General features: G+C 40.1%; 14 protein-coding genes, 1 long non-coding RNA gene and 1 pseudogene across 18 annotated transcripts; 6 read left to right on the forward strand and 10 right to left on the reverse strand.

Moving 5' to 3' along the window:
• Positions 1–14591: 14591 nt before the first annotated feature.
• btr09 (bloodthirsty-related gene family, member 9) lies at positions 14592–21556 on the reverse strand. Its single transcript, XM_062993591.1, has 8 exons — positions 21544–21556; positions 18087–18616; positions 17878–17973; positions 17613–17777; positions 17316–17466; positions 15583–15609; positions 15383–15490; positions 14592–15121 (listed from the first exon to the last, which is right to left on the reverse strand). Exons 1-8 carry the CDS (start codon positions 21554–21556, stop codon positions 14592–14594), a joined length of 1620 nt encoding a protein of 539 aa, XP_062849661.1.
• A 9295-nt stretch (positions 21557–30851) lies between these two features.
• On the reverse strand, positions 30852–41279 carry LOC134311941 (butyrophilin subfamily 1 member A1-like). The gene is made up of 7 exons (XM_062993592.1): positions 41201–41279; positions 37744–38094; positions 36885–37163; positions 35414–35521; positions 34774–34800; positions 32182–32208; positions 30852–31384 (listed from the first exon to the last, which is right to left on the reverse strand). Exons 1-7 carry the CDS (start codon positions 41277–41279, stop codon positions 30852–30854), a joined length of 1404 nt encoding a protein of 467 aa, XP_062849662.1.
• Positions 41280–48890: 7611 nt separating this feature from the next.
• gmpr2 (guanosine monophosphate reductase 2) lies at positions 48891–59649 on the reverse strand. The gene is made up of 10 exons (XM_062993346.1): positions 59557–59649; positions 56912–57107; positions 56649–56768; positions 55732–55815; positions 55428–55601; positions 55234–55315; positions 53973–54079; positions 52986–53028; positions 52581–52740; positions 48891–49751 (listed from the first exon to the last, which is right to left on the reverse strand). Exons 2-10 carry the CDS (start codon positions 56996–56998, stop codon positions 49562–49564), a joined length of 1047 nt encoding a protein of 348 aa, XP_062849416.1. The 5' UTR covers positions 56999–57107; positions 59557–59649; the 3' UTR covers positions 48891–49561.
• Positions 59650–60206: 557 nt separating this feature from the next.
• On the forward strand, positions 60207–64854 carry nedd8 (NEDD8 ubiquitin like modifier). The gene is made up of 4 exons (XM_062993347.1): positions 60207–60375; positions 60829–60876; positions 63856–63938; positions 64447–64854. The coding sequence occupies exons 1-4, from the start codon at positions 60358–60360 to the stop codon at positions 64565–64567; spliced, it is 270 nt and encodes an 89-aa protein (XP_062849417.1). The 5' UTR covers positions 60207–60357; the 3' UTR covers positions 64568–64854.
• Positions 64855–72550: 7696 nt separating this feature from the next.
• slc7a8a (solute carrier family 7 member 8a) lies at positions 72551–110231 on the reverse strand. 2 transcript variants are annotated; one of them, XM_062994336.1, is made up of 11 exons: positions 109901–110231; positions 94836–95040; positions 92539–92690; positions 82612–82737; positions 81327–81480; positions 79529–79652; positions 78479–78582; positions 78097–78193; positions 75977–76126; positions 73824–74001; positions 72551–73059 (listed from the first exon to the last, which is right to left on the reverse strand). In XM_062994336.1, exons 1-11 carry the CDS (start codon positions 110037–110039, stop codon positions 72911–72913), a joined length of 1578 nt encoding a protein of 525 aa, XP_062850406.1. In that variant the 5' UTR covers positions 110040–110231; the 3' UTR covers positions 72551–72910. The 2 variants fall into 2 exon arrangements, with proteins under 2 accessions (XP_062850406.1, XP_062850407.1); XM_062994337.1 differs by lacking the exons at positions 81327–81480; positions 92539–92690; positions 94836–95040; positions 109901–110231 and having other exon boundaries at positions 82612–82727.
• Positions 110232–113875: 3644 nt separating this feature from the next.
• svep1 (sushi, von Willebrand factor type A, EGF and pentraxin domain containing 1) lies at positions 113876–316670 on the forward strand. Its single transcript, XM_062993593.1, has 50 exons — positions 113876–114046; positions 131723–131799; positions 132161–132638; positions 189903–190158; positions 192807–192983; positions 228722–228880; positions 229456–229635; positions 235361–235540; positions 238421–238615; positions 245639–245757; positions 247165–247294; positions 248811–248918; positions 254500–254631; positions 256457–256648; positions 258521–258642; positions 258773–258878; positions 259986–260168; positions 261426–261659; positions 263917–264078; positions 265280–265441; positions 265549–265710; positions 266864–266952; positions 268411–268507; positions 268715–268828; positions 269858–269971; positions 270081–270282; positions 274404–274561; positions 275758–275959; positions 276101–276276; positions 276770–276894; positions 278176–278299; positions 281068–281238; positions 283253–283426; positions 283549–283668; positions 285216–285300; positions 285434–285625; positions 286852–287019; positions 290699–291377; positions 293390–296118; positions 296206–296434; positions 296615–296770; positions 299702–299765; positions 300856–301029; positions 301290–301466; positions 302709–302897; positions 307087–307257; positions 310674–310769; positions 311104–311199; positions 314076–314169; positions 316359–316670. The coding sequence occupies exons 1-50, from the start codon at positions 113876–113878 to the stop codon at positions 316387–316389; spliced, it is 10881 nt and encodes a 3626-aa protein (XP_062849663.1). The 3' UTR covers positions 316390–316670.
• Positions 316671–316815: 145 nt separating this feature from the next.
• On the reverse strand, positions 316816–322586 carry txn (thioredoxin). The gene is made up of 5 exons (XM_062993348.1): positions 322514–322586; positions 320898–321002; positions 319984–320049; positions 318551–318616; positions 316816–317146 (listed from the first exon to the last, which is right to left on the reverse strand). The coding sequence occupies exons 1-5, from the start codon at positions 322535–322537 to the stop codon at positions 317060–317062; spliced, it is 348 nt and encodes a 115-aa protein (XP_062849418.1). The 5' UTR covers positions 322538–322586; the 3' UTR covers positions 316816–317059.
• Positions 322587–323875: 1289 nt separating this feature from the next.
• Positions 323876–332590, reverse strand: LOC134311699 (prostaglandin reductase 1-like; annotated as a pseudogene).
• A 2433-nt stretch (positions 332591–335023) lies between these two features.
• LOC134312412 (prostaglandin reductase 1-like) lies at positions 335024–352353 on the reverse strand. Its single transcript, XM_062994338.1, has 9 exons — positions 352259–352353; positions 342919–343042; positions 342772–342817; positions 340942–341001; positions 340510–340677; positions 338855–339128; positions 337736–337841; positions 337041–337159; positions 335024–336911 (listed from the first exon to the last, which is right to left on the reverse strand). The coding sequence occupies exons 2-9, from the start codon at positions 343022–343024 to the stop codon at positions 336801–336803; spliced, it is 990 nt and encodes a 329-aa protein (XP_062850408.1). The 5' UTR covers positions 343025–343042; positions 352259–352353; the 3' UTR covers positions 335024–336800.
• Positions 352354–353929: 1576 nt separating this feature from the next.
• Positions 353930–368072, forward strand: LOC134311702 (uncharacterized). Of its 2 annotated transcripts, none has more exons than XR_010011468.1 (5): positions 353930–354014; positions 362989–363151; positions 364023–364107; positions 364720–364806; positions 367857–368072. It is a non-coding gene; the product is annotated as an uncharacterized LOC134311702 (long non-coding RNA). The 2 variants fall into 2 exon arrangements; XR_010011469.1 differs by having other exon boundaries at positions 362989–363130.
• haus3 (HAUS augmin-like complex, subunit 3) lies at positions 357068–362036 on the forward strand. 2 transcript variants are annotated; one of them, XM_062993349.1, is made up of 4 exons: positions 357068–358045; positions 358310–358764; positions 359741–360011; positions 361538–362036. In XM_062993349.1, the coding sequence occupies exons 1-4, from the start codon at positions 357068–357070 to the stop codon at positions 361751–361753; spliced, it is 1920 nt and encodes a 639-aa protein (XP_062849419.1). In that variant the 3' UTR covers positions 361754–362036. The 2 variants fall into 2 exon arrangements, with proteins under 2 accessions (XP_062849419.1, XP_062849420.1); XM_062993350.1 differs by having other exon boundaries at positions 359741–359975.
• A 131-nt stretch (positions 368073–368203) lies between the features above and the next one.
• On the forward strand, positions 368204–439997 carry poln (polymerase (DNA directed) nu). Its single transcript, XM_062993352.1, has 24 exons — positions 368204–368806; positions 371101–371228; positions 373889–374473; positions 375671–375840; positions 377434–377546; positions 380398–380546; positions 380988–381056; positions 381135–381195; positions 383131–383195; positions 384123–384206; positions 384932–385024; positions 386322–386378; positions 386475–386528; positions 386768–386833; positions 404712–404769; positions 406121–406198; positions 419180–419291; positions 422246–422328; positions 429108–429239; positions 434043–434153; positions 435619–435697; positions 437375–437442; positions 437533–437594; positions 438625–439997. The coding sequence occupies exons 1-24, from the start codon at positions 368239–368241 to the stop codon at positions 438703–438705; spliced, it is 3126 nt and encodes a 1041-aa protein (XP_062849422.1). The 5' UTR covers positions 368204–368238; the 3' UTR covers positions 438706–439997.
• A 10416-nt stretch (positions 439998–450413) lies between these two features.
• On the reverse strand, positions 450414–463667 carry nat8l (N-acetyltransferase 8-like). Its single transcript, XM_062993353.1, has 3 exons — positions 463251–463667; positions 459881–460045; positions 450414–450985 (listed from the first exon to the last, which is right to left on the reverse strand). Exons 1-3 carry the CDS (start codon positions 463561–463563, stop codon positions 450618–450620), a joined length of 846 nt encoding a protein of 281 aa, XP_062849423.1. The 5' UTR covers positions 463564–463667; the 3' UTR covers positions 450414–450617.
• Positions 463668–504862: 41195 nt separating this feature from the next.
• On the reverse strand, positions 504863–508059 carry nicol1 (NELL2 interacting cell ontogeny regulator 1). The gene is made up of 4 exons (XM_062993354.1): positions 508005–508059; positions 507625–507751; positions 506548–506636; positions 504863–506319 (listed from the first exon to the last, which is right to left on the reverse strand). Exons 2-4 carry the CDS (start codon positions 507731–507733, stop codon positions 506248–506250), a joined length of 270 nt encoding a protein of 89 aa, XP_062849424.1. The 5' UTR covers positions 507734–507751; positions 508005–508059; the 3' UTR covers positions 504863–506247.
• A 2143-nt stretch (positions 508060–510202) lies between these two features.
• On the forward strand, positions 510203–521103 carry nelfa (negative elongation factor complex member A). Its single transcript, XM_062993355.1, has 11 exons — positions 510203–510412; positions 513214–513385; positions 514470–514631; positions 514759–514848; positions 515756–515880; positions 516019–516088; positions 516190–516278; positions 516665–516776; positions 517434–517741; positions 517839–517938; positions 520443–521103. The coding sequence occupies exons 1-11, from the start codon at positions 510203–510205 to the stop codon at positions 520625–520627; spliced, it is 1623 nt and encodes a 540-aa protein (XP_062849425.1). The 3' UTR covers positions 520628–521103.
• Positions 521104–523468: 2365 nt separating this feature from the next.
• faah2b (fatty acid amide hydrolase 2b) lies at positions 523469–542720 on the reverse strand. Its single transcript, XM_062993356.1, has 11 exons — positions 542484–542720; positions 540023–540105; positions 538058–538194; positions 535925–536134; positions 533736–533855; positions 533466–533601; positions 532297–532414; positions 532079–532198; positions 529523–529634; positions 528221–528400; positions 523469–523780 (listed from the first exon to the last, which is right to left on the reverse strand). The coding sequence occupies exons 1-11, from the start codon at positions 542661–542663 to the stop codon at positions 523605–523607; spliced, it is 1572 nt and encodes a 523-aa protein (XP_062849426.1). The 5' UTR covers positions 542664–542720; the 3' UTR covers positions 523469–523604.
• Positions 542721–557616: the final 14896 nt, after the last annotated feature.

Raw genomic sequence — 557616 nt, forward strand, 5'->3', positions numbered from 1 at the left:
AACTGTTCCACTGCACTATTTTACACTAAAAACTACACTATTCCATAATGCTCCAGATTGCATCATTCTAAATAGGTATCGGTATCGGTATCGGCGAGTACTAAAATACATGTACTTGTACTCGTACTCGGTTGGGAAAAAATGGTATTGATGCATCCCTACTTGAATGTAAATGTAAATATTTAAAATTCATATCTTAGTTATTTCTTCTAGTTTTTAAGTCTTAAGTTTTATTTTTACTAAACATAGTTTCTCTTGCTATTTATATTTTATATTTTATTATGTTTACACACACCGAGACCTGAGTAACTGCATTTCGTTCTAATCATGTACATGGTTTTGAATGACAATAAAGCTGAGTCTGAGTCTGAAATAATCTTGCCCAGACATGTTCACAATTCTGTCCCAGATGTTGTTGATTAGCCAAGACACTTGATGTTTACATTTTGTTTAGTTAGCGCTGCACTGGAGTCACTGGAGAATTTGACAGATGAGAGATTTCTTTGGATTTTCTGAACCTTTTAGTAATATTATGGATTGTAGATAGTGAAATTCGTAAATAAGACACCTTATTCCTAAACTGAAATATTCACACATCATATTAGGAATTTAAGTATATTTACAAAAATCAAGATCCGGCTCGTTTGCCTTTTACTTACTGTTTTGGAACTGGGTTTGTATAAAATTATTCAAACTTATAATATGCAATTCCCCTTTTAGTCTTTAGTTGGAGGTTTATTTAGAAAGATGCTACCACTGCTGTTAACAACATGACATGCCTTTGTCCATTTTTATAGAAATACTGTGTCATTTTATTTCAGGTTACTTACTAACCAGGCACAGTTTAAGGTGTGTGCTTTGTGGCTTGCCCCTTCTTGGACCACAGTCTTTGGTACTCATCACAGCTGTCTGTGAATACCAACTGCTGTTTTATAGATACTTTAACTCAGTTATTTGGCTATAATGAATTGGCCTTCAACCCAGTCTCTCAGGACTTAATGCTGCACATATCTGCTACATTCAACACATGTGCTATGAGTAACTCCCATCAGCCAAACATTTAATATATCCTTGACCCACACATGCAGATTAAGATGTTTTTAAGGTAAGTTTTAGGTCAAGTTTAAACTGTATATTTGCATTAAGCACTATTCAATGTTTAATAATTAATTAGTTTTATGATTTGTCTAAAGTATCTAGGGTCCAAAAGAGACTGCTGCTGAACAGAGACGTCAGTAAGTACTGCAAAGTCATCTGGAAGAACAGCACCACGGCAAACTTCAATAGGTTGGTCACTTTTTCCTCTTTTTGTCTCCAAATGGCTTTTTAGCATTTGTTTAGTTTAACCTTTACATGAACATGCCAGACCTACTGTGGCTGTAGCTTGAGAGACACATGTGGCTTCTCGATTTCAAAATGTGTCACTTCAAATGGCTTACTTATTTGTTTATTTCATAAAAGTAGCTTTTAGCCAACGCTTGGTAAAGCCAAAATCAATATTAAGATGATTTCTTTATCGCTAATGGGGCCCAACAATGTATACATTGTTATCTATGCTCCTTTTAAAATCCAAGATGTTCAACCTCAAATCAGAAAATGTTGGGACAGCATGGAAAATGCAAAAAAAAAAAAAAACACAGTTTCTTACATTTACTTTGACTTTTATTTCATTGCAGACAGGATGAACCTGAGATATTTCATGTTTTGTCCAGTCAACTTCATTTCATTTATTAATAAACATCCATTCCTGTATATCAGGCCAACACATTCCAAAAAAAGTTGGGACAGTAAAGCATTTACCACTTTGTAATGATGCCATTACTTTTCACTACACTTAAAAGACAGTTTGGCATCAAGGATACAAAGTGTCAAGTGTTTTAGGTTTTATTTTGTCCCATTCTTACTCAAAACGTGTCTTAAACAAATAAAAGTCAAAGTAAATGTAACTGCATTTTTATTTTATTTGCATTTTCCATACTGTCTCAAGTTTTTATGATTTTTGGTTGTAAAAGCTTTTATGCATGTTGAAATGTACATAATTTTTTTGGGCTCCTATGTATGTGTTCACTGTGTGACAATAGCACAGCTTAGTTTAAGTGAGCCAGCTAACCTACAACCAATCATGCTAACTATGCTGAAGATTTTTCAGTCATGCTTGGGGAACTAAAACATTAAAAGACTGTGGAGTTACTATTGCTTATCAAAACAAAAACGGCTGTCTGTTCTTAAAATATGTCTCCATTTGATAAACTAAAATAAGTGAAAAATAAAAGAACGTACACTTTATAATACAGCTATGGTCAGAATAGCATCAAACATTAAGTTAGAAACCACTGTGAGAGAAAATCTATCAAAAAACAATTTTATAGTCTTTCAGAAGATGAATGCACATACATTAATTGTGTTCTTAATGAATTGGTAGGACCACAATTAGTCAGCTGGACAGAGAATTGGAAAACCAAAAATATTTACTATTTAGGGTAGTTTAAGATTTCTGTCTCATAATATCAAGACGATGTCCTCTTATATATACATCACAATATAAGTACAATTAATATAGACTATTCTGTCTTTTTTAATGTGTGAATAAGTATTCCTTTTTTCTTTAACTCAAAAATCAGTTAAAAGAATAAGTGTTACAATAAAATCAGGACTGTTTCTGTCTGTCTTCAGGTGTGGTAGAGCACATGAGAACTACCAAACTGAAAGTTGTCTGGGTGTCACTGTAAGTCATCATATCACTCATATCATGATAATATTCTCCTCATACATATAGTACATTAAGCCTGGCTTGCTGTTGATTTCCAGATCCCAGACGACCACCTGAGTGGCTGTGTTTTCTACCCACATCCTGACAAGTCAGTGTCGACTGTGATAAAGACAGACGGTCCAGGAGTTCCAGACACTGACCTTTTGCTTTATGTGCATGCTCAGAACACTGATAAATGTAGAGCTGATGTAAGAAATGTACTTTTGCCTTTTTTGGGCACTAGAAATAGTTCCACTTTTTTAAAGAACAATAATCTAGTTGTATTTTAATAAGGTAGTACTTTGTGGTCACATTATGTATCATTTAAACTGTGTACTATTAGAAGTGTATTTTTTAACTTGCTGATTTCTTAAAGTAGTACAACAAATCCTAGCAAATTTGCTGAATTTAAGGTTTTCCAACACTAAATCAACAAAGTAAAATTGAATTAGATTTACACAAATGTTTGTTTATTAAGATTTGAACATCATGTTTTACACTTTTGGTTACATTCATTACAGAAACGGTAGTTACTCATTACACAAGATTCATCAGTTCACACAAGGTTATATCGAACACAGTCATGGACAATTTAGTATCTCCAATTGACCTCACTTTCATGCCTTTGGACTGTGGGAGGAGGAAACCCACACAGACATGGGGAGAACATGCAAACTCCACACAGAAAGGACCCGGACTGCCCTACCTGGGGATCGAACCCAGGACCTTCTTGCTGTGAGGCGACAGTGCTACCCACTTAGCCACCGTGCCACCCAGATTTACACAAATACACTGTTAATGCATGACCACAAAAGTGACCACAATTTGTGAAAACTTGATTATACTTGTTTAACTGATTAAGAAATCTGTTTGACTAAAGAATTCCTATAGGCATAAAAATATATAAATCACAAAAAAGCTTAAATTAAGTTTACAGAGTTTCAGCAGTGCCATCAGCCTGAATGGTCACTCAACAGACACAATTGGCCATGTTTGAGAGTATGAAAGTCAGATGGGTATTCACAGCAACAGCAACGCCTTTTTTTTAAGGTGCCAACTTAAAACACGCAAGAATACAGAGGAATTAGTGTGGTCCAGCTTATCTGCAGGGACTTTCAGTGGAAATGTATAAAAAATCAGCTGCAATAAAAATGAGTGATGCTTACCTTTTATCTGCTCTCCAGTCCAGTGTGCTGGCATATTCAACTTACTGTCAGCAGGACTCAGCGGGACGACCAGTGGCTGGGGTCATGGTCATCTGCAGGAAGCAACTCAGCAAGCAGGGATTCAGTCATGAACACATGATGCAGGTAATTGTGTGTGTGTGTCAGTGTGTGTGATTATAATCAAGAAGAATCAGATTGCTAACTGTTTTGTTTTATGTTTTTCAGACGGTGATTCATGAGTTGTTTCATGTGCTGGGTTTTAGTAAGGAGCTCTTCAGCAAATGGACATACTGTTCCCCCTCTTCCAAAAGTTAGTGTCATTGTGATAGAACCAGGACTATTACATCATATGATGGGCTGGCCCACAATATTTGACACCCTAGCAAAATTCACCGTTACCCCATCCCATGAGGCACGGTGGCTAAGTGGGTAGCACTGTCGCCTCACAGTAAGAAGGTCCTGGGTTCGATCCCCAGGCGGGGCGGTCCGGGTCCTTTCTGTGCGGAGTTTGCATGTTGCATGTTGCAAGTGAGATGAATTGGAGACTCTAAATTGTCCAGGACTGTGTTTGATATAACCTTAAAAACTGATGAATCTTGTGTAATGAGTAACTACCATTCCTGCAAACCATTTTGTGCAAATACCAAACCCTGCCTGGATAGAACTAATTTTGTCTAAAAGAGCACGGTTATGCTGAAACAGGAAAGGGTTTCCCAAATTCTGCCATGTTAAAAGCATGTAATAATTTTATATAATTGATTTAATACACTTATTAGCAACGGGTATGATTAGAATAGGTGTCCACATACTTTTAACCAATTAGTGTATTTTCAGTGCTGTAATTATGTAAATGTAATTATAGTTCTAGCTGTACTTAGTAACAGATTTACAGGAGAGAAAACCAGAAGGGCCCAAGAGTCTGAATGCCACTCTGGGTTCTGTACCTATATTTCTTCTATGCCAAGAACTGACCCTGATTAAAAGCACTAAAAAAATCCAGAGGATATTCTTCCCTTATGAAAACATATAGTGGTGGGTATTTGTTCTATAGCACTTAACACTGTGTGTGGTACTGATAATGTGTTGTTGTTGTTGTGGTGTAGTGAACAAGGTTGGCTGTTCTCGTGGCCAGATGACTTATACAGATGAGTACGGCCAGATGAGGCTTTTCTCTCCCAGTGTAATCAAAGCTTTACATAAACACCTAAATTCCAGTCACTCTGAACTGGGAGCCCCACTGGAAAACCAGGTATACACTTACATACACAAAAATAATGTTAACATTAAAAAGACAAAATTTAAGCTATGAGTTTTAATCTTATACTTTTCTTTGCCTTTTATCTACCATCCATCCCCAGGATGCAGATTTTCGTGGTGTCACATCACATTGGGAGGCTCGAGTTCTGCAGGGTTCTATCATGACAGCTGTGTTGGCAGAGCCCTCTCTAGTCAGGGTTGATCTGATCACTCTTTCAGCCCTCCAGGACACAGGCTGGTATGCAGTCAACTTTAGCCGAGCCCAGAGCTTAATCTGGGGAGAGGGTAAGGCATCCAAAACTAAGTTTTATAGCTTATGTTGAGTAGTGAAAGTCAAGAGCCTCCAATAATAATAAAAAAAATTGCAGTTTTCCAATGTGTACAGTATTACTTAACTTTTTCCTTAGCTTGGCCATGACATGCTGCACAAATGCATTAATAGATAAGAATAAAATACTTTAAGTCGAAAAGAGTGAACTGCAATGTACTTCTTTAGTTAACGGGTAATTATTTTGCTGGAATTGTAGGTGCAGGTGATTTGTTTGGGTCTCTCTCCACCTGTAAGAAGTCATCATTCTTCTTCTGCACCGGCAGGTAATTTTGACTTACATATCATCCATTTTCAATCAAAAAGCCTGAAAATGTTATTTTGATTGTGATTTTAGAGTGTAGTTTAGTTACCAGTAAGTAAAACGCAAATAAAAACAGAAAGTAATGGTTTGCAAATCCAGTTTTACCAGTAAAGGAATTTGCAGACACATACATTATGTGGTCAAAAGTATGTGGACACCAGACCATTATCATATTGGACATCCCATTTTAAAATAATAGACATTAATACAGATAATTAATAATTAATTAATAAATACCAGTGGTATGTTTCAAATGTCAATGCATCTCAATATTTCTGCTTTATGTATTTTAGGGAGTTTATTAATTACAAAAGTAATTATTAAATCTACAAACTAAATTATGAGTTAAATAATTATATAACTAATCTACACACACTCACTTTAATACACCTAAAGAAATGTGGCATATTAAAATACAGACTGAATTCACTGATTTTACTGTCATACAAATAATTACATGAAATATTAAGACTAATGCCAAAATTAAAACTAAACCTATTAAAAAACAACAAAAAATACTCAACAAAATTATCTAACAAACCCATGCAAACTTATTGTACCCATACTCTATAAAAATTACATAAATAAAGAGTATAAAACGTCTATAGGATACAATAAATTGCTTCTAAGTGTCAATCAGTGAGTATAAATAAGGTGTGGTGCTTTTATCCTTTCCAGTGCATTAAGAATAGGGTTCAGACCAACCATAATCCAAATTTAGATAAAGTGGTAATAAATCAATAAATATTTTTGTTTGTTTATTAGGATTTTAACGTCATGTTTTACACTTTGGTTACATTCATGACAGGAACAATAGTTACTCATTACACATCAGTTCACAAGGTTATATCAAACACAGTCATGGACAATTTAGTGTCTCCAATTCACTTCACTTGCATGTCTTTGGACTGTGGGAGGAAACCGGAGCACCTGGAAGTAAAACCCATGTGGACACGGGAGAACATGCAAACTCCACACAGAAAGGACCCGGGCCGCCCCACCTGGGGATCAAACCCAGGACCTTCTTGCTGTGAGGCGACAGTGCTACCAACTTAGCCACCGTGCCGAAATCAATAAATGAAATTAACTATTGTCTTGTTTTCAGTGGACTAGGTTGCCATTATCTTTATCTCCACAAGGGGGTGTGTCAGAGTGATGAGTATCTGGAGGGTTGTCGAATTTACAAACCTATATCCAATGGTGTAAGTCTTCCAGTTCTTTTAAGTTCACATTTTCATCTTTTTCTTCTACTTGTTTTCCTTTTTATTTCTTCAGCTTTTTTTCCCTCCCCTACCAGAGTGAGTGTTGGAAAGAAGAGAATAAGAGAGGAACTGGGATGAAGGTGTGGAGTGGAGAGATCTATCACTCAGAGAGTCGCTGTTTTTTCTCCAACCTCGTCAGAGAAGTACAGAAGCTTCTATTTTCCAATACATTTTGTGGACAAAAGTATGATTCCCTTCCTGTTCCAGCATGATAACCTTCCATGACATGAACTCAACCCCCCACCGCACTGCCCCCCAATTGCTGCACATTGCTTTAATATATTTGAAATTTGTTGAGGGGGCCCAAATTTTTTTTGCACTGGGGCCCATGAGCTCCTAGTTACGCCACTGAGTAAGAGTTACAAATATAGAACAACCTCAACAAAAAGTAGAAAAGTATCTCATTATTTGGGGAACAAAAAGCTTTGCTTCTTTAACCTAATTAATGGGTGTCTTAGTTACCAAAACAATTATTAAGTGTTGTTTAAGCGAAAAATAATAAAGTTTATGAGATAAAACATCCGGAAACATTGTCAGTTTAAAACAGCCCAAAAATTAATAACAAATCACTGTTTTCTATTCTAACTAGCATTTCACATCCCATCCCAACTTTTGTAATTATTGTAATTTTATATGATGTTTCTAATGATGTCCTGATTTTATAGAATCACTCGTCCCCCAGTGTCTCTGTATCAGGCTGCTGTTACAAACATAGGTGCACTGGTAGAAACAGCTATCAGATCCAGGTGATGGGTTCTAACTGGCTGGACTGCCCAGCAGGGACGAGCATCAGGGTATGTATAATGATGTATAATGTCTTATCAATAAAAAAAAAACTGTAATGATTAATTTACATCACTCATATTTAGGAACTAGGTCAGCTAAAATGGGAATATAAATGAAGACGTTGAACATCTGCTCAACAGATGTGTTTTCATGTCAGGAACCCAGATATTTTTATAAAGCTTACTATAATAAACATTACACAGTGTGTTTTTACATGCACATTAATACGCAAACTAATAATGCATTTTGGCAGTTATTGATTGTTAAAATTGATGTGTAAATGGCAAAGCTGGCAAAGTAAAGCTGTTATGTAGTTTCAAAAGCTAGCTAATTGTATTCTAAAATAGTACTTTATTGTTGAATTTGTATTGTATTTATCCAAATTTTCTTACATGACACTCTGGGCACTAAAAGTGTGTCCTAATGGTGTCATTACTATCCTTACATACTACAAAATACAAGTGAGCTCATTTGTTTAGAAGCTGATAATCTTATATAATTGTGCTTTCAACCAAATTGCAAACATATATAATAACAGTGATGTAATAATTATTGTGTGCTAAGGAAATGACAGAATATGACATTCAGCACAATTGTTTACCTATTTGCAAGCTTATTATTGCAAAACAGTGATATGCAAACACTCATTTCAGAAAGGTACCCCCGGATGCAAACCCCCCCCATAAAAAAGCTACAAAACCTCTTGCTCTTTTCATGTTGGCCATCAGCGCATACTTGGCAACTAGCCAACTAATTGAGAAGGCTAATATGTATATTTGTCACATGAACTCACCTCAACATGCCTTTTACAATCATTTAGCCTGCCGTGGGCAATGCTGAAATCACTATGGCAAACAGTACAGCGGGCAAGACTTACATTGTTTTTCACTTTTATCAAACATGGGTACACTTTCGAGTAGTCAGAGGTGAAATGAGTTTTGTATTTCTTTTTGGAAGGCCCTACCTCCGCTTTCCCTGCCCCTGCCATGGCTCCTTCTCTCACTCACTGAACGCATGCCGTCCAGGAGAAACACTGCCCTCGGCCCACACTAAAAACTGATTTGCTGACTGACAGACTCTTTGCAGAGAACAGGCCAACCAGAACCCTCCCTGTTTTGCATGCGCTTCATGAATATGCACATGAGGGGAGTGCGTTACCACAAGGTAGGCTACCACAGCAAGTACGGACTTTCTCTCACGCTCCCTCTCTTTCCCACACGCAATCAGGAAAAAAGTCTGTGTCGCCTGTGCGTGTTTGTGTGCGCTCTTGACCGCTCGTTCTAGATTCCTGGAGATTTTATCTGACTTGCGGGCGTCAGGGAGCCGCTATGTATATGCGGGAGACTCCCGGAACTTCCGGGAGACTTGGGATGTCTGTTATTAGGATTTTAACTAGGGCTGTCAAACGATTAAATTTTTTAATCGCGATTAATCTCAGAATTTCATATAGTTAATCGCATTATATATAAAAAAATCTGTGTAAATGTTATGCTACCGTTAATTTGTTGGAGGTTGGCTGCCGTCGAACATTGTCCAATGTTGTCTGTCGTACATTGCCAGAGCTCAACCTGCTGCCAAATGTGTGCTTGGCCTGCATGTGGTATTTCAGGCTGGATGTACTCCGGTGATAGCTAAATTCAGCCTGACAATAACTGCAAACAGCCTTTGTTTTGTCAAGTGAGCCATCTGGCAAACGTTTGAAATGAAACTTCCCGTTTAACAAACCTTTCTCTATCACTCACTTACTCCTCTACTCTTAATGAGAGATGCCGTGCAAGGTCAAGTCTCAACATGAACTACGGATGACTCGCAGGGCCAAATAGAATTTGCGTTAACTGCACTATTTTTTTTAATCGTGTTAAATTGAGATCGCGTTAATGCGTTATTATCGCGTTAACTTCGACAGCCCTAATTTTAACGTCATGTTTTACACACTTTGGTTACATTCATGACAGAAATGGTAGTTACACAAGTTCACAAGTTTAATGTCATTTCATTCATTCATTTCATTTTCAGCATTTAGCAGACGCTTTTATCCAAAGCGACTTACATTATACAGTCTAAGCAATTGAGGGTTAAGGGCCTTGCTCAAGGGCCCAACAGTGGCAACCTGGCAGTGGTGGGGTTTGAACCAGCTTACCAGTCCAGTACCTTAACCGCTAGGCTACAATCACCTCACTTACATGTCTGTGGACTGTGGAAAGAAACCACAGCTCCCGCAAACATGGGGAGAACATGCAAACTTCACACTGAAAGGACCCGGCCCGCCCCACCTGGTGATCGAACCCAGGACCTTCTTGCTGTGAGGTGACCGTGCTACCCACTGAGCCACCATGCCACCCCCCAAAATAGTGATAATACCACTTATTGGTTGTCTTGTTGGCAAACACAACATGTACTATAACTGCTGAGTGTGATGTATGTGATTATAGCAATCATGTTTATAATAATTATTACTGTGGGTTATTTCTCTAGGTGAATGGTTACCGGGGAGAAGTGTTCTGCCCAGACAAACAATTATGTTATTACCATGATGTAGCCCCTCCCACTTCAATGCACAAGCTCCTCCCCTCAGCTTTACCTCCCACTAAACCTCCACTCAGGTTAGTCATTTGTAAAATACTCTAATAAGAGCTATTGGTCTTTATAAGGTTGTAAACGAATACATTTATCATGAATACGTTTAACATCACAGGCATCTTATTTATCCTACAGGAATCAGTTTCTGACCCATCAACACATGACTTCTGAACCCAGCATGAACTTGAACACTTCCCGTCCTTCCTTAGCCACAGCAGGCAGGTTAGAGGTCACTGTGGTTGTGGTAGTAGGAGCCACTGCTGTGCTCTTTTGCCTGGGTTCTTTCATGGCTTTTTATAGAAAGTGCTGCTCATCCAGGTTTAGAGTTCACATTCTTGTAGACTTACCTTATGATCTGCATATGTAGCCCATTTCCTCCCCAAGCACCAGTGGATGAATGAACAAAACAGATTTTATTCTTAAAAATCAAGTCAAGGTTGGTCCAGAGCCTACCCATAAACACTGGGTGTAGATTACAGTCTAGAGATGTTAAGTTGCAGGCCATAACCATTCACACTTAAGTTTCATTTAAAGTAGTATGTCCACCTACAGGCATGTTTTTGAAAGGTGTGTAAAACAGGAGTCCCAGAGGACTACTGGGGGGGCAGGTGCACTGGGGCCCATGGCAGAGGGGGGCCCTCCACGACATGAACTCAGCCCCCTATTGACCGCACTCGCCAGGTAGTTATTATTATATTACACTACTGTAGTGGCGATATGTGAGTGACATTCAGCTTAGCCAATGAAAATGCAGCAGCCGGTTTATACGTGTGTGCTCGGATGTTCTGCAATTAGTTAGTTTTGTATATGAGACTCGCCGTATGGCCCCAGCATTGAAGTTTGTTGAGGGGGCCCAAAAATCTTTTTTGCACTGGGGCCCATGAGCTCCTAGTTACGCCACTGACTACATACCAGGCTTATTACAGACAATGACTGCAGGTAATGTTTGTTGAAGCTGTGCAGCACTCACACTACCTGCTGCACCACCAATGATGGTCAGCTTGTGTCAAGTCATCAGTTTATGTTCATGATTGGATAAAACATATGTGGTCTTTCTTGTAAGCTTTTAATGTGCAGTTGGTGGTAGCTCAGTGGTTAGGGTGCTGGACTAGTAATCAGAAGGTCCATGGCTAAAGCCCCACCATTGCCACGTTGCCACTGTTGGACCACCGAGTCACAATTGTAAGTTGCTTGTAAGAACCTTTACTTTTGTTTTGTTTTTCCAACCACTTGCCACTTTCATTTTTGAGAATGTTTGCATTTTAACAGAACATTATTACACTGCTACACTAAAAACAAACTGTAAAACATGGGGCAAGCCATAGCCTAGTGGTTAGGGTACTGGACTAGTAATCAAAAGGTTGCTGGTTCAAGCCTCACCACTGCCAGGTTGCTGCTGTTGGGCCACTGAGCAAGGCCCTTAACCCTTAATTGCTCAGATTGTATACTGTAACTGTACTGTAAGTCACTTTGGATAAAGGTGTATGCTGTAAATGTAAAACATTTTTTTAAAAACTGGGTGAAACTTTGGTCAATATGTTTTATTCTCAATAGCTTTATTGTTCTTGAATTACAGGATGGGTAAAATATGTAAAAGACATTAAACACAGATTAGATTAAGATCATTAGATTAGATCATTAAATTAAACACAGTTGTTGAAGTTGAGAAATGCAGATCCCAGTATAGCACAAAAAGACTTGTTTATATTTGTAATTCAGTAAAACAGTAATTCATAATATATAAAGACTCCCAAAAGCCATTCGCTTCGCAAATGAAAACATGGCAAACCAGCAAGATGTTAGATCTTCAGATACTATCATTTTATGTTTTGCAAAAAAAGTTTAATGTTCCCAAACAAAATGAAAAAGACTGAGTTTGGCAGCTGCTTATCCAGGATTGGAGAACTGTGTGAAGTGGCTTAGGATCATTACTATTACTGAATTGGTTACAACTTGGGCCAACAAGCTGGACAACCAGCTAGATTAGCTTTACACCTTCATTCAAATGATCAAATGTAAATTCATTGCAGATTCGATTTAATCTGTACACTGTGTTGCTGATGTAATCAATAATCATTAAAGTTAGAAAAACAAACATAGTATTCTGCTAACTTTGTGTTCCTTTACCACAGTCACAATAATATCATGGTTAAAAAACTAAACACTTATTATTGCTTGTTCATTAGTTAACAAAAATAATGGGAATGTGGTGGCCAGCTAGGGAAGCATGTCTCATTCCTTTGCTGAAATAAATAAAAAATAAATGTAAATAATCATTAAAATCTATTCATGTCTTATTCTGGAAATCAACGCAAGTACAAACTGATAGTAAGTTTAACAACCTGCTACCAAACTAACATGGATGAGCTATACTGGCCATAGATTTTGGTTTGAATACATGTTTATAGTAGTGGTTGTAAATTCGGTTCATTTTATAGACTCGGGTTAATCTGAGTCACTCAGTAATGTGATCCGGTTCATCCACACCCACTCGTCCAATACATAAAATTAATTACAACTGTAAGGATCCACAGACACATTTTTAGATTACAGATTACAATTTAAGATGAAAATGCATCCAAATATCATTTGTCTTCTGTGCACTCATCTTCTGTAAATAAGTCCTTCTCTCTTAATTCTCTTGGCACCTCACACTTTTTTCTAAGTGGAATCTTGATCGGGGGGTGGTGGTGGTGGTGGTGGTGGTGTGGACAAGGAGGGGGAGAGGGGGGTGGACTCACCTACCAATCAGATGGGTATATTAATGGGTCAAGGGTTCAAGGGGGATGGTCAACAACAAATTGCCATGGTAACTTGACCCAGTGAGGCAGCCACAGTGGCACCAAAACAGTCAATAAATGGCCATGGGGGAAGGGCTATTAATAATAATATAACTATATTTTGTTGTTGTTTTGCTTACAAGAAAATATCCTACATTACTAATCTATACCACTACTACTGATAATAATAATAGCATGTGCATAAAATCAGCCACATAACAAACACCAGTGTGTTTACCTGCTTGTTTATTAGAATATTTAACTTATTACTTAGATTCATGGACTGGAGTGAAGTCGGTTCAGCCAAATCATCTGAGTCCACGGTGTTTTTAGTGAGTCTGCTCACTCCCCTTGTGTATTTAACAGCAGCTAGTCAGAGAAACTCATAGGATCCAGGTTAATTGAGACCTGGGACTCGTGATTCCTGATTCAGTACGAAGATTCAAATCATTCAGGAACCGCCCAGCTCTAGTTTACAGATGAGTGCAGAGGGGCACCGTCATGGCCTTCTATACCCTCAGAGAAGGTCTAAGCTATTCCAAAAATAATATTTTAAAAGTGAGCAGTTCTATTTCTATTTTATCATAATTTGACAATTAAAATTTAAACAAAAACAAATCTAAGCAAATAAATCTTTCATACTTGCCAATTAAATTTTTGTTTAAATGTGAACTATTAAATTAGAGAAGACCTTTTGTCTGTTTATCAGAATTTTCCCGCCTCTGCTCTTGCTGAGAAGAATGTTATTGGTGGATTTACAGCGGGTCAAGAAATAGTAATTCAATAAGAGACCCTTTTCAAATGACAGTACAAGTGACCAATTATATCATCCCTAGTATCGCTAACTTTATCACAAGTTTTACCTGCTGTATTTTTGAAAAGATTTTGGAAGCACCTCTGGTGTGTCTGTTATGCGTTTTGAACCAGTTCCTGGCTAAACTTAATTGTTGCTTCCTAAATGTTGCACTACTTTAAGAGAGGACACAGTAAGCTAGGTTGGTTTTTTCAGATGAGGGAAGTGAGGGTCAGAGGGTCAAGGTTTAACAGTCATGGTTAAGAGTCTATTGAATGAGAGGTGGGCTTAAGAAGTAAACAAACTATTAAAACCAAGTGAGCTTTAAAACGTCAGTAAGCGTGATATCAGCATGATACAGTTTACAGACATTATACATTACAAGTAATATGTTATTCTTACCAGTTGTGTTTATATACATATTTATTACTGTACATGTTGTCAATTTTCAGTTTAATTTGTATGCATGTCTGCTCAGCTATAGTTTTTTTGCATGTCTGCTCAGCTATAAGACACAAGTTTTCAATATAGACTATAGATAAAATAAACTGGAGAAAAATCATCTCACTGCAGTAAGACTTTTATATTAATTCAGTATGATTAGAGGTGCAGTGTTTCCTTTCTCATTTAATTCGGGACTGAAAAATGGATAAAGTGTTTTAGTGAAAGACTGACCAGAAAATGAGTAGATAAGAGAACGAGTGTCTGCATTATAAAAGGCAACCAGACTCTCCTCATAATCCACAAACACCCCCACCTTCTCTGGTTTCTTTCTCAGGGTGAGGAGGACAGAGGGACCAGCAAAAGCCGTGTACCCACCCCGATCTCTGAGACCCAAAGTCCAATATCCATTCTTAGGAGTCAAAAAAATCGGGCCCTTTCTGTTAATGTTCTTACTGGCCACTCCTAAAACCCACTTAGTCTTCCCACTGACTTGCACTTCAAAATAAAATCTTCCAGAGTTAAAACCTTGTTTTCCGAGAACACAGGGACTTTTAGCAAACCTCTTTGGTGTGTAAGGAAGCTCCTGCCAGTTGTTGCCTTGTGCTACTTGTTTTCTGTCTTGAGACAGGATAAGTGCAGGGTGAGCCGTATCAGGATCCAGAGTAATATTCACTAAAAAGTGAAACGATTAATTTTAGAAAAAAGAAATTCACTCAAAAATTAAAAGTCTTATAAAGATTTATACACTGATTTAAATTAAGGATATTTTCTGTATGTGTAGTGATAAATAGTCAGGGTATGTGTCATGAGGGTGCAAGTATGTAACACTGCAAGATTAACATGCAAATTAATGAGTGAAGATAGTGAGATTGATGGATTCCCACCTTCCCTCCAAAATGTAATTAGTATAAATGAATATCAATAATGTTGTACCTGCATATGACTGGATCTTCATCTCATTTTCCACTAATGTAAGTATCAGAAACAGCAGCATCATTAGCAGCAGCAAAAATGGCCAGTGTTTGTTAAACCAACTACATTCTGAAATCAGACAAAAAGACAAAACTGTCAAAAGAAGCCCTGAAATATCCTGAAGTTACATTTTTAAAAAAAGGTTTCATTGACCACTGTACCTCCTGCCTTTTGCTGGCTTTTCTGTTCTATAAATACAAAATGAAATCAACAATGCATTGTTAAACAAGTATTTCTAAAAAATGTATGATTATAAATTATTATTATACTATTCTGTACACTTACTGAGCACTTTATTAGGAATACTTATCTTAATTGTGTATTAATTGGTCATTGTATGTGCTACATCTACAGTATAGATCAGTGGTGGGCAAACTATGGCCCGTTAGGCTGTTTAATCCAGCCCGCTGAGTATTTACAAAATTGTCCTAAAATTGTCCGTATGAACTGTTTCCACTAAATGGCACACGCCAAACACGTCCTTTGCTAAAGCCGAGTCTATCTGGTCTACACACAGATATTCATTCGTCACATTTGCCATCGCACTGAGCCCTACTACCCCTCTGAAGTAGTTATCACGCCAGCGTGATCTAGCCACTTGGCTGGTTTAAAACGTCACACATAAACCATTAACTTATGTTGACAGTTCTGCTTCAAACGCTGCATTGGTTTTGTTTAGATGGCGGTACATTAAGTAGACACAAAGATAAAAAAAAAAAAAAAATCACATTCATGCATGTGTAATCATGCACATAATGGGATGAGTCTGGCGTTTCATTTATATTCATTTATTTTTTATCACAAAAATTAATTAGTTTCAAACCCCCACCCGGCCCGTCAGTCTATTTTTAAAACCCAGTGTGGCCCTTGAGACGAAAAGTTTGCCCACCCCTGGTATAGATACACTTTATTGGTTCACAATAACTTACTGTAGTCCATCTGCCATAGCCTATTACCCCCTTTACCCTATAAATGAATTAAAATAGAACAAAGGACCTCCACCTACCATAAATTATTTGGGTGACAGATAATTCCTAGCACTGCAATGACTAACAGGGAAATGATATTGTAGAGGTGTGTACTGGTATGAATGCATCAGGTGCAGCAGTGTTGTGGATTTTCAAATACTGTTTACACTAACTGGCCTCTATATTAGAAACACAAACTCTGATAATACTCTGACTTGTAGTGTACAGTTTACAGACTAGAGCTGTTTAGGGCAGTGATAGCTCAGTGGTTAAGGTACTGGACTAGTAAACAGAAGGTTGCCGGTTCAAGCACCACCAAGTTGCCACTGTTGGGTCCCTGAGCAAGGCCCTTAACCCTCAACTGCTCATCGTGTTCAGATCATTGTGTAAGTCGCTTTGGATAAAAGCGTCTGCTAAATGCTGTAAATGTAATGTAAATGTTTTATGCATGATGTGTTAATAATCGTCTAGGCTTTTATCAGCTGACACTTTCTGATCATGTGATGCACAACTTTAATTTTTTTGACTAGAGCTTGGTTCTCTTCCCAGCATTACATTTACATTTACATTTCATTTACATTTTACATGTACATTTTACATTTACATTGCGGGGCTTGAACCGGCAACCTTCTGTTTACTAGTCCAGTACCTTAACCACTGAGCTATCACTGGCCCACACTCAGATGCTTTAAAATCTCAACAACACTGAAACACCTGATCATATGTTAGTGTCACTGTGGTGCTGAGAATGGTCCAACACTCAAATGACATTGATGGATGAGCGAGAGATTCACAAAGGGACACATCTATCTGTCAAACTAAATATCCATCTATAGACACATATATCTGTCTATCTTATCAAGAGATTTGGACCATGCCAAATCTAAAGTGCAGTATTTACAGCTTTTGTGTTGGTGTTGACTTACCTAACTTTTCAATTTCCTTATTCATGTTGTTGTTGATTGTTTTCTGGAGCTGGGACAGTGTTTTCCTTACAGTCTCCCCTGTAAAATCAATCTTAGTATTGATCTCAGTCCAGTTCTTGTTGTGTGGGAAGCTGCACATGGATGGATAAATCTACAGTAAAGCAGGAAAGAGGAGATTTTACTCAGCACATTGCTGCAGCGCACAATGACTGAAAGAGAGACATTAACCTGCATTTTTGGAAGCACATTTTCAGCATTTAAGAGGTGTTTCAGTTGAAAATTTTTCCTTTCTAGTACAGTCATTTCCTGCTCCAGCTCTTCAATAAGTCCTTTAGCCTGTCTCTCTGCTTCATTCTGCATCTCCTCTATCTTGTTGAGCATCTCATCCTGCTTTTCCTCAATTGAATTAATTAAGGCATTGAAGACTTCATTGCCGTGAGAAATCTGTTCCTCTTTGCTTTTCTAAAGAAATAAATCACAGATTAACAGTCTCTAACAGCACAAAACACAGTATGGCATATGCATCTTATGTAACATATGCAACAAAAAAGTTGAGACCCACTTTGCAGCGCTCTAGTGAGCACTTGATATCCTCCGTTTTCTCTATTCTGTCCTGGATCATTTGCTGTATTTCTTTTTGGGTTGTCTTCAACTGAACCTGTGAACAGAAATGATTTTAATATACATTTTTAGATTTTGTTACTGCTTGTGATTAATGAATATTCAAAATGCATTTATTAAATAATTTAAAGAAATAATTGAAATGATCACCTTTAGTTTATCACTCGCCTCCTCTATAGGAACAGTGTTGTGATTCTTATGGTCGGTTACAGGGCAGAACAGACAAACACATGTCTCGTCGTCTTTACAGAACAGCATTAGAGGTCTCTTATGTTTTTGGCAGATGTAATCCTGAAGGTTCTCCTCAGGATCTATTTGTTTGTGATTTTTAAGGTTTGGCTGATAATTATGAGACTCCAAATGAGATGCACATAAAGACAGACCACAATCCAGACAGGATTTCAAGGCCTTTAGCTTTGCTCCAGTACAGGCATCACAAATAATTTCTGGCTTGTCAAAACCACTTTTCTTGAAGTTTTCTGCAACATCTCTCAGTGTTGTGTTAATGTTGAGTTTTGGTTTCTTGGTAAATGTCTGGTTACACAGTGGACAATAACAACGTTGACTGGTCTCCCAGCACTGTGTAAGGCAGCTCTTGCAAGAGTTGTGTCCACATGGTGTGGTGACTGGATCGATAAACACTTCCAGACAGATGGAGCACAGCAGCTGCTCACGGGTAACTATTTTTAAGAAGTGTTGAAGGAAAGATGTCAAATAGAACCATTTACTTGGACTGTTTTGTATAATTAACAATCATTTACTGTGGAAAAGCATTAAAACTGACTGTAAACTACAGTAAGATACAACAGAAATAGACATTTTGGCAACAGAAACTTAAGGTGGGTTTGGTGTGAAAAAAGATCGTTGTACAAAAATCAATGTAATCTTATTGTTAATTGTGGTGAATGATGTGTGATGAGGGCTGCTTATTGATCCCGAATGTTCCAGGACATGTGCACATGGATAAAAATCATAAAGATAGTAAGCAAGCAGCATTTGCCGAAAAACTTCAAACAGTTCATGATTTGACCTTGGAGCAGGACAAGGGTTCATGACATATGTCCAAAATGGTTTGATGATTACAGGATCTTGTCTTTGTCAGTGACATCCAAGTCTCTTGACCTAAATCAACAAGAGAGCATTTAGAAGCCTATAGAACTTAAGAGGATTCTGTATTGAGGATTGCTCTCAAATTCCTTGCTCTGTAATGCAGTCTTTAGTGTCTTTATCAGACATTATAAAAGAAGACTCGGTGCCATGATTTTAGCAAATTAAAGTTGTGCTGTATGTATATTAAGTGCAACAGTATGAAGGTAGCTAGGGGCTGGTCAATTTTTGCTGCATGCATTCAGTTTAAAACACTGATGCTCGCCTACAAAAGCCAAAAATGGACCAGCCCCAAGCTACCTTCAAGGTCTAATCAAAGCCTGCTTGGTACCACACAACCTCTGAGCCACTAGTCTCGCTCAACTTGATCCTCTATCCAGGACTTTCATGTACCAGACTACTCTTACTGAACACTAAAGTTAAGTTGTTCACAGAGAAAGATTTAAGTACATTTTTTGAAAACATTAAAAAGGTTGTAGTTGGGGAAGTTGTAGTCTAGTGGTTAAGGTACTGGACTAGTAATCAGAAGGTTGCCAGTTCAAGCCTCACCTCTGCCTGGTTGCAGCTGTTGGGCCCTTGAGCAAGGCCCTTAACCCTCAATTGCTTAGATTGTATACTGTCACAACTGTAAGTCACTTTGGATGAAAGCATCTGCTAAATGCCGAAAATGTTATACAAGTATTTAATACAACAAATATGGACCAAATATGGACAGTGTGCTCCAGAATTTCTGTCACGTTTTGTAAAGATGAAAGTCTCATGTAATAAAATTATTTGAGGTTATTTTTTTTTTTTAATATTGCAATTATAAGATACTGCTGCACTTAATTCACTTACAGCACAACCACAATTTGCTAAAATCATGGCACTGAGTCTTCTTTTATAATGTCTGATAAAGACACTAAAGACTGCATTACAGAGCAAGGAATTTGAGAGCAATCCTCAATACAGAATCCTCTTAAGTTCTATAGGCTTCTAAATGCTCTCTTGTTGATTTAGGTCAAGAGACTTGGATGTCACTGACAAAGACAAGATCCTGTTATCATCAAACCATTTTGGACATATGTCATGAACCCTTGTCCTGCTGGAAGGTCAAATCATGAGCTGTTTGAAGTTTTTCGGCAAATGCTGCTCGCTTACTATCTTTATGATTTTTATCCATGTGCACATGTCCTGGAACATTCTGGATCAATAAGCAGCCCTTATCACACATCATTAACCACAATTAACAATAAGATTACATTAATTTTTGTACAACGATCTTTTTTCACACCAAACCCACCTTAAGTTTCTGTTGCCAACATGTCTATTTCTGTTTTATTGTACTATCAAAACCCTTTAAAACTTAAAATTATAGTTGTCTCATGAACTTAAACAGCTAATACACTATATGGCCAAAATTATGTGAACACCTGTATAGCTTGTTCCTACATCCTATTTCAAAACCATGGGCATGGAGTTTGCCCCTTTCTGCTATATTAGCAAACTCATTTCTGGAAAGGCTTTTCAAACATTTTTGACATGTATGTCTGTGTGAATTTATGCTCATTCAGTCTAGGAAAAAAGTGAGGTTAGGCAATCATGTTGCATGAGTAAGCATGATATGCAATCAACATTCCAACATCCAAACGATTATAAATGGTGTTAATGTTAGAGGTCTGTGCAGACCACTGGAGTTTTTTTTAACACCAAAGTCATCATATCACATCTTTATGAACCTTGCTTTGTGAACTAGGACACAAACATGCTGGAACAGATAATTACTTTTCCCAAACTGTTGCAGCAAAGTTGAAATCACATGATTTATTTTATACACCTATTAGTAATTGACATGTCTGAAACTTAATAACTGGAAGAGTGTTCTATATACTTTTGACCACTTAGTGTAGTATGTTGAAATAAAGGTGTTGTCTGATTGTTTTTTTTTTAAACCTGCTTACTTCAAATCTTTTGCACACCTTCAACTGAAATCATAGGGATTTCTCACTGTCTGATTTATGAATGTCAAAACACCTTGGTTTCATTTCATTTGGGAATTTTTAAAACTCTCCCATGTTTACAAATATTTACAGGTAATTTCTAATACAACTACAGTAAAACAGAAAGTAATAAATGATTACTTAAGAGTTCCAAATACTTTTGACACATTATTTTATTTGTGTGAGGTTATGTAAATTATAGATAATTATGATGTGTGCATATTTCAGGTCATCAGATCAAGACTAGTATTTACAGTATATACACACACAAACATATCTATGTATTAGACAAGTCTGTGCTACTCTTTAAAATTTTACACTTTTGATCCCATCTGTTAATAACTTGAATCAATTACGTCAGAGCACTAAAATATTCTCAACACTGAACTATGAAAAGCACTTCATTGTTTAATCCGTAATCTAGTTTAACAAAAATAAACAAACAGTAATATAAGTTAAGTTTAAGTTAATTAATTAACGGCTAACATTTTCTGCTAGTGTATAATCTCTGAAACACTTACATAGTTTAGCCATGTTGCTCCTTCTGCCTTTTATTGGTTGTGCTAATTAATGTTCTGTCTCCTTCCTCTGCTTCTAAAGAAAGTTTACATAAACAGTAGTGATGCCTTTAATCTAGAATAATCATCGTCTTTTAAATGTGTTTGATTCAATGTAAAATTGAAATTAAAACTAAACACTAGACGTTCTGCAACCAAAACTTACTAAAATACAGATAACATGTAAAAACATTTGTGTTTTCATTTGTCTTTCAACATTTGTTAGATCGAAGCACTAGTTTAGTGTGAGGAACTGTAGTCAGAGAGAGTATTCATTTTACCAGTGATGTTACACAGTAAGCATTTGAGAATTTTGAAATTAGTTTTAACTGATTAATAATAAACAAATTAATACAATTATAATTGAACCACAAAGTAATCTATAAACAGAAACTAATAAATCGGTTTTAAAACTGTAGGAAGTATACATATCTTTTTCCTCTTTGTCTTTTGTTTGGAAGGTTAGAATTGCTTGAGTTTATTCTCCAGACTAATTTACGAAATATTCATTACTTACAGTCAGCGTTCATTGTACCAAAAAATGAATCCTGGTTGATGTGAACTCTCTCAGTGATTCAGTTTTACTTTCACCTACCCGTTCTAATTTAGAATCACTGTTTTAATCACTTCCTATTGGTGGACTAAGTAAAGTTGGGTGTGGTTCTCTAATTTGTCACAATGCTGTTTTGAACACATTAAAGGTAAAAAACGCTGATTAAATTATTAATTCAGAATTTCATAAATCAAATATACAATCAGCTGATTATTTGAACCCTTGGCAAAAATCTACGTACCGCAGCATCTACCAGCTGTATTAACCATAAATATTTACATTTACGGCATTTAGCAGACGCTTTTTTTATCCAAAGCGGACTTACAGTTATGACTGAACACAATTTTGAGCAATTGAGGGTTAAGGGCCTTGCTCAGGGTCCCAACAGTGGCAACTTGGTGGTGGTGGTGGGGCTTGAACCGGCAACCTTTTGATTACTAGTCCAGTACCTTAACCACTGAGCTATCACCTCCCTATTATGTTGTTAACAATTGTCAGGTCTAAACTTTTGGACAGGGCTTTAATTAATCTAAATCGTTTGAGAAAAGGGAAAACAAACATCACAAACATTTCTATCACAAACATTTCAGCATATTTCATTCTCTTTTCAAGAGCTTGAGATAAAAATAAAATCATTTTAGTAAACTAAAATATACTGCAATGAAATCAAAACTATTTTTATTTTTTGTTTAAAAATTAATTTGTAAGACCGTGAAGAACTGCAGATGTCAGGAAGGGTTTATTCCAGTATGTTACACAACTAGCTATTTCTCCCTGTTTATTGTTTATAACCAGAAGTCGAACTAGTTTTGGCTCGGCCTTAACAAAACACCTTGCTGTTATTTTCGGTACTTTCCAAAACGGTAAAGTTAGTTTTATATTCGACATTCGTTTAACATTCGCTATTCCGATCTATATAAATGGTTGAAAAAACACCTGACACCTATTTAATTCTTGCACAGATTAAAGTACACAACATACTACAAAAACTATTTAATAATAATTTTTAGGTTAAATGTATTTATTTAAAGAAAGATTAAAATGAAACCGCTGATCAAGCGCCAAGTTCAGCTAACGCGTTAGGGAGCGTCATCAAACTAACAGAAAAACGTAGGAAACATTTACTCTGCACTTATTACAGAGAAATAAATCCATTAAAGTCTTGTAATGAATTAATGGATTCATGTCAATCTATTTTTTATAAACACGAATTAATGTATCTCACAACCTACAAACCTTGTTTTATAGATGATACCTTTATTTTTATTTAGTTTTAATTTAGAATTAAGATCAATAAATCCATGATATTTTGATATTAAACTCTGATATGATTTAATATAATAAACACAAACTATTTTTAATATATACATATTAATGTCCCTCACATAATACAAAAGTTGTTTTTAAAATAATACTTTTATTGTTATTTTATTTTAATTTATAGTTGAATCAGTAAACCCATAATACTTTTATATTGTAACTAAAGAAATCTATTAAACTCTTACATGATTTAATATAATAAACCCAAACTATTTTAATATACACATATTAATGTCCCTCACATCCTACAAACATTGTTTTTTAAATAATACTTTTATTTTTATTTTATTTTTATTTATACTTAAGATCAATGAATACATAATAAGTGAGTATAAGAGATAAATCTATTAAACTCTTACATGATTTAATATAATAATCCCAAACTATTTATTTTAATTTAAAGTTAAGTTCAGTAAATCCATAAGACTTTTATATTGGAACTAAAGAAATCTATTAAACTCTGATATTATTTAATATAATAAACCCAAACTAGTTAGTGTCCATCACATCATACAAACCTTGTTTTATAGATACTGCTTTTATTTTTTAAATTTTAATTTATAGTTAAGATCATTAAATCCAAAATAATGTGTACAAAAGATAAATTTATTAAGTATGGATTTTTTGATCATGACTATAATTTAAAATAAAATAACAATAAAAACAGTATCCTAAAGCGTTTGTAGGATGTGAGAGACATTAATATGTAATTAATAAAAATAGTTTGACTTTATTATATTAAATTATATCAGAGTTTAATATATTTAACTCTTATACACACTGATTATGGATTTAATATTATGGATTTTAACTATAAATTAAAAAAAAAAAATATATATAAGCAGTATCTGGCCAGTGATAGCTCAGTGGTTAAGGTACTGGGCTTGTAAACAGAAGGTTGCCGGTTCAAGCCCCGCCACCACCAAGTTGCCACTGTTGGGTCCCTGAGCAAGGCCCTTAACCCTCAATTGCTCATTGTGTAAGTCGCTTTGGATAAAAGCGTCTGCTAAATGCTGAAAATGTAAATGTATCTATAAAACAAGGTTTGTAGATTTTGAGGGACATTAATATGTGTATATAAAAAATAGTTTGGGTTTATTATATTACATCATATCAGAGTTAAATAGATTTATTTAGTTCCAATATAAAAGTATTATGTATATAACAATTTTAACTATACATTAAAATAAAAAAATAAATAAAAGCATTTTCTATAAAACAAGGTTTGTAGGTTGTGAGGGACATTAATATGCGTATATTAAAAATAGTTTGGGTTTATTATATTAAATGATATCAGAGTTTAATAGATTTATTTAGTTCCAGTATAAAAGTCTTATGGATTTACTGATCTTAACAATGAATTAAAATAAATTAAAAATAAAAGCAGTATTTATAAAACAAAGTTTGTAGGTTGTGAGGAACATTAATATGTGTATATTAAAAATAGTTTGGTTTTTTTTATTAAATCATATCTGAGTTTAATAGATTTATCTCTGATACACACTTATTATGGATTCATAGATCTTAAAAATAAATTAAAATAAATTAAAAATAAAAGCAGTATCTATAAAACAAGGTTTGCAGGTTGTGAGGGACATTAATATGTGTATATTAAAAATAGTTTGGGTTTATTATATTAAATGATATCAGAGTTTAATAGATTTATTTGTCTCCAATATCAAAATATCATGGATTTATTGATCTTAATTCTAAATAAAAATAAAATAAAAATAAAGGTATTATCTATAAAACAAGGTTTGTAGGTTGTGAGGGACATTCATTCGTGTTTATAAAAAATAGATTGACATGAATCCATTAATACATTACAAGACTTTAATGGATTTATTTCTTTGTAATAAGTGCAGAGTAAATGTTTCCTACGTTTTTCTGTTAGTTTGATGACGCTCCCTAACGCGTTAGCTGAACTTGGCGCTTGATCAGCGGTTTCATTTTAATCTTTCTTTAAATAAATACATTTAACCTAAAAATTATTATTAAATAGTTTTTGTAGTATGTTGTGTACTTTAATCTGTGCAAGAATTCATAAAATAAGTACAGTAGGTGTTAGGTGTTTTTTCAACCATTTATATAGATCGGAATTGCGAATGTTAAACGAATGTCCAAGTCTTTCACAACACATAATGCCTTTCAGTCTCAGTTATACCTATCCAATACAAAATGCAATAAAACTATCATTTGTTGAGTGCATTTAACGATTATTTAAATTGAAAAATTTACTTTTTTATGTTTTGGCTGAGCATGGGCTATAACAATAGTAAAACGTTTCTAGAATATTCAAGTTATAATGATTGGGTAACGAAATCCACCAAAGTTGTGCAAAAGTTTGTGAAAGAATTGTCATCAGTTGAAAAAGAACATTTCTCAATGCAAGATTGCAAATAATGTACATCTTTCACATAATGTACTGCACATAATAGTTTTAACAAACTTGTCATGCTACAGATTCTCCGGTTGGATTTTGACTTGGCCATTTCAAAAACACACACACAACTTCTTTCTTTTTTATACTGTTTTGATGCTGATTTGTTGAGTCTTGTGTTTTTGGGTCAGTGACTTAGTACATTTAGGTGACGCATAGTTACTCTGACGTGTTTCATTTCTTGATACAGTTTGTTTGTTTGGTTATTAGGATTTTAACGTCATGTTTTACACTTTGGTTACATTCATGACAGAAATGGTAGCTACACAAGGTTAATCAGTTCACAGGGTTATATCAAACACAAACATGGACAATTTAGTATCTCCAATTTACCTCACTTGCATGTCTTTGGACTATGGGAGTAAACTGAAGCACCCAGAGTAAACCCACACAGACACTGCCCCACCTGGGGACCGAACCCAGGACCTTTTTGGTGTGTGTGCTACCCACTGCTGCCCACCTTGATACAGTTTAATTTATTGCAATCCCAAACAATGACAGTCCCTTCACCATGATTTTTAGTTAAGTTAAAATGTTACTGTTCTAATGTATTTTATATGTAAATGGCATGAAGAAATCCTTTTCTTTATCCTGCTATTGAACTTTCTCTGTGTTTGCCAGTGGTGCTGTAAATAATCATTCAATAATTTTGAAGCAGGATCTCAGTTTTACCTAGTTACCCTGGTGGTCATAAGATAGGGTTTTAACTGCCTTTAACAATTTTTTTTTTTTTTGTATAATTATCACTGGCTTATAAGAAACATTTACAACATTTTAATTGGTTTAGAAGGCAGAAAAACCCACCCCCGAAAGCTCTGTGAGAAGATAAAGTGAATAAAGATGCATTTAATGTAATGTAATTTATTAAAAAATTATATAATCTATGTATAGATAAAAAAAGCATCCTTAGCAGTTTAGAAGTTGCTCAGCTCCAGGAGAACGCTATCGGCGAGCGATGGCGTTATGCTGCCAGCAGAGGTCGCCAGAGTGCAACGGTACATAAGGTAAATAAAATAAGTACAATGTTTCTTGGCTTTATCTGTGTATTTATTTACATTTGTAAACCGTACAGTGTGTACGGTGGAAAATTCAACATTATGAAGTAACTATATATAACTTTTTACATAATATATTGGATCGAATACAATCGGAAATTTTCCGCCACGCGCTTCGAGCCGTCCCACCAGCCCAACCGAGGTTCAGTATCCCTTACATTTTAAGACAGGTTTACAAGAAATCTAAAATAACCACCTGTGAACCACTTACAAACTGCAATTAGATGATCAGAATCTGATAGGCCTACCTTTGTTGACACTGAAATGCTGTGGACATTCCTACATATGTAATTCTTATAATACAGCCTAAATGAAAACACAGTTACAAACCTTACAGAATGCATAACTCTGCCCCATCCTGCTCCTCTTTAGAAAGGTAAATTCGATGTCCCATTTCTCTAGATATTTACATGCAGTCTTTACTTTTTTGGCAGGAATGCCCTCTCTCTCCTTGCATCCATCCATCTCTCCCTGTTCCAGGTTTGTTAGTTCTCGCGAGGTTAGTGACATTTCAGTTTGGAGAGGCACAGGAATGTTTTTTAAATTATAATTGTAGTATTGTGTAAAGGAAACATAAAAATACTTACCTGTAATGGGGAGCTGAACCGGCACTTATAAACCGACCTTATAAAATCAGTGAAAACAAAAGAACTGATTATAATGGGGGATATAAACTTAGACTGGAATGATATCAAAACCACTAAAAACTATTGCATTAAAATTTGGTTTATACCAATTAATTAAAGAGCCAACTAGAATCAGTAGTACTCGTAAATCAGTTCTTGACCTTATATTTTCAAATCAGCCTTCAAAATTTTCTTCTTCTGGAGTAATACATACAGCTATATCGGATCACTCACTTGTTTATGTTGTTCGGAAAAAAGTAAAAATTCCTCAAAGTCATGTTAATCGATTTATTACAAAAATACCAAAATCTAAACTATCACAATTTAATGCGGAAATTGGAAATAATGACTGGAGTAACGAAATACTTTCTGAAAATCCAGAGCAAATAGCAGTCCAGTTTCATAGTAGATTGGAGGAAATATATACGCAAAAAGTACACTACCACTCAGAAAGTCCAATTTGGGCAGAATAGGCTACCCTGGATAAATAATGAAATTTTACAATTATTGAAACAGAAGGCAAACTCTCTAAAAATATATAGACGATTAAAAACACTAGAGAGTAAAACACATTTTATGGTTATTCGAAATAAATGTACTGCTGAATTACGGAAGGCAAAGATAAACTACTTTAAAGAACAAATATTACAAAGTGCTTCTAAACCTAAAACATTATGGAACACACTTAAAATAATTACTGGTGAAAATAGTAAGAAAAGTCAGACTAACTTTCATATTTCGTTGGAGGGTGTTATTATTACAGACTATGAAAAAATTGCGGTTAAAGAGCTAGCATCTAATTTTGATTCCTTATCTAATTTGTCTCCTTCATTTTCTTCATTATTTCCTCAATTTACTTTTTCAGAGATCACACAGAATGAGTTATCTGAGATTGTAAATTCTCTGAAAAAATCTAATTCTTGTGATATATATGGTTTAAATATAGATTTTTTGAAGGTTTATGCAAATTGTTTTATTCCATTATTCCATCATTTGATTAATCTCTGTATCAGGCTTTCTATTTTTCCTTCAGTCTGGAAAACTGCTTTAATTAATCCTATTTTTAAATCCGAGGATCCAACTCTTGTTTCAAACTATAGACCTTTATCCATTCCTCCAGTAATGTCTAAAATATTATAAAACATTCTCTATAATCAGTTAAGCCATTATCTTGAAAATAATAATCTTCTTAGTGATTTTCAGTATGGATTTCGTTCTACTCGATCAACCATGTCTGCATTATTGTTTTTTACTGAACAAATACGTATTTCTCTTAATAAAGGACAGATTACTGGGGCTGTCTTTATAGATTTTCGTAAAGCCTTTGATACAGTGAATCATCAGATTTTGTTAAATAAATTTTAAGTCTTTTAATTTTTCTTCTGAGGTGATATTGATGCTCTCCTCTTACTTGTCAAATACCAGTCAGTTAAAATTGATCATGTAACATCTTCTCCCATAGCATGTAGTCTAGGAGTTCCCCAGGGCAGCATTTTGGGCCCATTACTTTTTCTTTTATACATCAATGATCTTCCTAAAATCTGCAGACATTCAAATTGTCTTTTGTATGCTGATGACACAGTGATCTTTTTTTCTGGTCCAAATGCAGATGAAATAAATTCAAAACTTTCCATTGACCTTCAATCTCTTCATAAATGGTTGAATTTGAATCATTTAACTATAAATGTAAAAAAAACAGAATGTATGTATTTTCACTCCGCTAGGAAATCTATAACTGTTTCAGAGCCCATCTGTTATGCACACCAGGTATTAAAGATTACAAAGTTATATAAATATTTAGGAGTTTATTTGGATTCATCTCTCACATTTCTAAATCATACTCAGAATTTAACAAAAAAACTCAATAAGAAATTGTATGTCTATAAGAAAATTAGATCATATCTTACACATAATGTTTCTTATATATATTTACATGCAGTGATTCTTTCAAGGATTTCACACTGTTTACCTGTTTGGTCCCTTACTACTAAGGAAATTATTGAACCAATTGTTAAACTCTATAATAGAGCTTATAAAATTCATACTAATCTGCCCTTTTGGACTCATCACTGTGCTGCTCTTACATATTCGAAAGCATTGACTTTTCAGAATTATGTAAACACTCATGCGATGAGATTTTATTTTCAGATTCAACATACCAATTCTTCTTCATCATTGATTGTTTTATTTCCAAGGTCTAATCAAAGGCAAGAACATATCACTAGGTCGGTCTCAAATGTAATTATCCCCGTTCTAGTTTATAAAAATAATTATGGTTATAGATCTTTCCATCACACCAAAGTCTGGAATGAGATTCCATATAATATAAGAATGAGTACATCTAGTGTACAGTTTAAACAAGGATATAAACAATACCTTATGGAAAGTTATATTTGTAATCATTGATTCTAAGTTTATAATGTAAATACCCCCAGTTCACATTGTTTCATGTATACAAATAAACTTGAAACTGTGCATTAATTATTTTTTATAAATAACAATGTAAGCTGTAATTAATTTGTAGGTTTGTGTGCAGACTAAACTTTAAAATGGTTTATTTAGATTGTTCCAATGTCATTCAATGTAATGACTGAATATAAATGTAGTAATAATAATAATATGGTGAGCAGCTAGCTTGGAAAAGCTAAACCAATGTAAAAAAGTGGCCATATAGGATTTCCCATAAGGCGCTGCTGGCTAGTATAATATAGGAGCTGAATGGATAATGAATAGTAGATAATTGGTGTTAATGTGAAATCACACAGCGTAAACTATACCACTTTTAATTATGTAATTACGTCAATATTTATGTAATTTTTATTTAAGTTTTGTCATGTGTGCATGCATGTTTATTCACTGTTTACATGTAATGTGTTGCTTTTGTTTTGCTTGAAGCCACAGGAACGAGCTGTCCTCCTGCCAACATCAACCAGTATCAACCAGTGGTAATGATGGCACTAGACCTGCGGCAGCAGAAGATGCTACCAGCAGCCCGACAAGAAAGAAGGTCCGTAAGTTCACAGTCAGACGCGTAAGTGGACAAGGAGGGCTGGGGCTGATGTGGGTGTTAGGAGGCCAGTAGTGGAGAGTGCTGGTGGATATAGGCTTAACAGATTTGCTGCTCCGGCATGAAGTCCTCACCGACTGCAACAGAGTAGAATGGGAATGGACTGTGGTGGCTAGGCTGAAGACTGTGACTGGTTAGAAGCTTTGGACAGGGGGGTGCGAGTTCGAGCAAGAGTTTTGGAGTTTTGGTTGGTACCCATTCATAACCAGTCCTAAACAGGCAAGATAATCAGAGGATCTGAGTTCCGACCATGTTCGTTGTTACAAGGACTAAAGAATGGATAGAGTTTTTCAGTGAAAGACTGTCCTGTAAAAGAGTAGATACGAGACCTGTTTCCTACATCATAAAAAGACACCCGACCCTCCTCATAATCCACAAACACTCCTACCTTCTCTGGTTTCTTTCTCAGGTTGAGGGGAACAGAGGGACCCAAACAAGCTCTATATTCATTGCCAAGTCTATGTACCACAGTCCAGAATCCATTCTCAGGGCTCAGAGAAATCTGTCCCTTCCTGTTAACAGATTCTGTGGCCACTCCGAGATCCCATTTAATTTTTTTGCCAACTTGTATCTCATAGTAAAATCTTTCTGAGAACCCCTGGTTTCCCAGGACACAGGGACTATGATCAAACCGTACTGGTGTATCAGGAAGATCCTGTTTTTTGTCTCCATGTTTTACTTGTTTTCCATCTTCAGACAAGATGAGTTTGGGACTTGCTGATTCTGGATCTAGAGTTACATCCACTGAAAGACAGATATTTTAGTAAGGAATATTTCAGGAGTTTAAATTTAATTTAAAATATGTAGTCTCACAAGGCTATCTGCAGCATCTATCTACATTAAGATATATAAGTTATATGAGAGGGTTATTTGGGTGGCACAGCAGTCTAATGCACTACCTCACCACTGCCAAGACTTATATTTAGCGTTAGCCGTGCCAGTGCCGTGGTCAGGCACACTACAGACACAGTTGTCCGTGTCTGAAAGTAGGCCTGCTTGAGGATTCACATCCTTGCTGCTGAAACACTGACTCCTAGTGGCTGGTTTTGGCACCAGCACAAAACGGATACGATAGTGTGATCCAACAAACATGATAATGCTTACTGTAGAAATCTGCTACTGCTATTGCTAAATACAAGCATTAGGACACCCGCAGCCAAATGTAATTTAAGTGAATAGTCAGGTTAGAATTTCCATATTGTTATTTGATTTGATGTAAACAGCATGAATTCACAGACCCCAATTTGTGTTGCTTCAATCTGTGAAGATTGATGGTGGTGGTATGATGGTTTGAGGATTCTTTTCTTTGCACAAATTGGGCTAATCTATACCAAATGATCTGAACGCCACAGAGTTTACTTGCTCATGGCCAGAATAAACTTAATGGTGGTGCAACGGTAAACTGCGGGGTTCGAATCCCCAGTGCTTCTATGTGATAAAACATGAAAATAAAACAAATTATTCGAATTATATAATAATTGTGAATTATTTGATTTATTTATATGTTTATTTATTTATTTTGCTATAACAGTCTTTCTTACCTTCATACTTTCTTTTCTTTTCAATATCTGCAAACAGATGTGTACAACATTATTATCATTTTTACGTTAAACATTATGCTGCCTCTCTACTGATGTTAAACTCCACGCCACAATTTTTTGTGACATATATTTTAGGTTTTTTTAAACTTAATGGTTGTTATATGGAACCATAAGAAGATGAAAAACCAGTGAAAGACAAACTGGACTGAAAAACTTTAAACTTTGCCAATCTAAGGATTTTAAGAGAGTAATCCTATTAAAGAGCTTTAAAGTCCAGATGAAAAGATCAGAGGCAAGCTGTAAAAATGGAGCGCCAATGTGGTTATTATCGAAAATAGAGAATTAGCAACTGACACTGAAATACAAATTAATTGTACACTAAATTACAAATCATTAAATTATCTTTAAAGTACTTTAAAAGGATATTACCATTTGCAACATGTAGCATCTGAATCTCTGAAACCAGAAAAGATAAGTGGATTTATTAATAAAATAATTTAAACACACACAAAACCTTTCTAAAATGAAGTATCATTGTTATTTTCCACCATACATAAATGAAGTGAAGAATGTAGACTCAGCTGGTTGAACCACACACTACAATTCCTTGGAACTTGGTTTCATTCTTGCCACTGTGCACCGTCTATGAAAAATTTCATCTGTTCTCCTTCATGTGCATAGTTTGGTTTTCCTTCACCTCTCAAATAAAGTTAGATTGGCAAAATGATCTCATTCCTAAATGTGGGTGATTGGATTAATAAGTGTAGCACCATCCTCAGGGTGTATTTCTGGTTTTATTTAAAATTCTAGAAAATGTATTTGCATAAGAACAAATATTATAGCAATTTAATAATAATAATAATAATAATAATAATAATAATAATTAATAATAATTATTTTAATTACTTTTTGTTTATAATAATTAAAATATTTACAGAGGTAAACTACTGACATTAGTCTAAGTCACATTTTTATATTAAATATTAAAAATTTTAATATTTTAATAAAATATAAAAAGATAATAATATGATCTTGTTTCACTGACTCTATTTTATCAGCTCCACTTACCATATAGAAGCACTTTGTAGTTCTACAATTACTGACTGTAGTCCATCTGTTTCTCTGCATGCTTTGTTAACCCCCTTTAATGCTGTTCTTCAATAGCCAGGACCCCCACAGAGTAGGTATTAATTGGGTGGTGGATCATTCAGAGCACTACAGTGAAACTGACATGGTGGTGGTGTGTCAGTGTGTGTTGTGCTGATATGAGTGGATCGGACACAGCAGCGCTGCTCGACTTTTTAAACACCTTACTGTCACTGCTGGACTGAGAATAGTCCACCAACCAAAAACATTCATCCAACAGCGCCCCGTGGGCAGCGTCCTGTGACCACTGATGAAGATCTCAAAGATGACCAACTCAAACAGCAGCAGTAGATAAATGATTGTTTCTGACTTTACATCTACAAGGTGGACCAACTAGGTAGGAGTGTCTAATAGAGTGGACAGTGAGTGGACACGGTATTCAAAAACTCCAGTGGCACTGCTTTGTCTTATCCACTCATACCACAACACACACTAACACACCACCACCATGTCAGTGTCACTGCAGTGCTGAGAATGATCCACCACCTAAATAATACCTGCTCTGTGGTGGTCCTGTGGGGGTCCTGACCATTGAAGAACAGGGTAAAAGGGGGCTAACAAAACATGCAGAGAAACAGATGGACTACAGTCAGTAATTGTAGAACTACAAAGTGCTTCTATATTGTAAGTGAAGCTGATAAAATGGGCAATGTGTGTAGAAACAAGGAGGTGGTTTTAATGTTATGGCTGATCAGTGTATATATTATTGATAAACAATAAAATACATATAAAATATAAAATAAATAAATATACTATTTGAGTTTGTGGTTTTCAGCATTTCACTGTTATTGAAAAATAGATATACAATATAAAATGCTTTAAAAGTTCTTTTAAAAGTTTAAACCATTTAGTAAGTAAGAGATTATATAAATACCATCCTCTAGACTTCTCTTCTCTGTCTCTGAAATCGACAAAACAACACAAGATAAAATAATGTTACAAAAATTATACACAGTGAATATAAAAAGTTTACACACTTCTGTTACATTTGTTACATTTTTTATTTCTTTCCACCAATTATTTGCATCCCTGGACCACCAATGAAATAAACATTCTTTATTAAATTAATAGGTAAAGTGTCTCCTAAATGTAATAACTTTTCCCAAAACTAACATAACATCACAACATTTACGTCTTGGAAAATGCAACTAAAAACACCCCTTTCTGTCCCAACTCTATTCTCCTAATCCCATTTCTTTTCTTTTGGAATTGTTTATCATATGCATGTACTAACTATTGTAAAGCATTTATGAGCTTAGGAAATATGCTAAATAAATAGACATTATTATTATTATTACACAGTGAAAAACTTTTCTTTCTTTCTTTTAATTGTGGTATCAGTGGCATAAATCACAGTTGTATATTATACACACACACACACACACACATATATATATATATATATATAATTAAATATATATTAGACATTTTGGTTATTTTGCTTACCTTGCTTCTTCAGTGTTCTTTGAAGTGCTATAAATAATAAAAACAAAAAGTTAACTATAGAAAATTTGAACTACATACAAAGAGAATATTTTTGACCACATATAGTTTATTGATACAAACCATGTAGTATAATACTTGTGTGTATTAAGTGATGATATTTTATAATGGTAAGGTTAATTTAATTCTGAATTACTCACAGTACTACTAAATCTGCAATTAATGCCATATAAGAGGTACATATTCATTGATTCATTGTCTGTTTTATGCTGGTCAGGGTTGCAGTGGGTCTGATTCACACTGGACATGTTGCCATTTCATCACAGGGCACATACATTCACACACACACTTACAGTTAGGGCAATTTCTGGTAGCTCCAATTAACCTGACATGTCTTTGGACTGTGGGAGCAAACCAAAGCTCCTAGACGAAACCTCCGGTGGACACAGAAAGGACCCTGACCGCCTGGCCAGGGAATCGAACCTAGACCCTTTATGCTGTGTGGAGACCCACTGCGCCCACCAAGCTGCTTATATGTACGTACATATGTAGCTTACAAAATATGCTAATAATCACTAAATGATCATTTTTGTAATGCAGGCATGTTAACTTTATTGCTATTAAAATTATGTAAACATATTACCTTTCTTCTGACAGAAACAAGTGATTACTGCAACGAATCCAGCAGCAGTCAACAATGCTAAAAGTGAAATACTGATGACAGCTTTTCTCCAAGCATCAAAAACTTGACCTGAAATACAAAGCGGATGAAATGAAACAACATAGCAGTATCCAAATTCTTTAATTTTTTGGTATAAACTAAAAGTTTATACATTTCTCCACATCAGTTTTCAATTTACATTAAAGTAACAGAAAAGACCTTTTCATTGCGGCATGGCATACTCTGTCAATTCTTTTACCACTAGTACACACTAGTACACTCTCTTAGGTCAGTTAGGATTTAGCTTTTATTTCTTTCATCACATTCCCTCTCTCAGATGTTCTCAGATGTTTACATTCACATGGTAAATATTTGGTCGCATTGTCTTTAAATTCTTTAAATTAGGTCATTTGTGTCAGGTAGCCTTCCACAAGCTTCTTACAATAAGTTACTGGAATATTGGCTGTTTCCAAAGATCAGTGCTTTGTGATTGCCACTTCATTACCATCACTTTGTTGCCATTTTGCCACAAATTTGGAAGTATGCTTGGGGTCAGAATCCATTTAGTAGACCCATTTGTGCCCAAGCTTTACATTTCTGGTCAACACAAAATGATCCTTGTTGGCATGGTGCTCTTTGGCCTGCAAGCCTTGCCCTTGTATCTCTATACATTATGGCCAAACCCTTGCATTTTTGTTTCATCAGACCAGAGAACATTTCTTTGACCCCATTTGCAGTCGCAAACTGTTAACAGGTTTTTTAATGGTAGTTTTGGAGTGATTGCTGAGCAGCCTGATGTAGATTTGTGTTATGTAGTGAATTATAAGTAAAATTATATATAGGTAAAATTATAAAAATTGCTTGTGTCATGTACAAAGTAGAATCTATATAACTTGCTAAAACTTTAGCTTGTTTTAATGACCAAAGTGTATGTAAACTTATTACTTCAAGTGATTGTGGTGAAGTTCCATGTTATAGGTGATATAAAGCACTCACTCACTCACTCACTTTCTTAACCGCTTATCCAATCAGGGTCACCAATAGGGTCACCTATCCCAGCTTTTCAATGGGCGCAAGGCACACAGTAACACCATGGATGGGGCGCCAGTCCATTGCAGGGCAGACACAAATACACACACATACACACACCTATTCACCTATAGGGCAATTTAGTGTCTCCAATTAACCTGACTGCATGTCTTTGGATTGTGGGAGGAAATCGGAGTTCACAGAAAAAACCCACGCAGACACGAGGAGAACATGCAAACTCCACACAGAAAGGAACCGGATCGGACCGCACCACCTGGGGATCGAACCCAGGACCTTCTTGCTGTGAGGTGATAGTGCTACCCACTGTGCTGCCCTGATATAAGTAGTAGAATATTTTTCTATGAACAGCCTTATTCTTTATAATTACTAAAATCTTAAAAGTTGAGTGAAAATGGACACTTACTATCAATGATAACGTCTGCCTCTACCATGTGATGTTTTTGTTGAAATCTGCAGTAGAATCTGTTGGATTCATCATGATCATAAACAGTGACATGGCGTTTTACACTGAATAGATTAGCTTCTTTGTGTGTCTGTGTAGCTTCAGCAGGTAGATCAGCTCCCTCTCTGTCCAGCCACTCAACCCTGGGTTCAGGGTTCCAGCCTTTAGATTCACACAGTAGGTTGATCCCTCCTGAGTAACCAAAATTCTCTATGGAAATTGCTGGGTGGCTTCCAACAGCTAAAATAATCAACAACATATAGGATATACATTGTCATATAAAACTTTTTTTATAAAGCAATCTCAATTAGCAGTTGCAGAAAATATGTTCCCCTTTGAAACTTTCTCTCATTTATTAAAGATAAATTAGCTGTTTTATTTAGTGAGCAATAACGACCCTTATTTTTAAAAATAAGACCCAGATTTTTAAAACAGTAAGGAGGGCTCTAAATTTTTTCTGGGATTTCTTAAACTAAGGTCCTCTTTAGGTCATGCCTTAGCATTTTATTCAATATGGATCAAGGTCTTATGGCATGATTAATGGTGATTGACCAAACTTGTTGGATGGGACAGTGGTAGCCTAGTGGGTAGAGCTTTGGGCTATCAACCAGAAGACTGGCGGTTCAAATCCAGGCTCTGCTATGCAGCCACTGTTGGGTCCTTGAGCAAGGCCTTAACCCTGTCTGCTCCAGGGGCACCGTACGGTGGCTGACCCTGCACTCTGACCCCAGCTTCCAAACAAGCTGGGATATTAAATAATTTAATATATAATTGTAATATATTTTTGTGTACAACCATTGATCAAAGCAATCTAACTTACCTTCAACTGTGACCTGAACAGTAATGTCATCATACCAGGATTTAAACTCAACAAAACATCTGTAAGTCCCTCCATCAGAGCCTCGGAGTGCTGAGAGCTTTAGTGAAGTGTTGCCATTCTGTAGCTCCTCTTTGAACAGTGATGTTCTTCCTTTGTAGGACTGAGCCTGCTTTTCATTTTTGTCTATTTTATTCTCATATGCATGCACTATTTCGTTTGATTTATCTGATCTGTACCACTCCACTCTCATTTTCACAGCACTGGTGGTGGGTTGGATCAAACATGGCAGAAGTAGATCTTCACCAGCTACAGCAACAAGGTGAGCAATTGGACCAACCACACTTAAGCGCTCTGTGTTGTGAGGGATGCAAAAAAAAACAACACATTTGTAGTTCATGATGTATTGTCTTGTATGTATGTACAGTGGGGCCAAAAAGTATTTAGTCAGCCACTGATTGTGCAAGTTCTCCTACTTAGAAAGATGAGAGAGGTCTGTAATTTTCATCATAGGTACACTTCAACTATGAGAGACAAAATGAGAAAAAAAAATCTAGGAAATCACATTGTAGGATTTTTAAAGAATTTAATTGTAAATTATGGTGGAAAATAAGTATTTGGTCAATAACAAAAGTTCAACTCAATACTTTGTAACATAACCTTTGTTGGCAATGACAGAGGTCAAACGTTTCCTGTAAGTCTTCACCAGGTTTGCACACACTGTAGCTGGTATTTTGGCCCATTCCTCCATGCAGATCTCCTCTAGAGCAGTGATGTTTTGGGGCTGTCGCTGGGCAACACGGACTCCACAAATTTTCTATGGGGTTGAGGTCTGGAGACTGGCTAGGCCACTCCAGGATCTTTGAAATGCTTTTTACGGAGTTACTCCTTCGTTGCCCGAGCGGTGTGTTTGGGATCATTGTCATGCTGGAAGACCCAGCCACGTTCCATCTTCAATGCTCTCACTGATGGAAGGAGGTTTTGGCTTAAAATCTCACGATACATGGCCCCGTTCATTCTTCCCTTAACACGGATCAGTCGTCCTGTCCCCTTTGCAGAAAAACAGCCCCAAAGCATGATGTTTCCACCCCCATGCTTCACAGTAGGTATGGTGTTCTTGGGTTTTTCTTCTTCCTCCAAACACGACGAGTTGAGTTTTTACCAAAAAGTTCCATTTTGGTTTCATCTGACCACATGATATTCTCCCAATCCTCTTCTGGATCATCCATATGCTCTCTGGCAAACTTCAGACGGGCCTGGACATGTACTGGCTTAAGCAGGGGGACACGCCTGGCACTGCAGGATTTGAGTCCCTCTCGGCATAGTGTGTTACTGATGGTAGCCTTGTTACTTTGGTCCCAGCTCTCTGCAGGTCATTCATCAGGTCCCTCCGTGTAGTTCTGGGATTTTTGCTCATCGTTCTCATGATCATTTTGACCCCACGGGATGAGATCTTGACCCCAAGGGAGATTATCAATGGTCTTGTATGTCTTCCATTTTCTTACAATTGCTCCCACAGTTGATTTATTCACACCAACCTTGCCTATTGTAGATTCACTCTTCCCAGCCTGGTGCAGGTCTACAATTTTCTTCCTGGTGTCCTTCGACAGCTCTTTGGTCTTGGCCATGGTTGAGTTTGGAGTCTGACTGTTTGAGGCTGTGGACAGGTGTTTTTTATACAGATAACGAGGTAAAACAGGTGCCATTAATACAGGTAACGAGTGGAGGACAGAAGAGCTTCTTAAAGAAGAAGTTACAGGTCTGTGAGAGCCAGAAATCTTGCTTGTTTGTTATTGACCAAATACTTTTTTTCCACCATAATTTACAATTAAATTCTTTAAAAATCCTACAATGTGATTTCCTGAATTTTTTTTTCTCATTTTGTCTCTCATAGTTGAAGTGTACCTATGATGAAAATTACAGACCTCTCTCATCTTTCTAAGTAGGAGAATCTGCACAATCAGTGGCTGACTAAATACTTTTTGACCCCACTGTATTAGGCATGATGTGACTATACTAATTATTATAATAAGTCACTACACAGGAAATAAGTGTAGGTGTATGTGAACTTGATTACACCTCAGATTTGATATTTTATATTACTATTACTATTATTACTTGTTGAACAAGTTTAGATCAGGTATAAACTTAGTTTGTATTTTGACCTGTTCAAAAATGTAAAATCAAATCGACATGGTTTATAATTTACATTCTGTTTACATTTATGAAGTGATTCTAATAATTCTACATTTCATTCTGTAAATAATGTAATGATATGTAATGATATGAATTTATTGATCATGTAACTAAAAGTTGGAAGTCGAATAAAGCAGCCCGATAAAGAACACACAAGGGCGGCACAGTGGCAAAGATGGTAGAATGGATAAGCCAGTGGCATCTATGGCACAGAAAGACTGATGTGGCACAATAAACTCTGTATGGACACTATTTCATTGGGCAGTATCCGACTCGCCAGTGAAACTACACACAAACCTACTTGTCCTATGAATCCAAACACAATAAAATAAATGCACTTATTAAAGCAAAGCAGAGGCTGGCAGAAGTGGAGTTGAATTAATAATGAATTTTCATTCATATTAATTTTCAATTGATTTCTCAATCAAAAAACTTGTATTAAGATTTTGACTTGATTCATTATTTTGCCTTGTAAATAGTAGTGACTAACAGAGCTTTGATGATTTTGGCTAACTGTGTAATGCCAATACCGTAAACAATGTTTACTAATCTTCTTAATGTAGACCTGTTTAAATCTATTTTTAGTCTCCTTCTTAGACTAAAATGTAAATCTGTTGGACCAGACTGAAGGCTAAGGGACAGACCCCATGTGATCACTTTTGAGACGGTAGCTAACTCACGACACAAACAGTGAACAATAAACGCCCACCGTCAGACTAACTACATCGGTTGTTCACTGAACGAAGACTGCTAGGAGAAATACTGGTCTTTACTTAACATATACATGAAGATTTTTGAAATATATTGGTCATATGTATTAAAGGCACAACAGTGTTAGTGGTCATGATAAAATGTACAGTATATTTAACGTTTAACACAGCAACACATAATCTATAGCGGCCCCTTAATGTCTGAATGTTGCACATCAACATGAGACTTAGGGACCTGAGTGTTATCCTCCCCTCCATCTCTTCCAGTCATTGTCTATAGGTAGTTTTGCATGCTCTTGATATAATTTTATCATGGTAATCTAGTTTCATCATATGTGTTATAGTGTAAATATGTAAGTCTGTTTCTTTCTGCAATAGATTAAATTCACCCTTTGCAGTGTGTCTGGGTGGCATCAGACCAACAGCAACACTAACCCCTGTAAAGGAGTTTGTGAAATTGCATAAATAATATGAATAAATAATAAATTAAAGAATTAATGAATAACACACACACACACACACACACACACACACGCACACATTGCTCTTTTTACCTGATTGAGATTCCACGAAGCTGTAAAAGATCGGTAGATTAATACAGAATATTCTCACTATTAATAGACAGATTTTCATTGCTACAAATATTAGTTTAGTGTTATTTTTAACCTAAAACGTTTGCTAGATCATGTCTGTACTTCCTTATTCCTAACTCGTTTAGTGTGTAATGTTTATCGACAGTCCTTTCATTTTCCCCAGCAGTAGATAAACCAGTAAAACTGGTCTCTCTCTTAATTCATTTCTTTTTTCATTTTTATTAAATGCTTTAGGTCTGAGGCAGGACGTCAGGGTCATGTCAGGTCCAGTTACACTGGGAAAAATGGGGTGCAAGGCAGAAATTTCAGCATTGTAGGGCTAGCGTAATAGACTGCTGCATCACCCAATTCAATTTGCCGGATTTTGGCCGGCAGAGTGGGCACAGAGGTGCAGACGATTGATTTGTCAGTTTCGCTTAATTGACTATTACCTACGCCTGGTGAGCATTCGCTCCAGGTGGATTTTTAAAATATATTTATATATCTCCCTCTCAGACTCGCCAGCTCCACTGTTGGCAAAGCTGTGACACCAGTCTGCTTGGTCCGGTCCGGTTTTACATTGGCATGTGATGCCAGCGCATTCTTTTCCTTCTGTGAAATTGGTCAACATCTTTTGGACCTCACAACAGAACCGCCCTGGAAGTGTATTGTCCCTGGGGTGGCATGACATCAAGTTTCTGGAGCGGACCCGCTTGTAAATCCATGTTATGCATGGGATGTGTCAGTTGGGGGGGTTGAGCTGCTGCTAGTGCATTGCTGGTCCTGTTTGATTCTGATAGTTCCCTATCCTATCCTTCTCAGTTCTGACCTATCAACTTTCTCTGTTTTACAAAATATCCCAACTTTTCAGAAAATGCTGTTTGTATATTTAACAAAGATTAAATGCATCATTATTCACTTTTTCTGTACAGAGATTTCTTCTAATGCTACAGCATACTCAAAACTAATATCTTATAAAGAATAATATTTTTTTTACTATATTGTTTTTCTCACTTGCAACAAACAAAAACTGGTGTTTCATACCTCATACAGCATACACCGATCAGCCATAACATTATGACCACCTCCTTGTTTCTACACTCACTTTCCATTTTATTAGCTCCACTTACCATATAGAAGCAATTTGTAGTTCTACCGTTACTGACTGTAGTCCATCTGTTTCTCTGCATGCTTTGTTAGCCCCCGTTCATGCTGTTCCTCATTGTCAGGACTCTCCCAGGACCACTACAGAGTAGGTATTATTTGGGTCGTGGGTCATTCTCAGCACTGCAGTGACAATGACATGGTGGTGGTGTGTTAGTGTGTGTTGTGCTGGTATGAGTGGATCAGACACAGCAGCACTGTTGGAGTTTTTACATACTGTGTCCACTCACTGTCCACCTTGTAGATGTAAAGTCAGAGACGATCGCTCATCTATTGCTGCTGTTTGAGTTGGTCATCTTCTAGACCTTTATCAGTGGTCAAAGGATGCTGCCCATGGGGTGCTGTTGGCTGGATATAATTTTAGTTGGTGGACTATTCTCAGTCCAGCAGTGACAGTGAGGTGTTTAAAAACATTGCTGTGTCTGATCCACTCATACCAGCACAACACACACTAACACACCACCACCATGAGTGTCAGTGTCACTGCAGTGCTGAGAATGATCCACCACCCAAATAATACCTACTCTGTAGATCCTGTGGGGGTCCTGACCATTGAAGAACAGCATTAAAGCAGGCTAACAACGCATGCAGAGAAACAGATGGATTACAGTCAGTAAAGTGTGCTAAATAGTTTGGAGCACTAAATAGATTTATAATATAACATGATAGTTTGCAGTGCTTGTTGTCTATTATGCTATTATCACCGCTGAGACCTGACTATGTCTGATGTGATTGTAGTCTTGTCAAAGTGAAATCTGGCTCTGTGAGGCGACGACACACCAAACTCGACATGTAAACATGTACTACAAAGGTTAATAACTCGAAAAAGTAAACGTGTACTAAAAGGTTAATAATTAGAAAAAGTAAAACAGCACTAAAAGTAAAAGTATACTGAAAAGGTTCACAACCGAAGTTTTTAATAACATTTTGTATGCTAGCGGCGCCTGTTGACCAAACCTGTTATGGCACTGTGAAATAAACGTTTGCAATAGTTGTGACAAAAAAAACCCCATAAACTTAATAATTATGGAATGTGTCCAGATAGTTGTGGCCATACCAAGGCCATAATCACAACATACACTGCCTGGCCAAAAAAAAGGTCACACACTCTAATATTTGGTTGGACCGCCTTTAGCTTTGATTACGAAACGCATTCGCTGTGGCATCGTTTCCACAAGCTTCTGCAATGTCACAACATTTATTTCTGTCCAGAGTTGCATTAATTTTCCCCCAAGATCTTGTATTGATGATGGGAGATTTGGACCACTGCGCAAAGTCTTCTCCAGCACATCCCAAAGATTCTCAATGGGGTTCAGGTCTGGACTCTGTGGTGGCCAATCCATGTGTGAAAATGATGTCTCATGCTCCCTGAACCACTCTTTCACAATTTAAGCCCGATGAATCCTGGCATTGTCATCTTGGAATATGCCCGTGCCATCAGGGAAGAAAAAATCCATTAATGGAACAACCTGGTCATTCAGTATATTCAGGTAGTCAGCTGACCTCATTCTTTGGGCACATAATGTTGCTGAACCTAGACCTGACCAACTGCAGCAACCCCAGATCATGGGGTTAGTAGTTTCAGCAATCTCCATAGATGTTTTCTCTGCTTGATGCATGCCAATAATTTGACCCTTCTGAAACAGATTAACATCTTTTCCACAACCACAGGATTTGTCTTTCAACATGGTTGTTTAACAAATGAGAAGCTACTCACTGCATCAGTTAGGGTTAAATAACTTGTTGCCAGCTGAAATATAATCACCCATGCAGTAATTATCCAATGGGAGGCTCTTACGTATTTGCTTAGTTAAATCCAGGTGGTGACCTTTTTTTTGGCCAGGCAGTGTATATTGGGGGGACATGTCCTCACCATTTCGTACATACAGTGTATCACAAAAGTGAGTACACCCCTCACATTTCTGCAGATATTTAAGTATATCTTTTCATGGGACAACACTGACAAAATGACACTTTGACACAATGAAAAGTAGTCTGTGTGCAGCTTATATAACAGCGTAAATTTATTCTTCCCTCAAAATAACTCAATATACAGCCATTAATGTCTAAACAACCGGCAACAAAAGTGAGTACACCCCTAAGAGACTACACCCCTAAATGTCCAAATTGAGCACTGCTTGTCATTTTCCCTCCAAAATGTCATGTGATTTGTTAGTGTTACTAGGTCTCAGGTGTGCATAGGGAGCAGGTGTGTTCAATTTAGTAGTACAGCTCTCACACTCTCTCATACTGGTCACTGAAAGTTCCAACATGGCACCTCATGGCAAAGAACTCTCTGAGGATCTTAAAAGACGAATTGTTGCGCTATATGAAGATGGCCAAGGCTACAAGAAGATTGCCAACACCCTGAAACTGAGCTGCAGCACAGTGGCCAAGATCATCCAGCGTTTTAAAAGAGCAGGGTCCACTCAGAACAGACCTCGCGTTGGTCGTCCAAAGAAGCTGAGTGCACGTGCTCAGCATCACATCCAACTGCTGTCTTTGAAAGATAGGCGCAGGAGTGCTGTTAGCATTGCTGCAGAGATTGAAAAGGTGGGGGGTCAGCCTGTCAGTGCTCAGACCATACGCCGCACACTACATCAAATTGGTCTGCATGGCTGTCACCCCAGAAGGAAGCCTCTTCTGAAGTCTCTACACAAGAAAGCCCGCAAACAGTTTGCTGAAGACATGTCAACAAAGGACATGGATTACTGGAACCATGTCCTATGGTCTGATGAGACCAAGTTTAATTTGTTTGGTTCAGATGGTCTCAAGCATGTGTGGCGGCAATCAGGTGAGGAGTACAAAGATAAGTGTGTCATGCCTACAGTCAAGCATGGTGGTGGGAATGCCATGGTCTGGGGCTGCATGAGTGCAGCAGGTGTTGGGGAGTTACATTTCATTGAGGGACACATGAACTCCAATATGTACTGTGAAATACTGAAGCAGAGCATGATCCCCTCCCTCCGGAAACTGGGTCGCAGGGCAGTGTTCCAGCATGATAATGACCCCAAACACACCTCTAAGACGACCACTGCTTTATTGAAGAGGCTGAGGGTAAAGGTGATGGACTGGCCAAGCATGTCTCCAGACCTAAACCCAATAGAACATCTTTGGGGCATCCTCAAGCGGAAGGTGGAGGAGCGCAAAGTCTCGAATATCCGCCAGCTCCGTGATGTCGTCATGGAAGAGTGGAAAAGCATTCCAGTGGCAACCTGTGAAGCTCTGGTAAACTCCATGCCAAGGAGAGTTAAGGCAGTTCTGGAAAATAATGGTGGCCACACAAAATATTGACACTTCAGGAACTTTCACTAAGGGGTGTACTCACTTTTGTTGCCGGTGGTTTAGACATTAATGGCTGTATATTGAGTTATTTTGAGGGAAGAATAAATTTACACTGTTATATAAGCTGCACACAGACTACTTTTCATTGTGTCAAAGTGTCATTTTGTCAGTGTTGTCCCATGAAAAGATATACTTAAATATCTGCAGAAATGTGAGGGGTGTACTCACTTTTGTGATACACTGTATACTTGGCCCAAAGAACTTGGCAGCATTTCTGCATATAAGTGCAAATTATCCTGCAAATTGGGTTCACATTCAGTTCTTGCAGGTTTGTGGCTACACCTGGCGCCTCCAAGGCCGTTACAAATTCTGCCTTGTCCCAACATTTTTTAAAGTGTATTGTAGACATCAATTTCAAAATGTATTTATATTTGTGAAATACAATCAAGAAAAAGGCCACTGCCGTGAAAGAATAATATTGTCATAATAAGGAGTACTTGTTCTACAACGTTTAGGTAGATGATATGTGTCAAAGTAGCATTCATATGTATGCCAGGACACAAGGTTTTTCAGCAGAATATTGCCCAGAGCATCAAACTGCTGGCACCGGCTTTTCTTCTTCCCATAATACATACACACCCAGACGTTCAAATGATAAAAAAAATCATTCATTACATCAGGCCATCTTCTGTCATTGCTCCATGGTTTAATTGGGACAGTGGTAGCCTAGTGGGTAGGGCTTTGGGCTATCAACCAGAAGATTCGCGGTTCAAATCCAGGCTCTGCTATGCAGCCACTGTTGGGTCCTTGAGCAAGGCCCTTAACCCTCTCTGCTCCAGGGGCGCCTTCCGATGGCTGACCCTGCGCTCTGACCCCAGCTTGCAAACAAGCTGGGATATGCAAAGAAAGAATGTAATTGTACTGTACAACTGTATATGTACAGTGGTGTTCAAAAAAATAGCAGTCCAACACCATTAACCTGATAAATCACTGTTTTTAGTAAAAATGCTATTTCTACATAGCAAAAAAGTTACTTGATAGTGTAGTAGAGTAATGAAAACAAAACAAACCCAACAATTAGGACATGCATGCCGCTCATTCTGAGTAATCGAAGCATTGAATGAAAGGGGCTTGTTCAAAATAATAGCAGTGAGGAGTTCATTTGGTGAAGTCGTTCATTCTGCAAAAGAACGGGTGTCAATTTTGGCCCTTATTTAAGTTAGGAGGGGGGCAAATGTTGCACAGGTTGGTCATAGCGCATTTCCTTCTGAAATACTGGGTAAAATGGGTTGTTCCAGACATTGTTCTGATGAACAGCATACCTTGATTAAAAAGTTGATTGTAGAGGGAAAAAACATACAGAGAAGTGCAGCAGATTATAGGCTGCTCAGCTAAATTGATCTCAAATATCTTGAAGTGACAACCAAAACCTGAAAGACACGGAGGGAAGTGTGGAACTACTGTTCGAATGGATTGAAGAATAGCCAAAATGGCAAATACTCAGCCAATGATCACCTCCAGAAAGCTCAAGGAACATCTGAAGTTACCAGTGAGTACAGAAGATGATTAAGTGAAGCCAATTTACAAGCAAGAACTCCTTGCAAAGTCCCGTTGTGAAGAAACAGACATATCCTGAATGGGTTAACATTTGCCAAGGAACACATTGACTGGTCCAAAGAGAAACGGCTCAACATTTTGTGAACTGATGAAAGCAAAATTGTTCTTTTTGGGTCTAGTGGCCGTAGACAGTATGTCAGACGACCCCCGAGCACTGAAGTGAAGCCAAAGTTTTTTTTTTTTTTTTTTTTAAACCCCTTTTTCTCCCCTTTTAGCGCATCCAATTGTTCAATTAGCATCGTGCTTCCTCTCTGTCTATGCCGAACCCTGCCCTGACGGAGGTGATTGAAGCTAACCCATATTCCCTCCAAAACACGAGCAGCAGCCAGATGCATCTTTGCCACCCACACATCGACGAGTTTTGGCGCCACCCAGCGTTGCATGCGGAGAGACACACCCTAAGGGCACCCTCTCTCATCTCCGTGCAAGCGCCTCCAATCAGCCGGAGACAGAGACCACATCCGGTTCTTTGTCCCACCCCCCATATGAGCAACCGGCCAATCGTTGCTCATATAGCCACTCAGCTTCGAACCGGTAAAGCAAGGCTGGATTCGAAACCACGTTTCTCAGAATCCAGCCCTGGTTGCAGCGCGTCTCTTTTTACCGCTGCGCCACCTGAGCGGCTCATCAAGCCAAAGTTTAATGTGAAGGTAGTAAAGCACGGTGGTACAAAATGATAATATGGGGATGTTTTTCATACCATGGTGTTACACCTATTTATCACATACAAGGGATCATGGATCAGTTTAAATATATCAGAATACTTGAGGAGATCATGTTGCCCTATGTCGAAGAAGAAATGTCCTTAAAATGGGTGTTTCAACATGACAATGACCCAAAAAATCTTGCTTACAGACAAACAAGATCGAGGTAATAGAGTGGCCAGCCCAATCCCCTGACTTCAATGCCATAGAGAACTGGTGAAACCTTAAACATTTTCAGTTTATAGATAATTTGTTTGAGTTTTTAAAGAAAAATGCTGGCACTGCTATTTTTTTGAACAGCCTAATATTCATTTTTCTTAATGTTCTGTAAAGGATGAACACAAATTGGCTAAATGTTGTTAATGTTTTGATTTAGAATTGAAAGTGTAGTATTTTCAGTGCATTTGCATTTATGGAAATAAAAGTTATTATAATGAATTTGTGCTTTATTCGCTTTTTTAAAATCACTGCTATTTTTTTGAACACTACTGTATATATGACAAATAAAGTATATCTATATATCTATCTTCTCAGTTCTGCTTATGTGCAACCTGTAGCTACTTTTGGCAGTGGACACAGGTCAGCATGGGCTACGCAGCCCCAAATGCAGCAATGCCACCTTTCTAGCATAGCCAGCCTACACAGGAACACATACCAATCAGAAAACACATGTATTTTAACTGCTTATTGGACAGTATTTCCTTAAAAGGCTTTCAGTTCAGATGTTTATGTGCAGCATCAGGTGTAAGAAACAGTTTGCACATGATCGCAGAGTCCCATAAACCACAGAACACAAATCTGAAGATTCATTAAACTAGTGAAATGAAATTTAAAACATAGAACTTTTTAAATAAATAAGGCATTTTTTAAAAATTAAAACAGACCAATAACAAAAACAGTAGTACCAGAAGTAGTCGTCTTTTATTCATCAGTGCACACATGACGTCAGACCTACTGAATGGAGAACAATGTGAAATAGCAAAAACGTGCTTTTAAAAGTTTGGTCCAACAATACCAACAGGAATGTGAGCCATAAATAAACTACAGAACAGTAAATGACAACTAACAAAAAGTGCTGATTAGATCAATTAAAAATTTAAGGCTCGTTAATAGTTTTTGGCAGATGTTACAGTGACAAATACACAGTGTCGATAAATTGAGGGCAGTGATGGCTGGGGCATAAAAATCAATTCTAATAATTAAAACAAAAAAGAAAAAGAAAGTAAAAGAGAAAATAAGAGAATAGAGCAAGCATACTTTTCATTATGTTTTGAACATTTTTAGTAGAATCAATAAAACAACATAAAATGACATTCTAAAAAACTCCCATAAAATGTTTATGGACAGACAAAGCGTACAGTCAGTAATTTTCAGTCGTGCTAAGTGTAACAGTGTTGTGAGAACACTTGTGAGGTTTATCTATGTGCTGGTGTGTGTGTGTGTGTGTGTTGCATTAACATGTGGTCTTTACTACAGATGCATGGCATATAAACCATTGCATGAATTTGGCAATGTTCCCCTCTTTACATGAACACCTCAGCGAACTCTGCCACTCATGAGCAGTAGCGCAAGCTCAGGCATCATTCCCAAATACAGTGTTGAGCTGCTGAGTCACTCTGATAAAGGTGGTACGGCGACTCAGCTCTTTCAGCTTAGCAGCTCCTACGTAGGTGCATGTGGAGCGAACTCCACCCAGCACATCCTTCATGGTGAACTCCACCGGCCCTTTATAGGGCACTTCCACTGTCTTACCCTCTGATGCCCTGCAAAACACACACACACAAAGGACTCAGATGTGGACATCTAATCTAACGCACACCAGGATCTGTTTAGCTTGTGAGAGACACGTATGTAGACACTCCTCCTAATTACTGTATTAGGTGTTTCATCCACATTCACTGCTAGCAATTGTATACAATCAAATATATCAAAAATAAATGATATGCTTTTAACTTTATATCAATGTTTGGGGAAGGCCCTATCCTGTTACAGTAGTTACACATGCACCTACAGGGGTTGGACAATGAAACTGAAACACCTGTCATTTTAATGTGGGAGGTTTCATGGCTAAATTGGACCAGTCTGGTGGCCAATCTTCATTAATTGCACATTGCACCAGTAAGAGCAGAGTGTGAAGGTTCAATTACCAGGGTAAGAGCACAGTTTTGCTCAAAATATTGCAATGCACACAACATTATGGGTGACATACCAGAGTTCAAAAGAGGACAAATTGTTGGTGCACGTCTTGCTGGCGCATCTGTGACCAAGACAGCAAGTCTTTGTGATGTATCAAGAGCCACGGTATCCAGGGTAATGTCAGCATACCACCAAGAAGGACAAACCACATCCAACAGGATTAACTGTGGACGCAAGAGGAAGCTGTCTGAAAGGGATGTTCGGGTGCTAACCCGGATTGTATCCAAAAAACATAAAACCACGGCTGCCCAAATCACGGCAGAATTAAATGTGCACCTCAACTCTCCTGTTTCCACCAGAACTGTCCGTCGGGAGCTCCGCAGGGTCAATATACACGGCCGGGCTGCTATAGCCAAACCTTTGGTCACTCGTGCCAATGCCAAACGTCGGTTTCAATGGTGCAAGGAGCGCAAATCTTGGGCTGTGGACAATGTGAAACATGTATTGTTCTCTGATGAGTCCACCTTTACTGTTTTCCCCACATCCGGGAGAGTTACGGTGTGGAGAAGCCCCAAAGAAGCGTACCACCCAGACTGTTGCATGCCCAGAGTGAAGCATGGGGGTGGATCAGTGATGGTTTGGGCTGCAATATCATGGCATTCCCTTGGCACCAATACTTGTGCTAGATGGGCGCGTCACTGCCAAGGACTACCGAACCATTCTGGAGGACCATGTGCATCCAATGGTTCAAACATTGTATCCTGAAGGCGGTGCCGTGTATCAGGATGACAATGCACCAATACACACAGCAAGACTGGTGAAAGATTGGTTTGATGAACATGAAAGTGAAATTGAACATCTCCCATGGCCTGCACAGTCACCAGATCTAAATATTATTGAGCCACTTTGGGGTGTTTTGGAGAAGCGAGTCAGGAAACGTTTTCCTCCACCAGCATCACGTAGTGACCTGGCCACTATCCTGCAAGAAGAATGGCTTAAAATCCCTCTGACCACTGTGCAGGACTTGTATATGTCATTTCCAAGACGAATTGACGCTGTATTGGCCGCAAAAGGAGGCCCTACACCATACTAATAAATTATTGTGGTCTAAAACCAGGTGTTTCAGTTATTTTGTCCAACCCCTGTACTTAGGAGCTGTTAAGCTAAAAGAGCTGTCCTGGATTTTGTAAAGTTGCTTTGAGAGAATATCTATTGTAAAAAGCGCTATATAAATAAAGTTAAGTTGACTTGACTAGTTTGATGTGAAGTTTGGTGCACTTACAAAAGAACAAATAAATGAGGAGGTTTTTGGGGCAAAGAAGTATGTGTTGCAAAATCATTCAAATTCCAAGACTGCTATGATATACAGTGTTGATCAAAAGTCTGAGACTACTAATAAAAATCCTTCTGTTTTGCATTTTCTTTAATATATTACAATAATTTCTATTACGAATTATAATTAGCATGATCACTAGTGGTCTTAGACTTCTAGGCATGTCAGGTACAAGTGTTTATAAACGTTTAACTTTAACTGTGATCTAAACAGCAGCCATAGTCTTTGTTCAATATATTGTTAATATGTTGTAAACATTAAAATACAATGTATGTATCTGTTATATTGAATTATTTATTAATATCCATATTATTTATTAAATGGCATTACCCACATTAAATAAATAAAACATATTGAACTAACTGATTAAACTGCTGATATTGGTAGAGTGTTCAATTCATTTACATGTTCTACCACCGCTTTATCCTGGTCAGGGTTGTGGTGAGTCTGGCTTCCCTGGAATGACTGGGCGGGATGCATTAATACACCCCAGACAGGCTGCCAATCCATCACTGGGCCTTGGCCACCCAACCTCAGATATAGCCAATCATGTTTGTATGTAGACTTTCTTACTGGCTGATAGCACCACTGGGGGATTTGAACCCTGGATTCTATTGGTGGTGGGTTGGCAGAACTTACCGCTCTGTTTGTTTATTAGGATTTTAACGTCATGTTTTAGACTTTGGTTACATTCATGACAGGAACGGTAGTTACTCATTACACAAGGTTCATCAGTTCACAAGGTTATATCAAACACAGTCATGGACAATTTTGTATCTCCAATTCACCTCACACATGTCTTTGGGCTGTGGGCTATGTATTTCTAACATATTTGTGGCATTGTTGCGTCACAGCCAGAAGGTTCTGGGTTCAATTCCCAGGTGGAGCAGTTCAAGTCCTTTCTGTGTGGAGTTTGCGTGTTCTTACGGTGTCAGGGTTGGTTTCCTCTGGGAGCTCTGGTTACCTCCCACTATCCAAAAGCATGCAGTCAGACTAATTGGAGGTAGTAAAATTTGCCCTGTAATGGACCGGCGACCTGTCCGAGGTGTTTCCTAACTTTAACTGATTAGGATCAAGTGGTGGTAAAACAGGCAATGAATGAATGAATGAATGTTTTTCTCACCTGTACTCTGCCACACCCCCTGCATGTTTCTTCATGGCAGTATCAGAGCTCATGCCATAGAACAGTTTGTACTTTTTGCCGTTTTTTTCAATAGTCTCGCCTCCACTCTCTGAGTGACCTGCCAACATCCCGCCCAGCATCACAAAGTCCGCCCCCGCACCTGTCCGTCATACAGCACAACCAATCCAAATTCAGTTTAATCAAAATACAAATCAAAATACAGAGTCAGGCACAACTGTTCAGAGAAAATTTCCTTCCTGTTTTATGTAACAATTTTTTTTACAATAGCATTGAAGTTAATAAAGGAATCATTTAAATTGTATTGGACAGTTTCTATTAGCCAGCATGGTAAGCAATGTGAGTGAAAGTGGAGCAGAGCAGGTTAAAACCCACAGTAAAACCCACCAAAAGCTTTAGAAACATCACCAGGACAGGTACATCCTCCATCCTAATTAAAAGAACATATAGGAAAATAATAATTTAAGTGTTTAATTCTATCGAAATTGCCAAACAATATTGCATAATTTTACATAAGGGCTGTATTCAGAGTGGAATAACATCAAGCTCATAGTGTCACAGGGTGGTGAGCGCCTTGCGCCAGATAAAGTCCCACATCTGCAGCGTTAAAGGACATCGCAGAATATTTAATTAGGAGTGTATTAAACAATCGGCCAGAAAATCAAAAAGAAAGCAACAAACTGGAGAGGAATATCGGGGAGCTGGATTGCCACTTCTGCCAGAAGAGATGCAGACAGAGATGCCGGTAAATGCACAAGGGCCAGTGGAAGAAGCAGGGCAGGTCATTAAGTCACTTACAGCGTGGTATATAAATGGCACCAAACAAACAAAGCAACAAGGACAGGTAAAAAGAGGACCCAGCAATGAGCTGGATAACAAAGCCGATAATAAAGAGCCACCCCTGACTGAAGCGAATCAGGCTTGACTAGGCACAAGTGGGCATGTTACACATAGTGTGAAGTTAATATCGAAATTATATATATATATATGATCTGCATTTAGATAGAGATATCTCTCTTACAGTCTTTTTTCCCCCCAAAACATAAGGGTGTCTTATTTTCTATAGAGACTTTTACCATCACATTTAAAAAATCTGGCAATGTGGGGTGTAAATTTCACGCAAATTATATACATCATCTATATGGGCTGCACTAATTTACACTAATTTAGGGACTTTTGCATCTGGTGGTTGTTTTTTTCCGAGAGTGGGGTTTAAGCCATTCACATACATAAGATTGTGTACCTTAATAGATGAGTTAACATTTTTTCTGTTAATCTGTTTTGTTTATCTGTTTTTTTGTCTTTTTAACCTGAGTTGTAGACTTTGAATACAGCCCCAATCACGTAAGTGTATCTACAGAGAGAATGTCTCACAGAGATAATGTGTCCACCCAGACCATGTGCAGCATCAGCACACTCGATAACAGCACTCAGCTGAGGGTAACCCACACCGGTCTTCTTACGGGTCGTACACACTGAGCCTACACAGAAAAATAACAGATTAACATCACAATAATGAAAAGAAATACACACACTAATCTGCATTTACACAAATGGACAACATGAGCACACCAGTGACTTTGTAGAGATATTCTTGTGTCATAAACTTAAAAATAAAAATCTGTGATTTGGAAACTATCCTTGGCCTTTATTAACCTTTTACTATCTAATGACCAGCGGAAATGCTGTTGCAATCTTTCGGCCCCTGGGGGGAACTCCCTACATATTTATCTATATGTCATTGCTACTAGCCCATACTGATCAATAACAATCCCTGTAGCTAATTATAGACTGCCTTCCGGTAATGCATTGGGACTTCTGTGCATATTTCTTTATTAAATGGACAATGGTTAAGTTAAAAACTGTAGAAACACATTATGTTATGCTTAATCTTACAAAGCCATGTCATGGGCACAAATACAACCCCATAGCAGGACAGATCCTGGCTTTTAAATTCTGGTAACTGTCTGGAATGTTCTTCTAATCATTGACTTTCATAACAAAGCATTGATTAGGTTGATTTGTCAGACCACTATAGGTTCCAACATGCCACAGTCCATTTAAAAAGTTCAAAAAAGTTGGGAACATTCTGTCTGGTTCCTCTCAAGGTTTCTTCCTGTAATTTTAAGTTTTTTTTTTCCTTGCCACCGTCGCTCTCGGCTTGCTCAACAGGGGTTTTGATCTGTCTGTCCTGGATTCTGTAAAGTTGCTTTGAGACAATGTGTGTTGTAAAAAGTGCTATACAAATAAATTTGACTTGACTTAATTTACTGATATTGGTGGAATGGCTTCGTCCGCCTTAAATTTGCTTTTCTGAAATCTGTACGAAGCCTTATAAATGCCTTATCATAATGTGTATTAAAGAACGTTTGGCAGCTGATGTAAAAAACTGTGCCAAGTCTGGTATGTGGACCAGATCCACTCTGGCGAACCCTAAATATACCCTAAATAGGGGCAGCCGAAAGAGAAAAAAAATTTACCAATGTATTTTAGACCCAATAGATTTTGTAATGTAGAACAGTTGCAAAAATTACTCAGAACCTAAGAATGTTTAATGCAAGTGTATGTAAACCTTCACTATACTGAAGTAACAGTTCCACTCATAATAACTTGTTACATAATATGGTGTTATCACCTGGACCGATGCCTACTTTGATGATATCCGCACCAGCAAGGATGAGCTCCTCCACCATCTCTCCAGTGACAACATTACCAGCCTTGATAAAAAAACATTCAAATGCACAGCTATATTTACAATGCTCACTGTCCTATACCAATGCCTTGTTATCTAAATGTCTGACTAAACAATGGTGTGGATAAGCCACTCACCATGATGGTGTGGGAGAGAAACTTCTGCCTCACATCCTTGACAAAATGCACAAAGTGTTCTGAGTAACCATTTGCTACATCAACACAGATGTACTGTATCTGAGGAATGGCAGTCAAAATGGCATTCAGCTTCTCAAAATCACCGTCGCTCGTTCCAGTGCTGACGGCCATGCTCTGAGGACAGACAGAGAGAGAAACCGTGAATACTTGTGTGAGCAGAACAGAACAGTGGTGTTTCAGTGGTATAAACTCAGAATTTTGTAAATGTGTTAAAGTCAAGTTAAAGTCAAATTGTTATTTGTACCTGGAGGCATTCAGGGTGCTTTACTGCAAACTCTTTCCAGTCATCTACAGAGTAATGCTTGTGTACGGCAGTAAATACTGAAAACTGAAGAACAAAAGGGTTTGTTAACCTTTGTATTAAACGTTAATCACATGCTGTACAATCAACAAATAAAATAAATACATATTAACACAAAAAACTGACGTTTTTCAACAAAATCTCAATCTTCTCAACTTAGGGTTGATTTAAAACACCCAGTTCATCAAACCATGGCTTTGTGGACCTCACTTTATGTACAGGGACACAGACATGCTGAACAGGAAAGGGCATGCCCCGAACTGTTACCACAAAGTTGAAGGCATATATTCGATTTTATTCAACTTTAAGCAATGGGTGTGGCTTAAAAACTGGAAATTCATATTTATGAGCGTTCACATATATTTAGTCCCACATTGCAACATGGGTCACCAGTCACTGTCTGGGAGGAGTTTTACATGTTCTCCCGGTGTCTCCCACTGCCTTCCAGGTTTATGCAGAAGGATTACTGGCTGTGATAAAGTTTCTGGGTGGTGCCAGACCTACTGTGAACCTGATCAGGAAGAAGATAATAACTGAAATAAATGGTTGTATGTTGAGTTTTTAAAGATGTTTGGGTGTATTAATAATTATTGTTATACTGCCCGGCCCTTTAGGAAAGGCAGTCTAATTACTTTACAGGTGCAATCAGAAATATCCCCCCACCCAATAAAAAAGGACGTGTATTCTTTCCCACAGGGCTAGATTTCACTTTAAATGAAGTCTTTATTAGATTATATTATGATTTTAGAGTAGCAGGAGGTTTTGTTAATACTGCCATGTCACAATTATCTAGCTCCAACATAAAATTGCTGACATAAAACCTACTGCTATGGAGGCAGGCATAGTGATCTCATTCATACCTGATGCAGCGCAACTGCCATCTCAAAGGTTCCAACCATGTCCATGTTAGCAGCAATGATAGGGATACCTCTGTAATTGCCTTTCGAGTTTCTGAAAGTAAAGCAGCGCATCAGGTCCACCTGAAAGACCAAAGTACAAAAAAAAAAGATATGGTTATGTGATTTTTAGAGCTTGGAAAACCTCTAGCAGCAATAATATAAGTTATTGTATTAAGGCAATAACCTATGGAATGTTTACAGAAATAGAACCCATTCTATTTTACCTCGCTACGAGACTTGAGCGTGCTGCGTTTGGGACGGAGCAGCACATCCTTGAAGTCGAGTTTAATGTCATTCTCAATGCGAGGCATGTCTGATTGACCTTGAGAATGTTACAGTATCTCTGGTTGAAAACAGCTGTTGTATGTAGGAGTGGGCTCCTTGTTCCCTCCCTCCAAGCCAGATAAGAACAATGTTACACTGTGAGAAAGAAAATGGGTGAAATTTAATCATGCACATCCCCAGGAATGGATCAACACTAGATATTGTTTAGGTGGTTAATTATTCTTTGTACATCAAGCAAATAAAGACTTACAAATTGCACATTAAATGTACAGTAGACATAAATGTAAATACCACATAATCATGCTTAAAAAGTCAAGGATACGACTTATATGTGTTCAAATTCATTGCTTATCCTAACAATAACATGGCAAATACATAACATTGTTATAACAAATATCCCTCAGGTAAGCACATTTGTGGCACAGCAGTAAAATATGCTAGCCCCCTACTGCTGAGATCCAGGGTTTGACTCACAATGGTTCTATCGGCCCGTCAGATTAGCTATGTCTGGAGGGTGGGTGGCCAAACAGCCTAGTCATTGGTTGGTGCACTTGTCAGTGCACTCTCATTAATAATACTTGCCATTAATAATACACAAGTTATATTTGTGGTGCACTAAGAAAAGTACAGTATTTTAGACATGGTTACGATGGTTAGGATTACAGTGTAGGGTTTTATAATCCATTAACAACCACTTGCATGAAATACTATAAGAGCAATTAACAATATATTAGTGTATAATTAAACAACTGTCATACACTTATAAAGGACTTGTATTTCATGACAATCTTGCTATTTTCATGACTTGCAACTGTTCATTTTCTGTGACTGAAAGGATGGCAGACAAACTTCTGAGTCATTTAATTTTATTGTGTGTCCTTCTGGAAGTAAAGCAACTTTGTGCCTTTAAAAAGTTGTATAATGTTATTTACCATAGTAGTATGGCCTCTTAATTCCTTGCAATTAATTAAAGCTGGTGACATCTTTGTGTCAACATAAACAGGTATAGTTTAACTGCACCTATTTTTTATTCTTATACACATAAAAATGTGTATGGCAATGCCCACAATATTTGCCAACTGTTTAGTACAATTGGTGCCAACCAACCAATTTTACAATTTCACAAAAGTTGGTGCACCCCATGGTGCAAACCCTCTTACCTGATTTATGTTCCATACATCAGGATAATAGTATATTGATACATAACAACCACATACACTGATCAGCCATAACATTAAAACCACCTCCTTGTTTCTACACTCACTGTCCATTTTATCAGCTCCACTTACCATATAGAAGCACTTTGAAAGTCAACAGTTACTGACTGTAGTTATCTATCTCTCTCTACATACTTTTTAACCTGCTTTTACTCTGTTCTTCAAGGGTCAGGACCCCCACAGAGCAGGTATTATTTAGGTGGTGGATAATTCTCAGCACTGCAGTGACACTGACATGGTGGTGGTGTGTTAGTGTGTGTTGTGCTGGTATGAGTGGATCAGACACAGCAGGGCTGCTGGAGTTTTTAAATATCGTGTCCACTCACTGTCCACTCTGCTAGACATTCCTACCTAGTTGGTCCACCTATACCTATACCTTACACCTGTAAATGTAAAGTCAAAAACGATCGATCATCTATTGCTGCTGTTTGAGTTGGTCATCTTGTAGACCTTTATCAGTGGTCACAGGATGCTGCCCATGGGGCGCTGTTGGCTGGATATATTTGGTTGGTGGACTATCCTCAGTCCAGCAGTGACAGTGAGGTGTTTAAAAACTCCAGCAGCGCTGCTGTGTCTGATCCACTCATACCAGCACAACACACACTAACACACCACCACCATGTCAGTGTCACTGCAGTGCTGAGAATCATCCACCACCTAAATAATACCTGCTCTGTAGCGGTCCTGGGAGAGTCCTGACCATTGAAGAACAGCATGAAAGGGGGCTAACAGAGCATGCAGAGAAGCAGATGGACTACAGTGCTTCTATATAGTAAGCGAAGCCGATAAAACTGTACAATGTGTGTAGAAACAATGAGGTGGTTTTAATGTTATGGCTGATTGGTGTATTTAAGAGGGGATTCAGTAAAATCAGCAATAGGTCAAGTTCTTCCATGAGCTCTTTAATCTCCAGAGGGGAACATCATTAAACATTCATAAAAAGTTCTGAATTGCACCTCCTTCCTCCCTCAGTAAAATAAAAAAGCTCTTTTTGAAAATAAAAATGCACCACCATCTAACCACAAACAAATCAGGACTTGAATGACAAGATTCCATCCATAATTGAACTGTTTCTTAGTCTGACTCCACTCTTTAACCACTCCCTCATATTAATATATTGTTAGAGGTTTCTGTTATTTCTTCCATGTGTCCATCACCTGTAAATGCACTACAGTATACAGTTTAAATACATGAATGTACAGCTCCTGATTCAATGCACCAGTCAATGCAAACATGAATTAACCAACTGAATTTAGTTAACCTCAAACACTGTATTCGATTTTTAGCACGATCACGATACAAATCGATTAATTGAACAGCCTTATCCCTGGTATGCATAATAACTTAATAAACGTGTAGTGACTTACAAATAGCTGGAGTTCCTGTCAGTGTCACAGGAAGGAATGCATGACAGAGACCAGAGCAAAATTCACAGGAAGCTACACGAAAAGGCGGAGATGAGTTTTTTTTCTCGAATATTTACATTAACGCCTTCAAATGTAGTTTTTTTTCACTAAAATGTCCCTGTCGAGTGGTACTGTTTCGTCTGCAGGGACTACAAAACAATCGCTGTATCCTGAATCACATCATGTTAACTCTGTAGTGCACTAGTTAGGGCGTGTTCTTAATTTTCTAAACGAGTTTTGAAATCTTTCTATAAAAAGTTTCGAACATTTATTAAAAAACTTTAAGCATTGCAACAGTGTGATCTCCTGGTAATAAAATTTGGAGGCTGCTGGTACACTATGAAGTGTACAGGAAGTAGGAATGTATAGAGTATTTGGAACACAACGCATGGCGGGTAGCGATAGCAGTGGTTCGGCTATATTGCAGTTAGTTCCGTTCCATGATTTTTGCCCATTAAGCAGCCCAAATAAAGCTCGCGTTTTTGTTCATTAAACATTATTAATAATGATCTTTAAATGAGACTGCATTTGTTTTTTTTTACACAATTTATATTTTTAAATAAACCCGATAGTCTACGTAGGTACTCTTCGTGGTAGTGTAGGGTAGGAAATATTTTTGAGTTGCTCAGAAGCTTCAATTGATTGCTTGAGACTAACCAGAGGAATTATCGATAGAGAAAACGTTCAGTATTTTCCTGATTTATTTGTTTAGCACTTGTATTTATACACCCCGTGTGTTCATACAATAAATAAAAGTTCACAATGCTGATCAAAGTTAAGGTAAGACATAAAACTGCCTTTCTCTTACACCGCCAGTTAGCAAAAGGGGTTAGATTAGCACTGTAGCTAACAAGCGCTGAGTTCATTATAGTCCGTGTTCAGATCAGCTAGTTTTATATAAACTGCAAATTTTTGGTGCACATGTTCCCCTTTGTAACAACAGTGTAGTGATTTAACCTTATAAAACGTGTCTATATGTTCATTATACTAAGCGTGGGTCACAATAAACGTTAAATGATAATATTAACAATAAATTGTGTTGCAGTAATGACACGGTGGGTATGGATTGTAGTAATATCGTGTTTAGAACAAGAACGAAAAGACAATATGTGGAGCTCTTTATTTTTTTTTACTGGCCTGAATATAATTAATACAAAATGTAAAGATGTTTATCTGAACCAAACACTGTAATTAAGATAATTAACTAACCGCTCAGTATTTTCCCCTACCCAGACCCTGACTGGCAAAGAAATTGAAATTGACATAGAACCAACAGACAAGGTAGGTCTAATTCCTGATAAAGAACATCCTGAACGAATTTATATACACTGATCAGCCATAACATTAAAACCACCTCCTTGTTTCTACATTCACTGTCTATTTTATCAGCTCCACTTACCATATAGAAGCACTTTGTAGTTCTACAATTACTGACTGTAGTCCATCTGTTTTTTCTACATATCTTTTTAGCCTGCTTTCACCCTGTTCTTCAATGGTCAGGACCACCACAGGACCAATACAGAGCAGATATTATTTAAGTAGTCGATTATTCTCAGCACTGCAGTGACACTGACATGGTGGTGGTGTGTAAGTGTGTGTTGTGCTGGTATGAGTGGATCAGACACAGCAGCGCTGCTGGAGTTCCACTTACTGTCCACTCTATTAGACACTCCTAACTAGTTGGTCCACCTTGTAGATGTAAAGTCAGAGACGATCGCTCATCTATTACTGATGTTTGAGTTGGTCATCTTCTAGACCTTCATCAGTGGTCACAGGACGCTGCCCACGGGGCGCTGTTAGCTGGATATTTTTGGTTGGTGGACTATTCTCAATCCAGCAGTGACAGCGAGGTGTTTAAAAACTCCAGCAGCATTTCTGTTTTTTATCCACTCATAACAGCACAACACACACTAACACACCACCACCATGTCAGTGTCACTGCAGTGCTGAGAATGATCCACCACCCAAATAATACCTACTATGTAGTGGTCTTGGGAGAGTCCTGACCATTGAATAACAGCATGAAAGGGGGCTAACAAAGCATGCAGAGAAACAGATGGACTACAGTCAGCAATTGTAGAACTACAAAGTGCTCCTATATGGTAAGTGGAGCTGATAAAATGGACAGTGTGTGTAGAAACAAGGTGGTTTTAATGTTATGGCTGATTAGTGTACATATTTATATATACATAAACATACACCCCCCCCGGTGATTGTTATGGTGTTTAATTTTCTGTAGCCCTGTAAGTTCTTTTGCTTTTGTTTTCTCTTTTGTGTTTGTGTGGCCCTTATAATTACTCACTCCAGTCATGAATTGGTTTGACCAATTAAACTGTGTCTCACTTCACCCACACAACCCGCTTTGGTACACTTGGTTCCTGGTCAGTTTGGGTACTGTACAGGTCACTTGGCAATGGAAACACTATATACCCCTTTTTCATTGCACAGTATCCTACAGCAGACTTCAACCAGCTGCCATCTGGCTTTGTCAGAGGTGCAGTCAAAAATATTGTCACATTGTTGACATAGTAAAATAAATAAAAAAATTCCAACAATCAATAGTTGCACTATTTATTATGGAAATGCAGAGTATTACCCACCTCATGAATAGTGAAAATAGTTTACATGCTTCTGTCTCAATGTTTTTTCTTTATTTCACAATGTCAGCGCTGGGGTCAGTGTATGACTACGTAATGGCTGACGTAAATAGCCAAACACTGTTTTTTTGTTTTTTTTTACCACATTTACATTTTCAGCATTTAGCAGATGCTTTTATCCAAAGCGACTTACAATTATGACTACACTTTGAGCAATTGAGGGTTACAGTGGTGGTGGTGAGGCTTGAACCGGCAACCTTATGATCACTAGTCTAGCATCTTAACCACTAAGCTACCACTGGCCTACCACATGACGCATTAGACAAATACATGGAGCTGGCGGAGGAGTGCCGCAGAAGGGGGTGGAGGGCACGGTGCTTACCCATTGACGTGGGGGCGAGGGGCTTTGCAGGAATCTCACTTTGCAAAGCTTATAGTACCCTGGGTAGCACTGGCACTCAGAAAAGGAAAGCCATCAGACAAGCTTCATAAGCAGCAGAGAAAGCTTCAAGATGGTTGTGGATTAGGAGGGACAAACCGTGGGCTGTTGCTGCTTGGACACAGGCTAAGAACAGATCACTCCCGGTCGGGTTGCCTGGGTGAGGGTGTCTGTAGTTGAAAGACCCGAAACACCTTATGACTAGAGATGGAACGATCGATCGGCTATAAATCGATATTTCCCAAATGTAGCCGATCCGATCGTGTGATATATAAAGACCATGTTAAGCTTAACAGCTCAGTGGATTGATCCAGACTTTGAGCTACAAGCACCAACCATCACATCACCATTCATCAACCATCGTACAGAAACCATGGTGAAAGCTCTTCACGACCTAAAATAACATAATTAACGTTGTGCATCATACATAGTTCAGGATCATCTGCTCTGACAGAAAACTTTTAGCTCCACAGACGGAACGAGTCTGACTCGGTTACAGATCTGTGGTAATAGCAGTTTAATTAAGCTTTTTAATTGAGCTTTTTAATGTAAGAGAGTCACACAAAATGTTCTGTAGTAGCTGGTGTTTATTTAAAACCACGACATTAATTAATAACAGTAAACACGGAGAGATGACTGAGAAGAGAAACTTACGCTTCACATAAAATGAATCGACTCATGAATCACTTATATCGATACTGTGAACAGAGCGTCTCTCTTAAAGGCACACTCACGTCAATGCTTCTGTCACGTAAAAACAAAGAAAAAATAAATGAATCTTAGTGGATTTGGCTTGGGATGTTGGGTAGTGAGTTGGAGGTTAATAAATATTTTTGCAATGCAACGTTGGTGTTTTGTAGAGAACGATAAGGTCAGAAATACTGTAAAACTTGTGTGTAACACCTGTGTATTATGATATAAACTATATTAAGCCCCTGTACAGCCTTTTACACTCCTCCCCTGCATTTCTTCTCACGCTGTATCTTGTGTTCTCATTGGCTGTTTGACATAGCACTCATTGCCAGTCGGGAAACACCCATTCAGACATCGGACATGCTAGATATCTCGATCCGGTTGCCGAGCGTATGTTGATTTGTTTCTGGTCTGGATTCAGGTGGATGTTTGGTAGCAGTCAACATCAGACATTGATAATTTTGTTTCTTTGTTGTAAACGGGAACATGCTGTTTTTCCATGCACTGTTCTGTTCTGTTTATCACATCCAGGTGGAGAGAATAAAAGAGAGAGTGGAAGAAAAGGAGGGGATTCCACCTCAGCAACAGAGACTAATCTATAGTGGAAAACAGATGTAAGAGACTTTAAATGACTCTCTTCCTACACTCAGTATTTTTAATTGAACTCTAATGATCAGTGTTAAAGTGTAAGGCATGCACAGACATTTTTATGTACCAATTTTGTTTTCACATTGATTTGTAATAAGCTTAGTAGACCTCTATTCATATGCATAGAGCTCTATTCTGCACCCATTGTTTAGGAATTAATACATCGGGAGCCAACTGTAGGGAGCCATGTAGGATATGAAAAGTTAGTTAAACTCTGCACCCTCACTGTCACGCAAACAACACCCTAATCCATGTAAAGTCTCTTCATGAATTCCTATAAAGAAACAAATCTACCTCCACTTTGACTTTTTAAAGATAAAACATATTATTCAGCCATGATAATAGCTATAGCAGCTGACATGGTGTTAAAAAACGAACAAACTTATTTTGTTCATTAATATAAAATGTTAGATTGTAGAATATAAAAACAAAGATTGTTGAGTATTAACCCATTTATACTCTTTTTCTTTTCAGGAACGATGAGAAAACAGCAGCAGATTATAAAATCCAGGGTGGCTCTGTACTGCATCTGGTCCTTGCTCTAAGAGGTGGCAGAGTGCACCAACACCCCGGCACCCTTTTGCAAGCCTTATAATCACCTACCCTACCTTCATCAACACAGATGCCCAGCTATCCTCGACAAACACGCCTCTCAAACTCTCCTAAATGATCACCTGACTCCAGCTCCATATTGGCAACTCTACTGCTGGCTGGTTTAATGAAGTCCTACTTCTGCATCTTTCTCTTAGAATCCCTTCACATAATTTATCGTTACTGAGCACGTTATTCATGCTTGGTTTGTTATGTTTACGGTCTGATTCCAAAAATCATTGTAAGGTTATACTGATGCAATAGAATTGTCAATAAAACACAGTATTGACATCTTCTGTTTGAGTTTTTAATCATTAAACGAATATAAAAAAAAGGGTGCAAAGGTTTAGACACCCCTAGCCAAATTACAAATTTACTGCAAACTGTTGTTTTTTCTATTTTATTTATGCATTTTTCTCCCAACTTAGCGTAGTCAATTTGTCTTCCGCTGCTGGGGGATCCCTGATTGTTGTCGAGGTGGGTATATTGCTGCTCACCCCTCTTCCGACCCACGCGCAGCCCTTTGCAGAACCCTTTCTTACCTATGCACTCTGCACAGGTGCCTCTCTATCTGCCAATCAGGGTCCTTACACAGCGTTTGAAGACCCCACACATCCCCCCCAAGCTCTAAGTTAAGGGCCATTCTGAAACATTCAGCTTGTGTTTCCTAAAGGGAGTTTATAGTGGATGTTAAGGTATTATTTGGATCATTGTCTTGCGGTGAGGGAGGATGCTCAGGACAGGGCAAGATGGAGGCAAGAATGATCTGTTGTGGCGGCCCTTAATGGTAACAGTTGAAAGAACGAGAAGAAGTAAAATCCAAACTTTCATCTACTTTTGCAGTGTTTTCATGGACTGCCACACAACATTCAAAGCATACAAAATCCACCTAGAGCAAAAGTTTACATCAAATGCTTTCTCCCAACATACCTGTGTTGATTGGGGCCAATTTTCTTTTTTGCTTCCACATCACATGTTTCCAAAATGCTTCTGGCCTATCTAGATGTTTGTTCCAGCAATGCTACACAAAAATGGTGCATCAGCATAAATATTTCTAGGTTTACTGAACAACCCAGCCAGTGAGAGGTACACTTGTTAGTCCACTCTCAATGCTGATCCCAAGCCAGGATAACAAAATAAGGGCTGTGTCAGGAAGGGCAACTGGCGTAAAAACTACCAAATCAGGTATGCGGACCAGAATGATTCACTGTGGTGAGCCCTAAAATACAGGAGCAGGCAAAAGAAGAAAAAACAGTGACACGATCACTCAATGTCATTAGTCCATTTTTTCTGGTATTACACAAATAAACAAATGTGACAGTTTACCGGTTGTGTTAGAAACTGCTTCAATCCAGTCTTTCCATCCTTCTGCCAAATTTTAAATCAATGCAGTTACTCAGAAATAAATTAATAAAATAAAATCAGTGAATCAAATCAGAAAACAAGACAAATCCAATTTAACAGAGTTAACTGTTTTAGGCCAGTATTATTCTCAGTACTAATTATGCAAAGGTTTGGAACAAAGAAGACTTTTTAAAAATCTTGAGAAAAGTGGCATGTTGGATGATGTAATTTTCAAATGTAAACACGAGTAAATACACTAAAACACGAATTTAAATACACATTAAAACAGAACAGCACTTTGAAACGTCCAAGTCTGCACTAATTTCCACTCTCCAGTAGGTGGCGATGTTTAACCCCCAAATCTTAACCGTGTCAAACTACAAACCACTCCTAAAACATAGTTTGGTTATACAGATTTATTAGTATTTTACACATACAAAACCAATACAAAACCAATACGAAACCAGATCAGCAGAGACAGTAAACCAGCACGTTAGATGGCAATGCCATTTTAAAGAATCTTCAACGTGAGCAAAGTGAGCAAGTACAAAATCTAACAAAACATTATACATGTACACAATGTGACACATACATTTAAAATAACTTGAAGTAAAATCACACACTGCTGTCGGTGGGTACACTCGTGTTCTGTGGACACATTTAAAGAGCTCTGTCATGGGCAAGGACGGATGAAGGATAGTCTGGGCCCCTGGGCAAAGAGCCCCATAGCAGGGGCCCTCGTGATCAAGGGCCCTCTAATGGTATGCCCTGCTCTTCTCTAGGGCCCCCTGGTAGGGGCTCTCATAACCAGGGCCCTCTAAAAATATGCCCCCCTCTTTCCTAGGACCCCTAATAGCCAGAAGTCGAAGTCAGAGCAGTGCCACAACGCCTCATCCATTTTCATAAGGGGCCCAAAAGCATGGCTAGGGCCCCCAAGAGGCCCTGGGGTCAAAGTCCCTAATAGTCAGAGGATCCTTTAAATGGAGGGCCCTCGGAAATAAAAATATATTGTGTCATAAATGTTGATAGGCATCGCAAAATGTTTTGGGCCTTGGGCCTTGGGCCTTGGGCCTTGGGCCAGGGCTTCCTCCCCCCCCCCCAGGGCCCCCTGACCTCAAGGGCCCCTGGGCGCTGGCCCCACTGGCCCGGTCAGTAATCCAGCCATGGTCATGGGTCACATAATCACTTTGCATGGCTTGGCTTTAAGTGGCACCTATTCAAATATCTTTGGGTTTTTGCAGTGTAGACAGACATGGTGTGTTCAGAGTGAAGTAGATCTGCAGCAGTAGGGCAATGTGTTTTGGACTTTTTTAAGTCATTATAGACAATGAGTCAAAAAGAGACCTCCTTTCACCATAGAGCAAATGTTGATCATTTTTAAGAATCTTTTCACTGTTGCATTCAGAATTATTATATTGCCCACCACACTTTAAGCACGTAGCTACAATAGCATGTGAAATAATAATTTTCACAATCAATGATATTTTCATATTAACGATACATGACAGCTTTAACTGAGAACAATAAAATGTCAGTTTATGACCAAGTTCAACATCAATTATCTGTTTTTCCAACTGCAAGTTACAACGTTCAGGTGAAGGAATTTTGAAAATTGACGGTTTAACAGTTGCCACAGTTATGAGCAAAGATATAGAGGTCCCTTTTGACTTAGTAGAATTAGTTTACAGTTTGTTATCTAATATGTTTACCTCAGTAACTGGAAAATTTAAAATTCAATTAATGTTTAATAAAATTATCTAATGCTATACCACTTCCAAACTTTTTTAAAAGTAGCAATAGTGCTTCTTTATAAAAAGCCCATCTATTTATGGTCCTATGTTTACTATGATGCTAATTAATATCTGAGCTCTTAATATTGACTGATAATGTTTCCATCCTCAAAGCAAATTAAGTCATCTTCAGTAACCAGTCAGCACTGTAGAGCTGTACCACACGGCTACATGTCCTGACAGTCCTGAGGATCTGGGTTTGATTTTTGTCTCCAGTCATTGTCTGTATGTGAGAAGTTTAGCATGTTCTCCTTGTAACCACACAGGTTTTCTTTCAACTCCCAAATCACACAGTAGGTGCATTGGATTGGAGTTTAAGTAACCAAATTAATGAATGAGTGTCTTTTGTGCCTTGTGCCCAGAGTTTTTTGTTAGTGCTGGACCTATAAAAAACTAGAATAACTAGAATCAATCAGAAGGTGAATATAGAGTCTCAGGTCTGGAGCCTAACTTGAAACACTGTCACAAAAAAGCAATACAGCCCTGACAAAGTGGCAGTCTGTTGCAGGGCATCTCACACACATACAACCAATCCACTTTCATGTACATGGGGGGGCTTTAAAATAGTTTGACATGGTGTCCTTTGTTCATGTGGATGATTCATGTCACATTTCCACGACATAAACGATGTTGCTTGTGGTGATGATTTATGAATTTAAATATTTCTGTTTATATTATACTGTAAGAATGTTTAAAATACATATTTCTACACATACTTTGAAGGATTTTCCTATTATTTTAATCTAAGACTCGAGTTCTGTCCTTAAAGTTAGTCTAGCAAACATTCTATTGCTCTTTATTCAGCACATACACACAATGACCACATTTACTGACTAAGAAAGCACAGGAAACAATTGGCACTCATCTAAGTGGTGCTCATTGTAGTGTTATCCTGCTCCTTGTCGTCCCCTACGCTTCATATTTACCAGACCCCAACACAGCCAGTTAAGCCCTGTTTAGGCTCAGTCATTACCTTGAGCTTAAATAAGTATATTGATTGTTTATGAACTAGGTTTGGTCTTGTCTCAATCTCTATTAGAATATAGTATTTTAAGAAATTGTGATAATCATTTCAAGACTAAATATAAAAACAATTATCATTTTAAAGTCAGTAATCAGCTTTATTGCCTCAGTACAATACGTTCTTCCACTGTTGTCAGCGTCTTTGCCTATACCATGAGCTGTTTGTAATTCATAGAACATAATGTTTATTTTTTTAGCCCATTTAAAGGGCTAAATATTGCATCGACCCCTAAACTACCTTACTTCCTGACCCATGGACTTTTTATTGCAATGCAAAAGCCACAGTGATAACAAAATCATTTTCTTTGACTTAAGACATGTGAAAAACTCTATATGGACAGACATATTAGGACACCCCTTCTAATTATTACATTTGTGTGTTTCGGCTATTTTTACTGACAGGTGGAATCAATTCATTATATAAAATAAATAATGTGCTTCCAACTGCAGCAACAGTTTAGGAAAGGCCCTTTCCTATCCCAGCATGATTGTGCCTCTGTGCACAAAACACGATCTTTAAAGACATGAAGAAAAGCTTGGTTTAAAGAAACTCCACTGACCTCAGCCCCACTGAACAGCTTTAAAATGAACTGAAACATCAATTGACCAACATCAGTGCACAGCCATACAATGCTCTTTCAACTGATTAGGCACAAATTCTGACAGACATACTTCAAAGTCTTGTGAGAAGCCTTCTTATTCTAATTTAGCTGAATCAGTATGTGTGAAAGGAGTGCTGAATGAATTGAATAACCCAAACTAAGAAGTATGAAGTACTAAAATTTAAAAGAATTTTCTACCTTGGAATACACATTGTAGTACATTGTGGAATTTTTTTTAATGTGAAGGCATTCACAAGGACCAGGACTGAGAAACACTGACCTGAGTAAATGCTTGACATCAACACACAGGCACATAACAAATCAGTGTCAGCAAACCTCACACTGAACGTGTACACACAACCTCTGACAACCTGACGAGCTCTCTTTACTTTTTATGAATGTGATGTGCATCTGTGTATATGAAAAGTATATAACTCAGCAATGGCTTTGATGGAGAAAAATAATAAGAAATGAACAAGAACTAAAGGGTTTGGTGAACATTTCAAGTCCTAAATATATAAATGTACTACTAAAAAGTTGGCAGACGAAGCCTTACATCTTCACAAGTGAATTCTTACACAGACACTACAGCTATTTCATAAGCCCTGAAAGCAGAGCATCTTCATAGGTGAATTATACATATTTAATTACTGTGGAGCAACACTGCAAAAAATTATTTTTTAATACTAAAATCATTCTTAATTTATTCTAAAAATATTTACCATATTTCAGAAATTAAGTCGTTAGTGAGTGAAAATTACACTGCATTGAATACATAAATAAAACACACAAAGAAGGTGCCAGTAGCGCCCTCTTGTGTAGAAAGTTCTACCTGCTAGTCATCAATGAGGTCTGTTAAATATTTTAAGATACTTTTAATTAAAACGAATAAGAGTTTAGAGATTTATTTGCTAGGGAGTTTATTTATTTTTAATAATCACATAATGCTAAATTTAAGATACATATGCCTATATTTAATATTTTTTTACTTGCCAAGATAAGTGCAGGAAATATACACCACATTAGAACAGTCCACTAGAAATGCAACACTTATTTTTATTTATATACTTTTAGAATTTATACTACGTGTGACACAAAGTGTGACAAAGTTATTAAGTTATTAATTAATTCATAATAATTAAGTTATTGCACCCACATCAATATCACTATTACATCTATATACGTTCAAAGTTTGATATTGGAATAATAAGTGGAACTAATTTATTTAGCTCGAAGTATATTATGACAAGCATTTATTCATTTCGACTGTTATTTTAAATATTTGCATCTTTCCACAATTTCACCAAGAAAAAATATCATCAAGAAAAAAGTCATTTTCTTAAAATAAAAAATAAACACACACCACATAAAAGGTAAATAGATATTACTCTGGTGGACATGGAACATAAAGCCTTTAATTAACCTATTTTACATTATAATGAAACACATGCATATGAGTGTTTAAACTGTGCATGTTGTTTCTGGGTGTGTGAGTATAAAATAAACCCTTTTTGTATAAAATAGTATATTCTGCTATTTATTCGGTTTATTCATTTGTATTGTCAAATCTGCAGCCTGTGCCGTCAGTACAAAAAGAGGTTAGATGTCGGCATTAAATTTCACAGCCTTTTTGTTTTTCTGAATCTTTTTATCTTGAAAAATATTAGAAACAAAACAAAATCATTTATTTAACGGTGATAAAAACAGTGATAAAAATGCCTACACACAGGCTCTCTGTTATCTATGTATTATATTATAATTAAGGCAATTAGAGCCAGAGCTAGAACTGTTTTCACACCAGAGAAGGGTTCTGGTAAAAAGAAAAATGTAAACCACAAAATGTGGTTCTTACACAGAGCTCTACTATCTAAAGCTTATAAATGAAATCCCATAGTTATTAATCAGAAAACAGAAGAAAAAAGTGACTGAGAACACAAAACAAAAATAATGTGACAGAACATAATCAAAATAAACAATCAATTAAGAATAAAAGCAAATAGGAATAATATTAAAAAACCTGTTCAAAATCAGAAGTGGAACTTAGTGTATCGGTGCAGCTGAATCTACAAAGAAGTTTTTTTGAATCAAAACTTATAGTATGGCATCTTCATACTATAAATTTCACAAAAAGTGTAAGCCTAATACTGCACTAAGCTAAGATTTGATCTGAACATGACAACCCATACATACAGTCCAGTGCAAAAGTTTACATCCTCTGTGGTTTTTAAATAGGGACCATAGCCTAGTGGGTAGAGCTTTGGGCCATCAATCAAAAAGGTTGAGAGTTCGATTCTCAGCTCTGCCATGCAGCCACTCTTGGGCCCTTTAGCAAGGCCCGTAACCCTCTCGGCTCCAGGGACGTCATACTATGGCTGACCCTGCGCTCTGACCCCAGCTTTTGAATGAGCTAAGATACACAGAAAAATAATTTCGTTGTACTGTACACCAGTGTATGTATAAATGACAAATAAAGGCCTTCTTCTAAATAGAAAATGTGTACATTTTACAATTTATCTTTAACTACTTTGGAAGTCAAAATGTAAATTTACGGAAGGCACATGAAAGTAAAAATGTGTCTTAGAAAGCTGCATAAAAGTCCCACTTTTTCTTTAATCTAGTCAAATCCAAAAACCCAACTGTAAACCCTTCCACCTTAGTAGACCTCTATCCTGACCCTGACCTTTTATGCAGCTTTCTAAGACCCACCTTCACTCTTATGCACGCTTGGTAAATGTACATTTTGACTTCCAAAGTAGTTAAAGATAAATTGTAAATTTCAGGGGTGGCAACCTGAAACTGAATGCTGCCAGAGATGGGGTCTCACAGAGAGCAGTAATGCATTCAGTGTCATTCACTTATATAGGTAAATAAACCAATAGAGCAGCCAGCAGAGGCCACATTCGCAGCAGCCAATAGTGTCTGTGTGGGCACAGCTGAGACTCATACTTAAGATCTCAGCAGTAATGGGCTAGAGCATTAGACTACTGTGCCAACTGAATTCCCCTTAAATAATCTGTATTTTATATCCAGAGTGTATATCTCATTTGTATACAAAAATGTATTGATAATATGGAACCTGTCATTACCCCTTAATTGGGAATGTAAACTTCTGCACGAGAAACTGTATATATACACACAACAGAGAGAGTGTATGTGGATCAAAGAACTGTAATAAAGGCTTAAGTAGTAGTTATTAAAGGATGAGTTACAGCAACAATCACACTGAGCTAGGTTAATACATGTACACACATTTAATTCTGTATCACAAACCAGACTTTCCCTAGATAGCAGTGTTATGTAGATTCAGTTATGAGGGTTTAGAACTGGGCAGCCAGGTCTAGAGAAAGTGGACACGAGTGATTATAGAATGTAGTCGAATATCCTTACTGCAGCAGTTGGAAGTGAAAAGTTTTTAGGACTGTTATAGCACCCAGCTTTACAACCCTCATTGTCATTGCAGATGTGCAAAGGTGTATGCAGCAATCAGGAAGGCATACTAGTGTGCATCGTGAGTTTACACCCTTGTATACCAGTGTGTATCTGTATCAGTTGGGCACCCTGTGTTTGAGTGTGTGTGTGTGCTGGTGTTTAGCAATCAGCAGAGTTTGGTGTAGCTCCTGACAGAGGTGCAGCCTCCTCCTTCATCTCTATTCCTTCTCCACAGCCATCATCAAATTTCTCCTCCTCTGCTGGGTAGACCACCATACAGAACTTCTGGCCTACGTACGTCATTTTATCTGCAGAAAATAAAATAAAGCAATGATTAAACATGTGTAGGAATAAAACATTCACTGTCTTAACCGCTTATCCAATTAGGGACTCGGGGGGCCTATTCCAGCTTTTCAATGGGCGCAAGGCACACAGTAACACCCTGGACGGGGCACCAGTCCATCACAGGGCAGGCAGACACACCCACCAGTGCACACACACACACCCACCCGGGGTGTATGCGGGGTGTTTCCTGCCTTTCGCCCAATGAATCAGACCCACCGCAACCCTGACCAGGATACAGTGGTGGTAAAACAGACAATGAATGTCACTGACCTCCTTGACACAGATCATTCATTCATTGTCTGTATTACCACCTTTTTATCCTATTCAGGGTCGCGGAAGGGTACGATTCACTGGGCGAAAGGCAGGAAACACCCTGGACAGGACGCCAGTCCATCACAGGGCAAACACACACACACACACACACATACGTAAATTTGGATCTTGACTGCAACATGACTGCAACATGGTTGCAAACTTCATACAGAAAGGACCTGGACCACTCCACTTGGGAATTGAACCCAGAACCTTCTTGCTGTAAGGAGACAGCACTACCCAGTGAGTCACTGTTCTGTCCTTATTTATTTTATAGCATAAAATATGATACATATTATTTACAAATGAATCAAAAGGACAGGAAACCACTAAAGCAACTGTGAGTAAAACAAGAACTACATGACATTATTACCATTACTAGACACCTCACAACTACAGGTTCTGTTCCACTTACCCACAAACGTGTTGAAGCACTGAGGTTTGTTGTCCCAGTAGACACCCAGGAAGTAGACAGGTACTCCAGTAAGCATGATGGCCAGGCCAATTCCACACACCAAAGGCTCAGAGTACAGAGAGAAGATCAGCAGGAAGGCCCAAAACAGCAAATAGATCACCGGCCACACCAGACTGATCTAAGATCGGAACACAGATCAGTGTTATCAGATATTCTTGAGAAAGTCCAACTAGTAGTTCAAGGAGCTCAGTCCTAAGTTTCATATTAAAACCTGTGTTTAAATGACAAATGAGCAGCTCAGGTCCTAAAACGGCATTGTTTATTCTGCTCCAAACACCTGATACAGCTTAAAGCAAGCTTACAGTCAAGCATGGTCAATGAATTTGCTCTTTATATCTAACATATAGTTAAACAGTGAGACAAATGCTCCCTCACAGGGCCAGACTATTTCTAATATGATCAAATGTCTGGAAAAATCTGCATGGGATTTTCCCAGGGACAGACCAGACTGTTTAATTTTATAGAACAATTGTTTGTTTATTTGTTAGGATTTTAACATCATGTTTTACACTTTGTGTAGTTACTCATTACACAAGATTCCTCAGTTCACAAGGTTATATCAAACACAGTTAGGGACAATTTAGTGTCTCCAATTCACCTGACTGCATGTATTTGGACTGTGGGAGGAAACCGGAGCACCCAGAGGAAACCCACACGGACACGGGGAGAACATGCAAACTCCACACAGAAAGGCCCTGGACCACCCCACCTGGGGATCGAACCCAGGACCTTCTTGCTGTGAGGCGACAGTGCTACCCACTTAGCAACCGTGCCGCCTTTTTAGGACAATTTATGCTTTTAATAAGGACACCCAAATAAATTGCAGGCTTTAAAATGTGCTGAACCACACTAAGTATAAAATATCATGTTATATAAGCATAACATTAATGGTACTGTTAGACACTATATAGCACAGAATATAGGATGCAGTGGGAAAGTGTGTGTTGTGTCAATCCACCCACCCAGAATCATGCACATATGCTCTCATGGCTTTTTTTAAAATAAATAAAACCCACCAGATAAATTAAATCAGTTAAATGTGAAGTAAGTGTGGAAAGTTTATAATGTTGTCATTTCCAAAGCATAATCCTTTTAGTTGCTGTAGAGAATCCTGTACAGCAGTGCTTCCCAACGGACCATGGTGCAAAAAAATATATCTTCATATAAGATATAGACCGACAGGAGGATTTAAGAAGTTTAACAAGATTTAGTTCTTCTATAGAAGAACTATAGAACTGAAAAATTGGTGGGAACCCTGAGCTTTTTTCGCTGCATTGACACGCTGCTCCCACCTAGTGGTGATTAGAGACACGAACACCCCAAGAGTATTGGAAATTTAATTGCTCTTGTAGCTATTTCTAATTATTTATTCTTTCTGTGCGGCCCAGTAATAAATGACCCATGGACCAGTGGCCCGGCCCGACCACAGCCCGGTGGTTGGGGACCACTGTTCTACAGGAAATAAAGCTAAATAATGGTGGTCCAGTTGTTTCAGCTAATTACAATTCAGAGCATACAGTTAAAAATAAATAATTAAGAGAAAAATGCACAGGGGCATTGAAGCACCTTCACAAGAACAGAATCAAATGGCAAGCCTAGTTTTTTTTAACTTAGGTTTGCACTGTTTTGCAGGTTTTTAGATTTGTTTATTGGTTCAACGTCATGTGAACACATTGGGTACATTCATGGCAGTATCGTTTATTCTTTACTTATTTAAATATATATTTATATAAAAGAATTTTGTTTATAGTCTTTATTGTTCAGTTTTTGTTTTGTCTGACTTCATATGTGTGCTTTTAGTTTTATATTCATGAACAGTCAGAGAACTGTTCCAGCTTTAACTTTGTTGAAAATTCCTTATGGTTTGGAAAAAATAAAGTCTCTGCCACTCTTGTAGATACTCAGTCAGTTCAGTCAGTTCAGGTTTTTAGAAGGTTTTAGGATAAATCCATACTTCTTGTTGTACTGTTCATAGCCAACCTTCCCAAGATGTAATCACATTCAGTACTGGCCCTGAGACTCAGCTACTGGAATATTTTGAACTGAGTGTTGAGCTGACATAATAACAAGGACAGTTTTCACTCAGGACTTACTTTGATTGGTCGTTGCATGTCAGGCTGTTTAATGCGCAGTACAATCTGCCCGGCGACTGTGACACCATAGAAGAGGTAGTTGATGAAGCCTACATAGTTGATCAGTGTGTACATGTCACTAGTGCACAGCATCAAGAGGGTTGAGATACACTGGCAAGAGAAAACACAGAAGAAAGAAATAAGGAACGACACGATTTAGCCACATTTACAGTTAAAAAGAAAGTTTACAGGAGAAGTTTGCTAGTATACAGTTCTTAAAGTTGAGGCTTGGAGTTTTAAAATGTGTAAATCTGTATTAGAGAGTAAAATAGGAACCTAAAACTCAGTAACCAGCAAATGGTTGCCATCACTTTAAGAATCAAACTCTTGTTTCAGAATATGGGCGTTGTCTAATTAAAGCTGTCTAATTACAATTAATTAGTTTTTGGCTATTTTTTATTTGCCCCCCAAAAGTTTGCTAATAAATTAAAACTGAACGATAATGAGAATGTACTATCCCGGTATTAATCACCAGATGGCAGCAGACATTCACATAGTTCTTTACTTTATGGAATATTCTGGCTGTAAAGTGATGAAAAAGCAGGTTCTACAATCCCTCACTTACATGTCATTGTGATTTAAGTAATATGAATATACAATGAATTAATTAATATATATATATAAGCATATGAAAAAGTGTAGCTGCATGGTACATGTTTAAATAACAGTATTATTGCACTTCAGCTTACAATAGTGGTGAGATGGGTGGGTGGGGTACGGGGGGGGAAAAAAACTGTTTTTAAGTCGTGAGGTGCGTGTCCTTAAAATCCTATAAAGTGTCCAGAATGAGTTGCATCGTTCAGAATCCCTCTGGCTCTGTTTGGCAGCAAGTTCTGAAGATGTCCTCCAGTGTGGGCAGGGACCGACCACTAATTTTTTGGGCAGTGTGTATAACCCTTTGGAGGACTTTCCTGTCTGCTACTGTGCAGTTGGCGTACCATGCATTAATACAGTAAGTCAGTATGCTCTCTACAGAGCAGTGGTAGAACGTCACCAAAAACTCAGTGTTCAGGTTGTTTTTCTCAGAAAATATAGCTGCAGTTAAGCTTGTTTGACCAGAGCGATGGTGTTTGTGGTCCAGGAGAGGTCCTCTGTGATGTGGGTCCCCAGAAACAATGTCATGAAATTCATTGTTCTGTTATATACAATTTATTTAATTTCCTTTAAGTAAAAAAATATTTTTGCAAATGCAATAGTACTTTCATTTTCAGCATAAATAATTAGGACAGCCACATTCAATCATTGTATTACTAAAATATATTTTTTTAAAAACTGTGTTGAATAAAATGGGTACACATAATTAATAATAGGTTTTAGACATAATGAAGAACATCTTTAAGATTAATTTGCATTAATAAAAAAGGCTTTTGTTTTGGCATTGTTTTAGCAAAAGTGTGCACAGGAATTTGGGTCACTAAAAAGGCCTGAATAACACTGCTGGTACAATAAAAAACCTTTTGAAATATTTACAAAAATCCTACTGAAATATTTGGTGCTGTTTTTCTCTGTCATTATTCAGTGGTCCATTATAACCCAATAATGTAAAAAAGATTTAAAAGTTAACTATCATACACTAATATATTAATAATAAATAAATAAATAAATAATAAAATAAATAAAAATAAATATATTAAAAAAATATGTTAGCAAAATCTTAGCAAAAAAGTTAGCAAAATGTTAACATGGTTACTTTATTAAATATTATTATTAATATTAACAATTAAATAACAGAAAACAAACTTATAAAAATATAAAATATAAAAATGTTGCGAGTGTCTTAAGCCCAGGTTAAATAAAAAAAAAAAATTTAGTTTTAATAAAACATTTTAATTGAATGACCATTTTAAACCATACCTAATTTGGATTTTACATGCTTTCACCCCTTATAGTAGCACAAAGTTGATTACATACACCAAGATCATGTGGCAGTAAAAAAATGGCTGCTTTAAAAAATGAAAATTCAGCAAATTTTGTATAGCTGATTCTCACCACTTCTTTATTTTGGCAGCATTTTGGTGCTGAAACTGAACTTTTTTTTTACCCAGTGTAATCACTTAATTTCTCCTGTATGTAAGACTCACAGTAAAGAGCAGAGCTGGAATTGGGGTGCAGCGCTTCACGTGAATCATAGCTAGAAGGCTGGGAAGATGACCCTCTCTGGCACCAGCGAAGAACAACCTGTCAGGAGAAGGAGAATGATTTCATTGGAAGGAATTATATACACAGCGAAAGACACCGGAGACTCAGTACAAAGGGGAATGACAAAGAAAGACAGACGGGGATCACAGACAGCGGCACGACTAGAAGACATATCTGAACTGCCAGGTCAGTGTTTAAAAAAGACACTGACATTGCATGTGAACACAACATGAGACAGAGACCAGACAGTGGGCACAAGATGATGTCCTGTGTTCACATGTAATCACAAAGAATGAATGCATAGATGGAGTGATGTAGACTGACCGAGAGGAGGTGAAGAGGGAGCCGTTGACTCCCCCAAAGGTGGACAGAGCCACCGAGATGGGCATGATCCATGACATCACTCCCAGCAGCTTTTCACCAAATGTCTGGGAGAGAGCAAAACAGTGGTGAACCAACGAACAAGACCAAAAGTGCAAAGCAGAGCGTGAGAGAGTGGAAGGAAATAATAATCCTGCTGTATGAATGTTTTATTATTATATAATCTCTTTCTGCATTTTCCCCTGTATCTCCCAATGTAGTCATATCCAATTCTCTTTGCTGCATACCCTAAATCAGGGTTTTTTCAAACTTTTTTTTCCAAGCGGCCCACATCTTTCTCTCGCTGTACAATCTGATCCCACTGTGGTTTACAAGATGTAACATAAAGCCTTCACAAGGGGGCATTCACATACAATTTTTTGATTATTATTATTTTTCTCTGCAACCCAATCTTTTGGCTCAGGGTTAAAAAAAACCCTGGCCTAAATGAAAAGGGCTGTACCTAACACACCCCCTCCTCTCTGACTCTTTGTAGTTCTTTTAACCTGCCCAAGGCGGGTTTATACAGGGATCAGAATCATATACAGAGAGTCACAAACTGCTCATTACCAGCCAGTCAGCAGAGGCCGCACTTGCAGCATTAATGAAGGAATTCATTCAGCCTACCCTCCCACCCTCAGACATAGCCAATAATGTCTGTGTTTCACCCAGCCGGCTAATAGCAGGGCAGAGATGAGAACTTTAAAGTTTAAGATCTCAGCGGTGGTCTGCCAAATGCCCTCTGTATGATTAATGTTAACCAGTAGTACTGAATCTAGCAAAGTGTGTGATATAATATCTGTAGGTGGCACATTGGCTCTATTAGGAAGTCAATGCAAGTATCAATTGTGAGAAGGTGAACTTAATTGATACTTAGATATGTCTCATGATATTGCAAACAAATCTTAGCAAACACTTTCTAGTCAGTAATGATTTGCATATATTAGCTTCATTTAAACTCAGCTCTGCTCAGAGGTGACCAGTTATTTCGAGATGGTTTGATTCAGGACTCACCACGGCGACAGCATTGGAGGCCAGAAGCTCCTGAGGGCTCATAGCGGTGACGTAGGCAATGTTTGCGAAAACATAAACGAACGTCACCAACGGGATCGAGATGAAGATGGCCCGAGGTAGGTTTCTGTGCAGAGAGGAAGATAAATAGGAGGTCAGTATTTGTTTGAAGTGTTAAGTAGATTTGGGATTTAAATGCCATGTATGGTATTAAATATTTGTAATTTAAAATTTGTTGAAAGTTTATATTATTTACCAAAATACCAGTTGCTAGTACTAGAGCTCTCAAAGTCTTTCTGATTTCTCATGGTGTTTATACTGTCCACATGTTATGGTGTTATCAATATTGCTAGGGCATTTTCTGGTAATGTACCATCTATAAATATCCAAACAAACATTTGGTTAGTTAGCATTTAGTCATTTTAGATATATTAACTGGCTGAATAGGGTGCCCTAATTCTTTACCAATTACCTCAAGAACTTGGAAACACCTGCCACTGAGTACTTTGTGGGTTTTGTAGTTTCCATTTTTTTATGTCTTAGTTTATGAGTCAGATGAGCCTAGAGTGTTTGCGTAGGTTAAACTCCATAAGGCATTCGACAAGATAAGCTGTTATCAAGGACAAAACTCAATGAAATAAGTCCACTGCTGGGTATGCTACACTATTAAGCACAGCAGCTCTACTTTTATGATACTTGGTAGCCCATAACTTGAAACATCTTCCATGTCATAAATGTAACTTATAACGACAATAAAGATTAAGTGACCCCAGTGAATCCGGATACTTGTAAGTTTACGTTCAGATTCTTAAGGCTACATATCAGTGTTTGCTTTATTGTTTAATATTAAGCAAAAATTCCATTAAGCATAATCTTTTATTTTTGATATGGTATCAGATTGCTAACTGTGAATACAAGGCAAGCCTTGCTCAGTGGCCCAACAGCAGCAACTTGGCAGTGATGGGGCTTAAACCAGCAACATTTTGATCACTAGTCCAACGCCTTAAAAACTAAGCTACCACTGGCACCAGATCACTGAAGTGTTGGTATTGTAACAACTCTACTAGCATCCATCCATGTCTAGTCCACACTTATATTTAAGTCTATACAGTGGTACTTTGAAACTCAACATCAATTGGTTCTGGGACTGGTGTTAAGTTTAAAAGGCGTTGGGTTTCAAGATAATTTTTCCCATAAGGATGTTTGGGAAACCTGTTGAGGCGAACTGCATATATTTTAGGCTAATGTAAAATAATGGGGTTGTTTTTGACACTTATACACTGAAAATAACAAACCTCGAGCTGTAACAATTTTAAAAGTGAAACAGGAGGAAAATCCAGATGAACACAGATACATGTGGAGTGAATCTGACGTTATTCCACACAAATGCAGATTCGCCTCATATTCACACTTTGATGACGTCTTACTGCACAGCTCAAGCCGAGCGCTGAACAAAGCGACTGTTCATTGTTAAATTGAAGTTAAATAAATACATTTTTAAAAAACAAACTGAACATGTTGAGTTTAAGGGTTGAGTTTAATATACATATTATAATAGTACGTTTTGTCCCATGTTTAGCATATTATGCATTTTTTTTATGCCTGGCCTTGAGGCAAATTGCTTGCATGATCCAGTATGAATTATTTTTTAATAATAAACCGTTTTTCTTCTACAGTAAATTCAGGCTTTAAAACCATTCCAAACCAGCTTGTCTATGAATTTCCTAGAATGTTTTGTAGACATGTGAATTTTTTTAACATGGTGTACAATGTGCCATGTAGGCAGAAACTTAGAGCTTACACATAGGGGTCCACCAGCTCCTCGGTCACATAGTTCAGGAAGTTCCAGCCTCCATAAGCAAAAGAACCTTGCAGAAATGCAAGTGCTATGAGACCAACGTTGTAGTCCTGGAAGGGCTCGAAAGCATTCACTGGCTCCAACCAATAATACTCGCCTGCAGAGACAAATAAAGAGTAAACGGTTTATGTTTTAAAATTTTTTAAATACTAAATCATTGTAAGCCATAAAGGCTAAATGGACAAAGTATGTGGACACCCCTCCTAATTGCTAACAGGTGTTTAAAATAAAGCATGTGGTTCTAGCATGACTGTGCACATAGACACTGACGAGTCACAAATTCCACACAGACACACTTCAGAATCATGTGTAATGCCTTCCCAGGAAAGTATAGGCTCTTATAGTTGCAAAGAGGTGTTAGGGAGATAATTTCATTTTCAGCATTGCTTCATTCTAGTCCGGTTCCTCTTGAAACACTGGGCGCTAGGCAGGAATACACCCCAGACAGGGCGCCAATCCATTGCAGGGCTTCAGCAATTCCCACTCAGGTCATGTCTGTATAAGTGCATGGCTGGCCAAGAACAACTGCTGGGATTCAAAACCGGATTTCAGTGATGGTGGGCAAGCATAATGGACCGCTGCACCACCAGAGCGCCCACCATATTAATGCTCACTTGGTAATCCAATGTCCAGCAAGCATATAGTCGGGGGACTAAGTACTTTTGGTTCTAGAGTGCAGCTCTTTGCTCTCCTTAATCCATGTTTGTACATAAATGAGCAATGTACCACTCACTAGTTCTTCAACAACGCCACTGACCGTGTAACACCCAGCATTCCTGTTTTCTTTCTGTATTCAGTATTTTATACCTACTGTCACTTCTGCTGTATCAGAAGAGTGGGTGGAACAAAGCCTGTAATAACTGTCCCCTCTCTACTTTAATCTCAGCTAATCCCTGATAATGCCATGAATCTAAAAACAGAATTAAATCAGCTTTTCTGTGGTAGTGGCTTTGACTTTCTCAGACTAAAATGTGCTGTGCTTTCAGATTTGTATATTCATATAACATCTATAACAAAAAATTGTATAAAATAACTGTATAAAAGAACTTCTTATATATATTTATATATAGACACATTCATTAAAATTCAGAAAATTCTGAAGTCTGAACGGTTATACGTAAATAGGTGATAAGTTATTACATTACTTTTTTTTTTAAAAATAATAATCATCAGTGCTATACTTTTACAGTTGTTTGGTAAAAGCAATAAAAACTCTTGGAACTCTTACCCTTGCAAATCTGCACGATACCCATAATGATGATGAGGATGAGGGCACACAGCTTCCCGGCTGTGAACACATCCTGCACACGCGTGGCCCAGCGTACACTGGCGCAGTTCACCCATGTCAGCAACACTAAAACATACACAGATGGGAAGAAACACCTAAATTAACAGATTTCATTTTTCACCATTGCAGACCTGATAGACCTTCAGCAGCTCCCAAATCTCTTACATTATTATTGACTTAAATTTAATTTAATTATGTGTCTTACTTATATGTTTTTAAGCAAACAATGACCTAAGACGTACACACAATGCATTGACCTGCAGTGATATAGTTTAAAATTTGGTAATTCTTTATTGTTCTGCTGCTTTTTAGAAAATTTGCAGAGCGTTTACATGATGTGCACATCAATTACAGGTCTTTTTTTAATAGAATAGAGAAGAATAGATCAGCCATAACATTAAAACCACCTCCTTGTTTCTACACTCACTGTCCATTTTATCAGCTCCACTTACCATATAGAAGCACTTTGTAGTTCTACATATACTGACTGTAGTCCATCTGTTTCTTTACATACCTTTTTAGCCTGCTTTCATCCTGTTCTTCAATGGTCAGGACCCCCACAGGACCACTACAGAGTAGGTATTATTTGGGTCGTGGATTGTTCTCAGCATTGTAGTGACACTGACATGGTGGTGGTGTGTTAGTGTGTGTTGTGCTGGTGTAAGTGGATAACATACAGCAGCACTGCTGGAGTTTTTAAATGCCGTGTCCACTCACTGTCCACTCTATTAGACAATCTTACCTAGTTGGTCCACCTTGTAGATGTAAAGTCAGAGACAATCACTCATCTATTGCTGCTGTTCGAGTTGGTCATCTTCTAGACCTTCATCAGTAGGACGCTGCCCATGGGGCACTGTTGGCTGGATATTTTGGGTTGGTTGACTATTCTCAGTCCAGCAGTGACAGTGAGGTGTTTTAAAACTCCATCAGCGCTGCTGTGTCTGATCCACTCATACCAGCACAACACACACTAACACACCACCACCATGTCAGTGTCACTGCAGTGCAGAGAATGATCCACCACCCAAATAATACCTGCTCTGTGGTGGTCCTGTGGGGGTCCTGACCATTGAAAAACAGGGTGAAAGCAGGCTAAAAAAAGTATGTAGAGAAACTGGACTACAGTCAATAATTGTAGAACTACAAAGTGCTTCTATATGGTAAGTGGAGCTGATAAAATGGACAGTGAATGTAGAAACAAGGAGGTGGTCATGTTATGCCTGATCGGTGTACATATACAGGTGTACAGTACAACGAAATTCTGTCTTCGCAAATCCTAGTCTGTTTGGAAGCTGGGGTCAGAGCACAGGGTCAGCCATTGCACGGTCTTCATCCTTTAGTACAGATTTCTACAGGTTTTAATACTGTAACCTAGAAGTACTAAGTAAACCGATTATATATAAAAAAAAGTTATGATTTACATAATTACATTTGCAGTACTTATTTAGCCCCTGTTTATAATCACATCAATTATAGGATCCATTAGGAAGGCAAAAAACACTACATAAGCTCTCTACTACAGTATAACAAACACAGATCTCGGATTAATGTGCTGTTGTTAGTATATGAATGCTGGGCTAGGAATCCTGTTTTATACAGTGTGGTTAAATAAGATGAGTCAGGTAAAAAAAAAAAAGCAGTCACCAACAGCATGTAAAAGCTTAGCACACAGTTTTCACTGAGGAAGACGCATGTGACTGATGTGCAGTAGTAAGCCATAAACAGAAAGGTCATGGCATAAAAAGGTCATGCTATCTATGATCATTAAGTGTAATTGTAAAGTAATCAACCCCTGTACTAATAAAAAAATTCAGTTTAACACGTGCACACGTATTGTATGTAGACCTGTCTCGAACATAAAATTTTAGCTGATAATTCACTTACACCTTTACTCCATGTGTAGTTAATGATTATATTACTGACATTAATGGGCAAAAAATGAAGTCCTTATAATTGTGTAAATACAGTACTACAGAAAACAGTTCATGCTCATTTAGTGAACTTTGAATATAACAATTATGTAATTTTACTGAAAATGTTACTTTATAAGCAAACTGTATGTGGACACCTGACCATGATCTTGTTTGACCTCTTATTTTAAAGCCATGAGCAATGATCTGGATTGTTGTCTGCTAACCACCCCCACCCCAAATCCCAAACAGCCCCCACTATTATGCAAAGGCTTTTTATAGGAGTGTTTCTAGTGGTACCTTGTAACTCAACGTCCCCTAAACTCAAAATCTGAAACACAATGCCCTTCATCAAGAAATTTGTACCCTTAAACTCAGTGTTAATTTTTTAAAAATGTATTTATTTAATTTCAAATTAACAATGAACAGTCGCAAAAAGTTTTGTTTAGCACGCGGCTTGAGCAGTGCAGCAAAACTTTCTTTTTTAAATGCATTTTCACCCCATTTTCCTCTCGATTAAGCACACTCAATTTTGTCTTCCGCTGCTACCAGAGATACCAGATTGCATCCGAGGAGAGCACGTCGCTGTACACGCCTCTTCAGATACATGCACAGCCCTTCTCTTCTCGCCCCTGCATTCTGCACAGTCGTCTCTTCCGCCAATCAGGGTCCTTACACAGCATATGAAGACCCACCCACCCACACATAGTCCAGCCCCCACCCTGCAGAAACGGTGGCCAAATAGCATCTGCTGCAGGCACTGCCAATTACGCCCGCTAGATGGCACCCAGCCGACCGGAGGCAACGAGGAGTTTAGAAACTCTGTGCTGGTGTGCAAGCATGTGTGTTATTTTCAGTGTATAAGTGTCAAAAACCACCCCATTATTTTACATAAGCTTAAAATATATGTAGTTCCACGGAACCATGGAACACATTAACAGGTTTTCCATACATCCTTATGAGAAAAATACCTTGAAACTCGACACCTTTTAAACTCAACACTGCTCCCAGAACCAGTTGACGTTGAGTTTCAGGGTACCACTGTATTAACCTTCAGTCATTAACGACCACTTTATCATGGTTGGTCCAAAGCCTATCCTAAAAACAATGGAAAAGTGTCAAACCCATGCCAATCTATCACGGGGCATCACAAGCACCCTTTTACCCTCTTACTCAGTCCTAGCAGTTCTAGGAAAATATTAGCTGTTCAAAAATAACCTTGTGATCCCACACTGATCAACTAATGAAACATTTACTGCGACCAGAAAATCTTAATAGCTCCAACCAAGCACAAAGAACACCCTCAAGGACACACACACACACTTTCAGTGCACTTGCATTCAGTCTAAACAAGCTCGAGTTGAACAGTGTTTTGTTCAGTGTAAGAATAAATGCTTACATGGAACAAGAAATATGCTACAGACATTAGTAACAAATGCACTTACTAATCTTTTTACCCTCTACCTCTACCATTGTTCCAACAGGGTTTTATCATATTTGTTCTTATACTGTTGTCTACTTGCACTAGAGTAAGTAGTTTACTGTGAATGCACTTCTGTAAGTCTCTCTGTATAAAAGCGTCAGCTAAATTCTGAAGATGTAAACAGAAGTGTAAATATAAGAGGAAGCTACAGTTTTATCTTTCTGTTGGTGGAGTAAGTATAAACAGCCGTTCATGACAGATGACTACACCCGAGCAAACACGTAAACAGCTAAAAAAAGAAACTGCTGTTCTGTGAACCCTGTGCTACTCAACGCTATGTTCCAGCCATGTTTACGATTATCTGTCATACTTCGGGGTTGGCTACAATGAACTAGAATTCCGATTGCACTATTTTCCTTGGCGGTGCACCAGAAGGCCTTGGGAAACTGACTGCATGCAATGTAATAAAAATAACACATATAAAATTGATGCAAGTGTTTTGTTTGTAATTTACATAAAAGCTTTTAGGCTTAAGAAAAAAAATCTATGTTTTGACTGATGCAATGCGGTTTAGCAAAATTATGCTGTGATGTGGAAATAGTCATTAATTTATTTATTCATTCATTTGGTTTAGGAACAAGAAAAAATTAATAAAAGAAAATGTTACAAAAATTACCAGGCTGTGGGAGGTTAGTGTTTAAGGCTCTGGTTTCTAGTTATCAGAAAGCTGATTAAAACCCAACCCACAAAGTTGCCACTATTGAGCCCCTAAGCAAGGCCCTAAACCCTCAATTGCTTGCACTGAATTCAGTCACAATAGTAAGTCATGGTTAAGGGCATTGCTCAATGGCCCAACACCATCAACCCGGCAGTCGTGGGGCATGAATCAGCGACCATTCAATTAGTTTAGTACCTAAGCTTAAACCACCCTATAAAGCCACTTAAAAGCTATCAGGGGCCAAATTAAGGCCAGCGCCCGAAAAGGGGCTCAAACCCACGACCCAGAGATTTGGTGGATCATTCTCAGCACTGCAGTGACACGGACATGGTGGTGGTGTGTTAGTGTGTGTTGTGCTGGTGCTATGAGTGGATCAGAAACAGCAGCGCTGATGGAGTTTTTAAACACCTCACTGTCACTGCTGGACTGAGAATAGTCCACCAAATTTCCAGCCAACAGCGCCCTGTGGGCAGCATCCTGTGATCAATGATGAAGGTCTAGAAGATGACCAACTCAAACAGAAGCAATTGATGAGCGATCGTCTCTGATTTTACATCTACAAGGTGGGCCAACTAGGTAGGAGTGTCTAATAGAGTGGACAGTGAGTGGACATGGTATTTAAAAACTCCAGCAGCGCTGCTGTGTCCGATCCGCTTATTCCAGCACAACACACACTAACACACCACCACCATGTCAGTGTTACTGCAGTGCTGAGAATGATCCACCACCTAAATAATACCTGCTCTAATACCTGCTCTGTGGTGGTCCTGACCATTGAAAAACAGGGTGAAAGCAGGCAAAAAAAGTATGCAGAGAAACAGATGGACTACAGTCAATAATTGTAGAACTACAAAGTGCTCCTATATGGCAAGTGGAGCTGATAAAATGGACTGTGAGTGTAGAAACAAGGAGGTGGTTTTAATGTTATGGCTAATCAGTGTATATTGAGAAGATGATGGTACATTGCAAACCAAAACTTGTTTACAATGTAAATTAATCCTTTTTTATACTCTGCACTGGTATCTAATATTTTCCTTAAATAGCGATAACAATTAAATGTTTCCTGCAGCAACTGATGAATAATGAACTGTACAGGATACATGATGGGTCTTAGCAAGTCTGCAATACAAAAGTCCAAGAGATATCTTATAGTTCAGGTTACAAGTCATTATAAAGTTTAATCATTTTTCTTGTCCTAGAACCATCAGAAAGATAAACATGGACATATGAAGCCAATCCAGATGATCTTTACAACCAGAGCCAACCAGAATACAGAGTCCCCAGGGCAATTCCACATTGTCTAATGGCACAACTCCGAGAAACACAAGACACAACACAGAAATATGCTCCTGGAACAGCACCCCTTCTGTACCTCCTATTACAAGGGCTTGGTAAACAGGTAAAATCAGGTCAGACTCACTACTCAACAAAAGGGAGGGACAAGATGTTCTTACAAACCACAAATGCAATAAAGATGTAATACCAGCAAACCACCTGCTCAGAAAAGTTCTTATACCTGATATGGGCCATATAACAAGGTGGTAAAAGTCAGTGTCGCCCATATTTTGTTCATGATTAATAAAAGATAACATTGGGTGGTTGGAATTTCTTTGATCACAATGGCCTGGTTAATAAACATTATCTCAGAACTTGCTTTAAAAAAAGTAGTTTGAAGCTATTTTGACTAAGAGGTCCAGAACAGTTTTGTCTCAATGCTTTTATAAATTATCATATTGGCCTAATTTGGTCAAATTAATGCTGGCATATTTTCAGAGACATGACAATATTTGATATGTTGAAATAAAATTACTGTGACTAATTCTTATAACAGCTAAACAGTTCTTACTTTTAAATGTTGTACTCAACATTGAACCCGTCAGCACAGGGTGTAGGCATGAGCCTATGTAGAGTATTACAACAGACAGATAACTGCAGGGTATTAAATACTTGCTCACACCTAGGAACAATTTGGAGTAGCCAATCCACCTACTATTAGATAATTTCCGACACGTGCACCGCCCTCCTCTTCTCGCCCCTGCATTCTGCACAGGCGTCTCTTCCGCCAATCAGGGTCCTTGCACAGCGTATGATACGGTGGCCCCCCCTGCAGATACGGTGGCCAATTAGTATCTGCTGCAGGCACTGCCAATTATGCCGACCGGCAGCAACGCCAAGTTTCGAACAGAGGAGTTCAGAATCTCGGTGCTAATGTGCTAGCGGAATATCCCAATGAGTCACCTGGGCGCACCATACTCTACTTATGATCATGATTCAAATTATTTGGGGGGGGGGGGGGGGGGGAGGGAGCTCAGACTCCTAAACACTTGGTTTGTTTATTAGGATTTTAACGTCATGTTTTACACTTTGGTTACATTCATGACAGGAATGGTAGTCACTCATTACACAAGGTTCATTAATTCACACAAGGTTATATCAAACACAGTTCTGGACAATTTAGTGTTGCCAATTCACCTCACTTGCATGTCTTTGAACTGTGGGAGGAAACCGGAGCACCCGGAGGAAACCCACGCGGACACGGGGAGAACATGCAAACTCCACACAGAAAGGACCCGGACCGCCCCACCTGGGGATCGAACCCAGGACCTTCTTGCTGTGAGGCGACAGTGCTACCCACTTAGCCACCGTGCCGCCCCTAAACACTTGGACGCCCCCAAAAAAGGTAAACTGTAACTTCAGGCAAGACTTTGAATATATATGCATTATATGGGCAAAAGCATTGGGACACCCCTTCTTATTATTAGACTAATGTTTTTCAGCCGAAATTCCTAACAGGTGTGAAAAATTAAATAAATAAGTAAAATATTCTAAGGAAATATGCTTTTAACATTGCAGCTACAGTTTAGGGAAGGCCCTTTCCTGTTCTAGCATGACTAAACCGAGCTTTTCTTCATGTCTTCAAAGAAACTTTAGTGGCCTGCAAAGCGCCCTGACCTCAACCCAACTGAACAGTTTTGGAATGAACTGGAACATCAGTTGTTTTCTTGACCAACATCTCCCAGTCATACAAATAACCTTTTGACCAAATGCCACAAATTCCCACTGACATACTTTATATTGTGAGAAACCTCCTCCTAAGAGTGGCTGTTGTTCTAGCTTAAAAGATCAAATAGAGGTCACTCTATTTTAATTCAATTTGTTTTTGAAATGGGATGCCCAAGAAGCTCACAATCAGGTGCCCAAATTCTTTTGGCCTTATGATGTAATTGCAAGTATGCAGTTTTGTCCCCTGTGTGCTACAAGAGATATACAATGATACAATGATATACAGATCTATAGATATTACAGATCTCTTTTTCTCTCACTCTCTGTATTTCCGTTATTCTGACACTGTCAGGTCTACAACCAGCCTGTAGTATTTAAGAAAGAAGTGTGAAGTTTTGCTTTGCTCTCTTTCCCACAATGTCCGTCTTCTCGGCATCTTTCACACATCCACATTAAGGCCAAAATTTGTGGACACCTCTTCAAATTATTGGGTTAAGGTGTTGAACAACATCCATGTGTAATAATTAAATCAGATGTTTTCAACTTTGTAGCAGCAATTCTAGGAAGATATGGGAAGACTGCACAGAACCCAATGTTGGCTTCAATTGGAGAGAAATATCTGGACAGGAGATGGCATTCATAGGAGAAGCTTCAGACCCACTGTGACCCTAAACTGGAGAATTTGTTTACTGAAAATAAATTTCACCCATGTCGCGAGACTGGAATACAACTTCATGAGGGCATCAATCACAACCGACTTTGGAAAAAACACCTCTCAAAAAGCATATGCCCAGAAAGCCTTTCAACACAAGTGTCAGTCTCAATCCAGGCTATTTTTGGCCCAATAGCAGTGATTGGAATAGATCTGATTTGTGATTTGGTGTCGGTTTTCCAGTTCAGCTCTCCATTTTACACTCCCTGCATGAAATCAGATCTGTTCCTGGGTCAGATGTACCTTTCCCGAACTGTGTTAGCTCTGCTGCAAAGATCTTGATCAAGAGGGTTGTTATGGCAACACCAGCCTTTTATAAGAAAAAGCTGTGTACGAAATACGACTGAAAACTGTCTGGTATGAGTAAAAGGCGAATAAGAGCAAGATAATCACAAACAGATTTTACTTTTATATAAACGGTTGCTTTTGTGGTGAGATGGTCTGGTGGAGGGGGGGGTAAACAACAGAAAAAAGTCATTTAAACTTTAATCATACCATATATTTCCACCTGTGTAGATTAGGCATGACATTTTGAAGACCTCCTTGATTCTACACTCACTGTCCATGTTATCAGCTCCACCTACCATATAGAAGCACTTTGTAGTTCTACAATCACTGACTGTAGTCCATCTGTTTCTCTGCATGCTATTGTCTTTCACCCTGTTTTTCAATGGTCAGGACTCTCCCAGGACCACTACAGAGTAGGTATTATTTGGGTGGTGGATCATTCTCAGTACTGCAATGACACTGACATGGTGGTGGTGTGTTTGTGTTTTGCTGTGAATCAGACACAGTGAGGTGTTTTCTCAGTCCAGCAGTGACAGCAGCGCTGATGGAGTTTTTATAGTCCACCAACCAAAAACATCCAGCCAACAGCACCCCTTGGGCAGCGACCTGTGACCACGGATGAAGGTCTAGAAGATGACCAACTCAAACAGCAGCAATAGATGAGCGATCGTCTCTGACTTTACATCTACAAGGTGGACCGACTAGGTAGGAGTGTCTAATAGAGTGGACAGTGAGTGGACACGGTATTTAAAAACTCCAGCAGCGCTGCTGTGTCTTATCCACTCATACCAGCACAACACACACTAACACACCACCACCATGTCAGTGTTATTGCAGTGCTGAGAATGATCCACCACCTAAATAATACCTGCTCTGTAGTGGTCCTGTGGGGGTCCTGACCATTGAAGAACAGGGTGAAAGCAGGCTAAAAAGGTATGTAGAGAAACAGATGGACTACAGTCAGTAATTGTAGAACTACAAAGTGCTTCTATATGGTAAGTGGGTGCAGAAACAAGGAGGTGGTTTTAATGTTTAAGTGTGTACTGTAAGAATTACCATACATCACATCTGAAAATGTTATGCAAGGACCTAAGAATTTTTGGTTTGGTGTAGATTCACGTTCGAATCTCAGCATTACTGAGCTAGCATTATACTGATTGGTGTAGTCGCATACCATAAAGGTATATCTGAGCGACTGCAGATTTTAATACACCACCTCCTTACTTCTCTAAATTTAGATTGTGCAACACAATGTTACCCTGTTTTTGTTAAAACCAAAACAGGAATCGGGGATAAGAACCAAAACACGAGTCCAGTTTTACTGAGAAGAAAGAGCCAAGGTCGATTTATACAACATGTTAAAAAGCAGCAGGTGTATACTTAGACAGCTTATGTGGAGGCATGGAGGTGCTAAAGGCAGATGCCACCCAAAGCTTTATGCCAATGTACTGAAGCTGGGTGGTGTTAAATTAATAACATGTGCATATTATTTTAATACTGACTATTATGTTATAAACACCAGTTTTCTGTGCCAAGCAGGTTTTGCCAAGCCTGGAAAAACAGTCCTATTATAATCCTTTATACTTAAGCTAATAGTAGGTTTTGCTTGCTTTTTGCTCATTAGTTACCCACCATAAATATTTAACTCTTTTAAGGTACCATCTATCTACAAAAAAGTTATTTAGTAAAGCATTGTGTAATACTTGAAGTGTGCATTTGTTGTCTCATTTGCCCTCATCTTTAATATTTTATTTCCCCTTTTTTCTCCCTTGTATGTCTTCCCCCTCCCCCATAGAGAACAACAATGACTTACAGAGGCAGATGGCGGCGAGCAGGCGAAGGCCGTTCTCTGGGGGGAAGCAGGTGGGGAACAGCGGCTGCAAGACGTAGTTAGAGAAGGTGAGAGCAATGACGGCCTGGTTTGTTGGATAGATCACCAGCACTGCGATCCACAACCTCAAAAACCTGCAAGAGACGAGCACAAGGATTTACAAACATGACCTAATGGTATCGTCCATGATACAGTGTGTCAGGATTTAAATAGAGGCATGTCCAGGTTAGACTAACCAGATTAGTAGCCGGGCATATGCACTTCAAGGCCTGAAGTATGTTTTGAAATGGGATATCCAACAAGCTCGTGATCAGGTGGACACTCAAGACCAACTCGATGGTAATAGTTTTGTAATGGAATGTCCAACAAGCTCATGGTCATGAGCTTGTTGGACATTCCATTACAAAACTATTAACATCGAGGTGGCCCCTTCTAGAACTGTCTCCAAGTCGAGAGCATTTGTGATGTCAATGTGACTTCTAATACTTTTGACCATATCATGGATTTATGGGTTACTGACCAATGGGTTAATCATTAACATCCATATTTTGTACTTGGACAGCGTGAAGAATTATGATCTCCTGACCTGGACTCCTTGGTACAGAAAGCTATGGAATGAAATATCAGCTATGAGCTTTAAAAATTCTAGCTCAATAAATTTAGGTTAATGACTTGAGGACTTGGCTCTCCACCACTCTACTAATCATAAGGGGCAGACCTATGACCTTTGGCTCTGGATTTTTGCGTAAATCTGCTGCATGCTTATAGCACAAACGGCGGATTTAGATCAGTGTGAGCTCCACTACAGACTGAAAATCAGTAGTAATGCTCAGTGGTATGTGAATAATGTACACGCCTATTACAAGTTCAGAAGGAGTTTTAGCAAACGACCGGCCAGTGTACTACTGACACTTTAATGGTGCTAACTGAGTAACATGCTAACAGAATTTGTTTGTTGAGGTGACTTGAGTAATCCATTTTTTAAATTTTCCGTCTGCTATTAAACGGTTAGCCGAATGCTTTTAATATCAGCATTTGCTAATTGATTTGATCTATTTGAGTTATGAAGACACTTCTACAGTTCCTGGCACATAGCTCCACAGGATACTCTGGGTCTATCTGGGTCTGCCAGCATTTTACATCATCTTATACACGCTCCCGAGAACAAGGCTGTCTAAATTCTTTAAATGCTGCCTACTGAGATGCCTTATTCTGAGCGATATTCTGACCGAATAACGAGGGTATTTTTGTGCATCATGTTCATGGCAGGAATGCCTGTGATGTCTTTTATTCACTATTTGTACTTTTATTTTGCTAGTTGTGTCTGTTGTCTATGTATGTCCATTATATGTCATTATACACCGATCAGCCATAACATTAAAACCACCTCCTTGTTTCTACACTCACTGTCCATGTTATCAGCTCCACTTACCATATAGAAGCACATTGTAGTTCTGCAATTACTGACTGTAGTCCATCTGTTTCTCCGCATGCTTTGCTAGCCCCCCTTTAATGCTGTTCTTTAATGGTCAGGACCCCCACAGGACCACTACAGAGCAGGTATCAAACAGCAGCAATAGATGAGCGATCGTCTCTGACTTTATATCTACAAGGTGGACCGACTAGGTAGGAGTGTCTAATAGAATGGACAGTGAGTGGACACGGTATTTAAAAACTCCAGCAGCGCTGCTGTGTCTGGTCCACTCATACCAGCACAACACACACTAACACACCACCACCATGCCAATGTCACTGCAGTGCTGAAAATAATCCACCACCTAAATAATACCTGCTCTGTGGGGGTCCTGACCATTGAAGAACAGGGTGAAAACAGGCTAAACAGTATGCAGAGAAACAGATGGACTACAGTCAGTAATTGTAGAACTACAAAGTGCTTCTATATGGTAAGTGGAGCTGATAAAATGAACAGTGAGTGTAGAAACAAGGAGGTGGTTTTAATGTTATGGCTGATTGATGTATGTGTTGCTTTAGTTTTGTTGTTGACAGGAATTTTAGAAGTGCTTTTGAAGACCTGGCTCAAATTGATACTTCAGTTTATTCTAAATGTGTTTATTAGGCCTTGAAGTCTTTGTGCTCCTGTGCACAAGGTGACGTCCATAGTAGTAGTCAGGCTGGAACTGAAAATGGTCTTTCTAGCCAAAAAGGTATAAGCATGTAATTTACTTTATAAATCTATTCATAGTGGGTGTGGCTGAAACACGTAAACTCTCCTAAACTAGATTTTGTTTGATATCAGGTGGTGGAATCGAGATACTCACCCTGCCAGACCTCCGAAGATGTCCTTGACATATGAGTAGTCGCCACCAGACTTGGGGATAGTGACTCCCAATTCAGCATAACAGAGAGCACCAATAGCAGTGATGACACCTGTGACGATCCAGACGATAAGAGCTAAGCCCACAGAGCTAGCATTCTCCAGCACACCCTTAGGACTGACAAAGATCCCAGAGCCAATGATGTTACCTGAGACACAAAGTGAAGGGAAGGGTTACAGAAATGTTTCACAAAGCTTCATTTAGGCATTTTCATTCATACTTGGTAAAACATTTAGTGTTCTAGTATTAGATTTAAGTACTTTGTAACTTCATATGCTCTAAAATTTGCATGTCATTATTAGGAAAATAGTGCTGGTGTGAACTCTAAAACGTATCTGCCGTTTTAAGGTTGTCCTGCATCCTGCTTGCTTTTCTCCTACTTTGTAAGTCTGAAAGCAAGTTGTGAAATTGTGCAATGCACACCAGTCCAGAAATGTTTAAGGTGCTTGTTATGGCTTTTTTCATTCATTAGTTGGTTTTTTTTCACTTTAACATCTTTACAATTAATGACAATATCTTTAATAATTACAGCTGGTGAAATTTGCATTAGAATGTTTTCTTTTATTTGCAGCATTAAAATCTAAGCGTCAATAAATGTAAAAGATACTTAAACATTTGTTTACCCTTGCAAATCGTTTCTTCATATTCTTGAATATTTATTTATTTATTTGGGTTTTAACAGTATGTTTCATATTCATAAATAAAAAAAAAATATATCTTTCCCTTCTCCACTCATGTACAGGTGCCTCTATCCGCCAATCAGAGTCCTTACACAGCGTTTAAAGATGCCGTCCACATATTCCGGTCATCCTTCCCTGCAGGCACTGCCAGTTATGCCCGCTAGATGGCGCCCAGCCGACCGGTGACATCGCCGAGTTTTAAACCGAGGAGTTCAGAATCTCTGTGCTGGTGTGCTAGCAGAGTATCCCGCTGTGCCACCTGGGCGCCTATCATTATATTTAAAAATTTTTTTTGTGGAATTTATTCACGATTTTGGGTTGGCCAGTGACAATGTAACCGTTTTGTCACTGACATTTGTTTACCCTTGCAAATAGTTTGTTCATATTCATGAATATTTATTTATTTGGGTTTTAACACTACGTTTCATATTCATAAATATGTATGTAATACTGTATGTAAATATGTAATACTGTATGTAAGGATGTGTTGCTAGACCAAAAAAAGTAAGAGAGGAAAAGATTAAGTTAAAGGTCCAGCCCTGTCTAAAAAGGATAGTGTGGTGTGATGTACTTATAATGAATTATTGATACTGGATCATCAAGCACTACCAAGTGAAAACTCTAAAACACATTCTTTAAATAACAATCAAAGCAGCTCGTATTGCAGTTGTATAATGTAAGTGTATAATTATTGTATAGTGGTATTGTAAATGTGCCAATTAGCCAGAAATCCAGTTTACTTTCTCCTAGTTCAAAGCCTATAATAATAGTTATGTTTCATGTGTAATACACAGCTTCCTCTAATCGAATACCAAAAAATATAATTATGTTGTGATATAATTATACTCCTATCTGTGTAATATATACTGATGTCTTTTAGCCCATCCAAACTGGTCATAACAACAGACGTCCTCTGATAAAACCCAATCTAGGTCGATAATTCTGAATAAATGCATGGAGATACACAAGTGCAGATCTGTCCTGACATGTGTGTTCCATTATACCTTGTACCAGTTATAATCCCACTGTGCTCCAAGGCCTGTTTATGAGCGCTAAGCTGGCCTAGTTAATAGTTAAATAAAGATAGCAAGAAAAAAGCTCAGTGTTACTTTGAAGCTTCAATCAAAGAATGCTCTACTGCCTGGTGTTTAATGTGTTTGATCCAGATCTCCTTGCTGTAGATGTCCACTCTCCTATGCAATAGGGGCATTCGTCCGGCAAAATTTGGGTCCACTTGTTCTTTTATAAGACTCTCAGTCTTCTGACTGATCTTTCTAATAAATAGGCCAGGGTGTTTAAATAGAATTGATCCCATCAACAATGCAACGTCATTACCACATTAGTGCCACTGTGTGGTGCTGAGACGGGACCACAAACCAACATCAGTTCAGCGAGGGTCATAGGAGTTCATTTCAACTGACAACGGGGTAAAGGGGGTGATAAAGTGTAGGTGCAGTGTATAAAATCATGTACCAGATAGGTGTTCATTAAGCTCCAGGTCGACAGTAATTGATTTGCAAAACGTACAACTAAACTTTGCAAGCTTTAAATGAATGTCTGACAGGAAACCCTTTCAAACAGAGATAAGGCTGTAGCACACGTAGCAACCAAAGGGCAAAGTAACAATGCATTCTCAGCAAAAATTCCAAATCCCTCCTAAAGACAGATAGGGCAAAAGGTTCTATAATGAGGAGCTTGTAATGCGGAATCCCAGGTGAAAAAAAATGCCATTCTGAAATTTGGCATGGATATACAGGGCACTAATAAAACACATACATCACTATACAAGTAGACTAATGACAGCAAGGTACAATTAGCATGGGGATAAAGATGATGGGAAATGAGGATGCCAGAACAGAAAGTGCAAGGCCATCAGTCAGAGAGAGTTATTCGCCGAGTCAGTACTCAGGACAGGGACATACTGGGGTTAACAGGTGTACCGTGTCAAAGTCGACTCGTCTCACTTGGTGATTTTAACAGCTTTAACAACTCGCAAACGTTAGCGTGTTGCTATATGCATGCATGCACATGTGCCTCTTTTAACTAAACAATACTCCATTCCCAAGGGATTGTTCATGCTTATTGGGAAGAGGCTCTAGAAACAAAGGGGGAAAAGAAAATAACCATCAAGCCTATATGAAAGGAACAATGTGACCATCAGAAAGAACTGCATGACCCTATCCTAGGATATCTTTACTGTCCAGATGTGGCATTCTGGACACGAACAGCATTTTGTCTTTGATGATCAGCTTTTCATCTCAACCACTGAGAGAACCTACATAACCTTATAATTTTAAGGTTTGTATAGTCAAAAATAATAAAACACTCAGCTAGCATAGCAAAGGCCAAACTCATACCCAGATGAGTAGGTCAAGGTTATATAAGCTTAATGATGCATTTCCCAAATTCTGTCTTTAAAGTAAAGACATGATGGTAATCATTACTAGATCATTACTGACTGGGTACTTCGCACATGGTAGGATTGTATCATAAACAACACAAAACCCATCCAAAGCTCTGACAGGTACACAATTCTTCTCTAAATTGCATTTGCAAGAAAAGATCTGTGGACCTTTTAAAATTATCACGATTTCTGCATTGGTTACTCATAAGAAATGGTGTGATATCGATTATAACAGACACATTTCACCAGAATTTAACACCAAAAAGTACTTTTTAAGCCTTTATTGTGACATTAAGCAATAATTTGAACTCCAGGTTGGATATGTGAACCTCTGGGATTCTGGGATTATAAATTCAGATGAGTAAATTATAACTAATTTTAAAGATTCTTAGAATTGTATTAATCTTGGAAAATACGTGGTTCATTAATTTTTCTTTCATTTTCAATCAATTAATTTATCCTGGTTGTGCTGGGTCTGGTTCCATCCGGAATCATTGGTGCAAAGCATGATTGTACCCTGAACAGGGCACCAATCCATAACAGAACATGGCCAATCACGTCTGTTTAGACACCCCAGCCGGCTGCCACTGCCGAAAATGTAAATGTAAATGTCTGCATTTCCCCTGTAAGAAAACTGTTTCACGATGCTAATGAACAATATTGGAATGAATATGGGCAGATAAGACAAAGCAGAAATGCTCTTTGCTACATTTTGCAAATCCACTTTTCAACTAGATTGCATGGTGAAGGAAGCATCATGGTTTGGGGCTACTTGGTGTCTCTGCATCTAACAACCAAAAGATGAACCTAAATCTTAATAGGCATTGAACAAAATAAAAAAAAATAACAATAAGAATATGCAAGAATAGTAATCATTTGAACCCAAATAAGGTGCTGTGGCATGAACAGAGGACAGCTGTTCATGCAAGAAATCTTAACAGCTTAGCAGCTACAAGAAGTGTTAATGAACTGTTAATGAGCAATGACGACTATTTTTTTTTACGTTCTACGTCTTTATATATCCCTTACCAAATATGTTTTTACATTTTCAGCATGCTACTACCAGCCAAGTGCATTACTCAACAACATCAGATTATCCAGGGCATCATATGCCACCTTGCTTGTGCAAGACATGGGCAGTTTCCCAAGCAATCGGGTTCCAGCGAGCTCAGACTGCACATTGAACATCATATTAATCTGGAATTAATTGACTCGAAGCACACCCTGACGGGGAACTGGTTAGAGCCAGTTTTGTTCAGCTGTTCATCCAGAGATCAAAATACAGTTTACATGCAGCTCCAACAAAAAAATGGGTCGGTCCGGTGCTGACTCTAGTGGAATAGTCAAGCACAAGGTCTTCCTGTTCACAAACACCACATCCCCTCACTTCCCTTTTATGTGCATATTTATTTTCTTGTACCCCTAGACACAGCAGAAAAAGTCATGTGACCTCTAGTGTTAAACACTTGATGATAAGGCACTCATGGCACCACAGTTTAAATATAATAAAATAAATGTATTATATTAAGGAGTCTCATTATGATCTTACCAGCATAAATCAATGCACTGGCAGGACACAGGCTTACAACTATAAATATAAGGACAATCCTTATACACTGATCAGCCATAACATTAAAACCACCTCCTGGTTTCTACACTCACTGTCCATCTTATCAGCTCCACTTACCATATAGAAGCACTTTGTAGTTCTACAATTACTGACCATCTGTTTCTCTACATACTTTTTTCACCCTGTTCTTTAATGATCAGGACCCCCACAGGACCACTACAGAGCAGGTATTATTTGGGTGGTGGATCATTCTCAGCACCGCAGTGACAATGACATGATGGTGGTGTGTTAGTGTGTGTTATGCTGGTACGAGTGGCTCAGACACAGCAGCACTGCTTGAGTTTTTAAAATACTGTGTCCACTCACTGTCTACTCTATTAAACAATCCTACCTAGTTGGTCCACCTTGTAGATGTAAAGTCAGAGATGATCGCTCATCTATTGCTGCTGTTTGAGTTGGTCATCTTCTAGACCTTCACCAGTGGTCACAGGGCGCTGCCCACATGGCGCTATAGCTGGATATTTTTGGTTGGTGGACTATTCTCAGTTCAGCAGTGACAGTGAGGTGTTTAAAAACTCCATCAGCATTGCTGTGTCTGATCCACTCATACCAGCACAACACACACTAACACACCACCATCATGTCAGTGTCAATGCAGTGCTCAGAATGATCCACCACCCAAATAATACCTGCTCTGTAGTGGTCCTGTTGGGGTCCTGACCATTGAAGAACATGGTGATAAGAAATTATATGCTCCCAACTTCCAAAGCCAATGAAGTCTGGCATGGAGACACTCTAATGGCCTGCAAAGAGCCATAACTTCAACCCTACTGAACACCTTTGGGATGAATTGGAATGTTAATGTCAAGCCAGGCCTTCCCATCAAACATCAGCATTCCAAAACCTTAAGGAAAGCCTTCTCAAAAAAGTGAAGGCTGTTGTAACTGGAACAAGGGCCAACTACATATAGCACATGGCTTAAGAATGGGATATTTACAAGCCGATGGTCAGGTGTCCACATACTTTTGGCCATACACAGCATGTTGGTGGGACTAATCGTTCTGCATAAGACACTGGGTGTTTAAAAACGTTTGGCTGTCTGTGTTCCTAAGTGCGTTTCAGGCATCCAAATAATGTTATCTTGTACTGATGCTTATAAATCTTCCCACCCAGCCAGATCCTGCTAATCGCCTCCAGCCCCCAGTATTGATCGTCCCCTGTTGCTCTATTGATCGTGCTGTATTTATAAGCCTTGTTTATGGCGAATGCAAGCAAGCAGACAGGAGAGTTATCTTTAGTGCTGAGGCGGTTTATCAATCAGGCTGCTTAATCACAGCTTCTGAAGCCCACCCAGTAGGAACCAGGTATATTGAGATAAATTATGAGAAATTTATTGTATGCTGAAAATAGGTTACTTTATATTCGAAAGTGTATTGATTGTTGTTGCATGGTGTGCTATTAGCAGTATTATATTTGTAAAAAGGTAAAGTGAAATACAGCAGCTTCTGATGGGCCAGCTGTTTATCAGTCAATTAGCTGATTAGTGACTAACTAACCTTGATTTAGTGTTGACATTTATCTGTTTAATTATTGTGGTTACTACTAGTAGTATTCTTACTGTAAATGAAAAACATATAAAGTTTAATACACACACATATACAGTATTTATATACACAGATCAGCCATAACATTGTTAACATTGTTGTTTCTACACACATTGTCCATTTTATCAGCTCCACTTACCATATAGAAGCTCTTTGTAGTTCTACAATTACTGACTGTAGTCCATCTGTTTCTCTGCTTGCTTTGTTAGCCCCCTTTCATGCTGTTCTTCAATGGTCAGGACTCTCCCAGGACCAATACAGAGCAGGTATTATTTAGGCGGTGGATCATTCTCAGCACTGCAGTGACATTGACATGTTGGTGGTGTGTTAGTGTGTGTTGTGCTGGCTGGTATGAATGGATCAAACACAGCAGCGCTGCTGGAGTTTTTAAACACCTCACTGTCACTGCTGAACTGAGAATAGTACACCAACCAAAAATATCCAGCCAACAGCGCCCCGTGGGTAGCATCCTGTGACCACTGATGAAAGTCTAAAAGATGACCAACTCAACCAAGATGACAAAGTGGGCATTGAGTGGACACGGTAATTAAAAACAGCGCTGCTGTATCTGATCCACTCATACCAGCACAACACACACTAACACACCACCACCATGTCAGTGTCACTGCAGTGCTGAGAATTCTCCACCACCTAAATAATACCTACTCTGTGGTGGTCCTGTCCTGACCATTGAAGAACAGGGTGAAAGCAGGCTAAAAAAAGTATGTAGAGAAACAGATGGACTACAGTCAATAATTGTAGAACTACAAAGTGCTTCTATATGGTAAGTGGAGCTGATAAAATGAACAGTGAGTATAGAAACAAGGAGGTGGTTTTAATGGTATGGCCGATCAGTGTATGTATTAAGGGAGTCATTACAGCAGATCATTATGGTCTGCAGACCATATTTGGCACAGTTTTTACAACATACAACCTTTCTGATTCAACCCTTCTTATTTAATCCAGGCTTGGGACCAGCACTGAGAGCACACTGACAAGTTCACCTCCAATTGGCTATACCCCCTCCCCTAGATACAGCTAATCATGTCTGTGTAGCACTGCTAAAATTAAAATCCTGGATCTCAGTGGTAGTGGGCTGCAGAATGGTAGGATGTATATAGACTGTACATCACTTGGATGTTTTTGTGCTTTCTATAAAAGGGATTAAACACAAACAACATATATCCTGTTTATGTCTAACCTGTTAGCATTGTGCACTCACAGTTGAGCTTCCATCACACAATGGGCTAAATCTATACAGCAAAATTAAAATAGAATTATGCTTTTTCAGGTTGTCAGGTGGCTTTCACTTCCCTTACAAACTACACACACACACGAGCTGCAGAAACTTCAGAAACAAGAAAACACCCATGATTGCATGAGCGTGGCTTTTTTTTAGCTTAGGAGGATCAATGGTGAGGACATCACATTGTCAGTTACTTCATTTGCTTATTAAATCCATGTAACACCAGTCACACATTACAAGTGCCATCATAACTCCAAAACTTAATAATGCAAAAGAAAACATATTTGAAATCACTTTACAATCTGACAAACACTATTTTAGTGTTCGTGCATGTAAAAATTTACAAACCCTTTTCATGGCAGCAACTCCCAGTCCAGATACTTGGCACTATATTGGTTCAACTTAATGTCTTCTACACATTCTACACTTCTAATGTCATGCACTGTTATTATAAGTAACAACTCTCACTCTTTATACTATTAAATGTTGGGACTTCATGTAGGATTCTACTGCATTTTGTACCATCAGCCAAAACAAAAAGAGGAATTGATCGAAGGGTTCCAAAGGTTCTGGTAAAGTACATTATTTTACATATATGCTGCACTACTAGCCAGGAATTGTCAGGATACATAAGGAAAAATAGCACTGCATCTGAACGGCTTGCTACCTTTGAATAATATACACACTCCAGAACCCCATTTGAATGCACTCCTTGGTGGGCCAGTCTACACAATCATTACTCAATAATCACCCCTTAACTATGATGAAGCTAAAGAGTGTGACACAAACCCCCTGCTCCCAAACCCTTAGCCCTCTTTATAGTATAAATTTGGCAATCTGGCTTCTTTCGTTTCACAGAATTCCATAAAAAAAAAAAAGCAAAAGCACTTCCTCTGGATTAGGGTTCTTAGCTTAATTCAGCCTAGTTAGTGTTAAATATGGATTGGTGTTTCTAATACCATCTTAGAAATTCACTGAAGCGTTCCCAGAACAAAGGCTGACCTGTGCAAATACGAGAGACCAGACATGACAGTCAGCTGGTAATAACTTTCACGTGAAGTGTGTGACTGAATGTACCTTAAACTACTGATAAAAGAATACTCCAGTAATGTTCAACCTAACTTCTCTGTACTGAGAAAAAGGAAGAAAACTTGTACACCTTGAACATATCATGTAATGAAAGTCTAAGGGCAGTTGATGTAACAGTCAATATACTGTACATTAATGCAAAAAGTCATTTTTAAGAATGCTTATAATAATCCTTGCCATATCTATTCAAACATGGTTTAGTAAAAAATAAGTACCGTCTTATTATTCCACCCAATAAAGAATCTGCTACAGTCATTTATAAAATGATAAATCATACCATAGAATTTCTTTTATATTTATGGAATTTTACATTTACTGATATACATACTGATATTGTGTGCTTGCCAACAATAAAGCAGTATAACCTAAAAAAAAAAAGAGATCTACTGTATATGAAAAAGGCCAAAAAAAACCAAAGCAACTACTTACCCGCCAACAGCATGCAAGCTGTCCACAGTAAAACATTCAAATGAAACACTAGACTAGACATGGTGGAACAGGCTAGTGGGACATCATTAAAATAGCCACCATTTGCCATCAGTAAACATTGACAAGATATTTTATTTACTTCTATAGAAAGTCAGTTCTAATGTTTCATGAATTAAGGCTGTTAAGGTGATGAGAATGGGGATATTAATCACAACAGCACCTTAACCTTAAAAAGCTTTTGAACTACTTGTTTTGAAATAATGGATAAAAAAATGCCCTAGGACCTCCAAGTTTCAAGTATGTTTCTTAGGATCAGGACGTTGTGTTTCCTTTTAGACTCAATTACAAAGTTCCCAAGGTCAGACCACAAAACATCAAATAAAGGATGGTTAACATTTGTACAATGCTTCCTGTGTTTGTGAATAATTTGTGTTAAATTATTTAACAAAAAAATGTCAGTGGAATGAATTAGAAAATACAGTGAACCCTTGGGTTACGAATGGTACACCATACGAACATTTTTGGTTACAAACGATCTTTTTCAACTTAAGGTAAGAACAAATTTCGGATTAGAAACCGAAATTCACGAAACACGTGACGTCACAAACAAGTTAACTCCGACCATGTCTCTCTCTCTCTCAGCGAGTGAGAGAAAAGAAGGAATTCGGCTGAGTAAAGTATTCTTTCTTTCGCACAATTACACCTACAAAATACAAAGCTATTGAAATAAAGAAAGAAATAATAGAGAAATATGAGAGTTGTTGTTTCTGGTAGAACTATTTTAGTTTGTCTTTCGACTTCACTCGCAAAATCCGCGATGGGACTGAAGCTCCCAGTGATTAATTGACGGTGTAGATCTCAAAATAGCCGTCAATCAAAACGGGATTCAGCCTTTCGACTGATCCTCCAATCATCTTGCAGAAGCTCCACGTCCAGACCCGCCCACAGCTCCATTCACCCCCAGAGACGCTCAGCATCCGGGGGCGGGACAAAATCGTGGCATTTATCCAATGACCGCGAGTTTCGAAGCAATGAAAAAAACGTTCCATGCAGTCCCGTTGAAGTGAATAGATGCTCAGCTTCTACAGGCAAATGCCACAGGAATGTATGAGGAGTTAACAAAATCGAGTCAGTCGATTTGTGATAAGAAGCTGATTCTGAACGAATTCGTCTTCGAGATGAACGTGTTCTAACACGTTTGTAGTCAATGAAATGTTAACACAACTGTACATATTTGACCATTTAATTTTTGACATTTTAGGGGAAGCTGAGCTTCCCTTGCAGTCTTAGAGAAATCGCCACTGCTGTGGTAGTTGTACATATGGTTAGCATTATATATTGCTGTAGTACAGCGGTCACTGCTTTGAGTTATTATATCAAACAAACCTCAAGCTAATATTTCTGTTTCAGCTGTATACACAAGGAAACCTCTCTACAAGGAAGCCTCTCTACAAGGAAACCTCTCTACAAGGAAACCTCTTACTACAAGGGCATTTAGTCTTTGCCAATGTTTATTTCCTGTTTCTTTCTACGAATGCGACAGCTGTAGGCACCCATTACAAGCTGATCTAGTGACATATTTCTTAACCTAAACCCGAGCGTAAGCGTTAAACCACAACGATGTTCCCTCCTCTTTTGAGTGTGAATTATTCCCCCCCCACTGAGTCTATGAAACACACAGACTATTCGGTTTACATAGAAACCTCGTCATCTCTGTAGTCTTCAAGGTCAGTTATCCTCTATACTTTGACCTTACTCAGAAAATACCACACATCAAAAAAAACCTCCAATCTTATAATGACAACACGGCCAGGAAACCAGTTCTTTCAGATTACTAAAGTATAACTAGTGCTTGACTGTCAGTGAAGCACAAGTCCTGCACCTTTCAATGTCAAGCACTGTTTAGCATATCAACAATCTGACAGATAGCTAAACTGGAATGTTGCCATGTCTGAAACTTTAATCACAATAGTAACTAGCCAAACTCCCTGGTTTGGAGTTTAGAACTTTTATATAACCACAGATAAGCTTTCCTACTTCTGGCTTATCAACCTTCATAATCAAGCCAAATAAGATAAGTTAAACAAGTCAAGATATCAGCTGCCCTGCATGTACATATCTGACTGTACCTTTTTGAGTTTATCAGTGCATCCCTGTATAAAGGAACATGATATTTTGGATAAGGGTGTCATGAAAAAGGCTTTATTTTAGTTCTGGTACAGAAATATTCTTGCCCTGTACATTTAAAGCAGCTCTGGCTTGTGTAGCAGTTTGTCCAGCTATTCTCCAAGACTGACTAGCTACAACCAGCCAGACCAGCACCTGAAACCCATCTAAAACCATCAAATACCACCCTGACCAGCTAAAACCAGGTACCAGCTAAACTATTTGTTGGCTAAGGCTGATCATATTTTAAAAACACCACTTTTTATTTTTATTAAGTCTTTCTTAGTACATCTGTAAGAAGAATTATTAGATGACTGTATATCTGCTTAAACAGTAATGCCACTCTTTAAGCTCAAATTTCTGAGCCAATGACCTTCAATATTTAAATTAGAGCACAATGAGGTTTCAAATCTTGGCTAGTTTAGCTAGAGTATTAGCAGTTAGCTAGCCTGGGCTAATATTACCTGCATAAAATTGCAATTCCGATGGGCATTTATATTAAGGCATGTTTTGCTTGTATTTGAATCACTGCTGAGAAAATATTGCATAACAAAACTTCAATTTGTTTCCACTGAAAGTTAGTTCAATAGCAGAATGCTAACCAGCATTTAGCTATGCATTGACTAAACTGTAGCACACTTGGTTACTATTAATTAGGCTACATTTGGCGATACATAAAAAAGGGTGTATTTAAAGTCACATGCTATGCACTACAGGAATTTTTTGTAACAGTGCACAGTGACAGTACAAATTATATTTAAATGGTTTCAAATTAATTAAAGTCATCAATTGACTGCATTGTCTTGCAAGATGCCCAGTTCAAGCTAGTTCATGCCTGGTAATTACCTGTTTATTTGAATCATTGGATCTTCTCCAGGATAAGGATTGAGAAATACAGTACTGTAGAAAAAACTACAGTACCTTGAACCCACCCTTACAAACGAACCTTGGACTTAAGTAGATACTGCAACTGATATGTGCGAGAGTTAGATTGACCTGGCAGATAATTAAGAACACACTTAATGTTCTAAGTAGGTTATTTTGGTTAAGAGATTCTTGTACTTGATGATGACTTATGAAAAGGTAGTTTTTACAACATTTGGGGTTCCCCCCAGAGGGAAAAACCAAGAAACCATTTGCAAGTGCCTCAAAAATAGATATAGTCATTTCTGTGAAATGCAAAAGGTCAAGGTCTTTTAACAATATTCATGAATGAAAAATGATGAGGGTCTAAAAATTATCCATACCTCTTGTAAATGTAAGGCTAGTTCTAATCTTGTGTTATTTTGCTAAATTATTTTGCTAAATTAAAGATTGTGTTGCTGATTAACACCTGTATATAAAGTTTGTAAAATGCAAACATATCCCTGCTTGAAAAAACTCACTAATGTTTAGTGGGTGTCCCTTGTCCATTATGAAGAAAGGTTACTCTAAACAGATGCGTAGCCCTTGTCAATTATAATCTGCATGTCTATTTAAAAAAGTGCTGTATGTTGAGTTGACTCTTTGTCCATTATAATTGTAGGTGACTGATCAGAGTCCAGCAGTTTGATTAATGTGGACCCCTTGACTATTGTAACTGCAAGCTACTCTGACCAGTGAGTTTTGTAGCATGATTGTTGTGTGCTTCTAATCTATTGTAAATGTATGTTAGCCTGATCACTGCATTAATTAGGTATGATAGATGTGTATCCCTTGTCAATTATAATCTGCATGTCTATTTAAAAAAGTGCTGTATGTTACTTTGATCTGTGAGTTGAGTTGTATGAGTGTTGTATACTCCTCCTAGTTTATCATAATTGTAGGTGACTGTGATCAGAGTCCAGCAGTTTGATTAACTAATTGTCTAGTGAAACTGTAAGTTAGTCTGATGGGTCAGTTAAGTACAGGTTACTGAGCCGAGTAGCAGCATGATTGGTGTGTGATCAGGGTGTTGAGTATGACTCAACTGTATGTTAACCTGATCACTGCATTCATTTGGTGTGATAAATGTGTAATCCTAGTCAATTGTAATCTGCATGTCTATTTAAAAAGGTGTTGTATGTTACTATGATGGGAGTTGATCATCTTGTTGATGATCTTGTTTATCAGAATTGTAGGATACTGTGATCAGAGTCCAGCAGTTTGGTTAAGGTTGACCCATTGTCTAGTGCAACTGTAGGTCAGTATGATAGGTCAGTTAAGTAGTATGTTTGATGTGTAACCTGTGTCTATAACCAGTACATGTTACTGTGATCAGTAATTGGTATGTGATCAGTGTGTTGAGTATGAATCAACTGTAGGTTAGTCTGATGGGTCAGTTAAGTAGTATGTTTGATGTGTAACATGTGTCTATTACTATTATAGGTTACTATGACCAGTGAGCTGGGTAGCAGCATGATTGGTGTATGTGATCAGTGTGTTGAGTATGACTCAACTGTAGGTTAGTCTGATGGGTCAGTTAAGTAGTATGTTTGATGTGTAACCTGTTTCTATTAGGTTATAGGTTACTATGACCAGTGAGCTGGGTAGCAGCATGATTAGTGTGTGTGATCAGTGTGTTGAGTATGACTCAACTGTAGGTTAGTCTGATGGGTAAGTTAAGTAGTATGTTTGATGCGTAACCTGTGTCTATAACTATTACAGGTTACTGTGATCAGTAAGCTGAGTAGCAGCATGATCGATATGTGATCAGCGTGTTGAGTATAGGTTAGTCTGATGGGTCAGTTAAGTAGTATGTTTGATGCGTAACCTGTGTCTATAACTATTACAGGTTACTGTGATCAGTGAGCTGAGTAGCAGCATGAATGGTGTGTGTGATCAGGGTGTTGAGTATGACTCAACTGTAGGTTAGTCTGATGGGTCAGTTAGGTAGTATGTTTTATGTATAACCCATGTCTATAACCAGTACATGTTACTGTGATCAGTGATTGGTGTGTGATCGGTGTGTTGAGTATGACTCAACTGTAGGTTAGTCTGATGGGTCAGTTAAGTAGTATGTTTTATGTATAACCCATGTCTACATTTACATTTACATTTTCAGCATTTAGCGGACGCTTTTATCCAAAGCGACTTACACAATGAGCAATTGAGGGTTAAGGGCCTTGCTCAGGGAACCAACAGTGGCAACTTGGTGGTGGCGGGGCTTGAACCGGCAACCTTCTGTTTACTAGTCCAATACCTTAACCACCGAGCTATCACTGGCCGAGCTATGTCTATAACCAGTACACATGTTACTGTGATCAGTGAACTGAGTAGCAGCATGATTGGTATGTGTGATCGGTGTGTTGAGTATGACTCAACTGTAGGTTAGTCTGATGGGTCAGTTAAGTAGTATGTTTGATGCGTAACCTGTGTCTATAACTATTACAGGTTACTATGATCAGTGAGCTGAGTAGCAGCATGAATGGTGTGTGTGATCAGGGTGTTGAGTATGACTCAACTGTAGGTTAGTCTGATGGGTCAGTTAAGTAGTATGTTTTATGTATAACCCATGTCTATAACCAGTACATGTTACTGTGATCAGTGATTGGTGTGTGATCGGTGTGTTGAGTATGACTCAACTGTAGGTTAGTCTGATGGGTCAGTTAAGTAGTGTGTTTGATGTATAACCCATGTCTATAACCAGTACAGGTTACTGTGATCAGTGAACTGAGTAGCAGCATGATTGGTGTGTGTGATCGGTGTGTTGAGTATGACTCAAGTGTGTGTGCGCGCGCGCAGCTTTTGCAGATCAAAAATTTGCATGTGCTGTGAGTCACACAACTATGCACAATAACTAAGCACATTGCATCATACATCTCTGGTATAAACTATAAGATATACAAAATTCACTACTTACCGACAATGATGCCGCATGCACTCACAAGCCCGATCTCTTTCTTCAAAGCCACGGATGATTGTCCTTCACCTTTCGCAGCCGGTGCTGGTTCGTCTCCTCCGGTGCTCGCGCTGCCCCGGTGTCTCGGTCCGTCCGTCATGTTCACTTCTGTTTTAATACAGTATTAAGTCTAAGCTGGTGAAGTGTTGATCAGATTTGCAGCCTGGGCGAGAACTACACTGAAATAATAAAAGCGATTGCTGGTACACACGGGGCGAGGTGTTTACCGGATTTATCTCTGTTAAAGTGTGCCTAAATACAACCGTGCAGCCAGGTACAGGAGTTCAGCATCCCTTCTTTCTTTCAGCAAACAGAGTCGATCAGAATGGAAAAATAAACAGTAAAAAAAACAACTCTAAAACACTGGCAGTCAATGTGACCGCACTGTAAACATACACTAAATTCCAATAGGAATGAACGTGTCCATAATCTGCACCTCGGATCGCTTGATTAAGACGCCACCGATTTCACAAAATGCCTAAACAGCCTCCTACTGTCCGCCAAATGTTTAGATTTAAATGTCTCCTTTATTTACAAAGACAACAATGCTTCCTCGTTTCAGGTGCAATATCCAAAGCGCATCCTCTACACGCGGGTGTGGGTCCTCTCAATCCGCCCTGATGGATTATAACAAGAGGTGATGTGTGTGTTAGAATATATATATATATATATATATATATATATATATATGTGTGTGTGTGTGTGTGTGTGTGTGTGTGTGTGTGTGTGTATAGGAGGTCTGTCTGTCCTTAAACCCCCCAAAATAGTGACGTAAAGACGTGTGTACCTGCCGCAGAAATGCAGCTACAAGCCGGTTGTATTTAGCTTCGCATCCGCCCCCAGAAATGCACCCTGGTCCCGCCCCTTTAATCCTCTCACACCAGTCCTGTTTTTCACCTACTCCTCCCTCAAACCAATCAGATTAATCCAGCATAATGAACCGGACTCATTCTGTCTAATCACGCACAGGCTGTTAATCAGAACCATTGTTTTCCGCTGTTTCGACTCTTATGTGGACACAAGTCCTATATGATGAGTAAAGCGTCAGCATGGGCAAGAAACCTTGTAGTAAGCAAAGCCTCAATGAGGAAAACACTCCTCATCACAATATCCAACAGCACCGTGTCTATACTGTGGAGACCTTCAGGCTCTTGGGAACTATAATTTCCAATGACCTAAAGTGGGAGTCAGTGGCGGCTCCTGCCAAATCTCTCAGGGGGGGGCAATTGTTGCGATGATGACCCGTTCAATGGGTAAATTAAAGCTTAAATAATTAACATTTGAAGTCATCTGTCAGTTTGTCCTCACAAATAACTTTGAACATGGAGAGAGACCAGCTTTACCATCAGTCATAAAATTAAGTAAAGCCTTCACACTAACAATTTAAAGTCTTCATCAGATAGCATTTTATTTTAGGTGCAGCAGATCCTGAGGTGATGGTAGTCATGTTGAGGAGATCGCTAGCTGCTCCAATTAGGGTTGCCAACTTTCAGAACTGGAAATAAGGAACACCCTGGGCTGACGGGTTGGCGGAAGGCATAGGGTGGGGGTGGTAAGGCAGGTGTTTACCTGAGCGGGTAGGCGGTTAGGGTTGCACCTATAAAAAATATAACAGGTCCTACACCGTCATAGGAACATTATCAAAATGTTTTATTTAGGCTGTTTAACATGTATTATTTATATTATAATAATAAATCAGAACCATATTTTAGGCAAAACAACATAAAGAACACCATGTAACATTTTTTCTCAACATTTTTACATAATCCATCTACACACTGACATGCAGCCCCGGTTCTGGACTGCGCTGCTTAGGGGGCAGTGAGAAAAGTGCCGGCGCGCTCTGCCAACTGAGCTACTCAAACATTGAAGTAATAACAGGTTGTTACACTGATATGAGTCTAATCTGCAGCATTTCTCTCCCATTGATAAAAATACGGAACATCACGTTTAGTTTCCAAATAAGGAACGATTACGTGTGACGCAAGCACGTAAGTGCGTGCCCTCCCGGAAGCCATTCAAAATGCATTGCAATGCCTGCAGTTTGAAAAAAAGAGCTTTAACATGAGAGTCTATGAGAGCAATCTGGGGCGATTTTCAGTTAGAGTGGAGTCGCCCCAAAAGGGGTGGTACTGTATGGAACACAACGCGACGCTGATTGGACTACGACATTCTGAGGCAAGACAGCCTCCAGAACAGTCACAGCTAGTTTAACACTGGTTGAATGTGATAGAAAAATATTCTTACTGACCCCCAAGCGCAACACAAGCAAAGGCTATATTTTAAAGTGATCTCTGAATCAATCACAAAATGTGAAGTGAAGTTATTTCTTTGCTTGATTGATCCTAAAGCAGGCAGACTGCTTCGAGCAGCTCAGTAGCTCAGACAGGTTCTGTCAGTGTGAACGGGAACACTTCCTCTTGGTAACGTCTGCTTAATGTGGTGGTTTGTTGCTTAATATTACTTACTGTTAATATTTTTAAAATTATTTTATTAGCAGTTAGCTGCTAGTGAGTAGCAGCTAAACTGTCGGACTTTACTTGATACCTTTCTGTATGATTTTTGAGTGAATTTTGCATTTATTAAACATACATTGTAGGAAAACCTGTAATGCATTGTTTTCTTATTTAAAAAAAATCAACCGAACTTGCCAGTGTCACATTTAAGGGCTCCTCCATGTCAAGTCAGACACCACCAGTGTTAGCTCATGATTATCATTAGGTTTTAAGTTTAAGTTTGAAGGCGCTTAAACATTTTATTTCTTTACCTCATATTTCAATTTTAACCAGTATCATTAGCTCTGCTGTCATCATACCTCCACAAATCAAGCCCTGAGTAAAGTTCTGGCTTTAAGGACAAAGGACATGCCCACCTATTATGTTTTACTGCCCCCCCAAGCAAAGCAGTCCAGAACCTGGGCTGCCTGTGCACATCTATCACAGTATGGTTTGGTTCAGCCACAAAACAGGACAGATGCAGATTGCAAAGAGTTGTGGAAAAAGCAGAGAAAATCATCTGTGCTCCTTTGCCCACGCTACAAAATAATCACAGACTCCTCACACCCTGGATACAAACTTTTTAACCTCCTACCCTCTGGCAGGCATACAGAGCCCTACACACAAAATCAAACAGACACTGTAACAGTTTTTTTCCCCAAACGCCATCAAACTTACTAATAACTAAATAACTAAAGCTAAACTGTTGTTTACATGCCACACTGCACTTTACACATACTGTATAATACTACAATTTCATTTTAATGTTTACTATTTATCTTATGCTATTTTTGTTTATTTTCTGTATATATGCAAATTTTACCTAGCAAATTTGTTCATTGTCTGCATAAAGCCTTTGTCTGTATATTGTATTGTTTGTATATTGTAGAGAGCTAACAACAGCCAGAAACAAATTCCTTGTGTGTGTGAACATACTTGGCGAATACAGCTGATTCTGACTCTGATGCTGAGCAAACCCTGAAACTAGTCCCTATTTAAACCCTGTGATCGGCAAAGCCTTATAGAGAAACACTTGTTCTTTGTGTGTCTGTGCAGGTTTCTCTTTGGTAGTCCATTGTTCTCCCACATTCCAAAGACATGCAGAAGGTACACTGGCTACTCTAAATTAATAAATCAGTTTTAATCCTAATCAGGGTTGCAGTGGGTCCGATTCACTGGGCAAAAGTCCATCACATGGCAAACACACACACACCTAGAATGATTTAGTATCTCCAATTAACCTGACTGCATAACTGTGGGAGGAAACCAGAGCACCTGGCAGAAACTCACCCAGACACAGCAAGCAGGACCCTTAACCCTCAAAGTTGCTTTGAATTAAAGTGTCTGCTAAACAAACTTCATATGAACAAGAAGCCTTATAATGAGCAAAGCCTCAAAAAGCTCAGTAACAATAACAGGTTGCAGGCAACTGATGTTTACCATGGTGTCCTCAGACTCCTGCACATCTGTCACATGTGCCCAGTGTGAACCTGCTCTCAACTGTCAGGAGAACGAGGCGCTGATAGTGGACCTGCCAATAGTGGTGTTCCATGGCGAATACCAGTCGATCTGCACGATGCTGGGCTGTGAGCACAGGTCCCACTTAAGGAAGGTGAGCCCTCATGTCACCCTCACAGAGTCTGTTTCTGACACCTTGGTCAGTTTCTGACATCTTGGTCAGTAGCCTGCTAGAGGTCATTTTGTATACACATACACACACAAAAGATGTGAGATGGATTTTAAAGTGCATCCTGGTACCCTCTTTTCTACATGTAAACAATGCACACTTGCCTGGCCATCTACATGATCTTGGAGAGAAATGGAGTCATTTACAACTGCTATCAATAGGCACTTTGACTGGTCTGAAAAGACACTAAAGTATTTTATTTAAATGTATACAAATGCTAACACAAAATCACTTATATGTGTTTTAGTACATATCATATTGTTAACCCAGCTCTAGGCTTAAATTAGCATGTATTGTATGCAAGCAGGAGGCAGTTTTTTCACTGCCCACATCTGCAACAATAAATAAATATTTACTACATAGAAAAATCAAACAAGACCGAGAATTTAACCAAAGCAGAACGGCGTTCATGAAGGAGAATGAAGCCTGAAAGAACTTCTTAGAACTGTAGAGTACAACATGCTGCTGAGCCCTGAGTTTAAACTCCAACACACTGTCATTGAGCAACTCCCAGATAGAAGTGTAGATAGAACAGCTACCCAGATTGATTATGACTTTGTTCTATCTCTGTTAGCTATCTACAAATTTCTCTTCTAGATTTACTCATATACACTGTGCTTTCTTGGTGATAACAGGGAAGTGAAAGGTGCAGAAATTTGCAGAGATAGGGGGTTAATAAATAACTAAAGCTTTTAAGTCCATTTGCTGCCCAGTGGCTGGAAAATTGGCCTAATAACACACATAAGACCAATCGCTAGCTCTGGCCAAAATGTGACTGGATTTAAGACAGCTTCTAAAGCAAATTTGGGCTGTAGAGCCTAATTACAAAGCTTTTGCTTCATGAGTAAATCTGGTAGCATTCTAATTTCACATTGAAATCTCTCTCCTGAAACAGTTAAAAACATAAAGCATTTTTAAAATGAATCCATATTTTTCAGCAAAGTGTGTGATTACCCGCAGACAGGCACACAGCAACACCCAGTCCATAGCAGGGCAGACACACATACACACACACATAAACACACCCATTCACCTATAGGGTGAAAAGAAAACTTGGGCAATCAGTTAACATTACGCAGTGTCATTAATTCTTTACTCTGTTAGTGTATGTTGTGCTGGTATGAGTGGATAAGACACAGCAGCGCTGCTGGAGTTTTTAAACACCTCACTGTAGCTGCTAGACTGAGAATATTCCACCAACCAAAAATATCCAGCAAACAGCACCCTGTGGGCAGCGACCTGTGATCACTGATGAAGGTCTAGAAGATGACCAACTCAAACACCAATAATAGATAAGTGATCATCTCTGACTTTACATCTACAAGGTGGACCAACTAGGTAGGAGTGTCTAATAGAGTGGACAGTGAGTGGACACTGTATTTAAAAACTCCAGCAGTGCTGCTGTGTCTGATCCACTCATACCAGCACAACACACACTAACAGAGTGAAGAATTAATGACACTGTGTAATGTTAACTGATTGCCCAAGTTTTCTTTAAACCTACACTTTGAGTGACTACTCTGCTAACAGGTTTACCTTTTTTCATAGTACAGGAAACATGCGGGTCTGAATTCTATGCTACATAGTGACTAGGTTAAACTATTAAAAAAAAAAAAGCAGTCAAGTAGCTGGCCGCAAACCAGATAGAACCCAGTTATACTAACACTTCTTCTGTATCATATGCTGATGTGACTGAGTCCTCCAACACTAAAACTGACAAACAGCCCTTCTCTTTTGTAGATGCTGTTGACCATATGTGTACCATAAAGCAAAGCAATTGCCTCCAGGCTCTTTTACAGGTATCTTATTTACTAGGAAATGAGGGAACCAGCTTCTCTGAGAGTTGCACAACATACCCAGAATTGCTTAGTAGAGACAGCTGGATGGAGAGGGAACGGGAAAAGAATGAGGACTATTGGATGCTTATCTGTTCGTAATATAGCCAGACATTGTTGTGGATTGCAGTTTTGTTCTCACTATGGGAAAGAGGAATGTGTATATTTACAGAGAGCAAGACAGAGGGAGAAAACTAGGTTGGAGTGGAAAGAAATAATGTCTGAAGTAAGAAGAAGAGAAGGAGAAGGGAGGTAGACAGGGGGCGTGAGTGTTTTGGAAGAGCGTAATTTGAGAAGCATGTTTACCATCCAGTGACCCATGTGCTCTAGGAACAATGTTTCCAGGAAGCCTTGTGTCCCCAGCGACTTTGTTGGATAAATCCTGCCTAATAATGACGTCGATGTTACATTTTGTACTCTTGGTTCATTATTTGTGTGTCTAAATGTGTTTTTGTGTGTTTTTTGTACATGATTTATGATCAGTAAGTGTGTCTGGTTTCCTGTTTAGTATCAGATATGTAGGACTGAATTCTATCACAACATCCCTGTTGCTCTTTGCTAATTCAGTATGTGTCTGAATGTGTATATATCAGGGTGTTTTCAGGTAGTGCTTTTGACCCAATGCTCATTTGAACCCTAACTTTCTTACAAAATTGGGATATTTTAAAATATCACAACTTACATTTACATTTAGACATTTGGCAGAGACTTTTATCCAGAGTGACTTACAGTTGTGACAGCATACAATTCAAGCAATTGGGCATTGGGGTTGGAACCAGTGACTTTTCGATCAACAGTCTGGTACATTTATAGCTGAGTTACTGCTGCCTTACTTGCACAGTCCCCCCCTGTTCCCTTTCTTGTCATTAGTTAAGAACACTGTTGATACACACCGATCAGCCATAACATGCACCTCCTGGTTTCTACACACACTGTCTATTTTATCAGCTCCACTTACCATACAGAAGCACTTTGTGGTTCTACAATTACTGACTGTTGTCCATCTATTTCTCTACATACCTTTTTAGCCTGCTTTCACTCTGTTCTTCAATGGTCAGGACCCCCACAGGACCACCACAGAGCAGGTATTATTTAGGTGGTGGATCATTCTTAGCACTGCAGTGACAATGACATGGTGGTGGTGTGTTAGTGTGTGTTGTGCTGGTATGAGTGGATCAGACACAGCAGCTTCAGGAGTTTTTAAATACCATGTCCAAGTTGGTCAGAGACGATCGCTCATCTATTGCTGCTGTTTGAGTTGGTCATCTTCTAGACCTTCATCAGTGGTCACAGGATGCTGCCCACGGGGCACTGTTGACTGGATATTTTGGTTGGTGGACTATTCTCAGTCCAGCAGTGATAGTGAGGTGTTTAAAAACTCCAGCAGCGCTGCTGTGTCTTATCCACTCTTAACAAGCACAACACACACTAACACACCACCACCATGTCAGTGTCACTGCAGTGCTGAGAATAACCCAAATAATATTTACTCTGTAGTGGTCCTGACCATTGAAGAACAGGTGAAAGCAGGCTAAAAGGGGATGCAGAGAAACAGATGGACTGCAGTCAGTAATTGTAGAACTACAAAGTGTAATGTTATGGCTGATCGGTGTATATTTCTGTTAATGTATTTCTTAAATAAGCTGAAGGCTGCATTTATTTGTGTTTTTTGTGTTTATTTGCCTGTCATGCTCAGCATTAATCACTATGCCAGTTGCTATGCCGTCATCTACAGCATTCCGTGACTAACTAGTATGTTAACATAAGATAATCTGCTAGTAACGTAAGTTTCTTTGAGATTATTTGTGTGACAACGCTTCTGAAGGTCATTACACACACTATAATTACTATTTTAAAGCCTGTGGCCTTGTTTGTCTGAAGGTCTGAAGTTTCCTCTAGGGATTTGTCTATCTGTTTCAGGTTTGTTTTTGGTAAATTTGGAATAGCTTCTCAATATTTTACAGACATAATCACACTGCTGCTTGTATTGAATGTGTGTGGAGAAGAATGATACTGTAGGTGAACGTTTCACAGGTTCACAGTTGTTAACCATGCTTTGAAGATTAATCACTGAGGATTAATGGTGGCTTTGTAAACAGGTGTAAAAGCTTTCATTACAAACACAATGTGCATTCATCTTAACATTCAGCTGGAAATGAATGGTTTGCTCATTGTTCATTCTGATAACAATATTATCTAGTTTAATGGCTTTGTAGATAAAGCTGAATGAATCAACCCAGTCCACAGATGAGATCTGGTGAGAGTCTGTGATAGGGCTTGAAATCCCATCAAAATTCACCATATTGCAATCATGTGCCTGTCATAAGTTTAAACAATGTAATTGGTAACAGTGTAAAAGGGAATTGAAGCATATTAGTCTTTATCTCGTCTATATCTCTCATTTACAGCTTATCGTCAATAAATAATATTCATACATGAATCCATTTTTAGTATTTGCTTTATTCTGAGCCACAGGAGATTCTAAACCAAACCCAACAGGCAGAAACATTGGGCAGAGGAAGACCCTATACCTCATCAATCCTTCATTCAATTATCAATTTATTTGTATATCGCTTTTTACAATGGACATAGTCTCAAAGCAACTTTACAGACTTCAGGACCAACAGACCAAAACCCCCTGAGCAAGCCGAGGGCGACAGTGGCAAGAAAAAACTCTCTTAAAATTACAGGAAGAAACCTTGAGAGGAACCAGACTCAGCAGGGACCCCATCCTTCTTGGGCGGCCTGGAGGACAACTTAAATTATTTACTCACATAAAGTACCCAGAGGAAACCCACACTGACATGGCTAAAACACTGCACGACAGTGGTCAGAGCAGAGGTATAAACTCAGGAGCATTTAATTTAATTTTTATTTATTAGTATTTTAACGTCATGTTTTACACTTTGGTTACATTCATGACAGGAACGGTAGTTACTGGTTACACAAGATTCATCAGTTCAAGTCTTCAATATCAAACACAGTCATGGACAATGTTGTATCTCCTGTTCACCTCACTTGCATGTCTTTGGACTGTGGAAGGAAAACGGAGCTCCCAGAGGAAACCCACGCAGACATGGGGAGAACATGCAAACTCCACACAGAGAGGACCTAGACTGCTCCACCTGGAAATCAAGCCCAGGACCTTTTTACTGTGAGGCGACAGTGGCACCTGCATGGAGAACTTTGCCATGATGGACAATATCATGAACACACAAGACCATCTGAACTGTTATCAGTGAATGGTGCATATAGTACATATAGAATGGGTGACTTGCATATGTTTTAAGGTACTGTTGGTGCTGAGGCATATAGACCGATCAGGCATAACATTATGAACATCTTCCTAATATTGTGTTGGTCCTCCTTTTGCTGCCCCATATGCAACAAACTGTGATGCACTGTGTATTCTGACACCTTTCTATCAGAACCAGCATTAACTTCTTCAGCAATTTGAGCTACAGTAGCTCGTCTGTTGGATCGCACCACCACATCAATGAGCCTTGGCCATCCATGACCCTGTCGCCAGTTTACCACTGTTCCTTCCTTGGACCACTTTTGATATATACGGACCACTGCAGACCAGTAACACCCCACAAGAGCTGCAGTTTTGGAGATGCTCTGACCCAGTCGTCTAGCCATCACAATTTGGCCCTTGTCAAACTCACTCAAATCCTTAAGCTATTTTTCCTGCTTCTAACACATCAACTTTAAGGATAAAATATTTACTTGCTGACTAATATATCCCACCCACTAACAGGTGCCGTGATGAAGAGATAATCAGTGTTATTCACTTCACCTGTCACTGGTCATAATTTTATGCCTGGTCGGTGTATTAAGATTTTAGAAAGACATATGCTGCCATCAGAGCAACATTTCTTCCCAGGTCATGTCAGTCCAGCACCAGTGTGGCTTTGTAGACACAGAGTGTGTGCTTGACTGACCTGCCTGCAGTCTCCTATTGAAAATGTATGGTGCATCATGAAGATTAGAAGCAGATGATGTTGAAGCAGATGAAGCAGACAATATGATGTTGAACAACTTAATATCAAGCAGGAATGGGCAAAAAAATCACTTGCAAAATTGTAACAATCAGTGTCCTCATTTCCTAAACTATTAAAAAGTCTTATTGACAGGAAGGTGATGAAACACACCTCTGTCTCAAATCAAGTTCTAAATTTGTTTATATTTATAAAATACAATGAAGGGCCAGCGGGATATTCTGCTAGCACACCAGTGCAGAGATTCTGAACTCCTCAGTGTTGTCACCGGTCGGCTGGGCGCCATCTAACGAGCATAATTGGCAGTGCAGCACGGACACTATTGGCTACCGTGTCTGCTAGGTGGGATGACGGGACTATGTGGGTGGGGTCTTCTAACACTGTGCAAGGACCCTGATTAGCAGATAGAGGCGCCTGTGCAGAGTGAATGGGTGAAGAAAAGGGTCCTGGGTGAAAAAGAGAGGGTCCGCTAAGGACTGCACATGGGTTGGAGGAGGCGTGAGCAGGAAATATACCTTCCTCGAATACAATCAGGGATCCCCAGCAATGGAAGACATATTGACTATGCTAAATCGGGAGAAATATGGGAGAAAATGCGTAAATTAATAGAATTTTTTTACAAGTTACAAGTTAATCTGTGAAAACTTTGAAAATTGTTTCTATATTTGTCAGTTAAATAAAGTTTTATGAGAGTGAACAAATCAGAAATTCTTGTTTATACTGTGATTTACAAAATGTCCCAACTTTTCCAGAAATGGGCTTTGTAAACAGGGTCCCTTAATTGTAGGTATTCTTAGTATTTAAATAATGAAATACAAAAAAACAGTAAGTGCCATAAAGATTCAATGCTGGTTTTAGTTTAGTAGCTTATATTTCTAATTGCCTACTTTAGCTGTAATTAGTCCATAGTTTTAATAGGATTTGTAAGTGTAGATTAATATGTGAGCTTAAGTTTACACGTCTGTTCTTTAAACGTGAATAGGATCTGCAGCTGCTCTCTGTGTGTATCTCCTTATCCAGCTAGTACACACAGTATGTGAAGCTGCATGCTTGCATAATATCCCTTTAATGCATGGGAAGCGTGCATGGGGTACATGCTTTCTTAATTTCCCCTCTTTCCCTTTTCGCCTTTCCAGGCAGCCTTTTTTTACATGACTGTGGCAGTCTGGCTTAATCCAGTTCCTTCTGCTTCTTCCTTTCCTCTGGCACGCCATCCTACACCCCCATCCCCTCTCCACCACCACCAGTTCCTCATGTCTGTCTATCTTTCTGAACGTGTGATAACTCTCTAGTCAGCAGAGTGACAAATTGTTTGAGTGCAAAAGTGTTTTTATGCTGTGTATGCACTGGGTTGTGGTTGGGAGCATGTGAGTTTTTGCTATAGCATTTTTATAATATAGCATTTTTCCCCCCCCCATTTTTCTCCCAATCTGATCATATCCAATTACCCTATTGCATTACGCTTCCTCTCTACTGATGTTGACCTTCATCCACGAGTTTGAAATGTCAGCTCTGATGTGCTAATAATATAGCATTTTTATGTCAGTTGTTTCAAGATCGAGCTATCACTATGTAAATTTGAACACAATAAATTTAACTTACAGATGCATTTTAGATTTTCAATTGTTCATCGAGTTAATTATAATCATATTTGTCTGGAGGCATGCATCTATCTTTGGTTGTATGTACATGCATATGATGCATTGTGATTGTAGATTTGTATTGGTTGACAGAAGCGTGTGGGTGTGGACGAGTCACAGATCCAGCCGCAGAGCTCATGAAAAATTTATATGCATGCACCCTGTCGCACTGGTCTTATGTTGTAATGACGCCAGCTAGTACATTTAAACAAAAATTGTGTTAAATATTCACCTCTGGTCACTGTTTGTATGGAACTGCTTTAAATTCCCCCCTTGTGTGAATAACTAAGTGACTGTGTGAGTGAGTGTTGTCCTGAGATGAATTGACATTCTGTCCATGATGTATGTCTGCTTTGAGCCCAGTGTTGCCAGGTAGACTTAGGACCCATCTCAACTCAACACTCATACAGTTGCAGGTCAATGTTACATTATGTGTTATATACATAACACATTTTTTACTTATTTAAATGTAATTGTACTGATTTGTTATAGCAAAAGGTTTTAGATTAGTGTCAATTACATCACAAGATATTTAGCTAGTGGGCATTGTTACATCATAATAAACAGCTTAGAAATTTAAATATACTAGTAGGCACCATAACATGTTTCTAACTTATATAAATGACTAGAACATTGTTACATCATTATCACAATCTTAAGGTTTTTAAATTTACTGGCAGGTAATATTTCATCATAGTAAAACAGAATCTTTTTTTAAGCCCCACTTGTAAATATAAATATGGTAGTATGGTAGTAAAATATAGTATTGTGACATCACAAGTTAATTAATAATAGATAGATAGATAGATAGATAGATAGATAGATAGATAGATAGATAGATAGATAGATAGATAGATAGATAAATTGATAGATTGATAAATTGATAGATAAATACTTTATTGAGCCTGAAGGAAATTAATGTCCATTGTTACGTCATAACATAAATCTAAGTGATATTAATTCATTTGTCGAGATAGTTATTTTATATTAGAACCATTTGTTACATCAATATATTTTGCATTGTTGCATATAAGAGAACTCAATAGTTATTTAAATATATTAGAGAGCATTGTGATTTATGACCAGTTTAAAGTGCAGAAAGTGTTTTGAATTACAATAAAACTATGCAAAGTGTGCTAATGACTGTAGTCCATCTGTTTCTCTACATACTTTTTTTAACCTGCTTTTACCCTGTTCTTTAATGGTCAGGACTCTCCCAGGACCACTACAGAGTAGGTATTATTTAGGTGTTGGATCATTCTCAGCACTGCAGTGACACTGACATGATGGTGGTGTGTTAGTGTGTGTTGTGCTGGTATGAGTGGATAAGACACAGCAGTGCTGCTGGAGATTTTAAATACCGTGTCCACTCACTGTCCACTCTATTATAATACCTACTCTGTAGTGGTCCTGTGGGGGTCCTGACCATTGAAGAACAGTATGAAAGGGGGCTAACAAAGCATGCAGAGAAATAGATTGACTACAGTCAGTAATTGTAGAACTACAAAGTGGTTCTATATGGTAAGTGGAGCTGATAAAATTGACACTGAGTGTAGAAACAAGGAGGTGGTTTTAATGTTATGGCTGATCGGTGTGTGTGTGTGTGTGTGAAAAAATGTGAAAATGTCAAATAAATTATTATTTAGAATTTTCAGTTGAAGGGATTAAAGGAACGTACAGTAATAGATCAAAGGAAACCGTCTTTACATGTTAAAATTAAAAGCTCTTTACAACACACAGTTCCATTTTTATAACCATGTGAACGTTGTATAAAGTAATTTATGTCAGCATGATTTCCACACTGCAGTGTAAATTCACTAAGTGGCCTAACTGCCGGTGTTATCAATTCATGAGATTATTCTGCAGGTTTTATTTGCTTTGTAGTGCACATGTTCTAACTACTTACCTGATGTTTTAATCAAAAGCACTTCATGACTTATTTTACATGTACTAGCAGGTATTATTGCATCATAGTAAAATCGAATTCTTTTTAATCCCCACTTGTAAGTATAAATATGTTATAAGTATTGTGACGTCATACAAGTTTATTAGTGATAAATCATAATATAAGTTTAAGTTACATAAATAGATGTTTCATACTGTTAGTTACATCAATATATTTTGCATTGTTGCATATAAAAGGACTCAATAGGTATTCAGATTGTCTAGTGTATATTGTGGCATAATTGCAGACATGAACCGTACAGCAAATTTCTTTATTATTAATACAATGATTCATCAAATTAAATAATTCCTTTTTGATTGTTTTGTTATATGCCATATAAATAACTATTCTTTAAAGAAGTCTAGTAATACATGAAAACATGCAATGAATCATGCAATATGTAATTAAACCCTTTTCCCAAATTAACTACAGTACTAAAGTATTCCAATTACTGCCATATCTCTGCAATAGTGAAGTCACATGTGTTAAGAATGGTGCCATCTGCTGGTGTAGTGATGGAATTCCATGTCCTACGTTCCAAAGTGAAATGGAATGAAGGGCTGGTTAGATTGGCACCCCCTCCGCCTCTTTCCTTTATATACACAGAAAGCAATATTATTACCTGGTGATGCAGATAGTTTTAAATGGCATTTACCTGCAGGCCTGCTAACTCCTCATTAGTAATTAAAATTTATCGAACACTACAGCTGGTTACCTCTTTGTCCATTTAAACAGAAATAGTTTGGACTGCAGTAATTAAAAAACAAAGTCAGCGTCTTGTCAAAGTCAGAAAGAAAACCTATACTGTCACCTCATGTTGAGAGGTAATCTGTTCAGATGGTCAGATGTAATAAAAAATGCATTAAAAAACTGTATTACAAAGTGTGCACTTTTGAAAGCACCCTTTCAACCACAGTTAATTATTGTGTCAACATGCACTACTAGTAGTGAAATCCTCAAGAAACAGCTGGTTTTATTATGAAGTAATCAAAACCACTGCAGTTGATGTCAGTTGTGGACCAGTTAGCCTGGTGTGTGATCTGGAAAGTGATTAGTTGAACATGAGCAAGTTTATATATTTTACTAATTATAATAATACATCAGGATTATCACATTGATTATGACAGTTATAATGTGTAAATGCAGCTCAAACATTGTTGTGACATTGTCAGCTGTGACAAAAGACAAGGATTTGATAGGGTATGATGATTTTCTATAGACACTGAAAAAATTACACTCATTTGACACTTTGTTTTACAAATTTCTATTATAGATTTTTGTCACTTTGACAGTAGTTGTTGTTTCACAATTTTTGCAATGTTACATGTGTTTTCATGTGGCCATATACACATTTACATTTAATTTAAATATTTAATACATACATATGTAATACACAGCATTACAGCCAGACAAATCACTAATTTAAACAGTTAAGTGACATGGGTTGAGTACAGCAGCAATATGGGTTCTAAGGACCTGACTTTCTCAACACATCCATCTGTTTTTTCAGGTTTCCTCTGACCATCCAAACATGCAGAAGTTAAATGATCTACTATAATTTTTTTTAGGTTTGAGTGAACATGTGTGTGTAACGATACAGTCTACCCATGATGCGAAGCGATTCACGATACTGGGTTCACGACATGATTTTTTCCCGATTTTTTTAAACAAAATGAAATTGAAGACAAATTATGACAAAGTTTCCTTTTATTATTTCTCTTAAAAAAAAAAAATACTGTATTTGTGCTTATCTTTTATTTCTCTATTTTAAGAATGCCGTTTTATTGCCAATGCACTTGTTAAAAAAAAACTGAAATGAAATAAATCCCACATTAAATAAATAAATGAATAATACAAATAAAGAAAGTATCCTCACATAAATAAATTTGGCTGGGAAATTCAGAACCTGGCCACCCTGTAGTGACGTCAACCAGGCGAGGTGAATAGCATCAGTGCCCTCTGCTGTTTAAACTGAATATCAATTTATTATACATGTACACCGATTTGAATCGTTACACATGTGAATTGATTTTTAACTGTCTTGTGGTGCATCGTTACATCCCTACTGTTTGGTTTCAAAGACTGAGCCTTTGGTGGATTTTTCTTTAATACTCGATCATGATACTGTCACTTGTTGTAGCCTAGTGGTTAAGGTACTGGACTGGTAATCAAAAGTCGCTGGTTCAAGCCCCACCACTGCCAGGTTGCTGCTGTTGGGCCCTTGATCAAGGCTCTTAACCCTCAATTGCTCAGACTGTATACTGTAACTTATGTAAGTCGCTTTGGATGAAAAGCATCTGCTAAATGCTGAAAACGTAAACGTAAACTTGTTACTGATTAAACTTTTTACTCTCATTTTAACCCCGTCCCAACTTTTTTGAGTGTGTTGTAGGGGCATTAAATTAAAAATGTGTTTATAAGTTGGTCAGCCAAAGCATTAAAAGTCGTTTCTATGCACTTCTGTCAGTTAAATAAAAGTTGTAAACAAATCACAGATTCTAGTTTTCTGCATTTTACAAAATGTTCCTACTTAGATAAACATTTAACAAGTAAAGTACTATTTAAAATATAAATGTTGATATCCACTGGCAACCTTTTTTAATGCACTCATTCAAATGTCATTATTTTATTTACAGTAAACTATACTAAACCTAAGTTTGAAAAAGGATGTATGTATTCCCCCCCACGGATGTGTGAGAAAACTGGAGAACCTGGGAAAAAAACAGACACAAGAAAAGAAAGCCACACTTCACATAGACAGTAGCTGGAGGCAGGGATTACAGTAAACTCATGTCATAATACAGTTACAGTTTAGGACTATTCAACCCCACAAATATTTGTGGGGATTTGTAACTTGAACCTTTTCTACAGAGGTAGATTTGCTTTAAAAAATAAAGTCTTTATCAATTAAATAATACAGTAGATGAATAGAAGGTGAAGATTGTTAGCCTGTTAGCATGTACCACAATTGCTAATTAGAGGTTATCAAGTCAAAATGAAAAGTATTCAGGCTTGGGGTTGAATAACAAAGCACAAGGACATTTGTCAAGAGAGCTAGATTTTTAACTTGAAATCATGTCCACTTTTGCTCTTGTATGTATCCTGTATACAACTGCTTTTAGGGTTGCCAACCGTCCCGTAAAATACGGAATCGTTTCTTATTTGGAAACTAAACTTTGCGTCCGTATTGAACTGATACGGGACGTGCTTTGTTTCGTATTTTTATCAATGGGAGAGAAATGCTGCAGATTAGACTGCTGCTACCGTGGGAATTAGAAAGCGTTTGCTTATTATTTTAAGTAGTGTTCACTTTTAGTCTTAGTAACGCTGTGTGTGCGCAGGCATATCAGCATAACACCTGTTCATTATCCCGCTGTTTGAGTAGCGCAGTGGGCAGAGCGCATCACGCGTATTATTTCGCCCTTGGTTCGAGTCCGGTTTAGGACGAAACTAGAGTAACACGAGCAGGGCCGACACTTAGGGGGGCTGGGGTTTTCTCACTGCCCCCCTAAGCAACCGGGGCTGCATGTCAGTGTGAAGATGGATTATGTAAAAATGTTGTTTCGATTCTATACCCATCACCTTAATAGTTTTTTAAGACTAGGGGGTTTAAATATTTTCTATTGCAACTGTACATTGAGATGAACTTACTCTGGTTTGAGTTGCATGATTATAATGAGGGTTCAAAGTTGGAGTGCGAGCACTTGGCCTGTAGAGGGCAGTATTTTACAGGTTATTAGAATGGACTGGCTTCTTGCATCTTGTAACGTTTAATAAATCTGTCTGTACATACAGTACCTTCTGAGTGTTCTATTAGTTTGCCTATTTGCCTATTGATTCTAATTAAGTAGTAATTACTTTCTTTTGGGTGCTCTGTTTTCCTCCCACAGTCCAAAGTCATGCAATCAGGTTGATTGGAGAAACAAAATTACCCCTAGGTATGAGATTGTGTGTGGATGTGTGTGTGAGTGTGTTTCCCTGTGATGGAATGGCAAGTTGTTTGTTGTGTTTCCTACCTTTTTCCCAGTTTGACCCTGAACTGGATAAAGCGGTGATAAACAGACAGTGAATGAATGATGAATGAATGAATGTATAACTGTATAATTATCTATAGGATAAAAGGGAAGAGAATATATTTTTAAGAGAAATCTGTTTAGCAAATTTTGAAATCTTGAAATTACACTACATTAGTGTCTATATTAATTACTTGATACGATATTACCAGACAAACTAATTTTACTATAACTATTAACACTGATCCTTAAGATCACACCAAGAGCATCAAGTACATTGCTTAAGGACGTGAAAGAAATAATGGGTGACACCAAAAGTCTGCTTTGAATTGTGGCAACCTAACAGAAACCACTGCTTTACTTTCAAGATTTCTGCACATCCAGCAAGTTCAGCAGGATGAATCACAACTATACAATTTTTAAGTCTTACATTTAGAAGACAAAAGACTTAATAAACTTTCTAGACTTTATAGCAGTAGGTTAGCTAAAAATCAGTGAAATATTCTGATCAAAACATACAATTAAAACCAACAACATGATATGAAAAGAGCTGTTCATGCAACAGTGGTTTAAATTGATCATTACTATAATGTAACTCTGATAAACACGACACATTCTTTATGCATTTATTTATTGTCAGTAACTGTTTTATCCTGATCGGGTTTTACATGCACAAGGTGGGAATACATCCTGGACTGGTTTACTATCACAGGGAATCACACCAAGAGCATAGGCATGAATTGAACTGGGGGGGGGGGGGGGGGGGGGGTTATCGGGGACATTCTAAACATTCCTCCCATATCAACAGCTGATGGGAACACTGACAGATCCTGCTGTTATGCAAAGCTAGTGAGTGGAATATTGTGGGGGGAGACACTATATACTGTATATTGTGATTATGGCCTTGTGTAACACACACATCCATCCTTTACATGATTGTAGAATATTTTTTTAGTAATTTACAATAGCCAATTCATCCATTTACACACAGAGAAACACACACAGACATACACACGTGTGTGTGTAGTTGTGTATATGTGTGTGTATGTGTGATATGTCAGTGTGCGTATGTATGTGTGTGTGTATATACGTATATACGTATATATATATTTTCTAACACACATACAATTTTTATTTACAGGTTGTTCATTAAAAAAGACAATATTATATAACCACAATCTACTAGTACTAGAACTACCATTCCCAACACCTAAAACTATAATAAACGAAACAATTAAAAGTAATAAAAGGCCGCTCAGGTGGCGCAGCGGTAGACACGCTAGAACACCAGAGCTGGGATCTCGAATACATCTGTGCTGAGCGGCCACATGAACAACGTTTTGAGTAATAAAAGCAACTTAGGCAACTTCTAAATAAACGACAAACAAATGTAACAGTACATGACAAGTAAGGATAGAAATATAAAGTGTAGTAACGCTGGTCTCTCCCCTTGAATAAACTCCTTGTATCTGGGCCAGGATTCACAGGTCTGTTTGACAGTTTGCTTGCTGCCTCTAACTGAAAATCAGCCACTTGTTGTTACTACTGCACCTTCAATCTTCTCTTTTGTCACTTTCTGTAAACTGCAAGTGAGAAGATTTTCTGTATACCCAGTCCAAACATATTTATTACAGACTTAAGATGGAAACTGGATCAACAGCCAAACTAGCCGTCTGCTCCTCTAAGACTCCCTGACGCATGCTGGCTTTGTTTTGGTTACAGATTAAATCACAAAAGAAAAAGAGTGTGGGTGGGACGTGGGGGGATGTGAAGGGGTCTATCGTCTTTCTGCTGAATTTTTCTCCTCACAGGATGCCCAGGGGACCAAGGAGGAAGTGAAAACGACTACATGGAATAGTGATTTCACAAAACACTTCTGTAGAATGATCTAGCCTTTAATTTCATTTCCAGGAGAGAGTGTGTGTTATATTGCACATTTAAAATAGAATAAAAGTTTGTTCAGCAATAATCTGTACAGCTGTGTGCATCGTGTTAAAACACACATCATCAATTACTATTATTTTTAAAAGAAAATAGTAAAATTTAATAAGGAGTTAAAATAATTGTAATTTTGAGAATAGAGAAAGAAAACATGAAAATACAGCCACACTAACTAGGAAAGACCAAATGTCTAAGTTATTAAAATAAAACTAGCCTGCAACATTTACATTTTCGGCCGCTCAGGTAGCGCAGCAGTAAAAAAACACACGCTGCAACCAGACTGGGATCTCGAATACATCGTATCGAATCTCAGCTCTGCCTTGCCAGCGGAAGGCTGAGCGGCCACATGAACAACGATTGGCCGGTTGTTCAGGTGGGCGGGACTAAGCCGGATATGGGTATCTCTCTGTCAGAATGGTGCAATTACGACCTCTGCTGGCTGATTAGAGGCGCCTGCACAGAGATGGGGAAGGAGTGCTCTTAGGGTGTGTCTCTCCATACACAACGCTAGGTGGCACAACACTCGTCAATGTGTGGGTGATAAGATGCATGCGGCTTGCTGCCCATGTGTCGGAGAGGGCGTGGGTTAGCTTCGATCTCCTTGGTCAGAACAGGGATCGGCATTGGTGGAGAGGAAGCATGACGCAATTGGGCAATTGGACAATTGGACGCGCTAAAGAGGGAGAAAAAGGGGAGAAAATGCATTAAAAAAAAAAAACATTTACATTTTCAGCATTTAGCAGACGCTTTTATCCAAAGCGACTTACAGTAAAGTAACAGTATATTGTCTAAGCAATTAAGGGTTAAGGGCCTTGCTCAAGGGCCCAACAGTGGCAACCTGGCAGTGGTGGGGCTTGAACTAGCAACCTTTGGATTACTAGTCCAGTTCTTTAACCGCTAGGCCACAACTGTCCCACAACACCAGTCCCACAACACCAGTCCCACAACACCAGTCCCACAACACCAGTCCCACAACACCAGTCCCACTGTAAAATATTCTAGTGGTAGCATAGCTCAGGGTTTTTCAAAACCTGGGTCATGCCCCTTAGGTGGGTTGAGAGCCAAACAAGAAAATGGGTCCCCTTGTGGAGGCTTCATGGACAAAATGTGGGTCACTTGAAAAAAAAGTTTGCCATAGATAATGGTAGCATCCTGTTTCTGATATGCTTTTAAGAAGGGTGGACTTGGAAATATCTTGGAAGCAAGTTTGTAGTGGTTTGATAAATGTTTTTATTTGTTTAAAAACACTGCTGGGGCAGCACGTTGACTCGGTGGGTAGCACTGTCACCTCACAGCAAGAAGGTCCTGGGTTCAAGTTTCTGTGTGGAGTTTGCATGTTCTCCCTGTGTCTGCGTGGGTTTCCTCCAGGAGCTCCGGTTTCCTCCCACAGTCCAAAGACGTGCAGTCAGGTTAATTGGAGACACTGAATTTTCCTGTAGGTGTATGTGTGTCTGCCCTGCGATGGACTGGTGCCCCGTCCAGGGTGTTACTGTGTACCTTGCCCCCCCCTGCGACCCTAATTGGATAAGCTGTTAAGACAGTGAGTTAGTGAGTGAGCTTCAGTTTCCTCCCACAGTACAATACAAAGACATGCAAGTGAGGTGAAGTGGAGATACAAAATTGTCCATGACTGTGTTTGACATTAAAGCTTGAGCTGATGATTCTTATGTAATGAGTAATTACCTGTCCTGTCATGAATAACCACAGTGTGTAAAACATGACGTTAAAAATCCTAATAAAAAAAACACACTGATGACTCCAACAGCAGCCAAAGGTCGCTCAACCAAGTAGTAAAAGTGACTTGCTGACTCTTCAGTTATTGAATTTTTTTGAATGTTTTAAGTGTATATTGCTTTGTTCGTCCCTTTATGGAGAAAACCGATTAAAAAAATCAAAAAGGTTCAGAGTCAAATTGATTCAAATCCCAGCTTGGGTAAATAATTTACATAAAAAAGATAAGATCAATTTCTTCAGTCTCGTGTGTAATTGATTCTGCACCAATTAATACGTCTGGCACCTTTTTAGTTTGTCTGCCTGCCTCTCTCCACCTTGGTGCTTTCTTATTAGCAATGGCTCCTTTGGTATCTGCTGGGAGGTGCAATATGTTGTGGTGTCAGCTTGTATATGTGTGTGTGTGTGTGTGTGAGCCGGGAAGGTGGCGAGCGCCAGACATATGGAGTTGATCACCAGACTGGGTGCTGATGTTTTCTTTGGGAATGCTGACAGGCAGACGAGTGCGCTCCACTGACACAGGGTCTCATTCGAGCTCAGCAGAACAACTGGAAGAGAGTGAGAGCGAGGGGGTAAAAAAGAAAGACTTGCCCTTATTTTCCGTCATTGCTGCTCTTCTGTCTACACTTCTCATTTGTCTTTGCTTCATCCCGAGACAGACGGGCACACGCTCCCTGACTCTGCGCCTCTCTTGGAACTTTTTTCACCCCGTCTCTCTTGGTCTCTCCCTCTAAATGATTCTGCGAAGGGGGGGAAGTATTTGAAAGCTTGCTGAGATGCAGAAACTCCCCAGATGCCTGAGACTGGAGCGGTGAGAGGAGCTGGAGCCCTGCATGCGACTGCTCAACCAGCAAGAGATACAAAACGTCAGGCCAGACAGCAGTATCAAGTGTGCAGAACCTGATCTACTAATTGTTCCTCTACCTCCTGCAGCATGGCATTTTCAGTAACCGTGTGGTCTGTGTGGTCCTCACTGGTCATCTGGAGCCTGTTGTCATTGACCGGATCCAGCGTGCCGTCTCAAACCAGGGGAAACACCACAGAAAGTGAGGAGAGAAAACTGGAGCGTTTGGGACAGGCCTTCCGGCACAACGTGCGCCTGTTGCGTGAGCGCGGTGGTCGTCTCGATCTAGTCTTCTTAGTGGACGAGTCATCCAGCGTGGGCGCCACCAACTTCAAGAGTGAGCTGCGCTTCATACGAAAGATGCTCTCTGACTTTCCGGTTGCACCGGAAGCCACTCGGGTCGCCCTTGTGACGTTCAGCTCAAAAAGCCACGTGCAGACCAGGGTGGACTACATCTCAGTGCCCAAAGCTCACCAGCACAAGTGCTCTCTTTTTAATAAGGAAATCCCGGGCATTACCTACAGAGGAGGGGGCACCTACACCAAAGGAGCTTTCCAGCGTGCGGCGGTAAGTGTGGAAGTGGCGGCTTTATAGATGTGACTGGGTTGTGCGTAATGGTGCTTTCAGATTAATGTATATTGTGGCAAGGTGCTTTACAGATAAATAAATAATAATAATAATGAATCAAACTAATGAATGCAGAGGGGCCTGGTGGCTTGGTGGGTAATACTGTTGCTTTACAGCAAGGCATGTGTGGAGTATGTTCTCCCAGTGTCTGTGAGGTTTCCTCTGGGTCCTTCAGTGTCCTCCCACAATACCAAGCCTATTGATTTACTTCTTCTAATTACATAAAAGATAGGCGGCATGGTGGGTAGCACTGTCTCCTCACAGCAAGAAGGTCCTGGGTTTGATTTCCAAATGGACTGGCCTGGGTCCTTTCTGTGTGGAGTTTGCATGTTCTCCCCATGCCTGCGTGACTTCCCTCTGAATGCTCCGGTTTCCTCCTACAGTCCAAAGGCATGCAGTCAGGTTCAGTGGAGATGCTAAAATTACCCTGTGTGTTTGTATGTGCATGCATGTGTGTGTGTTTGCCATGTGATCGACTGGGGACCTGTCTGGGGTGTTTCCCACCTTTCACCCAGTTAACCGGACCCTCTGTGACCCTAATAAGATAAAGCGATGGCAAAACAATGAGTGGATATTTAAGATATTTAACTATGATAACTATATATACAGTGTATCACAAAAGTGAGTACACCCCTCACATTTCTGCAGATATTTAAGTATATCTTTTCATGGGACAACACTGACAAAATGACACTTTGACACAATGAAAAGTAGTCTGTGTGCAGCTTATATAACAGTGTAAATTTATTCTTCCCTCAAAATAACTCAATATACAGCCATTAATGTCTAAACCACCGGCAACAAAAGTGAGTACACCCCTAAGAGACTACACCCCTAAATGTCCAAATTGAGCACTGCTTGTCATTTTCCCTCAAAAATGTCATGTGATTTGTTAGTGTTACTAGGTCTCAGGTGTGCATAGGGAGCAGGTGTGTTCAATTTAGTAGTACAGCTCTCACACTCTCTCATAGTGGTCACTGAAAGTTCCAACATGGCACCTCATGGCAAAGAACTCTCTGAGGATCTTAAAAGACGAATTGTTGCGCTACATGAAGATGGCCAAGGCTACAAGAAGATTGCCAACACCCTGAAACTGAGCTGCAGCACAGTGGCCAAGATCATCCAGCGTTTTAAAAGAGCAGGGTCCACTCAGAACAGACCTCGCGTTGGTCGTCCAAAGAAGCTGAGTGCACGTGCTCAGCGTCACATCCAACTGCTGTCTTTGAAAGATAGGCGCAGGAGTGCTGTCAGCATTGCTGCAGAGATTGAAAAGGTGGGGGGTCAGCCTGTCAGTGCTCAGACCATACGCCGCACACTACATCAAATTGGTCTGCATGGCTGTCACCCCAGAAGGAAGCCTCTTCTGAAGTCTCTACACAAGAAAGCCCACAAACAGTTTGCTGAAGACATGTCAACAAAGGACATGGATTACTGGAACCATGTCCTATGGTCTGATGAGACCAAGATTAATTTGTTTGGTTCAGATGGTCTCAAGCATGTGTGGCGGCAATCAGGTGAGGAGTACAAAGATAAGTGTGTCATGCCTACAGTCAAGCATGGTGGTGGGAATGCCATGGTCTGGGGCTGCATGAGTGCAGCAGGTGTTGGGGAGTTACATTTCATTGAGGGACACATGAACTCCAATATGTACTGTGAAATACTGAAGCAGAGCATGATCCCCTGCCTCCGGAAACTGGGTCGCAGGGCAGTGTTCCAGCATGATAATGACCCCAAACACACCTCTAAGACGACCACTGCTTTATTGAAGAGGCTGAGGGTAAAGGTGATGGACTGGCCAAGCATGTCTCCAGACCTAAACCCAATAGAACATCTTTGGGGCATCCTCAAGCGGAAGGTGGAGGAGTGCAAAGTCTCGAATATCCGCCAGCTCCGTGATGTCGTCATGGAGGAGTGGAAAAGCATTCCAGTGGCAACCTGTGAAGCTCTGGTAAACTCCATGCTCAGGAGAGTTAAGGCAGGTCTGGGAAATAATGGTGGCCACACAAATTATTGACACTTCAGGAACTTTCACTAAGGGGTGTACTCACTTTTGTTGCCGGTGGTTTAGACATTAATGGCTGTATATTGAGTTATTTTGAGGGAAGAATAAATTTACACTGTTATATAAGCTGCACACAGACTACTTTTCATTGTGTCAAAGTGTCATTTTGTCAGTGTTGTCCCATGAAAAGATATACTTAAATATCTGCAGAAATGTGAGGGGTGTACTCACTTTTGTGATACACTGTATATATATATATATATATATATATATTGTTCTTCCCGTGTCCGTCTGGGTTTCCTCCAGGAGCTCTGGTTACCTCCCAGGGTCCAAAGACATCCAGCCAGGTTAATTGGAGGTGACCTGTATGGTGTGTTTCCCACCTTTCGCCCAGTGAATTGTACTCACTGCGACCCTGAATAAGATAAAGGGGTGGTAAAACTGATAATAAATGAATGAATGAATAAATAAAAGAAAATAAATTTTTAAAAATTGGACATTTTATAATCTAAACTGTAAAAAATGAGACTAAATAAGTACATAAAGACCATTGTATGTCATCCTAGTGAATGCTTAAGATGGGCTATACTGCTTCAGAACATCAATAAGATGCCAAAACAATTCAGGGCATTCAATGCAAGAAGCAGGACATTTTAGTCTGTCCTGGATGCTGTAAAGTTGCTTTAAGAAAATTTCTATTGTAAAGAGCGCTTATAAACATTGTAGTAAATACAAAGCTTAACAGTTTTACATTACACACTAGGTGCTAGTCACTCACAAGCCTCAGATACTCACATATTCACATTTACCCAATGTATAAGCAATTTCTAGTAGGTAATTTTCAGCAACCTACAGGGCTGTAAGAGAAAACTGAAGTACTTGATGGAAACTAGAAAATTAAAATACAAACACTAGAAAAAACATTTTATTTTGCAGCAATGAAACTGTACATAAATATAGCAAGAAAGAATTTTCCTATGCTGAGCAGACACACACAGTCTACAGCATGAACCTTGAGCAAAGGTTTCCATCACCGTCTCACTGTCTGACTTTCACACATGGTGAAAGGGTTTTAAAGGAAGCCGGGAAGGACGGGGAAAATGAAGAAGGAATGGAAAAAGCTGGTTGCTGTGCCTAAAGAGAAAGGCAGAAATAATGTGGTGTATACATTTTCACTGGTTCGGAATGACTTATTATAGGTAATGAAGTTCACAGATGTAATGCAGGAACCAGGCTTATGATATCTCGAGCTCTTTCTTATCTCTTTCCCGTCCTCTTTAACTCCTGTTAGTGAAATACAAATGAGGTTAGTCAGCAGCTTAACACTTTGTCCCGAAATATCCTCAACATATTGTATTAAACATGAAAAATGACCACAAACTGAGATATCACAGGGTGTATTATAGAGATTAATGTGAAATGAAGCGTGAACATGAGTTAGTGCTTGCATGCACAGGCTTAAAGTGCAAAAATATCTGTAATGCTGATATGCTCCTACTCCTCCTCCATTCATCTGTCAGTTGACTCCCTGAACTTTCTGTGGGTTCATGCATAGAGTAAAAAGCCCATGCAGCTAATGAAATGCACTACAGTCCAGGCTAAAATTAAGATAGATAGATAGGCAGACAGGCAGACAGACATAAATAAATAGGCAGATAGACAGACAGACAGATAGATAGATAGAAAGACAGACAGATAGACAGACATGTAGACAGACAGGCAGGCAGACAGATAGATAGACAAACAGACAGATAGATAGATAGATAGACAGACAAACGGATAGACAGACAAATACAGAGACAGACAGATATATATACTGTACAGTGTATCACAAAGTCTGCTTTGATGTCAATACTGCAATATGTACAGGACATACAGAGGATTAAAATTACGTTACTCTCAGACCCATGGTGCAACAATAAACATTAAATAAACACTACACATAAAATATATGAAAAATGTAATAAAAAAACACACTAAACGCAAAATATATACACACTGAAACTTAAAATATGAATATATATACAGTGTATCACAAAAGTGAGTACACCCCTCACATTTCTGCAAATATTTTATTATATCTTTTCATGGGACAACACTATAGAAATAAAACTTGGATATAACTTAGAGTAGTCAGTGTACAACTTGTATAGCAGTGTAGATTTACTGTCTTCTGAAAATAACTCAACACACGGCCTTAATGTCTAAATAGCTGGCAACATAAGTGAGTACACCCCACAGTGAACATGTCCAAATTGTGCCCAAAGTGTCAATATTTTGTGTGACCACCATTATTATCCAGCACTGCCTTAACCCTCCTAGGCATGGAATTCACCAGAGCTGCACAGGTTGCTACTGGAATCCTCTTCCACTCCTCCATGATGACATCACGGAGCTGGTGGATGTTAGACACCTTGAACTCCTCAACCTTCCACTTGAGGATGCGCCACAGGTGCTCAATTGGGTTTAGTCCATCACCTTTACCTTCAGCTTCCTCAGCAAGGCAGTTGTCATCTTGGAGGTTGTGTTTGGGGTCGTTATCCTGTTGGAAAACTGCCATGAGGCCCAGTTTTTCGAAGGGAGGGGATCATGCTCTGTTTCAGAATGTCACAGTACATGTTGGAATTCATGTTTCCCTCAATGAACTGCAGCTCCCCAGTGCCAGCAACACTCATGCAGCCCAAGACCATGATGCTACCACCACCATGCTTGACTGTAGGCAAGATACAGTTGTCTTGGTACTTCTCACCAGGGCGCCGCCACACATGCTGGACACCATCTGAGCCAAACAAGTTTATCTTGGTCTCGTCAGACCACAGGGCATTCCAGTAATCCATGTTCTTGGACTGCTTGTCTTCAGCAAACTGTTTGAGGGCTTTCTTGTGCGTCAGCTTCCTTCTGGGATGACGACCATGCAGACCGAGTTGATGCAGTGTGCGGCGTATGGTCTGAGCACTGACAGGCTGACCTCCCACGTCTTCAACCTCTGCAGCAATGCTGGCAGCACTCATGTGTCTATTTTTTAAAGCCAACCTCTGGATATGACGACGAACACGTGGACTCAACTTCTTTGGTCGACCCTGGCGAAGCCTGTTCCGAGTGGAACCTGTCCTGGAAAACCGCTGTATGACCTTGGCCACCATGCTGTAGCTCAGTTTCAGGGTGTTAGCAATCTTCTTATAGCCCAGGCCATCTTTGTGGAGAGCAACAATTATATTTCTCACATCCTCAGAGAGTTCTTTGCCATGAGGTGCCATGTTGAATATCCAGTGGCCAGTATGAAAGAATTGTACCCAAAACACCAAATTTAACAGCCCTGCTCCCCATTTACACCTGGGACCTTGACACATGACACCAGGGAGGGACAACGACACATTTGGGCACAATTTGGACATGTTCACTGTGGGGTGTACTCACTTATGTTGCCAGCTATTTAGACATTAATGGCTGTGTGTTGAGTTATTTTGAGAAGACAGTAAATCTACACTGCTATACAAGCTGTACACTGACTACTCTAAGTTATATCCAAGTTTCATGTCTATAGTGTTGTCCCATGAAAAGATATAATGAAATATTTGCAGAAATGTGAGGGGTGTACTCACTTTTGTGATACACTGTATATATACAGTGTATCACAAAAGTGAGTACACCCCTCACATTTCTGCAGATATTTAAGTATATCTTTTCATGGGACAACACTGACAAAATGACACTTTGACACAATGAAAAGTAGTCTGTGTGCAGCTTATATAACAGTGTAAATTTATTCTTCCCTCAAAATAACTCAATATACAGCCATTAATGTCTAAACCACCGGCAACAAAAGTGAGTACACCCCTTAGTGAAAGTTCCTGAAGTGTCAATATTTTGTGTGGCCACCATTATTTCCCAGAACTGCCTTAACTCTCCTGGTCATGGAGTTTACCAGAGCTTCACAGGTTGCCACTGGAATGCTTTTCCACTCCTCCATGACGACATCACAGAGCTGGCGGATATTCGAGACTTTGCGCTCCTCCACCTTCCGCTTGAGGATGCCCCAAAGATGTTCTATTGGGTTTAGGTCTGGAGACATGCTTGGCCAGTCCATCACCTTTACCCTCAGCCTCTTCAATAAAGCAGTGGTCGTCTTAGAGGTGTGTTTGGGGTCATTATCATGCTGGAACACTGCCCTGTGACCCAGTTTCCGGAGGGAGGGGATCATGCTCTGCTTCAGTATTTCACAGTACATATTGGAGTTCATGTGTCCCTCAATGAAATGTAACTCCCCAACACCTGCTGCACTGATGCAGCCCCAGACCATGGCATTCCCACCACCATGCTTGACTGTAGGCATGACACACTTATCTTTGTACTCCTCACCTGATTGCCGCCACACATGCTTGAGACCATCTGAACCAAACAAATTAATCTTGGTCTCATCAGACCATAGGACATGGTTCCAGTAATCCATGTCCTTTGTTGACATGTCTTCAGCAAACTGTTTGCGGGCTTTCTTGTGTAGAGACCTCAGAAGAGGCTTCCTTCTGGGGTGACGGCCATGCAGACCAATTTGATGTAGTGTGCGGCGTATGGTCCGAGCACTGACAGGCTGACCCCCCACCTTTTCAATCTCTGCAGCAATGCTGACAGCACTCCTGTGCCTATCTTTCAAAGACAGCAGTTGGATGTGACGCTGAGCACGTGCACTCAGCTTCTTTGGACGACCAATGCGAGGTCTGTTCTGAGTGGACCCTGCTCTTTTAAAACGCTGGATGATCTTGGCCACTGTGCTGCAGCTCAGTTTCAGGGTGTTGGCAATCTTCTTGTAGCCTTGGCCATCTTCATGTCGCGCAACAATTCGTCTTTTAAGATCCTCAGAGAGTTCTTTGCCATGAGGTGCCATGTTGGAACTTTCAGTGACCAGTATGAGAGAGTGTGAGAGCTGTACTACTAAATTGAACACACCTGCTCCCTATGCACACCTGAGACCTAGTAACACTAACGAGTCACATGACATTTTGGAGGGAAAATGACAAGCAGTGCTCAATTTGGACATTTAGGGGTGTAGTCTCTTAGGGGTGTACTCACTTTTGTTGCCGGTGGTTTAGACATTAATGGCTGTATATTGAGTTATTTTGAGGGAAGAATAAATTTACACTGTTATATAAGCTGCACACAGACTACTTTTCATTGTGTCAAAGTGTCATTTTGTCAGTGTTGTCCCATGAAAAGATATACTTAAATATCTGCAGAAATGTGAGGGGTGTACTCACTTTTGTGATACACTGTATATATATACTGTATATATATATATATATATATATATATATATACTGTATATATACTGTATACAGTATTTAGAAAGAGACAGACAGACATATAGACTGACAGACAGGCAGACATATAGCTGGATAGACAGACAGACGGACAGGCAGACATATAGATATATAGACAGGCATATAGATAGACAGACAGACATATAGATAGATAGACAGACAGACAGACATATAGACTGACAGACAGGCAGACAGGCATATAGCTGGACAGACAGACATATATATATAGATAGACAGACAGAAAGGCACATAGACAAACCAAAACACAAGATATATAGATATATAGACAAATAGATAGACAGACAGGTAGATAGACAAGACAGACAAACATATAGATAGATAGATAGATAGATAGATAGATAGATAGATAGATAGATAGACAGACAGACAGACAGACAGACAGACAGACATATAGATACATACTCTCTCTCAGTTTACCCCAGCAACGTCATGCCCTGCATGTTGTGTTGTGTTATTAGACCAGATAGCCTAGTGTGGCGTTTGTTGCAAACTAGTAGCTTAGTCTACTGTATTATATACAGAAATGAATATAGCACTTTTCTTCTAGAGTTTACAGTTTCTCTTAATCTAATAAATGTTGCACTGTAGAGTGAGAGTCAGTAATAAACCATGTATGTGTATGAATTCCATTATTGTAACAGCTGGACCTACATGAAAAAGAGACATATAAAAGCTGTTCAGCCTTGTCTGATTAGTGTATTGTTGTATATGGTTGCCAGTAAAATTCAGGATTGATTTTAAAGTTTTGGTTCTTACATTTAAGGCATTACATGGCAAGGCGACTGAATGTACTACTGACTTCGTGATTTCTTAGTTCTAGGTCAGTGAGATCTGCTGATTAAGACATGTTTAAAGACCCAATTTTATTCTTTAGCTTTTTGAATGATGAGCATAGTTAATGTGTTTAACTGTTTGTATGTGTTTAATGTCATTTGGTTTTTTTTTTTCTATTGTGAAGCACTTTGTACCTCAGACTTGGAAAAGTGCTATATAAAGAAAATTCACTTACCTACAAACTCACTATGTGCTGAATTTTCCAGCTCCAAGCTGTAAGTTTCAAAAATCTAGTCTTTAGGTTCAACTAGGCCTTAGTTAAAGAATCCACCACTAACATCCAGTGGCAGGCTTCACACTCCATGGTGTCTTTTCAGTGAATACAGGTAGGTCAGACATTGAATGTAACCTCCATTCATTTAAATAATAATAAAATAGGCCAACACAGACAGACCATGACCTTTCTCAGAATGTTAACTAGTGTACAGGTGAACGTGAGGGTCTATTTTTAATATCTAACTGGACAACCACTCTACCAGAACTGACCAGATCTTCTTTGGGTGTGTAACAGGTTTACCTGCCATGGAGATCAACAGAGTAACATGATTTACAGAATCATGCCCATCTGTCTTGCCATTTAGGCCGACAGAAAGAATGGAAGCATAGATGATTTATTGTACCAGTTCTTTTTAAGAATGTCTGCACTTTGTGTTAATTTGTTCCAGCTGAAGGTCCCTCTATTTAATCATGGTTTCTTCCTCACAGTGTTGATGGCGTCTTTGTTGGCAACCTGCTCTTCTGTTGAAATTGTGATGACGACCTCGATCCGGTCTGGTTTTTTGCTAGTGCAGATGTCAGCACTCCTACTTTTGGGAATTTAGCTGGGTTCGGCACCATGATGGTCTCTTCCTGAGCATGCCACACCTTCAGAACCATGTTAGTTGGTGGAGTGGTTATCCTACTCATTTTATAGCCACCCGTGCTGTGTTCCTGTTTATTTTTTTCTAACTTGGTTTTCAAGCTGGTGATCAGTAAGCTAGTCTTATTGTCACAACCATTAATTATTCTTGTACTCTATTTCTGTTTTTATATTGCCTCTTTTTACTGTGGCTTTTCTAGCAGCAGTATTGTTCTACCTTTGTTAAGCATCCTGTTCATTGGGTTCATTTTCAAATCTTGCAGGTACAGGGCTATACCTGGCACATCAGTGGTGATAAATCAGGGTGATAAACCACTCTTAGTACACCATTGACAATGAATTGGTAGTTTGTGTGGCGCTAGTAATGCCTAGTTCACACTACACAATTTTTGCCCTGATTTTTGCTTGCCGACTGGTCGCCATTCACTCTGTCATCAAAACTCGGCTCTCAATCGCAATGTGAGCAACTGTTCAACGACTCGATCCGAGAAAAATATCTAGCATGCTAGATATCTGGATCAGTCAGCTGACTGGCAGTGAGTGACTGGCATGTCGAACTACAGCCAATGATAAAGCAAGATACAGGGTATGGAAACCCGGGGGAGGAACGTAAAAACATGAGACAGGGGCATAATATAGTTTCTATTAGAATACATCGGCATACACTCAAGTTTTACGTAGTTTGGGAGTCATCCTGGTGATAGGTCATGTAGTGTGAAACCCCCTATCATTGATCAGTCGTGTAGTGTGAAAACCACGACTTAAAAGATGTAGTTGTGTAGTGTGAACTTTACAGTGACCCGGCAACACCAAAAGTCGTGTAGTGTGAAGTTTACAGTGACCCGACAACTCCAAAAGTCGTGTAGTGTGAACTTGGCATAAGAGGTATCAGTGACAACTATGTAATTATGATTTTCATACACTTCACAATCACTGCAAGGTTGAGAATAGTTAATCACCTGTTTTATATAGTAAGTACACCTTATTAAATTGTTAATAAGTGTGCATACAGAGCAGGTATGCCTAATAAACAAAGTTTATTTATAATCTAATCCCAAGAAATTATGGCAAAAGCTTCCTCATACATCCTTCTGGCCCCCATCAGATCTATGATGCTTGCTAAATAAAAGCATATTATCTGACACATTTGACACTTTCCAGTTGTAGTGTTTAAACCATATATTCTATTCAAGCTCATTCTTGGATTTAGACAAGAAACAGCTTCTCGTTCCAGGAAAGCCAATAAATGACCGTTTTCCTTCTCCCTAATACAGGAATGACTTTTCTTGTCTGGCTTGAGTAAGACGTCTGACACCAGAGTACAGTGTGTGACTTATTATTCTCTCATGGTCTGTCTCAGTTTTTACCAGCTTGTTCTTTCTGTCACACTAACTCAAATTAATTGTAATATTTTTGCTGTTAACGTATTTCAGTTAGAAATAAAGATGTTGGTTGGTTCATTTGTCACAGCTGAATACTAGCTAAATAATAGTTCTACTGCTAAATAGTAGCTAAGAATATGCATGGCTGGCCCAGAAGGAGAACGCCCTATGTATTTATCCATAGGCCCATACCGATACATTTACATTTTCAGCATTTAGCAGACGCTTTTATCCAAAGTGACTTACACAATGAGCAATTGAGGGTTAAGGGCCTTGCTCAGGGACCCAACAGTGGCAACTTGGTGGTGGCGGGGCTTGAACCGGAAACCTTCTGTTTACTAGTCCAGTACCTTAACCACTGAGCTATCACTGGCCCCGATAAATAAGACAAAGTGTGTCAAAGTCAAATTTATTTGTATAGGGCTTTGTACAATGGACATTGTCTCAAAGCAACTTTACAGAATTCAGGAACAACAGACCAAAAACCCCTGTTGAGCCGAGGGCAACAGTGGCAAGGAAAAACTCCCTTAAAAATACAGGAAGAAACCTAGAGAGGGAACCAGACTCAGCAGGGACACATCCTCCTTGGGTGGCCTGAAGGATAATTTGAATAAAAAGGATTTACACAAATCAAACATACACAAAATTAAATTAAATTAAAAGTTATAAGTAGTAAAAAATAATTGGAGTTCTTCATTATTCTGTGATAAAGTCCGTAGTGAGTACTTGACATTTTTGGTGCAAACAAGCCAGGCTCCGTCACATCTAGCAGGAGCAGTATTGTTGGCACAGCAGTCTCGATGTGCAGTCTTTAACCTCGGAGTAAAACAACAGAAGATGTAGTTAAAATGTAAAATCATTAAGAGTAAAATGTCAGTTTTACAGAGAGTAGCTTTAGACTCCGGCACCGCTAATTATTACAGCATAACTAAAAGAGAGAGCGAGCAGGTAACAAAGTAATGAAGGCTTTCACAGGACATCAGAGCCCACCTCCCCCACCGTCATCAAACCTGAGTGATCGGACAAGAGAGGCAAAACGACAGCAACCCAACATCCCTAATCATCACAAGTTTCTATGACCAGGAACCCACAAGCTCTGCACCTTTGTCTATATTCGTGGTGGGCGGCTCCGGTCCTAGAGGTCAGAAATCAGACACAGCCAGAAGCCAACACGCAGTGCCAGCCAGTGTCCTTCTTGAAGCTATTTACTGTACTTCTTCTATTAATCTCTATCATACACCCTATGATAGCTCAGTATGTGGCCATTTCTCAGGTTTAATATGTTTAGGATATTTAAGGACAAAGTGTTAAGTAGCTGACTAACCTGGTTTGTATTTTGCAAACAGAAGTTAAAGAGGACAGGAAACAGATAAGATAGAGCTAGAGATAGCATAAGCCTGGTTCCTGCATCACATCTGAGAACCGCCTTTTGATAATTTATTGGGATTTATGTGGGCAGGTGTATATATTTTATTGGATGGATAAAAGTGAGTGAATAGCTAAAAGACCCAATCAGTTCAGGGCATTCAAGAATTGTATGGCTAATTTGTACATTGTTCACCAGGAGGTACAGATAATGGCTGTCTAATAAGAATAATAACTACACTGCTTAGTCATGACATTAAAACCTCTGATAGGTGAAGTGAATAACATTATACAGCAGTGAACAGTTAATTCTTGAAAAATTATGTGTTGGAAGCAGGTAAAATAGGCAGGTGTAAGAATCTGATTGACTGACATGGGCCAGATTGTAATGGCTTGACCACTCAGTCAGAGCATCTCCCAAATAACAGGTCTATTGGTGTGTATGCAGTGGTTAGTACATAGTGAAAGTGGTCTAATGGAAGGACAACTAGTGAACCAGGGACAGGTTCATGAGCGCCTAAGTGTGTCATATTGTGACGATTAGTTCCCAGTTCTGCACTATCCCTGTTCTATCCACTTTCTCCATTGCAGGCTGCAGATATGGCTTTTTAGCAACAGTATTCTATTCTTGCAGGTGCAGGGCTTCACCTCACACTTCATTTGCAAGGTGTGACTTGTTCCCCTACACTTTCTTTCTGGGTAACAAGCACCAATGAGCAAACCCTGATTACATAAATAGTTGCTAATGTTTACCATAGTTCTTATAATACCTTTATGGGTATGCTTGGCAAGCCAGACCAGCTAAGTGTTCTCCACAGTACACTACATCACAGATGTTTGAAAGTATTGGCAAAGCCTAGATGTTTATTTAAAATATAAAATTAAGGAAAGTTTTCAAAGGCAGATCAATTACAAACTGGATAATGGGATGAACATAACAAAAATATAGTTATGACATAACAACAATAGTTTATACAAACATAAACTTTTCTTAGACTAAAGTCACCAAGTTCTACCCTTTTATTGTACAATAGCCATCTTTTCAATTGGCACCTAACCCTCCACCCAGGAAAAAAAAAGACGCAACAACAACCCCAAATCTCTTGCTCTGAATGATTTCTTCTGTTTTACAAATTCTTGATCTGGTTACATTTCTGATTTATGCCAGGAGAAAGTCTTTGAACAAAATGCTTTAAGGTTTTCTTCAGAAATGAAGACTTTCTCCTAAATATTTGGTTTGGAATGTGTAATTCACAGACAGTAATTGTAGCAGTAATCTTTTCTTTGTAATTCATGTAATATTTATAGTAAAAAAGTTGTATGTGGGCTACACACACAGCAACAGACACATAATAAGAGCAGCTGGGTTTTCTCAAAATCAAATGAATTGCGATGGACAAGCTTTTAAGATTTTCATTTCGTGTGGGCAGTACAAATGTTCAGCAGGGGAGAGACCTACTATTGTGTAACAGTGCCGTCTTTTTCTTGATACAATCCAAACCTCCTTTCCCTGTTAGAAATTCCAGAAAGAGGTGTTTTGAGTGCCGCTGACCCCTCAAATGTGGTTCTTGAACCCCAGGACTGTGGGAGAAAGCCTGTCACTGGGTGCAGACAGATCAGCCAGCCCGAATTCCACTTACTGTGTGTGCAAAACTATCTGTCAGGTTAACTTTCCACAGAGCGTCAAACAGGAATAAAAAGCAGAATGCATTCAATCAAATCAAAAGAAAAAGATCAAAGGCTTTTAAAGGCTTTTCTTTCAATTATGTAAAATTAAGTAAAAACCAGAAAATTAGGTTTGTTAAATGTCTTAAACCTTTATTAAACTGACAGAAGTACAAAGAAAATATTTCAAATGTTTTTCATTACGTAAATATAAACACATTTTGAATTTGATGCCTGCAACCCATTTAGGGTGTGTTTATACTTGTAGTTCAATTTCCTTGGTTCAGACCAAACAAGAAAATGATACATAGTTACATTTTAGTCCTGGTTTGCTTAGTGATTACACTTAAATTTACTATCAAACAATCAAAAAAATGTATAATGCACTTATAAAACAACGCACCACTCTGGGCTGGGCTTAATGCACTTACACCGATCAGCCATAACATTAAAACCACCTCCTTGTTTCTACACTCACTGTCCATTTTATCAGCTCCACTTACCATATAGAAGCACTTTGTAGTTCTACAATTACTGACTGTAGTCCATCTGTTTCTCTGCATGCTTTGTTAGCCTCCTTTCATGCTGTTCTTCAATGGTCAGGACCCTCACAGGACCACTGCAGAGCACATATTATTTGGGTGGTGGATCATTCTTAGCACTGCAGTGACACTGACATGGTGGTGTGTTAGTGTGTGTTGTGCTGGTATGAGTGGATCAGACACAGCAATGCTGCTGGAGTTTATAAACACCTCACTGTCACTGCTGGACTGAGAATAGTCCACCAACCAAAAATATCCAGCCGACAGTGCCCCAATGATGAAGGTCTAGAAGATGACGAACTCAAACAGCAGCAATATTTAAAAATTCCTGCAGCGCTGCTGTGTCTGATCCACTCAGACAAGCACAACACACACTAACACACCACCACCACGTCATTGTCACTGCAGTGCTGAGAATGATCCACCACCTAAATAATACCTGCTCTGTAGTGGCCCTGTGGGGGTCCTGACCATTGAAGAATAGAATAAAAGCAGGTTAAAAAAGTATGTAGAGAAATATAGATTTACTACGGTCAGTTATTATAGAACTACAAAGTGCTTCTATATGGTAAGTGGAGCTGATAAAATGGACAGTGAATGTAGAAACAAGGAGGTGGTTTTAATGTTATGGCTGATCAGTGTATTAGGGTTGTGTAAACCTGGCTGAAACTCAGCAAGAGGTGGTAAAATGAATAAAGGAATCACACCAGAAACAGCACCAGAAATTCAATGCGCTCCGTTTAGTGTAGCATCTTGTCCTGTGTTTGGTTTTGTTTAGATGCCTTTAATTTGTATTGTGTTCATACCTGAAACTAATGGCACCAGATCCACTTATTTGGTGAGCACTAGTGTTCAAGAGGAAGTGTTCACACATACTGTAACCACATCAACAGAGCAATTGCATAAATCGTTTTAATCAAACCGAATCTAACAAGTATAAACACAACCTTAAAATGTTAGGACAGAAGCATGTTTAGCACTGTGTTCCATTATCTTTCTTAATAATAACACTTTTTAATCACTGGGCAATTAATGATACTAATTGTTGCAGTTTTGAAAATGAAATGTTTCTTTCGTTGATAACAGTCTGGATGGTTCTTCCCTCTTTGGCGCAGAGAGATCGATGTGTTTCGCGTGTTTTCCCGAGAACAAGCCGAAATGTGAACTCTAACCACAGCACATTTCCACTGTCTTTTGGTCCATATAAAATGAGCTTGGTGGCATTTCTTTTTAATAGAATTTCATGTTGCATTTCTTTGTTCATTCCCAATTTGCTCCCAATCTGTTCATTTCCAACTTCCTTCTGCTGGAGTCATGCTGCTAGCATCACCCCATGTGCTGGCCAGTGAAGGTCAGTAACGCGTTACTAAGTACTAGTTACTCTAATCTGACCGCATTTTTCAGTAACGAGTAATCTAACGCGTTACTATTTCCAATCCAGTAATCAGATTAAAGTTACTTATCCAAGTTACTGTGCGTTACTATTTTTGTCATTTTCCTTAGTAAAAAGATATATATTTGCTTTCTTCTTGTGTCTCGGGGAGTGACGTCTGGCCTATGCGACAGTTAAGTCACGGGCTGCGTCCGGAATCGGTTACTTACAGCAAGGGTCTTGAACCTGTGGGGGGAGTAGTTGCCCGAGGGGGCGCGAGCGGCTGTCTGGGGGGGAGGGGGGCGTGGCACTACGAGATTATTATTATGAACCGGTGGTACACGAGACTGGCGGAGGACTTGGCAGGCATCCGCGATGGAGCCGTGGTCCACTAAGGGGAGGGGCGCATGGCAAAAGCCGTGTTTGGCATTCGTGCTCTAGCCGTGCCTTATCCAGGGGAGGGGGGGGCGTGGCGGAAGCAGCGCTTGGTACATGCAGCCGAGTGCTGTTCCACCAAGGGGAGGGGGGCGTGGTGTGAGGAAGGGGGGGGGGGGGGCGCAAGTCGTGCTCGGCACACGAAGGGGGGCGCATGCCTAAAAAGGAAGTGGAGGAAGTGTGCACTACTCGGCCAACGCCGAGTGATGACGTGGGACGTGATGACGTAATATCACCATGGTTACAGACTCATTACAAATCCCACTCGCCAAAATGTAGGATATTTATCGTCTTTTTGTTATTTATTTGTCTTTAAAAATGTTATTTTATTTATCTTACTTACACTTGTGAACAGAGGACTCCGTTTTCCGCGTCTTTCTTGTTTCTTATTCCGCTTCAATCGCAGCTCCAGTTGCATTATGGGATACATTAGCGGACCGCATTATATAACTAATAAAGTAACTTGTAATCTAACTTAGTGACTTTTAAAATCAAGTAATCCATAAAGTAACTAAGTTACTTTTTAAAGGAGTAATCAGTAATCAGTAATCAGATTACTTTTTCAAGGTAACTATGCCATCACTGGTGCTGGCAAAGAAGAACTGAGACTATCACGCACCCTTTTCCCTCCTAATTTGAATAGCCTAAAGTGCACACATTGAAATGTCTACTGATGCCGCTCAGGTGGCGCAGCGGTAAAAACACACGCTGGAACCAGAGCTGGGACCTCGAATACATTGTATTGAATCTCACCTCTGCCTGCCGGGTAAGGCTGAGCAGCCACATGAACAACGATTGGCCTGTTGTTAAGATATGGGCGGGACTAAGCCAGATGGGGTCTCTCTCTCATGACTGGTGCAATTACGACCTCTGCTGGCTGATTGATGGCCCACGTGTCGGAGGGGGCATGGGTTAGCTTCGTTCTCCTCAATCAGAGCAGGGTTTGGCATTGGTGGAGAGGAAGCATGACGCAATCAGGCAAATTGGACACGCTAAAAGGGAAAATATATATAAGAAATGTCTACTGATACCAAACTGTCACTCTGAGTTGCAGAAGTCAGTGCCTGCTACTGAAGGTGAAGTTTATAAATAAACCATATTTAAGGTGTCACATCAGGAATAATGGAAGAGTTGCAAATATGACACAATTAATAATGTCAGAACAGAGTGACAAAGACATATAATATGATAAAAAGTTGAGAATTTCAGCTTGATTTTAAATAGTATGTATAATAAATCCAATAAACTCTCAAGCAAGGGAATTCCATACTCATTGCTTTGCTCAAGGGCCCAATAGTGCCAACCTGGCAGATGTGGAGCTTGAACCAACAATCTTTCGGTGCCTCAACTGCTAACCTAACACTTACATTTTTTTGGTATTTACTGAGAAAATAATATCAGAGTCAAATTTATACAAGGGTTCTGACATCTGTCATTCATGTATTAAAAAAGAAAGGTAAAATGTTTGAGGGAAGAAAACTTTTACAGCATTGTGCAAGAGCTGATTTACACAGACAAACACATGCACACTGCACTACAAATTCTGCTTAAAGGCTCATGTGTTGGTCCAAATAAATAAAAAAGGCAATGAATTTAATCCAGGTGTTCAGAACATAAAAGGAAAAAGGATTCATCGCTTTGTTTGTGCACAGCAAAAGCGCATGAGCCAAAGTGTTAATTACAGAAGTAAAAATGAAAGAAAATGACATGAAAAGAGAAAATGAGGAGAAGGAAAATAAAAGATCAAAGACTTAAAAAGGAAGAAAAATGGGAAACATTAGAGTTTTGGTATTCCCTGCACCCCTGCTGTGATGATAAGGCAGGTTCTGTTCCTCCAGTCAAACTATGGTGCTTCCTGCACTCGTGGTTGTGCTACTAATAGGGATTGATGAGTGAGATCAATACAAGAGACGGGTCTTTCTTCCCCAGAGCCAGATAAGGGAGCCAGGAATTTCTTTAAAGCAGACACTGATATGTAGAGAGAGAGAAACCCAGGGGTCATTGTTGACCCCAGCAGACTACAGTTTATCATGAACAGATGATGAATGAGATATTCTGTGTCTTTGCTGAATGAAACTGAATGTGGTTTTAGGTATGAATGGGCTGCAGTAGGGCCACGTTCTGTGGAATTTATCAAAGAGAGCTTTGGTCCTGGTTTACACCTGGCTCCTATCATCATTAACCTTTAGGTGTTTTAGACAAAAAAACTAAAACTGACTCGAACAGAAGCCAGTCAATGTGGGGGGTTCTAGTTTCAGTTAAAGGGCAACTATCACATTTGTCTGTCTTTAATCATGGAAAATGTTGTGCAATGCCAGGACTTTAAGGAAAAAGGATATTGAAATTTACCACCAAAGCTATTGCCAGGTAGAGGGAAAAGAAAAAGTATCCTGATTGTGTCATGATTTTTTCCTCAAGCAGGGAAAGAACCAACTTTGAATACAATTATTAGTCTGCTTCTTTAGATCATCTATGGCGGCTGTTTGAGTTGGTCATCTTCTAGACCTTCATCAGTGGTTACAGGACGCTGCACATGGTGCGCTGTTGGGTGGATATAGTTTTGGTTGGTGGACTATTCTCAGTACAGCAGTGACAGTGAGGTGTATAAAAACTCCAGCAGCGCTGCTGTGTCTGATCCACTCATACCAGCACAACACACACCAGCACACCACCACCACCATGTTAGTGTCACTACAGTGCTGAGAATCATCCACCACCTAAATAATACCTGCTCTGTAGTGGTCCCGTGGGGGTCCTGACCATTGAAGAACAGCATGAACAGAGGACTAACAAAGCATGTAGAGAAACAGATGAACTACAGTCAGTAATTGTAGAACTACAAAGTGCTTCTATATGGTAAGTGGAGCTGATAAAATGGACAATGTGTGTAGAAACAAGGAGGTGGTTTTAATGTTATGGCTGATCGGTGTATATCTGCCTTTCTTTATAAAATGTACATTTTTTCAGCATTAAGTGACTAGAGTGTAACAGGTTGACAATAGTTGCAAGTAGTACACATTCACTAATAAAAGTAAAATGACATTTACTAATGGCAGAACAGAGTGACAAAGACATAATAAAAATGTGAGACTTTCAGCTTGATTTTAAATAGCATGTATAAAAAATCCAATAAACTCTCAGAGCAGGGTAACCCCATACCCATTGCCTTGCAGAACCTGGCAGATGTGGAGCTTGAACAACAATCTTCCAGTGCCTTAACTGCTAACCTACCACTTAGACTTTTGGTATTTGTTGAAAAAATGGAAATTTGACATGCTTTTTGTAATGTAGAATTTCTCAGCATCTAGTGTCTGGAGTGTAACAGGTCAATTACCTTTGTCCTCTTCATCTCATGGCAGGAAGTGTACCGTAGATTGTTCTGTTGTTGTTACAAAGAAACTATAAATCAGAAGCTATAGCTCTAATAAGCAATGATATTCTGGGGCTATTTAAAAGACATTTAGAGACTAGTGTGGCTTTATGTCATTGATCATACTCAGTTGGTAGAGTAGTTGGTCGGTATGTTTTCTCTCTTGCTTACGAAACATAAGAGATCTCTTTATTTTCGCTGTACAAAGCACTATAAACATTGATACCCGCTTCCTCTTGAATGGGTCAAACAGACCAACTCCAAGTGGCTTTTTCTTATCCCACATTCTAAAACTACCACAAGAAATCATGTTGTTTTATTATTGAACATTTGTTAAGTAGGACAGACAGTTGATCAAAACAATATTCTACTGGGCAACCATTGCAACCAACTTAAAATATACTTAAACTATAATGGTGATAGTGGCAGAAGTCAATACGTCACTGAATTGTGTGTGTACACCATCTTTAATCACAACATGGAAAAGTGCTTAGATTACTTATGCTCTGTGGTCTGGTGGGTTACCCAACTTATTTTGGTTGTGGTTAAATCGGTGCCTGCAATTTCTGATGATTCCATTTTAAAGCAACAAAAAATATTTTGCTTATTAATCTGGTGTTTTAAAATGATTTGAGAATCTACGACTGTCTACATTAGTGAGTTCCAAATGAAACTGGATCTATGTGAAATTTCCAATTTCCAACCACAAAGTGTTCCACTGTCCGGAGCTTGAAAAGATGATGCAAAACCAAATGGCTGAAATTCAGGAACTGGTGGAATAACTGCCTACATGCCAACGATTCTTGATTACCTTGTGTGGTTAAATTGCATCTCTGCTGGAATAACAGGTCATGTGACTGAAATCTGAAGTTGTATACTTTGGTGTATAATAATGATGTAACTAACTGAACTGAACATTGGTGATTTAGTGGTTAAGATGTTGGTTTGTTGATCAGATGGTTGAGGGTTCAAACCCTGCCAATACCAAACTGCCATCATTGGACCCTTAAGCTTCAGTTGCTTGAATAGTGTTCTGTATCGACTGTAAGTTGCTTTAGAATATACTGTAGAATGCCTTTATTTGTCATATATACATACACAGATGTACAGTACTACAACATTCTGTCTTCGCATATCCCTGGAGCAGAGAAGGTTAAGGGCCTTGATCAAGGGCCCAACAGTGGCTGCATGGCAGAGCTGGGAATCGAACTCTTAACCTTTCAGTTGATAGCTTAAAGCCCTACCTATTAGGCTTCCACTGTCCCTAAATTGTCCCTAGATAAGGCATTGTCATAAATCATATACTGATCTGTACAGTGTCTAGGCTGTGGTAGCTCAGGGTTTAACATAGTGGACTATTGACTAAAAGGTTGCTGGTTCAAGCCCCATCACTGAAACAAGGTTCTTAACCATCAATTGCTAGCAGCACATTCGGTCCCATTTACTTTAACTAATCTATTTACTTCTCTAAGTGCTGGTATGTTCAAATAATGTTTTAAATACACATTATGGTGTAGTAGGAGCAACAAGAATTCAACTTTTATTTGTTCAGTTTGTTTCTTAAACTAAACTTTAGTTCATATTTGTGTCTGGGGGAATTTCCATGTATATTTTATGAACACTTTAATATGAACTGTTGCCACAAAGTTAAAAGCATAGAATTATTCATTATATAAATTACTGTATACACGATTTAGTAGTGGGTGTGGCTAAATGCCTGAACTTAACTCTTAGTAGGAGTGCTTACATACTTTTGGCCATTTAGTGTATATATAGTGTATATATGCAGATAATAATGGGTTAGACCACTAAAGAGCTTCACAAAGAACTTATTTTTCACAAATCCTGGTCTATAATGCTCATCCACAAAACTATTTTAAATCATAGCAATTACTTTTAATTGTTTAAGTGCCTGCATTAACTCAAAGCCACTCTGTCAAGATAAAAGACTAAACGCCACAAAGTTGATGCAGATATTTAAAAGGTCGGGTTAAACCATTTAGTCTTATAGTAGCTGTTTCCTGTCTTCTCACCCCTTGCAGAAACCAGAACAGACAGCTTTAAACAACAGGATCAAAGGTGAAAGAGATGGGGGATGTTGAAACTGAGCATTCTTACCATTTCACATAAAGACGCTTCAACTTGAATAAGTGTTTCTGGGTGACCAAACGCTGTGGGTGCTACAACAATCAGATATAATCTGTATGATTAAAAAAAACCACACACACAAGGAATTTCAAAGTTTGGTTGAATTTGAATTAAACTTGTCATCACTATGTTAAGCATTTGCCCTTCAGCTTCCAGCTGAACCCCCATGAGCCAACAGCAGAATGTAAAGTGTGGAGTGGAAGTAGCTGAAAGATGAGATTAGTAATTTTTTCCATGTGTTAGAAATAATTTTAATCAGATTGGTTAAAGGATTCACAAATGTGCTTAGGTTGTGCATTGTATTCCAACACACAGAGACCAAAAGTTGAGAGTTGTGTGTCACCTGACTGGTGCTACATAGACATAATTTTCAGTGTATGAGAAAAAAATAGACACAAAATTTCAGCAAATACTGTCAGAACAAGGCCCCAACATGAGCAGTTTAAAAAGACAAGTTACATCCTGAAAGAAGGTTTCATCTAATGCTATAATAAGGAGGTCATTGGTAGCTCAGCTCTTAAGGTACTGAACTAGTAACCATAAACCGCAACATTACCAGCTTGGGCTCCTAAGCAAATCCCTTAACCATTAAGTTGCTTTAGATATGGCATTGTCATGAATCATATATTGATCTGTACATTGTTTAGGCTGTAATAGCTCAGGGTTTAACATACTGGACTATTGACTAAAATGTTGCTGGTTCAAGCCCTATCTATGCCAAGCTGCCACTGTTGGGTCCCTGAACAAGGATCCTAACCATCAACTGCTAGCATTGCATTTGGTCCCATTCACTTTAACTAAGCTATTAACTTCTCTAAGTGGTGACATGTTGAAAGAATGTTATATTAACGTTATATTAAGCTGATTGTACTTATAAAACTGATTGGAACATTGGAACAAAATGAAACATTTTTGTAAAATGCAATAAAGAGAAGAATGTGATTTGTTTATCAGTTGCTCGAATTGTATTCAGTCATAGTTGTAAGTCATAGTTTGATTGGATAAAATTGGAGTTGGATAAAAGCGTCTGCTAAATGCTGCAAATGTAAATGTAAGTTATCAGTTAATGTTTTGTGTACTTGAACTGAATCATCTTTACTTGCAAGACAAATCTATTGACATTTACTCATACGGACATTGTTTACAGGTGTCCTTTCTGGTCTTGCTGCGTCCCAGTTCATCCTGTGTGCTATATACAGTGCCTTGCAAAAGTATTCAGCCCCCTTGAATTCAACCTTTTCAACCTTTTGCCACATTTCAGGCTTTAAACATAAAGATATGAAATTGTAATTTTTTGTGAAGAATCAACAACAAGCGGGACACAATCGTGAAGTGGAACGAAATTTATTGGATATTTTAAACTTTTTTTAGAAATAAAAAACTGAAAAGTGGGGCGTGCAATATTATTCAGCCCCCTTGCGTTAATACTTTGTAGCGCCACCTTTTGCTGCGATTACAGCTGCAAGTCGCTTGGGGTATGTCTCTATTAGTTTTGCACATTGAGATACTGAAATTTTTTCCATTCTTCCTTGCAAAACAGTTCGAGCTCAGTGAGGTTGGATGGAGAGCGTTTGTGAACAGCAGTTTTCAGCTCTTTCCACAGATTCTCGATGGGATTCAGGTCTGGACTTTGACTTGGCCATTTTAACACCTGGATAAGTTTATTTGTGAACCATTCCATTGTAGATTTTGCTTTATGTTTTGGATCATTGTCTTGTTGGAAGATAAATCACCGTCCCAGTCTCAGGTCTTTTGCAGACTGCAACAGGTTTTCTTCCAGAATGGTCCTGTATTTGGCTCCATCCATCTTCCCATCAATTTTAACCATCTTCCCTGTCCCTGCTAAAGAAAAGCAGGCCCAAACCATGATGCTGCCACCACTATGTTTGACAGTGGGGATGGTGTGTTCAGGGTGATGAGCTGTGTTGCTTTTATGCCAAACATAACGTTTTGCGTTGGGGCCAAAAAGTTCGATTTTGGTTTCATCTGACCAGAGCACCTTCTTCCACATGCTTGGTGTGTCTCCCAGGTGACTTTTTATAGATATCTTTGAGAAATGGCTTTCTTCTTGCCACTCTTCCATAAAGGCCAGATTTGTGCAGTGTACGACTGATTGTTGTCCTATGGACAGATTCTCCCACCTCAGCTGTAGATCTCTGCAGTTCATTCAGAGTGATCATGGGCCTCTTGGCTGCATCTCTGATCAGTCTTCTCCTTGTTTGAGCTGAAAGTTTAGAGGGACGGCCGGGTCTTGGTAGATTTGCAGTGGTCTGATACTCCTTCCATTTCAATATGATCGCTTGCACAGTGCTCCTTGAGATGTTTAAAGCTTGGGAAATCTTTTTGTATCCAAATTCGGCTTTAAACTTCTCCACAACAGTATCTCGGACCTGCCTGGTGTGTTTCTTGGTCTTCATGATGCTCTCTGCGCTTTAAACAGAACTCTGAGACTATCACAGAGCAGGTGCATTTATACGGACTTGATTACACACAGGTGGATTCTATTTATCACCATCAGTCATTTAGGTCAACATTGGATCATTCAGAGATCCTCACTGAACTTCTGGAGTGAGTTTGCTGCACTGAAAGTAAAGGGGCTGAATAATATTGCACGCCCCACTTTTCAGGTTTTTATTTCTAAAAAAAGTTTAAAATATCCAATAAATTTCGTTCCACTTCACAATTGTGTCGCACTTGTTATTGATTCTTCACAAAAAATTACAATTTTATATCTTTATGTTTAAAGCCTGAAATGTGGCAAAAGGTTGAAAAGTTCAAGGGGGCTGAATACTTTTGCAAGGCACTGTACACCGATCAGCCATACAATTAAAACCGCCTTCTTGTTTCTACACTCACTGTCCATTTTATCAGCTCCACTTACCATATAGAAGCACTTTGTGGTTCTACAATTACTGACTGTAGTCCATCTATTTCTCTACATACTTTTTTAACCTGCTTTCACCCTGTTCTTTAATGGTCAGGACCCCCACAGGACCACCACAGAGCAGGCATTATTTAGGTGGTGGATCATTCTCAGCACTGCAGTGACACTGACATGGTGGTGGTGTGTTAGTGTGTGTTGTGCTGGTAAGAGTGGATCAGACACAGCAGTGCTGCTGGAGTGTCCACTCACTGTCCACTCTATTAGACACTCCTACCTAGTTGGTCCACATTGTAGATGTAAAGTCAGAGACGATCGCTCATCTATTGCTGCTGTTTGAGTTGGTCATCTTCTAGACCTTCATCAGTGGTCACAGGATGCTGCCCATGGGGCGCTGTTGGCTGGATATACTTTTGGTTGGTGGACTATTCTCAGTCCAGCAGTGACAGTGAGGTGTTTAAAAACTCCATCAGCGCTGCTGTGTCTTATCCACTAATACCAGCACACACACACTAACACACCACCACCATGTCAGTGTCACTGCAGTGCTGAGAATGACCCACCACCTAAATAATACCTGCTCTGTAGGGGTCCTGGGAGAGTCCTGACCATTGAAGAACAGGGTGAAAGGGGGCTAACAAAGCATGCAGAGAAACAGATAATAGTGCTTCTATATTGTAAGTGGAGCTGATAAAATGGACAGTGAGTGTAGATACAAGGAGGTGGTTTTACTATTATGACTGATCGGTGTTGTGTGTATATCTACCATACACACTCGGTCTGGATCAATAGCTACACCCTCAAACACCAAGGGCAATCTTAAGTAGCCAATCCTTATATTGACATGAATTTAGGAGCTGTTGTTGTGCAGTCTCACACAATCTGCTTCACCATCATGCCACCCTATAGTCATTGGTGTTTGTTAAAAATAAACAAAGTCTTAGTTTCTGAAGTTTAACTTATCACACATCAGCTGTAATGTCTGTGTGCAGGACATCAACTGATTACTTCAGCAAAATCAACACATATCAGCATTTCCTAAATGCATCTAATAAAAACACTTCATTGCTTCTTTATTTTAGGCTGATGTAAAAATCTCTATAATCTCTGTAATAACGACCCATTTTAATGTGCTCAGGATGAAAATAAATGGAAGCCTTTTGGTGACGCAAATGTATGAAGTTATTGTGCAGCCAAGTCTGAAAGTCACAGACAGTGATGACAAAATCAGCTCACAGTGTAACTCTAGCCTGAAACCGGTCATGCTACTGGTATTTAGTTGACAGGGTTCTGCAGTATTCATTTTGGGTGTTGATTTGTTAATTTCATGTTTGTAAAGGAGACTTAAAAATTCTACTTTCTGGAACTCATAAATCTTACGGAACATCATACAATTCAACAGTTAGGATGATGAAATAGTATAATAATGAACAGGATACAAATCTTTACTTTTTTACTATGCTGTATAAAAAATGTGAGTGAAAGACTAAACGACTGGCTGGATCTTTGCAATTGGATAGAGAGATCAGAGTTAAGCCACTGATGACTGAAGGGATGCTGTAATAAACCTCAGAGCAAGTAAATGGAGACTTTGCAGGCTAAGTGTTGAGTCAGCAAGCTTTAAAAGTCAGTGAGCTAACTCTAGTATTAAGAAATAAAAGTTTTAAAGACTTAAAGATTAAAGATTTAAAGCAGAGATCTGTTAAGCTGTTGATTGTCCTGGCATTACACAGACATGATTGGCTATTTCTTGAAAAAAAGGGGGGTGGATGAACTTCTGCAGTGGATTGCCATCTTGTACAGAGTATTCATGTCTTGTGCCCAGTGTTTTGCACTGAAACCAGACCTGCCGTGACCCTGACCAGGATAAAGTGATTGATGAAAATAACATGAAAGATCTAAAGAAAGAGTTGATAAGCAGTTGTAGCTCAGAGTTTAACATTTACATTACATTTTTGGCATTTAGCAGACGCCTTTATCCAAAGAGACTTACATTACAGTCACAGTACAGTCTGAGCAATCGAAGGTTAAGGGCCTTGCTCAAGGGCCCAACAGCAGCAACCTGGCAGTAATGGGGCTTGAACCAGTGACCTTTAGATTACTAGTCCAGTACCTTAACCACTAGGCTACAGCTTAAAATACTGGATTAGTAATGATAAGGTTGCTATTCAAGGCCCTTAACCTTCAATTGCTCAAACTGTATTCAGTGATAATTGTTTAGCTTCTGCTAAATGCCTGAAATGTAAATGTAAAGATGTAGGTGGTATTTGCACATGTACAAAATGGCCATATGTGTCAATAAAGAATTACAAGTCATTTGAAGAGTAGAAGTCCTTGTTACCATCATTTAATTGTGCCATTTTGTCTCCATGACATAAGCCAAACCTTTTGACTCTTAACATAGAAGTCCTGAGTGTGAGATGGAAACGATTCGGATAATGTGTTCTTTATTGTTTATTAGCTTTATAAAAAAAACTGGTAATCTGGTAATTTTATTCTTAACAAACTATTCATTAACCCGTTGTGCTTTGTAAATGAGGACATTTTCATCCTGAAATATATAACTGTATTATATATATGGTAGAATGGCTTAAACAGAGCCACATAATGTATTTCTAGCAATTATAGCTAGGAATTCCGTCCAATCAAGTAAATCCTCAAATATTGTATACATGCTTGGCAGTTGTAGCCAAGCGGTTAAGGTACTAGACTAGTAACTATGAGGTCGCTGGTTCAAGCCCCACCACTGCCTGGTTGTCACTGTTGGGCCCTTGAGCAAGGCCCTAAACCCTCAATTGCTTAAACAATATACTGTCACTGTACTGTAAGTCGCTTTGGATAAAAGTGTCTGCTAAATGCCGAAAATGTAAATGCTATATAATGCCCTTTCCTAAATCACCCACCAGGATCTTGCAGCATTTTTTGTGATTAATGCAGACTAAAATAACATCACTCACTCACTTTGTTAACCGCTTATCCAATTAGGGTCATGGGGGGATGGGAAGGAGGGGGGGGTGCTGAAGCCTATTCTAGCTTTTCAATGGGCGCAAGGCACACACTAAGACCCTGGACAGGGTGCCAGTGTATCGCAGGGCAGACACACAAACACACACCCATTCACCTATAGGGCAATTCAGTGTCTCCAATTAACCTGGCTGCATGGGAGGAAACCGGAGCTCCCAGAGAAAACCCACACAGACACGGGGAGAACATGCAAACTCCACACAGAAAGGACCCGGACCGCCCGGCCTGAGGATTGAACCCAGGACCTTCTTGCTGTGAGCAGACAGTGCTACCCACCGAGCCACCGTGCCGCCCTAAAACAACTTCTTAGTCAAAATAACTGAATTGAAGCTCTATTATTTTGAACACACTTCTTGAATTAGACAATTATTATACACGGAAGTGTTGCAGGTAAAAGAGGAAGAGGACAGCCAGCAACAATATGGGTAGATACAATTAGATGAACAATGAACAAGTCATTAAGAAGGCTGAAGAGCCGAGTATTCTCTGTCAGGATGTTCTGGAAAAACACTGTCATTATGGTTGCCAGCAGCTGGAATAAACTTGATAGGAGTTAATAATATAATAATAACAATAATAATAACAATAAATTATTATGTTTGATTAGTTTCTAGTATTTGTTTATGTTTTGCTCCTTCATAGTTATTAGGTTACATCAGAATCTTAGTGTGAAGGTTAAAACAGCTATCAGTGAGACTGTATATCAGATTTATCAGAACTGATTCAAAATGCTGTGGAGACCAAATTCAACTTCCAAAATCCACCACGAGTTCAAGAGCAGTTCCTGTTTCTTTACTCTTTAATTTATCCTGAATTCTCTTTGCACTTTGTTACTTCTAAAATATATTTAGCGTTCCTCTCTCTGTTTTGTGCTGTAACATCTAATTACACTGATGAGGTTTTCTTGGTTTAACATCTGTATCTTTCCTATCAATTATGTTTCCTTTTGTTTACAGGCAGTGTGGCTGTTTATATAAGATGTGTCTTGAATCCTTTTGGATTTAAACATAGATAGTACTGACTGCTTACAGTTGCAGAAAAAAAGGTTTACCTAAATGTCTGCATACACCGATCAGGCATAACATTATGACCACCTCCTTGTTTCTACACTCACTGGCCAATTTATCAGCTCCATTTACCATATAGAAGCACTTTGAAGTTCTACAGTTACTGACTGTAGTCCATCTGTTTCTCTACATACTTTTATAACCTGCTTTCACCCTGTTCTTCAATGGTCAGGACCCCCACAGGACCACCACGAAGCAGGTATTATTTGGGTGGTGGGTTATTCTCAGCACTGCAGTGACACTGACATGGTGGTGGTGTGTTAGTATAATACCTGCTCTGTAGTGGTCCTGGGAGGGTCCTGACCATCAAAGAACAGCATGAAAGGGGGCTAACAAAGCATGCAAAAAACAGATGGACTACAGTCAGTAATTGTAGAACTACAAAGTGCTTCTTTATGGTAAGTGGAGCTGATAAAATGGACAGTGAATGTAGAAACAAGGAAGTGGTTTTAATGTTATGGCTGATCAGTGTATATCATTCATGGTTTGATTCAGGTTATGAAGATTGACGAACACAGTTTGTAGGAACCAACATGCAAATAATACTTTTTTATGCTAATATTTACCTCTTCGTTCAAATTACTAAATGATTTTGGATGTATTGGTAGAGGTTGTTGAGGTATTTAAAAATCTTCCATATAAAAATCCCCTAAAGTCTGAGTCTGTTATCAGAATAAATCTGTTTATGTAACCCACGCCAAGATATTAAGAAAGTGTAACAACAAGACCTGCAGAAAGGTCAAAACTTTCTAAAGTCCCTGTCCATGTGGTCAATAAAACATCACCAAGCACAAGCATTGTTTTTGGAATGACATTACAGAGAAAACACTGCTCTTCAAAAACAGAACTCAGAACCGGCACAGACCACTTTGACGTTCCACAATACTGTTGGGACAATGTTCAAGGCTCAAAACACTGAGAAATGAAAGAAACGTACAATGCTATGTTTGGAGAGTAAAATGTACTGTGTACCGACACCTAAACCTCCTCCTAACTGTAAGTGTAGTAATGAAGCATCAGGGTTTAAGATAAGATTCCAGGTAAGATTCCTTTATTGATCCCCATGGGGGAAATTCAAGTGTTATAGCAGCTCCAGTACAGTGTAAGTATAGTAAATAGAGTAAATAAAACAGAGTTGAATAAAATAAAAATTGGAAAAAAATATTAACAATGAAATACAATTACTATTATACATCAGTATGGTTGTTAAAACTATATAATAAAACACTATATGTTCTATATATAAATATATACATACAGTGTATCACAAAAGTGAGTACACCCCTCACATTTCTGCAGATATTTAAGTATATCTTTTCATGGGACAACACTGACAAAAAGACACTTTGACACAATGAAAAGTAGTCTGTGTGCAGCTTATATAACAGTGTAAATTTATTCTTCCCTCAAAATAACTCAATATACAGCCATTAATGTCTAAACCACCGGCAACAAAAGTGAGTACACCCCTAAGAGACTACACCCCTAAATGTCCAAATTGAGCACTGCTTGTCATTTTCCCTCCAAAATGTCATGTGACTCGCTAGTGTTACTAGGTCTCGGGTGTGCATAGGGAGCAGGTGTGTTCAATTTAGTGGTACAGCTCTCACACTCTCTCATACTGGTCACTGAAAGTTCCAACATGGCACCTCATGGCAAAGAACTCTCTGAGGATCTTAAAAGACGAATTGTTGCGCTACATGAAGATGGCCAAGACTACAAGAAGATTGCCAACACCCTGAAAGTGAGCTGCAGCACAGTGGCCAAGATCATCCAGCGTTTTAAAAGAGCAGGGTCCACTCAGAACAGACCTCGCGTTGGTCGTCCAAAGAAGCTGAGTGCACGTGCTCAGCGTCACATCCAACTGCTGTCTTTGAAAGATAGGCGCAGGAGTGCTGTCAGCATTGCTGCAGAGATTGAAAAGGTGGGGGGTCAGCCTGTCAGTGCTCAGACCATACGCCGCACACTACATCAAATTGGTCTGCATGGCTGTCACCCCAGAAGGAAGCCTCTTCTGAAGTCTCTACACAAGAAAGCCCGCAAACAGTTTGCTGAAGACATGTCAACAAAGGACATGGATTACTGGAACCATGTCCTATGGTCTGATGAGACCAAGATTAATTTGTTTGGTTCAGATGGTCTCAAGCATGTGTGGCGGCAATCAGGTGAGGAGTACAAAGATAAGTGTGTCATGCCTACAGTCAAGCATGGTGGTGGGAATGCCATGGTCTGAGGCTGCATGAGTGCAGCAGGTGTTGGGGAGTTACATTTCATTGAGGGACACATGAACTCCAATATGTACTGTGAAATACTGAGCAGAGCATGATCCCCTCCCTCCGGAAACTGGGTCGCAGGGCAGTGTTCCAGCATGATAATGACCCCAAACACACCTCTAAGACGACCACTGCTTTATTGAAGAGGCTGAGGGTAAAGGTGATGGACTGGCCAAGCATGTCTCCAGACCTAAACCCAATAGAACATCTTTGGGGCATCCTCAAGCGGAAGGTGGAGGAGCGCAAAGTCTCGAATATCCGCCAGCTTCGTGATGTCGTCATGGAGGAGTGGAAAAGCATTCCAGTGGCAACCTGTGAAGCTCTGGTAAACTCCATGCCCAGGAGAGTTAAGGCAGTTCTGGGAAATAATGGTGGCCACACAAAATATTGACACTTCAGGAACTTTCACTTAGGGGTGTACTCACTTTTGTTGCCGGTGGTTTAGACATTAATGGCTGTATATTGAGTTATTTTGAGGGAAGAATAAATTTACACTGTTATATAAGCTGCACACAGACTACTTTTCATTGTGTCAAAGTGTCATTCTGTCAGTGTTGTCCCATGAAAAGATATACTTAAATATCTGCAGAAATGTGAGGGGTGTACTCACTTTTGTGATACACTGTATGTGTGTATGATGAAATGTAGAGTCTAGTGCTGGAAAAAAGGGTAGGGGGATCTTGAGTTATTGTATGGGGGGGGGGGGGGGGGGTCTGGTGGCAGTCTGATGGCAGTTGGCACAATAGAACGTCTGAAGCGCTCCGTCTTGCTCTTTGGTGGAATGAGTCTGTGACTAAATGAACTGCCCAGCCTCCATAGTTCCTCATTGAGAGGGTGAGAGGGATTATCCAGGATGGCCCTAATTTTGTCCTTTGTTCTCATCTCACATACTACCTCCAGACTGTCCAGCTGTAGACCCACAACAGAACTGGCTTTCCTCACCAGCTTATTTAGTTTATTTAGGGCTCCAAAGAAATTAGGAATGATATCAGGGTGGTGTTTTGTCACTGAAGCTTAATAGACAGTGATTAATAAAACAAGACAAATACTGAATTAATTAGATTATCATCACATGAAAATCTTCTTCCTCTTAAAGCTTCTTTGAGCGTCCAAAAAGGTGGAAATCAGATGGAGCTAAATCCGGACTGTAAGCTCCGTCTCAGTCTCTCAGACACGACCAGTTACTACTCCTCCCACCCTCACAGTTTCCAATCAAAATATAAAAGTGTGGAAACTTTTTGAAGATCCCTCGTACATTAGATTTGCTGAACTGATTTAGAATGCAGTTAATTAGTATTAGAAGTAATTAGATTAACAATAGAATAATTCACAAAAGTCCAGACTCAGTTAAGCTGTCATGGCATGACCTCTTTGACAATCAGCAACTACAGGAAACTTTATTATGGCTAAAGGAGGTTATAAAGGAGGTGCCCGGGTGGCACAGTAGTCTATTATGCTAGCAAACCGAAGCCCTGTAATGGATTGGCGCCTGTTCAGGGTATCCCTGCCTTGCTCCTTGCTTTCTTTTTCCCAATTTTCCTCCCAATCTAGTCGTGTCCAATTACCTGATTGCATTACGCTTTCCTCTCTACTGATGCTGACCTCCACTTCTGATTGAGGTGAGCGAGACAGTCACACGCCCCCTCCGACTCGTGTGCAGTAGCCGACTGCATCTTTTCACCTGCACGAGGCGAGTTCATATGCAGATCGGCTTTGTGTACGAAGAGCCACACCCTGTCCACATTATCTCTCAACTCTGTGCAGGCGCCATTAATCAGCCAGAAGAGGTCGTAATTGCATCAGTTATGAGGTGCCTACCCGGCTTCCCGTCCAGTATGAACAACAAGTCAATAGTTGTTCATGTAGCCGCCCAGCCCAGCCGGATGGCAGAGCTGAGTTTCGAACCGACAAGTTCGAAATGTCAGCTCTGGTGTGCTAGAGTGTTTTACCGCTGCACCATCTGAGCAGCTGCTCCCAGTGTTTCTGATTGGAATAGGAGCCGCTACCCTCACCAGGATGAAGCGGTGAATGAAATTTAAATAAAAAATGAGGTTCTGAAAGGTTCATAAACTTTTTTTGCAGCTGTAAACTAGATTGTGATTGCCACAATGGAATCTTTAATTAACATTGTTTCATAAACGACTATATGATCATATTTACCATCTCTATTTTAGCAGAACTAAAATATTTAACTTTACCTGGCAGGAATCAGCTTACCAAATTCTGCCAATCCTTTAACCCAGTAATCTTCCTTGCCAACTGCTTACATGCTTCACATCCACTCTCATTCACAGTCTCGTTTTAGTCACTCACAAAATGAGGGCAATAATAGTGATTGAAGGAGTCAGTGGAATGTGAACCAGACTGTTGGGATTATCTGTAATTTTCTTCTGTTTACAACATGCAAATTAGTAATAAACTAGTGCGTCACTCGAATTGCACCAAAGAATTCCATCATGTGCTTTTGCATAGGAAAACAAACTCTTACCCCCCAGGCTTTAAACCAGGTCTGCTGGTGGGCTGCTGATACTCCAGATTTTTCTGTGCAGACATGGCAGACATTGTCTCCTCAATGGTTTCCAGCCTGCGAAAGGCCTACAGAGGCAGGTGACATGGTAACATTACCAACATTACCACCCTGTGATGCCTAAATATTAGTCTTTCCTGACACATAACCGCAAATGCTCTCTTCTTTACCCAATGAATTGATCTACTGTAGATCAGGGGAGTCAAACTCATTTTCACTGAGGGCCACGTCTGCATTATGGTGGCCCTCAAAAGGCTGATTGTAACGTATCCTGCTGTGATTGCAGTCTGCCTTTTAAGTCTTGGATGTTTTTCTTGGAGGCTAAATTCTGTGTTTGGTGTCAAAATGCCAAATGTATACTGTATATTTATAATGTAGATCTATATTTATATTGTACTAAACCACATAACACAAGAGACGTACAGGTTTTTCTTCTTAAAGCACAAACTTGTATTCACTTTCCCATCTTTCATTAAATTTCCTCCTTCTGCTTCAATTTTCTCTTCTTGTACATTTTGGGATTATTTGCAAATATCTCTCAACATCACTTGTTGAAAAGCCTCATCAGTTAAACGCTGATGTGGAAACACTGCCATTTGGTGGTGGGATGCGGTCACTTTGCGGGTCACAAAATTACACTCTGCATGCATTGTGGGAGATGCAGTTTATGTACGATTTGACAGCATATTATAAGACAATCATCTGTCTTTTAAACTTGGGCCACATAAAATGACTTGGTGGGCCGGATTTGGCCCGCAGGCCTTGAGTTTAACACGTGATCTAGATGAAGGTTTCTGCAAAGGGGTGCCTTATAAGGCTCCAAATATACCAATATGAAGATAGAATAGTGGAAATCCATTATAAATCAAATGAATTTTTCAAATGTACGCACCACTGGCCTGTATTTCAATCGCTTCTCATTTTTTAAATGCCGCCGCTGGATATTGTGACACAATTGTGAGTGAAGCAACCAAATTCAGCCAAAATTGAAGCTTTTTGATGTAGTACACATTTCCTAGTAAAAGTAATTAACAAACAGTCTTGACAAGAAGTGACAGACACATTGTTGAGCCTAGTTTTCCAGTTTCTACATCTGCATGTAGTAAACACTATTCAAACACAACACATATTGCTGTCTTGCTGGCTGACAATAACAATAAAACATGTACATAAGTGTTAGTGAACACCAGACAATTATAATACAATAATAATGACAGATTGATAAAAAAAATTAACATTAAAATCACCTCCTTGTTTTTTACACTCACTGTCCATTTTATCAGCTCCACTTACCATATAGAAGCACTTTGTAGCTCTACAATTACTGACTGTAGTCCATCTGTTTCTCTACATATCGTTTTAGCCTGCTTTCACCCTGTTCTTCAATGGTCAGGACCCCCACAGGACCACGACAGAGTAGGTGTTATTTGGGTGGTGGATCATTCTCAGCACTGCAGTGAAACTGACATGGTGGTGGTGTGTTAGTGTGTGTTGTGCTGGTATGAGTGGATCAGACACAGCAGCCCTGCTGTAGTTTTTTTTTTTAATACCATGTCCACTCACTGTCAACTCTATTAGACACTCCTACCTAGTTGGTCCACCTTGTAGATGTAAAGTCAGAGACGATCACTCATCTATTGCTGCTGTTTGAGTTGGTCATCTTCTAGACCTTCATCAGTGGTCACAGGACATTGCCCACGGGGCGCTGTTGGCTGGATATTTTTGGTTGGTACTCCATTCTCAGTCCAGTAGTGACAGTGAGGTGTTTAAAAAACTCCATCAGCATTGAAGAACAGCATGAAAGGGGGCTAACAAAGCAAGAAGAGAAACAGATGGACTACAGTCAGTAATTGTAGGACTACAAAGTGCTTCTATATGGTAAGTGGAGCTGATAAAATGGTCAGTGAGTGTAGAAACAAGGAGGTGGTTTTAATGTTATGGCTGATCAGTGTATATGCAAGTGCACGGGACCATGGAATGCATTAACAGGTTTCCCATACATCCTTATGGGAAAAATATCTTAAACTCAACACCTTTTAAACTCAACTCCAGTCCCAGAACCAACTGATGTTGAGTTTCAAGGTACCACTGTAAATACAATTTTAACTTATCTTGCTCAGTGAATGGAGGCTAAAAGCCCAGTTAGCTGGGAATGTTTTTGACCTGTGGGACGTTGTTGTTATTCTGTGTCACCCGGGCCTGGAACTGATACCATGTCAAAACAGGCTGCTTTAATTTCCGAACAAACGTGAAGTAGTCTCTGTATGGACTCATCCGGCTCTCATTTTTTTATCTGTACTGGAATGCTTTAACAAGAGATATCCAAAACAGCACTGAGAGTAAGACTCTGCCAACGAGACATCAAAATTCCCCTCAATTACTACATTTCTGTTCTCTTATCCTCTACTGACCTGGATGAACTGACTCAGGTATGTCTAAGCAAAACTTTCAGCGGTCAGGATAGATTATAAGACCGTTGTAGACGGTCAAGGGTTTACATGCAGTTGTATGGGGCGGGTATGTCGTGATAGTCTTGAAGTTTTAATGATTTTGGCAACTGTTTTTTTTATGTAACTGAATGATTGAAACACATGCTGCTATGTCCAAAATCAACTTTTGCCTGATTGTAAGCTCTTTTGTAGGTGGATTTTCCAATAATATGACATCCGCTGAGCCAGAAATATACACACGGCAACTTGAATAATTTAGAATAGTAAATCATATTTGTGGCAAGGACTTCCAATTCTGCATTATTAATTATGACTGACTACTGCGTAAAAAAATAAAAAGTACGTGATCCAGTATTTTTATGGTATTTTTTAGTAACCCAAGGTCAGAAAAACAATTGTGTCTTATTTCAAAACAATGGTCAGAGAATTTATCCAAGAAAAACCAAAACAGGCCTGTAAATAATGCAAAGCTGGACCACAGGTGATTTTAAACTTGACATTTGCACTGGCTGTCATCCTGTTAAGAGGCTGTCCTAGAAAGAAGCCCCTGTTTTAAAATTAGTGCCTACAGAAACGGTGGTTACTTGTTACACAAGATTCATCATTTCACAAGGTTATATCGAACACAGTCATGGACAATTTTGTGTCTTCAATTCACCTCACTTGCATGTCTTTGGACTTTGGGAGGAAACCGGAGTAAACCCAGACACGGGGAGAGCATGCAAATTCCACACAGAAAGGACCCCCACCGCCCGACCTGGGGATCAAACCCAGGACCTTCTTGGGCATTTTGGGTGTAAAGATTTTTTAATTAAATATTTGTGTTCCAATTGTTTTGACACAATTGACATTTCATTGTCATTTTAATTTTCAACTGACATTGACACTAGGGACAGTGGTAGCCTAGTGGGTAGATCAGGGGTCACCAACACGGTGCCCGCGGGCACCTGGTCGCCCGCAGGGCATGTTCCAAAATAGCACTATAGTGACTATGGAGCTCCGTCTAAAAATTGTATTTGTGCTGCTGTTCTTTTTGAATCAATAACACTTGCATTGGTGTAGATTTGAAAATGACAAAACTGAATATAATATTTAAAAAACAAAAATGTTTGATGTTTATGTGAGCTCTGATCTTGTCTGGGTGCGGAGTTTTAAAACGTGCGCATAACGCTGAGACAAGCGAGCTACGCATGCGCAGCTACGATACGGAGCGAGATGCGGGTTTTACCATGAAAAAATAATAATGAAAAAACACAAGAAAAGCGAAAAAAAACTTAATATTTTCACAATGATTGGGAGGAATGTGGAGAGACACTTCAGTACGTGTCACAAAAACTTCCCTGTACATCGCAGATTGTTTAAAAAATCGTACATAACTGATAATAAACATGATTTGTTCTAAAATGTTGTAAAGGTGATAAGTACAAACAGGACAGTATTTACTGCGGTCAAGTTTAAAATTCAACATTCGTTTAACATTCGCCATTTCGATCTATATAAATGGTTAAAAAAACACCTAACACTCACTTTATTTATGATTTCTTACACAGATAAAAGTAGGCAACATACTACAAAAACTATTTTATGGTCATTTTAAGATTACATGTATTTATTTACAGAAAGGTTATAATGAAACCGCTGATCAAGCTCCCACTTCATCTAATGAGTTAGGGACCGTCATCAAACTAACAGAAAACATAGGAGACGTTTACTCTGCACTTATTACAGACAAATAAATCCATTAAAGTCTTGTAATGATTTGATGGATTAAGGTCAAACTATTTTTATACAAACACATTAAATACTACAAACCATATTTTTTTTTCTAATATCGTTTGTATTTATTTTCCATTAATTTTAAAGTATCAATAAAGAATGAAAAGAATTGTCAAAAATTTATAATGGAGATGAATACACTTATAAAGATCTCAATAAATTTTTTTAAGCATTTTTATATACAAACAATCAATCTTCCTCACCTACTACAAACCTTGTTTTTAAATAATTTTTTATATTTATTGTATAATAATTTTATTGTGCAAATAAATCTATTAAAATTTTAATCCCTTACCTCCTACAAACCTTATTTAAAAAAAAATCATTTTATATTTATTTTATATTAAAATATAATAAAGATCAGTAAATCCATAAGTGTGATAATTTGTAAAAAAATAAAATAAAATTGTGTGATTTTGATCAAAATGCTACATATGTGCTCATTCATACAAAACTGTCAAGACAGATATTTACAAAAATATCAAAGATGTGATAGCTCTGACAGATTTAGATTAATAGAGAGAAATAATGTTACATGTTGAAATATATGTTTCCTATACCATGGTAAATCGTTGTTAATAATTATTCTGAGGAATCATTAACATTAACATATGATCAGACAGTCTGTTCATATATATGAATATTGATAATAATAATAATAATAATTTTAATAAACGGTTAATTCTTTTTTATTCATTATTTAATTATATCTCTAACTCTTTTTTTTTTTTTTTTTTTTTTTTTTTTCTTCTCTTTTTTGTGTCAATATTTTGTGTGACCACCATTATTATCACTGCCTTAACCCTCCTGGGCATGGAGTTCACCAGAGCTGCACAGGTTGCTACTGGAATCCTCTTCCACTCCTCCATGATGACATCACGGAGCTGGTGGATGTTAGACACCTTGAACTCCTCCACCTTCCACTTAAGGATGCGCCACAGGTGCTTAATTGGGTTTAGTCCATCACCTTTACCTTCAGCTTCCTCAGCAAGGCAGTTGTCATCTTGGAGGTTGTGTTTGGGGTCGTTATCCTGTTGGAAAACTGCCATGAGGCCCAGTTTTCGAAGGGAGGGGATCATGCTCTGTTTCAGAATGTCACAGTACATGTTGGAATTCATGTTTCCCTCAATGAACCGCAGCTCCCCAGTGCCAGCAACACTCATGCAGCCCAAGACCATGATGCTACCACCACCATGCTTGACTGTAGGCAAGATACAGTTGTCTTGGTACTTCTCACCAGGGCGCCGCCACACATGCTGGACACCATCTGAGCCAAACAAGTTTATCTTGGTCTCGTCAGACCACAGGGCATTCCAGTAATCCATGTTCTTGGACTGCTTGTCTTCAGCAAACTGTTTGCTGGCTTTCTTGTGCGTCAGCTTCCTTCTGGGATGACGACCATGCAGACCGAGTTGATGCAGTGTGCGGCGTATGGTCTGAGCACTGACAGGCTGACCTCCCACGTCTTCAACCTCTGCAGCAATGCTGGCAGCACTCATGTGTCTATTTTTTAAAGCCAACCTCTGGATATGACGCCGAACACGTGGACTCAACTTCTTTGGTCAACCCTGGCGAAGCCTGTTCCGAGTGGAACCTGTCCTGGAAAACCGCTGTATGACCTTGGCCACCATGCTGTAGCTCAGTTTCAGGGTGTTAGCAATCTTCTTATAGCCCAGGCCATCTTTGTGGAGAGCAACAATTCTATTTCTCACATCCTCAGAGAGTTATTTGCCATGAGGTGCCATGTTGAATATCCAGTGGCCAGTATGAGAGAATTGTACCCAAAACACCCAATTTAACAGCCCATTTACACCTGGGACCTTGACACATGACACCAGGGAGGGACAACGACACATTTGGCCACAATTTGGACATGTTCACTGTGGGGTGTACTCACTTATGTTGCCAGCTATTTAGGCATTAATGGCTGTGTGTTGAGTTATTTTCAGAAGACAGTAAATCTACACTGCTATACAAGCTGTACACTGACTACTCTAAGTTATATCCAAATTTCATGTCTATAGTGTTGTCTCATGAAAAGATATAATGAAATATTTGCAGAAATGTGAGGGGTGTACTCACTTTTGTGATACACTGTATATATATTCATATTTTAAGTTTCAGTGTGTATATATTTTGCGTTTAGTGTGTTTTTTTATTACATTTTTCATATATTTTATGTGTAGTGTTTATTTAATGTTTATTGTTGCACCATGGGTCTGAGAGTAACGTAATTTTAATCCTCTGTATGTCCTGTACATATTGCAGTATTGACATCAAAGCAGACTTTGACTTTTCTTAAATGGTGACTTTTCATTTGAGGAACTTCAGTTTTGGCTGTCATTAGTAGACAGGACAATCTGAAGTGGTGGTGCATGCTTCACTGAGCATGCTCTGCAGCCTCAGGAAGTAGATGATTGGATAAAGGATTATCTCTGTGTAAGCAGGTGTGAAGTCTCTAAGTTTTAGAAAAAAAAAACAGGGTTCTGAATGGAGCAACTGAGCTGTGCATGTAAAACATGGGACATGCCAGACGAACAGCAGATTGTTTATGACTACATTGCTGAAGGTATTGTCTCTATAGGGGCAGCGGTGGTATAAAAGATACATAGATGTAGTTCAGACTTCAGAATACTTTATTGTTTATGGGATAGTTTAATTATTACTGAAGTCAAATGTTTACATACACTTGTATAAGACAGTCGTGATATTTTAATGATTTCTGGAACTGTTCCTTTTCTTTAACTGAATACTGCTTTGTTCAGAATGAACTTTTGCCTGATTTTAAGCTCTTTCATAAGATTGTGGTGGGAATTCAAATAATATGACAATATCGTCATAGCTAAAAAGATATCAACAGACCATTTTATCAACTTAAACCTGTGTTTTAACAGAAAAGACAGCTTGTAGACATTCAAACCTGTCCCACATGCCCTATTCTCTCTGTTTTTAATGAAGAAGTTTCATTTACATTTTGAGCATTTAGCTGACACTTTTTTCCAAAGTGACTTACAGTACTGTGACAGTATACTAGGTTAAGGGCCTTGCTCAAGGGTCCAACAGTCTCAACCTGGCAGTGGTGGGGCTTGAACCAGCAACCTTTTGATTACTAGTCCAGTACCTCACCTGCTAGGCTACAACGGCCTACATGGAAAATGTTGAGCTGAAGCAGTTGTATTTAATTGAAAAACAAAAGTTGTATGAGAACGTATGTAAGAGAACTGGGATTTTTGACATTCACTGTGCTTGCATGTCTGCATGTGGTGTGTGTTGAACTCTTTGTGTGACCACTAGTGTGTGGATAAAAGAAGGACTATGGTGGGAGTGCCCTATAGTGCAGCTGTGCCACCCTGTAATTAAAGGGGCTGTTTTCGGTGTGTATGTAGCTTTTGGATTTCTTAATTGACTGCATGAGTAAATGTTTGTAACGTTTGGTGGAAAAAAATTTGTTTGTCTGTGTTCCTGAAAATCAAAGTGAGAGTTAAAGGAGTAAAATGAGATATTTTAAGTATTAAAGAGCATGGTTAGCATTTATCCCCTGTTGGAGATGTTAATTAATAAGTGACAAAGTCATTGTTCAGTTAATGCTATAGGTTAAAAAGTTCATTTAATTCCATTATCAACTACTGGTGCTTGATTTGATCTGAGAAAACACACAAAAGTTCAGACTGCTGATTTGAGACACAACCTCACCCACCCTCAGTGTGCATGTGCCAGTTATGTCCATAAACTCATTTTAAAAAAGAGCAGAAATACCAATGTCTTGCATACTGTATGTATGAAGTCTGAACTGCACATGTAGATCTTAATGTTTTTATTTATATTTTGCATCATATCCCAGTATAAACATAAATTTGCCTATAAAAAGAAGGACAGTCCTTTCTAACCCGCTGATTACAGCAACATTAGACATTTGTGATAATCTGTAAGGTATTGCATTAAGAAACAGGCAGATTGTGCTCTCCTAGAAGCACATTTAGCCTGTCCAAATACTTCTGGCTACACTATTAGGCCAAAAGTATTTGGACACCTGCCCATGAGCTTGTTGGACATCACACTTAAAAACAAATAGTATTAAAATAAAATGACATCTGTGTGAATTTCTCAGCTATTACAACAGTCATTCTTCTGGAAAGGCTTCACACAAGACTTTAAAGTATGTCTGTGGGAATTTGTGCCATTTAGTTAAAAAGAGCATTTATATGGCTGGGCACTGATGTTGGTCAAAAAAGCCTCAAAGCTGGTCAGTGGGGCTGAGGTCAGGACTGATGCTTCTTTCTTTATGTCTTTATAAATGTAGCTTTGTACACATTTACATTTTTGACATTTAGCAGATGCTTTCATCCAAAGTGACTTACAATTATCATTGATAATAATTTGAGCAATTGAGGGTTGAGAGCCTTGCACAGAGGCCCAACAGTGGCATCTTGGTTGCTGCAAAGTTTGGAAGCATCATTTTCTTGTATATAATTGATTTATTACACCTGTTAGCAATTGTTGTGGCTGATTCATATATTTAATAATTAGAAGCGGTGTCCCAATACTTTTGTCCATATGCTGTATGGCATTAGGTAAATAGCAGTTCCAAAGGAAGTGGATGGTGTGATTCACTACTTTCTGGAACAGCATGTTAGCATATCCAAATAAATAGCTTGTTTTTGCCAACCACACTGCAGCAGGTATTTAATCAGTCATCCACTCATACTGATAGTTCCTCCAGCATCCCACTTCCACCCCATAATTTCACCTCTATTTTAAAACTGGGTTTGGTTTTTCTTCTAATTAGGTCAGGTCTGGATTCATACCCCAGTGTTTTCGGTTTGAAACCATAATTAAGATCCTGTATACTGCAAAGTTGCAAAAAGAGGTTTGTGGACTGTTTGCAATTATTCAAGGTGTCATGAAATGTAGTATGTTCTCTGTCTAAATCATAATAATTACCCAGAAACACACAATCATACTTTTCATGTCTTTTAACTCACTGACGAAGAGTCAGGCTTTGTATATTATGAAACTGAATGTGTTTAAGTTATGGCTCTATTATATAAAAATACTACTACTACTACTACTACTACTACTAATAATAATAATAAAAAATAACACTTTATTTAAGAGCACATTTCAACATACTTAAAGACACTGTACAACCACAGCTGTAAAACAGCAAGAAAAATAATCAATATAAATAAATCAATAAATGAAATAACAGACAAAAAACAACTTGCCGCTCAGGTGGCACAGTGGTAAAACACGCTAGCACACCAGAGCTGACATTTCGAACTCGCCGGTTCGAAACTCAGCTCTGCCATCTGGCTAAGCTGGGTGGCTATATGAACAATGATTGGCTTGTTGTTCATACAGATGATGCAATTACGACCACTGCTGGCTGATTGATGGCATCTGCACAGGCCACCACAGACGAGGGATAATGTGTGAGCAGGGTGTGGCTCTCTGTACACAAAGCTGATCCGCATATGAACTCACCTCGTGCAGCTGAAAAGATGCTGTCGGATACTGCACACGTGTCGGAGGGGGCGTGTGTCAGTTCTCTCTCCTCAATTAGGGCGGGGGTCAGCACCAGTAGAGATGAAGCATAACGCAATTGGGTCAAAATAGGACGAGCTAAAGATTGGGAGAAAAGGGGAAAAATGCATTAAAAATTTTTTAAAAACCAAACAACTTAAAAATGATTGGAAAATTTTGTTTATATTAAAACAACATGTAATCAATTAATGTAATCAATACCTATCAGGAGAAACAATCTAAAAAGGTGGGTCTTTAGCTACACCCGCTCTCTGGGTAAGGTCATAGCCTCCCATGACTTCTCTTACCACTCCTATGTAGATGACAGAGCTGTTACTTATTCCTAGAGATCAATCACCAACCCAGGACCTAGTCAGCTCTCGTGATGACTCCCAGATCAGACCATCTGATAATGTAAGAAGTCTTGGTGTTGTCCTGGATAACCAGCTGACCTTCTCTCCTCATGTAGCCAACATGACGAGAGCATATGGGTTCCTCCTCTACAACATCAGGAAGATTCGGCCTTTTCTCTCCATGGAAGCTACTCAGATACTTGTGCAGATACTTGATACAGTGCTTCTATGTCCACTATTAAACCCTTGCAACTCATTCAAAATGCAGCTGCTTGCTTGGTTTTTAACCAACCTAAACAGTCTCATCACCCCACTGCTGCGTTCTCTTCACTGGCTTCCTGTAGCTGCACGCATTCAGTTTAAAACACTGATGCTCGCCTACAAAGCCAAAAATGGACCAGCCCCAAGCTACCTTCGAGGTCTAATAAAACCCCGCTCTGTATCACGCAACCTCCGAACTACTAGTCTCGCTCAACTTGATCCTTCATCCAGGACTAAAGGAAGACAAGCATCAAGGCTCTTCTCTGTTCTGGCACCCAAGTGTTGGAACGAGCTTTCCTTGTCTGTCCAAACATCTGAGTCTCTTGCTGTCTTTAAAAAATGATTAAAAACCCACCTCTTCAATAAGCACTTAAGCTGACTTGTACTTACTCTCTGACTTACTTAGTAACGCTATTATTCTTTTTCATTTCTTGCAAAAAAAAAAAAAAAAAAGCCGATTTCAGCAGATTTGTGTTCTTGGACTGTTGTTTACTTAAACTAGAGTAAGAGTGTCTGCTAAATGCCGAAAATGTAACTGTTTTTAAAAAAAGGAAAGTCACGAGCATGCCCGAAGGTGCAGTGGTAAAGAGTTACAGAGTTTAGGCTCTGCAACACTAAAAGCTCTATCACAGATTGTACATAATTTGAAAAAAAAAAATCAAAACACTCTTTTCTGCTCTTGTCAAACTTAATTATTTTTGTGAATGTGCTTGAAATGAAATATGAGAAAATATCTATGGAATGAATTGTATTTCTACAATACCTAGATGGGCATCAATCCAATATAAAAGAAACTGTCTGCCAGTAGACGAAATTCAAATGTGTCTGTATATTGTCTGTTACTATGACTTTACTATTATTACTATTATCTATTGTTGCTATTATTTATGCATTTTCCCTTTTCGCCCAATATAATTGAATCCAGTTCCCTTGTTTTTTCTTACTTCCACTGCTGCAGATCCCTACCTAACACACACACCCCTCCCACACGTGTGCAGTTGACAACCACTTCTTTTCACCTACCAGGGACTGGGAGAGCTACTCTCTGCTTTCTATTACTCACCATCACTGCCCAAGCACCATCACCCAGCCAGCAGAAGCCTCATTTACAGCAGTAATAAGGAATCCATTTCTACCATCCCCCACAAACAGACATAACCATTCGTGTCTGTGTAGGCACCTTGGGGGTCAATAGCACAGATGAGATTTGAACAAGGATTTCAGCAATGGTGGGCTAGTGTATTAGACCGCTAAGCCATCTGAGAGCCAGAAATCCATGTAATTCCAAAGAGGTCACAAAGTTTTTCTTGTGAATATACAGTAAGTAATCACACAAATATGGGACTGTGGTAGGCTAGTGGGTAGAGCTTTGGGCTATCAACTGAAAGGTTGACAGTTCAAATCCCAGCTCTGCCATGCAGCCAGTGTTGCCCTTGAGCAAGGCCCTTAACCCTCTCTGCTCTAGGGGCGCCGTACAATGGCTGACCCTGCACTCTGACCCCAGCTTCCAAACAAGCTGGGATATGTGAAGAAAGAATGTCGTAGGCCGCTCAGGTGGCGCAGCGGTAAAAAGAAACGCGCTGCAACCAGGGCTGGATTCTGAGAAGCGTGGTATCGAATCCAGCCTTGCTTTACCGGTTCGAAGCTGAGTGGCTATATGAGCAACGATTGGCCGGTTGCTCATGTGGGGGGTGGGACAAAGAACCGGATGTGGGTCTCTCTCTGTCAGAATGCGATTGCGTTCTCTGCCGGCTGATTGGAGGCGCTTACACAGAGATGGGAGAGGGTGCCCTTAGGGTGTGTCTCTCCGCATGCAACGCTAGGTGGCGCCAAACTCGTCAATGTGTGGGTGGCAAAGATGCATCTGGCTGCTGCTCGTGTTTCGGAGGGGATACGGGTTAGCTTCAATCACCTCCGTCAGGGCAGGGTTCGGCATAGACAGAGAGGAAGCACGATGCTAATTGAACAATTGGATGCGCTAAAAGGGGAGAAAAAGGGGTAAAAAAAAAAAAAAAAAAAAAAAAAAGAAAGAATGTCGTTGTACTGTACACCTGTATATGTATATATGACAAATAATGGCATTCCATTCCAAATATACACACTGTTTGGACAGATTTACGGAGATGGGTTCAATCTTCATGTCCAGATACTGTCTGTGTGAAATTAGACATATTCTTAAAGGTCAGCAAGGGTTTCCTCTGGCTACTTCGGTTCTCTACACCCTTCCAAAAATACAAGTTAGTGTATTGGCCAATGTAGTCTACCCAGATGTGATGGTGTGAATGAAGAAGTGTACGATGCCCATTGTTCCAAGAATTCAAATAAATACTTCACGTCTCATTTTAAGTCATTTGGTGAAACTGTTCTTCAATAAATTTTTTGTGGTTTGAGGTGTTTGGGTCACCCAATAAGAATCCGTGTCTCATATCTGTGGCTTTCCTCGTTCCTCCTGCCAGCTGTTGACTCACATCCAGAATCTTAACCTCAGTGGCAGAACCCTAAATACTTTATGCTGTCTGCCTCTTTGAGCTACCGTCTCATAAAATGCCACAATCCCACCCTCTTCTAGACCACATGCCCACTCCCATGAGACCCAGCCACATTGACATCACTGCGGTGTGTATGGGTGTGAGTGTGTATAGATATGTGTGGATGTGTAGAGCTGGGGTGGCAGCTTGGCATGGGTGGAATACTGAAGAAGTAAATACAGATAATGTAGATCTTACTCTCATGCAGACGCAAGTATTTACAAGCTGAAACATCAGGACCACATGACAAAATTGTGCATGACATTGAACAAGCCGCAAATTGCTGACAGGTTGTTGGGCGACCAAGACGCATTGACACAAAAGGACCAAGAAAAAAGCTACTATTGATGATGTTAATATGTAACACAGTGCTTCAAATCCTTCTGTTTATGACGCTGTGCCGTTGAAGGTCATTCAAAGTGCCCCCGCAAACTTTTGTCCACCACTGAAAGCATCTACAGTGGGCACAAGGTCACTGGAACTGAGCATAAAAGCAATGGATGAAGCTCAACTGGTGTGACAAATCCTGTTTTCTTCAGGATCATGTGGATAGTTAAGCATTTATAAGTAAATATATGTTCAGATTTGCTACTTTGGGAAAATCTGTGTGAGTAAACAGTCCAACATTTTAAGAACAACATTTTGCCGTGAATGATTACAATGATTTATAAGATTTCTCCATCTACAGTTTATAACATTATTAAAAGATTCAGAAAAACAAGATTTATCTCTGTGCAATATTGAAAGACTGTGACCTTTGATCCTTCAGACATTACTGCATTAAATTTGAAAAATGATTCTGTGATGAATATAACCACATGGGCTTGGATAAACCCTTATAATTAAACGTAATGCCAGTTAAGACTCTGCTACACAAAGTAAAAGCCATACATACAGAAGCGCCGCTGATCTAATATTTGTCTAAAATGGATTCATGCAAAGTGTAAATGTATACTGTGGTCAGATGATTTTACCTTTCAACTTGTGTTTTTCTGTATCAAGAACGAAAAAAGCTACCTCAGTGTTATCAATGCAAAGCTCAATCGACAGTATCTGTCTTGATATCGGTTGTACTAGTGCATTTGTGTAAACAAATTGTGTTAGCAAGAAAATGTCAAACCATGTTTTGCACACGTTGCAACAGCAAGTTATAGTAAGAGAGTGCAAGTGCTAGACCCACCTGCCTGCTGCCCAAACCATGGAAAATAGTGCAATATGCAATTCCACCCAATCTACTATATGTGGGCTTGCTATTAGTTACAAATGTGTCTAGAATTTGTAAAATGGTGCAGACTGGTTAATTACTGGTCATTATTAGTAAAAGAAACCCAGGAGTTTATGGGGTTTTTGCAGGTGAAAGATGCTGTTGATTTATTTAGTGGGTCTTACAAATTGTGTGTGTGTTTTTGTGTGTGGGAGGGGTATTGCCAGGTTTGGGCTTTTTCTGCACTTTTTCACACTTACAATCCTTTTCAAACTATTCCATTAAAGATTTTGTTATAATGTGTTATAATATTTTTTATCTGTCTGTTTGTTTTGTTTTACCCCAAAATCCCTATAATAATTTGCATGACCAGCAAACCTAGCCTATACTAAACTATAACTTAAAAGTTATTTTTGATGTGGCTGTTTCAAGAACATCAGCTGTTATAGTAAGTGATGAACTTACTATAACAAGTAAGTAGTAAGCTGCTTTTACTTCTCAAGAACATGAAGTACATAGATAGACAGACAGATGTACACCAATCAGCCATAACATTAAAACCACCTCCTTGTTTTTACACTTACTGTCCATTTTATCAGCTCCACTTACCATGTAGAAGCACTTTGTAGTTCTACAATTACTGACTGTAGTCCATCTGTTTCTCTGCATGCTTTGTTACCCCCCTTTTATGCTGTTCTTCAATGGTCAGGACTCTCCCAGGACCACTACAGAGCAGGTATTATTTGGGTGTTGCATCATTCTCACTGCAGTGACACTGACATGGTGGTGGTGTGTTAGTGTGTGTTGCGCTGGTATAAGTGGATAAGACACAGCAGTGCTGCTGGAGTTTTTAAACACCTCACTGTCACTGCTGGACTGAGAATACTACCGGACTATGTGGGTGGGCTCTTCAAACGCTTTGTAAGGACCCTGATTAGCAGATAGAGAGGCGCCTGTGCAGAGTGCATGGGTGCAAAATAATACCTACTCTGTAGTGGTCCTGTGGGGGGTCCTGACCATTGAAGAGAATGAAAGAGGGCTAACAAAGCATGCTATCTATCTATCTATCTATCTATCTATCTATCTATCTATCTATCTATCTATCTATCTATCTATCTATCTATCTATCTATCTATCTATCTATCTATCTATCTATCTATCTATCTATCTATCTATCTATCTATCTATCTATCTATCTATCTATCTATCTATCTATCTATCTAGAATAGTGCACCAACCAAATATATATCCAGTCAACAGCGCCCCGTGGGCAGCATCCTGTGACCACTGATGAAGGTCTCTGACTTTACATCTACAAGGTGGACCAATTAGGTAGGAGTGTGTAATAGAGTGGACAATGAGTGGACACAGATTTAAAAACTCCAGCAGCGCTGCTGTGTCTGATCCACTCATACCTGCACAACACACACTAACACACCACCACCAAGTCAGTGTCACTGCAGTGCTGAGAATCATCCACCACCCAAATAATACCTGATCTGTGGTGGTCCTGAGGGGGTCCTGGCCATTGAAGAACAGGGTGAAAGCAGGCTAAAAAGTATCTAGAGAAACAGATAGACTACAGTTAGTAATTGTAGAACTACATGGTAAATGAAGCTGATAAAATGGACAGTGAGTGTAGAAACAAGTAGGTGGTTTTAATGTTATGGCTGATCAGTGTATATATATACACACATACAGTACAATAAAATTCTTCTTCTGCATATCCCAGCTTGTTTGAAAGCTATGGTCAGAGTACAGGGTCAGCCATCGTACGGCGCATCTGGAGCCAAGTGGGTTTAAGGTCTTGCTCAAGGACCCAATAGTGGCTGCATGGCAGAGCTGAGAGTTGAACCCACAGCCCTCTAGTTGGTAACCCACAGATCCACCCACTAGGCTACCAATGTCTCTTTATTGTTGATTTTTTATTTTTCCGTTTCTCTTTTGTCATAGACTAAAGACTTACACTTAATTACATGAGCAGTCTCGTACTAAAGCAATGTGACAAGTAATTTTGTGCTCCACTGAGAAAGAAAACATTGTGTCAGTAGGCATAAAATAGACATTTCCAAAGTGTTCCCTGACTATTTATTTATTTTATATGTGACTTTGTGCGTGCGCATATGTGCGTGAGGTTTGGCTTAATTCTAACTGGGTGTTCTTTAAAAGTAATGTGTAATTACGTTGTAAGCTTTTGTTCTCTGGAGGTTAAAGACTTTATGAGGCGTCAGAATGGTGTCTCATTTCCAGACAGGAGTTGGTTTGGCTGTAGAAACTGAAAACATCTGAAGTCATTAGTCTGAAGGACTCATTGGTTAAACATAACAGAGGAAACTACAGGGAAATAAGCAGTATTACAGGCCAAGCTGATTGGCAGCATGGCACTAAATAAAAACATAAACATACAGTCATGTGAAAAAGTTAGGACACCCCATGAGAACCTTTGTCTTTTTGAACATATTTAAACATATGGACATTTGAGCTTCATTTGAACAGTACTGATAAATGGAGCTTATATAACTAAACAAATAAAACTGAAAAAATGACTTTTAAACACAAGTTTAACGTAATAAACAAAAATAGAGATTTATTGTGAGGAAAAAGTTAGGACACCCCCAAGTGAGTGTTATCATCATGGTGAGATCTAAAGAGCTCTCTGAAGCCTTCAGAAAGAAGGTTGTAGGTGCATATGAGTCTGGAAAGGGATTTAAAATGATCTCAAAACTACTAGAAATCAGCCATTACACTGTCGGGAAAATCATATACAAGTGGAGAACATTTAAAACAACTGCCAACATGGCCAGGTCAGTAGTGGTGGTAAATTCGATTCATTTTATGGACGCGGGTTAATCTTTGTCACTCAGTAATGTGATCCGGTTCACTTGGGTCAGCTGAGTCACTTGTACTGACATTCTGATTGCGATTGATTTACTGCATGAAAATGCATCCAAATATCACCTGTACTCCGTACACTCATCTTCTGTAAATAAGTCCTTCTCTCTTAATTCTCTTGGCACCTCACACTTCTCTTGTCAGTGACAAGTTGACACTTCTAAGTGGAATCTTGATCCTGCGAGAGAGGGGGTGGACTCACCTACCAATCAGATGGGTATATTAATATCCTTAAGTGGTACAGTACTAAAGTAGCCTGTAAGCATTTGCATTTTAATAATAATATAACTATATTTGTAAGAGGTCAAGCCATACCACCGGCCACCAGCAGGGGGCCGGGGCGGCGCAGTAAGAGAGCAGCTGGGAGCAGCTCTCAGAACTCCAGTTCCCAGAAGCCTTAGCACTGATTAGTGCTAATCAGGCACACCTGCAGGGTGCTGCATAAAAGACTCACACAAACCGTGCTCAGTGCTGCACCTTTGTAGAGGGGCAGACGGTAAGGTACTTTGCAAAAGAAGAAAGAGAAAAGAAAGAGAAAAGAAAGAGAAAAGAAAAGTAAAAGAAAAGTAAAAGAAAAGAAAAAGAAAAGAAAGAGGAAAGGAAGAGAAAAGTAAAGAATTATAGACTGAGATATTTATTAACAAAAAATAACAGTTTTAGTTAAGAGTATTTCCAGCCTAGTGGCTGAGGGTTATTTCGTGTTGATTTAGTTAGCAGTAGCTCCCTTTGTTTGAGCACGCCATTTTTTGGCGTTTCCTTTGTTTGCCGTTCCCGCCTTTTTTCACCACTGCCTTTTGAGTTGGTTTTCCATGTGCTTTGCCACTCCTCTTGTAGAGTAGTGGTAAAGTGCAGCTCCCTGGTTCCCTGAGTTGCTGGTTCGAATCCAGCCTCAGACACATCAACTCAAAGTACACAAGCACACTCACTACACCTCATACATCAATTTTATTATATATTAGTAAAAATAAATTAATCTAGAGCTCTGCTCTTGGGTCCACCACCCACCCTTCCCGTAACAGAAAGGTGCAGCCAGCAATGGACCCAGCTGAGCTGAATTCACTTAAAGAAGCCCTGCAGCATCAGGGCTCAACTATTGGTCGCCATGAACAACTGCTGCAGGAAATTATGCAGCAGTTGACCATTTTGGTTAACAGTCAGTTACAGGAGCGACAGCCAGATGCCACAGCTCAGGCTCCTGCTGCGGCTTCTACTTCTCCCTCAGACCCCATTTCGTCCAGAGGAGATGCCCAGGTGGCAACACCAGAAAGATATGCGGGGGACCCTGATAAGTGCAGAGGGTTCCTGCTCCAATGCTCCCTGGTGTTTGAGCAGCAACCCTCTCGTTTCCCTACAGAGCGTTCCAAGGTGGCGTTTATGGTCTCCTTGCTGACAGGGCGTGCTCTGACCTGGGCCACTGCACTGTGGGAACAAGGCTCCACAGAGTGTGCCACCAGCCAGGCATTTGCTAATGCAGTGCGTCAGACCTTTTATAACCCTGCTGGGGGAAGACAGGCAGCAACTCGCCTTCTTGAACTTTCGCAGGGCACCCGTTCGGTGGCTGATTATGTAATTGATTTCCGTACCTTAGCTGCAGAAAGCAGCTGGAACGAGGAAGCCTTAATAGCCATCTTCCAGCAAGGGCTGAATGGAAGGCTGAAAGATGAACTGGCCACCCGGGACCTGCCCACCACTCTATCTGGGCTCTATGATGTGTGCATTCGTCTGGACACACGTCTTCGCCAGAGAGCACGGGAAAGAGTGAGCAGTGGTCGCTCCCTGACCCCACGACCTCCCTGGCACCCCGCTCCAGCCAGTGTAGTATCCTCTGGGGAACCTATGCAGTTGGGTGGTACCCACCTATCTAATTGTCGTTCAGGTGGATATCCACCAAGGGGTGCACACACTACTAGCTCTCGTTTTTCGGGAAATGCAAGGGCCAGTCCCGGCCAGGGGAACCAGGACTAGGCCGACCTACTCCCCAAACATCTGGCCTCCATTTGGAGGTCACCCTTTCATGGAACTCCCACGAACCTACCACTTTACGGGCCTATGTGGATTCAGGAGCCGCTGGGAGTTTCATAGATTCTTCCCTTGCCTATACCCTAGGACTGCCTGTAGTGCCTCTGGACCACCCATTGCCCATCCTCGCGATTGATGGGCGGTCACTGGGCTCTGGTCCAATTACACATCGCACTCAGCCCCTTACACTACGGATGGGCCCACACGTTGAACGAGTAGAGCTATATCTTACCCAGGCCCCTCACCTTCAGTTAGTGCTTGGGTATCCCTGGCTTGAGCTCCATAATCCACGCATTGACTGGTGTACCAAATCAGTATATGCATGGGGTCCCAACTGCCAGGGCAATTGCCTGGGTTTCTCAGTGCCTATATCCGAAATACAGATACCTCAAGGGCCCGCACCACTTGACCTCTCCCAGGTTCCCGAAGTTTACTGGGATATCCAAGAGGTATTTAGCAAAGAACAGGCCCAAGTCCTACCACCCCATAGGCCCTTTGACTGTGCCATCAACCTTCTCCCGGGCACCACACCACCCAGGGGAAGGCTATTTGCCCTTTCGCCTCCAGAACGCGCCGCTATGGACACTTATGTTCGGGAGGCCCTTGAATCAGGCTTCATAAAAGCCTCCTCTTCTCCGGCAGGGGCGAGCTTTTTCTTTGTGGGGAAAAAGGATGGCGGGCTCCGTCCTTGTATAGATTACCGTGGCCTTAATGCCATAACAGTAAAAGACCGCTATCCCCTTCCTCTTATGCCTACTGCCTTTGAGGCACTGCAGCAGGCTTCCATATTTACCAAATTGGACCTGCGCAGTGCCTACAACCTCATCCGTGTTAGGCAGGGGGACGAGTGGAAGACGGCGTTCATCACCCCCTCAGGGCATTACGAATACCAAGTGATGCCCTTTGGTCTCATGAACGCTCCAGCCGTCTTCCAGCGTTTCATTAATGAGGTATTAAGGGAAACCTTGGACAGGTTCGTATATGTCTACCTCGACGACATTTTAATTTACAGTCGGTCCCTCGAGGAACATGTAGGCCATGTCCGACGGGTTCTCCAACTTCTGTTGGAGAACCGTTTATTTGTAAAATTGGAGAAATCGGTGTTCCATGCCGACTCGGTTGCCTTTTTAGGCTTCATTGTCTCCAAGGGTGCTCTACACATGGACCCAGCCAAAATCAAGGCAGTCATTGATTGGCCACGCCCTACCTCCCTTCGACAAGTGCAACGTTTTTTGGGGTTTGCTAACTTTTTTCGACGCTTTGTGCGTAATTTCAGTTCTGTGGCAGCACCCCTCACCGCCCTTACTCGGAAGACCCCAGGACCTTTCCGTTGGACCACAGAGGCCCAGGAAGCCTTTGACAACATAAAGCTCTGGCTTACCTCACCTCCGGTTCTCCAACTACCGGACCCTGAGGAACCATTTGTTGTCGAGGTTGACGCCTCAGATATTGGTGTAGGTGCTGTGCTTTCCCAGCGCCAAGGGCCCAACAAGAAGCTTCACCCTTGTGCCTACTATTCCCACCGCCTCACTCCAGCTGAACGAAACTACAGCATTGGGGACAGGGAGCTCCTGGCGGTTAAGTTGGCCCTAGAGGAATGGAGGCATTGGTTGGAGGGGGCCAAGCACCCATTTGTGGTCTGGACTGACCACAAGAACCTTGCCTATATACAACAGGCCAAGCGGCTAAACTCCCGGCAGGCTCGGTGGGCACTGTTCTTTGGTCGCTTCAATTTTCTCTTATCATATAGGCCAGGTTCAAAAAACACAAAGCCTGATGCCCTATCCAGACAAGGGGAACCACAGGGTCCTGACAGTATACCAGAACCCATCATTCCCACTCCCCAGATCTTAGCTCCTCTTCGCTGGGGAATCGAAGACTCCATTCAGGAGGCACTTCGGCAGGAGCCTGACCCAGGGAGTGGTCCTCCGGGACGACAGTACGTCCCATCAGCAGTTCGCCAGCAGGTGATTCGCTGGGGACATGCCTCTCCTTTCACTGGGCATCCAGGAATCACAAGGACCCTGGAGTTCCTCCGCCGGCGCTTCTGGTGGACAGGGATGGAAAGGGATGTCCGTGCCTTCATTGCTTCTTGTGAGGTGTGCGCAAGAAGCAAAGCACCACGGTCTCGGCCACAGGGGCTCCTCCACCCTTTATCCATTCCTGCCCGTCCTTGGTCCCACATATCTATGGACTTTGTGACGGGCTTGCCCCCGTCCAAAGGCAACACGGTCATCTTGGTCATTGTGGACCGCTTCTCCAAAGCGTGCAAGTTTGTGCCCCTGCCCAAACTCCCTTCGGCCAAGGAGACAGCGGACCTCCTTCTCCAACATGTGGTCAGGGTGCATGGAATGCCGAAGGACGTGGTGTCTGACCGAGGGCCCCAATTTACCAGCAGATTTTGGAAGGCCTTCTGTCAACTCATGGGGGCTACCGTAAGTTTGTCCTCTGGCTTCCACCCAGAGTCCAACGGTCAGACGGAACGAGTCAACCAGGACCTGGGCCGGACTCTGCGATGCCTGACATCAGCGAACCCTGCTTCCTGGGCAGAGCAGTTGCCATGGGCAGAATATGCTCATAATACCCTCTTGCATTCTGCGCTGGGCATGTCACCCTTTGAATGCCAGTTTGGGTATCCCCCGCCCATTTTTGCTGAGCAAGAAAGGGAAGCAGGAGTCCCGGCAGCTGAACAATACGTTCGACGATGCCGCCGGGTTTGGCAGAAAGCGCGCGCCTCCCTTCTGGCGGTGACTGAAGCCAGAAGACGAATTGCCAATCGCAAGCGACGCAGTGCACCATCCTTCCGCCGGGGCCAGCGAGTATGGCTTTCTACCCGTGACCTCCCCCTCCGGGTGGAGTCCCGTAAACTGGCACCCCGCTATATTGGGCCCTTTAAAGTTGATCAGCGCATCAACCCAGTCACATACCGCCTGCGCTTGCCACAGAGCATGCGGATTCACCCGACATTTCATGTCTCACGCCTCAAACCCTTTCTGTGTGGCGCTCCAGCCCCAGGAGCTGGGCCCCCCGCTCCACGCCTCATAGATGGTGCCCCGGCATACACGGTCCGTCGCCTGCTAGACACTCGACGAGTTCAGGGCAGTACCCAGTATCTCGTTGACTGGGAAGGATATGGACCTGAGCAACGGTCATGGGTTCCTGCACGCCATATCTTGGATCCAGAGCTCATTCGCGAGTTCCGTCGCAACTGTGCTGCGGGCTTGGGGACTTCTGGGGCCGTCCCTAGAGGGGGGGGTCCTGTAAGAGGTCAAGCCATACCACCGGCCACCAGCAGGGGGCCGGGGCGGCGCAGTAAGAGAGCAGCTGGGAGCAGCTCTCAGAACTCCAGTTCCCAGAAGCCTTAGCACTGATTAGTGCTAATCAGGCACACCTGCAGGGTGCTGCATAAAAGACTCACACAAACCGTGCTCAGTGCTGCACCTTTGTAGAGGGGCAGACGGTAAGGTACTTTGCAAAAGAAGAAAGAGAAAAGAAAGAGAAAAGAAAAGTAAAAGAAAAGTAAAAGAAAAGTAAAAGAAAAGAAAAAGAAAAGAAAGAGGAAAGGAAGAGAAAAGTAAAGAATTATAGACTGAGATATTTATTAACAAAAAATAACAGTTTTAGTTAAGAGTATTTCCAGCCTAGTGGCTGAGGGTTATTTTGTGTTGATTTAGTTAGCAGTAGCTCCCTTTGTTTGAGCACGCCATTTTTTGGCGTTTCCTTTGTTTGCCGTTCCCGCCTTTTTTCACCACTGCCTTTTGAGTTGGTTTTCCATGTGCTTTGCCACTCCTCTTGTAGAGTAGTGGTAAAGTGCAGCTCCCTGGTTCCCTGAGTTGCTGGTTCGAATCCAGCCTCAGACACATCAACTCAAAGTACACAAGCACACTCACTACACCTCATACATCAATTTTATTATATATTAGTAAAAATAAATTAATCTAGAGCTCTGCTCTTGGGTCCACCACCCACCCTTCCCGTAACAATATTTTGTTGTTGTTATGCTGCATTACTAATCTGTACCACTACTACTGACAAAAAATAATAGCATGTGCATAAAATCAGCCACATAACAAACACCAGTGTGTTTAACTGCTTGTTTATTAGAATATTTAACTTATTAATTCACAGACTGGAGTGAAGCTGGTTCAGCCAAATCATCTGAGTCCGCTGTATTTTTAGTGAGTCTGCTCACTCACCTTGTGTACATAGCAGCAGCCAGTCAGAGGACTCATAGGTTCCGGGTTAATTGAGATTAATTAATTGAGTACAAAGACTCGAATCATTAACCCGGGTGATTCAAGACCCGCCCAGCTCTACAGGTCAGGCCATCCTAGCAAGTTCAGCTCAAGAGCAGACCACAAGATGCGTACAGAAGTCTCCAATAATCCTACAATGTGAGCAGGGCCTGGCAAGCTCTCCATTATAGAACTTACAATGAATTCTTCACTGTATCAGAGGGTGCTTGAGGAAAATGTAAGACCATCTGTCCAAAAACTGAAGCGGAGGTGGACCATGCGACATGACAATGACCCAAAACATTCCAGTAAATACACCAAGGAATGAATCAAAAGAAAGAAATGGAGAGTTCTGGAATGGCCAAGTGAAAGCCCGGATCTTAATCCTATTGAGATGCTGTGGGGGGATTTGAAATGGGCTGTGCATGCAAGAAACCCCTCAAACCTCACACAGCTGAAGAAATTCTGCATGGAGAAGTGGGAAAAACTTTCTCCTAGTTGATGTCAGAGACTGGTAGATGGTTATAGGAAACGTCTAATTGAGGTTATTTCAGCCAAAGGGGGAAATATCAGCTATTAGGGCAAAGGGTGCCCTAACTTTTTCCTCACAATAAATTTCCATTTTTGTTAATTACATTTTACAGCTTGTGTTTAAAAGTAATTTATTTCAGGTGTATTTGTTTAGTTATATAAGCTCCATCTCTCAGTACTGTTCAAATGAAGCTCAACTGTCCATATGTTTAAATATGTTCAAAAAGACAAAGGTTCTCATGGGTGTCCTAATTTTTTCACATGACTGTATATACATTTTGACTTCCTGTTTGTATATACTGTGTTTTAAGTTAGTAAAAATGCCACTTACACAAACATCTTCTTTGCAGCAAATTCTGAGGAACTCGCGTGAGAATGCCACCAAGGTGATCTTCCTGATCACAGATGGCTACTCCAATGGAGGAGATCCACGACCGGTGGCGGCAGCTCTGCGTCGAAGTGGAGTGGAGATCTTCACACTGGGTATTTGGCAGGGCAACATCCGCGAGCTGCATGACATGGCGTCACATCCCAAAGATCAACATTGCTACCTGGTACCCAATTTCACAGAGTTTGAGGCACTTGAACGTCGTGCTCTTCATGAAGGTGAGGCATAATTTTTTTTTTCCTATTTATTTATGCAGTTTCTCCCGATTTAGCATAGTTAATCTGTCTTCCGCTGCTGGGGATCCCTGATCGCATTCGAGGAGGGTATATTTGCTGCTCACGTCTCCTCCGACACATCTTCTTTCTGCCCGTGCTTCTGCACAGCCGCCTCTATCTGCTAACCAGGGTCCTTACACAGTGTCCACATAGTCAGTTCATCCTGCCCTAGCAGACATGGTGGCCAATTAGTGTCAGCTGCAGGCACTGCCAATAATGCCCGCTAGATGATGCCCAGCCGACCGGTGGCAACGCCGAGTTTCGAAAGGGGCAGGGTGATTATATAAATATGTAATAATGACCTAAATTCATTATTTTGATTTTGATATGTAGTTTTGTATGTAAGTTATATATGTAAACTGGTTGGCATAAGATAAGATGATAAGATAAGATAAGATAAGATAAGATAAGATAAGATAAGATAAGATAAGATAAGATAAGATAAGATAAGATAAGATAAGATAAGATAAGATAAGATAAGATAAGATAAGATAAGATAAGATAAGATAAGATAAGATAAGATAAGATAAGATAAGATAAGATAAGATAAGATAGCCTTTTATTATCCCACAGGGGAAAATTTGTAGTGTTACAGCAGCTTTCAAGAATATAAAAAATAGAAAATTACAAAGTGTTTACACGAATGTACACATATATTAAAAAGTAAGAATATGTAAAAAAAATATTGCACAAAGTACAGCAGGGTGTTGGCATTTGGGAAAATTGGCAATATGTGCCAGAATGAAATGTGGACTCCTTTGACCACAGCAAGTTTCCACTGACTATCAGTCAATCTGAGATAGGTTTCACCCTGTTTTTGGTTTGCTCTTTGCATAAGAGAGTTTCAGGTTATGTTTCTCGAAGCAGGTGCCAACTGTGTTAAGTGACAACAGTTTTCCGAAGTACTCATAAGCTGTGTAGCTACATTTACCACATTAGCACTTCATTTTCTTATGCAGTGCATCTGAGGGCTTAAAGCTAATACATAATCAACAGTGGTTTCAGGCCTTGCCCCACACTGACTGAGATTTCTGCAGTTTCCCTGAATCTTTTCACACTATTATTATTACCTGAATTATTTCCAGTATTGCATTGAAAATTTTTTATTTTGAACCAATTGTCAATTCTCTTCCATTTTTTACACCCAATCATGATGCACTCACCTATTACCAGTTTCAGTATGGTATAACATGAATTTTCACTCTTACTGTCCAAACTTTTTAAATGTGTTGCAGGCCACCAAAAATATAGACAGAATACACAGAGGTTGGTCAGTAAAAACGTCAATATATGCACCCGCCTAGTGTGGGTAACAAAATGCATACGGCTGCTGCCCATGTGTCAGAGGGGGCGTGGTTTAGCGTCGTTCTCCTCAAATCAGAGCGGGGGTCGCATTAGTGAAGAGGAAGCATAACGCAATCAGGCAATTGGATGCAAGAAAAAGGGGAGAAAATGCATAAACAATATATATACTGTATATATCAGGCATAACATTATGACCACCTCTTTGTTTCTAATCTCACAGTCCATTTTATCAGCTCCACTTACCATATAAAAGCACTAGTTCTACAATTACTGACTGTAGTCCATCTGTTTCTCTATATACTTTTAAGTCTGCTTTGCCGCTGTTTGAGTTGGTCATCTTCTAGACCTTCATCAGTGGTCACAGGACACGGGGTGCTGTGCTGGATATTTCATTCAAGTATTGACAGAATACACAGAAGTTGGTCAGTAAACACATCAAAAATTCTTTCTTTGGCGCTCAGATGGTGCAGCGGTAAAATAATACAATTGAGCATCAGAGCTGGTATTTCAAATACATTGTATTGGATCTCAGCTCTGCCAGCTTACGACCTCTGCTGGCTGATTGAGTTAAGGAATAAATGCTGATCAGGGTGTGGCTCTCCGGGTACACAGCTGATCCTCATATGAGCTCGCCTTGTGCAGGTGAAAAGATGCAGTTGGTAGCGCACACGTGTCGGAGGGGGCGTGTGTCAGTTGCGAAGCTCCTCAGTCAGATTAACTTTTGTCAGTTAAAAAAAGGTTCAAGGGAATTAAGGAATCACAGAATCACGGATTCTTGCTTTTTATTGCATTTTACAAAATATACCCCATCAGGGTTCATAAATTCAGTCCTGAAGAAAACATCAAGAGCTTCTCACCTGCTTGAATAACTAATCTTTACAAGAACATAAGAGATCAGTGCATGATATTACAAGTTATTCCCCTGCTGGGATATTTTGTCTTTACTTGCGTGCAGCTCTGCCAGCAGCTTGGCGCATGTGTGTGTTAACATCTGGAGTTTAGTCCTCTTTTTTGGTTTGTTTTGCGTTCACAGAGACCGACAGGATGCTCCTGCCAGTACTGTGGATTTTATTGAACTAATTTAGCTCTCTTTATGTACACAGGGAACAAACAGACACACGTATACGACCGCAGCGATTTTAAGCTGAGGCTAATTGCTATATTTTCTGCCAGCACAAACTCAATCCTCTAATCCTTGTACTTTTACCTTGTTCTTATTTCTTTGTTATTTTTTTCTCCTTGATAATTCTTGTCTTCTTTCTTTGTTTCTCTGAACTGTGCATTAGACTTGCCCACAGGAGGGTACATCCAAGAGGACATGTCCCATTGCTCGTCTCTGTGTGTGGAGGGCAGGGACTGCTGTGACCTGATGGCCAGCTGTAAGTGCGGCACACATACAGGCCAGTATGACTGCGTGTGTGAGAAAGGACATTATGGGAAAGGCCTGAAGAACGAGTGCACAGGTGAGCAGCACCATGACAGCCACGCATGTTTAATTCTGACACCCAGGGTGCTTCCACATCTGCAGTTTGTTGCACATATATTTATATTCTTGCATGGTGATGCTGTAAACGGTCTCACCTGTTTTGCAGCAGCTTGTATTCAATGAAATACTTGTTTTATTGGTGGTTCTTGGAACGGACCACACCCGACCATCTGGGCAATTCTCATTTTAGCCAAAAGTGAAAGTTTGTGTTTTTTTTGTAGTTTTTGGGTCTGTTCGAAAATCTAGTGAGTTGCCTTGTTGCCTACTGCCTACCTGGGCAGCTGCCTAAGTAGAGAGAATTCTTTTTTTTCTCTCTTTTTCTCAGATTTTCCCCCAATTTTCTCCCTAATCTACGCTTTACGCTTCACCTCTGCTGATACAACCCTCCACTGCTGACTGAGGAGCTTTGTAACTGACACACGCCAGGAACACGGACCTGTTTAAGGTTATACCAGAACTGACTAGAACAAGGACCAAGCATCTGTCCAAATTCATTTAAACAACTAACAACCCTCAAAGTGAATAGGGAAACATGGGTAAATTATGCGCATGATAATAATTACATAAGGAACAGGTGGTCGTCATGAAGGTGAGGGCAAATCAGGAGGCAGGGCATAGACAAGGGAGGCGTGGAACATCAACAATAAACTAAAGTCCATGTGCTCTGTAGCTCTGGAGCTGTAACAAAATCCCAGGTGGGGCAGCAGGATATCTCGCTAGCTCAATTCCTGAATTCAAATCATAGCTCTGCTACCGGTCAGCTGTGCGCGCCCTAGCAGGCACAATTGGAACTTGAGTCTCAACTCTGCTACCAGCCTACCACAATTGGCCACTAAGTCTGCTGGGATAAAACTGGACTAAAAAGGGGGTAAGGTATTCAATGGTGTGTAAGGACCCTGGTTAATAGCCTGAGATGCCTGTACAGAAGTGGAGGAACGTGGAGATCAGTGTGTGACTCTCCATGCACAAGGGCAGGTGTAGCCTAGCGGTTAAGGTACTGGACTAGTAATCAGAAGATCACTGGTTCAAACCCCACCACTGCCAGGTTGCTGCTGCTGGTTCTGGTTAGTAGCCTGATGCACCTGTACAGAAGTGAAGGAATGTGGAGATCAGTGTGTGACTCTCAATGTGTGGGACTGGGCTCACACTCAAATCCACAGAAGTATGGGTGAATAAAAAGGGGTTGGTAGACAAAATATACCCTCCTCTGACGTGATCGGGGTCTCCAGCAGTGGAAGACTAGTTGGCTACGCTAAAAATTGGGAGAAAGAATGACAGGCATTGCTCATACTAAATCAAGGACAATGCTAACATTTAAAAACTATTTACAGTAGACCCTTGGGTTACGAACGGTTTACCATACGAACATTTTGGGTTACGAACGATCTGTTTTAACTTAACGTACGAATAAATTTCGGATTACAAACTGAAATTCGCAAAACATGTGACGTCACGAACAAGTTGACTCTAACCATCTCTCTCTCTCTATATATATATATATACAGTATATATATATACGTATATATACGTATACAGTGAGCAAACATTCGGACAGCGGATGGTGTTTTTTCGGTGTTGTCTTTATATTTTATATAGATGTCACTGTGTATCAGACAGAGGGGACAGTGAGTAAGAGAGAAGAAGGAAGTCACTGAGTAAAGTATTCTTTCTTTTGTGCAATTACACCTACAAAATACAACACTATTGAAATAAAGAAGGAAATAATAGAGAAATATGAGAGTTATTGTTGTTTTATAAAAAAAGAAGGAAATGTATTATGGTGTATGGTACAGCACACGTACTGTACTGAGATGTGATGTGTTTTTTATGTACAGTACTACTGTGTATTGTTGTTTTATTATTTATTACAGTATTATCTATTCTATATCGACATTAGAAAGGTTGGGTAAGGGGAAGGGTTTGGGAGGTCTGGCACGGATTAATTATATTTACATTATTTCTTATGGGAAAAGGTTTAACTAACAAACATTTTGACTTAAGAACAGCCCTTTGAAACCAATTAAATTCATAAGTCAAGGGTCCACTGTACATGGGTCTTCCACTAAGTGTTTTTAGTCATCGCAAACGTCATGTTTATCCCCTTTAACTGTGTTCCTCCCCTGTATTTCAACAATTCTCTTCAGTCTAAACTAAGCATTGAACCATCACACATTAGGTTAGGTTCTGTCTAAGCACAGCAGCGTCTCAGTTTCATTAATGAAAGTGTACACCGCTGAAACAACACACACAGTGTTTCATCTCCGCCGTACACAGACGAACACTTTGTGAATTCAGCACTGATGGTTTTGCTGTGTAACTCTAGTAATTGCAGACTGACCCGTTATCCCACTGTAACCTCACCCAAATAAATAAGAAACCCGATCCTCTGTCTGGGCTCGCGGAGACTCTGGAGAATTTTGGCTGCTTGTAGAGAAAACAAACAAGAGCAGATATTTGGATGGTAGCCATGCGTTTGCTATAACGTTTTTAAGTTGGTGGTAAGTGTGGCCCTGGTCGTCTCTTTCTTGCTGTTTTACCACCCATGTGTGTGTGCTGGTTTTGGCATTGATGTGAATTACCATATACAGCCATGTTGTATTACAGTGAGATTAAACAGTGCCAGGGTAACACCACTGCGAGTAAAAATAGCTGCCTAAAGCTGTGTTCACAAGGCATTTATGTGTGAAACCATGTCCACACTAATACAGATGCACTGGACTGTATTCCAACCCCTTGACGTTTTGCACAGTTTGTGTTGTGGATTGTAAACTCAAAATCTTTGAATCTCGATGCCCTTAGTCGAGAAATTTGTACCCTTGAACTCGACATTTACCTCAAACTCGACGTGTGTACGACTGCCACGACTGCCACTTTGTTCAGCCCTTGGCTTGAGCGGTGCGATAAAACATCATCAAAGTGCAAAGCGGCATGGTGGCTCGGTGGGTAGCACTGTCGCCTCACAGCAAGAAGGTCCTGGGTTTGATCCCCAGGCAGGGCGGTCCGGGTCCTTTCTGTGCGGAGTTTGCATGTTCTCCCCGTGTCTGCTTGGGTTTCCCCCGGGAGCTCCGGTTTCCTCCCACAGTCAGGTTAATTGGAGACATTGAATTGCCCTATAGGTGAATGGGTGTGTGTGTCTGCCCTGCGATGGAGTGGCACCCTGTCCAGGGTGTTACTATGTGCCATGCGCTTATTGAAAAGGATAGGTTTCAGAACCCCTTGCGACCCTAATTGGATAAGCGGTTAAGAAAGTGAGTGAGTGAGCGTCCACATGTATCTGTGTTTAGCCGGATTTTGCTCCTGATTCACTTTTAAACTTGTGTTATAGCCCAGGGTGCTGAGAATTTGTAAAAATCAGAAAAATGACTTAATGTATTAATAGAACAACATAGGAACACAAAACCTCTTTTAATTATTACTTAATTATAAATTCCAAAATCAAGCAACTCCATCATTAAGAACCATAAGGAAACAATAAAAAAGTAAAGTGCAGGTTTTATACTGTAGTATTTTTTTTTTATTGATTTTTCAAATATTGATTATTTTTGTGTTATTTTTAGTGTATACGTGTCAAAACAACACCATTTTTTACATTAGCCTAAAATATATGCAGTTCCTCAGGACCATGGAATGCATTAACAAGTTTTCTAAACATCCTTATGGAAAAAAATACCTTAAAACTCAACGCCTTTAAAACTCAACACCACTCCCAGAACCAACTGACGTAGGGTTTTAAGGCACCACTGTATATTGAAAATTCATGTCTTGCAGCCACAACACTTGCTAGCAGTAGTAACAAAACAATTATATAAAGGAAACTATATGCTTCCAACTTTGTAGCAACAGTTTAGGGAAGGCCTTTTCCTGGTTCAGAATGACTGTGCCCCTGTGCACAAAGCAAGCTCTATAAAGGCATGAAGAAAAGCTTGGTTCAAGGAAACCCCAGTGACCTGACCTGAGCCACACTGAACAGCTTTGGAATGAACTAGAACATCAACTGAAGCTTTTTTGACCAACATCACTGCCCAGCCATACAAATTTTCTTGTATGTTCGATATCTACAATATCATCTTCATCAACCACTTTATCTGGTCATGGCTGCTGCACAACCAGGTGTAAGGCAAAAATACCTTGAGAGGCTGTCAGTCATAAACAATGAACCGTCTAGTCATAAACAGTTATGTCTGTGTAGATGCCCGGTAGCCAGTACCACCCCTGAGATCAGGATTTGAATTTAGTAGACATAGACAGTTAAGCCACCCGCCGCTTGTTCTGGGAGCTGTATACTTTATTTTATCAGTACAGATCACAGATTAGCCTCACGTATAGCTGGTTCTGGGTCATGATTTTTACAAGACCATAAAAGCATCTAGAAAGTTCCTGCTGTCTGTAGATATTTTGATGATCCAGGTCAGTGGAGGGCTGTAAAACCTGATCCATGCTCTCCTTAAAGAACAGGAAGGAACCAACATGTCTACGAGCTTGGTTTGAATTTCATACATTCCTTTCTGGTGCTGGTCATTATTATTAGCACTACTGAATGTGGGTTTGACCCGTAGAAACCTGCCAAGTAAAAGTACATTTTAAAAGCTGTTTTATTTATTAAATGAATTTAAACTTACAACCTCAAATCAGAAAAAGTTGGGACAGTATGGAAAATGTAAATAAAATAAAAACACAGTTTCTTACATTTACTTTGACTTTTATTTGATTGCAGGCAGTTTGAACCCAAGATATTTCATGTTTTATCTGCTCAACTTCGTTTCAAATGTTAATATACAGTACATCCATTCCTGCATTTCAGGCCTGCAACACATTCCAAAAAAAGTTGGCACTGGGGCAATTTAGGGCTAGTAATGAGGTGAAAAAACAAAACAAATAATGATGTGATTCAAAACAGGTGATGTCAACAGGTGATTGTAATCATGGTTTGGTACAAACCACACAGTGGAAACATGTATTGTGGTCAGATGAATCAGCATTCCAGGTCTTTTTTGGAAAAAATGGACGCCGTCTGCTCTAGACCAAAGACGAAAGGGACCATCCGGACTGTTATCAGCAACAAGTCCAAAAGCCAGGGTCTGTCATGGTATGGGGCGGTGTCAGTGCCCTTGCCACAGGTCATTTACACTTCTGTGATGGCAGCATTAATGCAGAAAAGTACATTGAGATCTTAGAGCAACATGTGCTGCCTTCAAGACGTCATCTTTTCCAGGGACGTCCATGCATTTTTCAACAAGACAATGCAAAACCACATGCTGCACACATTACAAAGGCATTGCTGCGGAAGAAGAGGGTACGGGTACTGAACTGGTCTGCCTGCAGTCCTGACCTGTCCCCAATAGAGAATGTAGCGGGCATTTTGAAACAACAATGCAACAACGACGACCCTGTACTGTTGTACATCTTAAGACGTGTTTGGAAGAATAAGACAAAATAAAACATGAAAGACTAAATCACTTGGTCTCCTTGGTGCCAAAACATCTTTTAAGTGTGGTGAAAAGGAATGGCAACATTACAAAGTGATAAATGCTTTACTGTCCCAACTTTTTTGGAATGTGTTACAGGCCTGAAATGCAGGAATGGATGTTTATTAATAAATGAAATGAAGTTGAGCAGATAAAACATGAAATATCTCAGGTTCATCCTGTCTGCAATCAAATAAAAGTCAAAGTAAATGTAAGTGGCTGTGTTTTTTTTTATTATTTGCATTTGTCATGCTGTCCCAACTTTTTCTGATTTGGGGTTGTAGTTTTCCTGACATTTAATCCTAGCACACATTCCCTCTCTCAGGTCACTCAGGGTTACTACATTTTAAGAATGTTAACTGTCAAAATATACTAAATACAACTATTTATTTTAGGTTGTATTTCTTTCATCGCATTCCCAGTGGCTCAGAAGTTTACATTCAGGTGTTTAGTAATTGGCAGCATTGCCTTTATATTGTTTAGATGAGGTCGAATGTTTCAGGTGGTCTTCCACAAGCTTCTAATAATACGTTGCTGGAATTTTGGCCCATTCCTCCTGAGTCATGTTTGTAGGCCTCCCTGCTTGCACATGCTGTTTTAGTTCTGCCCATAAAATCTCTATAGGATTAAGGTCAGGGCTTTGTGATGTCCAGTCCATTACCATCACTGTGTTGCAATTGTGCCACAATATTGGAAGTATGCTTGGGGTCACTGTCCATTTATAAAACGCATTTGTATTCAAGCTTTAAATTCCTGGCTGATTCCTTTCTCATAATGCTATCTATTTTGTGAAGTTCACCAATCCCTTTTACAGCAAAGCACCCCCACCACCAAAAAATTATGCTGCCACCCCTATGCTTCATGGTTGGGATGTTGTTTTTTGGCTTGTGACCCTCCTGCTTGTTTCCTCAATAAATTATAATAGTTACTTTTTATTTTTCAGTCATACCGAAGGACATTTCTCTACAAACCAAGGTCTTCGTCCCCATGTGCAGTTGCCAACTATCCACGATTTTCCTGGCAACACAATGGGGGCTGCCATGACACCTCCCTATTTCCGTTTGCCGGTTTTTCGTTTCCGGTCGCGTTAGATTTGCTGTAGTACTAACTACAACATTATTAAACTACTTTTGGTGAGGACTGCATGGTTCAAATATGAGCTCGGGCTCGACGTGTGCCGCTCTCGGGTGCCACAACAACTCAAAGAAATTAAAGCTGTTATTGGAAAGTACGAGCTTTTAACACCAGCGGATTTGTAAACATTGTCGGTGCGCTGCGCCTTACGCGTTACATTCCATAATAATAATATTAATTATATTAATAATATAATAATATTTATTAATGAAATAATAATAAAAAAAATTTAATATCGTATAATGCAGTTTCACTTTGTATAGTCCAAAATTTTAGAGAGCGTTGCAGAAATTGCACAAATAACATTTAAATCCGGACACCCAGACAGACACGGCTTGTGCAAGTGTTGTTCCCAGTTCATTGTTTTAGTAAATTAAACAACGAAACGCGTTTTATTCTGTCCATTCAGCTCCCCTTTCCTACTTTACATCCACTCATGAACCAATATAAGTATACACTGTTGTAGAAGTAAAAACAATCAACAAATCAGTCGTGATACATTGTTTATTATTTCCAGTGTTTCACAGCTATTAGAATGTTCCTCGGTTCATCCCTACCTTCCACAACTTCCCTAACCCTGCAATGCACGAGCAACCCACCGTCTCGACTACTCCACTCTCCCTCAGCATTACCCACGCCTGATGTTTTCCCTCAGCATTACCCACGCCTGATGTTTACCTTCAGCAATTCCTACGCATGTAAGCCTCTGTGCTTTTATAGTTCCGTAGCTCCTCACCGTCTACAGCTTCGGAAAAGACGAAATGGTTCACTTATATCAATATAGCTAACCTCATGTCATCTACCCACTCTGTAAGCGTGGAAGGGTGGGGCACTGTCAGAACACGGTCATCACAGCTTCTTAAAATGTCCTTACTGTCGAGTGCTAGGAATTAAGAAAGGACTCAGTTTTAACTCAAACAAAACTGCTTTATTGTTCGGAGCATCAGCTTGCAGAGACGCAGAACATGCGAGTGAGCAGAGTGCGTTCCAACAACACACCGAGAGGAGGGAATAAGGGTACACAGTGCACTCGTCTAACAAAATGCATAAATAGACAGTCGCTCTACACTTACTATCCAACCACCTAACGTTTTTGGCCATGTTTGTTAAAAAAAACCAGTTACGAATGACCACTACTTCTGTCGTTCAGAACGTAAACACTGTAACCGGAAGTCAAAAACCGGCTTCAGCTACGAATCACGGGAAAGGTCAAAGTTCAGGAAAATCGTGGATAACATGGCTTTTTTTATAGCAGATTTGGAACACTGGCTACACCTTGCTAAGTGATCTTTCAGGTCACATTGATATAGGACACGTTTTACTGTTGATATAGATACTTTTGTATCCGTTTTATCCAGGTCGTTTGCTGTCGTTCTTGGATTGATTTGTATTTTCTAGCGTCCCCTTGCTGAACAGTATTAGAGCTGGGTGGTCACATGGTGTTTAACCTTGCATATTATCCTTTAAACAGATGAACATGGTACCTTCAGGCATTTGGAAATTGCACCCAAGAATGTGATTTGTGGAGGTGTAAATCACTTGTTTTGATGTCTTGGCTGATGTAACGCTATGGGCTATGACAAGACAAGAGATGTATTAACAAAGATTTAATGATAACAAAAGACAAGACACACGACAAGGTTACACAAGACCGGTAGGAACTAGACAAGACAAACTAACAAGACCTATGCTAAATGCTAAACTAACAAGACCTATGCTAAATGCTAAACTAACACATACAAACAGACTAAACTACACCAGAACTAGACTAAGACCAACATGAACAAGACATGAACAAGACTAACATTACACATGAACTAAGGAGACATGGACTGACTAACAAGAGCATAGTAAAGCAAACAAAATCCAAAGTAGTCTTCATTGTGGGATTGGAAAATGCCTCCTTAAATGCCCTGAGCTTATTGCCTCAGTTGAGGTTCAGCTGGGCATAATTAGCCGGAGAACAATCACAAAAAGAGCCTAGTCTCATGACTGATAGTGCTTCCGGAGAGAGGGGCGTGGCACATAGGAGCACTCCAGAGGCTGGATTCGTGACAGCTGATTATAGGCAGAAGGTAGAGCTTAAAATACTGCCATGGGTACCTCCAATAAAGTCAATTAGCCTATCAGAAGCTTCTAAAGCCATAATATAATTTTCTTGAATTTTTTGAGATATTTAAAGGCAGAGTCAACCTAGGGCAGTTGTAGCCTAATGGTTAATGGTACTGGACTAGTAATCAGAAGGTTACTGGTTCAAGCCTTACCACTGCCAGGTTGCCACTGTTGGGCCCTTAAGCAAGGCCCTTAACCCTCAATTGCTTAGATAATATACTGTCACAGTACTGTAAGTCGCTTTGGATAAAAGCATCTGCTAAATGCCGAAAAAGTTAATGTGTATGTAAACTTCTGACCCACTGGAACTTTGATCTAGTGAATTATTTGCTATTTGCTATTACTTGCTACAACTATAGGCTGTTGACATGGAATCTGTGGAGGGATAAATATGAGCTTTATTGACTTCAACCAAAGTGTAAGTAAACTTATGACTTTACATGTAGAAATGTATGTTACACTTAGTAAGAAACAGCATTGGACACATTGTTATTTTATGATTGACATATATTTGCATATATAGGAATTTTGCACAGGCACACAATCACTGTGACATGTGGCAGCGTTCGTGTAATTCACAGATTACTGTCCTCAGGTTGAAGTTCATGGATGGTCTTATGCTTTATTTCTTCAGTGCATGTCCCGTAAATATTTACTCCTGCCCAATTGTTCCGGATACCGCGAGCAGTCCCCAGACGCCCATAAATCCAAGCAGAGGACAACCAGGACAAAGCAGAAATATGGAGAATGCTTAGCAGAGACGGAAATGCTGCAAACATTTTTTTTTTTTTTTGCACCGCAGCCAACCTCTGCTTTCTCCACTGTCTGACTTCCTACTATTTCACTTTCTCCTGTACAGGGGAAACTAAACCACATCCTTATGGTTTAGTATGAGATTTTGGAAACAACGGATGCAGTTCCTGATAATGATTAGGTGTGTGTATTAAGTTGTCAGTGTTGTATGAAATTATGTTAACAGTCAAAAATATTAGGGAAATCATTTAGTTTCATATGAAAATAAAGCACATGAACGTCATGAAATGATAACAGTAAACTGGTTACATTGTTATTAATAATCAATGTGCCATGTTTATTAAAAAAAGGAACATATCTAGATATTTAGTCTAGATTTAAACAGACCTATAAAGCTAACCTAAATTACTTTTTCACTTCATAATGGCATTTGAGGTTGATTTACAGTATAAAATCCCCAGCTGCTACTTTCTCTTTATCCATGTTATTAGCAGCAATTTTCAGTCAAGCTTTAAGGTGCCAGTTTTGGAGCTTCTTTTTTGCATGACAGCCTCTAGTCCATGGCAAAGTAAAGCTTACTTGACTGTAGACAGGTCTACACCATCAAGTTTCCATACCACCAAGTTAATGTATTTATTGTATTAACAGCAGATTGCAAAAAAGTACGCAACCCACTACTGCCAGTGTTGCCAGCTCCGCGGTTTTCCCACCCAGTTGTGCCGCTTTTGAAAGTTAGTTGTGGGAATTTTGAGCAGTTGCGGGTTGTGGATTTTTGGGCTGGTTTCTGATTTGGGTGGATGTAATTTGGACTGCATATAACTGTACATCAATTTTGCAATTCTGCAAATCATCAGAGCTGGTGTGCAATGTGTTGTCTTCAGTGTGAGCTGTGGTCCATTTGCATAGCTCAAAATCTGTTTACTAATTTATCAATTCCATGTCACATGACCTAGTTGACGTTATTACGTTATGGATTAAATATGGTAGCTTGTTAATTTGTTAGATTTATTAACACTTAATTGAATCAGCTGTAATTGCGTTGGATTATTTATATACTGAAACTATTTATTCACTATGGGTAAGTGGGCACAATACGGAAAGTGATCTAGCAAAAACTGGGAGAAAGATGACATATTAAAGCATTGGATACACCAGTGATGAGAATGAAGATGGAATATTCAGTGCAATGACCAAGTTATACACAATTTAATTTTAATGGACACATCTTTATAGATGACTGTAACGTTTGCTTTATTGGGCCGTTTTTGGGATTCTTTTGTAAATAAACGGGGGGATTTCTGAAAGGTATCTGGTAACCCTGACTACCGCGGAGAGGCAAGGAATTAGAGTTTGAATGCCTGCTAGTAATGCTAGGGTGTTGCTCAAACATCTGAACTCATTAACTGGAAGGGGTGTCTACATAGTTTTGTAATTATGGTATGCCGGTAGAGTATCTATTAGCCTGGTGATCTGCAGATCCCATTTTTGATACAACAAGCTATTGCAGTTACACTTTGTCCTACATGTAAACCAGTGGCGGCTGCTGGTCTTTCAAACAGGGGAAGCTCATTGTCAGCTTACATCATAAAATGTGTCAATTTATTTATATATAAATTGTGCCCTCTGTTCCTTTTCAAGAAAATGGCCTGAAATGGGATGCAGTTTGTCTTCAGACTTCACTCGCAAAATCCGCGATGGGACTGAAGCTTTAAGTGATAGCTGTCAATCAAAACGGGATTCAGCCTTTCGACTGATCCTCCAATCATCTTGCAGAAGCTCAGCGTCCAGACCCGCCCACAGCTCCATTCACCCCCAGAGACGCTCAGCGTCCGGGGGCGGGACAAAATCGTAGCATTTATCCAATGACCGACGAGATTCAAAGCAATGAAAAAAAAACCTCCCATGCAGCCCCATAGAAGTGAATGAGACGCTCAGCTTCTGCAGGCAAATGCATTGAGCTACGGGAATGTATAAGAAGTTCGAGTCAGTCGATTTGTAATAAGTAGCTGATTCTGAACAAACTCGTCTTCGAGATGAACGTGTTCTAACGCATTTGCAGTCAATGAAATGTTAACACAACTGTACATATTTGACCATTTAATTTTTGACATTTTAGGGGAAGCTGAGCTTCCCTTGCAGTCTTAGAGAAATCGCCACTGATGTAAACAGTCTCACACCTGTGTCAGTAATGAGTCTAGCAGCAGTGATTCCGGCAGTGTTATTACAACTGTTGATCCTGTCTCACAGTCGTTACATAACCTGTTCACAATGTAAAAGCAATTTTCCCTCTATTTTTCAAACTTCAAATTGAATAACACACCTCGCACGTCCGGCCATACTAGGCTGAACATTTTGAGGAAACGTCTTGCTCATTATTTGCTCTCTAGCTCACGTTCATTTCCTCTTCTTGTGTTTTTATGACTCATTTTTTGCTGACCTGCCACCTCTTGTTTCACTTTTATAGTTTTACTGGCTTTACGTGCAGTTACTGCTGCATACATTATCCACTTAAAAAGTTTTTTTTCCTAATTTGCATGAGTCTGTAAAACAATATGAGCATACACGAGTTCCTGTCCTAGCAGCTCAGAGGAAGCGGTAAAGTTAAATAAGGACACGTACAGTGTGTTGGGCCCAGATCGTGATACTTAAGAGGATCCAAATATGACCTCCGGATCTGCAAAGCAATCTGGAATAGTATTTATGTGAAATCCATCCACCTGTCTTTTCTTTAGCTTAGAATCATGTTTGTCAGATTTCTGTTTAATCATAGCTGAAGTTTAGACTGTAGCCTTACTTGATTTGAAAGTATTTTTTTCTTATCTTACATCAATTTTCCTCTGCTCTGGTACTGTAAGGCTGCATGGATCCGGCTTAGACCTGCAGATTGGAAAATAGCATTCTTATAAAAAGATTTATCCACCCAAACACAACAATCACACAGCTCATGGATTCGTATTGTTAATTGTTTACAACTGAAATAATTGAAATCAGTTTTCCTCAGGAAACAGAGTTCTGCCTCGTTTGCTATGATGAATCATATGTAATGCTCAGGGTCAGAATCCTGTTTGTCAGACTCTAGACCAGGGGTGTCAAACTCATTTTCATTGAGGGCCACATCTGCATTATGGCTGATTGTAACGTATCCTGCTGTGATTGCAGTCTGCCTGTTAAGTCTTGGACAATTTGTTGTTTTTCTTGGAGGCTAAATTCTGTGTCTGGTGTTAAAATGCCAAATTTATACTGTATATTTATAATGTACAGTATATCTACATTTATATTGTACTCCTTTACCACAGACACGGCCTCATAACACAAGAGATGTACCGGTTTTTCTTCTTGAAGCACAAACTTGTATTCACTTCTCATCTTTCATTAAATTCTCCTCCTTCTGCTTCAATTTTCTCTTCTTGTACATTTTGGGATTATTTGTAAATATCTCTCAACATCACTTGTTGGAAAACTGCCTCAGTTAAACGCTGATGTGGAAACACTGCCATCTAGTGGTGGGATGCGGTCACTTTGCGGGTCACAAAATCGGCATGCATTGTGGGAGATGCAGTTTATGTACGATTTTACAGTCATACGTCTTTAAAGCTCTCGCAGGCCACATGAAATGGTGGTGGGCTGGATTTGGCCCGCGGGCCTTGAGTTTGACACATGTGATCTAGACCTTGCAATTAGCGTAAGATATTTTTTATTTGTCATATATACATATACAGGTGTACAGTACAATGAAATTCTTTCTTCACATATCCCAGCTTGTTTGGAAACTGGGGTCAGAGTGCAGGGTCAGCCATCATATGGCGCCCCTGGAGCAGACAGGGTTAAGGGCCTTGCTCAAGGATCCATCAGAGGCAGCATAGCAGAGCCTGGATTTGAACCGTCAATCCGAGGAGTTCAGAAACTCGGTGCTAGTGGAATATCCTGCTGTGCCACCTGGGTGCCCATAATGCTCATTTGAATAAAATCTGTGACAGTAAGCAGTAACACAATACAAAACTATTACTAATAAAATGCCGCCAGGTGAAATGATTCACTCAGTTTAAATCTGGTAAATTTTGATTTACAGAATTTGTTTTGCTGTGCTGACCTTTAAAGTACCAGTGCTTCATGTTTATACACAGTTGATCTGAAATAACAGAACTGCAAAATTGCTACTTATCCATAGCTAAAATTATCTGACCTCATGTTTCTGGTGTGACCAGGCAGTAAAATCTGTGTGGAAATGAATGTTACAATGTCCAGCTCTTCCAAAGAAAGAACTACTTTTCTCTGTGTAGTGTTGGAAATATATATATGTGTTTAGGTCATTAATTAGGCCTGTGGTAGCCTAGTGGGTAGGGCTTTGGGCTATCAACCGGAAGATTGGCGGTTCAAATCCTGGCTCTGCTATGTAGCCACTGTTGGGTCCTTGAGCAAGGCCCTTAACCCTGTCTGCTCCAGGGGCGCCGTAAGTTGGCTGACCCTGCGCTCTGACCCCAGCTTCCAACACCAGCTGGGATATGCGAAGAAAGAATTTCATTGTACTGTACATCTGTATATGTATATATGACAAATAAAGGATATCTTTAATTGCTTGATGTCTTAAGAGGGGCACCATTTTACCCACTGGTAGGTATATAGTTGAATTCAAAAAGCCCTGGTTGCCAAATCATGTAAAGATCCAGTAAGGGATTTTAAGGCTTTAAAAGCATTAAAAAATAGTTTAGCTGCTCATTTATAGGCTGCCATCAACCAGTCAGTGTGGTGAGTCAGATGACATTTGTAACTTGTGTCATTTAACTAACATTTGTCAAACATTTAAACTCGGGTGGAACATTTTCACTTTTAAAGGGGTGTATTAAACACATTAAATGATGATACTGTTGGTGATCAGAAACAGATGAATGTTTATTTGTCGCCAGGCTGTTTCAATCATTGTGGCAGAGAGTGCATGTGGACGTGACTTGACGTCAATGATGCCAAGAGGCTGTGAGTGCTGTGAGTGTATCTGGCTGCGAGTGCTGTGAGTGTAACTGGCTGTGAATGCTGTAAGTGTATCTAGCTGTGAGTGATGAGAGTGTATCTGGCTGTGAGGGTGTGAATGCTGAGAGTGTATCTAGCTGTGAGTGATGAGAGTGTATCTGGCTGTGAGGATGTGAATGCTCAGAGTATATCTGGCTGTGAGTGCTGAGAGTGTATCTGGCTGTGAGGATGTGAATGCTGAGAGTGTATCTGGCTGTAAATGCTGAGAGTGTATCTGGCTGTGAGGATGTGAGTGCTGAGAGTGTATCTGGCTGTGAGGATGTGAGTGCTGAGAGTGTGTCTGACTGTGAGTGATGAGAGTGTATCTGGCTGTGAGGATGTGAATGCTCAGAGTGTATCTGGCTGTGAGTGCTGAGAGTGTATCTGGCTGTGAGGATGTGAATGCTGAGAGTGTATCTGGCTGTGAGGATGTGAGTGCTGAGAGTGTATCTGGCTGTGAGGATGTGAGTGCTGAGAGTGTGTCTGACTGTGAGTGCTGAGAGTGTATCTGACTGTGAGGATGTGAATGCTGAGAGTGTATCTGGCTGTGAGGATGTGAATGCTCAGAGTATATCTGGCTGTGAGTGCTGAGAGTGTATCTGGCTGTGAGGATGTGAATGCTGAGAGTGTATCTGGCTGTAAATGCTGAGAGTGTATCTGGCTGTGAGGATGTGAATGCTGAGAGTGTATCTGGCTGTGAGGATGTGAGTGCTGAGAGTGTATCTGGCTGTGAGGATGTGAGTGCTGAGAATGTATCTGACTGTGAGTGCTGAGAGTGTATCTGGCTGTGAGTGCTGAGAGTGTATCTGGCTGTGAGTATGTGAATGCTGAGAGTGTATCTGGCTGTGAGTGCTGTGAGTGTATCTGACTGTGAGTGCTGAGACTGTATCTGGCTGTGAATGCTGAGAGTGTATCTGGCTGTGAGTGCTGAGAGTGTATCTGGCTGTGAGGGTGTGAATGCTGAGAGTGTATCTAGCTGTGAGTGATGAGAGTGTATCTGGCTGTGAGGATGTGAATGCTCAGAGTGTATCTAGCTGTGAGTGATGAGAGTGTATCTGGCTGTGAGGATGTGAATGCTCAGAGTGTATCTGGCTGTGAGTGCTGAGAGTGTATCTGGCTGTGAGGATGTGAATGCTGAGAGTGTATCTGGCTGTAAATGCTGAGAGTGTATCTGGCTGTGAGGATGTGAGTGCTGAGAGTGTATCTGGCTGTGAGGATGTGAGTGCTGAGAGTGTGTCTGACTGTGAGTGCTGAGAGTGTATCTGGCTGTGAGGATGTGAATGCTGAGAGTGTATCTGGCTGTGAGGATGTGAATGCTCAGAGTATATCTGGCTGTGAGTGCTGAGAGTGTATCTGGCTGTGAGGATGTGAATGCTGAGAGTGTATCTGGCTGTAAATGCTGAGAGTGTATCTGGCTGTGAGGATGTGAATGCTGAGAGTGTATCTGGCTGTGAGGATGTGAGTGCTGAGAGTGTATCTGGCTGTGAGGATGTGAGTGCTGAGAGTGTATCTGGCTGTGAGTGCTGAGAGTGTATCTGGCTGTGAGTGCTGAGAGTGTATCTGGCTGTGAGTATGTGAATGCTGAGAGTGTATCTGGCTGTGAGTGCTGTGAGTGTATCTGACTGTGATTGCTGAGACTGTATCTGGCTGTGAATGCTGAGAGTGTATCTGGCTGTGAGTGCTGAGAGTGTATCTGGCTGTGAGTGCTGTGATTGTATCTGGCTGTGAATGCTGTGAATGTATCTGGCTGTAAATGCTGAGAGTGTATCTGGCTGTGAGTGCTGAGAGTGTATCGGGCTGTGAATGTCGCACGTAAGTCGCACACACAGCGACTTCAGACTCGTTTCAAATGACTCTGACTCGTGACTCGAGTGTATACAACAAAAGTCAGCATGTGTTAACATTAGTTACATGTGACAATTATACATATATATATATATGAGCCGACATCATTCTGATCGTGTAATTTCTGCTCTCTAATAACACTCCAGCCGTTTTAACTCGCAATGCATGAAATGGGTAAATGTTCCAGCCAGCTTCCGGCGTAGTGATGAAGCGTCGCTCCCTACTCCCTCCTTTGGATTGGAATCACACTTAAAATGGTGGAATACCCTATGTAGTGCACTTCACTGAAACAACTGGTGTGAATGAAACGTTCCTACGGAATTGGCGCTAATGGTTGGAAGAACCGCTTTCTGAACTAATCAGACCTTCTGATTTTTATTTATAATAAGAAATTGCTGTTATTTGCATGTATTCAGTCTGCAGCGTCACACAGATGATTGTCAATGAAACGCTTGATTGGCTTTCTAACGAGTTCGTGTTTTACTTCACAACTGAGAAAAGTTTGGAGGTTTTTCATTATAAGCACATTTACAAACTAACGGATTCAATTCCTAATGAGACAACACACGGTTATACATTTAATAGCGTCTGAAAGAACATAAGCTAAGGTAAGCATTGGTTATGGATTTTTTTTGCTGTGTTTTGGATTTTGGCCGCTGTGCCTGATTTATTGCGCGCTTTTGTTTTGCAATGAAAACAAAACGTATCAGTTTAAGCTTTTAACTGGTACCTAGGAAAGTAAAGGCACTAAGTAAAACGGCAAAATACAGTCGCTAATCTGTTGTTGTTTTTTATCTGAACTTACAGATTATTTGTTTCTCTGCTACATTTCCAATATATGTTTTGTGTAGATTATATTGACTTGTGACTTGACTTGGACTCTAGCCTAAAGACTCGTGACTTGACTTGGACTCTAGCCTAAAGACTCGTCACTTGACTTGGACTCTAGCCTAAAGACTCGTCACTTGACTCAGACTCTAGCCTAAAGACTCGTCACTTGACTCGGACTCTAGCCTAAAGACTCATGACTTGACTCGGACTTTAGCCTAAAGACTCGTGACTTGACTCGGACTCTAGCCTAAAGACTCGTCACTTGACTCAGACTCTAGCCTAAAGACTCGTCGCTTGACTCAGACTCTAGCCTAAAGACTCATGACTTGACTCGGACTTTAGCCTAAAGACTCGTGACTTGACTCTGACTCTAGCCTAAAGACTCGTCACTTGACTCGGACTCTAGCCTAAAGACTCATGACTTGACTCGGACTTTAGCCTAAAGACTCGTGACTTGACTCGGACTCTAGCCTAAAGACTCGTCACTTGACTTGGACTTTAGCCTAAAGACTCGTGACTTGACTCGGACTCTAGCCAAAAGACTCGTGACTTGACTCGGACTCGTATTTTGTGACTTGTGAACATTTCTGCACAGTGGTCAGTGAAGGTCCAGGTAAACAACATGCATGTCATATTTTTATCGTTGAGGATTAAACAGCACATTTAACAGGCTCTCCACTGCTGTTTGCACGGGAGGTGAGCCAGATGTTTTGTAACAGGCCATAAGTTTGTAACGATTGTGGATGTTGGAAGCTGATCCTGAATTAGATCACGGCGAGGCCGGTGGATGACTACTTTCCTCAGTATTTTCACAGACACATGCACTATGAACTCCACAGCTGGCCACAGGGTCGTAAAGTGTGCTAATTAATGGGGGCTTAAACCTTATAATCTTGTAAAGTGACTTACTCAGTGTCATAAATATCTCGAACAAGGCTTACGAAGGGCTTGTGCGCCACACTAAAATCGTCACATTAAACGTGAAAGTGTGAATGCGAATCACTGTAACTATTAATCTGTAGCATGTGTGTATGTGCGACTGTTATCTGGTTGCAATCTGGGTGCTGTTAAACTGTCAGTAATCCTAAACTTAGTCCCAGATTTGAATCATAAAGATCATTTTTAATCCATTTACATTTGTGACATTAAGCATTTATGACATGCAACTTACTATTATGACTGAATACAATTCAAACATCTGAGAATTAAGGGCTTTACTCAAGAGCCCAACAGCGGCAACTGGCAACCTTCCGATCACTAGTCCACTACCTTAACCGCTGAGCCAACACTGCCCATCCAAGATGAATAATTTGCCATTTTAAATGTATGATGTTCTGTCTCAAATCTGGTTAAGCTAGAAATTATGTATTTTAATAGGGCCAGAGCTGGCGGGATATTCCATTAGCGCACCAGTGCTGGGAACTGAATCTTCCAAGTTTGAATCTCCGCTCTGCTACCGATCGGCTGGGCGCCCACTAGCAGGCACAACTGTCAGTGCCTGCAGCAGACAAAATTGGCCACGAAGTTTGCTGTGTGGAAAAAGGCTGGACTAAAAAGGGGGTAGAGTCTTTGATGCTGTGTAAGGACTTTAGTTAATAGTCCAGTTCGTCTGTATATAAGTGGAGGAACGCAGAGATTAGTGTGTGACTCTATGCACAAGGGCAGGTGTAGCCTAGCGGTTAAGGTACTGGACTAGTAATCAGAAGGTTGCTGGTTCAAACCCCACCACTGCCAGGTTGCTGATGCTGGGCCCTTGAGCAAGGCCCTTAACCCTCAATTGCTCAGACTGTACAGTGTATCACAAAAGTGAGTACACCCCTCACATTTCTGCAGATATTTAAGTATATCTTTTCATGGGACAACACTGACAAAATGACACTTTGACACAATGAAAAGTAGTCTGTGCGCAGCTTATATAACAGTGTAAATTTATTCTTCCCTCAAAATAACTCAATATACAGCCATTAATGTCTAAACCACCGGCAACAAAAGTGAGTACACCCCTTAGTGAAAGTTCCTGAAGTGTCAATATTTTGTGTGGCCACCATTATTTCCCAGAACTGCCTTAACTCTCCTGGGCATGGAGTTTACCAGAGCTTCACAGGTTGCCACTGGAATGCTTTTCCACTCCTCCATGACGACATCACGGAGCTGGCGGATATTCGAGACTTTGCGCTCCTCCACCTTCCGCTTGAGGATGCCCCAAAGATGTTCTATTGGGTTTAGGTCTGGAGACATGCTTGGCCAGTCCATCACCTTTACCCTCAGCCTCTTCAATAAAGCAGTGGTCGTCTTAGAGGTGTGTTTGGGGTCATTATCATGCTGGAACACTGCCCTGCGACCCAGTTTCCGGAGGGAGGGGCTCATGCTCTGCTTCAGTATTTCACAGTACATATTGGAGTTCATGTGTCCCTCAATGAAATGTAACTCCCCAACACCTGCTGCACTCATGCAGCCCCAGACCATGGCATTCCCACCACCATGCTTGACTGTAGGCATGACACACTTATCTTTGTACTCCTCACCTGATTGCCGCCACACATGCTTGAGACCATCTGAACCAAACAAATTAATCTTGGTCTCATCAGAACATAGGACATGGTTCCAGTAATCCATGTCCTTTGTTGACATGTCTTCAGCAAACTGTTTGCGGGCTTTCTTGTGTAGAGACTTCAAAAGAGGCTTCCTTCTGGGGTGACAGCCATGCAGACCAATTTGATGTAGTGTGCGGCGTATGGTCTGAGCACTGACAGGCTGACCCCCCACCTTTTCAATCTCTGCAGCAATGCTGACAGCACTCCTGCGCCTATCTTTCAAAGACAGCAGTTGGATGTGACGCTGAGCACGTGCACTCAGCTTCTTTGGACGACCAACGCGAGGTCTGTTCTGAGTGGACCCTGCTCTTTTAAAACGCTGGATGATCTTGGCCACTGTGCTGCAGCTCAGTTTCAGGGTGTTGGCAATCTTCTTGTAGCCTTGGCCATCTTCATGTAGCGCAACAATTCGTCTTTTAAGATCCTCAGAGAGTTCTTTGCCATGAGGTGCCATGTTGGAACTTTCAGTGACCAGTATGAGAGAGTGTGAGAGCTGTACTACTAAATTGAACACACCTGCTCCCTATGCACACCTGAGACCTAGTAACACTAACAAATCACATGACATTTTGGAGGGAAAATGACAAGCAGTGCTCAATTTGGACATTTAGGGGTGTAGTCTCTTAGGGGTGTACTCACTTTTGTTGCCGGTGGTTTAGACATTAATGGCTGTATATTGAGTTATTTTGAGGGAAGAATAAATTTACACTGTTATATAAGCTGCACACAGACTACTTTTCATTGTGTCAAAGTGTCATTTTGTCAGTGTTGTCCCATGAAAAGATATACTTAAATATCTGCAGAAATGTGAGGGGTGTACTCACTTTTGTGATACACTGTATACTGTCACAGTACTGTAAGTCGCTTTGGATAAAGGCGTCTGCTAAATGCTGAAAATGTAAATGTAAGACTGGTCTCATGCAAAGTATGGCCAAACAAGAAGGGGTTGGTGGACTGTGCACGTGTTGGAGGAAGTGTGGGGGCAGGCAAATGTACCCTCCTCTGGCTACTGTCAAATTTGGAAAAAAGGGAGAAAATGCATTAATTAAAATGGTATTTTTTTAAAAAGGGCACAGAAGCATTTTTAGAAGATTCATTAAAAGGCCCACACCAAGGACTATAAGGGCACCGAATTTACACAGCATTGTCTCAGCAAGAAGGTCCTGGGTTCGATCCCCGGGTGGGGCGGTCCTTCCAGGTCCTTCCTGTGTGAAGTTTGCATGTTCTTCCCGTGTCTGCATGGGTTTCCTCCGGGAGCTCCGGAGTCCAAAGACATGCAAGTGAGGTGAATTAGAGATACAAAATTGCCCATGACTGTGTTTGATATTAAACTTGTGAATTGATGAATCTTGTGTAATGAGTAACTACCGTTCCTGTCATGAATGTAACCAAAGTGTGTAAAACATGACTTTAAAATCCATACAAACAAACAAACACGGGGTGACTGGTCGCCTTTCAATACGACAATGAACCAAAGCATACAGCCAAAACAACACTGGAGTGGCTTAAGGGTAAGTCATTGAATGTCCCTAAATAACCCAGACAAAGCCCAAACTTAAACTCCTTAAACTAAAAACAACTGTCAAAGACTTGAAAATGGCATTTCACAGAGACCTTGAATCTGCTATTAAAGTGGAATAAACTGCCCAAATCCAGTTGTGCAAAGCTTGTAGAGATGCATCCAAAAGGCTTGCAGCTGTAATAACTGTCAACAAGGCTTCTACTTTCCAAAAAATACTAAAAACAAGTTTTCACCCATTATATCCATTCAAAATCAAATCCACATGACAATAAAGTCTAAATATTTTCTGAATCTACCCTACGCTAAAAAATATTGCCAGCTTCAGTCATTAAAATATGAAGACTGGGATTTGATGTGCTCTTACCTATGAGAAAGGTGTTTGTTTTGAAACGCCTTTTAAAGCTGAATCAAATCTAAAATTCAAGTGTTAAGCCAATTTTAAAGCTTTCATTCTTTTTAAATATTAGGATGTGGATTGTTTAATTAAGATGTTTTTGAGTTCTATTTCAGTCCACTGGCTAAAGATTTGTACCCTAAAACAATTCAAATGATTGAAAACACCCATCAGCCATAACATTAAAACCACTTTCTACACTCACTGTCCATTTTATTAGCTCCACTTACCATATAGAAGCACTTTGTAGTTTTACAATTACTGACTTTAGTCCATCTGTTTCTCTGCATGCTTTGTTAGCCTGCTTTGACCCTGTTCTTCAATGGTCAGGACCCCCCACAGGACCACCACAGAGCCGATATTATTTGGGTGGTGGATCATTCTGAGCACTGCAGAGACTATGACATGGTGGTGGTGTGTTAGTGTGTGTTGTGCTGGTATGAGTGGATCAGACACAGCAGCGCTGCTGGAGTTTTTAAATACCGTGTCCACTCACTGTCCATTCTATTAGACACTCCTACCTAGTTGGTCCACCTTGTAGATGTAAAGTCAGAGACGATCGCTCATCTATTGCTGCTGTTTGAGTTGGTCATCTTCTAGACCTTCATCAGTGGTCACATGACACTGCCCACGGGGTGCTGTTGGTTGGATATATTTTTGGTTGGTGGACTATTCTCAGTCCAGCAGTAACAGTGAGGTCATACACTCATACCGCACAACACACACTAACACACCACCACCATGTCAGTGTCACTGCAGTGCTGAGAATGATCCACCACCTAAATAATACTTCCTCTGTGGTGGTCCTGTGGGGGTCCTGACCATTGAAGAACAGGGTGAAAGGGGGCTAACAAAGCATGCAGAGAAACAGATGGACTACAGTCAGTAATTGTAGAACTACAAAGTGCTTCTATATGGTAAGTGGAGCTGATAAGTGTAGAAACAAGGCGGTGGTTTTAATGTTATGGCTGATCGGTGTATTTTGGTTCTAAAACATACCATTCCTAAAACATACGTCATGATGGAATATCACTGTCAAATGATATTGAAAAGACATCATAAAATTTTTGGTTATATTGTCGCACCTCAGCTAAACTTTAAATCCTCTTTTACATGTTCTTTTCCTCACCATTTCTTTCTCTGTTCCCCTCAGTTTCTTTGTTTCTCATTCTTTATTGGTCCCACAGCAGTCTCTCCATTCACTGATTCTGACTCGTAAAGGAAAATTTACTCTATGTGTGTCGTGTAAAGCAGCTCACGCACAGAACAAGCAGTCCTCGTTAAACACGCTCTAATTCCTTTTCTGGGGATGACCCAGAGGTCAGGGTGGACAAGGACACGAGAGCACGGTAGCAGCACATACTTGCCTCTCTTCTTTTTATTTCTCGTCCATTCTTTTTCTTCCGACTTTGGCATTTGCTGGATGTTCTCTCTTCATGTTCTTTACAGGTTTTCATTACACTAAATGTGCCTTTTTAGTTTATAGCTCCTGCTTTGCTTTTTTTATAGTCTCCCGATAGAGACTTGCCTTTCTCATTTGTTCTGTACTGCATTAGTAAATATTAAATAAGTGGCTATTCTGTGTCTGTTAGGTGATGTTTTTAGGGGCTCTATGGCCTGACTTACTCATCTCCATCATACTCTTCTATCATTCCCAACTCGAACAATCACTAGTAAGAAAAGGTGATGTTAATTTTAGAGACCCACAGCTCAAGAGGGCTTAAAAATCTCCAGAGCATAAACACAATGTTGGCTTAGATTGGAGAACCCTTAAGCTTTTGACCTATAGTCAGAATATATACCTACAGAATATATACCTTAACTACTGAGCTATCACTGCCCAGGGACTACAATCAGAAATCTCACTGCAAAATATACACAACAAATACTGGGCTGATGAAAGATGTCAACCCTGAACCTTCCACACCAATTGTGAGGCTCATACCTTAAGACAATATGTCATGCCTGCTTTTAGATCCCCAGGGCAGGGATGCCCAACAAATGACATCACTTTTCAACATAGTCACCTTCCGATGCATTTTTCGCAGCCGACAACTTTTTAATGCTGTATATATATATACAAGAGATCTTCAAAAAGTTTCCGCACTGTTATATTTTGGTTGGAAAAATATATATATATACAGTAGACCCCTTGATTTACGAACTTAATTTGTTCCAAAGGGCTGTTCTTAAGTCAAAATGTTCGTTAGTTAAACCTATTTTTCCCATAAGAAATAATGTAAATAGAATTAATCCGTGCCAGACCTAACCTTTCTAATGTCTTAAATGGACTTTTTTGTTATAAATACAAGTATATTTCCTTAAATCTTAAATTATAGAATAGACATTCCTGTAATAAACAATAATAATCAACAATACACAGTAGTAGTGCTGTACTGTACATAAAACACATACATCACATTTTATACACCATCACATACACCATAATACATTTTCTTCTTTTTAAAAAAAAATTTATCTAGCAGAAACAACAATAACTCTCATATTTCTCTATTATTTCCTTCTTTATTTCAATAGTGTTGTATTTTGTAAGTGTAATTGCACGAAAGAAAGAATACTTTACTCAGCGGACTTTCTTCTTCTCTCTCACTCACTGTCCCCTCTGTCTGATACACAGTGACAGCTACTGGCAGGAGTTATTATACAACAACAAAAGTAATAGATTTTTTTTCATTTTCTCAGCTCTGCGTCTCTCTACACCTTATTTGGGGACATTTTGATATTGAAAACACCGGAAAAACACTGTCCGCTGTCCGAATGTTTGCTCACTGTATATATATATAGAGAGAGAGACGGTCAGAGTTAACTTGTTCGTGACGTCACGTGTTTCGCGAATTTCGGTTCGTAATCCGAAATTTGTTCGTACGTTAAGTTGAAAAAGATCGTTCGTAGCCCGAATTGTTTGTATGGTAAACTGTTCGTAACTCAAGGGTCGACTGTATATATATATCACAGCACAGTGGAGTTTCATTACATCGGTAAATTCCATACTAAAAGCCAGAACTGTCAACATAGATTTATTATATTGTTAGACTCACACATGTAGAGTGACTTACTACATCACTACTTAAAATAAACCAGAACATTAACCACTTTGACTGTGTTCCAAACCACATAAAACATACTAAATAGTATGTCAAATTAGGGCACTACTTTTATTAGCATTACATCTTTATAAAGTATGCTTTAAATAATATTATTTTTAAAAAGAAGTAGCTAATTTAAATGCTGTAAATAACATTTCAACTACGCATGGCTGGTATAGGGAAACATGGACCACTTACAAGTGGGAAAAGTGGCATGGCTTGTATTGGGAAAGTTGGACCACTTAAAATTGGGAAGAGTGGCATGACATTTGCTAATGAGTGTTGGATCTGATTCTGTGGTAATGAGTGTCTACTACATGTACCAGTGTTTGTAGGTAAATGTGTTGAGTGGGTAGTTCTTATGATCTGGTGTAAACATAAAAAATTAAAGAAAACATGGAGGTTTGTTGTTCTTTGTTACAGCTGAATTAATATGAAGCTACACAGCAGCTCGATGGCTTAATGTCACTGACTTCTCTGTTAATGATGTAATGGGAAGTAAGACGGATTATTTTATATGCTGAGTTAATATGTGTCTCCTGCCATGTAGTTTCCATCTTAGCAAGGCTCTTGAAGTGTGGCTTAAATTACTGGGTGTTTTTCAACCTGAGACTAAATTAGACTTGTTTTTTTTTTAAGTTCGAACCTCTTGTGCTGGTGTTTGGCTCAGTTTTGTAGATTTGACTGTAATTACTATTGGTTGTCACTGCTTTTTGTCCTCACTTTCATGGCCTGCTTGGTGTCATGCGAGGCTGCACTGAGTGTGTGGTAATGCATTTTATAGGAAGTGTGACATAGTGTGATATCTACTCATTATTCTAGCATAAAAACAAGCAGAAGGAGTATGGAGAATTTAAGCAGTTTAGTGCTGTGGTTAAACTCCACTTTTAGCACCGTCTGATGCTTTCAGGCCAGTGTACTCTGTTCTTGCTCCAACTCAAGCAAGTTTTTTTTTTTTTGCATTTTCTCCCTTTTTCTTCCTCTCTACTGGTGAAAATGCAAAAAAAAAAGGGGTCACCTGCCCCTGATTAAGGAGAGCGAACTGACACACGCCACCTTCAACACGTGAGCAGTAGCTGACTGCATTTTTTCACCTGCACCAGCTGAGTTTAAATGCGAATCAGCCCTGTGCACGGAGAGCCACACCCTGATAAGCATTATTCCTCGACTCTGTGCAGACACCATCAACCAGCCAGCAGAGGTCCCTATCCAGCTCCCTAACCCTGTATGAACAACGTTGTTCATATAGCCGCCCAGCCCAGCCGAATGGCAGAGCTGAGATTTTATGCGATGTATTCGAAATCCCAGCTCTGGTGTGCTAGCGTATTTTACTGCTGCACCACCTGAGCGGACAGATTTTCATTTATCTATCCACCTGTACATCATACCATCATCTCAAATTCAAATTTATTTATATAGCGCATTTTCCAATGAACATTGTCTCAAGGTGACTTCACAGAATTCAGGACCAACAGACCAAAAACCCCTATTGAGCAAGCCAGGGGTGAAAATGGCAAGAAAAAACTCCCTTAGAATTACAGGAAGAAACCTTGAGAGGAATCAGATGCTCTGGATTTAAGAAAGAAACATTCTAATGGTTTTATAATAATTGCAGCAGTGGCCAAGGACCTTATAGGGAAAAAGATTTGTCCAATAAATTATTCATTAATTGTTCGTTATACCACTGCTTCATCCTATTAAGGGTCACCATGGGTCTGATTCACTGGTCGAAAGGCAGGAAACACCCCAGACAGGTCACAATACATCACAGGGCAAACACATTTATAAACATTCACACATTCATACTTAGGGGACTGCATGTCTTTGGACTGTGGGAGGAAACCTGAACACCCAGAAGAAACCCACACAGATACTCGGAGAACATGCAAACTCCACACAGAAAGGACCCAGACCAGGGATCCAGACTGAGACAGTGACCAAAACTTATATGCTGTGAGGTGACAGTCCTACCCACCAAGCTGCTGTGCCACCCTGTCCAAGAAATTAAAATGTAAAATGCTGAGCATCTGGTTAGCTTCCAAAGGTGGACACATAAGGTGGACACATATGTGTCCGTCCAGGCATTGCACCAGACTCCAGACAGGCAGGTTAAAAACCCATTCCATTTGCTTTAAAACCGGACATATGGACACCCTAGGTACCAGGATGCACTGTAGAACAATTCACCTCAAGCTTTGTTGTATTGTCCTGGCACCAGATATCATCTCTGGGGTGTTAGCACTGTTTTAACAGCATGCATGGTGGGTGGTTTAAATGTTCTGGCTCCAGGGTGTGTCAGTAATGCATCACTAATTAAGCTAATTGCAATAAAAAGACCCAAAGTGCCTGTCAATTTGTAGCTATTAGCATTGCTATTACTGGGATCCCTGTACGCCTGGAGTTGCGTGCTCACCACCGCAGATGTGTAAAGCTGCACTTTCCGGGATCCAATTTGCTCATTTCCTTTACTTTCAACTCCTCTCGCTGCAGATTTTGGCTGTGTCTCGAATGGTCCAGGGTCTCTGGTGGTTTGTGCTGTCTGGTGTGCATGGGAGACAAATTGAATTGGGAGATGAGGAATCCCTGTAAGATGATGGATCATGTGGAATGTCCCTGATTAAGCGAAGCTCCTGTCAGAAAGTTCGTAGCTGCACAGCTAAAGGAGTGCTTGTAGTGTGCAATCACTCAACCGTTTGACACACTAAGGCCTCGTTAACAATCGCTCCTCTTTCTCCAGTGGCTAGTTTGTCCACCACTGGTTGTTAGTGGGGTATTTTAGTCCCTCTGCTCTGCCCTAGGTCAGCATTCTTTTTGTTTCTCCTTCAGTTATGGATTTCCTGTAGTAAAGCAGCCTTTTGAAGCTCATTACCACAGAGTTATGTGACACACAGGCTGTAAACAAGGATTTTAGGCCAGGGACAGGGAGACTGGTAAGAATTGAGGGAATTATCAATGTAGCAAAATACAGGAAGATCCTTGAGGAAAACCTCCTTCAGAGCACATGCAAACTCAGACTGGGGCAACAGTTCTCCTTTCAACATGGCAATGACCCAAAGTATACAGCCAAAACAACACTGGAGTGGCTTTGGGACCAAACATCTGTGGAGAGACCTGAAGTGATAAAAGTTAAGAAATACACCGATCAACCATAACATTAAAACCCCTTCCTTGTTTCTACACACATTGTCCATTTTATCGGCTTCACTTACAATATAGAAGCACTTTGTAGTTCTACAATTACTGACTGTAGTCCATCTGTTTCTCTGCATGCTTTGTTAGCCCCCTTTCATGCTGTTCTTCAATGGTCAGGACTCTCACAGGACCACTACAGAGTAGGTATTATTTGGGTGTTGGATCATTCTCAGCACTGCAGTGACACTGACATGGTGGTAATGTGTTGTGCTAGTATGAGTTTTTAAACACCTCACTGTCACTGCTGGACTGAGAATAGTCCACCAACCAAAAATATCCAGCCAACCTCGCCTTGTGGGCAGCGTCTCGTGACCACGGATGAAGGTCTAGATGATGACCGACTCAAACAGCAGCAATAGATGAGCGATCGTCTCTGACTTTACATCTACAAGGTGGACCAACTAGGTAGGAGTGTCTAATAGAGTGGACAGTGAGTGGACACGGTATTTAAAAACTCCAGCACATACCAACACAACACCTACAAAAGATGTCTACAAAAGATTTGCTGCATGGTTGAATTAGTTGGTCACAGTTTCATTGATTGGTCATAGTTACACACCTGGATCAATAAGTCCCCACAATTTACTCTGTTCTGTCAGAACAGAAAAACAAGCCATTAGGTTCAATGAACTCTGTGGATCTCAGTGATCGATTTTCAGCAAAAAATATATAAGGACAAGCATATAAAACAATATCTGAGTATTTTTGTGTTCCCAGCTGACTTATTAAGTTTGAAATGGAGACAGCTTGATACTTGGACATGTGGGCAAAAACAGCTTTGGTTAGGGAGAATAAAAAGAACCCAATGATCCCTTTTAAAGAACTCTAAAAGTACTGGGAAGTGATGGGAGAATCTGTTGGATGGACAACCATCTCTGCAGCACTGTATAAATCAGCTTTTATGGCAAAGTAGCATGACGGAGTAGCATGACGGTTCCTCTTAAGGTTTCTTCCTGTAATTTTAAGGGAGTTTTTCCTTCCCACTGTTGCCCTTGGTTTGCTCAACAGGGGTTTTTGGACTGTCGGTCCTGGATGCTATAAAGTTGCTTTGAAACAATATCTGTTGTAAAAAAGAGCTATACAAATAAATTTGACTTGACTTGATTTCACAAGGGCCACTGTTGAGTAAATGACAGTCCGTTGAAGGTCTCTGGTAACATGAAGACAATGATTGGTCTCAACTGATGAAAAACAAATGTAATTTCTTTAGCAGAAAAACAGGCACTGCACACTACATGGCTAATATTAGCTTTACTGTAAAACATAGTGGTGGCAGCATTATGCTGTGGGGGTGCATCTCAGGAGCAGCGACGGGGAGACTGGTAAGAATTGAGGGAATTATGACTTTGCACAAGCAAACTCATACTGGGGCAACAGTTCTCCTTTCAACATGACAGTGACCCAAAGTACACAGCCAAAACAACACTGGAGTGGCTTTGGGGCCAAACATCTGTGGGGAGACCTGAAGATGAGTTTACAGTTTACAGACACTCACCACTTAATCTGGCAGAGCTTAAGAGGTTCTGCCATGAACAACAGGACATCCTGTCTAAATCCAGGTGTGCTAAGAGGGGTATCTAAGAAGATTTGGTTGTAATTGCTACCAAAAAGGCTTCAACAAAGTATTGAATAAAAGATCTGAATACATATAAAAAAAAAAGAGATTTATTAACATATTGTACCTATTTATTTTGGGTGTTTAAACGTAGCTTAGTGATTAAATGTAGCTTGATGGTTAACCCAAGTCTACAATACAATAAAGTGTGTTAACAGTCGAGGGTCTGAATACTTTTTTGAATCCACTGTATATCATATATTATTTATGTTGGCTCAGACTTTCATTTATGCATAATTAGTTCCATGTACTGTGTCAGTGGGTTGTTCACTTTGTCTTTTGTCCTGGTTGTGTTTAGATTTATTTGTTTGCACTTGTGTTTGCATGCAGAGATGGGGACTCTGGGGAGTCTGTGACTCGAGTCCGAGTCGCACGTGAGTCGCACACACTCGACCCGGACTCGTTTCAAATGACTTGGACTCGACTCGTGACTCTCAACAAATACAACAAAAAGTATACAACAAAAGTCAGCAACATTAGTTACGTGTGACAATTATATATATTTATATATAATCCGATATCATTCTGATCGTGTCATTTTCTGCTGTCTAATAACACTCCGGCCGTCTTAACCCGCAACACACGCAAAGGGTAAATGTTCCAGCCAGCTTCCGGCGTAGTGATGAAGCGTCGCTCCGTACTTAAAATGGTGGAATACGTAGTGCACTTCACAGTAACAGATAATGTGAATGGAAAGCTCCTACAGAATTGGCGCTTATGATTGTAAGAACCGCTTTCTGAACCAATCAGACCTTCTGATTTTAATTTTTTGTAAGAAATGCTGTTATTTGCATGTATTCAGTTTGCAGCGTCACACAGATGATTGTCAATGAAACGCTTGATTGGCTTTCTAACGAGTTCATGTTTTACTTCACAACCGGGAAAAGTTTGGAGGTTTTTAATTATAAGCTTATTTACAAACTAACGGATTCTATTCCTAATGGAGCATACGGTTATACATTTAATAGCATCTGGAACAACATAAGCTAAGGTAAGCAGTGGTTATGGATTTTTTGCTGTGTTTGGGATTTTGTAATTTGCAATGAAAACAAATTGTCAGTTTAAGCTTTTAACTGGTACCTAGGAAAGTAAAGGCACGAAGTAAAATGGCAAAATACAGTCGCTAATCTGTTGTTTTTTATCTGAACTTACAGATTATTTGTTTATTTCTACGCTACATTTTCAATATATGTTTTGTGTATATTATATTGACTCTTGACTTGACTTGGACTCTAGCCTAAAGATTTGTGACTTGACTCGGACTCTAGCCTAAAGACTTGTGACTTGACTTGGACTCTAGCCTAAAGACTCGTGACTTGACTTGGACTCTAGCCTAAAGACTCGTGACTTGACTCGGACTCTAGCCTAAAGACTCGTGACTTGACTCGGACTCTAGCCTAAAGACTCGTGACTCGACTCGGACTCTAGCCTAAAGACTCGTGACTCGACTCGGACTCTAGCCTAAAGACTTGTGACTTGACTCGGACTCTAGCCTAAAGACTCGTGACTCGACTCAGACTCGTATTCTGTGACTTGTGAACATCTCTGTTTGCATGCACTCGTGTAGTCCTGTGTTGTTGTTATGACACACTGAGGTCTTGGAGAAATGGTTTTTGGTTTCACTGTGTACTTATACAGTATATAATTAACATGACAGTAGAGTTTCTTGAACTTGGACTGGTCTGCCTGCAGTCCTGATCTGTCCCCAGTACAAAATATGTGGAGAGATTTGAAACAAAACCCATACTGTGGCACACCTTAAGACGTGTTTGCAGGAAGAATGGGACAAAATAGCACCTGAAACATTTCATCAATTGGTATCTTCAGTGCCAAAATGTCTTTTAAGTGTTGTGAGAAGGAATGGCAACATTACAAAGAGATAAATGCTTTACCATCACAACTTTCTGGATTTAGCAATTTCCTAAAACTAAACAAGGACAAAACAGAACTCTTGTTAGTTGGGTCAAAGAATCTCATCAAGCAAATGCCTTATTTTGTCATTGACATCGACAACGTCCGAGAAAGCCTTCACCCACTGTTAGTAACCTCGGAGTTATGTTTGATTCCCATCACTCCTTTGAATCTCACATCAGTTCCTTAACCAAATCTGCATTTTTCCATCTCCGCAACATCGCACGGCTGCGACCTATACTCTCCATTACCAATGCCAAACCTCTGGTTCATGCCTTCGTTTTTTTACGCATCGATTATTGTAATTCTCTATACGTAGGTCTTCCGACTAAACTCATCAACAAGCTGCAATACATTCAATTATCCGATTACTCGATTAATCGCTGGAATAATCGATAAAATACTCGATAGCTGCAGCTCTAGTCTTGACTGTGGGACTCCAAACTTTCCAACAGTGTCAACACTATTTCTAAGTGATTTTACTGTAAATATGTGTTTCTCTTCTTGCTGAAATTTCCAGCAGAAGAAAGTCTGGATTTGTATGCATTGTGTTAAATCTTTGATGCTGAAACATGTTCAGCATTACTTTATTTTCACACAGTATACTGGTGGATTTCCTTGTTTTTTATCCTCATAACACATTTTTTCAGGATCTCTTCTTCCTGTGCTGTCTTTTCACATGCTGTTTTATGTGGTCATTCATCATCCTTCTTCCTGCCTTTCATTCTTTCACTGCTTTTGCTTTCCCATCCCAGGCTGTCTGCATCTGTCTGTTTCTTATTTACATCCAGACACACTTTTCTCATTATCTGTCTCTTGCTTTAGCTGTGGATCTCTCTGTCTCTTGCTTTAGCTGTGGATCTCTCTGTCTCTTGCTTTAGCTGTGGATCTCTCTGTCTCTTGCTTTAGCTGTGGATCTCTCTGTCTCTTGCTTTAGCTGTGGATCCCTCTGTCTCTTGTTTTAGCTGTGGATCTCTCTGTCTCTTGTTTTAGCTGTGGATCTCTCTGTCTCTTGCTTTAGCTGTGGATCTCTCTGTCTCTTGTTTTAGCTGTGGATCTCTCTGTCTCTTGTTTAGCTGTGGATCTCTCTGTCTCTTGCTTTAGCTGTGGATCTCTCTGTCTCTTGTTTTAGCTGTGGATCTCTATGTCTCTTGCTTTAGCTGTGGATCTCTCTGTCTCTTGCTTTAGCTGTGGATCTCTCTGTCTCTTGCTTCAGCTGTGGATCTCTCTGTCTCTTGCTTCAGCTGTGGATCTCTCTGTCTCTTGTTTTAGCTGTGGATCTCTCTGTCTCTTGCTTTAGCTGTGGATTTCTCTGTCTCTTGTTTTATCTGTGGATCTCTCTGTCTCTTGCTTTAGCTGTGGATCTCTCTGTCTCTTGCTTTAGCTGTGGATCTCTCTGTCTCTTGTTTTAGCTGTGGATCTCTCTGTCTCTTGCTTTAGCTGTGGATCTCGCTGTCTTTTGGTCACTCACACTATAATACCCTGAATTTGCAATCAGAGCTCAAACATTTTACATTTTACAAATATTATTCAGGTGGCTTAGTGGGTAGCACTGTCGCCTCACAGCAAGAAGGTCCTGGGTTCGATCCCCAGGTGGCACCAAGAGCGATCCTAAGCGGATAAGAAAATGAATGAATGAATTAAATATTATTCATGAAAACATCTTGGCATTTTGTAAACCTTATTAGCAAAACTGATAAGGAGCCAGAAATGATGGAAACCTGTACAAAACTAATAAGATAGTAGATTATTTTGATGTTAGTTTTGTTAGAACTTGCAGTTCAGCCAACCCCTGCGTTGTTTAAATGGAGACGTGTTTAGATGGAGAGTAGTTGCTGGCACAGCTGATTCTAGCATTAAAAATGGTAAAAATAAAAGAAATGTGGAAATGTGGAGCTCAGATTTACAAGTGAGGCATGAAATTACCACCGCCCATAATTATAATAAATGAATTCGGGCCTCTGTGCAGGATGCTGGAGTTCCCTCACACCAATGTCAAGGCATGTCTCACTTTGTGAACAGAGGATCAGTCATACTGGCTTTAAAAGAGCTTCCCCAAATATTTGCCTCAAATGATTATATATAATCTTTTTTCCAAACCTTTTAGCAATGTGTACGTCTGAAACGGCTAAAATAAATCATTTGGAGTCTTAGTGCAAATTATCAGAAGCTAAAGTCTCCCTAAGGACACCCTTCCTCCCCCCTTCCCCCCAATTATATTACTGAATTCATTTGTGCAACTGGTGAGGTGATATAAAGCAGACTGAAGCAGACTGCAATTCATTAGACTGCAGAGTGAGTTTTCCAATGAATGGAGCAGATGGCACATTCCATTTCATTTAAATGTAGCACATATGACGGAAAGGGCCTCTGAGCTTTAAAAGAAAACGTTTGGAAAGTTTTGGAAGTGCAGAATAAAAACAAAAGCCCAATGGGCATTTAAAACATGGCTTAAAACCAGTCCAATAAGGTTAACCTATTGAATAAAGACGAAGTCTCACAGTCTCATACTTGTTTGGACACTCGGTCAGTTTAGAGAGGTCTGTGACTACTGTTACACCAGGGGTGTCAAACTCATTTTCCCCGTAGCCGATTGTAACGTATCCTGCTGTGATTGCAGTCTGCCTTTTAAGTCATGGACAATTTGTTGTTTTTCTTGGAGGATAAATTCTGTGTTTGGTGTCAAAATGTCATATTTTTACTGTATATTTATAATGTATATCTACATTTATATTGTACTCCTTTACCACAGACACGGCCTTATAACGCTTTTTTTTCTTAAAGCACAAACTTGAGTTCACTTTCCCATTTTTTATTAAATTCTCTTCCTTCTGCTTCAATTTTCTCTTCCTGTACATTTTGGGATTATTTGTAAATATTTCTCGACATCACTTGGAAAACCGCCTCAGTTAAACGCTGATGTGGAAACGCTTTTGTGTCCACTTTACGGGTCACAAAATCAGCATGCATTGTGAAAGATGTAGTTTATGTACGATTTTACAGTGTATTTTAAGACAATCGATGTCTTTTAAGGTCTCACGGGCCACATAAAATGACGTGGCGGGCCGGATTTGGCCTGCGGGCCTTGAGTTTGACACGTATATTAGACAGTGGGTTTGAAGTCATGGCTCTGTAAGGGCCACTAAAGTTTCTCTGAATCAAACTCTTTAAACCATGTCTTCATCAACCTCACTTTGTCCAAAAGAAACAGTCATACTAGAACCTTTTCCAAACTGTTGCCACAAAGGAAACTTTTAATTTATTGTACATAACTGATTTTATATACCAATTAGCAATGGGAGTGGCTAAAACATCTAAACTTCATAATCAGGCATAAAGTGTGTTTGGTAAAACAGCTCTGGCATCTCATGTTTCTAATGTAACAATTTCAAGACCTCCACTCCCAGAAGCAGCAAAGCACCCCCACAACATTATGGATCCTCCACCATGTTCGATGGTGCACTAAAGTTTATAAGCTTCATCTCGTCGTCTATAAGCATAATGCTGGTATTTATCGCCAAAGAGCTCTTGTCTGGTTTTATCTGTCTATAGAACATTTTTCCAAAAGGAGTGTGGTTTGTCTATACAAGTTTTGTCACTCTTTTATTTGAGTAGTGGGGTTCTCCTTGGCCTTTGCCCATAAAGGTGGAGGTGTGATTTTGTCCTATTTCAAATTGAACAAAGGGGGTCTTGAATTGTGTCCTAACATTTTTTTTTATTTGTCCTCATTTTCCTGTCAGGTTTGCTGTTCTGTGTCCAACATATGAGTTTATATTACCAAGCAGCTTTACTAAACACTGTATTTCAGGAGATATTTTACAAGCTGTCCTTTATTTATTTTCCTCTTTTTTCTCAATCTAGTCATATCCAACTACACAGTAGTATCTTTCCTCTACTGCTGCAAACCCATCCTGACCAGAGAGGGTCATATCTAATACATGTGCAGTATCACATATGGAGAGTTACACACTGCTCTCTATTATTCACTCTCACTACACAGACACCCTCAACCAGCCAACAAAGGCTGCAGTTGCAGCAGTAATGAGGAATCCCTTTGACTATCCCTCCCGACAGTCCTGGCCAATCGTGTCTGTGTAGGTTCTCAGATTTCAGCAGTGGTGGGCTAGTGTATTAGACCGCTGCGCCACCCAAGTCCAATTCTCTTGCTTATTTAAACAATTTCACATATTATTTAATGTAATTATTTCTGTCTTTACCTTTCTTTCTTCTCTGCAGCATGCCCGTCAGGTACGTATAAACCTGAGGCGGAACCTGGTGGTGTGGGGACATGTGTGCCTTGTCCTGACCCTCAGCATACTTCCAGACCTGGGAGTACCGCTGTATCTGACTGTGTGTGTAAGGATGGATACAGACTGCACAATCACGTCTGCCAAGGTAAAGACTCCATAAAGAAATACACAACATTGGTTGATTGCTACATCGAGGAACAATGTTATTAAACACTTATATCACTCAATTGAAAAAGTAATTATTCTCTGTGTTACTTAATCAACCAGTTCACCAAATTCTGTTGGTTTTGCTAATTCACCATTGTGGGAATTGAGTTCAGTCAGCTCTGTAGAACATGAATCTCACTTATCTTGAGCATTACAATCATACTCAAGCACTCACCTTAAAGTTTCTACAGGAACACTATGCCACAGTCAAGACATTGCCAAAGAGATGACAAAAAGGGTTAAAATGCCATGGCCAAATCTTTAGAACTAATTTAAGCATGAGAGCTCCAAATGAATGCAGCTTTGAACAGTGGTGAATCAGAACTGAAAAAAGTAACAACTCATCCAGGATGTCACAAAAGATCCCAAACAACAGTCACAAACCCAATTCCCAAATCCAAATGGGATCAGAGAGTAAAATGCAAAAAGAAAAAAAAAAAGAACTTGCTCATCTGTGAACTAAATTTGACTATTTTCCTGTTTTCTCTTGCTTTTGGTTCTTTATCTCTGCAGTGGTGGTTTGTCCAGTTCTTTCTCCTCCTGAGAATGGCTTCTTCATCCAGAATGTGTGTAATAACCAGTATAACTCGGCATGTGGCGTGCGCTGTCTACCAGGCTTTGAACTGCAGGGGGACGGCATCAGACTGTGCCAAGCAGATGGTACCTGGTCTGGAGCTCCACCCAAGTGTACAGGTTAGGCCTAAGACTTAACAGTAAATAACAAGACAACAGTAAATAACAGACATGTTGGCAGATTACATTTTACAAATGCTTTTTTTTATTGTTGTTTTAGAATTTTTGTCACCCTTCTTTCCTTTTTTTGATGTTTTTAGGCAATGATACAACACACATTAAAACCACCTCCTTGTTTCTACACTCACTGTCCATTTCATCAGCTCCACTTACCATATAGAAGCATTTAGTAGTTCTACATTTACTGACTGTAGTCCATCTGTTTCTCTGCATACTGTTTAGTCTGCTTTCACCCTGTTCTTCAATGGTCAGGACCCCCACAGAGCAGGTATTATTTAGGTGGTGGATGATTTTCAGCACTGCAGTGACACTGACATGGTGGTGGTGTGTTAGTGTGTGTTGTGCTGGTATGAGTGGATCAGACACAGCAGCGCTGCTGCAGTTTTTAAATACCGTGTCCACTCACTGTCCACTCTGTTAGACACTCCTACCTAGTTGGTCCACCTTGTAGATGTAAAGTCAGAGGCGATCGCTCATCTATTGCTGCTGTTTGAGTTGGTCATCTTCTAGACCTTCATCAGTGGTCACAGGACGCTGCCCACGGGGCGCTGTTGGCTGGATATTTTTAGTTGGTGGACTAGTCTCAGTCCAGCAGGGACAGTGAGGTGTTTAAAAACTCCAGCAGCGCTGCTGTGTCTTATCCACTCATATCAGTACAACACACACTAACACACCACCACCATGTCAGTGTCACTGCAGTGCTGAGAATGATCCACCACCCAAGTAATACCTACTCTGTAGTGGTCCTGGGAGAGTTCTGACCATTGAATAACAGCATGAAAGGGGGCTAACAAAGCATACAGAGAAACAGATGGACTACAGTCAGTAATTGTAGAACTACAAAGTGCTTCTATATGGTAAGTGGAGCTGATAAAATGGACAGTAAGTGTGAAAACAAGGAGGTGGTTTTAATGTCATGGCTGATCGGTGTATATTTCAATGTATCCATACATACAAGTCATACAAAGTCTTGAAGTTATGTAAAATGTTAAAATTACAATTGTCATAGACCAATATATAACATACAATATCTATCTATCTATCTATCTATCTATCTATCTATCTATCTATCTATCTATCTATCTATCTATCTATCTATCTGTCTATCTGTCTATCTATCTATCTATCTATCTATCTATCTATCTATCTATCTATCTATCTGTCTATCTGTCTGTTAAAAATCAGAATTTTTTCTGTGATAGATCACTCTGTGGTATCTAAAAAACCTTGACAAACAGCCGACAATAAAACACTAGTCATCAACGCATTTACAAATCTAAGTTTAGACTGGATTACACTGATATACACAACACAAGCCATACGTCAACAACATTTAGAAAAAATGCTGAGTTTTTTGTCGGCAGCTTAAGCTCATCTGAAAGCTCATCATTTGTTGATGGTTAACTGATAACAGAGAAGCATATAGCGTCCCATCAAAGTATACAACACATCAGCGAGCTTCATATATACAAGGTTTATACTTTATTTAATGAAAAACAGGATTATGTAGTGAAAGTATAAACATCGTAAACTAGACTCCATACTGACACAACACAGCTTCCCTGTTGTTAATGTAATCTGTAATCTTCGTTCATAATTTAAATACCATAAGTCAATTTAAAAGGTTTTCGTGTTTGGGGTAGAACTGTACCAGTCTTTGGTGAAAGACCAGATGAAGCATCAGTTGTTGGAAATGAATTAAATACTATTTTAACTGACAATGTTAATTAAACAATGACTTCTCTGTGGGTTATCAGTTAATCATTAACATTTCTAGTTGGTCATCATGATATAGGGTATATGTCATCATTTTATCCTTCCTTGTAGACAACGTCTTTTTTAAGAACGTACATATACACTGATCAGCCATAACATTAAAATCACCTTCTTGTTTCTACACTCACTGTCCATTTTATCAGCTCCACTTACCATATAGAAGCACTTTGAAATTCTACTGACTGTAGTCCATCTGTTTCTCTACATACATTTTTAGCCTGCTTTCACCGTTCTTCAATGGTCAGGACCCCTACAGGACCACCACAGAGCAGGTATTATTTAGGTGGTGGATGATTCTCAGCACTGCAGTGACAATGGCATGATGGTGGTGTGTTAGTGTGTGTTGTGCTGGTATGAGTGGATCAGACACAGCAGCGCTGCTGGAGTTTTTAAATACTGTGTCCACTCACTGTCCACTCTATTAGACACTCCTACCTAGTTGGTCCACCTTGTAGATGTAAAGTCAGAGACAATCGCTCATCTATTGCTGCTGTTTGAGTTGGTCATCTTCTATACCAGCATTAGTGGTCACAAAATGCTGCCCACGGGGCGCTGTTGGCTGGATGTTTTTGGTTGGTGGACTATTCTCAGTCCAGCAGTGACAGTGAGGTGTTTAAAAACTCCATCAGCATTGCTGTGTCTTATCCACTCATACAGGCTCAACACACACTGCAGTGCTGAGAATGATCCACCACCTAAATAATACCTGCTCTGTGGTGGTCCTGTGGGGGTCCTAATCATTAAAGAACAGCATGAAAGGGGGCAAAGCATGCAAAGAAACAGATGGACTACAGTCATTAATTGTAGAACTACAAAGTGCTTCTGTATGGTAAGTGGAGCTGATAAAATATACAGTGAGTGTCTTTTTTAAGGTACATCCATGCCTTTCTTAATATAAGAACACAGCCACATTCTGCACATGTTATGACTGCATGGCTGCACGAGTGCAGATGCTAGTCTGGCCTGTCTGCAGCCTAGACATGTCCTCTTTAAAACTGTGTGTTGTTTTATGAAGCACAGACAACAAAGCTCCTAAACTGTTGCACGACTGAAGACTCACATAACACAAGAACTGCAAAAATTCTAAATCTTCATTTTAAAAAAAAACTATAAAAAACAATGAAGTATATTAAATGTAAAAAAATTGATTGATCTTTGATGGAAATTATTAAAATGAAATTATTTAAATATTGATATCATATGTTGTGATTTGTATTATGTTTAGTTTAATACTTAGTTTAATAGTTTAATTTAAGTTAATGAGAATCCAAGTTCACATTCTGTCCAAACTTCTTGGAATTAAGGTTTTTATTATTTAAACACTGTAGGATGACCCAAAGTTTATAGTATACCAGTCTGATAATACTATATAACATATGTCTATATATCTGTCAGTCTTTGATGTCCTTTCAAAAGAGGAACAGATCGTTTTATGTTTTTTATGGCTTCTACATCTAGAGGCTCAGAGAGTTTGTAGCTCCCCACATATTTCATGACATGAAGAAAATCTAATGTATAACAACTTCTTTGCCAGCAGACTGTGGTGAGAGGGGCTCATAAAGCTTCTGCTGTCGACATGACTTCTGAACACACTAATACTCTTAATTTACTGTTGAACTAGAAGAACTACTACACAGCGCCAACACAGCAGAATAACTGCTGAGACATACTGCAGTGTATACACATTAAATTTTTTCTGTTTCATTTTCTTGTTTTACCACCACTTTATCCTGGTCAGGGTCTCGGTGTGTCAGCACACCCAAATTATTAGCACTAGTCAAAGTAAGAAAATAATGACTAATGCTTTTCTTCTCAAACAAAAAAAAGAAGTAGAAAGAAATGTAATTTCTAATTTAAGTGTCTTAAAATAAAATAAAAATCCAAATTGTTAAAACTGCTTGGAAGTCTTAGCAGCAAAACACTGAAGCATGCTCTAATGTTTAGTTTTTAGGTGTACTTAAGTTTCAGGTCATTTGTTTAAAGTAAAACCTTAAATATAACTTACATTTCTGCCTCACTAAACTATAACAATATGATGACAGAAATGCCAAACATTGGCACAGCGGTAAAATATACTAGCACACCAGAGCTGGGATTTCGAATACATAATATTGAGTCTCAGCTCTGCCATTCGGCTGGGCTGGGCAGCCACATGAACAACGATTGGCCTGTTGTTCAGATAGGGGTGGAATATTTAAAAAGCCGGATAGGGACTCTCTCATAACTAACGCAATTACGACCTCTGCTGGCTGATGGATGGCGTTTGCACAGAGTTGAGGAATAATGCTGATCAGAGTGTGGCTTTCCGTGCACAAGGCTGATCACATATGAACTCACCTCGTGCAGGTGAAAAGATGCAGTCTGCTTCTGCCCACGTGTTGGAGGGGATGTGTGTCAGTTTGCTCTCCTCAATCAGGGGTGGGGTCAGCACCAGTAGAGAGGAAGCGTAACGCAATTGGGTAAAAATTGGACACACTAAAATTCAGGAGAAAATGCATTAAAAAATATCTTTAGTTATTTACTAACATAAGAAAAAACTGTATTGCTCTTTATTGATCTTCATGTGGTATTAATATCAGTATCACATCCAGTAAGGTTTAGTACCAAATACTAATTATAAAATGGATAGTTCCGGTCCTAAAATCTGATTGGCTGAGCCGCGTTCGAAGCCGTTGTAAAATCCCCGATAAACTCACACCTATGACCACCTCACATCATTCCATATTAATACGCCACTGAATAGAAAAAATGTATGTTATTTTCGCCCTCATGTTGCCTAGCAACACTGTTAATCGAACTATTTTGCGTTGCGGAAGAATGCTTTATTGTAAGTTTATACACAATAAATACATTTATGAATTAAACATTGTTGTATTTATTATATTTTATGTTGACCGCCGTTTTATAAAAGCAATAAGCCACGAGAGGCCGTGCATTACTGTTAAGATTTTAGCACGGGGAAAGAAGTTTTAGGCACTCCGCTTCGTGTCGTGCCAAAAACGTCATCCCCGTGCTAAAATCACAGTAATGCACGGCCTCTCGTGGCTTATTGCTTTATCTGATACTGGTGTCCTCGCAGTAGCCGACACAACTATGTACAGCAGAGACGTTATACTAATGCTAATCCAGCATTTTAGCAGATTATCATCTCTTATGTAGATATTCGGTGATGATTAAGTGCATCTCGGTCAGAAGGTCCTGGGTTCGATCCACAGGTGGGGCGGTCTGGGTCCTTTCTGTGCGAAGTTTGCATGTTCTCCCTGTGTCCCATGGGTTTCCTCCGAGTGCTCCGGTTTCCTCCCACAGTCCAAAAACATGCCGCCAGGCTAATTGGAAACACTGAATTGTCCTTTAGATACCTAGCCGCTAGATGCACAAACCAGTGCATTGTAGTGCCGGTCCCAAGCCCGGGTAAAAAGGGAGGGTTGTGTCAGGAAGGGTATCCGGCATAAAAAAACTGTGCCAAATCCTGCCAGCGACCCCTAACGGGAAGAAGCCGGAAATGCCGACCCCGTAACCGAGAAACGGGACAAAGGCTGAGGACCAAGAAGAAGAAGATTAAGTGCATCTCGGTTACACATACTATAGTATACACTATACATACTGATAGATAAAACAACAGATACATAAACAGTTTTGGATTAAAAATGGGCCGTTGTAGCCTAGCGGTTAGGGTACTGGACTAGTAAGCAGAAGGTTGCTGGTTCAAACTCCACCACTGCCAGGTTGCCACTGTTGGGTCCTTGAGCAAGGCCTTAATTGCTTAGACTGTATACTGTAAGTTGATTTGGATAAAAGTGTCTGCTAAATGCTGTAAATGTAAAAATGGTGCTGTGTTCAGCAAAAGATCTTAATATCCTTATATAATGTTACTGTGTGTCCTGTACAGTACGTTCGTGTCCAGCCTTGTCCCCTCCTCAACATGGACAGCTAAACTGCAGTGATGGTGGACCCTCCTCTCGCCTGGAATGCATAGTTCGATGTCAGAGGGGCTACAGACTCGAGGGCAAAGTCAAAGTTACCTGCCTGCCAAACTCCCAGTGGAGCAGCCCTCCACCCCGGTGTGTGGGTAAGCTAACATATTCACATTCATGTGTGTTTTCAATAAAAATGTAATTCCTGACAGCTTTTAATAGAATAACTGAGGGTAACACTGTTTATACTGATGTGTGACAGATTCCTGTGACAGATGCTAATCACTTTCATATTACACAGTATGACTAACCAGTCATTTAAACATTTAAATAAGAATAAAAACCACACAGCTTGTCATTCAAACAAAACCACTTGTGTGTATGTGTGAGTGCCTGGATCAGAGAGGCTAACGTTGTTTAGCAATGTGCTATCAGGTTAGTGAGGGCAGTGGTAGCACAGTGGTTAAAGTACTGGAATAGTAATTGGGAGGTTGCATGTCATCACTGCTAATTAGCCACTGTTGGGTAGGGTGACCATACGTCCTCTTTTTCCCAGACTTGTCCTCTTTTTTGGACTTAAAAATGCGCCCGGCCTGAATGACTAAATTACCAAAAATGTCAGGGATTCTGCTCTTATTAAATAAATAAATAGCTGTTTATTTATTAAAGTTCTATAACATACTTAAATGACCTCCCCCCCTCCCCCAAACCAAACCTTGCACACAGTGCTGGTGTTAATCTGGCCCATGCTTCCATCCTGCCAAGTGTCCTCTTTTTTTGAAAACCAAAATATGGTCAACCAACTGTTGGGCCACACTAATTAGTCATGTTTGTTAGTTGCTTTGAATAAAAATGTCTGTTAACTGCCATAATTTCATTACATAGACACCAAGGTGCCAAGGTGGTGCAGCCATAAATTATGCCATACCACTACCTCTGGGATCTTGGGTTCAAATTCCCAGTGGTGCTACTGACTGGTTGGGCGTCTACATACAGACATAATTAGCTGTGTCTGAGGGTGAGACTGATTAAAGCCCTGTGATAGATTGTTGTCCTGTCTGGGGTGTGTTACCAATGTGCTGAGCAGTTCTGGGGAAATCTGACCCACTGACATGGTGGTGGTGTGTTAGTGTGTGTTGTGCTGGTATGAGTGGATCAGACACAGCAGTGCTGCTGGAGTTTTTAAATACCGTGTCCATTCACTGTCCACTCTATTAGACACTAGTTGGTCCACCTTGTAGATGTAAAGTCAGACATGATCGCTCATCTACTGCTGCTGTTTGAGTTGGTCATGTTCTAGACCTACATCAGTGGTCAGAGGACGCTGACCATGGGGTGCTGTTGGCTGGATATTTTTGGTTGGTGGACTATTCTCAGTCCAGCAGTGACAGTGAGGTGTTTAAAAACTTCATCAACATTGCTGTGTCTGATCCACTCATACCAGCACAACACACACTAACACACCACCACCATGTCAGTGTCACTGCAGTGCTGAGAATGATCCACCACCCAAATAATACCTGCTCCGTAGTGGTCCTATGGGGGTGCTGACCATTAAAGAGCAGCATGGAAGGGGGCTAACAAAGCATGTAGAGAAACAGATGGACTACAGTCAGTAATTGTAGAACTACAAAGTGCTTCTATATGGTAAGTGGAACTGATAAAATGGACAGTGAGTGTAGAAACAAGGAGGTGGTCATAATGTTATGGCTGATTAGTGTACACATTCAGAATCAACAGTGTGGTTTGGATTTAAGTCTGCGACTCTGTGGCTTCTCCGCACTCTGCCTCCCATGACGCACTGCTCTCTGTTTTAAGCTCCAGACATGCGCCAAGCCAACCAGCCAGATCTTGCTTTCTCAATGTTTATTACTTTCCATCTGCCCGTCTCTGTCTGAGTGCTTCAGCGTGAGACGTTCGTCTCATGCTAACGGCTAATATTGCGGTCTCTGCTGTTTGCTCTTCAGTTTAAGAGCTCGGTCAGACTAACCAAAGTGTACGAGGAGCTCCGGAGTGTTCCACCGCTCGGCACGGCTTGTGTTTGTCCCCGGCTGGGTCTTCCAATCTGTCTGGTGAAATTCTAGCCAGCCAGTACACCGGGGGATCCAGAGAGAGAGAGAGAGGGTGTTCTGGGTAAATGCTTCTGGCTGGATGTGTGCGTGGGTGTTTCTAACACTGTATCCAGGAATGAAGAGAAGTCTGTGTTTCTGTAATAGTGATGTGGTGAAGGCTGTGCTCTCTCTCTCCCTCCCTTTCAGATTCATGTTAGGGAAACTATTTCGTCAGCTGCTCTTCTTGAACTACTTTTTAAGAGGAAAATTGCACCATAAATTAGTCTTTGACATTTTAAATGCTTCGGCAGGGACTGTGTTATGTTTCGGCAGCGACTGAGTAGAAGTCATGATATGCTATGACTGCTGTCTTTATTTATCATTTATTTAAGAAATTTCAATATCGGGCGGCTTGGTGGGTAGCACTGTCGCCTCACAGCAAAAAGGTCCTGTGTTCGGTTCTTTCTGTGCGAAGTTTACATGTTCTCCCTGTGTCTGTGTGGGTTTCCTCTGGGAGCTCCGGTTGCCTCCCACAGTCCAAAAACATGCAGTCAGGTTAATTGGAGACACTGAATTGCCCTATAGGTGAATGGGTGTGTGATATGCTGTGATATGTGTGTGTGTGTGTGTGTCTGCCCTGCGATGGACTGGCGCCCCATCCAGGGTGTTACTGTGCGACCCTAATTGGATAAGCGGTTAAGACAGTGAGTGAGTAAGTGAGAATTGCTCTATAGGTGAATGAATGTGTGTGTGTGTGTGTGTGTGTGTGTGTGTGTGTGTGTGCCCTGCGATGGACTGGCGCTCCGTTACTGTTTGCCTTGCACCCATCAAAAAGCTGGGACAGGCTCCAGCACATCACATAAAAATGTACCCATGCCACCCAAACAGAAATAACTAATGGCCGTGATATAATAATAATATTCCTGTTAGCTCTGACTTATTTCCTTACCCTACCTCTTTCTTTTTTATTGTTTTCTGTTTCAGAAGTGCGCTGTCCCCCCATCGTAACCCTTGAAAATGTACATCTATCACCACCGGCTTGTGGTAAAAGGGCAATGCGGAGTGGAGCCATATGCCGGTTTTCCTGTCAACCTGGCTATCAGCTGCTGGGTATTTCAGAAGTACGATGTGTGTCCTCTGGAGATTGGAGTGACAGTCCACAGAAGTCAACCTGTGCAGGTAACTCCTCAGTATGTGTGTGTGTGTGTGTGTGTGGGGGGGGTAATGGTAGCGGAGACCACTCAAAAAGTTGCTTAAAACCAGTAAACAAAATGCTAAGTAATTGCATGGTAAAGATATGTGACTGGGTGTGGGTGAAGTTTCTGCTTGGCTAAAGTCCATACATTAGCACGATTTCTACAGATACAACACTGTGTTCCAAACTGCATACTGTCACAAAGTGTACACCATCAAGCATTCTTCTACATTACTAAAATTGTATTTAGTACAGTAGCTGGTTTGAGACAGAGCCTCTGGTTTGAGGAAAGCCTCAGGTATCCTGGTATTGGAAAGATCACGTTGTATCTTAACATGAGCAGCAAAGCAGCTGTGATCAGGTAAATATTTTTACCTTCAAGACAGCAAAGTCTGAGAAACAGCCTACATGGCAGTCCTAATGTGTTAAAACGTATTATTTACACACTTACAAACCCCAGGGTGGCACTAGGGGTAAATAGTCACAAATATTTAGGGTTTATTTGTGTAGTGGGGAACATAACCAGATATCTAAGATATTCTCAAACCCTAGCTTATATTTGTATCTTAATTAAAGGCAAAAAGTATTTGGACACATGACCATGACAATAACATAAAACAGAGACTCCAGATCAAATGTTATATTGCAGAAATGCAAAATATCCTTAGTTCCCAAGGATAGAACTTTGGGCTATCAATTAAAAGGTTGAGAGTTTGAATCCCAGCTCTGCCATGCAGCCACTGTTGGGCCCTTGAGCAAGGCCCTTAGCCCTCTCAATTTCAGGGGTGGCGTACAATAGCTGACACTGCGTTCTGACCCCAGCTTCCAAACAAGCTGGGATACGCGAGGGCAGTTGTAGCTTAGTGGTTAAAATACTGGACTAGTAATCAGAAAGGTTGCCAGTTCAAGCATGACCACTGTCAGGTTGCCACTGTTGGGACCATGAGCTTGTTATACATCCTATTTCAAAAACAAATGGTATTAAAATAGAGAGACCTCTATGTGATCCTTTCAGCTATAACAACAGTCACTCTTCTGAGAAGGCTATTTGTATGGCTGGGCACTGATGTTGGTCAAGAAAACCTTAACTGATGTTCCAGTTTATTCCAAAGCTGTTCAGTGGGGCTGAGGTCAGGGCTCTGTGCAGGTCACTGAAATGTCTTTAAACCAAGATTTCTTCATGTCTACAGTCATGCTGGAACAGGAAAAGGCCTTCCCCAAACTGTTGCTACAAAGTTGGAAGCATATCATTTCCTTTATATAATTGATTTATTATACCTGTTGACAGCTTTATTGAATTGTGGTTTAAACAGGTAAATTCAAAAACTAGAAGGGGTGTCCCAATACGTTTGTCCATATCAAGCATTAACACAATAGAAACTGGACTATGGGCAGCACTAATAGGAAAATTGGGTAACATATATAGTTTGTGCCCCCCCCCCCCCCCAACAAGTGTGTCTAGACAGAGAAACTGTACGTATGTGACATGCCAAGCTTAACTGTTCAGAATCCACAAAAAAACATGATAAACTAAACCAGAATATAAACAACTAGTGTTCTCAGCAATTCCCGTTCTCATTGTGTTGCCAGATTTTTAAACTTGATGCCCCACCTTATTTTTCTTACATATAATTGGTGGCTGGAAGGCCTTGGCATCAGCCATTCTTATGTATCCATGTATCCAAGCAACATGGGTAAACATACATGTACCATAACACTGACCACTTCATCCTGGTCAGATTTGCAGTACGTCTGCAGCCACCCGGAATCAGCTGGGACACACCCTGGACAGGGCAACTGTTAATCACATGATGATACATATCGGGTCTGTCTGAAAACCCAGTGAGCTCTTTACATAGACAGCATTTTATGTCATCCTACGTGCTCCTGGAAAGCTGTCTAAATTCTTATATTCCTGACTCTATAATGAGGGAGCGTCTTATGCTTTCTTAGCGGTGAAGGCAATCCCAGCATTCAGTGCTGCACAACTATTCTGACGAAATATTAGAAAAATTGCAGACAAATGCGGAGCAACGAACGGAGTTCTTTAAGTGTAATTTATTAGCAAATTTGGACTTGTCAGTGACAGTTTAACCATTTTCAGTTTATGGAGGGTAGTGTTAGCTGGCATGCTAGTGGGTTGTGTCGCCACAACCCATTGGTTTGAATGGCCTAAGGGTAACCGTGTTAGCTCAGTGATGTAATCGCCGTAATCTCTAAGTAGTGCGTCTAAATCAGGGGTGTCAAACTCAAGACCTGCGGGCCAAATCCGGCCTGCCACGTCATTTTATGTGGCCTGCGAGAGCTTAAAAGATGTATGATTGTTGTGATGGTTCGAGTCATTACAGAGACGCACTTATAATTTAATGGGACACCTGCGTCTTTAAGTGGCAACCGTTGACATCGTTATTTAATGAAAGATGGGAAAGCGAATACAAGTTTGTGCTTCAAGAAGAAAGACCGGTACGTCTCTTGTGTTATGAGGCCGTGTCTGTGGTAAAGGAGTACAATATAAATGTAGATATACAGTGTATCACAAAAGTGAGTACACCCCTCACATTTCTGCAGATATTTAAGTATATCTTTTCATGGGACAACACTGACAAAATGACACTTTGACACAATGAAAAGTAGTCTGTGTGCAGCTTATATAACAGTGTAAATTTATTCTTCCCTCAAAATAACTCAATATACAGCCATTAATGTCTAAACCACCGGCAACAAAAGTGAGTACACCCCTTAGTGAAAGTTCCTGAAGTGTCAATATTTTGTGTGGCCACCATTATTTCCCAGAACTGTCTTAACTCTCCTGGGCATGGAGTTTACCAGAGCTTCACAGGTTGCCACTGGAATGCTTTTCCACTCCTCCATGACGACATCACGAAGCTAGCGGATATTCGAGACTTTTTGCGCTCCTCCACCTTCCGCTTGAGGATGCCCCAAAGATGTTCTATTGGGTTTAGGTCTGGAGACATGCTTGGCCAGTCCATCACCTTTACCCTCAGCCTCTTCAATAAAGCAGTGGTCGTCTTAGAGGTGTGTTTGGGGTCATTATCATGCTGGAACACTGCCCTGCGACCCAGTTTCCGGAGGGAGGGGATCATGCTCTGCTTCAGTATTTCACAGTACATATTGGAGTTCATGTGTCCCTCAATGAAATGTAACTCCCCAACACCTGCTGCACTCATGCAGCCCCAGACCATGGCATTCCCACCACCATGCTTGACTGTAGGCATGACACACTTATCTTTGTACTCCTCACCTGATTGCCGCCACACATGCTTGAGACCATCTGAACCAAACAAATTAATCTTGGTCTCATCAGACCATAGGACATGGTTCCAGTAATCCATGTCCTTTGTTGACATGTCTTCAGCAAACTGTTGCGGGCTTTCTTGTGTAGAGACTTCAGAAGAGGCTTCCTTCTGGGGTGACAGCCATGCAGACCAATTTGATGCAGTGTGCGGCGTATGGTCTGAGCACTGACAGGCTGACCCCCCACCTTTTCAATCTCTGCAGCAATGCTGACAGCACTCCTGCGCCTATCTTTCAAAGACAGCAGTTGGATGTGGCGCTGAGCACGTGCACTCAGCTTCTTTGGACGACCAACGCGAGGTCTGTTCTGAGTGGACCCTGCTCTTTTAAAACGCTGGATGATCTTGGCCACTGTGCTGCAGCTCAGTTTCAGGGTGTTGGCAATCTTCTTGTAGCCTTGGCCATCTTCATGTAGCGCAACAATTCGTCTTTTAAGATCCTCAGAGAGTTCTTTGCCATGAGGTGCCATGTTGGAACTTTCAGTGACCAGTATGAGAGAGTGTGAGAGCTGTACTACTAAATTGAACACACCTGCTCCCTATGCACACCTGAGACCTAGTAACACTAACAAATCACATGACATTTTGGAGGGAAAATGACAAGCAGTGCTCAATTTGGACATTTAGGGGTGTAGTCTCTTAGGGGTGTACTCACTTTTGTTGCCGGTGGTTTAGACATTAATGGCTGTATATTGAGTTATTTTGAGGGAAGAATAAATTTACACTGTTATATAAGCTGCACACAGACTACTTTTCATTGTGTCAAAGTGTCATTTTGTCAGTGTTGTCCCATGAAAAGATATACTTAAATATCTGCAGAAATGTGAGGGGTGTACTCACTTCTGTGATACACTGTACATTATAAATATACTGAATAAATTTACACAGAAAAAACACACAGAATTTAGCCTCCAAGAAAAACAACAAATTGTCCAAGACTGCAATCACAGCAGGATACGTTACAATTGACCCTTTGAGGGCCACCATAATGCAGATGTGAGAAATGAGTTTGAGACCCCTGGTCTAAATAATCTGCCTTATGAGTTCAATGACTTATTAGAATCCTCTCTACTTGGGTAGCTGCCTAGGTAGGCAGTAGGCAGCATAGCAGCTCTTTGGGTTTTTAAACAGACTCATTGACTCTCTTTTACCATTTGTCTATTGGATTTCATTTGATAATCTTTTGATTATTCTTTTAATAATATTATGGACTGTAGATGGTGAAATGCCTGAAGTTATTGCAATTTCTTTGAGAAACATGGCTGTTAAACTGTCGGACCAATTTACACCGTTTTCCTATTTCTCCCCAAATATGACAGCATCACCTGTTACAAACCAGATGTTTCTGATCATTGTACAAACTTTGAGGAAGCATATCACAGGCTTCAGTAGTAGTTTTTTGAGCCTGCTCTGTATAGCAGATAAAATGCTGATGTCAGGGCTGCAGATGAGACAGATGGGATGTCTGGTGCAGCAGGTGGCCCGATTTTACTGTGATGACACCCAGCTGAACTTTCCCTGCTATGCCCAGCAGGCTTAGTGGAAACTAACATGATGCGTGCAAAAAACTAACGGATTCCAGCACGGTCCTGCTTACACTGCTTGAGACCGTCTGCTCGAGACGCAGCATCTGATTTAAATAGAAGCGCAGGATTGATTGGTTCTGCTTTCTTTCACTAAGATACCTTTCCATATGCCTGTTTAATCAATGGGACCAGAGAAAACTGGAGGAAGGGTATGTGCACATGTGTGGGTTTTACGGTATTGCAACTGTCTTTGTGTGTGCCGTGTTTTTTTCCCCTTTTTACTCCATGCGTATGCATTTCTTTGAGAACCCTCAACCAAGTAATGCCTGTTTCTCTAAAGCTGAAGCATTTGTTTGGCCTGCAAAGACAGAACACATGGTTCTTGATTAAAGATCTCATCTGTTTCTGCAATGATGGACGTTTATCCCAGATGCTTTTTAGTGCCTCTCTAGTGAAGTACCCCAAATACCCCAAAAACTCCCCTTCGGCTTGAACTTGATTGCTGCAGATTGTAGGAGCATTATTTTATAATGTGATGGTGTTTTGTGTTATTTCTATGATTGTAACATGGTTAGGGTTAGGGTTTAAAGCTTTTTTAAATAATAATAATAATAACCGCTCAGGTGGCGCAGCGATAAAGTACGCTAGCTACATCGTATCGAACCTCAGCTCTGCCTCTCCGACTAAGCTGGGTGGCAGTATAAACAACGACTGATTGTTGTTAGGGGTAAAAAGTTGGATCATGGGTCCTCATAACTGGTGCAACTGCGGTCCCTGCTGGCTGACTGATGGCACCTGCACAGGGCTGAGGAATAATGCTGATGGGGGTGTGGCCCTCCGTACACAGTGCCCGTCAGTGTATGAACTCGGTGAAAATGCAGTCTGTACTGACTGTACGTGCCGGAGGGGGCATATGTCAGTTGAGAGGCATCCTCAGTCAGCGGTGAAGGGTCGAATCAGTATAGAGGACGCATTCAGGGTAATTGGACATGACTAGACTGGGGGATAAAAATGGGGGGGATATAAATAATAATAAAAAAAAATAATAATAATAATAGAGAGAGTGCCTTTATTTGTCATATATACACACCGATTAGCCATAACATTAAAACCACCTCCTTGTTTCTACACTCACTGTCCATTTTATCAGCTCCACTTATCATACAGAAGCACTTTGTAGTTCTACAATTACTGACTGTAGTTCATCTATTTCTCTACATACCTTTTTAGCCCCCTTTCACCCTGTTCTTCAATGGTCAGGAGCCCACAGGACCACTACAGAGCAGGTATTATTTGGGTGATGGATCATTCTTAGCAACAGGGTGGTGGTGTGTTAGTGTGTGTTGTGCTGGTATGAGTGAATTGCTTTACATTGATAAAAAGCTTTTTTGTGACTTTTTGTGCCCCTAGGAGCCTGTTTTAAGCCATTTACTTTACCCCAGCTGCCGTTTGGTATTCTTCTTGTAGGTCACTTGATGTCATTCTTAGGTTGTTGGGTGACATTTCAATAAGTTGCCAGTCATCCATAACAGAGGAGAGTTGTTTTCACATTCTGTCAGGCTGTAGCTTTTTGTCCCCAATATCTGCTGCTTGACTTTGTTTTTATGAACCTCCATCTTTACAGTTTTAATGATGGAAGAAATTTGATTCCTATTATTTTCCCTGTGCCAGAACTTTTTCAGATCTTTTCCTTACTTGGCCAGTAGATCATTTTCCAGTTTAATTCCAGTTACCTGAGGCACTACTAGCACTGTTTCTGCCACCCAGTTGGTCCTAATGCACAAGGATATTGCTTGCTGCTGCATTCATTTTAATATTTTTCCTCATTAAATAATATTTGGTTTAGATGAAAATGTAATGAGGACATTATTAAGCAGAGTAATGTGTGGTTGTGCTGGAATGGAAGAGCTGCCGTACATGTAGAGACGCTGAACATTAGGAGCTGTGTGTAATAAAAAACCTGTATGAATAATACAAATCAGACATGACATGTAATTAAAATTATCCTTAAGGTAACAAACGATTTTAGCTGAAGCTCAGTGGGATTATAAAATCCTGCCAGAATTGCTTGGAATATTGCCCTATGCTAGACCACCGTAATTTTCCTCCTGCATTAATTCATGACTGTTGAATTACGTCACTGTTGTTTTTGGTGTAACGTTGATAGATGCTGAGCCTCCGTGGATTCAGTGCCCTGATAACATCATCACAAAAACTGACAAGCATAAGCCGTCGTCCAACGTCAACCTGAACGCACCAGTACTGGGGGACAATTCCGGAGATGAGGTAACTTTTCCTTTTTATTTTTCAATTAACCGAAAATAACAGCAATTTTTTTCAATTAGCTTCTTTCCCTTTATTATGCAATATAATCTTACAGAATATACAAAACTGTTTAATTCTGCTCTGATTTGTATACACTGCTCAGCCATAACATTAAAACCACCTCCTTGTTTTTACACTCACTGTCCATTTTATCAGCTCCACTTACCATATAGGAGCACTTTGTAGTTTTACAATTACTGACTGTAGTCCATCTGTTTCTCTGCATGCTTTGTTAGCCCCCTTTCACCCTGTTCTTCAATGGTCAGGACTCTCCCAGGACCACTACAGATCAGGTATTATTTGGGTGGTGGATCATTCTCAGCACTGCAGTGACACTGACATGGTGGTGGTGTGTTAGTGTGTGTTGTGCTGGTATGAGTGGATAAGACAGACTGAGAATAGTCCACCAACTAAAAATATATCCAGCTAACAGCACCCGTGACCAACTCAAACAGCAGCAGTAGATGAGCGATCGTCTCTGACTTTACATCTACAAGGTGGACCAACTAGGTAGGAATGTCTAATAGAGTGGACAGTGAGTGGACACGGTATTTAAAAACTCCAGCAGCGCTGCTGTGGCTAACAAAGCATGCAGAGAAACAGATGGACTACAGTCAGTAATTGTAGAACTACAAAGTGCTTTTATATGGTAAGTGGAGCTGATAAAATGGACAGTGAGTGTAGAAACAAGGAGGTGGTTTTAATGTTATGGCTGATCGGTGTATATGTATGTAATATATTTTTATGAATTTAGTAGCTATTTAGTCAAGTGCTGTACTTTACTGGTCAGTACAGAATGTAAATAACATACACACTTTTGCATTGCTGACCACTGCAGTCCTTAAACAGAGTTTCTAAACTGAAGGTTCCTTAAGGGTCTTTCCAGTCTGATATATGATGGAAACTTTGCACAGTTACAATAATATTATTGTAGACTTGGGCCTTGGCCTTGCTCAAGGGCCCAACAGCAGGCAGTGGTGGAGCTTAAACCAGTGACCTTCTGATTACTAGTCCAGTACCTTAACCACTAGGCTACAATCTGCAGAAAGTACAGCTTAGATAATACCTTTTTCTACTCGATATTTCTTTCATGTACTGATTACATGTAGTGCCAGTCTGCAGTAATTTAATATTTATAATTAGGGGCAGTTGTAGCCTAGCGGTTAAGGTACTGGACTAGTAACTAGAAGAATGGTCACTGGTTCAAGCCCCAACCCCTGCCAGGTGGCTACTGTTTGGCCCTTGAGCAAGGCCCTTAACCCTCAACTGCTTAGACAGTATACTGTCACAGTACTGTAAGTCACTTTGGATAAAAGCATCTGCTAAATGCTGAATATATTATATAATGTGTCCTGTTTGTTTTTTCAGGTTGCTGTGCAGGTCACGCCCATTCTTAGCCCCACCCAACCATTCCTGATTGGTACAGTATCCATAACGTACACAGCTACCGACCACGCTGGGAACAAAGCCAACTGCTCCTTCACTGTATCTGTTATTGGTGTGTTTCACTTTTCTTACTGATTTATACAGTCAAAGGTTTACATACACCTAAAAAAAACCTAGTGTGCTGCCTTGCTGTCTACTGCCTACCTAGGCAGCTGCCTCAGTAGAGAGGATTCTAATAAGACATTGGCACAACTCATAAGGCAGATTATTTAGACGCACTACTTAGACAGTGATTATGGCAATTATTATGGCGTGTGTTAGTCACGGCTCTCCTCAGTCAGGATTGGAAGTCAGCATCAGTAGAGAGGAAGCGTGATGCAATCAGGTAATTGGTTATGACTAGATTGATCAGCTTTTGTCAAAGTTATAGGCAAAGGTACAAAGGTCCTTGTTTGACTGACAGTATACACTGATCAGCCATAACATTAAAACCACCTCCTTGTTTCTACACTCACTGTCCATTGTATCAGCTCCACTTACCATATAAAAGCACTTTGTAGTTCTACAATTACTGACTGTAGTCCATCTGTTTCTCTACATACCTTTTTAACCTGCTTTCATGCTGTTCTTCAATGATCAGGACCCCCCACAGGACCACCACAGAGCAGGTATTATTTAGGTGGTGGATCATTCTCAGCACTGCAGTGACACTGACATGGTGGTGGTGTGTTAGTGTGTGTTGTGCTGGTATGAGTGGATCAGACAGTTTTTAAATACCGTGTCTACTCACTGTCCACTCTATTATACACTCCTACCTAGTTGGTCCACCTTGTAGATGTGAAGTCAGAGGCGATCGCTCATCTATTGCTGCTGTTTGAGTTGGTCATCCTCTAGACCTTCATCAGTGGTCACAGGACGCTGCCCACGGGGAGCTGTTGGCTGGATATATTTTTGATTGGTGGACTATTCTCAGTCCTGCAGTAACAGTGAGGTGTTTAAAAACTCCAGCAGCGCTGCTGTGTCTTATCCACTCATACCAGCACAACACACACTAACACACCACCACCATGTCAGTGTCACTGCAGTGCTGAGAATGATCCAACACCTAAATAATACCTGCTCTGTGGTGGTCCTGTAGGGTTCTGACCATTTGAAGAACAGCATGAACGTGGGCTAACAAAGCATGCAGAGAAACAGATGGACTACAGGCAGTAATTGTAGAACTACAAAGTGCTTCTATATGGTAAGTGGGGCTGATAACATGGACAGTGAGTGTAGAAACAAGGAGGTTGTTTTAATGTTATGGCTGATTGGTGTAGATGTTCTATATGGGCACAGAGAAGTCACTATCTCTAGTCAGCCATAACCACTCTTTATAACCACTATTACTGTCAGTTTCATTTGAACCTAATATTGGCAGTTACCTGAACTCACTCATAACTAAGCAGTAGTGGTCTTGTGGTGGCACCTGTTTTTGAGCAGGGTAGAGGGTGACACCAAAATTGTGCATATGACAGACAGTAAGTGTATCTGGTCAAAATACCTTTCAAAGACATTTTATAGACACAAGAAGATACTACTGTTGCCTAATTTCACTTGGTTCTCTAACACTATTTTCTTTCCCTCAGATACGGAGCCTCCACTGATTGACCGGTGCCGATCCCCACCCACAGTACAAGCCACAGACACAGAGACGCCGGTCTTCTGGGACGAGCCGCAGTTTTCAGACAATTCAGGTACACACCCTTGTGAAAAAAAAGATGGAAATGAAAATGCAGAGCTAATAAATGAGGTTTCCCAGTGTCCAGGAAAAATGTAGCCCATAATAGTAAAGACTTGGATTGTGATAGTTGCTGTGAGAACGGAATTTATGGAGATTCACGTTTCTGTGTGTCATGATTTCGAGTTTTTGTAAAGAAAGCCATTTGCTGCAGATGAAGGGTTGCCAGATTTAGCTGATTCCTGGGTGTTTCTGAGACTTCGTTCAGGAAATGTTTTCCTACACAGAGCACCTTTTGGAGGGGCTTTCAGGGCAGTGATAAGGTGTGGTTGCTATACTGTACAGTACAAAATTTAAAGGCCAACCACCCTCTCCAACCGACAGTATACTACTGGCACATTAATAAATATACAGTTATAATAAATATAAAATTTTTGGAATACACTATTTTTGGTAAAGTTACTTTATTTTGGTTGTTATTATGAGGGTTTTCTATCAAAATTACACTAGATGACCCAAAGTATGTGGACATCTGACCCTGTACTAGTTAGACAATACATTCCTTCTATTCTGTGATAACAGCTTTCACTCTATTGGAAAGGCTTTTCACAAGGTGTTGTAGTGTTTTTGATGGGATTCATTACTCCTAACTAAAAAACATTAAAATATTACTTTCACTAATGTTAAACAAGAAGGCCTGGCTTGCGATGTTTCAATTAAGCCCAAAGCTGTGAAATTGTGTTGAGGTCTGTGTCTGTGCAAACCGCTGGAGAATCTTTGAACCGCTTTGCTCTGCTGCTAATTCTCAGAAGGACCTTCCCCAAAATGTTGCCACAAAGTTAGTAGCATACATTGAAATAAATCAATAAATAGCTTGTTGGACATCCCATTTAAGAAACAAATGGTATTACAATAGAGTGGCCTCACAAGACCTCACTCCTTTTCACAGTACTTGAAATGTCTGTGGGAATTTGTGCCTATACCGTCAAAACAGCATTTCATGGCTGGACAATAATATTGGTCAAGAAAACCTAAACTCATGTTTCAGTTCATTCCAAAACTGTTGAGTAAGGCTGAGGTCAGGGTTCTGTGCAGTCACTGGAGTTTCTTTTTTGTAAACCAAGCTTTTCTTCATGTCTTTATAAACATCAAATAGGAAAGGGCCTTCCCTAAACTGTTGCTACAAAAGTGGAAGCATATAGCTTCATTTATAAAATTGATTTATTACATCTGTTTGCAAATGTAGTAGCTGAAACACATGAATTCAAAGTGCTGTCCCAATACTTTTGTCCATATAGTGTATATAAATGAAATGAGTATACATCTGATTGTAATGGTTTGTTGAATAAAACAACTGAACTTGATAAATAGCTGTTGTAGCTCAGCAGTAGTTAATGTACTGGACTAGTGATCAGAAAGTAGCTGGTTCAAGCCCCACCAACAGAAAGTTGCTACTCTTGAGCCCCTAAACTCTAAACCCAATTCTGAATTGCTTACACTGTAATTAGTTACATCTGTAAGTTGCTTTTGATAGAGGCGTCTGCTGAATGCAATAAATGTAAAAGGGAAGGTGTCCACATACATGTATGTGTGTATTTACATGGAAATCTTACACATGCCCTATATGCAGTAGATAAACATAATGTTAAACAAATTTTAGTGTGTTATCTAAGGTAAATTTTTAGCAGACGAACACACACACATGTGTATACACAAATAAACTAAAAGATCATTAATATAAACAAAGTACCACTAAAGCATCTTATAAAACACACTGAGCTCGCCTTCACACACAGACACATTTACAGAAATCCGGCCGCAGTGGCTACTCGGAGCCTCTGCGCCGACGTCACATCAACGTTGGGCTGACGTTAGCATGCTGTGGTTTTCCGAGTCCACACCCTGATGCAGAGTTATATTTAGTAAGGAACAGCGGCGAGCGGCACCATACAGCAGCTGCTGCTCCCACACGTCTGTCAGGCGTTTTGAACTGGATCTGGTCTCTCAGTACTGTAGAAAACACTACTCGAGTGTGTGTGTGTATGATTAAGTGTGTCTGTGTGCATGTGGATACAGGATCGTGTGTTTGTGTTGTGTCTGTACTACTGACCACAGGTTGGCGAACTTGTTGCCGTTTTATAACCAACTGCAGTTCAAGTACTGGCTTTGACCCTGTTTGCTAACCTTCATAGCTGTAGGAAAAATTAAAATAAATACAGCATTGATTTTTTAAACCTTTTTCACCTGTATTTAATTAAAATAGCACAAAAAGTAAAATATAATGCTTCACCCAAACAATTGTTATGGGATTTTATTATTATTAAATTTTTGAATTTATTTTATACACGATAAGGCATAACATTATGACCACCTCCTTGTTTGTACACTCACTGTCCATTTTATCAGCTCCACTTACTATATAGAAGCACTTTGTAGTTCTACAATTACTGACTGTAGTCCAACAGTTTCTCTACATACCTTTTTAGCACTGTCCACACTCCTACCTAGTTGTTTCACCTTGTAGATGTAAAGTCAGAGACGATGGCTCATCTATTGCTGCTGTTTGAGTTGGTCATCTTCTAGACCTTCATCAGTGGTCACAGGGCGCTGCCCACGGGGCACTGTTGGCTGGATATTTTTGGTTGGTGGACTATTCTCAGTCCAGCAGCGACAGTGAGGTGTTTAAAAACTGCAGCAGCATTTCTGTGTCTGATTCACTCATACCAGCACAACACACACTAACACACCACCACCATGTCAGTGTCACTGCAGTGCTGAGAATGATCCACCACCGAAATAATACCTACTCTGTAGTGGTCCTGTGAGAGCCCTGACCATTAAAGAACAGCATGAAAGGGTCTAACAAAGCATGCAGAGAAACAGATGGACTAAAGTCAGTAATTGTAGAACTACAAAGTGCTTCTATATGGTAAGTGGAGCTGATAAAATGGACAATGTGTGTAGAAACAAGGAGGTGGTTTTAATGTTATGGCTGATGGGTGTATACAATCGATGACTATAACAAGTTTCAGAAAATGTTGATGGGTGACAGGGTGATGTTTACCAGTGGTTTATATTACCTTTTCTTTTAACAGCATTCTGAAATCTGTCATTCTTCTCCATTCTTGCTTGATATAATATTTCCACTTCATCCTCTGAGTAGTCCTGAGTCTCTGTTGATTTGTTTCTTGCTGAAACAAGCAGAGACGTCCCTGTAGAAGATGTCTTGATGGCAGCGTATGCTGATCTAAAATCTTTATGTACACCTTAACAGATTCTGGCTTTCGAACTTTGCGATGGTAACAGTAAACAAACTATCTAACAGTGCAACAATATGAAGATTGGTACAGATATGAACACTGATGATTTGGTGATTCTGGCATACCTATTAAAGTGGCATTCCGTTTACAACCCGAACAAATTTCTGGATTACAAATAATCAATTTGTACAAATAATAACATCTGTTTTACATTACTTTCAAATTCAAACAAATTGTATTCAGTTTAATACAACACCAAAAAGAAGCCACCTGTTTTAACATCCTTTTAACCTGTTTTAAATATCAGCTTCAAATAATTATCCTGAAACATAGAATAGTTCTTTGAAATTACAAATTAAAGAAGGCAACAACTGAAACAAATCAGATTCATATGATTTCTCTTTAATAAACTCAACATGTTCTTTCACATGATTGCAGATGAGTGATTCAGTTCTGTGTTCCCTCACAGTGCCTCCTTAGGAAAATGTAACAGAACCAGAAATAAGAAAATAAACAAAGCTCATGGAAATCATCTTTCTATTCTCAGTTATGAGTAACTGTCATGGGGTACATTGCACCTCAACCCTGAGGCGCCAGGTGTAGCTTTGCACCCACATAAATTAGAACAATACTGTGGCTAAAAAGCAACATATGAAAGGATAAATGGAAAATAAAAGTGCTGGCCACAATAACAGAAACAAATGAAGTAACAAATTAAAGACACAAAACATCCACCGCCTACGAATGAATTGTTTCAAGTACTCAGAAAAAGAGTAAAGAAAAGAAACCAAGAACACACCTGAGATGGCAGTGATTAAGCAGGACCGCCACTCCAACAACGTGGATCCATACACAGGGCCCAGTCTGGAATAGCCCGTCACTTCACCTATGGGGCAACTTGCTCATCAAGGGTGGTACTCTCTTGATAGCCGAATGGTTACACAACAACAAGTAAGGTCCCTGGAAATGATAAGGAGTGTCAATCTGATTGATTGAGCCAAGAATTACAATTTCATAGAAAACAGGTTGCCAACAGCTGGCAACTCTGTGAGGAAGAAACGGTGATAAATAGAAACACTTTTACCTGAAGCAAATTAACACTGTCAACTATTAACAATAATCATCTGCACCTCCATGCCCCATCTGCCGGTCATAAATGGCAATGCAGATAGGCATGATTCTTTAACAGTGTTTTCTGCCAATCTCCACGGCAGGTGGGCCTATTACAGTTATGACTTATGATATATATTGGTTGATAAATAGATGCATGCTTAGATTTATACTGTATAATATATTTTTGGAAGCAGTTTTTTTTCTAGTGCCCTGTGATCTGACCAGTCCACCTTTCAAATTATTGTTGGAAATAACATACAGTACATTGTGTACTGAAGGCTAAACAGGAAAAGTTGTTTATCTTGTACATCTGTAAAGGCACTGTTAACACAGAGGGGTATATACACATTTTGAAACAGCATATGCTTTTATCTATACAGTAGTTGTTTTTTGAGGATGTCTCTGTTTGCTCTGCATGTTACACTAGTGTAGTATTGTAGTAAAAGAGTGCAGGTGCTTGACTTGCCTGCCTGCACATTAGACCTTTTCTCCATGAAAAATGTCACACGAGAAGAACAAGACCTGGGACTGTTAAGCAGCTAAAGTGTTTGCAAGAATGGATTTAAATGTCACTTTTACTACTTTACAACTAGTTAGTGTTAGTATGTGTTGTGCTGGTATGAGTGGATCAGACACAGCAGCACTGCTGGAGTTTTTAAATACCGTGTCCACTCACTGTCCATTCTATTAGACACTCCTACCTAGTTGGTCCACCTTGTAGATGTAAAGTCAGAGACGATTGCTCATCTATTGCTGCTGTTTGAGTTGGTCATCTTTTAGACCTTCATCAGTGGTCACAGGACACTGCCCACGGGGCGCTGTTGGCTGGATATATTTTTGGTTGGTGGACTATTCTCAGTCCAGCAGTGACAGTGAGGTGTTTAAAAACTCATCCACTCATACTTATCCACTCATACCAGCACAACACACACTAACACACCACCACCATGTCAGTGTCACTGCAGTGCTGAGAATCATCCACCACCCAAATAATACCTGCTCTGTGTTTGCAAGAATGGATTTAAATGTCACTTTTACAACTTTACAACTAAATGATAACCAAGCAATGTTAATTTATCATAGTAGTAAACATACCTGCAACCTGTCGACACATTCACAAAAAAGAGTTCATTAGCTGAAACATGACATTTTTTGCTTGTGTACTATATTGTACATATAAATATATAAAATATAATGAAATCATTTGTTCTTACACTGTCCTAGGTGCCCAGTTAAACATCTCCAGCACTCACTCTTCTGGTGATGTATTTCCTGTTGGAGAGACAGAAGTGTACTATACATCTACAGACCCGTCTGGCAACAACCGTACCTGCGAGCTCATTATTACAGTACAAGGTATCTTTTATGTGTACAATACACTGCTACAAGAAAAGCTAGATTAAGTCTTTAATAAATGTCTGCATTGATTGTTTGATTGACTAATTACTTCATTGATCCCCGAAGGGAAATTGTGGTGTAGCAGCAGCAATAATAATTATTACAAACATCACACAATGACATTACAATAATGTAGGAAAGAATAAAAATGAAGATATAAAATCTAAAAAATATATATAAAAAAAAAATAGAATATAATAATTTAAAAAATAAGAATATAAAACATCTAACAGTACAAAAACTAAAAAGGGCGGAGCCTAAAGGTGCAGTTACAGAGATTGTGCAATTTAAAGCTGTGCAAATAAAACAGTACCATGTGTAAATGAATTCAGTACATGAATTAATGAAAAGAAAATGTGGTCATAATCATCTAAGTCATAATGAAAAACAAAACACATTCTGTCTTGATTACAGTCAAGACTTGATTTATGTGATTTAATAGATTTTTGGCATGTGACTTTTTAAAAATGAGGTTTTATTAATCAAATGAGATTGAAGAAGGATTGGAAAAATAATGTTGAGGAAGAAAATACATTAATATGCTTTATGCCTAGTTCACACTACACGATTTTTGCCCTGATTTTCGCTCGCCGACTGGTCGGCGCTAGATTTGCCGGCTCTGGAGCAACTCTGCGTTCGCTCGGCGATCAAAACTCGGCTCTCAATCGCTATGTGTGACCTACTCAACAACTCGATCCGAGCGGCACCAAATAGAGATTTCTAGCTTGTCAAATATCTGGATCTGAGTTGCCTGACTGGCAATGAGTGCTGTCGAACAGCCAATGAGAACGCAAGATATGGTGTGAGGGGAAACTATAGAACACTATAGAACAATCCATGCTGTTCCTATTTTTCCTACTTGCTTTTACGCTGCACATCAGCGCACAAACTTTGATCACTCGCTACTTGTTGACGTACATTTTTAAAAAAGGCCACTGCTAAGAATCTTTTTTATTTATTCCCACTTTCTTCCCCCAATTTTCTCCCCTAATCTAGTTGTGTCCAATTACCCTGAATGTGTCCTCTGTACTGATTTGACCCTTCACCGCTGACTGAGGACGCCTCTCAACTGACATACATGCATTTTTCACCTGCATGAGTCGAATTCATACACCGACAAGCACTGTGTATGGAGGGCCACACCCCCATCAGCATTATTTCTCAGCCCTGTGCAGGTGCCATCAGTCAGCCAGCTAGGGGCCGCAGTTTCACCAGTTATGAGGACCTATGATCCGACTTTTTACCCCAACCCTATGAACAACAGTCAATCGCTGTTCATGCAGCCGCCCAGCCCAGTCGGAAGGCAGAGCTGAGATTTGATACGATGTATTCGAAACCCCAACTCTGGTGTGCTAGCGTATTTTTACCGCTGCGCCACCTGAGCAGCTTCACTGCTGAGAATCTTAACAGTCAAACTGGATGTCACAATTTTTGCTCGACCATAGATTTGCATATTCATGATAGAGAGAGGGGTAATATGTCTCACCATGTAAACACCATGGAAACTGCACATTTAGGCTTACACATGCAATTACTACTACTACTAGAACATAAATGCCTAATGAAGCACTTCAGATGAGCTTCATTTATTATATTATTAGTGCTTTATTATTGGTTTAACTCTTTGTTGAGTTTTCCTTGCTGTCGTTGTGCTTCACATTATAAGTCTGGACGCAGATTTCTGTGAAGCTGCTTTCCTACAGTTGTAACATGCATCATATATTTAGAATTGACTAACCAGTCCAGCTGTTTTCTGATATTCCTGGTGTGTATCTCTGCACAGGTTCCACATGTGAGCAGCCGTACGTGCCAGTAAATGCAGATTTCTCCTGTTCAAAAGAGGAGAGAGGTGTAAACTGCACACTGGTCTGCAGACAGGGCTACAGCCTTACCCAGAATGCAGTGACCAGCTATTTCTGCCCCAATAATGGCCGGTGGGAGCCACCACGCACACCAGACAGACCAGACTGCTCCAGTATGTGTTCTTCTACTTATACTTACTTTATTACTCTGCCTCTGTTTTCTTTCTTTGTGCACTTTTATGGTCTAATTTTACCAGAAACTTGCCGTTTGGCAGTGGTCAGGCTGAGGCTGAATCAGGCTTGAAAGTGCTCACCATTGTGAGCTAGTTAGCAATTTGATTGATTGATTGATTACTTTATTGATCCCTGAAGCTGCAATTTTCCAATTTGCCATAACCTTTTAGCTATGCCTAACATGTAATATGGCAATTTCTTCTGATTTAGCAAGCTTCATCCTTACAATTTAACATCTACAAATTAGTTTACCTCTTAGTGCCTTAGCTGTCAGCAAGTTAAACCAACTTAGCCAATATCTAAGCTGGAAAAACATGAACATAAAACCTTTAAACATTTATATAATTTATATAATTCAGCTTCAACTAATTACCAATAGTGTCACACTGATTTTTAATCATTTATTAGTATTTGTGGTTTTCTGCAATAGTAAACAGAAGGAAGTTGTAGCCTAGTGGTTAAGTAACTAAACTAGTAATCACATGGTCCTGTGACTACCTGATTGTCCCTGTTGGGTCCTTCAGCAAGGCCCTTAACCTTTAATTTGACTGTATACTGTCACAGTACCGTCAGTCACTTTGAGTAAGCATTTCTGTCTTTTAATATATTATATGTGTAATTGAAGGTCAGCACAGCATAGCAGTTCTCCCATTGGTCAAGAATGCAAATTTGTGGGTTAGAGTTCAACAAGTTTCAGCTCTGAGCATAAATTTCGGCCTCGTTCTGTATTGCTAATTTAAGCTGCTATATAATTTGACATTGTGAAACTGATTATTACTGTGGATCCCATTAAAATGCATACAATTTTGTACATGGAATTCTTCATACAGAAACTGTTACTAAGATACTAAACCTTAAAAAATAAGTTAACAGTTTATTGGATTACACATAGTTAAAGGTCATTTGCTGTTATTAAGCGTTCTTTGCTTCTCAAAATATCTAATTCTGAGCAAGGTCTGTAGTCTCTAACAGCTTGAAATTCATAGACAGACAGACAGACAGACAGACAGACAGACAGATAGATAGATAGATAGATAGATAGACAGACAGACAAATAGATGGACGGATAGATAAACAGACAGACAGATAGATAGATAGATAGATAGATAGATAGATAGATAGATAGATAGATAGATAGATAGATAGATAGATAGATAGATAGATAGACAGACTATAGATAGACAGACAGACAGATAGATGGACGTACGGACAGACAGACAGACAGACAGACAGACAGACAGACAGACTTTTAGATTGCTTTAAAAAATTTTAATCCAGCCAGTCTCAGCTCTGTCTGCCGTCTGGGCTGAGCGGCCACATGAACAATGATTGGCCTGTTGTTCATATAGGGGTGGTATATTGAGCCGGATAGGGACTCTCTCATGACTGATGCAACTACGACCTCTGCTGGCTGATTGATGGCGCCTGCACAGAGATGGGGAGAGAGTGCGTTGATCAGGGTGTGTCTCTCTGCTGGTCCGCTGCTGATCTCGTCTGGTGTAGGTGACAAAATGCATACGGCTGCTGCACACGTGTCGGGAGGGGGGGGGGGGGGGGGGCGTGGGTTAGCTTCATTCTCCTCAATCAGAGCCGGGGCCGGCATTAGTGGAGAGGAAGCATGAGGCAATCGGGCAATTGGACGAACTAAAAGTTGGGAGAAAATGCATAAACAAAATATTTTTAAAAATTGATAAACACTTGATTGGTTCTTACAGTGAGAAAAACTTAATTTTTTTTCTAAATTAATAAAACCTAGAAATGCTTATTAAATTTGTTAGTCTGTTAACATAATTGAAGTGTTCTATGTGTAGAGAACAGAATAGCCAACAGTGGTGTGAAGCCTTTTGAGATGCTCTTTAAAGCATCCCGCTGTGATGACCTAGACCTGCTAAAGTCCTTCACTGGGAATTTCAACAATATTCTTGGAGAACTGGTGAGACCATACACACACACACACACACACACACACACACACACACACACACACACACACACCAAACAGTACATACAAAATATATGTCTCGCCATCAATCCTTATCATCATTTGTTTTATCTCTCTATAGGTCCCTAAAATCTGCGGTGGAGATGACATCAACTGTAAACTCGAGGTGATCTCACAGGGGCAGTGCCTGGAGTACAACTATGATTATCCAAACGGATTTGCTATCGGTAAGAATTCGCTAACTGCTGACAGAATCTCTGAGTGTTTTTCCACTTGAGCGTATTTCCTCACTCAAGTTCATTTGCAGCAGGATTTAAATCTTTGGTCAAGAGGGAAATCTAACTTGGGTGGGGTCTAGCTCTGGGGGTTTGCTTCAGTCATTCTTGTGTGTGGACTGGATCATGTATAAAAGCTGGACACACTTAGTCTTAGGCGAGGTGATTAGATCCAGTTAAGATGTTAAATCATGTTACTTTCAGAGGGACTTTCAGTGTGCTAATCTTTATTAAAAATCAGATTATTGGATTTTTCAGTGTTCATTTCGACTGTTGATGTAACAGATCCCATGTTATCAGTTTTATGTATCAGTAAAGTCCTCATCTTGTGGGGGCAGGCAGACTCCAGCCGTCTGGAAAAAGTTAAGCATTTTTTAACTGACTTACTAAGACTTACTAGAAAAGGCCCAGAATCAATTTAAAGGCTGTACAATAAACATAATTGATCCTTGTTGCAAATACACTACATGGACAAAAGTATTGGGACACCATTATTAGTTTCAGCCACAATTACTAACGTGGAAAAAACTAATTATATAAAACAAATCATATGCTTTCAACTTTGCAGCAACAATTAAGGGAAGGGAATTTCCTGTTCTAGCATGACTGTGCCCCTGTGCACAAAGCAAGGTCTATAAAGACATGAACAAATCTTGGTTTAAAGAAACACCAGTGACTATGGAATGAATTGGAACATCAGTTGAGGTGTTTTTGACCAACTTCAGTGCCCAGCCATACAAATACTCTTTTGACTGAGTGGGCACAAATTTCCACAGACATACTTCAAAGTCTTGTTAGAAGCCTTCTCAGAAGAGTGGCTGTTGTTCTAGCTGAAATGATCACATAGAGATCACTCTGTTCTAATACCATTTGTTTTTAGATAACAAGCTCATGGACAGGTGTCCAAATACTTTTGGCCAAATATGGTATTTAAAAATCACTTTTTGAAAATCAGCCCTGATGTATCATATATAAAAATGATAAAAGTTTAAAGACAATTCACATTACTGATGCTGTTTGTTGTTACCACTTGATTGATCTCTTGTATAACTCTGCCAGGTCCTGGAGGCTGGGGCAGTAATGGACAGGACTACGCTTACTTTGACAGCGGTTTTTCTCCAGATCAACAGCGCACCTCCGTCCAGCAGGATGGTGTGGTCAATAACATGAGATCCAAACGGCATCAGGAAATTACTGGGCCCACACGTGACCAAAAGATCCAGATATACTTCAATATAACAGGTAGAAGTCACTGCCTTTAATTACTGTTTTAAACTGGTTTCTCTACCAGTCCAGGACTAAGTAGCTACTAGAGAAATATCAAGAAAAAAGTTTAAAATGTAATATGTATCATCGAGATCATGGCTAATCAACAATTTAAACACCATTTGTTTGTGTGTTCATTCCTAGATCAGACAGATTAAAGACAATACATACACAATATCTACAGCCCCCTCCACAATTACTGGTACCCCTTGTAAAGATGAGTAAACAAGGGTTAAATAAATTCACCATTCACCCTTTGGCGAATTAGCTTATTCTCATTGTTAAGAAAAATGTTTACCAAAACCACACGTGCAACAATTATTAGCATCCCTGCATTTAATACTTTATACAACCTTTCTTTGCCGTTAAAAAAGTGTGTGTGTGTGTGTGAGGGATTTTTTTATCTGTAAATAAATTAACTTCAATTAAAGGTTGGATTTTTCTAATTTTTTAAGCTAACTCACCAAGATGGGAATTTTTTATAACCATTTTTTACTCATCAGATGGGCCATTAACTGTGGAGAGCGAGGCTGTAATCACAGTATATAATAATTTTATTATAATATACAATTAGGACGGCACAGTGGCCAAGTGGGTAGCACTGTCGCCTCACAGCAAGAAGGTCCTGGGTTTGATCCCCTGGTGGGGCTGTCCGGGTCCTGTCTGTGAGGAGTTTGCATTCTCTCCCTGTGTCTGTTTGGGTTTCCTCCAGGTGCTCCGGTTTCATTCCTCACACAGTCCAAAGACATGCAAGTGAGGTGAATCGGAGACACTAAATTGTCCAAGACTGTGTTCGATATAACCTTGTGTAATGAGTAACTACCGTTCCTGTCATGAATGTAACCAAAGTGTAAAACATGACGTTAAAATCCTAATAAATAAATAATATAAAATTATAAATAAACATATTCCACTCACTAGCTTTGTGAAATGTTAGGATACGTCATTGTTCCAATTGTCTCAATCCCAATAGATTTGGTTCCACCCAATGTTCAATTCACATGCTTGGTGGAGGGGACTGTAATAAATGTTTCATGGTTCTCAGTATTGCAAAGACCACAATTTTGCAAAGTCCATTTAGCTGTATTTGCTGCACTGAGCTAATCGAGACCAATGTATAAAGCTCATTACCAGGTGTTGGTTTAGTATCAGCCTGCTCTGCCACTGTAGCAATGTAAACATTTTAATGTAAAGTTATGATGCACTTCTCCCAACACCTCTCCTTTTTCCCAGCAAGCATTCCACTGCCCCTGTCAAGGAATGACTCCATGGAGGTAGCCAATCAAAAACGCCTTCTGCGGACTTTGGAATTACTGACCAATCGGCTAAGGAGGACGCTGAGTAAGCAGCCCATGAGCTCGTTCCACGTGTCGTCCGAGATGATAGTCGCCGACCCCAAATCTCTGGAGGGCAAGAAGCCCTCCCTGTACTGCCCCCCAGGCTCTGTGCTCAAGGGTCGCATGTGCGGTGAGTCCAGCCAGAGTTACACAGATCTGTGTTCAACAGATTCATCACACATGGATAACAGAACTAACACACACAACACACATATACTATTAAAAACACTTAGTTTAAAAATGCCTTACTACTGCATATATATATATACAGTGTATCACAAAAGTAAGTACACCCCTCACATTTCTGCAAATATTTCATTATATCTTTTCATGGGACAACACTATAGACATGAAACTTGGATATAACTTAGAGTAGTCAGTGTACAGCTTGTATAGCAGTGTAGATTTACTGTCTTCTGAAAATAACTCAACACACAGCCATTAATGTCTAAATAGCTGGCAACATAAGTGAGTACACCCCACTGTGAACATGTCCAAATTGTGCCCAAATGTGTCGTTGTTCCTCCCTGGTGTCATGTGTCAAGGTCCCAGGTGTAAATGGGGAGCAGGGCTGTTAAATTTGGTGTTTTGGGTACAATTCTCTCATACTGGCCACTGGATATTCAACATGGCACCTCATGGCAAAGAACTCTCTGAGGATGTGAGAAATAGAATTGTTGCTCTCCACAAAGATGGCCTGGGCTATAAGAAGATTGCTAACACCCTGAAACTGAGCTACAGCATGGTGGCCAAGGTCATACAGCGGTTTTCCAGGACAGGTTCCACTCGGAACAGGCTTCGCCAGGGTCGACCAAAGAAGTTGAGTGCACGTGTTCGGCGTCATATCCAGAGGTTGGCTTTAAAAAATAGACACATGAGTGCTGCCAGCATTGCTGCAGAGGTTGAAGACGTGGGAGGTCAGCCTGTCAGTGCTCAGACCATACGCCGCACACTGCATCAACTCGGTCTGCATGGTCGTCATCCCAGAAGGAAGCTGACGCACAAGAAAGCCAGCAAACAGTTTGCTGAAGACAAGCAGTCCAAGAACATGGATTACTGGAATGCCCTGTGGTCTGACGAGACCAAGATAAACTTGTTTGGCTCAGATGGTGTCCAGCATGTGTGGCGGCGCCCTGGTGAGAAGTACCAAGACAATTGTATCTTGACTACAGTCAAGCATGGTGGTGATAGCATCATGGTCTTGGGCTGCATGAGTGTTGCTGGCACTGGGGAGCTGCAGTTCATTGAGGGAAACATGAATTCCAACATGTACTGTGACATTCTGAAACAGAGCATGATCCCCTCCCTTCAAAAACTTGGCCTCATGGCAGTTTTCCAACAGGATAACGACCCCAAACACAACCTCCAAGATGACAACTGCCTTGCTGAGGAAGCTAAAGGTAAAGGTGATGGACTAAACCCAATTGAGCACATGTGGCGCATCCTCAAGTGGAAGGTGGAGGAGTTCAAGGTGTCTAACATCCACCAGCTCCGTGATGTCATCATGGAGGAGTGGAAGAGGATTCCAGTAGCAACCTGTGCAGCTCTGGTGAATTCCATGCCCAGGAGGGTTAAGGCAGTGCTGGATAATAATGGTGGTCACACAAAATATTGACACTTTGGGCACAATTTGGACATGTTCACTGTGGGGTGTACTCACTTATGTTGCCAGCCATTTAGACATTAATGGCTGTGTGTTGAGTTATTTTCAGAAGACAGTAAATCTACACTGCTATACAAGTTGTACACTGACTACTCTAAGTTATATCCAAGTTTTATTTCTATAGTGTTGTCCCATGAAAAGATATAATGAAATATTTGCAGAAATGTGAGGGGTGTACTCACTTTTGTGATACACTGTATATACACTGATCAACCTTAACATTAAAACCACCTCCTTGTTTCTACACTTACTGTCCATTTTATCAGCTCCACTTACCATATAGAAGCACTTTGTAGTTCTACAATTACTGACTGTAGTCCATCTGTTTCTCTACATACGTTTTAATCTGCTTTTACTCTGTTCTTCAATGGTCAGGACCCCCACAAAGCAGGTATTATTTAGGTGGTGGATTATTCTCAGCACTGCAGTGACAATGACATGGTGGTGGTGTGTTAGTGTGTGTTGTGCCGGTATGAGTGGATCAGACACAGCGTTGCTGCTGGAGTTTTTAAATACCGTGTCCACTCACTGTCCACTCTATTAGACTCTCCTAACTAGTTGGTCCACCTTGCAGATGTAAAGTCAGAGATGATCGCTCATCTAATGCATTGATTTGAAGCTGTGATTGACTGGGTCTCTTACTGAGTTGTTCCATTGTTGAGAAAGCCGATCGTTATATTTTCACTGTGGCTATGGTAAAAGAATCAGTCTGTCTGTCCTGTAGTGCAGTGTCCAGTGGGAACGTATTTCTCCCTGGAATACGCCGAGTGTGAGAGCTGCAGGAGAGGCTCCTATCAAGACGAGGAGGGTCAGATGGAGTGTAAGCTGTGTCCTGACGGATTCTCCACACCTTACCTCCACTCGCGCAGCCTGTCTGAGTGCAAAGGTAAGTGTTTGTGTGAGCTGGAATTCTGTTCACGTGCAACCACACATCACTGTCATTATTCAGTTTATTATTTAATACATTCCTGAATCCTTTGCACCACTGTTGGATCAAATGCACCAAATCTTTCCTATTTCAAATCTTAAATCAGCATTGCATAGTAAATATATTACACTAGCACTTAAGAATGGCATTGGTGCTGTGATGGTGTGGCAGTAATTTTACCCACTAATAGTTATTTTCTGAGGAGAATGTAAAGTCATCTGTCCATTAGCTAAAACTGAGGCATAATTGAATTATGCACCAAAAAAATGTGGTTTGGTCAAAGTATATACACCGATTATACATAACATTATGACCATCTTCCTAATATTGTGTTGGTCCCCCTTTTGATGCCAAAACACTCCTGACTCGTCGAGGCATGGACTCCACTAGACCCCTGAAGCTGCTCTGTGGTATCTGGCACCAAGATGTTATCAGCAGATCCTTTAACTCCTGTAAGTTGTGAGGTGGGGCCTCCATGGATCGGACTTGTTTGTCCAATACATCCCACAGACACTCGATTGAATTGAGATCTGGGGAATTTGGAGGCCAAGTCAACACCTCAAACTCGTTGTTGTGCTCCTCAAACCATTCCTGAAGCATTTTTGCTTTGTGGCAGGGCACTTTATCCTGCTGAGAGAGGCCACAGCCATCAGGGAATACCGTTTCCATGAAAGGGTGTACATGGTCTGCAGCAATGCTTAGGTAGGTGGTACGTGTCAAAGTAACATCCACATGGATGGCAGGACCCAAGGTTTCCCAGCAGAACATTGCCCAAAGCATCACGGTCATAATGTTATGCCTGGTCGGTGTAGATAGAATATGGAATTTGAATAACTGTTTCTTAAATAAATAATTATTGTATAAAATTATTAATATAAATTATAATAATAAAATATATAATAATAATTAAATAATATGTATTATAAATATGTATCATCTTTGATTTGTGTGAAAGTGTTTTGTATAATTAATATGTGACAAATATGCAGTAACAGTCATCAGAAAGGGGGCAAATACTTTTTGTACATCACTGTATATAAACAGTGTTATTAAATTACTTATAATCTGCTTCATTATCACTTTTTTTTTTATTACTTAAATGCCCTCCTGTGTGTCTGTACGTGCATTAGTATTCATTTGTTTGTGGACATGTTTCCAGCACAGTGCAAGCCTGGTAGTTCATCGCTGAGTGGGCTGGAGACATGTGAGTCGTGCCCACTGGGTCATTACCAGCCTGGCTATGGCTTTCGCTCCTGCCTGCCCTGCCCCCCCAAAACCTCCACCATCAATCGAGGAGCCGTAGATGAGAATGAGTGCGGAGGTGATCTAAATGTCGTCTTTAAGAAATAGCTGAGCGATGTTCTTCATGATAGTGTTTGATTATTTCTGGGTTCTGTTTTCTAACCTTCTTTCTGTCTGTGTCTACAGTTCCATGCTCAGCAGGTCATTTCTCCCGGACTGGACTGGTCCCGTGTTACCCTTGTCCTCGAGACTACTATCAGCCTGATGAGGGACGGTCCTACTGTCTTTCCTGTCCCTTTTATGGCACTACCACTATCAGCGGAGCCAAGTCCATCCAGCAGTGCTCCAGTATGCTAGTTTTTGTCTATTTACCAGCAATAAAAATGAAATAGAGAATCTTACCTTCTACTGGAGAGTTAAATAAATTTTTGCAAATTTCCCCCCGTGGGATAATAAAAAGCTACCTTATCTTATCTTATCTTATCTTAAATAGAAAATAATTCATTGGATATCATATTGTTGCATTTTTATCCACACCCTTCCATTGCAGCTGTATTGCTTAAAATCTAATGGTGTCAAACATCATGTTCATCAGGCCCTAATGGCCCTACAACATCCCTATGGCCCTAATGAATGTCTACCATTTATACAATAGGTGAAGGGGTCAGGCAGTCCACCGACCCCTTCTTATTCTCCCATAATTTGGTGGATTCGTGCGTGAGGCCAGTCTTGCTCACTGAGGGTCACACACCGATCTCCACATTCCTCCACTTATGTACAGGCTCCTCTGGCTACTAACCAGGGTCCTTACACAGCGTTGAAGACCCCACCCTCTTTTTTAATATGGTCTTTTCCCACACAGCAGACTAGTGGCCAATTTAGTCCACTGCAGGCACTGCCAATTGTACGTGCTAAAGTGCGCCCAGCTGACCGGTAGCAGAGCTGAGATTCGAACTCAGGGAGTTCAGAATCCCAGCGCTGGTGACCATTTCATTTATTAAAGAAAAAATGTTATGGATCACCTGTATCACCCATAAAAATAACTCTCTCTATAGTATCAGCAATTGCAACCAAACATCACCATCACCTTCACATTGTTGTGAAGATATTTTGGTCCTCTTTTTGGGAATAGATCAAACCCCATTTTATATAGTCGATTAATTACAGAGAAAAAAACAGTCTAGAAATCCTCAAATTCCAAGAATACCAATACAGACACTTCTCCTACAACTGTAGGTGAACTTTCTCTGTAGCTAATAGTTCTTGGGTAGTTTTTAAGTCTACTTGGCTAAAATGAGGATGAATAAGAAGTCAGCAATCCTGATCATGCTAATAAACCATACAGAAGAAGATTCTGAGTCTGATGAATGCCTCTGAATAGACTTTTCCACTACTAATGGTGGAACTTTTTCCCACTTACAGTGCCAGTGTCTCCTTTTCTCTTTTTTGTCTGGTCCTCTTTCTGTCACTCTCTATCTCATTCTGTCTCACTTTTACTCAGGTTTTGGCTCCAGTTTCTTGCCTAAGGAGCAAAGTGTAACAGCAGCTCCAGAGGTTCCTGAGATAAGAGACTATCAGGCCAACAGTCAGGTGAGAATTCCATCTGGGTTTAAAAGTACAGAGGAACCTCGATTTAATGGACTAACGGTGCACTGGACCATGAAATGCGATTGTCCGAAACAGAGAGGTTTTTTCAGGGGGTGCAAAAATATACGAAAACATAGCACTAAGGTCCACAAAAGTGCTAAACATGCACATATGATAAACAGTCAAATGAACAATGTAAATAGCTATGTAAATATATAATGTAAAACCTGTAAATAAATATTAAAATTGGTGTACTGTACTACTGGGGAGAAATTTCAATTACCTAGTGTAGTGGAGGAGATGGGTTTTTTTTTTCTGTGATCGTATAGTATTTATTACTCAGAGTCTGAAGCACTGCTGGTGGCTACTGGAGCAGTGCTGGTGCATAACTAAGCACTAGAACTAGCAAAAATTAAGCATAAAACACAGAAAAAGGCGAGAGCAAAGCGAGTCTCCTAACAAAATAAAGCCTCTTACTCATGTAAACAGAGACATGTGTGCCGGCTAGTGGAGAATTACTAAACTACTGGTCTTGGTATGCTTCTCGCAGTAATTGTAGCCTTGGGCAGCTGTAGCCTAGTGGTTAAGGTACTGGACTAGTAATCAGAGGATTGCCGGTTCAAGCCTCATCTCTGCCAGGTTGCAACTGTTGGGCCCTTGAGCAAGGCCCTTAACCCTCAATTGCTTAGACTGTATACTGTCACAACTGTAAGTCGCTTTGGATAAAAGTGTCTGCTAAATGCTGAAAATGTACATGTAAAATTGTAAACAATCTTAGTGGATATTTGGTTTTCCAGATTTTGTCTGTTAAATCGGAAATCTGTTAAATAGAGGTCCATTAAATCGAGGTTCCACTCTATATTTCCTTTTTTTTCTTTATAGACATTAAGCAATTTAACTCACCAAACCACTAAAATAGAAGAGAACTCTGGGTGCTCGGATGGTACAACAGCCTGATGAGGTAGCCACCTCTAGGATCTGAGTTTGAATCTCGGCTTAGCCAGGCGCCCACACAGACACGATTGTCTGTGTCTGTTGAGAGGGATAGTCGAATTGATTCCTCTTTACTGCTACTTATTATTTTTTTAAGAGAAAAATTTATTCATCCTATAAAGCATTGCAAATGTTATCAGCCGGCTGGGCATCTTTACAGATATGACTGGCTATGTCTAGGTTCCAGGGTATTCCTGCCTTGCTCCTAGTGTGTCCAGGCAACCTTTACCAGGATAAAGCACTTGATAAAAATGAATAAAATAAAATAAACAAGACTAGCTCAACAGAAGAGTCTGGCAAGGCCACTCATAATCTTGAAGCTCCACTCTAGTTTTTTCATCCACGCCATCCGATTCGTCTGGCGATTAACATGAACTGCAGACACACAGAGATAAATTCTGATTCAAGACTTTACAATCTCAGTTCAGCTTTTTAAATATGACATGCTGTGTTTTTCCTTCTTTCTAGGTGTTCCATGAGTGCTTCCTCAACCCCTGTCAGAATCAGGGTACCTGTGAGGAGGTGGGGGTGGGATATGTGTGTACATGTCGGTCTGGGTTTACAGGTAAACTACACTTCATACCTGTTGGAGTTTCACATTCTGCTTGTTTTTGAAAGGTTTTCATAAAGCCTGCCTGTATATAGAAGAACATGCTAATCTTGCTCATTTATGTTCATCTTGTGACTTACTGTTCTGTTCATAGACCAGCTAGCAGTCTGTAATAAGAAGCTGGGTTGTATTTCCTGTGTCTCCATATCTGTCTCTTTTCAGGAGCCAAGTGTGAGAGCGACATTGATGAGTGTGATTCTGCTCCATGTCAGAATGGCGCCGTGTGCAAAGATGAAGTGGGAGGCTTCCGGTGCCAGTGCCAGGCAGGCTTTGTGGGTATGTAATCCACTGAACCACAATGTACGGGAAAAAATATCCCTAGAGCTAGAGTTGTAGTTCTAGCACACCAGAGCTGACATGTCAAACTCACGAGTTTAAATCTCAGCTCTGCTACCGGCAGGCTGGGTGCCAATACAGACAATGATTGGCTTGTCTGAGGGTGTGAATACTGTAGGGCAGCGGTCCCCAGTAGCGGTACCGGTCCGTGGGTCATTTATTACCGGGCCACAGAAAGAATAAATAATTAGAGATCGCTACATCAGCAATGAAAACACTGCTTTTTTTATGGGTGTTATTGTCTCCAGTCACCTCTAGGTGGGAGCAGTGTCTCGTTGCAGCAAAAAAAGCTCATTTGTAACTAGTACAGTTATTCTATTTTAAATCCCCCCGCCCTGCCGGTCCGTGAAATGATATCTTATATGAAACCGGTCCATGGTGCAAAAAAGGTTGGGGACCGCTGCTGTAGGGATTCCTCATGACTATTGCAATTATGACCTCTGCTGGCTGATTGATGGCGCCTGCACAGAGATGGGGGATAATGGAGATTGGTGCGTGACTCTCCATGGGCAATACGAATCTCTATATGAACCCGCCTCGTGCAGGTGAAAAGAAGTGGTCAGCTACTGCACTTGTCGAACAGGGTGTTCGATTTTTACAGTCCTTCTCGGTCAAAGTGGAGGTCAGAAGCAGTAGAAGAAGCTAAATATGATTGTATAATTGGAATTGTAAGTGGGAAAATGTTCATGCCAGTTTTATTTGCTAACAGATCTGAGTTGGCTGAGCATTTTAAGAGGCCTAAAAAGAAAGTGAGAAGCTATAAGAGCTCTGGTCTGGTCGAACACTGTGGAGTTTAATGTCGGGTTTAGATTTATGAGGTCTGTAGGGCACATGGTTTGTCTTACAGCTCTTTTCCATTTAGCCAATGACCTCGTTCCTGAGACCTGGCTATGATTAAGCACTTGTCCCGCCTGCTTGAGGAGCATTTTTGTACACTGTGTGTGTGTGTGTGTGTGTGTGTGTGTTAAGGATCACTGTGTGAGCTTGATATAAATGAATGCAGCTCCTCTCCATGTCTGAACGAGGGAGTGTGTGTGGACAAGGTGAATCAGTTCACCTGCAGCTGTGCAGATGGATTCACAGGTAAATTATCACCTTCAGCACATAAAATAATGTTTTAAATTATAGGTCAAAGTTAAAAAATTCACATCTAAAAATCTTTGGTAGTCTGAGTAACACAGTCTCTTCACAGGCTCACTGTGTGAATTGGAGATAAATGAATGTGATTCCACGCCCTGTCAGAACGGAGGGGTGTGTAAGGACCTGGAAGCTAGATACTCCTGCTCCTGTAGTCAGGGCTTCACTGGAGACAGCTGTGAAGTAAATATAGATGATTGTTACAGCGCCCCCTGTCTGAACGGAGGAACGTGTGTGGATGGCGTCAATGATTTCAGGTAAATCTTTATTATACAGCTCAGAGTGGCAAATAAAGTGTGGCGCAGCTAGATTATCCGCTAGCACACCAGTGCTGGGATTCTAAACTCAGCACTGCTACCGGTCGGCTGGGCAATGCCTGCAGTAGGCAAAATTGGCCATTAAAAGTCTGCAGGGTGGGGAAAAAGGACCAAACTGAAAAAGTGGGTGGGGTCTTCGACGCTGTGCAAGGACCCTGATTAGTGCCAAGGTGCCTGTACAGGGAGTGGAGGAGGTTGGAGGTCAGTGCATGGCTCTTCGTGCACGAATTCTGGCCTTGCGTGCGAATTCACCGAAAAGTGTAGGCGAATAAGAAGGGATTGTGGACTGTGTGGCATAGGGTACCCTCCTCGGACATGACTGGAGTCTCCAGCAGTGAAAGACAGACACACGCCCCCTCTGACATGTAAACAGTACCCGACTGCATCTTTTCACCTGCACGAGGCGAGATCATATGCTAGTCAGCCTTGTGCACGGAGAGTCATGCCCTGATCAGCATTATTCCTCTACTCTGTGCAGACGGCATCAATCAGAAAACAGAGGTCGTAATTGCACCAGTTATGAGGTCCCTATCCGGCTCCCTACCTGGGTGAACAACAGCCAAACGTTGTTTATATAGCCGATCAGCCCAGCCGGATGGCAGAGCTGAGATTCGATACAATGTAGTCGAAATCCCAGCTCTAGTGTGCTAGCGTATTTTACTACTGCACCACCTATTTATTTATTTTTTCATACCAAATGGTTTTTATAAAATAGATGCAAGAAAGAAGGAAGAATTTGCTCACTTGAAAGACTTCTAATCTACTGAAGTATACAGTAGAAAACAGTCAAAAACGTCTACAAACACACACCCCTAAACAGTCACAAGCTCTCTCATTCCTTAGGCACCACCACAGCACTCTCACCCCCCTTCACCCTCTGTTCCATATTTAGTTTACAAAAGCAATTGGCAATACAGATCAGAATGACACATCTCTCTGGTATTTAGTGTTAATAGTATTGCATAACACAACAGCACAACATGTTTTGCTTTGCAGTGGTAAAGCACCCTACTAAAAATACTCCTGAGCAGTCCAGGCCCCTTATGCTAATGGAAAGCTACATTCATGGGAATAGTGATAATGCCTCTGTTAAACCATCATTAATCATTAATTCCTCACATCATTTTGTTTCCATCAGTTGTATTGTTTTAAAGTTTTATTGTAATTGTATCACATCTCACCAACGAAGCAGCAGGTGTTTATTTGCACCTGCAAGAATTAAAAATGAAACCCATTTGCAGGATGCTTAACTTAGGTAGTACAATACCTTGTTAGAAGTGTAACAGCAAAATAAAGAGATAACAGAAACAACAAAAACACAGTCACAAATTAAAAACACAAAAACGTCTGCAAACTGCAACAGAGAAAGTGGATAGAATAGAGGTAGTGCAGAAATGAAATCTGGTTCTTAGAGCGCCTGCAACAACATCGTTTTTGAAAAAAGAGGAAAGAAAAGAATCCCAGAACAAGCCGGGGACAGCAATGCTCAAGCAGCTCTTCATTTCACCAGCATGGATTCAAATTAGGGCTGGTACTAGGGCTGTCCGATATTGGCCCAAATCACTGGATCGGATATCGGAAGGAAAAAAACATGTAATCCAATCCGATACTGTTGCCTAATGTAAATAACACAATGTAAATAAGGCCATTGTTTGTGTGTAAAGCAAATAACAGACAAAGATACGTTTCAACAGAGCGCCGTTTATTGCCTCTCACGCTTGATGACATCATTAACATGTGCCACCGATCTACAACTCATCTGCAACAGCCATTCAGAAATTAAAACACGCTGATCTACTTCAACTTTTAGCATTTAAAAAAATCATCTACTACTGCCACATCTACAAACACTGTTTAAACACAATAAAAATCCCTTTATAAATGATACATCGCTCACCTGAGATAAAGAAACTTATCCCAGCTTATCTTATCCCAGCTTGGAGATCTCTCACATCCTCAACAATGAATCCATTAGTGTTATGAAATAAAACAAACCACACCGTTTCCCGTTTTTCTCACACAGCAGGGTTTTTTAATAAGCGCGCTTTGGTTTTTAATAATCTAAAAACGTGACAGAACCTCAACGGAAGATCTCAACTCTGCGTCAATTCTAATTGGTCCATCATGTTTGATTGACATCCACATCTTCCAATTGTAGACACTTTTGTTAAACAAGCCAAAAATGCTGCTAAATGTTGTGTGTGTAAAAGTGAAAATAAAAACAGCAGTTTTGCATAAGTGTGATGTTGTAGGTTCTGTTTTTATTCCTTTAGAATATTTGTTTCACAGTCTGAGCATTGTTATTTAGATAGCTAGTTTAACCATGGTGCATTGAGACATGTTTTATTACTGCTTAGTTGGTTGAGAGGAGAAATGACGGTATCGGATTGCTATCGGTATCGGCAGATATTCAATTTGCAGTATCGGTATCGAAAAAAGTGGTATCGAGCCAGCCCTAATTCAAATGTAAGGCCAACTCCAGAAAAGACCTGCTGTTATGCTGCTTCTGGGGCAGTTTCAAAAAGAGACAGGTGTGCTGACCTCATATGCCAACAGAAAAATGGAACAGACTGAGCCTGGCATTATGGTTTTAAGTGGGAAGCAGGTTGCTTAAAGAGGAGCTGGCAAATCTGTGAGGAACAAGCCATGATAATTAGAAACACTTTCATCTGGGGCAAATTAATGGTCAACAAGTTGCAGGTGACTGTCAGTTCTGAGGTACTGACACATCAATCATTTGCACCTTTAAGCCCCTATGCATGACATATTTGGGAAGCCAAAAAATCATTAACTGAGCCATGCTGCCGATCTCCACAGCAGATGGGCTTGTCACATTTATGCAAAAGTTATTGCACATTTATTATTTTGTGTGTAGTTTTTCACCAAAATATTAAATTTAGCAGATAAATATACATTGTGCACTAAAATAATAATAAGCAGAACAAGCCTTATTTAAATTTGTTTCCTTTGAAGGATGATTCATCTAGAAAATTAACAAAACATGAAATTTGACCATGTGTGTCCAAACCAGAGATGGGGACTCGTTTCAAATGACTCGGACTCGACTCGTGACTCTCAAAAAATGACTTGTAGACAACAAAAGTCAGCAACATTAGTTACGTGTGACAGTTATATACAGTATATATATGATCTGACATCATTCTGATCGTGTCATTTTCTGCTCTGTAATAACACTCCGGCCGTCTTAATCCGCAACACACGCAAAGGGTAAATGTTCCAGCCAGCTTTCGGCGTAGTGATGAAGCGTTGCTCCCTACTTAAAATGGTGGAATACATAGTGAACTTCACAGTAACAGATAATGTAAATATAACACTCCTACAGAATTGGCGATAATGATTGTAAGAACCGCTTTCTAAACCAATCAGACCTTCTGATTTTAATGTTTAGTAAGAAATGCTTTTATTTGCATGTATTTAGTTGTCAGTGTCACACAGATGATGTGTCAATGAAACGCTTGATTGGCTTTTCAAACGCTTGTTCGTGTTTTACTTCACAACCGGAAAAAGTTTGGAGGTTTTTAATTATAAGCACATTTACAAAATAACGGATTATATTTCTAATGGGACACACGGTTATGAATTTAATAGCATCTGGAACAACATAAGCTAAGGTAAGCAGTGGTTATGGATATTTTGCTGTGTTTTGGATTTTGGCCGCTGTGCCGTAGTTTGCAATGAAAACAAAACATCAGTTTAAGCTTTTAACTGGTATCTAGGAAAGTAAAGGCACTAAGTAAAAAGGCAAAATACAGTTGCTAATCTGTTTTTTATTTTTTTTTATTTGAACTTACATATTATTTGTTTATTTCTACACTACATTTTCAATATACTGTATGTTTTGTGTATTTTATATTGACTTGTGACTTGACTCGGACTCTAGTCTAAAGACTCGTGACTCGACTCGGACTCGTATTTTGTGAATTGTGAACATCTCTGGTCCAAACTTATTCATATCATCTCTAAAACTTACAACAATTGTGCTCAATCTTCTTCTAAACATGTAGCTGTAATAGTAATTCTCATATGTGTTCTCCTTATAGGTGTGACTGTATAACAGGGTACAGGGGCAGGTTTTGTCAGGTGGACGAGGATGAGTGTGAATCAAACCCATGTCTGAATGGCGCCACCTGTGAGGATGAAGTGGGAACATACACTTGTCGATGCCCTCCTGGGTTCAACGGAAGCAGGTGTGAGACAGGTATAGACACCAGGGCTGAGAACCAGAACAGAACAGGTACAGGGCAGACAAAAACGTAAACGTGATGGATAACCTTTAGTCCTTATCAGCTTTGTATAAGGTAAAAAAGCGCTAGTAGAATTGTTTATAACTGATCTAAAATAGAATCATTTTATTTTAAATGTATGCAAAAAAAGATAAAATGCATGATTTTTGTATAATGGGTTATCCACTTGTATTATCCATTTGTATTATTGATTTGTATTATGAATTTGGCCTCATGTCAGTATCAACAATGGTTAATAAAGACTATAATTTAGTATGTCAACGTGCATTAAATTAACTAGATGTTTTGATTGGATGCTCTAGAATTTACATGTAAACAAAAAGGTAAAATAATTAAAGAAAATAAAAAACTTGTTGGTTTAAATTAAATTACATTTTTTAAAACAGTTTTTTAATTTTTATTATTATTAATATTATCAAGACTAATTGACTTATCATGACTTATTGTTATTATCATTGTTGTTGTTGATAATATAGTAGTTTATGATTAAAACATTAACTTGGCCACTCATGTGGCGCAGCGGTAAAATACGCTAGCACACCAGAGCTGGGATTTCGACCTCTGCTGGCTGATTGATGGCATCTGCGCAGAGTCGAGAAATAATGCATTGACCAGGGTGTGGCTCTCCGTGCACAAGACTGATCCGCATATGAACTCGCCTCGTGAAGGTAAAAATATGCAGTCGGTACTGCACACGTGTCGGTCAGCAGTGGAGGGTTGTATCGGTAGAGGTGAAGTGTAACGCAATCAGGGTTATTGGATACGACTAGATTAGGGGAGAAAACTGGGGGAAAACATTGAAGAAAAATACAAAAATAAAAATACTAGACTAACTGACTAGAAACTATAAATACTTTAAAATAGCACATAGTATTTAACCCAGTAGAATAAAATAAAATAGATGGATTAAAATAATAGTTTAATGGATTAGTTTAGAATGCTTGTAAACAGAGGGCCGACACATATTTACTGCCATATCATAGACAGGCACCCTGTCACAAATGAAAAAAAGCTGATGGTGATGCAACAGGCAGATAGTTTAATTTAGATGAGTTTCAGAACATTATTATGAAAAAAAACTATTTTTTTACATTGTTGTTCTATGTCTTTATTGACTTTTTAAATCTATTATTTATATTTTTACTTTTAGAAATGTCGTCATCTTTTAACCTGGACTTTGAGGTGTCTGGTATACATAGTTACGTGATGATGGACGGACTGATGCCTGCACTGACCCAGATCACTTGCACGTTCTGGATGAGGTCAACAGATACGATTAACTATGGAACTCCAATCTCATACGCCGTGGAGGGAGGAAACGACAATGCCTTCCTGCTCATAGACTACAATGGGTACAAAATAGGCAACAATAATAATAATAATATAATTATACTATTAGTAATAGCAACATTAATAATAATGGTGATAATAAAAACAATAATAGTAATGATGATAATATTAATAATAATTCTTAACCCCTCAATGGTTATTAGCTGGGTGCTGTATGTGAATGGAAGAGAGAAGATCACAGACTGTCCGGCGGTGAATGATGGCAGGTGGCATCATATTGGTATTACATGGAGGAATTCAGATGGTGACTGGAGGATTTACATTGATGGAAGCCCCTCAGATGGTGGGAAAGGCCTGTCAGTCGGCGGCACTATACCAGGTAGAGTAACCACATCCACAACTTATTGTTCATCTTGTTCTTTTTTTCAGTTTTTAGATATTACATTTACAAAGAAATATGTAGCCTTTACCAAAATAACAACACAAGGCACCATAGTTTTGCCATGACAATTTTAAAGACCACTACTATTTTTCCGCTTGCACCTGTATTTTGGGGGGTCGCCACAGAGAATCATTCTGGTCAAATTAAACTGCTGCTACCAAGCTGGAAGCATTTCATCTTTTTTATAATTATTATGCTTCTGAAAAAAAAAATCTACCAACTGTATTTTAGTCATATTCGTTCATTTGTAGTATACATTCTATATAAATATAAAAGTAAAATATGTTTGGTAAAATATGTTAGGGAAATGCTAGACATTGTTTGACAAGGAAACACTTGGGACACATGACAGGCGAGTAAACTGATTATCATGGGTGTGGATAATGACTGTACTATGACTAATCCTTTTTGTCTGTTTAACTCTCTGTAGGAGGTGGTGCGCTGGTGCTGGGACAGGATCAGGACAGAAGAGGCGAGGGCTTTAATCCTGTCGAGTCTTTTGTTGGCTCCCTTAGCCAGCTCAATATTTGGGATTATGTCCTCTTACCTCAGCAGGTACATCAGTACTAAACAGTATGATTTATTTTGTTAAACTGCAGTAGTTCAAAGGTTTGGACACTCCTGGTTAAATTTTATGTTTTGTTTATAGTTAAAGTGAAGACACTACAGTAACTGAATTTGTGCACATTTTAATGAAAGATTACTGTTTATTTGCTGTATTAACAAATATAAAATATAAAAAATGCAAAAAGTTAAATTACAACAATAATAATAACAATAATAATAATAATAAATTATGAAAAAAAAACTATATCATCAAACATTTGTCATCACTCTCTCAGGATTTTGGTGACAGCTCAGTAGTTTTCACCATGGTTGCAACACAACTTAAACACCTTGAACACACACACACACACACACACACACACACACTCTGTATATATTTATATACAGTATATACCATGTTGTATCCCAACCTTAGCTCATACAGATTCATACAGATACTACTCTAAAATGTGTTTAATTTTATAGTAAATGCTCTATCAAGCCAAGGAAATTGAAAATATAAAGTACAGATGTGTACAGATGTGTGTTTAGCCTCAGTGAAGCTTTTCATTTGGTCATTAAATCAAACAAAAGCTCTAAAAACTGGCACAAATGCTCTGAGTAATTCAGAGAAGTTCTGTTTTGGAATCTTTGTTCCTGGATGAGATCTCTGAATAGGAATGTAAGATGTCAGGTGATTAATACATAAGATTAGTACTATAGATATCTTTTAAAACTCTACATATCTTCTACATCTTGCCCTAGCTTAATTTTTTTGTCCCTTATTTTTATAGTAGTATTCATTTAACCTCTACCAAACACTCAGTAAAACTGGAATGAATGTTGGGTTTTGGGCTCCTAGAATAAAATGTTGGATGAATATATTAGGGTGAAGCATAAACAAGTCCAGGACAGAAATCCAGCATTTGGGTTTTGTAGGTAAATGCATGTTGGGCTTGAAGTTGTAATATAAAGGACTGCTGGAGCATTGTGGAGTCAGGAGGATGTTTATACAACCAGGCCGTGATAGCTTCGTGATTAAGATACTTGACTAGTATTCAGAAGGTTGCTGGTTGAATCACCAGTTGTCACTGTTGATTCTCATAAAATTGGATTTGATCATAAATTTCTTTCTTTGGATAAAAGCATCTGTCGAATGGGGTTTAACCTAAGACAGTTCAGACACTGTTAAATGTACAGACAACATGTATGTGCGACTCCATGGTAAGAACAAGTGAAAGTCTTTAATAACCTGTAGTGTAATATCTGATTTTCTCTTGCTGTTCTCAGATCAGGTCGCTGGCCAGTTCTTGTCCAAATGACCTGCGAAAAGGAAATGTGTTCGCCTGGTCTGATTTTCTGCATGGTGTCACCGGCCGAGTCAAAACAACGTCTAAAAGCACGTTCTGTGCTGGTGAGTATATCTACATCATGCTTATTTTATAGAACACGGTGTATGACTACTTTTTGTCATATTTTGTTACACTGGGGAGTGAGATATGACACAGCATCCTTACCCCTTTCTTACTATTACAATTCAGTGGTCAATGTGTAGTTCATAGGACAAGTCAAACAGAAAAAATCATAACAGATCTTAACGTGAAAGGGCTGGGCAATATGACTAAAAAACTCATTTCTTGATATGCTTTTGAGAAGTAGCGATATACGATATGATACGATATAATGTTAACTTAACAAAGTACAATGGCAGGCCACTGCCATTTTACTTCAAATAAATTAGCATCAAAAAAATCCCGACAGCAGCACCGCAACCCAGATCAACAACACAGCAGCATAAAATCATAACCGCTGCTTACCTGAGCTTTTTATCTTCAAATTAAGACCAAATCTATACCTGTGTTGTTGTTCCATTAGTTTCGTTAAAATCCACTTTTTTGTTCATGTTTTATTCATGTTTCCAGAATATATATATAAATCCATATCCAATGCAGGGTTGCCTGATTGCAACAGTGGTTTCCAGCTACTTTTCAAAATCCTCCAAAATGCATGAAAAACCACCCAAAACAACACAGGATAAGCAAATGATGCACAGTGGTCTTTTAAGTCCTGGTAATGTGCCCTAATGTCAATGTTACAGTACTTGCAGTGCACCTTACAATCATCTGTAGCAGGTGATATCCAATGCTTTAATTCAGGGTCACTTTCCCATTCCTTTCAGTAATTCATTTTGTATTTTCCCCACTTTGGCATTGTGAGTGCTAAACAAGCCAAAACCGTTAGCCTAGAACTGATCCAACGGATAATTTATTATCTCGGCTTTCGCGGTTAAAAGATCCTGATCATTTGTTAACTAAGCTGTCACTTATACCTCTACAACCAATAAATGCAAAAAATAGCATATCTTGCTTTGGATTAGAGGAATGACTCTGATTGGAATAAAGCTCTGATTGGTTTATACAGCTGTTTTTCAAGGCCTGAAGCACGACTGATTCACTAAAACACGCACACTGGTTCATGGAGTTGTTTACGCATGACACCATAATGAAACCGAGTGAGCAAAATGAATGAATCTTTACCATAGATAAGAGCACAGCTCCCTGATTCGATTCCAATGAATAATTCTTTTGAAAAGAGTCATTTTTTGACTTGTTTTTATCACTCATTTGCGAAAGAGACCATGCTGCATAGTGCTTTTGTGCTCTGTTTTTTTTTTTTATCCTAGGCATACTCGATATAACCAATATTGTCCTATGGTCACATATAACGAATATGTCTTGTTTATGCATGACACCATAATAAAAGAGTAAGTAAAATGAATTACTCTTTACCACAGATAAGAGCACAGCTCCCTGATTCGATTCCAATGAATAATTTGTTTGAAAAGAGTCATTCTCTGACTTGTTTTTATAGCTCATGCGCGAAAGAGACCTGCTGCACAGCGCCTTTGTGCTTTGTTTTTTTTATCCTAGGCATATTCGATATAACGAATATGGTTATTTTCAGTAATCTGTAAAAAGTAGGGCTTTCAAACGATTAAAAATTTTAATCGCGATTAATCTCAGAATTTCATATAGTTAATCGCGATTAATCGCATAAAAAAAAAATCTGTGTAAATGTTATAGAAAACAAGGATTTTTAAGTGAAATGTTACAATTAAAATGGTGAACACATTTTATGCTAAATGTACTTATGTTAAAAACTGCTGGGACAAGAGAAAACTGTAAGAGAGTTTTATTTACTCACATACTAGGCAGTAATACTATCCAGCAGAGACCCTTGACTTCGTATATATGTCAGATTGTAGGTTAAAATTTCTCCATCAGCAAACATTGTAGATCAGCGGTGCTTCAGGTGGGATAAGGCGTAGTTACTGTAACAGACTTTTCTGTGGTTGTATCGTGACAATGGTTTGATGGACGTTTCTACACAAAGTGAGTGTGTTTTGACCCTTTGGGGCTTCCATAGTTCATAGACTAGCATGCTTGGCTAGCTGTCCGCTATTCGGTATCGTAACAGAAAAAGTAATAAAGTGTTCTGCTCCCGACAACTTGTGAATATACCGTGTATTTATTTCTTTATTAAGCAAGTGCATCACTACGACGCTCGGTTACATTTAAGAAATGCTGTCTTAATGAGAGATACCGTGCACGGTCAAGTCTCAACATGAACTACGGATGACTCGCAGAGCCAAATAGAATTTGCGTTAACGGCACTATTTTTTAAAATCGCGTTAAATTGAGATCGCGTTAATGCGTTATTATCGCGTTAACTTTGACAGCCCTAGTAAAAAGTAATATCGAATATATTGATATTTGCGATATACCTCCCAGCCCTACATGAAACCTAGCAAAATTGATTTAACCATGAGTCTAAACTACTTAGTGAACTTAAATTTAGTGTAAATCAGGGAAATAAACCTATGGCAGGACAAGGCTGGGTAGTAGTGGACCCCTGAGTAGGGCCCTTAACCCTAACTGCTTGTGCAGCATTCAGTCATAACTGTAAGTCACTTTGGATAAAAGCGTCTGCTAAATGCTGTAAATGTAGAAAGTAGAAATGTAGAAAAGATTTAAAAAACATCAAGTAGATGGCTCTGTTGTCATTGTCTCAAAGCAGACAGCAAGATTATGACTCCAAACTGACTTCATGTGCACTTTCACAGTATTTTCCCCCCTGGTGAGCAGGATAGTGTTTAAACTGTGCTTGATTTATTTGTGTTAGACTGCCCTCTGCTGGAGGATACTGTGCCCAACCTGCGCTCATCCAGTTCATCTGTGAAGCCAGGCTCTCAGGTGAAGTTCTCCTGCAACCCTGGATATTACCTAGTGGGAGAGCCAGTCCAGCAGTGCCAGAACAGAGGAGCGTGGAGCCACACACAGCCTCGGTGTGAACGTGAGTGCCCAAGAATATAAGCAAATTCACACTCAGGGTTTAATACTTACTGCAAATGTAATTCATTCCTAGAAAAAAATTCTACTATAGACGAAGTTCTCTTATACTTTTCACTTCTGTATTTTTAATTATAAAATTATTATAAATAAATCTAATCTGTTGTTTGACATTTACCATCGTACATAAAATAATCAGAGAAACAGATGTAGTCCATCTGTTTCTCTGCATACTTTTTTAACCTGCTTTCATGCTGTTCTTCAATGATCAGGACCCCCACAGGACCACCACAGAGCAGGTATTATTTGGGTGGTGAATGATTCTCAGCACTGCAGTGACAATGACATGGTGGTGGTGTGTTAGTGTGTGTTGTGCTGGTATGAGTGGATCAGACACAGCAGCGCTGCTGGACTTTTTAAATACCGTGTCCACTCACTGTCCACTCTATTAGACACTCCTACCTAGTTGGTCCACCTTGTAGATGTAAAGTCAGAGACGATCGCTTATCTATTGCTGCTGTTTGAGTTGTTTCAGTGGTCACAGGGCGCTGCCAACGGGTCCAGCAGTGACAGTGAGGTGTTTAAAAACTCCATCAGCACTGCTGTCTGATCCACTCATACCAGCACAACACGCACTAACACACCACCACCATGTCAGTGTCACTGCAGTGCTGAGAATGATCCACCACCTAAATAATACCTACTCTGTGGTGGTCCTGTGGGGGTCCTGACCATTGAAGAACAGGGTGAAAGCAGGCTAAAAAAGTATGTAGAGAAACTGATGGACTACAGTCAGTAATTGTAGAACTACAAAGTGCTTCTATATGGTAAGTGGAGCTGATAAAATGGACAGTGAGTGTAGAAACAAGAAGGTGGTTTTAATGTTATGGTTGATCGGTTACCAGCTATTGGGTTTATCTACCTAGCGTGTACATTTATTGGCCATTTTATGAGCTACATCTTACATATACATTACATATGGATGTGGGTATACAATTACTGACTGTACTTTTTCCCCATTCATAAATAGAAAGAATCCTAACTGGATTCACACTGACGCTAAAGGTGTCATTTGGGGGGTGGACCGTTCTCAGCACTGCAGTAACACTAATGTAATGACGTGGTAGTGTGTGTTGTTCTGGAATTAGTGCATCAGGTCTTTTTAAATACTGGGCGGCACTGTGGCTCGGTGGGTAGCACTGTTCCCTCACAGCAAGAAGGTCCTGGGTTCAATTTGTTTCTGTGTGGCGTTTGCATGTTCTCCCCGTGTCTGCGTGGGTTTCCTCTGGGAACTCCGGTTTCCTCCCACAGTCCAAAGATGGTGTTTGACATTAAACTTGAACTGATGAATCTTGTGTAACCAGTAACTACCTGTCATGTTATGACTGTAACCAAAGTGTAAAACCTTCTTCACTGTCTTCTTTATTAGACATACCTTGAAGCTCACTTCTTTTTTCAGCATTGACTTTGAGCTGTTTAAAAATCTCAACAACACCACTGCACCTGTTACACTTATAGAGATTCATCTCAGTGGCTTCACTATTAAATAAAAAAAATAAAGAAAAAAACAATATAAATAAAGAAATAGAAATAGAGAAAATGGAAATATTAAAGAAACCCATAGAGGCGCTCGGGTGGCACAGCAGTATGTTACTCTAGCCTACCACTGCTGAGATACAGCTTCAAATCTGGCTGGGGAGGAAGTGACGATGAATTGATACCTTTGCACCCAGTGTTTCCCATTGGAACCAGGTCCACCTCAAGCGTGACCAGGATAAAGCGGTTAAAGGGTAAAGCACAGTGCCAATGAGCCAGCTGCGAAGAGACTAACAAAGCCAACTCTTCAGCATATTAACACTAATTAAATGCAAAGACTGTCTGATTAATGGAACTGACAGTCATCTGCATTTCCACACTCCATGTTGGCCATAATGGCATAGCAGGTGGGCATGATTCTGCAGCCAGTTACCCCTGCTGATCTCCATGCTGATCAAATACATCAATACTTTTCTTTGCAGGTGTAAACTGTGGTCCACCCCCAGATCTTGAGCACGGCCTGTATCATGGGGACGATTTCAATGCTGGAAGCTCAGTGCTGTACCAGTGTAAGCCTGGCTTCTACCTGCTGGGCGAGAGCAAAATGCTGTGCACCAGCAGTGGAAAGTGGACCGATAACCCACCTGCATGTCTCGGTAAGCCATGCAGGTAAAATAGGAAAGTGGAAATGTGTTGAAGATGTTAATTGCCACTTACATGATTCATGGAATGAATTCAGTAAAACAACCAAATTTTTAACAATGTGTGTGTGTTGTAGATGTGGATGAGTGTGCATTGGGTTCTGACTGTGATGAAAATGCCAGCTGCCAAAACACAGATGGCTCTCATATATGTACATGCAACTACCCCTATACTGGAGATGGAAGAAGCTGCACAGGTGCCATAAGCTGCACTACTCATGTAACAAAACAAAAATCAGGAGCATTTCTAATTCTTTTTGGGGCCCTAAGCAATTTTTGGGGGCCCTCCACCCATCTATTTGAATCATATTTTTCATTTTATTTAATTTGTATGTTTTTTACCACGGCTTTATCCTGGTCAGGGCATGGTGGGTCTGGCTTTCTTGTAATCACTAAGTGCAATGCCAGTCCATTGCAGGGCCTCTGTGTATGTAGACACTTGTCCGGTCGGTCCAGAGTTTGAATACCTAGCAGTAGTGGACTAGTGTAATTTATTACTGTGCCACCTAAGTATTCTTTAATCATATTATTTGGCAAATTTTTCATTCGGAAGGGAAAAGATTGTAAGTGGAAGATGAAACAAACCACGTGTCAACAAATAACTATAGAGGGAAATTGAATGGAGTATTGTAAGTATATATTATTTATTTAAAAAACCATGTTAACTATAGAGGGAAATTAAATATTTTAAGTATATATTATTTATTTAAAAAAAACAGCATGTCAACAACTATAGAGGAAAATAGAATATTTTAAGTATATAGTATTTATTTAAATAAAAAACACGTCTCCAAATAACTATAGAGGAAAATTGAATATTTTAAGTATTATCTATTTAAAAACCACGTCAACAAATAACTATAGAGGGAAATTACATATTGTATTTTAAGTTTATATTATTTATTTTAAAAAACAGCATGTCAACAGCTATAGAATATTTTACATATATATTATTTATTAAAGAAAAACAACGTCAACAACTATATGCGGCTGATCCGCATATGAACTCGCCTCGTGCAGGTGCGCATGTGTTGGAGGGGACGTGTGTCAGTTTGCTCTCCTCAATCGGGGCGGGGGTCAGCAACAGTAGAGAGGATGCATAACGCAATCGGGTAAAAATTGGATGCGCTAAAAATCTGGAGAAAATAAAAATAAAAATAAATACAATAAAAAAAAACAGCATGTCAACAGCTGTAGAGGGAAATTGGACTATTTTAAATATATATTATTAGGGTACATAAGTATATACTGTATATTTCAAAAAATTGTATAACAATTACTGAACTATGTAGAATTTAAATATTATGCCTGTGTTTATATGAGACATGTGAATTCTATGCAGAAAACAAATGCAATTTAACTTTACTTTTTAAAACACAGCTGGCCACTAAACAGCAAAGCACACGAAACAGATGTGTTGGTTAGCATCTAGGTAGCTAGCTAGTTCTGTTTAAACTTTAATTATTTATTATTATTTTGTTCCTGTTTTTTCTTTTAACCCTTTATACCGTAGATTGTTTCATTTGCTTTTTATCACCCTACCTCACCGCAAAAGCATGTGCTGTGTGTAAAACAGCCTGGCTTAAAACAGGTGCATATACAGGTCCAGACCACATGGGAGGCCGCTGCAAATACTTTACTTATATATGCTTACCATCATTCTCCCGTAAACCTTTTTGTCCCTTTGTACAGTACAAGAAAAATACATTTTAAGACATTTACAGCATTATTTTTTTTTTTCTAGCCCTGGCATGTAAACCACCTAAAGTCCCAAAGCATGGAGTCATGAAGGAGACCAACTTCACATACAGAAGCAAGGTGACTTTCAGGTATCACTGTCAGTGCTGGAAGAAAAGTCCTTTTTATTGTTGTCCTATTTAGAAAATATTACACACAAGCAGCCAGTGAAGTTACATAGAGTGATTAACATTTGTAATGTGCATTTGTGTTCTTCTCAAACAGCTGTGAGGAAGGCTATATCCTCCACGGACCAGCAGAGATCCGGTGCGAGTCCAACCTGGACTGGGATAAAGCTTCACCCAGCTGTGATCCTGTGACCTGTGACGAGCCCCCAGCTGTGGACAATGCAGTGTTCACTCTCAACGGAAAAGTTTACCTGTCAACAGTGACATATACCTGCGTAGAGGGATACAGGTAAAGAGAAAGATTTCAGCTTTAAAGTGCACACACTGTTTGGACAAAAGTATTGGGACACACATTTTATTCATTGAATTCAGATGTTTTACTCAGCCTGCCATAAATCGAGCACCTAGCATGCAGTCTGTCTTTACAAGCATTTGTAAAAGTACTGTGTAATATATCTCATACAATTCTTCCTCCTAGATCAGGAGTGTCCAGACTTTTCTTGGTATTTAGAAAAAATAATAAACAACGGGCCACAGACTAATGAATTAAATGAATAAAAAAAATAATAACCCTTCCTGAGTCCTGGGTTCGATCCCCAGGCAGGGCGGTCCGGGTCCTTTCTGTGTGGAGTTTGCATGTTCTCCCCGTGTCCGCGTGGGTTTCCTCCAGGAGCTCCTGTTTCCTCCCACAGTCCAAAAACATGCAGTCAGGTTAATTGGAGACACTGAATTGCCCTATAGGTGAATGTGTCTGTGTATGTGTGTTTGTGTGTCTGCCCTGCGATGGACTGGCCCCCCGTCCAGGGTGTTACTATGTGCCTTGCGCATATTGAAAAGCTGGGATAGGCTCAGCACCGCCCCCACCCCACCCTGATTGGATAAGCGGTTAAGAAAATGAGTGAGAGAGAGAGAGAGAGTAATTGATTACAGAACTATAAACCACACATCATTTTGATTTGAATGAGATTATTACACTAATGCAACTGTTTCCTGACAATTTAAACATACACACTTCCCCTGACTGGCCCACACAGAGCCCTGACCGTAACCCCATAAAACAGCTTTTGGGATTAACTATAACAGAAATTGTCTTCTTGTCCAACATCAGTGTCTGACATCACAAATGTTCTTTAAAACAATGAGCAAAAATTCCCACAGACACACTCCAAAATCTAAATTGCATACTGCATTGTCTGTCTGAATACTAACCACAGCACTAGTACTGCACTTATTTAACATACTATTTAGTTGTGATCAGAAAATAACGCTTTATAAACAGTACAGCTGTTTGGACTGTATTAAAATTGTCTAAATCTAGTCCATCTTATAAATGTACGTTTTTGGTCTGTCGGTCCTGGTAACTTTAATACAATGTCTATTGTAAAAACTGCTATACAAATAAATTTGACTTGACTTGACTGGAAGCAACAGTCAACATTTACGACTAGCCAGAGATTTGAATGGAAAACCATGGTTGTATTAATACTGTGTTGTTAACACCTCCTTGCTGTAAAGGCTACAGGACAAAGGAGAGCTGCACTGTGAGGCTTCTGGAAATTGGACATCTCCTGTCCCTGTGTGTACCAGAGTGGCCTGTGGTAAACCACCTCTCCTGAAGGATGCAGAAGTCAAAGGAGAAAACCTCACTGTGGGAAGTCTGGTGCACTACATCTGCAAAGAAGGGTAACAGCTCCACACAAGACATTCTTACATCTAGAGAAAAATAGTTCACAGTTTCATTTGAGGTCTTTTTAGTTTTTCAGATATATAGTGAGGGCCAAAAGTTTGAGACCACTAGTTACCATTGCTTCAGTGTCACATTTTCCTCAAGTTTAATACAATGTTTTTCATTACAAATCATATAAACAGTGTAACAATTTAAGTGAAAAGTTGAATCCTTGAAAATTTACATTTCTTAGTATTTGGTGCTACTGACAAGCAAGTAAGCACATTTGATCTGGGCATCTGATCACGACAATTCCTGTGGCTTGGTGGGTAGCACTGTCGTCTTACAGTGAGACAGTGAGATGCACAGTTTTACAATTACTGACTGTAGTCCATCTTTTTCTCTGCATGCTTTGTTAGCCCCCTTTCATACTGTTCTTTAATGATCAGGACCCCCACAGGACCACCACAGAGCAGGTATTATTTGGGTGGTGGATCATTCTCAGCACTGCAGTGACACTGACATGGTGGTGGTGTGTTAGTGTGTGTTGTACTGGTATGAGTGGATAAAACACAGCAGCGCTGGTGGAGTTTTTAAACACCTCACTGTCACTGCTGGACTGAAATTAGTCCACCAACCAAACATTTCCAGCCAACAGCGCCCATGGGCAGCGTCTTGTGAGCACTGATGAAGGTCTAGAACAGGGGTTTTCAACCTTTTTGGACATGCGCCCCCCCCCTCGTGTGCCAACCGTGAACCTTCGTCAACCACCGCTAAAAGAACGTAATTAATGTTGTGCACATTATATAATTTTGCTGATTGAAAATATTATTTTAAAAAGATAATACAGTCCGACCCCATCTGAGACGATTCTATCAGCACATTATATAAATTCGTGGTTCATTTTGCTAAATCATAAGCGGTTCTTGCTTTTTGATGTAGATGAGAGCAGAAAACGTTACTTCACAGAGCCAAGCAGAGACAAAAGTTCATCAATTACTAAGTTGGTTAGTTCGGGATCATCTGCTCTGACTGAAAACGTTTAGCTCCACAGGCAGAACGACTCTGACTCTGTGGTAATACTCAGTATAATTAAGCCTGAGCTTTTTAAGGTAAGCGAGTCACACAAAATGTTCTGTAGTAGTTGGTGTTTATTTACAACCGCAACATTCATTATAACAGTAAACACGGAGAGATGACTGAGAAAAGAAACTGACGCTGCGCTTAAAATGAATTGACTCCCGAGTCACTTATAATCGATACTGTGAACAGAGCGTCTCTCTTAAAGACACAAACACGTCCCATAACAGCGGTCGTTGCTTTTGACACCGGTTATCTTCACTGTGAGCCCTATTTTGAAGGTTTTTTTCAGACGGAACTGAATAACATTAAACGTGCGTGTGAGCGTGGTCAGTTAGAGTAATGAGATATGTCTCCCATGGGTGAAAAATGAATTGCTTTAGTTTTAGAAGTTGGTCTAGAAGATGACCAACTAAAACAGCAGCAATAGATGAGCGATCGTCTATGACTTTATATCTACAAGGTGAACCAACTACGTAGGAGTGTCTAATAGAGTGGACAGTGAGTGGACACGGTATTTAAAAACTCCAGCAGCGCTGCTGTGTCTGATCCACTCCTACCAGCACAACACACACTAACACACCACCACCATGTCAGTGTCACTGCAGTGCTGAGAATAATCCACCACCTAAATAATGCCTGCTCTGTGGTGGTCCTGTAGTGGTCCTGACCATTGAAGAACAGGGTGAAAGCAGGTTAAAAAAAAGTATGTAGAGAAAAAGATGGACTACACTCAGTAATTGTAGAGCTACAAGGTGCTCCTATATGGTAAGTGGAGCTGATAAAATGGACAGTGAGTGTAGATACAAGGAGGTGGTTTTAATGACATGGCTGACCAGTATACAGTGTATCACAAAAGTGAGTACACCCCTCACATTTCTGCAGATATTTAAGTATATCTTTTCATGGGACAACACTGACAAAATGACACTTTGACACAATGAAAAGTAGTCTGTGTGCAGCTTATATAACAGTGTAAATTTATTCTTCCCTCAAAATAACTCAATATACAGCCATTAATGTCTAAACCACCGGCAACAAAAGTGAGTACACCCCTAAGAGACTACACCCCTAAATGTCCAAATTGAGCACTGCTTGTCATTTTCCCTCCAAAATGTCATGTGATTTGTTAGTGTTACTAGGTCTCAGGTGTGCATAGGGAGCAGGTGTGTTCAATTTAGTAGTACAGCTCTCACACTCTCTCATACTGGTCACTGAAAGTTCCAACATGGCACCTCATGGCAAAGAACTCTCTGAGGATCTTAAAAGACGAATTGTTGCGCTACATGAAGATAGCCAAGGCTACAAGAAGATTGCCAACACCCTGAAACTGAGCTGCAGCACAGTGGCCAAGATCATCCAGCGTTTTAAAAGAGCAGGGTCCACTCAGAACAGACCTTGCGTTGGTCGTCCAAAGAAGCTGAGTGCACGTGCTCAGCGTCACATCCAACTGCTGTCTTTGAAAGATAGGCACAGGAGTGCTGTCAGCATTGCTGCAGAGATTGAAAAGGTGGGGGGTCAGCCTGTCAGTGCTCAGACCATACGCCGCACACTACATCAAATTGGTCTGCATGGCTGTCACCCCAGAAGGAAGCCTCTTCTGAGGTCTCTACACAAGAAAGCCCGCAAACAGTTTGCTGAAGACATGTCAACAAAGGACATGGATTACTGGAACCATGTCCTATGGTCTGATGAGACCAAGATTAATTTGTTTGGTTCAGATGGTCTTAAGCATGTGTGGCGGCAATCAGGTGAGGAGTACAAAGATAAGTGTGTCATGCCTACAGTCAAGCATGGTGGTGGGAATGCCATGGTCTGGGGCTGCATGAGTGCAGCAGGTGTTGGGGAGTTACATTTCATTGAGGGACACATGAACTCCAATATGTACTGTGAAATACTGAAGCAGAGCATGATCCCCTCCCTCCGGAAACTGGGTCGCAGGGCAGTGTTCCAGCATGATAATGACCCCAAACACACCTCTAAGACGACCACTGCTTTATTGAAGAGGCTGAGGGTAAAGGTGATGGACTGGCCAAGCATGTCTCCAGACCTAAACCCAATAGAAGATCTTTGGGGCATCCTCAAGCGGAAGGTGGAGGAGCGCAAAGTCTCGAATATCCGCCAGCTCCGTGATGTCGTCATGGAATAGTGGAAAAGCATTCCAGTGGCAACCTGTGAAGCTCTGGTAAACTCCATGCCCAGGAGAGTTAAGGCAGTTCTGGGAAATAATGGTGGCCACACAAAATATTGACACTTCAGGAACTTTCACTAAGGGGTGTACTCACTTTTGTTGCCGGTGGTTTAGACATTAATGGCTGTATATTGAGTTATTTTGAGGGAAGAATAAATTTACACTGTTATATAAGCTGCACACAGACTACTTTTCATTGTGTCAAAGTGTCATTTTGTCAGTGTTGTCCCATGAAAAGTTATACTTAAATATCTGCAGAAATGTGAGGGGTGTACTGACTTTTGTGATACACTGTATATCACTGGTGGTCTCCGAATTTTGTCCCCTTAACCTGCAGTTTGGATTCCATCTATCTGTTCTATAATAAACACATCTGTTTTCTGGTATATAATAAACACATCTGGTTTTCTGGTAACCCCATTCAGGTATACACTACTTGGTGCTGAATCTCAAGAGTGCCAGCCAAGTGGAGAGTGGAGTCGCAATTCGTCCCAGTGTGTACCTCGCTCCTGTGGACCCCCGCCACCTATTGACCATGCCCTTCCAGACACCGGACACCAGCTGTTTGGTGACACTGCTTTCTACTATTGTGATGATGGCTACACCACTGGCAACAACACCAAGTTGTTGTGCAATGCGGAGGGCAATTGGACACCACCCGAAGGACACACTATGCCACACTGTATTGCCACTTTCTGCCAACGTCCACCAGATTTACCTCATGCCATCCTGGATGTTCTGGACATTAAGAAGCCCAAGTATGCCAGTAACACAGAGGTCAGCTACAAATGCGAGGAAGGCTTTGTGCTCAATTCCACAGCGACTCTGAAATGCTTAATGGGAGGCGAGTGGTCATCTTCGGCAACGGATATCAGCTGTGTGCCTGTCAGATGCTCCAAGCCTGAGAATATTGTGAGTGGTTACATCAGTGGGACCAACTACAGCTTTGGGGCTGTGATCGCATACAGCTGTGATAAAGGCTACTACATCAGAGGGGAGAAAAGAAGGACTTGTAAAGCTGATGGAGAGTGGGGTGGGGCTTTACCCATGTGCCAACCTATTAGTTGCTCTAGTCCACCTCATTTGGCTAATGGCTACATCCAGGTAATTATGCATTTTTGTACAGCTGTGTTGTATGGCTAAAAGTATGTGGACACTAATCTAATTATTGAGTTCATGTGTTTCAGCCACACCCATTGCTAACAGGGTTATAACATCAGTTATTTTGAGGAAGGTCCTTTCCCACATGATCCTTCCCAACAGTGCCCCCTGCACACATAAAAAACATAAAGGATCTTTAGTCTCTTGACCTTGGCTGCACTGGGAGCAACTCCAGGCTCTGAAAAACTAAACCAACTCAAACCATAATGCTATCGCCACCATGTTTCACAGCTAGGATAATGTACCTCAAACACTGAGACATTTGTAGTTCAGTTTTTAGAAAGCCTTTATAGTATTGTCCAGCATACCCACAAACAGTGGTATAGCAAAAAGTATGTGGACAAGTTTGTTAGATCCATAATCCCATTTACAAATTATGGGCATTTGCCGCTCAGGTGGCTCAGCGGTAAAACACACGCTAGAACACCAGAGCTGTGATCTCGAATACATCGTATCGAGTCTCAGCTCTTCCTGCCGGCTGGGCTGATCAGCCACATTAACAACGATTGGACTGTTGTTCATACAGGGGTGGGATATTAAGCTGGATAGGGACTCTCTCATAACTGATTCAACTATGACCTCTGCTGGCTGATTGATGGCGCCTGCACAGAGACGAGGAAAGAGTGCACTGATCAGGGTGTGTCTCTCCGTACACAGTGCTGATCCGCATTGCACTCGTCAAAGTGTAGGCGACAAGATGCATACGGCTGCTGCCCATTTGTCGGAGGGGGCGTGGGTTAGCTTCGTTCTCCTCAATCAAATTATGATTTTGGTCGGCAATTGGATGTGCTAAAGTCGAGAGAAAAAGGGAGAAAATGCATAAACAAAATATTTTAAAAAAATTATGGACATTCATTTGGAGTCCATCTGGAAAAGCGTTGAAATGCATATCTTATTTTGTGCCTATTCAGTCAAAGAACATTTGTGAGGTCAGGCATAGTTGTTGGCTGAGAAAATTCTGGTTCACAATCAACATTCCAGTTTCTTCTATAGGTTCAGTAGGGTTGAGTTCAGGGCTTTGTACAAGCTCCTGAAATTCCACCACACCAGACTGATCAGAAATGTCTTTATGGACCTTGCTTTGCTGTAGTCCATCTGTTTCTCTACATATCTTTTTAACCCGCTTTTACCCTGTTCTTCGATGGTCAGGACCCCCACAGGACCACCACAGAGCAGGTATTATTTAGGTGGTGGATCATTCTCAGCACTGCAGTGACACTGACATGGTGGTGGTGTGTTAGTGTGTGTTGTGCTGGTAGGAGTGGATCAGACACAGCAGCTCTGCTGAAGTTTTTAAATACCGTGTCCACTCACTGTCCACTCTATTAGACACTCCTACCTAGTTGGTCCACCTTGTAGATGTAAAGTCAGAGACGATCGCTCATCTATTGCTGCTGTTTGAGTTGGTCATATTCTAGACCTTCATCAGTGGTCATAGGACGCTGCCCACGGGGCGATGTTGGCTGGATATTTTTGGTTGGTGGACTATTCTCAGTCCAGCAGTGACAGTGAGGAAGTGTTTAAAAACTCCAGCAGCGCTGCTGTGTCTGATCCACTCATACCAGCACAACACACACTAACACACCACCACCATGTCAGTGTCACTGCAGTGCTGAGAATGGCCCACCACCCAAATGATACCTACTCTGTAGTGGTCCTGTAGGGTCCTGACCATTAAAGAACAGCATGAAAGGCGGCTAACAAAGCATGCAGAGAAATAAATGGACTACAGTCAGTAATTGTAGAACTACAAAGTGCTTCTATATGGTAAGGGGAGCTGATAAAATGGAGGTGGTTTTAATGTTATGGCTGATCAGTGTATATACATGGTTATATTGGCCCAACTTGTGTAATATTTGTAGTAATCATAGCCTACCATAGCCGTACATGTATGCTTTGTGTGTGTATTATTGCTATTTCCTGATTTCTAAGATTACTCTATCTATTATTTCCAGGACCCCATGAGGAAAGCCAACTATGTATATCATACCAAGGTCACATATGCTTGCAATGCTGGTTTTCGGCTAAAAGGAAAACCTGACCGTATATGCATGGCCAACAAGAAATGGTCCAATATCGACCCCCCAGTTTGTGAGCTCTTGACCTGTCCAAAACCTCTCGATATACAGAACGGACACTACCGTGGCTCTCTATTTGTAGTAGGAAGTAAGGTGGAGTACATCTGTGATGAGGGTTATGAACTAACCGGAGATGCCGTTTGGACCTGTTTAAAATATGAAAAATGGGACAAGACAGTAACTCCTTACTGTTCTCCAGTTCAGTGTCTGGAGCCACCACTGGAGGAAAACCATCTAGTGCTGCGAAGCTTGGATTCAACCACAGGCACTGTGGAACTGTCCTGTGAGGACGGGTACGTTCTTCATGGAGCAAGGACTCTTCGTTGTACCCTGTCCAGGGAATGGAATGACACCTTTCCGGTCTGCAAGCAGGTGTCTTGTGGACAACCACCAGAGGTTTCCTTTGGAGATCCATCATCACAATCTACCTATTTTGGTAGTGTTGTTACGTACTCCTGCATGGCTGGATTTACCCTTCGGAAAGAAGCTTCTGTACGCTGTCTGGCAGATGGACAGTGGAGCTTGCCATATCCAGAATGCATTCCTGTAGAGTGTCCACATCCAGAGGAAATACAGAATGGTATAGTGGATGTGCAGGGTCTGATGTATCTTAGCACTGCCCTGTATAGTTGTAAGCCTGGGTATGAACTAGTGGGCAACTCAACTGTTCTATGTGGTCAGAATGGCCTCTGGATTGGAGGGGTACCTTTTTGTCGACCAGTCGAGTGTCTGCCACCTACGGAGATTCCCAATGGCTCTGCCAAGTATTCACAACTCCAGTTTAGCAGGTCTGTTACTTATACCTGTCAACGAGGATATAGACTAGAAGGTCCAGAGACACTGACTTGCCAGGAAAATGGTAAATGGGACAACAAGGTTCCATCCTGCAAACAAATCTACTGCTCACCTCCTACACCAATTGACAATGGCTTTGTTGAAGGCCGGGATCATAAGTTTGGTGCCATTATTTTCTACAGTTGCTTCCCAGGCTTCTTGCTTGTGGGTCAGAACCACCTTACATGTGAGGAACATGGCTGGTCAACTTCAGTACCTACCTGCACTCCGACAGACTGTGGCCTCCCTCCACATATTGACTTTGGAGATTATTTTAAGATCCAAGATCCATCGTCTGAGTTGTCTGAAGGAGACACTAAACTCGCCAAGATCCCTTCACCAGCAGATACTAGCTTCTTGCATGGAACCATGGTCCAGTATCACTGCCATGCAGGGTATGAAACGAATGGTGTTGTTACCTTAGTGTGCCAAGAGGATGGCAAATGGAACGGGACAGCTCCTGTGTGTGTACCCGCTAAATGTGAGACTCCGCCTGCTCCTGATCATGGATCAACCACAGTAACAGATACTGCACTTGGCAGATTAGTGGAATATAGCTGTGATGAAGGGTACGAGCTGGATGGTCCAACAATGCAACAGTGTGTCTCTGAACGCCAATGGAGTAATGATGCTCCCCAATGTGTTCCTGTAGACTGTGGTGACCCAGGAGGTATTGCTAACGGTGAGGTCATTGGGAAGTACTTTCACTTCAAGGGAGTGATTCACTATGAATGCCATGCTGGTTTTGTACTGGAAGGTTTGGAAAACAGAACATGCCAGATGGATGGGAAATGGGATGGCAAAGCACCTTGGTGCAGGGCGGTGTCTTGCGGACGTCCTGTGGTCTCCAAAGATGTTTTAATGAAAGGAGATGATTACACCTTTGGCAAGCGCATACTCTTTAGCTGCAATACAGGGTTCATCCTGCAGGGCACACACACCAGTGTTTGCCTTGCTAATGGCACCTGGAGTGAAAGTGCTCCCAGGTGCCTCCCAATTAACTGTGGTCGACCCCCTATCATCAAGAACGGACATGTCACAGGAACAAATTATGGGTATAATGGCAAGGTGAATTATAAATGTAATGTAGGCTATACGTTGACAGGAAACCCCACACTTGTCTGTGGAAGTGATGGACTTTGGGACTATCCTCCTCCACGATGCGACGTAGTTACATGCGACCCACCTGAGGACATCAGTCATGGCTTTGTGAACGGCTCCAGTTTCAATTTTGAGGATGTTGTGGAGTATATTTGTTTCCCTGGCTATGATATAGTCGGCAGTTCGACTCTACGCTGCGCAGCAGACGCCACCTGGATCGGAAAAGTGCCACAATGCCAATCCTGCATGTGCAAGGCTCCGGTACTGAAGTTTGGAGCCGTGCTTGGGCGTGATCACACCTGTGGGACTAGCGTCTGGTTCCGGTGTGATGAAGGCTACAAAGTCCTTGGACCCACCGAGGCCATGTGCGACAAGGGTGGAGTATGGAGTCCAGGAGTACCTATTTGCAGCAGAGGCAGATGTACCACACCACCTCCCACCGTACCCAATGCTGTTTTGCTAGGTGGTGCAGCTACACTCGATACAGTCACCTATGGATGCAGACCAGGATTCCAGTTGCGTGGCAACCCATATCTGTCTTGTGGAAGGTTGGGTAGGTGGGGAGTGCCAAGTCTACAGTGCGAGCCTGTGTCCTGTGGAAGGCCCCCTCATGTCCCATACTCCGAGATTGTAGGATCTGCTTTTACATATGGCAGCAAGGCACAATACAGGTAAAATAATCATTATATTTACTGGTTAATGTTCTAGTTTATTAAATCTTTATTGTTTAGTGGTTTCATCTGTTCTCTTTGTTTTAGGTGTGCAAAAGGGTACCAGGTGGTCACACAGTCAGACTCCATCAGCTGTCAGAGTGATGGCACTTGGTCCAAACAAAGTGTGAGGTGTGAACCAATACCATGCAGTCTTTCTTCCAACCTAACTCATGTTGTGGTCTCAGGGGCACAGCTTACACCTGTCGGAGGCATCGTCACAGTATCCTGCATGCCAGGATTTTATCTTGAGGGACCAGGACTGTCAGAATGCGAGGTATACCCTGAATGTTGAGTATTGAGATTTTACAGTAAAGTAATGATTTAGATAGTTAGTTAATTTATTTCACGTTTAGATTACGTCTGCAAAAGGTGAAATGGTCCCAAAATTGCTTTCAGCAGTATCATGATAAAGGTTTTGTGGGAGATTATATATATTAATTATTAGTTGATGTAGTTTTTTGGTAGATGGTCTCCAGCATTCTCCTCTAACTCATGCCTGCCTGTCATCTGTGAGAAGCCAACGCCCATTGTTCATGGTTACATTAAAGGCGAGAGCTACAGTTATGGGGAAATGGTTACGTACACCTGTATGCCAGGCTTTGAACTGCAGGTATGTGTATAAGATTTTGACATTTATATTACTGTATTATTATATATAATAAGCAAGCTTCATGATGCTGTAAACAACCAGCTGACAGAACATCCGGACGGAATTGTTATTGTGGCAGGGGACTTTAACCACGCAGACCTGAAGTCGGTCATGCCGAAACTTCATAAATGTGTGCATTTTCCCACGAGAGAAAGAAACATTCTGATCAGGTGTACATAAACATTCCACATGCATACAAAGCCGAAGCATCTGCACACCTCGGACTTTCGGACCACATCACCTTGAACCTGACCCCAGTGTACAAACCTTTGATCTGCAGGACACGACCAACAATCAAAACTGTACAGGTGTGGAGTGAGGATACAACCTCAATACTGCAGGACTGTTTTGATAACACAGATTGGGATTTGTTTGCACAGGGGGCAGATTTGGAGGAATATGCATCATCAGTCATGGGGTACATTAACTTTTGCACTGAGAATGCTTTCACAACAAAAACATTTACATTTACATTTACATTTTCAGCATTTAGCAGACGCTTTTATCCAAAGCGACTTACACAATGAGCTGAACACGATGAGCAATTGAGGGTTAAGGGCCTTGCTCAGGGACCCAACAGTGGCAACTTGGTGGTGGCGGGGCTTGAACCGGCAACCTTCTGTTTACTAGTCCAGTCCCTTAACCACTGAGCTATCACTGGCCCTGTAAAAACAATAAAAGTGTTTCCTAATCAGAAGCCATGGTTAAACAGGAACGTACAGACTCTGATTAAAAGACGTGATACAGCATTCAGGACTGGAGACAGACATGCTTATTCAATAGCTCGAAGGAACCTCAAAAAAGGCATTAAGGAGGCCAAACGCAGATACAAACAGCGTATTGAGGAGCACTTCGAGAACAACAACCCCCGCAGCATGTGGAATGGAATTAAAACACTGACGGACTACAAGACCAACACCCTGCAGGACAGTAATGACACCAGTCTACCTGATGTGTTAAATCAGTTCTTCGCTCGCTTTGATCAGCAAAACAGCGGACTTGCCCCTCACATCACACCACCTGTTGAGGAGCAGACACTGGTTCTAAAGTGTCATCAGGTGAGAACCACCCTGCAGAGAGTGGACCCCAACAAAGCAGCGGGCCCAGATGGAGTTTCTGGAAGGACACTAAAGGTCTGTGCCAACTAACTAGCTGAGGTTTTTACAAACATATTTAACCTCTCGCTAAAACAAGCTGCCGTCCCGACGTGCTTTAAAACCTCCACAGTCATACCAGTTCCCAAAAAGTCTGCAGTGAAATGCCTTAATGACTATCGACCAGTGGCACTAACACCGGTAGTCATGAAGTGCTTTGAGAGACTGGTTCTTTCACATATCAGAGGCATCATACCCCCGGATTTGGATCAACATCAGTTTGCATATAGAACAAACAGATCCACTGAAGATGCTGTCTCCATGGCACTTCACACCACACTGTCACATCTGGAACAGTCTAACACGTACGTGAGGATGTTATTTGTGGACTTTAGCTCTGCGTTCAACACCGTAATTCCTCACAAACTGGTCAAGAAATTGGGGTGCTTGGGCCTGGACAGTTCCATCTGCTCCTGGGTTTTGGACTTTCTCACGGACAGACCACAACGTGTCAGGATAGGACATCACACCTCCTCCACTCTGATCCTGAACACCGGTACCCCGCAGGGCTGCGTGCTGAGCCCCATGCTCTTCACCCTGTTCACGCACGACTGCACCCCAATCCACACCTCCAACACGATAATTACATTTGCTGACGACACCACAATTGTTGGCCTAATTACAGATGGTGATGAATGTGCCTACAGGGACGAGGTGAAATGTCTGGGTGAATGGTGCAAAGTCAATGACCTAGTACTTAACACCTCCAAGACAAAGGAGATCATCGTGGACTTCAGGAGAACAAAGAGGTCAGAACATCATCCCCTTCACATCTCTGGAAAAGTAGTGGAACGTGTGGAGAGTGTGAAATTCCTTGGGGTCCACATATCCAACAATCTAACATGGACACAGAACACCTCGTACCTGAATATGAGAGCACATCAAAGACTCTATTTCCTGAGAAAGCTAAAACAAGCTTAGCTTCCTCAAAAACTCCTGGTGAACTTCTAACGCAGCACCAACGAGAGCGTCCTCACCAACTGCATGACTGTGTGGTACTCCAGCTGCACAGCCTCAGAGAGGAAGGACCTACATCGGGTGGTCAGAGCGGCGGAACGTATCATCGGGACCGAACTCCCCAACTTGGACAGTGTTTACAACAGCCGTTTACAGAACAAGGCCGACAGCATCAGTAAGGATGCAACACACCCTGGGAACTATCTGTTCTCTCTGCTACCATCTGGGAGGCGGTACAGAGCTATTCGTGCACACACGAACAGACTGAGAAACAGCTTTTTTCCAAGAGCTGTGGCCTCCATCACCCCTCCCAACACCTCATAGACTGTGAACTTGAACATTGCGTATTTGCACATCTTCATACAACCATTCTCTCACTCAACATAAATCATTTCTGAAACTGAACTGGTATCTCCACACAGCACAGTCACTTTACATATTCATATTCACCCATATTTTATTATATTATTTATCTTGAAATCCATACTTTAGATTGTACTGGTTATTGTGTAAATATCCATATGCTTATGTAAATATGTTTGCCTCTTTTAAATAACCATATGCTTATGTAAATACTTTGCTTCTTCTTTTTATCTTTCGGAGAGTGTCTAACTAAATTTCGTTGTATGCAAGTATAATGACAATAAAGGTTCTTCTTCTTCTTCTATAAGTATCCCTGGGGCCATGACCCTGTCAATTATGATGTAAAAATAAAGATAGCTGGTATAGAACAACAAGTACACAAACTGAAAATATTTCACTTTTTAATTCTTTACAATAGGGTGACCAGGTCCAAATTTGTCAAGGAGACAAAACTTGGAGTGGGACTCAACCTTTGTGTGTTGGTAAGCCTATGTTTTCTTTTTCATGATTAATACATTAGCCTTTAAAAAGCACATAGGAATGGTTTAAGGATCATGACAAAGAGTTCAAAGTGTTGAGTTGGCATCCAAAACCCCCAGATCTCAATCTAATTGAGCATCTGTGGTTTGTACAAACAAGTACGATACATGGAAACCCCACCTTGCAACTTACAGGACTTGAAGGATCTGGTCTGGTGTCAGATACCACAGGCCACCTTCAGAGGTCTTGTGGAGTCCATGCCTCAACAGGTCATAGCTGTTTTGTAAGCATGAGGCATACCGACGTAATATTAGACAAGTGGTTTTAGTGTTCTGACTGATAGTTATTATGAAGTGTTAAGTTTTATGCAGTTTTGTTTTATTAATGTATTAATTATTTATTTACATTATATTATGTTTTTTTGTCAAATTGGCTTTTAATTAGCAATTTTTATAGTTTAGTTACATGTTTATAAAAGTACTAAAAGTACTAAGATGAACGTTATTACTTTACTTTAATTAAACAAATTATTTAATGGACCAAATGAAAAGTAAGAGGCAACTGCTGGTGGGTCTAGTTTCCCCAAAATCACTAGTCGCACTGCAGTAACACACCCTAGACAGTATTCCAATGCAATGGCAAAGCTTCGGCCAGTCATCACCCCTCTTCACATTTCAAAGGTACTGGAATAGCGTAATTTCCCACTTTGCCACCTGAGTGCCCACAACAGATATTTACATTCTAAAATATTTTCTGTTCACATGTAGCAGCAGCATTCATATGCAGCATCTGTTCTTGTATCAGGTATATTTTATTTACAGAACAAAAACACAGAATAAATCCCTAGTTGATAAACATTATATTTTCCTATTGGTTGCTATAGAAATACAATGTAAGGAGAAAAGTATTTGGATATCTGACCATAGGCATTTTGGACAATTATTTCCAAAAACATGGGCAATAATATGGAGGGGCACATTCATGCCTGAACTATTGCCACATAATTATAAGCATATAATTTAATGTATTTATTTTATTTAATTCTAAGAAGGGGTTGTTGATTCATAAACTCTGCTCAAACTTTATTTTCAGAAATTGCGTGTGGTCCTCCACCAGTTGTAGAGAATGCTGTTTCTATATCAACCAGTGAGTCGTATCAGAGTAACGTCTCTTATGTCTGTAACTCGGGATTGATCCTGATTGGCTTACAGAACCTCACCTGTCAGTCTGATGGAACGTGGAGTTCACCTGCACCGACCTGTGAGGGTAAAAAAGTTTAATTACAGATACTTTATACAAACCCAATGCCAAAAAGTGAAATGCAGACATAAAATATCATACATAATGAGCAAGTACTCTTTGACTATGTACAAACAGTACATTTCTAAAAAATCTCTTAACCTTTTAGTCATGTTATGTACTGTAGACTGTAAAATGGTGCATTGAAGACTATTGTTTTGCTATGTATTAAACACAGTTTGGAACTGCAGTGTAGTCAACCTTCCTCTATTTATTTGTTTCCTTAGCCCCAAAAGGATGTGAAGGACCTTCAGAGTTGTTAAATGGGAGAGTGCAGGAGCACAGCCTAGCCAGTGGAAAAGCTCTTGAGTTTTTCTGTGACAGAGGCTATACTCTGCAGGGAGAGTCTGTTGTTGTCTGCATAGGAAATGGCTCATGGAGCTCACCGTTTCCTACCTGTACACGTGAGTTCATCAGTCAGATTTCTCTCTATGCACAGAATACTGTTAATTACAAGAATAGTAATTACTGTTTGTTAATAAATGTAGCCCTGGTATTGTCTTGCTGAATATAAGACAATGGTACCTTTATACTTAAGCAAATCACCCCAATACCATAACAGATGTTTCGGCAGTTTTCACTGATAACAGTCTGGATGATCCTCTTCGTCTTTGGCACAGAGAACTTAATGTCTGTTTCTCCTAAAAAACAATCTGAAACATGGACTCATATAAAATATTTCTACTGTTTTTTTGGTCCATCTAAGATGACCAAAGCAAATAACTTTCTGCCGAATGATTAATGACAATGGTTTTCTGAAGTACTTCCAAATCAATGTTGCCATATTTAACACAGTAGCATGACAGTTTTCTTATGCAATGCCATACGTGAGCTCAAAAGTCATGCATATTCAACAGTGGATTCTGGCCTTGCCCTACACAGACTGAATCTTTTCACAATATTGTGTATGGTATAGGGTGAAAGACCTTAATTATTTAAAATCTTGCATTCAGAAATGTACTTTTTAAATGTATTGACAATTCTTGCCAGGACTGAGCCTTCTTTTAAACCCAATCATAATACCCACACCTGTTACCAGTTCACCTTATTTAACTGTGGAATGTTTCAAAATGTTGTAACTATAAAGTTTTTACTGTTATTTTCACTGTTTAAAGTCACATTAAAATTTTGGTCATACAAAATATACTAAGTAGTGCAGGTAGTTATCTATACATTGTAAATGCTAAAAGTCTTGCTATGGTGGATATGGAATTTTTGCCATGAAGACACCTTGAAGTACTAAGTTTGCAACATGGTCAGATTACTCAACTTTGCCTTGTTACATCTTGTACATAGGCAGCATTTTTCCATTTTAAAACTCACATCAGCACATCCCTTCCAGTATGTCCCGCTGTCAGTGTGAAGCCACCACCAAAATTCAGCTTAGGTTAGTATAACATTTAAGTGGTTTTGTCCTGAGCTAATATTTAGTCAATAACAGCTAAATATTTACATCCGCTCACCAGCCAGGTCATTGGGTTTGCCTATCTTGTATGTACATTGGCATTAGTGTTCATAAGTGTGTTACTAATCTGCTAATGTTGTTAACACTGCTATGTTTACTTAAATCCACTTAAATGCTAATTTATTTGCTATAAAAACTTTTAATATTCTAAAGTTTTAGTAATTTTTTCATCCATCTGCAGCCAAGTCATGCCCACCTCCTCCAGGATGGACTGGAAACAGTGTAAACATCACACACTTTCTAGTGGGTCAGACAGTGCCAGTTAATTGCCCTAAAGGTCAGCAGGTCAAGGGGCAGCAGGGCCAAAGCACTGCCAACATAACATGTCGAAGTGACCAGACCTGGATTCCAATCAGCGCAGTTTGTGAGAGTAAGTTAACCTTTTCTGGTAATGATATTACACCAACCTACCACTAACATGTTCCTTGTAAGGGGTAGAGTGAGTAAAAGACTTACTTAAGTGGAAGAACTGTCAATACAAAACAGTTGCTCAGGTCAAAAGGAAAAACCTTATTTAAATAAGTGCTTCAAGAAGGTGTCTAGTGAAAAGAGAATTTTGTTTTAAATCAAGCAGTTGCGATAAAGACATCAAATGTTTGAAAGTTATTGTAACGGTCGTTAAGATATTTCGTGGGATTTGTTGTGCGCCGCAGTTTAAACTACATTTCCCATGGAACACCGCGCTGATCAGCGAGCACTCGCATCACCTGGACAGAGCGTTTCACTGAAGTCGTTTCGTCATTTTGTAGGCCACGCCATGTTGTTATGCCCATATTTGGTAGCCCGGGTCTAAGAGAAATTTTGAATAGGAAAAATTAATAGAGATTTCGCAAATTGCCTCTCTCGCATCCTGTAGTCGCTCGTTCCGTTGATTTGATTGGTGTAGTTCAGTGACGTCTAATTAATGCGCAGTAGCATTAGCTTTCGTGTAGCATTATTAGTATTAGGACCCTTTAACAACCTCATAATTCAGAGGATCCAGTGATGTACAGGAGAAAAATGTACACAGGACAAAACATACAGGGTTCTGAACATGTTTATTTAGCACAGGATGCGTTGGAGTCGATTTTTTAAAAACCCCATTCATTTTTCCCATAGGAAATCTGAGTTAGACCCGGGTCTCCAAATATGGGCATAACGAGGACTACAGAATGACGCACGACTTCAGTGGTCTATATTAGTCAAGTCAAGTCAAGTCAACTTTATTTATATAGCGCTTTTTACAATATACATTGTCTCAAAGCAACTTTACAAAATCCTGGACCAACAGATACAAAAACCCCTGTTGAGCAAGCCGAGGGCGACTGAATTAGCATGAATTCAGAGTCTGTGATTTAGCATGTACTGTATGCTATCAGGTATTCCAGAATCAGGTATTTTTATCTAAAGAAAAAGAGAGAAGAACGCCTTTAAGAATCTGTCTGTAATAAACTAAGAGAATCTAGAGTTTATTTTGAATGTGAGCAGTGTTGCTCTATTCACGTTCACTTAGATTTAGAGTAATATCATATTTCAGATTAGTTCTTCAGCACGCCGTTATATACTTTTTTGTGAGCAGCGTGGTCGGTTTTTCCCAAGCCCAATCGCTCATTTAGATTTAATAAGTGTATTTTTAGCAAGAGAGTGAGTGTGTTTGTACAGAATCATAGACAGGAGATTCTTTCTTCTAAACCGTCGATATAGTTTAGCGAATTCAGCACAACGCTTTCGTTTGACGATTAATTAAAGTAACACAAGCAATCACTCACTAGTTCGTTTTGTTTGCACTTTGAGTTGAAACCCCTTGGTGGTGATTATTAGATGATATTATTAGACTGAAAAAGGCCTTAATTTTTAATATTCATCATTTTCTTACAGCTATACCTTATGGTATAATAGCGTCTTTACCTCAGTTAAAACAACTTCATACAATTTATCATAAAATAATAAATGTCTTAGTGGGTGAAAATCATTTACATATACTGCATTAGCAGACGTTTTTATCCAAAGTGACTTACAGTACTGTGACAGTATACAGTCTAAACAATTAAGGGTTAAGGGCCTTGCTCAAGAGCCCAACAGTGGCAACCTGGCAGTGGTGGGGCTTGAACCAGTGACCTTTCTATTACTAGTCCTGTACGTTAACCTGTAGACTACAACTGCCAATATATATGTTTCCATTTTCGACAATTACAAGACACTTGAATCTAAAGTGACTTACAGTATACAGTCCAAGCAAATGAGGGTTAAGGGCCTTGCTTAAGAGCCCAACAGTGATAACCTGGCAGTGGTGGGGCTTGAACCAGTTAAGTTTTGATTACATTAACCGCTAGACTCCAACTGCCAATATATATGTTTCCATTTTCTGCAATTACCAGACACTTTTATTTAAAGCGACTTACAGTATACAGTCCATGCAGATGGTTAAGGGCCTTGCTCAAGGGCCCAACAGTGGAAGCCTGTCAGGGGTGGGGTTTGAACTGGCAACCTTCTGATTACCAATCCAGTACCTTAACCGCTAGGCTACAACTTCTCTAGATAATTACTTTTAAAACCAACCATTAATGTGTCTTACTTTAGTTTCTTTTTTATGTTTTCTTATTATTGTAATACCCCCCTTCCCAAATTAAATGACTCCAATTGAAATGGTACACAAAGTGCACTGTGTTAAATGTTTGTAATATAAAAAAGTTCATGACCCTACTTACACTAATAAGTGTAAAAGAGCATTTCAGATTTTTTTTCTCACATTTAAAAACGTACTTTATTCTCTCAAAATCTCTTAATGTTGGGAAGGAGGCTGTCTGTAACATAATTCCCTGGTCTGTGTCACTGACTAGTAGAATGATTTGTAATTTTTTGTTGTTGTTGCTTCCATGTACGTGTTTTATGAAGGTATTTAAGAAGAATTCACCACAGAAAACACCACATCTTCAACACCTACTGTGCATGCACCAAGCATTAGCCAGCAGAGGTCACAAACATTCAAATAATGAACTAAAATCAGGTCTAAAACCTTTTCGTGGTGTAGAGCTGCAGGAAAACATTTGTTTGTTTGTTGAATTGGATTATAACGTCATGTTTTACACTTTGGTTACATTCATGACAGACATGGTAGTTACTCATTACACAAGGTTCATCAGTTCACAAGTTTATATCTAACACAGTCATGGACAATTTAGTATCAACAACTCACCTCACTTGCATGTCTTTGGACTGTGGGAGGAAACCAGAGCTCCCGGAGGAAACCCACGCGGACACGGGGAGAACATGCAAACTCCTCACAGAAAGGACCCGGACCGAGCCGCCTGGGGATCGAACCCAGGACCTTCTAGCTGTGAGGCGACAGTGCTACCCACTTAGCCACCGTGCCACCCGAAAACATTTGTAAATATATGCATTGTGCAACACAAAGTTCTATTTCTCATATCTGTTGTAATACTATAACGAATCATTTCCAGTTTAAGCTAAACATATATGTCATTTCCTAAGACAGGTGTTATAAATAATCATAGGAGCTGAAAGATGTAGGTGGTAGCAATGCTCTGCCCTAGTGTAGTTTAATTTTAAAACACCTTAGACAAAAACATGTAGGGCTACATTTCTACAGAGCATTTGTACAGACATGGACCTTCTTCCACAGTTTGTTTCCAAATTAAGAAAGTCAGCGCTGCTGTTGCTCTGCTTTAAATTGTGTTTTGCGAAATTCACACAGTGGGATATTGCAGTTGTATGGAACATGTATGTCATGGCAAAATTACCACTATATGGCCATAAATATATGGCATCCCTGCTGAGCCACATTGATTGTACCAGGTGGTGTGCCTGCACAGATCCCTGACCTCAATCCCATTAAACACCACTGGGATTAACTGAATGGTCAATTGCCAGCCAGGTCTTCTCGTCCAGCATCTGTGTCTGGCCTCACAGAGTCGAGTCTATTATTTGATTCCAACCTTTTAAAAAAGAAGGTGAAATCAATTATGCTCAAATATGTAAGATTTTAAATGATAAAGAAAATCTTGGTCTGGCCAGTAGCCACATATGGATGTGAAGCTTGGTAACTAAAGAAAGACACATTCAAGCTTTTGAGAACAAGTGCATCAGAAAATCTCATGGAGGGAGATGATGGCCACTGAGAAGATATATGAGGCAGCCAGAAAAGAAAAGCAGCTACTTTACCACATTACATGAGGCACTACATTGAAGACAGTGTTATGACAGAACCTGTGGAAGGCCTCTTCAAGATGTTGAAGACCAAGAATAAGTAGAATTGACAACATCACGATGTGGACTGCATTATCAGGGCTAGTCTGCTACAAGTGACATAATACAGAAAGCACTGGAGAAAGAGGACCCATCTGTGCAGCCAATTATTGCAACTGCATTTTATGGGTAGCTGGATTATCCTTTCATGTCCAAAGTTTCAGTATTTAAATAATGCATTACACCAAGTTATATTTGATTACTGTACAAATTCAGCAGTCTGTGACACCTTCTTTGTGTTTTATAACCTTCTAAATGTGTCTGGAACTCTTCTTCTCTAACCGGCTGGCCCAATTTATCTCCACCCTACACAGGGGTGTCATGTGGCCCTCCTCTCCACGTAGCTAATGGAGTGGTCCGTGGGGCTGTGTTCCAGCTCAGTGACGCGGCAGTGTACTCGTGCTTCCCAGGCTACTTCATGGAAGGCCAAAGCAGGAGTGTGTGCTTAGAGAATGGCACATGGACTGCACCCCCTTCCTGCAGAGGTAGCTCAAGTGTATGCCCGCACCGGCCTGACCGTATAAGCTTTTTCTTTTCTGAGCACCTGTTACTGTTCTCAACTCTGCTTGGAAATCAAATTTAGCATCAGTGACTTGAACAGGTATTGAATGATGTCTGCTTTCACACCTGTTGGGTTACGCAACAGTAATAAAGGGTTTGTGCGCCTGATCAGCCTGTATGTACATATTCTTCAGCACATACACTTTTCAGCCATAACATTAAAACCACCTCCTTATTTCTACATTCACTGTCCATCTTATCAGCTTCACTTACCATATAGAAGCACTTTGTAGTTCTACAATTACTGACTGTAGTCCATCTGTTTCTCTACATGCTTTTTTAGCCCCCTTTCTTGCTGGTCAGGACCCCCCGACCACCACAGAGTAGGTATTATTTAGGTGGTGGATCATTCTGAGCATTGCAGTGACACTGACATGGTGGTGGTGTGTTAGTGTGTGTTGTGCTGGTATGAGTGGATAAGACACAGCAGCGCTACTGGAATTTTTAAATACCGTGTCCACTCACTGTCCACTCTATTAGACACTCCTACCTAGTTGTTCCACCTTGTAGATGTAAAGTCAGAGATGATCGCTCATCTATTGCTGCTGTTTGAGTTGGTCATCTTCTAGACCTTCATCAGTGGTCACAGGACGCTGCCCACGGGGCACTGTTGGCTGGATATATTTTTGGTTGGTGGACTATTCCCAGTCCAGCAGTGACAGTGAGGTGTTTAAAAACATTAGCATTGCTGTGTCTTATTCACTCATACCAGCACAACACGCACTAACACACCACCACCATGTCAGTGTCACTGCAGTGCTGAGAATGACCCACCACCCAAGTAATACCTACTCTGTAGTGGTCCTTGGAGAGTCCTGACCATTGAAGAACAGCATGAAAGGGGGCTAACAAAGCATGCAGAGAAACAGATGGACTACAGGCAGTAATTGTAGAACTACAAAGTGCTCCTATATGGTAAGTGGAGCTGATAAAATGGACAGTGAGTGTAGAAACAAGGAGGTGGTTTTAATGTTATGGCTGATCAGTGTATGGTTGATAACACTGCAGTAGCCTTTGTGCTGTTTACTTATCGCTTACTCATTTAACATGCATGTTTGCACTGGCAGCTTATCAGTTACTTTTGGTCTGACACCAAGCTATTAAAGTTTTGTTTTAATTTTTGAGGGGACTGTGCATTGGCTGACAGCATTTACTTACGAGCATGACTTTTACATACACTAATAAATGTTGGTTTTTTGCTTAATCTGCTCTAAGCTAAGCAAATTCTTGGTTTTGCCTTTTTACTGTTACAGTAAGTTTTTGTGTGTAATGAAAAGTAAATTATTACTTTTTGCCGTTGAGATAAAAGTTTACATACATGGGACGTGTGTCTTGGCAAAATTTGGTTTCTTCTAGAAGTTTGCTGTGAATTTTCTGAACTTACACTGGGTTGAAGTATACATTAAACAGGGCGCTCGGGTGGCGCAGCGGTAAAACAAGCTAGCACACCAGTACTCTATCTTGAACTTGCAAGTTTGACTCTCAGCTCTGCTACAGGCAGGTCAGGCGCCTATACAGACAATGATTGGGTCAGCCGGGGATGGGATTGCCGGAGGGCTGTCAGCAACAGTAGAAAAGGTTGTGTAATGAGATCATGTGATATCACATGACACATTGTTCCTTTGCCAAGGTCAGTATGAATACCCAAACTGTCACCTTATGTTAAGAGAATTGTCCAGATGGTGAGCAGTAATCCAGGAAACACCAAAAAAAACACATCTGCCTGGATTACCTGTACAAGTCAGGTGCTTCTCTCTTTCATTGCAGTAAGCAGTAAGCCCATGCTGTAATCAAGCTTGCTTTGCCTGTCTTCTAGCAGCTTTACATTCATGGCAGACCTGTTTTGTGCTTCGTGGATTATCTGACCATGCTAACAAATGTGCTGTCAGCGTACAATAACATTAAGGGTTTTCTCTCTGACCTTAGCAAGAGACCACTGTTCTAAATAAATAAAAAAATGGGCACACATGAACAATGATTGGCTTGTTGTTCAGATTTGGGCGGGACTAACCTGGATGGGGTCTCTCTCCCATGACTGGTGCAGTTACGACCTCTGCTGGCTGATTGATGGCACCTGCACAGAGATGAGAAAAGAGTGCTCTCAGGGTGTGACCTCTCTGTACACAATGCTGAGCTGCACTTCACCCCCCCCCCCCCCCCCCCCCCAAAAAAAAAAAAAAACCCGGCTAAAAAACCTCTCGCACACACCAAAGGATATGGGTGATAACAGAACTTTTAGGAGCTGCTAACTGATAGATTTATGTTCCCTACATAGTGCACTAGATAGTGTATTACATAATTAATTATGTTCCCTACATAGTGCACTAAATTGTATATTAGATAACGGATTTAGTTCCCTACATAGTGCACTAGACAGTATATTAGACAATTGATTTATGCTCCCTACACAGTGCGCTAGATTGTATATCAGATAACGGATTTAATACGCGATCGGGGGAAAAAGTCTGTGTCGCCTGCGTGCGCGTTTGTGTCGCTCTTGGCCACTCGTTCTAGATTCCGGGAGATTTTATCTGACTTGCGGGCATCAGGGAGCCGCTATGTATACTTCCGGGAGACTTGGGATGTCTGCATGCTGCCCACGTGTCAGAGGGGGCGTGGGTTAGCTTCGTTCTCCTCAGTCAGAGCAGGGATCGGCATCGGTCAAGAGAAAGCATGACGCAATCGGGCAGTTGGACGCACTGAAAGGGAGAAAAAGGGGAGAAAATGCATAAACAAAAAAAATATATATGAAAAAAATGGGCACAGAGGAGTAGTCATTATCACAAATGATGTATTGGTAGATGATATAAAATTACATTTTAGAAAATCTACATCACCTATTTAATATTCTTAGTTATGGTGTGTGTATATATTAGACACAGGACGCTTGGCTAACCCACCACCTCCGAGGGCCATGTTATAATCTTAGCAGTTGCTTTTGGCTGTCTGGGCATCTACACAGACAGGATTGGCTATGTGTGGGAGTGATGGGGTGGCCAAAACTCTGCACTGAATTGGTGTCCTGTCAGGGGTGTTTTTATTTTTGAGCCAAGTGTCGGCCGAATGGCGATGGTTGAAAGAGTAACTTATCTGACATGGTAGATTTATAGAAAACCTACAATGAATTTGCTAATTGGTGTAAACTGTGTATTATCAGGATTTATTCACAAAAACACATAACTGAAATAACGTAAATCCCGAGACCGCCATGACATACAAGTTCCATACAACTGTATGTAAACTGTTAAACTCAAATCTCAAATGTAATATTATAACTGCAGAACTAGTGCACTTAGTGTGTCTGTGTGTGTGTGTGTGTTTCTTTCTGTGTTTTCTGCAGCCACGTGTTGGCTACAGTGTCAGAATGGAGGTGTGTGTCAGAGACCAAATATATGCTCCTGTCCAGAGGGCTGGATGGGTCGCCTTTGTGAGGAACGTAAGTTTTACACACAGGTACACGCATGCCAAAATTCCACCCTTTGATCCACAGTATTTTAAATTGCTTAGGAACGTCTGTATACAGTAAATCTATTAATATAAAGGCAGGTACAACTATACAGTGGTTTGAGATAAATTAGGAGATAGAAAAAGCTAATGACTAGAGAAGAAAGACTGAGTGTGAGAGATACAATATGATAGAAAAAGTGATTAATTCTAAACATTCCTCTTAAATTCAACTAATGTTTTTCTAATTAAATAGACAATACATTTTCACAAACACTCCATTATATCCCACCTGACTTCCTACCGTGCTTTATGCTGTGTTACAGCCATCTGCATCCTGCCGTGTCTGAACGGAGGGCGCTGTGTAGCTCCATACCAATGCAAGTGTCCAGCAGGTTGGACCGGCACAAGATGCCACACTGGTAAGTGTGTGTGTGCTACTATACGATTCTGCAGCTCGAAACTGAGCTGTTGCTGGCTTATGATAGTCAGTGCTGGTTTTGTGTTCAAAACACAACAAATTCAGGTCATAATTAGATTAACAAATTAGATTAGATTCAACTTTGTCATTGTGCAGAGTAAACAAGTACAAAGCCAACGAAATGCAGTAGCACCTAACCAGAAGTGACCAGATAGATGAACAAAGGAGACATATAAGAATATTAAGAATATTAAACAGATGATGATGATGATTGTACAGTGTATAGACTAATATGTATTTAGCAAAAAAGAATCGGCAAAAAGCAGTATTTATTTTTTCAAATCGCAACACATACTAATCACCACCAAGATCTGATGGCCAGTGTTGTTTTTCTGTCTGTCCTGCTCACCTTTAAACCAAAATCCCCAACATGTTTACCAAACTTTTAATCTTGTTAGTTTAAACCAAAAGTATTTGCAAGCAGTAGCTAGTTTAGACCAACAGTCAGTTGATAGAGGTCAAATTAGTTCTCACTGTATGTACAGTTGTCCTTTATGTTCCTTAAAAAAAACTAGAACTACAACTAGAATTTTGTTTCAATCCATTGAATAATCTACAGTATGACTATGTACAAAGTAAAGGTGAGCTGGTCCAATTAATACCATATCAATATTTACACATAACTTGTGAATCTGATTCTTAATAGATATAATTGCAATTTTAAAATTGCATAAATCCACCTAATTACCCTTATAATAAAGTGAAAAAAAATTTTTTAACATGAACTAAAAATCTCTTATTTACAAAAGTAATAGTAAGTACTAGTCATATAACGGCACGCTTGAAGTTTGCTAAACCACATATAAAGCTGGCGAAAGACAGACACTAACTACTGCTGGGATCCAGGGTTTAAATCCCCAGCAGTGCTATCAGCCGATCAGAGGTTTACATACAGACACGATTGGCTTTGGCTGGGGGAAGGGGTGGGTGGCCCGAGGCCCTGCAATGTACTGGCTTTCTGTACGGCTTGTGTTATTGTATTGCGTCTAGTGATTTCTGGGGAGCAGGACCCACCGTAACCCTGACAAGGAAAGTTTTATTCACTGTTTAAAACATTTATTTCCATATAAGTACATACATTTCTTTGTACTGATTGTAGCAGCAGGGAACCTAAACTCACATTGAGGGGTACATGAGAACTCAGTATGTCTCCTGGTTGTATCTAAGCTCATTAGACTGAGGTGAGAGGCATGGGGAGAGAACACTACACCAGGGATGAATTAATAAAAGTGATTTCCTGCCGAGAGGAGGATAACAGAATCTCCTGGGGTCACATCATGTCACACTGCTGCAGTTACTATAGTAACAGGCACAGAAACAACAGACTTTACTTGTCCATCACTCACAAAAACCCTTTCAAGATCCTTCAAACCTAAAATAAGCTCTGATACTAGATCCCAATGAACTAAAGTTTGATCAAATGGGAGTGAGAAACGATTTACATTTTATCCACACTTGGCCAGCTGTATATTTGGTGATCACGGACTGTAACTGTAGCAGATTCATGGTTACAATTTATATATTTATTTATTAGGATTTTCACATCATGTTGTACACTTAGGTTATACTCATGACAGGACAGGTAATTACAGGTTACACAAGATTCGTCAGTTCAATGTCAAACACCATCACAGCCAATTTAGTATCTCCAATTCACATAACTGCATGTGTTTGGACTGTGGGAGGAAACCAGAGCCTCCTGAGGAAACACACACAAACATGGGGAGAACATGCAAACACCACATAGAATAGACCCAGATCGCTCCACCTGAGTGTCGAACCCAGGATCTGCTTGCTGTGAGGCGACAGTGCTCCCAATTGAACCGCCCTGCTACCTCATGGTTACAAAAATGTAATGAAGGATAATGCTGTGGAACTACTTACAACTCTCTGTAAAGTTATTTTAAACCTGTAATCAAGTAATCAATAGAAAATATTTTTGTTGAGCATGTTTCAATATATATTATATTAAAAATTATATAAATATTATATTAAAATATTAAATTAAATAGTATGATCTTTAAAAAACATAAATATTCTATGTAAGGGTTTATACAACCCTTAATAGAAGTGCATTTATCGACTGTATAAGGCTTACTAACATCCACCCTTGTTTTATGCTGGAGATATTTAATAACACTAGCAAAACACAATACTTAACTGCTATACTATAGATTTTATGAGCCATAAAATCTTATATTCATGGTTATGACAGACTGACATTGTTTACACATAGAAGCACAAGTGTAGAACTATACTGTTAGCACTGCAAACATTATAACAGTATATTTCATAATGAGATATTTGTATGTAACCATATCACATAAATGTGTTAAATGAAAGTAAAATTATGCAGTCTGGCTGTGACTTCTTTTATTAATTCATCTTCAATTCTGTTTCTCGCTGATGTTATGATGGCATATTAGGGGGTTATAACCATGAGCTTAATAAAAAAAATTATGTGAATCACATTATGTGCAACTACAATCTATACCGGTGTTACACATGCAAGGATTAGTAATTAATCTTAGTTTTGAAGTATTTACACTGATCAGCCATAACATTAAAACCACCTCCTTGTTTTTACACTCACTGTTCATTTTATCAGCTCCACTTACCATATAGAAGCACTTTGTAGTTCTTTCACCCTGTTCTTCAATGTTCAGATGGACTACAGTCAGTAATTGTAGAACTACAAAGTGCTTCTATATGGTAAGTGGAGCTGATAAAATGTGGTTTTAATGTTATGGCTGATTGGTGTATATGTTAATGTTAATTCTTGTAAAGTGTGTCATTAATAAGTGTTTGTGTTTCCAGCTGTGTGTTCTACGCCCTGTCAGAATGGAGGCAGATGTTTCAGACCTAACAGGTGTCGCTGCACTCAAGGCTGGGGGGGTCATGATTGTTCCAGGTAAATGTACCCACTTACACACACACTTACTGTGTTAAAATGAAAGTGCATGTGGTTGGTACATGTACTGTGCTCATACACGTCTGGTACATAGAACACATATTCACCTACTGTATATTAACTATCTAGCCTACATGCTGAGGGCAGACAACATATCAGAAATTGGTATTTTAAGGAACACTTTCCTAAAGCAGATAGGCCCCCTAGGATTTACACAGTCCAGAGCAGAGGTAGCTCAGTGGTTAAGGTACCTAGTAACTGGAAGGCTGCTGGTTCGAGCCCCAACAAGAATGCCACTGTCTTTACTCTCGATTGCTTGCACTGTAATTGGCAACAATTATAAGTCGTTTTGGATAAATGCATCTGCTAAATTTCATAAATGTAAAAGTAGCTTGTACAGTAACAGTGTAATGAGACTTTCCTCTTAACCAACTTTAACCACATTTGCTCACAATTCTCCATGTCTCCATGACTATATGTGACTCTACAAGACTGGTGTAGATTTGAATGCAATGATAAATCAGTGGTGCAAATGAGATCAGATTTACACTGGTACTAAGTAATAATATACAGTGTATCACAAAAGTGAGTACACCCCTCACATTTCTGCAAATATTTTATTATATCTTTTCATGGGACAACACTATAGAAATGAAACTTGGATATAACTTAGAGTAGTCAGTGTACAACTTGTATAGCAGTGTAGATTTACTGTCTTCTGAAAATAACTCAACACACAGCCATTAATGTCTAAATGGCTGGCAACATAAGTGAGTACACCCCACAGTGAACATGTCCAAATTGTGCCCAAAGTGTCAATATTTTGTGTGACCACCATTATTATCCAGCACTGCCTTAACCCTCCTGGGCATGGAATTCACCAGAGCTGCACAGGTTGCTACTGGAATCCTCTTCCACTCCTCCATGATGACATCACGGAGCTGGTGGATGTTAGACACCTTGAACTCCTCCACCTTCCACTTGAGGATGCGCCACAGGTGCTCAATTGGGTTTAGTCCATCACCTTTACCTTCAGCTTCCTCAGCAAGGCAGTTGTCATCTTGGAGGTTGTGTTTGGGGTCGTTATCCTGTTGGAAAACTGCCATGAGGCCCAGTTTTCGAAGGGAGGGGATCATGCTCTGTTTTAGAATGTCACAGTACATGTTGGAATTCATGTTTCCCTCAATGAACTGCAGCTCCCCAGTGCCAGCAACACTCATGCAGCCCAAGACCATGATGCTACCACCACCATGCTTGACTGTAGGCAAGATACAGTTGTCTTGGTACTTCTCACCAGGGCGCCGCCACACATGCTGGACACCATCTGAGCCAAACAAGTTTATCTTGGTCTCGTCAGACCACAGGGCATTCCAGTAATCCATGTTCTTGGACTGCTTGTCTTCAGCAAACTGTTTGCGGGCTTTCTTGTGCGTCAGCTTCCTTCTGGGATGACGACCATGCAGACCGAGTTGATGCAGTGTGCGGCGTATGGTCTGAGCACTGACAGGCTGACCTCCCACGTCTTCAACCTCTGCAGCAATGCTGGCAGCACTCATGTGTCTATTTTTTAAAGCCAACCTCTGGATATGACGCCGAACACGTGGACTCAACTTCTTTGGTCGACCCTGGCGAAGCCTGTTCCGAGTGGAACCTGTCCTGGAAAACCGCTGTATGACCTTGGCCACCATGCTGTAGCTCAGTTTCAGGGTGTTAGCAATCTTCTTATAGCCCAGGCCATCTTTGCGGAGAGCAACAATTCTATTTCTCACATCCTCAGAGAGTTCCCATGAGGTGCCATGTTGAATATCCAGTGGCCAGTATGAGAGAATTGTACCCAAAACACCAAATTTAACAGCCCTGCTCCCCATTTACACCTGGGACCTTGACACATGACACCAGGGAGGGACAACGACACATTTGGGCACAATTTGGACATGTTCACTGTGGGGTGTACTCACTTATGTTGCCAGCTATTTAGACATTAATGGCTGTGTGTTGAGTTATTTTCAGAAGACAGTAAATCTATACTGCTATACAAGCTGTACACTGACTACTCTAAGTTATATCCAAGTTTCATGTCTATAGTGTTGTCCCATGAAAAGATATAATGAAATATTTGAAGAAATGTGAGGGGTGTACTCACTTTTGTGATACACTGTATTTACTTTGTCCTCTTTTTCTCTTTTTAGGAAAAGAAAATCAGCACATTTTCATTTTTAATTTGCCACCTAAGGCACCTAAAGTTGGATCAAAGCATCATGGTGGGTACATCAAGAGTCTTCAGTTCAGACCTGTAAACAGTCCTTTTCCACATGCCAAAATTCAGATGTGTTTTGTAAATTAAAGCTGTATTTTTTCATATAGAAAATAAATCAGTATTACGTATAAGCTGCTGCTATATACAGGAACTTGTACGATGTGTAAAGACTTTAAGTGATTTTGTTAAGTGTATATGTGTATAAACTATTCTTTTCACATTTTTATTAAAGCACAAAAGACAACTCTACCGAAACCAGGAGTCTGTGCCATGATTATATGAATTTATCAGTGGAGGAATATTGTTATTTATACTGATCAGGAGTGTTAAGTTATTTATTATATTAAATTAAGTATGCAAAAAGGTCAGCATACATAATTGCATGCCATTTGTTAAAATAAGTAACAAAAACTATTGGAAAATAGGGAAAACGTTACAACCAAAAAATCTATCCTGGTTTTACATGTGCAATGAAGCAAATTTGAGAACTGTATTTTACTTTTGATGTATTTAAGTGTTAAATCTTATAAAGTATGTCATTAATAAGTGTTTGGAATGTGCTTCTAGCTGTGTGTTCTACACCCTGTCAGAATGATCATCAGGTGTGGTCATGCTTCATTTAGAGCTCAAAAGCTAAGCCTTGTGGCTAAGATGCATTGCTTTATGAGTGTTGATCTTCTTCTCCAGTTCAGCTTGGTTGGCCCCGGAAAATTCATCAATCTGCAATCAGGATATGAAGTCAAGATCAACCGTGTTGTGAATTCGATAAATTTAAACAGGCTTAAGCAGAATACTGGGACAAAAGCATTAATGGATGTAAAAGAAATACATCTCAGCTATCAATACAAAGAATTTTGCTGTAATCTTTTTATGTTATGGAAACCTTTGTGTGTCCTATATGTTAATATTCATGCAAAAAAGTTGGAACGCCAACTCATATTCATTTCCGGTCAACAATGTGATTTAAATAATGTTGCATGTATAGTCTTTATTCATAACATGGTGATAACTTTTATAAAGACCATATAACATTATAAGCACATTTTATTTTAACTGTGTGAGAACATTCACCAAGGATCTGAGAACAACCAAATTTTCCTAAACGTTGGAACTTTGACTCTCTTCTAACTGGAAATTTCTAATAGGAAACTAATTCATTCATTTAAGCATTGTCTGTCTTACCACCTATTTATCCTATACAGGGTCACAGTGGGTCTAATTCACTTGGTGAAAGGTAGGGAACACCCCGGACAGGTCACCAGTCCATTGGCAAACGCAGACACAGACAGACTTTGGCCAATAGCTCCAGTTGATCTGACTGCATGTCTTTGGATTGTTGGGGGAAATCAGACACACGTGCAAAGAATATGCAAATTCTACGCAGAAAGAACCTGGACCAGTTCATCTGGGAATCGAACCCAGTGCCGACCAAGAAGGGTTTTCTAAAATAGAGTTATTGGGGCTCAGTGTAATTACCCTTTGAATAGTGTCACCAAAAATGTAAACTAACTGTATTCTGATGTTTCATTTGTAAAGCATTTTAAACCCTCAGTGGTTCTGTTACTACATACAAACACTATTCTTTCCCCCCAATTTTCTCCCTAATCTAGTCGTATCCAATTATCCTGATTGCATTACGCTTTACCTCTACCGATACAACCCTCCACTGCTGACTGAGGAGCGCCACAACTGACACACACCCCCTCCGACACGTGTGCAGTACCGACTGCATCTTTTCACCTGCACAAGGAGAGTTCATATGCAGATCAGCCTTGTGCCTGGAGAGCCACACCCCAACCCTGTGCAGGCGCCATCAATCAGCCAGCAGAGGTCCTAATTGAGCCAGTTATGAGGAGCCCTGGTCCGGCACATCCCATCCCTGAACAACAACCAATCGTTGTTCATGTAGCCGCCCAGCCCAGCCAATCAGAAACTCTATTCTGATTAGATTTATACTGTTAGTGCTTAACCCTGGATGTAGCTTAAATCAACTTCCCCATATTAAGCAATAACTGTGTGGTAGTAGAGAACTATAAGCCACAAATTTCACATGTCTGACACATGACTTTAAATGAGTTGTATATTGTATAGTATATATTGTATAGTACAAAATTAAAGCCTTACCTTCTTTCCATTCATGAAGAATTGAAAAGTTGGCATGCATTTAATTTCACAGTAACTGGCAACACACTGGTGAAGAGACAGTGGGAGAGATAGGGTTACACACATGAATTTATGGCTAGACTACCAGATAGCAATCTTTAATATCGTGCTTTCATTTAGGCATTGTAGAAAACAAGCTGCATGACGTCTTAGAACATTACTGCCTTTTTCAGAAAAGTCATTACAACACAATATCTCAGGGTGAGTCATCCTAAAAATACAGGGGTATAACATAGAGTCTGTGTAGAGTAGCCAGTCTACTTACTGGCATGTACCCCAAAGAAAAATTTAAAAATGTACCCCAGAAAAAGCCTAGGCAGACAGTAAACAATTATCTTAAGTACATGTTTACTGATGGCAGTTCTGTATCCAGTTCTGGAAACATGACAGGGTGCCTGCTATCCCACCCTGCATTTATTTACACCTATGTGCATTTACATTTATGGCATTAAGCAGACGCTTTTATCCAAAGCGACTTACAATTGTAACTGTATACAATGCTAGCAACTGAGGGTTAGGCTACTTTCACACTGCATGATTTTTAGCCTTGAGTTTCCGCTCACCAATGGGTTATAAAGGTCACAGACAGATGCGCCAACTCGATGCAAATCGCCCTTCAATAGGGGCTGAAAAATCAGCTCTCGATTACTATGAGTAAACTGTTCAAAGACACAATCCGAGAGGCTCGATGATCCCAAAAAATATCTAGCATGCTATAAATATCTGGACCTGTTGGTCGGCGAGTTCAAATCCTTTGCAACCAAGTTATGACTGGCAGTTGATCTACAGCCAAGATACGGGGTGAGAGGAAACCCCGGGGAGGAGCTGTAGAAACGTCAGTAAACACAGCTACAACGAAATTGATCAGAATACATTGGATTGGTTATTGGTGAAAGATCTAATGTCTATTGTCTAATGTGTGATCCACTATCACTGATCAGTCATGTAGTGTGCAAACCACAACGACTTAAAGATTACAAGAGATCAAGCTGTGTAGTGGGAACAGGACAGTGATCACAATTTTAAGTCATGTAGTGTGTCCATGGCAACAGGGCCCAACAGGGCCCAACAGTGGCAACCTGGCAGTACCTACTAGTCCAGTACCTTAACCACTGAGCTATTACTGTAAGTGTGCAGTTTAAAGTAGCAGGGTTGCACAAGCTACCTTTTTTTTTGGTTAAAAACCAAAGGAAACCCACAAGCTCATAAAGCTTGGTCCAAAGAGCAACACTGCTGCATATTTAGAAATTAGCTTTAGCTTATTTATTCAAGTGTTAAACAATTCACCATGGAACACCTACTGTACACACTTGTCCAGTTCCTCATAGTCCATAATGTAGCAAAGTAAAAGAAAAAAACTACATTCTTAGATGTGTGAGCACAGTGTGACTTACCTCTGCATCATCCACATCAACCGTTAGAAAAACCACATTCTTATACTCTGGATTTTCAGAAATAGCCTGGAAAAATATAATAAAGGAAAGTGAAATATGTACGCTCTTCCCAGTGGTTGAGACTTAATAGCATATACACTATATGTACAATAGTATATAGATGCCTCTCCAAATTATTTTTTTTAAATAATTTTCTATTTTTCCATCCTTTCCCCCCGATTCCCACGAGTCGAGTTCATATACCAATCAGCAGTGTGCACAGAGAGCCACACCCTAATCAGTATTATCCCTCAGCCCTGTGCAGTCGCCATCAATCAGCCAGCAGGGGTCATAATTGCACCAGTTATGAGGACCCATGATCCGGCTTGCCCCTAACTCTATGAACAACAGCCAATCGTTGTTCATGCAGCTTCCCAGCCCAGCCGGGGGGCAGAGCTGAGTTTCGATACGATGTATTCGGAAACCCAGCTCTGGTGTGCTAGCGTATTTTACTGCTGCACAACCTGAGCGGCTGCCCCTCCAGATTATTGAGTGTTTTAGCCACACCTATTTCTAACAGGTGTATGAAAATTAATGTTTGTTCGAATGGATGTTCAAAGGAGCATGGTTATGCTGGAACAGGAAATCGACAGAATGGGAAACATAATACTTTTTATATCATTGATTTTATACACACGTTATCAAAAGATGTGGCTGAAACACCTGTACTTCATAATTAAGACAGGTGTGTACATATATTTGTCCATAAAATGTAACTCTTTCTCTCTTTTCTTTCTCTAACAGCTTCTCATCCCCAATAATGCTTCCCAAACCCTAAGACACCGCCCAAAAATTCAAGAAGCACCATGTTGCAATCCTCATCAGTTTACAACAGCTACAGATCTAAAGAGAGACCAGCTGCTATAAAAACTCACTTTATATATGGGGCAGATTATTTTGCAGGGGCCACACCATGTTGCTGTGAAGTTCATCACCACTAACTTGTTCCCTGCAGCTTTCAGGGCAGCATCAAAAGCTTTCTAAAAAGAAAAAGAGAACAGAGTACCAACATAAAAAAGCCAAAATGATTAATTAATTAATTGATTGATTGATTACTTTATTGATTCCCAAAGATAAATTGCAGTGTTACAGTAGCAATTCACAAACAATACAAGCATCACACACGGTGGCGTAACTAGGTGCTCATGGACCCCAGTGCAAGCAAAGAATTTGGGCCCCCTCAACAAATTTCATATATATATATATATTGTATGCTGATAGCTGATCAGAATTAATTAAAGGCACTCACTCAGAAGTTCATGCAGTGTGCCTTGCACTCAGCAAAATCATCTAACAGACTTCAAGTCCAAATTTCTAGCCTCACCCCTTTCTTTTTGCTTCTGATTGCTTTGGTTTGCAGTAGTCACACGTCAAGTTCAGCCTGATGTTCCATTGGTCTAGTAACGTTAAGCAGGTTACACAGATTCCCAAAATCCCTTGCTGTGCACTCACTGTATCCTGATATTTTAATGTCTTTTAGTTATTTTAATTATTTTAATTATTTTAGTTATTTTAATACCCCCCCCCCCCCCCCCCCCGTGCAAATAAACAGTATCATGTGTAATTGTACATATCATAGTACCATTTGTACGATTGTTTGTCTTTCATAAAAAACAACAGGATGGTTTTGTTCACTGCCATTGAGGAATGTCTGTAGTGCACAGAGACTTGTACATGGCTGCAAAGGGCCTTTTATATTTCATTATAAGTCACTGTTTAATTAAGGTGATTTTAAGGTTTTACAAAATATTTTTATTAACACTGATGCAATGATAAGATGCCTGTGAGGTCTGTCTACAGCTTTTATTATATGTAGATAAGAATTGTAAAATAATACAAAAGTGTAATTGTTTTAAATATGTCTATGACATTTCCATTAACTATTTAAGCAATAGGGTTAAAACCTGAGAAGATCATGGCAGTCTACTATTACCTTTACCGTTAAGTGGGAGTAGGTGGCATTGGTTTTCCTAAATCCTCTTTTTGACATGAGGTGTGTAAAACAGGACAAGTAATTAATATTACCAGGCTTAAATAAAAATGTTTAAATTTTTTAGCCAAAAAACATAGTTTAACACTTTCAGGTGACTCAGTGGTTGAACATGCTATACAGCTGAAGCTCAATGCTTTAGTTTGCATCTTGCCAGTGACATCGCCTGTGGAATCAAAAGCCACATAACAGATCTGACGTACAACATCAAAGCACAATATTTAACATTTATGAACTTTGTTATACCATGTCATGTTGCTCTTAGGGTGCCACAGTAAAAGTATTATAAAATCAGCATGTAATAACCACTGTTACACACCACAGTAAATCCATGAAAATATTACAGGTAAATGTGTAATAGTTTATTGATAAAGTTACCATAGTAAAACCATAGTAAATTACAGCACATTGAATTATAAAACATGTAAATGTTAAATATCTAATAAAAGAATTTTTATTAGAAAAGCTTTAAAAAGCTGGAATACGCCAGTAAAATCTTACCTTGTTCTCAATGACAACAATCATGATGAGATTCGTTTCCCAGCACAGACTGATCGGTATGGTGCAGGAGGGTGTGTATTCTCACAATATAAACAACCTTTAACCCCACCCATTCACAACAGCAATCTAATATGAAGCTGGTAATATCCTATCTGATCCACACACACAAACACACACACCTGCCTACCGAACTGATTGACATGATTGTAATCAGTCTGAGCAGAAGTGTAGTTGGTTTCCAAACTGCAATATTGCATACAGCTATAAAGTCTACTACATATGCTTCAAATATGAGGCTGTTTGTGCTGGCACACACACTGCAAACATTTCTAGAAATGTTGGGACATTTTGTAAAATGCGATAAAAACAGGAATCTGTGATATGCTGATTCTCACACAGTCAAATAACAGAGGCATGTCTATCTTTTGTCAGCTAAATAAAGATTCAACAGATTCACAATTAACATTCTTGCTTTAGTGCATTTTACAAAACATTTAATAATGTTACTGACTGTAGATCGTGCAATCCCTACTATTAAACAGCATAAACAATACATATTAAACTGAACTAATACCATAATAAAGAAGAATACATAGTGTTCTATAGGAAGACAAGTCTATTAACTAAAAGAGTTGATCTGAAATGGTCACTAAAATACTAAATTAGTGAACAAACAGTGATACAGTGTTACCTTGAAACTCAACGTCAGATGGACCTGGGAGTGGTGTTGAGTTTAAAAGGCGTTGAGTTTTAAGGCATTTTTTCCAGTTAGGATGTATGGGAAACCTGTTAATGCGTTCAATGGTCCTGAGGAACTGCATATATTTTAGACTAATGTAAAATAATTGAGTTGTTTTTGACACTAATAACACAAGTATAATATAAAAACACTGAATATAATTAAAACAGTTAAAATCAATAAAAAATACAATATAACCTGCTTTAAAAATAATGAAAGTATTATTTTACTTTACCTCTTTATAGTTTTATTATGCTTCCTAATCAGTGGAGAGAACTTATGAGCAGTAATAATTAAGAGAGGTTTAGTGTTTCTATGTCGTTCTTTTAATACATTAAGCTTTTTCTGACGATAAAAGAAGATTTGTCTTATGTTCGCAATTTGATGAAGTTTTACTGCACCGCGTCAAGCCAAGCGCTGAAAAAAGCAGCAGTCGCACACACATTGAGTTTAAGGGAAACGTTGAGTTTAGGGGACGTGGAGTTACAAGGTACCACTGAATATTGAATTTTACTTGAGCTAAAAAAAAAACCAGAACGCTTTAAAAGTAAAACTAGCTATGTAAATAACAAACAAAGTGCATTTAGAACAGTTTATTGTTTATCATTTCATACAGTTGTCTAAGAGTGTAAATGACACAATTTCTGCCATTAAATGTTTTATATCTGACATTTCAGAATTTACTTAATCCATTAAACTTTAACAACAGCTTTTCCCAGTCCTGTTCCTTTCAGCATCTGCATGAAGGCAGTGGGCACCTTCTCAAATCCCACTGTGATGTTTTCCTTGGCCTTCACTTTGCCCTGTAACATAAACACATCAAAGCTAAATACTTGTGTTGTCTACATAATAAAGGTTTGCTAATCAGACCTGATTATACAGATGATTATTCATCTCTAATAATCACTTTATCCTGGTCAGGGACACAACAAATACATATAAATACAACAATAAACATGTTGCAAATCACCACCCTGACTATCACACACCCTGCACACTGCTTTTTTTTACCTCTCAGAGACGGGGTCTCACAGAGAGCAATATCGTGTATGGACAGTCACACACTACTTTTACCCATCCCTCGACCAGCCAGCAGTGGCTAATTGCATAACCAATGAGAAACCCCCTTTTTACTATCTCCCCCTCAGACACAGTCAACTGTATCTGTGTAGGTATCTGGCTGGCAGGGGCGGCTCGTTCCTTAGGGTGATCGGGCGACGCACCACCAAAGGACGAAAGGGAAGAAATTTTTCTATCACAGCTGTGACTGTTCTGGAGTCTGCCTTGCCTCGGAATATCAAAGTCCAATCAGCGTTGAGTTGTGTTCCGTACAGTACCGCCCCGGATTGCTCTAACAGACTCTCATGTTAAGGCTCTTTTTTTCGAACTGCAGGCGCTGCAATACAATCTGAATGGGTTCCGGGAGGGCTCGCACTTACGTGCTTAAGTCACACGTAACCTGGTGTAGCGATCTCGTCACCATGACTACCATTACCTCAGTTCAGAGCAACTCCATCGAGTAATCAGGATAAAGGAGTAACTAAAGAATTAGGGCCACCCAGACCAAATTTAAACATCAAGTATCTACAAAGGGGGGGAAATCACATAAGTTACAAGTAAATTACAAGTAAGTAATGTAATTTTTAAATTGTGAATTGTAATTGCACTTATTGTATCTCCCCTAATTGTACTTCTTTATTCATTGCACATCAGCCCCGATGCCAATCTTTATTCTGGATCTGCTGCATCTAAAATAAAATCTGATGAAAACTGAATTAAATTGTTAGTGTGAAGCTTTACTTCATAATTTTATGATTAATGGTAAAGCTGGTCTCTCTCCATGTTCAAAGTTATTTGTGAGGACAAACTGACAGATGACTTAATTGAACGGGTCACCTTGGCAATCATTGCAACAATTGCCCCCTCTGAGAGATTTGGTAGGCTGGTAGATAACATAGCTAAGATTCAAACTTGACAGCTTAAGATCTTGACAGCTTGTTGGCTGTCTTGTCCAACAAGTTTATGTCTAGATGTCTACATACTTTCAGACATAGTGGACTAATTATAAATATCTTCCAGCTCTTACCTTCAGCACAGCAATCTTTGACTAATCCATGCGACACCCACAACATAGTTTTTATATAATATATAATGTATTAACTTGCCTCTTTCATCCAGGTAAGCAGTCTTCTGATGGACGCCTCGTCTTTCTCAGAAAACTGCATGACTTGAAAGCCCTCAATTCTAAGGCATTTGCTAAGCAAGGCATTGTGGGGGTAAGGACCTGCAGCACATTCAGCAAGAACAAATACATATATAAAAAGAATCATCAATGTGTCAGTCTGATGTTTCAGTTCCAAATAAACCAATACAAGCTTAGTGTTTCTTAGTGATTCTTTTTTATGTAATATGTAATATGTAACTCCTGGCTTGTTTAATACTCAATACACTGAAAAAAAGTAAACATAACATTAACAAGTTCCCTCAGAAGGACTAAAAGAGGTACTAAAAGGGTGCTAAATGCAAAAGCTAGGGATTATTTTCGTCACCCCAGGGCATCCGACACAGGAGCTGGGAAACCCTGGTGTGAACCAATTTTGAACATCGTATTATCAATCCATCTAGTGGTTATGGACACATAAATTAAGCAAAAGTCCTCAGAATACTGAGGTTTGCTTCAGGAATGGTGGTATTGTATCAAATACCGGGCCTTGATATTTTAGCTAGGTCAGTACATCAAATCAACCAATACGGTTTTGGGTGGGATAAAGTGCAATCTTTTTAAAGCAGTATATAAAACTCAGTGCATATATTAGGGTGACCATATTTTGGTTTTCAAAAAAGAGGATACTTGGCAGGATGGCAGCATGGGCCAGATGAACACCTGCACTGGGTGTAAGGTTTGGATCAGGGGTGGTGGGTGGTGAATGGTTTGGATTGGTAAGGTAGTTTCATGTGGCACCATGGCAATGTGTATAAAGTAAGGGTTTAAATATGCAACTGTGTTATTTAACTTAAATAAACAAACAGCTACTTTTTAAAAAGACAACTGACAAGTGCATTTATGGTCAGATAATCTTTCAATTCAGCGTAACAAACAAATAAAATAGTTTGCAGTCCAGTGATCTGTAGCTGTTGTGATGCTTCGTGGTGTGAAATGCAAAAACTCCCTCTGCAGCAGTAACAGCATCTTCTGTGTTACCCAGTCTTTACCTGATGAACTCTTTCCTTTAAATGCAGTTTTGTGTTCTGCTGAACTGTCACCTTTATTTGACAGTTTGCAGGCCACGGGTTCTGCTTCCCAAGGATCCCAACCAAGACAAAAACACAGATTTTTTCTGTAATTTGCCTGTGAATTTTCATTTGCACTAGGGCATTTTTAAGAGAAGTGCAAAAGGGCGGGATCTAAAAAGAAAGGTGAAATCAGTGCAAAAACACACAAAGAATAGAGCAAGCAGAATACAAAAGCAGAATCCCAAACATTTTTGGTTATTTAGAAATCCCAGCCGGACGCATTTTTTGGGTCCAATGCATAAGGATATGTCCGGGAAAAAGAAGACATATGGTCACCCTAGCATATGGTGATCCAATAAAAAGACTGTTTGGTTAAGGTTTGTGGGTTTTGGTGAGAGTAATACATGTTAAAATTAATAACTACAGGGAACTAACTAGGTAACCAATTTGTCTCAGGTGTGAGCATGTGTGGGAGAACATCACAGGGGTAAGTACCATAACAAGTTTACATTGCCATTTTCTGGCTTCCGCATACTCATTCTGTATCTGGGAATATGCAGGACTGCTAAATTAAGCTATGTGGAAAGAATATTACTAATACACCTGAACGTGTAGTGATGTATTTACTTTTAATGCAGTTCAATAGATTCAATGGATGTTTTACTTGACCTACACATCTGTGGTGTGGTGGAGTTGTAGAGTGAAATTGCCCCACACACAGCGATACGTCCCCCACATCTCATCTGATTCAGTGCAGCAGTAAAGAAGGGACCTCCAACCTGCAAACAGCAAAGACAAAAGCCCCAACGCATTTCAGAAAAAAATATTATAAAGGCCTCGTAAAAGGAAAGGTCAAAGCAAATGTGTTTAATAATGAGCTACAGCATTACAACATCTACAGCACCACTCAGCTTACCTCTCAATTATACTTATATTATCTCTCAATATTATAATGACAGGTAATTAAAGAAATGAGGACTGACAAAATGAGAAATGAATTTACACCCATTTTTAACATTTCCATGCAGAAATTGATAAGAATCTATAATGAGGACCCAGACAGAAAAAACTGCAATTAATTTTATATTAATATAAAAAAATGGTATAGCAAGTTAAGAAAATGTTTAAACATGTGTTATATATTGTAACGTTGCAGCTGCTAAATTAGTTTGGCTGTGTTGCCAAGTTAAGAGTCGTGTCCTTCTGCACTGCCATTTTGGCCGACAAAAGGGGCACAGAGGTGCAGATGAATGATGTGTAAGTTTCTCTTGATTGACAGTCAGGACAACCATATATGAGTTTCTATGAAAAAGGTTAAGACTGCCCACATCTGCGCTGGCAAAATAACAGCATCATGGTTTCAAGAGGAGGGCAGGTTGCCAACAGAGGAGCCAGCAACACTGTAAAACAGAAACCATGATTAAATAAAAGACTTACACCTGATAGAAGAAGTAACACTCAATGAAGCACAGAGATTGTCGGTTAAAGCAATCAGTGAATAATTTGTGGCTCCATGCATCCTTCCCATCTCCTGACCCGTCATTAATCCGTTGAACATTTTACAGTGGTGTGAATGTTTCCTGATCAAAGTGAAGTGAATTAAATTAATACCGGATGTAACGAATTTGGGGTAGATTGGACAGGAGAGGGCGGACACACACGCAGAGATGTATTAACAAGACGTTTTAATAATAACAAAAACACACAAGACAAGGTTTTACACAAGCTAACCCTAAACCCTAAGCTAAGCTAACAGGCTAACATAAAACATTAACAAGACTAAAGCTAGACAAGACTTTTAACCATGAGCAAGAGCAGACAGACAAGAACAGACAGAGCTAGACTCAAACCAATATAGTCTCCACCGGACTGACCCCCACTCCCTTCTTAAAAGCCCTGAGCCCATCACCTCAGACAAGGTGCAGCTGCGACTAATCAGCAGGGGACCAATCACAAAAGGGGCGTTGTTTCTAGACTGAGAGTGCTCCGTGCTCCCGGAAAGAGGGGTGTGGCACCTGGGCACACTCCTGGAGCACACAGACAGAAACTGGATCCGTGACACCGGCCTCTCAGTGTACATGTTTACAGGAGTGTTGTAATTTTAACTTACGTATAATATTTTTTTAGATAATGAATTAGATGATGAATTTCCCTCTGGGATCAGTAAAGTGATCCATCTATCTATTTTCACTATATAATTCAAACAAAGAAACACAAACATTTATTTGAGATTTATTTAGACATTTCAAACTTACATTCTCAAAGTAGCAGTCGTAGCCCTCTGGTGATGCTTGCTTCAGTGCCTCATCCAGAGATGATGCCTTCCTGTAGTTAAAGACGTGGTCAAAGCCCAACTCTTTTAAATAGGCCAGTTTTTCCTCGCTGCCAGCTGAGCCCACCACCTTACAGCCTTTAATCTTACAGATCTGGCCCACCATGGAGCCCACACCCCCTGCAGCGGCGCTCACCAGCACCGTCTCACCCGGCTTGACCTTCAAAACCTCCTCGAGGCCGTACAGGGCAGTCAGTCTAAAACACACAAACAGAGAACAAATGAAAACATACAGACACACTGATCATCATATTCATATTTTTTACATTCTTTATCTTGGACTGAATGCTACTGCTTTATTTAATAAATTACCCAGGCATCCCCATGGCACCAACAGCCAAGGAAAGAGGAATGTCACTGGGCCAATCAGGTGAAACACGAGCCATGTCCTGGCCAAAAATGGCTTTGCCATTGGTCACAGTGTGTGTCCTCCAGCCACATGGAGCAACAACGTAACAGCCCACAGGATATGCTGGGTTCTTGCTCTAAATTACCCTAGAAAACAAAGAAAAAGGAGCTTTAAAAAAAAACAGAAATGAATTAAATATTACAGGACAGACATTGCTTTATTTACAATCAAATGAATCAGTTTGTCTTCCGCTGCTGAGCTGAGCGGATACCAGATTGCATCTGAGGAGACGTCCGCCTCTTCCGACACGTGCACAGCCCTCCTCTTCTCGCCCCTGTATTCTGCGCAGGCGTCTCTTCCGCCAATCAGGGTTCTTACACAGCGTACAAAGACCCACCCACCCACACATAGTCCAGCCCCCACCGTGCAGATATGGTGCCCAATTAGTATCTGCTGCAGGCACTGCCAATTATGCTCGCCAGATGGCGCCCAGCCTACTGGAGCCAATGCTGATTTTCAAACCGAGGAGTTCAGAATCTTGGTGCTGGTGTGCTAGCGGAATATCCTGCTGCGCCACCTGGGCACCCACTTTATGACTTTTAAACACAATAAAGCACAATTAAGAGAGATGGTTCAAATATTAAACAATTTATTGCAATTGTATTTGTAAATACTGGTAATCTAGTAATTGGAATGCCAATTGTAAGCCAGGCACCTGACAAAAGCTCCTTTGACTGAATCTTGTAGAAAGCTTTCTCAGAGGAGTGGAGGCTGTTATAACTACAGGGGTGTGTGTTTGCTCCATGTTAACGCCAAATGTTTTATAATGAACAAGCTTTTGATATCAGATTTCCACATACTTTTGACCATATAGAATATTAATTACTAGTTAATTAACTAAACTATTACTTCAACTGTCTATGATATGGTCACTTAGATTGAAAAAAACAATACATTTATGTATTATTCTTCATTCAGTGCTAAACTAATTGCAACAGAAGCAGGCGGGGTTTTATCCATTTCACTTACTTGGCCACTTGCCCTCCAATCACCACGTCCCCTTCTTTCATAACGACTTGACTCATAGCTCTGCAGGAAAACAAGATTCAAACACAGAGCATGTACAAAATAAATCAGACCATCATAACTTAAAACAGTATATGTACGCATTTAGTAACCTTAAAATACAGTATTAAATATTAAACATAATATTAAAACCACCTACTTGTTTCTACACTCACTGTCCATTTTATCAGCCCCACTTACCATATAGAACCACTTAGTTGTTCTACAATTACTAAATGTAGTCCATCTGTTTCTCTGCATGCTTTGTTAGCCCTTTTTCATGCTGTTCTTCAATGGTCAGGACCCTCCCAGGACCACCACAGAGCAAGTATTATTTAGGTGGTGGATCATTCTCAGCACTGCAGTGACACTGACATGGTGGTGGTGTGTTAGTGTGTGTTGTGCTGGTATGAGTGGATCAGACACAGCAGTGCTGCTGAAGTTTTTAAACATCTCACTGTCACTGCTGGACTGAGAATAGTCCACCAACCAAAAATATTCAGCCAACAGCACCCTGTGGGCAGTGTCCTGTGACCACTGATGAAGGTCTAGAAGATGACCAACTTAAACAGCAGCATGATGAGTGATCGTCTCTGACTTTACATCTACAAGATGGACCAACTAGGTAGGAGTGTCTAATAGAGTGGACAGTGAGTGGACACGGTATTTAAAAACTCCAGCAGCGCTGCTGTGTCTGATCCACTCATACCAGCACAACACACACTAACACACCACCACCATGTCAGTGTCACTGCAGTGCTGAGAATGATCCACCACCTAAATAATACCTACTCTGTAGTGGTCCTGGGAGAGTCCTGACCATTAAAGAACAGCATGAAAGAGGGCTAACAAAGCATGCAGAGAAACAGATGGACTACAGTCAGTATTTGTAGAACTACAAAGTGCTCCTATATGGTAAGTGGAGCTGATAAAATAGACACTGAGTGTAGAAACAAGGTGGTGGTTTTAATGTTATGGTTGATCAGTGTAAATAGGGTGAGTTTGACTGCGCCCATTAAAAAGAACTCATTTGTGACAGTATATCCAAGTACTTTCTCCAATCATTCAGTTACAGAATATTCCACATTCCAAGACTGCCATAACATATACATGTTCCCCACTATTGTATTTATATACGTCTGAAGTTTATTTGCATATTTTAACAACACTTTTCTGAACTGTTTTGACATTCCCTCATTATGGCATTATGGCATAGTGTTCTTGTAGAAACTTTAAGGTAAATAGCTGACTTGGATAGTAAGGTTCAAGATGACCATAAAGCATTGTTGTGATCAATTAGTTGAACTGGATTACCAATTACATGTGTTAACCCTGTTGATTAAGTAATATTTTCAATCAAGAGTGATATGAGCTGCCGCTCAGGTGGCGCGGCAGTAAAATACACTAGCACACCAGAGCTGGGATAATAAATACATTGTATCGAATCTCAGCTCTGCCATTTGGTTGGGCTGGGCAGCTATATGAACAACGTTTGACTGTTGTTCATCCAGGGAGTGAGCCGGATAGGGACCTCATAACTGGTGCAATTACGACCTCTGCTGGCTGATTGATGGCATCTGCACAAAGTAGAGGAATACTGCGATCAGGGAGAGTCTCTCCGTGCACAAGGCTGATTCGCATATGAACTCGCCTCATGCAGGTGAACAAATGCAGTCGGCTACTGCTCATGTGTCGGAGGGAACATGTGTCAGTTCGCTGTCCACAAAAGGGGCGAAGGTCCTCCAGTAGAGAGGAAGCATAACGCAATTGGGTGAAAAGGGAGAAAATGCATAAAAAAGGAGTGATATGGGCTGTGGATAACTTTGTTACTTTGTTAATTGATCTGAAATTAATCAGTGTAAAAAATGTATGTAATAAATAAGACACACAAATTTAAGTACATTGACCTTTGAGAACACTTTGAGACCCATTAATGATCAAATGAAAGATGATTGGCATTACTATAAAAATACTATTGCCATCATTCTGCCGGTTAATTTAAATTACAGGCCCGTGTTCCAGCTTGGCTAATTCTTTTGTGCTTTGTTATTGCTAAAATACTTCTCCTTTTACTGGCATGACACTTCAATTCATCATTAGAGCTGCTATAAAGCCACTTTACCTTAAATATGGATCAAGGCTGATGAAGATGGCCTCCAGTAGAACCTCTGAATGAGTACAAACATAAATCAGTGCTTAAAGTAAATCCACTACAACCAACTAATAATATTTAATGTAAAAGTAAACAATACCTCCGTTTTTCACCTCGGGTAGGGTCTCCTCTTTAAGCTTGAAGTCGCTCTCCTTCGGAAAGCCCTCAAAATGTTTGCGAAGGGTCCATATCTTTGCTTTTGCCATGGTTCTGCTGCAGGGAAAACTTTCAACTGGAGTGTTTTACAGCCTGCTACACTTGTGCTCTGCTTTTTATCCCAACACTCCACCCACTAACTGCGGATATTTACACTTATTTCTGTGTAAATATCTCACTGGACTGGATACACTTCTGGCAAAACAAGGTTATGTATGTCCCTGATTGATGAGTATAAAATAACAATACATGCCTGTGCAAACCAAGTGTAAACCATTCTGTTGGTGCATGATCCAAACAGATCATACTTTACTTTTACATAATAGAGGGTGTGTTTCTACGCCAAAACACACACTGTGACATTTAATTTAAAGTCACCATGATTCAGCAAAGCCAGGCTTTTCCACTAATAGCAAAAATACGTTTTTGGAATAAGGACTTTTTGCTTTTTGAAGTTGATTTAAAAACTTAGCTGTGAAATTATTTTGTATTCAATTTCAATTAACAAAATTTAATGTTAGTTAACCTGCACTCATAAATTTTGACTTTTTTATTATTTTAGGCCAAAAATCAGTGGACACTTGACGATGAGGACATCCCAACAATAATCAAAAATAATAGGACGGGAATTTAGAATTATGGATATTGTCTGTGGGAATATGTGGACATTCCATCAGAATAGCACTTCTAAGGTCAAGCACTGACAGTGGACAAGAAGTTTGCAATTGACGTTTGCGCTCTCAAACCTTTTCAAACTGTGTTTTTATGGACCTCACGTTGTGTATTTCAGAAAAGGGTCTTTCCCAAACTCCTCACACAGCATCGGAAGCTGGCTAGCAGACTGACTAGCCTATAGACAATCCCATGATCTGGCCAGTTTATTAAAACTGCAGTCTTGTGTTTTGTCTACAGAAAAGTTACTGAGAAGAGTCCACCAACCAAAAATATATCCAGCCAACAGCACCCTGTGGGCAGCGTCCTGTGACCACTGATGAAGATCTCAAAGATGACCAACTCAAACAGCAGCAATAGATGAGCGATCGTCTCTGACTTCACATCTACAAGGTGGATCAACTAGGTAGGAGTGTCTAATAGAGTGGACAGTGAGTGGACACGGTATTTAAAAACTCCAGCAGCGCTGCTGTCTCTGATCCACTCATACCAGCACAACACACACTAACACACCACCACCATGTCAGTGTCACTGCAGTGCTGAGAATGATCCACCACCCAAATAATACCTGCTCTGTGGTGGTCCTGTGGGGGTCCTGACCATTGAAGAACAGCATGAAAGGGGGCTAACAAAGCATGCAGAGAAACAGATGGACTACAGTCAGTAATTGTAGAACTACAAAGTGCTTCTATATGGTAAGTGGAGCTGATAAAATGGACAGTGAGTGTAGAAACAAGAAGGTGGTTTTAATGTTATGGTTGATCAGTGTATGTTTGCATAGCATTATCTGGTATATTATAGTGCCACCTAGGACTGCAGATACACCATATATTTTGCCATAGCTTATGAACCTTCGCTATTTGCCTTTACAGTCAGCGTAAAGCTTCTGACTTAAAGCAGTATATGTGTGCTCCTTGCTTGGCTTGTACCACTCATGTTTTGATTGGCATCTGGCAACAACACTATAGAAATTTCAACTTTTTTGATAATTATTAACGTTGAAATTCTCTATATATGAGGTGAAAATCCAGAGACTGGAACACACTTAAAAATTTGTGTGATTTTGCATATTATGAAAATTAGCTCAAAAGCAAAGTGGGCAAAGCTATATGATTTCTGAGGCTTTTTGCAGGGCACGAGACAGAAAATCAGCAAGGAGAAGACAAAAAAATCCTAACAAAAACAAGTGTTTTAGTACCATTGGTGCTTGGACCCCTAAGTAGATAAATAAAACTCATTAAGTAGCACCATTAATAACAACTGATTTATGCCGGTCAGGTTGCACAGCGGTAAAACCACACACCACCAGAGCTGGAATCTCGAATACATCGTAACGAATCTCAGGTCGGCATTAGTGGAGAGGATGCATAACGCAATCGGGCAATTGGATGCGCTAAAAAGTCAGGAGAAAATGGGGAGCAAATGCATAAAAACAAACATACAGTGTCATTGTTGGCTCTTATAGACCCAGATGTGCCTTTTCAAACAATGTATAATGAGTTTAAATTGCAACAGGTGGATTCCAGAAGTAGATTCTAGAAGTATCTCAAAGGTTAAAGCAAACATGATGCATCCAAGCACAATTTGGAGTGTATAGAATGACAATACATGCTTGTGCAATTCCAATGTAAACATTCTGTTAGTGTTTTTGCTTAGAAACGCACCCTCAACTATGTCAAAGTAATTAATGATCTGTTATAGTCTGAATCATGCACTACGACATCTAATAAAGTCACAGTGATTCAGCAAACTGAGACTTTTCCACTGATAGTAAAATGCACTTTCAGATAAAAAACTTTTATAGGCTTGCTTTGAAGTTGACTTAAATTTATTTATTAGGATTTTAACGTCATGTTTTACACACTTTGGTTACATTCAAGACAGACACGGTAGTTATTTGTTACACAAGGTTCATCAGTTCAAAAGCTTAGTGTTAAACACAGTCATGGACAATTTAGTATCTCCAATTCACCTCCCTTGCATGTCTTTGCACTGTGGGAGAAAACCAGAGCTCCCAGAAGAAAACCCACACAGACATGGGGAGAACATGCAAACTCCACACAGAAACGACCCAGACCGCCCCACCTGGGGACTGAACCCAGGACCTTCTTGCTGTAAGGTGACAGTACTACCCGCTTTGTATTCAAGTTACATCCATTCTAATTACAAAAAGTTTCAGATTAGTTAATCTCCACCCATAAATCTAGACTATGACACTTGACCATGAGCTTTTGGACATCCCAACAAAAATAAAAAATAGTAGGAGGAGATTTTGACGTAGAGCAATCTGAAGTGCAACAGTTTTTAATTTTCATAAACATGTTTTCACCTCTTTATTATGGGTGATAAAATATAGATTGGCTGGGCAAAATGCCAAATTATATCAAACAATCGCAGTGGCGCAGAAACACAACCGGTCATTAGCACAGCTGAGATACGAACCCCAGATTTTTGAATATTAGCTGTTGTGAGCTAGCATACTTTACCAGTGTGCCACCCGAGTGCCCAAATCAACAATGTAATAGTGGGCAAAAAGTCAAGGGTCGAGTAAACGTTCTGATTCTACTATAAATTAAAATGAAAACGTTTGAACTGTGAAAGCCAATTAAAAAAAGATTCCATTTATGGTTGTGGTAAAGCTTTATTAAGTATTGCATATACACCGATTAGGCATAACATTATGACCACTTTCCTAACTAACTGGTCTGCGGCTATGCAGCCCCATACGCAACAAACTGCGATGCACTGTGTATTCTGACACCTTTCTATCAGAACCAGCATTAACTTCTTCAGCAGTTTGAGCTACAGTAGCTCGTCTGTTGGATCAGACCACCCTTCGCTCCTCACATGCATCAATGAGCCTTGGCCGCCCATGACCGTCGCTGGTTTACCACTGTTCCTTCCTTGGACCACTTTTGATAGATACTGACCACTGCAGACCGGGAACACCCCACAAGAGCTACAGTTTTGGAGATGCTCTGACCCAGTCGTCTAGCCATTTGGTCCTTGTCAAACTCGCTCAAATCCTTACACTCGCACATTTTTCCTGCTTCTAACACATCAACTTTGAGGATAAAATGTTCACTTGCTGCCTAATATATCCCACCCACTAACAGGTGCCGTGATGGAGATAATCAGTGTTATTCACTTTACCGGTCATATTGTTATGCCTAGTCAAGCCGTAGCCTAGTGGTTAAGGTACTGGACTAGTAACCAGAAGGTCACTGGTTCAAGCCCCACCACTACCAGGTTGCTGCTGTTGGGTCCTTGAGCAAGGCCCTTAACCCTGAATTGCTCAGACTGTAACTGTACTGTACCACGCTTTGGATAAAGGCGTCTGCTAAATGCCGAAAATGTAGTCAGTGTATTCATGCCTAATTAATATTTATTCTCATACAATTTTATGGATTTAAAATGTTTTAAGATCCTGACGACACATTGTATATTGTATTCAGATGATTTTTCTAATGCACTAGAAACCTTTAAATATTTACTATGCAAAAAGAAAGAGACCGAAAGAAAACCCCAAGATTATATTAATTATGTACCAGACTACTTATTTAATCAACTTGACACAGTTAAATGACTCAGACTTTAACAATGGCCTTTCCAGTGTTTTCTCCTTGTAGCATCCCCATAAAGGCTGCAGGCATGTTCTCAAAGCCAGCAGTCACATGCTCCTGACACTTCAGCTTTCCCTGCAGAAAGAGAAAAAGGTTGGACAACAAAGCATTACATGCTCATTAACTGCTCTCTATCAGTAAACACTTATCTAAAGCTGGAAGTGAATCATTATAGGAGGAAATGATCCAGAAGAAGCTACTTGCCTCCTGCAGCCAGGTTAGCATTCTTCTTAGAGAGTCCTCATTCTTATGCTCCCATCTCAACACCAGGAAGCCCTCCATCTTCAGCTGTTTAAAGATCATCTGCAGGTGAGGGTAAGGACCTGTGGGAGATCACGATTCAACATCACAGGAAAAGAGCCGAAAAGCCTATAAATTTCCATTTGTTACATTGTGTATTGATTGTTTATCTCATATGAAACAATTTAGCACAATGTTGAGCCACTTGAGAAACTTAAAACTGTATATACACTAAACTTTACTGTAAATATGTACATTTACCATTGTACACCAGTCAAAACCCTCCAACACCGTTTGTTTACAGTTAAATCACCCAAAGGTGCCAGAGACAAAGTACAAAGCGACAATTTAAAATACGATTCTTTCAGTTTAACCCCCAATCAGCCCCGCTAGCCTGTACCGAAATGCTGTTGCAATCTTTCAACCAAAACAGCTGGGGGAATTATTCATAGGCCATTATTCATAGGCCATTGCTGTTGGCCCATCAAACCAGTCAACAACACAAATGACATTGACGGAAGTGTGTCAAATGTAGACTGACTTACATTTTAGAGCACATTTAAAAATAAAAATTTAATTGACCGGTATATACTTGACTAAATTGTTATATAAGGTTTAAGTTTAGAGATGGAGAGAGATTTTTCTGTGGACAGACTGACCTGTTTGAGGTTCTTTGTCATTGTACAGGGAAATTCCTCCACAAACAGCAATTCTCCCAAAATCTTTCATTTGTGAAAGAGCAACAGTGGAGAAATGCCCACCAACCTGTTTAAAATACATTAAAATGTTAGCCGGGGAGAACATGCAAATATCAGGGCAGCAGATCTCTACCTTGATATACAATTACCATTCAAAGTGAAGCAACAAATACACAGATCAGCCATAACATTAAAACCACCTCCTTGTTTCTACACTCACTGTCCATTTTATCAGCTCCACTTACCATATAGAAGCACTTTGTAGTTCTACAATTACTGACTGTAGTCCATCTGTTTCTCTGCATGCTTTGTTAGCCCCCTTTCATGCTGTTCTTCAATGGTCAGGACTCTCCAAGGACCACTACAGAGTGGTGTGTTAGTGTGTGTTGTGCTGGTATGAGTGGATAAGACACAGCAGTGCTGCTTGAGTTTTTAAACACCTCAATGTCACTGCTGGACTGAGAAGAGTCCACCAACCAAAAATATAACCAGCCAACAGCGCCCCATAGGCAGCGTCCTGTGACCACTGATGAAGGTCTAGAAGATGACCAACTCAAACAGCAGCAATAGATGAGCGATCGTCTCTGACTTTACATCTACAAGGTGAACCAACTAGGTAGGAGTGTCTAATAGAGTGGACAGTGAGTGGACACGGTATTTAAAAACTCCAGCAGCGCTGCTGTGTCTGATCCACTCATACCAGCACAACACACACTAACACACCACCACCATGTCAGTGTCACTGCATTGCTGAGAATGATCCACCACCTAAATAATACCTACTCTGTGGTGGTCCTGGGAGAGTCCTGACCATTGAGGAACAGCATAAAAGGGGGCTAACAAAGCATGCAGAGAAACAGATGGACTACAGTCAGTAATTGTAGCACTACAAAGTGCTTCTATATGGTAAGTGGAGCTGATAAAATGGACAGTGAGTAGAAACAAGGAGGTGGTTTTAATGTTATGGCTGATCTGTGTATAAAAATGTGGAAGATGAAGGTTCAGAAAGTAACATCCCTGAAATTAACCAGTTAGCTGAAAATTCTGGCATAAATGTTTACTTTTCATCAACGTCCTTACATTCTCAAAGTAGCAGTCATAGCCATCGGGTGATGCCTGCTTCAGCGCTTCCTCCAGAGAGGACACAGTCTTGTAGTTGAAGGCATAGTCAAAGCCCAGCTCTTTTAGATAAGCCACTTTAGCATCGCTTCCTGCTGAACCCACCACCTTACAGCCTTTGATTTTTGCAATCTGACCCACGATGCTTCCTACAGCACCGGCTGCTGCGTTCACCAGTACCGTCTCACCCGGCTTAATAGCCAACACCTCTTCCAAACCATACATAGCCGTCAAACTGTTGAGAAAGATAAAGAAAATGATGCATGTGACTGTTTGTTGGAAACAGTAGTAGATTGTACTATGGTATAGTAAATTCTGCCAGAGCTGCACAAAATAGACAAAGTTCCTATATTGCAGTTACACTCCTTCAGTGTGAAGACAATATTAGACAAAATACAACCCCAAATCAGTTGGGACAGCATGGAAAATGATAATAATAATAAAAAAAAACCACAGAGTTTCATACATTTACTTTGACTTGGCCTTTAAGCACTTAAACTCCTGATTCCTTGAATGGTTTAATGATATTATGCACTGTGAAGGAGAAATATGCAAATCCCTTCCAATCTTTCTTTGAGGTTCATTGTTTGTAAACATTTCAATCATTTTCTCACACATTTATTGATAAACTGGAGATCCTCTGATCATCTTTGCTCATCAAAGACTCAGCCTTTCCTGGATGCTGCTTTTGTACCAAACCATGATTACAATCACCTGTTTAAAATCGCATCATTATTTAGTTTTTTCACCTCATTACTAGCCCTAAATTGCCCCCATACCAACTTTTTTGGAATGTGTTGCGGGCCTGAAATGCAGGAAAGGATGTTTGTTAATAAATGAAAGAAGTTGAGCAAACAAAACATTAAAGATCTCAGGTTCATCCTGTCTGCAATCAAATAAAAGTCAAAGTAAATGTAAGAAACACTGCATTTTTATTTTATTTGCATTTTCCATACTGACCCAACTTTTTTCTGATTTGGTGTTGTAGATGCATGCTTTTAATTTCTGATTCAGTAATGAATCTACACTATGAGGATCAAAGACATTATTCTACAGGGTGTTCCAAAATGAACTGACATTTTAAATTTGCCGCCATTTTTTCGAGCAAAACCTGAGTTAAAGATTTTTAAATTGCTGTCATTAGTAAACGTTGAGGTTAAATCATGAAAAGGTACACAATCGAACAACGCGTAGAAATGGTAAAAATTCACATTAAAAATGGTGACGTGAATTGGCTGCCAAGATCATGTGACTTTACGCCGTTACACTTCTTTCTTTGGGGTTATCTTAAGGATAAAGTGTACACCAACAAACCACAATCCATTGAGGACCTCAAAGAAGAAATCGACACAACACTGCTGAAATTTTTCAGCAATTATGTCAACGTGTCATGGAAAATTTCATCAAAAGAGTGAACATGTGCTGCCACGGTCGAGGGGGTCATTTGTCAGATGTTTTGTTTCATACATAACCTCCATGTCTTTACTTTCAAATAAAGCAAAAACTTTTTCAAATAAAAAATGTGTTTTATTAAAAAATTAAAATGTCAGTTCATTTTGGGACACCCTGTACAACAATACATTCTATCTGGCAAAAAAGCCTTCATAAAAAAGTACCCAGGCATTCCGATGCCTCCAAGAGCTAGAGAAAGAGAAACATCTTGGGGCCAGTCGTTCAGGACACGAACCAAACCAGTTCCATCTGATATCGAGTGAGTCCTCCATCCACATCGTCCGACCACATGACACCCCACTGGAAATGCTGGGTTTTTACTCTCAGTCACTCTGGAGAAAACACAAATGCTTCATTATGATCACACAGTAAGGAAAAAGCAATGTAAGTTTACACACCAGTAAGGTTTCTAAAAAGCACAGCAGCAACAGCTACATGACTGCACAGTTCTCCAGAATGTTAACTATTTCCATGCACAGTACACAGAAGGCAGTAAACCCTGCCTCATCATGAGGCGATTACTTGATTTACAGAAAGAACATTTGTAAACAACTCAATCCATTTCAGTAAACTGTAATGATATTATGTTTTTTTACTTTGCCACCTGCGTGCCGATCATCACGTCTCCTGCTTGCATCCTCACACGACTATAAGGTCTGGGCAGAAAAAGAAAGACAAAAAAGCTAATAACAGTACCTGTGTTTACACGTTAGCTAGTAATGAGCAGAAGCACAAAATACATCCCCCCCCCCTTTTCCCTTTTTTCTCCCACATCCAATTTCTGCCCATCAATCATCCTCTCACTAATGCTGCTGCCCTGCTCCTGATTGGGGAGGACGAGGCTGCTCCACGCCCCCTCAGACGTGTGCACAGCAATCGAAAATCTCATCACCTACACTTGACTAGTGCAGTGCAGTACAGCACTGTGTACGGAGAGCCACACCCTCTACCACACTCCTCCTCGTAATCACACTAGTCTGAGAGAGAGTCCCCATTAGGCTTAATCCCGCCCCTATCTGAACAACAGGCCAATCGTTGTTCATGTGGCCGCTCAGCCTCAGACGGCAGGCAGAGCCGAGATTCAATACGATGTATTTGAGATCTCAGCTCTGGTGAACAGCGTGTGCTTTACCGCTGCGCCACATTTCTGTAAATTGGTTAATGTTAAATTCACACCGATTTACACCGATCAACCATAACATTAAAACCACCTCCTTGTTTCTACACTCACTGTCCATTTTATCAGCTCCACTTACCATATAGAAGCACTTTGTAGTTCTACAATTACTGACTGTAGTCCATCTGTTTCTCTGCATGCTTTGTTAGCCCCCTTTCATGCTGTTCTTCAATGGTCAGGACTAAGATATTATTTGGATGGTGGGTCATTCTCAGCACTGCAGTGACACTGACATGGTGGTGGTGTGTTAGTGTGTGTTGTGCTGGTATGAGTGGATCAAACACAGCAGAGCTGCTGGAGTTTTTAAACACCTCACTGTTACTGCTGGACTGAGAATAGTCCACCAACCAAAAATATCCAGCCAACAGCGTCCTGTGACCACTGATGAAGGTCTAGAAGATGACCAACTCAAACAGCAGCAATAGATTAGCGATCGTCTCTGACTTTACATCAACAAGGTAAACTAACTAGGTAGGAGTGTCTAATAGAGTGGACAGTGAGTGGACACAGTTTTTAAAAACTCCAGCAGCGCTGCTGTGTCTGATCCACTCATACCAGCACAACACACACTAACACACCACCACCATGTCAGTGTCACTGCAGTGCTGAGAATGATCCACCACCTAAATAATACCTGCTCTGTGGTGGTCCTGGGAGAGTCCTGGCCATTGAAGAACAACATGAAAGGGGGCTAACAAAGCATGCAGAGAAACAGATGGACTACAGATGGTTATGGCTGATCACTGTATGATAGCTCTATTACTACTGCACAATAATAACAGATTTCATCAAGTTAAAATGTACATCAAGCATAAATGAGATCAGGATTACCTACACTTGTAAGGGAACTGTATGCCATGGCAGTCACATATGGACTGTACTGGAAAGTAAAGTCCATGTCAGAAATATCATATTTGGAAATCTAACATTCTGATAATTAGAGTGGTCAAACATTCAACCAATGGTGTGCTAGAAGCTTGCGAAAAACAACTAATAACCAGACAGTAAGCTGTATGTTTATTTTTGACTGATTACTAGTCAAATACAAATGAACTCATAACATAAACTGTAACTTTTAAAAAGCAAATGGTCTGATAAATTAATCATTGTAAAACAGAACATCTACAGGAATAAAAACTAAACATTCCAATACTGCCACAATGTACAGATGCCTTACAAGTGTATGTAAAATTGTGCTTAATGGAGGCTACTCTAATTCATCCTGAAATCATATTCTCTACAAACTTACCGCATGTAGGGATCCACACTTAGGAACACAGCTTCCACAAGCACTTCTGCAACAGTTATCCATAATGAATAATACAGGAATAATAGAGATGACATTAACAGCTAATAGAATATTAGGGTGTTGTGTATATATTGTTCATGCACTGACCTCCATCCTTGGGTTCTGGGAGCTGCTCCAACTTTAGCTCAAAATCACTGTCTTTGGGAAAACCCTCAAAATGCTGCTTAAGGATCCACGTCTTGGCTTGAACCATGTTTTTTGTTTGGTGCAACTAGGGATAGTAAAGAATTTGTGTAACTACATTGGCACATACTGTCTACAGCAAAAAAAATTATGAACAGCAATGGCACATTATCTAGGTTACTCAACAATCTTTATTTTAATGCATTTGTATTGAAATACTGTAGATTCTGCATTAACTAGTGGTACAGCGATGCCTGGATGCAGGCCCAGAATGTTGGATAAGCATCTGTATTAGATATTTAGTGGCATACTTTCTGAATTAATCCAGACATTTATGCTATTAAGAATTTGACAAAACAGAAAAATGTGAACAAAAACCTGTCAACTGTGCCTTGGGTGTTTTGTATAACTTGCTTGCATAAATGAATCAAAATACTAATGGTATTATTCAGTGTTGTAATAGGGTTAATCATTTACAAATTGGATAAGGTGACATTTCACATTATGGTACCATGAAACATAAATTAATTACAGGTCACAAAGTTACATACAGTTCTGTATTATGAGCACACCACCAAGACAAATGTAGCTTTATGTCCTACCTGTGACCTACTTCCATTGATTTGCATGCCATTGGTGGCATAGATTACAGGCCAAGATACTTCACAAGATTCAATGCAGTGGACTATTCATCAAGTCTTATATCATAAGGTCAGAGCTTTCTATACAGTTAAATTGTATTATTAGGTTTTAAATATTATTATAACTATAACAATATTTTTTGCAAAAATAAACAACAGATAGAGCTTTGAGCCATCTTGGCGACCTCTGCGCACTATGCGCATCAGCATCTGCTGACCCCGCTCTGTCATTTTACGTGGCCTACCACTTCGTGGCTGAGTTGCTGTCGTTCCCAATCGCTTCCACTTTGTTATAATACCACTGACAGTTCACTGTAGAATATTTAGTAGTGAGGAAATTTCACGACTGGACTTGTTGCACTGGTGGCATCCTATCACGGTACCATGCCGGAATTCACTGAGCTCCTGAGAGCGACCCATTCTTTCACTGATGTTTGTAGAAGCAGTCTGCATGCCTAGGTGCTTGCTTTTATACACCTGTGGCCATGGAAGTGATTGGAACACCTGAATTCAATTATTTCGATGGGTGAGTGAATACTTTTGGCAATAAAGTGTGGAGATGGATAAGATGACATTTCACATTATGCTACCATGCAACGTAAATGAATTACAGGTCAAAGTTTCATACAGCTCCGTATTATGAGCACACCACCAAGACAAATGTAGATTTATGTCCTAGCTGTGACCTACTTCTATTGATTTGCATGCCATTGGTGGCATAGATTACAGGGTATGATACCTCACAAGATTCAATGCAGTAGACCATTCATTAAGTCTTATATCATAAGGTCAGAGCTTTCTATACAGTTAAATTGAAGAGAGTCATCACAAACATAATTATAACAATATTTTTTTTGCAGAAATGACCTAAACAGATAGCTTTACTCTTGACCCATTCATTTAGGTAAATATTCCAATGTTTTGAGGATCCCTTTAAGAGATATTTTAAAACTTTCTACTGAAAATCAGGTGAAAAGATTGGCTAGGCACTTTCTTCTTCAGAGAAACACAAGTATTAATGTTATATTCAAACACAAATCAAAGCGATCAATTTCTGTGCAGTGTAGCTATAGTACAGTACAGATTTAGTTGTTGTTTACTTATGTTGTCCTTAGTGATTTTTGTGTAACTTTTACACATTGACTTTTTAATATCAATTAATGTTATTATTTTTGACATATTTGTGCCTATACGTACATTTTGTTTAAAATTTATACGCACAAGGTTGGGACATTATGTGTGCGTATCTGAAGAGATTAACTGCACTGGAAGCCGGTTGGTTGTTGTAGCCTAGCGGTTAAGGTGCTTTATTTGTAATCAAAAGGTCACTCGTTCAAGCCGCACCACTGCCACGTTGCTGCTGTTGGGCCCTTGAGCAAGGCCCTTAATCCTCAATTGCTCAAGATGTAGACGCTCACGGTACTGTAATGCCTAGTTCACACTACGCGATCTTTGACCTGATTTTCGCTCGCCGGCGGGTCGGCGCTAGATTGCAACTCGGCGTTCTCTCTATGTGTGAACTACTCAACAACTCGATCTGAGCGGCTCGCCGAGCGCTCGAAGAGAGATATCTAGCATGTTAAATATCTGGATCTGAGTCGCACAGCTGGCAACGAGTGCTAAGTCGAACAGCCAATGAGAACGCAAGATACGGTGTGAAGGGAGAAGTTGTAAAAAGGTGGGACAGGAGCATAATATAGTTGATATCAGAATACATCGTCATACACAAGTTTTGCAGTATTTCTGACCTTATCGTTCTCTACAAAACATAACACCAACACTGCATTGCAAACTCACTATAAAACAATCCATGCTGTTCGCGTTGCCAAATCCACTCAGATTCATTTATTTTTCTCCTTGATTTTACGCTGCACATCAGCACACAAACTTTGATCCCTCGCTACTTGTTGACGTGCATTTTTGGACGTGGTATCATTAAACCTTTTCGTCACTTCTTGCATTTGTTTTCGTAACAAAACGTAGTTTGGGAGAGCAGAGAAGCAAGTCTGCGATCCCAGTTGGTGATAGATGGTGTAGCAGGGTGCCCTCCACGACATGAACCAAACCCCCCACCTCACTGCCCCCCATTGGCTGCACTCGCCAGGTCTTATTATTTTATTACAATATTTTTGTTATATATATACACTGGTGCTGGTCATAAAATTAGAATATCATGAAAAAGTTGATTTATTTCAGTAATTCCATTCAAAAAGTGAAACTTTTATATTATATATTCATTATATTCATTCAGTATATTATATTCATTCATTACACACAGACATATTTCAAATGTTTATTTCTTTTAATGTTGATGATTATAACTGACAACTAATGAAAACCCCAAATTCAGTATCTCAGAAAATTAGAATATTACTTAAGACCAATACAAAAAAAGGATTTTTAGAAATGTTGGCCAACTGAAAAGTATGAAGATGAAAAGTATGAGCATGTACAGCACTCAATACTTAGTTGGGGCTCCTTTTGCCTGGATTACTGCAGCAATGCGGCGTGGCATGGAGTCCATCAGTCTGTGGCACTGCTCAGGTGTTATGAGAGCCCAGGTTGCTCTGATAGTGGCCTTCAGCTCTTCTGAATTGTTGGGTCTGGCGTATCGCATCTTCCTCTTCACAATACCCCATAGATTTTCTATGGGGTTAAGGTCTGGTGAGTTTGCTGGCCAATTAAGAACAGTGATACCATGGTCCTTAAACCAGGTACTGGTAGCTTTGGCACTGTGTGCAGGTGCCAAGTCCTGTTGGAAAACGAAATCTGCATTTCCATAAAGTTGGTCAGCAGCAGGAAGCATGAAGTGCTCTAAAACTTCCTGGTAGACGGCTGCGTTGACCTTGGACCTCAGAAAACACAGTGGACCAACACCAGCAGATGACATGGCACTCCAAACCATCACTGACTGTGGAAACTTTACACTGGACCTCAAGCAACGTGGATTCTGTGCCTCTCCTCTCTTCCTCCAGACTCTGGGACCTTGATTTTCAAAGGTAATGCAAAATGTACTTTCATCAGAGAACATAACTTTGGTGCGTGGTGGTTCTTGAAGCACTGACTCCAGCTGCAGTCCACTCTTTGTGAATCTCCCCCACATTTTTGAATGGGTTTTGTTTCACAATCCTCTCCAGGGTGCGGTTATCCCTATTGCTTGTACACTTTTTTCTACCACATCTTTTCCTTCCCTTCACCTCTCTATTAATGTGCTTGGACACAGAGCTCTGTGAACAGCCAGCCTCTTTAGCAATGACCTTTTGTGTCTTGCCCTCCTTGTGCAAGGTGTCAATGCTCGTCTTTTGGACAACTGTCAAGTCAGCGGTCTTCCCCATTATTGTGTAGCCTACAGAACTAGACTGAGAGACCATTTAAAGGCCTTTTTGAGTTAATTAGCTGATTAGAGTGTGGCACCAGGTGTGTGGCACCAGGTGTCTTCAATATTGTACCTTGTCACAATATTCTAATTTTCTGAGATACTGAATTTGGGATTTTCTTTAGTTGTCAGTTATAATCATCAACATTAAAAGAAATAAACATTTGAAATATATCAGTCTGTGTGTAATGAATTAATATAATATACAAGTTTCACTTTTTGAATGGAATTACTGAAATAAATCAACTTTTTCATGATATTCTAATTTTATGACCAGCACCAGTATGTATATACTGTATATCAGTCGTGTAGTGTGAAAGCCACACCGACTTGAAAGACTCCCGTTTACAAGAGATCCAGCTGTGTAGTGTGAACTGTACAGCAAACTGAGGACTTGGAAAGTCGTGTAGTGTGTGTGGCGTTCACCGCTATAATTAATCACTCCAAATCCTCAGGCATTTTGTTAACACAGCCCCAATCTTTATTGAATATACATCGGGAGCTTCTACTGCTCCCCAAACGTAACTTAGGTCTATCCCGCATGCGCAGTAGGCACTTAAATAAACAGACACATTTTTCACTCTCCGTGACATCTCCCCCCCTTTTTTTTTTTTTTTTGGTTAGTATGGGTATACAAAACAACATCAACCCTTTAAAGTCCAAACACTACCTGCGTCCTTTAGGTATTACTCGTCGAACAGAATCTACGACGTGTCGAGCAACAACACAAAAAAAAACTGTCCCAGTGTGTCTTTTCCATACCTTACAATGTATTCTTTTTTTTTTTTAACACACAAACAAGTAACTGACTAAGGGTGTGGGTGGACTACCACAATCCCTTGAGATGGGACAGGGGTTATTCTGCCCTTTAAGTCCACCATCTCATCTAACTAGCATACTTGGGGTTAGGTTTAACAGTCCTCCCAAACCTGGTGACGACTTGAGCAGAGAGTTGAGGGGGTCCAGGGGTATCAGCAGGAACATAAGCTCTAGTGGCGCTAAAGTCCTGCCTTGCTGGCTCACTCTGCACATGCTGATCGTTCGGTGGAGAAGTTTCCATCTTTGGAGGTGAGGACGACTCCTGGTTCACCAGCTGGATGTGGCGCCGGTTCCTCCGGGGTGTGTCGCCTCGCTCAGTCTCCAGTGTAAAAGAGCGTGGCGCAGTTTCCCGGCGTTGCACAGTCGCTGTAGTTGTCCAAGCCTTTTCCCCATCAATCTTTAGTCTAACTTTATCACCTATGGTCAGTGGTGGAAGAGGTTGGGTAGAGTACCTGCGGTTGTAGTACTTTTTGTAGCTCAGTTTTGCTTTCGCATCATTTGCTCTAACAGTCTCTAGATTAGGCCACATTGGCTGCAGTCTCTCTTTCAGAACTGGGAGCGTTGTGCGAATTTCTCGACCCATCAACAACTTGGCGGGGCTTTCCCTCGTTGGCTCTGTTGGGGTTGAGCGATAACTCAGAAGAGCTAGGTGAGGGTCGGCTTGCTTTAAGATCCACTTTGCAGTCTTTACAGCTCGTTCAGCCGCGCCGTTTGACTGGGGAAAATGAGGGCTTGACGTGACGTGTTGAAAGTCGTACTCAGCTGCGAAACGTCTGAACTGATCGGCTGAGAATTGAGGGCCGTTATCTGTCATAAGCTCCTCTGGAGTTCCAAAGCGTGTGAAGATGCTTTTCAGCTTCTGTATGACAGTGTCCGAGTTTGTCTTTGGCAGATTTAAAATCTCGAGCCATCTGGAGAAGTAGTCTATCACAATTAAGTAATGATGACCTTTGTGTTCACACAGGTCAGCAGCTAGCTTTTGCCATGGGAGATCTGGCAACGGTGTGGTAATCAATGGTTCTCTGTGCTGGCTTGGCCTGTGGATTTTGCAATGTTCACATGACAACACAAGATTTTTCACCTTTCCAGCGATGCCAGGCCACCACACAGCACCCCTATATCGCTCTCGGCACTTGGTAAGGCCTTGATGGCCCTCATGAATCTTCTGCAACATATGTTCTCGCATACTTTTAGGGATCACTATTTGTTTGCCACGTCGCAGCAATCCATTGGCCTCACTGAGTGAACCACGATCTTTGAAGTATGCGTGCGCTTGCACAGCGATGCTCTTCAGGTGTTCCGGCCATCCATTGTGGACATCCTTGAGGGCACACTGGAGTTCACCATCTTTTCTTGTTTCGTCTTTTATCTGTTCAATGGTTGGCTTCCTTACTCTGTGGTCATCCTCCACTGAATCCACGTATGCTTTCACCTCTGCTTCTAGGTCAGCTGGAGCGGTGTCTCCCAAGGGTTGCCTAGACAGGGCATCGGCGACGACTAGGTGTTTGCCGGGAACATATTCTGCGACTGGATTAAACTTCATTAACCTGATGAGCAGGCGCTGACATCGTATAGGTGTGGTGTCAAGGTCTTTTGAGTTGATGAGAGTTACCAGTGGCTTGTGGTCTGTGAGCAGCCTGTAACTCTCTAAACCACAAAGATACTGGTAGAAACGCTCAGAGGCCCACACTCCTGCGAGGCACTCTTTTTCAATCTGCGCGTATCTCTTTTCGGCTTCAGTCAAAGTACGCGAGCAAAACGCAACAGGCTTCAGTGCTCCATCATGGCTCTGCAAGAGTACTTTTCCAAGCCCATAACTGCTAGCATCTGCGCTAACGACAGTTGGCTTTGCTGGATCAAAGAACCCTAAGACGGGTGCTGACGAAATGAGCTGTTTCACTTCTGTGAATGCTCTATCTTGCAGAGGTCCCCAACACCAATCACGCTCAGACTTGAGCAGTTCATTGAGCGGTTGCAGCACGGTGGAGAGGTTTGGTAAATAACGCCCAATGTAGTTCACCATTCCAAGCAGCCGTCTCAACTCACTCACGTTCTGGGGTGGTTCCATTGCTGTTATGGCTTTAACCCTCTCTGGGTTGGGGGTTATACCATCTTTGGTCACAACCTGTCCTAGAAAGTTCAGTTCTGGCTGACTGAGCCGACATTTATCTTTGTTGAGCCTCAGGCCTGCAGCTTTTATGGTCTCCATGACCTGCTTTAGTCTCTGGTCGTGAATTTCCTGCGTTTCTCCAGTCACTAAAATATCGTCCATAAAGACGACTGTCCCGTCATGCCCACGCAGCAGCTCCGACATCTTCCTTTGAAAAATTTCAGGAGCCGAGGTGATACCAAAGGGCAGCCTCTTGAAACAGTACCTTCCTAGGGGTGTAATAAAGGTGGTCAGACGAGCACTGTTTTCTTCTAGAGGGATTTGCCAAAATCCGCTCTCGGCATCCAAGCTGGAGAACACAGTACCCTTTGCTAGCTTGGGCAATATATCATCCAAGGTAGGCAAAATGAACTTCTCACGTTTCACATTCTCGTTAAGTCTTTTCAAATCCACGCAAACTCTTATTTTTCCATTCTTTTTCATTACTGGTACCATGGGCGCGCACCATTCAGTTGGCTCAGTCACTTCCTCTATTATGCCCATTGCCTCCATTCTCTTTAGCTCCTCTTCAACTTTGGGGAGTAGGGGGATGGGAACCCGACGTGGCGTAGCTATACTGTATGGCTGTGCACCATCTTTCAGAGTGATTTTCACTGGTTCTCCTTTTAATGTGCCCAGGCCACTAAATGTACTGATCTCATCAATGCGCTTAATTAAGCCCAGTTTTGTTGCCACTGTTCGGCTAAGGAGGTTTTCTCCATTGGTCTTAACCACTACTACCCGAAAGCAGCAGTTTTGGAGTTGGCCATTGACACGAGCTTTAATTTTGGCTAAAAACTGCCCTCTTGTGGCCACGACGCCACCAGGACTCTGTATAGTGTTCTTTACAGCACTGAGTTTGGGCTTGCTCCGTAATGTTTCATAGGTGGCCTCGGACATTACTGAAGTGTCGGCGCCGGAGTCTATTTTGAATGAGACTGGCGTATCCCCTAAAGTTAAAGTGGTACGCCAAGGTGGCTCATCTTCTGCTAACAATGCATCTTTGCTTTGTTTTAGCTCAACTGATCCTAAGAACATAGTGTCATCCTCATCAGCTTCAGTTATCTCCCGCACAGCTGTCTTTGAATAACACACTGAAGCAAAGTGTCCAGTTTTGTTACACTTCAGGCATTTTTTTCCTTTTGCAGGACACTGCTCCCTGTCAGCATGATTTCGCCCACATCTTGTGCATGCTCCTCTTATTGTCTTTTTGTTTATTTTAGCCGACATGCTTGTTCTTTTTTGTTCTGTCTTTCTGACTGATTTTATGTTATCCACATGCTCCGGGCCTTTCCCACCTTCTGTGTTCTGTGATTTTATTAGCTCACAATGCCTGGCCATTTCAATGGCAGTCCGCAGCGTTAGATCACTTTTCATTTGCAGTTTTTGTGAAACTTGCCTGTCACGGATGCCAATCACTAAGCGGTCTCGCATCTGCTCGTCTTTTTGTGCCCCAAACTCTTTGAACTCTTGAGTGAAACTTTGCACGCTCAAAGATAACGTTGCGTTTCGGGATAAAATGTTCGTCAAATTTGGCCATGACCTCGGCGTATTTATCGCCGTCTCCCGCGCTACCAAACGTGAACGACTTGAATATGTGCTCGGCCTCCGCTCCCATTGAATAAATCAGAGCATTCACCTGCACTGTTTCCTCGTCCTCCGTAAGCCGTGAAGCTATTCGATACCTGGCAAATCTCTGTTTCCAGTCCGGCCATGCTTCTGGCTTGGAGAAATCAAACTGCTCCGGCGGTATAAACTTCGCCATTGCAATCCGCGCGTCGGTCTCCAACTTCACACACGTCCAACTTCGTCTCCAGCTCACTAGCGTTATAAGTTTTTCTTCTGACACCATGTGGCGTTCACCGCTATAATTAATCACTCCAAATCCTCAGGCATTTTGTTAACACAGCCCCAATCTTTATTGAATATACATCGGGAGCTTCTACTGCTCCCCAAACGTAACTTAGGTCTATCCCGCATGCGCAGTAGGCACTTAAATAAACAGACACATTTTTCACTCTCCGTGACAGTGTGAACTTGGCAGAAGTCCCTTTTGATAAAGGCGTCTGCTAAGTGCTGAAGATCTAAATATATTTTACATAAAAAAAAAGCATTAACAAAAAAAAGTGAATCATTTAGACTGTACGGAAGACTGTTCACTGTAGAATAACGCAAATGTTTATGACTTATCAATGAGCAACTAAACAATACAGTAGATTGCCACAACCTTTTCATACAGTAAATGCCTAGATTGTTTAAAAATGTTTAGTGCGTTAGTCGCATGTACGATATAATAACACATTGTAGTTATTAAGGTACCTGTTATAATAGCCTGTACAAAGCGAATCTGCTGAAGAAACTTTAACCCACACACAGAGCGCTGCGTCTTCTCTGACGAACCTGTTCCGCTTCTCTCGCTTTTATTTGCTGAAGCCAGAGCCGTAGACAGAGAGAGTTGCGACACTCCTTGATCTCGCCGCTACGCGGTCACGTGGTTCATGTAACCCTCAATAGTTCCAAACAAACCCGGCGCTGTCATGTTCTCATATGGGACAGGCAGCAGTGAATGACATATTATACGGCAAATAATAAACATTTGTACAATTTCTGGGTATTTTCAACTGCGTTTACATTTACTGCATCTGCTTTAATGTCAATTTGGTATATAAAGTGGAAGATTGATGTTTATAATGACTTGTTAATAGGTCGTTCTTGTTAACACACAGTACATTATATTAGCATACATTACATAATGCGATATCATTAAGTAGTAGAGACAATATACAGTACAGAGATTAAAGTTTTTTTATGTTTTGTTTTTTACATAAACTATAATCTCCCTTCACTTTCCTGAGGATTCATAATAATAATAATCATTTTGGTTAAACACTAAGCCATGTGGCTGGATTCATAAGGTTTACCTGCACTGAATGAACAGATTGATAAACACACTACCGTACCTTTAACATTATAGTGCAGGTACATGAAAAAGCATTAATTCATCTCTTATTTCATGAGTGATTAATAATTGATTCCTACATGTAATACATTAATGAATTCATTATGAATATGCACTAGATCATTTTGTCTAATGTAAGTGGTGGACAAGGTACACAAACCATGTAGTTGAGTTAAAGTAGAGATATCCAAGGTAAAATGTTACTCCAGTAAAAGTAGTAGTAAAAGTAAAAATACTCTTTACCTCCACTAAAGTACTAAACTAAATTTACCTTCAAATGTACTTAAGTATGAAAGTAAAAGTAGCATGATTTATTATGGCTCTAATGTTTTATGATCATTTCTGTAACAAGACTCTTGATTAATCACCTCATTTTAGGTGAAAAGACTCGTGTGTCATTAATTTAGCTAAACTGACTAAGCTAAATTCTGTTATACCTATTAATTAAGATAAACTTGTAACATTTAGTGCTGAGCAAATGCTAAACAATAACAGTATTAAGTATATTAATGACATTAAATTCATTATTTTTTTTAAAACAAAGCAACATACAGCTAAAAATGCTTGATAAGTAGTGGAAATGAATGGGGCTCTATGGGATGCTTGGAACAACCACAACTCCAACTCCACAACCCGGAAGCTGCGCAAAAAAAATGTCCCGCCTCCTTTCCAACGGTTCCCTATGGGAGTGTCGCCACTCTGTTCTCTCTACCGCTCTGGCTGAAGCTAAATTCTCTCTGCTCTGATTGGCTAAATTCTACATCAATCATGTCTGGTACGACAGTACATATTAAATTTGTCGTAAAACCTCAAATAAAACGACTATTAAAAGTTAAATTAAATTGCATACACTTTTAAGACACTATTACAAAGTTTAACTTTATTTAACTAAAAACATTTTTGTTACTAAATATAAGCCCCGCCCAAATGTATGACGTAAACACGCGCGCGCCTTTTCAGTTTACAGAACGTCGTTAGCTGAGCGCTTCAGTCTGAGGAGAATCGCCGATTAGCCACAAGCTAACTGTTAATATTATAATTGTTATTAATAATAATAACAACAATAATAATACATGACCAACAGAGCTTGTTAACCCAATATTGTTCCACTTGCAGGTAAGAATTTTTGCGTTTTCATACTTTAGCCGTAACTTTTTTTCTAACAGTAACGCTAGCTAGCTATTCAGCTAAGCCGTGTCCAAAAGCTTACAACACCGTAAGTTAGAGTGAGTATAATAACAACTTTGTTAATGTTGTCCGGAAAAACTATTATACCGACTGTGTCTATATAAGTTATGTGTTTTTGGTCATATTTAGTTAGCGCTTGTCCTTAACTGTTTGTTACAGACTTTTATACATAGTATAAAATCTACATTCATGATGCTGAACTAGTTCGTTGTTGCTAAGTGGGTAGCACTGTCAAAACCTTCACAGCAAGAAGGTTTTGGGTTCGATCCCCAGGTGGGGCTGTCCGGGTCCTTTTTCCCCGTGTCTGCGTGGGTTTACTGCGGGTGCTCCGGTTTCCTCCCACTGTCCAAAGGCATGAAAGTGAGGTGAATTGGAGATACTAAATTGTCCATGACTGTGTTCGATATAACCTTGTGTGAACTGATGAATCTTGTGTAATGAGTAACTACTGTTTCTGTCATGAATGTAACAAAATGTAAAACATGATGTTAAAATCTTAACAAACAAACAAACAAAAACAAACTGTTCTACTTTACAGACACGTTCACTATGGAACTCTGTAATGTGTTTTATACTTTACTGGGACTCTATAAGTCGGTTGTCGGTTATCGTTTAAATGAAATTGGCAAAATGTGAATCCTTACAAAAATGTTTATTACAATATAAAGCTAATTAAGTTCTATGTTAAAAGAAATCAGGCTTTATTTAATGGAACATTGGTAATGACAGTAATGTGTAAGTAAGTATCTTCATTTTCAACCAACTTGGAGTTCAGAAATAATTAAAAGCAAATACAAAGAAATTGTAGCAACGTTAAACATAAAATGAATAGAAACAAAATATTTTCTATTTTTCTTTTACTGTCTTTTATGTGACAAAATACACCGATCAGCCATAACTTTAAAACCAACTCCTTGTTTCTACACACACTGTCCATTTTATCAGCTTTACTTACCATATAGAAGAACTTCTACAGTAGTTCTACAATTACTGACTGTAGTCCATCTGTTTCATGCTGTTCTTTAATGGTCAGGATTCTCCCAGGACCCCTACAGAGCAGGTACTATTTAGGTGGTGGATGATTCTCAGCACTGCATTGACACTGACATGGTGGTGGTGTGTTAGTGTGTGTTCTGCTGGTATGAGTGGATCAGACACAGCAGCGCTGCTGGAGTTTTTAAATACCGTGTCCACTTATTGTCCACTCTGTTAGACACTCCTACCTAGTTGGTCCACCTTATAGATGTAAAGTCAGAGACGATCATAATCTATTGCTGCTGTTTAATAAGTCATCTTCTAGACCTTCATCAGTGGTCACAGGACGCTACCCACTGGGCGCTGTTGGCTGGAAATTTTTTGGTTGGTGGACTATTCTCTGTCCAGCAGTGACAGTGAGGTGTTTAAAAACTCCATCAGCACTGCTGTGTCTGATCCACTCATACCAGCACAACACACACTAACACACCACCACCATGTCAGTGTCACTGCAGTGCTGAGAATGATCCAGCACTCAAATAATACCTACTCTGTGGTGGTCCTGTGGTGGTCCTGAACGTTGAAGAACAGCATGAAAGGGGGCTAACGGAGCATGAAGAAAAACAGATGGACTACAGTCAGTAATTGTAGAACTACTAGAAGTGCTTCTATATGGTAAGTGGAGCTGATAAAATGGACGGTGAGTGTAGAAACAAGGAGGTGGTTTTAATGTTATGGCTGATCGGTGTATATGCTTATACAAACATTTTAATACAAGAAATCAATTCAAAACAACTAAGATTTAGTCATTACGATTTCTGTTGTTAAGTAATAAATAAGAAATTATAACCAAATAATAATAATTCTGTTCATAAATTGTCATTAATACAAGAAAACCAAATATTGCATATTGCTTCTGCATGAAGAACTGTTAATACCCTGTTTACTATCTAATACTGGATTTGTGGGATGAGTCTAGAACTGCTCCAGTTACTTTATTACACAACTGAATGACTGACCAGAGATGATGAACTTTAAGCAGTTTCTTTGTGTTATTGCCACTGTGTTCAGGGTTATCAGTATAAATCCATCCTTTTCAGTGTTCTTTGCTTACCATTTTTGTTGTTGCTTATTACCTGTAAAGTAATTTATTAATTATCTGTTTTTCTACTAGTAACACTGATATACGTCTTCTCATGACAGGTTTATATTGTTATGCCAGTGTTATTACCTCAATCTTTTCTACAAAAAGTACTGTGATTATCATTAACTCTAATAATATTGGGAGATACAACCAAAACCCAAACAAATATTGGTGTGCAAAAAATTTAACCAATTTTTGATCAACAATTTGCATGATCACAAATGTCAATACACACTTTTAGAAGATTTAATTTATTTCAGTCTGTGTCCTACTGACTGAAAACATTGTGTGTAACAGTTACCAGGAATAAGTATTGTAAAGCCTGGCATCAACATGTCTGTGTAAATAGTCTATGCTATAGCCTACCTCTGCAAAAAATGGGCAAAACTGTGGACACTTGACCATAAGATTGTTTTACAGCCTACTTCAAAACCATGGGCATTAATAATAATTTCTCCCTGCAGCTATAACAGATGTCTTAATAATGCTGGTGGCTTGCAATATTCTTCTCAATTTCTTAAGGCGTTCAATAAAGCTGAGGCCAGGGCTGTAGAGTTCAGTGTTGTATTTAATGTAATTTGTTTAGCAAAAGTTGTGGCTAATACCCCTGAGCTTAATAATTTGGACTTTTAGTTAATGAAGAATTTTTTTTTTTAATTTACGGTGAAATTTACATAATGTCCCTGTGTGTGTTATTAAAGGCATGTCATGTAAGGGTCATCTTATGCCCAACCTTCCAAAAGGGCATGAGGCTGTTTTTTTGTCTTTCATTTAATTCTGATCAAAAGTTTATACATCATTGTTCTTCTTTTGGTAAGTTAAATAAATCTAATCATTTACTCGAATCTGCTTTCAAACAGTCATGCTTAATGGGGAAAGGTTTGTTGAGGCCCTTTCTCGATTGGGTTATCCGAGTGCCTCTACACTCAAAGGTTCGGAATTTGATTGGCTGTTTGACGCGGCACCAGACAACCTGCATCTTTTGCGTGTCTTTTGCCACCGTCTAACGCGCAACAATGTCCTCACACCAGAGGAAGTGAAGGCATTTAGAGTGTTGCGCGAGTCTGGTAAACCTATCTTGGATGAGACGACACTTGGGGATCTGCTAAAAACATGTGGACCAAATGATGGGGCTGTTGGCGTGGTTGGGTCGATGTCTTCTCTGTGTGGAGAGGGGGATGTTTCAGTGGAAGAGTTGGATGCTGAACTTCAAGCCTTAAAAAAGGAGAAACGGCTGAAGTTGCGCAGACTGAAAAAGCTCCAAGTACTGGCATCCAGTCGGGGGGCTGACTCGTCTGCTGCTTCTGCTCTACAAGAGGAAGGAGGCCACGCTGTGAAGGATGCAAGTTCTGCTCTTGCAGTTGAAAACGCAGCCACCAATGCAGCTTTAGAAGACCTTGTAAAGGAGGCTATAAAACTCGCTGGCTTTTTCAACACTAATCTTCACTGTGTAGATGAAGTCAAAACCATGCCACCTCCATCTCTACAATCAGGGTTGCCAGTACTGCTTTCCCAGCTTTCTGTAGAGCCATACCTCTTACAAGAGGAGCAGAATACTAAAACCTTGGCCACCTACACTCAGCGTCAGTTCTTTCAAGGAATCTCTGACATGGTGGAGACATCCACCTCCAAGCGCTTCCAGCTGACAGACCTGAGCTGCTGCAGTCAGAGTGAAGAAGAGGATGATGAGAAGTTTGTGGAGAGCAGGAGAAAAGAGATGGCCCAACTGCAATGGGCCCACATTGTGGCTCAACACCAGTTGCTGAAGGAGCAAGCTGAGGAGCATGGAGACCAAGTGCTAAAGGATTGGCTCACAGAACAGCTCAGAATCCAAACACAGGTATGGTTCATGTTACTATTTACTTTTGAAATATGTATGCATAAATGTAACTTCACTTTGTCACCTTACACCTTCTTAGTTTTATCCACTGGGAATATATCTGTTTATTGATCGAACAATATATGGCCAAAAGTGTGTAGACACTTGACCATGAGATTATTTGACATTTCATTTCAATACCACTGACACTGACAATTTAGTGCATCACATCTCAGCTTAATCTCAGTGTCCTTTGCCACATAATTCTTTCTCTTCTCTCTGTAGCCCTTAGGGTCCCTGCAGGCATCCTGGCGGGAACCTGCACTGCGCTCCGAGCTTCTTTCTGTCCAGACCGACCTTGATTCTCTGATGCACGAGCCCGTCCGCATAGCTCTGCGAGACAGTGCCCGCCTGCTGAATGTGCCAGTGGTTCGAGGTGACCTAGCACTTCAGATTGCCCGACAGAACTACTACACAGCCAGGCAGACTGAAGTTATGGAACAGCTTCTCCGCCAGAAGGCATCATTTGAAGTGTTACGGCTGGCTCAGGACACTGAGCTCCGTACCAGCACGATGACTGTGGAGCAGCTGGAGAAGGTCATTCACAGGCTAGAGGATGCGACTCAGACCGCAGCCCAGAGAGGAAGCATTCTGACCCAGCCTGAACTGACCCAACCACCCTGCCTGGGGCCTAATGCAAAGCAGCAAGTTATCAGTTCTAAGGATACAGCCTTTAGCAGGTAAGGAGATTGTTTGTCTCAACTGTCTTAGGTCAATTTTCTCCATTTAGTTTAAGTATTACCTAACGGCAAGGGTTAAAGCAGCAATGTGCTCGATTCATCGATTCAAATGTTTCGCATCGAGGCATTGTTTAATCCATACAACTATATACAGCTCACGGTGTTTCGCACGGACGACAGCGCGTTCACGCTGTGGGCAGGTGACGTGAAGAAGCCGAGGGCTGCATCCAAAATCTCATACTTAAACAGGACTTAAACCTGGTACTTTTCACGTACAGTTCAATGAATACTACGTATTTGTACACGGTCCTGGGTTTGATCCCCAGGTGGGGCGGGGCGGTCCGGGTCCTTTCTGTGTGGAGTTTGCATGTTCTCCCCGTGTCCGTGTGGGTTTCCTTCGGGTGCTCCGGTTTCCTCCCACAGTCCAAAGACATGCAAGTGAGGTAAATTGGAGACTCTAAATTGTCCATGACTGTGTTCGATATAACCTTCAGAAGTGATGAACCTTGTGTAATGAGTAACTACCTTTCCTGTCATGAATGTAACCAAAAGTGTAAAACATGACGATAAAATCCTAATAAACAAACAAACAAATGGTGGAATGCAGTGTTAGCTGCATGCCAGATATAACAAGACCCATGTCTTCCAGTAAGTTCCCTCTTTGACTCATCACACCACAGATTACTATCCTAAAAGTCTTGGGGGTCATCTAGATGTTTTTGGCAAATAAAAAACAAGCCTTTGTATCTCTTTGGTCAGCAGTGGTTTTGACCCTGAAACTCTTATGGATGCCATTTTTGCCCAGAGTCCTGTAGGTTGGCGTTAACTGAGTCACATAAGACCTGCAGTTCTTCAGATGTTTGTCTGGCTTCTTAATTTAAGAGAATAAACAAATCACATATTTTGTTTTCACTGCATTTTACAAAATGAACCAACGTTTCTTACCCTTCATTGTATGTGCTAACTTGTCTTTTAGGCTGCTGCAGATGCTGGAGCTGGGGAAGCTCTCGGATTGTAAGGATCCACTCTTGACTTATGGGAGGCTGGAAGCAGAAGCCTCTGGTTCACAGAGAGAGCTGCTCTCTGTTCGTGAGGCTCTAGACAGGGCAGCTCAAGAGCAGGGTTACTGTGGTGCTCGTTTAGAACGAGACCGGGATGCACTGGAGCGCTCGGCCTACTCTGACATTGTGCAGCCTCTCTTGAGGCCGAAGGTATGTGCTGCTCAGGAGCTCTGCCCTAATGCACAGGTATGTTTGGTCACACTTTTCTATCTCTCACCTTTATCGCCGTTCTAAATTGAGACCTCATAAGAAATGTAAGCTGTTTTTGTCAAGATCCACTTATTAATGCACCCCCCACATTTCGGATTGCTTTTCTATTTGGTGTTGGGTTTGCATGTTTGTTTTTTGGTGCTTTTATATGTTGGATTCACAAATTTCTCTTTCTGATTCAGGTTTTTTAAATGCATGCTTCCAATACACTATATTTATAATTTACTTATTTCTAGCCTTTCTCTTACTTTTCCTTGTAAAAATCTTGTGATTAAGCTTAACATGAAGATAAGCAAATTAAAGTTTTATTTCTAATTAAAGCCCCTGTGCTTAGTTTAAAATAAAAGTCATTATATAAGGTGTCTAAAGAACGCTTTAGTAGGCTAGCCCACTACCACTGAGATCTGGACAGACATGATTGGCTATGTCCTGGGTGTAGTGGGTGTCAGTGTTCTCTCAGTGCTGGTCCCAAGCATGGATAGAAATGGGAGGTTGCACCAGGAGAAGCATCCAGCGTAAAGAGTTTGGTATGTGGACCATATCCCCTGTGGCGACTCCTAAATATGGAACAAATGGTTAAGTCAGTAATGACAATTTAAAAAAAAAATGTTTTTTAGGTTTAGCTTAATCAAACGCCATTCTCAATCATAATTAATTAATCAATAATTTTCATAATACTTTACTGAACTAGCACCCAACAAATTAATTAAAAAAACGATCAACTGGTTTTCATTAGCTGCTTGTGCAATCTCCAAATCCTAAGTTTCACCCTCCAGCTTTAATTGCATTGTAACTCCTTCTGCCTTCCTCCTCCATCCCATATAGCAATAAATGGGACCAACCTTCCCTTGATCTGAATCCAATTAAGAAACTCTGGTAACTCTGCCAAGTAGCACCACTGACTGTTCAGAAGTTCACTGATGCCCTGATTCAGGTCTGGGAGCAGATTCCCCAGGACACCATGATATTGTTGGGTGTGCAATTGTCTAAGCATGATGAAATTCACACAAATTGGATGGAACATTACTCTCCTCCTCTAACATGTTATTATGTTGGTGGCATTGCAGGGCTAACAATTGTCCACTGCCCAAAATAATAAATCAGGTACATTGGGGTGACAGTGTACAGAGGTACTGATGGGCTACAATGAGTAATTGTATGTAGACACAAAGTTCATCTTTGTGGTAGGTGTTCCCCGTGTCTGCGTGGGTTTCCTCCCACAGTCCAAAGACATGCAAGTGAGGTGAATTGGAGATACGAAATTGTCCATGACTGTTTAACATTAAACTTGTGAACTAATGAATCGTGTGTAATGAGTAACTACACCTTTTCCGTCATGAATGTAAACAAAGAGTGTAAAACATGTCATTAAAATCCTAATAAATAATAAATAATTGTGGTAGGTGAAACATAAATCATAAATTAGCTGCAAATCAGTGTGCTGTTGTATTAAAGCTGCACTAATAATCTAGCTCAATATAGTTCGTTTTTTTTCTGTGCAGGAGGTGTCTGTAGTTCTGAGTGAACTGGAAGATAAGCAGAAGAATCTGTACAAGCTTTTACAGGACATCGTGAGAGATTTAAGGACCAAAAAGGCTCGACTTGAGCAGAGCGCCACCCTCAGGCGAGAGAGAGAACTGTATGTCTACTTCCACCTGGATCCCACACTGCTCAGCAAAGCAGTAAGAGATATGGAGACCAAGGCTGGTGTGAAATAGATCATGTACAGCCTCTTCTGTCACACATGATTAGGATGTGACGATTGCACCATGAATCCAGCTGTGATGACGTGTGTACTATGTAGTGCAGTTTGGACTCAGATAGCACAGTCATGTGCGAGCGTCAATAACAGTAACCTACACCTTTCAGAACTTTTTGTGGACTGTCTATGGTCTGTTTGTCTTAACTGTTTGCAGAATTATCAGATGTAAATATGCCTCAAGTCTTTTTTGGATTAACTGATGTCTGAAAGTTTATTAATTAAAAAATATTTGTGTTTATCATGCTTTGTATTAATTGAAGTGTGATGTGACTGTCCTGGGTGATTTTCTTATATGTGGCATATAACTTGGAACAAATGCTCTCTTTTAGAAAACAGTTGAATGCTTTGAAAGTTTGTAAGGGCTAGACAGGAACTTGCTTTAAATGTCAGTATTTGTAACATGAATGCATTTACATTTGCAGCATTTAACAGATGCTTTTTTATCCAAAGCGACTTACAATTATCACTGAATGCAATGCAGGCAACTGTGGGTTAAGGAGCTACCACTGTCCAGTACTGAGTATTTGCATGAAGCCATTGTCTCTCTAGATTTAGATTTTTGGCATTTAGCAGAAGCTTTTATCCCATGTGACTTACAATTTAGACTGTATACAATGCAAGCATTTGAGGGTTGCTCGGGAACAAAAGTGATCTTCTGATCACTAGTCCAGTACCTTAAAAACCACTGAGCTACCACTGCCTGTTTGTCCTGATCTTGTATCAATCCTAGCCTTAAGTGTTGAACTGGAAGATTTGAACGTTCCTCCACAAACCAAAAACCGGGAAACAATGGGTGTAAGGCAGAAATACCCTGGTCAAGGCTCTCACTTATTAGGAAACGGCTAATTATGTATGTGTAGATGCCTGGGTGGTCAACCCACCACTGCTAAGATCCAGGCTTGGCTCACATAATAGCATAATAGGCTGCTGCACCACCTGACCCCCACTTTTGGAACATCATAATTCACTTTGTGCTATACACATGTATTTAGTGTGTTTCATTCCTTTTATGCAATTGGTTTAATTCTGGAAAATAATGCCTCTTTGAAACTAATTGCCCATTAACAATATTGTTCAATTCTTGCCATTTTTATTATTGGTATTGTTATTATTGGACATGGTGAACCGTTCATATTATTCAGCATTAAGCATATTATGTAAAAGATTGGTACTGTTTCTGTGTGTTCATAGAGCAGGTAGTGAGAGTGGAGTGCACAAGAGATGGATTACCCTTCCAGCACGCTGACTGTAGGCCACCTGTCTGAAGCGGCCCAGAGGATTATGGCAGCACTAAGGGCACAGTACGCAGGCAGAGTAGACAGGAAACGCCACAGTGAGTCAGGCAGTGCAGCAGGTCACTTTGGCTCCCTATAAACTCAAAGAATAGTTCTCTTTAGGACGAATATGTATAATTTATGATATGATTGTTTTGATATGAAGTTTTATAAGGATGTTAAGTCAGTACAAAGCTGTAATTTTACACTTTAAAGCTAAGGTTGTGGGGGCTAGTCTAGCAGCCTAGCCATTGAGAGTTGCTTGTTTTAGTGCTGTGTCAGGAAGGGCATCCTGTGTAAAAACTGTGTGAAATCAGATATGCATACCAGAGTGATCCAGTGTGGAGACCCCTAAATATGGGGGGCAAAAGAAATTTGTATTACAGCCATTGTGTGTTGACTGGTATTAAAAAAGTTATACCATGTGTGACTAGAGGATTTACTGTTGATGGCTGGCTGCGATCCTGGCTGCATGAGTAGTACTAGCACAAAAAAAGTGTTACTGTACATGATGTAATGTTCAGCACTCGCCGGCCAGCGTGGGGGAGTCGTACTAGCGGGAAGATTTCTAGAGGGGGGATTGAAAAAAAAAAAAAGGATTGTACCATAGTTTCCATCATGTCAGCTGTTGCTATTTAAGCTCACCAAAACTGCGCTGACTACTTTCAGTTAAGAGAGGGAAGCCATAGTAGTTTAGCAAGCCAGATTTGATCTTGACATGCGATACCTTTTTGTTTGGGTTTTAGCACATTTTCCTCATGTCTGTTTGGCTATACATAAGAACACTGAAGAAAGATGAAATCATGTTCAAGTCATTAATTAAGCTTAAATTGTAATTAAGTGTGAGTTAAAGTAAATTTAAAGTAGATTTCACTTTAAAGCTAGTAAGAGTGTTTATTTTTAAAACATGTCTTGTCATGAGAGGATTTTATTTTGTTGTTTCTTAATTAGTGGATGCATTTGATGCTGAGCTCATTCCATCCCAAAATGATTCCAGCTACACCAAAAATCCAAAACTACATGTACAGGCTGATATGTAAGTAGGGTCTTAAAGGAGCAGGGCATACACAGAATATAATGTACAAGAATAATATCCCTGTTTCAGGAGTATACACTGATCAGCCATAACATTAAAACCACCTCCTTGTTTCTACACTCGCTGTCCATTTTATCAGCTGCACTTACCATATAGAAGCACTTTGTAGTTCTACAATTACTGACTGTAGTCTATCTATTTCTCTACATAATTTTTAAGCCTGCGTTCACCCTGTTCTTCAATGGTCAGGACCACCACTCCATCAGTGCTGCTGTGTCTGATCCACTCATACCAGCACAACACACACTAACACACCACCACCATGTCAGTGTCACTGCAGTGCTGAGTATGACCCCCCCACCTAAATAACACCTGGTCTGTAGTGGTCCTGGGAGAGTCCTGACCATTGAAGAACAGCATGAAAGGGGGCTAACAAAGCATGCAAAGAAACAGATGGACTACAGTCAGTAATTGTAGAACTACAAAGTGCTTCTATATGGTAAGTGGAGCTGATAAAATGCGAGTGTAGAAACGAGGAGGTGGTTCTAATGTTATGGCTGATTGGTGTACATTTAAAGACTGCTTTAGCTTTACTGTGTGTGTGTGTGTCAGCTCCAGCTCGCCAATGAAACAAGGAAGACTTCATCAGCCGACCCTTATGGAGAAGCCCAAGCTCAATGCTAATCCACAGTGGATAGGGTAAATGCACTGTAGTTGCTGATAACATTTTTACTATTCTGTTTTAACACTTTTCACTTGACACCCCTTAGTAGAAACATTTTAGCTTCTGAATCACCACATCTGTGTACATGTAATTACGATGGACAGGAACATTCCTGTATTCATGGTAAAAGGAGAAACCCATGTTTGTCCAACGCTGTGGAAATCTAAGGACAGTTGAGTGGGATTCATAAATCAAAGCATTTTACTGTTTTGATGTTTTTATGTCTAACTATAAATTACATTTTAATAAGTTACACTTACTGCTGTGAAAAGTATTTGCCCCCTCCCAATTTCTTCTATTTTTTCTAACTTCAACGTCACATTTAAATGAGATCTTCCAAATAATTTTAATAGAAAAAGACAACACGCTTAAATGCAAAATGCAGCTTTTAAATTACAGGGCAGCTGTAGCCTAGCAGATAAGGTACTGAATCAGTAATCAGAAGGTTGCTGGTTCAAACCCCACCACTGCCAGGTTGCCAATGTTGGGCCCTTGAGCAAGGCCCTTAACCCTCAATTGCTTAGACTGTATACTGTAAGTCGCTTAGGATAAAGGCATCTGCTAAATGCTGTAAATGTTTTAAATGACCTTTCAGATAAAGATTTATTTAAAACCTATATCACCCATGTGAATAAGTAATTACCCCCCAAATCTAATAACTGGTTGTGCAACCCTTGGTTGAAACAGCCACAAGTACAGTGCCTTGCAAAAGTATTCAGCCCCCTTGAACTTTTCAACCTTTTGCCACATTTCAGGCTTCAAACATAACGATATGAAATTGTAATTTTTTTGTGAAGAATCAACAACAAGTGGGACACAATCGTGAAGTAGAATGAAATTTATTGGATATTTTAAACTTTTTTTAGAAATAAAAAACTAAAAAGTGGGGCGTGCAATATTATTCAGCCCCTTTACTTTCAGTGCAGCAAACTCACTCCAGAAGTTCAGTGAGGATCTCTGAATGATCCAATGTTGACCTAAATGACTGATGGTGATAAATAGAATCCACCTGTGTGTAATCAAGTCTCCGTATAAATGCACCTGCTCTGTGACAGTCTCAGAGTTCTGTTTAAAGCGCAGAGAGCATCATGAAGACCAAGGAACACACCAGGCAGGTCCGAGATACTGTTGAGGAGAAGTTTAAAGCCGGATTTGGATACAAAAAGATTTCCCAAGCTTTAAACATCTCAAGGAGCACTGTGCAAGCGATCATATTGAAATGGAAGGAGTATCAGACCACTGCAAATCTACCAAGACCCGGCCGTCCCTCTAAACTTTCAGCTCAAACAAGGAGAAGACTGATCAGAGATGCAGCCAAGAGGCCCATGATCACTCTGAATGAACTGCAGAGATCTACAGCTGAGGTGGGAGACTCTGTCCATAGGACACAATCAGTCGTACACTGCACAAATCTGGCCTTTATGGAAGAGTGGCAAGAAGAAAGCCATTTCTCAAAGATATCTATAAAAAGTCACCTGGGAGACACACCAAGCATGTGGAAGAAGGTGCTCTGGTCAGATGAAACCAAAATCGAACTTTTTGGCCACAATGCAAAACGTTATGTTTGGCGTAAAAGCAACACAGCTCATCACCCTGAACACACCATCCCCACTGTCAAACATGGTGGTGGCAGCATCATGGTTTGGGCCTGCTTTTCTTCAGCAGGGACAGGGAAGATGGTTAAAATTGATGGGAAGATGGATGGAGCCAAATACAGGACCATTCTGGAAGAAAACCTGTTGCAGTCTGCAAAAGACCTGAGACTGGAACGGAGATTTATCTTCCAACAAGACAATGATCCAGAACATAAAATCTACAATGGAATGGTTCACAAATAAACTTATCCAGGTGTTAAAATGGCCAAGTCAAAGTCCAGACCTGAATCCCATCGAGAATCTGTGGAAAGAGCTGAAAACTGCTGTTCACAAACGCTCTCCATCCAACCTCACTGAGCTCGAGCTGTTTTGCAAGGAAGAATGGGCAAAAATTTCTGTCTCTCGATGTGCAAAACTGATAGAGACATACCCCAAGCGACTTGCAGCTGTAATCGCAGCAAAAGGTGGCGCTACAAAGTATTAACGCAAGGGGGCTGAATAATATTGCACGCCCCACTTTTCAGATTTTTATTTCTAAAAAAAGTTTAAAATATCCAATAAATTTCGTTCCACTTCACGATTGTGTCCCACTTGTTGTTGATTCTTCACAAAAAATTACAATTTCATATCGTTATGTTTGAAGCCTGAAATGTGGCAAAAGGTTGAAAAGTTCAAGGGGGCTGAATACTTTTGCAAGGCACTGTAAATGTTTAAACTGCCTGGGCACGGTGGCTAAGTGGGTAGCGCTGTCGCCTCACAGCAAGAAGGTCCTGGGTTTGATCTCCAGGTGGGGCGGTCCGGGTCCTTTCTGTGTGGAGTTTGCATGTTCTCCCCGTGTCTACGTGGGTTTCGTCCGGGTGCTCCGGTTTCCTCCCACAGTCCGAAGACATGCAAGTGAGGTGAACTTGAGATACAAAATTGTTCATGACTGTGTTCGATATAACCTTATGAACTGATAAATCTTGTGTTATGAGTAACTACTGTTCCTGTCATGAATGTAATTGAAAGGTGTAAAACATGACGTTAAAATCCTAATAAACAAACAAACAAACCTTAAACTGCCTATTTATGGTCTTGCCACAGCACCCCAAAGAAATTAAAGTCAGAACTTTGACTCAGCCACTCCAAAATCTTAATTTTTTACTTATTCACACACACCCTATGGATAACGTAGAGTGGCCATCCCATTTTGGGATAGACAACCCACATGGACACAAGGGAAACATAATAACATTTCTCACAGACAACCACAGGACCCATGTTGCTGTGTGGCATCCACTCTTCCCGCTGCAGCACCATGCCACCCCACCAACATGATTATTTGTGGTAATCTCTTGTACTCTACAGATATAGGGATTAGGTTGAATGTTAGATTGATGTTAGTATGACTGCAGATGTGAATAGAAAATAATGAGTCTTTCTCCTTGCAGACTTGAAGAAAATGAAAGACATTTCTTAAATCGCTCCCTTGAGATGACACTCCAAAGTCAGCCCAACATGCCTGTGTTTCAGTCCAGAGAGAACACATTCAATGAATGGGAAGAAGATAAGTCAGGCAATTGGATGCTAAGCAATCACAGACATCTGTTAGAATTAAATGCTGGTAGTAGCACAGAGCTGAGCAAAAACCCTGCAGAGTTAGATCCACAGGGAGACGAGATTTCCCACAGGAGTGGCTTTGTTAACAGGCTAAACCCACAGGCTGCAGTGAATGCCCTTGAACTAGCAAACACAGAGGGATCATCCAGTAGGAGAATAAAGATTCAGCCACAGTGTCCCAGTGAGGGTGCAGCCAAATCAGAGAACATCACAATGACTCCTGCACCTCCTTTGAAGCGACAGAGCTTTGGTCATTTTCAGATCCCTGTAAGCACATTTTCAATACAGTTCGAAGATGAGAATGTTGGGGCGACTAATGAAGTTGGAAAGCAGAATGCAAATGAAAGACGTGATGGAATAGGGGTAGCAGCTATTACGAAGCAAAGGGAGGATCAGCAGCTTAACGTAACAATGTCAGAAAAGGTTCAGCTTGCAGTGTTGTCTCAAGGCCTTGCCGCAAAAAGTAGTTGTGACAAAGGTTTAATATGTGAAAATGGACAGATAAAAGATTCCCAACTATTACAGCGCCACAACTATTTAGAAGAAAGGTCGACATCTATAAGAAACAGCCCAGTCCCGGCTGATCCTTGTTGTCATCATGTTACAGGTAGAAAGCTCTATTTTCCAAATGAAAATCATCTGCCAACCAATAAGATAGCAGATAACTCAACTATTGTCAGAAGCATTAACCATGAAACAAAGGGCTGTGAAGATGCACCAGTGGACCAAGGCACAGTACGGACAGAACAAGGCGAGAGTGAGTGTACTGGTGTCAATGATGGTAAGTGAAATTGTTACAGTGCCCGGTAGATGGCGCGCAAACTATGACTGATGAAGAGCACCAGTTCAGCAGGTTCAATGCCTAGTCACACACTAATCCAGGTCGTTAAGTGGTGACTTAGATCACCTGGTGAGATGTATTTGAGCAAAATTCCCATGTTAGTGTGCTGAACACACTAACATTCATTTAATCACTTTAATCAGAGCAAACTCATGCATTTTTCAGTAGTCAATTCTAAAAATGTATTTTATATCAATAAAGCCTGTTTAATGCTGTTTAAATTGGATACTTAACTTACGTAATTCTTACATGCTTTTTTCTTAATTTTGTGTGCTTGTTTATTGTTACCTTTAAAGGTAAAATGTCCATAAAAGGATATACCATGCCCGTAATTACTGATTTGCCTGTTTTTTTAAAGACTCAAACCTAAATATAATTGTTATCATTTTATTTATTAAAGAATAAGTATCCAACACCAACTGGCGGCTGGTTGAAAAAAGTGACTAATTAATAAATGTCGCCACAGTCATGACAGAAAATGCAGTCTTTTAATTATTAACTTTTTAGTAAAAGTGATTTGAAAATATAACATATAATACAATTCCAAATCAGAAAAAGTTGGGACAGTATGGAAAATGCAAATCAAATGAAAATGCAGTGTTCCCTACATTTAATTTGACATTGACAGTTTGAACCCAAAATATTTCATGTTTTGTCTGCTCAACTTCATTTAATTTGTTAATATACCTCCATTCCTGCATTTCAGGTTGAGACGGGGCAATTTAGGGCTAGTAAGGTGAAAAACTGAATAATGATGTGATTCCAAATAGGTGATGTCAACAGGTGATCATGTAATCATGGTTTGGTACAAAACCAGCATCCAAGAAAGTGTCAAGCACTACAATACAGAGTTACATGCACAAATGGCACTTAAAACTTTACTGTGCAAAAAAAAAAGCCTTATGTTAACCATGTCTAGAAGCGGCGTCGACTTCTCTGGGGTCTGAGGCATCTAGGATGGACCATCACACAGTGGAAACGTGTATTGTATTCCAGATCTTTTTTTTTTTTTTTTTTTTTTTTTTTTTTTTTTTTTTAAATGGACGGACGCATGTGCTCAAACCTAAATATAAAAAGGACCAAATACAAAAATATATAATATACCAAATATAAAATATACCAAATATAATATACCAAATATAAAATATACCAAATATAAAAAACCAAATACAAAAAAAACCATCCAGACTGTTATCAGCAACAAGTCCAAAAATCAGGGTCTGTCATGGTATGGGGTCGTGTCAGTGCCCTTGGAAAAGGTCATTTACACTTCTGTGATAGCAGCATTAATGCAGAAAAGTACATTGAGATCTTAGAGCAACATATGCTGCCTTCAAGACGTCATCTTTTCCAGGGACGTCCATGCATTTTACAACAAGACAATGCAGAACCACATGCTGCACACATTACAAAGGCATGGTTGCAGAAGAAGAGGGTACGGGTACTGGACTGGCCTACCTGCAATCCAGACCTGTCCCCAATAGAGAATTTGTGGAGAATTTGTGACAACGACGACCCCGTACTGTTGCACATCTTAAGACGTGTTTGCAGGAAGAATGGGACAAAATAAAACATGAAACACTAAATCACTTTGTATCCATGGTGCCAAAACGTCTTTTAAGTGTGGTGAAAAAGAATGGCAACATTACAAAGTGGTAAATGTTTTACTGTTCTACTGTTTTAGAATGTGTTGCAGGCCTAAAATGCAGCAATGAATGTTTGTTAATAAGTGAAATGAAGTTGACCAGATAAAACATGAAATATCTCAGGTTCATCCTGTCTGCAATCAAATAAAAGTCAAAGTAAATGTAAGAAACTGAAACTGTTGACTAAACAATCTTGATTACCAGACTCTGTTAGTGCTGATAAATCTTATTATTGTGCTGTCAGGGTCTGAGAGCTTTATATTGTAGTAAATGAAGTTATGTTGTTTGGGAGAGCTGTTAATTCACCAGAGTAGTAAAACCTATTTATAACAACATGAGGGTAACTGCACTCCCTCTGATTTACATTTGATTTATCTATCCAATCAGTGTGTTGCACATATACAGTATATTGTCAGTGTTGTTTTTATGTGTATCTGCTGGACACATTTAAAATAAGGAAACTAAATGATTTTTTTCTTCTAATAAGTTTGAGCTTGTTTTGTACAACTGTGTTTTACAGTATATCTCTGCTATACTGCAGTAATCTTAATAAAACCTCTGTTAAACCCACACTTGTATTCTCCGCAGAGCTGTGCTTGCCTCAGTCAGACGAGAGGAAAATCCAGATTACAGTCAAGGACACTGGTACAGAGCAAGAGCACCGTACACCTTCTAATCCCACACTAACACTCCTCAGCCGGCCAGCTCAATTACAGGTAAAGATGACTGATAACAGAGCTATACTGAGTGTATTGACTTAGTTACAGCATCAAACCCCACCACAGACATGCTATGAATAAGTAATCTGTTTATATGTACAATTTACCATATTAAAAATAAGCAGCTACATTGTTTAAAGCAGTGGTTTCTAAAGTGGCGGGTAGGTGGCCCAGCAAGCCACTGCTAGCAAATAATGCTGTTACAAAATTTAGGAGGGTGGCACAGGAAGCACTGTCACCTCACAGCAAGAAGGTCCTGGGTGGGGCGGTCCGGGTTCTTTCTATGTGGAGTTTGCATGTTCTCCCCTTGTCTGCATGGGTTTCCCCCGGGTGCTCCGGTTTCCTCTCACAGTCCAAAGACATGCAAGTGAGGTGAATTGGAGATACAAAATTGCCCATGACTGTGTTTGATATAACCTTGTGAACTGATGAACCTTGTGTAAACCTAGCGCCCTCCCTTTGATTTTTTTTTTAAAGGTTTTCTTTCTTTTCTTTTTTTTTGGATATGTGTCATTAAGTGCTCTTTATGTCTATATTTCTGAAGTTTAAGACTGTATGTGTATCTGTTTAAATTGCTCTGTAGTATTTACCTCTCTAAACAAAACCTGCTGTATTGTTTGCTCTCCTGACCTTGTTAAACTGCTGTCATAACTTTAGATTACAGGTTTTTGTCTCAGCACAGCTCTGTATACAAGTGCTCGTCTCAGTGTGTTTGGTTTTGTGCTATGAGGAGCTGTGTATGTGTGCTGTTTAGAATGCATCACCTGGGAGCTGTTAGATTTACAGCTATTGACCTCTGTATTTTTTTGTATGCAGAACTGACCCTACTGCAGTGCTGAGCACTGCAATGCATTATGGGTGTGGCCATCCTGCAAAGATGAATGTAGAATCGTGACCAGTGCTGCTTTAATGTGTTAGAAGAAGATGGAAAGTTTCCCCTGAGTGTTGCATTATAAGATCTCTGTATGCTGGAGAATAAGTGCTGAAAATGAAGGCAATTTTTCAGCTTTGCTCAGGCAGTGACATTTTATTAGATTTTTTGCTGCAGTTGGAATCATTCATACCAGCGCACATGTGCATACACTGCAACTCAAGTTTTATTTAACAGATCTGTCGATATAACGGCAAAGACATTTGCTGTTCAGCTCTTAATCTGGGAACTAAAGCTTATCAGTGGAAGCCCTGGTGCATTCTATATTCATTTATAGGAAGAAGCTTCAGGGTGAAGCAGAACTTAATAAATAATGAAAAACTGCTGTTTGAGAGAGATAACATACAGACACAAACATCAGATTTCATTAAGTTTATACATTTTTTGAATGTATATATGTTTATTGTTTACTGTTATTGGTTAAGAAAGAAAAAAAACAAGATGATTTAGTTGCTTACGCAAAGATGTGATGAAGTTTGATTAAGGATTGTTTTTTTTCCAGAAGCTTCTGATTTATCAGTACCAGCACACAAACACGAGTGTCAGTGTTTAAAGCACTACAGTTGAACAATTTGAAGTATGTCTGTGGGAATTTGTGCCTATTCAGTTAAAAGAGTATTGGAATGACTTGACACTGGTGTTGGTCAAAAAAGCATCAACTGATGTTCCAGTTCATTCCAAAGCTGTTCAGTGGTACTGAGGTCAGGGCTCTGAGTAGGCCATTGGAGTTTCTTTAAACCAAGCCTTTCTTCATGTCTTGCTTTATTCTCAGAGGTACAGACATGCTGGAACAGGAACGGCCTTCCCGAAACTGTTGCTGCGAAGTCAGAAGCACATAGTTTTATTTTATATAATTGATTACACCTGTTAGCAGCTGTTGTGGCTTAAACACATGAATTCAATAATTAGAAGGGGTGTCCCAATTCTTTTGTTTTTACATTGTAGCCTAACATTTTGCTTTAAGTTTTACACTTGAAGAGGCATTAAAGAGCCCACTTCTGCTGAAATTGCTGAGGGTTCGAATCCTAGCTGTGCTATCATCTCATGGGGCATCTACACAGACATGATTGGCTTTGTCTCTTGGTGGCCAAGCAGCCATAAGCTCATAAGGCTGGTCCCAAGTCAAGATAAATTAAGGAGGGTTTCGTCAGGATGGACATCCAGTGTCAAACTTTGCCAAACCAGGTATGCAGACGAAAATGATCCTCTGTGGTGAAAAACTGGCATTAGGAACAATTGACCTCAACAAGGATAGCTGTAGGCGCTTAGGTGGTGCAGCAAAACACGCTAGCACACCAGAGCTACCAGCAGGCTGGGTGTCTACACAAACAATGATTGGTTCGTTCGCAGGGAGGGTGCCAGAGGGGATTCTGATGCAATTTCGACCTCTGCTGGCGCCTGCTCATGGACTGAGGATATTGGGATCAGGGTGTGACTTTCCTTGCACAAGCTGATCCACATGTGAACTTGCCTTGTCGGCTACTGAACACGTCAGTCACGGCTCTCCTCAGTCAGGAGTGGAGGTCAAAATCAGTAGAGGGGAAGTGTAATGCAATCGGGTAATTAGATATGATTAGATTGGGAGGAAAATTGGAAGTAAAATGCAAAAAAAAACCTTATCTGTAGTGTTTTTCTCAACTACTTCAATAATTGAATGAATAAATAAAGTTAAATTGTTCTGCTTTCTAATTCAAAAATGAACGCATTTCTTGCCATTTGTTTACAGGTCAGTCAGATAAATTCTGCAGTGGAGAGTGTGGCACAAACTACCCATCCAACCAAGCAACCAGTGACATGGGAACCTACAAAGCTCTCAAAGGAAACTTCCAAAATCCCTCGATCACTGGAGACTTTTACTAAACAAACAGCAAGCACACCAAAGCTTTCCAGCCCCTCTTATTCATCCTCTGTTAACCAAGGTACTAAAGTGCAGATTTTTCACCAGACACAGCACAACAAAGCTACCAGACAGTTTCTAACACCACTGAAAAGTGCTCAGGCTCAGGGACCAACTGCAACGAAGAGTAAAGATAAGAAACATGAACCCAAAGTGGGAGTCTCTCTCTCTGACCATGACAACGCTGCCACTGAAGTAAAAGAGCAAACGCATCAGAAAGAGGACAAGGGAAGCAGTAAGAGCCCAGAGAAAACCAAACTTACTCTAGCATTGACCTCTGACCCCCGGGTTTGTGATGCCAGCCATCTCTCAGAGGAGGAGAGGGTGTGTGTGCTGGAGGAAGCATTGAAGGCTAGAGCACTGGTGGTTACAATGCTGTACCAGGATGGAACCACCCAACTGGATGCTGAGCAGGTGGGCTAAGAATCTGACTAAAGGGTGCTGGAGCAATGACATGAGAGGGAAAACCTATGCATTTATTTATATACTATATATATACAGGTCCTTTTTGTGTCGAGTTTGCATGTTCTTTCTGTGTCTGCGTGGGTTTTCCTCCCACAGTCCAAAAACATGCAAGTGAGGTGAAGTGGAGATACTAAATTGTCCATGACTGTGTTTGATATAACCTTGTGAACTGATGAACCTTGTGTAATGAGTAACTACCGTTTCTGTCATGAATGTAACCAAAGTGTGTGTAACATGACATTAAAATCCTAATATATAAATAAATAAACACACCTGATTTGACAGTATGCCAGATTCCCTTCCTGGCACAACATGACCCCCCCACCAACCTTTTGATCACTAGTCCAGTACGTTAACCACTGGGCTACCAATTTTTTTATGACCACAGAGACTTTTGATACAGAGAGTCCAAGGGCATGGAAACTGTTAAATCCAGGCATTGAAGCTTACACTATCATAATTGACTGTATATGATGTGTGAGTACCTGGATACGTGTGAGTACCTGGGCTCATACATACTGTGTCGACTTGCTAATTTTATTGAGAAGAGACGTGGTCTGTGCAGTTACTTGGATGACTAAACTTGGTCATGCGATAGGAACAATCCTTTTCTTCTCATATGAAATAGGATGGAGTGTGTTCAAATACATAATTCTAATAACTAAATAATTTCTTTTCTTTACTACTTTTTTAATTTCATTTTTCCATTGAAAAACACTAGGGCGCAGAGTAGAAATATGCTGGGCAGGGTTCAATCCAATGTAGGGCTTAGACATTCTCCACTCAGATAAAGCCAATCATATCTGTGTAGACACCTGGCGGGCTGATGGCACAGCTGACATTTAAACCCAGACTTAGCAGACCGCTGTGCCACAGTAAAAGTTATGAGATTTGAATCCAGACCGCTGTGCCACAATAAGGTTATGTACAGTAGTATATCATGGGTTAGACTGGAATGATCCAGTCTACAATATTGCAGTTCAATATTAAGAATTCTGGTTGTGACTCATCAGGTAGGCGATTATTTTGCATGTCACATTTATTCCATTGATTTTATGTTATGTTAAGTATGATGTGTGAAACATTCTGTCATGCTGGGCACTGAATAAAGCTGTGTGTGTGTGTGTGCACAATGACTTCCTGCAGAAATGTCCTCCTCCTGTGTGTGGGATTTTGGTTCAGCTAAAGAAGAGTCTGGACTTGGTGGGTGTGGAGGAGGCAGGAGCTGCTAAGGAGAGGCTGCTGTTTTTGAGACTAGAACAAAGGCCTGTGTGGGCTCAGCAAGACCCACAACACAACCAGGATCTGTTCACCAGGTGTGTGTTTGTTCTGTTACAGAGTGTGTGTGGGACTTCTAAGGGCTACACACAGTACTGATTGATTCTAGTCATCATTATGTATTATTGTTACTCAGCCTGCATATAAATTGTTTTTAGATAGTACCATATAGGTATACTATTGATGCTAAACATGTCATCATTGTTTATTTATTAAATGACTACTAGTTATTAATAACTAAAAATTGACTATAAATAAAGTTGCCAACATAACAAAGAGGATATAGTTATAGGACAACTGTTATCATAACTTAACACCTTCAAAAATAAAAACACTTTACTATTGTGAGTGTAACAGGACAGGATGCACCTCACAACTGAAATCTGAGGTGAAGCCCTGCACCTGCAAGAATGAAAATGAACCCAAATACAGGATGCTTAACCAAGGTGGGACTATACTGTGGATAAAAAGCCACTAACAAAAATGGATAGATAAGGTGGCCAACATAACAGAAAGGATGGTCAACATAACAAAGAGGTTATAGTAATATGAAAACTGGTTGTCACAAAATGGCAAGCTGCTCCGGCTGCCTGCGACAACCAAGTTAGCCTGGGACAGCAATGAACAAGAGGCAGCCAAACCCACCAACTGGCACAGCCTACATCCAGCATGAGTCCATATGTGGAGTATGCTCCAGAAAAAGAAAGTATAAAGATAAAGGGTACTGGCATCAGTAGCTAGCTGGCTAAGAACCGGACGGGAGCAAGCCGGGGTGTCATGGTTTCAGAGAAAAGTACTGTAGGTTTGCCAACAAAGGAGCTAGAAAACAATGAGAGGGCTAAATAGGAAACCCCCACCTGGAGGAAGTTAGCGCTCAGTGAGACACAGGTGATTATAAGAAGGAGAAACCGACGGATCAATTATCTGCAACCTGCTTTTCCCCTCTACCGCACATTGCTGGCATGGCAGATGTAGGAAGATTCTGCAGCCTGGCCCAATGAATTACAGTAAATTTCCTAAAACCATGTGTGGTCAGAATATACAGCAGTAATTAAAATTCTGTTATAATTGTGCAGAATAGTGGTGCAGATAAAATAATGATGCAGAATTAGGGCATTTTCACTAGTGGTCTCAGAATTTTGCCACTAAGTTAATGTGTGTAAACATTTTTGGCCTATTTTTCGAAAACACACTAACATTATAAAAGAACTTAAATCTGTGAGGTTTTTCCTTTTAAAAAGAATTGTGTTGTAAGCATCCAGCTGCAGAAATATTTTAAACGTAAAGACAGTTGTACTCCACGCCTGAGCAACATGCATGTATTGGTCAGATCTAGTACAAAAGTGCAGGTCACGCTACACGTTTAAATTGGTCCCAGGATCAGCATCACTGCACTAAATACAAGAATATATGCCAGTGTAGTGTGCAATAAAGTGAACAGGGAGCTAGTGATTTATCGCACCTGAGTCAATAAACAATATAATGGCCAGTTTACCAACTTTTTCCTAACCTTAATAGCATTGCAGTCATGATTAATTCAACGGTTAAAATGTGATTAGCTGTGACCCTACTGAAATAGTTTATTGGTTCATGCATGTTTACAGCTTGTAGATTTTGTGTTTTCTCTGCAGAGACGTACTGTTGCAGATGGTGTGCAAAACTCAGACTTTAGTGTGTTACAAAGCTAAAGACCTGCTCCGCACAGCAGTCAAGCATTTCAGCAAGGATCTGACCTGGAAACAAGGCAAGATATTAACATCTGTACACACCATGACGTGCACAGCAGTGGCTCCTTTTACACTGGTTAATTTGTACAAAATTGTATTTTACTAACTAGAGGCCTTGATTAAGCATTAGATCATCCTCAGCTTTAAGCTGCATGCTCTTAAAATATACTGTCATATTATATTTAAATTATACTTTAATCTGGTGATATATTTTTGTTCTTACAAACCAAATGTCTGGAAAAGGGGGCATTTAAAAAAATGCAATAATAATAAGAAGAATCTGTTATTTGGTAATTCTCTTGATTTGTTTTGTTTTATTAGGATTTTAACGTCATGTTTTACACTCTTTGGTTACATTCATGACAGAAACGGTAGTTACTCATTACACAAGATTCATCAATTCATAAGGTTATATCAAACACAGTCATGGACAATTTAGTATCTCTAATTCACCTCACTTGCATGTCTTTGGACTGTGGGAGGAAACCCACACAGACACGAGGAGAACATGCAAACTCCACACAGAAAGGACCTAGACCGCCCCACCTGGGGATCGAACCTAGGACCTTCTTGCTGTGAGGTGACAGTGCTACCAGTAGTTCTCTTGAAACTATATAAAGGGTCCAATCTTGCAAAGTTATGCAACAGCTAATCTCACAAAACCAAATGTATAGGGTCTATTATTACATCAACATGCACCATGATGTCCATGCTTTGGATAAGGGCTGTGTTTTTCTAAAAGGGTTGGCCTGCTTTTACAGGATAAGCAATTTGCTTAGTCCAAGTGCATGCTTTTGCTTAGTGGAGCTTTTGCCTTTTACATGATATGCGACAAAACTGCTTTTCTGCTGGCTGTGCTACTGAGCAGCAAGCTTGAAAACAATATTATAAAAATATTGAGTGACTGACTGTATAGACAGTTTATTCACATGCAGGTTTTTATAGATGTATTTTAGTTTATACAAGAACACTCTGCAAGGGTCGTTGTTTGACAACGTGAGAAGATAAAAAGGAAGCAGGTTCATGAAAAAAGGATTTGGTAAAACAGTGACAGTTAGTTTTCTCTCCAACATGTGTCTTCTTCACTTCAGACTACAGCATATAAACGATTTGTCTCAGTGCCGGTGCTTTGAAAAGGTTAGCACCAAACTCAAAGGTCAAAGTTTAGTCAGATTGAACTTTGAGCACAGACACCAGAGGTATTAAAATGTGCAGCAGGAAAGCACAGCAGCCAGGTGTGGCACGCCTCACTTCAAAGGAAACAATGAGCCAGAAATAATACTTTTAAAGATATTTTTAAAGTATTCGTTTAAATGTTAATGTCGATATAACATTTACATTTATGGCATCACTTTTTCACTTTTATTTAGATCGACTTGTAATTGGAACTGAATTCAGTGCAAACAGTTATGGGTTAAGAGCCTTGGTCAGGGGCCCAACAGTGGTAACTTGGCTATGGTGGAGGCTTGAACCAGCCACCTTCTGATTACCACTTACACATATATCAACTATACGGTATAATATATAATATGCTTTAATATGCTATTAAAAAGTCTTAAACTGCATTAGATTGGGGACTTTTAGCTTCATTTTAATTTGCTGAAGAAAATAGGGTATGGCTTGGCTGCTATTATTTGCTCATATGAGGAAGTTATTGTATAAGTTTGCTTTGGCTGTGATGAATCAGTGCCCTGTCCAGGATTTATTACTGGCCATATGTCTAGCGCAGCACTAGACACACCTGTATCATGACCAGGACAAAGAGGTTACTGAAAGTAAAGTATTATATACATTCATACCTGCAGACAATCTGTTTGCAGAATGGTTGCTTTCATGATGTCCTTCTTTAGCTGACCTTTACACAAAGATTTACACAAAGATTACAGCAGTTCAGATTATCACTTTTGCCTCTTGGCAGAGTTCAGCTGTACTGCAACACTGTGACAAATTGTACCATGACTTTTGGTTAAAACTTGGTCAACCCCACTGTACATTACAACAACAATGAAAATGTGGCACAGGGGTGATGCATCAGTATTATGCATTATTATTAGGGTAGCGATAGCTCAGTGGTACTGGATTAGTAAACAGAAGGTTGCCGGTTCAAGCCCCGCCACCACCAAGTTTCCACTGTTGGGTCCCTGAGCAAGGCCCTTAACCCTTAATTGCTCATCGTGTTCAGCTCATTGTGTAAGTCGCTTTGGATAAAAGCATCTGCTAAATGCTGAAAATGGAAATGAAAATGGAAATGTATTATATATTGGACAGTGGGTAGATCAGTGGTTAAGGTACTGGACTGGTTCAGTCATAAGTGTAAGTCGCTTTGGATAAAAGAGTCTGCTAAATGCCGCAAATGTAAATATATTAAAAACTACTACTGCTAAGCTTCAGGATTGGAATCTCATCTGTGCTATCGACCTGTCAGGTGTCTACACAAGTCCAGTCAAATGTTTTTTCATACCGCTCTAGTCATTGCTTTAAAGCAACTTTACAGCTGAACAGTGTAGCCATTGGTTGGTGCACTTGTCAGTGCGCTCTCAGTGCCGGTCCCAAGTCCGGATTTAAAAAATATCCAGCTTAAAAACTGTCAAATCAGTTATGCAGACCAGTATGATCTGCTGTGGCAACCCCAAAATACATGAGCAGTCAAAAGAAAAAAAAATCCACAAACGTGTAGACTCTTATAAAACTCTCTTTGCACAAAAACACATATAACTTTTCTTCAGTAAATGTAAAACAACAGTGTTGTAAATAACCAAAAGCTAAATGTGTTAGTAAGGAATAGCATTAAAAAATTATTGTAAACTGCTTTAAATCATAGCAGGTGTTGAAGTGTGACTGGATGTCGTACTTTTTTTTTTCCTGCAGTAGCTGATTGTAAAGTGTTGGACCCTCAGATTGCAGCCTGGTTACTAGATCCTGCTGATTGTGCCACCTGCTTTCAGGACCTTTTCAACAAGTACTGCACCCAGCCCGCCAGACACGTCCGTCCACAGACTGCACTTGAACACAAGAAGGTCAGAGCATACACCACCACCTGCATTAAGATTCAGCACATTCAGGTGTTTACACAGACATGACTATTTATGTCTGAAGGGAAGGAGTATGGTCGAAGCCCTATGATGCATTGGTGCCTTGTCCAGGGTGTTCCTGCCTTGTGCTTAGTGCTTCCCAGGGAAACCAGGCCTGTCACTACCCTGACCAAGATAAAAAGGTTGATAAAAATTAAATTGGGACAAAAAGGAAAGTAATTATGGTTCAAGTTTTTAGTTTCGCTGTCTGGAAAAGGGAAGCCTGGGTGAGAATTATTCGAAGACTTTAATCTGGTCAATGCACCGGCATGAGTGAACTCTAAGTGAATCTGCCGTGAGGGAGCCCTGCATCTGCAAAGTAAACCAAACAAACCAATGGATCAACCCTCAGTAACGTAATGTTGCAACATTTTATTTGTTTTTCAGGTGACACATGTGATCGCCAGCCTGTCACACCTACACAGGGTCATGGTGGAGCTTCGGAACAAGCTGGAGGTACAATTTCCAGACCAAAATGATGGAAAAACAACAATACTAACTTACAATTTTAAATTTGCTTTGCTTTCTCTGAAGACACAGGGTCTGTGGAAACTGTATTTCTGCATGGAACAGAAGATGATTCCCATATTAGCAGGTACTTTTTTAAAACTGTTTTATATGTAGAGAGAACATTTGCATGTTCTGTCCTATTTTAAGATTTGTGGTAACAAAGCAAAGGAACACCACTGCTGAGATTTCAAGCTTTTAAATCTTACACCACAAGATTCATCAGTTCAAGTTTAATGTCAAACACAGTCATGAACAATTTTGTATCTCCAATTCACCTCACCTGTACGTCTTTGGACTGTGGGAGGAAATCGTAGCTACCGGAGCAAAAGTCGGAGACCACTGGTAAAACAATCTAATTTAATTAGTTTTTTTCATTCAATACAGGTTTCAGGTAAAACAATTTCAGTAAAACGTTAAATCTTTCAACATATTATACATGAATTTTAGTATTTCTTAGTATTTGCTATGGTCATATTTATAAGAGCAATGCTTGAGTGGCAATGAAAGCATTAATCAAACCCTGATTTCTTTTTTGATCATAGCTTAATTAGTTAATCATGGACATTCCATCTATTTTTGTTTTATTTTCATCTCTGCTTTATCCTGGTCAGGTTTGCAGTGGGTCTGGCTCCATTCGGAATCACTGGACACAAGGCATAAACACACCCTGGACAGGGCGCTATCTAATCCAGAGTTTTGGCCATCCCACCACTCTTAGACATAGCCATTCATGTCTGTGTGGACGTGTGAGATTTGACCCAGGATCTCAGCGGTGATGGGGTAGCGTAATAGACCGCTGCGCCACCCGAGCTCCCTCACTGCCATTCCCAGTACACACATTGCTCAGTCCACAATTTACACTACATGTAACATCCAGGGTGTGCTACTGCAGACTATAAGTACAGCCAACAACACACCAAGGCACAGGTAGATACAGGAGTGCCGCAAATACAAAGTAAATAAGTTAACTATGTATGCCAGCGCCAGCATTTAAAATCGTGCACAGACAGAGACAGCTTTCCTGCAGTACATGAGTGTCCTCTCTGGAGAGAAATTGTGAAATCCCTCCCATGTACACTAAAACCTGCACATCCGAGTATGGCTTGCAACGTCAGCTGACAACAATAGCTAAACATCTAACACTACACTTGGATTACCCTTACACATGCATTTTTGGAAGAAATTATTAGGAAATTTGTCATGAAGACTGTGAGTTTCGGGCATGGGCAGCATTTCCATAAATACACACAGGCTCATTATTGCTGAAATTCAGCTTAAGGTGAGATGTTATTCATGATGCCTGACATGTCAGGATTCTCGAGGAAACTTGTGTATTTGTAGGCTGAAAGAAACAAGAGAGGAGGGTATCATTAGTGATGGGAAGTCAGAGCACAGTACTGTATAAAAGCAATCTACATAAAATAAATGACAATAGAAACATTAGTGTCATTCTTTTCTATATTTCTTAACCATCAGTTGTTTGAATTGTATTCAGTTACAGCTGTAAGTTGCCATACATATCATTTTATATTCATCAACCGCTTTATCCTAGTCAGGATTGCAGCGGGTCCAGTTTCACCTGGTTGCAGGACTGAAATACCACGGATAGAGTGCCAGTCCATCACAGATCTTCAACCACCCACACACCTCACACAAAGCCAAGCATTTCTGTGAAGATGACCGGCCGACCGATAGCACCACCGAGATTCAAACCCCTCATCTCCGCATTAGTTTGCAAATGTATTATACAACCCAAGTGCCTAAATGCCATTAACATAATGTAAATGTTAAAACCATGATCTGTTCTACAGAGTGATGTTAGCTCAGCAGTTAAGATACTGGATGGACTGTTGAACAAAAGGCCACTGGTTTAAACTAAGGCCCTTAACCTTTATTGTGCTTAACTGCTTGTGTTTGCTCAAAATAAAAGTGTCTCTTAAGGTGTGAAAGTAAAACATAAGTGTATTACCAGCTTAAGCACTTAGCATATTGATCTATGTTTTTCTTTAATTTCTCTAAGCTATGGAGAGCCATAAGATCCACGTGGACAAAGAAGCATTAAAGAAGACATCAGAGATGCTCGGGGTAAGAAGTCTGTGCATACCCTTGTGTGTGAATGTGTAAGAGCAGGAGAAGGAGAGAGAAAGTGCACAGAACGTTCATAAGTCTGTCAAATCTGACAAATGCTAATGTTTTGCACACAAGTATAAACACCCAGGCGCTGAAATATCAAGTATTATGAAACGGCAGGAATGTCTTGGATTGTATAGATCATATTGAGTTACTTACCTGAACAGAGTGAAGTTCTACCTGCTTCTGTATTTTTCTGTCTCATCCTGTTTACTTTTCAACCCATATATTAATATATTAACTGATAACCCAAAACATTAGGACCACCACCTAAAATGCTGTCTGAAGTACTCAACCCAGAGATACTTTAACCCACATGTCAGGCTATAACAATTTGGCTCTCATCAAATTCACTCAGTTCTTCATGCTGCTCAAATCTGCTGCATTCAATATGTGTATTAAGAGCAACTACTGTCAGCCAAATGAATGTGACACACACAATTGTTACGAGATGGCCATTCATGGGGGTGGTCGTAATGATTTGGCTCAGCAGTGTATGTTTTACTTGAGTTTGTAGCCCCCAAAGTTGGTTTCACTCCATTTATTTTTCCTGTTATGGTGCTTGGGTGGAGCAGTAGTTTATTACACTAGCTCACCACTGGTGAGATCCCAGTTCAAACCCAAATAGTGCTATTGGCCAGACTGGCTATGTCTAAAGCTCTGCAATGGATTGCCACCTGTCCAGAGTTTTCCTGCTTTGCACCCAGGGCTTCCTAATGGAACCAGGCCCTTGGCAACCTTGACCAGAATAAAGCGGTTAAAGAAATTACATTTTTATAAAACATTCTTTATTTCAGACTGTACAGCTTCTGGTGAAACACATCGACTCGGGTTTATTTTAGGCTTGTGATGACCTTTCTCTGTCATCTCCCTATCACTCAGGTGAAGATGAAACAGTTGGAGCAGGAGGCTCATCAGGCTGCTGGTCAGCAGTTTCTGGTGTCCAGCAGTTCCCAGCTTAGACTGGTAAGTATTTAGTATGTGTAAGAAAGAGATGCATGCTCATCAAATGTTCTTTGTGTTACAGTGCCTTAAAATCTATTCTGCCCTCAACACTATTCTCATATCAATGATTACCATAGCTGGGATTTGTACCAATCTGTTTTATAGTTTTAATAAAGACAAAAAAAGCAGAACAAATCTGCTTAAAATAATAAATAAATAAATAAATAAAGCACACACAAAAGTGTCCACTTTATATAACAGTATGTGTTATAGAGCAAAGTTTGTTTTTTAAAGTCCTGCTCGTGGGGGTGTACAGCAATTTGGCGATCTTGGAGTTAGCTTCAAAACTGACTGTTCCACTCAAAGGATAGACTTTTTTAACCGCTTTAGTTCTGCTTTAACAGTGCGCTTGAGGTCAGTGTACTTAAACTTTATTACCCACATTTTCTGGCAGACAGGAGCAGGTTTTTATTTAAGATCTGTCTGTGCTGGACAGACCACATTGCCAGTAGGCATAATGCTACCACCACTATATTAAAAAGTTAGGATGGTGTTACTTAGCTGATGTGCCATACTAAATTTAACGCGCACATACCTCATAGAAGTGAAGTCACACTTTTTTATGACACTTTTGTCTCATCAGACGACAAGACCTTCTGCCACTTTGTGGGGTGTTAACACACTGTTCTTTAGATAAACTGAATAAAAAAATGACTTTTATTTACAAGCTTGCTTCTGTTTGTTAGGTTCTGTTTGAGAAGCTTCGTTTGCATGAACGCTGTGAAAATAAGAAGCTGCCCAAAACTCTTAAACAACAACAATCCACCTCAGAGGCTGCGGTAAACACACACACACACACACACACACACACACACACACTTTGTTTGGCAGGGCTTCATCATATTTAATGGGGATAAGTTTTGGGGACAGGTCAGGGTTGCAGCAGGTTCAATTCTAGTGGGATACACTGGGTGCAAGGCAAGAACACCCTGGACAGGGCACTAGTTCATTGCAGGGTTTCGGCCATCCCTCCAGACATAGCCTACCTGTGTGTGTCTGTGTGGACGCCTGGCCCCTGATAGCACTGCAGAGATTTGAATCCAGATCTCAGCGGTTGTTGGCTAGTGCCACTGCGCCACCTGGGCACCCTGAGAATATATGTGATTTGAACTCAATATAATATGCAGTGCTTGTGGTTTAGTACTTTTGTTTAAATTGACCTTACAGTTTTATTACAGACCTTGTAATCGTTGTTTGTGCCATAATAACAGAAATTTAGACACTTTATTCTATGTAACATTCCCACCTTCTGTGGAGATTGTCAGGGCACGGCATGTACAGAATCATGCCCTTCTGTCTTGCCTTTATTGGTGGGCGGATGTGGCATGAAGGCACAGATAATTCATGTGTCTGTTCCTCTTAACTGACAGTCACCAGTGCCTAGTTGAACATCAATTCACTGCAGTTGAATTGTTTCTATTTATAATGGTTGCTGGCTCCTTTGTTGGTAACCTGCTTTTCTCTGAAACTGTAACTTCTGCCAGCACATATGCCAGCAATCTTTTCCAGGCCACTTACTTAGTGTCGCCGAATCTATGGGCTATCATGAGAGAACCGTCCTCGATGGACTGGTGTCCTGTCAATTGTGTGTTACTGCATTGCGCCCAATGATTCCATAGAATCCAGAACCACCACGGTCCTGACCACAATGAAGCAGTAAATAAATTAATAGACATGAAATAAACAAAATTAATGTATGTGCTAAAATCATGTAAGCATGCCAAACATATAGTACTTACCCTGACAGACGTGTTCATGTTTGCATATTCTGGGCATGTAACCGCAACATCCTGGGACCCCTTGATCTCACTAGATATCCCTCAGGCCAAACTGCAGATGTACAGTAGTTCTTGCTTGTTTTAGCACTTCAATTTTCAGCTTAACCAGAATTTTGACAAGTAAATTGAGAGGGTGGGCATGTCACATTTTTGCCTCTAAACATCTGCTTTGTTTCTTCACAATGACTTGTGTTGGGCTAGCTTCATCATTAGTGACAGCCAATTTCAGTAATATAAAAAAAGATCTCTCTTCAATTTATGTATTACCTTTTCCCTATATTTGAACCTCTTATTTCAGCTGTTACAGCTTCAAGCTCTGCACCCTCTGCCTAAAATCATTCTGGAATACAGACAGGTATGTGTATGTGTGTGTTTGTGCCTGCAGCTGTTTCAGCGGGTCTGTTTGATGTGCCTCTGTTTGCATGACTTTTTTGGTTGTTTTTCTTCATAGGTTCACAAAATCAAGTCGACTTTTGTGGATGGGATTCTGTCTTGTTTGACAAGGGTAACACTGCAGTCAAAACACTTTATATGATCAGTTATTGTATTTTACAATTCAATACGGTACTGCACTGGGATTTTATTATTGTGATATTATGTATCACTCTTCATTACAGGTGTATTAACATTTAATTAGATACATTAACAATGGTTGCCACCTCAATGACAAATGCATATGATGTGAATTCTTATTCTCATTCTTATAACTAAACACGACCACTAAAAGTCTTTTCTTGCTTTTAGACGTTCATCTCATCCACATGGAATCAGACCAGTACAGTGAGCGGCCGACTGTCTGCTAAACACCCAGTGAGTCTTCCACCTAGCTCCTTCGTCTCATTCTTTTTCCTAGTACATGGATTTCTTTAGAGATGTTTTCTTACAGCTAGTAACATGGGTCAGTTAACTGAAGTGTTTACAAAAATTCATATTTTAATTTCCTGTTCATTTATTGTATCATTTGACCTTGAATCTTAAATAACTATATGTGCATTTTGCCTTGAAACATGTATTTTTTTTTTCATTTTGTTTTTATATTTTACCACCACAGTATCCTGGTCAGGGTCATGGAGGGTCTGGCTTTCCTGACCCAGTCAATGCAATGCATTAAACCAGCGGTCCCCAACCTTTTTTGCACCACGGACCCTTTTCATATAAGATATAATTTCACAGACCGGCGGGGCCGGGAGGATTTAAAATAGAATAACTATAGAATGGCAAATCCTTAGCTTTATTCGCTGCAACAAGACTCTGCTCCCACCTAGTGGTGATAAAAGACAATAACACCCAAAGAGTTGGAAATTTAATTGCTTTTTGTAGCGATCTCTAATTATTTATTCTTTCTGTGCGGCCTGGTAATTAATGACCCATGGACCGATACCAGTGTGCGACCTGGTGGTTGGGGACCACTGCATTAGACCATAGACAGAGGGCCAATGATCAGCCATAAGATGACTCCAAACCTCTGCCACCCCTCCCCCCAGATATAGCCAATCTTGTCTGTATGTAGATACCCGACCGGCCAGAAGCACTGCTAGGATTTAAATCCTGGAACCCAGGGGTAGTAGGCCACCCATGCACCCTGCATAAGTGTTATATAAAAATAGTATTTATGTACAATCCAAGCAATTGAGGGTTAAGGTTCTTGCTCAAGAACCCAACAGTGGCAACCTGGCAGTGGTGGAGCGTAAACCAGTGACCTTCCAAACACTAGTCTAGTACATTAACAGCTGAGTCACTACTGCCATGTATTGTATAAGCTTCAGTGCTTTAGTCGTAGTGTGAGAAGCTTTGTAAGATCAGAGAATAGCTCTGCTGAATTATTAATAAACCAGACAAGACTTATTTGTTACACCGAGTGTAAAGTGATATGAGAAAGGAAGAGACCTGTGTGGGGGTGGGGATAGGAGAGAAGACACAGGGATGTGTGATGTCACTGGACTGTGGTACTTTTATATAAATGTGTAGCAGTCTATTGTAGATCTGTTTAATCAAAGGGTTTTTATTAATGAACCAATTTCAAGCTGGCACTGCAAATTCCTTCTAACAGATTATTTTTCCAGCCACAGTGATGGAGCATTATAGTTTGTAACTCATTCTCTATCTCTGCTAGTTAATCACACCCACTCACATTCTCATACTGTGCACACACAGGCTTAATGGACTTTGACGTTGAGTGGCATTTATATGGTGCAGTCTGAAAGCTTTGCTACACTATACTGCCCAGTGTCGGCCACTCTCTTTTCTCTTACTGAACTCTCTCACTCTTCTATGTGGGCATGAAAGTTGCGCATCAAATGCTTCTTGTGATCATTTGCTGTAATTTATATTTCATATATTAATTTTACAGATTTTAGTGCTGTTATTGTTGATAACATTTGTTCGATGAGGTGGAATCTGTATTTGCAATGATGTGCCCATTATCAGGCACATCATCAATGGTGGTTGAAGAGGACCTCATGGTGGGCTACAGTAGTAGACTGCTGTGCCCCCTGCGAGTGTGGTGCTGATGTTGCATGTGAACCCATTTCCATTTTAGGCATTTAGCAGATGCTTTTATTAAAAGGGACTTACAATTGTGAGTGAATACATTTCAAGCAATTGAGGGTTAAGGGCCTTGCCGAGGGACCAAACACTGGCAGCCTGGTGGCTTAACCAGCAACCTTCCGATCAATAGTCCAGTACGTTAACCTGAGCTAGCACTGCCTTTTTCATTTGAACACATCATTAGACTTGTTAATATCAGTGCATGTAATACATATATTCGTTTTACTTTATTTTAACCAACCGATCAATCGTGGACAAGGTCACAGCAGGTCTCTTTTCTCTGGGCAACACCCTAGACGGCTGCCAGTCCATTGCAAAGTTTCGGTGTGTTTGAACACTTAGCTGGTAAATGCAAGTATCTGAGGGTGAGTCTCAAAATGTAATCAGTATTTACATTTTTAATAGCTCGTAGAGATTTCTGTACATTTGTGTGTGTGTGTGTATCTTAGTAATGCATCACTGGATTACACAAACTTTCTTACTTTTAGCTGCATCTTATCCTAAATGCATGTTCATACAGAATGTCCAGGACACTTGAGTAAGCCCTTTACTCTGCTTCTTCACAGCTGTAAGGTCAGCGCAGTCTTTTTCATGCTGTCAGCTCTTCACTTGCTGCATAATGCATCAGGGAGACTGATCTGAAGCTTCATGTCTGTTTCGTTAGCACAGACTGTAATGCAATAACGTTCACCGCAGTCAGCACTGCACAAGAAGATCTGTCTGTTATTTTAACTGCATGGGAGATTTGTGCATAGTGAGTGAGAATGTGAGAAACGTTGTGCAGGCCATCAGTAAAGTATATAATCCTTTGTAGTAATGGTGTAACAGGATAAACTGCACTGCGGAAATTTTGAGGATTAACTTTTGAGGATAATCCTGGTCCATGTTAAAGGCCGTTCCAGTTCCAATCGGAGAAACTGGTTCAAGGACAGGGTGTCTATGCATTATACAGTACATATAATATGTAAAACTGTCCTCATTTAAAAAAAAACATGATCTAGATTTGTTTTGACAGTTTGTTCACTTGAACAAGCACACAATTAAATAGATAATCTTTTATTATTTAATTTGCAACAATATATTTTCTACTTTTTTATCATTGCCAGCTTTTTCTGTTCCATTGATTGAATACATGTTGAAAAAGTGCAAGGCAGCACGACCCTCGACAGGGTGCCTATCCATTGCAGGACTTCAGCCATCCCCACCTAGACATAGCCAATTATATCTGTGTACCCACCCAGCCGGCCGATAGTACCTCTGAGATTCGGACCTAGATGCTGGTGGGCTAGCGTAATTTTACCTTGCTGCGCTACTTTAGCCCCTGTTCTAGGTTTCGTATATTATAACTAAATATTTCCTGTTGAGTTATTGTTGAGTATTTCATTATGTAAAACGGTCCTCATTTTAATAAAACATTTATCTATTTTTTTTTTTTTTTTTTTTTGACAGTTTGTTTACTTGGTCATGCACACAATTAAATAGATATTCTTGTATTATTTAATTTACAATAATACTTTTTTTTTTTTAAACTTTATCATTGGCAGCTATTTATTTTATGTATTAATTAAATGTATGTTAAGGAAGTTTATTAATAAAGCAGAACAGCCAATTAAGGTCACTCGCATCGACGTGTGAGTGTGTTGCATCCACAATCCACACTTTGTTGTGATGGCCATAAATGAAAAATCACTTGCTAATGATAGTGAAATGCTTCCGATTATTCTGCACAAAGAGTCAACTAATAACTACACCAATGAGGCATAACATTAAAACCACCTCCTTGTTTCTACACTCAGTGTCCATTTTATCAGCTCCACTTACCATATAAGAGCACTTTGTAGTTCTACAATTACTGACTGTAGTCCATCTGTTTCTCTGCATGCTTTGTTAGCCCCCTTTCATGCTGTTCTTCGATGGTCAGGACTCTCCCAGGACCACTACAGAGCAGGTATTATTTGAGTGGTGGATCATTCTCAGCACTGCAGTGACACTGGTGGTGTGTTAGTGTGTGTTGTGCTGGTATGAGTGGATCAGACACAGCGGCGCTAATGGAGTTTTTAAACACCTCACTGTCACTGCTGGACTGAGAATAGTCCACCAACCAAAAATATCCAGCCAACAGCACCCAGTAGGCAGCGTCGTGTTACCACTGATGAAGATGACCAACTCAAACAGCAGCAATAGATGAGCGACCGTCTCTGATTTTACATCTACAAGGTGAACCAACTAGGTAGGAGTGTCTAACAGAGTGGACAGTGAGTGGACACGGTATTTAAAACCTCCAGCAGCGCTGCTATGTCTGATCCACTCGTACCAGCACAACACACACTAACACACCACCACCATGTCAGTGTCACTGCAGTGCTGAGAACGATCCACCACCTAAATAATACCTGCTCTGTAGTGGTCCTTACCATTAAAGAACAGGGTGAAAGCAGGGTAAAAAGTATGTAGAGAAACAGATGGACTACAGTCAGTAATTGTAGAACTACAAAGTGCTTCTATATGGTAAGTGGAGCTGATAAAATGGACAGAGTGTAGGAACAAGGAGGTGGTTTTAATGTTATGGCTGATCGGTGTTTATTTCTGACTGGAAAACCAATGGAATGATGTAATGGGACAAATTCCAGACTTATTTTGTCTTAACGGCCAAGAATCTACGTCTGTTGGTAAAAAACAAAAAAAACAAAGATGCCAAATATCAATCCAAAATAACCAAAACTGTTGTTTGCAAAAGAAAGTAAAGGTGACTTTCTCCTGACTTCTAGTAGAGTAAATCTTTAATACATAACTCTGATCCAGTGAGCACCAAACAGCCAGGTTTTAGCTCACAATCACTGGCTGAAATGGCAAATCTCTTATAAATAGCTCAGCTGCCATTGTGCTCTCTGTATGAGAGAATACAGACAGCAGAGGGAGAGAGAATAAGGCACCACACACAATTTGTTGCAGTCCATTTAAAGTCAATGAGCTGCTCTGACGCTCGGTGCAGCAGGTAATTGTAAGGTGTATGTGTTTGTAAATGAATCGGTAATGTTTTATTCACTGCGCTGGCTTTGATTAGCTTTGAAACAGCAGCCACCAGTGTTTAATTGGGTTTGCTTGCATGGTGCTGTGCTTTGTGTTTTGTGAAGCAAGACAAACAGCCTCAGATGAGCAATAATTGCAGGAAGAGAAGCAATACAGCAAATGCATGCTAACGAGTAAACAGAGTCATGAAATAGACAGGGAAAGGTGGGCTTTTACTGTCAACACAAAAGCTCTTTAGTGGTTTGCGTGATTTTTGTGCCTTACTGTTTAAAACCAATTGTTTGATTCAGAGTAGTTAAGTGGAACTGTTGTGCACTAGTATATTAGGTTAGTACGTTAGTGGGATTAGAAGTAAAACCATTTGCAAACACTAGTCTTACATTGTTTCTCTCCGTCAGAGGAGTGCACGTTACCACCTCCTTACTTCAGACGTTTAGAGGTAGTCACGTCACACCACTACACTATAATCGCTTTGCAGTTGTTGGCTGCTCAGATGAGTCAGCTTTACTTTCTCTAATGCCCTTCCTGCTTCAACCAGAGATTTTTGCGCCAACAAATTTATAACTTTAATAAGGGAGAAGGGTGCTGAGAATGGAGCTACCAGACTGCAGGAAGAGAGAAAGGCCAAAACAAAGGTTTATAGATGCGCTGAGGGAGGACATGCAGATGGTTGTGCTGACAGAGGAGAACGTTTAAGACAGGGCAAGGTAGAGACGAACGATCCATTGTGGCCACCCCTGACAGGAACAGCCGAAAGAGGAACATTTAAATAGTACATTGTGTATATAATGGTCCAAGTTTTAAAACAGACTGGCCTTGCAGCGTTCTGTATAGAAACAGAAGGAGAAATTCTAATACAAAAAATCCACAATAATTGTTTTTTTTTTGTTGCTAATTTTGTTTATGCATTTTACCCAATTTTTTCCCAATTCAGCGACTTCCGCTGCTGGAGACTCCGGTCGTGTCCGAGGAGAGTATATCTGCCTGCCTCACGCTCCCTTCGATGCGTGCGCAGTACACTGACCCCTTCTTATTCGCCCACACGTTCGGTAAATTCACTCATGAGGCCAGTATTTGCACGCGAAGAGCCACGCACTGATCTCCGCACTCCTCCACTTCCTGTACAGGCGCATCGGGCTACTAACCAAGGTCCTTACACAGCGTCGAAGACCCCACCCAAATTAGTCTGATCTTTTACCCTCCCGGCAGACCTTAAATGGCCAACTTTGTCTGCTGCAGGCACTGCCAATTATGCCCGCTAGAGGGCGCCCAGCCTACCCATAGCAGAGCTGAGGTTTAAACTCGGGAGCTCAGAATCGTAACACTACTGCTCAGAATATCCTGCTGCTCCACCTGAATCTGCGATAATTTAATAATGTTGTTAAGGGTAATTTAATAACCCAAATACTTGAAACAGCTGTAACCTAGGGGTAGAACTTTGATCCTTTAATTGGAAGGCTGTAGGTTTGAATCGATGCCTTTGTGCAAGTCACACTGATGGCGCCTGCACAGGGTTGGTAATTAATAGAGAGCAAACAGCCAGCAGGTGCAATTGCAGCAGTAATAAAGTATTTTACCCCGCCCTGCCTCAGACACAGCCGATCATGACTATGTAGGCATCTGGCTGGCCGATAACAGAGCTGAGATTCAAACTTGAGAACTCAAAATCTCAGCAGTGGTGGGCTACAACGTTTTATCACTATGCCACAAGTGTCCCAAAATTAAATTTGAATGGTAAAATGTCTTGATAAAAAAACATTGTTCCTTTTTTCTCGCTCTCCTTTCTTAATTACTTTATTTTTTTTGCTTCTTTAAGCAACATGAACTGAAACATTTTTTTTTGTTTTTAACTGTGCACTTGCAGTTCACTGCTAGCAAGTAACATTTGCGCCTAAATTGAGGTTGAACCGAAACTTTCCATGTAAACAGACAGGGGTGTGTGGTCTTTCACTTTTTGCCAAACAGAAAAAAAAATTAATGTTAAATAAAATATTATTTTAATAATGATTGTTTAATTATTTAATATTGAAAAAATACAGGCCCTTAGAATCATCCTAACTCACTCACTCTCACACACACACACACACACACACACACATAAAGCACTCACCTCTACAGTAGTCAGCCAGCTATGATGTCTAAATGGGTTCAGAAGACCTTTGAGTCTGGTTCTGTAATTAGATTCGGTTGTTTTGATGTACGGGCAGTGTCTGTGGCTGCATCCTACCATACCAAACACTATGTAGAATGAGTGTCCTAGCACCAGTGTTACCTGGTATGCTGCAATGTACCATCTCTCTTCATTAGGCATATTCTTACTAACTGTTCCAAGAGTTAGTATTTACAGGAGTGGCAGATACTTGCTTTACCCCAGACATTAAAAGCAATCTTCAACAAAGTTAAAGATGGAACAATTCTCAAACTCTTCATCAAAATAAAACTAAAAGAACTCACATGAAGACAGACAAAACAAAAACTGAACAAGAAAGATTATAATATGATCCTTTATATAAAAAACAAGTAAAGACTGAACGATACTGCCCTGAATGTAACCAATGTGTTGACATGGCATTAAACCTATAAACAAACAAACAAGTAAACAGAACCATGCTGAAATGCTTTTCAGTAAGGTGGATGCAGTTTGGAATTTTTGCACGGTTTGAGGGGAGACTGCACGAGACTGTGTTAAACAGTAGCCAAATGCAAGTGCATTTCTTCATAGCCAGGTGGTACTGTTTTCTTCTAATTAAGATTCTCAGATTTTTAAGAGAATGCGAACACATTGTTAGAGAAGCAGATTCTCTTTTCCCCCCCAATTTTCTTCCTAATCTAGTCATATCCAAATACCCTGATTGCATTGCGCTTTCCTCTGTACCTATACTACCCTCCACTGCTGACTTGGGAGCATCACAACTGACACACGCACCCTCCGACACGTGTGCCGTACCGACTGCATCTTTTCACCTGCACGAGGTGAGTTCAGATGCGGATCAGCTTTGAGTACGGAGAGCCACACCCTGATCAGCATTATTCCTAGACTCTGTGCAGGCGCCATCAATCAGCCAGCAGAGGTCGTAGCCGCGTCAGTTGTGAGGAACCCTGGTCTGACTTTACCTCCCTATGGACAACAGTCAATCGGATGACAAACGATATGTTTGAAATTTCAGCTCTGGTGTGCTAGTGTGTTTTACCCACCCACCTTTGCTGGGTTTTTTTTATATGGAGCCAGCAATTCAAGACACCACAGAGCTACACTACATGCTAACATGCTAATCCTTGTTAATACTTGTTGGCATTTGGTTAAACACAACAAATTACTGTGATATTTTACATATGATTACCTCAACCTGTTTTAATAGAAAGCTAAGCTACTAAAAAAGTTGGTGCCTCTTGTGCCTTTTATCCTTAAACTTTTTTGGCATATAAACATTGTGAAATTGATTATTTAATGTGGAATAAATGATTAATTTAGGTATAAATGCTGCTATGAACCATGGCCAATGTGTTTTACTACACCTGCAGTAGCAACAGTATACTCATGCACTGCTGTGTGTGTGCGCAGATGTGTGAGTCTGCATTGAGCTCTGCTGATGTTCCAGTTCACTCACTAAAAAGCCAGAGGCTGCAGGTTTTCATGTCGTCATGCCAACGGGATGCCGCCGAACGATGGCAGTGCACATCACCCGTCTGCACAGGGATTGAGGGGTGCTGTTGCCATGGTGACCATGCTTCCCGGCAGGGGAGGGTGTGAGTAGAGCGAGTAGGTAATTAGGTTTGAAATGTGTCGGGGGAAAAAAAAGGTGTTATTTTGATCCCGGTTAGAAGCCGTGATGAAAATACTGCTGCTTTTGTCTGAGACGGAGGCAGGACTGTGGGGAGGTGCTGCTTTGTTTTAAAGACTCTGGGTGCGCAGGACTTGATTTGCATGTAAAGGTGGTGTTTAGGGTTGTGGTCTGCATCATGCAGGTCTTTGTACTTTATTTATATACGCTACCAATCTTGTGCTTTCATTCTTTGGGTGATGGACCATTCTCAGCACAGCATATCTGCAGGAGATAAATAGAGTTTACACTTACAGGCCCTGTTATTAGATGCACATCCTGCTAGCACTCATTGTAGCTGTACAGTCTGAAACTATAGCTGTTTGTGTGTTTGTTCTTTGTTTTCACAGGGTACTTTTTTGATTGGTGCTCTGTTATTTCCCCAGCATTGAAACTTTTTTCTTTCTGCTCCCGTATCTCACACTCGCCACAGTTCATCATTCTGGTCAGAATACCTATTTTGCCATAGTTTTTATGCTGGATGCTTTCCCGATGCACCTCTCCTTATTTTTATCTAGGCTTGGGACCAGCACTGAGAGCGCAAGTGCACTTCTTAATGACTAGACTGTTTATTGTTTGTTTATTAGGATTTTAACGTCATGTTTTACACTTTGGTTACATTCATGACAAACACGGTAGTCACTCATTACACAAGATTCATCAGTTCACAAGGTTATATCGAACACAGTCATGGACAATTTAGTATCTCCAGTTCACCTCACCTGCATGTCTTTGGACTGTGGGAGGAAACCGGAGCACCCGGGGGAAACCCACGCAGACACGGGGAGAACTCCACACAGAAAGGACCCGGACTGTCCCACCTGGGGATCAAACCCAGTGCCTTCTTGCTGTGAGGTGACAGTGCTACCCACTTAGCCACCGTGCCACCCGACTGTGTAGATGCCTGACCAGCTGAGATCACCACTGGGATTCAGTCCCTGGATCTTACCCGTAGTGGGCTAGTGTGCCACCTGAGCGCCCCTACCAGTAGTAGCACTGTCTAATTGCGGTGCTAAAAATAGTCCACCACCCAAATAAACTGATCAGTCAGGGTCCAATGTTACACCCACGTTCTCTAATACTGTTATTTTCTATAATGTCCTTATATCCGTATACGCCCACATCACTGGTCTGTGGATTCCACCTACAGCCTCTGTGGGTGAGGGCTGTTAAAAAAAACTATTTCTTCCTGAGCCAGAGTGCCAGTGTGCAAAAGAGCTGATGATGTGACCAGTGATACAGTATAAAGGCGTGGATTTGAGCAGTTGAGTGGGCGTGGATGTCCTTCTCTGTAGTGACCGTTTGTAAACAGCAGGTGGCAGCATAAGTAGTGATCAGCATAAACGCTGTATTAAACAGCTGAGTCAGGGTATTCCACACGGTATTCCACACGGCATTCCGATCCTGAACGTCAACATTGTCCGTGTGAACACGCTAACAAAGACCTGATTCTGACAGCAGCTCAGTGTCAGTCCAACAGTGCTGCACTTGAATACTCACTGAGCTGTACTGAGTGTGTAGGAGATGATCTGTTTGGATTGAGCAGGTGCTGTGATCTGTCAGTGCTTCTCGTAATTCAGATTTACAGCTTGTTTTATGCCACTTTATTTTTCTTCTGTCCAGTGAAATTTGACGGATTTCACTTTTTTCATTCTTGGTGTTTGAACCCTCAATGGCTTAGTGTTGCCTTAAAGCAACAAACCACCTTTCTGCCCCTTAAAATGCCCTTTATGTTAGTCCTATTAAAATAGTTTTAATTAATTATTTTTTTGCCCTCGGGTGGCGTAGCGGTAAATTACCACTGTGATTTAGAGGTCCCCAGCGGTGCTATTGGCCAGTCAGTCGTCTACATACAGCTACGCGTGTGTTGGCCGGGCGGCACGGTGGCTAAGCACTGGGTAGCACTGTCGCCTCCTGGATTCGATCCCCAGGTGGGGCGGCCCGGGTCCTTTCTGTGTGGAGTTTGCATGTTCTCCTCGTGTACGCATGAGTTTCCTCCGGGTGCTCCGGTTTCCTCCCACAGTCCAAAGACATGCAAGTGAGGTGAATTGGAGATTTATAAAATTGTCCATGACCGTGTTCGATATAACCTTGTGAACTGATGAACCTTGTGTAATGAGTAACTACTGTTTCCTGTCATGAATGTAACCAAAGTGTAAAACATGATGTTAAAATTCTAATAAACAAACAAACATAAGGCCCTGCGATGAACAGGCGTCCTGTCCGGTGTGTGTTAGTGCATTCATGGGAAGCTGAACCCATTGTGACCCTGCTCTGTATACAGCAGACATTGTCAGACCTTTTAATTATTATGTCAGGGTGGCACGATAGCTCTGCTGGTAGCACTGTTGCCTCAAAGCAAGAAGGGCCTGGGTTTGATTCTGTGTGGAGTTTGCATGTTCTAATGTTTCCATGTTTCCTCTGAGAGCTCCGGTTTCCTCACACAGTTCTAAGACATGCAAGTGAGGTGAATTGTCCATGACTGTTTGACATTAAACTTATGAGCTGATGAATCTTGTGACTACCTGTTTTGTCATGAATGTAACCAAAGTGTGTAAAACATGACGTTAAAATCCTAATAAACCAATACTTTATCTGGGGGATGGAGCTACATGGGACATACCGCACAGTAGTCTATTATGCTTGCCCACTAGCACTGAGATCAGCTTTGAATCTCAGTGCTGCTAGCTGCCCGCTAGGCATCTACACAGACATGATTGGCTAAGCCTGAGGGAGAGTTCTGCAAAGTTTGGTACCTTGTCCAGTCATCCTGGCCAGGTTAAAGTGGTTGATGTTTAAATAAAAGGACAGTGTTAAAGTTATTATATTAAAATTATCCTCGTTTAGTCTTTATTTAGAAAATGTCAGATTTAAAAATTCACATTCCCTCTTGAATCCATATGAATTCCAGATTGTAATATTAAAATGTGACAGAATAATTGGAGGCTAGATGGAACATCCTTGCCTTTTCAGCTACACCGATCAGCCATAACATTGAAACCACCTCCTTGTTTCTACACTCACTGTCCATTTTATCAGCTCCACTTACCATATAGAAGCACTTTGTAGTTCCACAATTACTGACTGTAGTCCATCTGTTTCTCTATATACTTTTTAGCCCCCTTTTTCATGTTGTTCTTCAATGCTCAGGACTCTCCCAGGACCACCACAGAGCAGGTATTATTTAGGTGTTGGATCATTCTCAGCACTGCAGTGACACTGACATGGTGGTGGTGTGTTAGTGTGTGTTGTGCTGGTATGAGTGGATAAGACACATCAATGCTGATGGGGTTTTTATACATCTCACTGTCACCACTGGACTGAGAATAGTCCACCAACCAAAAATGTATCCAGCCAACAGCACCCCGTGGGCAGCGTCCTGTGACCACTGATGAAGGTCTAGAAGATGACCAACTCAAACAGCCCCAATAGATGTGCGATCGTCTCTGACTTTACATCTACAAGGTGGACCAACTAGGTGGGATTGTATAAAAGAGTGGACAGTGAGTGGACATGGTAGTTTAAAAACTCCAGCAGCGCTGCTGTTCTGATCCACTCATACCAGCACAACACACACTAACACACCACCACCATGTCAGTGTCACTGCAGTGCTGAGATCCACCACCTAAATAATACCTGCTCTCTGGTGGTCCTGTGGGGGTCCTGACCATTGAAGAACAGGGTGAAAGCAGGCTAAAAATGTATGTAGAGAAACAGATGGACTACAGTCAGTAATTGTAGAACTACAAAGTGCTTCTATATGGTAAGTGGTGCTGATAAAATCAACAGTGAGTGTAGAAACAAGGAGGTGGTTTTAATGTTATGGCTGATCAGTGTATATCGTTTCATTGTGCGTTCAGCTGCTTGCCCATTTTTCTAAATTACACTGAATAGAAGCATCTGCCAAATGACTTCATTTAAACGTACTTACATTCTTTACAATGAACCCAACAGCTTCTGTTAAATAGCAGGTCAAAAACATTATCTCTTCTAAATGTGTGAAGGTGGTTTGGAATTACTACCCAGCAGAGAAGCAGAGAAAGGAAATGATGTATATTGAGTGTGTGTGAGTGAGTGTGTGTGTGGTGTCAGCAGTTACACACAGCTGACCCAAGCTTCTTTATTTTTGCCCTACTCATCTGTCTTTGTAACCACCGAGTGGCAGACATAATCACCTCACTCACATTCACTACATTCTCTACATTCACATCCTCACAGAAACACAAGCATGTACGGTTCAGTTGGAAATATTCAACCTTTCAATCCTTAAATGGAATATTTGGTGCTATGTATAGAATTAAATGGAAATCTGTCAGTAAACAGTAAAAGAATATTTGTCAATTTATGTTCTCAAAATTGCTGGTATAAGGCGCCCAGGTGGAGCAGCGGGATATTCTGCTAGCGCACCAGCGCCGAGATTCTGAACTTCTCGGTTTGAAACTCGGTGTTGCCACCGGTTGGCTGTGTGCCATCTAGCAGGCATAATTGGCAGTGCCTGCAGGGAGGGATGACCGGAATATGTGGGGGTGGTTACTTCAAACGCTGTGTATGGACCCTGATTGGCGGATAGAGGCGCCTGTGCAGAGTTCATGGGTTGAGGGCTGCGCACGGGTCAGAGGAGGCATGAGCAGCAATATATCCACCTCAATTGCAAAAAATTGCAGCGGAAGACAAAATTCAAAACGCTAAATTGGGAGAAAATGGGAGAAAAACGCATAAAACATATATATATATTTTTAAATTGCTGGTATAAATGAATATATTTTACATCAGGTTCTCTTAACAGCTGTTCATGTGCAATATTATTCAACCCACAGTCTCAGTACTTGATGTCCTTTAGCATTTATAATCTCTAATATTTGATTTTGCTAGGTGCTAATAATCTTCTTTTGTCCATTCTTCTTATGCAAAAGCTTCCAGCTCATTGAGGTTTGATGACTTTCATGCAGCAACTGCTTTCTTTAAATCCCACCAAAGATCTGCTATGGGATTTAAATCTGACAACTGAGAAGGCCAATTCAGGATATTCCAGAACTGATTCCTTAACCAGACTTTGGCTGACTTTAAAGTGTGCTTGGGATTAGTGTCTTGCTGGAATGTCCAGTTATCACCAGGATTCATTTTTACCCCAGAAGTGTAACATTTCTTCTCAGAATACCTTAGTATTTCTGTATTTCCATGATGCCAATCATATGGTCAGGATTGCCAGTTCCTGCAGCAAAACCTGCATATATACACCGATCAGACATAACATTAAAACCACCTTTTTGTTTCTACACACACTGTCCATTTTATCAGCTCCACTTACCATATAGAAGCACTTTGTAGTTCTACAATTACTGACTGTAGTCCATCTGTTTCTCTACATACTTTGTTAGCCCCCTTTCATGCTGTTTTTCAATGGTCAGTACTCCCCCAGGACCACTACAGAGTAGGTATTATTCAGAATACCTTAATATTTCTGTAAATCCATGATGCCATTTATATGGTCAGGATTGCCAGTTCCTGCAGCAAAAAAATATATATATATCCCCAGACCATATTGACCCCCCCCCCCCCCCCAACAGTTCCAGTTTTGACAACACTTAATAATAATAGCCTGAAGCGGAACAACCCTCTGTGTACCGAAAACAGTTCAATTGTCACTGACAAACTTGATTTTGCAAATAAATTGCACTTGTACACCTTTAAACAAATAAAAAATCAATGAGAATTTATTTACATTTGAAAAGAACTCATTTGTTGCTCCGCATTCGTCCGTCATATTTGTAATGAGTTGTGCCGCACTAAATGCTAGGATTGCCTTCACCGAAAAAGGAAGCATCAGATGCACACTCGTTAGTCAGTCAGTTTATAGCTGTGAAATAAGGCATCTTAGGATGCAGCATTTTAAGGTATATAAGAATTCAGACAGTCTTCTTTTTGGGAGTGTGTGTAGGATGATGTAAAATGTGTCTATGTAAAGAGCTCACTAGGTTTTCAGACAGACCAATTATATAGGGTTGAGTAATATTTATATTAATTGGGTTATTATAAACAGAACCTCCTACTACTCTAAAGCACTACATCGTTCACTTTCATTGTTAATGTTGCTGCATCTCTCAACAGATGCTTCACTACAAGCAAAATGTAGCTCTGTACAGAAGTTTAGAGGTTAAATCCTTATTGTCTTTTGGGGGTTGATTATTTCCTATTGCAACTGTTTGTGGTTGACAATGTCAGTGTGTCCTGGAGCAGGGCAGCCTCGTTACTCAATTCTCATGAGTGTGTTCCTGTCACACTGTGTACTAGATGCATTAATTACTGTTTGAGTCACAGGCGTGTGTCACGCCGGTAATGTTCTTTTCATCACCTTGCTGTAGAGGTGTTGTGTACCCCCTGCCCTTAGTTTATTTTGCATTGGATTGGCAAGCTACAGTATTTAGGTTGCTTTTTCTCACCCTGACAAATGTCACAACATGAGAAATAGTAATAAACTTAAAAAAGGAATTTAGAACATTTTGTAATAAATCTGAACGGGTTAATGTGTAAGACGCTTGCAAACGGTGCAATTGTGGTGGCCTTTCTTTTTTCTTTCTTTCTTTTTTTATACATTTTCTCCCCATTTTCCTTCCGATGTAGCGCACTCAGTTTGTTGTCTTCCGCTGCTAAGAGATACCAGATTGCATCGGAGGAGGGCACGTCACTGTACACGCCTCTTCCGACACGTGTACAGCCCTCCTCTTCTCGCCCCTGCTTTTCTGCACAGGCATCTCTTCCGCGAATCAGGGTCCTTATACAGCATATGAAGAACCACCCACCCACACATAGTCCAGCCCCCACCCTGCAGATATGGTGGCCAATTAGTATCTGCTGCATGTACTGCCAATTATGCCCGCCAAATGTTGCCCAGCCGACCGGAGGCAAAACCGAGGAGTTCAGAAACTCGGTGCTGCTGTGCAAGTGGAATATCCCGCTGTGACACCTGGCCACCTGTGGTGGCCTATCTGTAAATTCAACAAGCAGACACATTAGTTTGGATATTACTTCAAATTTAGGGGTGGCACGGTGGCTTGGTGGATAGCACTGTTGCCTCACAGCAAGAAGGTCCTGGTATCTATTGCCGGGTGGAGCAGTCTGGGTTCTTTCTGTGTGGAGTTTGCAGGGGACAGTTGTGACTTAGTGGGTAAGGTGCTGGACTAGTAATCCAAAGGTTGCCGGTTCAAGCCCCACTACTGCCAGGTTGCCACTGTTGGGCCCTTGAGCAAGGCCCTTAGCCCTCAATTGCTTAGACAGTACACTGCACTGGGTACTGTAAGTCGCTCTGGATAAAAGCGTCTGCTAGATGCTGAAAATGTAAGTGTTTGCATGTTCTCCCTGTGTCTGTGTTTGTTTTCTCCTACAGTTCAAAGACATGCAAGTGAGGTAAATTGGAGATACAAAATTGTCCATGTCTGTGTTTGACATTAAAACCTTGAACTGATGAATCTTGTGTATCCAGTAACTACCGTTCCTGTCATAAATGTAACCAAAGTGTAAAACATGACGTTAAAATCCAAATAAATTAATAAATAAACTTCAAGTTTGACTAAAAGTAGTGTACCACAGTTTCTTAGTCCTCCTCTAACCTAGTAATAGTGCCAATCACATGACCAGTAGTGTATAAACATAACTTCTAATTTGTATGTGTTTGAGCCACACCCATTGCTAACAGTTGTATAAATTCAGTTCCTTTTTGGTGTCAGCGGAACTTTGGAATGGAACGACCAACAGGCTTATGGTCAACACAGACTTTAAATTCTGTTTAAATCGCATCAAATATACAAAGTTGTCTTTGGTTTGTGTGAGAGAGTGTGTGTGTGTGTGTGTGTGTGTGTGTGTGTGTGTGTGTGTGTGTGTGTGTGTGTGTGTGTGTGTGTGTGTTGAGCATGCGTACATGCTGACTGTGATTCTGCTGCAGCATATGCTGAGGATAAGATGCCTGCAGGGTGGAGTCCATCCTTCTGTCACCTTGGCAACACTACTTCCACGCCCTGCACATTTGTGTGTGTGTGTGCACTATTGCTCTAGTGTCTGCAGTTCGCCCACATTGCTCCCTGGTGCCAGAGAGTTATTTACAACAACGCTCATGTCATGTTGAGAAAGAAAAGCAGAGCGCGGACATTAATTAATAACCTCACACTTTATAAAGTACGTAAACAAAGCCATGCATACTCGCGCAGGGGTTATGCCAACCTAACCCACAAAACCTTTCACACACTTTCATGCCTACATCTACATCTCTCTCTTTCTCATCATCTCTCTCTCTCCCTGCCGTCTCAGTTTCTCTCTCACTGCTGAATTATTAATCAGTGAAGTTATGGACAGACTGTACTGTGCTCTCAATTCCACAGAAGATAAAAATGCTAAATTATCTGCCACAACAGCCTGAGCCTGTTAAGGCTGAGAGTAAATGGCTGAGTATGCATGATCTAAACATTAAAAAGACAGAGTGGTTCTGTGTGTACAAGAACAACTTGTTTCTACACTCACTGTCCATCAGCTCCACTTACCATATAGAAGTACCTTGTAGGTCTACAATTACTGACTGTAGTCCATCTGTTTCTCTACATACTTTTTTAGCCCTTTTTTCACCCTGTTCTTTAATAATCAGGACCCCCACAGGACCACCACAGAGCAGGTATTATTTAGGTGGTGGATGATTTTCAGCACTGCAGTGACACTGACATGGTGGTGGTGTGTTAGTGTGTGTTGTGCTGGTATGAGTGGATATATACTGTATATAACCAGCTAATCTACTCAGACCTTTAATTTGTGGTAGTGTTAGCTAAGCGGAAAGGGACTGCACTAGTAAACAACAGGTTGCTGGTTCAAGCTCCACCTCTGCCAGCTTGCCACTGTTGGACTCTTGAGCAAGGGTCGAACAGTTGGATGTGTCCACTAAATTCTCATAATCAAAATACACATGCCTACACCTCTATACCAGAAGCAGCTCAAAAAATGTCACTTCCCCAAACAGGACTCTGAGTGAGTCAATGACAGTCCAGGTGTTTTGCCCACATGGTTCAGTTTTTAAAAAGTGCATCATTGATGTGTCATTGATCAGTTACTACTGATTGTGATACTTTCTAAATCAATGGGACATGCTGGGCCATATGTGGTTCAGTTATCTGTATCTATTCAACAGATCAACTCATTCATCTATCTAGCTTATCTGTCTGTCTATATATCTACCATCAGCCATCCATCTAATCTATCTATTTATCTCAGCCATCAATTCATCTAATCTATATATCTATGTATTTAACAGAACTTTCAGGCTCTGCCCAGGCAGTCAGTACAGATCAGCAGGAAGCAGAATGTTCAAGGTAAAGGATTTCATCATCATCACTTTTACATGTGTCCAATACATTTATTCAAACATTATCTCATGGTATCGAACAATACCTTCTTAATGTGAAAACATCAGCATCCGCTGACCCCGCTCTGTCATTTTACGTGGATACCACTTCGTGGCTGAGTTGCTGTCGTTTCCAATCGCTTCCACTTTGTTATAATAGCACTGACAGTTCACTGTGGAATATTTAGTAGTGAGGAAATTTCACGACTGGACTTGTTGCACAGGTAGCATCCTATCACGGTACCACGCTGGAATTCACTGAGCTCCTGAGAGCGACCCATTCTTTCACAAATGTTTGTAGAAGCAGTCTGCATGTCTAGGTGCTTGCTTTTATACACCTGTAGTCATGGAAGTGATTGGAACATCTGAATTCAATCACTCAACCCCCCAGTAGGTAGGCTATTTGCCTCCCCCCCACCTTCTTAGACATAGCCAGGCACATTTGTGTAAACGCCCGGCCAGCTGATAGCACCACTGACACCTGAACCCCTGATCTCAGCTGTAGTGCGCTAAATAAATGGTTTGATTTTTAAATCAAATGCCTTCACAGAGAAAACAGCAGTGAGCCAGCAAACATAAAATTGATGACAGATTTACTCGAGTGAATTGTGTTGCAGCTGAAAGGAGTAATAGAGTATCGAATGGTGCAGCAGGATGTCCAACAATATACCCTCAAGATCTGCAGGATGTACACACACAATAAACCAGTCAGTAGCCTCTGCACATCAAGTGAACTTGGGTGGAAGTGTAATAGTTCAGATTTTGATATAGCACTGACATCTGAGCTGTTTCCTGCTCTTCCTCAGTGAGTGATTAGCAGCCGCCTGACTCTGCACTCTCTCTCTCTCTCTCTCTCTCTCTCTCTCTCTCTCTCTCTCTCTCTCTCTCTGTCTCTCTCTCTCTCTCTCTCTCTCTCTCTCTCTCTCTCTCTCTCTCTCTCTCTCTCTCTCTCTCTCCTGGTTTCATCCTGACCCTCTCTTATTGCTACCCTCTCCCCTCCATGCCGTTTTCTTCTTCTTTCCTCACCTCGCTCTCCTAATCCTTCAAGTTTCCCATGTTTTACAACAGCTGTACATCACTGTCTCCGAGGTATCAATTTCTCAGAACAGTGTTAGTCTTTATCGGTACGCACACACCCACACTCATCGATCTGCTCCTGCAGTGCAGTCACCTAACCCCTCACCCCATGTATTTATACTGCTGTCTGTGCTTTACATGAATAGAGTAATAAGAACTGTGTATCCTTGCAGTTTTTTTTTTTTTTTAGAATCCTGATGCTGTGACTGTCAAATATTTTTTTTTTTATTGGGTGTTTATAGGAAAGGGGGTGGAGCTGGTGACTGTCCATCCACGAACTATGTTCATACCACAAGAGGGCTGGACCTTCCTTTCTGCAGGTGAGACTCTCAGAATAGCACTGCCAGCTTATGTTAGCTTGTGATCTGGCTCTTTGTACCATTAATACTTAACTTGCGTCAGCTTACGCCTGGTTCACACTACTCGATTTTTGTCCTAATTTTAACTTGCCGACAGGTCATTGCTAGATGAGCCTAAAAATCAGCTCTCGATTGCTATGCGTGAACTGTTCAACGACTTGATCCGAGCGGCTCACTGATCGCTTGCAGACTCAAGAAAAATATCTAGCATGCTAAATATCTGGACCTGTCAGCGACTCCAAATCCTGTAAATTGAAAAGTGTTGCGATCAGTTTGTGATTGGCAGTGAGTGCGGTGTCAAACTACAGCCAATGAGAACACAAGATACAGAGTGAGGGGAAACCCAGGGGAGGAGTTGTAAGTGTGCGGCAGGGGCATAATATGATTTCTATCAGAATACATTGGCACACACACACAAGCTTTACAGTATTTGTGACCTTATCATCCACGCCAAACCATATTACCAACGATGCATTGCAAAAAATATATTTTTTCACCTCCTCTCTGCAGAACAGAGGATCACTGCTGACCATGTAGCCTAATCCACTCCTTCACCCAGATTAATTTCTTTTTCCTCTTTGCTTTGATCACTCACTTCTGGTTGACATGCATTTTTGGACATGGTGTCATTAAACCCCTTCTTTCACTTCTTGCGTATATTTACGTGACAAAACGTAGTTTGGGAGACCAGACAGACTCGTCTGCTATTTCTCCTGATGGTAGATCATGTAGTGTGTAATCCCCTATCGCCGATCAATTGTGTAGTGTGAAAACCACAACGACTTAAAAGCCTCCCGAGTACAAGAGATCAGGTTGTGTAGTGTGAACTGTACAGCGATCTGAACACCTTCAAAGTCAAGTAGTGTGAACTTAGCATTAGCCACAAAAGCCTCTCTCATGGGGCTCATCATATATGTATTAATAGACCTATTTAAAAAAGACAAAAATGTGGGCAGAAGTACCATTTAGCGAGCCTGTATGCATCCTAACATTACTACATGACTGGTCCAAAACTGCTTTTATACTTTGGTTCTCCCTTATCACATGGCTTCCAGTATTCTGTGAAAGAGAGGCTATCATGTGCTTCCACAGAGACTTCTGTTGCGAGCCAACCAGATCTTTACAAGTTGTAGCTCACACTTCCATCCATTCAATGAGCAAGAAAACACTCATTTCAGGAATGCTCTTCCACCCACTCACAGACCACAATTAACTCTAAACCCTTTAACTTCACTCAAACCTGCACTTTTAACTGGTAATTAACCAGGTAGGGGTTAAATGTGAAAGCACCCTGAAGCTGAAATCATAGGAAGACTAAGTCCTACTTATTAGATCAATAAGGGGATTGTTATATATTATAACACCTAAATTATGGGTTAATTATAAAAGATTAAATAATGTTAATACTGGTTGGTCAGTAAAAAGGCAGTGATCAAGCTCGGTGGTTAAGATGCTGGACTAGTAATCAGAAGGTTGCCGGTTCAAGCCCCACCACTGCCAAGTTGCCACTGTTGAGCCTCTGAGCAAGGCCTTTAACCCTAAATCACTTAAAATTGTGTTCAGTCTTAATTGTAAGTCGCTATGTCTGATTGTGTGATCTGGGCTTGTTTATGCCTCAGAATAAATACAAGAAATGAATACAAAAAAATTAATACAGACAAGTGAAATCATCTAATGTCACCTTGAAAAAGTAAACTAGCAACACCCTAGCAACCAACTGGGACACCATTACAACGACCCGGAGTACCATATCACTCACACAAAAACACCCTATAAATCACCTGTAATACTGTTGCAACCACCTGGATCTAACAATCACGAAACAAGAAACTACTAATCACCCTGGAAACCATAGCAAGCATCTATCAACATCCTAAACATTATAACACTCACCTTCTACATCATGGGTTACTCTAGCAACCACCTGGGGAAGCCTAGCAGACAGAGACAAGCATAGTCTGGACAATTCTGAACCACAAATCGTTATGTCTGGAGATCTTTTCCAGTTCCTTTCTTTTTTGTTCTGCCAAGTGCCAGTCTGTGTTCTATTTTCTGACTGATAGATTATTTGCTGTTAATAATTTATACAAGCAGGTAAAGTTCTTGGTCTTTCTTGTTGTCATGATTCTGTGTTCTTCATATTGAGCTGAAGTTTCTCTCTTTTCTCTCTGTTCTTTAACTGTCCTTACAAGAGCTTTGATAAGGGTACTGATTTTCTTCTGGGAGTGTTTTTTTTTTTTGGCATATCAAAAGTTATTGATCTTTCTTCCACCAATCACCAATCTTCCACCAGCAGGAGACTTGTTGAGGTAGCTGATTTTAACCTTTGAGTAAAGCATTTAGTGCCTGTTAAAGTGACAGAGAGAAAGTAGAACAATGTAACGCTGTCATAGTGTTTTTGTTCTAATGAATGAGGACTAAGTTTATATAACTAACAGAGAAGCAGACCGGCAGGTAAAGTAGATCCGTGTGTAGTGACGCTGCTGTTCCAGGCACCGTGAGAACAGACTGTTCTGACCCAGCTAACTACAGCTGCTCTGCCGCCCGCCTTAAAACTGTGTTTTTCAAAGATTGAGACAGAGAAAGCAAGAAATAAATGGAGCAGAGACAGAGCAGAGCACGAGAAAAGAGACAAAGCAATCACTTAAATAGGTCTGGTCTTTTTCATGTCATTGGAGAAACATGTCAAGGTCTCCCGCCCAGTGTCCTCTCTAATCAGTCTGCGTTCGTTTGGTCTGGGTTTATTTACCACGGCTGTCTGTAAGCCGTGCCTTTGTGTGTATGTCATCGGGACACCTAGCAAGAGTTCCTGCCTCTTGTGACCTTGTTGCAGTCTCTCACCCTCTCTCTCTCTGTGTCGTTTTCTGTGTTAATCAGACGTGGCAAGGCAACACAGAAAGCATTAGTCTTTGTTTCTTTCTTCTCTGCTGGCAGAGAGATAACACATCCTTTGATCAGTGCTGTTTTTAAGGGAAGGATTTAGACAGATCTGCCAACATGCTAATTGAATTCGAATTCTCACCAGATGATACTGTGGGTGGTGCAGCGGCCTGATGTGCTTGTCAAACCAAGTCAAATTTATTTGCATAGCACTTTTTACAACAGACTTCGTCTCGAAGCATTTTCACAGCATCCAGGACCGACAGACCAAAATCCCCTGTTGAGCAAGCCAATAGCAAGGAAAAACTACCTTAAAATTACAGGAAGAAACCTTGAGAGGAACCAGACTCAGCAGGGAACACCATCCCCCTTGGGTGGCCTGGAGAATAATTTAAATGAATTAAACGAGGGATCTTCAAAAAGTTTCCACACTTTTATATTTTGGTTGGAAATGGTGAGGGTGGGAGGAGTAGTAATTGGTCGTGTCTGAGAGACTGAGAGCGAGCTTATAGTCCGGATTTAGCTCCATCTGATTTCCACCTTTTTGGACGCTCAAAGCAGCTTTAAGAGGAAGAAAATTTTCATGTGTGATGATGTGAAAGCAGCGGTGCATCAGTGGCTACACGCTCAACCAAAAACATTGTTTGCCGATGGCACTAAAAAGTTGGTACGACGCTGGGGCAATGCATTGGAAGGTGGCTATGTAGAAAAATTAATTTAAACTAAAAGGTATAATTAGCAAAAACAATAAACAAGCAATTGAAGTTCTTCATTGTTTAGTCCAGGCAGGTTTCCATCACATCTAGCAGGAGCTGCGTTGTTGATAAAGCAGTCTTCAACCTTATAATGTCAGTTTTGCAAAGAGTGGAACGAGTCCACCATCCAGCTCTTGAGTTTGGATCTCAGCTGTGCTATTGACCAGGTCAGGAATCTAGCAGGCACAATTGGCTGTGCTGGAGGGTGGGAGGTCAAAGGGGGGTTCCTCATTGCTGCAGTAATTGTGGTCTCTGCTGGCTGGTTGAAGGTGCCTGCACCAAAGAAGGTTGGGGGGGGGGCATAGTGGCTCACAAAACATAATAGCACATCTCTCCATACGGGGCGGCACGGTAGCTAATTGGGTAGCACTGTCGCCTGTACGGCAAGAAGGTCCTGGGTTCGCTTCCCAGGTGTGGCGGTCCGGGTCCTTTCTGTGTGGAGTTTGCATGTTCTCCCCGTGTCTGCGTGGGTTTCCTCCGGGTGCTCCGGTTTCCTCCCACAGTCCAAAGACATGCAAGTGAGGTGAATTGGAGATACAAAATTGTCCAGGACTGTGTTCAATATAAACTTGTGAACTGATGAATCTTGTGTAATGAGTAACTACCGTTCCTGTCATGAATGTAACCAAAGTGTAAAATATGCCGTTAAAATCCTAATAAACAAACAAACATTATTCAGGCCAGTCTGTGATAAAGTCTGTAGTGAGTTCTAGACATTTTTGGTGCAAACATGCCAGGTTCCTGTCATATCTAGCAGGAGCTGCATTGTTGGCACAGCAGTTTTCAACCTCAGGTGGGTAACAATGTCAGTTTTGCAGAGAGTAGAACAAGTCCACCATTGCTGCAATCTCTAGCTCTTGAGTTTGGATTTTAGCTGTGCTATTGACCTGAACAGGAATCCAACAGGCACAACTGGCTGTGCTGGAGGGTGGAAAGTCGATAGGGTTCCTCACTCCTGTAGTAATTGTGGTCTCTGCTGGCTGGTTGAAGGCATCTGCACGAAAAGGGGGTGGGGGGGGCGTAGTGGCTCACGAAACATAATAGCACGTCTCTCCCTATGCAACATGGATCTCTGTAAGACTTTGAAAAGAAGTAGCCGTCATCTGCATGTGTGGCTCTTCTCAGTCAGGGTGGGTGTGCACAGCAGCACAGGAAGTTAGATTCAGGGAATTCGAATTGTCTAGATTGGGAAAAGAATGAAAAAAAGTCACTAGCATTAGCTGTTAGCATCTATTGGCATGTATCTTTTGTAACAGGTGCTTCTTCAGCATTTTTCAGATCTCCTGGAAGAGATTTTTTATGGGGTTAATAACAGTTTTAATAACCATGCATACAGATGGACAAAAATATTGGGACACACCTTCTAATTTTGGAATTCATATGTTTCAACCACAACAAGTGCTAACAGGTGTAATAAAGCAAGTATATAGAGGAAATCATATGCTAACAACTTTGCAGCAATGATTTGGGGGAAGCTTGTTTCTGTTCTAGCATGGTCCTGTGTCCCTGTGCACAAAGTAAGGTCAATAAAAACATGAAGAAAAGCTTAGTTTAAAGAAACTCCAGAGCCCTGACCTTAACTCTACTGAACTGTTTTGAAATAAACTGAAACTTCAAGTCTTTCTTGCTCAGCATCAGTACCCAGCCAGACAAATGCTCTTTTGACTAAAAGGGCACAAATTCCCCAGACATACTTTAAAGTCTTGTGAGAAGCCTCCTCAGAAGAGTTGCTGTTGTTCTAGCTGAAGCGATCACATAGAGGTCACTATTATAATACCATTTGTTTTTCAAATGGAATGTTCACAGTCAGGTGTCCAAAATTAGAATTTTAACGTCATGTTTTACACTCTTTGGTTACATTAATAACGGGACAGGTAGTTACTCATTACACAAGATTCATCATTTACATTTACATTTTTAAGTTCAAGTTCATTTTATTTATATAGCACTTTTGCAAACAAAGATGTACAAATTCACATATACACACATACATATACACACATACATACCCACCGATCTCGGCTGTTATCATACGCCATAGCATAAAAATAAGTTTTTAGTTTAGATTTAAAACAGGTCAGCATTTCAGCATTTAGCAGACGCCTTTATCCAAAGTGACTTACATTACAGTTACAGTGTACTGTCTGAGCAATTGAGGGTTAAGGACCTTTCTCAAGGGCCCAACAGCAGCAACCTGGCAGTGGTGGGGCTTGAACCAGCAACCCTCTGATCACTGGTCCAGTACCTTAACCACTAGGCTACAGCTGTTCAAGTTTTTAATGTTGAACACAGTCATGGACAATTTAGTATCTCAAATTCAACTCACTTGCATGTCTTTGGACTGTGGGAGGAAACCAGAGCTCCCAGAGGAAACCCACGCAGACTTGGGGAGAACATGCAAACCCCACACAGAAAGGATATAAATGGAACATAAACAATGGAAGCAGTTGAAGTTGGGAGCAAGTTGAGAACTTGACATGTGACTGTGAACACCTTTATTCTGATGACCCAAGTTGGTGTAAAGAACTTCTTGGTCATACAAGCAGCTTGATTAGTACAGTGTTGAGAAAGTGGGAGTGTAGTCTTTCAACAGATTGAATAGACATTTACACTTAAAAAAAACAGCACAGAAACTAATGGGATTGCATTTTGACAGATGTGAGGTATGAACCTCACAGCTGGTGTGGATTAAAATGCTAATTAAATTGGAACTAAAAATCTGTTTTTGTAAGGCGCTCATGAGAAAAAAACACCTCCCGTTTAGTTAATTAGCAATGAATCATGGGCTTTTTTTAATGCTGTGAGCTTTTTTGCTGAACTTACTGTCCTTTAAATTCTAGGAATTCTAGGAACTGTTCCGACCACCCTGTTATGACTGCTCATTTAGTAATATAATGACAGCATTTATTCAATCATCTTGTTTAGCATGTTTGAAATTTTCATTATAGTGTACAACCCTAAATCTGAATCCACAAGTTGGGACAGTGTGGAAAATGCTAATAAAAATGCAGTGTCTTACACTTACTGACTTTTATTTTTAAAATGATTTATTATTAGATATTTTATGTTAAGTCTGCTCAACTGGTTAGCACTTAAGCCTCACAGCAAGAAGCTCCTGGGTTCGATTCCCAGGTGGAGCGGTCCTGTCCTTTCTCACACAGTCCAAAGACATGCAAGTGAGGTGAATTGGAGATACAAAATTGTCCATAACTGTGTTATTCATCTCATTTTTAATATAGAACTATTCCTGCATTTCAGGACTGCAACACATTCTAAAAAAGCTGAGACAGTAAAGCATTTACCACTTTGCAATGCTGTTCTTCTCGCAACCCTTAAAAGACTTTTTGGCACCAAGGATACAAAACAATAATGCATTTTAGATGTTATTTTTTCCGTTTTTCCTTTAAACACATCTACAGGTGTGCAACGGTAAGGGGTTTTCTACTGCACGTGTGTCGGAGGGGGCGTGTGTCAGTCTCGCTCTCCTCAATCAGAAGTGGAAGTCAGCATCAGTACAGAGGAAGTGCAATTTTATCGGGTAATTGGATACGACTAGATTGAGAGGAAAATTGGGGAAAAATGCAAAAATAAATAATGTCTAGTGAGCGGCAATTCAATTTTCATAAACAGCATTACTTATTCTTTTCATATTTATGGGCAGTGGTAGCTGGTTGCTGGTTCAAGCCCCACCATTGCCAAATGTAAGACACGTTGGATAAAGACATTGGCTAGAAGGCACAAATGTAAAAATGCTGGTGACACCGGTCAGAGGACATGGTCAGACTGGTTTAAGCTGACAGGAAGAGTACTGTAAGAATTACAGCATGGACCCAGTCATTTCAATACTCACGTTTACCACAAAGCAGAAAAGCATCATATTAGAAACTAACTATAAAGACATTTGAGTTCATTCGGTCTGTTCCAAGACACCATTAATTTATACTCATGTATCTTTAAAACCCTCCTTTGTTATAAATCAATACAAAACTGTCCAGAATTAAGGGCATTTTAGAATAGGGTGTCATACACCAGGGGTTTTTGCTATCGTTTCTCAGTGAATCCAGTCGTTCTCTGGTTTTAAAATAGTTTGTGGTGAAACCTTATCAAGTGTATCGTGTTTCCTGTACGTGTGCACATTGTGGCTTGAATGAGACTAGAGAGAAATGTGATAACTGCCTGTGTAAGCTTACAGATACTCAAGTCTGACCTGTGTTGCTCTGACTGATAAGGAACAGAGCAATTTCATCTCGGTGGGTAGCACTGTCGCTTTCTGTGTGGAGTTTGCATGTTCTCCTCATGTCTGTGTGGGTTTCCCCCGTGAGCTCCAGTTACCTCCCACAGTCCAAAAACATGCAAGTGAGGTGAATTAGAGATACAAAATTGTCCATGAATTTGTTTGACATCAAAATCTTGAACTGATGAACCTTGTGTAACCAGTAACTACCATTCCTGTCATGAATGTAACCAAAGTGTAAAACATGACATTGAAATTCTAATAAAAGTCTTTTATCATTACAGTGTACAACCTCAGATCCAAAAAAAGTTGGGACAGTGTAGAAATGCAGATAAAAAAATGCAGTTTCTTACATGTACTGACTTGATAATAATGAAATGATTCATTATTAGCTATTACATGTTGTGTCTGGTCAACTTAATTCATTTGTTAATGTAAATCCATTCCTACATGGAGCTAAACATTTATACACAATAATTGTGCTTACCTTTAAAGCCCTTCATGGCCTCGCCCCTTCCTACCTCAGCGAAGTCCTTCACCCCTACTGTCGCCTGGCACAGGCCTTCTAGCGGTTCCCTGTTTTAGACTTGTGTCTGGTGGAGGCAGGTCTTTTAGTTTCTCACCCCCACAAACTTTGAAACTCTCTTCCACACTCGCTTCGTGTTCCTCCACCTCCTTCTCCAAAGGTCAACTAAAAACTTTCCTTTTTATTTCACTTTATTCTTCCTTCTCTGTTTATTCTTGTAGTGTTATTTACTATTTACATTTATTTAATATTTACATTGTAAAGTTTTCTTGGGTATGTGAAAGTCGCTATATAAATTGAACTTATTATTATTATTACATTTTATGTTTTCAGCATTTAGCAGATGCTTTTTTTCTATTTTATTTATGCATTTTATTTATTATTTTCTTCCAATTTAGTGTAATCAATTTGTCTTCTGCTGCTGGGGGATCCCTGATTGCAGTCAAGATGGATATATTGCTGCACACGCCTCCTCCGACCCATGTGCAGCCATTAGCAGAACCCTTTTTCACCTATGCACTTTGCACAGGCGCCTCTCTATCTGCCAATCAGGGACCTTACACAGCATTTGAAGACCCCACCCACATAGTCCGGTCATCCCACCCACATAGTCCGGTCATCCCGCCCTAGCAGAAACGTGTCTGCTGCAGGCACTGCCAATTATGTCTGCTAGATGGCGCCCAGCTGACCGGAGGCCACGCCAACTGCGTGAGTTTCTAACTGCAGAGTTCAGAATCTCAGCGCTTGTGTGCAGCACCTGTGACGGGAATTATTGTTATTATTTTTGCTCTCCGGGACTCCTGACCACTATTGTCTGAATTGGCAACAATGGTGCAAATGCTTTGCTATACTGCTGCTTAAGCACTAAATTAGCATGATACCCTGATACTCTAACTACTACTTTCTGTAACAATTTTGATAGGCAGGAAGCATAACTCCCAGCTCAGGTGTGTTTTAGCTTTTCTTGGACTGTTTATGCCACAGGCAGTTAATGAATAAACAGAAGCGGTTCTACTAATAACAGACATTAATCACAGCATTTAGCTTGGAGTGTTCTAGCAAATATAGCAGCTCACCAATGTATCACCGTAACACACACAAGAAGAGCGAAAAAGAAACAGTCCTGCTGGAATATAAAAAGGCCTACCCTGAGGCCGCTCAGATGGCGCAGCAGTAAAAACACAAGGTGGAACCAAAGCTAGGATCTCGAATACATCGGATCAAGTCTCAGCTCTGCCTGCCGGCTGGGCTGAGCAGCCACATGAACAACGATTGGCCTGTTGTTCAGATAGAGGTGGGATTAAGCCGGATATGGGGTCTCTCTTATAACTAATGCAATTATGACCTCTGCTGGCTTATTGATGGCGTCTGCACAGAGAGGGGAAAAGAGTGCTGTCAAGGTGTCCTCCAGGCCACCCAAGAAGGATGGGTCCCTGCTGAGTCTGGTTCCTCTCAAAGTTTCTTCCTGTAATTTTAAGGGAGTTTTTCCTTGCCACTGTCGCCCTCGGCTTGCTCAATAGGGGTTTTTGGTATGTTGGTCCTGGATTCTGTAAAGTTGCTTTGAGACAATGTCCATTGTAAAAAGCGCTATATAAATAAATTTGACTTGACGAGGGTGTGTCTCTCCGTACACAGTGCTGATCTGCATTGCACTCGTCAAAGTGTATGTGACAAGATGCATACGGCATGCTGCTCATGTGTCGGAGGGGGACGTGGGTCAGCTTTGTTCTCCTCAATCAGAGCGGCGATCGGCACTGGTGGAGAGGAAGCATGACGCAGTCGAGCAATTGGACGCGCTAAAAGGGAGAAAAGGGGAGAAAATGCATAAACAAAATTTTTAAAAAGGTCTACCCTTATTTGTAGCTTCAAAGATAAAGCGCGTGTATTTTATTGAATCGACTGAGCTGTGGGTGTGGCTGGAAAACCTGAACTCCATCATTACGAGGGGTGTCCACATAATTTGGTCATATGTGTATGTTTTCAGGTTGTCTGTCTTCACCGACTCACTCAGTCACAAAGGCTGAAGGTGTCACTCACCACACAGCTTCATAACCAAACCACAAGGACGGCTTACACACCACATCATCACATGATTAGAAAACAGAGCATCAGAAATGAATATTTTCCCAAATAAAATAAATAAAGTGTAAAATGCTGAAGTGTGTGTGTGTGTGTGTGTGTGATGGTGATGGGGAGAGTAAATCAGCATTGTTTCCTGCTGCAGTACACACAGTCTCTCTGTGGTGCAGTGTGCACTCATCCCTTCACTTTTACAGTATGTGGCAGAGAGGCTGCTGGGAGGATTACTGTTCCTGCTGACAGAGATGCTCACACACACACACACACACACACACACACTGAAAGTGAGAAAGAAAGACTGAGGCTTGTAATACTACCTTTACAGGGCTTTTTTATTACTTGGGACAGCATAGTTGCACAGCAGGGACGCACAGGTGGCGCACAGCATCAAAGCCTGGGGCATGAGTTCCAACCTTTACATTCACTCGATGTCTAACAGGACTTTGGTTTCTTCCTCCCTTGGTCATTTTTTTTCCAGGTACTCTAGGTTGTTTTTGTACTTTTCAAAAACATGCAGAAGGTGACTTGGCTAAATTGCTCCCAAGTGTGAGTCGGTGATGAATAATGCCCTTGAATAATTAGCCTTAGTTCCAGGTGTTTGCTGTCATGCGTCCAGTATTTCTGTAGCCCACTGCTGCTGAGATCTGGGGTATGAATCTGAGTGGTGCTATCAGCCGATCTGGCTTGTACACAGTCATAATTGGCTGTGTCCAAGGGGAGTGGCTGAACAGCCTTGGGACCAGCACTCTGCCAAGCCCAGATAAAATAAGTGTCCCTAAATACAGTGGTACCTTATAACTTAACGTCAGTTGTTTCTGGGAGTGGTGTTGAGTTTAAAAGGCGTTGAGTTTCAGGGTATTTTTTCCCATAAGGATGTATGGAAAACCTGTCAATGCGTTCCATGGTCCCAACACAAATATAATATAAAAAAAACACTGAAATACAATTGAAAACAGTTAAAAATCAATGAAAAATACAATAAAACCTTCTCTTTACATTTACTTCTTTATTGTTTTCTTATGCTTCTTAATCGTGGCGATGCTTTATCTTGGAATACCATATTGCATTCAGTACCAGCGCATTCACATGAGGAGCGGCAAAATCTCTGTGTCGTTATTTCCTGTGGAGAGTGTCGTTGCACAAACAACGAGCGAGGAATTTCATTAGTGGAGAGAAGTTATGGGCAGTGATAATTAAGAGACGTTTAGTATTTCTGTCGTTCTTTTAACACATTGAGTCACGTTAAGCTTTCTTTTTAACCATAAGAGTTTTAGACTCTCTCAAAAAAAGCTGATTCTCACAATTTCTAAGAACCCCGAGTGAAACAGGAGAAGAATCCACATAAACACAGGTACATGTGGAGCTTTCAGAGTGGATTTGACGGTTATTCCACACAAATGCAGATTCGTCTCATACTCACACTTTGATGACGTCTTACTGCACCGCTCAAGTCAAGGGCTGAAGCCAAGGCTGTTCACTGTTAATTTGAAATTCAATAAATGTAAAAAAAAAAAAAAAGCTGAACATGTTGAGTTTAAGGTAAATGTCAAGTTTAAGGGTACAAATTTCTTGACAAAGGGCATCGAGTTTAAAAGATTTTGAGTTTAGGGGAGTTTATACAGAAGCAGACAAACAATATTTAAAAAATTATCGGCCGCTCAGGTGGTGCAGCCGTAAAAACACACGCTGGAACCAGAGCTTGGTTCTCGAATACATCGTATCGAATGTCAGCTCTGCCTTGCCGGCTGAGGCTGAGCGGCCACATGAACAACGATTGGCCTGTTGTCCATATGGGCGGGACTAAGCCGGATAGGGTCTCTCTCATGACTAATGCAATTGTGACCTCTGCTGGCTGATTGATGGCGCCTGCACAGAGATGAGAAAAGAGTGCTCTCAGGGTGTGTCCTCTCCGTACACAACGCTGAGCTGCACTGCACTCGTCAAAGTGCAGGTGATAAGATGCATACGGCATGCTGCCCACGTGTCGGAGGGGGCGTGGGTTAGCTTCGTTCTCCTCAATCAGAGCAGGGATCGGCATTGGTGGAGAGGAAGCATGATGCAATGTGGCAACTGGACGCGCGCTAAAAAAAGGGAGAAAAATATTTTTAAAAAATCATATTTTTGTCAACATGGAAAATGAGTACAAATGAGCACTCAAATATATGTTTTCTTTTCCCCCCACAATATTAAAATTCTCATGTATTACTCTCATCATAATGACATTTAGTCCCCTGGAAGAACTAAATGCATGTGCGCACACACAAAGCTCCAAGCATAATTAAATTTCTTGCTCTCTAATAATATTTAGCCTTTCTCACTACATGACGCTCTACCTCACAACCTCACACTTCCCCCCTCAGCTCTTCCTTTAACACAATAATGTAGGTGCTGATGGAGTATATGTTACATCTGGTAAAAAGGATTTTGTCTGTGTGTGTCTCTCTGTGTGTGTGTGTGTGTGTGTGCAGATTTCTGTCAGGTGGAGTTGCGTCTCTTGGCTCATTTGTCGTCTGATCCTGAGCTCACGAGAGTCTTTCAGAATCCTGAAGCAGACGTCTTTACCATGTTGGCCTCTCAGTGGTAGGTGTCCTCTCACAAACCTGCACTCACTGTTGCTTCATTTCTATATTTTTAAGGGGACCAAGAATAGAATTAAATGCCTTTATTTGTCATGTACACTGATCAGCCATAACATTAAAACCACCTCCTTGTTTCTACACTTACTGTCCATTTTATCAGCTCCACTTATCATATAGAAGCACGTTGTAGTTCTACAATCACTGACCATAGTCCATTTGTTTCTCTACATGCTTTTTAAACCTCCTTTTACCCTGTTCTTCAATGGTCAGGACCCCCACAGGACCACTACAGAGCAGGTATTATTTAGGTGGTGGATGATTCTCAGCACTGCAGTGACACTGACATGGTGGTGGTGTGTTAGTGTGTGTTGTGCTGGTATGAGTGGATCAGACACAGAAATGCTGCTGGAGTTTTTAAACACCTCACTGTCACTGCTGGACTGAGAATAGTCCACCAACCAAAAATAACCAGCCAACAGCGCCCCTGTCCTGTGACCACTGATGAAGGTCTAGAAGATGACCAACTCAAACAGCAGCAATAGATGTGCGATCGTCTCTGACTTTACATCTACAAGGTGGACCAACTAGGTAGTAGTGTCTAATAGAGTGGACAGTGAGTGGACACAGTATTTAAAAAGTCCAGCAGCGCTGCTGTGTCTGATCCAGTCATACCAGCACAACACACACTAACACACCACCACCATGTCATTGTCACTGCAGTGTTGAGAATGATTCACCACCCAAATAATACCTGCTCTGTGGTGGTCCTGTGGGGGTCCTGACCATTGAAGAACAGAGTTAAAGGAGGTTAAAAAAGTATGTAGAGAAACTACAGTCAGTAATTGTAGAACTACAAAGTGCTCCTATATGGTAAGTGGAGCTAATAAAATGGGCAGTGAGTGTAGAAACAAGGAGGTGGTTTTAATGTTATGGCTGATCAGTGTATACAGATACAGATGGAATTTCTTTCTTTGTATATACCAGCGTGTTTGAAAGCTGGGGTCAGAGCACAGGGTCAGTCATTGTACGACGCCCCTGGAGCTGAGAGGAATAAGGGCCTTGATCAGCAGGAATTTTGAACTATTTGGAATTACTTTATAGTAAGAACAATGCACCGACAAACCAAGTGAACCCAATGCTGGTGGTTTGACGGTGTCTGGATGCCTGAGGAGAAAAAAAAAAAATCTACTGGCATGCATGCCTGATACCAAGGCCAGTGAGTGCTGACTATATTTAAAACCCCATTTATGCTGCTTCATCTAATCCACTAATACCAGTACAACACTGCAGGCCTGACAGTAGAGTGATCCATCATCCAAATAACATCTACTTGTTCAAATGGGCTACAGACAGTATTTGTTTACCCACAAAGTGCATCTATACAGTTGGTGTAGCTCAATGTACATACAAGTGGTCAATATGTGCGTCTACTCATTCACTGCATGTGTTTTCTGGACATGCTTTGTACATCCATTTCTCAGCATCCCTCCACACTTTGTGGGTGCTGTTGCTATGACGACCTGCTGGAGGCGTCACAAGTGTTGTGGTTTGCCTTGACATGTTTGTCACTTGTCCCATACACATCTGCCTCTCCGCATGTGCGATGACGAGTGAGAAAAACAAAGAAATGAAAAACTATCTGACTTATTGTGTGTCAGAGGAGGTGTGTAATCACTTCCTGCTACTGCGTAAATTAGCATGATACATTCATTGAGACCCAAATACAGCCTCTAACTGGATGTATCCAGCTAGGCCTAAACTGTATTTCAAATACAAAATAATTTGTTTGTATTTAAATGTATTGTACATCCAAGTTAACATAATGTTTTGATTGTTTTTTGGGGTTTTTTCAAGCATTGTGTTACAATATTTTTTTTTTTGGGGGGGGGGGGGGGCAATATTTTCTAGTCAGATCTAATTACCCACATAAATCACTTCTCACTGCTGCACATGAATCTCTTCGTGGCTGTTTGCTAGCTGCCTTATTGTGGTTTGATTTATTGTTATTACTTTATTTATTTATTGCAATTTTCCCCCAATTTTCTCCCTAATCTAGTCGTATCTAATTACTCTGATTGCATTACGCTTCCACTACCCTCCACTGCTGACTGAGGAGCGCTGCAACTTGCACACGCCCCCTCCGTCCGACACACGTGCAGTACCGACTGCATCTTTTCACCCGCACGAGGCGAGTTCATATGTGGATCAGATTTGTGTACGGAGAGCCACACCCAGTCCACATTATTTCTCGACTCTGGGCAGGCGCCATCAATCAACCAGCAGAGGTCGTAATTGCATCAGTTATGAGGAACCCTGGTCCGGCTTTCCCACCCTGTGTGAACAACCAGCCAATCATTGCTCATATAGCCGCCCAGCCGGCTGGCAGAGCTGAGATTCAAAATGATGTGTTCAATATCCCAGCTCTGGTGTGCTAGCTTGTTTTTATCTCTGCACCACCTGACTGGCTTGACTTATTATTTTGGTAAAGTAGAAACCTATACGGAGCGCATGTGGCACAGCTGTAATTTACTCTTACCCACTACTTGTACGATCTAAGGTTCAAATCCACAGCAGTGTTATGAGCTAGTCAGGCATCTGTGTACAGACATGATTGACTATATCTGAGGGGAGGCTGGCTGAGGCTCTGTGATGGATTTACATTCTGGCCAGGGTGTGTCACTGTACTGCAAACATTACTGCTCCATAACTAACTGTGCGTATCTGTGCATATGTACAGTATGTTTCTCATGTAGATGCTTGAATTCTGACATAATGCAGTTGGAAAGTTAGCCTGGCGTTGACCTCTTGCTGGTGTTGTACTAGCCCTGCACTGCACAGCATCTTTATCCTGACGCTAATGCTCACTGACACTTCAGACATGCTGTGCCCTCCAGCCAAACACAGCTGTCTAATACTGTCTTATATAACTGACCCTCTCTCTACCCTTCTCTTTAGGAAGGGTGTCGGTGAGGACAGTGTGAGTTCCGAAGACAGAGAACATGCCAAGCGCATTGTCTATTCGCTGGTCTACGGAGCGGGTAAGATCTAGCACATCCATACGCATTCCTAAAGTTAAGTGTAACATAGGGTATAGAGTGTCTCGGCTAAAAGGAGATGTGTTTTTTATCAGCACGGTACAGATCAGTTCTGTCAGCCACAGGTACTTCATCCTGTCCTAGGGCGCATTCATTCGAGAAGCGGCAAAACCGCCTTTGCGCTGGCTGGGCTGTTATTTCCTATGTAGTGTGACTTCCCTAAGAGGGGCACCCACACATTTTTGCACTTGTCGCGGAGCTCAACCTGTCGCAGACCTTTTCAAAACACCTGTAATAAGACAAACTGCTTGAGACTCAGGCCGTACAAACAATGCTTAAAAAGCTTAATGTGACTTATTGTACTAAAACAACAAGCGAGGAATTTCATAAGTGGAGAGAACTTCTGAGCAGTAATAATTAAGAGAGGTTTAGTGCTATTATGTTGTACATGTAATACATTAAACCACATTAAGCTTTTTTTAACGATAAGCGTTTTAGACTCTCTCAGAAAAGCTGATTCTTACAATTTCTCAGCACCCCGAGCTATAACACAAGTTTAAAAGTGAAACAGGAGGAAAAATCCAGATAAACACAGATACATGTGGAGTTTTCAGAGTGAATTTGACGGTTATGCACAAATGCAGATTCGTCTCATATTCACACTTTGATTACGTTTTACCACACCGCACAACCCAAGCGCTGAAATTGTCATTAAAATCACCTTTTTAATTATTTCAGAAAATAATCAACCATACTACAATACACACAAAATACCCCACATATAACATCAGATTTCCCTCTGTAATTTTTTTTATTCCTATTTATTTGTTTTCTCGTGTTCAAAAGTGCCCACAGCAGATCATTCTAGCACAGTTCTTAGTTCGGATTCCCTTTCTGATGTCATTTAGTGAATTCATGGTAAGTAGATCAAAGGCAAAAGTTAATCTTGATTTAATAACTGTAATGTTTGAAACGTTGATTAAACCTAATCAAACAATAGCACAGGGGATTTGTTATACATCACATTGCGTGTATAACAAGTATGTCAGAGGGTGAAAGCCAGCAAATTACAGTGTGAAAGCTTAAATGTGTGAATGGCACATTACAGGTACAGATAATCCAGTAATTACTTGCTCCTTTGTGTGGTGAGGAGCACTGCCAGAGACCTACAAAATTACCTCAAGCGGGCTTATGGTGTGCATGTTTCTGAACATGAGGGTGGCATGAAGCGTGACGTCCTCTAGTGGGACCTGTGTTTACAGCTCTGCACTGTGCAGCTTGGTGGGCATTCACCAGGGAATACCAGAATTGTTGGGTGTGATACAGGCATGTGAGGCCATACACACTACTGAGTCACATTATGGGTTGTCATGATTCATGCAGATTGGATCAGCCTGTGATTTTTGGTGTGATTTTGAATTCACATCATTGGGTTGACTTTAGTTTCCACTGCCTACTGTTACATCATTTGGTTCTCAATGCATTACACGGTTTAAACGGATCAGCCATAACATTAAAACCACCTCCTTTTTTCTGCACTCACCGTCCATTTTATCGGCTTCACTTACCATATAGAAGCACTTTGTAGTTCTACAATTACTGACTGTAGTCCATCTGTTTTTCTTCATGCTTTGTTAGCCCCCTTTCATGCTGTTCTTCAACGTTTAGGACCCCCACAGGACCACTACAGAGCAGGTATTATTTGAGTGGAGGATCATTCTCAGCACTGCAGTGACACTGACACGGTGGTGGTGTGTTAGTGTGTGTTGTGCTGCTATGAGTGGATCAGACACAGTAATGATGATGATGGAGTTTTTAAACACCTCACTGTCACTGCTGGACTGAGAATAGTCCACCAGCCAAAAATATCCAGCCAACGTGGGCAGCGTCATGTGACCACTGATGAAGGTCTAGAAGATGACCAACTCAAACAGCAGCAATAGATGAGCGATCATCTCTGACTTTACATCTACAAGGTGGACCAACTAGGTAGGAGTGTCTAATAGAGTGGACAGTGAGTGGACACGGTATTTAAAAACTCCAGGAGCGCTGCTGTTTCTGATCCACTCATACCAGCACAACACACACTAACACACCACCACCATGTCAGTGTCACCACACCACCTAAATAATACGTACTCGGTGGTGGTCCTGTGGGGGTCCTAACCATTAAAGAAAAGCATGAAAGGGGGCTAACAAAGTATGCAGAGAAACAGATGGACTACAGTCAGTAATTGTAGAACTACAAAGTGCTTCTATATGGTAAGTGGAGCTGATAAAATGGACAGTGAGTGTAGAAACAAGGAGGTGGTTTTAATGTTATGGCTGATCGGTGTAGATGCATGTTAGATTATGAGCCACTGACTCACAGGGACTTTCCTTTCCGTCCCCCTGGTATTCTGTTTACTCACCTGCTCTGTATTAGAGCTTTCACACCTGTTTTCATCATTTCTCACTCTGACTTTGGTGTTTTCTCAGTCTCATTTGCTCTTCCTCTCCATCCTAACTGATTTCTCAGCACTAACAGAGCATGTTAGGGGATCATGTGTCAGAGACCTCGGGGTTTAATACCTCCTCTGTATGCAAAAACAGAAACTCTGAAACTCTCATACAGAACCCGATGTGGTGACAAAGTGTGACTGCAGGCAGCCCTGGACCCCTGCCAGCTGGAAGTCATAATAAAAGCTCTGTCATGCTTTTTCTAGGATGAGCGATGTGTCAGCGTACTAGCTGTAGTAGTGGTTGTATCCATAGCAACACCAAGTGACACCGTTTTCTGACACTTTCTCACCATTTTTTCCGCTGTTTGCTTCAGTTCTGTCAACATTTACTCATTCTGTTTTATTGCTATCTGTTCCATAATGTCTATTCTGTCTGTCTTATTTGAAAATTCTAATCGCTGTTTATTTACACCACTGGGTGTGAGTCTGCACGACTGTAGGCACCATCATAAAATTAAGCAGAACAGATATGCTATATGTTTATCCTTTCTTAGCAAAATAAGTCATTTATATTTTTAGCATTTAGCAGACGCTTACAATTATGACTGAATACAGTTTGAACAAGTGAGGGTTAAAAACTTTGCTCAGGGGCCCAACAGTGGTGGTGGTAGTGAAGCTTGAACTGGCAACCTTATGATTACTAGTCCAGTATTTTTTTTCCCTTTTTTCTCCCACTTTAGCGCATCCAATTTCTGCCCGTCAATCTTCCTCTCACACAAATGCTGGTCCCTGCTCCTGATTGGGGAGGACGAGGCTGCTCCACGCCCCCTCCGACACGTGCACAGCAATCGATCATCTTATCACCTACACTTGACGAGTGCAGTGCAGTACAGCGCTGTGTACAGAGAGCCACACCCTCTACCGCACTCCGTCCCCATCTCCGTGCAGGCGCCACCAACCAGCCAGCAGAGGTCGTAATCACACCAGTCTGAGAGAGAGTCCCCATCCGGCTTAATCCCGCCCCTATCCGAACAACAGGCCAATCGTTGTTCATGTGGCTGCCCGATACGATTCGATACGATGTATTCGAGATCTCAGCTCTGGTGAACAATGTGTGTTTTTACCACTGCGCCACCTGAGCGGCCTAGTCCAGTATCTTAACCACTGAGCTACCACTGCCCCTAAGTCCTAACCTAAGATACGTTTGTACATACAGTTTTATGGTAAAGAAAATTAAACTGGACGGGTCATGACCCGCCATTGACGCACCAGGTTTGAGCCCCACATGTGCAAGAATAGAAAATTTGCAGGATACTTTGTAGAGCACTACTGTGGCTACTGCGGCAAACCAATTTAGAGCAACACTGTGGCTACAAAAAGGGTGAGAGAAAAATACAAGTGGTGGCTAAAAGAACAAAAGCATAAATCATAAAAAAAAACCTGCAATGGAGAAAGTGGATAGAAAAGGAACAGCACAGAAATGAATACTGGTCGTCACATTATGGCATGCTTCCTCAGCCGCCTGCAATAACCAAGCTCTCAGAAAGGGAGACTTAGAACAAGCTGGAGACATAGGATCTCCACACTACCTGGCACCGCTGGCACCTAGCATGGAGCCATAAGTGTGGCCCACTTTAAAAGGGGTGGCTTTGGGGCAGCTTGCTCTTCCCTAGGCTTTTCTGTCATGATGTCAGGAAGGTGCCGCCAGCCAGCGTTCTTCAAGGCAAGTCACGACTTGCCCTGTTACAGTACACCAGTGAAGAAGAAGATATACTTTATTTGTCATATATACAGTACATATACAGGTGTACAGTACAATGAAATTCTTTCTTCACATATCCCAGCTTGTTTGGAAGCTGGGGTCAGGCACCATCATAAAATTAAGCAGAACAGATATGCTATGTTTATCCTTTCTTAGCAAAATAAGTCATTTATATTTTTAGCATTTAGCAGACGCTTACAATTATGACTGAATACAGTTTGAACAAGTGAGGGTTAAAAACTTTGCTCAGGGGCCCAACAGTGGTGGTGGTAGTGAAGCCACCAGGGGCGCCTTAAGCACCATCTTAAGGCGCCCCTGGAGCAGACAGGGTTAAGAGTCTTGCTCAAGGACCCAACAGTGGCTGCATAGCAGAGCCTGGATTTGAACCGCCAATCTTCCGGTTGATAGCCCAAAGCTCTACCCACTAGGCTACCACTCTCCCCTAATAGAAATAGAAATAGAATAGTGAATAGAAATATAGAAACACAACATCGTCAGTAAACTAAATTATTCATTTATTTATTCACTCATTGTCTGTTTTACCAGTGCTTTATCCTGGTCAGGGTTGAGGAGGGTCAGATTTATTGGTAGAAAGGTTGGAAATACCCTGGACAGGTTGCCAGTCCATCACAAGACACACTCACACTTAGGGAAGTTTCTAGTAACTCTAATTGCATGTACTTAGATGTTTTGCATACTCCAGACTAGGGATGTAACGATGCACCACAAGACAGTTAAAAATCGCTGCACATGTGCCACGATTCGAATCAGTTATTCATTTAAGTTGAATCGATATTCACTCAAAACAGCAGAGGGCACTGTCACTATTCACCTCGCCTGGTTGACGGCACTTCACAAAGTTGCCAGGTAGGGTATTTTCCAGCCAAATTTATTTTTGTGAGGATACTTTCTTTATTTGTATTATTCATTTATTGATATAATGTTGGATTTTGTTTTAAAATTTCATTTCAGTTTTTTTACACAATAAGCATTATTTGGCATAGTTTGAACCTACCTCAGAAATAAAAGGACATTCATTATTTAGATAAATAAAAGATACACAAATACAGTTTTTTTATTTTTTTAAAGAGAAATAATAAAATGAAACGTATAATAATTTGTCATAATTTGTCTTCAATGTCATTCTGTTTTAAAAAATCGGGAAAAATCGTATCGTTAACCCAGTATCGTGAATCGTATCGCATCGTGGGTAGAGTATCGTTACATCCCTACTCCAGACATATTTTGTCATTGCAGGTAATCCTCTGGTGCTTTCATGCAGATCATGTTTGTGCATGCTGTCTGACCTCTCCTGTATCAGCTTAACCTTCTCTGTCATATTGGTGTTTTGCTTTGTCTTTTTGCCCAGCATAAAACGTTTCTTGGTTTTCTAGATCTTACTTTGTCTTTTACAGGTTCAAAAAATAAGAATCTGTGGTTTGTTAATTCTTTAATGAGCAGGTGAATTGGTAATGGGTGAGGGTATCATGGGTATAAAAGGAGGATCCAGAATTTAGATTAAAGATTAAAGATTTTTTACCATCTACTATATTTAATATTGTGAAAAGATCCATTGTTGAAGGTGTGCGATCATTTAGCCCTCAGGCAGCATTGCATGAGGAACATTCTTGCTACTGTGATAAATATAGTCCCAGGCTTGGGAGTATCTCAGAAAACTGTTATCACTGAACACAACCTACCACTGCCTTAAGAAATGCAACCTGAAACTATTAGAACAAGAAGGCAAAACATCAATTCCAATTCTTCAGTTTATTTGGCCTGAGCTCATCTCAGATGGACCAAAGGACAGTAAAAACGTATAAGTATAAGTCCATTTTTTTCACTTTCTTTTTTCTCTGTGCTGAAGACATTAAGTACCATATCCACACTGTTATTAGCAAAAGGGGCCAAATATCTGTCATGATATAAGGGTTCATCGGTGCCCACAGCATGGGTGACTTGCATATGTGTGATGTTACTATTGACGCAGAGACGTATATTGGGATTTTAGAGAGACGTATGCCGGCATCTAAATTAGTATGTATTTACAAAATACACATTTGTACATGTTTACAAAATACAATTAAGTTGGTCAGGACCTGGAAAATCCATTATTTTTGCTTTTGTCAGTTATATGAAGGTTCAAGAGATTTCTTGTTTCTAATGCAAGTTACAAAATGACCCAATTTTTTGTATATTAATAGAAATGAAGAAATTCAATTGCATGATTGTGTTGGATAAAGAGTTGTAAAACCTACTGAATAAGGGTTGAACGGATATAACTGGTATTTTTACCCATCCAAATACACTTAATCAGCTACAATGACTAAATAAAAGCATGTTTTAGAGCTAATCAAAATGAACCAAAAATTCTAAATTAAATCCTTTTTACAACAGTATTTAGATTGTTTGTTTGGGCGCTGCAAATTGTGATCATGTGCATTCTGTTTGCACAGCTGTTTAAGAAAAACCCAGTCTATCTCATAATATCACGCCCCCCTGGACAGGTACTCAAAACCCCAGTGCTAGAGAATCTGTGAGTGATCTTTTCACCGTATGTTATTTATTTCTGTCTGCAGGAAAGGAGCGACTGTCGGGTATACTGGGTGTAAGTGCTGAGGAGGCCAGTCATTTTCAGGACACGTTCCTACAGACTTACAGAGAAGTGCAGACCTTTATACAGCGCACTGTGCAGCATTGTCACAGACATGGTGGGTGTCCCTGAGGGTCAAAACGTTACTGTAAAAGACTTTAACACTTAAAAGATTTACAGGTCATGTCCTGGCTTGGCATCCTCTACACATGCAGGTCTTACATGGAGTTGAGTTGCACACTTTGACCTTGAAGGCCGAGAACACGCAACGTGTTTTTGTTAATCCTGCATGTGTAAAAGGGTTTTAGAACGTGTGTGTGTGTGTGTGTGTGTTAAAGAAAACAGATTATTGAGGAATTATATTTTACTGTTGTGGGTTGAGAGACTGTAGGAGCTGATGCAGCCAGAAGAGAAGGATGTGGAAAAATAGGATTAAAAAGGATTAAAGCTAACCACAGATATGCAATTCCTTCTTTGGTTTCTGAAAGTTGACACGTAATATGTTCACTGAGATGCCAGCACAGCTAGGTGTGGAGCAATGCAGAGGAGACTGAACATCTAGAAAACACCCTGATCGCTTACAGCTAATACAAACATATACAGATCATTCTGTGCAAGGGCAGTGGTAGATCAGCAGGGCTGGGCCCTTGAGCAAGGCCCACTGTATGCGGTCACAGTTATAAGTCACTTTAGGTAAAAGTGTTTGCTGAATTCCATAATGTAAATGTACAAGGTTACAGATATAAACACACCATGTGTTCTGCAAAACTGGTCAATCTGGTTCCTTCATACACAGCAAACTATATCCATGAATCCAAACTACGGTATATCAATAAATCCAAACTATATCCATAAATCCAAACTATATCCATAAATCCAAACGATATCCATAAATCCAAACGATATCCATAAATCCAAACTATATCCATAAATCCAAACTACATCCACAAATCCAAACTATATCAATAAATCCAAACTATATCAATAAATCCAAACTATATCCATAAATCCAAACTATATCCATAAATCCAAACTATATCAATAAATCCAAACTATATCCATAAATCCAAACTATATCCATAAATCCAAACTACATCCACAAATCCAAACTATATCAATAAATCCAAACTATATCAATAAATCCAAACTATATCCATAAATCCAAACTATATCCATAAATCAAAACTATATCAATAAATCCAAACTATATCCATAAATCCAAACTATATCCATAAATCCAAACTGTTTCCATAAATCCAAACTATATCAATAAATCCAAACTATATCCATAAATCCAAACTATATCAATAAATCCAAACTATATCAATAAATCCAAACTATATCCATAAATCCAAACTATATCAATAAATCCAAACTATATCAATAAATCCAAATTATATCAATAAATCCAAACTATATCCATAAATCCAAACTATATCAATAAATCCAAACTATATCCATAAATCCAAACTATATCCATAAATCCAAACGATATCCATAAATCCAAACGATATCCATAAATCCAAACTATATCCATAAATCCAAACTATATCCATAAATCCAAACTACATCCACAAATCCAAACTATATCAATAAATCCAAACTATATCAATAAATCCAAACTATATCAATAAATCCAAACTATATCCATAAATCCAAACTATATCCATAAATCAAAACTATATCAATAAATCAAAACTATATCAATAAATCCAAACTATATCCATAAATCCAAACTATATCCATAAATCAAAACTATATCAATAAATCCAAACTATATCCATAAATCCAAACTATATCCATAAATCCAAACTGTTTCCATAAATCCAAACTATATCCATAAATCCAAACTATATCAATAAATCCAAACTATATCAATAAATCCAAACTATATCAATAAATCCAAACTATATCAATAAATCCAAACTATATCAATATATCCAAACTATATCAATAAATCCAAATTATATCAATAAATCCAAACTATATCCATAAATCCAAACTATATCAATAAATCCAAACTATATCCATAAATCCAAACTATATCAATAAATCCAAACTATATCCATAAATCCAAACTATATCCATAAATCCAAACTATATCAATAAATCCAAACTATATCAATAAATCCAAACTATATCCATAAATCCAAATTATATCCATAAATCCAAACTATATCAATAAATCCAAACTATATCCATAAATCCAAACTATATCCATAAATCCAAACTATATCCATAAATCCAAACTATATCAATAAATCCAAACTATATCAATAAATCCAAACTATATCCATAAATCCAAACTATATCCATAAATCAAAACTATATCAATAAATCCAAACTATATCCATAAATCCAAACTATATCCATAAATCCAAACTGTTTCCATAAATCCAAACTATATCCATAAATCCAAACTATATCAATAAATCCAAACTATATCAATAAATCCAAACTATATCAATAAATCCAAACTATATCAATAAATCCAAACTATATCAATATATCCAAACTATATCAATAAATCCAAATTATATCAATAAATCCAAACTATATCCATAAATCCAAACTATATCAATAAATCCAAACTATATCCATAAATCCAAACTATATCAATAAATCCAAACTATATCCATAAATCCAAACTATATCCATAAATCCAAACTATATCAATAAATCCAAACTATATCAATAAATCCAAACTATATCCATAAATCCAAACTATATCCATAAATCCAAACTATATCAATAAATCCAAATTATATCAATAAATCCAAACTATATCCATAAATCCAAACTATATCAATAAATCCAAACTATATCAATAAATCCAAACTATATCCATAAATCCAAACTATATCAATAAACGTATAATTAACTTTATTGATCACATTAGTTCATCACTCAGTCAACACATTAAAAGCCATTTAGTGACGGTTTGAACCTTTTTGGCAGTTCTTTAGGTCATGTCACTGCAACTCCATTGTGTTAAGACCTGGGCACTTGCCTATTCTGAAATAGCCAAATAGCAAATGTTCTGTTCACAAATGTAGTTTTTTCAAACTATTTTATTTGTTTCTATTTTATTTATTCATTTTCTCCCAATTTAGCGTAGTCAATTTGTCTTCCGCTGCTGAGGGATCCCTGATTGCAGTCGAGGTGGGTACATTGCTGCTCACGCCTCCTCCGACCTGCGCGCGGAACCCTTTTTCACCTATGCACTCTGCACAGACGCCTCACTATCTGCTAATCAGGGTCCTTGCACAGCGTTTAAAGACCCCACCCATATAGTCCAGTCATCCTGCTCTAGCAGAACCGTGTCTGCTGCAGGCACTGCTAATTATGCCCGCTATATGGCGCCCAGCCGACCGGTGGCAACGCCAAATCTCTAACCGAGGAGTTCAGAATCTCGGCGCTGGTGTGCTAGTGTGAAGTCTTGTGAATTATTACACTTCTATTCATTTCTTGAGCCAGACTGCTACCTTAAAACTCTTCTGCATACAATTATAACTCAATTAGTCTTATATAATAAATGCAAGCTGTCTGAACCTCCCCCACCATGCTTCACATGTTTTAAGTCCATGCATAGTGTTGTCCATTTCTGTAAAAAAAGTTTTGCTTATCTATCCAGAAATATGGACCCATAATTATCATGGTACACTTGTGTGTTCCTTCACTCACTTACTTTCTTAACTGCTTATCCAATTAGGGTCGCGGGGGGGCGGAGCCTATCCCAGCTTTTCAATGGGCGCAAGGCACACAGTAACACCCTGGACAGGGTGCCAGTCCATCGTAAGGCAGACACACATACACACATACACACACACACACACACACACACACACACATTCACCTATAGGGCAATTAAGTGTCTCCAATTAACCTGACTGCATGTCTTTGGACTGTGGGAGGAAACCGGAGCTCCCGGAGGAAACCCACGCAGACACAGGGGGAACATGCAAACTCTGCACAGAAAGGACCCAGACCGCCCCACCTGGGGATCGAACCCGAAACCTTTTTGTTGTGAGGTGACAGTGCTACCCACCAAGCCACCGTGCCGCCCTTGTGTAAACCCAAACAATTCTAAATTCCTACAGTTTCTTAACTTAGCTATTAACTTCCATTGCACCAATGGCAAATTTCTACCATTAGTTTTTAATTAGCTGCATGCATGAAGTCTGATGGGGGAAAAAATGTAATGACGTTGCTCCTAGCTAAGATTTTCTGAGACTGTCAGCGCTCATGCCTCATTTGTGTACAAACCCTATTTTCAGGAAAGTTGGGATGCTTTGTAAAATGCCATAACAACAAGAATTGAGATGATTTGTTGACAAAAGTAGAAGGACTTTTAATGTTTTCACTGACCAACCTGAATGTATTTTGTAAATATGAGCAAAATTTAAATTTGATGCTTGCACTCACCCTTGCTGTAAATGAAGCACAAAACTCTAATCATGTAAATGCAGACTATCAGATAAAAAATTTACAACTTTTTATTTACACACTTTATTTGACTACACACACAGATCATTTCCTACAGCCATCACACACATGTACACTAAAGCTTTTATAAACCCTCATGTATGTCTCTGTCATTAATCTGATCATTGTGGCAGTATCTTTTATTCACACACAGACTGCACATTCCTCCCAGCAGCATCAGTGTCTCTGTGCGACCAGTCGCTCTCGGCATCTCTGCTTCTGGGAAGGAGATTTAGCAGAAAGCAGAGCCCTCATTTAGGTTTCAGAGCAGGTTTAAACTGTAAAGCCGATTCTATTGTCTGTAAAAGCACCAGGAATTCATGTTCGGGGGGAATCATTGTGTGTGAGCTCGTGACTGTTTGTGATGGTTTGTGAGCAAGAATGTAATGTGAAAAGGTTATGCAAAACTCTGTTAGCATGTACTTATGTTGCATAGGTTATGTGAAGTCTATAATGGGACGGCGCCGTTTCCTTCCTCACGTGCATTCGACAGACTGGGGTGTTCGGACTCAGGCAGAGAGACAAGCAGTCAACTTTGTGGTGCAAGGTACTGAGCACCTGTCAGTGTTATTCTTTGTAAAACTATGATGGTTCAAATAAACACTAGAGAAATAGAATTTTGTAAATATAGAATTAATAAAAGTAACTAAACAACTAGAAATACTTTTTGGTATTTTGAATTAAATTTTAATTACTTAATAAAGTAAATGTGCTCGGGTGGTGCAGCAGAAAATTAGGCTAGCCCACTACGGCTGGGACCAAGGGTTCGAATCCCCAGTGGTGCTATCAGCCGGTCGGACATCAACTAACAGACATGAGTGACTATACTTGAGAGGGGGATTCCCGAGACCCCACAATGGATTGGCGTCCTCTCCGGGGTGTGTTACTGCCTGGCTGTGTGTTATCTACCTTTTGATCAGGGTCCTTACACAGCATTTGAAGACCACACATATTCTGGTCATCCCTCCCTGCAGGCACCCCCAATTATGCCCACTAGATGGTACCCAGCTGACTGGTGGCAATGCCGAGTTTCGAACTGAGGAGTTCAGAATCTCGACGCTGGTGTGCTAGCAGAATATCCCACTGCGCCACCTGGGCGCTTAATTTTTAACTATAAAATGTTCTACTTACCAATGTCCAACTTTGCAGATACATTGCAAAGCTACAAACAACATAGGCAGTGGTATCTTACATTTACATTTTCAGCATTTAGCAGACGCTTTTATCCAAAGCGACTTACACAATGAGCTGAACACGATGAGCAATTGAGGGTTAAGGGCCTTGCTCAGGGACCCAACAGTGGCAACTTGGTGGTGGCGGGGCTTGAACCGGCAACCTTCTGTTTACTAGTCCAGTACCTTAACCACTGAGCTATCACTGGCCCACAGTGTCTTAGTGGTTAAGGTAATCAGACTAGTAATCAGGTAAGATAACCGGACCGCCACAGTTGGGGCCCCGTTGCACCTGCTAAATGCTGTTAATGTAATGATGTGATGTCACATTCTAGAGCTGAGTGACAAGACATGAAGAAATACTCATTATTTAAGATATTTGTTTGATTAGAATGATTACAAACGATCAGACCGGGGTCTATAGATGTGGCCTTGGGCATAAACATGGTCTCAGCATGGTCTATCCATTTTTGAAAATAGTCCCAGTTTGTCTTTACACATTCATCTTGTTTGTTGTAGTGAGGCAGGTACATGCATGTAGCAGATTATAATTGATCTATGTAATAGAACCCTGCAAACCAATCTTGGCCCTCTGACCCTCCCTGACCTCGACTGAAAAAACAGCCTAGTTTACTGTGTCCTCTCCTAAAGTACTGCAACATTTAGGAAACAAAACTAAAGATGATATAAAACTTACATCAGAGGAATATGGAGACAATGGGCTGAGTTTTAAAATGCATTGTAGTCACACCCTCCTGCCATTACTGTTTCATTTCTGATGTCTTCATTAGGATTCTCATTGATTTACCACATTTTCATCTGTGTGTGTGTGTGATTCAGGTTCAGCGGCAGATATTTGTAAGATGGCCATGATACAAATCTGCTCACATGTTGACTCCTCTACTACTTTTACTGCCAGGTACGTCCAGTTTAAAACTAATTAGAGCATTGGGGTTATGGTTAAATTTTAAATTATTAAAATATGTATGTTTGTTTGTTTTTTATTTAAAAAATATTTTCTTGTTTGCCAAAAAGTAACCAGAGATGGGGAATAATGGAGATCAGTGCGTGACTCTTGTACTCTTGTATATGGTACTGTTCTCTGTGTGAACCTGCCTCATGTAGGTGAAAAGAAGCACTTAGCTACTAGTTAGACCTGCAAGTTATCATCATCTCATCTTTTTCAAAAATAAAGCCTATATATTTTAGCAACATTCTTTCTTCTATTAATGATGACACTTTTCTGTTCTGGGCACCTTTCACTCATGTCTGTATCACATTACAATGTGAAACACACAGTTAAGTGCAGTGTATCCTGGTAGATTCATTTAGTTTTTGTTTTCCATTCAGCTCTCACTGAGTACCTCAGACAGTGTGTGAACAGCTTAGAGTTGATCTCATAGAAAAGCACTTTGAATCATAAAATACCCACTAATCTAATAATAGCTACGAGCAGTTACAGTCCAGTTACTGGAGATCTATTTGATTCTAAAACCCTGTTTCAATTAGTTTTTATTGCTTGGAATCTATAATTACAGTGAATACTTAAAATGCCACGAATTCAACACACCCTTGTCAGAGTCCTAAAATTCCGTTCACTTGAGTTGATGTCTTTCTGCAACATGATCCATTTTTATAAATGCATTTCCTCCATGTATATCAAAACCATGTACCATGTACACCAAATTCCATGCATTATAAAATACACTTTTATAGCCAAAGGTAGAGGGACAAGCCTCCTAAATACTGAGTTCAGGTGTTGCAGCTAATCATGTGCCAACAGGCATGACCCTAATGTTTGAGTGTTGCTTTTGTAATTTTGGTGATTCTTCTAATATTAAGTTATATAATTAAGGTTGTACCTAATTCACGGTCATGAAAAGTGCGTCAGGAACCGTGAAATATGCAATTTGCTGTGAAATTTAACATTTTACAAGGTTTGTGTTTAGCAATTTAACATTTTTCATTCACATAGCGATCAAGTGCCTCATGTTTACTGGTTAATTTGCACTATGAGGCGGTCCTAGCAATCCTACTGCAATTCATTTAGCAATTGGTTAGTCAAAATTTCAGTGATGTCGAAGTCTACATTTTCCCGTGAATTTAGTAGGGCCCTACATATAACATGTCAGTAACTGGGTTGTTTAGTAGGTACTACCTAACTGAATTATACAGTTGTAATTCCATTTCAAGTACAGTTGGTCCACTGAGTGCAGGATTTCAACCCAACCTGGTTGAGCTTTTAGACTGCCCCTGTTTCTCATAGATGGTGTAGCAAGCCTCCTAGGCATTTAATACAAAGCCACTTCTAGCATTTACATCCCTGCTGAAACTGTTTTTTTCTTATTGCACAGTAAAAATTCTGTAGACGAAGTGTCGTCGTTCTGTACTTGTACTTTCATTTGTACTTTGTTTACTTTATTTTTTGTGTATCTGTGGATATGTGCTTAGTCTGACCAGTTCGACATGTTCCTGTTATGTATTCTTTGTTGCATACTGTGTTAAATTGCGTACTGAGTTTGAATTTGTGGACAAGGAAATTTACAAAAAGGATCATAAATATGTGTTAACTTCAACTGTAAACTTGTGTGATTAGGCTGCTGGCTCAGATCCATGATGAACTACTTTTTGAGGTGGAGGACTCACAGGTGGAAGACTTTGCAGGTGAACACCAAACTCTCTTTTCTGATCATTTAAATTGAATCAACCAATCCTTTTGTGTTGTTCTTAATGATTTCCTGTGGTTTTCATTAGTGTTGGTAAAGAAAACAATGGAATCACTTCAGCACATTGACTGTCTTGGAGTCAGTCTTTCTGTAAGTAATTAACATGTGTATTTTGCTTGGGTCTATAGTATAGTCAAAACTGTAGGGAAACGTAATGGGAAAGAGGGGGTGAAAAGTAATTAGAACAATGGGGTTATTGTAAGGGCTGTGTAAGGGCTGTACGGCCCTCCTCTGTTATTCTAATATTGTGTTAATCCCACTTTTGCTGCCCCATACGCAACAAACTGCGGTGCACTGTGTATTCTGACACCTTGCTATCAGAACCAGCATTAACTTCTTCAGCAGTTTGAGCTACAGTAGCTCGTCTGTTGGATCGGACCACACGGGCCAGCCTTCGCTCCCCACGTGCATCGATGAGCCTTGGCCGCCCATGACCCTGTCGCCGGTTTACCACTGTTCCTTCCTTGGACCAATTTTGATAGATACTGACCACTGCAGACTGGGAACACCCCACAAGAGCTACAGTTTTGGAGATGCTCTGACCCAGTCGTCTAGCCATCTTGTCAAACTTGCTCAGATCCTTACGCATTTTTCCTGCTTCTAACACATCAACTTTGAGGATAAAATGTTCACTCGCTGCTTAATAAAGCCGTGACGAAGAGATAATCAGAGTTATTCACTTCACCCGTCAGTTCTCATATTGTCATCATCATATTTTGAACACTGGTACATTGAACCATACCAACCAAACCATATCAGATCAACATTGTACTGGAAATTAATGTAATATTTACTTTTTTTTCCTTATTTTCTTGTCTATATTTTTTCTTGTTTTTTATTCTATGACTGTCTTCCTAAAATGGGTTAAAGAGAATTCCCAATTTGTTTCTGATCCGAATTAAAAATCAAAGCATTAAATATCTACCATCACCAATACTGATACTGACACACCTAACAGATGCCAGATATGATCCCACATCAGTGCCAGTACTCAGATCCAGCTGTTAATACATGTTTATAAATCATATTTATTATTAAGCTGGGTATGTGTGTGTGGGTGAGTGGGGGCTGAATAAATCAATATTAGTGGTAACACAGTACTGATGTGATGTTTGTGTAGGTGCCTCTGAAGGTCTCTGTGTCTACAGGACGATCATGGGGCTCCATGTGTGAAGTGAAACTCCCCCCCAGCAGCTGCTAGTACTACACACACATCTTCCTGAACCTTTTCTTTGTTCCTGTGTTCATTGCTCTGTCTCTCGCTTCATGAGTCTTGTTGAGTAAAATCCTCTCTCGTTGTGTTTGGCGTTTCCGTGCCTAATTTTGTCTATTTATCATTTTTTTCTCGCCTCTGTCGTTTCTTTACTCCCTCTTTATCTCTGAGCTGTAATCCGTTGCCGTGGTAACCGGCTGCTGCAGCTCCCAGTTCATTTAAAAAAGGCTTGCTGTATCCAGGGGCAACCGTAGGAGCCACTGCCGAACTGTGCCAGTTTGTGCCTTTCTTTTTCTTCTTCTGTTCTCTTGAGTACATTTCATTAGTATTACCAGTGCGGTTTTGTTTCGCACCCTGTTTCAGTCTGTCTGTCTATCTATCATCTATCTATCTAGTTACATATGAACTAATAACTCATTACTAACTTTATTCTAAATGATTGAACATACTCAGTTCACTAGTCAGGAGTTCTTTTCGACTGCTGGTTATCGTAATCAACAGGTTTACCAGTTGTAATTGAATATGTTCATATATTTAGTAACAGCAGCATGGTGACGCATCAAAGGCTCATGGGTAGAATGGCTCTGATCCTTGCATCTCCTGAGGATGTTCCTGAGGAGTTTAAAATATTCCTTTTATGTCTAGGTTTCAGCACTCGTTTTATGATCATCAAATGACTCTCCCACAGTAACCACCCCCTCAGTGCATCGTTGAGCTTATACCATCTTAAAAGGCTAACCTAATTTAAAATGATTCTCCTTATAAAAGATCTGACTCCCACTGTCCATCTCACATGAATAATAATAGGAAGGTTATTATATTTTACCTCTCTCTCCTTCTCCAAAATGTGTAAATTGTGCATTTGTGAATCAGAACCTGGTGGCTCAGGGGGTAGTACTATCGCCTCGCAGCAAGAAGGTCCTGGGTTTGAATCCCAAGTCGAGCGGTCTGGGTCCTTTCTGTGTGGAGTTTGCATGTTCTCCCCGTGTCTGCGTTCCTCCTGCCTTGCGCCCAGTGTTGCCTGGTGGAAGTGGGCCTTTTGTAAAACAGGACAGCTTTATACTGAAGTCATCCTGATTTTTAAACCAGTTGTCCCCATATATTTACATTGTGTTGTATACATGACAAAATATGACTTTTGGTATATTTTACATTTTATATGTATTTTTTAGGATTTTAATTTTAACATGCCATGTAGGATGACTCCATGATTTTGTGTTCATATGTATGGAATTTTAGAAATGTGTTTCTAATGCATTGTGCACTCTGGTTTGATGTTTTCTGTATTTCTTTGTCATATAATAATAAATAAATGTGAATATTAAAATGTTTACAAATAAATGAATACCACTTTTAAATCTATTTCACCAAAATAAATAAATAGATTTATTTATTGTAGAGCCCATACATGAACAGCTTGAAGAATAAAGTCAGACATTAACCATTAAATATAAATGCACATTAATTTAAATCTGCATTGTAATATAATGCAAAATAATGCAAATGTATTCATTTCTATTAAAAAAAAAAATTATTTCAAATATTTTAATAAAAATATATGTACACCGCATAACACCTTTCTATCAAAACCAGCATTAACTTCTTCAGCAATTTGAGCTGCAGTAGCTCGTCTGTTGGATCGGACCACACGGGCCAGCCTTCTCTCCCCACGTGCATCAATGAGCCTTGGCCGCCTATGACCCTGTCGCCGGTTTACCACTGTTCCTTCCTTGAACCACTTTTGATAGATACTGACCACTGCAGACCGGGAACACCCCACAAGAGCTGCAGTTTTGGAGATGCTCTGACCCAGTCGTCTAGCCATCACAATTTGGCTCTTGTCAAACTCGCTCAAATCCTCATGCTTGCCCATTTTTCCTGCTTCTAACACATCAGCTATGAGGATAACATGTTCATTTGCTGCCTAATATATCCCACCCACTAACAGGAGCCGTGATAAAGAGATAATCAGTGTTATTCATTTCACCTGTCAGTGGTCATAATGTTATGCCTAGTCGGTGTATATTTTAATATGTATAGGTCTTATCACAACACCTGTTTTAGATCCTTGTGTAATCACAGGCTGAAAACATGATTCGAGTTTAAGCTTGATGAGGTGGATTAAAAGACAAAGTAAGAGATTGAGAAGCAAGTACAAGCTTAATGATGTTTAATTAATACAATATGTACAGCTGTTTCTTTTGTATTGCAGGATCTCTTTTCTTCACATCTTTACAAGGTTCCCATTTGTCAGGCAAAGAAAAGAGACTGGGGTCAAAAGAAAGGAAAGGGAATCATTAGTTACAGCAGTTCAACCAAGAAATCATAAAAAAGAAAAGAAATAAAACATCTGAGGCATTTTTATTATTAACAGAGACCAGAAGATCTGGGTAATCACTGCAGCCACACCGAGACGTTTAACAAGGCCTGACCTGTCACGTACTGACCACCTATCCCATGCTGTATTCAACCCGCTTTCTGTACGTACCCCAGCGCTATGTTCCAGGTGAGCCACCCCCTCGTGTGGTCGCGTATCGGTTATCCCTGCTGTGGACTAGTGAACTAGTTTCCATAGTGACAGCCTACCAAAAGACCAAAATCCTCCTCTTAACAGCGCTGATGTATGATGTGGACTTGCTAGCGATCTGTTCTAAGCAACACTTGTAGATTGAAACTGCACTCATGACAAGACCAAAGAGTGTAGGGATTTTTTTTGTAAAATACTGATGTTTATAATTGTTTTGCTACATTAGTACATTTACATGTTGCTGTGAAATGAAAGGCCCCCACATGTTCAGTATTGAGATGTCAGAGACTCTGAAAGCTGTTCCTGCTGTTCCTTTACATTTACATGTTCAGCATTTAGCAGGCGCTTTTATCCAAAGCAACTTACATTATACACTCTAAGCAGTTGAGGGGTAAGGGCCTTGCTCAAGGGCTTCAACAGTGGCAACCTGGCAGTGGTGGGGTTTTGAACCAGCGACCCTTTGCTTACTAGTCCAGTACCTTAACCGCTAGGCTACAACTGCCCTACGGATCAGTTGTGGATCAGTTTGCAGAACTGATGTTGTAAACATCCTGAGATTATATTTTCCATCATATTCCTGTTTTAAAAGAATCATAAATGGAGCTATTTACAGTTCATTACACTGTACAACTTTTAAAAAGTAATTGTTTTGTTCTTGAGAAACATTAAAAGCTTCTTTACTTGGGGCAGAATTTGTTAGATTGTTGTTCGTTGCTGTTTTTCTCCTCTGTAGTTCTCAGAGTTAATAGACCACGTAAAACCACAGGTAAAGAATCTTGGGGTAATAGCTGATCCTGACCTAAGGTTCGATAAACAAATTAACTCTGTTCTCAGAAGCAGCTTTTTTTCACCTTAGATCAATTGCTAGGATTAAATCATTTGTCACCGTGAGATCTGGAGAAGGTAATTCATGCCCTTATTTTATGTCGCCTAGACTACTGTAACAGTTTGTATATGGGTATAAGTAAGTCCTCATTAGCTCGGCTACAGTTAGTCCAAAATGCAGCAGCACGCCTGCTCACAGGCACAAAGAAGAGTGACCACATCACCCCGGTCTTGGCATCTCTTTACTGGCTTCCTGTAAGTTACGGGATCCAGTTCAAAGTCCTTCTGTGATCAAAGGTGATCGAGTCTTTGCAGTTGCAGCGCTGAGGTTGTGGAACAGTCTACCCCTGGACATTAGAGCCGCTTCTTCCATTTCTGTTTTTGAATCTATATTAAAAACGCATTTTTGGCCGCTCAGGTGGCGCAGTGGTAAAACACACGCCGTAAACACATATCGTATCGAATCTCAGCTCTGCCTGCTGGCTAGGCTGAACGGCCACATGAACAATGATTGGCCTGTTGTTCAGATACTAAGCCGGATGGGGTCTCTCTCTCATAACTAATGCAGTTACGACCTCTGCTGGCTGATTGATGGCGCCTGCACAGAGATGAGAAAAGAGTGCTCTCAGGGTGTGTCTCTTTGTACACAACGCTAAGCTGCACTGCACTCGTCAAAGTGTAGGTGATAAGATGCATACGGCATGCTGCCCACGTCGGAGGGGGCGTGGGTTAGCTTCGTTCTCCTCAATCAGAGCAGGGATTGGCATTGGTGGAGAGGAAGCATGATGCAATCGGGTAATTGGACATGCTAAAAAGGGAGAAAAATGGGAGAAAATGCATAAATAAAATGTTTAAAAAAACGCATTTTTACCGGTTAGCTTTCTCTGAATGATTGAGATGGTCTGTGTTTTGTTGTTTTACTGTTTTAAACTTTGTGTTGTGTTTTATATACAGTGGGGTCAAACAATATTTAGTCAGCCACTGATTGTGCAAGTTCTCCTACTTAGAAAGATGAGAGGTGTCTGTAATTTTCATCATAGGTACATAGGTATGAGAAAAAAAATCCAGGAAATCACATTGTAGGATTTTTAAAGAATTTAATTGTAAATTATGGTGGAAAATAAGTATTTGGTCAATAACAAAAGTTCAACTCAATACTTTGTAACATAACCTTTGTTGGCAATGACAGAGGTCAAACGTTTCCTGTAAGTCTTCACCAGGTTTGCACACACTGTAGCTGGTATTTTGGCCCATTCCTCCATGCAGATCTCCTCTAGAGCAGTGATGTTTTGGGGCTGTCGCTGGGCAACACGGATTCCACAAATTTTCTATGGGGTTGAGGTCTGGAGACTGGCTAGGCCACTCCAGGACCTTGAAATGCTTTTTATGGAGCCACTCCTTCGTTGACCGAGCGGTGTGTTTGGAATCATTGTCATGCTGGAAGACCCAGCCACGTTCCATCTTCAATGCTCTCACTGATGGAAGGAGGTTTTGGCTTAAAATCTCACGATACATGGCCCCGTTCATTCTTCCCTTAACATGGATCAGTCGTCCTGTCCCCTTTGCAGAAAAACAGCCCCAAAGCATGATGTTTCCACCCCCATGCTTCACAGTAGGTATGGTGTTCTTGGGTTCTTCTTTTTCCTCCAAACACGATGAGTTGAGTTTTTACCAAAAAGTTCCATTTTGGTTTCATCTGACCCAAGGGAGATTATCAATGGTCTTGTATGTCTTCCATTTTCTTACAATTGCTCCCACAGTTGATTTATTCACACCAACCTGCTTGCCTATTGTAGATTCACTCTTCCCAGCCTGGTGCAGGTCTACAATTTTCTTCCTGGTGTCCTTCGACAGCTCTTTGGTCTTGGCCATGGTTGAGTTTGGAGTCTGACTGTTTGAGGCTGTGGACAGGTGTCTTTTATACAGATAACGAGGTCAAACAGGTGCCATTAATACAGGTAATGAGTGGAGGACAGAAGAGCTTCTTAAAGAAGTTACAGGTTTGTGAGAGCCAGAAATCTTGCTTGTTTGTTATTGACCAAATACTTATTTTCCACCATAATTTACAAATAAATTCTTAAAAAATCCTACAATGTGATTTCCTGGATTTTTTTTTCACATTTTGTCTCTCATAGTTGAAGTGTACCTATGATGAAAATTACAGACCTCTCTCATCTTTCTAAGTAGGAGAACTTGCACAATCAGTGGCTGACTAAATACTTTTTGGCCCCACTGTATGTGTTTTATGTTTCAATATGTACAGCACTTTGGGTCTGAATGTGCTTTATAAATAAATTACTTACTTACTAGCTGCTTACTTAATGATTTGAACATAGAACAGCTTTCAGAGGGCACAAAGCATGACGCTAGACAGTCAGCTCACCATAGACTGCCAAACTACATTTCAATCCACTGAACTTTAAGTCACACTGTCTAAACAAACAAAACAACATTAGTTTAAGTATCTCAGGAATCATCTTAGCAACAATGACCACAATACAGGATTTTAACCTTTCAAATCCTTACATTACATCTCCTGCTACCCCCCATAAAACCTTTGTCTTTTTGAACATATTTAAACATATGAACATTTGAGCTTCATTTGAACAGTACTGAGAGATGGAGCTTATATAACTAAACAAATAAAACTGAAAAAATGACTTTTAAACAATGTATATATTGTGAGGAAAAAGTTAGGACACCCCCACATTTATTACTACTTAAAATGTCTAAAATTAGAATCAGGAGCACCACATCAGCTGCAGTGATTAGACCATCGTTAGAGGACATTGGAGTTGCATTTAAACCTCAGACATTAGTTTGGTTTGCTCTTGATTGTTATCATCATGGTGAGATCTAAAGAGCTCTCTGAGGCCTTCAAAACTCAAAACTATCTCAACGATCTCAAAACTATTAGAAATCAGCCATTCCACTGTCCAGAAAATAATCTACAAGTGGAGAACATTTAAAACAACTGCGGACATGGCCAGGTCAGGCCGTCCTAGCAAGTTCAGCCCTCAGCCCAGTCTCCAATAATCCTACAATGTCATCACGGGACCTACAGGTAGCTCTTGCCACAGTTGATGTCAAGGTGCATCCATCTACCATCAGAAAGAGACTACACAAGTTTAATTTTCATGGGAGGTGTGCAAGGAGTAAACCCTTGCTGTCAAAAAAAACATTAGGGCAAGACTAAAGTTTACCAGAGAACACCTAGACAAAGACCAGGACTTCTGGAACAATGTGCTTTGGACAGATGAATCCAACGTGGAATTATCTGGGCACAGTAACAGAAGACGTTTGGTGCAAACCAAACACAGCATTTGAGCACAAGAACCTCATACCAACTGTGAAGCATGGAGGTGGAAATGTCATGGGCCTGGCTAGCTCTCCATTATAGAATCCACAATGAATTCTTCACTGTATCAGAGCGTGCTTGAGGAAAATGTAAGACCATCTGTCCAAAAACTGAAGCTGAAGCAGAGATGGACCATACATGACAACGACCCAGAACATTCCAGTAAATCCACCAAGGAATGAATGAAAAGAAAGAAATGGAGAGTTCTGGAATGGCCAAGTGAAAGCCCGGATCTTAATCCTGTTGAGATGCTGTGGGGTGATTTGAAACAGGTTGTGCATGCAAGAAACCCCTCAAACCTCACACAGCTGAAGAAATTCTGCATGGAGGAGTGGGAAAAACTTTCTCCCAGTCGATGTCAGAGATGGTAGATGGTTATAGGAAATGTCTAATTGAGGTTATTTCAGCCAAAGGGGGAAATATCAGCTATTAGGGCAAAGGGTGCCCTAACTTTTTCCTCACAATTAAGTTTCATTTTTGTTCATTACATTTTACAACTTGTGTTTAAAAGTAATTTTTTCAGTTTTATTTGTTTAGTTATATAAGCTCCATCTCTCAGTACTGTTCAAATGAAGCTCACATGTCCATATGTTTAAATATGTTCAAAAAGAAAAAGGTTCTCATGGGGTGTCCTAACTTTTTGACATGACTATGTTTATCTTCATGTATTTTATTTTATTGCTTGGTTAGGTGGCATGAGGGCTTCATCTCTGAACATTTTAAAAAAACAGACTTTTAAAAATAAACTGCAGTAAAAACCACCTTTGGCAAATTCAACCTTTTGCAAAAACATTTATCAGCAATACATTTTATCAAACATTTGCATATGGTACATACTTTCTGTTAGCAAAAGAAGCAAGTCAAAATGAATATGTAAAAAGAAAGAAGGAAAATCCAGTCACTTCGTTTCATACAAGTGCTTTTGCATTCTTGGCACCTCCGGCCACAATCCAAAAAATGCTTTTAACCAGCAGATTACAGGGGCAGGAAGGGATCCCACCTTTGCTTGTAGCAGTGTTTTCTCAGAAGGATTACTGTAAGAAGTGACTTTTCTTCCCACGCAAATCCTCCATGCACCCCGTCCTCTTTAAAGAAGAACATTCCAGAAGCAGCCATCATCTCTCAGTTATTCCAGCTCATCGTTCACACACGTTTATGTACAAAAGACACTTTTGAATGCTGTTGATCCTGAAAACGAGGGTCAATCTTAGCTGCTCTGTAACGTTTCCTTGGTTTCATTTGATAAAGATCTGAGATCCTTACATAATCAAAGCACATTCTGGTAAAGTCTAGTCATTCTCCATGCTTCCTTCCAAAGTCTTTAAAGTGTATAGCCATGCATCGTTTCCCAGCTTATTCTATCAGCTCCAAAACCATTACTGCTCACTGTGTCAATGAAAATACACATCGCATAACAATTACTTTCTAGCACCAGTAACACATCTAATAACTGAAGCATGTTCTCCTTGCAGCATTAGCTGTGTTTCTAGCCATTTGAACATGGACTATTATAATTAAGTCTGACTTAATTAAGACCAGCAGGAAATAACATGTAGTGTTGTGTTCATTAGAGCTTGTGCATTATAACTTGCCTTTGTACATTCAGTTACTCACATCTGCCAACACCAGGGCTGCCGGGGCTGTTCATTCACACAGATTGAACAGGAAACACTTTCAACTCACAGGGGGAAAACTGCCATTCCTGCAATTTGGCTTCGCTCATTTCTGTAAACATGCACTGGGTCGACATCAGGCTTTTTGGATAGGTAAGAATAAGAGGCTCTTAGGCCTCATTTTTATTTGCATACAATTTAAAGGCAACATACCAGGTATGTCAAAGATTTGCTAATAAAGGAGCTACATGCAAGGTTCATTGTTTTAAGCTGCAGTTAAGGGGCAGTGGTAGCTCAGCAGTTGAGGAACTGAACTAGTAATCAGATGGTTGCTGGTTCAAGCCACACTACTGCCGAGTTGCCACTGTTGGTCCCTTAATCCCCTTAATGCTACAAATGTAAATTTAATGCAATCTAAAGTTAATAATGCCATTTTTCCAGCCCAGTGGCTAAGTGGGTAACACTGTCGCCTCACAGCAAGAAGGTCCTGGGTTTGATCCCCAGGCAGGGCGGTCCGGGTCCTTTCTGTGCTGGGTTTGCATGTTCTTCCTGTGTCTGTGTGGGTTTCCTCCGGGAGCTCCGGTTTCCTTCCACAGTCCAAAGACATGCAGTCAGGTGAATTGGAGACACTAAATTGTCCATGACTGTGTTTGATGTAACCTTGAGCACTGATGAATCTTGTGTAATAAGTAACTACCGTTCCTGTCATGAATGTAACCAAAAGTGTAAAACATGATGATAAAATCCAAATGTACAAATGTGTTGGAGACAACAGGATTGTCTATTAGTTATTTGTTATTATTAACAGAAATGCACAAAAACCTGATAGGATGAACATTAACTAACAGACAGCTCCCTTTTGGGGTTGCCACAGCAGATCATTCATCCCCATATTCAATTTGGCACAGTTTTTACACCAGATGCCCTTTCTGATGCAACCCTCCTTATTTTATCCAGGTCTGGGACCAGCACTAAGGGAGAACTGATATGTGTCTACTACCCCCAAATAGCTAGATTTTATGTACCACCATGCAGCTTCTGCATTTGTGAGCCCAGCCTGGGATTCAAACTCAGACACTGCTGTTACCAAGAGTAACTGACAGCGAATATGTAACTGATTTTGGGTAAGCAAACTTTTGCACTCGAAATGTATGCTTTAAATGTTTAGTCAAAGGTCTAAGTAACTGGTTTATCATACATGTAGCTCCTTTAAGTGAAGTGCGTCTAATAAATTAAAAGTATTCTTTTGTAAATCCAGACATCACATCATTCTGATTTGTGTGATAACACTGATTTTGCAGGTTGTTTGAGTCAGCATGGTGGTGCACTCATACGTCTGGAATGTATGACCTAATGAGATTATTGAGACGTATTAAGGTGGATCGTCCTAGTGTTAACAATGAAAAGCTAACAAATATATTGTATCACCTGTGCTGTTTTCTTGAGGTTCTTACAGTTAATAGGATTCACCACCTCAGTAGTTTGAAATGACAATTCAAGTAAACAAAAGAAATCAATAAAACAATAGTTAAAAAAAGAAACAAAATTAGAAGTCCACTGTTAAGACATAAATTCAATAGATCATGTTTTCTTAAACATTTTTCATTCATGTTTCAAGTCATGTTTCATGCAAAACAGTAGTTTCTTTCAATAAAGACACACATTGTTATATGCTCAGCTATAAAAGAAGCTTGTTCTACATATTGTTAAACAGAGTTACTTCATTTTCAGGGCAGGCACCGTACGTACGAACCAGGTACAGAGGCATGCCACATATTTGCATTGCTTTTGCATTCTACTTATGGCGGCTGTGATGTCATTGGAGCAGCATGTGAGTCGGTAGGTGTGTTTCTTGCTTAAACATTTAACTCAACCCCCAATCAGCCTACATCTGTCTTTCTGTAATACTTGATTATGGTACCGTGCCGGATTTTGCGCTGCTACTATAACATCACAGGGAGTTTCAGGAGTAGGGCGAGTTCGAATGAAGATAAAAGCAGCGCAACAAAGCTCAGTGGCGCATGCAGAGATGGGGTGGGGTTAAGGGATGGAGTGTGGAGGGTCAGGCCCAAGGCTGCAGTCAGATGAATGGAACGTGGGTTCGTGTCAATTCAAGGAAAATTGGAAAGGGTCGTGTTTTTTTGCGCTACGTCGATTATCACATTACGTTTCTTAATTTTATACAAGCGTATTTCACAATGAAGCTTGCTGTGGTTTTTATCCCTCCCACTGCTGGTACCGTGATAGGAGAACGGATATGGCGAGAGATGTTTGTGTAGCTAGCTGTCATATATGTTCAAATGTTTCACATTACTGTAGTAAATATAAAAGATTATATCAGGAATATTTGCGCAATTTGCTAATCCAAATGTGCGCTCGGATTTATTCAAGTCAAAATATTGCTTCAAGTTTATCCACCAAGCTAGATCCAAATGTCTTGGATGGGAGCAATTGCAATATTTTTTTTTTTTCTAGTGATTTGTTTGTTTGACAGCAAAATCAGACACATATTACCTTCTCTAACACTGAGATAGAATTGCTTTCAGTTCGGTTTATGTAAATTGTAAATTTGAAGAAGTTACTATGCAACAAACATTGCATGTGTTAATGTTTCAATGAATTACCAATCTGTAATGAAATTAGATATATTTTAGTCATATTAAGACATTCTGTGATATATTCAATAATTTATAATAATAATAATAATAAAATGTATATTTAGTTTTCCATCTGTTCAACCAACACTACGGAAAGTGACAAACTGGCCCGGCGTCAGTTAACCAGAGTAAGAAGAGTCGTTTACTGTATGTTATAGTAAAGGACCCTTCTTGCTTGGCAGTAAAATCACCAGTCCTCAAGTAAGTCAAAGCCAAACAGTAAAACTGTCAGACTGACTGTACGTATTAGTATTAGTGGTGACTTTACTGTTTATATCTTGTTCCTGTTCGTAAGTCGTAGTAAAAAGGTGCTGTGCTTTAGTCGAAGATACCACATCATAGACTGCTATAGTCACCAGCCTTTCCAGTTTCTGAACTTCCAGACATGCATTTGTGTAACCAACAGAGTAGTGCGACACTGAAAAGGAAGTTCCTTTTCTCTGCACACACCTCCATTCATTCTGCCATCTATAAAAAAAAGTCCATGCCAGCCATCAGATCAGCCCTTGTAGCGGATTGAAGAGAGTCTGACAGACCGACCTGTTGAATTATTGTTACTAGTTGAGTATTTGGTTAGATAAGTTGTTCCTAAGAGAACCTTTAACTAATTAGGAGTTGTTATGATTATGATTTGTGAGTAAAAAACAAACACGAAAAACAATGACTGAAAAAACAAGAGGTAAACTGAAAATAACTTAAAACTAGACAGCAGTAAAAATAACAGTTAAAAAGTAAGAGAAATAGTGGTAGAAAGCACATCTTATTTATAAAAAAAAAAAAGAAAAAACGATTAAGGTTTAAGAAGTGGATTAAGTTTGGGCGATTTGAGGGTTGTCGTCGGTGTTCATACTCTCTTACGCGCTCTCACGTCCACTGGTGCTCGTTCTTTCACTCATGCTTCCCTTCACTCTCACGTTCTTTCACTCTTCGTGGAGCTGGAGCCGGTAGCGACTGTAGCGGATCTGGAAGAAAAGCCTTTCAAGCGGCGAGCGACTCATTCCAGGCAAAGTGTAGTCCTGGCTCTCGCCCACCCTCTGAAAACCCAACGATTCGTACAGCTTGTGGGCGGCCATCTTGACTGCCGTCGTTCCCAGAACCACGGCCGAGTAGTTGTTGTGCATGGCGAATTCCAGGACTCGTCTGCCCAGCGCCTTGGCGATGCCCTTTCCGCGGAAACGAGAGTCCACAGACATGCGGCGGAGTTCCACCGTGTTGTCTTCCTCGCGTCCCTGTGCCGCTACGATGCCGACCACCTGACCTTCCAGCACCGCCACCCAGAAACAAGAACCTGTGGGGAGACGACAGGATGAGCGAAGTGTTCGGGTGCCTATACATGGAACTTCTACAGTCATGTTTTCTATTACAGTACATAGAAATCATTTCTCTCTCTTATTTGATTTAACCTCGGCACTTGGACAGCACCACACTCTTATTTGATATCTTCTTACATACTTATATCCCGGTTCCCACCTGACCACAGCATTAAGTGCTGTTCATCTTTAAATCATCATCATCATTACTTTATTCAGAGTTATTATTAGTAAGGAGATAGAGACATAAAATATTTAGTAACGGCATAACCGGAATAGGCAGGTCTAACAAATATATGCATTGATTTAATTGATGCAGTTTCCCATAACAATTTACTTTCATTTTATACCTACACTAGAAGTTCAAGTTCAAGAGAGGCTTTATTGTCATAGTACATATTGAAACAAAACAACATTTCTCCAGGACCAGGGTGCAACACAGAACACAAGTGCAAGACAATACAATGTACACAGTGCAGATAAACACAAAGACCTACAATAAATACCAAAGACATTTCTTATCTGAAGAAATTAAGAGGGACAAGACTAAAGACAGTAGAAGTGTTGGCCAGTACATGGTACTGAGTAAATGATAGTACATGGTACTGAGTAAATGATAGGTGAGGAAAAAAACCTAGCAGATCATGTGTAACTTAAATCACGATTCACACTGATAATGTAGCGACAAACAAGGTTACACCTTGTAAAGGTGAAGGAGCAGAATTAGCACAGTCTATCTGAAGCTACAGAATCAATAATCATGTCTGATGACATTCTATACATATGAACCACGGTTTTATTTAGTCCTACATCAGAAGCTTCAAACTGTAACTGAACTACTGACATGACATTTAATCTAGTTATTCTTGAACCACTTAAAAACATTTTATCTACTCAGTATCACACTGGCATTTTCTAAGGTTTTGGATTTTTTAACCATGGCCTTTATTATTTGATATAAAATTTTATATCAAATGGTGATGTGAATGTAAATTTAGTTTACATATCTGCTCACATATTTGCAACATTTACTGCAGTACATTAAGCACAAGTTAAAAGTCATTTTAAAATCAACATAAGGTATTTCTACATTCACATTTTCAGCATTTTGCAGACGCTTTGATCCAAAGCGACTTACAGTACTGTGACAGTACACAGTCTAAGCAATTGAAGGTTGAGGGCCTTGCTCAAGGGGCCAACAGCAGCAACCTGGCAGTGGTGGGCTTGAACCAGCGAACTTCTGATTACTAGTTCAGTACCTTAACCGCTAAGCTACAACATTCCATGTCTAATTTCTGAGCTTAATTCTCGATGTACTGCTAAACATTCAAGTGGACACAAAGTGGAAGGACACAGTCATGCCAAGATGCAAAGAACTACAGAGAAACAGCATCGTGTTGCTTTCACCTAGACTGTGGGACGATGGTAGCCTAGTGGGTAGAGCTTTGGGCTATCCACTTCTTCAAATGCCACACCTGTAAACTACTTTTGTTAGTACAGGTCACATCACAACCTTAAAAACTGAAGATAAAAAACACTAGAATGGTAATCTGTCCAGATATGTACTACGCCATGTATGTATTTCCTAAAATTGGTCTATTTACCCACAGTGTCATGTTAAGCTTACTGAGAAATAAAAGAAATGTAAGTTACTGTGGTATAAATAGAATTTATTAAATCTTAGTCACCTCGAACAGGCATGTCATTACTGGAAGTAGATACTGTAGTTTAAGAAAGAGCGTGGAAAGTGACTGAGGTAAAGATTTACTGGAACATCACTAATAAAGTAATGATCTTACTGGAACACCCACAGTACGTGCCTAGAGTCGAAGGGGTGAAATGATATCTTGTATCCTCTGTGTGTGTGTGTGTGGGTGTGTGTGTGTGTGTGGAACAGTAAATATGTAGTTGCAGACACAGACAGAACAAAGGGTTATAAGCCCTAAGCTATTTTACATTCATGGCATTTTAGCAGACACATTTATCTAAAGTGACTTACAAATTTTAGGGTCTTGTTCAGGGGCTTAACTTTGGCAACCTGGTGCTGGTTGACTTGAACCACTAGTCCAGTGCCTTAACTGCTGAGCTGTCACTGCCCAGTAGATAAATGACCATAGATGGATTTCCCAAATTACCTCTAGCGTGAGCATTACATGCTTTGTGATAGACTAATACATTATCATGGGTGTGGTCTGAACAGCTGAGTCTGTTCCTGTCTATAATTGATGGCCAAAGAAACTCCTTTTCAATAAGTCCTTTAGTGAACTAATAATCTTGCCAGCCTGTGCACATGTTTGTGTGAGAGTAAATCTGAAATGAAAATGAATGTTATGTTACTACGGTAATTCAAGCAAAGTAAATCTGATGACCAGCGTTTGTAACAGTACTGCTGAATCGCTGTTTATAGATCCTACAGAAGGTGTTGTCTGTGTACTGCACCATGCTGCATCACTGCAGTCTTTTCTTGGCTGGCCCATCTTGTAATCCCCTCCTCCCATGTGGGTGGACCCCAGGGAGCAAAGTGCATGATGGGAAGTATAGATCAGCCTGTCACATTAGCTTCAGCGAAATCAAGTCAGCATTTTTTACCCTGTCAAACGACACACCCACAACTGTAGATCAACCTCAAACCACAGAGAACTGCTCATAACCACTTCTATTTTTCATCATTCTTTAAGCTGTGTTAGATTCTTTTTAAGTATCCTCCTACCTGTAAGCATCAGCAGTGGAAGAGGTACAAAGCAAAGGCTTTATATCTTTAAAAGTTAGACACACAGGTGCACATATACGCATAAAATAACACTATCTCAATGTAATTCAGTCCTGTGAGAGATAAGATACCATGTCACATTTTTCATTTCCATCTGATCACACTCACAAATGCTTGACTACATTAATATACACACAAATAGCCTCATGATTTCCTCTGTATTTTACAATTAATTTAGCATGTGTGTTAGTGGTAGGTCCGGTAACCGAAAGCACAAGTCTAAAAATAGTCCTCTCTGTAGAAATGTGTTTGGCACTTAGTCTGTTCTAGTGTTATGACACCTGGCAACTCCAGAAGCAGTTTTCTTCTAAAACAAAAAAAACCTAGACATGTTGCCTCCAAACTAACTGAAATAGTTAGTATTAAAATCAGTTTGCTGCTCAGATGGCGCAGCGGTAAAACACGCTAGCAGAGCTGGGATTTCGAATACATCAGATCGAATCTCAGCTCTGCCATCCGGCTGGGCTGGGCTGCCAGATGAACAATGATTGGCTTGTTGTTCGTACAGGGAGGGAGCCGGATAGGGACCTCATTACTGATGCAATTACGACCTCTGCTGGTCGATTGATGGCGTCTGCACAGAGAGAGGAATAATGTTAATCAGGGTGTGGCTCTCTACACAAAGCTGTTCTGCATATGAACTCGCCTCATGCAGGTGGAAAGATGCAGTTGGCTACTACATCAATAAAAAATATTAAACAGCTCAAGTACTGCACAAAATACAAGCATCCAAGTCCAAAAAAGAATTGAATGAAGTAAGATTCATTTCATTTTCATGTTTATCAGCGCTTTATCTTTGTCAGGGATGCGGTGTGTCTGGCTGCCCCAAAAACACTGGGCATGATGCAGTAACACACCCTGGACAGGGCATCCATACACCACAGGGCCTCAACCACCCCTGACAAAGACAATCATGTCTGTATTTGGATGTTTCACTAGCCAATAGCACTGGGGATCTGAACACTGGATCCCAGTGATTGTAGGAAGAGTAATTTAGCACTGTGCCACCCAAGCACCCAAAAAGAATGCTGTTGACCCCAACAAGAAATCAGCTTATGCTACAGCTAAAGTTTATTTTAGCTAGCTGTTCTACTTTTTAGCCAGACAGAAATCTTTCTAAACTATGCAAAATTATCTGGACAGTGTATCTGTGTTAGTATGAATACAGTTTAAGACTAAAAGAAGAATAACATCCAACCCTAGCCTTAGAATAGAATAGAATGCCTTTATTTGTCATGTATACATACACATGTGTACAGTTCAACGTCATTCTTTTTTCGCATATCCCAGCTTGTTTTGGAGCGCAGGGTCAGCCATTGTACGGTGCCCCTGGAGCAGAGAGGGTTAAGGGCCTTGCTCAAGGCAGTATGGCAACAGTGGCTGTATGGCAGAGCTGGGATTCAAATTCTCAACCTTTCAGTTGATAGCCCAAAGCCCTACCCATTGGCTACTGGCTAATGAAAATGAAGGACTTTTGGCCCCTTGATTGTAGCAATGCAGCTGCTATGTGCTGTGATGGTGCTCAACTGATTTATATTGTCGTCTATGTAGCATTTCCTTTAAAGCACAATCTGATCAGTTAACATTGAGTGTAAACCAGAATTCGTGGTTTCATGTTAAGCATGACAGTTTTGGAGTTTTTTTCTCTGGCTTTAATCTGACAATCAAAGTGGCGTGTCAGTACTGTTAGGTCATTCAGGCTTTTGTGCTAGCGGCAGTTTTGCTATCTGAACAGTGTTTCAATTACATTCCATAGTACAATACAATACTGGTACTTCTGAGTTTCTGCTCTCTAATGTCATGCCTAAAGAATATCCCTAAGCTTAGATATTTACATTTATATTTTCTGCATTTAGCAGACGCTTTTATCCAAAGCGACTTACAGTAATGTGACAGTATATTGTCCAAGCAATTGAGGGTTAAGGGCCTTGCTTAGGGGCCCAACAGTGGCAACTTGGCAGTGGTGGGGCTTGAACCAGCGATCTTTACATTACTAGTCTAGTACCTTAACCACTAGGCTACAACTGCCCCTAAAATACTACAGGTAACACCATTACATTACATTTTTGGCATTTAGAGGATGCTTTTATCCAAAGTGACTTACAGCTGTGACAGTATACAATCTAAGCAATTTAGGGTTAAGGGCCTTGCTCAAGGGCTTAACAATGGCAACCTGGCAGTGGTGGGGCTTGAACCGGCAACATTCTGATTATTAGTCCAATGCCTTAACCACTAAGCTACAACTGCCCCTAATATAAAATACGTTGGTTTGTTAACTGTGACTTTGCCCCACAGGCAGTTTCAGCTATGTTTTTGATATAAAAATGGCTTTTGTGGGTTGGTTGGTTGGTTGGTTGGTTGGTTGACATAAATTTAATTTTTAAAAATTAAAAATTATTTATTTGTTAGTCATGGTAGAAAATATAGCTGGTATATTACAATCATCTTGTGCATTGTGTGTAACCAGTCTTGTCAGTAATTGACTAACCCTCCCTTTTGTTCAACACCACATCTTCCATACATTTCCATCATCTGATCAGCATTAATCAGCATGATTCTTCCTGTCTGTGAGGATGATCAAAGAAACCCAACATTAAACTGCTACATTAAGGAAGCACCTCTCACTTTCACTCTCTTCTCTCTCATTCTTTGTGTGCTAGTCCTGCGCCACAGCTTAAAGAGGCGTTAATATTAACAAAGAAACATGGAGACATGAGAGAGATTCCCCTGGGAGACCTCTTTGTCTACATGCTTCCAATATGCAACACAGCCTCACGTACATGGAGCTGTACCTCCCCCATCTCCTGACCTAACCCAATTTTCTTTTATCCCAGCTGTGTTAAAGAAAAATCATCATACTTAGCATTGTGATATATCCACCACATATGTAGCTTTGATTACCACAGGCAATATTTATGACTTCATATTTATGCCAATATTAAGGTGTTTAGTCAATATACTGGTCATTAAATCTGTGTATTCTTTTATTTGAAAAAAGTCCTAAAGGTCCTAAACCTGGATGTTGTGACATAAAATAGCACACAAAAAATAATTTAAAAATTAATGAACACCTGATTGGTCAAAACTTCACTTCTTCTATAAAAATCTCCCATAACGGTTCTACTGCTTGTTTGTATTAGAGTGAAAAATCTAGGCAGGAGGAGACAACAAACCACTAATAGAGCACTGGCGCATCTGCCAATAGAGAGATCAAAGAGCAATAGAGAGACATAGAGTTAATAAACATTCATAAATTTTATCAAACCAAGATTTCACCCAAAGGCCTTAGCAAACCCATCAAGACAACAAAGAAAGCCACCATGTTACTGTAAGATGTCCTGATGAAGGCTGGGACAAATGTGTCAGTGGTAACCTTAAGAATATCACTTAACAGCCAAAGACTCCATAATCCATACCAATCTTGACCAAGATGCACAAGAAGGGTTGGATGGAATGTGGCAGAATTCATTTGGATAGCCGACAGAATTGTGGGACACTGTTCTTCTGAACTGTCTTTCCTGCGCAAGGCAATATGACAATACAGTTCCAGTTTTGATTCGTCAATAGAACACAATAGAACACCACATGTCCCACCACATGTGTCCCACCACATGACCAGAAGAATATTGTCCCCACAGTCAAGCCTGAAGGTGGGTCAGTGATGTGGGAATGTTCTTCTGCTTCAGGAACTGTCAGTCTTGACCATGTTATTGCATAATGGATTTGCTGAAATACCAAGGCATTTTAAGGAGGAATGTTCTGCAATAATCTGATAATTAGACTTTCCAGCAAGATAATGATCCCAAGTTTACTTCAAGTCAGCCAAAACTTGATTAAGGAATCAGTCCTGGAATATCCTGGAGTGACCTTTTCAGTCTCCAGATTTACACTGATCAGACATAACATTATGACCACCGTACTACTGTTGTGTTGGTCGCCCAGACCCGTTGAGGCATGAAGTCTGACACCTTTCTAAAAGAACCAGCATAAAGTTCTTCAGCAGTTTGAGCTACAGTAGCTCGTCTGTTGGATCGGACCACACAGGCCAGCCTTCGCTTCCCACGTGTATCAATGAGCCTTGGCCGCCCATGACCCTGTCGCCGGTTTACCACTGTTCCTTCCTTGGACCACTTTTGATAGATACTGACCACTGCAGACTGGAAACACACCACAAGAGCTGCAGTTTTGGAGATGCTCTGACCCAGTCGTCTAGCCATCACAATTTGGCCCTTGTCAAACTCTGTTCACTTGCTGCCTAATATATCCTACCCACTAACAGGTGCCGTGATGAAGAGATAATCAGTGTTATTCACTTCACCTGTCAGTGGTCATAATGTTATGCCTAGTGTAAATACCATGTACAAAACCAAGACTCAGTGATACAATGATACAAAGCCAAGACTCATCATACCTTGTTCTATATCATGCACACTTCAAGCTACAAGTCTGACTTGTCTTGATTCACCACTCTAAACTGGAGGAAGATCATCAAGTCTTTTCTCTGTACTACACTCAGGTGATGGATCCAACTTCCCTTGTCTGCTCTCCCTGTCTTCAAAAGACAATTAAAAACCCACCTCTGTACTAAAGCTTAACTTAAAACTAACCTGCACTTACTAATCTTCTATCCAACAAATAAGTTCTCTATTTGTACAAGAGTATAGAAATGAAGGAAGCACTTCTGTAAGCCTCTCTAGATAAGAGCGTCTGCTAAATGCTGTAAATGTAGATGTCTGTGGTCACTGGAGACACTGTAGACTACAGAGTTGATCTCTGCAGGGAGTTTAAATGTCTGCTGTGGGACCTGAACTGAAGCTGTGAAGCCTAATGTAGTCAGTAGGGGATGTATTGTTTGAACGACCGCTCTCATACTGTTAAACATATTGGTATAGAAAACGACTTCTTTAGGAAGCCCTGCTGATATGCGTATACAACCCCCATACATCCATTATGGTTTCTTCTGTTATTAACTTACAGATACTTGGTGAAAGTCATTTCCTTTGTGTTTACACCTAAATGACTGTATCATTTGGAGATTGAAGTATTGATTGGTTGGATTGTGCAGGGACCAGGGGGTCTGATGATACACGCCATGCTCTGATTGACCTGACTCATTGATCACCTCAGTGATTTATTATGTTTGGGAAAACATGCAGGCAAGCCCACACACAAACATACTTGTGTTTGTGGTGTCAGTGTGGTTTTACTTTCATCACCTCTTTGTGCTTTTATTACATGTCTTTGTGTCTTAAAATAGGCTCATTGTCCATTTAAAAGCAGTGGTTCGCCAATTTGTCAGCTGGACCTCAGGAGTTTCTGTTTCCTCGTGATTATTTTCATTATTCCTATCACATTTGCAACAAAACTCAGCTATATTGTCCTATAAGCCTAATCGTATGCTTTGTGTGTCCAATCATGCTTTGCACTATGCAGTATGCAGTGGTAAAATGTGTTTCAATGATTTTTTTCCCACCTGCAATCAGAGCCACGTGGCATATTTCATAAATTCACTGCATTGGAGCAAAGACTCATATTGGAGTTCATTTATATTGGAGTGCTAAATATCAAACACACAACATTGTGTCTTTGCTTATATATTTGTAAAGGTAAAAAGTAATCTGTGGTTGTTCCTTTGTGTTAAAACAACTAAGCATCAGCTTAGCTTTTCATGAGCTGAAATCTAAAAGTGGTCTTGTGGTGGATTTTGTGATTGTGGTAAATTAACATAATTATTGGGTTTTTTTTGGTTTTGAAGTGGGGGGAGGGTCTGCTGTATGACTCTATGACACCTATCAGTATGGTGCAAAAAGCATGAACTGTACAAATAAGGTAGTTCTAACCTCATAAACCTTAATGACAAAAAAGCCTGGTTGCAACCCAAATATTCAGCTCATTCTTCAATACTTTACACTAACAGTAAGATCTGAAACTACTGTGCAAACAGTGTTGGCAAGTGCAGCGTCAGAGAACAGTCTAAATTAATAACTCTAATTTGCTGAACAACAGTATATCAAAATGACAACAAAATTAAACTGAAGGTTAATATATCAGTAATGAGTTCCACACTCTGTTACTCATTATACTGCATACGTGTTTCTCTTACCTGTGGGTTTCATGTAGTATGCCTCTATATCAGCCATATCCGTGTGGAGTGCGCAGTCCAGGTAGTTGAGGATGACTTTTCTGCTATAGTAATAACGTGCTCCCATTAGAATAAAAGGTGTGCAGCATGTCAGCACGACAGACTTGGTCATAACAAAGCACATTACTATGGAGAAATGGAAGAAAAATAAACGTCACCTGTCAGAAAAGAAAACCAAACAGTTTGATTCTGGAAGAAGAGAGGCACAAAACACACACAACAGGAAACAAGTGGAGTTTACATTAATCCCACAGCAAACGTAAACATACATTACATTATACATTAACAATCAGTGTACTGGTCATTTGTCTTGTCAGACAAACCTTGGGATTTTCATGGTTAAAACCGTGCTGTGAAGTTGCTGGAACATTGATTTAGTATCTCTTGATGTGTTGGTGTTTTGGACACATGAGGGCGCCCTCTGGAGCACAAAGTGAATGTCAAAACTAGCTCTACACTACAGGTTACTCTAGTGTGTTGTGAACATGGTAAATGGTACAAAAGTGTACAGTCTGACACACAGGTCATGATGGTGTGTTTATGGATGTGATAGCGGTTCATACTGCTTATAGCCAGCACAAGGTGCCGCTGACCCGAATTCTTAAAAAACCTGCCTACTGCCAACACATGCGCTGGAGATCTGAACTGTTTATAGGAATAAAAACAGGGCATTTAAAATCCTAAGTAAAGCAGATACCACTGGCTATTTTTAGGGAATATACATGGTAGCCAAACCCATGTCCACCCCTAATAATGATTCAGTTAATGTGTTGTAGCCACACTTAGTGTTAATAGGTGTATAAAATCCACCGTATGAGAGGAATCATATGTTTTCTAACTTTGTGGCAACAGTTTGGTTAAGACACTTTTCTGTTATGCATGCCAGGACTGTGCCCCACAAATGGAGGTTTGTAGAGACACTGCCAGCGGGTTGATGTGGAGGAGCTTCATTGAACTGCATTTCCATTAAACACTTACACTTACCAACAGCCAATCCATCTACTGCCAAGTCTTTGAGGGGTGGAGGAAATTGTTAATGTTCTGCTTGGTAAATGTGCAGTATGGGAGCAGATTTTACCAGTATACAAATCTATGTTATACATGTATAAATGGAACAAACACTACTAGATTCTTAAGTTTTCTATAATAACAAAACACAACCATAGCTATAATGTTTAACTGGTTGTCTTACTTATATGCTGTTGGGTGGGATAGATAAATGCCTAGTCTATATACAGTATAAATGCCTAGACTTACATTTACATTTTCAGCATTTAGCAGACGCCTTTATCCAAAGCGACTTACATTACAGTCTACAGTCTGAGCAATTGAGGGTTAAGGGCCTTGTTTAAGCAACCTGGCAGTGGTGGGGCTTGAGCTAGCAACCTTCTGATTACTAGTCCAGTACCTTAATCACTAGGCTACGGCTTGCCTTGGGCTTGAACCTCACCACAGCTCCTTGTCTGTGAAAGGTTCTCCATGCTTTCATTGTGTCCATGTGAATTTCCTTTGGTTATTCTGTTCTTTTCTCTCAGCACCCGAAAACATGCAGCATTAGCGAAAGTAAGTGAACTACACAGTAGTATTCTATGCTTGAATTAAAATTTTGCTTTCACAAAGGCGTTTCAAGCAAATAATTCTATGCTTTAGGGTCCATTACACTAATAAATACTGAAGTGTTTATTGCAAAGAATAATATAGCACCGTTTTTCTAAAGTGTTCGGTTGTAGCGCGATAAAGCCATTCATTCATTCATTCATTCACTCAGCACACACGTACACCACATGCTGCTCCACTACCGGCTTCTTTGTGTGATGATGCACATGCGCGACCTTGAATCAAAAGGCCAGCGAGTATGTGTCATTTGCAATGAGTCGGTTCTTTGACTCGGCTCTTTTAAATGTGGAGTAAACGTGGAGTCAATTCGCAGTGAGGAGCCGTCTGAGTGTAGATCTAATGTGTAGATAATCTTAAACCTTTGTATTAATATAATTTTATTTATTCCTAACTGTTAACTGCATGCTACAACAGATTTGTTTTTTAAAAAACAGTAGTTAGTCAGTAGACTAGTGCACTTTTTTCAATCAATAAAAGAGCAAGGGTGGGATTATTAAATATTTTCCAAAAAGTACAAAGTAACAGTCCAGGTTTCAAATGTTTGCCTGTCAGTCAAGCTGCTGTATACTTATTTGTATTGACAGTTTATTTAAAATATGCAATATTTAAAGCTTTGTTTGAGTAATTGATTGTGGATTTAAGGATTAAAAAGGCAAAAATTTTATTGCAAGCAATTCATTAAAAAATATTCAAGTATTTTAAAAGCTTATTTTTAAATTTTAGGTTAATTCACATAATCACAAAACATATTCTACAGTTTCCTATAAATATATAATGCTGTTACTTTACATGGTGGATAAGAGGGTAGCACTGTCGCCTCACAGCAAGAAGGTCCTGGGTTCGATTTCCAGGTGGGGCGGTCCGGGTCCTTTCTGTGTGGAGTTTGCATGTTCTCCCCATGTCCGTGTGGGTTTCCTCCGGGTCCTCCGGTTTCCTCACACAGTCCAAAGACATGCAAGTGAAGTGAATTGGAGATACAAAATTGTCCATGACTGTGTTTGATATAACCTTGTGAACTGATGAATCTTGTGTATTGAGTAACTACCGTTTCTGTCATGAATGTAACCAAAGTGTACAACATGACGTTAAAATCCTAATAAAACAATAAACAAACTTTACATGGTAACAAAAAAGTTGGATCTACATACAGCAGTTTTGTAGGCTATATGTAACATCCTGGCTGTTTCGTAGTTTATTATATTTTCAGAGTACTTTAACTAATTAATTTTAATATCAACGTTGGACAAGAATCGTGTGCCGCTCGGTAGCTGAAAGAGTCGATTCATACTTTGTTGGCGAGCTGGGACAATTTCAATGAGTTGTGAAAATGAACCGACTCATACTGGTGAGACAAGCCGGTTGATACAGCTCAATAAAAGAGCAGGCATGTCCATCACTCTAGAGCAACCTACAAACATTTACATTTACATTTACATTTTCAGCATTTAGCAGACGCTTTTATCCAAAGCGACTTACACAATGAGCAGAACACGATGAGCAATTGAGGGTTAAGGGCCTTGCTCAGGGACCCAACAGTGGCAACTTGGTGATGGCGGGGCTTGAACCGGCAACCTTCTGTTTACTAGTCCAGTACCTTAACCACTGAGCTATCACTGGCCCACAAACCCAGTTTTAATGCCATTTATAACATATCTGTAGAATGGAAAATGACAAATACAGACAGGACAGGTTGTAAAAGATGTTTTTCTCTAACCTGTGAGCACGGCATATAGAAACTGGGTGTGGGGTTGCTGTCTCAGACTGCGGAATGCTGTGTTGGGTATCCTCTCCATGATGCCTTCGTTAAAGATGCGGCGCACTTCGGGTTCATCTTTGGGTTCAAAGTCGCGGATGAAAACCTGCTCGCGTCTCGGCTCTTTCCTTTCAAACGCGCTGCTGGATGCGCTCGTTGGCCACATTTGCGCCGAGGAAGCTATTAAAGAATCTTTCTTGTTCCCAGCTATGGCGTCGGGGTCGTCCGCAACGATTTTAGTCTCGCAAACCATTTTGGGAGACGAACAATGCATGCAACTGGTCGCGCAAAAACTAAAACCGGGAAGAAAAATGGGAGAAAAAGAGAATGGATGATGGGTGTTGTGTGTCTGGGTTATGGAGGAAAGAAACGACAGATGTGCCGCTGCAGCCCTGTGCGCCCTCACGACCAAAGAGATGCCGGCGCACTGAGAGCGCACTTTATAGCACGATGTGCCGGCGCATTCATGTTCCGGGGTGGGAGTGGTCTCTCTTCCCCCTGCTCCTCACAAACCCGCCCATGGAGTGAAAGAGCTCAGAGCAGCACTATAACGTAGTGATGGGGGGTCAAAAAAAAAAAATCCAGTTCTGGCAAGGCAAGTATGCGGCCGAAATTCCGCACATGTGTGTTTTGGGGGAGGGGAAACGTGCAATGCGCTCAGAATACTTCAATACATAATCCAATATCCAATCATCACATGATTTTGTGTTTATTTACAGATGGAGTTTAAGTCCTTCTTACTAAGGAAAGTGTCGTTCATCTCTATTTAGAGTCATTCATTCGAATAACTGTTTCTTTTTACTTTTTAATGTCTATTTTTAATCACATTTTGCTGATTCCAGAATCAAAATTGTTACACAAAAGCCACAGAAATGTTCTTTGGGACCCAAAAATAGTTCTGTGGTCTCACCCTAAAATTTGACTGATTGATTTTCAAGCATGTTGGCACGAAATTTCGGTGTATTTTGAACAAAAGTGCTTTTCTTCTGGATATTATTATTGATGATCTGATGCTTCTAATCTGGTGGTGAGAATCTTGTTCCTGCGTATCCCCAGCGCGCGTTTGTGTAGTCTATGGTGTGTGTGTGTGTGTGTGTGTGTGTGTGTGTGTGTGTAGTCTATGGTGTGTGTGTGTGTGTGGAGGGGGTGTTGCTTGATTTTGCTGCACTGCAGTGCCTCCCATTAGAGGTTTTTTGTTCACCAGCCAACCCTGTCTTTAAGCACGGGGTTCCCAAGTCCCCAAAAAACGCTTTTGTGCGATTTAGCTGCCTCCATCCATCCTAAAGTGCACACTTTACTAAAATACTTGCACACTATAAAGTTTACACTAAAAGATCTTTAGTAAATGCTTGAACATCACAGACAAGCATTAGCTGGTTGCTGGTGTGATCTGGCTTCTGCTACTAAAAACTTGTCTGTTGCTGGTTTATCTGGACAGATCTGGTTTTCTGGTAAGGACTGACTTATGGTGAGTGTTTAGGGTGAAAGGAGTGACCCATTTTTTTCCAACCCAGGAACCTTTATAGTTTATAAAATGAACACTAGACTCATTTAATATACATTTACTTTCTTCACTAGTAACCAAATGCACTATACTTTTAAATACAAAAATCATCTGTGGTATGTGTTTTTTTTACTTTCTTTAAATTCCTTTAAAATAATTATAAAATAATAATTTAAATAATTTAAAATAAGGTATTTGTCAAAATGGAATAACATTTTCATGGAAAACAATTTGTGCTTTAGAACATAGAAAAGAAAATTAATACATGGCTACTACTTTGCAAATGGTTATTGGACAAGGGAAACATACATGAAGCGACATGTTACAAAATTTCATAACATCAAAACTAAATCTGGACATTTTATCCACACAAGGCACAAACTAATCTAAGAAACAAGGTTGTGTTACCTTCATGGCTTATCCAATTTCTGGACTTGTATTTCTTTTTTAAACTTTAAAAATGATAAGTTCATAAGGGTGGCCCTTGTAACTGTGGGCATTCAAAATTAAACCACAATGCAGGGTAGAGCTTTGGGCTATCAAAGTTCAAATCCCAGCTCTGCCAACTGCCACTGTTGGGCCCTTGAGCAAGGCCCTTAACCCTCCCTGCTCCAGGGGTGCCGTACAATGGCTGACCCTGTGCTCTGACGATATGCGAAGAAAGAATTTCATTGTACTGTACGTCTATATATGTATATATGACAAATAAAGGCATTCTATTTTATTTAATTCTATTCTATTCAATTCTATTCTATTCTAAAAAAGCATTCCTAGCATAGACTTCTTCCAAAGCTGTAATTGCCAACAACAGCCTTGGAACAAAGTCTGGTGTTATTTTGAATGCTGTTTAGTTCTAATAATTTGTGAGGTAAAGCAAATATTTGTTTATGCTAATAAATACACAGTCATTAAGTCAACTTGTGGCACTAACTTTCTGATTGTTAAGTAAATGCTAAGCTAAATGTGTGAAGAGACTTCTCTTAGTCTGAAAGAATAACTGTCATTATATTCTCTATTTATATTTACTTAACTTAGACATATGATTTGAAAAGAACAAATAATTTGTATTAAGAATAGTGTATTTCTAATTAAAAGATAGATAGATAGATAGATAGATAGATAGATAGATAGATAGATAGATAGATAGATAGATAGATAGATAGATAGATAGATAGATAGATAGATAGATAGATAGATAGATCACTTTATTAATCCCAGAGGGAAAGTCAAGTATTACAACAGCTCAATGTACATCAGAAAAAGGATTAAAGGCTCAAGGTGCATTAGAAAAAAATTAAGTAAGTAAAACACTCAGTTAAAAATTATTAATTAAGTAAGGCTCAAGGTGTGTAAGAAATATTAAGTATTACAGTACAAGTATTAAGTAAGTATTACAGTACAATGTTGTATTACAGTAAAACTTGTTTATAATTACAGTGTATTAGTGTTTTACATAAAATGTGACAAGTCTAAGTTCACTCGTATTGTGGTTTCCCCTGACAAACCAAATATAAATAAAATAGGTCCTAATTAAAATTGCACAAAGCAATTCTGAAAGTTACAACTAAAATTATTGCGCACGATGTAAAACGCCAAAGTCTCATCAGTAAATGTAACTGTCAGCATCCTACACTGCACGTTCTACACGTGCCACCGATCTCCAGTCCGTTCTAAGATGTATTAGCGTCCATTCATCGACTACCAGCCGCAACGGAGGAGCGCCTTCATTTCAATAAGAGCGCATTCCTATTACATTGTACAGAACTAGTTCAAACTGGATCCTTCCCTTCTTCTCGCTCCCCTCCCCCTCACCAAGACTCCAAAAACCAGCCTCAAGTGTCCCTGATCTGAAGGAATCCCGCGCATATCAAAACCACGCCGATCGTGCAGCACAGACGCGCATTTGTTGATATAAAAGAAAAGGAAGTGTTTATAATGATGCAGATCTGCGCCTCTTCCTCAGCATCAGCACCTGCAGCCAAAAGACGGGCGTGCCAGCGCGCATGCGCACTGACTCTAAATGAGTCAGGCGGACAGATTAGTTCAGAACTGCTGAACAGCAGCTAGTGTTATTAATATTCTAAGTTTTAGTTAGTTCTTTAAATCTGTTTTAACACAACATATTAGTCAGTAATGCTTATTATAAGTCCAAAAGCGATAAAAGGCTTATTGTGACTTATTGTTCTGGTCATAAAAATGTACACTAATAATAATAATAATAATAATAATAATAAATTCAAGATCAAAGATCAAACAGAGACAAAAGAAGACGAGTGAAAGTGCTGAGTAAACAAGAACGTTTTAAGAAGTTTTTTTTCCCTCCTTTTTCTCCCACTTTAACAAATCCAATTTATACCCGTCAATCCTCCTCTCACTAATGCTGGTCCCTGCTCCTGATTGGGGAGGACGAGGCTGCTCCACGCCCCCTCCGACACGTGCACATCAATCGAACATCTTATCACCTACACTTGACGAGTGCAGTGCAGTACAGCGCTGTGTATGGAGAGCCACACCCTCTACCGCACTCCTTTCCCATCTCAGTGCAGGCGCCACCAACCAGCCAGCAGAGGTCGTAATCACACTAGTCTGAGAGAGAGTCCCCATTCCGGCCCCTATCTGAACAACAGGCCAATCGTCGTTCATGTGGCTGCTCAGCCTCAGCCGGCAGGCAGAGCCAAGATTCGATACACTGTATTCGAGATCTCGGCTCTGGTGAACAGCATGTGTTTTAACCGCTGCGCCACCTGAGCGGCTTTAAGAAGAGATTTAAACTCAGAGAGAGGGGAAGAGAGACGGAGAGAGAAAGGAAGAGGGGCAGCAACACTAAATGATCTACCACCCATGGTGGTCCACCTAAACCTAGGAGCAACCAGGAGACCAGCATCAGACGACCTTAACTTGTAGGAAGGGACATAGCGGTGTAGATACAAGCCAGATACAAGGGGGCCAGACCATGAAGTGCTTTAAAAGGGAGCACTAGAATTTTATATTGAAGACGCTTATTGACTGGAAGCCAATGGAGTCGTTCTAATACCGGGGTGATATGCCCATGTTTTTTAGACTGGGTCAGCACTCGGGCAACAGCATTCTGAACTATCTGCAGGGGTCTGAGGGATTTTGAGGGAAGCCCATAGAGGAGAGAATTGCAGTAGTCTAGTTTGGAAGTAACAAAGGCATGTACCAGGGCCTCAGCAGCTTTAAAAGACAGAAACGGATGCAATCGAGCGACATTGCTTTATTTCATTACTAACTAACCAAACAAAACATTTTACAAATTTAGAGTATATTCCAGCATTTTCAATCCAGTCTTTACTACATCTAAAGATTAATGTTGTTATTCTAAACTCACTTACTGAAGTCTAAGCTAGAGGTCACCAAATAACAGACAGTTACCTGAATTGGGCTTGATTGTGTCTGGACCACATAGTATTATTTTTTTTTATTAATGTAACTTCATAATGGCACAACAATACCAATCTAATTTCCTCAATCTGCTACTCAGCCAATCCAAGTAATTGTTCACACTTATAAAGAAAATGCTGCTGATTGTGGAATAGACAGAGTCAGAGATAATACTGTATAACAGCATATTCAGGTTAGGCAAGATGACATTAAAAAAGTCTGTGTTAGTTTAAATAATATTTTCTTTCAAGTGAAAGAGTAAAGCATAACTGCAAGATATAACATTTTCTAGAAGAATGCCCACCTAGGCTAAAAGCACAGCGAACAAACCCACTCGATTTGTAAGTGTTTTTCTTTATTTAAAGCCAATGCTGACCTCAATATTTAATGACTGTTTGTAGTAGCATTAATATTTACAGTAAATATTGTTAATAAATATATAGTGTCTATTTCATTATCAGTGTTGAATTGTATATACCTTGTAGGCCAGCTGTAGCCTAGCGGTTAAGGTACTGGACTAGTAATCAGAAGATCACTGGTTCAAACCCTACTGCCAGGTTGCCACTGTTGGGCCCTTGAGCAAGACCCTTAATCCTCAGTTGCTTAGACTGTATAATGTATCGGTTTGGATAAAAGCATCTGCTAAATGCTGTAAATGTAATGTAAGGATGAGGTGTGCTGATTCATTCAGTTTAAACCATCAGTGCTTGTCTACAAAGCCAAAAATTTATGAAACACTGTTCTGTACCACACACCCTTGAAGCCACAAGTCTGGCTTATCTTGATGCACCAATCAGAACTTGAGAAAGACAATCGTTACGGCTTTTCTCTGTACTAGTATCCATGTCGTGGAGTGAACTTCCCCTGTTTGTTTGAACAACTGAGTCTATTGCCATCTTTAAAAGATGATTAAAGACCCACCTCTGTACTAAGCACTTACTAATCTTACTGTTACTGAAATAATTTATTATTACTTTATCAACTAGGCGGCACGGTGGCTCAGTGGGTAGCACTGTCGCCTCACAGCAAGAAGGTCCTGGGTTCGATCCACAGGTGGGGCGGTCCGGGTCCTTTCTGTGTGGAGTTTGCATGTTCTCCCAGTGTCCGCGTGGGTTTACTCCGGGTGCTCCGGTTTCCTCCCACAGTCCAAAGACATGCAAGTGAGGTGAATTGGAGATACAAAATTGCCCATGACTGTGTTTGATATAACCTTGTGAACTGATGAATCTTGTGTAATGAGTAACTACCGTTCCTGTCATGAATGTAACCAAAGTGTAAAACATGACGTTAAAATCCAAATAAATAAACAACTTTGTGATGATTATCATGTTATTATCAAAATCTAATTCTTTGTTGTCTAATCTTGTATATTAAAAACATATTGTATTCAGAATCTCACTTATAATTAGGGCCCTGCTAAATTCAAGGAAAATGTTAATTTCATTGAACTCATTTTTCAAAAATCACAGATTTCACAGATTTTTAAAGAAAAGTTCCACATTTCTTGGCAGTCATTAAATAAAACTCGTAAATTGAATGATAGAATCAATGGCTGTGAATTATTTAGGGCCTCATAATTAATGAATGAGAAAATAATATGCATCTTTTTTACTCAAAAAATGCTGTTTACACTCATTACTTACAAATGTATGACATAAGGTTCATGTAACATGCATATTTATGCTCTAACTTGCTAACAACCTGGCAGAGTCATGATTGTATGTGCCCCTCAATGAGTCTGGTCTTGGTTGGATATTCGCGGACATGGATAAGGTCTCTCGAGGCCTCTGGGTTAAACCTGAGGGATTGAGGAGGACTGATGCGAATTAACTTGTTGAAAGGATGTGGGCCTCATGTGAATAGATCCTTGTGTGTGAAAGCGAGCACATGTGTATGCATCATGCGTATGTGCCCTATGGGTTCATTGAATCAGTCTCAGCATTGGGGCCACCCTATACAACCAGAATGCGTGGCTTCATGGTAATGGCTCGTTCTCTCCTGGAATAAATGGGAAGTGCTTGAGAGGTTTATCTGTCTTATCTTACAATTCTTTTCACAGTTTGAGTTCAATGTGAGAAGTAATTAAGATTAAAGCTAGATAAAGCCTTATGTAGTGCTCACAAGTAAGCATTATGTAATTTAAGGAAAATTCCTGCATAAAAAGTCTATGGACCATCAGCAGACAGCACTACATTTGTCAAGGTTTGGGCACACCTTACATCAAAACTTATTACAGTGGTACCTTGAAACTCAATGTCAATTGGTTCTGGGAGTGGTGAGTTTAAAAGATGCTGAGTTTCAAGGTATTTTTCCCCATAATGATGTATAGGATATCTGTTAATGCATTCCATGGTCTGTTGAAACTGCATATATTTCATTATATGAATATTATATTATATATAAGCCAGGGATTGTGGGTTTGAGTCCCATCTGGGGTGGTTAGACGGCAGATGTCTGCCCACTTCTGCTGTTTGAGTGATTATAAACTGTTGTAGGGCAGTTGTAGCCTAGTGGTTAAGGTACTGGACTAGTAATCGAAAGGTCGCTGCCAGATTGCCACTGTTGGGCCCTTGAGCCAGGCCCTTATTCCTCAATTGCTTAGACGTCTACTGTCATGATACTGTAAGTCGCTTTGGATAACAGCGTCTGCTAAATACCAAACATGTAAATATATTAATTATACCTTTATAATATTATATTCCATTACCAACAATTTATTCCTGTGGCAAATGTTGTTTACAATCACCATGCTGTTTATCAGTTGCTTCCACTGTGCAATGATAGCAAAAATGATCAAATATTAAACTTTTTTGGGAATTTTTTAATGCTAATTTATTTGAAGTAAAACGGACAGCATAAATGTGAACAAAGCAACAGTCACACATGCTTTGAGTTTAAGGTTAAAGTCGTACAAATGTCTTGGGTGTTGAATTTAAAATAATTGAAGTGTTGAATTTTCACCATGCTGTAGCTGAGTAACAAATCAGTGCTTTTATTATTATTTTTTAAAACGCATTGTGGAACACAACAAGCATTGTAAAGAAAGTAGAGACCTAATTTGAACCCACATTTGTTTCTGATTATGCTACCGTTTTCTCTTCACAACCAGCAAAATCAGCAAAGTAACATAAATCCCCTTTTCCTGACCTCATTTTGATTTATAGCTGCATTTATTCAGAACTGACTTCTATCCTGCCAAATCACAACAGCAGATTTAGTCTATTGTTCATGCACATTTGGGTGCATGCATTGAAATCGTCCATGTGGTTTTGCCCAGTATAGAATTTAAACATTAAACTTGAGCCTACACTTAAACAGCCAAGACTAAATTATGTTATGAATAACATTTTGTTCTTGATGATTATCTGGTAAAATATATCAAGCCATTAAAATGTCATATTGTTTATACAGTATTTGTGGTTAAAGACACTTTTGGCACCCATTTATGTATTTGGGGTTCAAACTTAAGACTTGATTCTTTATCAGGGGTTCTTACCAACACTGAGGCCAACATCTGTCCTGCACGTTATAGTGCATTATATTCATATAACATTGAAACTTTTGGCTATGTGTACAGTATATCAGTTTATTAAACCATTATACAATGTAAGGCATATTTTGTTGCGCTTTATTTGGAGGAAAGCTGTTGCCTAGTGGTTAGGGTACTGGACTAGTAATCAGAGGGTTGCTGGTTCAAGCCTCACCACTGCCAGTTTGTTGCTGTTGGTACTGTATACTGTAATGTAAGTCGCTTTGGACAAAGGCATCCGCTAAATGCTGAAAATGTAAATGTAATGTAAATGTATTTGTACTGGTCTTAAAAAAGTTCTTTCATATGTTTGTTATTTTTTCTGCCATATAAAAAACATCTACAGAAACTGAAATTATTAGATTGGGTATAAAGTCTTGTAATTATACATTTACATTTTTGGCATTTAGCAGACACCTTTATCCAAAGCGAATTACATTACAGTGCACAGTCTGAGCAACTGAGGGTCAAAGCCTTGCTTAACCTGGCAGTGGTGTGGCTTGAACCAGCAAACTTCTGCTTACTAGTCAAGTAACCACTAGACTACTGCTTGCCCAAAAAAAGTTACATTTGCATTTTAACAGACACCTTTTTTATTTGTACTGGGCTAGTAATCGTAAGGTCCCTGGTTCAAGCCCTACTACCTCCAAAGTGCCACTCTTGGGTCGATGAGCAAGGCTCTTAACCCTCAATTGCGTACATTGTGTTCAGTCACGATTGCAAGTCACTTTAGATAAAAGCAGCTGCTAAATGCCAGAAATGTAAATGTAATCAGTGATTATGACTTACCTCAACTGGTAACTTCTCTGTTTCCATAGAAATTGGGCACTTTTGACTTCACCCAATAAAAAGTAACAGTGGTCTCTTACCAGTGTCAGTAAGAAAATTCAAATTTTATGCTAAAATGACATTTGACTTGATGCTCAAATGTAATGCAAAAACAAAAATCTGCCATAATTAAAAAGCTGCATAAATAAGAGGGAAGAATCAGCTTTGTTGGTTAGGTAGTGGACTATTCATTGGAAGGTCTGACCCACCACCCCAAAACTGTTCCTGTTGGGCCTCTGAGCAAAGTTCTCTAATCCCCTTGTTTGCCTGCTTTGTGCATCTCAACTTCAAATTGCTTTGAATAAAGTGTTTGTTAAATGAAGTAAAAATAAATGTTGGAACATGAGTGAGACTGTTTACAGTCAAACAAGTTTAATTTTTCTGGTAGCACTGTCGCCTCACAACAAGAAGATTCTGGGTTTGATTTCCAGGTGGACCGTCCAGGTCCTTTCTGTGTGGAGTTTGCATGTTCTCTCCGTGTCTGTGTGGGTTCTCCCACAGTACAAAGACATGCAAATGAGGTGAATTGGAGCTGCTAAAATTGTCTATCACATTTGACATTAAAAGACTTGAACTGATGAATCTTGTGTAACCAGTAACTACCTGTCCTGTCATGAATTTAACCAAAGTGTGTAAAACATGACGTTAAAATCCTAATAAAATTAAAAAAAATAGGGAGGAAATTGTCTTTACTAGGTCTCTATTACAAAGGTAAATAACTTTCAAGAAGTGATATGAACGATTATGAAGCATTAATTAAAGATGCATGATTTATAAGTGAAAATGCAGTCTGGATAAATTTAGATCATTTTTCTATATTTATTAGAGACACAATGTTTGTTTGTTTATTAGGATTTTAACGTCATGTTCCACACTTTTGGTTACATTCATTACACAAGATTCATCAGTTCACAAGGTTATATCGAACACAGTCATGGACAATTTAGTATCTCCAATTCACCTCACTTGCATGTCATTGGACTGTGTGAGGAAACCGGAGCACCAGGAGGAAACCCACGCAGACGCGGGGAGAACATGCAAACTCCACACAGAAAGGACCCGGACCGCCCCACCTGGGGATCGAACCCAGGACCTTCTTGCTGTGACAGTGCTACCCACTTAGCCACCATGCTTCCCCAGACACAATGTGATCTTTTTTTTGCTGTTGTTTTTTTTCTAAGCAAATGGTTTTTATATAGACTGTATAATGAAGTTTTTTACTGGAAACATACACAAGTGTAAATGTTCCACTTTTGATTAAAATCATAACTCTCAGTTAATATTTGCATAGGTGCTTCGGGGGCGCAGCAGTCTAATAAGCTAGCACCACCACAGAGAGCTTAAGCTCATGGATGTCCAACAGACACAGCTTGTCATGTCTAAAGGCAAGAAGCTCAGATGGAATTTCTAGTACAGAATTTACATAGGGTAGCATGACTCTACCATGGTATTGCTCTCTGTTAAATGGATTGAGAATGCAAGTGTTTGAAGGGGGGTGGATGTGACCCTACAATCAGACCAGCAGCAATTTATTTTTACCTCTTGTCTGCCAAATTGTTGAACACTCATAATGTTGTGTTCACACCAGCAGCATCATCAACACCTGTGGATGATTGGTTAACACGGTTTAACTGAGGACAAGCAACAACAAAAAGCAGCAAATGCCATGACAGTACAGTGTACTTTACTGGCTAGTATCTACAAAGTGTATTAAAAAAAAAAACAATTTAACCACAAATCAGATTCCTTCCCACACAGTTTTTACATGAAGGGAAAGTACTTGTCTATAAATTTCATCCTTGTGTAGTCCACCACTGTCTGTGCAGTCACTGCTGTCTATTTGCAGAAGTTTTACACTGCGACAATGATTTTTTTGCATCTCTAGTACGAACTATTACCTGGGAACCAAAAACCTATGGTTAGTCTGAGAGCTTCCTCACCCAGCATGGGGATGATTTGATGGATTGGTGCCTTGTCCAGGGTGTTCCAGTCTTGCAGCCATTCTTTTGTAGCCATGACCAGGATAAGATAGAAAGATAGATAACTTTATTAATCCCATAGGGAAAGTCAGTTATTACAGCAGCTCAAGATAGAATATACTAAACTGTTGTAAAGTGTTAATTGCAGTAAATATTAACATATGTGTAATGTAGTCTTTATAAACAGTGCTAGATCATGCTCCATGAGTCTATCCTGATAGTAGCTCAGTGTTCGATGATGATGTTCCGAACCAGTGAAGTGTTATACAGCGTGATCGCTGCTGGTACAAACGATCTCCTGTACCGTTCCTTGTTACACTGGAGTTGGATGAGTCTGTTGCTGAAAGTGCTCCGCTGTCTGACTAGCAGATCATGAAGGGGGTGTGATGGGTTGTCAAGTATGGTTGTGAGTTTGTTCAGTGACCTCCTTCCAACCACAAACTTGAAACTGTCAAGTGAGCAGCCCAAGACTGAGTCAGCCTTCCTGATCAGTTTGTTAAGTTTCATTACATCCCCTGCTCTGATGCTGCCTCCCCAACACACAGCTGCAAAGAAGATAGCCCCCGCAACAACCGACTTGTTGATGAAATTAAAGTGAATGAAAAATTAAAAAAGAATGAGTATAAATGTCAATATTCCATTGTTGATTAAATTAACTTAAATTATTAAATGTTCTTCTTGCTGTAATTTTTGCAGTGTAGTTTTTGAAACCCTGCAAGTGTATAATTAATAATGTGGGTGCTGCACTGCAACATGTCCTGAGAACATTCTTTCAATCCTCACCTCGGTAATTGGGTGTGGTTTTTAATATCCAATTTGAACATATAAATTATTTATTTATTAATATAATTTTAAAAATCCAATGTAATTGTTTTACAATCAGAATAGAGTAGATCTGATGCTGTACTGTGTATAGATTTCTTAAGATTTCTTGAGGGTCTCTGAGCCTGAAATGCTCCACTGACTACTAATTAGCATCTCTGAATTTACAAAGCATACAAAGTGTTTGAAGGTGGAGATCGAACAAATGCTGTTGTCTTACTCTGTTTTAATGAATGAATCAGTAGTTGCTGCTGAGCACCCCAAAATTAACCCTGAAAAGATCACAGGTCTCTGATAATGGTCTGATAATGTCTCACAAACGACTGTAAAGTGTGCCAGTGGTTTACAAAGATATGCTAACTGTAGGTGTGTCTGTTTACCAATGCTTTGTTTGTGTATTTATACGTTTGTCATTCAAACTGGAAACCAAAAAGTGGTCAGCCGTCATATGACCTTACTTCTTAGTTATATACTAACAGGTTTGAATCTCATGAATCGTCTAACCTTTAGCAAAGAGTGATGGGATTTGATTCTGTGCCTTTAAGGATGTGAAATAATTTACGATCTTTAATGTAAGCAAAATAAACCTAACCTCTCATTTGACGCCCAGATAACCAAACTGAAGCTCTCTTATTTTAAACACACTTTGAGAAATAAACAATTCATTAGAAAGAGTTAAAGGTAAAAGAGAAAGAGGACGGCCAGCAACAAGACAGACTGATACAATTATTGAATCAATAAACAAGCCTATTAGAGGCCTGATGCCTGAAAGAACAGTATTGGACAAGTAAACAGAAGGTGCTAGTTGTAGCCCTGTCACTGCCATGTTGCCACTGCTGGGCCCCAGAGCAAGACCCTTAACCCTCAATTGTTCAAATTGTATAATTATAATTGTAAGTTCATTTGGATAAAATGCTATAAATGTAGAGTAAAGCAATGTATGGGAAAAAAACAACTGAAGACAGGATGTTCTGGAAAAACACTATTCATATGATTGCTAGCACCACTGCAATTCAAATCCACTGGTGGGCTGATGTAGTAGACCCCTGCGCCTCCAGAGCACCGGATACAGAGATGAAAACGTCAGAGATGTAAGAGGGAAAAGTTCAGACAGTTGTTTACATTTGGACTCAGGGGTCACTGGTTTGGGAGGGATATGTGAGAACACATAAGAACACACAATTAAGGAAGTAACCAATCTATTTAAAGCTAATCTACCAGAAACCATTCTAAACCAATGAAAGTCTTGGTGCTGTTTTAGTCTTGTCTGATATGTGACTTTGTCTTCCACACTTCTAAGACAAGACCAACACATTTCATTGTCAAGGGCCAATGAGTTTTCTTTTTACTAGCTAAGAAACAGACAAGATGTTTAATAGTTAAGAAAAAAAACCTTGTTTCATACCAACTGACAAGAGCAAGACTAAAGACTAAAAGGCAAAAATTAAGCTCATATTTACTATATCTATTTTTTAACTATATATATTTTAATGGTTTATATATTGGGACACTGGATTTCCAATGTTTTTACTGATCCATTTTACTGTATTTGGTAAACAGAAATACGAGGATTCTTTAAAAAGTTTCCGCACTTTTTAAACTCTATTTATTCGACATTTCAAAAACAAATTACAGTGGTACTTTGTAACTCAATGTCCCCTAAACTCAAAATCTTTGAAACTCAATGACCTTCGTCGAGAAATTTGCACCCTTAAACTCAACGTGTGTGCGACTGCTGCTTTGCTCAGTGCTCGGCTTGAGCGGTGTGGTAAAACGTCATGTGAACATGAGACGAATATGCATTTGTGTGGAGTAACCGTCAAATTTACTCTGAAAGCTCCACATGTATCTGTGTTTATCTGGATTTTTCTCCTGTTTCACTTTTAAACTTGTGTTACAGTCGGCGTTCTGAGAAATTGTAGGAATCAGCTTTTCCGAGAGAGTCTAAAACGCTTATAATTAAAAAAAAAAAAAAAAGAATGTAACCTAATGTATTTAAAAAGACATAGAAACACTAAAGCGCTCTTAATTAATACTGCTCTTAGGTTCTCTCCACTAATTAAGAAGCATAAGGAAACAATAAAAAAGTAAAGGTAAAATGCTGGTTTTATTGTATTTTTGATTGATTTTTAACTGTTTTTATTGTTAAAAATTGTATTTCAGTGTTTTATATTATACTTGTGTTATTTTCAGTGTATAAGTGTCAAAAACAACCCCATTGTTTTACGTTAGCCTAAAATATATGCAGTTCCACGGGACCATGGAACACATTAACAGGTTTCCCAAACATTCTTATGGGAAAAAATACCTTAAAACTCAAAGTCTTTTAAACTCAACCCCACTCCCAGAACCAATTGACGTTGGGTTTCAAGGTACCACTGTACATCACTTTTCTACACAGTCACCTTCCAATGCATTTTCAGCACCATACCAACTTTTTAATGCCATCAGCAAAAATTTTTTTGGTTCAGCACGTAGCCACTGATGCACCACAGCTTTCATATCATCACCACATGAAAATCTTCTTCCCCTTAAAGCTTCTTTGAGCATCCAAAAAGGTGGAAATCAGATGGCACTAAATCCGGACTTTAAGCTCTCTTAGTCTCTCAGACACAATAAATTACTACTCCTACCACCATCACCGTTTACAACCAAAATATAAAAGTGTGGAAACTTTTTGAAGATTCCTCATACATTTAGAATTTAATGCTTGCAACACACTCCAAAAAAAGTTGGACAGAAGCAAATTAAGAGTGAAATTTTGATCAAGTATTTCATTACAGTGTTCCACAAGTCCTGCAGTCCAGATTTTGCTACTGTTAAAATGTATGGCGCATCATGTAGAGGAGAATCAGATGACGGTGACCACAAACTATTAGGCAGCTGAAGTCTAGCAAATATGGAGACTGCAACAACTGCAACAATTAGTGTCTTCAGGTCCCAAACCATTAAAAGTCTCATTAACAGTTAAAGTTGATGGAACACAGTGCTAAACAAGTCTCAGTCCCAACTTTTTTGGAGTGTGTTGCAGGCATCAAATTCTAAATGTGTTTATAATTACAAAGTACAATAAAGTGGATCAGTGAAAACATTGAAAATCGTTTAGCTACTTGTATGTTATGTCAATGTATTGCTGAGAGACTAAATGCTTGACAAAAGTACAAATACAAATTTCCAGTGTTTTTACTGGTCGAATTTATTGTATTTTGTAAATATAATCACATTTAGAATAGCCTGCAACACACTTAAAAATGTTGGGACCTGTCAAAATAAAAGTGAAGAGTTTATAAAATATTGAAGTTACATTGTTTTGAATCATTCCACAATAAGCAGATGAATTGGTAACAGGTGAGAGAATCATGACTGGGTATAAAACAAGGATCCACCAAAGACAAGCATGTGCAAGCAATGATAGAACACAAGATAGCAAATCATTTAGATCTTTTACCATCTACTGTACAAAATATAGTGAAAAGATTCAAGGAGTATGGAGAAATATCAGTCCATGTAGGGCAAGGCCCAAAACCACTGTTGAAACCATGTTATCTCAGTACAAATACACATCCTGGAGGAACCCAAAGTTTGGTAGAGAACATACCTTAACAAACAAATATCTGAAATTTTAAGGTATCTGAGCACCGTTCAATACATTATTAAAAATAAATACAATATGACACACCCACAACTCTGTCTACAGACTTGATAAAAAATATATATTAATAAGTGAAGCAGATATTAATATAATATAAAATAATATATTATTAAGAGAAGGGCCAAATATAGCTCTAAAGGAGTCGAATTGGTTCACAGTTAACAGACCAAGTATAGTCTGAACACTTCATAAAGCTGGGCTTTGTGGAAGAGTGAGGAGGGAAATATACATTAAATCCTATTTGGGGAGTCAGCAAACATGTTAGGGACTTAGCAAACATGTGGGAAAAAATGTAACTTTTTGGACTGCTGCAAAGCCCTGCATTTGGCAGATACTCAACCCTGCTTATCACCATGAAAACAGCAACTAGGAAAACTGGGAAACTGATCAGATTAATAGTGGGGCAGAAGTTTAACTTTCAACTGGACAATTACACTGAGCACACATGATTCAAAACCAGGAATAAATAAGCCAAAGCCAAAACCTTAATCTGATTAAGAATCTGTAGCAGCATGTGAAAACTGCTGTCAGGCATAAACCAGTCTAATAGAACTTAAGCAGTTTTACCAAGAATGGGTGAAGATATCATGATCCAGATGTGCAAAGCTGATAAAAATGTGTCCAAATAGTACAGGGGTGATTTAAGTTCATTTTTATTTTATACACTGTCACTTTGAAGTCCAGTGGTACTGTTCCCATAATCCACTCATCTTTCTTTGTTATTGGGCGAGCAGACTCGGGGGTTCAAGGGTACTACTTCTGAATTTTAATTGCCTGTCTTGTTCTTCAGTCCTGGATAAGGGTTTGATTTGGTTTTTATAGTATTCATTAATTTCTTAAGAATTAATTCTAGAGTTGCTATTATAACATTATTATTTTCCTTGATTCTCTCTCTCTCTCTCTCTCTCTCTCTCTCTCTCTCTCTCTCTCATTAAGTCATGTATAATTGTGCTTTGGACTTTATAAATAGCAGCCCTGGCATAAATTATAGCTTTGTGCAGTTTATAAGTAGCAGTTTTTGTTAAGGCTGGCTTGTAATAGTGCTTTTTCAAATGTTTGCTTATATTGGAAGTTGAACGTTTTACAACCATCCTGTTGGGGCGGCACAGTGGCTAAGTGGGTAGCACTGTCGCCTCACAGCAAGAAGGTCCTGGGTTTGATCCCCAAGTGGGGCAGTCCGGGTCCTTTCTGTGTGGAGTTTGCATGTTCTCCCCGGGTTTGCGTGGGTTTCCTCCGACTGCTCCGGTTTCCTCCCACAGTCCAAAGACATGAAAGTGAGGTGAATTGGAGATACAAAATTGTCCATGACTGTGTTCGATATAACCTTGTGAACTGATGAGTCTTGTGTAACGACTAACTACCTGTCATGAATGTAACCAAAGTGTAAAACATGACGTTAAAATCCTAATAAATTAACAACCATCCTGTTAAGTGCAGTCTAAGTGCTCTGCCAGCAAACTTCAACTTCAGACCTTACTTTCTCTTGGATGATGTCGATAGATAGATAGATAGATAGATAGATAGATAGATAGATAGATAGATAGATAGATAGATAGATAGATAGATAGATAGATAGATAGATAGATAGATAGATAGATAGATAGATAGATAGATAGATGTAAACTGTTGTAAAGTTTTCTCTGTAGTAAATATTAGCAGGCTAATTAATTATTAGTTAATTATTATTATTATTATTAATTAATGTAGGCTCCATAAACAGAGTGCTAGATCATGCTCCATGAGTCTATCCTGATAGTAAGTCAGTGTTCGATGATGATGTCCCGAACCAGTGAAGTGTTATACAGCGTGATCGCTGCTGGTACAAACGATCTCCTGTACCGTTCCTTGTTACAACAGAGTTAAATGAGTCTGTTGCTAAAAGTGCTCCGCTGTCTGACTAGCAGGTCATGAAGGGGGTGTGATGGGTTGTCAAGTATGGTTGTGAGTTTGTTCAGTGACCTCCTTCCAACCACCAACTCGAAACTGTCAAGTGAGCAGCCCAAGACTGAGCCAGCCTTCCTGATCAGTTTGTTAAGTTTCTTTACATCATTTATATACAGTGTATCACAAAAGTGAGTACACCCCTCACATTTCTGCAGATATTTAAGTATATCTTTTCATGGGACAACACTGACAAAATGACACTTTGACACAATGAAAAGTAGTCTGTGTGCAGCTTATATAACAGTGTAAATTTATTCTTCCCTCAAAATAACTCAATATACAGCCATTAATGTCTAAACCACCGGCAACAAAAGTGAGTACACCCCTAAGAGACTACACCCCTAAATGTCCAAATTGAGCACTGCTTGTCATTTTCCCTCCAAAACGTCATGTGATTTGTTAGTGTTACTAGGTCTCAGGTGTGCATAGGGGGCAGGTGTGTTCAATTTAGTAGTACAGCTCTCACACTCTCTCATACTGGTCACTGAAAGTTCCAACATGGCACCTCATGGCAAAGAACTCTCTGAGGATCTTAAAAGACGAATTGTTGCGCTACATGAAGATGGCCAAGGATACAAGAAGATTGCCAACACCCTGAAACTGAGCTGCAGCACAGTGGCCAAGATCATCCAGCGTTTTAAAAGAGCAGGGTCCACTCAGAACAGACCTCGCGTTGGTCGTCCAAAGAAGCTGAGTGCACGTGCTCAGCGTCACATCCAACTGCTGTCTTTGAAAGATAGGCGCAGGAGTGCTGTCAGCATTGCTGCAGAGATTGAAAAGGTGGGGGGTCAGCCTTTCAGTGCTCAGACCATACGCCGCACACTACATCAAATTGGTCTGCATGGCTGTCACCCCAGAAGGAAGCCTCTTCTGAAGTCTCTACACAAGAAAGCCCGCGAACAGTTTGCTGAAGACATGTCAACAAAGGACATGGATTACTGGAACCATGTCCTATGGTCTGATGAGACCAAGATTAATTTGTTTGGTACAGATGGTCTTAAGCATGTGTGGCGGCAATCAGGTGAGGAGTACAAAGATAAGTGTGTCATGCCTACAGTCAAGCATGGTGGTGGGAATGCCATGGTCTGGGGCTGCATGAGTGCAGCAGGTGTTGGGGAGTTACATTTCATTGAGGGACACATGAACTCCAATATGTACTGTGAAATACTGAAGCAGAGCATGATCCCCTCCCTCCGAAAACTGGGTCGCAGGGCAGTGTTCCAGCATGATAATGACCCCAAACACACCTCTAAGACGACCACTGCTTTATTGAAGAGGCTGAGGGTAAAGGTGATGGACTGGCCAAGCATGTCTCCAGACCTAAACCCAATAGAACATCTTTGGGGCATCCTCAAGCGGAAGGTGGAGGAGCGCAAAATCTCGAATATCCGCCAGCTCCGTGATGTCGTCATGGAGGAGTGGAAAAGCATTCCAGTGGCAACCTGTGAAGCTCTGGTAAACTCCATGCCCAGGAGAGTTAAGGCAGTTCTGGGAAATAATGGTGGCCACACAAAATATTGACACTTCAGGAACTTTCACTAAGGGGTGTACTCACTTTTGTTGCCGGTGGTTTAGACATTAATGGCTGTATATTGAGTTATTTTGAGGGAAGAATAAATTTACACTGTTATATAAGCTGCACACAGACTACTTTTCATTGTGTCAAAGTGTCATTTTGTCAGTGTTGTCCCATGAAAAGATATACTTAAATATCTGCAGAAATGTGAGGGGTGTACTCACTTTTGTGATACACTGTATATATATTCTGAAGTGTATTTGTGAAATGTATTTTTACTTTATTTGTTATTAATTCTTTTGCAATTTGTGATATCCATTATTTGTCCTTTTTGGAACAACTTTGGCAACCTGGTTTAATGTCTGAGCTGTTTTATAGCTGAAACATGATGACAGTATAACGAGGTCTGTGGTAGCTGGTGAACGTGCCCCGGGTTCCCAGCGAAACAGACGTTACAGAGCTCAGCAAACAAAGGTCTCTTATACCAGACCTTCCAATTAGTGCTGATCACCCACAGCTGTGGGGCTGGCTATTTAAGCCAGCTCTACACAGCAGTGGGTGTCGCACCTTTGTTTGTTTTGTGGTCTCTTGTGGCAGCTCGTCCACACTGTTGTTTAGTTATAGGTGGTAGCCCTGGTGGCGCTAGGCCATTAGGGTAAGTAAAACCGCAAGGTTTGAGGTATGAGGGTTTTCTTTCGTCCTCTTAGAAATAGTGTGGTGCGACGCCGCGCAGTCCTCGAACTGCTGTTTGTTTCAGCGCTAGCTTTAGCTTAGCGGTCTCACTCAGTGCTCTAGTAGCGCTGGTTATATCCTAGGCATCAGTGCCTTCAGTCAAACAGAACATTGGATTCTCCAACCGCTGGGTGGCGACTCCGGAACGTACTCGGTAGTCACGCCAACATCCCCGGTTCGAATCCACACTCTCTACAGCTGCCCAGCTCTCGTGCAGTTGCTGGGCAGACTCTTTATCGCTGTCTCTTTAAAACGCTAACATTAGCATTAGCGGCTTTCACTCCGCGCTGTTTTAGCGTTGGTGGTAACTTCGGCATCAGTGCCTTTAGTTAAACGGAACATTGGATTCTGTAACCGCTGGGTGGCAACTCCGGAAAGTAATCGGCAGTCACGCCAGCATCCCCGGTTCGAATCCACGCCTTACCGTTGTGTAACCTTTCTCTTTTGTTTTTCTCCTTTTCAGATCGGTGTTTGTCAGCTTCCGTCGGAGTTTCCGATTGGGTTTTGTTTTATTTTATGTTAGCTGTTTACCTTTTCTGTTGTCCTTATTAATCAATAAAATATCTTTTTATAATTTTACTTCTGCATTTGTGTCCCTTTCTTCCCACGTGACAGAAAGGTGCGACCATACCATGGACGCAGCAGAAGTTCCACCCCTTACGGACGTTCTACGTCATCAAGGGGTAGCGTTAGGCAGGCACGAGGTGGCCCTAAACGAGTTGGCGCAGCGGGTAGCTGCGCTCACCCTGCAGTCGCCAATTCTTAGGTCCGGTCCTGAACCCCCTGCCCACTCTCCTACCCACTCCGGAGGGTGCGGAAACCGCGACACCCCTATTTCGCCTCCCGAAAGGTATTCGGGAGAGGCTAAGAGGTGCCGTGGCTTCCTCCTCCAGTGTGCCCTTGCGTTTGAGCTGCAACCCTCTCGCTACCCTACGGAGCGATCGAAGGTTGCATACATAATTTCCCTGCTGACTGGCCGAGCTTTAGAATGGGCTACTGCCCTCTGGGAGCAAAATGCTCCAGAATGCTTTTCGGAAAGCTCCTTTAAGGAAGCTATAAAGGAGACCTTTTTTCACCCTTCGGGTGGCCGTGAGGTAGGCCCTCGTCTACTCGAGCTTACCCAAGGTGCTCGGTCAGTAGCCGATTATGTAATCGAGTTTCGAACGCCCGCGGCTGAGTGTGGTTGGGACGAGGGGGCCCTTACTGCCATATTCCATCGTGGTTTGTCTGGTAAGGTGAAGGACGAGCTAGCCACCAGGGACCCTCCTACCACTCTTAAGGACTTCTATGTCCTGGCCAACGCCATAGACACCCGCCTTCGCCAGCGAGCCCGGGAACGGGGCACTTGTTCCCCGTTCACCCGCTCGCAGGTCTCTCCCAATTCGCCTCCGCCTGTCCTGGATCCTGAGCCCATGCAGTTGGGGTCAGCTCGCGCTGGTGCCCCAACGGCTTCGGGTCCGTCTGCCCGACCCCGGCAGCCGTTAAACTAGCAGGCCGCTCTCGAGCTAGGGACTCGGGAGTGAGCCGAACTACCATCCCTGCCCAAGGACTATTTCTGCAGGCCCGGTTGCTTTGGGGCCTGGGAAACACAGACCTTCGGGTCTGTGTGGATTCAGGCGCGGTGGAGAGTTTCATAGACATCAACCTGGTACACAGGCTGGGGATTGAGGTCCAACCGCTAACAACTCCAGTGTCGGTCCATGCTGTGGATGGCCGACCTGTAGCGGGCAGCCCGATAACCCACCAGACGCGACCTCTCACGTTGCGCCTGGAAAACCACGAGGAACGGATCACCTTTCTTGTGACTCACGTTCCTCACCTCCAGGTGGTTTTGGGGTATTCGTGGCTGCAAAGACACAACCCCCAGATCGACTGGGCCACCGGATCGATCTTTATCTGGGGAACGCAGTGTCGGGACTCGTGCCTACTGCAAGGCGGCGCGAGCCCCGAGCCGTCCGAACCCAAGATGGCGATTCCGGATTTGGCAGCTGTTCCTCCTGTGTACCATGATTTACGGGAGGTTTTTAGCAAGTCCCGGGCGCAGGACTTGCCCCCCCACAGACCGTTCGATTGCGCCATCAACCTTTTGCCCGGCACTACTCCTCCTAGGGGGCGCCTTTTTTCGCTCTCCGGCCTAGAAAAGGTTGCTATGGAGGAGTATGTGCGTGAGGCGCTTAAACAGGGGTTCATCCGTCCTTCTTCCTCCCCAGCTGGGGCAGGGTTCTTTTTTGTGAACAAGAAGGACGGCACCCTGCGCCCCTGTATCGATTATCGCGGTCTGAATGCCATTACGATCAAGGATCGGTACCCGCTGCCGCTGATGGCCACGGCTTTCGAAGCCCTTCAGCGAGCATCGGTTTTTTCAAAGCTCGATCTTCGCAGCGCGTACAATTTGATCCGGATCAGGCAGGGGGATGAGTGGAAGACTGCGTTCATTACGCCCACTGGCCACTATGAGTACTCGGTGATGCCATTTGGGTTAATGAATGCCCCCGCAGTCTTCCAGAGATTTATCAATGAGGTCTTGCGGGAGACTCTTGGTAAATTCGTCTATGTTTATTTAGACGATATTCTTATCTTTAGTCAGTCCATCGACGAGCATATAGGGCATGTCCGACGAGTTCTCCAGCTCTTGCTCGACAACCATCTGTTTGTCAAGCTGGAGAAGTCAGTCTTTCACTCCCCCACGGTCTCGTTTCTGGGGTTTGTAGTGTCCGAGGGCACCCTGCGCATGGACTCGGCTAAAGTATCTGCGGTGGAGAAGTGGCCAACTCCCAGTTCTTTACGCCAACTGCAAAGGTTTTTGGGCTTTGCAAACTTTTTTCGGCGTTTCATTAAGAACTTTAGCTCAGTCGCCGCCCCGTTAACGGACCTTACAGGCAAAGGTCCGTTCCAATGGACGGTGCAGGCCCAGCAAGCTTTCGACAAGCTAAAAACACTCTTGACAACTGCTCCCGTCTTGCAGTTGCCCGACCCAGAGGAACCCTTCGTTGTCGAAGTGGATGCTTCCGAGGTCGGGGCTGGGGCAGTTTTGTCCCAAAGAGTGGGGCCGGGGAAGAAGCTACATCCATGTGCCTTCTTCTCGCACCGCCTGACTCCAGCCGAGCGGAACTACCCGGTTGGAGACAGGGAACTCTTGGCCATTAAGTTGGCGTTAGAGGAGTGGCGACACTGGCTCGAGGGGGCCAAACATCCTTTTCTTGTCTGGACGGATCACAAAAATCTGTCATTCATCCAGCAAGTCAAGAGGATGAACTCCCGTCAGGCCCGGTGGTCCTTATTTTTTGGAAGGTTCAACTTTACACTGTCTTATAGACCGGGGTCCGAAAACGTCAAACCGGACGCTCTGTCTAGACAGTGGGAACCGACCAGGCCGGAGACCGGACCTGATCCCGTGATCCCCTCGACCCAGATAGCGGCCCCAATCACTTGGGGCATATCAAAGGTCATTCGGGATGCCCAACGGGCGGAACCCGACCCCGGTGGGGGACCTCCTGACAGACTGTACGTACCTTCATCCGTACGGCGTCAGGTCTTCGAGTGGGCTCATGCTTCCCCATTTGCGGCGCACCCAGGCGTGACCAAGTCCCTGGTCTTGCTGCGCCGAAGATTTTGGTGGCCGGGGATGGAGAATGAGGTACGTGACTTTGTCCGCGCCTGCTCTGTGTGTGCTCTTAACAAGAGTCCCAGAGAGCGCCCCAGGGGCCTTCTTCATCCGTTGCCAATACCGGCTAGACCGTGGTCCCACATTGCCCTGGACTTTGTGACAGGCTTGCCTAAGTCCAGAGGGTTCACGGCGGTATTGGTAATTGTCGACCGGTTTACCAAATCTTGCCTCTTTATCCCACTGCCCAAGCTACCATCCGCCATGGGCACTGCGCAGATCATTCTGAATCATGTGGTGAGAGCACATGGGGTCCCCTCAGACATTGTGTCAGATCGGGGCCCACAGTTTGTGAGCCAGTGCTGGCGGGCCTTTTGCCAAATTATTGGCGCGAAGGCCAGCTTATCCTCCGGTTACCACCCGGAGTCGAATGGGCAGTCGGAGAGGCTTATCCAGGATCTGAGCAAGATGCTCAGGTGCCTGACGGCAGGGAATCCGACCACGTGGTCGGATAAGCTGATGTGGGCAGAGTTTGCTCACAACACCCTGCATCATTCGGCGATCGGCATGTCACCGTTTGAGGCTCAGTTCGGGTACCCTCCTCCGCTCTTTCCTGAGCAAGAGCAGCAGGTAGCGGTCCCGTCTGTACAGCTTCAGGTCCGCCGCTGCCGCGCCGCCTGGCGCAAAGCTAGGCAGGCACTTGTGGCCACCCAGCGCTCTGTGAAGCGCAAAGCTGACCGCAGGCGGCAGCCGGCTCTTACCTTCCGGCCAGGCCAACGAGTACTTGTATCAACGAGGGATCTCCCCGTTCGAGGTGTTCCACATAAGTTGGCACCCAAGTACATTGGCCCGTTCAAGGTGGTAAGGCGGATTAACCCGGTGACGTATAGGTTGGAGCTTCCTCCCCGCATGAAAGTGCATCCAACCTTCCATGTCTCCCATCTCCGACCATTTATGTGCGGGGGAGTTTTACCCCCTCCCCAACCTCCCGCCCCTCGTATCATCCAGGGTGCCCCTGCCTTCACGGTTCGCCGGTTACTTGACAGCAGGAAGGTTCAGGGTAGTACCCAATACTTGGTGGATTGGGAAGGTTACGGCCCTGAGGAACGTTCATGGGTACCGGCTCGTCAGATCCTGGACCCTGAACTGATCCGCGAGTTCCGACGGAACCGTGCTGCGGGTCTTGGGACCTCAGGAGCTGTCCCTAGAGGAGGGGGTTCTATAACGAGGTCTGTGGTAGCTGGTGAACGTGCCCCGGGTTCCCAGCGAAACAGACGTTACAGAGCTCAGCAAACAAAGGTCTCTTATACCAGACCTTCCAATTAGTGCTGATCACCCACAGCTGTGGGGCTGGCTATTTAAGCCAGCTCTACACAGCAGTGGGTGTCGCACCTTTGTTTGTTTTGTGGTCTCTTGTGGCAGCTCGTCCACACTGTTGTTTAGTTATAGGTGGTAGCCCTGGTGGCGCTAGGCCATTAGGGTAAGTAAAACCGCAAGGTTTGAGGTATGAGGGTTTTCTTTCGTCCTCTTAGAAATAGTGTGGTGCGACGCCGCGCAGTCCTCGAACTGCTGTTTGTTTCAGCGCTAGCTTTAGCTTAGCGGTCTCACTCAGTGCTCTAGTAGCGCTGGTTATATCCTAGGCATCAGTGCCTTCAGTCAAACAGAACATTGGATTCTCCAACCGCTGGGTGGCGACTCCGGAACGTACTCGGTAGTCACGCCAACATCCCCGGTTCGAATCCACACTCTCTACAGCTGCCCAGCTCTCGTGCAGTTGCTGGGCAGACTCTTTATCGCTGTCTCTTTAAAACGCTAACATTAGCATTAGCGGCTTTCACTCCGCGCTGTTTTAGCGTTGGTGGTAACTTCGGCATCAGTGCCTTTAGTTAAACGGAACATTGGATTCTGTAACCGCTGGGTGGCAACTCCGGAAAGTAATCGGCAGTCACGCCAGCATCCCCGGTTCGAATCCACGCCTTACCGTTGTGTAACCTTTCTCTTTTGTTTTTCTCCTTTTCAGATCGGTGTTTGTCAGCTTCCGTCGGAGTTTCCGATTGGGTTTTGTTTTATTTTATGTTAGCTGTTTACCTTTTCTGTTGTCCTTATTAATCAATAAAATATCTTTTTATAATTTTACTTCTGCATTTGTGTCCCTTTCTTCCCACGTGACAGACAGTAACTAATCAATCTAAAAGATCTTTCATGTACAGCAGTTTTTGCAGTTGGGTTGTAGTCTTGTCAGAGTGTTTTAAATAATTAAGTCCACCAGTTTTTCTGCCTGAAATGCATTAATATCAGTGTAATAGTGGACTTCCACCTCCCCATCACCCATCTCACTTCATTGTTTTTTTATAAACCCTATCCTTAACAATGCCTATCCAAGCATCCTAACGTTTTTTGTAAGCCTGGTTAAACTGAAGCCTTAGCAGGCTCAAGTCAGAGTCTGTCTTGCCAGTGTTCACCAAGGGAAAAATACAGCACAGTTAGGTGAGTTTCATCTATCATGTCCACTAAACCTGAAAATCAATAGTTTAAGTAGGGAGATTACCAAACTGTGCTGGATTCCTAATGTACAGTATATTTAGCGAGTATTTAAACACCTCATCCCAAAACCACAGACATTTACTGGATCACCAGCCCCCTGCATCTCTAACATATAGCCAAAAGTATTTAAACACCTCATCCCAAAACCACAGACATTTACTGGATCACCAGCCCCCTGCATCTCCAACATACAGCCAAAAGTATTTAAACTCCTCATCCCAAAACCACAGACATTTACTGGATCACCAGCCCCCTGCATCTCTAACATACAGCCAAAAGTATTTAAACACCTCATCCCAAAACCACAGACATTTACTGGATCACCAGCCCCCTGCATCTCTAACATATAGCCAAAAGTATTTAAACATCTCATCTCAAAACCACAGACATTTACTGGATCACCAGCCCCCTGCATCTCTAACATATAGCCAAAAGTATTTAAACACCTCATCCCAAAACCACAGACATTTACTGGATCACCTGCCCCCTGCATCTCTAACATAGAGCCAAAAGTATTTAAACACCTCATCCCAAAACCACAGACATTCACTGGATCACCTGCCCCCTGCATCTCTAACATATAGCCAAAAGTATTTAAACACCTCATCCCAAAACCACAGACATTCACTGGATCACCTGCCCCCTGCATCTCTAACATATAGCCAAAAGTATTTAAACATCTCATCCCAAAACCACAGACATTCACTGGATCACCAGCCCCCTGCATCTCTAACATATAGCCAAAAGTATTTAAACATCTCATCCCAAAACCACAGACATTTAATCATTTAATGGTTCACCTGCCCCCTGCATTTCTAACATATAGCCAAAAGTATTTAAACACCTTATCCCAAAACCACGGACATTTAATGGATCACCTGCCCCCTGCAACTCTAACAGCTTTTACTCCACAGGGAGGGCTTGCCACAAGATTTTTGGGTGAGTCTGTGACAATTTGTACTTATTTAGTTGAAAGACCATTTGTTTGGTCAGGCACTGATGTAAGACTTTAAAACCAGACTTACAATTAGTGTTCCATTTCATTACAGAAGTGTTTGTTTGTTTGTTTGTTTAATAGCATCTTAACGTCATTTTATACACTCATTGGTTACATTCATGACAAACACGGTAGTTACTCATTACACAAGATTCATCAAGTCACAAGGTTATAATGAATACAGTCATGGACAATTTTGTATCTCCAATTCACCTCACTTGCACGTCTTTGGACTGTGTAAGGAAACTGGAGGACCCGGAGGAAACTCACGAAGACAAGAGGAGAATAAAGCAATAAGCCACGAGAGGCCGTGCATTACTGTGATTTTAGCACAGGGATGACGTTTTTGACACGACGCGAAGCGGAGTGCCTAAAACTTCTTTCCCCGTGCTAAAATCATAACAGTAATGCACGGTCTCGAGTGGCTTATTGCTTTTATAAAATGGCGGTCAACATAAAATATAATAAATACAACAATGTTTAATTCATAAATGTATTTATTGTGTATATTTTACCGTATTTTATTGTATTTTTATCGTTTTTCGTTTTCATCTTTTTACACACCTTGTGGATCTATTTCTTTTATGTTACTTTTGATACTTTTATTTGTGCTTTTGATACTTTTTGTTCTTTCTACTGTACATCGCGTCTGCGGCCGGTGGTGAACGGTGGATGAGTTTTCCTGGGATCGGCACGATGTTGAACTATTCCGTTGACCAGCTGAGGAAGTTCAACAACTGCACTACTCCATCGTGTATTTCAGTCATCAAACAGCTTGGACTCCTTCGCCGGCCTCGTTATATTCACAGGGGCTCCCGGAGAAAGCTTGTTTATCTTCGAAACGGTAACGCTATTCCATCCTTCTGGTCAGCCGTGCGCACTGTCGCTCCGCAAACACGTCATCAGAGCGCTGCTGCCTTGCACACCAGTAGCGGTGTAGTCTCCATGACAACGCTGTCCACGGAGTGGGATAGGAAACGCGGAGTGGACTTAGCAAATCTCCGTTCTCTTCCTCGTTCCTCACAGCCAACTACACAACAATACCACTTGAAAATGGCATTGCTTAATGTTCGTTCACTCAACACAAAAAGTACTGTACTTAGTGAATTTATATCTGACAGTGAACTAGACTTTTTCTGTCTCACTGAAACTTGGCATAAACCCTTGGATTATTTTACGTTAAATCAGACCACGCCAATGGGATACTCGTATATTGATGAACCTCGTATGGAAGGGCGAGGTGGTGGTGTTGCTGCAGTCTATAGGGATGATATTAAAATAACCACTTTGTCTTTTCCTGCTGCTCTTTCTTTTGAACACCTGGCTTTCAAGTTGTCAGGGCCTACTCCTCTGGTCACTGCTGTAGTTTATCGTCCGCCAAAGCCAAACGCTTCCTTTCTCTCTGATTTTTCAGATTTTTTAACCCAGCTTAGTGCCCTCTCATCCTCTGTACTGCTTATGGGTGATTTTAACATCCATATTGATGACAACAACTGTAAATTTGCCAGGGAATTTTTGGAATTGTTACAGTGTTTTAATTTCACACAACATATACATTTTCCAACTCATAAAAAAGGTCATACTCTTGACCTTGTCTGCTCTACTGGTGTCCTAGTTCATCAGCCGTCCAGCCATGACCTTACTGTCTCTGATCATTTGACAATCATCATGGACATTGAGGTCACTAGGCCCATCACTAGAGCTAAACATAAAATATCCTTCAGGAATCTTCAATATATCTCTCCCTCTGCTTTCTCAGATTCTCTTGTTAAAAAGATGTCTGTCTGTCCTGTACTGTCTAGTAATTCATCTGACCTTGTCGATTACTATAATGACATACTCGCCTCATGTCTTGATGAGCTGGCTCCTTTGAGAACCAAATTTGTTTCATTTAGTCATTCCGCACCATGGTACACAATTGAGCTTCACCAAATGAAATCCCGTAAACGCCAGCTTGAAAGACTTTATAAGAAAACCGGTCTAACAGTACATTATCAGATTTATTCTGATTATCTTCAACATTACAAAGACGCTCTTACGGCAGCCCGATCCACTTACTATTCCGAACTCATACATGCTGGATCAACAAATCCTAAGACTCTCTTTTCCACAATAAATAAACTTCTCAAACCAGTTGACAATACTACCAATTCCTTTACAGTTGACAAGTGTAACTCTTACCTCTCATTTTTTCAAACAAAAGTTGAGAATATCCACAATTTTCTGACAGTTTCCCCTGTCATCTCTGTTTCTCCGCCTATCTCATCTCAATTTATTACCCAGCCTCTGTCTCAGTTCTCACCTGTGTCTCTTTTGGACCTATCTGAGATCTTAACAGGGATGCGAAGCTCCACTTGTGTTTTGGATCCTGCTCCATCAAAACTTGTTAAGGGTTGTTTTCCAGTTATCTCATCACTTATCACAGAGATAATCAATTCCTCTCTTAGTTCTGGCTCAGTCCCTCAATCACTCAAATTGGCTGCTGTTACTCCCATACTTAAAAAACCTGGACTTGACTCTAACATTATGAGTAACTTTCGGCCCATTTCCAATCTTCCATTTCTGTCGAAAATACTGGAACGTGTTGTTGCCTCACAGCTCAAAGATCACCTAAATTCCAATAATCTATTTGAATCATTTCAGTCTGGTTTCCGCCCCCAGCACAGCACTGAGTCAGCCCTCCTCAAAGTCACAAATGACCTTCTTCTTTCCTCAGACTCTGGACAAATTAATATTCTCGTCCTCCTTGATCTTACTGCAGCTTTTGACACCATTAATCACTCCATTCTTCTGTCCCGCCTTGAATCCTCTGTCAACATCACTGGTACTGCCCTTTTGTGGTTAAGGTCATATCTCGTAAACAGACAACAGTTTGTTAATATCAACAATTGTAGTTCTGCCATTGCTCCACTGTCCCAAGGCGTTCCCCAAGGCTCAGTGTTAGGTCCCCTTTTGTTTATTCTTTATATGCTCCCCCTTGGTGACATCATACGTCGGCATGGTTTACATTTCCACTGCTATGCTGATGATATTCAGCTTTACATCTCCTCCAAATCCATTAATACTGAACTTCACTCCACTCTGACAAATTGCATCACTGAAATGAAATTGTGGATGAAAGCTAATTTCCTCAAATTAAACTGTGAAAAATCAGATATGATCATTGTAGGTCCTACATCCCTGGCAAAAACCACAAAAAATTTTCAAATTACCATTGATAATGACACTTTGTCTCCGTCTTCTAACATCCGAAATCTTGGTGTAATTTTTGATAGCAACCTCTCTTTTGACCGCCATGTAAATCACATCACCAAAACTGCTTTCTTTCATCTAAAAAACATAGCACGTCTACGTCCATCACTCTCCTTTTCTGCCGCCGAAACCTTGATTCATGCTTTTATTACATCCAGAATTGATTATTGCAATAGCATCCTTTATGGTACATCTAACAAAATCCTAAAAAAACTTCAGTATATCCAGAATTCAGCTGCTCGCCTCCTTACTCATACTCGCTCCCGTGATCATATTACACCTGTTCTACAAAAACTTCATTGGCTTCCCGTTGCTCAACGCATTCAATTCAAAATTCTTCTATTCACTCACAAAGCTCTCCATAATCAGGCCCCATCCTACCTCACCGACCTGCTCCATCAGCACATTCCCTCCCGTAGCCTTCGCTCTTCTGAGGCTAACCTACTGTCCATACCCTCTAGGACCAAGCACCGGACCTGGGGTGACAGGGCCTTTTCCATAGCTGCTCCATCTTTATGGAATGCTCTCCCCAAACACCTACGAGATTGTCCTGACCTGTCCAAATTCAAGTCACTTCTCAAAACTCATCTATTCAATATGGCATTTAACTTGTAACAACACGAAATAAATGCTTTTATTTTTGCTATTCTTTTTAATAGTTTTTATACTTAGATCACGACAGAAATGTGAAGTCCTAGATCCTAAAACTTGTAAAGTTTTCAGTTTCCTGATTGCATGTAAATCTGTCCTGTTTCTGTCTAATTTTAAGAAATTGTTCTATATTTGTTGTTCTCTCTCATAATTTAGCTAATTTTTAATGAACTGTCTTATGCTGCTCTCTTTGTTTTTATCTTAATTATTCTTGATGTTGATGTACTATTTTGATTTTGTACTATGATTTGTATGGTGTATGTACGTATTTGTTTTGATTATTTGTCTTATGTAAAGCGTCTTTGAGTATCTTGAAAAGCGCTATATAAATAAAATGTATTATTATTATAAACTTACAATAAAGCATTCTTCCGCGACGCAAAATAGTTCGATTAACAGTGTTGCTAGGCAACATGAGGGCGAAAATAACATTATTTTTTTCTATTCAGTGGCGTATTAATATGGAATGATGTGAGGTGGTCATAGGTGTGCGTTTATCGGGGATTTTACAACGGCTTCGAACGCGGCTCAGCCAATCAGATTTTAGGACCGGAACTATCCGTTTTATAACAACAGTTTTTGAAGGGGCTGTCAGGGGTCGGGGCCTAGTGCAGGCCATTGGTCTTTCTTCACACCAAAGTCAGCAATCTATGTTTTTATGGACCTTACTTTTAAAACAGCGGAGGCTGGGTATGATCCTCTCTTCTGGTTACTGTCTTTGAGGGGTTTGGTATTTTCTCTACATATCTAAATGCGTTTTTTGGGGGTTTCTTCCAAAACACTGGTTATGTTAAATTCCCAAGAGCCTTGTCAAGAGCCTTGCAAAGAATTGAGAACCATTGAGGTTCATTGTGTATTGCCAACCTTTTTTCACCATGGACCGGTTTCATATAAGATATAATTTCACGGACCGGCAGGGGAGGGAGGATTTAAAATAGAGTAACTATAGAATGGAAAATCAGTGTAAATCCTTAGCTTTTTTTTACTTCAACCAGACGCTGCTCCCACCTAGTGGTGATAGGAGACAATAACACCCGAAGAGTTTTGGAAATGTAATTGCTCTTGTAGTGATTTCTAATTATTTATTCTTTCTGTGCGGCCCGGTAATAAATGACCCGCCTGGTGGTTGGTGACCACTGGTGAATTGGGTATATTGTAAAGGAAGGGGAGGTCTACAAGGAAGGGGGGTTCTGCTATTCTGGAACATTTCTGCCATATCAACAACTGTTCCTAACAGATCCTAACATTATGCAAAGCTAGCAAGTAAAATTTGTTTATGTTTAATTTTTGCATCTGTATATTACAGTGTATATTGTTATTACAGCCTTGAACTGAGTGTTCTTGAGTTGCTCCAGACACATTACAACCCCAATATTAGCAGATAGTAATTAAATAAATAAATAATTACTATTTTCATGTGATGCCATATTCTATTTTTGGCACTCTGTGTTTCATACTGCTCTGTACATAAACCTTGTGTCTATGAGGAGCAGCAAGTCTTTGCTTGGCAATTAATAATGCAGTCACTCTAACCAATTTAGGAAACGTAAAGTAATTAAGTAGGGTAATGTTTACCGTATTGATGATCTGCAGCCTTACTCCTGCTAAGCATGAAGTAGATTTCTTGTTTGGGTTCTACTCCACCACCCCAGCAGAACCCAAGATCTAATCACTGATTTTGTCTACCTCTGTGATTGGGGAGGAGGAGAGGTTAATTTTGTCTTGTTATATGGTACAAATAACTCAAAATCAAACATTGTGGGTGCCAGTGCATTCTGACTGAGGAACGTCTAGCGGTAGAAACTGATGAAGGAGCAGCACTTTTACACAGATGTTGGGGGAGGTGTGGAGATACAGAGTTAGCAGGAAAGCAGCAGTTCAGTGGTGTGGAATATCTGATAATGGAGATCAGTGGAGTTTAGTGTCTACTGATCTAATTTGCACACTTTATCAAACACACATTAGTGGAACTTCTGTTCTAGGTAATTTAGTTCAATGTGGGTCAGTTAGGGTTGGTCCCTCTCAGTTAACACTTTTCATTGACAAGGCACTGGTGTTGGTGCTTTATCTGTCACTTCACCAGTTCTTAAAAATAGAAATTGGTGCCGCTCGGGTGGCGCAGCAGTAAAATAAGCACACTAGAGCTGGGATTGCGAATACATTGTATCTCAGCTCTGCCATCCGGCTGGGCTGGGCAGCTGCAAGAGCAACACTTTGCTGTTGTTCATCCAGGGAGGGAGCTGGATAGGGACCTCATTTCTGATGCAATTACGACCTCTGCTGGCTGACTGATGGCGTCAATCAGGGTGTGGCTCTCCATGCACAAGGCTGATCGGCATATGAACTCGCCTCGTGCAGGTGAAAAGATGCAGTCGGCTACTGCTTACATGTCGGAGGGGGCATGTGTCAGTTTGCTCTCCACAATCGGGTCGGAGGTCAGCACCAGTAGAGAGGAAGCATAACGCAGTTATATATAAATTAGTTTAGATATAACATGTGTGTTTGTGTAAAACCAAGAACTAGTGACATCTGTAGTCATGGTGTGGCATCCTTTTAACAGGACACTAATCATTCTTATTGCCAGTATTAAAAAAAGATGGGTGGAAGTGATACTGTAGGTAAGTGCCCAGACCTCAAAGAGTCCACTCTATGAGATGGATTGGCACTACGTCCAGAGTGTATTTCCACTGGCATAAGCGTGTATAAGAGACAATAAGTGTGTTTAAGTGTGCATAATATTTTTGTTTAGGTTTTAGTAATTGTAGTCCAAGCACTGTGTAGTGGAACAATCTATTATACTAACCCCCCACCATAAGAGCTGTCAGCCAGCTGGGCTTCTATGCAGCCATGATTGGCTGTATCTAAAGGAGGGGGGTTCTGTGACACTGCTACAGACTTGTAGAACCTCTGCCAAGGCACATTGTAGCTGTTTTAAGGACTTGTAGTGGTCCAACACCCTACTTAGACATTATACAGAATGTTCCAGTACATGATCCCTCATCTGTTGTTTTCCATCTCCCATCTCACCAACAGCCTGTTTGATGTCGGGTCAGTATGTTTTTCAATGCGTATGTGTTTACGGACGCCCACCGGCTACTTCGGAGCGATGACTACTACCGTGGGCATCAACCAGCCTGGCTGCACCAGTGCACGTTCTCAGAACAAGAGTAGGAGGGGGGGGTCAGGGGCTGGTTAAGACCATGCCTAACAAGAGAGATGGCAAGAAACAGGCTGGAACCGGATTTTGAGATCTGGGAGAGCCTTGCAGATGTGCAGATTTGAGAGGGGCTGGATGAGGAGACTGAGGAGGGGGAGGAGGAGAGGATGAAAGATGAATCAGCGGAGGGAAATTTTTCTCCTAAGTGACTTTTTTAATATGCACATGTGACAACAAATAGACAAATTGAGGTTTATACATGCTTATACATTTGCTGAGCTGGATGGTTTGCATAATGCCAGCCTTTTTTTCTCGCCTTCAGCTTTCTCCATTATTCTTTTATCCCTAACACTCTCGGACCTAAATATACCGTTTGTTTTGCTGTCTGCCAGCAAGTTCCCACCATGTCAGGTGAATATTTTATTATCAGAACTGGCTTAGTTCAGGACTATTTATAGACGTTCTGCTGGTCGGAAATTTATCTCAGTACTGCAAAAATATATGGATGCATAATTAATGCATTATTACCAACCAGCTTGAATAATTTATGAGCGCTCCACACCAGCGGCAGCACGGTTGTATAAAACACTTATTACTTTTACTATTAATAAAAACTCTACACACTTTCGGGAAACCATTTACAACAGGGGTGTCAAACTCAAGGCCCGCGGGCCAAATCCGGCATTTGGAGAACATGGGGAAAAGTAGCGTAAACAATAATAAATAGAAGTGAATTCTCTTGCAATCCAATCATCATCTGTAAGTAGTAGACATTTACAGTATGTTCTCAGTTGTTTGTAAATATTTAGCGAGTATGTTACAGCGTTTCAGTTATGAATTTACAGTAATTCTGTAATTAAATACGGTTGTTACCGTTACTACTCCACATGGAAATCGAACCCAGGACCATCTTGATGTGAGCTGACAGCACTACCCACTGTGCCACTGTGCAGCCCCCTAACCAATAATATTTTTGTTTCAGACTAAGAACTCTACAGAGAATAACACAGTCAAATTTGTGGACCAAGTCTCTGAATTATTACCGTCACCAGCAATATATGATCTTAAAAACTCATTGATGCCTAAACACATTCAGCATCTTAAATACTGAGTAAAAACATTAGATCACACTAGTTCCTAGACCTTTACTGAGAGTGTGTGTAAGCGTTGTGAAACAATATCTTACAAACAGCTGTAGTGCCTAGAACATAACGACTAGTGAGAAAGTAACATATGTGGCATTTCTCAGTTCTACACACTCCAAGTAAAATATAATAAAGCAAAAGTCATCACAGTAGCATGTTATTAATTTTATTATTTATTAATGTTATTAATTAATGTATTCATATTCATTGCGCAATCATAAAATACTACAAGGTCCTTTTAAATAAAAAAGTTAAAAGCACTCGGAGGACCCAATCATCATAATGAGTGGATTTTGTACCTACTGTATGTAAGTTCCTGTGCTAAATTTGGTTTCCCTTCTTGGCCAGGGACCAAGTGTACAATGCAGGTCATTGATTAGTCAAAAGCCATTGTCACAGAATCACCACTGACTGACTGAGGCACTACAGGCACCTGTTAAAAACCCAGCAGCAAAGTTTATTTACTAGACTAGTGCAACAAAGTTAGACACCAGAAAAACTGAAAAAATGTAAACTTTTAGTCTATCATTTGAAACGAAAATGCTTCCAAAACAGTTTCCCAAAGAATGAAATGCATGAGTCAGCAAGGACATGAAGAAAAGCTTGGTTTATTGCTGCAACTTTTTTTTCTATTTTATTTATGCATTTTCTCCCATTTAGCATAGTCAATTTGTCTTCCGCTGCTGGTGGATCCCTGATTGCAGTCGAGGTGGGTATATTGCTGCTCACGCCTCCTCCGACCCGCACGCAGCCCTTAGCGGAACCCTTTTTCACCCATGCATTCTGCACAGGCGCCTCTCTATTTGCCAATCAGGGTCCTTACACAGCGTTTGAAGACCCCACCCACATAGTCCGGTCATCCCGCCTTAGCAGAAATTTGTCTGCTGCAGACACTGCCAATTATGCCCGCTAGATGGCACCCAGCCGACTGGTGGCAACGCCGAGTTTCGAACCGAGGAGTTCAGAATCTCCTGGGCGCCAATGTGACTTTGACCAAGATAAAGCAGTGGTAAAACAGACAATGAATAAATAAATGAATGAATTTGTTTGACACAGTGGTACCGAACCTAGAGCTGTCACTGCCATCAATACTGAGCAAGTATACTGTGCAACTGATTAAGTATACTTAATCTGATAAAGTATGCTGAGCAACTGATTAAGTGTAATTTAATGTATTCAAAATATATTCCGACTACATTGCTGTTTGATATGTTTGAATAAACAGATAAATTCACTATATATCCAAAAGTATGAGGACACCACTGGTTTTCAAAACCGTATACATTAATGTGCAGTGAGCAGTTTCTATAGTACTTTAAGCAACAAGCGTAACATTTATGAACAGTAGCAGAGGACAATGGCAGAGTGTGGCAGTATCTGGGCAAGGCGGCCAAGAAAAAGCAAGGAGACAATTACAGTGCAATGGTAGGGTGCTGTGTGCCATGTGACTCTGTACATTTGACTATTTAAGATTTGTATTGCATGTGAAACACAGCTCTATATGCTGTAATGGTCACTGTAAGTGGAGTAGTTCTGAGAAGGCTTCTCCCAAAACTTTGAAGTATATCTGTGCCCATTCAGTCAAAAGAGTATTTGTATAGCTGGGCACCGATGTTGGTCAAGAACACCTCAACTGTTATTCCAATTCATTCCAAAGCTGTTCAGTGGGGTTAAGGTCAGGGCTTCAAACTTTTCTTCATGTCTTTATAGACCTTGTTTGTGCACAGGGGCACAGTCATGCTGGAACAGAAAAAAAAAGCCTTTCCTAAACTGTTGCTGCAAAATTTTAAGGATATCATTAACTTTGTATAATTGATTTATTAAACCTGTTGTGGCTGCAACCCATAATTTTTTGAAGAAAATTAGAAGCAGAAGATGTGCCCCAATGCTTTTGTCCATATAGTATATACATGCAAGGTAGCTGTAGCTATAAATTAGCCATCGGGTGTGAAGCGAACATAAATCTTTATGGTCCTTGTTGGTGCGATGCTATCTGAACAGGGTACAGTGTGTTCCCTGTTAAACAGAATCTGCATCCCTATGCTGTGGGTGTCTCACAGGGACAAACTTAAAATTAACATAAGTCAGCCTTAGTGCCAAATTCAGCCTGTGTTACCACATTGTGGGTCTCCTGCTGCATCATCTCAGCTTTCATGCCCTGAGGCCTGTTTTCTTTAATAAAGAACGCAGTAAGAACAGAAGCCACCTTCAGAAGATCATTTTTTTCTCACTGCGACATATTGTTTCTGGTTTTCACTTGCTAATGCATGCAGGACTCTGCGTGTTAAATTAAAGTTGATGGGGCTTTGACAGTATCACTATGCTACCTAAGTCCAGAAAGGTCATTTGTTGTTTCTTTTTTATCTCATGATCTCAAGATCACAAACATTGTTTTCTTGGGCTCATGACTTATTTTTTGTGTTCTCATGAACACTCCACAAAAGCTGCAAATCTTTTTAAGTAACAAACACTAAATTGGGAATTATCTAGCACTGATAAACAAAGTTATTTTCTGATTGTGGATCCATAATGTGATGTAGAACATCATGTAGAGATCAATAGAAAAGTTGTAATCTTAGGAAAACTTTTGTTATCTTGAGATAAGTCAGTCCCAAAGCTGAAGACTTCTCCACACCAAGCTTTGTGTCCAGATAAACTGATTAAACTTTTGGGGGATTGTGTACCTGGATCATTGAGCATGCATCAAGATATCAAGAAAACAACATTTGTTGTCTTGAGATCATGAGAAAAATAAGTCATGATATCAAGAAAACAACTTTAATTATCTTGAGATCAGGATATGAAAAATAAATAAAACGTGGTCCTTGTGGACTTCTGTACCCTGCTGTATCTTTTTATTTCCTGCAAACTGCTGAGCTCTTTAACAGCCTGAAGTGCTGCAGTGATGCGACACAGGGGGATTTTCTTGTGCTCTTTGCGCCCCCGTGTGGTCAACCAAGGTTAAACATTAGTCCGTGTTACCAGATAGAAAAGTTATATTTTTCCCAACAAAAAGGTGCTGGGTGCATGTTCTCCCTGTGTCCTTCAGGTGCTGTGGTTCCCATAGGCCAAAAACATGTAGTCAGGTTAATTAGAGGTACACCAAGGTATGAGTATGTGTGAGAATCTATGTACTGGCAACCTGTCTAGGGTGTTTCCTACCTTTCGCCCAGTAAATCAGACCCACTGTTACCCTAAATAGGATAAAGCGGTGGTAAAACAGACAAGGAATGAACGTTACTTAGATTGTATGGAAAATATCTGCATGGGTTATTAAACAGTACATTAGCATTCTGGAACCATAAAGCAAAATCATACCATGAGTTCAGTGGTGCAGGGAAAACCCCCCAAGGCGCTGGTCTACAGATGTGGATTCGAGACCTAGCAAGCTGATCAGGAGTATCCTGCTTATATACAATACATGCCCAACAGCAAGTAGACACATGGACAAGAAGGCCTGATTCACAAATGACGCCCCCGTTCATCAAAAAAAATTCAATAAGGTTGAGGTCAGAGCTTTAGCCTTTATGCAGGTCACATACTTTTAGCAATACAGTGTATATATAGGCTTGGAGCCATGTTTAGAGGTATGCGGTTTAATGTGTAATGTGTGTAAGTTAAAGGGAAACCCAGAAACTGTTTTCACTTCATGAATAAAGATGCACACACACACACTGAGTTCATTTGCTATGATTAGGTTTGAGGTTTAGGTTTCACTCCACAAGGTGACTTATGTATACACCAGGTTTCTGTAAGAACAGAACTGTTCCATGTGGCATATACTTTTGTGAGATCCAGCTAACACCATATTATATCGTGATCATATTAAAACTACTCATGCTCAGAATCTGGCAACAAATGAAATTAATTAGCTTTCCATTACAACACATGCAAACTGACAGGACATGCTTGTGTTTTTACATTTACATTGAGCCAACAATTCATCTAAAGTGACTTGTGAATTGCAATTTGAAAAACTGCAGGTTAAGAGCCTTGCTCAGGGGGCAACTGTGGCAATTCAGTAGGGTGGGGCTTCTTATTATTAATCCAGTACAGTGGTAGCCTAGTGGCTAGAGCTTTGGGCTATCAACCGGAAGGTTGGCGGTTTAAATCCAGGCTCTGCTATGCAGCCACTGTTGGGTCCTTGAGCAAGGCCCTTAACCCTATCTGCTCCAGGGGCGCCGTACGATGGCTGACCCTGCGCTCTGACCCCAGTTTCAAAACAAGCTGGGATATGCGAAGAAAGAATTTCATTGTACTGTACACCTGTATATGTGTACATGAAAAATAAAGTATATCTTCAGTACCCTAACTACTGAGCTAGCACTGCTTCCTGATGCTTTTTACTGTTGCATGATTAAGTCATCACCCACTTTTTTAAACCATATCAGGTTGTCTTAACCAGACTCACATATGTGGTTACTGACACTAAAACAGCTCACAAATAAAAATTATTTACTTTCTTTATAGTTTTCCTTATAACATTATTTTACCTTATAAGATGATTTATATAATATAAAAACATTTTAATTTGATTTTTGTAAATAAATGCATGAATTAAATTGTGCTTGTGTATACACAGCATTAATTTCAGTCCAACAGTCATATCTAAGACAAGTGTGTAATGGCTTAGGTTTAGTTTGCACAATGTTACTGGAGGCTAAACACTTAAAACTGAATTACCAGCTTTGTAGTTCTAATGATTAACTACAAACCCCACTGCATTCTGTAAAATGCAATAAAAACAAGAATCTGTTATCTGTTAACTTTAATTCAACTGACAAAAGTGATAAAAATTACTTTCAATGTTTTGGCTGACCAATTTGATTATATCTTGTTTAAAAAAAATTTATTTGATGCCTGCAGCACACTCAAAAATCGTTCCATCAAGAAATGCAACCTGAAAGTCTTTAAGGCAAAGAGAAAACCAAACATCAATTCTGTGTAGAAACACCATGTAGAGTTCTCCGGGCCTGAGATCGTGGACATGTGTGCTGTGGTCACGAGTTCATGTTTCAGCTTGTTATACAGGAAAAACAAACATCTATTTCTTTATGCTAAATATGTAAAAAAAAAAAAAAAAATTCATTTTATCAGTAAGAGGTGCTGCAACTGTAATGGTATAGAGGTGCAGTGTCTATGGCATTAGTGAATTGCATATGTTATGTATGAAGGTACCATTAATGCAGAGACATACACTGATCAGCCATAACATTACAACCACCTCCTTGTTTCTACACTTACTCTCCATTTTATCAGCTCCACTTACCATATAGAAGCACTTTGTAGTTCTACAATAACTGACTGTAGTCCATCTGTTTCTCTACATGCTTTTTAACCTGCTTTCACCCTGTTCTTCAATGGTCAGGACCCCCACAGGACCACCACAGAGCAGTTATTATTTAGGTTGTGGATGATTCTCAGCACTGCAGTGACACTGACATGGTGGTGGTGTGTTAGTGTGTGTTGTGCTGGTATGAGTGGATCAGACACAGCAGCGCTGCTGGAGTTTTTAAATACCGTGTCCACTCACTGTCCACTCTATTAGACACTCCTACCAAGTTGGTCCACCGTGTAGACGTAAAGTCAGAGACGATCGCTCATCTATTGCTGCTGTTTGAGTTGGTCATCTTCTAGACCTTTATCAGTGGTCACAGGCTGCTGCCCACGGAGCGCTGTTGGCTGGATATTTTTGGTTGGTGGACTATTCTCAGTCCAGCAGTTACAGTGAGGTGTTTAAAAACTCCAGCATTGCTATGTCTTATTCACTCATACCAGCACAACACACACTAACACACCACCACCATGTCAGTGTCACTGCAGTGCTGCGAATGATCCACCACCCAAATAATACCTGCTCTGTAGTGGTCCTTTAGCAGGCTAAAAAGTATGTAGAGAAACAGATGGACTACAGTCAGTAATTGTAGAACTACAAAGTGCTTCTATATGGTAAGTGGAGCTGATAAAATGGACAGTGAGTGTAAATGTATACTTGTACTTTTATACTTTTGTACTTTTATTCTCTGTACTTTAATACATTTGGCTTTACTGTACTGGAGCTGCTGCAATAACTGACTTTCCCTCTGGGATTAATAAAGTTATCTATCTATCTATCTATCTATCTATCTATCTATCTATCTATCTATCTATCTATCTATCTATCTATCTATCTATCTATCTGTCTATATACAAGGAGCTGGTTTTAATGTTATGGCTGATCAGTGTATATTGAGACATTTGCTGCCAGAGTATATTACATTTTGGCTTAAGCATTCTCATACTGTGTTGGGTTGATAAGTAAAAAAAAAAAAGCTGTTTTTTAATCCAGTGCTGTTTAATTTAATTTTAAACACACATGAAAATGTTACAAATTACAGCTGTAGCAACAGGATATTACAGCCACTGCGTAATGCTACATTACAGTACTACAGATTGATTGTGTCCGATTGACAGTACTACAATATGACTATCATACAGAGCTAAACACAACATGAATGTCATTTGTTTGGCCTTATTAGTGAAATGTTCATACAAAACAGCTACACTAGTGTTTGCTCTATTTATCATGCAGGTTCACAACAATATTGTATCTGAAGCTAAGCATTCACTACTGTCCTTACTGTTTCACATTTGTACTGCTAATTCATTTGTTTAAAGATTATTTCTACATAAAAGCAGATTCTACATAAAAATACAGGTATCCATCTGTAGTATGTGTTTAGTATAAAGGTGTTTAGTATAAATCATCCTTAGTTATTTTTCTAACCATGATCAACTCTAACACAAGAAACATATATGACATAAAAAAAAACAATCAAACAAGCTGTGCAAATATTATGCTGTATGCTGTGTAATGTCCACATACATACATTTGAACCATTAAATAAATAAATTAAATATAAAAAACAATCTTTAAAATGTATGTATAACCACATTTCAAATCTGTCAGAAAATGCATTGATGTGGGTGCTGGTGTGTTTGTGGATAGAGGTTATTTCCCCACGCCAATGGAAAACAACTCACTTAAACCACACACAAACAGTAGCAATACTAAAGCAATACGCTGTCGTGCTAATTTGTCATGTATGTACTAGGTATCAGCTTTCATGTATTGGATATGAGAACTAAAAACAACACATTGTTTTAATCTGTTAACAATGCAATAATGTACCCAAAAGCAAATACCACTTTATGCTATAAAAACAAATTGTTCTTTTAGTCTCCTTTTGTATTCAGTTAAATCCAAGTTCTCATAATTTTTATGTGGCTTTCCTGATTTGGTGGTATTTTCAGAGCAGACCTTAATATAATTCCTAGGATGAATCTTCAAAATGTGTTTATATTGGGAGGCATTGACTCGTCCTTACATGATGTGTTCCACATGAAGTTTCAAAAACAGATCAACGGTTCAGTTTGCGATCGGGATCAGTTTGCAAAGGGAGAGATATGTAGCATTTAGTTGGGGTAAATAATTTACATTTACATTTTCGGCATTTAGCAGACGCTCTTATCCAGAGCGACTTACAGAAGCGCTTCCATAGTGAACATTACCTTACTCTAGTTTAAGTAACAGTCAAAGAATACAAATCTGCTTAAAACCCTGTTAGAATTTTTTTTTTCAGGAAATGAATAAGAGCATTAGTAATAAATGAGCCGGTGTTGTGATTCTGAGGTGCTGTAGTGAGTCAGTGTCGTAGGGTTCAGTTTAGGCTGCTGATTGGCATGCAGTCACACAGCGCCCTCCTCTCTGCTCTCAGCACCAAACTCTCGGTCTGATTAACACAAGGCACAGAGAACAGGTTAGCAAGTTTAACACAGTCATCTTACAGTGTTTTTTCTTTAGAAAGACTTCATGTGCCTTAAGGGCATAGGTAACTATTTCTATTTTGGGGGGCAAATAAGTGACCAATATATACCTAAAATTTCTGTATGGTATGGAAAGTCTCATTAAGAAAAGCCTTGTCTAAAAACAATCAGCTTAAATACTAGTGCTGACTTACCCGGGAGTCAAGGTTGAAAGCGGTCTTCTTTAAATCCTGCAGGGCTCTTTGCATGAATTCAAATGCATGGCAGTCAACACAGGGCCGACCTGACATGGGAGCAAAAGATTCATTAATGGAATTTAGCAAATTTGCATGTTCCTTTCATACGATAAAAATAAATAAACAATATTGCTGCTCCTTGTTTTACCAGTATTCCTAAACTTTGGTGTTTACTGTATTAATGTCCTTTACATTCTTTATTCACTTATTTTTTACAAACTGCTTTTTCTGGTTCGATACCCGAAGCATAAAATAAGGGTACAGGGTGGCACAGTGGTACGTCATCATTTATTTTAAGATGACCAGTGAGGTTCCTACCATCTAGGGACAGTGGTAGCCTAATGGGTAGAGCTTTGGGCCATCAATTGGAAGATTGTCGGTTAAAATCCAGGCTCTGTTATGCAGCCACTGTTGGGCTCCTAAACAAGGCCCTTAACCCAGTCTGCTCCAGGTGTGCCGTAAAATGGCTAACAATGCACTCTGACTCTAGCTTCCAAACAAGCTGGAATATGTAGAAAAAGAATTTCATTGTACTGTACACATGTATGTATGACAAATAAATAACTAGAGTAGCCACTTCAGATCAGATCACAGATCATGGTTGCAGTGGGTCAGGTGCCACACTAATATGTCCTTAAAGTGTACCGATCCATACTCACATATAAGCCTTACTTATATCTATTGAACTACTCAAGTGGCTACTCTAGATTGCCAAGATGTAAGTAAAGCTTGTTAAATGTGAGTATGGATTTCTACACTTTAGGGGGTTATATTAGTGTGGCACCTGACTCACTGTGACCATGATCTGGTTGGTAAATAAGGACAAATATATAAAAGGATGAGTGATTAAGTGTGCAGTAGCATTTCAGCATGTGATGTGACAATCTCCTGCATCACTAAAGTAGGCCTGTATATGAACCAATCACAATTCTGCATCACAGAGAACTGGTGTTAGGGGGTGTAACGGGTTCATGTAGATGAAGATTTGGGCACAATGACATTAAGAAAAAATATGATAGAGTAATAGTATCTTACTCTCAGCAGGAATGACAGTACCGGAGTCCTGATCAGCATTAATCACACTGAGCTGCACCAGCATCAGCATCAGAAGCATCACAGGAACAAAACCACTGCCCGACATCATACTGTATCACCTACAGACCTACAACACACACACACCAGGTAACACAACCTGTCAACATGTAAATCACACACATTAACCCCGCAATATCACTACACGATCAGGATCAAACCCATCTTTAATTCTACATAAAATACTGCTATAAAATACGGCAGGATTACGGTGTCCAGCTCGTACAATTCTCTCAGACATAATACACTAATGGTAACGTATTACCGTTATTTCTCTGTTTATAGGAAGATAACTACATACTTCAATAAATAAATACACTCACCTTACAATACCTGCAGAATAAATTAAGATAAATAAATCAGATGTTGGTGTTTCAGCGCTGAAATGATGAAGATGCTGTTGTTACGTATGTGAGTCTGTTCTGCACAGCGTTTAACAATATGGTGATTTTGGTGAAGCTCAATGCTCTGATTGGTCCTTTCTGGTCACGTGTGCGCCGATAAGCCTGAGTGGTGCTGAGCTTGTTCTGTGTACCTACTTCATTATAAGTATTACACACGTTTAGAGCTATGGTTATTATTAAACATATAATAATGCAGCTGCCTGCAATCATTAATGTTTTAGTAACAGATTTATCCTGGTCAGGGTCGCGATGTGTCCAGAGCAAGCCACTGACCTATTTGGCGCAAGATGGCAACACAACCTGAAGAGGGCTATTTACATTGTCTGCATTTAGCAGACTCTTTAATCCAAAGCGACTTACAGTACAATAACAGTTTTTTTTCTAAGCAATTGAAGGTTAAGGGCCTTGCTCAAGGGCCCAACAGCAGCAACCTGGCAGTGGTTGGGCTTGAACCAGCGAACTTTCGATTACTAGTCCAGTACCTTAACCACTAGGCTACAACTGCCCATCACACAGCATCACATCTTCCTATTCACTTAATGTTTTAATCAGGTAGATTTTATTTGGAGTAGCTTATTCACCTAACATGCTAATCTATCACAGGGGTTTGGCCAAGTGTATCCTGGGATGGATCAGTGAATTAACATCAGCCATGATGCCAATCTTTAATAGAATAATTCAATAAGATAGCAATCAGTGGCAACTCTGACACTGTGCGACACAAGTGCATACACATATAAACATACATAATAAACACATAAACATTATATAAACATACATCCTAACAACCTACATATATATTAAACACCTTATCAACCATTTATAAACACTGCACACACTGCCATACTGAACACAACTGGCACACTGTCACTTTAACCATCTCGTGATTTGTTGCTGCTTAGTTTTGCTGCTACACTTTTTGCAATTATGCACTTTAGATCAACATAAGCTGCTGCAGTTTTTTGTGCAATACTTTAAAATGTAAATACTTTGTACTATTCTTATTTTATTCATGTCACACACACCGAGGCCTGGGTAACTGTATTTTGTTCTATCATGTACGTGGTTGAATGACAATAAAGATGAGTCTGATAAAGTGATTTCAGAAAGAATTTTAAGGGCTTCCACAGTGGCCTCGATTATGAAAAAAAGAAGCTAGATACAACCTTAAACCTTTCTTAAGCTGGCAGTGTGACCAAACTCGGCATAAGGCAAAAAGGGCCCTGGTCAGAGACGTAGGATAGAACATTATTTATTTATTTATTAGGAGTTTAACATCATGTTTTACACTATTTGGTTACATTCAGGACAGGGCAGGTAGTTACTAGTTACACAAGATTCATCAGTTTAAATTTTTATGGACAATTTTGTATCTCCAGTTCACCTCACTTACATGTCTTTGGACTGTGGGAGGAAATCAGAGCTCCCGGAGGAAACCCAAACTAACACCTAATCTAAAGAGCAACATAAATCCTTTGTAGAGGATGGGAGAACCGGTAGATTTGGCATGAAAAATGGGATAAACTGCCCAAATCCATGTGTTCTAAGCAATGATGCAAAAAGGGGACTTTTAGAAAGTATAGAAACAGGGTCCAAATACCATTTTTAAAGATTTTAGGTTTTAATTTTAATGGACTTGAAATATAAATATGAATACATGCCTTTATTTGTTTTTCTTGTCATTATGGGTGATTAAGTGTAGGTTGAAGATGTCACACGGCAGGTATATCCGTTCAAAATCCACAACAAAATAAAAGGTCTAAATACTTTCTAAATTCACTGTATATAAAGAAAATATAAACCCCAAGGGAAAGTTAGATAAACATGGTTTAATTGATATAATATTATACCAATAAAATGGTCATCAGCATTGCTCTGATGAAATGTAAGTAATCTGTATTAAACTGCAACAATAAAATAGTGTAACAGAACACAAATATTTAAAATTCATATTTAAACTGCAGAAATGTTTGGTGGATCTCTTTCACTTTGGGATCTACTGGTGATCCTGTAAGCATGACACACTGATGTGGTGTTGTGATCACATGGGTCCTGACATGGCCATGCTTTAGGTAGTCTGTTAAAATGCCCGAACTACTTATTCGGTTTTTTCCAAGATGGCGTCGATGAGGGACAGCGACACCGGCCTGTGGCTTCATAACAAACTCGGATCGGCGGACGAGCTGTGGACGCCTTCCAGCATTGGTTCTCTTCTCACCGTGTCTGTTATTGACAATATCCGACTGTGTTTCTCGAATTTGTCTCCTCCAGTGAAGCTGAAACTGCTGCTAGGCATGCTGCATCTCCCGCGCAGGACTGTCGACGAGGTGGGGATGTGCGTTACTGTGCACGTAGTGCAAACACCTTCTTATTTACTATCTAGTGCCCTAGGTAGTGCGTAGTGGGAGGCAGCTCATGCCATGTGGAGTGCACTTGTGTAGGGAATACGGAGCGTGTTGGGATACAGCATAAAACTGAGTGACTTGAACAGTAAATAGCGGTTTTGGCTAGCCGTAAGAGTTGATATTAATTTGATGACTGTGAACATGCAATAAATATGCAAACTTTGTGCTATGAAACTAAGTGTTTTTTAGAGAACATTAGTGAATATTAATAACGTGTGTCTGCTTTGACATTGCAGAATCTCAAGTGCAGAAGTTGTAGCTGAGGCTAAAGCTAACTGGCTACATTTGCTAAATCAATAAATCTCACATTTGTGGGAATCAGAACTGCGTATAGAGTCAGAACTGCGTTTATTGGGATAAAAATAATCATTTTGCTTGGGCATAAGTTGCTACTATAAACTATTTAAAAGCGACGATGCTATATACAGTAATTAGGTAAAAGTGGGCGGAGTTCTTCTACACTTAAACACCTGAGAATCTCTGAGAACTGTTTTATCCTCCATGTTCCTGTCACCAGTTTTAACATTATCATTTAAAGTTAATATTTATTGTCATACACACAATTCAAATAAAAAGTTTACGTACGCTTGTAAGTCGCATGGATGTTATAGTAGTCTTCAAACTGTACTGCAACCAATCATTGAAACACTCCCTTTGAGTTCTTGGTTTTGAGAATCTTCTGGGTTATAATACAGTAGACCCTTGACTTACAAAATGTTCGTAAGTTAAAGCTATTTTTCCCATAAGAAATAATGTAAATAGAATTAATCCGTGCCAGACCTCCCAAACCTCCCCCTTACCTAACCTCTCTAATGTCTTAAATGGTTTTTTTGTTATAAATAAAAGTATATTTTCTCTTCAATCATAAATCATAGAATAGACATTACTGTAATAAACAATAATAAACAACAATACACATTAGTAGTACTGTACATAAAAACACATCACATTTCAGTACAGTACGTGTGCTGTACCATACACCATAATAAATTTCCTTCTTTTTTATAAAATGTATCTACCAGAAACAACAATAACTCTCATATTTCTCTATTATTTCCTTCTTTATTTCAATAGTGTTGTATTTTGTAGGTGTAATTGCACGAAAGAAAAAATACTTTACTGAGCCGACTTCCTTCTTCTCTCTCACTCACTGTCCCCTCTGTCTGATATACTGGCAAAATATATATATACAAAATATAAACACTGTCCGCTGTTCGAATGTTTGCTCTATATATATATATATATATATAGAGAGAGAGAGAGAGAGAGACAGAGACAGAGAGAGACGGTTGGAGTCAACGTGTTCGTGACGACACGTGTTTCGCAAATTTCTGTTTGTAATCCGAAATTTGTTCGTACGTTCAGTTGAAAAAGATTGTTCGTAACCCGAAATGGTCGTATGGTAAACCGTTCGTAACTCAACGGTCAACTGTACTGTGGATTATTTGTATTATTTGGTGGTGTAGAAAGTTCTATGGGGTCATTTAACTTTGTAACATGGCATTTTTATTTACAGCTGGTTGTTAATCATACTCCGTACTCCATAGTCTGTATGATTAACATATTTTATTCTTTATATAAATAAGGCTAGTTTGACTGCCTTTCAAGTTTAAAAGGCCACCTGAGCGCCCTGTGTAGAGCCCTGGGAACACAGGCAAAACGGTCTGTTTTGACACTGCTTTATTTGTTTTACAGTTAGGCTTTTTACAACCTTTGTTCTGTGCTTTAAATTGTAATTATAATTAAAGCGGCTTCAAAAACAACTATAAAATAAAATCTTCAGACTTCAACTAATCCTGACTGTGTCATTATTAGGGCCCTACAAAATTTACAGAAAAATGTGCTTATTTTCCTCGTTTTTCAAAAATCACAGATGTTACGGATTTTCAAAGAAAAAGGCAACATTTAATGGCAGTCATTAAATAACACCAATAAATTAAATGACAATAAATGGAAGCTACAATAGCAAGTTGAATAATAGTTGAATGTAAACCTAGAACATTCAGCGATGATGTGAGGCTCCGTCTCAAATATGAAAATACTTGCCGTGTTTTGACTCCCCCCCCCCCCCCCCCCTTTTGCGTCCACAGATTTAGTTGGGGGTTTTCCAAACTCAGTTACCCGAATAGTGTTTTAGCTGCTTCAGACTTTGACATCTTGGACATTTTGACTAACCGATTGGGAAATGAATTGCAGTAGGATTGTTAGGACCGCCTCATAGTGCAAATTAACCAGTAAACGTAAAGCACTTGAATGTTACACAAATAAAAAATGTTAAATCGCTAAACACAAACCGTAAATGTAGAATTTCACAGCAAATTGCATAGTACACTGTTTGTGAATTAGGTAGGGCCTTAGTCATTATGGAAGGGATGAGATGAGTTTCAAGGTCAATGCAGGTTAATTTTCACATGTGGACTAATAAAAGGCTATTCTATCTTAATTTTTTATTTGTATAAATACAACATACAATAGTAAGTCATTTTGCTACAATAAAAACCTGCAGCCATATAAGCCCTCCTTCCCCCCCTTAAATGTAACTGGAGATCAGTGCTGTGTGAAGGTCACATTTGTAACCGTTCTGTATAAATGCATGTTCTAATGCAGTTTAAACTATGCTGATACACACTCCTATGAGACTAAATGATGGATGCAAGTTTTTTAAATCCTAAAACCTCTTACTGTCTGGCTGAATTTTGCCCCCACCCAATGTGGCTTTCCAGATGAAAGACGCCCTGTCGGAGATAATTCAGCTGGCAACGGTCGACTCTGAACCCTGGGTGCTGATGGTTGCTGACATCCTAAAGTCATTTCCTGAGACAGGCTCCCTAAATCTGGACCTAGAGGAGCAAAACCCCAATGTGCAGGACATCCTGGGAGAGCTCAGAGAAAAAGGTCAGCAAAACCTTTTAGTGCAATATTAGCTTATAAATAAAGTGATTCCAGCTTTAAAATGTTGCTGTTTCTGCTTAGTTAACCACCATATTGTATCATTTTGATAGAAAACAGTGTCATGCAATATTCAGAACTACATGAACAATTGTTTTTAACAACACAGCCGTATGTAAGCATGTGATGTGTTGGACACTTAAAGGGGCACTATAGAGAGCATCCTCAGCAGCTGTATCATTGGGAATTGCTTTGTGTCGGGCTGCAGATTTCAAAAAGTTAAGAATAGTGAGGACTGCTAAAAAGGTCATTGTGGTCTCTCTTCCATCTCTCAAAGACATTTATACCACACCCTGCATCCCATCCACAAAGGCTTCAGGATAGATGGACGGACGGACGGACGGACAGACAGATAGATACTTCATTGATCCAGGAAATTTCTTAAATGTAAAATTTAAAAATTTAAAAAGGAAATTAATTTTGGAGGTCCCTTAACATGCTTCACACAAACTTTTCATTTACCGCCGTCTAATTGAAGGTACCGTAGCATTCAGTCCTTTACTGCTAGATTGTGCAACAGCTTTGTTTCCACAAGCCATTAGACTCAACTAACAGTCTGAACTGATGTACGCCACCTACAAATGCATGTTCAGTTGACACAATCTCTGTCCTTGGACATTATATCAGACTCAGTGACTCTGCTTACACTTTATATATACTCATTACTGTGTACTGATTTGACTTGTCCTTTGGTCCTGTCCCCGAAGTTATTTTACATAATTTTTTAAAACTTGTTTTGTTTTAATAGACTTCGTTCTTTGTATTTGTTTTTTGTTTTTATTGTAAGTCTTTGGATTTATTACACTGTTTTGTATTGCATTATTTGTGCTATGATTGTTCTGTGTTGCAGCATAGTCCTGGAGGAACTTTGTTTAGTTTCAGATTACACTCGTATGTAGTTCAAAACAATAGTCACGTCAACATGCAGGTTTTAGCAGAAAGAAACATTTAGCATTTGGGAAAACTGTGCTGTCAAACCAAACTCACTTGCATTTAGGTCTTAATTTTTGTGTGCATTTTCAACCCTCAGTGGCTGAGTGTGATGCATCAGCCATGCTGCCTCTTGAGTGTCAGTATCTGAATAAAAGTGCTTTGACCACGCTGGTGGGTCCCCTCACCCCACCCATCAAACACTTCCAGCTCAAAAGGAAACCCAAGAGTGCTACACTTAGAGCTGAGCTCCTTCAGAAATGTAAGTGTGTGTATGTACTGTATATAGAAAGACAGACTAAATTATGGTTTTATCTTATTTAAAGTGCTAGCATGACTTTTTGGATTTAGCATCTGTATGTGTGACTTGTTCCCATATTCATCCTCAGCTACAGAAACTGCCCAGCAGTTAAAGAAAACAGCAGGAGTGCCTTTCCACGCAAAAGGACGAGGACTTGTCAAGAAGATCGACACCACAAGTGAGTGAAGCTGAGGTTGTTTTAAAAAGGGACACGTTTTCCTGAGTATACCCTAAGTTCACATGTTTACTAGACTTGATGTTTTGTGATATTTCGGCACCCCTAATGACAAAACTAGGAGAGCTGACTGTATTTTACTGTTAAAAGCTTTGCTATGTGTAAAACTGACACACAAGTCACAGTTTCCACAGTCTTAGCAACCTGCAAACTACACTTCTTTCCCTTTTATAATTAGGAATAAGGTAGGATCGTGCAAAAAAGTAAATATTGAAATATTGGAAGTGTGTTCTATTAACTATATGCCAGTTAACTATATGCTAGCCCACCTGTCACCTGTTGGCCAATTGGGTGTCTATGTTGACATGATTGGTAATGTCTTGTGGGTAGTGGGTGACCAAGGCCTTGTGATTGACTGGCTCTCTACCCAGGATGGGTCCACTGCAACCCTGACCAGAAAAATGTTTTTGCTGGAAAGCAAATAAAAAAATAAAAAAAAAACACATGCACCTTTTATATTTTTACCACTGTTCCAGACATCATGTCTGTATGTAGATGCCTGACTAGTCAACTGCACCACTGAGGATTTAAACCATGGATCCCAGCAGTAGTGGGCTAACTTAATTTACTGCTGCACCTCCTTAATGTATTATCATGCTGTTATATGTACTCAAGTTCCCTATGAGCTTCAGGCTAACACACACCTTTTTAGACATGTGTGATTTGAGACTCCGTTGTCATTGGTGGGATCTACACAAGCACCAATCACAGTGGTGTTACAGACTTACTGTTTACTTACTTACTGTCATTGAGTTTGGAACCCACTTGCACTTGTTTTATAGTTAAATTCATGCTGTGACTCACACACACTACTGTAGTAATTGTGTCTTATTTTTCTCTCTCATACTAGCACCGCTTAAAGGAATCCCCAAAGCTCCTTTCCGCAGCCCCACGGCCCCCAGCATTTTTCCTACCAGTAACAGAACGCCTATTGCTCCTGCCCGCACACCCCTTCGCAAAGAGAGAGGGGTCAAGGTAACACTACAGATTTAACTTTCTCCACCTTGGACATTTCTAGTTAGACTAATACCTGGGAATATAGCAAATCCATAACTGATTTTAAATGGATCCACTTGCTGTATTATAAGCTGGTCTGTTTCTTTTCTTGCTTAGTTATTAGATATCTCAGAGTTGGATATGGTTGGAGCAGGCAGAGAAGCTAAGAGGAGAAGAAAGACACTGGGTATATTGTCTGAAAAAGCATTAACTGATTGTCCTAAAAGCAAACTATAATCACTTGGACCACATGACATTATAATTTGACTTTTGCCTTTTATCTCTCAGACATAGAAATGGGAGAGAAAGCAGCCAAAGAGGAGGCAGTGGTGGAGAATGCTACCCCCGACTATGCTGCTGGCCTGGTGTCCACACAGGTATCTAATGCAACCACAAAAACTCATTTAAATGAATTCATTTATTATTAATTAATGAATATAGACTGTCACCAGTCTGTTCCCAGACTGAGGGCTTTAACCACATGGCTTGTTATTTATTTTATGCGGTTTCTGCTTTCATGGTTAACCACGGGTTTATCCTGGTCGGTGGGTCTAGTTTCCCTGGAACTGTTGTACTGCAATGCAGCAACACACTCCAGACAAGACACCAATCCATCATAGGGCCTTGCCCTCCCCCCTACTGTAGGCCTCTGACATAGTGAATCATTTCTGAATGAAAATTCCCTGATTCGTTTACTGCTGTACCACCTGAGCACCATGCTTGAATACATGTTTGATCAAATAAATGTTTTTTATTTTAACAGAAACTGGGGGCATTAAACAACGAAAGTGCCCTCCCGTCAACCAGCTACCTCCCAGCCACACCGAGCATGGTGCCCTCGTCGTCCTACATTCCCAGCTCAGAGACACAGCAAGGTGAGAGCCAGCACCGTCTACTCAGGACTGTTCTGATGAATTTGATAGAATTTTTTCCAATACATTTCATGAAAGATTATCACCTAGATTTCATTAACAGAACAGTTATCAAGCACTTATGACCACCAGGCTGAAATATGAGGTGTCTATTAACACAGTTTAACAAACTAGACATTTGGTAAGTTTGCCAATGAATGCAAATGTATTATGATGTAAAACACATTGAACTCCACCATATTCTTTACACTACCTAGACTCTTTTTCAAATTGAAGAGTCTTGTTTCCATTTACACTTTTATATTAAATAATATAGTAAATAATAAAAAAGTAATATTAAATAACAAAATAAAAATCATTGCATTGCAATTAAAATTGCACCAAAGACCCTGCCCCTGGCTGGTGAAAAAAAGATTGACAGCTGCATGTGCCAGACGGGGGCACATGACAGCCTCGGTTCTCTTTGATCGGGGATGGGGGTGGCACATCGATGAGAGAGTGACAAGCTACAATTGGATATGACTAGATTGGGTCTGGACTGGATCCAGCTCCTGTACTTTTTGTTGGATAATGTAAACTGGTCATGATCATCGATTACTCTCCAACAAAATTTATTTTTGCCTTTTGTATTAATCTTTCTGTGTTTCTGCATTTCTTTAGCCTCTACAGGAGCAAGTCGTGATGCTCCAAACCGGCAGCCGGAGGAATCCACAGCCACTAACGCAGCTGCTTCCACGCTACCTGGCCAGTTTAAACAGAGAGCGCCCATGTACAACGCCAGCACCGCTAGTCCTACAGCTCCTACCTCCCCTACTACACCCACTAGCACGCCTGTCAACAACGCCCCAGCACCAGCTGCCACTGCAACGCAGCCAGATACTGCCACGCCTATAGCCACCACAGCAGCACAGCCCACCCCTACGCCGGCCCCGCAGCAACCGCAGCCCAAAAAGAACCTGTCGCTTACGGTGAGTCTGCTCACTAAACTCTACTCCGACCAATTTCATTTAAAAGTAGCTGTGCATAAGTTCATTTTGGTTTCAATGGGATGTGTTTTCGTTGCAGAGAGAACAGATGTACGCTGCGCAGGAAATGTTCAAGACTGCAAACAAAGTCACTCGACCTGAAAAAGCTCTCATCCTGGGCTTTATGGCAGGATCAAGAGGTATGGTGACCTTCAGAACACACAGGTTATACACTCAGCTCCTCAATTATTAGCACCTTTGGTAAAGTTGTGTTAAAAAAAAAAAAAAAAAAAAAAGGTGTTCGGGTGACACAGCGGTCTAATGTGCTAGCCCACCACAGCTGGGATCATGATGTTCAAATCTTAGGTGGTGGAATCGACCTGGCATACGCCTCATACAGGCATGATTGGATTTGTCTGAGAGAGGGAATAGGTCATTTTAATTGCTGATGTACAGTGATGTTGTCTGGTCGAGGTGCATGCACTAGTAATAGACTATCTGGAGCGCTTAGCATGTCTCTCTGAATGTAATGCAGCTAAGTATGAGATTTTACTGTAGGCAGATGAAAAGAAGGGGCTGGAAACAGTGTGCGTAAGAGTCTTAGCCCTCCTCGATTTTTACACCGAATGCCCTCCCTGACACAACCTCTTTTTCTATTAGAAAATTACAGTACAGTATTGCTGTTTGTACTTGTACAGGGTGGGGCATAAAGATCTCCCACATTTGGAGTGGGCACCGTATGGGCTGTAGTGGCAGTAGAGAGGCGGGACAGGTTTCATTCGGTAGGCTAGGCTCTACCATTTTGTTGAAATGTTGGAGAACTTTCTGCGCCCGAAACTGGATGACTTGGATACAGAACATGTATGGTTTCAGCAGGATGGGGCCACAGCTCACACAGCACGACGTTCGCTTGGAATGTTGAGGGAAATGTTTCCTGGGCATTTGATCTCTTTAAGGGGAGACGTGGGGTGGCCGGCAAGGTCACCAGATTTAAGCCCTTGTGACTTTTTCCTTTGGGGATACCTAAAGGAAAAGGTTTTCCGACATCGTCCTCGAACTCTTGAGGATTTGAAGGAAAGGATCCGAGAGGAAATCGACGCAATACCACCTGAGATGACACGGAGAGTCTTGGAGAACTTCCGGGAACGACTCCATCAATGTATTGCCAACAACGGCCGCCATTTGTCTGATATAATTTTTAAAACCCATTAAAACAAAACTGTTTTTTATGTACTTTTCAGAAATATAAGCATTTTTTTTTCTAGATAGTTGGGTTCTTTTGGTAGATTCCTTCAAAATGTGGGAGATCTTTATGCCCCACCCTGTACTTTGTAAATTCCTATTTTCTCCACTGGGAGGCGCACGTGTTTGTAATATGCCACAGTGGTAATAAATAAATCGCTCTACTGAATAACAGCACACTTCTTACAATATCAATCCTACTGATCCGATAAAGTACATGAAGTACACTCTAAAATAAAGTACAGTTTATTTCCTAAAAAGACTAAATTGCATTTTGTTCTTGAACAGTAAATGGTGACAAATTAACAGTGGTCTTTAAACAGGGCGGGGTAGCTCAGTGGTTTAGGTGCTAGGACTAGTGTTCAAAAGGATGCTGGTTCAAGCCCCACCACCGCCAAGCTGCCACTATTGGGCCCCTTAACTCTCAATTGCTTCCATTGTATTCTGTCACCATTGTAATCTTCTAAATAATATAAATGTAATACTCTAATGTAAGTACAGTCGACCCTTGAGTTACGAATCGTTTACCATACAAACATTTAAGGTTACGAGCGATCTTTTTCAACTTAACGTACGAAAAAATTTCGGATTACGAACCGAAATTCGCGAAACACGTGGCGTCACGAACAAGTTGACTCCAACCGTCTCTCTCTATACATATATATATAGTGAGCGAACATTCGGACAGCGGACAGTGTTTTTTTCGGTGTTTCCTTTATATTTTGTAAAATTCTATATTAAAATGGCCCCAAAGAATGTGCAGAAAAATCGTAGTGGTGAGAAAATGAACAAATCTATTAGTTTGTTGTTGTATAATTACTCCTGCCAGTAGCTGTCACTGTGTATCAGACAGAGGGGACAGTGAGTGAGAGAGAAGAAGGAATTCGCTGAGTAAAGTATTCTTTCTTTCGTGCAGTTACGCCTAAAAAATGCAACACTATTGAAATAAAGAAGGAAATAATAGAGAAATATGAGAGTTATTGTTGTTTCTGGTAGATACATTTTATATAAAAAGAAGGAAATGTATTATAATGTATGGTACATCACACATACTGTACTGAAATGTGATGTTTTTTATGTACAGTACTACTGTGTATTGTTGTTTATTATTGTTTATTACAGTAATGTCTATTCTATAATTTAAAATTTAAAGGGAAATATACTTGTATTTATAACAAAAAAGACCATTTAAGACATTAGAAGGTTAGGTAAGGGAGTGGTTTGGGAAGTCTGGCACGGATTAATTCTATTTACATTTTTTCTTAAGGGAAAAATAGGTTTAACTAACGAACATTTTGACTTAAGAACAGCCCTTCAGAACCAATTAAATTCGTAAGTCAAGGGTCCACTGTAATGATAAAAACACGCATTCATATTTAATACACGGTCTATGATATGTATTTCCTTTTGCAATTTTCTCCAACCTGTCTTGTTCTTTCACCCCTCCCTATACTTCTTTTAGAGAACCCGTGTCCAGAACAGGGTGACATCATCCAGATCAAACTGAGCGAGCACACAGAGGTTCTGCCCAAAGCAGACGGCACTGGCAGCACCACCATGCTGGTGGACACAGTTTTCGAGATGAACTACTCCACAGGCCAGTGGACCCGGCTCAAAAAATACAAGCCCATCACCAACACATCCTGAGAGACGTGTGACTACACATACACACTAAAACACACACCATATCTGGGCCAAATTGTGAGTGATTGGACAACAACTTTGAGGTGGAATTTTATAGAAATGTGATGGACTTCTAATTTTGCTGAGCTCATTTCCTGTCACTGTGTTCCTGCATTGCCAAAAACTAGGGACCTAATTTCTATCATTTTTTGTTTTGTGATTTGAAATGTTTCTTAATTTACATGGGCTCTTTATAAAAAACCCTGATATTCCAGTATGTCTTTGCAATTGTGGTGGAATAGAGCTGGGGTCGAATGCTTTTAGCTTCTTCTATTGACACGTCTGTATAGCGTCACATGCCATTAGTGTATAAAAACAAAAAAAACTTGTCTATTTGTTTCAAAGTGCGAATGTATAAAAAAGACAAAGTTTTGGAGGATGTTTTTCAACCCTCCGGAAGAAGACAAAAAATAAAACAATACAAGTCCAAACCTGAAGAAGTCTTTGATTTTTAAAATGCACTTTTACCATCACTGCATGATTAAGGTCATTCTTAAATTTTCAAGAGATCTTTAAGACAATCTGTTTGTTTTCTGCTGCCTGCCACTGACTAGAATGCATTTTAGAATTTAAATGAACTGGGTAAAATGTTTTATATTTAATTCAGAGTACACCAACAAACCTTCCACAACATTTGGACTGTACCAGACAAAATTAATCCTGCTCCAAAATTGGCACCCAGTAGCACTAACAGTTATTATTTGTTCTTTTATATTTACCTTATGATGCTCGGTGGGTAGCACTTGCCTTACAGCAATAAGGTCCTGGGTTCAATGCCCAGGTGGAGTGGTCCAGGTCCTTTCTGTGTGGAGTTTGCAGGTTCTCCTGTGTCTGCGTGGGTTTCCTCCCACAGTCCAATAACATGCAAGTGAGGTGAATTGGAGATACTAAATTGTCCATGACCGTTTGACATTAAATTTGAACTGATGAATTTTGTGTAACCAGTAACTACCTGTACTGTTATGAATGTAATCAAAGTGTGTAAAACATGACGTTAAAATCCTAATTATATAAAAATAAATACCTTATAATAGCAGTCCAACACCATTAACCTGATAAATCACTGTTTTTAGTAGAAATGCTATTTCTACATAGCAAATAATTTACTTAAAAGTGTAGTAGAGGTAATGAAAACAAAACAAACCCAACAATTAGGACATGCATGCCACTCATTCTGAGTAATTGAAGCATTGATTGAAAGGGGCTTGTTCAAAATAATAGCAGTGAGGAGTTCAATTGGTGAAGTCATTCATTCTGCAGAAGAACAGGAGTCAATTTTGGCCCTTATTTAAGGTAGGAGGGGGGCAAATGTTGCACAGGTTGGTCATAGCGCGTTTCCTTCTGAAATACTGGGTAAAATGGGTTGTTCCAGACATTGTTCTGATGAACAGCATACTTTGATTAAAAAGTTGATAGTAGAGGGAAAAACATACAGAGAAGTGCAGCAAATAATTGGCTGCTCAGCTAAAATGATCTCAAATGCCTTGAAGTGACAACCAAAACCTGAAAGACGCAGAAGGAAGCGTGGAACTACTGTTCAAATGGATTGACGAATAGCCAAAATGGCAAATATTCAGCCAATGATCACCTCCAGAAAGAATTAGGAACATCTGAAGTTACCAGTGAGTACAGAAGATGATTAAGTGAAGCCAATTTACCAGCAAGAACTCCTTGCAAAGTCCCGTTGTTAAGAAAAAGACATGACCTGAATGGGTTAACATTTGCCAAGAACACATTGACTGGTCCAAAGAGAAATGGCTCAACATTTTGTGGACTGGTGAAAGCAAAATTGTTCTTTTTGGGTCTAGTGGCTGTAGACAGTATGTCAGACGAACCCCAAGCACTGAATTCAAGCCACAGTACACTGTGAAGGTAGTAAAGCATGGTGGTACAAAATGATGATAAGGGATGTTTTTCATACCATGGTGTTACGCCTATTTATCACATACAAGGGATCATGGATCAGTTTAAATATATCAGAATACTTGAGGAGATCATGTTGCCCTATGTTGAAGAAGAAATGTCCTTAAAATGGGTGTTTCAACATGACAATGACCCAAAACATCTTGGTTACAGACAAACAAGATTGAGGTAATAGAGTGACCAGCCCAATCCCCTGACTTCAATCTCAGAGAGAACTTGTGGGCTGACGTCTGAAGCTCGTTTTTTTGAGGCAAAACCCAAAATTGCAGAAGAACTGTGGAATGTCGTCTAATCATCCTGGACTGGAATACCTGTTCAGAGGTGCCAGAAGTTGATCGACTCCATGCAACACAGATCTCAGAAACAATTGTTATGCCACTAAATATTAGTTCAGTAATTTAAAGTAAAACCTCAAAAAAATTTTTATGTTATAGATACATTTTTTTGAGTTTTTAATGAAAAATGCTGGCACTGCTATTATTTTGAACAGCCTAATATTCATTTTTCTTAACTTTCTGTAAATGATGAACACAAACTGGCAAAATGTTGTTAATGTTTTGATTTAGAATTGAAAGTGTAGTATTTTCAGTGCATTTGCATTTATGGAAATAAAAGTTATTATAATGATTTTGTGCTTTATTCACTTTTTTAAAATCACTGCTATTTTTTTGAACACTACTGTAAATAAGAGTGGAATGATGTGTAACAAGTACCCCATGTTTCACATGGGTGATATTTTTTTGTTCTGAATAAATTTTGTCATATTTTGTAATTCTGAGTATTAAACTAAACTGCATGTTATATAAAAAGCATGTTGATGCCCCACTGTAAACATTCATAGCACAGTTTAAAAGGTTGTAAAGATCAACCACAAACAGCCCAGCAACAAAACCTCTTATTTTATTTAAAAAAAAAAAAAGTACATTTTGTATAATACTTTGCTTTATATAATTGGGCTTTTTAATACAGTAATAGTTTATTCAGAATATGGAATTGATAGAAAACGTGCTCCAGTTACTCAGGTAGCGCCTGGGTCTCTCCAGCCTCCAAAAGCTTTCTCCAGATATAGAGCCACAGCAAGGGTCAGACGATCCTGCAGCTTTCCCCCAACCACCTGCACACCCAGTGGCAAACCTTCTTTACTCAGCCCCAAAGGACACTGGGTAACAGGCAGGCCCAGCATGTTAAAAATCCCTGTAGGAAACCACAGACTGTTTTTAGTTTCTTTTCTAATTGTATTTTATAGTCTTTCTGATCTCTGTATATACACTGATAAGCCAAAGCAAAACTGCTAGGGATGCCATAGCAACACTCTACCCATCACCCTAAATAGATGAATTATGCACTCTGCTTTTTCTTTAGGCAATGCATGTTTCAAGTTCGACCTGTTGCTGTGATGATGAGTAAAAGCTGGAACTTGCTGTAAGTTTTGTTTTGTCACGTGGGTCTGCGCAAAAATAAATTCCTGCCATTAAGTGGGCAGTAACAGCTCAGCAGTTAAGATATTGGATTAGTAATTGGAAGGTCTCTGGTTCAAGCCCATGCTCACAATTGTAAATCACTTTTAATGAAAGCATCTGCTAAATGCCATAAATGTAAAGTGGTGCCATACTATTAGTTCATCATTTGGCCTAATGAGGGACTTGCTTGCCAGCTAATGTAAGCTATGTTAGTGACATAAGTAAGCAAGCTGACCTGCTATTATGGGATGGTAGGAGGACATTGGGAAAATGTTATACCTGCAAATATTCATAAATCCTCATGTTTATAGAGGGGAACAAGTGAAAAATTCGTAAAGATTTAAACAGTGAAAAAAGTACAGTGGACCCTTGACTTACGAATTTAATTGGTTCTGAAGGGCTGTTCTTCAGTCAAAATGTTCGTTAGTTAAAGCTATTTTTCCCATAAGAAATAATGTAAATAGAATTAATCAGTGCCAGACCTCCCAAACCCCCCCTTACCTAACCTTTCTAATGTCTTAAATGGTCTTTTTTGTTATAAATACAAGTAAATTTTCCATTAATCTTAAATTATAGAATAGATTATACTGTAATAAACAATAATAAACAACAATACACAGTAGTAGTACTGTACATAAAAAAAACACATTTCAGTACAGTACATGTGCCGTACCATACACCATAATAAATTTCCTTCTTTTTATATAAAATGTATCTACCAGAAACAACAATAACTCTCATATTTCTCTATTATTTCCTTCTTTATTTTAATAGTGTTGTATTTTATAGGTGTAATTGCACACTTTCTGAAAGAAAGAATACTTTACTCAGCGATTTCCTTCATCTCTCTCACTCACTGTCCCCTCTGTCTGATACACAGTGACAGCTACTGGTAGGAGTAATTATACAACACATCAAATAGTGATTTTTCTCACCACTGCACTTCCTCTGCACCTTATTTGGGGCCATTTTAATATTGAATTTTACAAAATATAAAGACAACACCAAAAAAACACTGTCCACTGTCCGAATGTTTGCTCACTGTATATATATATACACTACCGCTCAAAAGTTTGGGATCACTTGCAAATTTCCCTCTTTTCCAAAGAAAAACACATTTTCATGCAATTCACAAACAATTTAGTCCATTACACAATTATTTTAAATGTATCAGATGATTTTTGAAGAATGAAAATGTTTGCATTAAAGCCTATTTTTGTATAGAGGCCTATTTTGCATATAGTCCTATTATCAGCCATTCTTAGTCCTCTGCCTCAATCTCCTGGTTTGGCTGCCAATCCAAGTTAAGAATGTTATTAGGCTAATTGATTGTTAGGAAACCCTTTTTTAATTTTGTTGCACAGCTGAAAAACGTTATACTAATAAGGGAGCATAAAAGGGAGCACAACATTCTAGGTTAGTTTAGTATCTGAAGCATCAGCAGTTGTTGGCTTGCTTACTGGCTCAAAATGACAATTTTCTTTAGAGACTCGTCAGTCTATTGTTGTGTTAAGAATGGAAGGCTACTCAATGCGAGATATTGCAAAGAAACTTAAAATATCTTACCATGCTGTTAACTACTCCCTTCAGAGAGTAGCACAAACTGGCCCTAATAAGGACAGAAAAAAGAGTGGGAGGCCCCGATGCACAACTGTACAAGAAGATAAATATCTTAGACTGTGCAGTTTGAGACAAAGACGCCTCACAGGTTGTCAACTGACAGCTGCACTAAATGGAGCCCGTCAAACACCAGTGTCAGCATCAACGGTGAAGAGGTGACTTCAGGATGCTGGACTTCATGGCAGAATTGGCAAGAAAAAGCCATACCTTACACTGGCCAATAAAAAGAAAAGACTGCGATGGGCCAAAGAGAAAAGACATTGGACACTGGAAAATTGGAAGAAGGTGTTGTGGACAGATGAGTCCAAGTTTGAGGTCTTTGGATCAAACAGAATAACATTTGTGAGGCGCAGGAACAATGAAAAGATGCAAGACCAATGCTTAATGCCAGCTGTCAAGCATGGTGGAGGCAGCGTGATGGTCTGGGGATGCTTTGAAGGTGGTAAAATAGGAGATTTATATAGAGTGAATGGGATTTTGAAGAAGGAAGGCTACCACAAGACATTGCAACGCCATGCCATACCCTGTGGACAGCACTTGATTGGGGCCAATTTCATCCTACAACAGGATCATTACCCCAAACACACCTCCAAAATGTGTCAGCAATATTTAAGAAATAAGAAGTCAGCCAGAATTTTGACTGTAATGGAGTGGCCAGCACAGTCTCCGGATCTGAACCCTATTGAGCTGTTGTGGGAGCAGCTGGACTGTATGGTACGGAGGAAGACTGCATCAAGCCAATCCATGTCATGGGAGATGCACCAGGAAGTATGGGGTGAAATCACATCAGATTACCTCGAAAATTGACAGCTAGAATGCCTAAGGTCTGCCAGGCTGTAATTGCTGCAAAAGGTGGCTTTTGTTGATAAAGGCTAAATTTGAAGTACACGGTCATCATTTCCATCAAAATAATTTTTTTTTACTCAGACAATGTCTGCATGTCCTGTTTATTAGCTATATTTCCTAATCTCATGTGTGTTTTCATTGAAAACAAGAAAATTTCACAGTGATCCCAAACTTTTGAGCGGTAGTGTATATATATATATATATATATATATATATATATATCTCTCTCTCTCTCTCTCTCTCTCTCTCTATATATATATATATATAGAGAGATAGAGAGAGAGAGAGAGAGAGAGAGAGAGAGAGAGAGAGAGCGCCGGTTGGAGTCAACTTGTTCGTGACGTCACGTGTTTCGCGAATTTCAGTTCGTAATCCGAAATTTGTTCGTACGTTAAGTTGAAAAAGATCGTTTGTAACCCGAAATGTTCATATGGTAAACCGTTCGTAACTCAAGGGTCTACTGTACTATGTTTTTTAATCAACAACTTCGTCATGGTCAGGGGCAGTGGGTGTTCCAACGGCATACACTGGGCATAGGGCAGGAATACCCTGGACAAGATGCCAATCCATCGCAGGGCTTCGGCCACCCCCACTTCCCCCTCAGACATAGTGTAGATCCCTGTTGAAGCCCAGCAGACTGATAGCACTGTAGATTCAAACTTAGATCTCAACGGTGTTTGCCTAGTGTAATCGACTCTTACTCTTGAGCCACTATACTTATTGTTATGCATATTATTTGCCATAATATAAAAATAAAACTATTTAGAAGGATTTTTAGTTTACAGATTCTTAGAAATGCATTTGTTTTGCACCTAGCAAAGTTTAATCTGTGGATAATTACATGGCAAAAAACCAAATACAGTAGACCCTTGAGTTACAAACTATCTTTTTCAACTTGTGACGTCACGAACAAGTTGACTCCAACCGTCTCTCTCTTTATATATACAGTAAGCGAACATTCGGACAGCGGACAGTGTTTTTCCGGTGTTTTCTTTATATTTTGTAAAATTCAATATGCAAAATGTCCCCAAAGAAGGTGCAGAGGAAGTGCAGTGGTGAGAAAATGAAAAAATCACTATTTGTTGTGTTGTATAATTACTCCTGCCAGTAGATGTCACTGTGTATCAGACAGAGGGGACAGTGAGTGAGAGAGAAGAAGGAACTCGGCCCAGTAAAGTAGTCTTTCTTTCATGCAATTACAAAATACAATACTGTTAAAATAAAGAAGGAAATAATAGAGAAATATGAGAGTTATTGTTGTTTCTGGTAGATACATTTTATAAAAAAGAAGGAAATGTATTATGGTGTATGGTACAGCACACGTACTGTACTGAAATGTGGTGTGTGTTTAATGTACAGTACAGTACTACTGTGTATTGTTGTTTATTACGAACATTTTGACTTAAGAACAGCCCTTTGGAACCAATTAAATTCATAAGTCAAGGGTCCACTGTACTATATATAATATACTATATATAATTACCTCTGTTCCATAAAATCTACTAAAACGGACTACCACTAAACAAAATTTTAGTCAATTAAAATATAACATAAATTATATGTTAAAAAAGCTCCACATTTTCAGTCTTTCTTTCAATAACTGCCATAATTAAACACTAACTCCCATTCAGCTACAACGCACACTGAGCTGATAACATTAGCTAAAACACCCGTCATTATGATTAGTACTAATTACATGTGCACTTACCTGTGTAAGAGAAGTTGAATGGGGTAATTACTGTTTGGTGGTGTTTCGGGGCGAGGTGAGGATGAGAGGGGTACAACAGCACACCGTCAGTCCCTAGCACCTTGTCTAAGTCTTGCTGCAGTGCCTCCTTCTGCTCCAGGAAGAACTGTGATGGTGTACTCTTCTCAACTAAAGCCAAACCTGGACCAGTCCGTATATAGTGGTAGATTTATTACATGGCTTAAAGGCAGTCCTTTACACATCTGTTTAATTCTGAGCATCAATAAATAGCAGCTCCTTTTACCCCTAATTACATAGAAATGGCAAAACCTTTCATCAACAATAATTAAAATAGTTCTTTTTCGGCTGCTTCCACATTTAAGGGTCAGCACAGTTATTGTTTTTTTTTTTACACTGGAAGATCTTCCTGACACAACCCCCCTATTTTTTCCAGGCTTGGGACCAGCAGTGATAGCACACTTACAAGTGCACCCAGTGTCTATGCTATTATGGCTATCCCCCTATTCCCCTATGCTATTATGGCAACCCTCCTATTTTTTTCCGGGCTTGGGACCAGCACTGATAGCACACAAGTGCACCTTCCAGTGTCTATGCTATTATGGCTATCCCCCTTTTCCCCTATGCTATTATGGCAACCCTCCTATTTTTTTCCGGGCTTGGGACCAGCACTGATAGCACACAAGTGCACCTTCCAGTGTCTATGCTATTATGGCTATCCCCCTCACCCCCTCTAACACTGGCCAATCATGTCTGTGCAGACGCCCAACCAGCTGACTGTACTGCTGAGATTCGATCCTCGAATCTAGCATACCTTACTGCTGTGCCAGCCAATCTCTATCAACAATAATAATTTAATTTATCCTGGTCAGGGCTGCATTGGGTTTGGTTTCCTAGAATAACTGGGCGCCAATCCACTGCAGCACCTCGGCCATCCTACCCCTTCAACATGGGCAATCCTGTTTTATGTAAATTCCTGACCAGCCACTGGGGATTCAAACCTAGATCCTGGATCCTAGCGGTAGTGTGCTAGCCTAATATACAGAAGCCACTCAGGCGCCTTTTAAAGCACATGTGTTTAAGCTAAACTACTACATTTGAAGTAAGTGAAGAACTGTCAAATCAGAATGAGCTAGTCTCTGTAGCACACGACTAGTATACAATACAAATGCAAACATTATCAGCATGAATCGACAGAAAATTTGAATACTGTGAAGATTCTGTATGTGCTCGGCTGTGATGGTTTGTCTGATAAAATGCAAATACTACTGATTTGATTTGATGGAATTTGTGTTTGTGTATTACCAATGGCAGGCAGTGTGTGATCAGATTTCCCAAAAATGCATTTGATGAGCTCCCACATCGGCCACACCCTCGGGCCCCCATCTGCCATCAGGTCTGAAAAAGCATGTGGAGGCTACAATACACACAGACACAAGGAGTTATTTCAAATAAACAATTATCACAGGTGGCTTTGTCAAATCTACTTTGAATAATTGCAAGTATAATAATAATAATAACAATAATTATAATATACAGGTTATAGTGTAAAAGTAAACTAGTGTATATTGTTCCTACTACCTCAAATATGGTGGAAATATCTATTAAACAAAAGTGAATAAAAACACAGAGCAGGCGCCCAGGTGGCACAGCGGGATATTCTGCTAGCACAGTGGTCCCCAACCTTTTTTGCACCATGGATCGGATTCATAAAAGATATAATTTCACGGACCGGCGGGAACAGAGGGGGTTTAAAATAGGATAACTATAGAATGGAAAATCAGTGTGAATCCTGAGCTTTTTTCGCTGCAACGAGACACTGCTCCCACCCAGTGTTGATTGGGGACAATAACACTCGAAAAGTTTTAAAAATGTAATTGCTCTTGTAGCAATCTCCAATTATTTATTGTTTCTGTGCGGCCCAGTGGTTGGGGACCACTGTGCTAGCACACCAGCGCCGAGATTCTGAACTCCTCGGTTAGAATCTTGGCTCTGCTACAGGTCGGCTGGGCGCCATCTAGCAGGCACAATTGGCAATGCCTGCAGCAGACACAAATTGGCCACCATGTCTGCTAGGGGAAATGACAGGACTAAGTGGGTGGGGTCTTCAAACGCTGTGCAAGGACCCTGGTTAGCGGATAGAGGCGGTAAAGAAGGGGTTCGAGCCGCTCAGGTGGCGCAGTGGTAAAAACACACGCTGGAACCAGAGCTGGGATCTCGAATACATCGTATCGAATCTCAGCTCTGCCTGTCGGCTGAGGCTGAGCAGCCACATGAACAACGATTGGCCTGTTGTTCAGATGGGTGGGACTAAGCCGAATGGGGTCTCTCTCTCTCATGACTGGTGCAATTCCGACCTCTGCTGGCTGATTGGTGGCACCTGCACAGAGATAAGAAAAGAGTGCTGTCAGGGTCTGTCTCTCCGTACACAACGCTGAGCTGCACTGCACTCGTCAAAGTGTAGGTGATAAGATGCATACGGCATGCTGCCCACATGTCAGAGGGGGCGTGGGTTAGCTTCGTTCTCCTCAATCAAAGCAGGGATCGGCATTGGTGGAGAGGAAGCATGATGCAATCGGGCAATTGGACGCGCTAAAAAGGGAGAAAAAGGGGAGAAAATGCAAGAATGCAGGAGTGCAGGAGAGGACGTCAATATCAGTACAGAGAAAGCGTAATGCAATCTGGTAATTGGATATGACTCGACTTCGAGGAAAATTGGGGATAAAATGCAAAAAAAAGAAAAGAAAAGAAAAAAAAAAAAAATGGGCTTCCCACATAAAAAGCTAATATCTTTGCTGGGGGGTAAACATGGCCACCTGCTGTATTTATGTTAAAACTACAGTCAAATTCTACAATGTTTTTTTTATTTTTTTATTTTTTTATTTTATTTGCACATAAAGTCAGGTTCACAAGTTCAGTTATCTTTGGACATACAGGCTAATAATTACCAATATACATGACACAGCAAAAACAAGAAACACAAAACCAACCTACTAAATAATGAACGGATGAATTAGTTTAGCAGTTTAAGACCATTCAAGATAGGACATCAACAGCTGCCATATCTGCCAGAATCTATGCGTTTTCTGATGCAAGTTATATGTCAGTTTCTCCAATGGAAGCACTGTTGTAACCTGATTTAGCCAGAAACTAACAGATGGAACTTGAGGAGTTGACCATAAGTGCAAAATACATTTCTTAGCAAGAGATACTAAAATGAAAAATAAATGTCTTGTTTTACAGTCAAGCACAGAGTCTGTATCATAGTTCAGCAGAAAAAAAGCAGGAGAAAAGGTTAATTGGACCTTCAGTATTTTCTCAAGTTCACAATGCACCCCCTTCCAAAAAGAAAGCATCTTGTCACATGACCAAAACAGTGTAAATATGTCCCCTTTTCCTGTTTACATTTGAAGCAGAGACCAGAATAGTCAGCGGAGCTCTTTTGAAGGCGAATTGGAGTGAGGTACATCTTATAAATACATTTATAGTTAATTTCATGGGTTGGTAATGAGCCTAGTTTAGGATATAGGTCCCGCCATATGGTTTTCCAAATATCGTCATTTATATCTATTCCAAGGTCCCCTTCCCACAGACTCTTTAAGTGAGGTAGTGAAGAGATACAGGCATTAGACAATAAGTTATATATACACGAGACAAGTCCTTTTAGATTGCAATGACTGTTCTACAATGTTTTTTATGAACCTAACAATCAAACATTTCTCAAAGAAATGTCCTATTACCTGGAGAAACTAAAACACTTTTTATAATGCATTTGTATGCATGTTAAACCGGTTCATAAATGTGTTTCGTTTTTTTTAATGTCTTGCTGATAAAATAATCCTAAATAATTAAGAAACAAACCTTGCCCTCTCTGTCTGGTAGAGCCATGCCTGAGAGCCAGATCTGGTAGGAGTACCTGAGCTGAGAGAAACTTATTTCCTTAACTTTGACTCCCAAATCGGCCTCCAGTTGCTGAACCACCTACAAACAATAAAAACCGCAAAGCACACAGAATAAAAGCTTTCATGTAAACAATATAAATACTACATATAGTACATATAATATAAATACTTTCTCACCTTCCTCTGTGCCTTGACTAGCTGACTGTCTACAGGCGATGTGAGGAGAGATCCACCATCATCTTCTATTGTAAAGTAACGCAGCTTCTTCAGGTCCACCTCAGAGGACAGCAACAGCCTGTATACACCAATCAGCCATAACATTAAAACCACCTCCTTGTTTCTACACTCACTGTCCATTTTATCAGCTCCACTTACCACATAGAAGCACTTTGTAGTTCTACAATTACTGACTGTAGTCCATCTGTTTCTCTACATAGTTTTTAGCCTGCTTTCACCCTGTTCTTCAATGGTCAGGACCCCCACAGGACCACCACAGGGTAGGTGTTATTTGGGGGGTGGATGATTCTCAGCACAGCAGTGACACTGACATGGTGGTGGTGTGTTAGTGTGTGTTGTGCTGGTATGAGTGGGTCAGACACAGCAGCGCTGATGCAGTTTTTAAATACCTAGTTGGTCCACCTTGTAGACGTAGTCAGAGACGATCGCTCATCTATTGCTGCTGTTTGAATTGATCTTCTAGACCTTCATCAGTGGTCACATGACGCTGCCCACGGGGCACTGTTGGCTGGATATTTTTGGTTGGTGGACTATTCTCAGTCCAGCAGTGACAGTGAGGTGTTTAAAAACTCCAGCAGCGCTGCTGTGTCTGATCCACTCATACCAGCACAACACACACTAACACACCACCACCATGTCAGTGTCACTGCAGTGCTGAAATGATCCACCACCCAAATAATACCTGCTCTGTGGTGGTCCTAAGGGGGCTCTGACATGAACAGCATGAAAGGGGGCTAACAAAGCATGCAGAGAAACAGATGGACTACAGTCAGTAATTGTAGAACTACAAAGTGCTTCTATGTGGTAAGTGGAGATGATAAAATGGACAGTGAGTGTAGAAACAAGGAGGTGGTTTTAATGTTATGGCTGATCAGCGTAGATTTCTGGCTAATCAGCTCATTCACAGTCGGTAGGCTGTGTTCAGTGACAATGGTTTTCCAAAGTAATCCTGAACCCATGTAATTATATTTATCACAGTAGCATGTCAGTTTTGTTTATACTGCATTTTACAAAATGTCCTAACCTTGCCAAAAATTGACAATCTTTTCATTGCTTTTTCTATCCATCTTTGCCAGGGGTGCCAATAAGTTCAGTGTGTGGGTGTGTACTTGTGTGCGTTGGCTCCAGCCATGATATTCAGCATTGGGATCAGGTCTTCAGCATAGCGACACATTGGGCCTGTACTCACGTATTCCTCATGACGGCCAGAGTAGGGTGGGTGCTGCCTCTCATTAGAGACAATACCTGCAACACACACATACAGTTTTTGTGAAACTTCTAGATCAAGCATATGGGGGGTTAATACAACACACACCACTCATTTCATATGAGCAGAAAGTAAATATGTACTGGATAGCACAGAAACACGTAACACACACCTGGAGTCCCTTTGTGTCCAAATATGCCATTAAAGAAGCAGGGAATTCGGATACTCCCTCCGATATCTGAGCCAATCCCAATCACAGAGGCTCCACTGCCCAGAATACTGCCCTCACCACCTACAACGAAAAGCAGGGACAAAAATATGATCACACAGGATATTGCCTTATTATAATAATCATTTACTCAAGAATCTCTGTGTTGGCCGCTCAGGTGGTGCAGCGGTAAAAAGACACGCTGCAACCAGGGCTGGATTCTGAGTACGTGGTATCGAATCCAGCTCTGCCTCTGTTCGAAGCCGAGTGGCTGTATGGGCAACGATTGGCCGGTTGCTCAGTTGGGGGGCGGGACAAAGAACCGGATGTGGGTCTCTCTCTGTCAGAATGCGATTACGACCTCTGCCGGCTGATTAGAGGCGCCTGCACAAGAGATGAGGAAGAGTGCCCTTAGGGTGTGTTTCTCCTCATGCAACGCTAGGTGGCGCCAAACTCATCAATGTGTGGGTGGCAAAGATGCATCTGGCTGCTGCTCATGTTTCGGAGGGGATATGGGTTAGCTTCGATCTCCTCGGTCAGGGCCGGGTTCGGCATAGACAGAGAGGAAGCACGATGCAAACTGAACAATTGGATGCGCTAAAGGGGGAGAAAAAAGGGGAAAAAATTAAAAAAAAAAAAATCTCTGTCTTGTAGACTACAGTGCTATGAACAGTATATGTACATTTTTAGAAATACCTACAACATGCACTATATGGCCAAAAGTACAGTCTTCATTGTTTTGTGGTCAGGTGCATACAGTTTGCTATAACTGCTTTTGAGATGTGTCTAGAATTTCATTGGATTCCACCTGTTGCAATTTGAATTTGACGTTTTCTAAAAGGCACCCACCTGGGTCTTTAATGGCCCACAATTTCCTGCATTGTCAAAACAAAAACCAAGCCATGAATTCCAAGGAACTGGAACTGGAGGAGTGGATCGATCACATTGTAGCAAAGCACGAGGCATAGATCAGGACAAGGATATAAAACAATATTTAAGGCTTTCAATGCTTCCAGGACTACAGTGGCCACAATGATTTAGAAATAGAAAAAGCTTGGCCACATAATTAAATGGAAAATAAAAAAGAGGTACAAATGTCTAGTGCAGAGATGGTTTTCGGTTCACTAGGTTCTCCCATCTCTCCACAGGACTTTTGTGGTTTTTTCAGAGTAGCACTTCATAAATCAGACATTTATAGCAGAATGGAAAGATGAAGGAGTCACTGTTAGGTAAAAGGCATATTACACACCCACTTGGAATTTGCTGAACACCATGTAAAAGACTCTGGTATTATGATTTTATGAGACAAAGGACGTTTGTTTAGCTTTTTGGGCAAAACGGCAAGCACTATGTGTGGTAAAAATGTATGAAATTTGCAAGCAACTGCAAGGTAAGGGCCTTGCTTAGAGGACCAACAGTGATAGCATGGTTGTGGTGGGGCTTGAACCAGCAACCTTTCAAGGCTAGGCTTCTACCCTAACCACTGAGCTTCCACTGTCCCACAGGTTCACCTTTCCACCTTTTAAATACGATGATCAGAAGCATACAGCCAAAGCAACACGAGTGGCTTTGTGGTCCTCCAAATGTATTTGAATAGCCCAGACTTCAACCCCATCAAATATTTGTGGAGAGACCCGAAGATGGCAGTTGTAGGATTTCCATGAACATTGGAATACACTGCCTAAGATCCAAGTGTGCAAAGCTTGTACAGATGTATCAAAGTCTTGCAGCTGTAAGTTCTGCAAAAGTGGCTTCTACATGGTATTAAATAAAAGGGCCAAATACCTTTGTGAATAAAAGGTATTCAAAAAACTTTTTTAACATGGGTAAAAATGAAAGTTCTATTCATTCAAATTCAAATCCACAACACAAAGTGTGCAAGTGAACAACACGATAAAATGCAAACAAGTCAAGCGGTCTGAAAACTTTAATTTCAAAGGTGCGCGGTGGAGTTAAGCTCAGGGCTCTGTGCAGATTTATCCTCACCAAACCTGTCAAGACATTATGACTTAGCAGTCATGATGCAACAGGTAAAGGCCTGCCCTCAGACCGCTGCCACAAAGTTGAAATCATACATTTATATAACTGTTACACCTGTTGGCAATGGGTGTGGCTCAAACACCTAAACTTAATAATGAATGCATTAAATCTACCTGAGCTTCCTCCACAGATCCTGCTTGTGTCATAGGGGTTGTTGGTGATGCCATATAGATGATTGCTGGACTCGAGCCACATGCAGAGCTCGCTGGTGTTGGTAACTCCTATGGGAATAGCTCCAGCTCTCTTCAGAAGTGCCACTGTCGGGGCGTCTGTACTCGCAAGAAACTGAGCTCGAGAGATTACACCAGTGGAACAAGGCATTCCTGCAGGAGACAGAAAAAAGCATAGGTACAGAATACTATAAGAATAGCCCAACATTTAGTCTGATCTTAAGCTACCTCATTTACAGCATATAGTTTATTATCAAAAAAAAGTACCAAACAGTGACAGTGCAATATTGCAATAATTCAGGTTTTTCACCATCTGCCATATATATGACATTGCATGTTAAGAAATATAAGTCTATGTAGGGCATGGCCAGAAACCACTGTTGAATGTGCATGACTTTCAAGCTTTTGGACAACATGACATAAAAAACATGGTACTGTGATAAATGTAGCATGGCTCATGAGTGTCACATTGGCTGAGGATTACTTCGGACAACTGTTGTCACTCAATACAGTCAACCGCTGCATCAAGTAACACAACCTGAAACTCCATTACACAAAGACGAAGCCATAAATCAATTCTATACAGAAACACAGCCAAGTTATCAGAGCCCAGATTCATCTCAGATGGCCCAAAAACAGTGGAAACGTGTGCTGTGGTCAGATGAGTCCTTCTTTTAGCTTTTAGTTGTTTTTTTGGGTGGGGGGGTGGAGCAAAGACAAAGGACCATCAATACTATTATAAGCAAAAGGTGCAAAAAACAACATCTGACATGGTACGGTGGTGCATGGCATGAGTGACTTGCAGATGTGTGAAGTGATTTAATATAGAGGCATACACTGATCAGCCATAATATTAAAACCTCCTCCTTGTTTCTACACTCACTGTCCATTTTATCAGCTTCACTTACCATATAGAAGCACCTTGTAGTTCTACAATTACTGACTGTAGTCCATCATTTTTTTCTGCATGCTTTGTTAGCCCCCTTTCACCCTGTTCTTCAATGGTCAGGACCCCCCACAGAGCAGGTATTATTTAGGTGTTGGATCATTCTCAGCACTGCAGTGACACTGACATGGTGGTGGTGTGTTAGTGTGTCTTGTGCTGGTATGAGTGGATAAGACACAGCAGCGCTGATGGAGTTTTTAAACACCTTACTGTCACTGATGGATTGAGAATAGTCCTCCAATCAAAAATATCCAGCCAACAGCACCCCATGGGCAGCGTCCTGTGACCACTGATGAAGGTCTAGAAGATGACCAACTCAAACAGCAGCAATAGATGAGCGATCGTCTCTGACTTTACATCAAGGTGGACCAACTAGGTGGGAGTGTCTAATAGAGTGGACAGTGAGTGGACACAGTATTTAAAAACTCCAGCAGCGCTGCTGTGTCTGATCCACTCATACCAGCACAACACACACTAACACACCACCACCATGTCAGTGTCACTGCAGTGCTGATCCTCCACCCAAATAATACCTACTCTGTGGTGGTCCTGTAAGAGTCCTGACCATTGAAGAACAGGGTGAAAGCAGACTTTAAAAGTATGTAGAGAAACAGATGGACTACAGTTAGTAATTGTAGAACTACAAAGTGCTTCTATATGGTAAGTGGAGCTGATAAAATGGACAGTGAGTGTATAGTGGGATTTTAGAGTGATGTACCCTGCTATCAGGGTGACATCTTTTTTCCAGGAAGTCCATGGTTATTTGAGCAAAAAAATTTCAACTTCTAAAGTATGTTTACAAAATACACATTGAGCAAGTTAATCAGAGAACACACTGGGAATCTTTTTTGTACCTTTGTCAGTTAAAATCATTTTAGTTTTTTTATATTGATTTTATATGAGCGCTTGTACCCCAGTCGTTCTAATGTGGAAATTCTTAAAGTTAATAATTTACAGATCTGGATCTTTACACTTAGCAGGTGTTTCATCTTGTCTGTTACAACTCTTAAATCAAACAGTCTTTATATTTTTACAATGAGCCTGAGTGGTTGTTACAATGGAAACAATACACAATATTGTGTGAAAGGTAAATATAGGAGGTATTTGTGGTTGTTGTATATTGTGTTTACCCTGTAAGTAAAATGACTCTTTCACAGATAAAGGAACGCCAAGCAGAGGGAGTCGTTCTGCAAGTGCATCCTCGTTCCCCTTTTCTTCCTCAATCAGCCTGTCCACCTGAGCTGCTTCTGACAGAGCTGCAGAAAATCTAAGACAGAGACAGGATGAGAGCTAGCTATGTCATAGAGGTAAACAAAAAGCAGAAGCTGCTTCATTTATCCTTAAAGTTTATCATTATCTACAGTTAAGGTCAAATGTTAACACATATGCACAATTTATGGCAGTGTTGAAACACAGGTAAGGTCACAGTTGTATAACACGTCCACTTGGAATTTGCTGAACACCATGTAGGTAGTGTGGCATTATGATTTATGAGACAAAAGGACAAACCTTTAGCACTATGTGTGGTTAAACCTCCACCAAAGCATACATAATCTTAGCCAAAAATGTATGAAATTTAGCAGACGTTTTCATCCAAAGCGACTTACAATTGTGACCAAATACAATGCAAGCCATTGAGGGGCGTGGGGTTTGTGCAACAGCCCAACAGTGGCAACAAATCTGTGGTGGGGCTTGATCCAGCAGCCTTCCGAGGCTAAGCTTCCATTGTCCCACAGGTTCACCTTTCCACCTTTTAATACGATGATCAGAACCCTACAGCCAAAGCAACACTGGAGTGGCTTTGTGTCAGGTCTCAGAATGTATTTGAGTACCCCATACTTCAACCCCATCAAACATTTGTGGAGAGTTGTAGTTTAAAAAGATTCCGTGAATATTGGAATAAACTGCCTAAAATCCATGTGTGCAAAGCTTGTACAGATGTTTCAGCAGCTGTAATTTTTCCAAAAGTGGATTCTATAAGGTATTAAATAAAAAGGTGAATTACCTTCGTAAATAAAAGATTTAAGTTTTTGATTTTTAATTTATATTTTTTTAAAAAATTGTAAACATTTTTCATACATATATGTAAAAATTATAGCAGTGTTGAAACACGTGTGAAGTCACCGTTGTCTTCTTTACACCAGCCAGCAGTGGATTCTCACAGAGAGTCTGGAGAGTCGCACCATGCTTTATGTGTGACTTTCCTACTTGTGCAGGTGCCTACTAGAAAGCAGGAGTTACTGTTTCAGCAGTAATGAGGTTAAATTAAAGGGCTATATTACTCTAGCCCACTACCGCTGGCATCCAAGGTTCGAATCTCCAGCTGTGCTGTCAGCCGGTCAGGCCTCTACACACAGACGTAATAGACTGCACTGCAACAAACTAAATTACTGTCTTCTGCCCAGTGTTTCCCCAATAGAATAGGATACACACTGCGACACTGACCAGGATAAAGTGGTTGATGAAAATGTCATTAAAGTTCTTCGAACTCTGCCAATATGAGTTGTCAAAGATCTAACCAGAGATGTTCCAGTAGCTTGTTTATGTCTATAAAAAGTGGCTGATTTGGGTAAAAAGAGCTAAAAGGTTTTATTGCTTTTGGTGCAATAAAAAAAAGCTGTTGCAGACATTATTAGAATATTAAGATTAAGCTATTAATCAAGATTATTAAAATATCAACACTGTCGTGGTAGATGTGTTCTTTACAACAGTTGTAATTGTTGCTGTATGTAAGATTCTGACCCTGTAAAACCTAAGAAGTAAATATCAAACATGTTTGAGAGAAGAATTATATCTGAGGTATGTGAGGAAAAAAGTGTATTATAGATTTGTTGTTTGTTTGAAGGCTGTTTAATAAGACCTACACAGAGGCTTAAAGTATATGTGGCTCTAGAGTCTTGCAGGGGACATTATGTAAATGAATGTAAATAATGTCCCAATGCAAATGTGAGTAAATTCTAACTCTAGCAGATCCACCTTGCAATAGACAAAACGAATAACAATGTGCAAAAGCATTTGTTGGTATGTTAACAGTAAGTACAGACCCATGCTGTGTATAGAACTGAGTCTGTAAAACCTAATTATAGCAAACTCACCTGTCTTTAACCACAGCATTGATAAGTGGGTTTACCTCCTGGATCCTGTCTATATAGGCCTGTACCACCTGCACACTGGACACCTGTATTCAGGATAAACAGAAGCATGTGAGCTAACTTTAACATGTACTTGTAAAATAACATAACAAGAATAATGAGTATAAAAGAGAATAAAATGACTGTCAGGTTGTGAAACAGTGAGGCAATTAAACACCTCTTTCCACAAAATAATAAGACCATAATGTAATAACATAATTTGATCAAATGCTATTTACTTATTTTAATAGTAATTTTCTTTTGATTGTTTTAAATGTGTTATATTTCTGAGATGTAATCATTATAATATAGATTACCCTTAAACCTAGGGGTAATTTAAAAGAGCCATTTCAACTGTTGGCATGTTTTGAAAGGTGGGAGTAAACTGAAGTACCCAGAAGTAACTCATGAAGACACTGGGACAACATGCCATGCCTCTGGGCGGCACGGTGGCTAAGTGGGTAGCACTGTCCTCTCACAGCAAGAAGGTTCTGGGTTCGATCCCCAGGTGGAGCGGTCCGGGTCCTTTCTGTGTGGAGTTTGCATGTTCTCCCCGTGTCTGCGTGGGTTTCCTCCCACAGTTCGAAGACATGCAAGTGAGGTGAATTGGAGACATAAAATTTCCAATGACTGTGTTTGATATAACCTTGTGAACTGATGAACCTTGTGGAATGAGTAACTACCGTTCCTGCCATGAATGCAACCAAAAGTGTAAAATATGACGTTAAATTCCAAATAAACAAACAAACTGACATTGTCTTTTACATTACGTATATAAGGAACGTGACTAAAAAATTCAAACTAAATTACGTAAATAGAGATAGTTTAACCCTTTGCAATAATGGTAAAGGTCAAATTGACCCACAGGGTTTAAATACACACTTAAACAAGCAAATAGTCAAGTACAAACAGTAAAATCTTATTATAAATTCTCATAAACTTCAGGATGATAAATATGAGAACAAATGGTATTATTATGACCTGTTGGACCCTTGAGCAATGCCCTTAACCCTCTTGGCTCCAGGGACACTGTAGAATGGTTGCCCTAGCGCTTCCAAAGAAGCTGGGATATGCAAAAAAAGCATTCTATTGTAATATACATGTGTATATATGACAAACATAGGCATTCCATCTGCCCTAGAATATCATAAATCACCAAAAACAGGAAATAAGGCTCCTGAAACATGGGTAACACTGTCTACAGTCAAGCAAGTTTTTGTCATTGGTTTAAAAGCTGCTGTGCCGAAAAAAGCCCATGCTGCAAAATTTGCACCTTAAAGACTTAAGTTTTTTGATCACAGAACAAAACGGAGATGCATGGGCCCCCTGCTTGCACAGCAACATCTAAACAAATAGTAAAGTACCACTAAATTTACATACTGTTTGGATTTTGAGTTACATCTTATCATCCAGACAAATTTCCTCTCAGCATAATAGGGCAAGCTGTAGCCTAGTGGTTAAGGTACTGGACTAGTAATCAGAAGGTCACTCGTTCAAGCCCCACCACTGCCAGGTGGCTGCTGTTGGGCCCTTGAGCAAGGCCCTTAACCCTAAATTGCTCAGATTGTATACTGTAACTATAATGTAAGTCACTTTGGATAAAGGCGTCTACTACATTTACATTTTCAGCATTTAGCAGACGCTTTTATCCAAAGCGACTTACACAATGAGCAACTGAGGGTTAAGGGCCTTGCTTAGGGACCCAACAGTGGCAACTTGGTGGTGGCGGCAGGGCTTGAACCGGCAACCTTCTGTTTATTAGTCCAGTACCTTAACCACTGAGCTATCACTGGCCGACTACTAAATGCTGAAAATTTAAATGCATAAGATGACAGTGTTTTCAAGCTTTGCAGGAGACCATTGCTCTATGTATTCAATAATAAGAGTATTAGAGAGTATTAGAGAGTATTAGAGAGTATTAGAGAGTATTAGAGAGTATTAGTCTTACATAGACAAAAGAGTTACCAGCTGTAGTCATTTGGGAGTAAGTAGGTCAAAGTTAAACGCCACAATGAAACTACACTATCAAATTCATTATAAGTTGCATTATGTATAACATAAGTATATTTACATTTACATTTTCAGCATTTAGCAGACGCTTTTATCCAAAGTGACTTACACAGTGAGCAGAACACAATGAGCAATTAAGGGTTAAGGGCCTTGCTCAGGGACCCAACAGTGGAAACTTGGTGGTGGCGGGGCTTGAACCGGCAACCTTCTGTTTACAAGTCCAGTACCTTAACCACTGAGCACAGCTGGTCATTCTGGTCCACTTCCCTAAAACAACAGGTGTCTGCAGAACAACTGTAAAGACTACGACTCCCAGAATGCAACGGTCACCTGCGTAAACACGGGAGCTACGGTAACGCGTTTATTTCATGCTGTGTGTGGATTTATAGTGAGCAATGTGAATAAATGGACTGACCTGTCTTTGGCGGATTTTCTTAGCTAGCTGTACAGCCGAAATAAGAAGCAGTGGTTCAGTTATCTTCGGTACTGTAGCTGATTTGTACCGGGTTGAGAATAGCACAAACAGCGCAGTGATAAACCCGGTAACAGTGCGGAACATCCACTGCACAACCCGCTCCCCTAATGTTAAAGTCATTGTACAATACTGTAGCGCAGAGAGCCTCTCAAGATGTGAAGTGTATGTAGTTTCTTGGGGGATTGTGGGTAAATGTGTACCGTGGTGTGTGTGTGTGTGTGTGTGTGTGTGTTGGGGCGGGGTTATGTTTCATCTACTGGTTATGTGTTATGGTTTGTATTGAGAAGGATTATGCTGCCTTCAAGTCCTCCTCGGAAGTTCCTACTTACGAGTTCGGAGGTCGTAATTACGACATGATGTGCGTTCAAGTTGTTTTTTGGTCGGGTAAAAATGGACGCCATGACAAAACTCCTTTTGTTTATGCTTTTATTTTTGTATAATCAAAAACAGGAACTCTATTTTGGATGAATGTACGTAAACAACACAAAAATATCTGTGCACAAAATATCTGCTCATGAGGCAACACTTTTTGGGTTCTTCTGATCAGCTTTGTTGCTATTCTTCATCAGAACAAGTGCACGTTGTGTACAAAACTTGTATACAAGCTTGAATTTTACATTTAACATGCAAAACTACCACTAATAAGCTCAAAACTTTTAGCGTTTACTGTAGGGGCAGCATCCATACCGGCAGTCGCCATGACTTTTTGTTAATGACACGCCCCCACATCGGAAACTCGGGGCTCATCGAAAAATCCGAGTTTCCCACTGGTAAATACGACATTGAGTTGCCGTTCATGTGCCCTCATCTCGTAAATACGATATTTCCGACACGACTTGAAGGCAGCATAATGCTATAATAATAATATAATATAATATAATATAATAGCTATATAATAGTTAGACTTCGGACCCAGAGCCGTAGATAGAGAGAGTTGCGACACTCCTTGATCTCGCCGCCACGCGGTCACGTGGTTCATGTAACCTCCAATAGTTCCAAACAAACCCGGCGCTGTCATGTTCTCATATGGGACAGACAGCAGTAAATGACATATTAAACAGTAAATAATAAACATTCGTACAATTTCTGGGTATTTTCAACTGCGTTTACATTTACTGCATCTGCTTTAATGTCAGTTTGGTATATGAAGTGGAAGATTGATGTTTTTAATGACTTGTTAATAGGTCGTTCTTGTTAACACACAGTACATTATATTAGCATACATTACATAATGCGACATTATTAAGTAGTAGAGACAATATACAGTACAGAGATTAAAGTTTTTTTATGTTTTGTTTTTTACATAAACTAATCTCCCTTCACTTTCCTGAGGATTCATAATAATAATAATCATTTTGGTTAAACACTAAGCCATGTGGCTGGATTCATAAGGTTTACCTGCACTGAATGAACAGATTGATAAACACACTACCGTACCTTTAACATTATAGTGCAGGTACATGAAATAACATTCATTCATCTCTTATTTCATGAGTGATTAATAATTGATTCCTACATGTAATACATTAATGAATTCATTATTAATATGCACTAGTTCATTTTGTCTAATGTAAGTGGTGGACAAGGTACACAAACCATGTAGTTGAGTTGAAGTAGAGATATCTAAGGTAACATATTACTCCAGTAAAAGTAGTAGTAAAAGTAAAAATACTCTTTACCTCCACTAAAGTACTAAACTAAATTTACCTTCAAATGTACTTAAATATGAAAGTAAAAGTATAATGATTTATTATGGCTCTAATGATCATTTCTGTAACGAGACTCTTGATTAATCAACTCATTTTAGGTGAAAAGACTCTAGTGTCATTAATTTAGCTTAACTGACTAAGCTAAATTCTGTTATACCTATTAATTAAAATAAACTTGTAACATTTAGTGCTGAGCAAATGCTAAACAATAACAGTATTAAGTATATTAATGACATTAAATTCATTTTTTTTTTTTAAACAAAGCAATATACAGCTAAAAATGTTTGATAAGTAGTGGAAATGAATGGGGCTCTATGGGATGTTTGGAACTATTCTGTTCTCTCTACCGCTCTGTTCGGACCTTAACTCAGTCCAGACTCATGTTTATCCCACGTGTTTTCTGATGCAGAGTAATAAAATAGTGGATTAACTTTTCCCAGTATGCAGCATTAAAAAACAATACGTTTTATTATGGATAGTGACACACCACATTAAAAAAGCCAATCCCATTTCATCACACTTTCTGATAACAGCTTACAAAGTACAAAACTATGAGGGTGGTTTATTTATTAACATCTCACCAGTGTACAGTATATTGTCATAACCATTATGTTAGATAAGATATAAGATGCCTTTATTGTCATTTCACAGCGTACAACGAAATTGAGCATTCTACAGAAATATATATAGACCGATTAGGCATAACATTATGACCACCTTCTTGTTTCTACACTCACTGTCCATTTTATGAGCTCCACTTACCATATAGCAGCAGTTTCTTTACATACTTTTTTAGCCTGCTTGACAATGGCATGGTGGTGGTGTGTTAGTGTGTGTTGTGCTGGTATGAGTGGATCAGACACAGCAGCGCTGCTGGAGTTTTTAAATACCGTGTCCTCTCACTGTCCACTCTGTTAGACACGCCTACCTAGTTGGTCCACCTTGTAGATGTAAAGTCAGAGACGATCGCTCATCTATTGCTGCTGTTCGAGTTGGTCATCTTCTAGACCTTCATCAGTGGTCACAGGATGCTGTCCACAGGGCGCTGTTGGCTGGATATTTTTGGTTGGTGGACTATTCTCAGTCCAGCAGGGACAGTGAGGAGTTTAAAAACTCCATCTGCATTGCTGTGTCTTATCCACTCATACCAGCACAACACACACCAACACACCACCAGTGTCACTGCAGTGCTGAGAATGATCCACCACCTAAATAATACCTACTCTGTAGTGGTCCTGACCATTGAAGAACAGGGTGAAAGCAGGCTAAAAAGTATATAGAGAAACTGATGGACTACAGTCAGCAATTGTAGAACTACAAAGTGCTTCTATATGGTAAGTGGAGCTGATAAAATAAAACAGTGAGTGTAGAAACAAGGAGGTGGTTTTAATGTTATGCCTCATCGGTGTAAATATATAGCTGAGCCATTCTACAGAGCAATATGTATCAGAGACCGTCTCTAAGAATATAGGTTTTTAAACTTTACTATGTACAGAATACTACTACCAGTCACTGTAGTGGAATAACTCAATCTTCGTTTCTTCAGACTGCAAACCTTTTTTCTTTAAAAGCTCCAACCCAATACCTAGTCATCTCTCTTGATGACTTTCAGATCAAACCATCTGACAAGGCATGAAACCTGGATAACCAGCTGTCCTTCTCTCCTCATTTAGCTAACATGACAAGATCATGCCGGTTCCTCCATTAAAACATCAAGAAGATTCGGCCATTCTTGTCCACTTGTAATTTCACAGTTGGACTACTACAACTCCCTCCTGGCAAGTGCTCCCATGTCCACTATTAAACCCTTGCAACTCATTAAAAATGCAGCTTTTCACCTGGTTTTCAACCAACCTAAACACAAACATCACCCCACTGCTGCGTTCTCTTTACTGGCTTCTTTTAGCTGCCCGCATTCATTTTAAAACACTGATGCTGGCCTACAAAGCCAAAAATGGACCAGCTCCAAACTACCTTGGAGAACTCATCACACCCCCGCTCTGTAATAACTGTCACACAACCTCTGAGCCACTAGTCTTGCTCGCCTTCATTCTCCACTCATCAAGGCTCCTCTGGCACCCAAGTGATTCCAAGTGACCCAGGTGATACATTTTCATTTCGGCATTTAGCAGACGCTTTTATCCAAAGCAACTTACCGTACTGTGACAGTATACAGTCAACAGTGGCAACCTGGCAGTGGTGGGGCTTGAACCAGCGACCTTTTGATTACTAGTCCAGTACCTTAACCACCAGGCTACAACTACCCTAAGTGATACAAGTTTCCTCTGTCTGTCCGAACATCCAAAACTCTCATTGTCTTAAAAAAATGATTAAAATCCCATCTCTTTACTAAACACTTAAGCTAAGAACTAACATGCTCTTATTCATTTTTTATTTAATAAAAAAAAAATTTTCTTACAGGGTTTCAGCAGGTTTGTGTTCTAGGACTGTTGTCTACTTACATTTACATTTTCGGCATTTAGCAGACGCTTTTATCCAAAGCGACTTACAGTACTGTGACAGCATATTGTCTAAGCAATTGAGGGTTAAGGGCCTTGCTCAAGGGCCCAAAAGTGGCAACCTGGCAGTGGTTGGGCTTGAATCAGTGACCTTTTGATTACCAGTTCAGTACCTTAACCACTAGGCTACAACTGCCCTATTGCCCTATACTTTAACTAGAGTAGAGAAAAGTTTACCGTGGAAGCACTTCTGTAAGTTGCTCTGGATAAGAGCGTCTGCTAAATGCCAAAAATGTAAATGTAAAATTTTTTTTAATCAGATTTTAGGACCGGAACTATCCGTTTTATAACTCTCTTTATATGGACACCCCAGCCCTAATAATATAGGCACAAAGTCATCGGTTGTAGTCGTTCAATCACAAACAGCATTACGAATCAATGTCACAGGATGATTAATATAATTAATGCATGATTATTTTTCACTTTGCAGTTTTAAAACCCACAAAAAACTTAAAGTCTTGTGCTTTCAAATATGTAAGAAATATTTTGCAATAAGGTCTGAACATTAGAAATCCTTGTTAATCCTTATTGTCAGAATTACTAATTAATTAACAGTAATATTAAAAACGAGAGGCACAGTGGCTAAGTGGGTAGCACTGTCGCCTCACAGCAAGAAGGTCCTGGGTTCAGTCCCCAGGTGGGGTGGTCTGGGTCCTTTCTGTGAGTTTGCATGTTCTCCTCGTGTCTGCGTGGGCCTCCTTCGGGTGCTCCGGTTTCCTCCCACAGTCCAAAGACATGCAAGTGAGGTGAAATGCAGAGACAAAATTGTCCATGACTGTGTTCGATATAACCTTGTGAACTGATGAATCTTGTGTAATGAGTAACTACCATGTCTGTCATGAATGTACCCAAAGTGTAAAAACATGACGTTAAAATCCTAATGAATAAATAAATAAATATTAACAACCATAGAAAATTAGATTTGAAGTTAGTGTCGATAAAAGCTGATGTGCTGACTGTGAACAGCAGGGAGCAGCAGAGATTTAGTTGCTTGGTGTTGAATAAGGAGGCGTGAATGTGGATCATTAGCCTGCCTGTAATACAGTATACTGAAAAATCTTAAGAACTCGACAAAACAAAATTGGTAAAACTATGTGATCAAAGCAAATTTGTCATAAGACCAAAAATATCTGAATTTCATCCCAGTACCTAACAGTAGTCAGGGTATCGTTGGCTATCACATGGACGTTTGTGTGACCTTCCAAGGACATGTCTCCCCAGACCATCACTGACCCACCAAGTTTGGTCAGAAACATGCACACCAGTGACCCACTACAGGGCTCTGGCAGCACTCCTCATCTTCCACTTTTCACAAAAAAGCAAATACAAGTTCTACTGCTGGGCTGATGCCGTTCTACGGTTCTGTCCAGCTCTCCTTATGTAATTGCAAATGTCCTGGAATCTCCCCATGCACATGAGAGTATGCTCTGAGACACAGCAAACCGTCTTGGATTTGGTGTTATACTGTGATGATTATGTTTCAGCCACATCAATTACTTCCAGGTTCAGTAAATCAGTTATGTAACGGTAATGCTTCCAACTTTGCAGCAATAGTTTAGGAAAAGCGCTTTCCTGTTCCAGCATGACTGTGCGCAAAGCACAAAGGTCTATAAAGATATGAAAAAAAGCTTGATTAAAAAAAACCACTGGCCTGCCCAGATCCCTGACCTCAGCCCTACTGAACAGCTTTGGAATGAACCAGGACATTTATTAAAGCTTTCTTGACCAACATCAGCGCACAACCATACAAATGTTTTTTTGACGAAATGGGCACAAATTTCCACAGACAAACATTTAAGTCTTGAGAAAGAATGTTAGAAATACCCTTAGCAGGGCGTCTATATATCCTGTCAAGCGTATATGTGTGTGTGTATATACAGTGGGGGAAATAAGTACTTGATCCCCTGCTGATTTTGTAAGTTTACCCCCTTACAAAGACTTGAACAGTCTATAATTTTTATGGAAGGTTTATTTTAACAGAGAGAGACAGAATATCAACAAAACATCCAGAAAAAAAAACATAAAATAAAAGTTATAAATTAATTTGTATTTAATTAAGGGAAATAAGTATTTGATCCCCTACCAACCAGCAAGAATTCTGACCCCCACAGACCGCTTATGTGCCCATGAGGCACACAAATTAGTCCTGTCCCTGTTTAAAGGACTCCTGTCACAGAATCAGTTTCTTCCATTCAAATCTCTCCACCACCATGGGCAAGACCAAAGAGCTATCAAAGGACGTCAGGGACAAGATTGTAGACCTGCACAAGGCTGGAATGGGCTACAAGACCATCAGCAAGAAGCTTGGTGAGAAAGAGACCACTGTTGGTGCGATCATTCGAAAATGGAAGAAATACAAGATCACAGTCAATCACCCTCACTCTGGAGCTCCATGCAAGATCTCACCTGGTGGGGTAAGAATGATTCTGAGAAAGGTGAGGTCAGTCCAGAATTACACGGGAGGAGCTTAGAATGAGCTGAATAGGGGATGGTGTTCTTGGGGTCATATCCAGCATTTCTCTGCTCCCAGCTCCCTTGAGATCATTGACAAGCTCCTCCCGTGTAATTCTGGACTGACCTCACCTTTCTCAGAATCATTCTTACCCCACCAGGTGAGATCTTGCATGGAGCTCCAGAGTGAGGGTGATTGTGATCTTGTATTTCTTCCATTTTTGAATTATCGCACCAACAGTGGTCTCTTTCACCAAGCTTCTTGCTGATGGTCTTGTAGCCCATTCCAGCCTTGTGCAGGTCTACAATCTTGTCCCTGACGTCCTTTGATAGCTCTTTGGTCTTGCCCATGGTGGTCGAGAGATTTGAACGGAAGAAACTGATTCTGTGACAGGAGTCTTTTATACAGGGACAGGACTAATTTGTGTGCCTCATGGGCACATAAGCGGTCTGTGGGGGTCAGAATTCTTGCTGGTTGGTAGGGGATCAAATACTTATTTCCCTTAATTAAATACAAATTAATTTATAACTTTTATTTAATGTTTTTTTTCTGGATTTTTTGTTGATATTCTGTCTCTCTCTGTTAAAATAAACCTTCCATAAGAATTATAGACTGTTCAAGTCTTTGTAAGGGGGTAAACTTACAAAATCAGCAGGGGATCAAATACTTATTTTCCCCACTGTATGTATATATATATATATATATATATATATATATATATATATATATATATACAGTATATATAGTATGTATTGGCATTAATATAATACTATGAACTGAACCACACCACCATTGAACTTTGGCGCATTAGAAACATATTCTCTGATCGCAAGTCATGTGTTAGCATTTGATACACTAATCTGGTGGACTTATCTGATTTGGTGGATGCCAGGGCAATGCTACAATGAACTACCAATGCCACCTCTGGTAAACTTTGAACACTGACTGAGACTGTTTTAATGTGTATTGCTTGACCTTGTAGTTTATGTAAAGATAAATATAAATTTTTAAATCGTACGATAATAAATTATCTGCTCCCAGGGTAGCATAAAGGCAGAATGGCAGAATGGTAAAATGGGTTTGATTCTCACCTCTGGTCTGTAAGAAGAAGAAGAAGACTATTTTCTTTTAAAGTGTGATAATGTCTACATGCAAAAAGGTCCACAAAGAAATGGTTCGATGAGCTTGTTAAACTGGAATGATGGTTTGGATGTGATGTTTGGATATTCACTAAATATTTCTGCACAGATACTAGGAGTTTGATGGAAATGCATTCCCTTCTCTGTTGTGACTTCTCTCCAAAATAAAACTATAATAAAGCTGATACATAATTAAACAATATTTTTTAATAATTTAAACTTACTTGCTTATCCCACACAGTGGTGTCTCGGTGGCATTATGTTTCTCACCTCGCTTTTATAAACCACCAGGCCATGATTAAGCAGATCAACAAAGAGGACAATAAATAATATATTGTAGTCATGGCGTGTTACAGAGAGATACCGCTTATCCATGTGCTCTTTGCATGATGACCTTGAACAATATAACAGGGCAGAAGTATTGCTCTGGCATATTATAATCTCAGGAATGAGCTGATATGTACAGTTGTAGATGTTGTAAATGTTTGAACACCCTTGGTCAAATGTTCCGTTTATTCTGAAAGACATGTATATGTAATATCCATTACATTAAACAAATGGTAGCACATTATATTGCACAGTTACTGTTAACTTACCATATTGGAAAAAAATAAGATATGACATAGGACAAATGCAATAGTTAGGTTTGTACCATGTGAGACCAGGGGCGTCCAAACATTTGCATTATCACTGTTGCAGTTTAAGGTATCAACAATAAATATTAATATAATTAATAAATAATATATAATTGTATTTTTCTTTAAAAATGTACTGGCTTACTGAGGGTTATTTCACATTTGTAAAAGCTGTGTTTATTTGGAGCTTAGGTGAACTCTGAGCAACAAGACCATCCTGTCAAAATATATCCAGACTTCTGTCCAAACAGTGAAATATAGAGATTGTGAAACCTGTTCTACATTTGTGGAACTTTGCCATATATGACGGTTTATCTGTGGCAGTTGTTTTTGCTTTACAGCATCACAAACAATACAAGTCATTTTTGGGTCCAAAGACTGACAACTTTAGCATTTAACGTAAAGAAAAATATTTTGTTAATTTTTTTTAACTACCACTGAATCCTATTATAAATGGCTCTGTTGTACTACATTAATTTTCTTCATCATGCACTTTAATTAGAGAATGAAGAATACAAAGTGGAATGTTATATAACAGATATACACACCTGTATATATATATATATATATAGACACATACACCGATCAGCCATAAAATTATGAACACCTCCTTCTTTCTACACACACTGTCCATTTTATCAGCTTCACTTACCATATAGAAGCACTTTATAGTTCTACAATTACTGACTGTAGTCCATCTATTTCTCTACATGCTTTGTTAGTTTCATGCTGTTCTGCAATGGTCAGGACCACCACAGGACCACCACCGAGCAGGTATTATTTAGGTGGTGGATGATTCTCAGCACTGCAGTGACACTGACATGGTGGTGGTGTGTTAGTGTGTGTTGTGCTGGTATGAGTGGATCAGACACAGCAGCGCTGCTGAAGTTTTTTAATACTGTGTCCACTCACTGTTGGTCCACCTTGTAGATGTAAAGTCAGAGACGATCGCTCATCTATTGCTGATGTTTGAGTTGGTCATCTTCTAGACCTTCATCAATGGTCACAGGATGCTGCCCACAAGGCGCTGTTGGCTGGATATTTTTGGTTGGTGGACTATTCTCAGTCCAGCAGCAACAGTGAGGTGTATATTATATTATATTATATTATATACAGTATATATATTCATACACACACACACACGCATATATATATATATATATATATATATATATATATATATTGCATTTAATTAATAATAATCAATAATAATTAATCTTCACATATGTATTAAGATGAAAAGAATCTTAGAAAGCAAAACATTCATTCACTGTCTCTTTTATTACAGCTTTATCCTATTCATGGTCATGCTGGGTACAATTAACTGAGCGAAAGGTAGATAACACCCTGGACAGGTCACCAATCCATCACAGGGCAAACACACACGCAGACACAGGGACAGCCTATATCGCTCCACCTGTGAATTAACCCCAGGACCTTCTTGCTGTAAGACAACAGTGCTGCCCACCAAGCCACCGTGCTGCCTAAATGCAGAATATGTTGGACCTTAAAATTGATGGATCACAAGAGAACAGCAGGAATCTGAGGCTAGAGTGGGCACAGGCTCACCAAAACTGTGTTATTGACCAAAAAATAAATTAGAATTTTTAAGTTTAAGCATTTAGTTAATTTAAGTTGTCCAAGTAAATAAATAAATAAATAAATAAAAACCTCAAATAAAATGTTATGCTTGTTAATTTATTTTTGGTTGTTTAAAACTGGTGCTTACGACAGTGGACAGGAGTTTGCACAGCACTTTGGCCTGTGACCACACAGCCTGATATACTTTAGGGTTCGATGCACTGACAATCCCCTCATCAACAGTGTTAAATTATCTGCAATTTGAGCCACAGTAGTCTCTCTGTTGGTCCGTATCAGACGCCATACCTTCGTGTCATCTGTCATCAATGAGTCTGTGAGCAGTTTGTGGCCCTCCTCGGACCACAGTCCACAACTACTCACCACTGCTGCCTGTGAGCACCTCTTACTTCAATCCAGTCGAATAATATTAACAATTGTCTATTTTCATAGTCAATCAGGTCATAATGCTGCCCATATGAATACCATCAGCCCAACATGTAATATATCCCTGACTGTAACATGCTCAGTTGTTATGATATAGGCATTGACCTGCACATTTGCGGTGGGGGGGGGGGGTGTTTCTAAGGGTTTGGTTCATCAGTGTATACTATACTGTACTCTCCAGTACTCTAATATCGCTACTTATTCACTATAGTTTGTAGTACACTAGTGCGTATGTAGTGCAGGCAGGGGCGACTCGTTCCTCAGGGCGATCGGGCGACGCACCACCAAAGGGCGAAAGGGAAGAAATTTTCCTATCACAGCTGTGACTGTTCTGGTCTGTCTTGCCTCTGAATATCGTCCAATCAGCGTCGAGTTGTGTTCCGTACAGTACCGCCCCTTTTGGGGCGACTTCACTCTGACTGAAAATCGCCCCGGATTGTTCTCATAGACTCTCATGTTAAGGCTCTTTTTTTCGAACTGCAGGCGCTGCAATACATTCTGAATGGGTTCCGGGAGGGCTCGCACTTACGTGCTTGCGTCACACCTAACCTGGTGTCGCGATCTCGTCACCATGACTACCATCACCTCAGTTCGGAGTAACTCCATCGTGTAATCAGGATAAATTAGCAACTTAAGAATTAGGGCCACCCAGACCAAATTTAAACATCAAGTATCTACAAAGGGGGGAAAATCATATAAGTTACAAGTAAATTACAAGTAAGTAATGTCATTTTTAAATAGTGAATTGTGATTGCACTTATTGTATCTCCCCAATTGTTTAATTGTACTTCTTTTTTCATTGCACATCAGCCCCGATGCCAACCTTTATTCTGGATCTGCTGCACCTAAAATAAAATGCTATCTGATAAAGACTGAATTAAATTGTTAGGGTGAAGGCTTTACTTTATTTTATGATTAATGGTAAAGCGGGTCTCTCTCCATGTTCAAAGTTATCTGTGAGGGCATCTTAAGATGTTAATTATTTAAGTTTTAATTTACCCATTGAACGGGTCACCCTGGCCATCATCGCAACAATTGCCCCCCCCTGAGAGATTTGGCAGGAGCCGCCACTGAGTGCAGGACGTTTAAGCGCGCTTTCCTCACGCAGGTAAAAATCAGCGGTGTGCTTAAACCCGCCCACCGGCTCCACTCGCGACCAATCAGATTGCTCAGCCACTTTACTCTCATTTCCTGCTGTTATTGGTACAGAGCGGGACTGAACGCAGCTGAAGCTCCTGGCGCAGAGGGAATATCTCAGGAGTTCCATATTTACACAGCAAAGATACAAACTTACAGTGGAAAGGTAACGCCAAGCGCTTTAACTCACATTCAGCTCTGTTTACTCTGTAAATATAAATGTGTTCGAGCAGTATTTAAGTCCGTGTAACGTGATGCATGATGCAGTATGTCGGTGTGTGTGTGTATGCTCGCTCGGTCGGTTGGACTCGGTGTATCAGGTCGGACTCGGCTCGGTAAACCGCATGTATCATTTATCATCCGCGGTCACGCTGTCGCTTACCAGGGTTATTCGATTCGTCAAATGATACAGTCGACTCTGATTCTGAATCAATGCGCAAGAAATTTAATGAATCGATTCAGCGAGTCGCTTAACATTGATGGACATTTCGGCTCCGAGTCCTTGCTGAAAGGAGTCGACTCTTCGTTTGGTTCCCATCTACATTACCTGAAATGTATTGTTTTCGACTATCTAAGCTTAACAACTTAAATATCTTATTTTACCTTCTAATTAAGAATTATATCATTAAAAATGAGGGATATTAAACAGTATTGCTTGTATAATGCTTGCAAGGAGCTATTGGCTGATTCCTTCATTTAAACACTTATTTATTCTATAGACAATCTTGTCAGTTTTTGCTAGTAATAAAATACAAGTGTGTACGTAGTAAGTCCAAGTTACATGTCCAAAGCAGTGTTTAACATAGTTGTTATTATTATTTTTTTATTTTACAATTATTTTGTAAGTTAACCACAAATAAATAAACTAATGTTTGCTTTAAAACAATGCTAAAAAATGTCCTCATTCTGTATTTTGCCTGGATATTTTTTGGATGTTTTTTTCTTTAAATAGAGGTCCAATTTATTTCCCCCAGTACTCCACAGTGTAATTCATTATTAATTAAAACAATGAATTATTAATTAAAAACAATGCAATTGTAGCTCTAATTGTTTTGTTCCAATCATTTAATATGTAACATCACTGTGAATACATTAAAAACACATTTACATGTTGTAAAATGTTGGAATATGTTTAATTAAAATGTCTTAATCGCTCACACTAGTGTGCAAACGTGCATGGTAATATTAGAGTAAACCAGCTAAAGTAATTAGTTATGTTTAGTCATCTTCACCACAGTGGATCCAGTGTAATACCAACTGAAAGAAACAAAAAAACACACGTTAGAGTTTGTGGTGAAATGAGACAGCTGAATTTGTTCATTAACTCAGTGACCTTGTTTAATTTAAATTCACATAATGCTTTATAGGAAATAAACTTATACAGTATTTTGAAGAATGCTGTACTGTACTGTACTGTACTGTACTGTAGATGTACTTATTTTTTTATTTTGTACTGTGTTAATTATGCACATACGCACCCCCCATCCAGAGCAGCTCTTTTCTCTATAGGCCTTCACACAGGGTTGACAGGTGCATGGTCTCCCCAGCACCTTTAAACTACTAGAACTGTTTCCCTCTTTTTTTGGTCAATATGTTGAAGCTTGGATGCACATTAAAGATAAGGTGGTCTTTTCTTCATTTTCCCTTTTGTTTCAACTCCCAACACAGTGTATAATTGTTTTGTAAGTCAGTAAATGTATCTACTTATAGCTGTTATAACAATATATACCAACTGACAATATAGGTCTGTCTACCGTGGGGTAAACAGTATTGTAAATGATCAGTAAAGACAGATTATTGGATTATGATTACTGAAACTATTAGAAAACAGTGCTGCTCAATTTGACTTTACAGAATTGCTTTATATAATTTTCATTCATGGCAGATGAAACAGTGGCATTTTATTTGTAAAGCATTTCATATTATTAAAAAATATGACACCTAGAAGCAAACTGATTATTATTTCATTTTATTGTTTTTTTTGTAAATTGAAAATGTCTTTTTTTACTAATAACTTTCAAATTCTGACTCAATATGTACAAATTTCCACAGACACACTTTCCAAAATCTGAAGAATTTAATACCCGCAAATGTGTGGGTGGGTGTCGGACTATGGGGAGAAGATTTTAGTATAGGATGTCTTACAAGCTCGCCATCAGGTGTCCACATACACATTACTAAATCACTATATAATTACCCTATATACACTGATCAGCCATAACATTAAAACCACCTCTTTGTGTCTACCCTCACTGTCCACTCATTTTATCAGCTCCACTTACCATATAGAAGCACTTTGTAGTTCTACCATTACTGACTGTAGTCCATCTATTTCTCTACATACTTTTTTAGCCTGCTTTTATCCTGTTCTTCAATGGTCAGGACCTCCACAGGACCCCCACAGAGCAGGTATTATTTAGGTGGTGGATGATTCTCAGCACTGCAGTGACACTGACATGGTGGTGGTGTGTTAGTGTGTATTGTGCTGGTATGAGAGGATCAGACACAGCAGCGCTGCTCGGGTTTTTTTAAATACCGTGTCCACTCACTGTCCACTCCACTAGACACTCCTACCTAGTTGGTCCACCTTGTAGATGTAAAGTCAGAGACGATCGCTCATCTATTGCTGCTGTTTGAGTTGGTCATCTTTTAGACCTTTATCAGTGGTCAAAGGATGCTGTCCACGGGGCGCTGTTGGCTGGATGTTTTTGGTTGGTGGACTATTCTCAGTCCAGCAGTGATGGTGAGGTGTTTAAAAACCTCCATCAGCGCTGCTGTGTCTGATCCACTCATACCAGCACAAAGCACAGTGTCACTGCAGTGCTGAGAATGATCCACCACCTAAATAATACCTACTCTGTAGTGGTCCTGTGGGGGTCCTGACCATTGAAGAACAGCATGAAAGGGGGCTAACAAAGCATGCAGAGAAACAGATGGACTACAGTCAGTAATTGTAGAACTACAAAGTGCTTCTATATGGCAAGTGGAGCTGATAAAATGGACAATGAGTGTAGAAACAAGGAGGTGGTTTTAATATTATGGCTGATCGGTGTAAGTACTACTTTCACTGTGAGAATCGACACTCAAGCTTCGAAACCGATGTTCAATTTCCAAAGCCTGTAATCAAAGAGTCGACTCTTTAGGTATTGACTCCCAGCTCTACCGCTTACCGCTTTTGCAGCAATCATTCCGAGCTGGAAAAGTTCTCTGAAACGGGCCGCTGCAGCTTTGATCCATTTAATACAATGAGCCATACTGAATTTTCCGAGGTACTTTACAGATCACAATCAGGATTGGAACCGAGCATGAGTCTGAACCAGACCGTGCACAGTAGGCTTGCTGATAGAAATCTGCAGTGAACTTCTTTCTGTTTTGCAGTGGCGCATTTCCCCGCCCGGATGAAGCAACATCAGTGAGACCATGCTGTGTAAATGAAGATTACCACAGGACCGAAGTG

Source organism: Trichomycterus rosablanca, chromosome 4 (assembly GCF_030014385.1).
Source record: "Trichomycterus rosablanca isolate fTriRos1 chromosome 4, fTriRos1.hap1, whole genome shotgun sequence".
NCBI lineage: Eukaryota > Metazoa > Chordata > Actinopteri > Siluriformes > Trichomycteridae > Trichomycterus > Trichomycterus rosablanca.

What these genes read in the sequence shown, in the direction of transcription:
- nelfa (XM_062993355.1), top strand. Translation starts at nt 510,203, where the DNA reads ATGGCGTCGATGAGGGACAGCGACACCGGCCTGTGGCTTCATAACAAA. An exon ending in GAGGAGAAGAAAGACACTGG is followed by an intron (nt 516,089 to 516,189) that starts GTATATTGTCTG and finishes TTTATCTCTCAG; the next exon opens with ACATAGAAATGGGAGAGAAA. An exon ending in AAAAGAACCTGTCGCTTACG is followed by an intron (nt 517,742 to 517,838) that starts GTGAGTCTGCTC and finishes TTTTCGTTGCAG; the next exon opens with AGAGAACAGATGTACGCTGC.
- haus3 (XM_062993349.1), top strand. Translation starts at nt 357,068, where the DNA reads ATGCTTAATGGGGAAAGGTTTGTTGAGGCCCTTTCTCGATTGGGTTAT. An exon ending in AAGGATACAGCCTTTAGCAG is followed by an intron (nt 358,765 to 359,740) that starts GTAAGGAGATTG and finishes CTTGTCTTTTAG; the next exon opens with GCTGCTGCAGATGCTGGAGC. An exon ending in AGCTCTGCCCTAATGCACAG is followed by an intron (nt 360,012 to 361,537) that starts GTATGTTTGGTC and finishes TTTTCTGTGCAG; the next exon opens with GAGGTGTCTGTAGTTCTGAG.
- nicol1 (XM_062993354.1), bottom strand. Translation starts at nt 507,733, where the DNA reads ATGATGTCGGGCAGTGGTTTTGTTCCTGTGATGCTTCTGATGCTGATG. An exon ending in TACTGTCATTCCTGCTGAGA is followed by an intron (nt 506,637 to 507,624) that starts GTAAGATACTAT and finishes CTCCCATGTCAG; the next exon opens with GTCGGCCCTGTGTTGACTGC. An exon ending in CTTTCAACCTTGACTCCCGG is followed by an intron (nt 506,320 to 506,547) that starts GTAAGTCAGCAC and finishes TGTGTTAATCAG; the next exon opens with ACCGAGAGTTTGGTGCTGAG.
- poln (XM_062993352.1), top strand. Translation starts at nt 368,239, where the DNA reads ATGACTCCTGCACCTCCTTTGAAGCGACAGAGCTTTGGTCATTTTCAG. An exon ending in AGACATCAGAGATGCTCGGG is followed by an intron (nt 383,196 to 384,122) that starts GTAAGAAGTCTG and finishes CCTATCACTCAG; the next exon opens with GTGAAGATGAAACAGTTGGA. An exon ending in ACAGGTGGAAGACTTTGCAG is followed by an intron (nt 437,443 to 437,532) that starts GTGAACACCAAA and finishes GGTTTTCATTAG; the next exon opens with TGTTGGTAAAGAAAACAATG.
- LOC134312412 (XM_062994338.1), bottom strand. Translation starts at nt 343,024, where the DNA reads ATGGTTCAAGCCAAGACGTGGATCCTTAAGCAGCATTTTGAGGGTTTT. An exon ending in TGACAAAGAACCTCAAACAG is followed by an intron (nt 337,160 to 337,735) that starts GTCAGTCTGTCC and finishes GATCTCCCACAG; the next exon opens with GTCCTTACCCTCACCTGCAG. An exon ending in TGCTAACCTGGCTGCAGGAG is followed by an intron (nt 336,912 to 337,040) that starts GCAAGTAGCTTC and finishes CTCTTTCTGCAG; the next exon opens with GGAAAGCTGAAGTGTCAGGA.
- slc7a8a (XM_062994336.1), bottom strand. Translation starts at nt 110,039, where the DNA reads ATGACGGACGGACCGAGACACCGGGGCAGCGCGAGCACCGGAGGAGAC. An exon ending in CCTCCAATGCTGTCGCCGTG is followed by an intron (nt 78,583 to 79,528) that starts GTGAGTCCTGAA and finishes GCTCTCTCCCAG; the next exon opens with ACATTTGGTGAAAAGCTGCT. An exon ending in GTGCTTCAACACGTTTGTGG is followed by an intron (nt 73,060 to 73,823) that starts GTAAGTGGAACA and finishes TATTTTCTGCAG; the next exon opens with ATAAAATGACGTACGTAGGC.
- nat8l (XM_062993353.1), bottom strand. Translation starts at nt 463,563, where the DNA reads ATGCATTGTTCGTCTCCCAAAATGGTTTGCGAGACTAAAATCGTTGCG. An exon ending in TCTATATGCCGTGCTCACAG is followed by an intron (nt 460,046 to 463,250) that starts GTTAGAGAAAAA and finishes ATTTCTCCATAG; the next exon opens with TAATGTGCTTTGTTATGACC. An exon ending in ATACTACATGAAACCCACAG is followed by an intron (nt 450,986 to 459,880) that starts GTAAGAGAAACA and finishes GTCTCCCCACAG; the next exon opens with GTTCTTGTTTCTGGGTGGCG.
- LOC134311941 (XM_062993592.1), bottom strand. Translation starts at nt 41,279, where the DNA reads ATGAAAATCTGTCTATTAATAGTGAGAATATTCTGTATTAATCTACCG. An exon ending in GGCAGACGTTATCATTGATA is followed by an intron (nt 35,522 to 36,884) that starts GTAAGTGTCCAT and finishes TTTGTATTTCAG; the next exon opens with GTCAAGTTTTTGATGCTTGG. An exon ending in AAGAACACTGAAGAAGCAAG is followed by an intron (nt 32,209 to 34,773) that starts GTAAGCAAAATA and finishes ATCTGTTTGCAG; the next exon opens with ATATTGAAAAGAAAAGAAAG.
- gmpr2 (XM_062993346.1), bottom strand. Translation starts at nt 56,998, where the DNA reads ATGCCTCGCATTGAGAATGACATTAAACTCGACTTCAAGGATGTGCTG. An exon ending in TGGCAGTTGCGCTGCATCAG is followed by an intron (nt 55,816 to 56,648) that starts GTATGAATGAGA and finishes TTTGTTCTTCAG; the next exon opens with TTTTCAGTATTTACTGCCGT. An exon ending in TGATGTTTCTAAAGCTTTTG is followed by an intron (nt 52,741 to 52,985) that starts GTGGGTTTTACT and finishes TATGACGGACAG; the next exon opens with GTGCGGGGGCGGACTTTGTG.
- svep1 (XM_062993593.1), top strand. Translation starts at nt 113,876, where the DNA reads ATGGTGTCCTCAGACTCCTGCACATCTGTCACATGTGCCCAGTGTGAA. An exon ending in GCTCAAGGGTCGCATGTGCG is followed by an intron (nt 261,660 to 263,916) that starts GTGAGTCCAGCC and finishes TCTGTCCTGTAG; the next exon opens with TGCAGTGTCCAGTGGGAACG. An exon ending in CACACAGCCTCGGTGTGAAC is followed by an intron (nt 281,239 to 283,252) that starts GTGAGTGCCCAA and finishes TTTTCTTTGCAG; the next exon opens with GTGTAAACTGTGGTCCACCC.
- faah2b (XM_062993356.1), bottom strand. Translation starts at nt 542,663, where the DNA reads ATGACTTTAACATTAGGGGAGCGGGTTGTGCAGTGGATGTTCCGCACT. An exon ending in AGAGTCATTTTACTTACAGG is followed by an intron (nt 536,135 to 538,057) that starts GTAAACACAATA and finishes TGTCTCCTGCAG; the next exon opens with GAATGCCTTGTTCCACTGGT. An exon ending in TAGTCAAGGCACAGAGGAAG is followed by an intron (nt 532,199 to 532,296) that starts GTGAGAAAGTAT and finishes TATTGTTTGTAG; the next exon opens with GTGGTTCAGCAACTGGAGGC.
- txn (XM_062993348.1), bottom strand. Translation starts at nt 322,537, where the DNA reads ATGATTGTTGTCATTGAGAACAAG. An exon ending in TTGATGTGGATGATGCAGAG is followed by an intron (nt 318,617 to 319,983) that starts GTAAGTCACACT and finishes TCTCTTCACCAG; the next exon opens with TGTGTTGCCAGTTACTGTGA. An exon ending in TCTTCATGAATGGAAAGAAG is followed by an intron (nt 317,147 to 318,550) that starts GTAAGGCTTTAA and finishes TCCTGATTGCAG; the next exon opens with ATTGATGAATTTTCCGGGGC.
- nedd8 (XM_062993347.1), top strand. An exon ending in ACATAGAACCAACAGACAAG is followed by an intron (nt 60,877 to 63,855) that starts GTAGGTCTAATT and finishes TATCACATCCAG; the next exon opens with GTGGAGAGAATAAAAGAGAG. An exon ending in ATCTATAGTGGAAAACAGAT is followed by an intron (nt 63,939 to 64,446) that starts GTAAGAGACTTT and finishes TTTTCTTTTCAG; the next exon opens with GAACGATGAGAAAACAGCAG.
- btr09 (XM_062993591.1), bottom strand. An exon ending in TAAGGAAATTGAAAAGTTAG is followed by an intron (nt 15,610 to 17,315) that starts GTAAGTCAACAC and finishes TTGTATTTATAG; the next exon opens with AACAGAAAAGCCAGCAAAAG. An exon ending in GAAGATCCAGTCATATGCAG is followed by an intron (nt 15,122 to 15,382) that starts GTACAACATTAT and finishes TTCACTTTTTAG; the next exon opens with TGAATATTACTCTGGATCCT.